A 561,355-nucleotide genomic window follows, 5' to 3' on the forward strand; every position below is an offset into this window, starting at 1 on the left:
AAAGTAGTGCCAAGCGTGCGCCTGTGTCATAAGTAAAGGGCCGGCTGGCTTGACCGTTAAGGGTGCTGTAACCCCCGAAAGTACACTCCAGTCCAAACCAAAAAAAAAATTATTTTCTGTGTTTGTGAATTGTGTGCGCAGTAGCCGCACGTGCATCAACAAAGTAGTGCCAAGCGTGCGCCTGTGTCATAAGTAAAGGGCCGGCTGGCTTGACCGTTAAAGGGTGCTGTAACCCCCGAAAGTACACTCCAGTCCAAACCAAAAAAAAATTATTTTCTGTGTTTGTGAATTGTGTGCGCAGTAGCCGCACGTGCATCAACAAAGTAGTGCCAAGCGTGCGCCTGTGTCATAAGTAAAGGGCCGGCTGGCTTGACCGTTAAAGGGTGCTGTAACCCACAAAGTACACTCCAGTCCAAACCAAAAAAAAAATTATTTTCTGTGTTTAGCCGCACGTATATATCAAATCGATATAACATAAATGGAGGACCAAACTTTCTCCGATAAAAATAAAACAGAGAAAGATCAAGAACCACTTCCTCCTAGTGCTGAAGCTGCTGCCACTAGTCATGACATAGACGATAACATGCCATCAACGTCGTCTGCCAAGGCCGATGCCCAATGTCATAGTAGAGGGCACATACAATCCCAAATGGCAAAGTTCAGGAAAATGACCTTGAAAAAGACATTTAAATCAGCTGAAGAGAAACGTAAACTTGCCAATATGCCATTTACGACACGGAGTGGCAAGGAACGGCTAAGGTCGATCCCTAGTATGTTCATGACTAGTGGTTCAGCTTCACATGACGATGGAAGCCCTCCTCCCACTAAAAAAATCAAAAGAGTTAAGCTGGCAAAAGCACAGCGAAGAACTGTGCTTTCTAAGAAGATATCACAAATCCCCAAGGAGAGTCCAAGTGTGGTGGTGGTTGCGATGCCTGACCTTCCCAGCACTGGACGGGAAGAGGTGGCTCTTTCCACCATTTGCACGCCCCCTGCAAGTGCTGAAAGGAGCACCCACAGTCCACTTGCTGATATACAAATTGAAGATGTCACTGTTGAAGTACAACAGGATGAGGATACTGGTGTAGCTGGCGCTGAGGAGGAAGTTGGCGAGGAGGATTCTGATGGTGATGTGGTTTGTTTAAATCAGGCTCCGGGGGAGACAGTTGTTGTCCGTGGGATGAAAAAGCCCATCACGGTCATGCCTGGGCAGAAGACCAAACATTCCACCTCTTTGGTCTGGCAATATTTCTATCCAAATCCGGACAACAACTGTCTTGCCATATGTACCATATGTAAAGGTGAAATAAGTAGGGGTAGGGACGTCAACCACCTAGGAACATCCTCCCTTATACGGCACCTGCAGCGCGTTCATAAAAAGTTACTGTCAAGTTCAGAAACTTTGGCTAAGACCGTAAGCAGTCCAGGGACACCTAAATCCCGTTGTCCTGTTGTATCCAAGCGCCTGCAAACCACACCGTCAACTCCCTCCTCGTCAATTTCCTCCTTAGTCAGGATCGGAAGTAGTCCTGCAGGCCATGTCACTGGCATGACTGACTCTCCTATCCGGGATTCCTCTGGAGGATCCTGCATTGCTACGCCTACTGCTGCCGCTGCTGCTGTTGCTGCTGCTGGGAGTCGTTCATCATCCCAGAGAGGAAGTAGTAACACCACTACTTTTACTAAACAATTGACCCTCCAACAGTCCTTAGCGAGGAGGATGAAGTACGACAGCAGTCATCCTGAAGCAAAACGTATAACTGAGGCCTTGACTGCTATGTTGGTGTTAGACGTGCGTCCGGTATCCGCCATTAGTGCAGTGGGATTTAGACAATTGATGGAGGTAGTGTGTCCCCGGTTCCAAATCCCGTCTAGATTCCACTTCACTAGGCAGGCGATACCGAGACTGTACAGAAACGTCAGAAAAAGTGTCCTCAGTGTCCTGAAAAATGCCGTTGTACACAATGTCCACTTAACCACGGACATGTGGACAAGTGGAACAGGGCAGACTAAGGACTATATGACTGTGACAGCCCACTGGGTAGATGTATCACCTTACGCAGCAACAGCAGCAGCGTCACCAGTAGCAGCATCTCAGAAATGCCAGCTCGTTACAAGGCAGGCTACGCTGTGTATCACCGGTTTCAGTAAGAGGCACACCGCCGACAACCTCTTAGAGAAACTGAGGGAAATCATCGCCCAGTGGCTTACCCCACTTAGACTCTCCTGGGGATTTGTGATATCTGACAATGCCACCAATATTGTGCGGGCATTACATCTGGGCAAATTCCAGCACGTCCCATGTTTTGCTCACACAATAAACTTGGTGGTGCAGAATTTTCTGAAAAGCGACAGGGGCGTGCAGGAGACGCTTTGGGTGGCCCGAAAAATTTCTGGCCACTTTCGCCATTCAGCGACTGCGTGCCGAAGACTGGAGCGCCAGCAAACACTCTTGAACCTGCCCCGCCATCACCTGAAGCAAGAGGTTGTGACGCAGTGGAACTCAACCCTCTATATGCTTCAGAGGATGGAGGAGCAGCAAAAGGCCATACAAGCCTATACATCCACCTATGACATAGGCAAAGGAGGGGGTATGCACCTGACTCAAGCGCAGTGGAGAATGATTTCCGTGTTGTGCAAGGTTCTCCAGCCCTTCGAACTTGCCACACGTGAAGTCAGTTCAGACACTGCCAGCTTGAGTCAGGTCATTCCCCTCATCAGGCTTTTGCAGAAGCAGCTGGAGAAAGTGAAGGAGGAGCTAAGACGGAGCGATTCCGCTCGGCATGTGGGACTTGTGGATGAAGCCCTTCATTCGCTTTGCCAGGATTCCAGGGTGGTCAATCTGTTGAAATCAGACCACTACGTTTTGGCCACCGTGCTCGATCCTAGGTTTAAAGCCTATGTGGTGTCTCTCTTTCCGGCCGACACAAGCCTGCAGAGGTGCAAAGACCTGCTGGTGAACACACTGTCAGCTGAAGCGGAACGTGACACGTCAACGGCTCCTTCTTCATTTTCTCCTGCAACTGGGGCTGCCAGGAAAAAACTTAGGTATCCTAAGCAACCCGCTGGCGGTGATGCAGGGCAGGCAGGACCAAGTTTGGACATCTGGTCCGGACTGAAGGACCTGGCAACAATTTCTGACATGTCTACTGTCACTGCATATGATACTGTCACCATTGACAGAATGGTGGAGGATTACATCGGTGACAGCATCCAAGTAGGCATGGCAGACAGTCCATACCTGTACTGGCAGGAAAAAGAGGCAATTTGGAGGCCCCTGTACAAACTGGCTCTATTTTACCTGAGTTGCCCCCCCTCCAGTGTGTACTCCGAAAGAGTGTTTAGTGCAGCCGGGAACCTTGTCAGCGAAAGGCGTAGGAGGTTGCTTCCACAGAATGTGGAGAAGATGATGTTCATCAAAATGAATTATCAGCTCTTCCAGGGAGACCAGCCTCCAGAAGGTACAGAGGGACCTGTGGTGGTGGATTCAAGTGGGGACGAGTTAATACTTTGTGAGGATGAGGATGTACACACTGAAGAGGGTGAGGAATCGGTGGATGAGGAGGATGAGGATGACATCTTGCCTCCATAGAGCCAGTTTGTGCAGGGACACATTAATTGCCAGCTTGTTTTGTGGGGGCCCAAACGAACCAATCATTTCAGCCACAGTTGTGTGGCAGACCCTGGCGCTGAAATGATTGGTTTGTTAAAGTGTGCATGTCCTGTTTATACAACATAAGGGTGGGTGGGAGGGCCCAAGGACAATTCCATCTTGCACCTCTTTTTTTTCTTTGCATTATGTACAGTTTGGGGCCTAGTTTTTCAAACTGCCATCCTGTCTGCCACTGCAGTTTCACGCCTAGATGGGTCACGTGTTTGTGCCGCCCACTCGTGTCGCTTAGCATAGTCATCCAGCTACCTCGGTGCAACGTCTTGGACATAAAAACACTATTGTGAGGTGTGAGGTGTTCAGAATAGACTGGAAATGAGTGGAAATTAAGGTTATTGAGGTTAATAATAGCATAGGAGCAGAAAAACCTACAAATTCTGTGATTTTAGCTGTTTTTATGCTTTTTTTAAAAAAAATACAGATCCAAAACACAAAACCCAGAACCCAAAACACGGAAGGGTGGTTTTGGCAAAACCAATCCAGATCCAAAACACGAAGAAAGATCCAGATCCAAAACCAAAACACAAAACACGAAAAGTGGCCGGTGCACACCCCTACATGTAACCCATTGAGACCTATATCACATCAATAAAAACATGATATGCTCTTCAATGTAACAGAGTTTATCGGTAAAGTGATAATTTTAACACGCATATGTATCAAAGCTTGATGTGAGATAAAATTGTGAGATATATACCACCAACCAATCAGCTCCTAACTATCATTTTTTTTAAAACAGCCTGCAAAATGTAAGTTAGAAGCTGATTGGTTGGTGATTATATCTCACAAATTTATAATAATAATAATTTTATTTATATAGCGCTTTTCTCCTAAAGGACTCAAAGTGCTTTACATTTGCCTTTACAGTACAAAATACAAAATAAGCTTAAACAAGGGACATTAGTGAAATACTTGGGTGAATAGGCGAGTCTTGAGTCTATATTTGAAGGATTCTAGAGTGGAGGTCTCTCGAACTGTGCGGGGAAGTGAGTTCCATAAGGTTGGAGCCCCAAAATTGAAAGCTCGACCCCCAGACGAATTCCAGGAGATTCTAGGTACTGTTAATAGTCCTTCGTCAACGGATCGCAGTAATCGAGTGGGACGGTAAGGAATCAGAAGCTGCTTTAGGTACCTTGGGCCATGGTCATGTAGGGCTTTGTAAGTCAGTAATCCAATCTTGAAAACAATTTGCCATCTGACAGGCAGCCAGTGAAGGGAGTAGAGAATGGGTGTTACGTGGCTGGAACGGGGCTGGTTGGTTAATAGCCTGGCAGCTGCGTTTTGTACCATCTGCAAGCAGTGCAATTCTTTTGCTGGGAGTCCAAGGTAGAGGGCGTTGCAGTAGTCTAGGCGTGATGATATAAATGCTTGTATGACTTTAGGCAGATCTTCTGAGGGAATTAAGTGCTTGATTCTGGCAATGTTCCTCGGATGAAAGAATGATGATTTGATTGTGGCTGATACCTGATGTTTAAGTGTCAAGCCACTATCCAGGACAACACCAAGATTCCACACATGTTCAGTGTTTTGTAATTCTGAACCCCCAAGCGTAAGTCCTGTCAGTTGGCTATGCTGTGACCTATCATAAGGACCTCTGTTTTATCATGGTTCAGTCGCAGCCAACTAGCACTCATCTGCTCCTGAAGCTCAGCTAGGCAGCCATTTAAGGTTGTTATGGGGTCCTTTGTACCTGGAGTAAAGAACAGGTACAGTTGTGTATCATCTGCATAGCAGTGGTAGACCAGGCCATGACGTCTGATTATTTCACCCAATGGTAGCATGTATACTGCAAAAAGCATGGGAGATAGTATAGAACCCTGTGGGACACCGCATGGAAGTGGCACTGGTGATGAAGAGATTACTCCAGAAGAAACTCTCTGTGACCTGCCGGTCAGAAATGAATTGTACCAGCTAAGGACTGTGCCATCCAGTCCACAGAAATTTTTCAGGCGCTCAATTAGAATCCCGTGGTCCACAGTATCAAATGCTGCTGAGAGATCCAGGAGGATTAAGATTGAACAATCACCTCTGTCTCTTGCCATCAGACGATCGTTAAGCACACATCAAGATTTGATACATATGCCTCTAAGGGGTCTATTTACTAAGCTGTGTTAGGAGATAAAGTGAACGGTGATAAGGTACCAGCCAATCAGTTCCTAACTGTAATTTTTCAAACACAGCCTGTGGCATGGCAGTTAGGAGCTGATTGGCTGGTACATTATCATTCACTTTATCTGTTAACACAGCTTAGTAAATAGACCCCTAAATCACCACACATCCAAATATAGGACAAACGTATGGTATTTTAATAACTCATAAGTACCACAATAGTCAGGTGATATATAGGTTTCATGTTGTACATATATTTCATTTAGTGTCTTCAGAGTTTTTATTTCACTTACATAGCATTCAAAATATTCATTTGATTTACATCTATCAGATTGTTTAATTGTGCTGTTTTCACATTTATAACTCCCATACCACACTGACACAGCTCCTCTTATTGTCCTTTCACTATGGGGCTGTTAGTATAGAAGGTAAAGATAAGCAGCTGACTGCTAATAGACTTTATCCCACGAGCTGTCAGCGTGAGCAGTAAGAACAAACAATTGCTCATTATTTATTCATCTCCAAACAGTCCCTCTTGCCAGCTTATCACCCCGACTGTTAGCATGAGCAGCAAGGTAATAACTGCTCCTACTCTATCTAATGGTGCGTACACACAGTACGACTTTTATGAGCGATGTGAAGGATATCGTTCATATAGTTATCGTTCATTGTTTTGCAGTCACCAACCTGACAACGACCAACGATGCACGTTCCCGCATGAACGATAACTTGGCCAACTTGGACAATTTTGTAAAGATTTGCCTGTAAAAAGTTAGCTTGGAGGTCCTTCGGTGTAGTCGCATCCACAGTGAGCTCCGGATGATAAGGGGTCTCATACCTGCCCTATCCCTGCACTGGACATTCATTTGAACCCTCGGGGACCCTAATAGCCCCTAGACCCTCCCGTCGGGGCTCCGACATCTGGCGATGCCCACCAGCTAGCTACTCCATCCAGAGGCCTACTTGCAACTACCGATCACCTGCCTTGAGTTAGTGCCTGAGTTCCGGCCCGGCTAACAGCGGACTCCGGCTGCCGCAACATACCTGAGGCAGGCCCCCGTGCTTGCTCCTCCATGTGACTCCCCAGACTCCTGGCTATACTAGAGTCCTGGAACGCCTGTTATTGAGCTCTGGCTCCCGCGGCATGCCTGGGGGAGCTCCTGGGGTTTGCCGCGATCAATAGAGGCCTGCCACCCCACGTGGTCCTCCTGCAGCTCCTGACTCCCGGACTTAGGTGAGCTTCTGGACCCCAGCTTTTTTCCCTTAATAAGCCCCAACAGCACTTCTGCGGGGCTCCGGAGCCCACTATCAATTAGCTGCATCCTGCTCATCTGGAAGTCCTACTAGTGGCACCTGGCCCCCGGACTCTAATTATCAATTATACTCAGGTTCCCTATCAGAGTGCCCCAGCTCTAGTGGCCGTCACGCTTCTCAATCTGCGCAGCGGCTTGCAACCATCCCCGCTGTCAAAGTCAAATAATTGGATATGATCGCTGTACAATTATTATCTGATGATATAGTCGTCTATGGTCGGATGACGTGCTACTAGGATGCTACTTTGCGTCGGTGAAATAGAATGCGCAGAAATGCGAATCCACAATACACATACACTGAAGCACTTAACGCACATATATATATACACATAGACGTTCGTATGTATATTCACATACGTACACAAAGACGCTCATATGCGTATTCACATACATACAGACACTTATTTGCTATTTCAATACTCAGACGCACATATGCGAACGCATACATATAAAATGGTTCGTACACATTAAAGTTAATAATTATTACAGGTATTGTTATCTAATAATTATGTGAGATGTACTTAAAGGAGAACTAAGGTTCAGAATACAGTGGACATGTCATGTTTGGTATCATACTAAATCCCTGTCTGTTTGCAGACATCCGTTTCTATTGGCAAAGAAGTTGCATCATGCGTCCGCTAGTTATGGACAATGGGGAGTTATTGAATAGAATGTTATAACTTGTATGCAGTGTTGTAGCCAGTTTAAACTAGGGATGTGCGCCGGACCATTTTTGCCGGATTTGGATTTGGATTTGGTTCTAATTCGTCGTCCGGCTTTGGATTTGGATTTGGATTTGCCAAACTGCGGTGACTGGCTTTGGATTTGGATTTGGATTTGGATTTGGATTTTTTTACAAAAATTGACAAAAAAAGCTAAAATCACATAAATTGGTCTTTTTTTTCTTCCTAGAGTATTATTAACCTCAATAACATTAATTTCCAGTCAATTTAGACCATATCACAGCTTATAATATTGTTTTCAACATTATTGGCCAAAGGTTGCAGTGAGCTGACTGGTTACTAAGCGACAAAGCAGCGGCACAACGACACAGACACCACAGTATAAAGCACATCTATGACACATTGCCACACAGCAGTGGCAGAAATGAAAAGTAGTGCACCCACCCAGTGGGGTACGGCCAGCAGAGTCACAGTACTTGTTTACAAAGTGGGCTACGGCCCTAGGAGTCACAGTGCACAATCTTATTAGCATTACACCGCACATAGGGCCTGATTCACATTACACCATAAAGTAGTGTCTCTTATTTATGTTACGACACACAGTAGTGCCCCTTTTACACAATGCCCACAGTAGTGACCCTTTTACACAATGCCCACAGTAGCGGTGTCCCTTACACAATGTCCCCCAGCAGTGGTGCCCCCTATGCAGTCCCCTTAGTAGTACCGTCCACTATGCAGTACCCCCAGTTGAATGCTCCCCAGTAGTATGCCCCCCATTAGCAGGCCCCCCCAGTAGTATGTCCCCCATTAGCAGGCCCCCCCAGTAGTATGCCCCCCATTAGCATGCCACCCAGTAGTATGCCCCCCCAGTAGTATGGCTCCCCCAGTAGTAGGCTGCCCCAGTAGCAGGCCCCCCCAGTAGTAGGCTGCTCCAGTAGTAGCCCCCCCTGTAGTATGGGCCCCCCCCTGTAGTATGGCCCCCCTGTAGTAGGCCCCCCCAGTAGTATGGCCCCCCCAGTAGCAGGCCCCTCAGTAGTATGGCCCCCCCAGTAGCAGACCCCCCCCAGTAGTATAGCCCCCCCCAGTAGCAGGCCCCTCTGTAGTATGGCCCCCCCAGTAGTATAGCCCTGCCCAGTAGCAGACCCCCCCCAGTAGTGCAGACCCCCCCAGTAGTATAGCCCCCCCCAGTAGCAGGCCCCTCTGTAGTATGGCCCCCCAATAGTGCAGATCCCCCCCAGTAGTATGGCCCCCCCAGTAGCAGACCCCCCCCAGTAGTATAGCCCCCCCCAGTAGCAGGCCCCTCTGTAGTATGGCCCCCCCAGTAGTATTGCCTCCCCCAGTAGCAGACCCCCCCCAGTAGTGCAGACCCCCCCCCAGTAGTATAGCCCCCCCAGTAGCAGGCCCCTCTGTAGTATGGCCCCCCCAGTAGTATAGCCCCCCCCAGTAGCAGACCCCCCCAGTAGTGCAGACCCCCCCCCCCCAGTAGCGCCCCCGGACCTTTGACAAGTAAAATAATAAAAAAAATAAAACTTACCTGTATCCACCGCTCCAGCGCCGTCCGCTCTGTCACACGCTGAGGAGGGAGCCGGAAGACGGAGCTCATGTGTGAGCTCCAGCCGGCTCCCTCCGTGCAGCAGCCAATGAGAGTCTGTGTGACTCTCATTGGCTGCTGTAACAAACACACAGCTGCCGCTGGCGGCTGTGTGTCTGTGTCTGTGTAGGGCAGAGCGCTATCACTGCGCTCTGCCCTACACGCGAGGAGACCTGATGTCGGATTCTCTAGTGAGAATCCGACATCAGGCGGCCGCCGTTCGGCCCCGAACGGGGATCCGAGTCAGGCGGTGAACACCCGAACAGGGTTCGGGTGGACTCGGATCCCCAATGTTCGGAGCGGTTCGGATTCCACAGAATCCGAACCGCTCATCTCTAGTTTAAACCAGTTGTTCGGCGGGAAGCTACACAATGTGACCGTTGGAAGACTGAGCCATATCCCTGATGACACTGTATGAACTGACCAATGTTCAGATTGACCAGAAGCAAGAACCAATGAGAACCTGTCAATTTGCCTCTTTGTTAACTCAAAAACGTGTAAGGTATATATGCTGTGTCCTGACCTCAGTGTACACACATAGTCTAGCGACCGCAGACTTCTGGATTGATGACTGTATACTGGGACCAGTGCACATGCGTATGTATCGGCTGTACCATTTTCATTGCTTTTTACTGTAATTGTTAAATCTTACATCGTATTATCCCTTTTACATAAATAACTTTTTGTGCTTTGGAACCACACGATTGAACTGGAAAGCAATTCTTACTTAAGTGACTTGCAGCGCTAAATAGCGACTTATAGGAATCAATAGATGGGGGCTCGCGACTGATCTCACGCTACCGGAAATTACGTAAAGCGTACGAATTTCGTTTCCTCAACAAAGGGTGGATGCGTCATATACGGGTAAGAACCAATCTGTTTAAAGCCTGTTTTTTACTTTATGTTGTGAAACCGAATATCCGTTTTTGTGTAATCTAAGGAGCGCTGATTAGAATCCAGGGACATGAGAGAAGTCAGTTTCTTTTATTGTCACTTTTGCGCTGCAATAGGTGATTCGCAAATAGCGTATGCATCTTCCCTGTAGTACTGCCACATGTTTAAGCAATCATTGTGATAGATAGTCTTGTATCGCTGAATAGGTATTGTCACGGGGGAAAGCATTTTTCTGGCCAGAAAACAAAGGTATATGAATGTGAACATATGCTTGTGATGTGAAAAGGAAAAAGAAAATCGGAGAGAAAGTTTTTGCTTTTTGAACTGTTGAAAATAAAAAGGGCTGGCAAGGTGTCCAAGAGGCGGGTAGGACAGCCATAGCAGTATACATGGCAGGTATAACTGGGTGAGAAACCAGAGGTTGTTTCTCGGTCGACTCCCAATTGTAATTGCAAAGTCCATTGATAAGTTAGTGTCTCTGGGCAATGTGATTGGACCGCATGGTTGTGTGAACCGTGATTGTGAATTGGGTGTGGTGGAGGAAATCGCTGGCAAGGTTAAGTGGAATACTTAAATTCTACCAGTTGGAGAGTAACTCAAAGTAGGAAGCGGTCAGACAAAGCTTGGTTAATTTGTCCGGAAAGCAGAATAATTGCATAGGCTATTTTCTGTCTCCTCGTTGTGAACGCTAACAAAAAAATGCTTAGCGGTCGGCTGTGCACAGCGGGTGGAAGTGAGTGGACGCAGCTTGTTTAATTCGGCCACCGGTTGAAACCTCTAGCGAAAGTAGCCAAAGTGTTGTCCCAGATGGGTGCTAAGCAGTCGCTAGGGATGGGCGATGAGGTGCTGCTTATGGATGGGCCGACTGGTTCGGCAAGGTATATAATGAATGTGAAGTATGGCTTGTACGTTACAGCGTACTGCGACATATGGGTCAAGATGACCAAAGGATGTATGAAACCCTTTCCCAAATTTGCCAAAGTTGGCAGTTTCAATTTGGAGGTACTAAGTAATGTTAGAGATAACATATGTTTAGTCAAATCTTTGAAGAAAAGAGTGAAGTATAATGATTGTTTAAACTTGTGGCAGCACGAGGGGAACACGTGGCAAGGTGGTGTATGCACACCGCAAAGCAGCGTACTCACACCGCTAGGCAGCGTGCACACGCTGCAAAGTAGCGTGTTCATGCCACAAAATAGCGTACTCATGCCGCAAAGCAGCACGCCGCCCGGTAGCGTACCCACGCTGCAAGGTAGCGTTATTGCGCATAAAGAAGAGAGCGCATGTGCACCTCTGCCGCCATATGCGGCCACAGGTGAAAGTACAGCCGATACCAAAAACAAAAAAATCGTACCAATTAACTGTTTTAAGTCACCTCAAGGAAAATGTTGTTGTAGAAGATGATGAACCCACTGTAATTTCAGCCATTGCACATGCTGTTAATATACTAGATGTTCCACAGAGAGGAGAGGCAGCGATCCAACCACGAAGGGCAGCAGCTGAAATTAGTGAGACTAGTGGAAACCGTGGTAGAAGAGGTAACATCCATAGTACCAAAACAATAAGTCCAATTATTAATCCTGAACATAGTGATGTGGTAGGTATACATCCTGTCTGTACAATTACAGTTCCCAATGGGAAACCGGACAAAGATGGTATAGTTCCTATCAGGCATGTAGGAATGCATTGTCAATGGACGAGAGCAGAATTGCATTCAATTATGTCAGACTTCCCAGACCCTAGGAAAGAGTTAGCCAAATGCCAGAAATTTGTTAAAGATTTAGGTAATGCTCATGAGCCAACTAATAAAGATTGGCGAGTGGTGTTAAGGGCCTGTCTCCCTTCCAATACTGATGTACAAAAGTTTATTAAGGATTGTGTATTGGAGGAGGATGAATCCTTAACGGATGAGGATAACCAGGTAAATATAAAACGTATAATCACACAATTGGCCATATATTTTCCAGTGGTAGTGAACTGGAGTAAAATTTTCACTATTAAACAAAAAGATAGTGAATCTGCAGCAGATTATTTCACCAGAGCGCTGCTAACGATAACCCAGTACACATGGATAGCACATATTAAAGATGATGTACACCACAGGGAAGTAGCTGTTACGGTACTAATGGATGGTCTCATAGATAATCTAAAGACGAGGGTGCAAACCTCTCTACCTAACTGGAGAGGAATTACTGTAGATGCACTTAGAGAATCTGCCATAGAACATGATAAGAACATTTCCAGGAAGAAAGAGGCACAGAGTGAGAAGTTAATGGCAGTGAGCATTCAGGCTTTAGAGGGATTACCTACACAGTCACATAACTACAACACATACCAGCAACGAAGTTATACAGTAAGGTGTTATAATTGCAATAAAGAAGAACACCTAAAGAGGGACTGTAAATTGAGAAATTGGGGGCCACCTAAGAAGGGAACACCTAGGTGCACTCAGAGAGGGCACTCACAAGATTCAAGAAATTTCCAGCGGTTACCCGCTCACATAGTGACAGCAAATGCACTGCTGGAGGATGATAGTCAGTGCTAGGGGTCAGGTCATACCTGTAGTCTACAGCCATTCAGGTTGACTGAGAATACTAGGGAAGAACCTACAGTGACAGTTGATATATCTGGTACTAAACACACTTTTCTTATAGATACAAGGGCAACCAGATCCGTGATAACTTCTCCATTTAATTTACAGCTTGACAACAAGACCATACCAGCAATGGGAGTAACAGGGAGGGTACAGCATTACCCTTTAACCAGATCTCAGAGGTTACTATCGGGCCACTGCAAACCAAGCATTCCTTTCTCCTGGCAGTGGTGGCTCCTACTAACCTACTGGGAAGGGATTTGCTGTGTAAAATGGGATGTGTCATATACTGTACCCCTGATGGTATATTCCTAGATATACCAGAGAAGGTTGTTCATGAGGTACAGGATATATTGGACACACCACAAAGATTAATGTTGCACTCTGCCGTTCTAGAACCAAGTCCATCCCAGATAAAAGAGATGTTATTGCAAATACCGGGTTCCCTCTGGACCAAAGATGGACAGGACACTGGATTGACGGCAAATGTAGCCCTTGTAATGGTTAACTTGAAGACTGGTAGGCAGGCTCCAAAATCCCTCAGTACCCATTAAAGCCTGAGGTGGAGCTAGGGGTGTATCCCATAATTGCTAGGTTATTGCAACAAGGGATTTTAATTCGTACAGCTAGTCCAGCCAACAGCCCCATTTTTCCAGTGAAGAAGACTGGGGGGAGGGGCTATAGATTAGTACAGGATCTTAGGGGGGTTAACAAAGTTGTTGAAAGCCAATTCCCCGTAGTGCCCAATCCAGCTGTCATCCTCATGCAGATTCCACCATCTGCTACTCATTTCACTGTCATTGATTTATGTTCTGCTTTCTTATCTGTTCCTCTTCACCCTGTCAATATCAATTTGCATTCTCCTACAGAGTGGATACAATATACATGGACACGATTTCCCCAGTGTTTCATAGATAGCCCCAGTATTTTCTCTCAGGCCTTGTACGACTGTTTGCAATCTTTTCAACCAAGCAATGGGTCTGTCCTCATTCAATATGTAGATGATTTGTTGTTGTGCTCTGATTTGTTTATGTCATGTTTAAATGATACTAAACTGTTGTTGCGTCATCTTTCACAAACAGGGCACACGGTTGCAAAGGACAAATTACAGCCATGCCAGACTAAGGTCAAATACTTGGGACACTGTCTAACCTAGGGGCTAAGACACTTGACAACGGACAGAATTCAGGCCATACAGACCATGACACTGCCGCAAAACCAGCAGCAAATCCGTACCTTCTTGGGCATGTGTGGATACTGCAGGACGTGGATCCCAGGTTTTTCTATTTTGGCATTACCATTGCAGGACTTAGTTTCATCCTCAAAACCCGACCATGTCATACACACTGAGGAGACAGAGCAGGCTTTCCTTACCCTTAAGGATAGTCTGACAATGGCTGCACAGGAGGTATCCTCACATAGAAACATGGTGATGCTAGCAGACTTGTAGCATACTACAGTGCACAATAGGACACTGTGACAAGATCACTCCCTACATGTTTTAGAAGTGTAGCTGCATCTGCTCTTCTGGTAAATAAGAGCGAGGACGTAGTATTAGGGCATGATACAACTGTATATACACCACATGCAGTATCTGCTTTGTTGAATTTAGCTCAAACCAGACATGTCTCTTCAGCAAGGTTCATGAAATGGGAACTAGCTCTGATGGTACCTGCAAATATTACCATTAAACAGTGCAATACGTTAAATCCAGCAACGTACTTACCATATGTGCCTCGAGATGCACAAAGGGTGGAGGAAGGTGAGTTTCTGGTTGAAGGTGAGTTTTGCAGGTTTACTGACACACATGATTGTATGGAATATTTGAATCAGACCTTTACTGCAAGACCAGACATACGTGACACATCATTAGAAGAGGTAGATTTGACATTTTACATGGATGGGAGTTGTCATAGACAGACAGACACAGGAGAATTATGCACAGGTTATGCTCTTGTAAATGACGAGGATGTTGTAGAAGCTGAACCACTTGGTCCACCTCACTCAGCCCAGGTGGCTGAATTGGTGGCATTAAGGAAAGCGTGTGAGTTGGCAGAAGGTAAATCAGCTAACATATACACTGATTCTAGGTAAGCCTTCAGGGTAGTACACAATTTTGGGGCTCTTTGGCGTCTTAGGAACTTTATGACAGCAGCAGGCACACCAGTAGCACATTCACAACACATAAATGGACTTCTGACAGCAATTCAGTTACCAAAGGCAGTAGCTGTCATCAAATGCAAAGCCCACACATGTGAAGAAGACCCGGTGTCAATGGGCAATAACAGAGCAGATGAAACTGCCAAATGGGCAGCAGGGTTACACATAAATATACCAACTAACAAAGTGATGGTCTTCCAGACAATAGACACACAGAAATTAATAGAAATGCAAGATTTGTGTTCCCTACAGGAAAAGGTGGTCTGGATATCGAAGGGATATGGTCAGGAGTCCTCTGGACTCTGGAGAGATGGACAAGGTAGGCCTGTTGCTCCCAGGGCATACTACCCAAGCATGGCTGAGGCAGCGCATGGTTTGACTCACCTGGGAAAAGAAGGTATGTGCAAGTTGGTCAGAGCATATTGGTGTGCACCAGGCTTTTCTTCTCAAGCTGGAAAGAAAGCAATGTCCTCTCTGACTTGTTTGAGGAAAAATGTCGGGAAGACAATACCAACCGAGCCATCCCATATCCCTGCGACAGATGGACCTTTTCAGGTAATACAAATTGACTTCATCCAATTACCACCTTGCAGGAATCTCAAGTATGTATTAGTTTGTACTGATGTATTTTCTAATTGGGTAGAGGCATATCCAGCTGCCACTAATACTGCTGTTTGTACTGCTAAGAAGATTGTTCAGGAGTTTGTATGCAGATACGGTATCCCTAGAATCATAGAAAGTGACCGGGGTACTCATTTCACTGGTGATGTTTTCCAGAACATGTGTAAGCTTATGGGAATCAATAGTAGACTTCACACCCCCTACCGACCGCAAGCCAGTGCCAAGGTGGAGAGGGTAAACAGTACTATTAAGAATAAACTGAGTAAGATCATGGCTGAAGCTGGATTAGGATGGCCAGAAGCCTTACCACTCATCCTCCATAGCATCAGAACCACTCCCAGATCTCCTCTCAATCTGTCCCCCTTTGAGATACTGTTTCAAAGGCTACCTCATTTGATTATAGGTCCACAGGATAGGTCCGCAGGATGATTTGAAGAGCAATAATGAGCTTACTGTGCAATATCTTATAAAAGTGAGTAGATAGCTGAAACAACAGCAACAGAAACTGAAAATGTTGTTACCTGATATGCCAGAAACAAACTGTCATGATGTTGAACCTGGAGAACATGTTATGATCCGAAATTACTTATGCTCAGGTTGTTTGACAGACCGGTGGGAAGGTCCTTACCAGGTGTTGATGACAAGTACCACATCTTTGAAGGTAGAAAAAAGAGATACCTGGGTCCATTCCACTCACTGCAGAAAGGTCAACCACCCTAAGGAGGTAAAAGTCGAAGTCGAGATAGACAACATGGACCAGTCGATTGCGAGCCTGTGCCGGGAGAACTAAAGACTGCAGTAAAAACACTTGAGCCAGAGACGTGTACAGATTACTATTCCAGCAATGGAGTGGCGATCTGTTTCTTTTTCTTGTTCCAGGGTTCTTCTCATTCTTATTTGTTTCAGGACTTCCTATTTCTGTGACGGAGGACAGATGATGGAGAGGGAGGCCGATAGTGATGTCAATAGAGTGGAGCCAGAGGAGAGAGCAATAGAACAATCAGAGCAACCTATGGTCAAACTCAGTTCAGGGATTGTTAAGAGATCTGTTAGCCATGGAACTCGGAGACAGTGTGAGGGGCTATTGCCTGAGGAATATAGTATTTGTAAGTACTGTGGATCCCTAGTTGATTAGAAATACATCCAACGATGCCAGTCCAAGAGTAATCTGTATTTGGGTGGGCATCCTTTAGAGGATTACCATTCCTTAGTGGGTAAGGTCTTAAACCAGACTCAATGTTGGTGTGCACTCACGTGCCTCAGGGACAACATAATGTAGGATTAGTACCATTCCCATTAAATTTCTCTGAGGTCCTTGAATTATGGGGAGGGAGGTCCATAGATGGATAACTATAACATCACGAGGTCCCCTAGTTTAAAGATGCACAAATACTCCATAGATCGGTCTTTGCTGTGTCTGAACATTTCATACATAGAAAGACTGGTGAATTGGGAAGCAGACTTATTGGATAAGACAATGGCTCTCCACACCATTAGTAACGAACACTAGAGACGAGGACATAGGAACAAACCGAATGTGGTATCTATTGGAAAAGTTCCTATGGGTTATTGTAAAAATGTTATTCAGGCTGAAACATGTCTTGAACAGATGAGGACAATAGGCATAGGTAGTTTTGTTAAAACTTTATGTGATATAGTGCAGGATCGTAATATACCATATGTCCTCCCAGTTAATGTATATTATGTTTGTGGAAGAAGGGCATATTCTTGTTTATCTCCGAGTTCCAAGGGTTTATTGTTTTATAGGTAAATTGGTCCCAGAGGTAATAACCCTTACACATGATGAAATGATTGGTATCCATAAAACCGCACCACCCCCATACATACACACGCAGTATGAACATCGTGACAAAATAAATATAATCCCTGGTGAAGAATAGTGAAACAACTGGCTTCCAAATTTTGGTAGCATTAGATCCCACCAGGATCACTCGGGGAACTTTAAATTTTAGATACATCCAAGACCTGGCAAAATTAATAGACAACATCACCGAGATGTATGATGACACTTTCAGGTATACGGGTAAGGAGCTACAGGCTTATAAAAAGGAATTGGTACAACATAGGCTAGTGTTAAACTACCTGACAGCTATTACTGGTGGATATTGTGTGATTTTGGCCACCCAATTTGGTGTAGCACATACATCACCCATAATACTAATGACCCCAAAGAGGTGATTTACCAGAGAATGGATGAAATCCTACAACTGAAATGGGAATTTCGGAAGGGCCATAATACTTCCTTGTATGAGACTGACGTAAAGGTAGAGAAATGGTTCTCATGGTTAAACCCTGTAAAATGGTTCTCTGGTCTGGGAGAGTGGGCACAGGAGATGATTGCTAGTGTAGGTAAGCTCCTTATTCTTATACTTGTTGTCATTTTAGTAATTGGTTTATGTGTCAGATGTGTTCTTACTGTGTTAAAGTGTGGAAAATGTACCACCAAGGTAAATCGTGAAAATGAAATCCTAATGGTGGTGAGTGGTGGTGGTATAGGTACTAAGGTTGATAAAGAACTGCATTACAATCCTGAAATTGAATGTACCATCAGATAATAACATGTGAATAGGTTTGGTCATGTATAATAAAATATATTGTAAATGTTTCGTTAAACATCATAGATAATGTAGTCTCAATTTCCCCCCAAACTTCCTTTATAGGTTCAATGAGGTCCCACATCCTACCAATGGTCCCCTATAGATCTGCTGAGTGCGTATAACGGTTGTTTTACCCTTTCCTGAGGCGCACTATTGATGGTTCAATGACCAAATTGTGTCATACCGTATAGAACATTAGATAATAATTTATTATGCATGACTAAAAAGGTTAAGAATAGAATGTGATAGTTTTATGTTTGCTATCAAAAGGTGGACTGTCAAAGTCAAATAATTTGATATGATCGCTGTACAATTATTATCTGACAATATAGTCGTCTGTGGTCAGATGACGTGTTACTAGGATGTTACTTTGCATCGGTGCAATCCACTGCGCACAAATGCGAATCCACAATATACATACACTGACGCACATATATATATATATATATATATATATATACACACATAGACGTTCGTATGTATATTCACATACATACACATAGACGCTCATATGCATACATGCAGACACATATTTGCTATTTCAATACACAGATGCACATATGCGAACGCATACATATAAAATGGTTCCCACACATTATAGTTAATAACCAGAGTTATTAAAGGTATTGTTATCTAATAATTATTGTGTGAGATGTACTTAAAGGAGATCTAAGGTTCAGAATACAGTGGACATGTCATGTTTGGTATCATACTAAATCCCTGTTTATTTGCAGACATCTGTTTCTATCGGCAAAGAAGTTGCATCATGCGTCCGCTAGTTATGGATGATAGGGAGTTATTGAATAGAATGTTATAACTTGAATGCAGTGCTGTAGCCAATTTTAACCAGTTGTTTGGTGGGAAGGTACACAATGTGACCGTTGGAAGACTGAGCCATACCCCTGATGACACCGTATGAACTGACCAATGACCAGATTGACCAGAAGCAAGAACCAATGAGAACCTGTCAATTTGTCCCTCTGTTAACTCAGAAACCTGTAAGGTATATAAGCTGTGTCCTGACCTCAGTGTACACACATCTTCTAGCGATCGCAGACTTCTGGATTGATGACTGTATACTGGGACAAGTGCGCACGTGTATGTATCGTCTGTAACATTTTTATTGCTTTTTACTCTAATTGCTAAATCTTACATCATGTTAACCCTTTACATAAATAACTTTTTATGCTTTGGAAACCACACGATTGGATTGGAAAGCAATTCTTTCTTAAGTGACTTGCAGTGCTAAATAGTGACTTATAGGAATCAATACCGAGTACCAGGGGGAACTGTGATACCTGTGTTAAGTAGAGATGTGCACTGACCCACGTGTTTTGGCTTTGGTTTTGGATCTGGATCTCCCCTGGTTTTGCATCTGGATTGGTTTTGCCAAAACCTCACCTCCGTGTTCAGTTTTCGGGTTTTGGTTTTGGATCTGGATTTTTTTTTTTAAACTAAAAAAAAACAGTCTATTATGAACACCTCACAATATTGTTTTTAGGCCAAAAGGTTTCACCGAGGTAGCTGGATGACTATGCTAAGCAACACAAGTGGGCGGCACAAACATGTGGCCCATCTAGGAGTGGCACTGCAGTGGCAGACAGGAAGCCAATCAGCATTATGGTGCCCATTTGCATGTAGCACAGACCCAGGAGATCCATGCTACATGCATCTGTGTGATTGACACAGACCTCGGATGGGTCAGTGAGACCCGGCTTTTTCTAGCGGGGGGCTGATGCCACAGCCAGGGGAGCCCTTTCACCGGGCCCCACAGCAGCATCAGCCCTGACCACTAATCAGCCCAGGCTGGGGATCCCTGGAGAGCTGGGGACCCCCCCAAAGAAAGGGGTCCCCCTCTTCATGGCACCCCAGGACCAGGCTGATAGCCCGGGGCTATCCCTGCCACTCCTGGTGGTGGTGGGTGGCGGGTTGATTGTGATGCTGTGGCTGGGGGGTCCGGTGAAAGGGCTCCCCTGGCTGTGGCATCAGCCCCCTGCTAGAAAAAGTTTGGTGCTGGTTCTGGAAGATACAGGGGAACCCTACTCATTTTTTCCCCCTGAATTTCCAGAACCAGGACCAGATAAGAGCCTAGTGCTGGTTGCGCAGAATACGGGGGACCCCTACAATTGTTTGTCTCCTGTATTTTGGCAACCAGGGCTGGTTCTGATTAGCCTGGTGCTGGTTGTGCTTAAGTACAGGGGTCCCCTATGTCGGTTGTCCCCTGTATTTAAGCACACCCAGCACTGGGTCACTGTGCCCAGGGCTGGTTGTTTTTTTTTTTTGGGGTGGGGGCACACCATTTTTTTTTTTAATTTACCACAGCAGCACAGATGGGTCTCAAGGGCCCATCAGTGCTCTGTGTCAATGACACAGATGCATGTAGCATGGATCTCCTGGTTCGTGCGTGCATCTGTGTTATTGAAATACACAGCAGCACAGACGGGTCTTACTGACCCATCCGAGGTCTGTGTCAATCACACAGATGCATGTAGCATGGATTTCCCGGGTCCGTGCTACATGCAAATGAGCACCATAATGCTGATTGGCCGTGAGCCGTGACAGACTATTGAAGGCAAAGGCATTTTAAAAAATGGCCGCTCGAGGCAAAACCTCGAGATCTGACACAAAGGATTGAGAGGTTTTGCCTCGATTAGGGATCCGGGGCAGGAGGAAAGATCCAAGGGGCGCCTAGGATCACCCCAGATCCCCGAAGTTCGGGTGGGTTCGATTCTCAGGGAACCAAACCCGCTCATCCCTAGTGTTAAGTAGCTGCTTCAGACTACAACCATTTGATTACACACTCTACTAGTCTGCTATTGCATTCCTCCCTGGCAGCCTATTTGGAATTTCTTCAACCCGGTGCAGAGTGACTATTCACTTCCCAGTTACTTTCATTAGTTCCTACTGAGGTGTTTTTGTTACTGATGGGGCATTGACTCCCTCTGTCCCTGGTCTGAAAGTCATATATTGGACTTCCTGCTTTAATTATAATAAATGTGATGTGACACCCCACCTGCCGCTATTCCTATCCCGGAGCTACTAGCATGACCAATTGTTTTTTCTTTTTTTGGCATTTTCCCCTACACTGGTAACTTTTTTTATAAGATATTATGAGCAGAGTGAATACCAGAGCCAACAAAGGTGGCACGCAAGATATTACGCAGCACTTCTCCCGACGAGACAAACAACCCTCTGTCACTTCGCCCATTTCTTGTACATCACCTCTAGTGATGGATCCAGGATCAGCTCCTTCCACCAAAGATATTCAGTCTCTTCAAGCTATGATTTTAGACCTTAAATCTTCTTTTACATCTGCCCTTCAATCGCCCATTGGAGAACTCAAATCTGATATAGCAGCCTTGGACACTCGTACCTCATCTTTGGAATCTCGTGTGGATAAGCATCAGGAATTTCAAGAGATGGTTGGTCAAGATAAGGACTATTTGCCTAATGAAGTGCACTTCCTTCATGATAAAACAGAGAATCTTGAGAATCGGGAGAGGCGGAATAATCTGCGCAATCGCAATGTCCCCGAATCTATTAATACATCTGACCTGGATTCATATTTTAAGAGATTATTTGTCTCACTGGTACCATCACTAACAGTGGATTCCATCCAGCTAGAACGGGCCCATCGTGCGTTGTGTCCTAAACCTAAGGATTCTGACCCTCCCCGTGATGTGGTTCTTAAATTTCTATCTTTTAAGATCAAAAAAACGAATTATGATGGTGACCAGAACGAGTACATCGACCCTGTTTGAAGGCTCTCAGTTACAGATTTAACAGGACCTGGCACCTTCCACCATTGCAAAAGACGAGACCTTTGTGTGGTTACTACCGTACTCAGAGACAATGGTTATAAATACAGATGGGGATTCCCCTTCCACCTATCAGTGGATATTGAAGGCCGCTTTCACACTATGCGTTCTGTGGAAGAAGGGATGCAGTTACTCCGTAAACTTTGCCTCGCTCCCTCCTCTGGTGCTTGTCCTGACAGATCTGATACCTCCTCTCACACCTGATGCGTTCCTGACCCAGGTTTGAAAAGTAATCCATGCTTTATATGTTCCTGTTATAATGGTATTACTGTTGTTCCTTTTATACCTCAGGTAAATTCTCTACTGATTTATTATTGTTTTACTATGGCTGATTTTTGTGGCCATTTCCAGTATTTTATTATTTAATTATTTACATATTATCTAATATTATGCACCATAATGGTTTTTTATTTTGATTTATTTTATTGTTTTATGCTATTTTCTTATATATGTATTTTCTTTTAATTATTTATTTTTATTTTCCCTATTGGTCTTAACATTGTTCATTATTCTGTAATGTTTGATTTCATTTTGGATTCAGCTCTGGGTGAGTTTTGGTGGATTTTTCTCCGGCCACCTCACCCCCCCAATTTTAGGGATTATTGTAATTTAATCTCTGTAGAGGTCTCATAGTGAGCCCATAGTCCGTTATTAGTTTCGACCCGCCAGTGAGCTTCTCCTCTTGTGGAGCTCAACTTTAGTGGCAGATCTCCCGATACATTGGGTGATCCTCATCACTTATTAGTACTCTAATTTTGTTAAGTTCTTTTTTTCCCTCTCTTTTAAGGCAGCAGAGCCTGTAGTGTTGATTCACTGCGTGGGAGCCCCATATTACAAGTCATAATGCCCATCACTTGCCTTTCTATCAATGCCAAAGGCCTGAACACCACAGAAATGTTCACATCTTCATTTGGCCCTCAAGAAATTAAGTGGAGATGTCATATTTTTGCAAGAAACTCACCTAAAAAAAGATTCCCATCCCTCACTCTCCTCATAATTGTTTCCTAATGTTTGGTACTCTAATCATGTTTCCAAACGTAACGGGGTGGCAATTCTCATTCAAAGTTCCCTCTTGTTCCAATTGTTGGACACAAGATCAGATACTGATGGTAGATATATTATGATACGTTTATTAAGATTGGACATGAGGAGGTCACACTGGCTAACCTGTACACCCCTAATACTGGCCAATCCCGTTTGTTTCGTACATTTTTCCGCGAACTTTCTCTTTACAGATGGGGAAAAATGCTAGTAGGTGCTGAATTTAGCTCAGCCATTGCCCCACATTTGCATAGATCAGGCCTTCCCTCACATAGTGGTGCGGCATTGAACTCCTCTGCACTCCACAGATGTATGGCAGAGGCTGGTCTGTTTGATGTTTGGCGCTCCCTTAATCCCACCACCCAAGGCTATACTTTTTATTCATACCCTCACAATGTTTATTCTCATATAGACCTCTTCTTGTGTTGTGCCCCTCTATCACAAACAGCTCACCGCTCTTCTATTATCCTGAACACATGGTCAGACCACTCTATCTTAATAGCGTTCTTTGACCTTTTGGAAGCGAGAGGGGGTAGCCCTTCCTGGAGACTGAATGAAACATTGTTGAAAATTCATCAGTTCCAGGAAATTATTAAAAACAGTATTCAGGATTATTTTGCTCTGAACCCCCCTGGTGATTGTAACATGTCCACTGTCTGGGAGGCTCATAAGGCCGTTGTGCGAGGAGCTATAATTCAGTATGCTTCCCGTAGAAAAAGAGAGTAGGAGCACCGTATTAATTTTTTTACATCTACCATAGCGAATTTGGGTAGGGAACACAAACGCATCCTTTCAAAAAAAGTTCTCTCTCGACCATCTCAGGTTCGTGCTGAGCTACAATCTATTCAGGCTGAGAAAGTAGAACGTTCTTTACGTTGGACCAACCAGAAGTTCTTTGACAAAGGTAATAAAGCCCACACCTTATTGGCTAACAAACTCCGTGAAAAACGGGCCTCTCAAGCTATTTTCTTCATTAGAGATCGTTCTGGTAAAACGAATTACGACCCCAAACATATTAATGATGCTTTTTTTCAAATACTATGAAGCTCTATACAATTTACCCCCCCCCCCTTTCCGACCCACTTGTTCATATAAAGGAATGTCAGGACTATTTAGACTCTTGTATCCTGCCGAAAACTGATTTAGCGTCTTGTCAAATGCTTTATGAAGATATCTCGCTAGACGAGTTAGAAACCGCTATTAAATCTCAAAAACCTTCTAAAGCCCCAGGCCCGGATGGGTTCCCAATGGCATACTACAAATCATTTGCCCCTCAACTTAAGCCCTACATGATTCAATTATTTAACAAAAATTATGCACGGAGCCCCATTTCACTTTGAAAAGACAGCTTCCCAGATTATAGTCATCCCAAAACCAGAAAAGGATCCTTCCCTCTGCACTAATTACAGGCCTATTTCCTTACTAAACACCGACCTTAAACTATTCACCAAAATCTTGGCTAACAGATTGAATGGCATTTTGGCCTCTCTCATGGATCCTGACCAGGTGGACTTTGTTCCATGTCGACAGGCCTCGGACAACACGAGAAAGACAATTGACATAATTCACCATATCTACTCTACAAAACTTTCTTCGGTTGTCCTGGCCCCAGACGTGGAAAAGGCATTTGATCGCATCTCCTGCCCATTTTTATTTTCAACACCATCTTCATTCAGTTTTCAGGGTCATTTTGTGTCTGCAATCAAGGCTCTGTATTCTAACCCCTCATCAGCAGTTATGACCAATGGCTTCTGCTCCCCAAGGTTTACTCTGTCTAACGGCACACCCACTCTCGCCATTAATATTTGCTTTATGTATTGAACCATTGGTGGCACGCATTGGACAAATATGAACATTGGACGGATCACAATAGGGTGAAATCAATACAAACTGTCATTATTCGTGGATGATGTTCTTTTAACACTGTCTAATCCATTAGTATCTCTCCCCAACCTCCAAACAGATGGGTTACAAAGTAAATCATTCAAAATCGGAAGCCCTCGCTTGAAATGTTCCCCTCCGAATTCAGGCAACTCTGACAAATTTCAATTCCTTTGGAGACCTTTACCCATAAGATATTTAGGAGTGTCTATTACTAAACTTACTCTTCCCTCTATAAAGCAAATTATGTTTCCATGATTAAAGGTGCCCACAGACATAGCGATGTGCTTACGATCAGCTGATGTGTACAATTTCCCTTGAAACTGTCCCCGGCAGCTCTGCACACAATTTGGTGTATAATCTTTATACGATCTCTCCTGGATCCAGACTTTTTACAGTGCATCGTGTCCTAGATTGTCAGATCTGCCCTACTGCACGACAGATGTGACGATGCGATGTGCGACCAGCGGGTACGCGCATCACATTGTGATCGTGAGTGGGGACTCACGATTTACTCATGATTTGGTCATGTTTTACACGATCTGTCGTTCCAATATGTCGGAATTAGCCAGATCGGGTATAATATCGCTATGTGTGTGGGCAACTTAAGACACTTAAGCAAGACCTAGACAGGTGGACTAATATGTATATTTTGTGGATAGGCAGGATTAATACAATTAAAATGAATTTCCTTCCACGTTTATTATATTTATTCCAAACCCATTCGGTAGCTGTTACGTGCTCGGCACTTGCTTCCCTGCAGAAGCTATGTAACAAGTTCATATGGGCTGGACATAAGCCCCGCATTCGTAGGTCTATCCTAGCTAAGAGTACAGTCTCGGGTGGTCTGGGTCTCACAAACCTATTATTCAGCATGTCAACTCAATCATAAGTTGTAACAGGGTCTAAGAAATGGGTAGATATCGAAAACTCCTTAATTCAGGGAGGATCTGTTAGCTCTCTGGTATGGCTCCCTGGATCGTGCAGACCAGCCTCTGCCTTTTCAGTTCCAACAGTATATTTTACTATCTGTTTATGGGATAGGCTTCGCAGCTCTTGTGAATTAGCTTCCTATCCATCGCCCCTGACCTCGATTTGGAATCATCCTTTATTTACCCCGGGCTGCGACAATAAATTTGCTGCTTTGTGGAATAATTGTGGTATTGAACGCTTCACCAACATTAAAGGGGCATTTGCTCCTTCCACTCTCTCAGACTTCCAGTATCGCTATGGCCTGCCCTCCTCATGTCACTTTCAGTATCTTCAAATTCTTAGCTTTGTCCGTTCTCAAACCAAGTCCTCTGCTTTACGCTCGCCTACTCCTTTTGAAAGGTTATGTTTATTCTCAAGTGACCGGAGGGATAACATTTCACTAATTTATCATAAAATTTTGACCCCTGACCCCCCGGCTCGTGAACCCCATGAATTGGCTTGGGAGTCTGACTTGTCTTTAGCGTTGGAGGATGATCAATGGGAAGAGATTAGATTGCGCACAGCTAAGGCCTCCATTGGTGTATCAATTAGAGCAGAGGTTCTCAAACTCGGTCCTCAGGATCCCACACAGGTAACGTTTTCCAGGTCACCCAGCAGGTGCACAGGTGTAGTCATCACTCACTGACACATTTTAAAAGTTCCACTGGTGGAGCTAATTATTTAACTTGTGATTCTGTGAGGACACCTGGAAAACATGCACTGTTTGGGGTCCTGAGGACCGAGTTTGAGAACCTGTGAATTAGAGAAACTTGCTACAAAGTTTATTCCCAATGGTATCTAGTACCTACCAAACTCCACGCCATTTTTCCGGCTACATCCAATTTATGCTGGAGACTATGTGGAAAGGAAGGCACCTTCCTTCACACCTGGTGGTCCTGTCCCTCTATACTTCCTTTTTGGGACCAGGTTCATTCACTGATTTGCCGTGTTCTTGGGATTGGGGTAACTTTAGATCCTGTAGCGGCCTTATTGAATGCTCCTATGCCTGGGATCTCCAAATCCCAGGACAAATTGCTTGAACACATATGCAATGCAGCCAAATCCCTAATTATCAAACACTGGAAAGACCAAAGCCCACCTCTGTTGCCTGCCCTTGTAGCAAAGATTAACTTTATTGCCTCTATGGAGTATATTACCAGCTTACAAATTAATGGGGTGGCTAAATTTCAAGCGATGTGGTTTCCTTGGTTCCAGTCTCAGTCTCTCAATATTCCAGATCTCTGCTGACCTTTCTATCTCTTCTCCCCCCTTTTTTATATATTTTATTTTTGGAATGTATTTCTATAATTACTATTTTTCTTTTTTTTCCCTTGTTTATTTATTTTTTCCCTTCCCATTATATTTCTAATATTGTTGAATATATGTTACTATTTTTGTGTGTTTTAGTATTTGATTTTATTGTAATTCTCTTTATATCACTGTTTGGAAGTTTGAATTTATTTTCTATGTATATGTATTCCAATTTGAATATGTATTTTGGATGTTTTTAATTTATTTTGTGATCTACACTGTATTTGATTTATGTATGATATACAATTTATTTTAATAAAATAAAAAATGTTTTCAAAAAGATAGCTTCACTGAAATATCTATCATAGATATCTATCAGGGTGTACAACCAAAATCGTTTGCCCTGCACTACAGAAAGTTGGAAGGAAATCTATCAACGATATCTATGGTTGTTCAAGTTGTTCCGTGTGTATGCAGCATAATGCTGCACACACACGGGCATGTCACTTTGTATTTCATTGATTTAGATTTGGACACACATATGCGATAACACTATATTACGTGTATAAATGACACTGGACTGAGCATGACTGTAGATTTTAGATTATTTTAATGAGTATTTTCTTTGTAAACTTTTTATTTTACTTCTTTATTTTGCTGTGTTTTAAGTAACCACTGTAGTGGATAACAATAATAAAGGTTATGTTTTAAATGTAATATATTGCGAGGCAATGTGCACTCGTATGGGATTCTTTGTTTTCCTTTTTTGATGTGAAAATTATTAATTGTGACTGATGGTTCACACTTTTTCCTTTCAGCCATTCATCAGCTGCACCCATGCCCCTTATAGACAGGAGATTAAACAAGAACAGCATCTGCATCTGAAAAATGACATTATTTCATAATCATCCAAAGTGCTCCAAATGTTAGTTCAGCAAATGGGGATAAATAAGATCAGTATTTTCAGAAAATAATGGTAACATTAGGTAACTGGTCTCACTGCTAGTCAGTTAGGGTCCATTACAAAACAGTGACGCAGTGTAAATAGCTCACTTGCAATCATGACGTTGCAAAAGTGTAATTGCAGACCATGGAACGAATGGTGAGTTGCAGGCAAATTGGCCACAATTACACTCACACTGTGTGCGCGGAATTAAATGCAGATATTCACCCATATGCAGAGTTGTACAAATCTATGCCGCCGCACCGTTCCAATCCATTGGCTTGTGGCAGTAGCCGCCATTATTATCAACACGAACTTGCATAGCTGGTGCAAGAGATCCATCTGAAAACAGGCGCTTCAATGCATGCACACATCTCAGCATAGCCTGGCCGCCATTCTGCCTACACACTCATGACATGCCCTCGCTCAGCTTAGTCTATCTGGTATGAAGCAAGTGAGATCAATAAATGTTTCACAAATGCACTGGAAACAGAGAGGGAAGAATTACTAACTACAGAACCCAAAACAGTCATTAAAGATGATTACCAATGAGAATTTATTTCCAAATCCAGTGCACAAAATAAAGACGTTGAACGAATTATTAAGAGGCATTGGTCAATTCTACAGAGATACCCTATACTGGGAGGTCTGATTCCCCCAAAACCTAAATACATCTATAGGAAGGCTGACAACCTCAAATCAAAGCTTGTGAAAAGTGCATATTTGGGCCCAATGGTCAATAGGGATCAAACTACTTCAATTGGCTTTTATAGATGTGGATTGTGTCTCGGTTGTAGAAATATCAAAAAGGATTCAAGTGTCAAAAAGATTGAAGAAGTAGCGATTAATGGTAAAAAACATAAAATAAAAGAATTCATCACTTGCAACACTATGAATGTTATATATGCCATTACATGTAGTTGTGACAAATTTTATATTGGGAGAACAAAAAGGAACCTAAAATTAAGAATTGAGGAGCATTTGTGGAACATACGCAAAGGTCTTGAGACACACTCACTGTCCGCCCATTTAAAATAAGTCCATAACAAGTCTACAGAAGATATCAGAGGTTTTTTTGGAATTAAACTAGTGAAAAATCCTGAAAGATGTAAAACTCATACAGGTTGAGTCTCCCATATCCAAAATGTTTGGGACCAGGGGTATTTTGGATAATGGAATATTCCGTATTTTGGAATATTTGCATATCATAATGAAATATCTTGTGAATGGGACCCCAATATACACACAGAATGCATTTATGTGTTATATACACCTTATACACACAGCCTGCAGGTAACTGTATACAATATTTTCAATAATTTTGTGGCTCAAGCAAACTTTATGTACAGAAATGAAATTCGTTTATGTTTCATATACACCTTATACACACAGCCTGAAGGTAATTTTATACAATATTTTTAATAATTTGTGCCTTAGATAAAGTATGTGTACATTGAACCATCAAAAATCAAAGGTTTCATTATCTCAGTCATGCCAAAATTATTCCGTATTTCGGAATAGTCCATATTTCGGAATATTTGGATATGGAGACTCAACCTGTAATACTAGGTTAGCTAAAGAAGAAATTAAATTTATATATAAATTTAACATTTTAGCACCTTCTGGGTTAAACCAGGACTTCGAAGTGAAATGGTTTTTATAAGATCTTATAATCTGGGTTTTCTTTTAGTTGCACTTTTACCCATACCATGAATTATTCACTTATCTAGTTTTATCTTTTTATTGATCCCTATATTAGTACACTCATTGTTAGCCCCCTTTTTTTCATCTCTTGATTTTTCATATTAACATTTTTATAAAGTTTTATTTACATTATTTTATTCATATGGTAATTGCACTTTTCTGTTTAGGTATCTATATCATTGCTAAGGATGTGGACTTTTAAGACAGAGTTGTATTTATGAGACTGAGTCCCCGGTTACTATGGTAACCGGGAGGACTTCAAACCATTCTAATGGCGACTTTACAGCAGCAGGAAAAATTTGTTGAATATCAGGAGTTCCGACATTCTGAACACTAGAGCTGTGACAGATAGTTCTCTACTGAATGGGACTCTGGCATTTGGAACACTAGAGTTGTGACGGCGCGTCCTCTAGTGAGTGGAACTCCGGCATCTGGAATACTAGAGCCACGGCAAAGGGTCCTCTAGTGAATGGACACCAGAGCTGCTGGAACCCGCAACTTCCGGACATATGATCGGAAATATACTGTCAGATAAGTTTAATGGAACGGACGTAACCTGGATTTAATATGACAGGTGATTGACTACTATAGTATGAAGTTTGTAATAGACATAAGGAAGGGCTTACCTTTTAGGTGTAAAAACTTGGATCCTCAATTTGGATTAATTAATCACTTAAGGAGGGTATAAAAGAAGTTCCCACAAGACCATCCCCCATACCTTGACAAAGATCTGGTATTGCAGCTTGAAACGCATTGGTGAGGGGTGGACTTCTGGATTTGGTGCTCTGGACAATGTTAGACTACTTACCTTTTTTTGGACTGTAAGGAACCAGACTTTGCAATCTATTAAATTTTACCATCTGTCTTTAACATATATCCAGAAACCCAAATCCTTTAGTTTATTAAGGATTATTTTTGAAAGATTTGGATGTTTTTTATTTATGGTAATAAATGATTTTATACATTACCGTCTATTAATTTCTACCCATTTTGGAGCAGGAGACTCCAAAAACAAAAGAAACATTTGGAGAAGGAGGGCAGTAAGGACTAAAATTGGCCTACTCTCCTACCTAAAGATACCATTGATGTGCGGGGCACCCCTTCAGCTTATCGTAAGTAGGGTACGCCCTGTTCTTTTCCTATATCAAATAGAGATATAGATGAAGAATTTCCTTTGGTGAAAAAAAGATACCTTGATACGATTATCACACCCACTTCTTTAGTGAGTGGTGCACGCTGAGTCTCAGAAATGAATATAAAATTGATGTGAAAACAAAATTTTATAACAAAATTGTTGATTTTTATGTTTGTTCTCTTTAATATATAATATACATCACCCTGAGAGTCCCACACAACATTGGAGTATTCAAGCGGGACATACCATATGAAAATGTAAGTATTTTCTACATTTTACTATTCATCAGCGCCTTTGCACCTGCAGTAAATTGTTGTGTATCTGAACACCCCATTGGCACCCTGGTACACCTCTTCAACTTAAAGTGGAGATACAGCTGAGTTGCGTACAACTCTGCAATGCCTGTGTATGCTCCTCTACAGAGCATGCACAGTGCAAAAATCACCATATCCATCCTCAAAATTAACTTAGGTAGGTTAACACTACAGCTAATATATGTATGTCCCAGGTAAAAGGGCTACGTGTGTTCAGGATGATGGATAGACATGAGTGGAATAAGTCAGAGACAGAATAAGGGTGGGTGCCCCTGATACACACACCATGACTTGCCAGCCATGACTGATGATTTGACTGCAGCAGGGCGAAGCGCTCAGTCAGCCTCCCGCACACAGTGATCATCTTACTGCATTCCATCTAAGACTAGGGGTCTATTTACTAAGCAGTGTTAGGAGACAGAGTGAAAAGTGATAAGGTGCCAGCCAATCAGCTCCCAACTGTCATTTCTCAAACACATCCTGTGAGATGGCAGTTGGGAGCTGATTGGCTGGCACCTTATCACTTTTCACTCTGTCTCCTAACACTGCTTAGTAAATAGACCCCAGAATCTGATCCTGGGTGAAGTGCTGCCTTCATGACATTGATCTGAATAAGGCAGTGTTGGCTAACCTTGACACTCCAGCTGTTATGGAACTACATAACCCAGCATGCACTGCTACAGTTTTGCTATTAGGGCATGCTAAAACTGTGGCAGGGCATGCTGGGATATATAGTTCCACAACAGCTGGAGTGTCAAGGTTAGCCAACACTGGAATAAGGTATACCTAAAGGGATCGGTATGAAATACTGCCAGGCGCATAGTGACAAATCTTAGGCCACTGTATGGGAGCTTATATACAGTATAAACAGTTTTAAATGCACAAAACGCCTTGTCATATTGGACCTATTGTAACTTTAGTTTACCTTTAGTAAATCTCTCATTTTAATTAATAGATTGTTGCTTGCAAATTGTGGGGGTGATTTCAGTTTAGGATGGAATTGCAAAGTTGCACGCAAGCAGCTTTGCAATTCCGTCCTTGCTAATATGCAAATGTAGCAGGAGGTGTCTGACACGGAATTGGTATGAAATACCGTCAGCCGCATGGCCGGCGGTTCGATTCCCGTCAGCGGCAGCCCGACAGAAGCAGAGTGCGACGCAGCGGAAGCCCGACAGCGCTGGAAATCCCTATTGTGGATAGGTAAGTATCCACTAACCTAACCCCCCTAACCCTAACCCTCCTTAGGGGTGCCTAACCCTAACTTCCCCCCCAAGTGCCTAACCCTAATCCCCCCTCTAAGTGCCTAACCCTAACCACCCCCTTCCCCGCTGCCTAAACCTAAGTCCCCCGGGGGGGTGCCTAACCCTAAGTCCCCCCCGGGGGTGCCTAACCCTAACCTTCCCTCCCCCTAGCCTAACCCTAACCCTCCCGGGGGGGTGCCTAACCCTAAGTCCCCCCCCGGGAGCCCTAAACCTAACCCTTCCCCCCCCGCGGCTGTCCGCTCGCGGCGCCCGGCATCAGTACGATCGTGATGCCGGGCGCCGGTCTCCCAGCGTCGGGGAAATGCGGGCGTCTATATCTAGACGCCCGGCATTTCACCCATGCCGGGATAAGACAGTCGGGAAGCCGGCTGCCGGTATTTAGGCAGTCGGCTTCCCGATTGCCTCCCGTCTGACACAACCTGTTGCATCTGCATTTGCGATCCCAGCACTCCGACTAAGGTTACAGGCTGGGATCACTATTGCGACCATCCGTGGACGCAGCCCCTGGCCTTGCCACTCCAGGAAAACAGGGCCGACACGCTCCGTTTATGGGAACACCAGCCACCCCCGCACAGCTCCTTAAATGCCTCTGCCAGTCAATCAGGTAGAGTCATAGCAGGGCTGCGTGCAATGGGAATCTGCATTCAGCATTGAACATACGTGCAATGCTGAAGTAGCCCCTGTGTACTTAGTTTGATATTGATATTAGTTTTTGATTGATGAATTCAAGGTAATGCTAGACGCGCACCCTGACTGGTTGTAGACACAAAATCAGAGCTAGAAATGTTTTTCTAATATAATGTGCTGTGCACGCCTATGGAAGCCACATATCGTTTAATAGACCCAGAAGCCAAATGAACAGAATAAGGAGCTCATTCAGACCCGAACGGTAAGCAGCGGCCGCTCGCTGTAGCCGATAATCGCACTTCTGCGCATGCGTATGGTTCGCAATGCGCGTGCGCAAGCCAGTCTTAGCGATCGGGAATCGAGCGCTCGTTGCACACAGACTGGCCACTACTTTGAGTGACAGATAGCGCCGTTTGTAGGTGGTAACACGGGAAGGTGCTTGTGAACAGGGGTGTGGATGTGCGAACGCAGGCGTGCCTGGGCGTCAGAACGGAGTTTAATGGGTGCATAATTAGCAAAGTAGCGTCATTGAACACGTCACTTGGTTGTTTTTTAGCCTGACCTGCTCGCAGTGCTTGCGGGAGGGTAGGGTCTACCACAAGCACTGTGAGCAGATCTGATGGCCCTCGATGTTACCGAGTAAATACACACTTCCTGGAGATGACGTGTGCAGCGAGTGACAGGTGGGAGGTTTTATAGTCCTGCATACGCTCACTGCCATCGCTCTCTAGGACATAGAGGGCGTCCTTACACCGCAAAGTGCGATCGCTTGATTTGCATACCCGGCCCCTTTTGAAAGCGAGCGGTCACTGCTTAGCGATCGGGTCTGAATGAGCTCCTAAATGCTGCAAGTGATATGCACAACATTCTGTGTTTTTGGAGTCCTTCAAGAAGCTGCTGAACCTGTTTAGCATGGTACAGATGAATCTAATGACCACTTCTAAAAGAACAAAACAAGGAACTCTGCGAAAACATGTTTTGGTTTCAGAAGCTGGTATGCCAGAGGTTAACAAACACTTTTTAAGTAACTTTGGGCCCTTTTTATTAATGTACTAGCTGTTGCCCGCGGCTTCACCCACGATGGAATCGCTACTGACAACTTTTTTTTTTATTTGAGGTGTTATAGTTGTACTGCTTCGCATAGGGGCCCTGTTGCATGAGTGGCCCACATGACCAGCAGCGCTAGACAGACTGTTGGCAGCAGAGCCTTCACCCGCCGCTCACACCAATGTCACTGTGTGCCCTGTGCACAGGATGTAGTCGACAGTCAGGATGCCGATGATCACAATACAGACAGCAGTATCCTGACTGTCAGAATCCAGACAGATCATGGATGTAAGTATTAGGGCCAGGAGGAGACTTAGGGTTAGGGGAAGAGGTAGGGCCAGGCAGTAGGGGGAGGGTTAGGCTGCTGGTGGGGAGGGGTAGGGGTAGGTTATGGGAGGGTTAGGTTAGGGGGAGGGTTAGGGTAAGAGTTACTATACTTACAGAAATCTGACGGGATTCTGATTGTTGGGATGCCGCTGTCAGCATTCTGATCGTCAAGATCCCATAACCAACCCCTGTGCACAGACTGCTATGTAGCCTATCCTATTCAAGTGAATTCGGGCCCAAAGCACCTCTTCCCCCGCCCCTTACCAGCCACGCACATGGTGCCACACCTAACTATTGCATTGATGATGTCAATACATTTTGCTTTTGTTATCACTCAGCTTTACCCTGACAGATGGAGATTAAACAAAGTTCAGGTTATTTCTAGGATTTTTCACTACAAAATGATGCAGTTTTCATGAAAATTGGTTCAGTAGTTCTTGCACCAACTTGGAACACACAGACAGACACAACGTTCTTATTATATTAGTATAGATTTATTGCGGTCAATGGCTGTTTTCGGAGGATTGCATCATTATTTAGTATCAGGGCCATTTAACTTTAGGGTATTTTTGATCACATAAACAGTCCCCATAAGAAAATGGTTTATTTACGAGCTCTTATTGGAGCCACGGTCCTGGTAAGAGAATTTTGATAAATTGTCAATAAAAAAAAATTCTAATCACCACAATAAGCAATGATAGTTTATGGGGGTCCAAGCCAACATCAATAAATAGGCCTCATTATGACAGTGATGCCAGGTACTTTAATGGCAGACACCTTCAATGTTAATTTTCCTGTATTATTTAACCTATGAATACAAAATGATAAAAGAAAGATTTTCAACTTGTTCTTGTTTTTCTCTACTCTCTACTGGTAAATTTGTAAATATATAGTTGTTATGCCAGAAAATTAGGACATGTACCAAGCACATTTGGAAAGGTACTGGACTGGGATTCCCCCCGCCTCCCTACCCTATTCATTACAAAACAGCATTGTAGCCACAACAATTACTTGGCTTTTCACATATTTAACAAAGATTTACTAAGCTGTGTTACGAGATAAAGTGATAAGGTACCAGCCAATCAGCTCCTACCTGCCATTTTTCTGGCAGTGGTACCTTATCACCGTTCACTTTATGTCCTAACACAGCTTAGTAAATAGACCTCTAAATTGCTGGACAATCAGTTCAATGATGATTTCCAGCACATGGAGCAATTTAAACAATCCCATTCTTAATCAAATGAAATCAATTTCAGTTTTTCTTCACAGGCAATTCTCCATGAGACTAGTTTGAGGTGAGTCAAGTGACTGAATGACTGTAAAACAGAAAAACTGCTCATATGGATTATATCCTTAGAGTACTCTCGTCATCTATATAAACATAACTATTTTTACAGCAGAAAAATCTAATTATATTGGTACTGAGGGCCTCATTTGGATTAGTGCGTAAACTCGATGGTTCACGTACAAACCAATGTTTGGAGGTCTGCGCATGTGCAGAACGGGTCCTGCGTGATCGCTCACAGTACCCCCTAAGCCACAGCATGATTGATATGCTGCGGCATCTGGGGGCAGAGACCAGGGCTGTTCTATAAAATAGGGGCGTATCTCCCCGATTTTGTAGGCAAGCTAAGCCCAGGGTCTGTGTCATCAGCAGTGGCGGACTTTACCTGGGGGCCGTGGGACTGCAGCCCCCCCCCCCCCCCCCCAACAGGCACTGCCTAGGCTAGCAGCAGTGGTAGTGATTTCTCATTGGAAGCCCTCCCTGCTGATCCCAGCCAGACAGGCAGTCTCAGGGGGAGGTGTTTTTTCCACCTGGGACTTCCAGTCTGGACTGCAATAGCAGAGAGAGGGCTTCTGAAGGGAAGCCACTCCCCTGCTATAACGGCAGCCCTATCTGACTCATAGGGACTGCAGCTAATGCAGCCCCTAAAGCCAACCTGCCTGCTAGCCTAGCAGCAAGCCCGGTCTTAAGCCACACCCCTGATTTAGGCCACACACCCACAACCTCCTGACTTAAGCCCCACCTCCTGGTGACATCAGCTGTCAATCACAAGGGAGGAGAGGGAGGATGTGAAATGCAGACCCCCCCAGCCAGACAGGTGAGGAGCCGCCTGCTCAGATGCAGATTTCTCAGACCCGGCTTACCAGTTCCGACGGCCAGTATGAGTAAGCTTTGGCTTACGCAGACTGGCCAAGGGCTATGACCTTCGGTGATCCGATAATGAGTCTTTGGACACAGCACTCGGATCACATATCTATTTCCTACAGACACCTCCTGCTGCATTTGTATTTGAGTTGTACGGTATTGCACAATCCCTTCCCTGCGACTGTACAATACTGTCCACAGCAGAATCAGGCCGCTAGTTCCTACTAGGTTGTGGAGGATCTTTAACATGTTTTCTTACAATGTTGAAGCGGCAGCATATGGTGGACCTGCACTAAAATATCATAATGTTGGGATGGCTGGCCTTCTCAACAATACCTGCAAAGCAGATATTTACTAAAGAGAGGCCTGTGTGGCGGTTTGAAACCAAAATATACTGCCAGCGGTTTTGATCTCCAAACCGCTGGATTTACTGTTTCAATCTCAAAGTGCCGTCAATGTCGGATATTTAAAAACGGCGGAACCAAAGGGTGTTTCACCCAACCCGCCACAAAGCCAACGGAAAGCTGCCTGGCCAATCAGACGAAGCACAATACATTTATTATGTGGTTAATTATTCTGGAATGAATAAGCTAGAAAAAAAATTAATAATTATCATGTGGGTAATATTGAACCAGATTGTCATATTTTTCTATTTTGTTTATTACCTGTTTGTTGACTGACATGTTCTATAAATTCTTCTCTCTACTGGCAATTACAAAGATTATTTTTAGCAAGCAATACCAGTGAATTTAAAAAGCTATGTGTATAGTAAGGAAAAAATAGGAAGAAAAAACTTAGGAGTCGATTAAATTAGCTGCAGGTTCTGTGCCCTTTTCTTGCAGGTTAACATTAAGTGCATTTTGCGAGATATTTTCAAGGAGTGCTCCTGATTCCCTTGCAAATCAATTAGAAATGGCAGGTTAATTCCAGTGGTATAGCCTAGGGAGTGCAGAAGGATCGACCGCTGCCCCTGCTGGAAATATGTAACAAATGGTATCTCCGCAGCTGGTCACCCCTCTCGTCAAGAAGTGTCAGAAGCCAATCCCCCCCATGCTCACTAGGGTTGCCACTTTTGCTCTGGCAAAATACAGGACAGGATGTGGCCAAATCAGGGAGGTCTCGCCATGTCCTCTACCAAAAAGTAGAAAATAAATACTATATGCGGGGGGAACAATGCACGCTTCAAAAGGGGACATTTGTCCTACTCAGCAGCACTGGAAAGGGGACAATTTCTCCCTCAGCAACTGACCCGGGCCCTCGCCGCTCCCTGCAACCCTGGAGCGTGTTTTTTATTATGTACTTGTAACCCCCCTTTTTACCACTAAAGGGTCACCACGTTACTAACTCCTTTGTTACCCCTAATGTACCCTTCTTTCTGCTTTTCCTGAATCAGCCTATACAGCTACCTTATAGGAGCCTGTATGAGATGCTCTCCATGGACATGTAATACCTCACAGGGAAATCTTGTGCCCTTATGCTTACTTAAGTGCTGGGCTATATATATATATATATATATATATATATATGGGGTGAGCGGGTTAGGATTTCTGAAAGCCGAGCCCCCCCGATCCGAGTCAGGCTCGACTTTTCCCGCCTGACTCGGATCTGAAATCGAGGCAAAACGTCATCATCCCGCCTTCCGGGTCTCGCGGGTTTTGGATTCTATATAAGGTACCCGCGTCAGCGCCATTTTCTCACTCGGCTGTGGACAGTGAAGAGGGAGGGTGGGAGTTAGGGCTGGCTGGGCGGTGTAGTGTAGTGCAGTGTAGTGCTGCTGTTGTCCATAGGGGCTGTGTCCACTCCTCTAAAGTCCATAGGGCTGGCTGGGCTGTGTAGTGTAGTGCTGTGCTGTGCTGCTGTTGTCCATAGGGGCTGTGTCCACTCCTCCAAAGTCCATAGGGGCTGGCTGTACTGTGTTGTGCAGTCAGTTGTCCATAGGGGCTGTGTCCACTCCAAAGTCCTGTGCAGTGTCCCAGTCCTAAAGGGGTGCTGTAGTGTTGTCCAGGGGGTGCTCTGTCCATCAGGGGTGCTCCCCCCAAGTGCAAAAAAATAAATATTTTTTCTGTGTTTGTGAATTGTGTGTGCAGTAGCCGCACGTGCATCAACAAAGTAGCACCAAGCGTGCGTCTGTGTCATAGGTAAAGGGCCGGCTGGCTTGTCCGTTAAAGGGTGCTGTAACCCCCAAAGGGCACTCCAAACAAAATTAAAAAAAAATTTCTGTGTTTGTGAATTGTGTGCACTGTGGCTGCACATGCATCAACAAAGGAGCAGTGCCAAGCATGCGCCTGTGTCCCATAAGTAAAGGGCCGGCTGGCTCATTTCTTAAAGGGTGGTGTAACCCACAAAGTGCACTAGTCTCCAACAAAAATAAAAAATTATTTTCTGTGTTTGTGTGCGCCTTAGCCGCACGTATATATCAATATAACATAAATGGAGGACCATACTTTCTCTGATAAAAATAAAATAGGGAAAGATCAAGAACCACTTCCTCCTAGTGCTGTTGCTGCTGCTGGGAGTTGTTCATCATCCCAGAGAGGAAGTAGGAACACCACTACTTTTACTAAACAATTGACCCTCCAACAGTCCTTAGCGAGGAGGATGAAGTACGACAGCAGTCATCCTGAAGCAAAACGTATAACTGAGGCCTTGACTGCTATGTTGGTGTTAGACGTGCGTCCGGTATCCGCCATTAGTGCAGTGGGATTTAGACAATTGATGGAGGTAGTGTGTCCCCGGTTCCAAATCCTGCGTGCGTCTGTCTGTTAAAGGATTACATCGGTGACAGCATCCAAGTAGGCATGTCAGACAGTCCGTACATGTACTGGCAGGAAAAAGAGGCAATTTGGATGCCCCTGTACAAACTGGCTCTATTTTACCTGAGTTGCCCCCCCTCCAGTGTGTACTCCGAGTGTTTAGTGCAGCCGGGAACCTTGTCAGCGAAAGGCGTAGGAGGTTGCTTCCACAAAATGTGGAGAAGATGATGTTCATAAAAATGAATTATCAACTCTTCCAGGGAGACCAGCCTCCATAACGTAAAGAGGGACCTGTGGTGGTGGATTCCAGCGGGGACAAATTAATACTCTGTGAGGATGAGGATGTACACAACACTGAAGAGGGTGAGGAATCGGTGAATGAGGAGGATGAGGACGACATCTTGCCTCCGTAGAGCCAGTTTGTGCAGGGACAGATTAATTGCCAGCTTGTTTTGTGGGGGCCCAAATGAACCAATAATTTCAGCCACAGTCGTGTGGCAGACCCTGGCGCTGAAATGATTGGTTTGTTAAAGTGTGCATGTCCTGTTTATACAACATAAGGGTGGGTGGGAGGGCCCAAGGACAATTCCATTTTGCACCTCTTTTTTTTCTTTGCATTATGTACTGTTTGCGGCCTAGTTTTTCAAACTGCCATCCTGTCTGCCACTGCAGTGTCACTCCTAGATGGGCCACGTGTTTGTGCCGCCCACTCGTGTCGCTTAGCATAGTCATCCAGCTACCTCGGTGCAACCTTTTGGACATAAAAACACTATTGTGAGGTGTTCAGAATAGACTGGAAATGAGTGGAAATTAAGGTTATTGAGGTTAATAATGGCATAGGAGCAGAAAAACCCACAAATTCTGTGATTTTAGCTGGTTTTATGCTTTTTAAAAAAAAAAAAATACAGATCCAAAACACAAAACCCAGAACCCAAAACACGGAATGGTGGTTTTGGCAAAACCAATCCAGATCCAAAACACGAAGAAAGATCCAGATCCAAAACACGAAAAGTGGCCGGTGCACACCCCTAATATATATGTTCCTCCAAGTTGCTATTTGGATATTTGTCCCTGAGCATGCAGATCACTGTAAAGTCTGTGCTGAAGAAACTTATACTGTATATTTTTACTTCCTTAGTAATTAGACTGTAGTGTCTGAATGAGAGCTCGATATAAGCTATTTTCTGTCCCTTTACTGCAATTACTGCAGAGGCTAAAATCTGCACTGTTCCTGTAATCTACCTGACACTGCTATATCTCAGTTCTGCCTTTAGTGGCAGCAATAGGGAACTTGTGTGAGTGTGCTGGGCTGTCTTTTACGCACTCAAGGCTCAGCGCTACTGCTGCAGCCTTCCCAGCATCAGGAACTCCTCCCACTGTCCACCTGCTACAGCTGACGGAGGTTCTCCCTCCTATCAGCAGACTATCAGCGCCTGTCACTCCGGCGCTATTTCCGCTGGGCGTATAAAGGGGGCCGGCTTCCTCCTCCTCAGTAGCCGGAAGATAGTGGAGGATATACTTCCTCTCCGGCGCTGTCACGGACCGGCTTCCCCGCACCTCTCTCTCTATGCCCAGGCTTGTGCCACCTCCAGGTAGCCGCCCCACACTGGCGCCATCAGCAAGACAGGGTGAGCACCATTGTCTCACCTTCTTCCCCAACTCCGGCTGGGCTCCCTCTCCGGCTCTGCCCCCCTGCGCCCGGCAGCTAATCGCTGCTCACTGGCTGCCCGGGTCACAGGAGGGCAGGCACTGCAGGGAGGGATCAGCAGACTGCCTGTCAGTTGCTGCTAAAAGCTGTTATATATACTCCCTCTCACTTTATCCTCTTTTCCTGACAGGAACTAATTCACTCCCACCTATATTACTCCGCTCCTTTTCCCTCCAGTGCATCCTACACACTGTAGCACATCCTCACAACAGAGATAAAAAAGTACCACATAAATTGATATGTTAATACATATATCATGAATTGTGACTATACATGTATATATATTTTACCTCAAATTGTACATTTATAAAAACTACATAGATTTATAAGTACAGTTCTTATTTTAACCATTAACCAGGGTTACATACTAAATAAAAATACACCTTACATTACCTATATGGTGGTTTCTCTGCAATGGGGAACTTCTGAAGAAATTGATCCTCCCTGGGCAGACAGCTTCTTCAGTCGGTATTCACTCTTCATGTAGGAGATCACATTGTCTGGAAGATGCCGGTTTGTGTAGGACTATAATCAATGTCATTATCATACAACAGCTTCCTGTCTCATCTCCTGCACGCTGATGCCCACCAGCCTAGTGTGTCTCTCCACCCTCCTGTCCCTGTCTTTTAAGCCCCCTGCTCCATGTCACTCCAGCCTCCTGCCCCCCAGCAGACTGCTGGTTATCTCTAGCCTTCTGCTCCCTGTCACTCCATCATCCTGTCTTTCCAGCCTTCTGCCCCTTGTCCATTCAGCTTGTGTGTAATCAAAATCCCACCTTTATGGTATCCAGGGGTCCGTGCCATGGTGGTAGGGAAAGGTTGTGCTGCATAGGAGCTCTGGGCCTGATTCAGAGCCGGACGCTCTGACAGAGCGCTCGCTCTGAATCAGGGCCGGCCTTCTGTTTTTTTTAGAGCGGCCTCCTGGCCGCTCGCATAGCTGTGGGTGACCACCACAGCTATAGCGAGCGGCCAGGAAGATGGTTGCGATGGTCAAGAGCATCGCAACCATCGGGCTTGCGATGAGACCCTTATGTTAGGATCTCGTTGCCGCAAGCCCCGGAGAGCTTGCGGCTCTCACAGAGCCGAAAGCACTCCCCACTGACATCACTTGTGATGTCAGTGGGGCCGGCCCCAGACGGTAGGCGTTCTCATGGGAACGACTCCGTCTGGGCAGCCACGCCCCCAGTCTGCCCACCAAAGGGGGCGTGCTGTCACTCAACATAGACGGCACGCCCCTTTTGGTACGAGACCCGGAGCGACGGTTTGCCTGTCGCTATCCGGGTCTCGCGCATGCGCACGACGGAGCCGGCTCCGTCGTGCGCATGCACACTGGGCCACCATCGACCCGCTTGCAAGCGCATAGCGGTGCACTATATTACCTCCCTATTTAAAAAATGGGTGAGCGCCAATGCTCTCTTCGGCACAGGGCACCAAAAAGTTTAGTTACGAAAATTGACCATAGTGTGTATGCTTGTGCGCATGTGGTAGGGAATATAGATTGTAAGCTCCACTGGGGCAGGGACAGATGTGAATGGTAAGATATACTCTGTAAAGCGCTGCGGAATATGTGTGCGCTAATAAATAAATATACAAAGTAGCTCTTTTATGTAAGGCAGTTTATACAGTAGTCTGGGTTTAGTAGACCTTTAAACAGGTAAAGCAGTGTTAGGGAAGGTGTGTTTCTGTAGAGTTATGTGGATATTGATTTTATTCTCAAACCTCACAGCTGAATGACTTGCACAAAGAAAAGTTACCGACCTTCACCTTTATAACCATAATCTATATCGCATACAAAATATAATAACAAACACACGCATAAAAAGAGTGTGCAGAGACTATGTTGGCGTTTAGCATGCCCCCAGTAGTCATGCCCCCTGTAGTAATGACCTCTGTATAAATGCCCCCAGTAGTAATACCCCTGTAGTTGTGCCCCAAATAGTAATGCCCCCAGTAGTAATGCCCTCTGTATAAATTCCCCCAGTAGTAATACCCCTGTAGTTGTGCCCCCAATAGTAATGCCCACTGTAGTAACGCCCTCTCCCAAGTAGTAATGCCCCTGTATTAGTGCACACAATAGTAATGCTCCTCCCTCTGTAGTAGTGCCCACCTTCAAGTAGTAGAGCCCCCAATAGTAATGCCCCCAGTAGTAATGCCCTCTGAGCAATGCCCCCCCGAGTAATGCCCCCAGTAGTAATGCCTCCCCCTGAGTAATACCCCCAGTAGTAATGCCACCCCCGAGTAATGCCCCCAGTAGTAATGCAGAGTAATGCCCCCTGTAAGCCGCTTGCACTTAAAAAAAAATAACTTACCTTAAGCTAAGCCCCACGTCCGCTGCCGTCCACGTTCAGTCCGCTCGGCTGCTCCTCTGCACTATGGAAGAGACGTCATGACGTCTCTCCCTTAGTGCACTGTGTGAGCCGTGAACCGAACGGAGCTCTAGGCTCCAGCTCCCGCTGCGGGGATGGAGACGGGTGCCCGCTGGTTACAGTCCACTTTAACCCTGATGGATGTGGGGGCCCTTCACATGTGGGGGCCCAGGGACGACCACCCCTGTCGCCCCCCCGTTAATCCAGCCCTGATTGGTAATGTCGACATTTCCAGGAAACTTAGGGTCAGCATTAGGGTTTGGGTAGCCATTAGGGATAAGGATAAGGTTAGTGATAGAGTTTGGGTTGTTGATAGTGTTAGGGATAAGGATAAGTTTAGGGATAGGGTTTGGGTTGCTGTTATGGTTAGGGATAGGCATAAGGTTAGGGATAGGGTTTGGGTTGCTTGTAGGGTTAGGGATAGGGGTAAGGTTAGGGATAGGATTTGGGTTGTGGTCAGGGATAAGGTTAGGGATAGGGTTTGGGTTGCTGTTATGGTTAGGGATAGGCATAAGGTTAGGGATAGGGTTTGGGTTGCTAGTAGGGTTAGGGATATGGATAAAGTTAGGGATAGGGTTTGGGTTGCTAGTAGGGTTAGGGATAAGGTTAGGGATAGGGTTTGGGTTGCTGATAGGGATAAGGTTAGAGATAGGGTTTGGGTTGCTGTTAGGGATAGGGATAAGGTTAGTGATAGGGTTTGGGTTGCCGTTAGGGGATGGGGATAGGGATAAGGTTAGGGATAGGGCTTGGGTTGTGGTTAGGGATAATGTTAGTGATAGGGTTTGGGTTGCCGTTAGGGGATAGGGATAAGGTTCGGGATAGGGTTTGGGTTGTTGTTAGGGTTAGGGATAAGGTTAGGGATAGGGTTTGGGTTGCTGATAGTGTTAGGAATAGGGATAAGGTTAGGTATAGGGTTTTGTTGTGGGTAGGGATAAGGTTAGGGATAGGGTTTGGGATGCATAGGGTTAGGGATAAGGTTAGAGATAGGGTTTTGGTTGTTGTTAGGGTTAGGGATAGAGATAAGGTTAGGGATAGGATTTGGGTTTTGGTCAGGGATAAGGTTAGGGATAGGGTTTGGGTTGCTGATAGTGTTAGGAATAGGGATAAGGTTAGGGATAGGGTTTGGGTTGTGGGTAGGGATAAGGTTAGGGATAGGGTTTGGGATGCATAGGGTTAGGGATAAGGTTAGAGATAGGGTTTGGTTGTTGTTAGGGTTAGGGATAGGGATAAGGTTAGGGATAGGATTTGGGTTACTGTAAGGGTTAGAGTTTCCACTAGGGATAGGGTTAGGGAAAGAGTAAGAAGGAAACCAGTATGTTGACAGTCTAATAATGTTGACATAACATCCATGTAAACATTGTAGACATGTCGACATTACGCCCATGTGGACATTCTAATGTCAACATGAAGAGATGGCTTTGCAATCTGGAATTTGGTATAAATTATACGGCATAGCAGCCCCATACAATACTACAGGGGCTGCTTTGCAAAGGGAATGGAGGGACCGCAGTAGATATCAGATATATCTGCTGCAGTCCTTAAGCTGGGCATCCACTACACAATTTTCTGTTAGATATCTGTCCAATTTGGCTGGTTGGAATGAAAACCTGGTAATGTATGGGAGCAAATGACAATCGTCCATTTGCTCACAAACACTGGAAAATAGCCAAAAATGGTCATTCAGACAAATTGGTTAAAACACACAAATGTAACCAATTTGAACAATTTTTTTGCCCTTCTTTCAGTGTTTAAAACCATATGATCGACTGTCATTTGCTCTCATACATTACCAGGTTTTCATTCCAACCAGCCAGATTGGACAGATATCTGACAGAAAATTGTAAAGTGGATGGCCAGCTTTACTTCTTAAATCCTGGGGATTGTTAATACAGTATTTGTGAGTACCCCTCTAAAACGTGTGTTTTCTGGGGATATCCTGCAGATATAATAAATATGCCCCTAAGGGAGGAGGAAACAAAATATGGACCTGATTCAGGGTTGCAGGCCATGCCGATGTTTTCACAGTTGAGCAATAATTGGCCGTCTGCACGTGTCTGAGTCACACTGCGCATGTGTCAAAGGACATTACCGTAGCTATTCACAGCGAGTATTTATTCACAGTGTGATTGGCAGTCAGGGAGCGTTTGGGGGTGGTAACGGGGAGTGTCGGCTAAAAGTACAGGAGTGTAGTGACCATTTCAGAAGCATGTTACAGCTTGCATCTGCTATCCCTTACATGGTAACCATGGCTCTGGTGTCTCATTTCCCACAGCCACAGAGTTACTCAGGATTGCTAACATGGAATGATCTGCATTCAGGTGTTTGGATTTGCAAAGAAGCCACTGGGCGTCTCAATACATATCCAGGTGGCTGCGACATTTGAATATTTTTGCACAGCAGCTGTGGTGGTGATAGCAAACAACTCTGACTCAGGCTCAATATGATAATTGTGTCACAGTACAGTGTATGCAGATGTACATTTCAATGACTCTTTAAGTAAAAGAGTTGACATAAATTCTATAGAAGTTAAACAAGTGGTTCCCAAACTGGGGTGCCTCAGGGCCCTGGCAGGGGTGCCTCAGGGCACTAGCAGGGGTGCCTCGTGTTGGTGGACCAGGACCAAATAAAATGATTTTTAGTCAGTGTGATGGGCAAAACTAGTGCTAATGTCTGCCAATCAAAAAATATGTGAAAAAAGAAGCGCAGGCCTGTCACCACCACATAACTGTCGAAGCCAGATGGTTGGCTGAGACCTAAATTGTAAAATTAATATCTGAAGACGCCATGTTTGCGTTGTCTGCACGACGCCATCGCATAGTCGGTATAATATCATTGAGCACGGTGCTATTTTAGCATTGTGTACATCTTCCGTGTTACTGCACACTGTTAAAATCTTTACATAATCATGAATACACATATTTAAAGACTTTATATATTCAGTGCTGACAAAAGTCTTATGGACATGTCTGGGACTAGTAATTGGAATATACAAAGATACTGTGAGTGTTTGCTCCGCATACAGATACAGTGTGTCTGTGACAATTGAAGTATAACACAGACATTGATATGCTCAGAAGGAGTGTTCTGAATGTGGATTTGGAAACAATGGTCAGACGTTTAGCTATCGTTAATAATTGTAGGCCTTGTGTCCAGTGCTGATGTGGTTAAGTAGAACTAACAGTTGTATTCTGGATAAACATAGGAAAGCCTTTTGTTAAAATTATCAGACTGTTTGCCAAAGCTTGCTCCATCTATGAACAGGACAAACTCCATTGTCTGTCATTTTTTAGCTCAGACAGAAGTAATATTGATAGTAGCCAGTGACTGTTTGAAGCTGTATGTATATATATATATATGTGTGTATATTTATTAATATATGTATATATACACTTAAACGATCGCATGTATGCATGCACACATATATACAGTTGCTATTGTAAATAGAAACACACACAGCACACATTTTTATGCTGCATGTAGACACACAACGCAAACTTACGTATAACCATAAATATACACGCACTCATAAAAGGTTCCTGCACGTTATGGTTTATATTAAAGTTATTAATTATGATGTAAAATGTATGTATTTGATATTAATGGTATACAACATGATAGACATGGCATGTTTGGTACTAAACTGACACACTGTTTATTTCCAGATATCTGAATCTATCAGCAAGGGAGTCGCATCTTGCGTTCGATGGTTATGGAATATAGGAAATTATTGGTTAGAATGTATACACTGTAATGTAGTGTCTCTATCTAGTTTAAATCAATTGAATACAATGTAATCTGGAGAATTGGGACATACCCCTAGTGAACTGTCCTATTAACTACAGCATACTACAAAGACCAAGAGCAAGAACCAATGGAATTATGTTTGTATGTCTACATTGTTGTTATCATGATCTGTTAGGGTATATAGCCTGTGTCCTGGTCCCAGTTAGTAGCCATTCTCATGGATGACCACAGACCTCAGGATTGATGACTGTAACTGGGACCGGTGCGCTTGCGTATGTATCGACTGTACCTTATGTACTTAATAATCCTTTGCACTCATTGTTTAGATCAAAGCACATAATACTCTTTTATTATAATAATAACTTTTTTTGTGCTTTCAAACCACACAAAGGACTTCATTCAGAGGCGGCCGTACGGTCTACGACCGCACGGCCGCCTCAATGTTTGTCAAGTGCGCATGCGCACGAGGAGCCGGCTCCTTTGTGCGCATGCGTGAGACCCGCTATGACCGACAGCGCCGGTCATAGCGGGTCTCTTTCCAAAGGGGGCGAGCTGTCGATGTTGATTGACAGCTCGCCCCGTTTGGAAGGCGGGCCGGGGGGGGTGGCAGCCCAAACGGAGGCATTCCCATGGGAACGCCTGCCGTTTGGGGGAGGCCCCACTGACATCACTACTGATGTCAGTGGAGAGCTTCCGGCTCTGACAGAGCCAGAAGCTCTCTGGGGCTTACGACAAGTGAGACCCTACCCTAGGGTCTCGTCGTAAGCCCCGATGGTCGCGATGTCTCTGACCATCGCGACCATCACCCTAGTGGTCGTTAGAGCTGTGGGTGTAACGACCGAAACAGAGGCAGGTGGTCAGGATGCAAGCGGCCGCCCAGTTTCTGAGCGACCGCTTGCATCCTCCGACCGCCTCTGAATGAGGCCCAAAGTCTGGAAAGCAATTATTTCTTGTGCAACTTGCAACGCTAATTAGCGATATTTGGGTATAAAGGTTATTAGGTATTCATATAACTGACCCTAAGGGGTAAATTTACTAAGAATCTAGTCTGGGAGAGTTTGCTTTTTTTTTTTTCAGCTCAATTAACTACGCCGAAACTCGAGTGATTTGAGTTTAGCTGAGAGTGAGATGTCCGGTGGTGAAGCAGAATGAGATTTCTCTCCCGAGTAGCAGGTTTTGCAGATTACTCACCCGCGATTGCAGGGTCTTCTCCCGAGCAAGCAGCCTGCACATATCAGTGAAATATGTGTAAGCTGCTTGTGTTCTAGCCTGTAAATAAACAGGTTAAAAGTTGGTTTTTTTTAATGACATAGGGTCCCCCCCTAAAACCTAACCAGCCCTGGACTTGCCAGCCAGTCCTGGTTCTTAAAATTATGGTTAACAAAATGAGTAGGGTTCCACAGTAATTTAAGAGCCAGCACCAGGCAGCAGAGCCAGACCTGGTTTTAATTATAGGGAGAAAAAATTTGCGTGAGGTTCCCCTTATATTTAAAACCAACTCCGGATCCTTTATAGTGGGGGAGTGATGCCACAGCCAGGGGAGCCCTTTCCCTTGGCCCCTCAGCCACAGCATCAGCCCTGACCACTAGTCAGCCCAGGCCAGGGATCCCTGGGGAGTTGGGGACCCCCCCAATAAAGGGGTCCTCCTCTCCAGGGCACCCCTGGCCTAGGCTGATAGCCCGGGGCAATCCCCGGCACCCCTGGGCGGTAGGTGGCGGGTTGATAGTGTAGGTGTAGTGTTAAAAATATAATTAACAACATTGGGCCTAATTCAGACCTGCTCACGAGCGCTCGCAAGTGGGTCGATGTTGGCCCAGTGCGCATGCGCACGAGGGAGCCGGCTCCGTCGTGCGCATGCGCAAGACCCGGATAGCGACGGCCAAGCCGTCGTTATGGGTCTCGCTACAAAGGGGGCATACTGTTGATGGTGAGTGACAGCACACTCCCTTTGGTGGGCGTGCCGTGGGCGTGGCTGCCCAGATGGAGGCGTTCCCATGGGAACGCCTTCCGTCTGGGGCCGGCCCCACTGACATCACAAATAATGTCAGTGGGAGTGTTCTCGGCTCTGATAGAGCTGAAAGCACTCCAGGGCTTGCGGCAACGAGACTGCACAAGGGTCTCGTCTCATGCCTGATGGCCGCGATGGTCTTGACCATCGCGACCATCTTTTTGGCCGCTCGCTATAGCTGTGGGTGGTCACCCACAGCTATACGAGCGGCCAGGAGGCCGCTCTAAAAACTAAGAGGGACGGCCCTGATTCAGAGCGAGCGCTCTGTCAGAGCGTCCGGCTCTGAATCAGGGCCATTGTCTTTACTGTGGAACTGCAGGTCCCAGCAAGCATCCCCCACATGTTGGTACTTGGAGAACCACAAGTACCAGCATGAGGGGCCGCTGGTATGTGTAGTTCACCTGTAAAGAATTGTGTAAAAAACACAAGACACACACACCATGAAAATAAAGATTTATTACATCCATCCATACACACTCATACATACTCACCTGCTGCCAGATGTTCATGTTCCCTTCTCAACGTAAAGTATCCTATGGAAGTACCTGAAAAAAAGATCCAATAATCACCTTTTGTCCCACGATGTTCTCCGCAGAAATCCAATAGGGCCACGGACACGCTTCAGCATGTTGTTACAGTATGCTAATGACAGTTCATGGGATTGAGCTGTCATTAGTACCGGGTCGCGAGCCAATCAGCGGCTGCTTAACATTAGCGGCCGCTCATTGGCTGTGACCCACGTGGACTTAGCCAATGAGCGGCTCCTCCACGTGGTTGATAACACCTATGCAATCATCATAGTGTATGCAATTCTGACCGCACCACCAGCTATCCTGCCACAAGGGAGAGTGGACACATATTGGCTGAAATACAGCTGTTTGGTGATAAGGGTTGAGTGACTGGATCATGTTTGAAATGACTCAGTGCAGTTTACTGATGACCACACACAGGCTGATAATGGTTACCTTCAGGTTTTTGAGAAACACAGTAATATAATGTCACCTGCACACAATGGGGTTAACCATTTTGATTGAGGACTTGATACAGAGATGCTGTATATACAGTAGCACAGACGCTTTGTACGCAGCAGCTGTGTAAAGGCATGCTAATGCTAGTGTAAAAAGACACCTACTGCCGGATCCACACCATCGAATCTACATTGCAACCATCAGTTGCAGCATCAGCCATCTGAGTTAGCCTAACTTCTCAGAATGGCTGTCTCATCTCCGCTGTTAAGACCAATAAATCTGTGCCAGACCATGTAAAATGGCTACCTCCTTTGCAATTAGGCAACAGTTTATACTTCAGCACATTTCTTAACATATTAAGAATTGGGGCACTACTATGACCATAAATTAATGCCCCTTAATTACACCCAGATCCATGGAGGCCACAACCAAATCCACTCAAGCCACACCTAGCTCAGCAAAATCCAAACCCACATAATTATGGTCACACTTTCTTGAGTTTTGATATCAGGATAGGCATGCCACAATTATGTGTTAGGGCTATTTAACAACACCTTAATGCAGGATATCTCAAAAGTATCTGCTGCATTAGGCTAAATACGTGTTAAAGGGAAAATATATGTTGACACTAGACCTAGTTTTACATTAGACCAGATATCGCTCTAAAAAATAGCCCTTCCTAATAGTCCTTGCTGCTTAATCCCCTAAAGTATCCTCCAGGTAAGATGCACTCCGCATCTTACCAATAAGTCCAGGATCTTCTGAGTGCATGAAGGATGCTTTACCTGTCCCTGTGTTAGCTACACTACTCAAAAGCCATTTTACATCTGACATAATACAGTATATATCAATTTCGATTCATTTAAATTTTCACTTATCTTATTTTTCTCAAGTATAAATGCTACCACTTTTGTTATTTGTGTGTATCTAATAAATGTGATGAAAAAAATTGATTTTGCATTGAATGTAGCATCCCTAAATTATAGTAGATAAAAACACATACAGTATTCACATGCCAGATGCAGTGAATTTTCTAAATTTTGTTGAGTAGTGCTATTATCCTTAGTAAATAAACAATCAATGTCTGATTTCTGTCATTATAGTATAACAAGATTAACATATTATGAATGGTTAGATGCAAAATAAAGATATTGTATAATAGTTTTAAAATAAGCTTTAACGCAAGAAAGGATTATAGCCGAAGTGACTTCATCTTGTATAAATTTCATTTACATGTCTTTATTAGATGAATGTGGCATTTTCCCCATATTCTAGCCATCTGTGTAAAACAGGAATGTGCTTTGTTTTGCTCTGGCTAATTGGAAGATAGCTAGTGCTTTAATATAACATATATGTTGCTATATACACATTTCTCATATACATTCTCATGGTATCTAGTCTAAGGGGTAAAATTATGAATTAGAAACTTACCAATAATTCTGTTTCTTTGAATGCTGATGGCAGCCATAACAGTAGGTTAGTCCTCCCCAATGACAGACAGGAAGTTTTTTCTACAGGGACCTCCCACGGTGCATATAAGCTAGCTCCTCCGGTTCCCCTGTGTCTTTTGAGTGTCTCTTCATCACCTTCTCTGTAGAAAAAACACAATCACGGGAGGGCAAGCTAAATGCTGCCATGGATCCTTCGAAGAAACAGAATTATTAGTAAGTTTACAATTCGGAATTTTCTTCTTCAGTCTCCATGGTAGCCATAACAGTGGGATGTACCCAAGCTTATATATAGGGTGGGCCAGATACATATACAGTATATATATATAAAAAATATAGTCAAGACTCCAATCTGATGCAACTCTATTTAATGCCCCTTGAAGTGCCTGACCTCCAAAGTGGGGGTCCGCAATTTGTAAAGCATAATGTTTTAAAAATGTATGTATAGAGGACCAAGTTGCTGCTTTGCAAATGTCCGCTGCTGATGCCTGAGTCTTTCCTGCCCATGATACTGACATCACCCTAGTAAAGTGTGCCTTTATGATTTCTGGAACTTTGCGACCTTCCTTTTTGTATATGAAGATAATCACCTCCCTGATCCATCTGGAAATGGTTTGCTTGGTTGGCACACAACTTTCCTAACTCCAGTGGGAATAACTAGAAAAACTATTTTCCATGTCACATATTTCAAAGCCACCTTTTCTAATGGTTCAAACGGAGCCGCCATCATTGCGTTTAGTATAAGATTTAAATCCCAAGGTGCTACGAAAGATCTTATTTGTGGTCGAATCTTATTTATTGCTTGACAAAACCTCTTAAAGTTTCCTATGACAACTTTCTTTCCATTAATACACTTAAAGCAGAAATCTGCACTTTAATAGTTGCCACTGCCAGACCCTTCACATAGGAATTGTAAGACCTGTGGAATCTTTACGTTCAAAGAGTGAGTTACTGGTCCTCTCCAAACCAAAAATGTCTTCCATATTTTATATATACTTCTGAAGAAATATTTTTCCTTGCTTGTAAAGAATTTTAATAACCTGGTCCGAAAGTCCCTTCTTCCACTCAATCTCCATGCTGTTAAACTGAGTTCTGTTATTCCTGGATGATAACAGGTCACTGACTTAGAAGATCCTTTCTGACTGAAATTATCCATGGCTTCTCTACTGACATCCTCAGAGCTGTTGGAAACCACGTTCTTCTTGGCCAGTATGGTAACACTGCCTCTGTCTCCACTTGTTACTCTCTTATTTTCTTCAGAACTCGAGGTATCAAGGGAAAAAGGAGGAAAAATTTATCCTAGGGGAAAATTCCACTTTATCAAGCAGTGTGTCCACTGCTTGAGTCCCCTTCATCTTATATCTGGAGAAAAACAAAGGAAGCTTTGCATTCAGATTTGTTGCCATTAGATCTATTTCGGGTACCCCAAATCACTTCATTATTTCTTGAAAGGTTTCTATATTCAACTCCCATTCTCCTGATATAATCAGCCTTTCGACTGTCACATTTTCTTTCCCTGGGACATGGTTCACTGAAAGGGAATGCTGATATTTCTGTGCCCAACACATGATGTTCTTCACCTCCTCCATAAGACTTTTGCTTCTGATGCCCCCTTGCCGATTCAGGTAGGCTACTATTGTCTTATTGTCTAACAAAACCTTCAGATGAAAACTTCTTATCTGATCTTTGAAAAACATCATTGCGTTCCAGACTGCTCTCATTTCTCTTAGATTTGATGACAGTAGCCTCTCCTGTGGAGACCACTTCCCCTGCACAATTAAATGTAGTAGACGTGCTCCCCAGCCTGTTGAGCTTGCATCTGTAGTTAGTTTTAGGCACTGTGGCTGTGCTAACGAAGTTGACCTCTCTATTCTCTCCCATGTCCTCCACCACACTAGGGAATTCTTTTTCTGCTGTTCCAGCATTACGTAATGATTTAGAGGTAATCCTCGGCGGGTAAACTTTAGTATATTCCATCGAAGAGCTCTCATTCGCCATCTTGCCCATTGTATGCTTCCTATGGTTGACGACATCATTCCTAGAAGAGAGACAGCCATATGTAATTGTATTCTTCTGCATTTTAGGACAAATGTGATCAGTCTTTGCATGTTTTCGTATCTGTCTTCTGACAATGTAATCTTGTATCGGACAGTATTTATCTGTGCCCCAGGAACTATAGTTGTTGAACTGGTACCAATTTGCTTTTCTTCCATATTATTACCCAACCAGTTAATTGCATGGTTTTCAAGATTTGTCCCTTCTGTCCTCTATTTCTGGTATTGTTCTTCCTGAAATGAGAGTGTTTTTCGAGATATGGCTAAATTGACAGGCCCTGTCTTTGCAGATAGGCTATTAGTACTGATAAGACCTTCGTGAAAGTTCTAGGAGATGATGCTAGACATGTGAATTGGAAATGACTGTCCAGGATACAAAATCTGAAGTAGCTCTGATGTTAAAGGCATATGGGAATATGGAAGTAAGCGTCTTTCAGGTCTAAAGACATTAGAAAATCTCCTTTTCTTACTCCCATCAGAATTGTATTTAAAGTTTCCATCCAAAATTTTCTTGTTTGAAGAAACTTGTTTAGATCCCTTAAATCTAAATCTTGAACTGTCCTGATGGTTTATTTACTAGAAACATCTAAGAATAAAAGCCCTTCCTTCTTTCCATCTAAAGGTACTGGTTTTATTGCCTGTAAACTGATTAGCTCCTTTATACTTTCCTTTAGGAACTTTAGTTTGGACGTTGGAATTCTTGAAATCAGAAATCTGTCCCATCTGGGCAATTCTTGGAATTCTATTTGATAACCTTTGGAGACTATCTGTAAAACCCATCTGTCCTGAGTAACTGTTCTCCATATTTCTGAAAATTTCAACAGTCTGCCCCCTACTGGCAATCTGGGTAGAGACTGTATATAGTCATTGTCTTTGTCCATATGGCCTACCCTGGTTCTGACGAAATGACTGTCTTGTCACTCCTATGGAGTATCTTCTATTATACTGTCTCCCTGACCTGTAACCTCATGCTTCCTTGAACTGTTGCTTAGAGGTCTGTGTCTGGTATCTTGTCCACCTGTCCTGAGGTAACTTAGTAGATTTTTCACCTGTTATCCTCTGTATCAATGCTTCCAGCTTATTCCCAAAATTTGTTAATCTGTTTTTTGAATGAGCATCGACAGACCAAGAGGGAAGCAACTACCGCAGTAGCCATTGATCTTGCGGCAAACATTATCACATCTAAAGAGGCCTCACATAGATATTCAACTGCTCTTTGCATTATCTCCATATTCTTTAACAAATACTGTTTTGAAATCTTTTCTTCCAGATCAGTGTGCATATTAGCACTCCATAATCTTAAAGCGCTTGACACAGAAGCAATAGCTATAAATCACAAAAATATTAAGGGCAATCAATATTTTTGCGCAAAACTGGATATAAGCAGCCTCCTAAAACACCTTATTGAAGGAAACACCAACTTCACAGACTAGTAAAGAAAATAAAATTATGTATGTGAAAAGGAATGGCGCTAATGCCTCAGGTGGATGAAGAATATATACAGTATGTATCCCAATCAAGGATAAAGCAGAGAACAAAATTTATTTAAAACATGTATAAATATATTCCATAAAATCAAGATGACATAAATAATGGGGTAACCGGAAAACAGCTTCTCACCATTAGACAAGGCTGCGGTGGGCTTGATGCAAACAAAGCAAAATCCATGAGGTCCCGGGCAATGAAGCTCGGCACCACCGCAGAGAATGTAAATTGTCCTAGCTTGCTGGTAGTCAGAGGTTCCCTTGTAGCATGTAGTCCATAACGCATTTCGAAATGTGATCAATTCTTCTTCAGACGTGGATAACATGCTGTTCAGATTGTGGTGATACTTCTACCCCCAGAAGTGATCTAATTGGGTACTCACAATTAATATTCAAATATATTAAAAATTATTCAAAATCAATTTTCGCAGTCACCTAAACTGGAAGTGACACTTGTGGCCCACGTGTATAATTCCGGCCACCTGAAGTGACACAGGCGCTATGCCCAAACGTCACCTCCGATTACAAAGACAACCGGGACCAGTGTATAAAGCACCAAATCTCCCTAAGATCATCAGCGGAAGTGACATGGGCACTACACTGCCTCCAGTCACAGTCTATTTTGGAAGTGGCGTCAAACATATTAAAGATGCTCACTTCCTTTTACTGCAGTATTATTACTGGAAGTGATGCATGTGTGTCACCGCATGTCCACTTCTGGAAATTATGTCTGTGGTTCACATTTAGTCACTTCCAGTCTAAATATAGAAATTGTGCACAATAAAATAAAATACAGGTACATCATATTATATATTCAATCTTTCATATAATATACAATAAAAATACATCATTTAAAATTCATAAAATACATCATTTAAAATTATATAAAGAGATATAAAATACATATAAATACATGAAATAAAATGGTTCCCATGTATGTTTCAGGAGCATAATTCTACTGAATCCAGTGGGTTTCTTCCTATCAACAAAGCTATACTGTACTTTGTATTCCGGTAAAGTCCATCCCTCAAATTTGATAGGAGTACTCCCCAATCGGTAAGTTCCAATCTTCATTGTTGAAATGTGATCCATAAAGTGCAAAAAGAGAAAAAGAAAAAGTTATATATTTATCCAAAGTTAATATATAATATGTATTACATACACAATACACTGATATTTATAGACTAATCCACAGGTTCTCAAACTCGGTCCTCAGGACCCCAAACAGTGCATGTTTTCCATGTCTCCATACTGAATCAAGTGAAATAATTAGCTCCACCTGTGGACCTTTTAAAATGTGTCAGTGAGTAATGACTACACCTGTGCACCTGCTGGATGACCTGCAAAACGTGACCTGTGTGGGGTCCTGAGGACCGAGTTTGAGAACCACTGGACTAATCTAAGAACCATTTCAGTTCAAAGTCTAAGTTTAGACCAGTTGGTGCTAATGTATCAAGTGTGTATATCCACTTCATCTCGCACTGCGCCAACTTTTTTTCTAAGTCTCTCGTTCTCCAATTATCTTTAACACATTGGATACCAAGAAATCGTTTAATCTTTTTTTCACACTGATAATGCTGTTTAGCAAAATGGTCTGATACAGAATGTGTTGAAAGGCGTTTTCTTATATTATATATGTGTTCAGACATTCTTGTCTTTAGATTTCTAGAGGTCTTTCCTACATAGACCAAGCCACACATACATTCTAATAGGTAAACAACATTTCTAGAGTAGTAATGAAATCATTAATTTTATATTCCATTAATATTAAATGCAGTGGTTTTTCTCATATTGTCTTTTGAAGCGGAGGTTCTGCACATGGCAGGTCCCCACATCTATGGAAGCCTCGCGTTCTGTTACTTGTAATCGTTTTCTCAATTAATGCACTTTTGACCAACTTATTTTTCAAAGAAGGTGCTTTCTTATAAATAAAAGTGGGCTTCATGGGTATTACTCTACTCAGAATGGGGTCATCCTTTAATAATTTCCAATTATCCTTACCTTTTCTAATTTTTTATGATGGGCTCCATATTGGGTGATATATGCCCATTCAAATTTATTCTCATTTTTAATTAATTCGGATTTTTCTCTTTCAGAAGCAATAGCTACACAAGATCTGAAGGAGACCGCTGAGGAAACATGTCCCTTCTTAAGAGAGATTTCTATACTTTTATCCATTGTATCTTTAAAAGACGCACCATCCTCTAAAGGAATAGTTGTCTTAGACACCATTTCTGCTACCGGAGCATCCACCTTTGGAACAATACACCATATAAGGAGTTCTTCATCCCTAATAGGATACATACGATCAATTCTGGTTAGATTTCCCTGTCTTTTATCCAGGCTATGCCATTCCTTTAACACCATTTCCTTCATGACCTTATGTACAGGAAAAACTCTATTTTTCTTTGCTCTGTCCTCAAACAATAAATCCTGTTGTTTATTGCCCTCAGGCACATCCTTATAATTCAGCGACTTGTAAATATTTTTTACATAATTTCTAAAACATCCTTGTTAAATGATCTTGTTTGCTCTCGAATCTCACCAGATTCATCACTGGATACCTGCTCCAATCACTCCATAACACCTTGTTCAAAGGACTCTGCCTCCTCATATTCAAGACTTGTCTGAGACCTTGACCTCTTAGACCCCTGGAGGGTTGAAAAATCCTCTTTTGAGACAAAATATTTTTTTCATCCATTCCATAAGATCCTGAATCTGAGTGACTCTGAACAGATGGAGATTTATGCTTGCAATCCTCATAAAAAGCCATATCCTGATTCCCAGAAATTTATCTATCACATGCTGCACATTTAACGTTCATATGTTTCTTCTTTGAAAGGTTCTTTTTGTGCTCCACTGAACTAGGCACACTATAGAATAAAATAACAAACAAAAAATAAAATCCTACTATTAGCCCTAACTAAAGGTAAACAACTGCACCCATCTAAAAAGGACTTACCCCATCTGGGCGCTATTCGGCTGTTGGGGGGGGAAGGCTCCTGTTCCATGTCTGCACTTACAGAACTGCTTGGCAGTAAAACACACAGGATGCCTTCTCCGGTGTGCGGTGCGCCGCCATTTTAATAGCCCTCTGACCTTGATGTCGATCGGGCACCTGCTCAGCGTGCACAGCAACGTCTCCTGGGAAATGCACCAAAATCCCCGCTGGCTGCGCCCGGCATCCCTGGTGGTGTCGGACGCCTGAGGGGCTAATGAACGGAGCGGTCCGCGTCTCCTCCCGTGCCTGCTGTCTGCGGCACAGCCACATATTGGGAACCCGGCCAGCAGCCATCTGTCCCATATCCCCGGGGTGCTACCCTGCCATAGCCTGCGGTTCAGAACAGCATTTTGCTGTGCAAAACAACAAGGGTAAGTCCTCTTGAAAATAACAAAATTCCCTACTCTGTCTAGACACAGGAAAAAAGACACCGGGTAATAGGAGGAGCTAGCTTATATGCACCAAGTGGGAGGTCCCTGTAGAAAAAAAACTTCCTGTCTGTAATTGGGGAGCTGGAGGACTAACCCACTGTTATGGCTGCCATGGGGACTGAAGAAGAAATTTACAAAGATTCGTGTTGGTCTGAGATTGCAATCTCAGGTGAAAATATCACTTTTTTGCTTAACGGAAATTTACTAATATTAAACTCTGGTGATTCTTTCATCTTTTGGGGATGAAATTGGGCGTGTTAATACCGCAAATTCGGCCGTTTTTTAACTAGAAATGAATACACCCTCGACTGAAATTGGAAGTACTTTTCATTCGTTTTGCTATTTTCTGCCATTTTTGCAGCCAAATCGGGGAGCCAATAGAAGCTGCGAGTTTTCATCAAACATACACAAATCAGTGATTCCTAAAATTATGTAGGGTTCCACCATACTTTAGGAACCAGCACCTGGCTGCAGGGCCAGTCCTGGTTTTAAGTAATGGGGGGCAAAAATGCGTAGAGGTCCCCCTATAATTAAAACCAGCACCTGGCCCAAACCGACCAGGGTGTAATGCCACAGTCAGGAGACCCTATCGCCAGGTCTCCATGGCCAAAGCATTATCATCCCAAGCCGGTCAGCCCAAGCCAGGGATCTCAGGGGAGGTGGGGACCCCACAAGAAGGAGTCCCCCCTCTCCCAAAACCCCAGGCTTGGGCTAAAGCCCGGGGCTCTTCCCCGCACACCTGGTCTGTGGGTACGAGGGTAATAATGTGGTATATAGTTCCAAACTATTGTATTTTACAGTGGAAGTACAGGTGCCAGCATGCCTGCCCTTTGGCACTTGTGGAACTCCAAGTGCCAGCAGGAAGTCAGCACCCGTACCCCCACTATAAAATTAAATTGTTAAAAAAAGACAGTACACACGCACACCCAATACAGTACAACTTTATTACATTCACCTACCTCACTCACTCACACATACTTACCTGCTGCCAGCTGGTTGTGTCCACTTCTCCCATAGAATCTAATGGTTGTACCTGGAATAAAGATCCCATACTCACCTCCATCCTCACGCTGGTCTCCGTAGCATCCCCGGACTTTGCATAATAACAAACCACTGCCCCAAACCCATACGGACAAGTATTGGTATTTGTTGTCACACATACCAATACTTCATGAATGCCAGCTGATGGGTCACTTCGGACACTCCCACGGTCCACCAGCCAATCAAGGGCCACTTTACATATAGCAGATGCTCATGGGCTGGGACCCACGTGTAACCAGCCAATGAGTGGCCGCTATATGTAAAGTGGCCTCTGATTAGCTTCAGCGCAAGCCTGGGGTTTCAAGAGAGGGGGTCACCACCTCCCCTGAGATCCCCGGCTTCAGCTCACCGGCTTGGGGTGTTATTGCTTTGGCCCTGGAGACCCGTTAATAGGGTCTCCTGGCTGTGGCATTACACCCCAGTCGGTTTGGGTCTGGTGCTGGTTTTAAATATAGGGGGACCCCTACGCATTGTTTTTTCCGCTATATTTAAAACCAGGACTGGCCCTGCAGCCAGATGCTAGTTCCTAAATTACGGGGGAACCCTACACGTTTTTTCCCCGTAAATTTAGGCACCAGGACTGGCTGACCAGTCCGGGGCTGGTTATGCTTTACCCCACGTAATTTTTTTTACAAAACTCAACCTTAACAAGACATAAAAAATAAAATAAAAAAAGCAGCCTGCACATATTTCACTGATGTGTGCAGGCTGCTTGTTCGGGACGGAAAGTCGGGCAGGGAACTCGAGGCTTCAAAACGGACAGGATCGATCAAATACACCATCAAACAACTCGATCCTTTCAAAACCGGGTGCTTGGTAAATTCCCGAAATTTTTTGTGAAAACACGGCTGTTTTGGAGCGATCCTATCAGTGTTTAAAAACGTGACAAATCGGGACCAAAACGAATCTTAGTGAAAACACAGATACCAATTTCAGGTGTCTGTTCTTGGCATTTCAGCTTCTACAGAAAAATACTGTCTTTGTTAAGTTGTGGTCAGCTAGAACGAAAGTGGTATCAAGCCAAAGCAAATACCAATGGGATGGAAATTCTAGGGATATTTCAAGACCAATGTAAGAAAAAACATTTTGGATAATTAAAATAAAAGGTTATATTATTCATATTCACTTTTTTTATTTGACAAGGGAAAAGACCGCACATTGGCTTATTAAAACTACAGAAACCTAAATTGAATGGTGGTATTAATTTCCCCAATGTACAGTGGTACTCTAAAGCGGCTTTTTTACGTTACCTTAAAGGTTGGTTGCACGACAAGGAAGTTTACACAAATACTTCTCTGGAGAGGGAATTTTTGGAAGGGGTAGATCTGTTGTCGTTTCTACATTTTCATGATCAAGAGGTCCCAACTCATATGAGACAGGAAATTGTGTCACAGTCTGCAATATAAGCATAATTTAAATGCATATAAATCTCTCTATCTTCCTTTTATGTCTAATCCTAATTTCCAAGATGGCACAGCTAGACACCCTTTCAATATTTGGAGGATGGTGGGATAGTTAACATTGGGTGCTTGGCAGATATATCGGCTAGGCTACCCCTCACATTCCGGGAGGAAACCGAGAAATTCCTTGTATTGGAAGGACTTCAGTCATGGATCTTACAACTTCCTGGTATGCAATTGGCAGATTTATTAAAAGTTCATCATAGGTCATGTTACAGAGATGTTTCTCAATATACTACACAGATCTTATTTGACCCCACATAGAAGGTTTATCATTAGGCTCTCAACTTCTCACTCTTGTTTGAAGTGTGGTCAGTCTTGGGCAGATCTATTCCATTGTCTGTGGTTGCAAGTATTGAATTACTCCAAATTTATTTAATTACATGTCTCTGAGCCCCGAATGGGCCTTGTTTGGCATCCTTCCAAGAGAGATTCGAATTACAAAAGGTGGCAAGTAACTACTATAGGCGCTGCTGCTCAGGGGCGTCTTAAGAGAGGAGGGGGCCCATGTGCACTGCCTGTGCGGGGCCCCCTCCTCTCTGCCTGGTGGCCGAAAGCCAACTGATGTGGCTAGCCAGCCACCGGAGCCTTAGTAGACGGCGTGGTGGCCATTTTTCCGGCGTTCTGTGCATGCGCAGTAGACTCCGGGCACACTCTAGTGCACCGGAGTTTACTGTGCTTGCGAAGTACACTGGAAAAATGGCCACGGCAGCCATTTTCTGGTGTTCTGAGCAGCGCAGACACCCGACGTGGGACCACAGTATCCTGTGTGCGGTGCTGGGCCCCCCTGGACCCAGGGGGCCTGTGTGCCACGCACACACTGCAACCATTATAGATACGCCACTGTTGCTGCTCGTAAATCTATTTTGCAGGTGTGGATATATCCAGAACCTCCCACCTTATCAAACTTCAAAACAAAGTTATTTTATCTGTTTCGTATGGCCTGGGTGGAGGTGGTAAAGGAAAAGGAGGCTAAAACTAAAAAACAAATTTGAGATTCCCTATGCAATACTTCCTGGTATCTTCTGCGAATGACTGAGGGTATCCCACCGATTCCTAACCCAGTGTGATTGTGGAGGAAAGAGAGAGGTGCGGGCAAGTTTTATTTTACTTTATGTGATTTTAATATTTGTTAAATTTTATTTTATTCTATTCTGATGTAAATTTAATATATGTGTGCCTTAACATTTCAATAGACCTATTTGCTGTAAGATTAATTTTCTTTTTTTTTCCATCAATAAATTTTTATTGAAAATATACAGAAAAAAGAGAAGGGAGCATGGGGGGGCAAAAGGAAAAACAATAACAATAAAAATTATAAGGCAGTAACAGGATATCTGTAAATATCTAACAATTATTACAATACTAAGGTATGGCAAATAGACAGACTATACATCTGAATCTCCTGAGGGAGGTTTGTTTAAATTGCAAGGGGCGGACGGGCTTAGAGGACTAAATCTCGTAGAAGTTGTATCTCATCAGTGACATAGATATGCCATGGGTACCACTTTACAATAGGAGAGGACGGAGCTGTAGAATTATTAGTATCCTTAGTTTCCATTTCGAAATGCAATTGGGTTTTTGTATTGACTTTGGCAAATGGGTGGGGGAGACTTCCAATGTTGGGCTATAGTGGCCCTAGCGGATATTAAGATGTGGCCAAGGACATAACGAGCAGATTTGGGTATAGTGAGAGGATACCAGTGTAAAAGGGCTAGAGAGGGATCTAGAGGTTATGTGAGGCCGAGAACTTCCCTTATGAAGGAAAATACTTCTGTCCAAAAAGGGCGTAGAGAGGGGCATTCCCAGAAAATATGAAAAATCATACCTTCAGAGTGGCAAAGACGCCAGCAAAATGTAGAGGCTGTAGGCCATATCCCATGTAGTCTAGAAGGGGTCAAATATAATCTATTTAGGAGTTTAATATGCATTTCAGTGTGATTAGTTCATTTAGATAGGGAAAAAGAGGATAAATCAATAATTTCCTATTGTTTAAGGGTAAAAGAGCATTGTAGATCAATTTCCCAACGAAGCTGAACAGAAGATTTGGTCATCAGGTCAGTGGGAGACAACAGTAAATACCAAAAGGATATGGCCCCACGGGAGTAGGATCTAGATAACCTATTTAGTATTTGGTCTGGTGGTGTCTGAAACGAGGCGGGGCCAGTATTTAATTGAGCTATCCAATGTTGAAGTTGGAGATAGTAAAACCAGGCCGATGGGCCCAATTTAAATTTGACACATAAATCAGAACGGTGAGAGAGAGGATGGGGAAAAAAGATCTCTAGGGACTTAATACCCAATCGCGTCCGACAAGACATATGAAAATTGGGAAACAAATTATAAAATGCTTGGAGGGATATGGTCCTAGTAGGGAGAGTGAAGTTAAAATGAGTCAGGAGGCTAATATCCCATATCTTTAGGGTATCAAGGGCAGAATTGGGGAGTAATGGGAATTGTGGGCATAGTTGTTTAGGAAGGTCCGATAAAGGAGATCCTTGAAAAAGGGCATATTGTAGGTCCACCCAACGTTTTGTGGGGGGGGGGGGGGGTAGAGAAACCAATCACAAAACTGGGAGAGGAGGGCTGCTTCGTGGTATCTAAGCAGGTCAAGGAGAGTAAGGCCTCCCTGTTGTCTAGAGCAAATCATGCAGCTATAAGCCATTCTGGGAGGTCTGCGTTTCCATACATAAGACAGCATCAGTCTCCGCATTTGATGTAGCATCTTACGGGGTATTGTATATGGGATAGCATGGAACAGGTACATTAATTTAGGCAGTAACATCATCTTGAATGCCGCTTGGCGGCCTAACTAGGATTCATCCAGGCATTGGCTAAAGTTGTCAGCTGTATCAGCAATGGGGCATAATTAACAATGTGAACATTATGGATAGAAGAGGGAATAGAAATAACTAGATAGGATAGGAAAGAGTCCTTCCATGAAAAATGAAAGCGCCCTTTCAGGGATTGAAGAATTTAAGGGGGAATGTTGATAGGTAAGGCTTCCATTTTAGTTGTATTCAATTTGTAATAGGAAGCAGCACTATAGCTGTTTAAAATATTGTGGAGGGGAATCAACGAGGTCTCTGGGTCAGTCACAATAATAAAACATCGTCTTCAAAGAGACAGAGTTTATGAGAAGTGTTACCTATCGAGAGAGCAGGGAAATCAGTGGATGAACGGATCATTTGAGCAAAGGGTCCTATAGTCAATACAAAAATTAGTGGGGAGAGAAGGCATCCCTGCCTAGTACCGTTAGATATCTGGAAAGATTATGAGAGGAAGCCGTTACTAAAAATCTGGGTTGAAGAGCCAGTGTAAAGAGCATTGATGGAGCTGAGGATATCACCTTGAAGTCCAAACCTGCATAACACCTGGCGCATATAGTCCCAATGGAATCTATCAAATGCTTTTTCAGCATCTAGTATTAGGAGGAGAAATGGTAGTTTGTTATATGAGACCCATTCCACCAAATCCAGAACCCTACGGGTATTGTCGGGAGCCTGATGTCCAGAAACTAAGCCCACCTGGTCAGGGTGAATTAACTGAGGAAGCAGTGGGTTCAGACGGTTAGCTATTAATTTAGCATAGATTTTAATGTCCGTGTTAAGAAGTGCTATAGGTCTATAATTTTTGCAGTCGGAGGGGTCCTTGCCCGGCTTCAGGATAGTCACAGAGGACTGGAAATTGGAGGCGAGGTCTGTCCGAAACGCCTGATCTGGAGCATCTGATGGAGCGTACGAACTGTAAGCAGTGTAGGGGGGTCCAGGCTGGTCGTAAGACTAGATGGAGAATTAGCCATGGAGGTGGATGCTACCGAGGTCTTCCTGGCAGACACAGCGTCGGGGTTTTTTTGTGAAACAAATTTAATAGGAGGTGCAAGGGTAGAAAGTTTGCCTCATTTGGCGTTTCTTGACAGTCTTCAGAGGTCGGAGGCATGGATGTCAGAAAAGGAAAAATTACACACTAAGTGGTTTTAGAGATGCTGGATTCTTGTATCACATACGCAAGATATGCATATTTCTCTGCAAATAGGTATGGAGTGTTATACTGTAGACCACATTAGGAAGATATTAGTAGCTCAGACTCCATCAGGAGAGCAGTAGCTGCGGAGGTCTCATGGAAAAGTATCACTGGAACAGCATGGAGATGCAGGGGGTCACAGCCTTTCCGGAAGGCAAATGGGAAATAGACAGTCAATCACCAACCTGGGTGTAGAAGTAGAAAGGAGACATGAGAGCCATAAACACCTAGCAGGAGCTGGCAGGGTCCCAGGAGACAGTTTCCAGGTACACTGAGGAGAGCAGGCTGTCAGTCAAAATGGCGGCCCCCATCGATCCCCAGGGATAACTGTACCATCCAGGGGGCAGACACTCCTTAAGAGGGGTGGTCTGGGTCCCATTACCCAGGAGCAGAGAAGGAAAAATTAACCAAGCGCTAATATGTCAAAAAGGTCAAATAAAAGTGCAGCAGTGAAGATAAAAGGTGATTGTCAACCTCATCAGAGAACAAGAAATTATAAATTTCACTGCGCTCTAATATTTATGCTGGGACACAGGCAGTAGTATGTATTATATAAATAAGTGTTTTATTTCACCTTGAGCATACATATAAAAATTAGTCATATATTGTAGCAAAAATAGAAATAAATCATAAATAAATTGTAAATAGATTAAGGAGTTGATCAGGCTCCTGATCTAAAAGAGCTGAATATTTAGATACAAATTGCAATGACACTATTAAAACTGGAAACACTTCAATACAAAAAAGGAATAATGGACAATATTGCATAGAAGAATAAGCACAATTTGCCTACATGTAAGAAGAAAGCAAAAAAATCAGAAATTATAGTATAAGGACATCATTCAATTTGTGAATGAGAATGGGGGTCCAGTACTGTCCCTGCATGTAATTCCAGTCCTGTAGATGGAAAATAAATGGGCAAAGTACCTTTACATGGATTCAGGGGAACCGGAGAATGTTGAACTCACAATGAGATGTTTGCAAATAAACGGGACTCCTGTCTCCGTTCTGGCCGTTGAATGTATAGCATTCAGCGTTCTCTTGGATCAATTTCTGGACATTATTTTACCATCTTCATAATTGCCTACATATGCACCGGCTGACCGCTATTATTCTTGGCGTGAGATTCCACTTGAAGAGGCTGCTGTGGTGACAGAGACGTGTTCTGCTGTAGAGCCGGCACACGGGGATTTCCTCACTCCACTGGCTAACCGCCCTGACTGCGTCCCGAACCAAGTCTCAACAAGCCGGAGACCCCGATCCAAGTCTCAACAAGCCTGAGACGGGAGGCACTCGTCGGTGAGTTTTCCAGCTACTTCGTCTGACACACCAATACAAAGTTCAGCCCACACGTGGAGCCGCCTCATTTGCGGTCTGAAAAGCTTGACCGCTGCTATACATTCAACGGCCAGAACGGAGACAGGAGTCCCGTTTATTTGCAAACATCTCATTGTGAGTTCAACATTCTCCGGTTCCCCTGAATCCATGTAAAGGTACTTTGCCCATTTATTTTCCATCTACAGGACTGGAATTACATGCAGGGACAGTACTGGACCCCCATTCTCATTCACAAATTGAATGATGTCCTTATACTATAATTTCAGATTTTTTTGCTTTCTCCTTACATGTAGGCAAATTGTGCTTATTCTTCTATGCAATATTGTCCATTATTCCTTGTTTGTATTGAAGTGTTTCCAGTTTGAATAGTGTCATTGAAATTTGTATCTAAATATTCAGCTCTTTTAGATCAGGAGCCTGATCAACTCCTTAATCTATTTATGATTTATTTCTATTTTTGCTACAATATATGACTAATTTTTATATGTATGTTCAAGGTGAAATAAAACACTTATTTATATAATACATACTACTGCCTGTGTTCCAGCATAAATATTAGAGCGCAGTGAAACCCAAGAGCAGAGGTATTGGTGTGTTGGGACAGCAGCGGCGGCCGTGACGATGACGTCACGCGGCCCGCCGGCAGGTCTCCAAAATTTAGCCCGCGACTTCTGGAGACTCACCAGGCCGCAAATTATCGGGTCCCGCGGAGCAGCAGCAAAGCAGGGAAATCGGAGCAGGAGGAGAGCGGGCACAGCAGGGAGGTGAGGGGAGACGTTTGGGAGGCAAGGGGCCATGTTATATTGCCTTTGGAGGCGCAGGGATCAGGAGCTCCGGATAAATGCTGCTACCCAGGAAGCCAGTCAGGCCACACCCCGTAAGATTCATTTTCTAATTGACGGCATAATGTATACAAGGATTTGGCCTTGTATAATGTTTTATGTTGGGTCTGCCTGTCTATGAACCCATACATGTAACTTTGCATTATATTATGTATTTAAGACTTTTGTGCATTGCTTCAATAAAAAGAAAAAAATACAAGGCTATATATGTGGTATTTGTCAATATATCAAGTATTTAGAAATATGATTTTAATTAGAAAAACAGGTATAGATGACTTATGTTTAACATTTAGTTAATGTAATTGTTCTGGAATATTAACAAGCAGACGCCGCATTGTGCAACAGATTAAAATGTTATCTTTTCTGAATGCAACAATTGAATTGTTATCTCACTCAGATGTCTGTCAAAGACTTTCTCTTTATAAGCCCCTACATAAGGTACAATCTTTTAAATGATATGGCTGTTTTCAAATGATTGGAATGACATATCGTTTAAAAAGTGGTGTATGTGGGCATGATAACAATGCCGATACGCGCTCCTGCTATCGTTGAATGTGGTCGCTGATCTCTTGAACATGCAGAAATATCTTGACCTGTCTTTCACAATTTGGCACACATCGCTCTGTGTGTATGCACGATGAACGATGTCACAGCCGATGAACTATTTGTCTTCACTTTTTCTGGCCACACATCTTCACCATTTTGTGCCAGCTGACGAGGAGTCAAAAGTTGCATCGTAAAGTTGTTTGCTTCACAAATGGAGGCGTTCCCTAGTGATGTCAGTGAGAGAGCTTCCGGCTCTGTTAGAGCCGAAAGCTCTCTGGGGCTTGCAGCCACAAGACACTACCACAAGGGTCTCATCGCAAGCCCGATGGTCGCGATGGTCTTGACCATCGTGACCATCATCATGGCCGCAGCGCCCGCCCTGATTCAGAGCGAGCACTTGCTTTTTGCGAGCGCCTCTGAATCAGGCCCTCTGACTGTAAAGCTGGGTTCACATGAGGAAAACCTCCAATATTCAAGCATACACGATATACAATTATTTCTTCCAATTCTCCAATATATCTCTTCTATTGATGGAAAGGAAAGATCTTGTCCCAGTACACACGTCACAAATGATCTATATAGCGGCTGAACAGTGACAGCATACAGGAAATGGAAATACAGTCATCATCATTTTGCAGTATTGTTTTGTGTATGGTTGAACTTAGTTCACCTTGCTGCTCTACGTACACTTTTCATACTGTCTTACAAAAATGTATCTCTTCAACAATATTCTTTTTGCATACTGTAAATAAATGTAAATAGAGAAAAAAGTTAACTTTCGATAAAAATATTCAGAAACATATGTAATAAAAAAACATTAAAACTTTATTTCCCCCTCAAAAATATAAATAAGCACACCTAACATCAAACATAATCATAAACTTGCTAAAACTACTGCATAAATGTTAACATTTAAGATTTTTCAACTAGTATTGAACCTTGCAACTTTCCAGTGAGGCAGGACTAGGACTAAACTTCTGATCTCAGAAGAGGCAGGTGTGGATGTTCTTGGGTAAAGCAGAGGGTTAACAGATGACCTCTTATATTGGTGGTGTATCCCTTGTTGAAATGGCATATGGGGGAGTGTCAGGCTACATAGGCCCATATGGATATTGTTATAGCGTAGGAGGCATCTCCCTTAGGACACTATAAGGGGTGAGTAGACCGCTGGTCCCCTTATATAGCACATCCACAATTATCCTATATGCCTCAACTCTGTTACGGTTATTCATTTGTCACAGCTTCTGTGCTATATTGGTTACTACAACGTCACACTTGTCTGGATTCTTTTCCACGAGTCAGTTGGTGGTCTCCAGAATCCGAAGAGTCATGACCTCTGTGCTCTGTCCTGACTCACGTGGTCTTTTCCTTTCCCTTATAAAAAAGCAGGAATTCCCCTGTGTGTGGATGTACCAGAATGTCAGCACAACTTCAGGAAAGCTGAACCAGTCAGGTTTATTGTCACACACAGTGACCCAGTATTACCAGGCTGCTGACACTGGTTAACTAAAGCACAGTGCATCAAGAATACCAGTAGTAACACTGTCCATGAATGCACTATTGAATGCAGGTAAATAGGAGGCTTATTAAACCACTATGTCACTATGCCAATAATGACAATGCCAAGGAGTGCACTGGTGAATGCAATAGGAAATGCAAATAAAAATATTGTCCAGGAATGCACTGGTATACAGTATGCAGATAAATAGGAAATAAAAATAATGATATAGAACCTAAATGTTGTAGTAGAGTTAGATGCACTTGCTATTGCTAATGCTGAAGCATGTACCGGGAAAAGCAGAATGCTGAGGCAGGGTCAGAGTACCTGGAATTCAGGAAAATACTAGGAGCAGAATGATGAAAGGCTAAGCCGAGCAGGTGTTCAGGAAAGCACTGGTGAGCCATACACAGGCAACACAGAGAAACCAGCAGTCCTAGTAACAGATTCAGCAAGGTAGGAAGAGGTACAGGAGTCTGACACCAAGATAGATACATTGTGGTTCTGACTTGATCTGACTCATTTGGGAGTCAGCAGCAAGACTGTAGCTCATAATTACTGGTTCAGCTAATCAAGCAAGGTGACATGCTCGCAGAAACAGAATAGACAGTCTAGAACATGATCAGTTGTACCATTGCGGAGAGAAGCACCACTGGTTTCTACCAGTGGTGCTTCTCTCCCCAATGGTACAGCAGAACGTGATAGTACCCCTTCGAGATTCTAGATGCTCTCAGAACTCATCTTTTCCAATTTTTTTCTCCCTTTGCCCTTCTTCTGAGAGCCATTAGCTATCGCTGTAGGTAGTGGAGTTCCTTCCTGGGAAAAAAACATAGATAGCTAATATGGTACCCCCAATAAAATTACTTACATTATCCACAAATTTGCTTTTTCAGTCAGAGTCTAGACCCAAAATTAGCATGGGTTACTATTCCTTTCCTTGAAGACAGCATCAGTACCCGGCTGAACATCCTTAGGACCAGGACTTCTCAAAGGACGAGAGTAGGAACTCATGTAGGCAGTGGCGTAACCATCCCCGGTGCCTGAAGGCAAGATAAATGTTGGTGCACCCCCAAACTAAAATGTACCACCCCCCCAGCACCTATGCCAGCCCCAGCTGCCGCCGCCCCCTTATGTAGTTCCTTTTATATAATGCCGCCAGTAGTGGTCCCCCTATGCAGTGCCCGCCTATGTAGTGCCCCCCAGTAATGGTCCCCCTATGCAGTAACTCCAGTAGTGAGCCCCCGGTAGTTTCCCCCTGTAGTGAGCCCCCTGTAGTTGCCCCCAGTAGTGAGCCCCCAGTAGTGAGGCCCCTGTAGTTGCCCCCTGTAGTGAGCCCCCTGTAGTTGCCCCCAGTAGTGAGGACCCCCACACACACTAAAAAAAAAAAAAAAACTACTTACCTTCATCCCCGCTCCAGTGCTGCTGCCATCCATCCCCGGCGTCCGCTCCTCGGCACTATGGGAGGGACGTCATTACGTCACTCCCATAGTGCACTGTGGGACCCGGAAGACGGAGCTCACTCCTGAGCTCCGTCCCCGGCGTCCGCTCCTCGGCACTATGGAAGTGACGTTATGACGTCACTTCCATAGTACACTGCGGGACCCGGAAGACGGAGGGAGCTCCATTCTCCGGATGCTGCCGGGGGTTTGAATAGGAGCCGGGCGCCCGCTGGTAACACACTCAGCGGGCGCCCGGGAAATGGAGGGTACAACCGCACCCCCTGCACCCTCCGTAGTTACGCCAATGGAGGTGGAGCGCCGATCAGTGGCGCTCCTTCTCCATGCAGCTCCCGGGGACAATGGAGCCAGGTGCCCCCTTCAGGGCTGGCGCCCGGCGGCATATGACTCGACTGTCTCCGGGAGTTCTGCCACTGCATGTAGGTGAAACCTACTGTCAAGTCAATGGATCGTGGGCATCTTACTGACTCTGGGATGTTTCCCATCTTAGCTTCTCCTTTGTGGGTGCAAAACTTAGGAACAAATTTTTGCATCAGTGCATCACAGAAGGCTGAGCGATTGTGAAGCACCAGGTCTCTAGTTTCTCTAAGTGGATTTTCCCACACCAACGCCTCCCCTCTGAAGGCTAAGAGAAGATATTTCACCACATGAGCTGGAGAGGGAGGGACCAGAGATGCAGTCTGAAGGTGCAAAAAGTATTGGCGCACCAAAGCGTGGACTTGGTCAGGGTCCCTTTCAAATTAGATCGGGAGGACACTCTGAAAGTTGGGACTGGCCTGGAATCTCAGACAGCACCAGCTAGGCAGATAAACAGCAAAGGCGCTTAAAACAGCATGAACACTATATCGAATCATAAATTGATAAAATATACATTTATTAAAATAATACACATAAACAAAACTGAATGCTCCCGGGAGTAAATAGATATTAACACATAACAATCAGCAAGATTAATAATAAAAGAACAGGTGTCTGCTTCTTGAAAAAGCCATGTACAGTACCATGGAGAAAAGCGTCGAAGCTACAGGTGCAATCTATCCTGGAACACCCACTTCCTATTCTCTCCACAGCTAGAGCGTCTGACTATTCAGTTTGCTGGAGCAAGCGCATACAGCCTGACAGAGATCCCGCTTACGGTGGCCCAGCACGGCCTAGGACTCACACGGCAGACCGGCAGTCAGCTTAGAACTACCACTCTGAGTTTGCTCTCCTGGTCCTCCATCCATGGCCCGGCAATCTACACTGCGCCCAGCAGCCACTGGAACCATCACGCTAAACACTCAGACTGGAGTCTGACCAAGAGGACTGTACTATAGTGAGTACCAAGGGATTTCTCCTATGTGCTGTTGTAATACATTTTATCTATACAAAGGATCATCATTCCAGCTCACCTGCAATTTATTAACTTGTTACTTATGGAAGCCTAATTTAATACCTTTGGCTACAAAAACTGGATACTTAGTTTCCATCTGAGACAGTTACATATTACTCATTTTTTGCAAACAATACTGAGGTTCCAATTTAGGTATATTTGCTACCAGTTATTACCAGTCACTATGTTCTTTTATTATTAATCTTACTGATTGTTATGTGTTAATATCTATTTACTCCCGGGAGCATTCAGTTTTGTTTATGTGTATTATTTTAATAAATGTATTTTTTATCAATTTATGATTCGATATAGTGTTCATGATGCTTTAAGCATCTTTGCAGTATATCCTTGTTTAGCTCTCTTTTTGTATTGGAGACAGGCAATCTCCAATTCTGCAAGTTGGCAGCTACATCCTCTGAGCCACACTCACCACAGGTCTCCATTAGGCGCCAAGGTTAATTTGTGATTACCAGCTTGGCAGATACCTCAAATGGCACCAACTGGGCGGGAACTCCGGATGGCCACCGCTGGGCAGGAATCTTGGATAGCTCTGGCTGTTCAAGAACCCTGCGTTGCCTCGATTGGGCAGGAATCTTGCATGGCCCCAACTGGACAGGAACCTCAGATGGCCCCAGCTAGGCAGGTACCTCGAATGGCACCGAGTTGGTGGGAACCCCGGATGACCCCGGCTAGGAAGGAATCATGGATGGCTCTGGCTGTTCGAGAACCCTGGGTGGCCTCGATTGGGCAGAAAACTTGGATGGCCCCAACTGGACAGGAACCTCAGATGGCCTCAGCTGGGCATGAACCTTGGATAGCCCCAACTGGGCAGGCGGAACCTCATGTCCGAAGGCATGGGCAGACAACACCTTGCATCTGAAGGATGGGAAGACAGACTCATGCCCAGAGGCATGGTCAAACAGAACCACACACCCAAAGGTATGGGCAGATAGACCCTCACACCTAAAGGTTTAGGCTGGCAGAATATTCAACCCAAAGGTGTAGGCAGACTAGTCCTCGCACCCGAAGGTGTAGACAGACAGAACCTCACAATGAAAGGTGTGGGCAGACTGGACCTTGCACCCAAAGGTGTGGGCAGACACTTCTGGGACTGCCAATCCAGACTACCGTTAGCAAATAGAATGCTTCCAACGGGAAGCCTCTTATGCTTTTATTATAGCAACCCTATTTGGCTTCTAGGGGCTGTAATTGATGCAGCCCCTAACAGCCAATGCTGTTTTTACTGCGCATGTACAAGGCTTGATTGTGGCTTTTTTCTCCATTCCTTTTTTGCGCATGCTTAATGGATAGGAGTTGGACCACGGCCAAGATGCTGCAGCCCAAGCAGCCACTCCACAGGAGGAAGGTAGGATATTGCTGCTGATTACCGCTGTATACTGCTCTTACCAATAAACCTGCTTAAGGACAACTGTGTGGCCTAACATCCACTTTCATATTCTGCTTGACACCTATTGTGACTATCCAGGTCCCACCCAATAGGTTATATCAATACCTGGAAACTATTGTCCTACCTACACCCAAACATAACATGTGTATAGATAAATAAACACAACACAACATAGAAGATAAAACTCTCCATATGATAAATACACTTCATTGCAAAAACCTTGGTATGTTGAAAGTTTCGCAACTAGTAACAAATCCACTAGTACTATAATGTTATCACAACATGTAATAGTGAGTGCACGTTCTGCGGCACACTGATTGATCCATCACACTTATCCACACCTAATAGTAGAGCCAGAAACTTCTGGGTGACCACAGAGGAGAGACAATGTCTGAAGGGGAATGACGTATATTAGATATCAAGGGAACGGAGGAGAAAAGTGTGTTTCATCAGAAGGATTAGTAATAGATACTGTAGGTGTTTGGAGGGGCATGGAGTTGAAGTTAGAGAAGTGCAGTTCAAAAGAGCGACAGTCATGACAAACAAGGAGATGGAAGTGATGGTGAGGATACTGGACAGTTATGACTATGACTGTTTGAAAAAAAACATAGAAGAACAAATTATAGAAAGGAAAGATAATAATGATGCTATAAAATGTTTTAAAAGACAGATTTGGAGAAAAAGAACAAAATGCCAAATACAGAGAAGGTGGTCAGACCTCAAGCATAAAAAAGTAAAAAAAAACTGAGAAAAAAATTGCTGAACAATTAAAGTGGTAACATTAAGTGAGTATCATTACTTTTCATTTGCTTTTGACAGTTCTACTAGTGTCTAAAGATTATTTAACTTTGCCTTTTTATTATTATTTATTACCAGTTATTTATATAGCACACACATATTCTGCAGCACTTTACAAAGAATATTTGGCTATTCCCATCAGTCCCTGCCCCAGTGGAGCTTATAGTCTATGGACCTGATTCAGAGCCGCTCGCTGTTTGCGAGCGCTCGCTCTGAATCAGGGCGTGGATTTTTTTTTTCCGGCCCCCGGGCCGCTCGTTTAGCTATGGGTGACCACCCACAACTTTTGTGAGCGGCCTGGCGATGGTCGCGATTATCGCGACCTTCGGCCTTGCGAGGAGACCCTGTGGTAGGGTCTCAGCTCTCGCAAGCCCGAGTGGACTTCCTGCTCTAATAGAGCAGGATGTCCACTCCGGACATCACGAGTGCGTTCAGTAGGGCCGCCCACAAATGCCAGGTGTTCCTAATGGAAAGCCTGCATTTGGGCAGCCATCCCCGCCTACAAAACGAGGCGAGCTGTCGATCAACATCGTCAGCTGCCCTGTCTTGTACCGAGACCCGTTGCGACTGAGCTGCCGTCGCAGTACGGGTCTCACGCATGCGCACTCCGGAGGCGGCGCATACGCAATCGGGGACCATCGACCTTCTTGCGAGCGCTGTGCGCTCGCGAGCGGGTCTGAATCAGGCCCTATGTTCCCTACCACATGTACAGGGGCTGGCTGGCAAATTTTAGCCTGGGGGGCAAGCACAGAGCACTGGCCCATCAGTATCGGCCCATCCTTAAATTGAGGTTTTTTTATGATAAAAAGAAAAGCCAAAAAAGTGCACTTATTTTTTTTTTAGCAACATCTGCATTGTTTCCGTCGCCATGCAATGGTAAGGTGAAGTCAGATACCATAAAGAAAAGTGTTTTTTTTTTTGCTACCTTACCTGCTTTTATACATACAGGTGTTTAATGTAAAGGTCAATAGCACTGGCTACAGATAACCCATATTGTTATTGCATTTCTACTGAATGCTGCATGAACAACCTCACAGTAAGCGTTACCAGTCATTTTACTCAATGCGGACAACATGATTGGCCACCGTAACAATAAAATAAAAAATGCATACAAATACATGCAACATTTTAAACACACATAATCTTTCAACACTGAAACTCCTGTCCAGATCACACTGTTACCAATATCTCACAATTATGTAGCTGGAGAAATCTATTTTACCAGTCTCCTCATAAAAGCAATGCAACTGCAGGGATAATACATACATGTACAGTAAGGAGAATACATTCCACTAATAGCTCTAGCACACACTATTATGGGACATCAGTGATTGAAAGCAATTTCCAGAGTACTGTCATACAAGTGATCAATATATTTATATACACATTTGCTGAAACGCATCCCGAAAATATAGCAGTACCGGTTTGTCGCTATCTGGACCTGCCACTCACAATGCCAACACAGCCAAGCCACCCCAGTGACCCCTGGCATGGGCAGGGTAGGAGAATGAAATAATGTAACATGGGCACCAGTAGGATAATAATCACCTGCCAGCAATGCCTCCTGCAGGGTGAGCCTTGGCATTGGGGTGTGTATGTAGGGTGCTGGCTCTCATTAGTATCGGGGTGTAATAGTATAACATGGGAACCAGCAGGGTTATAATCACAGCTGTCAGCAATGCCTCCTGCAGGGTGTCATGACCCTTGGCATTGGGGTGGGTATGTAGGGTGCTGGCTCTCATTAGATTTGGGGTGTAATGGGGTACAAGAGTATAACATGGGAACCAGCAAGGTTTTAATCACAGCTGCCAGCAATGCCTCCTGCAGGGTGAGGTGGGGCAGGAGGGAGCTGGCAGCTAATCTCATTCGTATTGGAGTGTAATGTAACAGCTGGATAATATAGGGATCCCCTCCTCCTCCCAGGACCCAGAAGGAAACTGTGCAATCCAAATTGATATAAGGGCATGATATTGTTGCAATACTACTGGTACCCCCTCCTCCTCCCCAGGATGGGTAACAGTAGTTTAGCAGCAATAACAATAATAGGCCCCCCCAGGTTAGCTTGCTGCCCGCAGCTCCCAGCGGAATCAGTATGAAATACCGCCGGCCCTGTGGCCGACAGTTCGAATCCCAGCAGCGCCTGGCCGACAAAAGCAGAGTTCCGGGCAGCGGAAGCCCGACATCGCTGGAAATCCCGAACGTCCCTAAGGTAAATATCTACTAACCTAACCCCCTAACCCTCCTTAGGGGTGCCTAACCCTAACCTTCCCCCTAAGTGCCTAACCCTAACCCCCCCTTCCCCGCTGCCTAAACCTAAGCCCCCCGGGGGGGTGCCTAACCCTAAGTCCCCCCGGGGGTGCCTAACCCTCCCTCCCCCTAGCCTAACCCTCCCGGGGGGGTGCCTAACCCTAAGTCCCCCCCCCGGGAGCCCTAAACCTAACCCTCCCCCCCGCGGCTGTCCGCTGGCGGCGCCCGGCATCCCCCCGATCAAAGGGATGCCGGGCGCCGGTCTCCCGGCGTTGAGTAAATGACAGGCGCCTATATATAGACGCCGGTCATTTATCCCACGCCGGGATAAAGCAATCGGGAAGCTGGCTGTCGGGATTAAGACAGTCGGTTTTCCGATTGCAACCTGCTCCCAACACAGGGCACACTGCACTCAGGGCCGGTGAAAGATATCTTGACACCCTAGGCCTAGCTTCAGCCTAGCACCCCCCCCCCCCCTTCCTTCTGACAAAAAAATCAGAAGGATGAGGATGATTGTCTGGAGCATGTAATAGTAATTACTGATGGGTGTAGGTGAAGAGCACCTCAAAAACATTTAAAAAGACATGGAGGGGGCACAGACCAGCATTGAGGAGGCACAGAGAGATGGAGGGTGCACAGATAGCCTTTGAGCGGGCACATAGAGACATGGAGGAGGCACAGACAGGCATGGGGGAGCACAAATAGGCATGGAGGAGGCACTGACAGGTATGGGGGAGCACAAATAGGCATGGAGGAGGCACAGAGACATGGAGGGAGCACACAGACAAGGAGGTGGCACAGACAGACATGGAGGGGGCGCAGACAGACATGGAGGGGGAGCAGACAGACATGGAGGGGGAGCAGACAGACATGGAGGGGGAGCAGACAGACATGGAGGGAGAACAGACATATTATCCCCCTCCTCCTGATTTTTTTTGTATAGTAGCCCCCTTCTCATCTGTTCAATGTCATGCTATTCAGCCCCATCAGTAATTACCAGACACCCCCTCCCTGTTAGTAACAACCATATTTTGCTATAGTCCACTCCTCCCTCACCTCCCAACAGCATGTTTTTTTAATGTGGACCGACTGCCCTCACAGTTCTGCAGTCACTTTTCTCTGCTCCTCAGACACAGGCATCAGCTGTCAGGTAAAGGAAGAAGGGCCTCGCAGGGGCAGCAGCAGCACTGACCAAAGAAGGCTGCACTCATCGCTGTAGAGCCAGGAAGGGTCCGCAGCTTTGCTAAGTCTCCTCTCACCTAGGCATACACAGGGGCGGGACCACGTGCCTGTGCGTTTTACAGTTGGAACATATTGCTGGTTGTGTGTGCAAACAAACGCAGCGCATGCTGTAACGCTGTCTCCACAGGTTAGCCCAATACAGAAAAAATGGCACCAGGCCGGGGGGGGGGGATTGAAGGATATGGGGGTAGCAGGCAATCTGGCTCCCTGCCCAGGCCCAGTCCACCCCTGCTGTGGAGCAAGCCTGTCTGGCTGCTGTTCACTAACTGTAGAAGCGGTGAGAGGCTGGGTGCAAATTTGTGCACAGAAGTGCTGGACGCTGCTGCCTAAAGGTAGCGCTGGCCCTGACTGTACTACTTACACTTTTGAGTGCTTGAGGGGAGAAGCCTCTGGTGCTGACGCTGCTGCTGTGACTGTGGGAGGCCACGCACAACCCCGCGGTGCATGTCTGGATGGCTGGCCTATACATGATGTAAGGCGGCCAAGCCACGCCCCCCTACACATCCGGACTCGTGCATCCGGCAGTTTAGAATCTGGGGGATATAATCAAGTTTCCGGGGCAACGGGAGACGCGGCTGCGGTCGCATCAACCACTGGACCACCAGGGGTTTTTTTACTGCTGAGGTGGCGGCCCAGGACATCAAGTGACAGTGCGGCCCGGGGGGCACTTGGCACCCTGCCCCCCGGCCCAGCCCGCCACTGCACATGTACACACAGACACAAACACAATAGGGTTAATTTTGCTGGGAGCCAATTAACCTGCAAGTATATTTTGAAGTGTGTGAGGAACGGAGTACCGGGAGGAAACCCATGGAAGCACAGGGAGAATATACAAACTCCACACAGTTAGGGCCATGATGTGAATCAAACCCACGATCTCAGTACTGGGAGGTAGTAATGCTGGCCATTACACGTCTGTGCTGATCATAGAAAACAGACTGTGCATTATATGAAGTCAACATCCAGTAAACAATAGTACCTCATAAAAGGACATGGCTAGCATGGAAAAATAAATAATAAAAGGTATATTTTAAAATTTGCCATGTTTCATGTGTATTGCTCATGTGTCAGGTCACCACCGCATTGCAAACCATGCAATATCCATGTTTCATATATATTGACAATGTTTCAGGTCCCCCCATCCTCATTGGAAGCCATGTAGTGTTTCCATATTTCATGTGTATTGACAAAGGGCCTGCAGGTCTCCCTGTGTGAGATCTCTCGCAGTTCCCCCAAGCTGCAGACTGTAGTGTAAAACTCTGTATCAGACCTAATGTTTCAGATCCCCCCTCATTGCAAGCCAAGTACTGTCCCCATGTTTCGTGTATTAACAATGTTTCAGGTTCCCCCTCATTGTAAGCCATATAGTGTCCCCATGTTTCATGTGTATTAACAATGTATCAGGTCCCCCTCATTGTAAGCCATGCAGTGTCCCCATGTTTCATGTTTATTAACAATGTATCAGGTCCCCCCTCATTGTAAGCCATGCAGTGTCCCCATGTTTCATGTGTATTAACAATGTCTCAGGTCCCCCCTCATTGCAAGCCATGCAATTTTGAGGGGTGGTGTACTGCTGTGGAGCAGGTGTAGTCAGACACTTGCCTCATGCCAATCGCTCTCACCATCAGACCGCTGATGATTCTCCGGTCAAAGGTCCTGGAATGCAGGTCAGAAGTGGACGTGGACCCCCTCCTGGATCCTGCAAGGGAAGTAAAGTGCGCTGAATTTGTGTGACCTTCACTGGAATCAGTGGATGGTCATCATTGGCACTTTTGTCCTTAGACTTGTTACACCTTAGTGCCAAGTACCAGGCTGCATCCGAACTAAAACACCTAAAGAGAAGGGGGTTGGGGACAACACACAAAACACAGATTACGCTCTCCAGAGATTCTTGTCACTTTGATGGACGAATGGTCCTGATCTTAGTACTCGCAAACAAACACAAAGACAACAGTCCACCCACACGGCTGCAATACATTTTTTTCTAGTGTGTGCCACCCACCACCACCTGGGTACTCATTCATACATCAGGGCCCTAACTCACGCTGACCCTTTGAGCAACAACGGTCTCAGGCTGGGTGTAGTGCAGTCCCTAACATATTCTTCTAATAATTTACCACAATGCATGTGCATAACCAATGTCATAATAGTTACAGAACAATGCAATAATCACAAGATAATAACACAAGCAGGTACCTTACAAACAGCCTACCTTTAATGGGGGCCTGACTGCAGGGGATGCAAGTAATTACCAACAGCCTACCTTTAATGGGGGCCTGACTGCACGGGATGCAAGGACTTACCAACAGCCAACCTTTAATGGGTCTTGATTGCCTCTTATACAATCTGTCCTACTGCCCTCTACACCCTAGGTCTAATGCTTACCTAACCAATCGAGCCTTTGCCCACAATACTACTGGGGCCTAATGCCATCTGTGCCTTGACTTAGAATCTCCTAATGTTGGGCCAATACATCAACCCTTGTATGGCCTAATGCCCAAGGCTTAGTACCATCTAATGTGGGGGCCAATAAAATACCTATAGAGCCTAATGCCCTCTCATGTGCCACAGCCAGGCTTCCAGTAATCTTCACCTTAGGTAGTATAATCCAGACCACCTCAGGGTTTCCTGCATCCTACGTCAGAGGAGCAGTGGCCACCCTTAGCTCTATTGCAAGGCACACTGCTGCCCCAGGGCTTCCGGTGTTATCAAATACCACATTTCACGCAGAGACCTGTTTAAGCTCTTTTGCAATGGCCGCTGCCCGGACTTCTGGCATCTTCTTTATTCTTTAATCTTCAGGAGCTCTTCACCGCTCCTTCCTGGCCGACAAACTCCCTGACACTCCTTTGCACTGGTGAACTTGAGCCAGTGCCAGGGGGTGGGGCGATGATGCAATGAGCCGGGAATGGATAGCTGCAGCCATCTCTTATTGGCCCAGACCATAAGCCAATATTGGCGCAAATTCAAATGCCTCATGGTAATTGGTGAGGCCTGAATTCTTGCAGTTTCAGGCCCACGACCATTGCACATGTGGGGTGGAGGTAGGAATCCAATGCTTTCTCCATGGCTGCTGCTGACCTCTGCTGTTGTGGTGGGTGGAGACTGGATCCTCCAAGATCCAGGTCCGCTGCCCAGCCTGATGTTGCCACCAGATCCCGCCGTATCGGCATGCTGAGCCAGGATCCCTCGTATCCCAGTCTGCCGCTATGCCCCAGGCTCCTCCAAATCCCGACAGGCTGACACCCCCACATCAGCAGGGCCAGTGTCTGCACAAGTACACTGTCCTCTGCTACACAATGTCCCCATGTTTCATATGCATTGACTGTTTTAGGTCAGTGCCCCATTGCAAGCCACGCATTGTCCCCATGTTTCATGTGTATTAACAATATTTCAGGTCACCTTCTCATTGCAAGCCATGCAGTGTCCCCATGTTTCATGTGTGTTGACAATGTTTCAGGTCACCTTCTCATTGCAAGCCATGCAGTGTCCCCATGTTTCATGTGTGTTGACTATTTCTTTTAGATGCTATTTCCACAACACTGCCAGAAGTGACAACAATATTCAAACAGGAAGGGCAACATCACAAGCATCAAGTAGTTCAGGTAGTTTGTTCTGGCTGGGATTACAGTGTAACATACTTTTCTACAGTACTTTACTTTCGCCTGGAGAGGAGATACAGCTGACCACTTTCAGGGGCATAGATAACCCACAGAAAGAATCACAGCAGATATCAAATATTGTTTTGAAAATAAACTAAATTTGGTTATGGATGAATATTGTTATGAATTAAGTGTTGTTAAAAAAATGCACATTGATCACAGGTGAAACGTTAATATTAAAGCTAAAATTAATGTTTATTACTGGTAACAGTTTTTTTTTATCATTTCACAAATTATAAAACAGCTTGTAAACTTGTATTTATATAAAACTATTTCTCTATATATTAGAACAGAATTTGCTATAAGGCTGGCCTCAATCAAATTTAGCTTTGATACTGTTTTGTTATCTTAATTATTTATTACCAGTTATTTATATAGTGCACACATATTCCGCAGCGCTTTACAGAGAATATTACAGTCATTCATGTCAGTCCCTACCCCAGTGGCACTATATTCTATATTTCCTACCACATGCACACACGCGCACACTGGGGTTCATTTTTGTCAGGAGCCAATTAACCTACCAGTATATTTTTGGAGTGTGGGAGGAAACCGGCGTACCCGAAGGAAACCCACGCAAGTACGGAAAGAATACACAAATCTCAAACAGTTATGGTGCATACACACAGTCAGATATGTCAGATGAACGATTTTACCAATGATATGAACCAATTTACCAACGATTTGAACGATTTCAGTCAGTATTAAAATTAATGGAATCGAACCCACAACCCAGTGAGGCAGTTTATGCTAGCCATTACACATATTTGTTATGCTATTACAATGTGGTACCATCACCTATAATAGGTATTAAGTCAGGATGCCGACAGTCGAAATGCAGACCGCCGGCTTCCCGATTGTCTAATCCCGACAGGGGACTAATGACAGGCGTCGAAATACAGATGCCTATCATAATCTCTACGCCGGGAGCCCGATGCCGAACGAAGGTAAGCCGGGCGACGGGCGCGGACAGCCGCTTTAGGTTTAGGGCTCCGGGGGGAACTTAAGGTTAGGCACCCCCCTGGGAGGGTTAGAATTAGGGTAGGGGAAGGGGGGTTAGCGTTAGGCACCCCCAGGGGGGAGGTTAGGGTTAGGGACCCCCCTGGGAGTCTTTGGTTTAGGGTGCGGGAAAGGGGGAGTTAGGTTTAGGCACTAGGCGGGGAGGTTAGGAATAGGCACCCCTAAAAGAGGGTTAGGGTTAGGAAGGTGAAAGGGTTAATAATAGTTAACATACTAACGATCAGAATTTTGGAGGCTGCCAGTGTTCTGCTGTCGGTATTTGAACGGTCGAACATAGGTACGGCGGTCTTTCATACCGATCCCCTATAATACCATTGTGTTAAAGACCCAAAGTACCTGAGGTAGTCTGTTTGTAGTTATTGGGGCACAATGTCACCTATAGTCATTTAAGTTTAAAGAATCATTTTTGATGATGTTGAATTTTTGGAACAAACTTATTAAAAAATTACTGCATTTGGGAGTGAGTTTGAAAAAACATAAATATCATGAATGCATATGGCGTGTTTGTGCTATATTTACTATACAGTACATCATCTCCATGTACCTTGGGCCCCTATGGAGTTTCTTTACATTGGGGAATGCACAGTAATATGAAGCTTGAGGACATGATTTTGCGCTATATTTCCCAGATAAAGTGACATAATCAGCAAAGGAATACATGTATGCCAATCAAGCAGAATGTTGATCATATCATCTATGTGTTTGTTGGGGCACTGTGAAGTTTTCCTTACATTTGGGAATGCACGGTTATAATAATGTACTTCCATGAGCAGCTTACATAAAACTACCAGCACTTGTTGATATACTGTTTGGTGAATATCTGTGGAACAATTAGGCACATTTCACACAAGTAAAAACTTTCTTGAGATACTTTGCTTTTCCTATAACATAGATTGTCCACAATTACCAAATACACATTGATAAAAGCAACAATTACATGACACAGTTTATGTAAATACTGTGGAACTCTGTTTATCACATCAAATACATGCAAACATTCACAATGGGGTGCAAACAGACCAAAAAGCGCACCTTTAAACAGCAGCCTAGAGTTGAGATACACTGGGGTCACCCTATAGACCCTCAAATTGGCATGTCTAGACATAAAAATTGTATCACTACACCTGGCGCTGATGTCACCACAAAAATAGTATAGATAAATAACAAGCCAGGATTAGAATAAATAAAAATACTTTCCTTAAAGGCCCCCATACACAGGCGATAAAGCAGGCGATCCAATTGATTGGTGCGATTTGCCTGCTATATCATACCGTGTATGGCCCCGATGTTGGGCTGAGCGCACTCCTGTGGGGTCGTACATCGCACCCCCTGATCTTTCTGCAGGACCAATTGATCAGGTGATGCGATGTGCGATCCCATGGATTGCTATGCGGGTGAGGGAGGGGGAGCCGGCATATCGGGCGGTCAGCCACCCGATCGCACCGTGTATGGGGGCCTTAATACTGTATTTTTCTCAGTAGTCGGTCAAAATTTCATCCTAAAAAGAAAAATATAAAAATAGTATAATTCCGTAAAATATGATTTATTCCAAACAGGATCAAAATATAAAAAACAACAATACATAAACACTAAAATTCACAATATATTCTAAGGGTGGATTCTGGTGTAAGTGCAAAAATATCTAAAATAGTAAAGTGCAGGTAGGCTTTAGACTGTGCAAATAAGCAACATACAACACAGACACGCCATCCAGATAGGCTTGGGGTGCACATAAGGTGACTCCGAATATCACCTTATGTGTCCTTAGTAGTCCTTGGTCATCAGATGTGAAGTAGCATGAAAGTTGTACCAATGCATTTCGAGCATCAGCTCTTCCTCAGGGTGCTAGATTACATTTGTACACTTTGCTGGAAGGCTACATACAGTAGACTTACCTATGCACGCCCAGAACTACTGTATCTGAAGATCTGTCAGCAGATTGGTCATCAGCGAGTACACACTGTAAAATGTTTATGATACTGTGACCTGATATATCACATCTCATAAGCATCCTAGAAGATGCGATGAAGTGAGCAGACCGATTTATCTGAGATAAATGGAGACTGTATGTGTGGTTAAGTCTGACATACTGTACTTAAGCTTGTTAGGAGCCACCGCAGTGGTTCAAATGTCTGACATGTCCCTGTCGTTGCTAAGCGACTGGGACGCTGTACCACGCCACCAATGGCTGGTTGTTCTGACTGTTGCTAGCAACCCGGGACTCTCTGCGGTCGCATTGCCTGTCTCTGTTCTGGGGTTCAGATTGGCTCCCTGAATAGTTAAAGCACAGTCAGTACCTTGGTGCAGTTCTGGTTATAGTTTATGTCCTGCCAGAAGTCACCTTCACTGTTGCCTTATTCTAGTAGTTTTCTGGTAGTTTTTGCCATCCATTTCTTGTATTTCTACTTGTCCCAGCTTGTAGGAACCCTTGCCTGCTCTCTGTCTTTGCCAGTCCTGCATCTGCCTGGTAGTCTTCCAATTTCTCTGGACCTGGATTCTCTTTTGCTGTAATTCTGTTCCCACCTCAGCCCATTCCTTGTGCTGCCTAGTTTCCATATTGACTCTTTGTACCTGTGTTAAGTACTGGTGGCATACTAGTACCGGAAAGCTTGTTTCACCCAGGAAAGGCGGCTGTTATAGGTGAAAACTATTATTAGTCTCCAGGAGTCGTGTGTTATTCTAGGCATGCATAACATTATAACTGGACCATATTTGGCTAACTGTGGATGTTTTTCTAACCTATACTCCAGCTCAAGCATTGGCGAATCAGCTGCAGACACTGTCGTTCAAGACCTGCCACATCATTTAGCTGCTCAAGGGGAGGCTTTAAAATCTGCTCTAGTATACCATGGTTCCAATGAACCTAAAATTCAACTTCCGGATAATTTTTCTGGTTACCAGAGATTCATTTTGAATTTTAAAGAGAGTTGTAAATTACATTTCACATTGAAGCCCCTGTCCTCTGAGTCGGAGCAACAGAGGATTGGAATTATTATCTCCTTACTCCTGGGGGACTACCGAACAATCATTCTGCCATTCAGTCCGTAGAGGCACTTCTTCAAGCCTCAGGCTTACTTTATGACAATCCTGTCCTGGTTGCGCCTGCCAAGTCTCACCTACATTCTCTCAAACAGGGCCATAGAAATGAAGAGGAATATTGTTCTGAATTCAGGTGTTGGTACGCCGATTGTGAGTGGAACAATCCTGCACTAAGAAGTCTGTTTCATAATGGCTTATCGGATCAGATTAAGGACTCCTTATTGCAATACTCAGTTCCGGATTCCCTGGAGAGGTCTATGCAATTAGCAATTAAAATTGATAGATGTTTAAAGGAGAGAAAATTGGAGAAAGTAGTACAGATGCGTCATCTTGCATCTTTGATCGTGCCACACATGCAGTGAGTCGTGCACCCACAAACAGGTATGTGCACTGCGTTCGCACCTGCGACTCCATAGGATTGCATGGTCCAAATGCGGCACGCGTAGTATGGCACACGTGGCCGCAGCTAATCGCATGGTGCGATGCGTGCGCAAGTATGCAGCGTGATCAACAAAGATGCAAGAGGACACATCTTTATCAACATCTACTTTGTCTAGTTATTCTGCTCTATCTTTGGTAGACTCTTCTAAATCTATGCAACTCGGAGCATATAGGTTGTCAGTGGAAGAGAAATCAAGGAGATACTATTTTGGCCTATGTCTATATTGTGGAGGCAAGGGTCATATGGCTCATTCCTGCCCTAACAGTCTGTAAAAGACGAAGCCTGATGGATAAGGTAGGGGTCCATTTAGGCTTCTCTTCCAATAACTCCCTCCTAGTACCCACTATGGCCCTAACTGTGTGGAGTTTGTATATTCTCCCTGTGCATGCGTGGGTTTCCTCCGGGTACTCCGGTTTCCTCCCACACTCCAAAAATATACTGGTAGGTTAATTGGCTCCCCACAAAATTAACCATAGTGTGTATGTTTGTGAGCATGTGGTAGGGAATATAGATTGTAAGCTCCACTGGGGCAGGGACATGTGAATGGCCAAATATTCTCTGTAAAGCGCTGCGGAATGTGTGCGCGCTATATAAATAACTGGTAATAATAATAATAAAAATAGTACCAGCTCAGATCCATTAAAACTAGTGTTCCACCAACATTTCAGACTTTATTGACAGTGTCACTAATGGAAATTTTTTAGACATTTGGTTTTCTAAGACCTTGAATATTTCCTCGATCCAGCTAAATCCAGTAATTGTGGATTGGATGATAGTCCTTTGGTTGCTGGCAAGATCATGCATAGGGTCACTATATTCCGAGGATATTTCCTTTCTTATATGCATCAAGAAGGGGGACGAGTGGAAGACGGCGTTTAACTAAGGTCATTGTGAATACTTGGTCATGCCTTTTGGCCTTTGCAACGCCCTGGCAATTTTTAAGGACCTTGTTAATGACATCCTTCAAAGTTTCCTTGGGAGATTAGTTGTCATGTATCTTGATGACATCTTGATATATTTACACACCACAAATCTCTATCACTTTCATATCAGATAAATTCTTCAAAAACTCATTGAGCATCATCTTTTTGCCAAACTGGAGAAATGCGAATTTGAAGTTCGTCAGGGAGCCTTTTTAGGTTATATCATCACTCCTGAGGGCTTTGCCATGGATCCAAGTAAACTCTAAGCCATTTATGACTGGGTCCATACCACTAATTTAAAAGCTGCTCATCGTTTTTTTGTTAAATTATTATATGCAGTTTATTTGTTAATTCTCTATTCTGGTAGCTCCCATCACTGCTCTGACTAAGAAGAGAGCAAATCCTTCCAACTGGTTTCCCCAAGCTTTGGATGGTTTAGAAACTTTGAATCGAGCCTTTGTCTCTGCCCTGGCACTTCATCTGAACCCTGACTTGTCATTCATTATCGAAGTGGACACCTCTGAAGTTGGAGTGGAAACCATCCTATCTCAGAGAGATGCTCGCGATGATAAATTGCACCCATGTGCATTCTTGTGTCGGACGTTTTCTTCTGCTGAATTCAACTATGATGTGGGTAACTGTGAGTTTCATGCCATTAAGTGGGCCATTGAAGAATGGAGTCATTGGCTAGAGGGAGCTAAGCATACCATCACAGTCATCACTGATCATAAGAATCTTCAGTACACGAGTGAGCCCTGAGACTCAATCCGACAGGCTTGTTGGGCACTATTCTTCACTTGTTCCAATTTCATTATCACCTACAGACCTGGCTCTAAGAATCTTAAGGCTGATGCCTTGTCCTGCTGTTTTCTGCCTAAACTTGACTCCACTACTATTAATCTGCCCATTTTACCAGCTTCTCTCATCCAAGCTGGCCTGGCACAACTCTCACAATTCCAGAATTAAGCTCCTCCATGAGACCCCATTTGGGTTATTATTTGCTCCAGAATGATTCAAGAGTGCTGTCCTTTCTGAAATTAAATTAAGTAAAGCTTCTTGGCACCCCGGAATTTCTAAGACCCTGTAACTTCTGTCATGTTCTGTGTGGTGGCCTTCGATTGTTCCTCATGTGAAGGAATATGTTTAGGCATGTGAAGTTTGTGCAAGAAACAAATTGTCCTTCTGGACAATTATTGCTGCTGTCCATTCCTAGAAAAACTTGGACCCACATTTCTATGTACTTCATTGTCAATTTACCATTGTACTCTGAAAATAACACCATTTGGGTCTTGGTTGATCATTTCAGCAAGCTCAACCATTTTATTCCACTCAACAAATTACCCAAATTACCCAGTGCCAAGGTTCTGGCCTCTTCGTTCATCCAACATATCTTCAGACTGCAAGGATTGCCTCTTGACATTGTCTCTAATAAAGATCCCAGTTTGTTGATTCTGGAAGTCAATTTATGCACTATTGGTTATCAACCTCAATCTTTCTTCTGCGTATTATCCCCAGTCTAATGGACAGGCTGAAAGGGTGAACCAATCTCTTGAGCAACATCACCATTGCTACATCTCCATAACAATTGGGTGGAATATATGCCCTTGGCCGAATTTGCCTACAACAATGCCTGTCATTCCTCCACCAATGTGTCTCCCTTTCTGTGTATTTATGGACATCACCCAAAAGCCAATTCATTTTCTTCTCTGAAATCCAGTAATCTGCCTGATGTTCGTAGCACTCCCTTGATGCTCAAGAAGGTTTGGAGGATTGTCCATTCTGCTTTCAACAAGGCCTCTTTTCATTGAAAATCTTTTGCGGATCGTCATTAAAAGTCTTGGAATTTCAAGGTGGGGGATAAAGTGTGGCTGTCCACTCAGAACTTAAGACTTCATCAGCCCTCGAGAAAGTTTGATCAAGAGTAAATTGGTCCATTCAAGATAATAAAACAAGAGAACCTTCAATTTGAAAGTACCTCGATCCTTAAAAATTCCCAACACTCATTGCTCTCTCTTCATACCAATTATTGTTTCCAGGAAATTCAAGTTCTTCCACCCTAAGAAGCCACCTCTAGTTATGATTGATAGCCACCAAGAGTATACTGTTTGGAAAATCTTTAATTCCAAGAATGTACAAGGTCAAGTCCATTTTTTAGTACATTGGAAGGGCTATGGGCCTGAAGAGAGGTTGTGGGTTCCCAGAAGGCATTTACATGTGGATAATCTCAAAAAGGCATTCGGCAAAGTATACCCAGGTAAATCCGGATTTAGGGGTTCCTTAATCCCTCCTCAAGGGAAGGGGGTACTGTTAGGAGCCGCCAAAGTGGCTCACAGGTCGTTGCTAAGTGACCAGGACACCGCATCACGCCAGCCACAATGGGCGATGGTCCTGATGGTTGCTAGGCAACCAAGACTCTCTGCAGCCACTCTGCCTGTTGGTGCTGGCTGTTGCTAACAGCCAAGATGCTTTCTATGTACCTTCAGCTACTTAACTGCAGTGTAATTAATTGTAAGAGGCCTGTGTCTGTATGTGCAGCTACTCAGCTGCAGTGTAATGAATTGCAAGAGGCCTGTCTCTGTTCTGGGGTTCTGATTGGCTCCCTGAATAGTTAAAGCACAGTCAGGGCCTTGGTGCATTGCCGGTTATAGCTTCTATCCTGACAGAAGTCACCTGCCCTGCTGCAATATTGTAGTAGTTTTCTGCTACTTCTTACTTGCATTTCTACTGTCCCTGGTTGTAGGAATCCCTGCATGAACTCTGTCTTTGCCAGTCCTGTATCTGCCTGGTAATCTCCCTTTTTCTGGAACTGGATTCTCCCCTTCTCCCACCTCAGTCCATTCCTTGTGCTGCCTAATGTCCACATTGATTCTCTGTACCTGAGTTAATTCCTAGCAGCATCCTATTACCGGGTGAACTTACTTCACCCGGGAAAGGCAGCTGTTATAGGTGAAAACAGTTATTAGTCTTCAGGAGTTGTGTGGTGATCTAGGCATGCATAACAAAGCTCAGCAAAAATGTAACATACAACTTGATTGTAATTAACAATTACACCTACAAATATGCTGCCTGATGTAGAAATGCTGCACTGTTATATAGGTGGGCACATTATGATACAAAGTCCATGGACAGTTAGTTCTTCCATGAGTCGACACTTCACATGATCTTGTTACTGAAGTATCAGTCCAATATAAACTAAGTCCCAGGCAGATCTATAGTCTAACACCCAGCCCTGCTTCACTCCAAATTGAGACAAACTCCAATCACTTGGTTCTGTCACAACAGTTAAAGTTAGTGGGAACTGTAATTCCCTCCTAGTCCTTGTTCCAATGAAGACCAATTGAAGCCTAACTCTTTTGCCTTTTACCCTTGAGAAGCAATCTACCTGGTGGTCAGGACGGTCTAAGTACCTCATTGCATCACACACCTGTGGAATAGGAGCTACAGGAATATTATTAGTGTAGTTTATAACAGTAATTACACATAAAACAGTAACATTTCTATAAAGATCGAACCTACATAGCTGAAAATGCCGACAAGTAACATTTATCATTTAAATTTCTATCTACATTTATTTAGGATGTAAAACCTCGTGATGTCAAATACTTTTAGAAATGTACTTTACGTATTAGTTGCTTGTCTCAACAAATCCGTATATTTCTGCACAATGGTCTCCAGCTGTTCGGCATGTGAGTTACACCCTTTTTGCTCCAAAAGATTTCCTGGAGGAACGAAACGGAAGAGGCCACTAGAAAGTCTTTGATGGGATTATTATTATTTACCATTCCAGCCATTATGTAGCATTTCCCATCGTAGTAACGGCGTAGTAAAGTGAAAAATACTGTATCAAAATAACTATAAACTCATCTGCATAGCAAAAATCATTTTCAATATATATCACTGCATATTGCAAATTGCATAGATTTGTTGCAAATTAAGCTAATTAAATAAGATTTTATCTAGGCTAAAATTGTCATATGTACTTGCATACATTTCAGGAACTGGTGGAATGGGTTCGCAATCTTATATGGAGTCTACAAAGTGTACTGTAAGTACATTGACAAAAACCATGTCAGCTGCTTATGTTGGGAGCCATTCAGTATGAAGTGGCAAATAGTAACAACTATGAGCTGTAACACATGCAGCCCACACAAATGTGTTTTGCAGCACTGTACATGGTCAGTAAATGTGGACACATTTACAGTTGTGTGGGACTTGGATTTGTGACCACTTATTTCGGGAGAGGTGGATCGGTTGGGTGTGCATGAAATGTCTGTACAGTAAAGGTGGAACGGGTAATTATAGTATGCCCCATGGATATGGGACCTTCTCTTAAGCATATCTATTGTGTGTCCATGGTATAAAGATATGTACTGTTAATGATTATTTATTTCCACTGGTTAGCAAAAAAATTGAAAAAATACTACATTAAAAAAAACTGACATGAAAACCCCCTACCCTAAAATATTGAACCAATGCCAGTGCTATAGTCTGGGATAGTGACAACTAAGGCCAGAGGACAACAAGTATAGGGTGTTCCTGCAAAAGCAGCAAACAGCACTAGGCTGTACTAGGCTGGGTTGGATGACTGTAATAGGTATCCCCCTGTTATATAATGTGAGCCACAGCCTGGTCATCAAGGGGCAGAAATGCAATTTCCCCCCTGTAGCATTTCCTTCACAATGTATTTTTTATGCCCCCCACCCCTGTGGCCTTAGGTCCCCATAATAGCATTTCCCCCACCCCCAGTGTCCATATGTCCCTATTGTAGAATTACCCCCACACCCAAATGGCAAAAGCAGCAAACAGCACTAGGCTGTACTAGGCTGGGTTGGATGACTGTAATAGGTATCCCCCTGTTATAATGTGAGCCACAGCCTGGTTATCAAGGGGCAGAAATGCCTAGGAAATATGCAGAATTCAGTGATCACCACCAAACCTGGGCTGAATAGCATTCGGTCTCATCCTTCACCAGGGCCGGATTATAGGCAGGGCGGACGGGGCGGTCGTCCAGGGGCCCCCACACCTTGGGGGCCCCCACACTCTCGCAAATATTTGCATGAACCTGGTCACTCTGGATTCTTCCTGTCTGGCTAAGCTCCCGGCAGCATTTCTCACATAACACGCTGCAGCAGCCACCCTCTCATCACTAATGTATTGATTTAGACCTCACCTGACGGACTATGGAAGCCCAGCGATTCGTGGGTATATGGATAGGGGACGGGGCCTAAAGTCGGGAAGTGCCCGCCCCCATCAGAAAGCCGATGAAGCTTCTGCAAGTTGCAACAGGTACAACTGTGTCTGTGTGCGCGCTGTCTGTCCATTCCTACCTCTCTCTCCCCCTGCCCCTTCTTCACCTTCTCTCGCTCTCCCCGTTCCCTCCTCCCTCTTCTGACTTCCTTCCTCCTCCTCTCTCCCTCCCCCTTCCTCCCTCTTTCCCTCTATCTCATTCCATGTCTCTCTCTGTCCCCTCCTCCCTCCTTCTCTTGCCCCCCTCCCTCCTTCCCTCTCTCTCTCTCTCTCTCTGTCTGTCTCTCTCCATGTCCCATCCTCCCTCTCTCACCTCTCTCTATAGCTCTATCTATGGCAATATTTACTAACTTTTACAGTAAAGATATTTAGCACTACTGCTTGCCACAAATTTTTTTTTTAATCCAGAATCCTTCATTCACTCGCTTGCCGGTGAGCGCTAGTGTTAAAAAACCCAGCAGCACTGTTTCTCTCTTTAAACAGCGCTGCCGAATAAAGTTGATATTATCAGGTGTGAACTGTGTGCATGAGCAGTCCAGCAGACCAAACGCAGAGGAGATCTGGAAGCGGAGCCATATTGTTTGCGCGGACTGATGCTGATTCCCTTATGGCTGCCTCCCCTCTAGGGAAACTGAGCTGTACTGGCAGCCACATCAGCATCAGTCCACAAAAACAAGCCTGGCTGTGGCAGCAACTTCTCTTGGGTGGGGACGCTGGATGGTGTGTACTGAGAGAGGGAGGGGTTGAGTGGCGGTCAGTCACTGCTGGGGAGGGTGTCCGCTGAGTTCTGTGGGGGTGTGTGCTGCTTCGTACTGGGGGAAGGGGGTACGCTGGGTGATGCGCACTGTGGAGGGGATGGGGGGTGGGAATGGAAGGAGAGGTGCTGTGTACTGGGGGAAGGTGATCAGCTGACGCGCTACTTTCTGGGTAGACCCAGATGCCAGGTCAGACAGCTGAGAGCATAATGCTCGTCAGCACAAGAAATCATGTCCGCTATGCTGTCGGGAGACTTTCCAGCAGTGTCGCGTATATGATGTAGTATGCTGCCACCTTGCCATAGTCCAGAGGCAAGGTAAGGGGAATAGTAGTCGCTGCATGAGGCCATGGCAATTTTATTGGTGTGGCTCCCACAGCTTAGTTGCCCCAGGGCCCCCACAAGTCTTAATCCGGCCCTGTCCTTCACCCCAGGGGAGGAGTGTGCCAGGATAACTGTTTTAACCACTGATAAATACTTTTTTTTTTACAAAAATGTGCTTAGAAATTGTTGATTTTTTTATTATCTAAGTAAGTCAATTACACGTTTTTAAAAACTTCTGTAGAATCATCTTCCCCCACCACTGCAGGATTTCCCCATCACCTTTGTAGCCATAGCTCTTCCTCTAGCAATTTACCCACTGCAGCATTTCCTTCACACTGTATTTTTATGCCCCCCCACCCATGTGTCCATAGGTCCCCATAATAGCATTTCCGCCACCCCCAGTGTCCATATGTCCCCATTGTAGAATTACCCCCACACCCAAATGGCAAAAGATCCCCCTGTTGCAGTACTCCTCACCCACCCAGGGGATATAGATCTCCAAGTGGCACTAGATTATGTTGATTATGTATAAGTATTTGGTAGAGAATGAGTTAGTTGGGTAGCCCTTTAATTTGATAACAAGATAATGAACAAACAGTATATATTTATAGAATATACAAACGCCACAGTTAGGGCCTTTGTGGGAATCAAACCCAAGACAGTGTTTTGAGGCAGTAATGCTAACCATTACACCAACCATGCTGCTCGGTATGTATTAGATATTGTGATTGGTGAAAAGGTTTTAAACAAAACAAAAAAAGATAAAAAAAGAGAGAAATATTACCATGTTTACATTATTATAAAGGAATGTTAGGATTTGCTAACTTGTATCTAATACTAAACTGCTATCCTACAGACTTTCTGGCACTGATATTCCTATCGGTTCATTTGCGCCATCTTGTTTATTAATAGTGGGAAATGTTTCTTTGGATGTGGCCCATTCTTTTACAGGATTCAGCAAACACAAACAAGTTATCACTACAAACTCTGCAACACAAATGTAAGGCAACAAACATAAGCAAGAGGAAGTAAAAAGTACTTTTTAGTACACTATCATCCTATTTAGGTCTCCTCTGGCATTTTTATCATTACATACAACACTATCTTCCTGTACTAGTAGGAAATTAATTCCATCTCCTAGTACGGTAACAGATAGATATAATAATGCCTTGAGGCTAGAGATATAGGGACCGATTCTGAGTCACATGCAAAGTGGCTGTGAGAGCCTGATTAACTAACTTATGCTAAATACAAGAGGGCTAATTCCAGGATCCATGCAACTTCAAGCTCCCAGTGCAAACAGTTAAAAATGCGCCCCCACTCTCCATAGACAGTTTACATTATTTCTCATTTTTCCTCCTTATAGTAATGCCCCTTACACATTATTCCACACTGTAATGCCCATTACACAATAAGCCACACACCATAATGCCCATTACACATTATGCCACATACATTTTTGCCCCTGACACCATTTTATGCCCCACAGTAAGGCTTCTAATAACCTTTAAATTACCTGCTCATTGCCAGGAGTTTCATGCTCGTAAACAGGTTTCTCATGCTCGTTATCAGGGGTTTCATGTTCGTTGTCAGGGCTCTCATGCTCGTTGTCAGGGGTTTCATGGTAGAAGATGCAACTTACTGCATCCTCTCCTGTTGGCACCAGCTAGGGATGGCCATCGACCATCAAGGAATTATAATCATCGAGGCTTTGTGGCCGATGTTGAATGCTTTTACTATCGATGGGGAAAAACCAGATGGTTTCCCTCCATCGATGGTAAAGCATAAACAAATGTGTTTTTTTTTTTTTTTTTTAAAGGTGCTGGGACACGGAGCATAGCTTCTCCCCGTCACCCATGAAGCCCCGCCCTTCTATGACCATTGGTTGGTGAAACCATCGATGGTCATCCACTCCATTGTTGGTCACCATCGACGGCCACTTGCTAAATAGCCATCGATGGTAACCATCGATGGTAGGACCACTGTTGGCTATCCCTAGTGCCAGGGTTTCCAGCACTTCTGGGTAATGCTATGTGCTGCCCTGACAGACGCTAGTGGGCCAGTAGGACCTCTAGCAACTATCTCATCCTAGGCGGCGGTCATTTTTGGAGGGGCATTTTCAGCAAGCTCCATGCGGACGGCTAGTCCACATGGAATCTGCAGCCCCCAAGCCACTGCACCCCTAAGCCACCACGGGGTCTGTGGAGGCTATTGTTACGCCCCTGCATACAGCCCTAGCCAGTCAGCATTGAGATGAAATCCCTAGGTTAAATGGGCCAGCCAGAAACAAAAGACTCCTCCCAGTAAGGAACATGCCCTGAAATGCCTTAAGAAATTCAAGTGCAGTCCTTTATCAGACACCAATGAGTTTATTGCAAGATCTAAAACAGTGATTCCCAACCTCAGTCCTCAAGGCACACTAACAGTCCTGGTTTTAGTGATATCCATGATTGTGCACAGATCGTTAAATTAAAATAACTGAGGCACTAATTAAGTCACTTGTGTTCAAGTATGGCTATCCCTAAAACCTGGACTGTTAGTGTGCCTTGAGGACCGTGATTGGGAACCCCTGATCTAAAACATGGCACACAATTTGGGATTTGTAGCATTGCACGCTAGAGACAACAAGGTTTTACTCAATAGTAAACATGGCTGACGTGCTGAACTTTTAGCTCAACTGGGGAAATGGGCAGAATATTTTTTTTTTTTAGAATAAAATTTTTATTGATGTAACAGCATCATACAGAAATATTGAAATCCACATGATAAGCATCACAATACAAAATAAATGGAGAAAAATACAGTGCTGTACCGCTTTGATTATAAGTATGTTGAATACAAAGAACACACAATATTGGTACTATATAAATGAGCATAACTAAAATCAAGGGAGGGTCCTGGCACTGTTAAGAAGAATATGGGTCTCATAAGAGGCAGCATAGTTTATGACTAAGTGGCGGTTTTGGAGTCATTTAGAAACCGCCAGAAGCCACCGTCAAATGAAATGCATTTGCTAAAGGTCGATTTTGAAGTCTAAACTGAAACCCCTGTCGATCCCCGAAGGTTTTTAAATGACAATCCGCCATGGTGAGTTCGATTGAAACCACTGTGTTTTAGAAGACGTTCAGTTTAGACTCATTTCCTGGGGCTTTTCATTTGGTGTGTGAAAGCCACTGTCAATTGTTATTAGCACAAAAGGTATAAAAGGGCTATGCACTTCTCCTATCACTTAGAGGTTTTTTAGGAGATTTAGAGAAAGAACAGATACTTATTGTTATAGAGAGCAGAGATTTGATAGAACAGTCGGCCTGATTCAGAGCCGAACGCTCATTGAGAGCACTCGCTCTGAATCAAGGCGTCCCTGGTTTTTTTCTTTTTTTAAAGACGGCCTACTGGCCGCTCGCTAAGCTGTGGGTGACCACCCACAGCTTTAGCGAGCGGCCAGGTGATGGTTGCGATGTTCACAACCATCCCGACCATTGGGGCTTGCGACGAGACCCTTGTGGTAGGGTTTCGTTCCCGCAAGCCCCAGTGAGCTTTCGGCTCTAACAGAGCCGGGAGCTCACCACTGACATCACTCGTGATGTCAGTAGGGCCGCCCCCAAACGGCAGGTGTTCCTTCGGGAACACCTCCGTTTGGTCAGCCACCCCCTCTGCCCGCCTCCAAAATGGGGCAAGCTGTCAATCACAATAGACAGTTGACCCGCTTTGGTGCGAGACCCGTAGCGATGGAGCGCCCATCGCTGGCCGGGTCTCGCGCATGCGCACGCCGAAGCGCATTTAAACTTGATTTTGCATTTTTTATAAAAAAAATTATATTGAATCAGGTTTAAATAGCTATCATTTACCTAATTTGATAATAAATAAACAAAAATGTTGGGGACATTTTTGCAATAAATATTACCTAGTATAGTGGTTAAATAGAACAAAGCCTGCACCGATCATATTGATCTGTGCAGTGCTTCTCCCAAACTCATCTGCCACAGGCAGGTCTATTGTTTGGGTGGTTTGGCGGTGGTTTTCAAAACCCCTGCTTGATAAGTTCGGGGTTTCTATTATATTCCATTCCATTCTTTCTATCCTTTGATATTCAATTCTGTTCTATTCTATTCTTAGTGTGGGGGTGACGGCGGTTTTGCCCTAAGTAAATCTGCGGATAGTCAAATAGCCGGGGTTTAGAACCCACTGCTTAGTAAATTTAGCCCTATGCCTGGATTATTAAGCATATGCAGTCCATTCAGTGCAAAATGATCAACTTCACTTCCCAGTGGGTGTTGGGATAGTTTAAAGATAGATTTCAGCATTATTTGCTGGTGCACTAGTGGTCCCTGCCCAAAACTGCCTGGATATGCTAATGCTTGTACTGTAAAACCACAAGTGTATTCAGGCTGCCATGCATGCTGTCACTTGTAGTGAGGCCTGTAGTGCACTGAAAAAAAACCACACACACACTCTTATGAAGTATCTACAACACCAATGACAATACTCAAACACCCAAGCTTTGCTCTGGACGACCACAGCATGTGAAAGACATTCTGATTGGTTATTAGTGACTGAACACCACTAATAGTCCATTCAGCAAGAAATGTTGTCAACAAGAGATGAGTTATGCTGAGTACACACCTAAAGGATGTGCTGTAATGATATACTGTTCACTGTACATACTGCACGAGCCGCCATATGGCAACGCAATATATTGTTACATACGTAATGTAACAACACTGTGTCATCCGTGGCATCTTCCCATGTGATGTACAGCACATCAGATGGGAAGATGCTATCGCCCAATTCATCAAACGATGAATTGGGTGTATTTTGGTGTATACACTATACAATGGTCATTGTGATATTGACTAAGCTACTTATTGCAGCACGCACACCCATTGGTTTGTAATCCCAATTGTAAAACTAAAATTTTATATGCTGGCGCTTTATAAGTAAATGTTACTAAATAAATTAAAATACTTTATATCCAAGTTACTCTTACAACTTCTTTAGTTACAGTACATCAGTGCGGTGCTGATGGTTTGAATAGTAAAGAAAACACAGAAGCTAGACTCTGTCACTACAGCTCAATGCAACAAAGTAATAATAACAACAACTTTGTAACCACCTGGTCTGTTATACAAAACATATAAAGATTTACATGAAATTTAAACTTTAAAAATCTTTCTATGCCTGGGTTCCCTGAGACATGAACATTATTTAATGGTTCCTCCAAGGTAACAATAAGGTTGGGGGAGGCTGTATAAAAGCCATTATAATACTGCACACTTTATATTGGTTTGGAGAGGTATGTGTAATATATTACCCATTTAAACTACACCTGTAAACCTTGATGTTTTAAACCAATGCAGGACAGCCAGCCTGAAGAGTAATATCAGCATTTACAACCTGTCACTATAGCAATATACTCCAACTTAATATTAACCTTGTAACAATTTTGGTTTACAGTTAATGTATCAATATTTGCTAGCAATACAATCAAAGCTTTTAGGGAGCAGCCTTGTTTAACCATGAGTTGGAAGGGGACAGCTTGTGATATATTATTTATTGACACTATCAAATACCAATGCGGCACTAGGGGGTCTATGCACTAATAATCGCAGAACTGTACACCATCTGTAGATGGTGTAAACCAGTGTTTCCCAAACTCATTAATCAGGGAGCACTAACAGTGCATGGGTTCCATTTTTGACATTTTAATAGATTCACAGGTAAAGCTAATTATTTCACTTTTGATTCTGTGAGGAGACCTGGAAAACATGCACTGTTAGTGCTCCCTGAGGAATGAGTTTTGGAATCACTGGTGTAAACTACTGGGGCCAAACTCCGAAAAGCTTAGCTTTTTGAAGGTTGATACATAGGGTTCAGATCGTAGACCCCATTTATAATAATGGGGACTGCGATCAGTAGTGAAATCTCCTGCATTGTGCCATTAGTACATAGCTACAATACATACAATTATGAAGAAACTGCAGTTTACATAATTTTATGGAAAAAAGCTTCATACATAGGCTCCTAGGAAACTGAATTATACTGTAAAGCTAGCCCATCAGCTAGAATTTTTCCCTACAGAGACACACCCTAACATATACCACAACATAATAGAGCTTGTAGACGTTCAGTTCATGAAAACTAAGGGACATATTCAATTGGGGGCGAGAATAGCAGAAATAGAAAATTTTAGCTATTCAATTAGGTGCGTGTTTTTTTTCTATTTTGAGCGCCGGGAGGTTTTTTTTCTCGCACCTCCAGAGCAAGTGTGATTTTTCCTAAAATCGTAAATTTTAGGAAAAATTAGTGGGACTTGCACTGGGACCCCGACGACACCCTCCCTGAGGACTAATTAAGCAATTGGAAGTTTCCAATTAGCTTACTTAGTCCTTAATTACTTACCTTCTGCAGCGCTGTCTTCTGCATCCAGAGTCGGGTCTGCAGCAGTGTGTGTCAGTGTGTATGAGTGAGTGCATGCGTGTATGAGTGTGTGACTGTGTGTGTGTGACCCCCGGTGTCCTCCCCCACCCCAAGTGTATGTATGCCCTCCCATAATGGGCGCTGGGAAAACTATATCTCCCAGCAGCTCTTGTGCCTCCCAGCAGCCCCCGGGACTCCCAGCAGCCCCATCCTCAGTGAGAAGATGGAGGGGAGGCCACCGGGAGCCATGGAGACCACCAGAATCCCCGGGGCAGGTAAATGTAATTTTTTCTTATATTTTTGTTTTTTACGTGGCGCAGAGTTTTCAGAGCTTTTTTTTTTAATTGGATACCCACGGTATTCCAAAATTGGACACAAGGTTTTTTCTTCACTAAACCTCGCGCTCAATTGAATATGCTCCTTAATGTCCTGCTAAAAAATGCTCAGTTGGAAATCACATACATGTGTAGTAGTTTACTCACAAACCATGTATGAAATCATACAGGTAACCCAGCTTTAAAGATTTTTTATTGTTAAGACATGAGTAGTGGCAGAGGTAGTTGTAAATCAGTCATAAAGTGTAACAACGCAACTCTTATCAACCATACCTCTCTTTATCTGTGATAACTTTAAATATTACTGTAATGTATATTATAACAATGAAGAACTTAGCCCCGCCCCTGCCCGTGGGAGTAAGAATCTTCGTACGTCATGGCACTTCCTCCATAACAAGTGGTACCAAGTCATAAAGAACCACTGGTACTTTTTTAAATACTGACATTTCTTGTTTCTTATCACAACTAATCTATTCTATTTCCTTTATTAACCCTTATATGTCACCATAGTAAAAAGATTTGATAGTCTTACGGCCACTTTTGCATCCAGATAATTTAAGCTCTGTCCAGGCAAATTAAAGATCAGGAGCTCACTTTTTATATTTAATTTTGTGAGGATTTCATCTGTTTTCCTGATGCTCATTCATTGTGTTCTGGTGACAGTCCGTACTGGTTGTCATGTGCTGTAACTGTGCCTCGTCCAGGATCTCTCCCCCCTTCCAAGACCAATCTCCACTTTGATGTCAGCGTTGTGCCGCCATCTTGTAGACATTTTGTCTGCTCTCAGGGATTCTCACAGCGAGGGTGTAAGCAGAAACAATAGGCTCCAGCTGTTCAACTACCTGGTGTAGAAATTTCACAGCGTTTATCCCGTTCTTACACAAATACAACATTCTGGAAACAATTAAACAGGAAAAGTTATTTAAAAATATTTGTCTATATTCCTAATTTACATTTTTTTTTGCATTCTGTCGTTCTTGAAAATGTCATATATTTATCAACAGTCCCTGCTAATTTACACCGACAGTCCCAAGTGTTAGAGATTTGACTCTGGGTTTTTTATTTGTCCCTGGGTATGTCATTGTCAAATGCAATTTTTTACTTTGCATTTCTTATTATCAAGCTCTTATCCGTTGATATTTATTACAGAGGAATATTTAAAATTAAAAAGTGCATTATAATCAAGGTCAGTAAACATAAGACATGGTGCTTATAGGTTTCAAGGTCCACAAAGAGAGTGTTGTAATTCTCAGAGGCATCAACAGCAAAGTGTATTTGATACATATGATTTCTCATGTTTACTAAATATATCTGTAGCCAATATCAAATATGTCCATTCTACTCACATAAAACAGATGGTGGCATTGTCACCATTCTCACTTCATTATACAGTGAGAATGACTGAACCCTACAGTATGTAATGCTTTGTTACATCCATCATGTTTGAATGGCCCTACTATATATATATATATATATATATATATATATATTTATATATATATATAATGCAGCCATCATCACTTGTTTCTTTCAGATATTTCAGATATTTCAGTGTATTTTAAAATCAGCCATTACAGTTAAAAGTGTTTATCATTCACATTATCATATGTGTGTAGTTTCTGATTTGAAAGATTAGACATTGTTTATTTTATTTTTTATATCATCTAAAATTATGGTATTATGTATAAAAATTGTGTATCGCACATTATAAAAGATGGATTGAATCAGATATTTAAGGAGCATATGTGGTTTTGTACATTTTTGGATTTGTTGTGTTTGGCACATAATTAGTTTTCACTTACTGACAATACCATTATATTCATTACTACTTTCCTATAAAAGACTAATGGAATATTTTTTACATTATTATTATCCTTTATTTATATGGCGCCACAAGTGTTCTGCAGTGCCTTACATAGTACGTAGAACTAATGAGTGAACAAGAAACAAGTAACTTACAGTACATTACAGTGCAGGACAAGGACACGATTTATATACATTGCTGCAATAGCGATGAAAGAACTCACAATAAGCAGCCGGGAGTTATCAGTCACGTGTTAGGTGCCCTTATGGGGAGTAAGGAGTCGAAGAAAATGTAAAGAGAAGCACATGAGGGAAGAGGTCCCTGCTCGTGAGATACCTCTTGGAGAGAGATAAAGTACCAACCAATGAACTTCTGTCACTTTACAGACTGTGCTAGATAAATGACATAACTGATTGGTTTCTATGAGCAACTTATCCACATTATCTCTCCAAAATTTGATAAATCTCCCCCCAAGACATGTTAGCATGTACTCAATGGTCACATACTGTAGTAGGTAAAAAATATCTGACCATAACCACAGGAGTGGATATAGATTTTGATTATCTGTGCTTTGTCCTCCGCTCTTTTCTACTGTGCAAACCTACCTTTTCGTGTGTGTGTGTCTGTAGTAATAAATATAGATTGTAAGCTCCACTGGGGCAGGGACTGATGTGAATGACTAAAAAGAAAATATTCTCTGTAAAGTGCTGTGGAATATGTGTGTGCTATATAAACACCTGGGACCGACTTGATCAAATATTTAAAACAGACACTCCACATCATCACATTCCCAACACACAGCATGCCATATTTTCCCCAAACCAACACATTACACTCAACTAAACCCACCAGACTCTCACTACTGCCTCCAGGATTCCACAACTTGATCCACTTTGCCTGGGTTTCCTCCTCTTCATAAAGCGAGAGACAGAGAGCTACAGTCACTGACTAACTATTTCCATGCAGGAGTTGGAGGAAATCCTGCTTGCTCCACATGTTCATCAAGTAATGACTTATGGTTTAACTTGCGCTTGCATCAGGGACATAGCCAGAACTTTGTGGGCCCCTTTCCCAATGTTTCAAGAGAGACACCTCTCCGCTGCAGTTGTTAATTTTATTCCCCATAATAGTACCCTAGTAAATTTTCTATCACATAGTAGTGCCCTAGTTAATGTTATGCTCCATTGTAGTGCCTTCGTTACATGATGTCACATTGTAAGGATGCCACACAGAACCCCCAATTCAAATTATAACATAGTGTCCCCAGTTCATATTATGCCACATTACAGTGCCTTCAATTTATATTGTGCCACATTACAGTGACCCCCAGTTCAAATTATGCAACATTACAGTACCCCCCAGTTCATATTATGTAACATATAGTACCCTCCAATTCATATTATACTACATTACAATGAGCACGTCAGATTATGCCACATTACAGTGCCCTCCATTTCAGATTATACCACATTACAGTGCCCCCTTACCATTTTAACATCCACTGCACACCTCTCACTGAAAATTGAATGTCACCCCAATCAGCCTAGACAACAGGTTGAACCCAATTGCTTAGCAGGCAAATCTGGGAAATTGGTATGCAACTATATAACCTAGGTCCAGGACCCCCCAGGCCTCTGGGCTCCATAGCAATGGCACCCCCAGCATCCACTATAGCTACGCCCATGGTTTGTATAGACATCAGAACAAGTAGGTATGTTACTGGCAGGGCTGTTGAGACGTCCACGGGGCTCAGGTCCGGGAAGGGGATAGCCACACCTAATTCTCCAAAATATGAATGTAAAATATGTGTAGCACTGCACACTACAAAGGTGGATATTAGTCCCCGTCAGCAGCTGGCCTTGACCCCTCCAACAGGCCCTGGCCTAAGTAATTAACAACACCCACCCCAAACCCTCTCACGGCTCCTCTGCTGATTGGAGTTCATTGACCAATAAATCACTAAGTTGGTCTACATTTTAAATGTTCCTCTTGACAAGATAGAGTAATGCACCCCCGCAACCCCTCTGTAAGGCCTAGGAGCTTGTGTTGGCGAATGTCTTCCTAACTAAACGCCTTATGTATCTATAGCAGAGTTTCCGGCTTCTTACATAACAGCAATGTGCTCTGTTGCTAATTGCACAAAGCAATGTGGAGATGGTGTGTTCACCACAAATGCCCCAGGATTCCCTACTGACTGAGCCTAGTGACAGTTTATGACAAGTGTAGTTATAGACCACAGCATATAGACTGAAGTGCCAAAAGTCATGGGATAGCAGTATGTACAGGTAATGGTAGGTGCTATCACCGTACTGTGATGGCTTGAAAATGCTCAGCTCTGTATCAGTTGTAATCTGACATCTCATGAGTTAGTCTGAACACCAGTTAGGCTGCTCATAGCATGGCGACGTGAATTATTGGAGTTCGAATGGGCATGATCAGGGACATAATTATAATGGGTGCAGGGTGTGCGGTGCACACAGGCCCCTGGGTCCAGGGGGGGGGGGGGAACACCACACACCCTGCTCCCATATGCTTTAATACTTACCCCTCCCACGTTGGACTGCAGCACTGGACAAAACACCAAAAAAATGGCAGCCGCGGCCATTTTCCTAACATTTTGCGCAAGCACACTAGGGAAATTGTTAGGAAAATGGCGCCCTCTCCATTTTCCCGGTGACCTGTGCATGCACAGTAGACTCTGGGCACAGGGCGGTGGGGAGAGAGGAGGTGGCCCCGGGCGGGGAATGCACACAGACTCCCTCCTCTCTTAAGACGGCTCTGGGCATGATAGTGGATGCCCAACGGATGGGACATTGCATTTCCGAAGTTCATTCAACATTCCTCATTCTGTGGTGCCATGCAGGAGCATATTTAGGTATTTGAAGGCCCCATAGTAATAGTTTGTAAGGGCCCCTATGTACCACTCAATGGTGGAAAATTTATATAACACATGTAACTTTAAAAAGGAAGATGCCCCCCCCCCCAGCTCTGGCCCCATAACAGCTGCACCCTTTGCACCTATGGTAGTTATGCCCATGGTGCCACATGTATACTGGGAATACCTCCTGGAAGGCATTACACCCACCATGGACAGCGGAGTGGCCAACCATGGGTGCTTAATGAACGTGACCAGCGGCATCTGGCCAGAATTGTCTGTCGTAATGACACTGGCTCAAATCACATCCACATTCAATGCAGGAGGTATCAGACGTATAACCAGCAGGTCAGTGTAGCATTCTTTAGCTTCCATGGGATATGGGAGCAGAAAACACACCAGAATGCCCCTGTTAACACTACAACTCCAAACACAGTGTCTCACTTGAGCTTGGGACGCTAATTGGACCCTGGATGACAACATATGGTGTTGTCCGATGAGCCACAGTTCCAGTTGTTTCAGGCTGATGGCAGGGTTCATGTGTGGCACAGACCCCATGAGGCAATGGGCCCCAGTTGTCAACAAAGCACCGTGCAGGCTGGTGGTGGTTCCACAAAGATGTGGAGTGTGTTCACGTGGCATTGGTTGGATCCACAGGTCTACCTGAACAGGTCATCGAATGGTAACCACTACGTTGCTTGATGATTATTTGCAGTCCTTCATGGATTTCATGTACCCAGCACAACTATTAAATTTTCCAGCATTATAATGCACCATGCCATCGGTCCCAAGTTGTCCAGAATTGGTTCGAGGAGTATTCTGGAGAATTCTGAGAGTTCCGACCCAATCAAGCATATATGGGACATGGTGGAGAGGTCCATTCGCACCCAAGATCCTGCACCTACAAATATCAGGGAGCTGTGGGAAGCTATCCAGACAGCATGGGTCAACATCTCTCCAGAGGTCTTCAGTTCACTTGTAGAATCAATGCTACGTTTAGTTGCTGCACTTTGCTGGGCTAGAGGGGTCCTACATGATACTAGGCATCTACTGTATCCCGTGATTTTTGGCACTTCAGTGTATTATTCCTGTGCATGCTCATCAAAGCAGAAGTGATCAAAGGTCCTTTTCGCATATATTTTACCTACAGAATTGCTAGTTGAATTACCCATTGTAGAATGTTTTTTCCCTTTACTTATTCAAAATTAGATTGACTTGGATTTGGTTCATTAGGATGAAAAATAATTTAGTCGATGACCCTTAGAACATATATATGGTCATCAGCTGTCCCAAATATTGATGGTGAAGCCTTTGTGGCCAATTCAGTTGGAACCCTGCAACATGACTCACAGTGGTGCTGATGCGGCGTTGCACACAAGTCCAGTTTGTGGACGCACCTCGCTATTTTTCATATTATGGGGGATTCCGAGGTGTACACATCTCAGTCGCAACTCTAGTTGTGATGATCACATGTAGACAAAGGTGAGTGAGGATATGTTGTGAGACAGAATTGTAGGCCACACTGATTAGTACATATGCAGATATCAGTCTGATCTGCAATGGATCTCTTGCACCAGATATAGGTTTAATACAAGTGCGCTCTGATACTGATGGGGTTATTTCTAGAAGTGGATGGATCAGGGTGTTGCAGTCGCATAGATGTGTAAAAATCTGTACTGGCCAAATATGTGGTTAGTTCCGTGCACACAGTGCGAGAGCAATTGCGGCCAACTCTGAATCATGTGGTCAATTACAACTGTGTATATATATCTGCAGGACAATACTGAGACACCATTTTATGGTGTTTCATATGTTAATTAAACTTATAACAACATTCCTTGTATACGTCAGTCATTTGTGACCTGCATTGTTTCCATTTATATCTCAGAGCCAGCAGGGGGGCAGTGAGAGAAGTAATTGTTGCTGTTGCTTGATCCACCCGAAAAATAAACAGCCCAGTGCATCCTGTGTTCATGAAATAATAGCCAGCTTACACCCCAGTGAGTTTAAAAAGGGATAAATAAACCTAAATGAAACATTATCATATCATTTTAATACACAGTTTACCAAAAAAGTGAATTCTACACATTGATTTAAATTACTGGCGATTTTACAAAAAAGCCCAGGACCAGGTTAAGGGCCACATGGGCCTGGGGCTGAAAATGATCAATGGCCTGTGCGAAGCGGAGGAGGTGTGACCAGTGCTGTGTGGAGGGTGGTTATGACCATGTGGGGGTGTACACCTCCTACACTACCAGCCCCAATGTCTCCCTACTTATGTAAAAGTAGAATAATTGCAACATTTTGTGAGGAAAATAAATTACGATTTAGATACTTATCTTGTATAGCCAATCGTGTGGCCAGCTGGTGGCTGGTCATCATCATACGGTCATGAGGATGGGCCTATTTTTATATGGAGGCCTGGAGCTGTAGCTCCTTCCGCCATATTGTTAATATGACCCTGCTAAAGTGAATTATGTATAAATGTAGATTAAAGAAACTTGAATAGAGAGGAGAGGGCTGGAAGAGAGACAGCCTGTGAGCAAAAGGAGGAACAACTGTTTGAAAGAGAACAATAGTGTAATTAGTCAGAGACAGGAAACAGCTGACAGGACAACTTTGGGCTGCAGCCGTTTGGGGACGACGGGCCCTGTTTTCTGAGTCAGTGTCTGTCTCTTCTGATGCAAATGGGCAGGAGGTGGCCAAAGACCCAACTGCTGTGCAAAAGCGTACAACTCTGAATGAGGCCTAATATCCACCCAGGATTGATGAACTACAGATACATGGTATCACGTAATACATATATAATCACACTTGCTGTAATGTGCAAAAAACTCATAAGTCAGTAGAAACACATAAAAGCATTTTTAAATGAAATTACAATCAGATTAGGACAGGTACTAATGAAAAAGAAAATACGAGTAAGTGTACCTAAATCCAGGAGTGATCCAAAAGTAGCATGCTGTCCTTTATACCACAGATAGCTCACATTTGTATTAGTAAGGAATCCCTAATAGACAATGAAAAACATATGGGAGACATAGGGGATGGGTGAGGAGCTAAGTCCCTGCACCCTCGAGTGAGTGACGGAATACAGCAGTTTAGCCAGGATGGAAGATACTCCCACCTCGTAGTGAAGGTGGCAGCAAATGCCATGTCGAAGAAGGAGAAAGAAGTTGTTTTGAAGACTGCCAGTGAAGCTTACAATCTATGGGCCTGATTCAGAGATGTTCAAGCGATTAACGATAATCTGCGCATACATCTAAGTTGCACTGCACATTCATTGTCACCAGCAGTAACAGAATGGAGAACTTTCAAGAAAAACTATAGACAATGGAATCGCAGTGTTCGTGAGTCAGTTGGTCTTTGGCAAAACACACAAAGCTGGTGTATGAGGAGGCCCAATCATCATTAGAAAGAAAAGAGTGATCTAATCACAGAGCATATAGGGTGGGTCTATTCATCAACACTAAATGACCAGGTAACCATGCGGAAATGCCAGTTTCCACATATTTTAGTTACTGGGTCATTCATCATCAGGTCCGATAGGAAGCCTGATATTCAGCAAACTCCTAAAAATGTTCAGTTTTTGAGTTTTCTTGCGAGAACAAGCCCCATCTTCATACTGCGCTTGTTCTTGGTTCCCCGTTCCTTCAGTTCTGGGATGCGAATAGGCAACCGAGCGGATCCCTCCGCCACCTCCTCACTACCTTCCCTGGCGGCTGTGCACGTGCGTGACCTCGGGTCATGCATGCGTAGCTTGGATGATGGGGAGGAGGTAAGTAACACAGCTACTTCTGTAGCTGCGATACTAACCGAGGGAACAGCTGCTTTTGGAAGCAGCTGTCCCCGCACCGGAGCAATGATGAATTGCTTCGGTGTCACGTTTCCCCTGCTGCGAGTTGGATACTTAAATATCCCTCGCAGCGAGATGATAATCATCGGGGGCCATACAAAACTTAAGCAACTCTACAATGTATGATGGGGTGACCAATATCTGCTGCAGTCCCTCCATTTTCAAATATAAAAGCAGCCTCCACAGCTTTCTAATGGAGCTTCTAAAGTATAAATTGTACCAAGCTTGGCCCAATCGCTAACAATCTTCTGCACATATGACACCACTACAAAGATAGCACCATTAGCAGCTTGGGAGGTGCTAATAAAGAGAGTGATGCTGCACACAGAATCTGAGTTGCACACACTGCCGATGTCCGATGCAGTGGAGCGATGTTTTTCTACTGCGCATGCGTGTAAGTTGTGCCAAGCATGCATCCCGATTATCTGCACAGAGAGTCACAGTACTGCTTCAGAGACACTTGTTGTGACTGATTCTGTTTCTACAGAGCCGCCCATAGGCAGCGGTGTTCATACATCTTTAGACACAACATGGAAGCTTGCACCAGCCCTATGACAGGTACAATTTCTCAGTCTGCACACGGCATCATGTGTTGGTGCTACTGCGTCTCTGGATGCATGCGCAGCACATCCAACATCAGCCAACTGCGAGCATTATCGGCATTGTGCGCAGTTAGCGTGCATCTCTGAATCAGGCCCACAGTGCTTCAAATGTATTAAGGTACAGTATTGGGCGTGCCTGGGCGCTGGCTATTCAGATGCATGGAGATGCTGCGTCTTATGGGAGTGTTGTTGATGTGTCACTGACCGTGTTTATAAGATGCTTGACGATCACTCACATTGGAACCCGTACTCAGGGCCTGAATCAGAGAGGTACGCTATTCCGATGATCATGCAGTTAATCAATTATCGTCTGTCTAAGCATGCGTCTGAGTTGCACTGCGCATGCGTCAAGGTATGTACATTACTGTTGTTGCTCACAGCGACTTTTCATTCATGAAGTAATTGACAGTTAAGGGCCGTTTGATGGAGGGGAAGCGGTTTTAATTTTTGGGGTCCCCACTTTCCAAGGAATTCCAGTCCTGGGTTGACCAGTTTGGGGCTGGTTAATGTGATGGTAGGGGGCCCTCATCATGTGTGTCCTCCTGTTATGGCATTACCCATCCCTTCCCCACAGCTTGGTGCTGGTTATTGGAAAATAGGTGAAACTCCATGCCGTTCCCCCTCCCGTTTTCCAGTACCAGCCCAGGCAGAGAGGTCTCGGGCTAGTTATTGATTTGGGAGGGACCCCACACATTTTTTGTTTTAAATGTAACCATTTAGTTTACCCTAACAAAGCCTGCACAGATCATAATGATCTGTGCAGCGCTTCTCCCACAGGTAGGTATATTGTTTGGCCGGGTTTTGGTTGATTTTAATACCGACCATTAGTAAATCTCTGGTTTGTATAGTCATTCATGTAAAAGTATTGATTGTTGGTCCAGTGTTCTAAAGTCGGGGTTTTAGTCAGTTTGCAAAAGCAACGGAATATCAACCAAAAACACAAAACTGACCTGTAGTAAATTTCCCCCTTAGTGCCTTCCCACCCATATACGGAAAATGTTTATTTTATGTAACGGAAGGTAATATTGTCTGATGATTATCCAACAATTACCACTACGTCAGTATATCGTTTGAAAGAGGACACTCCACTTTCGACTCACAGTACCCCATGTGTTTGTGCCCATTATGATGGCAATATGGCACATTTGGTGCAATAACCCGTCTATGGAAAACACATTTTCCCTACTGCCAGTTGATAGTACTTATTGTGCGGTTAGCACCAGACATTTTGCCGGTCATCACATGCTTGATGATCACTGCAAAGGACCGCTCTGTCGGTAAGAGCGGCCCTTTGCGGTTAAAGGACTCCGGGGGTTGGTGCATATGAAAAATGCAATCAAACCCGCATTTTTGGAGTTTGACCGCATTTTTACCCTTGATGCATCTCGCCCCCATTAAGAGGCCCATGATTTGAAAGAGAACTCACCTATTTCTAATGTTGGTGCACCTTAAATATTTGAAGCCAAGTTGGGGCAGATTTTTCTGTAGTTCAGGAGTTTTTGCCTGGTGATCACACTAATATGCACAGCAAAGAATAATATTTTCCCAATCTCAATGAGAGCTATTTGTTCCCTGCCTTAACAGGGCTTGTGAGAGCAGAGCATAGTTGACACAGAGGGTGATTCCGTTCAGGATGGAATTGCAAAGCTGCACGCAGGCAGCTTTGCAATTCCGTCCTTGCTAATATGCTAATGCAGCAGAAGGCATCATACTGCAGATGAGAGAAAGAGGCCAGGAGATCCTTGCCTCTTGCCTCCCCCCCCCCCCCCCCCAACAGCGGCAGCCCGCCTCAGTTTTGGGAAACCGAGGTGGTCACCGCCCCCTCCCCACCCACAAATGGCAGCAGACTGTCAATCAATGACAGTCTGCTACAGCGACGTGTGGTGAGGTCAAAGGCTGGGGAGGCACACATGGACATGGGTCTGAGTGCTGGGAGCTGGTCTCACCCCCTAACCAGTGCAACTCTCCCCTCACTACACTAAACTTCAGTGTCCATGGATTCTCCTACCTGTATCACTGTCTCTTCTTTCTGCTGCTGACTGAGTTCCGATCTCTAAAAACTGCAGTGCACTTCCTGGTCACATGACACATCCATGGTGTCCATCAGTACTCAAGGCATGCCCCCATACTCAGAGGTATGCCTTTATTAGCTCTCTTTCTGTGCAGCTTACTGCCCGTGGTGTGGCCCCTCCCCCAACTCTGCAAGCAGTGTCTCAGTGTCTGACTATACCTAAGCGAGGCTGAGCTGTTGCTGCCTCATCTCTCATCTTCCTGCATTCCCAGGGAGCTCCACAAAGCTGGTGAGTGTTAACTATACAAATGATTGCAGTAAACAAAGATGTTGTTTATAAGTTATAAATATCTTCTTTACATTATTCTAATCTTTTTTATCAAAACTCAGGAGTATGATAGGGGAGGCTCTGCCTAACCTTACTGCACGTTCTTGGTCTGCTGCCAGTTTGCATGCAGGATCGCAGAATGGGTCAGGTGTCTGCGCAGATTCCTGATCATTGGGCATCCGCCTTTAGTAGTGCCCTAGCGTGCACTGATGAATCAGGCTCATATATCATTGATGCCAAACAGGTAGAGTATTTAAAAAGGAGAGTGTAGGCTGTCTGCACTGATGTTTAATCTTGGCTGTTTGGTCTTATTTCTGTATTTCAGTGTGTGCCGACACTGAAATACAGGAGTTCAAAATGTCGCCGGCACGGTCTCTCCATGGCTGTCAGCTGTAACCAGCTCATTTCCTTGCATTAAATCCACATCGCCGCTTTTCGTGCTCCCTTCCCTGTAAGGGGGCAGTCCTGTGTCTTGGAGTACTATGGGTGCACCCCTGTGTATGGGAGCAGTACTGTGTTTGGGGGCAGCCCTATGTTTGGGGAAGCCTATATTTTTTTTAAACTGGTTTACACACCAATTGATTCCCCATCCGTCCACTTCTGGGGGGGAGCCTACTTTGTCAGTCCTGGGCCCCACAATTTTTTATGGAATCCCGCCGCCAAATAGCAGTAAAAAGAGCAGATTGACAAAAAGGGAACAAGTACAGAATAGAAACATATTATGATAAAAATCTGACAGTTCACAAGCTACATGGGAGAACGGGAGGGGGAATTTTTGAAGTAGTACCACAGATCCCAAACCTGCAGGAATTTTAGAGATCTATTGTTAAGACAAGCAGTGATTTTTTCCATGCCTGCCAGATGCCAAATTTTATCAATCACTAAACGAAGAGAACAGGTTTCAGGACACAGTCCCCGTCCACCAACAGATATGTACACGGACCATCGGGTTTGCTCATCTCTCTGAATCAGGCACAGAAAGAACTAATTATACATTTCACTGTGCACCATTACATTTCTGCCATGTGCTCTTTGGTGACTGGTGACCTAATGTGGAGTAATATGTTAAAATAATGGGGACAGAGGGCCTGATTCAGAGCCAGACGCTATTTGCAGACGGTCGTTCAAAAAAAGGGGCCGGCTTTTTAAATTGAGCGCTCGCTCTTTGTGGTTTGTTGACACCTCTATGTCTGAGCGAGCGAGCGAACGAAAAATGCGCTCGCTATTTTGTAAAGACGCACCTTTGCCGTTCGCAACACACGTCATCTCCGGTATTTATTAGATTAATCGGGTACATTGAAAGGCATCTGAACTGCTCACAGTGCTTGTGGTAGGTTTTCCTTACCGCTATCACTGCGAGCAGTTCAGGCTAAAAGACAACCAAGTGACGTGGTCGATGACGCTCCTTTACTAATTATACACACCCATTAAACGCCCTTTTGACCGTTTGGCACGCCTGCGTTCGGATCTCCACCCCCCCATTATCAAGCACCTTCCCCTGTTACCACCCACAAACGGTACATTCTGTCAATCAAATTAGCAGCCCCTCGCTGTTTTGCGAGCGCATGATTTCTGACTGCAATGACTGGTTTGCGCATGCGCATTACGACCCATACGCAGTTGTGCGAACATCGCTCAGAGCGAACGAGCGGCTCTGAATCAGGCCCAGAGTTTCTTTGAGACCTATTGCTCCAATTGAAATATAAAATGTATAGCAATCTACTTATACTAATGAAAGCTACATATTTCCTATGATGTATACCAGAATTCATATGCATCATACAACTTGACTTTTGTAACTCACCACATTTATCATAAACATCCCGAAATTGTGTTTATTTTATTCAGTTTCACAACTGAAAATATTTTTATCCAATGTCTATTTATTTGTATGAAAATAAATAATCAAGACACACAATCTTTTAAACACAGTAATCCCTTTTATTTCATAACGGTACCCCAAAAAACCCACAATAAAAAAAGAATAGTTTAAACTGTGTATTATTTGTAATGTTTTACTGATAAAAGGTTCATCAGTTAGCAACAGAATGTTAAAAGCACCCAGCGAAAGTACAATCACAGCCACTGAAAGAAAACAACTGCAACCAAACTGTAAATAACAGCGTGCCACACTCCTTTCCTCCTGACCAACAGCTGCTACAGAAACAGTGTCCAAGTGGAGTGCAAACAATTTTCTGGCTAGTCCGCGGTGGTTTGGTTTTTGAAATTCAATATTTTTTTAAACTTTTTTTTTTTTTTTTTTTTAGAAAGGAGACTAACGGGATTTCACTGGCAGTTACCAACACATTTCTTCGGGTACTTAAAGGATAACAATGCTGCAATGAACAGCTCAAGAAGAAAATATATTGAAAAGAAAGACAAAACGAGGTAGGTAAAAAATAAATAAAAGAAGCGCAACACAGTTTTCTGGATGTAACACCCTATTACCACAGTCAGCCATGCTTGTAGCTATTAAAAATAAAATTCTGGTACACGTATTTTATCATTAAATTATTAGAGCATTTTGTGTTGAAAGACTCATTATCACCTGAACTACGTACACACTTTTTTTTAAAACTTTTTTTGTTTTTTTAATATTATTTTTTTTTTGCACAGATGTGGTCCATTACTGTACGTTGGGTAATTCATAGAAACAAAATCTGTCTTTACAATGTTGGCGTGTAAAGCTTGATGCCTGTAAACCGTGGGAGCGAGTGTTTTATTACTGACATCCTTTGGTTATAAAAAGATGTTTTGTTGATCCCGACTGTTAGGCCGCAGCCGCACAGACGCTCTCGACGTCATAATACTAGAAAGTGTCACTGTGACAATATTGGCCAAAGTACTATTATTGCCAAATAGCCATCCATTTTTACAGCTGTATATATGAGCGAATGAGATTTAAATAGGTGACAATCACCTGAAGCTCTTCATTCATGCTCCCCTTTGTGTTTGCCCTAACCTGTTGCATAATATACAAAAGGAAAGACACAGGTTATCCCCTCTGTGTATTTCCCGCATGACCCTGCTGTCCATACAACACACATAAGTATGCATGTATCAATAGACTATATGAACAGACAGATTAAATAATGGCATAAGATTATTTAGAATACGGCTAGTTTAGCCATTTAAACTACGTTTCCCGAAAGAAGAGGAAACATTTGCTTTTCATTAAAAATGATTTAGGCTGTTGCTGTTAAAAAGCAACATTCAGGTTGATGAAGGCAAAAAGGTTGTTTTTTTTAATTACCCAGCCATACAGCGTTAGCAAAACAGAAAAAGGTACATTATTGTGCTGTCTCATTTTACTTGGTAATTGTACAACATATGGAAATTTATATATCGCTAGAGCAGGCAGACACAAATCAACAGACTGGCTCAAATCTCAATACTTTTTTTTGTTTTTGTTTTGCCATTCTTACAAAATAAGACACAATGAAAAGGTAAAATGAACAAGCCACTGTAACACAGCATTGTCTGTGGCCCTCTGAGCCACAGTGTTCCCAGTGTTGAAGTGCAAAGTGTCTGTTCTCGCTGTAGGGCAAGGTCTCTGTATTCTTGCACACTGCATCCAAGTACTCTGTACTCTGCAGAATTGAAGAACGAGATGCCTCAACCAGTTTGAATGGCAGCAGACAGTTCCGCGAGGTAATGCACATCTACAAAACCAAACTTAGTTTAGAAATAATGCCATGGATAGAATTGCTTGGAGAACTCTGTTACCAGTTCATCATGGAGTTTCTGTTCAATGTCATAAAAAAGACTTGGCTACTGCCTCCTGACCGCACCGATGCAAAGAAAACCTGTGTAAGACAATCGGAATAAATTATGAAATAAACAAAATCTACATGTATGGTCATTTTCACACTCTGAAATGAATGGTTATAATAAATTAATACTGATAAAATAATATAATCATTAAATAATAATTATAACAACAACATCTGATATAGTCTCCTTCCTTTCACAATTATTTAGCATTAAAACCGACGCATTTATGTTTGCCAGTCTTCTCCTGTCATTTGCTGAAAGCCTCCTGCTAGTGGCATGAGACAGAGGCCAGAGGAAGGAGACAGATTCCAGTAACGTAATAGGACAGACTGTCCATGACCCTGCAGATATGTGCAGAATAGTTAGTTGCATATATTGGTAGATTTTGTTTTCTTAATATACAATACATTAACAAAATGGACATGTGCAAGTTTCACATTTCCTGATAAATAGAAGAAAGGCAATGGAATAAACGCTGCATCTGCAACGGTGATGCATCACAAGAGACACATTAAATCCAAATGGCAAACTAAAAAGAAATAATGACCATACTGTTTAGGGCCGTCATCTTCTTATTCTTTAAGCTTTAATAAAATATGCTTTCTTTGTGGGTTAAAGAGAAAACAAAACAAACAGCTGAGATGGAATAGCCAAAAAAAAACAAAGTGTTGTACTAAAGTGAGCCTCCCAATGACAATGTGCATTCCATATTCTAATCCAAGATTAGAGATTGTAGTGACAACTGGCTGCCATTGTATTGGAGACGTACATATGTGGACATTTAGATTTTACAGTGTTACAGGATTAGTGTTATTATTTGAGATGTTACCCTCTATGCATGTTATGCTACTCATAGAATAATCACCCTGCCATACCTTATCATTTCTTTCACACAGAAATTTTAAACGCTGGGCTCTCTTGTGCATGAATACTCCATCCAGGTGCCCAGTTTCCACGGAGCGTATCTCAATTGCTTTCTCTCCCCAGCCCATAATCTGATTGGAATGGATATATGCTGGGAACAGGACAGAGAACTTAGAATGCATTTTAAATCAAGACAATCATCTCAGGGGCAGTGAGGGAGTCAGGAAGGGCCTGTTCTGTTCAACAGGACTTAGGTTTTCCTGTCCTTCATCTACCACAGTTTTCTGTGTTACCACTCACCCCAATACATCCACCACCATAACTGTTCATGATCCCAATCCACAGTAACATTTCGCTTGTATCGGCACATAAATGAAAGTGATGCATCCCTAACTGACCACATAGTTATTTTTATCACATGTAATACAGTACCATACTAATATGGGAAAAAGTATTTGTAGGTAGCAGAGTGGTCACCACTGCTGTTACCAGTATGTGGATATGATGAGTTGACAACAGCATGTGATTTACCCTGCTGGTGATCAACATACACTAAATGCATATAACAGACTCTAAGTGCCCCCAATGTAGCAAGTAAGGGAGGGTTCCACCTTTGTGCCCCTGGGTACAATATATAACTTGATGCCCTCTTCAGTAGCAATGAACAGACATTCCATTTTTTAGTGCTATTAACCTCTTGCTTGGCAACTTCAGCTTCAGCTGGCAAGGTCATATCAAATGCGGGCGCGCTGCCCCGTTCTGTGCCCTGGCTGAGACTCCCCAGATCCCCCGGAAGTGATGCAGCGGTCTGTAACCGACAACATCGCTTCCGGAATCAAGCCACGGAATGCCTTGAGAATAGCACTGCAGGGCGCATGCGCTGGGGATGACAGTGCAAGAAGGGGAACTTAGATCCCATCCAAGCACTATGTGGCTGATCTCTGCAAGTGCAGCCATGGGCTGCAGCAGGGGGGACTGAACTTCAGATCCCCCTGACACATGCTCCACTGTGCTCTGCATGTGGAGGAAGAAGGGGTACATGTCCATAAAGTTTGGCGGTATCTAGTATAATTGGGGTTGGGGGAGGGATAAAATAAAGTATTATGATGCTGGAGAAGGGACAGGGCGAAATAATCATAAAAAAATAAATAAATTGGTCACAGGGTAGGAGAAGGAGGAGGGGGGCTGCCAAAAAACTGGATTTTTACAGGTGGGTGGTTTATAAAACAGGGATTTTTTTTTTCTTTACTATTAAGGGGGTCTGTGTGGGGTGTAATGTTACTAGGATTTATGACCACTGTGGGGTGTACTGCCAATGGGGGGCTATTGGAACAGGGTGGTGTGAGCCACCCCCTAGGTATATATTTTTTTCAATAAAATATTTAAATATACTTTTAAAAATAAAATCCCGATTTTGCCAGGAAAAAAGTGTCAGTTAAGTGGTTAAAGATGACCGGGCAAACACGATTTAGAGAATTAGAAACTCACCTACTGAAGTGGGCATTTCACCCCACTGAAGCACCACATCTTTAGTTATTCGGCCATAGGTGTTTACATACACCCCTTCATCCTCATAGCACACAAGCATTTCCATGCCATCCGTTTTTGGTAAAATGACAATGGCATGTGGAGTGATGTTACCTTGAATCTGCAAACAAGAAAATAAAACAATGAGTGGTTGTATAGTAAGATGTATAGCAATACAGAAAAGATCCTTAGCCATGACCTTTCTTTTTTATATCATGTTTAGAAACTCTACCAGTAAAAACCCCATTTGCCCCGTGGAGGGACAGGTAATTAGGCAGCCTTCCTGATAAAGTGCTCATCTTAATTTGCGGGAAAACAACAACATGTACAGAAACATAAATAGCTATTTAATATCATATTTTAATTTCATTTAGCGTACAATAAACCTATAATCTATTATCTATATAATACATTACTGTAAATAATACACTGTTTACATACATTACAATACTAATAAAGCATAATTGTTACAAATGATATTTTTGCAATAAAACTCCCAAAATATTACTTTATAAAATTAAATATCTCCTGTATAGAAACAAGGGTAAGGTGTTAAAGACTAAGGGACCCCTATTTATGATCACTTCTGGGCCCATTACACATGTGGAAACGCTAAACTGAAAAGTTTGCCTGTGGGAACCTAGGCTCACTTCAGAAAGAGCTGGTTCCGGAGCACCAAACCTTCCTATGGTTTATCTCTTCCCCCAATGTCCCAGTGTCCCCTGTGGAAATACACAAGGTGAATTCAGGTCACCCATGTGCGTGAACATTACTGAGCTGGTCTCAGCAGTGTAAGTTTGCACCGCTACTAATTAGCGGTGGAATCTGTAGTGGTAAGAATTGATCATTGTGGGGATGACTGATTCTCAGAGCAGCCATCCCCACACTGGAGCAATATTGCATTTGCTCCAGTATTTAAGTATCCATAACCGCAACTCGGTGAGTTGGATACTAAAGCACTGTGAACCATTCGGCCCCCAATAATGAATAGGTCCATAAGTGTAGTAAATGTAATTCAGCACTAGGGCATAATGACCCAGAATTAACAACTAAAAAATTTTAATATTTCTATTAGACTATGTGTACCCAAGCCAATCTAACGTGCACAAAGGGGGTGCCGGCATCTGCAAGTGCATACACACTTGCCAATGCCGGCAGCGACGGCGGGGAAAGGGGGGGAGAGGATTAGCGGGGGGCCATGGCATCGCTAGCGACATCCTCAGATCTTTCTGAATGTACAAAAGATCTGAAAATGCGAAGGACAACCGGCGGGAGCGTGCGTCGTGATAGTGGGTGCACACTACACGATTTGTCGTTGATGCTTCGGAATCGGCCAAATCGCTCAAGATATCGTGTAGTGTGTGCCCACCTTAAGTAACATTAGTATCACAGTTGTAGAATGTGTCCACAGCTCAGCACAGTATGATGTGCAATGTGTGTTGTTGAATTTGCAATTCACAGAATTTATGTATATAATAATTGCAGCATGGATGGCAATTGCAACCACGTACGCAGATCGGCCGATGGTGCGTACTGCACATGCTTATGCACCGCAGTGCGCAGGCTAGCATTGCATTTGCACTGCGATCACGCACGCAGATAGAAAACCATTGCAGAGTGAGTGACGGGACGTCAGCGTTTGGGGTGGTGACGGGAGAGTAGTCTGAAAAACACAGGCGTGCCTGTCTGTTTGAACGCCGTTACATGGAAAAGCATAAATTATCCACTGCAACAGCATACTCACTGCGTGCGACGAGACTTGCAATTTCTGAGACAGGTCAGACCTGCTGTAATTCAGCGTGAGGATCCGATGTTACCGATGTATACACAGGACTGTGAGGTATTATGGATGTGAGAAAGCGGTAGTGGGCGTCTCTATGCTGGCTGAACAGTTGCAAACATTAGCATATTTTTGCAGTAGAGCTGCGTGTGTAATCGCAGCTGCGATTGCAATAGCAATCCGTAATGAATCAGCCCCTAAGTGCCACATTACTGGATACTGGATTTTGTCTAAACTAGTCCTGAATTGATCACTGGTAAGTGGTAAACAATTTTGCTTACTGTATGTAAGTGTGACCTCTTATGGGAACTCAGTTTTTGACTTTCACGGGCAGAGGTATACATACAGTACAGTGCAATTAAATTACTTACATGAGATGGTATGTAGATATCATATGTATTCCCAGAATCGACATCAATGACATGGAAACCGGTGCTTGAGCCAAATATGACTTTTAACCTTTGACCTTCTTCTACAGTCAGATCACAGAGCAATGGTCTATGCTGGAGGTCTGTAAAGGACTAAACAAGTACTTTTACATTTTATCTTTATGTAACAAGATACATGTAGTCTAACAAACAACAACATCAAAAGAATAAATAAATAATGTTTGTCAAACCAAAAAGAGGGGGAACAGATTTCAGAAAAACCACCTTCTAGTGCTTGGGCCGAGGCCCTGGGCCAGGCCAAGGTGGAGAATGTAAACCGAGCACAGCGGCCTCCCTTACGTACAGTATAGGACTGTACTCTGGAAGTCTGGCTGATAGCAGCTCCTGTATCTCCTCACACTGTATGAAAGGAAACTGAACTTGAGCTTTCAAAGATGAGCCAATATCAGTCAGGTTAACAGGTCTTCCACTTAAAACAAATGTGCTCATGGAGTACACAGAAGAAAAATTGAGCCATTATCGGCCAATAAAACAGCTGCTGGTAGCAGCATTAACATATGTGAGAACATGAAGTAGTAAGTACATTATACTCTTGTCCACCTTGGAAACTGCATACTTTTGTACAAAGGCCACCAAAGGCTGGGCTCTCAATGTCAAGATGGCAACTAAGTAGGGTGCTACATTTTGCATACACAGTTTTGGCTGTAAATTGTTACCTTAACCAACAAGGACTGGGCTGTATATTGGTCACTTGGCCACTAAACTGTTGGATATCAAGAAATCATTCCCGTATTGCTCGACAATTGGCTCTATGATGGTATACTGTACAAGACAGGACACCATGATGCTAGTATGGAATCGGTATGAATTACCACTGGACCCCTTGCCGGCAGTTCAAATCCCGACAGCGCCTGGCCGACAGAGGAAGAAATCCCAATCGTCCCTAGGTAAGTATTGACCAACCTAATCAACCCACTAACCCTCCTTTAGGGTGCCTAACCCTAACCTTCCCCCCCAGTGCCTAACCGTAATCCCCCCTACCCCGCCGCCTAAACCTAAGTCCCCGGGGGGCGCCTAACCCTAACCTCCCCCCCCGGGGGTGCCTAACCCCAACCCTCCCTCCCCCTAGTCTAACCCTAACCTCCCGGAAGGGTGCCTAACCCTAAGTCCCCCCAGGGAGTCCTAAACCTAACCCTCCCCCTCCGGCGCCCAGCATCCGCTCGATCGGGATGCCGGGCGCCAGTCTCCCGACGTCGGTCAAATGACTAGCGTCTATCATTCGTCCCTAGTCGGGATAACAATGTCTGGAAGCCGGCGGTTGGCATTCCGTCCGCCGGCTTCCTGAACGTATACCTGCTGGTATATTGTGTGGGTACTTATAATCTGCATATTTTAGTGTGCTGGGAAAAAGTTGGGTATAATGTGTAAATATAAATGGCAATAGTAAAACAAATCTAGATCATCTAAAAATAGTAAAAATTGTTTTGTCAACTTTGCCTTGGGCGACACAGCAGCTTGTCTTGCCACTGGCTAGGCCCCCATGTGCCATCTTTAGCATAAATTCCGGAGAACAAATAACACCCACTGTCATGGTTTCTTAATAATGAGAATCAAAAAGTAAAATTAGATTAGATCATTCATACAAGTGGCATTGCACCTTAAAACACAGCTTTACTACAAGCGAAGGTATTAGATTATTAAATTAGCTATTACTGTTTCTAGCTGTGCGAGAACTGTTTAGTCTAATATACAAGCTGATACTACATGGATATGCTTTTTTTAACATACTTAATACATGATGTAACATCTATAGAAGTCTGTTAAACATTATTGTAATTAATTTATTTTTAAATAAACTGAAACAGACTAATTATAGTTTTGTGCTCCAAATGTTGCAATATACAGTATATATATCCTAGGTCTTAATTTTTTTTCTACCATAGAAGCATAGAATTTGATGGCAGAAAATAATCAGTTACTCCATCTGCTCTACCTATTTCAGTTCCAATTTGTCTTACTTATCATTTAAAATATATAATACAATACAAACAGCAAATCACACATACATACTAACAAAAACAAAAGTCACAACATGTTCGAAGACAAAAATAAGAAGACCCTGTAATAATCTGAAATGGTCCTATAACATGGTGTAATAACTTATATCAGCTATGAAACTCTAAGGGCTGTATTCAATTAGGTGTGATAAGTAGCGGTCGGTGATCAGCGTTCACATGGTGAAGTTATCGACGTATTTGTCAGTTTTGATGCTATCTTTCACGTACTCTCTCAATGCGCGCTCCTGCTTTTCGTCCTATCCAATTTCAAAACAGGCGAAAACGCATACGTGCGAAAACTGTGAATGGTGAAACGAGCGAATTGTATAGCACAATTTGGGGAAATCAGTCTGTACCCCATAAAAAGCATAACTGACAAAGCAAATCAATATAGAAGTGTATTAATAGCCCTAATAAATGTATTTTGGGTTCTTAAATTATGCAAATATGCATATAACAGCCATCTGACACAAGTGTGGAAAAATCATATAAAGCAATTTCTTTTGTAAAAAATAATTGTTGTAGTTAAATTGGGGGTACAATAAAATGGGTGCTAATATATATATATATATATATATATATATATATTATATATATATTTTTTTTAATACTTTTTTTTATTGAAGCACATGCATCAGTTACAGATAGTACAAATAGTAGACACTACATACAGCAGGTAACAAATTGACACAGATATATTAATTACAATATTACAATGTTGTTATGGGTCATACAAAATGATAGATGAGAAAAAAAAGTGTTAGACACAATAAAAACAAAACCACTAAGGAAACGTACATGTATGACAGCACATAATGCTCAGCTTCACCACTACTATTTCTAAATTTTCCAACCCAAAAAAAAAAGGGAACTAACTGCTGGACAGCACTCTCCATCCCTGAAAACCTTACACTAAACATTGTGAAATATTTATATGGAAAAACAACTAATAGGAGACAATTTTAGACTCTTCATTCAACTAGTCAATGTAGATGGATAATGCTATAAGCAAGTATTTGGAATGCAGTCCATTACAATATAACAAAACAGTAAAATATATAAATGTAAACACTGCATAAAAGTGGTATCGGGAAAGTACTAGTCTAATATTGTAAATAGTAATCGCTAGTATGTTCTATGTTTAAAGAATAACAATGACAGAATGATTCCGTAATATACAAAAAAATAAAAAAAAAAGTGTATATATGAAATAAGAAATGTATATTTAAGCGCCAGACAGGATCAGACGGGTGCTAGTATATTTATGTGTCTATAAAGTGCAGAAATACACCTGCTGCAGCCACCTGCAATCCTAAATACATGTCCCATCCATACAGCTCCCCAAAATACCTGAGCCAGTACTTTAATCCCATTTTCAAACACTTTTTAAATTTTCACCCCAAAATGACATACAGTCAGGTGCATAAATATTGGGACATTGACAGAATTTTCATATTTTGGCCTCTATTCACCACCACAATGGCTTTGAAATGAAACAAACAAGATGTGATTTAACTGCAGACTTTCAGATTTAATTTGAGGGTAATTACATCCAAATCAGGTGAACGGTGTAGGAATTACAATGGTTTCTATATGTGCCTCCCACTTTTTAAGGGGCCAAAAGTAGTGGGACAAACTAAACAATCCTAAATCAAACTTTCACTTTTTAATACTTTGTTGCAAGTCCTTTGCATGCAATTACAGCCTGAAGTCTGGAACGCATAGACATCACCAGACGCTGGGTTTCATCCCTGGTGATGCTCTGCCAGGCCTCTACTGCAAATGTCTTCAGTTCCTGCTTGTTCTTGGTGCATTTTCCCTTCAGTTGTGTCTTCATCAAGTGAAATGCATGCTCAATCGGATTCAGGTCAGGGGATTGACTTGGCCATTGCATAACATTCCACTTTTTAGCCTTAAAAAACTCTTTGGTTGCTTTTGCAGTATGCTTCGGGTCATTGTCCATCTGCACTGTGAAGCGCCGTCCAATGAGTTCTGAAGCATTTGACTGAATATGAGCATATAATATTGCCTGAAACACTTCAGAATTCATTCTGCTGCTTTTGTCAGCAGTCACATCATCAATAAATACACGGGAACCAGTTCCATTGGCAGCCATACATGCCCACGCCATGACACTACCACCAGCATGTTTCACTGATGAGGTGGTATGTTTTGGATCATGAGCAGTTCCTTTCCTTCACCATACTCTTCTCTTCCCATCACTCTGGTACAACTTGATCGTTGTCTCATCTGTCCATAGAATGTTGTTCCAGAACTGTAATGGCTTTTTTAGATGTTGTTTGGCAAACTCTAATCTGGTCTTTCTGTTTATGTGGCTCACCAATGGTTTACATCTTGTGGTGAACCCTCTATATTCACTCTTGTGAAGTCTTCTCTTGATTGTTGACTTTGACACATATGCACCTACCTCCTGGAGAGTGTTCTTGATTTGGCCAACTGTTGTGAAGGGGTTTTTCTTCGCCAGGGAAATAATTCTTCTGTCATCCACCACAGTTGTTTTCCGTGGTCTTCCGGGTCTTTTGGTGTTGCTGAGCTCTCCGATGCATTCTTTCTTTTTAAGAATGTTCCAAACAGTTGATTTGGCCACACCTAATGTTTTTGCTATCTCTCTGATGGGTTTGTTTTGATTTTTCAGCCTAATGATGGCTTGCTTCACTGATAGTGACAGCTCTTTGGATCTCATATTGAGAGTCGACAGCAACTGATTCCAAATGCAAATGTCACACCTAGAATCAACTCCAGACCTTTTACCTGCTTAATTGATAATGAAATAACAAGGGAATAGCCTACACCTGTCCATGAAATAGCTTTTGAGTTGATAGTCCCTTTACTTTTGACCCCTTAAAAAGTGGGAGGCACATATAGAAACCGTTGTAATTCCTACACCGTTCACTTGATTTGGATGTAATTACCCTCAAATTAAATCTGAAAGTCTGCAGTTAAAGCACATCTTGTTTGTTTCATTTCAAAGCCATTGTGGTGGTGAATTGATGCCAAAATATGAAAATTCTGTCAATGTCCCAATATTTATGCACCTGACTGTATATGGGGGAATGAAGCTAATTCTATTTTTTTTTTGCCTAACTAGTCATTGGGGAGGGGTGTCCAAAGGGTGCTGAACCAAGTCCCCACATCTTTAGGCAAAAATAGAGATTTTGCACATGTTATCACCTGCCTCACATGGTGAAAACGTTTTGCCGGTCTCTGCCTATAAAGTTTGCGCACATGCAAACACTTCGGCAACTGAATAGTGCGATACGCTGGTATGCGCAAAAAGATCCCATCAGCTAATGTTTTTCGGCAAACATGACTTTTCGCACCTAACTGAATACAGCCCTATGTTTCTTAACAACACATTAAGTGACTAATTCAGAGTACGAAGTAAACTGAAATAAGGGAGCAAAAATAAAAAGTAATTTGCGTCAAAACCGTGTTGCACTGCAGTTGGGGCAGATTTAGAATGTGCAGAAACAGTTGGGAAGTCTAAATCAGTGTAAAAATAAAGCTGTAGTACATTATTTGTTTGCTACATGCAAAACCATTCAGTATTTTCCCTGCATGCAAAAAAATAAGAGAGATGCATTTGCACTCCTTGTATTGCAACTTGTTTTTTTCCAGGAGCAAATTGCTCCTATTTTATTTGCTACAACTCTGAATGAGGCCCTTAATGTTTGTTATGCAGGGATGTAATTGCTTTAACTCTTGTCATGCTTGTCAAAAAGCTGTTTAAACTACATTCTTTGTAGGCATAAGTAAATGAAGACCCTAAATTTATGTGTATTCTTAAAATAGGACTTCCACATACCTTAAAAGCCATAAACTTATGATATGGCTTTGGAGCCCAGGCATAAATCTCTACTGAATTCTTTAGTGCAATAACCAAGAACTTGATTCTTTCATATTTCACTGCAAGATAAAACAGGTTATAAAGTACAGTTTCTAAAATACTGGAGGCTTTATGTAAGAACAATAGGTTCACTGCAGTTATTGCGTAGATTGACACAGGATGCATCTCCCTGCAATCTAACTCTATAATGATATTCTTACATTGCTGCAGAACCAGAAATGAATGACAGGCATGATATTAGCCTCGGAAAAGCATACAGTCTCTCAAAAACTACATATGATAAAGGAAAACAAAATGTATATTTTAGACAATCTATAAATAGTATTATAGTATATAGTAAATGTAAGCAGAGAATAAAAGTATATGCTAAGGTAATTTGCATAGGATCACTTGATATGGAGTGACCCAAAACGCTTAACCTACAGATGTGTGCTTGCTCATCTAGGATCAATACGCCAGCAGCGTTATATGCCTGGCGTGAATGAGCTGCCAGGTCCTGTGCAACTCTGCTAGCATCGGGCATATCTTTTTTGCTGAAAATGTCTAAGTCGCAATGCGATGTGACTAGTAATCATCAGCAGACTGTGTAGATTAATATGATATGTGACACTTGTATATCTGTGTGCGACTAAGTCTGTATAAAGGTGCCTACACACTAGACGACCTGCCAACAATGCAATGTCGTCAGTGATTTCCCTTAAACTCTCCCCGGCACTCCAGGACACGATATGGTGCATAAACTGTAGAATCTGACTACGATTTGCAAATCTTTAGATCGCGCGCGATATATGACCTGGACTATATGACAAACGTACATGCACAGATCAGTGATATGTGCATGCATAAAAAAAATGATTAAAACAAGTGTAAAAATAAAACAAAAAGGACGTGGCCTGCCCCCCTAAAGCACAACCACCCCCAAGGCTTTTCATTGCTGTCCTGGTTGTGAAAATACAGGGGACAAAAGATATAGGGGTCCCCCTGTATTTAGCACAACCAGCATTGGGCTAAGCGAGACGGTCCTGGTGTTGGAAATACAGGGGACAAAAAGCGTAGGGATCCCCTCTATTTTCATAACCAGCACCAAACTCTTTCTAGCGGGGGACTAATGCACAGCTAGGGGAACCCTTTCACCGGGTCCCCCGGCCAAAGCATTACATACACAGTCACATGCACACTGACAATGACACATACTCACCTAGTATCCCTGTGGCCGTGGCTAATTACCTCTCCTGGGGCTATCCGATTAGCCCCGATGCCGGCACTGATCGGGCATTTTGTTTGGCCTGCCTCAGGCAGGCGAAACCAAATCCGTGATGAGCCATTTTTCTCCTGATCGCGGCAGTGAAAATACAGACGTGTCCAGCTACATCGTTGCTGCATATGCAGATCGCGCCACGCATGGCGTGAGGTATGCACCCGCGAACAGATACGCGCACTGTGATCGCACCCGCGAACCCATAGGATTGCATGGTGCGATCGCAGTGCGCACCATAGCGTATGCTGCTGCAGGTAATCGCATGGCGTGATACATGCGCACGTTTGTAGCGCGATCGCCAAAGATATAGCTGGATACAACTGTAGGTCAGCAACTTTTCGCGGATCCTATGTGTTTTCGTGAGAAAAAGTTTTAGGACATAAAAAACGGGTTTAAGTGGATACCATGGAAAAAAATGGGCAAAAATCAATGAAAAAAAACAGTTTTTTCCGTTTGAAAATTTTTCGCTGCTAATTGGATACCAGCCATAGTCACACACAGATGTAATACGAAATTAATCAGCACAGTCTGTTGGTGCATCCTAGTAGCAGCACATTGCGACGTAGACGGATTCTTTGCAAAAAAGATGCCTGGCGCTAGAAGTGTCTCTCAGGACCTGGCACGCAGAGAGGGGCTTTTTTACACGACTGCAGAAAAGATATGTAAGGAAACATCTGTACCAGTAAGTTTGTGGAGTGGGGAGAAAAAAACTGAAGTGCATCAGAGTAAATGAGATACGTGTACTGTAATCCAGAGCAACCAATAAGATATTTTACAGACTTGTGAAAGAATGTCTAATTTGTTGCTGTGAGTCACTGGACATGTGTGACATCTACAGGATGTTAATTAGCAGGGATAGGAGGCTGTTAATTAGTATGGATAGAGCATTTCTGAGTAAAACAATAAGTAGTAGATAGGATATAAAACGGCAGTAGCAGCACTAAGTTAAAAGGATGGACATCTCCATCGGAACAGCGGGGGCCCGACATGGATGAAGATCCCGATCGTCCTTTAAGGTAATTACCGCTAATCTGTTTTCCCCCCTAACCCTCCCTTAGGGGTGCCTAACTCTAACCTCTCCCCCAGTGCCTAACCCTAACCCCCCCTTCCCCGCTGCCTAAACCTAAGTCTCCCGGGGGAGGGTGCCTAACCCTAACCCCCCTCCCCTAGCCTAACCCTCCCAGGGGGCTGCCTAACCCTAAGTCCCCCCCCTGGGAGCCCCTAACCTAACCCCCCCTCCCCCGTGGCTGTCCGCACCCGACTTACTTTCGATCGGGAAGCAGGGCGCCGGGCTTCCGGCGTAGGTAAAATGACAGGCGTCAATATTTCGACGCCTGTCATTTAACCTTTGCCGGGATTAGACAGCCCGGAAGCCGGCGGTCGGGATTCCCTCCGTCGGCTTCCTGACTGTTTCCCATCTCCATCATCTGTGTTATGTTAAGTGTGCATCACAAATGTATAAATCACAGAGAACCCATCACATCTTCAATGATCACACATATAAAATCTGGCCATGTAACCAGGGGCACCGAGAGGAGGAGCTGGGTTCCAGGTATAGGGTCCAGGCCTGTCAAGGAGGTGCAGGGGGAGAAGCTCCAAAAAGTGATACATTAAAAAGTGATATACTACCAGCCACTCAGCTCCTACCAGTCATGTACCAGGCTGTGTTTGGAAGAGAACAGTTAGCAGCTGATTGGTTGGTACTTTATCACTTTCCAGAGCTTCGTACAACTGCCCCTATTGTGTGGCCACACCCTCTTCAGCAACGCTACACTAGATGGTGCCCTGACAGTCCTAACATGGTGTGACCATACACACACATAGTGGCCACGCCCCCCTCTTTGTACCAGGTCCTGATATTTCTAATGGGAGACCTGAAGTAACTGGCATTAATATACAGTATTTCATACACTAACATAACATTAACTATAGTAGTGTGTGTATATGTGTATATATATATATATATATATATATATATATATATATGTATATATATATATATATATATATATATATATATATATATCTAAGATCCAGTCAAGAAAAGTCCTTCTCTCCAGTCATCAGGTCTGTAGTTTGTGAATGCATCCTTTGCTCAACATTTATTAGTGAAAAAATCTCCTGTTATAGCTTTGGTAAATGATAATGGTAGAAACTGTAAAATCAGCACTATAACATGTTGTATAAATTTTATAAAATAGTATCTGGCTACTATAAATTTCAAGGATACTTAGATGTTCTCCCAACATACTCTCCCAAGCTTGGGTCGGCTAACAGTCAATTCTCCTGTTAACACGGTGAGCAGGTCAGATGTCTTAAGAATAACGGACAGCACAGCAGCCCATAAAGAACAAAACATTTAAGTGTTGTTATTTCAGGTTATATTTCATTTATTACTGCTGGTGTGACCAGATCAAATCAGTTGGAACACAAGGTTTTAGACCATTTAAAACACTTCTCAGACAAAACTTACCAACTTTATAATGTACACAGCCTTCTAAATCTCCTACAGTTATCCAACCCTGCTTCTTCTCCACCTCTGGATCATTGTGCAGTATTCGATTCCGCAACCAGGAAAGGTAGTACACTCTTAGCTTGTTCTTTTTCCCTAAAGGGATACACATGAACAGTGTGACTGTAAACTAAATGTATAGGACTTTCAAGATGAATATTCTTTTTTTCTTTGGGGGGGGGGGACGGGACTGCATAAATGAATATATGCGATTGGACATGCAGTAAGGAGTTTGACAATTAAACTACGGGGACACCCCAACATTTTAATAATGGGATTTAAAGCATTTCAACAGTGTCAGCTTTACAACTTCAAATATGATGCCACCGTCAAATTTGAAGTTGTAAAGCTGACATTGTTAAAATGCTTTAACTCGCATTAACATGTCGGCATGCCAATTTGACCTCACAATTATACAAAAGTACAAGCATACAGTTATGAAAAAGGACAAGCACAAGGGAAAACTGCAATATTTGGTGTGCAGATCAAATCAGTGTTTTTTATATTGATTTAGTAAGAGCATGTATACTTACACACCTACACTTTCTATGGTTTAGGAATTCTTAAAAAAACAGTAACAAAAATAAAAATAAAGGGCAGATGTAGTCGTTTGGTCTTATCACCAAATAATCAGAATTGCATCTGGTCTGGCATTGACATTGTGGTCAACAGAATGCCAGATTTACCAGCATGTACAATACATTCCTTACGGATTCTGAGAATAGTTGGTTGTTTTGGTCTCACAAGCTAGGGTGATGGCTGGGCAATTTGAATTTATTGCCCGACATGATCATGTTTTGTGACCAGCGCCAGCTCTCTTACAGGATAATCTATACACTGAAGGAATCTCCCTCTTGTTGTGCCCCATTGTGAGGAATTGGCAATGTTTTGCAAAATGTTGGCTTCAAGATGTCACACCTGATATGGTCACGAGAACGTTCAGCCCTTCCAGAACTTCCATCTGCAGAAATCTTCTCCTGTTGATAAGGTTGTAGACCTTTCCTTGTCCGCTGCGATCCAACAACATTAGTCCATTCTCTGTGCCCACTAGTAAGTTTACACCTGTGTGTGCAGGGAAGAATAAACGTTCATCGTCAAATGGTTGTCCTGACATTCTAGTAATTGTTTTGTAACTCATCACAGGAAGGACACTAATAGTATGTGGGTATAGTCATTATGTGGGTGGAGAAAACTTTGTGTCTTTGGCCTACAGTAGCTAATAGGCTTGTGTCTAGCATGTTGGTAATTATTGCGCTAATTTGAATCGAGCGCAAAAGGCCCCCAAACACAAAAATACAATTTGATTTATTTACCTACAGCAGGAAATGTCACTGCTTGATGCCTGCACCGGCATGTACAGCTGATGGATAACGTGTGGCCCATTATGTGTATCCGTTTACTTGGACCACCCATATGAGTGACTGGATCTATTCAACTGGGGTGTGTTTGGTCAAACTGGCGAGAAATCGATTTATCTAGGCTGTCATGTTAAACATCAGATCATCACATGCAGGGACATACAGTATTTAGCTATTTAAGCACATGTTCTGGTGTGGACATTTGATGTGTAATGTATGTAGTCACTAAGAAAGATGTACCAACATTACAAACCTACTCATGAGACAATGGAGAAGGTAATACAAAACCAAGCAGTACTGTACATGTGATTCTGCTTTTCATGCTCATAGATCTTTTTAATGAACAGATGAAACAACAAAAAAACACACAAGAGAAGACTTACCCCATAATGCTGCACACAGTATCTCAGAATTAAAGCGTTTCTTGTATTTCCGGATCTCTGGAGTATCGCTGTGAGGACGAATATTGGTAGGGTTCACGTTTACCACTGATATTTTTCTGGCCTCATTCAGCTTGGCTTGTTCTTGTCTAAGCAGTTCGCTAGTAAACAGGGCTAAAAAAAACACTCTCTTCATTCAGCAAAAAAATAATAAGAAAATGGAGCATGCGTGTTCTGTCACAAATCTCACAATCTGACATTTTGTACTGGGTATGGACAACCACTGGCACCCCAGACATTACCGACTTTCATTTCCCTGAATCATCCACGGGAGGGATTTGAAGTTTATCAACTTATGGTGTGCACAGTGTTGTACACCCATATTTTTACATATGTTATATTTTTATTCTTAGGGGAAAGGAGATAAAGAAATAAAACGTCAAGCACAGCAACAAAACAAAAAGAACAAATTAAAATTCCTATTTTCATTCAGCCAGGAAGAATGACAATTGAGGCTGCTTTTTTTTTCATATTGTGTAACCCGGTGGTTCCCAAACTGGGTGCCGTGGCACCCTGGGGTGCCTCAGGGCACTTGCAGGGGTGCCTTAGGGTGCTCCAGTACCAAATAAAGCTATTTTTAGTCAGTGTGATAGGTAAAACCAGTGATAATGACTTCCAATCAAAAAATGTGGACAAAAGGTGCAGCCCTGTCAACCACCGCATAACTGAACCTAAGGGTGACATATAAGCACAATTTACTGTACATTTATTTTTTGTTTAATTTCTCAATAATAAACTTTTGGCCCAGGGATGCCGTGGAAAAAATGCTCATACTCTAGGGCACCGTGATTAGAAAAAGTTTGGGAACCACTGGTGTAACCCTTTCATGAAGTAAGTCATCTCCTCAACCGGTTTAGTCATGTAATTTTTTTTTAGGTGAATCGTATTATGATAGCAACAATTAAAAATTTAAAAGGAAAAATCGGTATTTAGACTTACAGCAATAACATGATATTTGTCAGGCAGAGACAAAATGGATGCTAAATACTCTTATGTTCACTCAAGTAAAATATAGATTTTTTTCTGAAACTGAATTAAATCTAGTAGTTTTATCTCAATAGGTATTAATTTATAGAAGTCCCCATTCTAAGTGGTATCACCCAGACAATTAACGCATAAGAGGTCTATTCATAAAAGTAAAATGATTCTGTTGTGTTTTGTATACACAGTTACATAATCATTTCCTCTGGTTCTCTCCTTAGCACTATCTATAGCACCTGTGCTCTTGGTGTTTGGTCTCCTTGTCTCATTTAGATACACTGTATGCTTTCCCTTACCATATGTACAGGCTCATCCAATGCCAAACTTCCCTTTCCTCCCTGAAACTCACCACCGCTTGCCCTCCCCTCGCTTCATGTCTTACCTTGTCTGTCCTTTTATTGCTATATGTTCTTCCTAGATAAACAATTCATACTGCATTGCACTTCTTGTACGTCAAGCTACACTGTTACTAATTACTATGTATATTCCCTATATCCCTATTTATTACAGCCAAAAGGAAGACCTAGGGAATTCATATACTGTACATTTTAATGTTTCAAATCACAATAATTCACAACAATCTGCTAACAACATAATTGTATGAGTGTACGAAAGACCTTCAAATCTTGTCCCCAGCCCTTTTATCATTTCAAGTCTCATCTGCAATTGTATATTTTATTAGCAGATCGACATATACATGTCCTTATTTTCAGCCTCTGTGATGTAATGTACAGAATGAGGATGTATAGGTCAATGTGAATACACTCTTCCCCTAACTTCTAAAATTGCCTGTTTGGCTGAAATGATATAACAATCACTCTGCAAACTGATCTATACTTGGGTGCCTGTACATGGCAAATACCATAAAACACCAATCTATAAACATTTTTTTAGTCTGTTTTAAATAGTGGGAAGCGTGTAAATAAATTGAGGCATCCCGAGAAAGCTGCAGCGATGGTCAAAGAAAGAATAAATGTTACCGTAAATGACTGGAAGAGGACGTAGTTGCATTGAGCAATTCAGTGGGAAAACAGTTTCAAATATGGAGAAAATGTGACATAATGACATCTATTTGTTGTATGCCATAATAAATGATTTCCTAGAAATCTACAAATGGTACATACTGCAATTAGTGATAACATACTAGGGAATATAATGTAAAGTGCACATTAGGACTGATCAGTAGAGCTCTTTAATGTGAAACTGTGGTAGATCTTGTATTTCCTGACTAACCAGGAAGACTTCACAATTCAGAACCAATATACCTGACATTCTAGAGCATAAGAGTATACTCAATACATGATAGGTGATAAACTTATCTGGAACATAGGAAAGAGAATAAAAATGCTAAAATATCAATATTCTTCTTCGGAAAGAAAGTGTTATTATCTGGAACACATCACCCCTGCTACACAACGGAAGCAGCCATTCTGTCCATTCTTCCTGACATTAAATGGGCTGAGCTATCACAAAGAAAACACTGAAAGTTATATTATAACCCTAAATAAATCACCTATCCACCTACCTGCAAGCTGCAAGACCAGAATCTAACTAGTAAAGTACAAACCATATTGCTCCTAATACCTGTTGCAGAAGACTCTTCATCATCATCATCGTCGTCGTCATCTTCATCATCATCATTATCTGTGGGTGAGGTCTGGTAAATTCTTGGATCAACAAATGGAGTAAAGGATGCTTTGTTGGTACTCCCCATACCGTACTACATTGATTAAAACAGGAAAATGTCAAATATCAAGATTAGTAAAAGCCTTTCACCAGTATATTGCTAATCATAGTATATTTCGGTCTCTTTAAATTATAAAACTGTGCTAAAATATACAATAGTTCAGAATGAATGTAAAGTTATGCTGTATAGTACTACTGTTAGTCTGCTTCAAATAGGCTGCACCTTTATGGAACCCTCTTCCTTGTGTACTTCCCCAACAAGTTTACAGGTCAGGGGAACAGCATGAACCTCTGGATTTAATTTGTAAAATATTAAAGATTTTTTAATACCTTTAAAATGGCCACTAAGCCTAAACTACAGGTTGATGTATGTAACAGAATTAGTAGCATGCACAAATATAGGTAGAAAAGTTTCCACATTTTAACAGAACCTCAGATGTCTGACATTCTACATACATTTCTTAAAGTGTTCATTCCAGCACTCTGCACCTGTCAAAACATGTGCAGTTCCTCTTTCCTACCTGGGGTGTCGCTCTCTTCTCTGGTGCTTCTAGCACACTCAACTAATGCAACATACTGCTGAGATATAGACCAGGTTGTGCTAGAAGTACTACAGCAGAGGACGACATCCCAGGCAGGAAAGAGGAACTGTACGAGTTGTAACAGGTGAAGGGATCTAGAATGAACACTATTTTATGCTGCAGATGTGTCAGTTTGTCCAATCAATTCTATGTCCTTTAATAGAGTTGCTGACAGGAAGTCTAATGTGCATAAAAAAAAAATATCCCCACATTCATCATTTTAGTTCAGGCTCTGTATAATCTGTGGAAGTTTATCCATGATCTGCTATGATAACAGCTGACACCTCACATCTGTATTAATAAGTAGTGTGAGTTCTTTTGCAGTTACACTTGTGAATGTCATCGTGTAAGATGACATGATGACGCAGACCCCATTTTTTCCAGATCACTGCCATATTACGCATTTCATTGCTGTCTGTGACACAACAGAGCAATTGAGCCCTAGCTGGAGGTATTGTGTGAGTTTATAGCATACTGTGCTCATGTGCATTTAAAAATCCCGAAACACATGATATTAATTTCAGTTCTGTATGTTCTTGTGCTATGACTATCTCATATTCATGCAGTAATTATGTAAAAAGATGTAGTATCCTTATAAAAAATAGGCAAGGAAAATGCAGAATATTGGGATTTCTTTTTCTGGAGCCTTTAGAGTCATAAGGCTGGTAATCATTTCAAAGCCTAAGGGCCTGATTCAGAAATGGACGCAATGGAGCGATTATTTGCCACTGCACATGCATTACAGCCGCACTGTGCACGCGGGCTTATTGATTAGAGATGGCGTACAAAGTGAGGATTTATTTACAAAGTGAGTGACAGGTAGTGAGCGTTTGGGGGAGGTAACTAAGAGGACAACTAAAAAACAAACAAACAGGCGTGCCGCCACCGAATCCATTCGCAGTTGTACTGACCCCGGCCTCTTAGTTGAGACCGACATTCTGAGACACCATAGGCTTGCTCGGAAGTTTGACGGTGCGAGCGATGTTGCGTCTTTTGTATGCAATTGACGAATCTGAGACGCCGATGCTAAGAATCTCTTTATAAAAGACAGCACCTGAATCATTGGTATATGTTCGCAAATCCCCTGCATCTGAAATTGCAGTTGGGAGTGCTACTGGGTCCACCACTGAATCAAGGGTCTTAGTGGTAATCTGCATTTATGGGATTATTTGCTCCAGTTATTGGCATTGCCACTTCTAGACAGGGTGGACAAGAAAAGATAATGAAGGTAGAATACACCAGAGTTAATACTTGCAACCAGTTAGCCAGCAAGCGGTAATGTTAGTTTGGTAGTGCCACCACCTACTTCAGTCCCAGCTTCCATCTCCTGTGCATGCGTTGAACCTCTCCCTACCGCCTCAGTTGGAGTACCCACCGGGGAGTGGCTCTGCTGGACTAAGTCAGGAAGGTTTATGTGTCCGGCAAAACCATTGCTTTCTGCATGGCCAGAGCGTATTTTATCTCCAGAAGTCTGTGGAGAAACAAGGAGAGTACATGGACAAGAGCTAAACCTTAACATTGAGATGGCGGAATCATGCAACGCAAGACTGAATTTCACCTAAAGAATTACATAGTAAATATATTTCAGTAGAAGAAAAGTTCAACATAAAAATAAGGTGACTCAATTGTTACTAAGATATAAAACAGCTAAAGTGTATCTGTCACCTAGAGGTGAAGGCAGAGACTTCTATTCATGAGAGCTATAGCAACCCCCAAAGTATGCCACCAGTTCCCTTCCAGTCCTTTTCCCGTCTTCCCTGAGAGAATATTAAGCATCCCAATGATGGATTCTTCTCACAAGCTCCCCCTCTCGACATTATCTCAGAGGAGACATAATTACAAAATATTACCTAAATGAATGGATCGCATGTGACTACTGTTGCATTCAAATTATGTAATACTGATATTTAAATGAAAAGTTAAAACCTTAATACTATAGTCTACTTGTCATCAGATTAAGTAATCAATGTATGCGCAAATAAAGGCAGCCATAAAGTTTTTGCATCCTTTAACCACGTGACAAATGTACAAAACACATTGAAACAACACACTACCAAAGCCATGACTGCACAATCAGCAGTTAAGCAACTATTGAGCAATGGGAAAATATACCTCAAACAGAATATAATGCCGGCAACAAAGATATTATATGACCTATGATGCTGGTTGGTAGTAGATTGTATTTAAATAAGCACTAACACTATGAAAAAGATTTTGCTAACGTCCCCCTCCTCCTGGCCTGCTGCATCTCCCAGGGCTGTGACGGTTCCGTAATACAGAGCAGGAAAACCAGATTAGTTCTCCAGTTTAAGATGATTTGTGATTAGTTCTCCACACCCAAGTTTTCTGACAGGGCTCTAACAGGACCGTGGAAATTGGCAGGATGAGCAGAGCCTGGCACTCCTGCTAGTCAGACTGGCATGTTAGTAAAATATTTTCCATAGGTGGTAATGCGGCTGTAAAGATGTAATCATTTGCATTACTTTCGTCAACACAGGCAATTTCTTAGAACTCTATACATGCTAGTGTTAGCCAAGGAGTGCTAAAACCTTTAATAAAACTTAACTTGAATTAAGGGTATACAAAGTAATTTTTCCCCTTCTCTCAAGCATTCATAATTTAAAGCATCAAAATGCAAAGCTTTCCAGGGTGAAATGATGGATCCAGCAAGTAGCAGATGATCTTTGATGTCAGCTCTGCATGATTCTCTTCCTGCATGTACTAGCAGGACTGACATTTATTTAATGAAAACCTGATCCTCTCAGCTGCTGTATATGAATAACTAATACAGCGAGGCATAGACTGGATGAAATAAAATATTTATTATATAGTTTATGCACTCATTATTATGTCAGGTTGCTGACAGACTCTGGAGACTCTCTTTACATTTATGAAAAATGAAGTGATTTATTAGGGATGATTCAGAACAGTGAGAGGAAACCAATGTGGGAGACTGCTGTGCCTTTTCACTCTAGCATCTTTGCTGGTTTCCAATGATTTAGAATGTGCTTCATGGATATGAGCCGTAAGGGAAGAATCACAGGGCCCACCTGCAAAGTGCATTTCACTATTAACTCAGTAAGGATTATATAAAACTATTATACATATGATAAAGTTTAACAGTAAAAAAATATTTTATGAAATTAATCAACAACAGAACAAACTGGTGCTTATGTGCAAACTCCATTTCCCCTAATTAACTGGGAATAAATATCTGTTTTCAGCCATTTAATCACCATTAATACTCTATCCCATAGTTTCTAAACCGGGTGCTGTCGGGCACTTGCAAGGTGCCACGGGTTGGTGGTCGAGGGCCAAATGAAATTATTTATGGCCAATGCGATGGGTAAAACCAGTGCTGGTGGCTGCAAATCATAAAATGTGGACAAAACGAAGAGCATCCCGGCCCACCACCTCATAACTGAACCTAAAGGTGACAGGCAAACACAATTTAATTAATTTAATAATTTTTGCCAACTCGCTCAATAAAAACCTTTTGGCCTAGTGGTGCCATAAAAAAATGCTGATACTGCATACTGCAGGGCACTGATTCAAGAAAGCTGGGGGGGGGGGGTTACAGTCAAAAGGACCAAAGGGGGTCACAATTTGCATTGAATGGGTCATTGGCCTTCTGGCCCACCCACTTCAGTTGGGAAGCGGGTGGCCACGGGCAGCCTCCGAGATATATGGCTACTCTTCCAGGCATGGGGGTGAGCCTCCAGACATTCGGTAGCCTCAGGCGATCATGTAGAGTAGCCAAGTATGCTCTACCCCAGCATATCAGCTCTGCACAATCTTTTTGTATTAAGTTATGAAGTTATTTATAGAACACATTTTACACATCTTTTTTTACATTTAAATAGTAAAAATGTCCACTCCCATGCATTCTTTACAAGTTCAGACTATATAGAAAGTAGGAACATTCAAATAAGCAGGACCAACATCTAGAGAGCACCAGCCCAATACTTACCACCAGTGGGCACTGCCCTGGTATTTAATTTTATTAAGTGATTTTCAACCTTTTTCAACTCGCAGCACACAAGCAAGATTTTAAAATTGCTAAGGCACACCATCAGTCCCCCAAGGGAAAAAAACACAGACACTGGCCCCCACAGAAAAACAAACACACATTGGCCCCGACAGAAAAACAATCATATTGGTTGGCCCCCACAGGAAAAATAACACATTGCTCCCCATAGGAAATAATATTACATTGGCCCCCACATAAAAAATAAAATAGCCAGCTGAGAAGGCTTACTGTCGTCCCTGTCCTGTCCCTCATCGGCTAGGTCAGTGACTGAGCACACAGTACAGAGCTTGGAGTAGTGTGCAGGCGGGCGTGCAACACGGCATGTGTGACCTATGTCATGCGCTGCGTCTCCATAGGTCATGGCACGGGTGCGCCTGAGCCTCTTAGAAGAGCCCAAATGCTGCACAGGCCAGCAGTACAAGTAAATTCAAGTCTGACTTTGCGGCACACTTGACAACCGCTTGCCGCTCACTAGTGTGCCATGGCACACTGGTTGAAAAACGCTGGCTTATGGGTTCAGTGTATACTATTTGTGGGTTCAGTTGTTATTTTCCTATTTCAGAGGTGTACCCATGTGCATGCTGGCACTTGTAGTGCCACAAGTACTTGCACTATAATTTGACGGTGCCTGTCATCTTTGGGTGGGCACTCTAAGCTGGGCCTTTACAGAATTATTTATTTCATTTAACCATCCTGACCGCTGACATTCCACTTCAAGCAGCAGCAGTTTGAATCTTGCAATGCCACAACCACATCTTTAATGGACCATTTATTGGAGATTTGTTCTGCAGTTTGGCAGCCTGCTGCTTAATAGTGTAAATGGGGAGCTTTGTAGCTCGGCAAGGTCTCCAAACCACAAACATGCATTGAGTCCTTGCTGTTTTGAGTTATGGGATTTGATTTGTGGTTCTGCCTATAATAAGTCATATGAGTCACAAACTGCATGAAAACCTGCGGTAACAAAGTGTGCATTGCACGTTTCTACAGTCAATTTTGTAGATCACGGGTAGGCAACTTTTGGCACTCCAGCTGTTGTGAAACTACACATCCCAGCATGCCCTGCCATATATAGCAACCCCCAAAAGCAGAACAGTGGCAGAGCATGCTGGGAAGTGTTGTTTCACAGCAGCTGGAGCGCCATAGGATACCTACCCTTGCCATAGATTCTGGGTGCTAGATGCCAATTCATTCTGTTCAACTGGATTCCATACAAAAAAGCCAATTCCAACAATGCTAGTAGGGAAAAGGAGAGGCTGTAGGCAGAATGGTCCTCAGTAAGGAGTGGATAATAGTACGTCACATGTAGAGGTAAAAGCATAAATGTCAGAAGGATTTATTGTTATTCTTACTACTGAATTTTTTCCCCCATGTATTATAGATTTTAGCCAGCTATGAATGAAAGCTACGTCTCCTTGCAATGGAATTAGCATTGGATTTGTTTCCCAGTATAGAAATTCTATATAAGAACTGGAATATATTTTACAGTGATAAACAAATTATGTCCTCTCAATATTAGTTTTCAGATGTCTAATTCCACTTCACAGTAGGACTATATCTAGTTTCAGTGATGCCATTTCCATAAGGTGTAATCTCTAGAATAAGTATGTTGTGCTGATGCAAAACCTAACATCTTACCTCCCGTACCATTAATGTTCCTTCTCTTGAGATGCTTCTGAACGTCTCTGATTGTGAGGTTTCAAGTCCCTGTGTCCCTGTGTTATATGGCTCATTGTTTCCAGGCATTCCAGTAGGTCTGCAAATAAGCAGCGTGTGAGGCGCCACAAGAGCATATATCTCAGCATTTTATCACATATACCTTATAGCGAGCCCACCATTGTTTGCACAGAATAAATCACAGAGAAAAGTACATTGTATGGATTAAAAATCAATGGACTTCTTAATTGCAGTTAAGAGTTTTATTTTATTACAATGGTTTTAATATATATATATATATATATATATATATATATATATATATATATATATATATATATATATATATATATATATATATATATTAGGGATGTGCAGGCTCGGATAGGTTCGAGTTTGCACGTTGAGTTCGGATTTTTCCCTCCAAAAAAACGGAACTCAGAAAGAGGCTAAACGTCATCTTACATGGACGAACATCATCATTCCTGGACTTTTGTCCAGGAATGATGATGATGTTCAGGAATGATGATGATGTTCGTCCATGTAAGATGACGTTTAGCCTCTATATAACAATTTTATATACTGAAACATTGCTTACATGAGTCTTGGTATATCACTAACTGGCACAGTTCCATCCTGGTTCTCACTCTCCCCATCTTCCTCTTCACTACTCTCAGATTCCTCGCTGGAGGAAGAGTAATCTGTCACCTTCTTCATTGGTCTGTTTGTCTCTTCAGTGCGCAACTCTCTTAGCTCTTTTGCCAATGCGGTCAGATCCTGCAAAAGGATTAATATTGTGACTGACCCAAACCGAAGGAGAGCAGTCTCCATTAAGTGAATAGTCAACTGTACCATAGCCAATGGGAATATAGCCAAACAATAAAGTTACAAACATTTCCATCAGACATAACAGACAAATGTTTAAGGCAAGTGATAACATCATGAGGCAAAACATCTTATTTGCAACCTTCATGTGCCCAGAGCATATAAATACAGATGGACAAACTTACAACCAGTGAAAAATCATCATTTCTGTCATAGTAAGCTGGAAAGTAGGCTACCTAATGCATATATGTACTCTGCTGATAGAATTATTATTAAAGTTTTGTTTTAAACTTTATAATTATTTGGGATAAAAGACTAAATTTATATTTCCAGTTTACTATGAATTTGACATGATATTTTATTATTTCTGATAATATTCGTACTGTGACATCATAGGCAGCAGGTATAATATAGAAATAATGTGTATCTAGATCATGCTTGTAAAGCAATGTAGGTGAAGTAGTGGTAAAGCATAAGGACTCTGCAGATGATGAATTTCTTGTTCTGTGGAAGAAAACATGCAAATGACGAACAAAGCATTGGTCTTACCATTTCCCCCTACATTAGTAACCAATGTAGCCATCAATGCATTTGCCCAGGGTTTAAGGAAAAAAAGGGATTGAAAATCACCACATTCATTTATATCCAGACAGCCCTAAAGTTCCCGCTAGAGACTAGACCATTTAGAGACCCCCTTTACAAAGAAATGGTTAAATGGTTCCTTCCTAGTACATATCATACGTCAACCACTTGTAATCCTCCTTTCTAATGTATTTTACACTGTAAGGGTGGTTTTACTATATATATATCATTACACATTAGTATAAGTAGGTGCTCATATTACCACTAGCTGCACAATTTCTCTAAAATAGTCCTGCACACTTTTAATCCCAATGTGGGCTGTGAATTGGCACCAGGTTCATGCGTTTAGAACCACTGCTCCCCTTTCATGGAAATCCTAGAATCCCACAGGTGGTAGTTCTGGTAAAATATAAAGCAAAGGGGGCGCTCCTTCACCTCCGGGGACAAGCCGCGCATCACCCGCTCCTTCAGGTGCGCTGCAGCCTCTGAAGGAGCGGGTGGTGTGCAGCTTGTCCTCGGAGGTGAAGGAGTGGTGGTCGTTGATTTGCCTGGGTCTCCATACTTTGAACCAAGTGGTATTAAGCCCACTCTGTGAGATAATTGGTACGAGAGTACTCGGTAGCATTTGTTGTTTTTAACTGCATGTTTTACAAATAAAATTTTTATGCACTATGCAGCGCCCCCTTTGCTTTATATTTTAACACACACATACACATATATATATATATGTATATATTTGTATAAATAAAACAACCAAGATCAGGCACTCCCTTGAACAAATCCCAAATCCATATAGCAAATGACAGACACTGGCAATATTCTCAATGTTACAGTGTAACGCCACAAGTCTTCAGGATCCTGAAGACTGTCATTACACTGAAACGTTGACAATATTGCTAGAGTCTGTCATATGCTATAGACCGGAGTGCCGTACCTCTTGATGTATATGTTATTGTCTGTGGGGGCACCCTGTCAAGTTACCTCTGAATATGAGTGCCAAACCATTGGGATTGCTATATACAATGTGTATATATATATATATATATATATATATACACACATACACACAGTCAGGTCCATAAATATTGGGACATTGACAGAATTTTCATATTTTGTCCTCTATTCACCACCACAATGGCTTTGAAATGAAACAAACAAGATGTGATTTAACTGCAGACTTTCAGATTTAATTTGAGGGTAATTACATCCAAATCAGGTGAACGGTGTAGGAATTACAACGGTTTCTATATGTGCCTCCCACTTTTTAAGTGGCCAAAAGTAATGGACAAACTAAACAATCCTAAATCTAACTTTCACTTTTTAATACTTTGTTGCAAATCCTTTGCAGGCAATTACAGCCTGAAGTCTGGAATGCATAGACATCACCAGACGCTGGGTTTCATCCCTGGTGATGCTCTGCCAGGCCTCTACTGCAAATGTCTTCAGTTCCTGCTTGTTCTTGGGGCATTTTCCCTTCAGTTTTGTCTTCACCAAGTGAAATGCATGCTCAATCGGATTCAGGTCAGGGGATTGACTTGGCCATTGCATAACATTCCACTTTTTAGCCTTAAAAAACTCTTTGGTTGCTTTTGCAGTATGCTTCGGGTCATTGTCCATCTGCACTGTGAAGCGCTGTCCAAGGAGTTCTGAAGCATTTGACTGAATAGGAGCATATAATATTGCCCGAAACACTTCAGAATTCATTCTGCTGCTTTTGTCAGCAGTCACATCATCAATAAATACACGGGAACCAGTTCCATTGGCAGCCATACATGCCCACACCATGACACAACCACCACCATGCTTCACTGATGAGGTGCTATGTTTTGGATCATGAGCAGTTCCTTTCCTTCTCTTCCCATCACTCTGGTACAAGTTGATCTTTGTCTCATCTGTCAATAGGATGTTATTCCAGAACTGTAATGGCTTTTTTAGATGTTGTTTGGCAAACTTTAATCTGGTCTTCCTGTTTTTGTGGCTCACCAATGGTTTGCATCTTGTGGTGAACCCTCTATATTCACTCTTGTGAAGTCTTCTCTTGATTGTTGACTTTGACACATATACACCTACCTCCTGGAGAGTGTTCTTGATTTGGCCAACTGTTGTGAAGGGGTTTTTCGTCACCAGGGAAATAATTCTTTTGTCATCCACCATAGTTGTTTTCCGTGGTCTTCCGGGTCTTTTGGTGTTGCTGAGCTCTCCGATGCGTTCTTTCTTTTTAAGAATGTTCCAAACAGTTGATTTGGCCACACCTAATGTTTCTGCTATCTCTCTGATGGGTTTGTTTTCACTTTTCAGCCTAATGATGGCTTGCTTCACTGCTAGTGACAGCTCTTTGGACCTCATATTGAGAGTTGACAGCAACTGATTCCAAATGCAAATGTCACACCTAGAATCAACTCCAGACCTTTTACCTGCTTAATTGATAATGAAATAATGAGGGAATAGCCCACACCTGTCCATGAAATAGCTTTTGAGTTGATAGTCCCATTACTTTTGGCCCCTTAAAAAGTGGGAGGCACATATTGAAACTGTTGTAATTCCTACACCGTTCACCCGATTTGGATGTAATTACCCTCAAATTAAATCTGAAAGTCTGCAGTTAAAGCACATCTTGTTTGTTTCATTTCAAAACCATTGTGGTGGTGAATAGAGGCCAAAATCTGAAAATTCTGTCAATGTCCCAATATTTATGGACCTGACTGTGTATATGTATATATATATATATGTATATATATATGTATGTATATATATATATATATATATATATATATATATATAGATAGATAGATATACATACACACACACACAAATGTTATACGTTCAAAGATTCCCTAAAAAATTTCATCACATGTGCCTAGTAAAGTATAATGTCTAATGGTGAAGGCTGAATAAGTCTTATTAACACACACACACACACACACACACACACACACACACACACACCAGGATAAACGGTGGCCGTCATCATTCACTTTTTTTTTTTATAAAGCAAAATGTAAAGATCTAAATAGATTAAATGTAACCTCAGCAACATAAATGTTCTTCATATTCCACTACTGCCCCCTAGAAAGAAATTGTTTTGGCATGTGGGTCTCTGTGCTAATTAGATGATTCTAAAGTATACAGGGGTGGCCAACCCGCGGCTCTCGTGCCGCATGCAGCACTTTAGGTTTTGAGCTGCGTCTCCCCCACTGTAACTGTGAACGCTGGCCTCTGAAGCGGTCAGCTTAAAGAAGCCTTTGATCGCTTCAGAGGCCAGCGTTCCCAGTGATGCAGGGCGTGAGGAGCCTGCAATGCGCGCCTGCTGGATCTAGTTAGATCCAGTCAGAGGCAGCGGGAGCCAGAGCGATCAGGAAAGTTCTGGGGTGGGAGCACTGCATATGGGGCAAGATTACAGGGGGCACTGCATAAGGGGCGCAAATACAGGGGGAAAATCATAATGGGCATAACTACCAGAGAGCCAGTGTGGGAGGGGGATGGGGGGTTACACGACGACAGCCTGAGAGCTGGGAGGATGCTGTCTGCTTTCATGCTTATGGGGACAGAGTGGAGCTGTTGAAATAACTCCGGGTGGTGGGGTGGCTGGAGTGACACGAGGGAACGCTGCAGTGGCATGGGGGGGCTGGAGTGACACATGGAGGAGTTGTAGTGTGTATTATGTGAATCCTGATTTTTCAATGTATTTTATGTGGTTCTTTTTCTTTCTCTTCATCAGTGAAAATATGATATTGGGAAGATTATGTAAATTGTGTATTTTCAATGTGCTGGGCTCGCCTCCAGTGTGACTAAAAATGGGGGTGACACAAGGTCATGCCCCGGCAAATGTCATACCAAAGGCGTGCACAGAAAAATGGGACGTAGCCTTATAATAGCTAGGCCACGCCACAGTTCTGCACGCGCCGAGGGCAGTTTGCCTTTGACTGGATGGCTACCCCTAATCTAAAACGATACACATTTTGTAAATCATCAAACCCCCTCAGGCAAGTGTATATGTCCGATGAATTACTAGGATATCATTGGCAATCTGCCAGTATTTTTAAGATTATATTGGCTAAAACAGTACTTTTATAGCATGAGTTTCTACTAAACTATACAATAAATATTGTTTTACTGCTTATGTAACTAACAGCAAATGATACCTAGTAGTGTATTAAACTTTATTGCATATGGAATGTGTGTCAAACATTTTGTTTTTTAAATTTGCACACCCTCAATGTTCTGACAGTTAAAGGTATATAGAGCCACCTGGTACAAACAGGGATACGTTATATGATAACAGGGATAAGTTTATGATCTTGTAAAGATTATATGCTTAAGCAGCTGCTGAATTCTCCAAAGTGGATGTCCCTATACAGGCAAATGTAAGTAATATATTCATGCACATTGCATTATTCTAACCTCGGACAGTCAATAAAAAAGCTGCAGAAAACCAGTGATTTACAAAGAATACAGTAAGAGCTCGTTTACAAATACACCTCAATAAACTTTACTGCCTCAGCGAAAGACCCCTTGCTCTTTCAGGGCCAGGTAATACAGTTATTGGACAATATTCTGACTTAGCCATACCTACTGAAAACTGAAAATATTGAATGTATCTTAAATAACTCTTACCATATTATTTCTTAATGACATCATTGTGGTTTTAGAAAATAAGTCGAATTTTTCTTTAGGGAAGTTGCCGGTACCTGATACTTTGGGCCCAAGTGGTATATGTAATAGGTAAACCTGTTTATTAGCTCAAAGAATATGAGGAACAGCACCAGCCACTTTGAAAGATCTCATATTTATAGCTGCTATGGGTCTATTTATCTTGGCCTGGAAAGCCCCAACTTTACCTGAATTAGGACTTTTTAAAATGTCCTCCAATCAATAAGAACATGTAAGGAGATCTCCGTAGAGCACTCCTATTGCTGCTGCTGTCCTGTGATTACTATTACAATCTCAAGATAACGGCAGTGGTGAATGGTAAGAGAGATTAAAATAAAGCATTTTTTTTTCTTTATTAAAGAAATTCAAAATAGCATTTTTTCTTTCTATTATTTTTTCCAATTATTTACCTTAGACTCTTCTGGGTCTTGCTACCACTGCTTTTTTGTTTATTTGTTTTTATTTAAACAGCACTGGAAGACAGGACATGGAAACTGAAACCTTTTATGGCGGATAAGTGGATACTGAACACATCCAGATGAAGGGAGATGCAGTTCCGTCATGCTTACATCAGATGGCTAATTGCGGACGTCTTAAAACTAGAAAGTATTTCTATTCTGTATCTTTTATTCTCGCTCTATAGTAAAATGGCAGGGACCTTATTTGTAGTTATAATAACCTATGAATAGAATTGTATTCATAGGTTATAATAACCTATGAATAGAATTCTATTCATACATTTTTGTCGCTTTAAGATCCCAGATTATAATACTAGAGAAATGCTTAGTAGCACTTTAAGGGGTCTATTCATCATTGGGGTCAGACGGGGGATACTTACCTATCGGACCCCTAATAACCCCTAATAATGAATGGCCCATTGCAGAAAATATGCAGAAACTAGCATTTCCGCATGTGTAATTGGCCATTTATGTGATGATGAATAGGCCCTTTAATCTGCAGGTCATATAACTATAAGGTCGGCTCTAACGATCAGTACAATTAAGAGCCAGGCAGCCAATAAGATGTCGTCTTCAGATCAGAGCGTAATCGAGTCAAACAAACCGCTCATCTCTACTTATAACCTTATAGCTTGAGAATGAGCACATATGCTTATTAAAAGGCATTTACAATATATACCACTGAATTTTTTTAGATGAATGTTTGATGTCCCATTTCAATCAAAAGTGCCCCCATGCATTGCTGGAGTAGTTGTTTTAGTTGTATTTTTTATTTTAAAAATGATACAAAATCACTAGAACACAATATTTAATGGAGCAAGTTGTCAGAAGACAACTGATGGACAAATGCAATAATCTTCTTCCCTACATATGGGCACCCAAAATAGCTAAAATTGTGATTTTATAGTTTTGCCGTGATAAAATGGTAAGAATTATAGATGATAGGCAAACATCTGATATGCATATGTTGTGACGAACAGCTTTTATTGTGCGAGAGCCCCAAGTTTATAACTTTTGTATAGTTATGAAAAATGAGGGAAATTTACAATTTTGTTTTTATTTTAAAAATATTGTAGCTCTTCTGTAAAACAGGGGTATTCCAACCAGAGGAATCCAAGGCTCATCTGTTGCATATATTCCTGCACATAGCATGAACACTATATTTCTGTCACACCTCCAGGACTATGCTCTCTGCACACTGCAGCAGCGATCACAGGAACCTCTCTGCAGCAATATGACCCAAACCGGCAGTAATACGGTCTGCAATGTTCAGGCAATTGGAGTTCCTGGGGCTGGTGTAGTGGCAGTGTGCCACCATCCATAACAATCAAAGGCTTTAGCCGGTGATTAAAAAAAACAAAATCACTAGTGTGCCACATTGTAGTAGTAATTTCCTAAAACCTTTCCCCAGAGCTATTGTTTTCCCCATAAGTGTCCTGTTAGTGGATTATTCTTGTACTAGACAATGTCTGCAGCTTCAAAATTAAATGCAATGCAAATAAATTATCTACGCAGTTTTCAGTGCTAATTATTACAGTAAAATAACTTCCAAAGAAAGGCAAGAAAGTTTTTCTTACCGTTTTGTTTTTAGATTTCATTCTCCGCGGCATGATCTTTCCATCATCCGCGGGCATTGCCTGTGAGATTACAGCCTGTAGAAAAGTATCAAGTAATGATATCAGGAGACTGTGAAACTTGGGATTCGTTAATTGTTAGGTCCCCAGTTTCTTCTTCATCCCATTACTCCATGTATAGGTGTTTTTTTAATCTCTTGCAGTGTACAAATAAACATCCACCTATCAGCATGAAAGGCACCCTGGTCGTGGGCGCAATGAGTCAGTAAACATCCTCTGTATGTGGTGGACACCTAGACACAGCCATTCCCAGCTATCGCCTCAATCAGGCATGCAATGATCCAGTCACAAGTAATGGGCATGCACGCTGATTATGTGAGTGCAAAATGCCTTTACCTTACCATAGTGCAGCAGGTTACAACCAACTTTATTTTACAATTTAATACTTCTATATACGCTATACTGCATGTCTGGATTGTTACAGATGTCCCAATGTGATTCTCAAACAATGCTAGAATAATAATATTAGAGAAACAGTGCTGTCATTTAATTCTCAAAAACAAAATTTTAACTGGTGCTTGAACTGATTTTGCCAGTACAGAAGGGCTGGCATGGGATGGCTGGTGTCCTAGTGGCCCACCTTTTTATAGGTAAGGGGTGGCAATACCCGCCAAGGGACAGAGGCGCTTCCTTGAGCAGTGAAATTACTGCACTGATCATGCGCAGTCACTCCATTAGCAAGCAGTTGTCCTTCAGTTAATTGCGAGTCAGTGAACCTTTCCAGCAGAGTTTGATTTGTTACCTCCACATCCTTTTCCATAATCACCTGCTAACATAAGAATGTGGAGTTGAGCTATTTTTATCATGGACTGCTTTCTTGTGCTTACACCAATGGTCAGAAGTGGTCAACCCTCCCCTGAAGACACGATCAGCACTCATGTTTATAATGTATTGAACGTAACGGTTATACTGGATCTAGGTTTGCCAACCAACCTTGCACTCAAAAAATTAAGCAGGCCAGATTTTCAGTTATGCATCTTTCTTTTTACATATATACAAATGTACAGTTCATATGCATCTTTATTCAGATTGGTACAGTATACGTATAAGTTATAGCGCCAAGTAAATATTTGAGGGAAGGGTGAAACCGTCCCGTTGTCACACGCCTGACCAAAAGTTGTACTGTAGCACCACGTGCGGTTTTCAATTGAACAAATCAGGCATAATAATTCATCATAATAGCAGCTGCACTCTGCACTCCTTGCTTGTGTCTGGAGTTTAAAGTCACAGTGACAGCACGCGACAAAACCTTACAGATGGGAGGCAATGCCAGATGGGTCACTGAACAGCAACCAATGCCATGTGAAATCACTGAACAACAAATAAAGCGGCAGAGGAAGGGATGTTGGCAGTTGATGATAATAAACCAGCTCCTTCATCTTAGAATAAAATAAATCTCTTAATTACATGAAGATGAGGATTTGGCCGATTTATAATGCAAGACTAATTGCAAAGATGCTATTCTCCTAACCACAGAAGTGGTGTCCATTCTTGTGTGTTTCCCGACTCATTATCAGTCACATTATTAGGCATCCCTGAGAATGTTGTTGTTTGATACTGAATAAACTGGGAGTGGGACAACAGCACATGGTTCTATTCAAGTGAATGAAGTCAGTGAGATTGCAATGAACACACAGAACCTGCTGATATCACATTCAGCCCCTGTATGATGGCACATTGCAGACTAAAAAATTTCATCACTAACCTCATCTATGGCTTTCTTATAGCTCTGAGCAAGGGAGGGATAATCAGCATCGGAGAAAGCAGAGCAGGTCAAGGGAAAGCCACAGGGAAGGAAGCAGGTTAAAAATACAAGTGTTAGTTTGGTGCTTATCAAGCTCTCTAAACAGGCAAATACACAGCCAAGAGCTTTAAATAGACAGCAGAGAGTACACGGGACACAGAGCACATTTAGCCGAGCCACCATTAGATAGACAGAATGTGCATGCCACATCACTGGCTAATTCAGATCTCACACATCAATTGCTTTTACAACAAGCACAGATTTAGGTCTTTTCAGATGACTTCCAGTTAAATGTAAACACTTTAAAGATACATTATTACATCTCACATTCTTGTAGTTTATTAACACAACAATAAGCCAAGAGTACGCTAAATACAGGGGATAATAATGCTGCAGCTATATATCATACAATACTCCAATTAAGTGTAGGCAATAGAAAGTATAAATAATAATTCTTCTGGCATTGTAAACAATATATAACATTACACTTCTCAGTTCATATTGGGGCAGCTCATCACTGTATAGTAGCATAAGCATGTATACATTTTACACATGTACACTGCTAAATACAACGGTTCCACAGTAGTATAGATTAGCATATCATAATACTACATGATCATGTACCAATCTATCACAAAGCATGTTTTTATTACTGCCTGCTGACATGCTATACTGTTGTAGTCAGTATTACAGGTATATTATTATTTAGTGATGCATCATATCCCATATAAGGTCTCACACAGTATAAGTATAGGGATATGTACCACATCTGCTCTAGCAGTCAATACGTGACAAAAGGTAAATGATGTGTGTAGTGGTTTCAGATTATCCAGTTCTCATGGCAGCAACAGCGACCTTCAAAATGGTAGAGATGAGGTGAGTGTTTCACATTTCTACTACACAATGTTAAAAGGACATGTATTATAGTGCCATAGTACTACCTACTGTCTCTATAAGTAACATATCTGCTTGGTCTGAATCAGGGCTACATCTACCATATCAATATGTGGAGGCACAGGCCAGGTGCAGGATAATTCGGCAGGCATGAGTGACATTGCTTTAAGGTAGCCTTTTTTTTTTTTAAACAATATTTTCTTTCTTTGGCTGTCTGGGTTGTGTCTGCAGGTTGTGAATATTGGAAGAGGACACCTGCCCATGCAGGTCTCCTCTTCCAATATTAAGAATATCAAGAGATGCATTTATTACTGACAGACCCCTTTTCTCTATACCGGAGAGGTCACTAAAGTGGTCAGCCAACACTTGCCCATCTGACCACACAAATCAGACAAGATCTTTTTGTTCAATCCCTTAGGCCAAGTGTCAAGATTACTTATATCACTGGGGCGTGTTCATGGTAATGGGATACACAAAAGGTGACTGAAAGTTCTCTTACACCTGCATTTACCAACAATGTCCAATACCATCATCACATTATCAGGCATAGTGAATGTTTTCAGGCCCCTCGTTATGCAATATCAGGCTTATTGCCTCACAACGATATAGCACTGTGTGATGCCAGCATAAGTAACACATAGCTGAGGTATGTTACACAATACATAGGCATATCACAGGTACAAATTATTGCATGGCTTCATACAGCATATAGGGTCATAAAAAGTTAACACAAAATAGTATTTCTATGTTATATGAAAAAAAAATTTTTAGTGTCATCAACTGGTCATTTTTGTATAGTAACAAGGGTAAAAAATAGAAATGTCTACCAAACTAGTCAAAGTTATAAAGGCTTTTATGCTAAAGACGATCAGGCCTCTTGAAAATGATAGAAGTGAAAATTTATCAGAATTTCTAATACTAAAAATATATCCAATAATCAGCCAGTCAGTCAACTGTTCTTTGAACAATTACAATGTAAATAAATAAAAGAACTAGAAGTTTTATCATTCAGGTGCAATGAAAACACATATATATCATAAAATGTTATTGTTCCTGGTTTGCATTAGACTAATTTATAAGTGCTTAGCAGTTCCCTTTGTAATCTGTGCTTAAAATGGAGAAGTGTTAAGGCAGTGTATAGTAATGCAAAATACCAGGCAGGTTGTATGTTTTGTTACTTACAAACCTGTCATCATCTTAATGTCCTTCAAGGAAGACAAAGGGTGTCTAGAATACAACTCAACACAGAGATTAATAGAAATTGTTATGTGTGGTGTATGAAGCAGTAATATCTTATTAAGGGCTAAACTGTTGGTATCTTTTCTTAGACAGAGTAATATGAGACTATGAAGATTTTAAAAGAATAAGCAGTAAGTGGGGGTTTATTTTACTTAAATGAACTACTGCACTTATCAAGGCTAATAGTAGAGGAACTAGGAATAATCCACTTTTATTTCCTTTCCCTATCAGGTTCTGCAATATAGAATCAAACATTTAAAATCCCAAGGACTATACTATAATAAAGAATTTCTCCCAAAAACATTGATTTGGTTGAGTTCACCAATATACGACAAAAATTTTAGCTAACCCTAGGGTCCAGCAATATGACGTGGTGTTCTAAGGCTGGGTACACACTAAAACAATATCCGTACAATTTGTCAAATTTGAACAACAAATTGTTTATACCGTGTAGTGTGTATGTGCAATTTCGCGCTCCCGTGCGTCATATACGACATCCTCTGGTTGGCAGTGCTGCACGATCAATCAGAAAATATTGTCAACAATGTAGTGCACATCGTATAGTGTAAACGGCCAACCGGACAACCCAGCGATATGTTGTCCCTACTTGGCCTCTGAAGACGTCACCTCTTGCCACTCCCAGCCAGTGACCCTACAGATGGTTGTTCTAGTGAGTACAGGAGCAACGATAAATCATATACGATCAATTGACACGCTACATCGTTCTGTCGCTTGAAGGATTGCACAGTATCATTTGTTCTGGGCTAAAAGGAAATTGGGTCAACCATTGTGCTAATTGCCCGTCCTTCTGATGTGTACCCGGCCTAAGGCACCAACAGTCCCAATACTATAATTCTCTCTCCTAGTATCACAACCCTGATTCAAACAGACATTGGTGGCATAATTTCATGGAGAAAGGGCAAAACTGTTGTTGGCTTGAATAAGGTCAGCCTTAGTAGGAGAGAAGATTACAGAGCCCCCTCTGAGCAGATCAGTCAGGCTAGAGTAATGTCAGAACCAAGATAAGCAACACTTGGAATATTCTCACCATAGTGAATTTCGCAATGACTAGAAATATCCTTTTGGCGTTATCTTTTAAAACCTACATTTTTGTAGTAAGTCTTAATATAGGTCCCTGAATTTGTAAAACTTTGCACAATATAAATTCTAAATCACTGGACACTACAATTTTCAGTTTAGCTACATATAAAGCTGTAGGATTCTTAAACCATAAAATACCAAAGGCAAACATTTTAGTGCACTGTGATTGGAGAATTATTGGCAGGAAAAATGCTGTATTTGTATGTAAACTGGAAGAGGTTAAGAAGAAAGATTGTAAGCTTGCGAGCAGGGCCTTCCTACCTATATATATCTGTCTGTTATTACCCAGTTTTGTTCTATTAATGTTTACAATTGTAAAGCACAACAGAATATGCTGCACTATATAAGAAACTGTTAATAAATAAATAAGAAAGCAGCGTTTTATTAACGCAAACATCTGTCTATTACATTAAAATAATATGCAGATTGCAGACCAACAGGACATCTGGTGGCTGAAAAGGATAATGACACCATGCAATAATACTTTTCAATGGGTAATAGTCATAACAAACTTACAGCTGGTCGACTTGGACGTGTCATATTGTCTTCAGCTTTCACATTAGGTCCATCATGTGGCAACACTGGAGATCCTTCAGGTTTGTTATTACCGGCTATAACACATTAGTTTTAATTAATTAACCAACACGTAATGGCAAATAAAACATTTAACATAATCTGAGACATAGTGAGATGAGCAGACATGATTGCAGTTAAGGAATATATAAAAGTAATAAATAATTGTCCCTCCCCACTTACCCTTTCTGTATTGAGCCTCACTATATTAGCAAAGCTGAAATTAAATCCTCTCTTGTCCCTCCCAAAATAAAATCATTGTGACGCCCCTTTACATCTGTATTGATTCTGCAAAACAGTCTTTTGTATAATGGACAGGCCAACATGGTCTTCTGGGTTTCATGTACAACACACAGGGAGTATGAGTGTGGCATTTAATGCAATCTTGTTTCCCTAGTTTTTAGGAGGTCTATGTACTAAGCCTTGGAGAGACAAAGTGGACAGAGATAAAATACCAACCAATCAAGCTCCCGTCATTCTTCAAATACAGCCTGTAAAGTGACAAGTAAGAGCTGATTGGTTGGTGCGTTACCTCCATCCACTTTATCTCTCTCCAAGGCTTAGTACACAGACCCCTAAATCCCTTAAAAATATTTAACTGTAGTTTAAAGTGGAGGCCACTAATGTTAGGTTTAACCTATTCCTGCCACCATCTGAAATGACCGGCTTACTAAGATGTTGGGGGCATGGCTGCACCTCTTTGGCAGACCTGGGACCACAAGCAGGCTTGGGTCCCAGTGCTTTGTCCCTGCTCCCACAAGAATCGCCAGGGAAGCTCGAGCCCCAGTATTTTATACATACCAACTCCTCTCCTGCCTCTCTAAAACCCAGGCTCTACATATAGGTAACTGACCACCAATGTAGTTAACATATTTTGGTGGAATACATTAACAATTTTCCACTAATCATATTAATTACCACTCTTTTTGTGGATGGCTAGTATCAAGGCTGTTACTTACTGGGGGGGGGGGGGACACACAAAGTGGGCATTTATTTATATTTATAATGAATGCTGAGCGATATGAAAAGATTGGAAGATGGATATTTTATGTCCACCGCGGCTGACTTGTATGTGGCTATAACAAGTAACTGCTGTACATTAAAACTTGGTAGGTAATTTGGTCAGTAATAAGAAAAATGCAGTTGACTGTTCAAGAAGAGGGACTGTGCAAGTCTACAGTGTGACTTGGTTATGCTCTGATAATAACGCCTGAATGGGAAGACACCCATATGAGCTACTGTATGCTGAAAACATTACTTTCTAATCGTGTTTAAATAAAAGAATCAGCTTTCAATCTCTGCTTTTTTTTAGATTCTGCTATGTCCCCCACATACCCTTTCCAAATGTATCCTTTCTTTATGTACACCATCTTTGTTTTATTTGAAAGGTAATCAAAATGATCTAACAAAAAACATGTAATTATTTGAATATATAAAATAAACCATAAAACTATAATTTTAACACTATATATTGTATCCAATCCCTATACATTTGTTTTGCAGCTAAATCCCCAGGGTATATCCGATTCTTGCTAACACAATCCATGACCATTTTATTTTTGCCGCACTTGGATCTCTATTCGATGGGACATAGAACTTTTTCCTGGGTGTATGCAAATCCTGTGGAAGTGAGTGAGACAGCCCATGCAAGGCAGATATGTAGCATCAGACATGGAACACTGTGTACTTTGCGAGATCCCATTGTGAATCCGAGTTCTAAGACAAAAGCTCAGCTGGATATAGGACTTAAATGCCAAACACAATATAAACATAAATCTTTGCAAAGGGAAAATGTTATATCAACCTAATTCACCTAAGCCCAATGTGAAGCTCTACTTGCACACTGATGAAGCTGAAAGCAAAAAGTCAGAGCGATGCTCCCACGCACACAATCTTTTCTGAGAGCTGCATGTGGGTGTAAGAGTGCAAGGCACCATTATTATTCAATGCTGTGACAATGAAGCCCTAGTGCTAGCAGAGTCGGTGGGCGGATCACATAATTCTGATGGCCATGCAAGAGGATCTGCAATCAACCTTACCTCGAACTCTGTTTCGTTCACTGGAACCTGCTTGAGAACCCGGCTGTGATCCTCCTTGTGAGCTGGGTTGCGAACTGGGAGTGCTGGAGCTGGAAGAGCTGCCACTACTAGTTCTTTGAATGGGGTTTTCAATGACAGTCTCAGTTCTCCTCAGATCTGGGTTACTATGTAACACGACAGTCATATACACATACACACATTAATATTAATAAGAACAAGAATACAAATAATAATTGATAAGTACATCTAAGTGCTAGGCCTTGGCAATATCTGGTGATAACACTTATGAGACTCTAGCACTAGTTACCTACCTCTATCAATAACTGTAGCAGTTGAAGGGAAGTATTTCAATAGTTGAGGAAACTCTGCCTAATCCGAACCGTGGAGCATGTATAGTTTTCCTAATCACATGCTATGTTTTCTCTCATGTACATCTTACCTTATCAGACACAACTACATAAAATGTGCCTCTGATAATTCAATAGCAATTCTATTTGCACATTTCTATCACTGCAGGTATATCAAATGTGTATCTGATAGCCAAGTAGAACAATGCTTTATATTGAATGTCCATGTCCATACACAAAAACAAGTTAGTTCAAATTAATTGTATATATTTGGATGCTTACTCAAGGTTCTCATATAATGCGTGGGATTCATAAATAGAATGCTTCACAATTGAGACTCTTTACTACTGCACCAGTTTTTGGGTTGATGTTATAACAAGATTGTTAAGTTTACAGAACAGTGAGCATCACTTGAATAAACCATTGCAATGCAAAGTCACAGTAATTTGGATAAGACTACTGTTTACCTTGCTCTTATAGGCTGTGTGCTCAGTCTGTTTCCTAGATTGCTACCGTTTCCAGGGCAGTTCTTGCGTGCTAGTGCAGGAGATATGGAAGTGGTCCTTTGAGGCACCTGGGGTTATAACAATTCAGATGTGACCATGTTATTCTCTTGTATGGAAAGTGACCTACAGAAATTCTAGAAGGTAATCCTTTTTATTTTGTAAAAATAAAATAACCAATATATATATATATATATATATATATATATATATATATGGGAGAATATAAATATACACTGGGCAGAAATAGTACAGCAATAAAAAAAAATTAGCATATGATTCTGCATACGCAGAGATTAGAGCAATGTTACTAATTTACAGTAGGAAGTAATATTTCAAATTGTTTTTTAAGTAAGATGGAAGTATCTGAGGGTGGAAGGGTGTTAGGATTATCCAAGGAGAAAGGTTTATTGCATGCCTTGGCGTAGTAAGGAAAAGTGAAGAAAAAAGAGCAAGCTTCGAGAAGAACAAGAATTCTACAAAGGATACAGACAAATACAGCAGAACATTAGACAGTGCAGCTGAGCCAGGTGCTTTAAAGCTGAGTGAGAAATATAGTAGATCAAAGAAAGCCACAAAAGAGTTGGAAGCAGAGAAAAACTATGGTGGCTTTTTAGGAGAGAGAACATTCTACAGATAGGTGAAGATGGACTACAGAAGACGAATGGAAGCTACAATAAATCAAGTATAGCAAAATCTGGAATGAGAGTCTCAGTTAAGGCTGGAAAGAAAATGGCATCTATTTGGAAATAATCTTCAAAGGTGAAAAAAGCATGTGTGAAAAAAAAAATGGTTGAGATTGAGGTGGCTGAATGTTCTAATGACGTGAGTCAGTGATATTAGTTAAGGTGTCAGGGTTTGTTAACATAATGGGTTGGTGACAGAATTTGAGGTTGGCGACAAATGATGAAGGATGGAAGGATTGGTGACATTATAAAGGAGGAAGGAAATAAAGAAATTGGTAAGTGCATTTGTATGTATGTATATTATATAAGACTTGTGCATACCTATGTGAGCACATAGTGCACTCAACATATTTCACTCTGGTCATTATTTTGGGTGTGGCTCTTAAGCCTGCGCTTGTCTAGAGGTCAGTCTCTGTACCTGGGAGATGAGTGCATTTTAAATGCAAATTACAGGTCTTTAACAAATATAATAGAGTAGGAACTTGCAGAGAATAATTGCTAGATACACAAAGCTTTGTAGTGGAAATAACAAACTACAACAATTGTTTTTCTGTTCAAGCCTGGATTATGTTTACTAAAAGCAACAAGCACTACTCTTCAAAGTAAATGTAATTAGAAAGCATTAGTTACATAGGGCCTGATTCACTACCGATCGCAACTGCGATTACGCACGCAATCAGACGATTGTTGCAATTCTGCCCGTGCATCGCAGTGCGTGAACCGTCCACTGCGATCACAGTGACTACACAGACCCATCGCAGAGTGTTTGACAGGAAGTGCCGTTTGTGGGTGGTGACGGGTGGGCAGTGGTTGGCGAAACGCAGGCGTGCCAGTGTGTTTGAACGCCATTGCATGGGCGTGCATAAATTATCTCCTGCGATGCCATACGCATCCTGAGCACTCATAGCGTGCGATGAAGTTAGCAATTCCTGAATAAGTCATACAGGAAAAGGGGAAGAAGATTGATTGCACAGGAAAACAGTTAATTCTAACGATCTAATTATAGATTTATTGGATACACGTATCTAGGTATATTTCAAAAACTGGAGGTGCATCCCAGGAGTAAATATTATCAAGGTTTAGAAGAGGAGAGAAAAAAAGGAGTCTTTTCTTCTTTTTCTATCAGGGCACACTCCTGTGCTGTATTGATGGCTACAAAATTAGTATAGGAGAAATAGGACAAACTGATTACATCTAAGTGAGATCATAATCATATGTGAAATTTACATTAATGTCCCAATTAGCAGACAGACCACCATATATTTACCCATTTAATATATCTGAAATAGATGTATTGATGTTGATATTAAAACTAAAGTTTATTAAATTCTTAAAATGAAACATAGACACTCGAAATCAACTTATTATACAAAGACAGCATAGACAAATAAGAACATTAATAGTGTATGATACACTATATCTATTAACAGTGATCCACTATATCCAGGTCTATTTGACAGTACTGGAAGTATAGTTATAAATATTTGCTAATGATATACACAATTGAAATCGACAATTCATCGAAATGCCACCCTAAATAGTACACATGCGATACTTCACTATTCACAGAAACCATGCATATGGTGCTGGGGGTATAGTTATAAATATATGCACAATTGGAACAGATAATTCATCAAAGTACCACCCTACCTAGTACACATATTAAGATGCAATATTTCAATGATCACAGGAAACATACATATGGTATGTCTAGTAAAAGTAGTCCCTCAATAATCCACCGGAACCAGTGAAAAAATAATACATAGGATGAGCCCACCACAGCCTTCTAATGTGATATTAGTTAATAAAGGTGTAATGTACTGTTATCTAGGGTAGGATATTCTAAGGTTGAGTGGATCCACCTGTATATTTAGATATACAAATAACATATAAATATAAAAAACATGTATCACAATTGACATACAAATACAAAACTAAAGGCGAAATAATAAACAAATACATACAACATGCAAAAGGTATAATGATACCACAATATTAAAATGCTGAACACCACGGATACCACCTATATATATAATATGGAGGTTATTAGAGGCGTCCCTCTATTCCGATCTGGGAGAGTACATATGGTACTAAATATTTCCTTTGATAAAGCCCCTGCAAAACAACGTGTCAGACAGCCTGCTGGTGGGCTCCACAGTGCGCACTCTGGACCCCTGCACCACGGACGATCATACAGAAGGGAGACAATATTGGCAGGTAATTTCTTCTTTCTACTTTTTCCTGCTCTCTCATTATAGCCAGCTGCCTGGATTCCCTGCGCTGCTGTACGGCAACAGGGATACTGGTGAGACTGGGCTGTAACAGCAGAAGCAGCTTTCTAATTTCTGGTGCCAGTTCCTGGGACTCTCATTCCCTGTCCTCTAATATCTAAGACAGGCAACAGCAGATCCTGGGCATATAAGCACACCACTCTATACCTGTATCTATATCAGGAAAATATTTAGTACCATATGTACTCTCCCAGATCGGAATAGAGGGACGCCTCTAATAACCTCCATATTATATATATAGGTGGTATCCGTGGTGTTCAGCATTTTAATATTGTGGTATCATTATACCTTTTGCATGTTGTATGTATTTGTTTATTATTTCGCCTTTAGTTTTGTATTTGTATGTCAATTGTGATACATGTTTTTTATATTTATATGTTATTTGTATATCTAAATATACAGGTGGATCCACTCAACCTTAGAATATCCTACCCTAGATAACAGTACATTACACCTTTATTAACTAATATCACATTAGAAGGCTGTGGTGGGCTCATCTTATGTATTATTTTTTCACTGGTTCCGGTGGATTATTGAGGGACTACTTTTACTAGACATACCATATGTATGTTTCCTGTGATCATTGAAATATTGCATCTTAATATGTGTACTAGGTAGGGTGGTACTTTGATGAATTATCTATTCCAATTGTGCATATATTTATAACTATACCCCCAGCACCATATGCATGGTTTCTGTGAATAGTGAAGTATCGCATGTGTACTATTTAGGGTGGCATTTCGATGAATTGTCGATTTCAATTGTGTATATCATTAGCAAATATTTATAACTATACTTCCAGTACTGTCAAATAGACCTGGATATAGTGGATCACTGTTAATAGATATAGTGTATCATACACTATTAATGTTCTTATTTGTCTATGCTGTCTTTGTATAATAAGTTGATTTCGAGTGTCTATGTTTCATTTTAAGAATTTAATAAACTTTAGTTTTAATATCAACATCAATATATCTATTTCAGATATATTAAATGGGTAAATATATGGTGGTCTGTCTGCTAATTGAGACATTAATGTAAATGTCACATATGATTATGATCTCACTTAGATGTAATCAGTTTGTCCTATTTCTCCAATACTAATTTTGTAGCCATCAATACAGCACAGGAGTGTGCCCTGATAGGAGTCTTTTCTTTTTTTTTTTTTTTCTCTCCTCTTCTAATTCCTGAATAAGGTCAGAGCTTGTGCAAGTGTGCGTGAGACTGCGTTTGTCCTCTATATTAGAGATGGTTTTGCAGTCTTGCTAAACATTACGGATGTGTGTAAGGTAAAGTGGGCGTCCTTATGTAGTGCTGTGACTGGATAGCGTTCGCAATGGATTAGCATACTATCGCAGTGAGACCGTGCGTAATCGCTATTGCATTCGCAATCCTTGCTGAAGCAGGTCCATAGAACATAATTACTTTTCTATCTTGCCGTGAGAAAATTACCCCAATGTTTATGGATGTTAGAGCTATATGGCTGATTTTATTGGCTGGCTTCATGAAATAATTAACTTCCAGATGTGTTCTTGTACAGCTAGCATCTTTCTGCCATACGGTGCCTGACACGACTGAGATAATCCGAGAGGTGTAGCTTACCGTATTTTTTTTCTTACATATTGCACCTTATTCGCATCGCGGACGCAGCAAAACACCACTCAAAGTGTACTATATATGCTGGGCTGCAACTTTAACCGCATAGGAATTAGTTTAAACAGATAATGCAATATCATAATATGGCGTGAGAAAAAAACGTGGGCGCTCGCATCGGAGCCCTTCTTACATAAATTCAGACTTCAAGGGCAGATAAACAAATGTTGCACATCAAATTGCTCAGTGCAAGCTAACAATGAAGTTTTGTCACTCCCAGTTGTTTCATCTATATGAATAAAACTAGGGATGTGCAGGCTCGGATAGGTTCGAGTTCGCATGCCGAGTTCGGATTTTTCCCTCCAAAAAAATGGAACTCAGAAAGAGGCTAAACGTCATCTTGCATGGACAAACATCATCATTCCTGGAAGTCCAGGAATGATGATGTTTGTCCATGCAAGATGACGTTTAGCCTCTTTCTGAGTTCCGATCCTGCACATTTTGAGTAAGAAAGATGCTAGGCGTGACCTAGTCATCTGGAACCTGCCATGCCGGGGGGGGCTATTTGGCGCGTCTTGAGCAACGGTGTATGAGGACACATCTAGGTAATGCAGAAAATGTCTTAATTTTTACAACACAATCTTATATTAATAGATTAAACTGATGCATTGTAGGGGGTTATATAGGAAACACACATCAGTGACAGAACTAATGTTACCTTTGTCAGTGTAGAGCAGGCCTGGCCAACCTGTGGCTCTCCAGCTGTTTTAAAACTACAAGTCCTAGCATGCTTTACCAGCTGATTGTTTTTTTTAGGGTATGCTGGGACTTGTAGTTTCACAACAACTGGAGAGTCACAGGTTAGCCAGGCCTGGTGTAGAAGGGGCAAAGCTAGCATTTCAATTAATTATCAATTTTTACCAGTAAAATATATAATCTTCCTAAATATACTTTGTTGTTTCTATATGCAGGTGCCTAGCTGAATGCAAGCAGTTTACTTGACCTTTGGTGGAAGATCTTCCTCCTGTCGTAACCAAGAACTTCGATCAAACTTTTCAATACGTTGAGGGAGAGGAGGATTCTCGGAAGTCGGGTCAGAATTCTGCCTTGGCATCTCTGGTCGGTGAGAAATCCTTTCTTCCTGGAATGCAGACATGCCCTTGGCAGACTGTTCATGTAATGACTGTGATGCTGACAAGGATGGTCCTGGGGTTTTCACAGATACCAAAAGTGGAAGTTGCTAAAGAGATCATGAAAATCATATTACTGTCTTGCTTCAAGAAGCAACACTTAGCACTAAATGAAAATTAATGACAGAAAAATAACATAGGGGATAATGGTGCCTTCAAAGGTGTTGTCAATCCTCAAATGACTTATTGGATTGTTTGTGTTCTCCAAAAACATTTACTCAAAACAGTGCTTAATCTGTATGGCTTAGTACTGTGCATTTCAGCCATACATTAATATAAGACGATAAAGCAGTTTATATTAATTGCTGTCAGATAGAACACAGCCATGCTGTGATCTGCACTGAGTACATTGGTTCCAGAGAGCAGTTTAGTACCTGTCCCAAGGACACACAGAGACTCATTTACTGTAACATGCAAATCATTTGGTGCACTGCTTATTCTACTTTGCAGGCACATTAACAAAAGCCAAACATGAACATATTAGCTGTAGATAAATTATTTTCATATCTTCACTTAAAAAAAGAATGCATAAAGGTAATGTGCAGATTTTTAAGATTGGTAATATTTATACATGCAGTTGCTTAAGAAAGTGATAATTACATAGCCGAATAAGATGTATGTAGTGGATTGATGAGGGTTTTGGATAGAAGGGGTTACAAAAACAATTTTAATACATTGATCATTCTACAGTATAGTACAGAAGCATTATAGATAAAATTATAGATGCGAGATATAATATGATACATGCAAAGGGAGACACAAACCCTAAGACGATATGTGCGTTTAATTGGAGAACTGTTATAAAAAAAAAATCACAGAACCTTCCAGTTTTTTCCTTTTAAGCCATTAAAAAAGGTACTTTTTTGAAAGCACCAATTTAAAATAATGTTCAGTTAACCTGCAATAAGGAATAAGATCCTTAGCATGAAGGAGAAGATCAATGAGTGATCTAGTGCCCCAGCAATATTCCAGTCTGATCCACTTGCAACTATGAATTTCCACTGAAGCGACTATGTAAAACCATTAGAAGTCGTTATGAGAGAAGTGAGCAGGAATTCGGGGGCGGATTGGGCCACTGGGACACCGGCTGGGCCGGTCCCCAAAGTGGCCGACGGCGGTCCTGCACTCACCCACCCCCGCGATCGGAGCTCAAGTAAGTAGCGGCGGCTGCACGGGGGGGACAAGGTTGAGACAAACACGGGCTGGTGGGAATGAGACTGACACACATTGGGGCTGGGGTACACAGGGGCTGCTGGGAATGAGGCTGACACACATTGGGGCTGTGGTACACAGGGGCTGCTGAGACACACGGGCTGGTGAGAATGAGGCTGGCACACATTGGGGCTGGGGTACACAGGGGCTGCTGAGACACACGGGCTGGTGGGAATGAGGCTGTCACACATTGGGGCTGGGGTACACAGGGGCTGCTAAGACACACGGGCTGGTGGGAATGAGGCTGGCACACATTGGGGCTGGGGTACACAGGGGCTGCTGAGACACACGGGCTGGTGGGAATGAGGCTGACACACATTGGGGCTGGGGTACACAGGGGCTGCTGGGAATGAGGCTGACACACATTGGGGCTGTGGTACACAGGGGCTGCTGAGACACACTGGCTGGTGGGAATGAGGCTGGCACACATTGGGGCTGTGGTACACAGGGGCTGCTGAGACACACGGGCTGGTGAGAATGAGGCTGGCACACATTGGGGCTGTGGTACACAGGGGCTGCTGAGACACACGGGCTGGTGGGAATGAGGATGGCACACATTGGGGCTGGGGTACACAGGGGCTGCTGAGACACACGGGCTGGTGGGAATGAGGCTGTCACACATTGGGGCTGGGGTACACAGGGGCTGCTAAGACACACGGGCTGGTGGGAATGAGGCTGGCACACATTGGGGCTGGGGTACACAGGGGCTGCTGAGACACACGGGCTGGTGGGAATGAGGCTGACACACATTGGGGCTGGGGTACACAGGGGCTGCTGAGACACACGGGCTGGTGGGAATGAGGCTGGCACACATTGGGGCTGGGGTACACAGGGGCTGCTGAGACACACGGGCTGGTGGGAATGAGGCTGACACACATTGGGGCTGGGGTACACAGGGGCTGCTGAGACACACGGGCTGGTGGGAATGAGGCTGGCACACATTGGGGCTGGGGTACACAGGAGCTGCTGAGACACACTGGCTGGTGGGAATGAGGCTGGCACACATTGGGGCTGGGGTACACAGGGGCTGCTGAGACACACGGGCTGGTGGGAATGAGGCTGGCACACATTGGGGCTGGGGTACACAGGAGCTGCTGAGACACACTGGCTGGTGGGATTGGGGCTGGGGTACACAGGGGCTGCTGAGACACACGGGCTGCTGGGAATGAGGCTGGCACACATTGGGGCTGGGGTACACAGGAGCTGCTGAGACACACTGGCTGGTGGGAATGAGGCTGACATACATTGGAGCTGGGGTACACAGGGGCTGCTGAGACACATGGGCTGGTGGGAATGAGACTGACACACATTGGGGCTGGGGTACACAGGGGCTGCTGGGAATGAGGCTGACACACATTGGGGCTGGGGTACACAGGGGCTGGGGGAAAGAGGCTGACACACATTGGGGCTGTGGTACACAGGGGCTGCTGAGACACACGGGCTGGTGGGAATGAGGCTGACACACATTGGGGCTAGGACACACAGGGGCTGAGACACACAGGGGCTGGGGGAAAGAGGCTGAGACACACACAGGGGCTGGGGGGGATGAGGCTGACAGACACAGAAGCTGACACATACACTGGAGCTGGGACTGACACACTGGGGCTGGAGAAGGGGGTTGAGAAACACAGTGGCTGGGGGGAATGGGTCTGAGAGACAAACACTGGGTCTGAGGGAATGGGGTTGAGAGACACACTGGGTCTGGGGGAATGGGGCTGAGAGCTACAAGTGGGCCTGGGTATGGAGAAACGCCGGGGGTCCAGGAGAGGCATATGGGGTCCCGGAGAGAGACATGGAGGCCTGGAGATGGAGAGATACAGGCAATCTGGAGAACCACAAGGGGCTTGAAGAACCACAGGGGGCCTGAGGATGGAGAGACGTAAGGGGATCTGGAGTAACATGGGGGCCTGGAAAGACACAGAAATTGTTCAGGGAAATTCACATTTTGCCTTGCACAAAAACTTCTGTTACTATACATTATCTGGTTATGATGACGACATCTGTTATATTTCTACATAAACAGGCATCTTCCAGACAGTGTGATCTACATGAATAGTGAATACCGGCTGAAGATGCTGCCTAGTGAGGCTCAAATCCTTCTTCAGAGGTTCCCCGTTGCAGAGAAACTTCCAAAGTGACTGGCCTGTACCTAGTGCAGAGGGATGGGGGTCTCCAAAAAGAGTGTATCATTCACCAAGATTTCTGTTGCCGACCCTGCTCCCCTCAGTGATTTGCAAAAGCCCCTCCAGGCCCTAAGAGGAGGGAGTATCCTGTCCTGTTCCACAGACCCCCCCCCCCCCCTCAACAAACCCGCCCCCATAAGGGCTGCTTACAGAAATTTCCCGGGCTGGTTCTCCATCCCAATCCACCCCTGAGCAGGATGCTGCATGCCAAGTGTTTCTGAAAATCATCACTTTACCAGATAAATGCATATGAACTGTGTTAGTTAAAAAGTTGGTTGATATATAAGCAGGGATGAATTTATATGGATAATTATTCCCTACACAGAAGTGAAGAAAGCATAGTAGACTGGTCTGCTAATGCTTTGCCGAATATTGAGGAAACTTGTATAACAATCAGTATCAGAGAAAGCTTTTCAGCACATGATATTGCTTATCATATGTCATAGGATATGTAAGTGGCAATCCTGTCACTATATAAAATACCTTTCAATACTGACATGTTTTTACCCATGAGGCAGACCAAAACAATATTTATCTTTGTATTCTGAAAGACGTAATGACTTACTGTACATAGTCTGCTTGGTTATCTACATTATCTTCACCTGATTCATACTATGGGGGGAATTCAATTAGATGCGAAAAAGCAAATACTTAACGTCGGTGAAGTTTTTGCACACTTCGTGTGTTTTGGTGCAATATTTTTGTGTCTTGTCTATGAACGCTCCCGTTTTTCGCACTATCATATTACAAAAAAAACCGCATTAAACCTATGAAAAGTACAGCACATTTTAGGGAAATCTGCCTGCACCCCATAAAAAGCCTAACTGACATTGGACATAAATTTAGAAGTGTATTAGTTGCCCTAATAAAAGTATTTGGGGTTCTTAACTTGTGTCAAATGGCTGTTATAGGCATATTTGTAGAACAGTGGAAAAATTATAAAAACCTATTTCTGGAGGCCAAAATAAATGCTGCAGATAAATTAGGGGTACATTAAAAAGGGTGCAGGGGGCACTACTAATGGGGGCATTACCACTGGGGACACTACTACTGGGGGCATCACTCTTTCGGGCACTACTACTGGGTGCGTTACCACTGGGGGCACTACTACTGTGGGCTCTGCATAAGGGGCACCACTACTGTGTGCACTGCATAAGGGGCACTAGCACTGTGGGCATTGCATAAGGGGCACTACCACTACAGTGGGCATTGCATAAGGGGCACTACTGCTGTGGGCATTATGGTATTGTTACTATAGGTCAGCAAACCGGAGATACTGCTGATGGAAAGGCGCTATAGGTACATGTAGGCAAGCGTCCTGAATGTCCAGAGACACCATAAAGTCCCCAAGCTCCATAGCCAGGACAACAGAGCGTAGGGTTTCCACACAAAACCTGGGCACCCTGATAAACTTGAGACTTGAGGTTGAGGATAGGCTGATGAGATGCGTTGGGCTTCTGAAACAAGAAGAGGGTAGAATAATAGCCCTTCCCTCGCTGTGATGAGGGCACTGGAATTATTACCCCTGATAACAGTAAGGAATGAATGGCAGGGCTTTGCTTGGATCCGATGGAGGTCCTGTGCAAAAAAACTGCCGGGGGGAGCCGCCTCGGGAGTGAGAGGTCGTATCCGTGGGAGACCACTTCTTTTACCCAGGCATCTGGTCTGATGCCAGACCTGGGCGAACTGAAGAAGTCGGCATCCTACCCCTAGGAGCCCCGCCCCGTCAGGCTGAAGGCTTGTCCTCAGATTTGGTAGGTGGGCGTCTAGTAGCCCAGGTCTGTTTGGTCCTAGGCTTGGAGGCCTTAGTGGATGCCGACTGCAGTGGAAAGGACTGACCTTTAGCTTTTCCTTGGGGACAAAAGGACTGAAAAGATGACATCTGGGGCTTCGTAGTAGATGCAGAGGGCAAGAACGCCGTCTTGGAAGCTGCCAAGGTAGTCACAATCTTGTCCAATTCAGGGCCAAACAGGATCTCCCCACAATAAGGCAGAGACTCCAAATCCTTTTTAGAGTCCGAATCTGCCTTCCATGAGCGAAGCCAAACAATACGGCGGGCTTCCATGGAAGTAGAAGATGCCTTGGAAAGTAGGAGGCAAGTATCCAAAGCCGCCTCTCTAGGGCCTCTGCCCAACTCTCATGCCACCCTTGCCGTAGCCCTGGCAGGACGAGTAATAGCTCCTGTAAGAGAGTATATAGATTTCAGGCAAGTTTCAATCCTTCTATCTGTAGTCTCATGTAAGGAGGTTGCAGTGTGGGTAGGTAAGGTAGCGTTCTTAACTAGGCGTGTCACATGGGAATCCACTGAAGGGGGAACTTCCCATTTAGTGCAATCAGTAGCTGGAAGAGGGTAAAAGGAAATCAAGTGTTTAGGCAGCTGAAACCTTTTACTTGGCATATTCCATGCTTCACACATATGATCAGATAGCTGATCTGAGTGAGGAAACTCTGGCAAAACTACCTTCTGTCGCTTAAATAGTAGCTCTTTTGCCTTAGGAGTGGGTTCTCACTCTTCTGTTTGAAGAATAGATTTTACAGCTCTAACTAGTGCAGGTATATTCAATTTAGAGGGGGCTCCTCCTCTCCCACGGGGGGAGTCAAAGTGAGAGAGGTCTGAGTCTTCTGCCTCACCAGATGATAACTCAGAATCTGATAGCTGGGTGGACTGGCAAGTTAACACAGCATGCTTAGTAGTTTTACTATGTAAGAGTTTATCCTTTTTCAGCGTTTGTTGAAAGGCTGTAGAGGTAGCTGCCAGACTCTGCACTGAGGTAGAAAGTACGTTTACCTATAGGGAAGGCAAAGGATTTGCAGGGAGTACCTGCTGTGGCCATCCCATAGGGGGAGCTACAACAAGGACTGCTAGGTGGTCCACAATTTTTGCCAACACCTGTGAAAAAGAAGCCCAGGGGCGGTCCTGAGGAGAGTATGCAGGGGCTGATGGGCCAGGTGCCGTATAACAAGATGCACATAGACCATCTTGAATGAGATCCTCTGAAGCTAAGCCTGCTAAACAAGACTTGCAAGACACAAGAGAGGGAACAGCAGGCTGCTTGTTATTCTTGCCTTTGCTAGACATAGCTGCAAGGATAATGTAGCACACAATCTGGCACAGTGCATAGAGCAACCCAGATACAGTATATGTACAAAATGGCACAGTGTAGTGCGCAACACAGATATACAGTATGTGATAGCCCTCACAAATATAGGTAAATGTGAGGTAAGATCAACCCCCTATACCTCAGTATTCCAGGGTTATAATGAAAGAAAGGGAAAGGTATAAGCTGACAGTTGAGAAAAATAGACAGCAGCGCTAGCACAAGTCACATACAATGCAGAGCATACAATATAACTGCAGTGGGCACTAAATTCAAATACACAGACTGCAGTGGCTGGTAGGAAATAGCGCTGTATAAGCTGGCTCCTGGGAGAGGTATACAGGGAGACCTGATTCAGAAAATAGCTCCCGCGAGTCTCTGAGGGGGCGAAGGATGAGGGAGGAGCAGCAAAACTGGAGTGGAATGGCGCCCTGAGCTGGGGGAGGGGCTGCAGGGAGAGGGCCTTCTCCTCTATGCGGTCACCTGCGGACGAACCGGTGTCCACATCAGCACACATTACCTGTCCCCTTGAGTCCTGGCTGCAGTCTGGGGTCCGAGGAGCCCTGCTAGCAAGGTCCCGTCGGAGCGCCGCCGAGAGTACCTACCCGAAGCTGGAGTTGCAGCACCGCGTAGGGGTGATGGAGCAGCAGTGCAGACATCCAGTGGACTGTCTAGCGCTGCTTGCTCTGTATTAAAAATAATTCTAAAAATAAATCATCTAACGGTGATCCAGCTCCTGCCGGTTACCAACGAAATGGAGTTGCCTTCAGGATGTGGGCGAGTTATAGGGGGAGGGACCGGAGCATCCTGGGATAGAAAAAAAGCCTTTGCCGTTTGTGTCCGGTCCTCCAAGTACCACCTACACCCCATTGTTTCCCTGTGGAGCCCTATGGACCCTGAAAAAGAGATTATTTTACAGGTAGAACACTGCAATTTTAAGAAAAAAAGAATTACGCTACAGATGTGTCCTCATACATCTAGCCTCTATTAAACATCCCTTCTAGTCGCGCCATGCTGTGGCCTGACTCGGTGGTGCAGAGCGTCTTTTCATGCAACTTTTTACCTTCAAATGTGTCTTATTTGCACTGCAATGCAGCTTCTGCTGATTAAAATGATATCCAGCATGCATATGTTCTGTGTGTATCTGCATGCGAGATGCTACTTTACAGTGTCAGCGGCTGTAACACTAACCTAGCGTTTCGCATGCAGATACACCCACAGTCGCAGACAGAACATTGGCATGCTGCATATCATTTTAATCTGTTTGTGCTAACTATTCACATCACAGTGTAAACAAGACAACATTTGAAGATAAAAAGTTGCATGAAGCCCGTAATTGGAAAAACCCTCTTCCACCGACTCTCTCTGCCCTAAAATCACGAATACGACATATAGCGGAAATGGAAAATATTACCTATTATCTTCATGATAGAGGCCATATATCTTCTCACGTTTGGGCTCCATGACTCTCATATGACAACACTTCACTACATCTGCTCCCTGCACTCACTACCCATATGTGATTCATGCGCTGTGGTTTGATCTTCCTACTCCGACTTCTCTATGCAAACCTCCCTAACTGACTGAATATTATTTTCTTCTGTTTTCCAATTGGCATGTTTTTCTTTCTATCTTTATAACACTTTCTGTCCAGTATTTACTTATAAAAAAAAAATATTTGTTTCTTTTGATAGTCCTGTTCCCAATCCCCCCCACTACAGTCCCACCCCCTCTGCTCCCCCCTCCCCCCACATGTTTATTGCTATTTATTTTATTGGAAAAATGGCTCATGTATACTGTTAATTATATTTGTGTTTTTCTATGTCACTTTTTTATGAGCTTTCTAAATAAAGCATTATAGAAAAAAAATTTCACGAAAAGACAGTCAGCGCTACCAAGTCACATGGAGCTCCCGCGTTATGTGTAGCGCGAGGAGGATAGATGTATGTGGGCATATCTGTATATAATGGCAGCAGAATATTACTATTGCAATGGGACTACACAAAAAACTATGATGTACAAATCAAAGCCAGCAAGACTGAGACCATAAATGGCTAATACCCATGAGACTTGACACTTTTCATTTTGCATTAAATATTAACTTTTGATGTCTTGAGGCAAACGGAAAATCCATTTTCCTTTGCTACATGTGTTTATTTACTTTCTTCAGATCTAAAGATCAAAGATGCAATTGTTTCAACTGTACAGTGATGTGATTGTTTTAAGAATAAACGTACGTCTGGAGCTGGATTCACACTGATAAGATGATGCATGCATGATGTGCCTCTATTGTGGACATAGGCAATCTTTGTATTGTTGGCAGCCTTTTCATCTACCACTATGGGAAGTAGATAAGATTTTTTTTTTTTTTTAATTATTATTATTGGAAATCATAGTTGGGGGGAAAAAGTGCGAGCAATTATGGAGAAATAGGAAGTACGGTCAATATTTTTTTCCACCATTTCCCTATATGTTTATATAAATGAAATAGATCAACTTGCAAAATATACAGTATACTGTATAATGTAAATACAAATGTACTCCAATAAATAATAGCAGCTGTAAAATGTACGTATTGCAAGTCAACAATTTACCCTTGTGGGGCTTATATGCTACACAAGGATTTTCAACTGCTTCAATTTTAAACATGATCTTCATCAGTCCTGAGGAACATCTTTGCTCTCGTAGTCCAAAACACGATGATGATAAAGAACTATTTACTACCTCTGGCGTCAGTGATTATTAAACATACTGTATAATCAGGAGCTCAATTCTGTGGTCTCCTGGGTTCCAAGAACTACTATTTAAAGCTGCATTCCTCTGTAGGATGAAAAAAAATCCCTACCCAGAACTCCACAAAGCCCCAGGGGCTTCTCCATGCTGTCCATCATCTTATTATCTCACAGCCCTATCTAAAAGCTTACACTTTTCTTACTGGTACTCTCACCCATTTCAGCAGCCATTTTAGAATGGTGAACGATAATTTCCTTTTGGCTTACCAGGAGAGCACTTTTAAAAGGTGGTCTGATGAAACCCTTTCATTGGAACTCAACTTTTTTCCCATAAAACAAACACTTTCCTCAGATGGTAAATGTCTACCGAAAAACCCTTCATGTGGTCAACCTATTAAAAATTCGAGATGTGCAGGCTCGGATTAGTTCGGATTTTCCCGCCAAATACAGATCTCCCCTATCTGGTGGCAAATTCCAACTAGAGGCACCCATAAAGCTGTAGCTACAGCCATAGCAATGTCCAGGCTACATTATACACTCCCTGCAGAGGAACATCATCTCCACAAGAAAAAAAAAAAAGATGTACCCAAACCACCACCCCCACCTCCTACCAAAAGCAGCCATCATAGCTTTTATTAATAACTAGCTGGGATACACAGCATTGACCGGGTTGAAGACTGGACCCTGGAGTACACCTGCAGCCTTCATTATTTACATGGTCCTCAATAACCTGGATAACCGAGATAGCTGTAATATGGTAATGCAGCAGGAGTCGTCACACGTCGTGCATGCATTACTGATCCGACCCATAATCGGGAATCTGCGTGACCCCCCCCCCGTCACTGCGTCCGCAGATGAATCAGCCACTGTTGTTAATCTGCAAACATTGAAGACCATGTCTAACAGTGCTGCCATCAGGGGGGAATTCCAGGACTGGAGTCCCGTTCCATGGCAGAAGTGGGCCCGTCCACAGTGGCACTGCGTGACTGCGATATATACCCTGCTATTTGTAATCTCCATATGCTAAGCTTTGCCAGGATCAAAGATTGTGGATTAATTATGCGGTCTTCCACAGTCTGAATGTATCGAGTGGAATGTATCGACTGCTGTGCTGCTCATGAGCCTTTATAGGATTGTGTGACAGTATGTGGCCCTGACGAAGTTAAAACCTGGGTAAAAAACTTTTTCTGGCCAAACTATACTGCCATGCCATATTTAGTGGAGCTAGGTTCAAAACTCTGACCATGCATAAAGGACAAACAGACAGACACACTTTCTCGCTTATTATATAGATGTGTCCCAATTACTTTGTATTGAATATTATTGAAATGTATATTTTAAAAACAAAAAGGATAATATGTACAGGTTGAGTCTCCCATATCCAAATATTCCAAAATACGGAATATTCCGAATTACGGAATAATTTGGCATGACTGAGATAATAAAACCTTTGATTTTTGATGGTTCAATGTACACAAACTTTGTCTAAGGCACAAATTATTAAAAATATGGTATACAATTACCTTCAGGCTGTGTGTATAGGGTGTAAATGAAACAAATTTATTTCATGTATACACACAAACTTTGCTTGAGCCACAAAATTATTGAAAATATTGTATAAAATGAGCTGCAGGCTATGTGTATAAGGTGCATATAACACATATATGCATTCTGTGTGTATATTGGGGTCCCATTCCCAAGATACAATTATTCCAAAATACGGAATATTCAGTTATCCAAAATACCCCTGGTCCCAAGCAGTTTGGATATGGGAGACTCAACCTGTATATGTACACCTCACCAAAATCCTGTGTGTCTCTAACTACATAACCATAGCTTGATAATATACAATTTGCAATGGATTTGATGTGACGGATTGACAGCCATGCCTAGACAAGGGTAGATTTTATTTACTTTTGGTTTAATGTTCAGTTGTATGACATTTGTCGATACTCATTGCTGAGTAAGTGCTGTGTTTTCTATAATTTTTAGGTCATTATGACCACTTGGCAGCTCACAGTGGCTCAGTCACTACGAAGAACATGAATAATTGCTGCTCTTTTATAAGAATTGAACACACAAGTATGATACACAGGATATTGTTACTGGTGGCATTTCTGTATTTAATTAATACTACATAGCTCACTTCCATTCATGTCTCAATATTCAAAGAATGCATCTAAATTTGCATTGCTGTGTTGTTAAATAGATGAACAAGGTTTAGAAAATTAAATGGGAAATAAAAATAAAAAAGTGTGCACAGTCTTAGATGACTGCTAAGGTCAGATTTCAGTAATGATCACCAAGGCTTGTGTCTAGGGCAGCAATCAGAAGTGATTACGGGAGAGGGGACAGTAAGTACAGGGCAGAAAAGATGATTATTGCAGTGGTATAACATACATGATGAACAGGGAATAGTATCAGATTAGAGGTGATCAGCATAAAGAATGTTAATGGTGCACTATAGTGGGTGGGGCACTAATGGGCACTGGGTAATGAATACATTTGTAGGCTCCCCAAGATTTGTTACCTTGAAACTAAGAAACAGCCCCGCAAAAGAGCCTTTACTAACACAAGATGATAAAATATTATTCAGTGCATTTAAATTACCCATGAACATTTTATTTAAAATTTTATCAAATTGTACAAAGAATGTGACATGTGATGGGGACAATAAAATATTCGAATGCTTGAAATAAGCTTGAGAAGATATAATATATTATTTGGGACAGTACTAGTTAGAGCTGGTTTTTGTTGATAGTTTATAATTGGTAGAGGTCAGTTGCCAGTCATTGTCTGTTAGCCTATTAGCTGCCCTGTCGAGGCGGGGTTTAGCACTAGTATATTAGGGCTGGAGGAGGAGTCAACTGCCTCTTTCCAGTTTGTGATCCCGCCCACCCGGCATATTGAGAAATTGGTTTGTACCAACACGTTTTTCATTGGAATATATTGTGTTTCTTCTTCCAGCAGGTGAGGCGCAGCAGGCGGAAAGCAGTGCTAGTCGGCGGCTCAGTTTAGCGCAGCAGAGCTTGGCTAGCATGCCCCCTTTGAGAGAGGCGAGTCGGTTACTACTTTAGGGGAGAACCAGGTCTTCATCCTAGGGAGGGACCAGCACTATGCTAGTTAAGGGGAGGTGGTACTATCCAGGATGGCCTGCGCACGGGGTGGAAAAACTCCACCCCATTTTGGTAAAGCGAACAATTAATTACGAGCTGTAGACCGAGGTAGCACTGCTTTTACGCCACCAGGACTAATTAATTAAATTGTAATTTGATATAAATAAATTTGGCTGTGACCTCTTTTTCCAATTCTATACAGTTGTCCGTGTCTTATTTATTTAGTTAAAATAAGCTTAAGAGTGGTGTTTAAAATAATAAAACTATGGGTGACTTATTGATTTGAACCGTTTCTGCTCAGTAGGTGATATTTCATTGAATGTATCTACTTTCTGTGCAATGCAAATACATTTTGATCATTTAAATTAATCTGGAAGATGGTTTATATTGATTTGTAAATGCAGGTTGCATCAACGAGCAGGGCTGTAGTTTACGCGTTTATTGAAAATTTTAATGAATATGGATTATACAGAGACAGGAGTAAATAAACAGTGGAAAGGGTTACTAATGCAATTATGACAATATCTGCTAAGTTAGACAAAATGAGAGGGTACATTTTTACAAATAAGTATATACTGTAAATCAGATGGCAGAATTTATTTTAATAACTAAAAAAAAAAACAACTAGGAACAATTATCTTTTTTAAATGTTAATTAGCTTGACTGAAAACGACTGTAAAGCACAGTAGTATAAATTTTACCTGTGGGTCTATTGATCTGTGCATTGGCGGTGTCCGTGCTGACTGCACTCCACTGATGCTAAAGGACTCTGATCTCGGAGGCAAGTTTGGGTCAGATATCCTGTTAGCTACCTTATGCGGCATAGCAGGGGAGCTCTGACGGTTGAGACGGGATCGTTCTTCTACCTGTGCAACAGAAAAACCATCAAATAAACAAAAAAAAACACATGCTCATAGTTAAGGCCATATCATACTCTCCAAACCAGTTTATTTAAATGAAATATTATTGTAATGATATATTGTTCAAATATAGAAAGACCATGTATTATTTCATGTTTAAAATAAATAATAAAATAATAATAAAAAAGTATCATGGGCAATTTCTAATGCCTGGATATTGATACTGAATATTATTGTACTGGTTTGAAAAGTGGAGTAAACAGCCCAACATGTTACAGTGCGCTCATTGCACATACACATAGGAGCCAAACATCTGCCCCCATTGTGTTTGGGCGACAGCACGATAAGTATAAAATGTGGAGTACTGTGGAAAAAAAACCAGAGGTGGCGACATTCTCCATGAAAAAGTGCAGGTACTCGTTGGGAACTGAAATCAGTGTTAAATATATAGAGCGAGTGTTTAGGTGGAAAACTGTTCTGCCATCAATACATGGTTATATTACGTATTATCGAAAATATTGTACATCAAGTTTTCCCCTTATATATACTCAATAAATGACTCTAAGCTCATAGTAGAGATTGCTCAATTTGTGGCTCTTTCCAGAATCCTAACCCTCCCCCCCCCTCGCACGGCTATCTGCTTCCGATGCCCGGCTTACCTATGATCGGTATGCCGGGCGTCGGGATTTCGGTGTGTGGCTAATGATAGGTGTTGGTATTTAGACGCCTATCATTAGTCCCATGCCGGGATTTCACTGTCGGGAAGCTGGCGGTCGGCATTTCGACCGCCAGTTTCCTGACTACATACCCTCTTTCCTGTGTGCTCTTCTACATAAGTGACTGTAGCTTTGTAGTACACAGTCTCCAATCACGCAATGTTCCAATATAATCGCCTTACAGAAAATTCAGCTGATAAACTCCGATTCAGAGTATGACTTCAATCGGATGAGTAAATAATCATTCATTTTGGAGATTTTAGGTGAATCTGGGAAGAGAATGTTTATTGAAATAGAGAACACAGTCAGATTGATTTTTCTTTTAAGGCAATTTAATGAAATGAAGGGCTAAACAGCACAAGAGATTTTCAGCACACGATCATGGACAATTAATTGCTTACAATAATAAAAATATTGCTCATTTTCTATGGGGTGATCTACACAGTTAATGTTTAATCACTGTGTAGTGTCAGCATCTCATTTGATTACGTAGTGCGGCAATTGGTTACATGAACTACAAGCGATTAATCACAGCCACCGGCTATAAAGAGATAAACGAGTAATCGCTTATTCAGGCAATTAATTTTAAGGCAATTCAGGGCAGGAATTGCTACTTTGATTAGTGTAATAAAAATTCAGAGGGAATAATCTGAGGCAATTAAACACACAAATCAAAACAATGATTTCCGTGGGATTAATCAAATTGATTTAATCAGAAACTAAAAATCACCCACCCATATGGTTGTATTTTATGGGAACACTAAACTTAAAATACAAGCTGACCTATACAACAGTACTACTAATATTATTTATAAGTATATATGTAAAAGTGCCATAAGCTTATCAGAACTGAAACTATTAAGCAGTGATTTTGGGGGAATGTTTTCCAGTATACACTTCCTGCCAACATTTCAGTCAAATGTTTTTAGCCTCAATTTGCAGAAAATGCTTTTGAACCACTTGGAATTAACTGCATATCAAATGCACTTAAATGGCAAAAATATATCAAGTTCCATATAGATAAATGAAGTTATATATAAAAGTAGTATCTCTTAATATACAGCGGGTAAAATAAGTGTTGAACACATCAACATTTTTCTCAGTAAATATATTTCTAATGGGGCTATTGTAATGAAATTTTCTCCAAATGTCCGCAACAACCCCTGCAATCCCAACATGCAAAGAAATTAAACCATATATGTTCATAAATTAAGTTACAGTGTCTTGCAAAAGTATTCACCCCCCTTTGAATTTTTCATGTTTTGTTGCCTCGCAACCTGGAATTAAAATGGATGGTTTGAAGGTGTGCATCATTACATTCACAAAACATGGCTACAACTGTGAAGTTGTGGGGGTTTTTTAATATTATGAATCACACAACATTTAGGACAACATAACAGAAAACTTCATCGTGCATAACTATTCACCCCCCTAAACTCAGTACTTTGTAGAGCCACCTTTTGCGGCAATTACAGCTGCAAGTCGCTTTGGATAAGTCTCTATGAGCTTGCCACATCATGTCCCTGGGATTTTTGCCCATTCCTCAAGGCTCAACTGCTCCAGCTCCTTCATGTTGGATGGTTTCCGCTTGAGAACAGCAATCTTCAAGTCTGACTACAGATTCTCAATTGGATTGAGATCTGGGCTTTGACTAGGCCATTCCAACACATTTAAATGTTTCCCCTTAAACCACCTGAGTGTTGCTTTAGCAGTATGCTTCGAGTCATTGTCCTGCTGGAAGGTGAACCTCCGGTCCCAGTCTCAAACCACAGGCAGACTGAAATAAGTTTTGCTCAAGAATATCCCTGTATTTAGCTCCATCCAACTTTCCCTCGACTCGAATCAGTTTCCCAGTCCCTGCTGCTGAAGAACATCCCCACAGCATGATGCTGCCACCACCAAGTTTCACTGTGGGGATGGTGTTCTTGGGGTGATGGGATGTGTTGTGTTTGCGCCAGACATAGCGTTTTCCATGGTGGCCGAAAAATTTAATTTTAGTCTCATCTGACCAGAGCACCTTCCTCCAGAACCCAGAATCGTACTTCTCAACAACTTTGTCCCTGACTTGTTTGGAGAGCTCCTTGGTCTTCATGGTGTGATGCCTGTTGCTTAGTGGTGTTGCAGCCTCTGGGGCCTTTCAGAAAAGGTGTGTTTATACTGACAGATCATGTGACACTTAGATTTCACACAGGTGGACTTCATTTCACTAATTATGTGACTTCCGAAGGTAATTGGTTGCAGCAGAACTTTTGAGGGGCTTCATAGCAAAGGGGGTGCACATTCCAATTTTCAGAATTTTATTTATAAAGATTCTTTTTTATATATATTTTTCTCATTTCACTTCACCAAATTAGACTATTTTGTGCAGATCCATCACATAAAATTCAGATTAGAAAATAAAATAAATTACAGGTTGTAATGTAACAAAAAAGATAAAAAGCAAAGGGGGGTGAATACTTTTGCAAGGCACTGTGTAATAATGTGAAATGACACAAGGAAAAAGTATTGAACCATGAAGAAAGGGAGGTGCAAAAAGGCATGGAAAGCCAAGACACCAGCTGAAATCTATCAGTAATTAGAAAGCAATCTTGCTCCTCGCTAGCGCAAATTAATAGAAGCTGGTTCAGTCCCAACTGATGGCCTATAAAAAGGTGTCTCATTACCAAGGTGTCACACAAGAAACATCTCATGATGGGTAAAGGCAAAGAGCTATCTCAAGACCTTCGCAACCTTATTGTTGCAAAATATACTGATGGCATTGGTTACTGAAGGATTTTTAAACTTCTGAATGTTCCAGTGAGCACTGTTGGGGCCATAATCTGGAAGTGGAAAGAACATAATTTCACCATAAACCAGCCACAACCAAGATTTCTGACAGAGGAGTGAAAATAATCAGAAGAGTTGTCCAAGAGCCAAGGACCACTTGTAGAGAGCTTCAGGAAGACCTGGAATTAGCAGGTACAATTGTTTCAAGGAAAACAATAAGTAATGCACTGAATCATTATGGCCTTTATGCACGCTCACCACGCAAGACTCCATTACTGAAGAAACAGCATGTTGAAGCTTGTTTAAAGTTTGCTGCACAACATTTGGACAAGCCTGTGAAATACTTGGAGAATATAGTCTGATCAGATGAGACCAAAATGTAACTCTTTGGATGCCATAATACGCACCATGTTTGGAGGAGAAATGGCACTGCACATCACCCCAAAAACACCATACCAACAGTGAAGTTTGGAGGTAGGAACATCATGGTGTGGGGCTGTTTTTCAGCATACGGTACTGGCATACTTCATGTGATTGAAGAATGAATGGAAAAATGTACCGAGATAAAAATCTGCTGCCATCTACCAGGATGTTGAAGATGAAACGAGGGTGGACATTTCAGCAAGACAATGATCCCAAACACACAGCCAAGGACACTCTTAATTGGTTTCATAGAAAGAAAATAAAGCTGCTAGAATGGCCCAGCCAATCACCTGACTTGAATCCAATTGAAAAACTATGGAAAGAACTAAAGATCGGAGTTCATAGAAGATGCCCATGGAACATACAAGATTTGAAGACTGTTTGTGTGGAAGAATGGGCCAAAAATCACACCTGAGCAATGCATGCGACTAGTTTCTCCATACAGGAGGCGGCTTGAAGCGGTCATTACCAACGAAGGATTTTTTTTGCACGAAGTATTAAATAAATTTCAGTAAGCATGTGCAATACTTTTTCCCTGTGTCACATTATTACACATAATTTAATTTGTGAAATCTATGGTTTGATTTCTTTACATGTGTGGATTGCATGGGTTGTTGCTGACATTTCGTGAACATTTCATTACAATAGCCCCATTACAAATATATTTACTGAGAAAAATGTTGATGTGTTCAATACTTATTTTACCCAATGTAAGTAAAGTTATATTTATACAGCGGGTCTCCAGCAGTTGATAAACTACAATCCCCATCAGATGGAGGAGTGAAAAAAAAGTCGAAATTCTGGCACCGGAATCCCAACCCACGGTCAGAATGCCGGCATCGGAATCCCGACACTTGAGATGGCGACAGCCAGCATATTTAATGTAAATATTGTGGGGTGGGTTAGGTTTTGGCCGCGGGGACAGAGGGTTAGGTTTAGGCACTACCGGGGGCCTAAGGGTTAGGCTGCGGGGTGGAGGGTTAGACTGCAGACCGGGGGGTAGGGTTAGGTTTAGGCACTAACGGGGAGGGTTAGGGTTAAGCTGCAGGGGGGGGGGTTAGGGTTCAGGAAGGGAGGGTTAGGATACTTAACGAGCCCCTGTCGGTCTTCTGACCACCGGCGTCCCAAATGCCGGTCTCCTGTATGTATTCCCTCATGGAGATATGTATTTCCATGCTAAAGTGACAGCTGGGACTACTTGAGCTTATAATTTAAATGCAGTAATATTGATTACAACACCTGTGAGTACTTGCACAGTTTCATTCCTGGAAAACACAGTAGCGCAACTGTTTTGATGGCCATGCAAACTGATCCCACCTAACAGAGCTTTCATCGTAGTGCCTGCAACATGCTTCTACAATCAGACAAGAAATGGAGAAACGCACACTGGACTTCTTAAAGAAAGGCTTAAGAGTATTGCACACAACAAACATGATCTGAGAAAGAGTTATTGTTAATCAAGATTCCACCACCAAAAATTTACATTCAGAAATATTAGATTACTGTGAATAGACATACGCTAATAAGTATTATAATGGCAGTATAATACCGTCAAATACCAATTTTCAGTTTTTGCAGGTTTTTTTTTATTGCTCTGTAACTGGATTTCGAAAAATGCATTCTTAATCAGATTTTAATTAACATAATATAGGCTTACAAATGTCATGTACATTATATATTTGCATGAAATACCCTTACTATAAAAAATTATTTCATTACAAGAAACACCATCCTAGAATGTGCACGGTGAATGGTGGATGTGTAAAAATAAAGTGCTCATTTATTTACTCAAAAAGAAAGGTAAAATGCAAGTGCTTATAGCTACACTGGCTACATCACTACTGGACTTCAGTACATGGGCACTAGATTTACTTGGATCTCGCACACTAGTCATAGAAATAATCACTTCCTTGGCATCTGTTTGAGTACTAGTTATTATTGAAACAATTGAGGACCATCATTGGCTACAGTTAGGTGAACAGCTTATGTAAAGTCGGATGAAATTTGCATCTAAATCGCAATCGTAAAATGTGGCCCAAGCAAAGGCATGATACGGCTAGCTCTGCAAGCTAAGCAAATGCAAGATGAGTGCAGCATGTCAAAGGTAGCATATGCGCCTGGTTTACTCCAGGAAAGATCAGTCGTATATTCATAGGGTTTACTCCAGGAGATAACAGTAGTATATGCACCTGGGTTACACCAGGAGATAACAGTAGTATAAGAGTCTGGTTTACTCCAGGAGAGAACAGTAGTATAAGGGTCTGGTTTACTCCAGGAGAGAACAGTAGTATAAGGGTCTGGATTACTCCAGGAGAGAACAGTAGTATAAGGGTCTGGTTTACTCCAGGAGAGAACAGTAGTATAAGGGTCTGGATTACTCCAAGAGAGAACAGTAGTATAAGAGTCTGGTTTACTCCAAGAGAGAACAGTAGTATATGCGCCTGGGTTACACCAGGAGAGAACAGTAGTATAAGAGTCTGGTTTACTCCAGGAGAGAACAGTAGTATCTGTACCTGGTTTACTCCAGGAGACAATAGCTGTATATGTGCCTGCTTTTCTCCAGGAGAGAACCGTAGTATATGCTCCAGGTTTAAAACAGACGTGGTGTGAGAGTGGTACCGTGGTAATAAATGCTAAAGTTACATTACACAATTAATACTCAATATACTAAGTCTATGTCTGGACAGTGTCATTAGGAAATTATTAAATTGCATTTACCATGTAAAAGGTAATGCAAACCAGACAAATGCAACATGAAAGTAATAATTAAGTGCAAAGATATACAAACATCTGTAGCCTTTCCCTTTTAAAGATCAAATGGGAATCTGCATTCTTGCTGCAAACTGATTGCAATATCAATGTAATAATCTGAATAGTAGATCATAACAGCCACGTTTCTAATAGTAATAGTATCTGTGGAAGGGTTTCAGATGCACTCAGCCAATTAGAAGCAGCCACTAATCATCATCACTTCATATTTTGTCTTTTTAGTGGTCTGCATCTTCATGAACACGCCCAAACTGTACTTTGTCCGTCCTTACATGCCCCTCCACATCCTCTATTCTGCCTAAGTACAAGAAGATCCAACCGCTATACAGACAATTGCATAATTATTTTTGTCTGTAAACAGAAAAATTTAAAATAAAAACAGTTTGCAGGGAAAAAACGCATAAAATTAAATTTATGTCCAACTCTACATGAGTCCCAATATTTATAGCCCAGACAGCCTTCACTTGTTCATAGTCATCGGTAACACAAGTCCTACAGCAGAAACTGTATACAAATATATATAATGTAGGATTTAAAACCTTTCATACCGTAAACTGGATTTATGCAGACCAGTAGCTATTATACTGGCATGAAATTTCCTAATACATCTAGAAATGTGACTAACAACCTGGAATATTAGGTCATTCACTCATACTGCAATTCGGTATTGGATGTGTCAGGTTTCTACTATAAAAGAAATGGATTTTAATTTGGATGCTTATGGAGTGAGCACATTAAGGACAGTAAAAAAAAGCTCTTAAAGTGCACAAACCTGAAAATGTTAACTCAAATACTGCCAGAATCTATGAATGCCAGAAATAACACCACAACAGTTAGACAATAAGAAACAAGCTTGAAGCTGGTGATGCAGAGGGCTATGCTGGCAAACACATCAAGAAGAGGACTAACTGATAGAGACAGCTGTTAGTAACGGATAGCAGACAGACACAGTAAAGTAAGAAGCCCATCCAAGGGAGCTGTTAGGATTTGATGCTACAGATTACCGTAGGTATTTTGTTTAGATTGAAGCCACCACAGCCAGTTATTATCTGGGGTTAATACATGCTTTTAACAGCAGGTATGAGATTCTGATATGTCTTGTAGAAGGCAAAGACTCCCCAGACGTACACTATTCATGCATGACCTCTCCTCCAGTGAAGTAACACTTATACACAAGGATGACTATCTCCCCTGTGCCTATTTTGTCCTTCACAGTTGAATGTTAAATGGTTCATGCATGTAAATTTTGGTAAAGAAGCGAAACCTCTCATGACCTTGGAATATCCCGTGTCCCTGGCTGGACTACATCCTTGTGAGCGAGACCCTTTAAGGGATGTTACTGATTTTCTCCCTGGTTCATTCCCTTGTGAGTTCACTTGGAGTAAGAATCTCACTTCATCATCTAGAGATTGCACTTCACTCTGTGTTGCTTGTGACCAGGGCCCTGATTTGGAAATCTGAATTGAAGGCAATATCATGGGTGGAGCTAAGTTGTCCATTTTCACACGACCTGATGCTTGCAGGTTCTGAGAATTTGGCCTAGTTGAGGGCTGCCAACTAGAAGATGCATCTTTGGTTACCAGGGGGACCTGCTGCTCGATAGCAGAAGTGTGCTGCTGCTTAGCTGGAAGAACAGGCGAATTACTAAGAGATCGCTGTTGAACCTGGGAGTGGGATCACACAAAATTATACTATTACAACACAACATAAAAAAACTCACAATGACAAATTAGATTATTTAATGGAGCATACACGTGACATTCCTGTATGATGCTGACACAGAACATATTTGTGGGTTCATTTTCTTCAGGGGCGTCATTGTTAGTAATGCTTTCTTGTAACTCCTATTTGGCTATCTTTTTAACCAGAAAATATGGTCACAAATTAAATCTCCTTCCACAGAGTATTCTCAGTATGTACTGTATGGACCCCCACACATTATATGCTGTGTAACTGTTGGCTGAATTTAATCAGGTACATTCTAGAAACAGATCAATAATTTGGTTACTGCAAAACATTGGTACTGTGATGGAACATACCTCTTTATGATGCACAAGCAGTGTTTCTACTGTGACAATATAGTGTACATTAAATGTGGTATAAAAGGTGTAAATTATCCACAGGTGGAGATCATTATAGAATCTACCCAATGTACAGTAGACTAGTAAAAGGCCATATAATGCTACGCAGTGTTCTCCCCAGAAAAATTTGCCAGCCAAATGGCATTAAGAGGTAACAGAATGTGGGCAGTGTAATCTGGCTGGACACATTTTTACAAACTCTTGCAGATATTGCTCACTTGTGATCAGCAGCGCATGCAGAGACACAGTGCTGCATGCTGAGAAGCACGTCTGCACTCTGTAATGTTCCCGCTGCCCACACCGACCTCTTAAAGACAAGATTGGGAGATCTGTTATTTTGCTTGTCACAATAACTTAAGTGCAGTGCGGCTTGGAGCAGGATAGTGCCGGGTGGCCGTGAAATTGATGCTGGGGAGAACAGTAACCACATCTAAAGCACTAAAAAGTGCTCTGTTTGCAGGCTATCACTCTTCTTTTTCAACTTACTACATGGTTTCCTTATGTTTCCACTGACAGCCTGTAATTTAATGTATTTGTTATTTATGTTCTAGCACTTTACCTGGAAACTGGGGTGTATTGTGGTGGGGCAGAAATATTGCTGCTAGAATATACATCTGTGGATATTTGTATTACCATTGGGACCTATTTATTCCTACAGTATACTTAGGGGGGTATCCAATTAGCCCTGAACATTGTTTGGGCGCTAATGGATAGATGCGATCATCGAAAATCGTGGATTTTTCATTTATGTTTTTTTTCACCCTATCCTATTATTTCGGTCGAAATAATAAGATAGTTTTCCTGAAAACACATAGAACCTGCGATAAGCTCGCGGACCTATGTGTTTTCACCATTTAAGTGGTGAAAAATGGCACTTATCATGGATTATTTTTTGGGACACAATAGGTCCCGAAAAATATCCACGATAAGCGCCGGCATTGGAGGGGCACTTCGGGGCTAATAGGATAGCCCCACTGCGATCAATTAGCAGCACTACTTTAGTGCTGCTAATTGGATACCCCCCATAATTGTGGCGGTTGGATCTCTGTTGAAAGTTTCTATTTTTAGGTCTCCATTTAATTCTCTTAAATACCTAAATGAATATTTTACATGGTGTTTATGTACTGCAGTATATCACACGCTTGGTTATAAATCTGGAAAACCTTATTGGCAGAGATTGTTTAAAAGTGTCGTTTTTTTTAGGCTGTACATATACATTATGCAACATTAATATATTTGCAGTTTTACATAGTTCATGTATTTAATAAACTTAAGAAAAGTAAATAAAATGCCTGACTATGGATATATGTCAGTCAGTGACCAACAGCCTCAGCTGATTTCACAATGGAGAAATGGAAAGACTAATAGTATGGGTTCAATATGAATAAAACATTGGAACTTAAAAACTAAAGTACATAACGCTACTGTCAAGATAAAACAATAAATGGTTCATGACATAAAACACTAATCTGGAATTGAATTATTAATAAGCCTTGACACAATAAAAAGTATGCTAAATCAAAGGAAGCACACCGCATGCCTCGTTATCAATATCATGTTCTAAGTAAACAATTGAAAACAAACTTTACAAGTACATTAACCATGTTCTGCATGTTGTATTAGGTTACTTCGTGATCACAAACCTAACCACCATTTCTTGGCTTAGCACCCTCTGACCTAAATCTAACAGCATCCATCGTGGACCATACCTCTTTCGCCCAAGCAGGTTTCTCTGCAGGGTTCAGTCCCTCTTTGTAATGATACAGTGGCTTCTTATCTGGTGGTCTCTGCTCCTGTTGCCTCTGCTGCTGCTGTTGCTGCTGAAGAGAGACCAAGTAGTCTCGCTCCTGCTGCAGTTGTCTTTGTAGTCTTTCTGCTTGTCTTTGTTCTTCTAGCTGTTTGCGCTTATACTCCTTTTAGACAAAGGACACAGAAGTTAGTTATTGGTCTGTGATTACTGTTCTAAAATCGTGGTAGAAGCTATATTACACATAGTCATACATTCAAATTATTGAAAAAAGTCATAGTACGGCAAAGGTGTGTCTAAAGGTGAAAGCGCTATTATGAGGGGTAATGCCATCATGTCAGGTCACAGTGCCCACCCAATGTCGGCTACACATCCTCTCAAACCACCTGTCAGTTAATAAACATAGTTTATCCAATATATTCAAGGTTGTCATCTCTGGGGAGCTCAAAATGTTGCCTGAAGCACTTTTAGAAATTCATCAGGAATATATTTTACAGAGAATCTCATATTTAAAACAGGATTAACCAAATAATGGTCTCAGCACCTTTTTCTATGATTACAAATGATTCTAACAAACAATGGAGGGCTGGCAAAGATGGACAGACAGGCACACATAGGCATTCAGGTCCCAGATCAGGCTACTGCCGCTTCTCCTGTAAATTTTACTTCATAAGGAGATTATTGGAAACTAAGAAACTTGAATCCAACATTTTGGGTTGTGAAGAAAGGACTTTCCTGGTAAAACCAGAACACATGGAAGTCTTACATTACCAGACTATTATAGGAAGTGATGCAGCTGTAGCACAACCCATTTGCCATCCTGGAGCCTTAGGTGTAATCTGCTGTGTGACTAATTGCATAGGCCCACGAGACATGCTTTACAGAGGCATACAAGCGCAATATAATGTACTAAGACTTGACTGGAGACTTCATTATTTCCGGAGTGATGTCTCTCCTGCAAATCATCTCTCAAATTTATTTTGCCTTACACGAAGGAAAAAAGTTGTTCTGTGATATATTTATTTGGTCCCCTTGAAGTCTTCAACAGCACAGTTTTTGTTTTTAACTGTTGAAGCCATCGATAGATTACATTTTAATAAAAGTCACAATGGCAAACTCCGGTATCAATAATTATAATATAACTGTAAGGAAAACAGGAAATTACTGTTTTAAGTGCCACTAAGCCTTTTGTAGCCAGATTGTGTACTGTGACATCTGCATCAGACGTGTTTTCCACTTAACAAATACATCAGTGAAAAAGTGTTTTCTTTGCCAACATGCAAGGGTCATGCAAAGCATCATGAAAAAGATGGATAACTGACACTAGCTGTCGTGCACAGACACATGATGGAGTAGACAAGCTGATGTGAGCCACATATTCATTACCAGAAGCAGGGCTTGTTCCTGCAATAATTGCTGCTGCAGGATCTCTAACTGCCTCTGCTCTTCCTCTAGCTGTCGCCTGATGTACTCCTGGCAGGGACAGTATTAGAAAGAGAGAGAAGGGAGAAGTCTAGAGATTAGGTAAATAGTACACTAGATACCACAGAAACAGAGCAGTATTAGTATAACTTAGTACAGGACCTCATCAAAGACCTAAACTAAATTGTACAGCGCAACATAAGAGTTTGGTAAAACAAGTTGACACTACAATTGTCCTTGGTCAGTAGCCAGATTACCTTTGCTGTTGGAGGACCTTGCTCCTTACACTACATAATGTTCAGTATGTGGCTTCTTGCTTACCTCCATGTCATGATACTGCCCCTGTCACAAGCAGCCCTTTCCTTACATGATTTGGTTGGCTGCAGTTCTGTCATGTCAGGCCAGGTATCCAATGGCGTTGCATTAGAGGTTTTTGATGTTAGTGAAAAGACCACGTGTTTCAAATGCGATTACTGATGGCATTTTTAGCTCATTACGCAATACCACTAGTAACACTGGTCGGGAGTATGATGACACTGAAAATTTTTACAAAAGCATGCCATTAACGCCAATGGATTCAAGGCCTTTCCATCAGAAAGATGGGGTGGGGTAACAAAAGACTGTTATTCATGCCACACCAAAGGTAAAGTGAACAAAGAAATGTCCTGACTGTTATCTTTTCTAAATCCACATTTAGGTTTAAGAATGGTTTGAAACTGATCCATATAAAGGTTACGTGGTTAGCAAGATTGGGAAAACAAAAAAAAGAAAAATAAAGATCCTTCTTAACATTTCAATTGTGAAAACGCAATAAATTTTGAGCTTTTTGTAATTATACTCCTGCCCATTCATGCTCTATCGACCAAGTACAGGAATGTATGCACCTGTTTGTCCATGGAAAGTACTGTATAGGTAGGGGAATGTGAGAAATGTTATTCCATTCTGTTCGCACAATATGTTTTCTTGTGTGAAATTAATTCTTATCCTCTGAATCACACACTTTACATGGCGAAAAGATGCCGGAACAATTGGTATTCAAGTACATATGGCCTTGTATCTCACTAAAATCCATAAATGAAATAAATTAAGAAAATCTTGAAAGTCACTGTTAACAGTAAAATAACAAAGTATTACAAAGATATCTTTGGATGGCGTTAACAGAATGAAAGCCTAAAAAAAATAAATTGATAATTTTTTGGCTGCTTATTAAACGGTATAACATTTTTAGGTAAAAAATAAAATAAGTAACATTTTCAAAGGTTATTTGAATGAAACGCTTCCTAAACCATTGTTCATTACTTCACCACTAAAAAATTGTTTCTTTGTTCTTTATTCATTGTAATCAGTGGGAAAATCGTTAATTCTCTGTAATCAACTGGAAAATTCTTCAGTCTATCTAATCCTTTTTGGGGTGACCAAGCCCCATTGGCTGCTCAGCCAATCCCAAGAGTTGCCCAAGCTGGCCACTTGTGGTTGCCCACTAGCTAAGGGAAGTGTTATGGCTCGTAGCAAACTATTTACAAATGTGATTACAATATGAGAAGATTTTCCATTATATTATTATGAAGAGCTTAAAGAGAAGATTTTATTTTATTACAAGTGGTCAGGGTTTGATGTTCATGTTTTATTCAATTAAAAAAGCACCCACTAGAAACCAATGACTGGAATACTGGTGTTTGCGGTTCAACAGGCAACACCATGCCCTTCCCCATCAATGGTTGAGGGAACATGGCAGTAGCTGGCAGCTTCTTAATAGATTGTGTCCAAGTCAGTAAAACACCATACCGAAACGTGGTCAAGTTTCGACTAAGGGAAAATACATCCTTATAGCAGCTCCAGATTAAATGAGCCCCTAATTGCACTGATGCAGACATTGGCAAAACTAAACTTCCAGTTGCCAATTCAGTCTTACAGGGGTAAAAGTATTCCTTCTTGACTTCAAAAAGGACAACTAGATAAGCTTCCTAGATCAATCATCTCCATTATGCTACAAATACAATTTCCTGTAAAAAAAAATAAAGCCCCCAATACAGGTTAAAATTAAGTCAGCATCTCATGTGCTAAACTTAGTAGCATAACTTCCTTAAAATGTAACCCTTCCATTCCATTCCCTTTATTAATGTAGCTGCCCACCTGGGCAGCCATTTCAGTTCTCCTATGTATCTCTTCCTGTGAAGTGCACAAAATTGTATCTTATATCTCAGGTGTGTTCTGACTTGTAACGCTCACATTCGTAATGCTGCATTTATCCATGGGTACATGACTGAGCTTTTTGAACAAAGGGGCCCATTTATCATTGTATATTTGCAGCTTAATTCCAGAAAACACCAACTATCAGGGGTTAACTGCAAATATTAATTTTCCCCCAGATGTATGAAGGCGAGACTGCTGCAGATATTGGAAACACCTGCTGCAATCCCTCCATTCCTGCAGGCAGCCGCATTCCCCCATAGGTAACTATGGTTTATGCGATGCTGCCAAATTCACCAACTTCTGAAATACAATGCATTCTGGAGATTGGCCTCCCGCAGCCAACTCCATCTGAAGATGGAGTTAGCCACTGTAGCCTATGGGCTACACATCGTATAATTAGCAGGGAGAGGGTTTCAATCCTTCAACGAGTTCTCTACCCATGCAGGACTGGCTCCAGTAGGAGCCACGCCCTGTGACAACCAAGACGTAGGCACCCGTTTTCCACGACCGGAAAGGGGACATGGTCTAACATAGGCCACCCCCCTAAATGACGTTATTGGGGGACGTGCCCGCATTGAATGGATGCCGCGGAGATGCGCGCAGTATCCATTCAGCTTCTTCGGGGTGCCCAACCTCCAGCGGGACACTTCAGCCCACGGGTGGAACAGCGGGACAGTGCCCGAAAAGTGGGACTGTCCCACTGAAATCAGGATGTTCGGGGGAGTGCGTCCTCTATGGGGTGGCGCCCCTGTTCGACCGCACTGGTCAAATATGCCTCGAGCCGGCCCTATACCCATGTATGACTTTAAAGTATAGCATAATAAAATTATTTTCTACAATATATTTTGGAATTACACATGTCTCAGCATTCTTTAAAGTAAATTTACCCATGACAAGTCAGGATTACAGGACAATAAGTTCCTGGTTCTGATTTTGTTCCCTTTTAAAAGATTGGGACAACATCTCATCTTCTTTCTAGATCTGTTAGGAAGGAGTCCATAAATATAAAAAATAATAGTCCATCGATTGTAGAACTTCGTTAATTTAACACACATGTGAATGCCATCTGGGCAAGGAGCAGTTTTCTTGTTTAGATGTAATTATACAGAGTCCTGAATTCGACAAGTAACATTTAATGCTATGCTTCGGCTATTGCTAAAGATAATACTTCCTGCCAAAGATTTTCCTGTAATTTCTCTTTCTTTTGTGAATGGACAAAAAAAAAAAAGGCATTTAAAAGATCAACTTTTGGAGTGCCCGATTAGAGCTGCCTTATTGCATCCATCCATCCCTAGTAACAAATATGATATACAATATTCATACTTGCCTTACTTTGCTATCAAGAGATTCAAAGGCAGTTTAGGGAAAATACAAGGTGGGAGAGGCTTGATGATGTACAGTAGTTCTTAGAAAACATGGCTGAGACAATCACATTATGAAGCCCATCCATCTCAATTCACACCTACTGGCAGTGATCACTAGTAGTTTACTGAGGTGGGTGGAGCTTTGTTCAACTGTTCACACCATGGATCCATCTATCTTGCGCACTTGGAAGGCTTGGAGTAGGACTTTCTCCAATTAATTTAGGCCAATACTTACAGCCTCTAGGTTTAAACTCATTCCATCCTTCGTATAGAAGCTATATATCACATGAAGGAGAACAGACCTTCTCATGCTCAGCTCGTCTTCGTTCCTCCTCTCTCCGCATCTGTTCCTCATAACGCCGCCGCTGGTCTCTTTCCTGCTGCTTCCTCATTTCCTTTTCTCGTCTTTGCTGCTAAAAAAAAAATAAAAAAAATAAAAATAAAACAAATTACAAAAATATTAAAACATGCATCACAGCATTTTATTAATACAAAGTAATAATGCTCCCTCGTCATGTGACGTACCTAGGTGGTTCTATGGTGTAAGGCATATTCAGAAATACTATTACATAATACCCTGTAACTGTTTTTTTATTTTTTTATTACTTTTATTTACTAAATTTCAGTATTTTTTTCCTCCACAAAATACAAGAGCAAAATGAATATATGATTTAATATTAGGGTATAACACGTTTTTCACAGGACATATCAGTTCCAATTCATGGAATATGCAGGTTATCTTCTAAGAATTAGACAAAAATGACTGAAATTCCTAAAAGGGCTACAAGTCTAACTGATTTATTTTTTGTAATAACGAAAATAATAATAATAATAAAAAATGTAACTAATTGTTCTTAAATAGCATGTGGGTGGCACAGCAGATGCAGTGTTTACACTTGTGGCTTGTTCCTTTTCAGGGCGTTTAAAGCGCATTTCACTTAAAAAAAAAAAAAAAAAAGTAAAAAAAAAAATCTACTGATCCCTAGGAGATCACACAGTATACATACCCAACTAGGAGATCAATGAGGTGTTTAACCAGTTGTGCTATATTTTTTCCATTTTGGTCTATATTTTATTAACTTCTATGACCCATTTATTTCAATGGTGCACTGCATGAAAAAATCCCACTGAAATAAAAATGGCCCAGAGACATGGATATATAAATATTTTTACTTTCAGTGGATTAAAAGAACATGTTCTTTGTCTATTACAAATATGGATTTTTTTAACTTCGGATAACATGAAGAAATGTTTCCAAATGTATTACAATAAAATCAATTTATTTCAAATTATAATTTTTTTATTACTAAATTGTTGAAAGAGGAGTTCATTTGTTTTTACTTCAATACAATCGTGTGTGTTATTTACTTTTTCTTATATACCACCTTAATATTACAACTGGAATTCCCATGAGTGGTAAAGCTGGCCCTCTAGGGAGCCCAATATTATTCCTTACCCAGTACGCCAATGGTGTTCATGAAAAGAACCTGTGCTCCTCAGCATAGGGCTGGTAGTATTTGGGAGAGAGGATCTATGCAGTGGGGTTGGTGCACCATGCTGTCTGAACCTTTGATTACATATTTTTAATTTGCGGAAATTATCCTATTCTTCTCAATAGCCCATGAATTTAATTTCCCCACATGCTGGAAACCCCTTTCAAATAAATGGGTTATATATATATATATATATATATATATATATATATATTTATTTGATATATATATATATATATATATGTACACTTCAATCTAAATATCATACATGTATATGAAAATGTTATCTATAGATCTTTATATGGAGATTTCAGAGTTAAAGTAAACTAAATCCATGAGAGACAATTTAAGAAAAAAAAAAAAACCCTTAAAGTTCAAGAACTGTAACTGTTCTTAGTAGTATCAAAAACTGCTGCCATCTGGTGGATAAAAATTAAACAACATAATGGACTTGGTACACTACTTGACAGAAAAATATGATCTTTAAACTGCACCATGGCAGTGTTAGTACGAAATGGGCAAAAAATATGGACTTGGGTCACTTTAGTTAAGAACACTCCATAAATCCATATTTATTTATTCCAAAAGCCCAGCAATCCCTGCTAACAAGGTAGCTAGTCCACGGCTTCCAGGGGCACCCTGCAGTACATGAATACAGAAATATATATATATATATATATATATATATATATATAAATCAAGAAGTTCCTTATACAGTAAATGTTATATGGAACTTTCAAAATGTGTGTGACCCACACACAGCAAACAATTAGAAGCTCTTTATACAGTAGGTGGTGCACTTTGGTGAGTTGGCCACATGAGAGCAGTGGTGTGTAAGATATTAACAAATTACTGCATGTGGTGAGGTTTATATTTATTGTCAAAGGCAATAAAGACATATTCCAAATCACTCTGTAATTGCTATAACTGTGCTCATCATTATAGAGCAGAACATTAGACTATCAGCTATCCAAAGCAGTTGATTAGCACTTTTGTAGATGTGTGTGGTGGCAAAACACTTTGCAATTACAGTTGGGCTGAGATTAGATTTTCAGGTGTCACTGTAAAGGCACATGAATCAGAAATGAGCAGTATATATATTGCATAACCTCTCTCAGTATTACAGGAGTGTGTATTATCAACTCTTTCGGTAAACAAAGCTGTTCTTACAGCCAAGATCTATTCCAGGCCACGATCTAGTAGATCACAAACATATTCTGTACAGTAGGTCTACTCTAGTTCTATGACATGAGTGTAAACAGAAACTTGTTGATTCAACATATGCATTGCATAGCAGTCATTTGAACACAAATCAGTGGAGGACAAAGCAAGGTTGCTTTCAGTACATTTACTGACAGGAAGCAAAATAAAATAAATCAATAAAAACAGGACATGCTACAAACGGAGAATAAACTAAATATCACATTCACAAGACAACTGATTTAGGCCTGAAAAGGTATTTGAACCCTTATTTTAAACATCTCTCTTCTCAAAAATCATTCTGTAATACAAATGTGTTCACATACATCTATCCTCCGTGTGCTACAAGTTGCGTTACACAACGCATGAGAGCCATGTGACTCGGTAAAGTAGAGCAACTTTTTGACCTTTAAATGCGTATTATTCGCACAGCAATGTGAACAGGACGCACAAGCAGCTTCTGCTGATTAAAATGATATGCAGCATGCCAATATTCTGTGTGCGACTATGGGTACATCTGCATGCAAAATGCTATGTTGCAGTGTCAGTAACTAATGTAGCGTTTCGCATGCAGATACACACGCAGTCGCGCACAGAATATAGGCATGCTGCATATCATTTTAGTCAGCAGAATCTGCTTGTGCGTTCTTTTTGCATCACTGTGCGAATAAAAAGTATTTAAAAGGTAAAAAATGCCGCACAGAAAGACGGTTTGCGCTACAGAGTCAAGTCCAGGCATGGCGTGACTGGAAGACCTCTTTAATGCGCAAGGAAGCTAGATGTATGAGGATACATCTGTACTTCAATCTGAAAAAAAAGAGCGCTCTACAGAAAACTATGGCTGTCCATAAAGTTTGGTAAAGTTATTAAATATTGGAAAATCAAAAAAACTGTCGTGTGTTGAAAACTTGGAACCCAAATCTCTGCACATCAGAATACTGCAGTTGGTTCAGGAAGAGAACCAAGCTGAGGATTCACGGAATTGGACTAAGGCTGTATCCATAAAACTAGAGCATCTGGGTACAGAAAAAGAAAAACTGGCTATTTGGAAGAGGGGGGATTCTTACAGATCTGATTTAAGATTTTGCCTGCACCTCTTTTTTGTTACCTACTCATCTGCAGACAAACTCACTCTGTATAAACAAATATGACACTCCATTTCCAAGACATAAGCAGCAATGCCTATTTAAAGAAAACGTAAGATTACCACCAGTTCGGGGTTACTCATGACAGTCCGGTAGTAAGTCTGGATGTTAAATGCCTGGAATTGTAAAATGTTACATAGTTTTTGCAGCAGCTACTGGTTCAATCCCTCTCTGGTGTAAAATTCAGTGAGGATTAATAACTCCTCAAACCACATTACACAAGTCTCCAAAGTGGGATGAGCTCTGATGAGCTGAAAACAACTTTTCAAATAATAAACAAAATGGACAGCTATCCAGCCAAAAAAATATCAATAAAAGCATTGTACACAGTATACAATCTCTGTCCTTTAGTTTATTACTTGGGAATTGCTTTAATTGGATCAATAAAGGAACAGGATTTTATATGTGAGTGCTAAGAGGCCTTTTATGTAATTTAGCATGTATTTTAAATTTAGCAGCCCTTTATTATGTATGAGCCACATATACTGTATATTACTGCACCTTCCCGAGGTAAGGAAGCCATCAGTCTCATTCATGTAGTGACTACTACACACTGCACCCAAAATAGTATGCACAGTCGTTCCTGGCTATATAGAAGACTCCACACGGCAAAAGTACCCTGACCTGGTTTGTCTTAACTGAAGACTTAAGGTACACGGAATCAGTATGACAACAGCGGAAGCCCGGCAGTGAAGATCCCGACAGGTGAGTATTTTTTCTATTTACTAACCTAACCTCCCCCCCTAACCCTACCTTAGGTGTGCCTAACCCTAACCTCCCCTTCTCCGCAGCATAACCATAAGTTTCCCGGGGGGTGCCTAACCCTAACCTCCCCCCCCTCTTCCCCTAGCCTAACCCTAACCTCCTGGGGGGGTGCTTAACCCCAAGTCACCCCCGGGAGCCCCTAACCTAAGCCTCCCCCCCCCACCCCGTGGCTGTCTGCGCCCGGCTTACCTACGATCGGTAAGCCAGGTGTTGGGCTCCAAGCATAGGTTGAATGACAGGCGTAGGAATTTCGACGCTGGTCATTAGCCACTTGCCGGGATTAGACAGTCGGAATGTCGACGGTCAGCATTTAGACCGTCGGCATCCACACTGCATCCCAGGTACACACCTGACAGATATATCTGCAGATGATGGTCATTCATACACACTGAACAACCATCATCTGTTTGTGCCCTCGGTTCCCGGTGGAAGTGTCCTGCCCCGCTTCCCGCTGCCGATGTAAATGTACGGGTGGTCCGCAGACATATCTGTCCATCGGCTGTGCAGCACAGCCAATGCGATTTGTCGGTGAACACCGACGTTCACCGACATATCGCGGGTACACACTGGCCGATGGGCAGCAGATACATTGGCTGATCAATTGATCGGCCAATGTATCTGTCAGTGTGTAGCCAGCTTAACAAACCTAATGGTACTAGAAATCTTACTTGATGGTATATATTTCAGAGAGACCAGCCGACTAGACCTGGATATCCAGGGCCGGTGCAAGGTTTCTTGGCACCCTAGGCAAAATTTCCGCCCCCCCATTACCCACTTCCCAGCCACCTAGGTGAAAGTGTGGCTCCTCATAAGTTCCCCAGCCGCCTGCCTCCATTGAGTATAACAAAGACATCCTTAATTAAGTGATGGGCATACTTCATATTCACCTTGCACGCTGTGCCCCAAGCTGCAGCATGATTGACATGCTGCGGACGTTTGGGGGACATAGTTGGCCTGCTTTCTGAAATACGCGGGTGTTGCTCCAGTATTTTGGGAGTTTTGGGGCCAGGGTTAGTGTGCTCCGATGCAGACTTCCTGACCCTGAGAAGGTACGTTGCCAATTCTGAGTAAGCTGAAATTTCCTCAGAAGGGCCATTTATGTGATTACCAATGGTCGCGATGATGATCCGAGGCTGCATCTTCTGAAACATCACCCGGATTGCAGATGCTGACAGGAGGTGTTTATTTCCTACAGACACCTCCTGCTAGAATAGAATATTAGTTGGACTGTATTCCATGCGGCTGTACAATACCGTCCATCTCTGAATCAGACTCTGAGATTGGACTTTATCCATAAATTTTATTTATTTTTCAATAGTTAAAAAAAAAAAAAAACAACTTTGTGAAACTTAAATCCCACTACACATACTGTACATGAGCTGTCAGGCCAGCCCACATAAGAACTACAGAGACTGGTCCAGCAAAGCAGTGAGTTAGCTCTTACCACTTCAGGCCAGTACTGTCATACTTAGCTGCCTCGTCAATTATAAGCATAAATAATGTACAGTAATGGCACAGAAAGCCAATAAAAAAAAATCTTGATTATCACTACCAAGGGTACTTGACTAATGGAAATGTTTATTTTTATAACAATTAAGTCCAGGTTAATACAGCCAGTAATTAGTGGAATACCGTACCAAAGACAATTCTCCCTGACAAAATGGGTCATGTTGGCATATACTTGAGATATACATGAAAAAAATATTTCACTCAGGCAAAGTTTTTTGTGCTTTCTTCGATGAAATTCACGGATTGCGTAGGAGTCTGGTTCTTTTGTAGGAGGTGACTTTAACCACTTGCCTGTCATGGTCGCATCAGATTTTGACGTACAAGTGAGGGGCCATCTAGGTTCAACCGATATATCTAGGTTGAACAAATCTAATAAGCATTTTACGAATAGAAAGAATGATTTCTTCAACTGCCTTGGTTGCCTGACTTGCAACTACCTCATTACTGGGAATGAGATCAGGCACCCTTTATCAGGGAAGAAATTTTACATCAGATGGCCCCTCACTCGTACGTCAAAATTTGTCATCAGCTGCCCATGTGACCTCTATTACGTGGGCAAAACAGAACGTCATTCCAAAGAGAGAATGGCCCAGCATAGGAGTGCCATACGGGCAGCGTTGCAGACAGGTAAAAGTGAACAACCGATGGCCTGGCATTTTGCCATGCAAAAACACAGCATGGCCATCTTACATTATAGGATTGTGGACCATGTCCCATTAACATTGAGGTGAGGTAACAGAGCCATAACACTGATGGTTTTTACGGATGAGGATTAATATTTGTTTTCATATTGTGTGCATTTAGCAATTTTTACAGGTGGTTTTATATGGCTAGCCATGAGTTAGCACAGTATTTTACACATTGTCACATATAGTATGTTTTTTGTACATATATGTATCAGGTCATTTTTACATGTTTGAATTACAGGTTTATGGCACTTTATTGTTGTATGTTTTTAGTGATGTGTCTAAATTATTGGTTTTATGAATTATGTCACATCTGTACAATATTGGATGTTTGGATTATTGATACAGCACCATACGTGGCAAGTACACACTGTGTATCTATGTCAACACCACACTTGACTTTGTTATTGCGTCGCCATGACCACAATCTGCGTTCTGTAGTGATCACTTCCGGTGGTTTTGGAGTCTCCGATCCCGAAGGTGCACACACCGGAGGAAGTCAGACTGGCATGATTGTGGCTCTCACGGGGGATGGGGGGGGGGGGGGTGTCAGGGATTAGGAAGGTAAGTTTATTTAAAGTGTTTGTTTGATGTGGAATGTTTTATCCTGATGAAGGGGACTTGTTCCTCGAGACGTTGATAATCTGCACAATAAATTACTACGTTTTCACGTTATATGAAGCCTCTGAGTGCCGCCCTATCTCGGTTTGGATGTAAGTGGAGGTGCTTCCCTCCTAAGGAAGGCACCAGAGCACAAGTTGCCCTGTGGGGCCCTGGAGTGGCGAGTTCATCGGTTGAGATTCTATTATATATATATATATATATATATATACACACACATACATACAGCCAGGTGCATAAATATTGGGATATTGACAGAATTTTCATATTTTGGTTGCTATTCACCACCACAATGGCTTTGAAATGAAACAAACAAGATGTGCTTTAACTGCAGACTTTCAGATTTAATTTGAGGGTAATCACATCCAAATCAGATGAACGGTGTAGGAATTACAACAGTTTCTATATGTGCCTCCCACTTTTTAAATGGCCAAAAGTAATGGGACAAACTAAACAATCCTAAATCAAACTTTCACTTTTTAATACTTTGTTGCAAATCCTTTGCAGGCAATTACAGCCTGAAGTCTGGAACGCATAGATATCACCAGACGCTGGGTTTCATCCCTGGTGATGCTCTGCCAGGCCTCTACTGCAAATGTCTTTAGTTCCTGCAGTTTTGTCTTCATCAAGTGAAATGCATGCTCAATCGGATTCAGGTCAGGGGATTGACTTGGCCTTTGCATAACATTCCACTTTTTTAGCCTTAAAAAACTCTTTGGTTGCTTTTGCAGTATGCTTCGGGTCATTGTCCATCTGCACTGTGAAGCGCCGTCCAATGAGTTCTGAAGCATTTGACTGAATATGAGCATATAATATTGCCAGAAACGCTTCAGAATTCATTCTGCTGCTTTTGTCAGCAGTCACATCATCAATAAATACAAGGGAACCAGTTCCACTGGCAGCCATACATGCCCACGCCATGACACTACCACCACCATGCTTCACTGATGAGGTGGTATGTTTTGGATCACGAGCAGTTCCTTTCCTTCTCCATACTCTTCTCTTCCCATCACTCTGGTACAAGTTGATCTTTGTTTCATCTTTCCATAGGATGTTGTTCCAGAACTGTAATGGCTTTTTTAGATGTTTGGCAAACTCTTCCTATTTTTGTGGCTTCACTCTTGTGAAGTCTTTTCTTGATTGTTGACTTTGACACATATACATCTACCTCCTGGAGAGTGTTCTTGATTTGGCCAACTGTTGAGAAGGGGTTTTTCTTCACCAGGGAAATAATTCTTCTGTCATCCACCACAGTTGTTTTCCGTGGTCTTCCGGGTCTATTGGTGTTGCTGAGCTCTCCGGTGCGTTCTTTCTTTTAAAAATGTTCCAAACAGTTGATTTGGCCACACCTAATGTTTTTGCTATCTCTGATGGGTTTGTTTAGATTTTTCAGCCTAATGATGGTTTGCTTCACTGATAGTGACAGCTCTTTGGATGTCACATTGAGAGTCGACAGCAACTGATTACAAATGCAAATGTCACACCTAGAATCAACTCCAGACCTTTTACCTGCTTAATTGATAATGAATTAACGAGGGTATAGCCCACACTTGTCCATGAAATAGCTTTTGAGTTGCTAGTCCCATTACTTTTGGCCGCTTAAAAAGTGGGAGGCACATATAGAAACCGTTGTAATTCCTACACCGTTCACCTGATTTGGATGTAATTACCCTCAAATTAAATCTGAAAGGCTGCAGTTAAAGCACATCTTGTTTGTTTCATTTCAAAGCCATTGTGGTGGTGATTAGAGGCCAAAATATGAAAATTCTGTCAATGTCCCAATATTTATGCACCTGACTGTATGTAATATATATATATATATATATATATATATATATACACATATATATATATATATACACATACACACACACACACACACACACATTACATACATAGTTATGTCCATATATAGTTGGACACTGACAATTTTTGTTATTTTAGCTGTTTACCAAAGTCATAGTTATATGATGAATATGGTTTTATTTATTTGGTCTTTTGATTTATGCCACTGGTGTTTCTGACAGTATCAATGTCCCAGGCACTGTGCGTGTTCTTATGGTCCTTCTCTGGAGGACGAGTTTCAGCTGCATGTTGATTTGGCTGCTCTCCGCCTCAAACGCAGCCAGGTCTTTCCTTGCGATAGGGACCATGGGGGGCAATTTATGATGTGAACCTGTGATGCGGCTCATAACAACAATGTCCCGGGCGCTATGCGCGTTATTCATATGGTCGGGCACTGGAGGACTAGTTTCAGCTGCACGTTGATTCGTCTGCCGCCTTCAGGGATCTTGTGGAGGACACAGACACGGTTTCTTTTCCACCCATGTCTTGATGTGTTTGGCCTTGCTGCCATAGATTAGTGTGCTGCGAGAGTCTTCATATGCACTTTCCACAGGGCTGATATGTGCAATCATGACCGGTCTGGTGTTGCCACTCAGTACGCCCTTTAACAGCCTGGTAATCTTGCTGTTCCAATAGTTGATATGGCTGTCTGGTTTCCCACATAGCGCCATAATGCAATTTCTGAGGACAAGAGGGGTGCAGTTGATTTAACCACCTTCTTTAATTGTCTGGCCACTGTTCTTAGTCTGGCTTGCTAATAACGCCAGGTCTACCATGTACAGCCTGCCTGTGCACACTCCATCATTGCCCATCTGCTTTACAGTGACCTGTAACACTGCATGGGAGCAGGATGAATTCTTATTGGCGACCGTGGCTGCTTGAAAGTGCCGCTTAATCCCCGTCTTCTGCAAAGCCATGGCCTCTTCAGGACTGCTAGGGAAGAATTCAGCAATCCCTTCTATTTTGGTATTGCCATAGGGATAATCTCTGAGGGCCATATACACAGAGGAAGGTCTTAGCAGATCCCTGACATTTTCATTGTAGATCTCAACATAGGGCAATGACACAGCAAAGTTCTCTCTCCTTCCAATCTCCTCAATGGCCTTGAACAGGTCCTTCAGGGCGCAAAATATTACTCCGGGCTCGCGATCCTTACCCATCATAGTAAACGTCTTCCCTTTGCCTGTTGGGCCATAGGCAAATATGGCAGCAATGTAGCAGAAAATTATATCACCCACTAAGTTCTTCAATGTGGAAAGATACACATGCTCCTGGGTAGCTGCTTGAACACTTCATCAAACGTAAATGTTCTCTCTCTTGTCCTGTTTGAGCACAGGACGTCATAAGGATCCTCGCCAGCAACAGCACTGTCAACTGTCTAAGCTGATATGTTATGTATTGGGCACGGTTCTTAATCTCTGTATAATTAAATGGACAGAGATTAAATGGCAGACCGACAGTCATTTGATGGTCTATAACATGGTTACTTTTCTACTTCATGTCATCTCCAGATCCTTAATTCAGTGAAGAGGAGCAGAGTTTGAGAACCTGTGCACTAGTCTACATATCCCATAGTTTGCTGCTGAGCTAACTTACCACACAGAACAGACAATGTTTGTTAATACAAATAGATGACTTACTAGTGAAGTCTGAGTTCTAAGCCCAGCAGCCCAGCTTTTCATCTCTGAAAGGAAGAGGGTGAGCTAAGGAAACGAGAGAGCAGACCAGGGGACAAGCACCACAGGGGTAAATCACGACAGGGAGAGAGGAGACCAGGCACAGGCGTGACCAGTGCACCGCAGTTAGGTGGTGAGGTGACTGACAGTGGCAACTGCGACTGGTTAGACCCGTGCGGCGGCAGCCGCTAACCTAGCACAATGTAAGTTTTTAATACAGATTCAGTGGCTGGCGTCCTTAGGCAGTTGCCTAAAGTTGCCTAATGATGGCGCCGGCCCTGTGGATACCTTGACTAGGATCGGAATCGGTATGATTTCCTGGCAGATTTGCCTAACCCTCGCTTCCTGCACCCTAAACCTAACCCTCCCTGGGTGGTGCCTAACCCTAACCCACCCCGGGAGGTCCCTAAACCTATCCTCCCATCCTAAGAGCTATTCCTCATACTTACCTTCGGAATGCCGACGTCAATATCCTGATATATTCGGGATGGCGACATCAGCATTCTGATGGGCGTCAGGATTCCGACGTCAGTATATTGACGTCTGGGATCCTGTCCGCCGTCATCTTCATTTGATCCCCTAGGATCTGCCTGATCACTGTTACATGATGCACAACAGATGCTCTAAAAGTTATTATTTTTTTTTCTTTTTAATCAACTAGGAGATTATCTCCAAGAACGGTCTCTAACAAACAACGAGCTCAAAGGGGCTAAGTAAGATTTTCTATATTGCTGCTTTGAATTTCTTTCTTACATATGTGAACAATGCAAATTTAGGCAGAAGTTGTATCAATCATACTTGATCTGTTAGATTCATTGGCATTTATAAAGCTTAAAAAAACACATTTTATTTATTATAAATTATACTGGGCATCTGAGTAAGCATTGTGGGAAATGCAATTCAGCATGAACTGAACTGTCGGAGTCTGCCCATCCTTGATCTAGAGATATGTGTACATGTAGAGATATGTAAACAGTAAGAGAGAACACGTATCATTTCCTGATATCTAGTTTTGCTTGGGGATATAAACATGACACAATTAACCCATACACAGTAGCTGTTCACTTCAACAGCAGCTAGTGAGTTCATGTAAGTAGGCTCAAGCACAGGGGATGAGCCATTCTGATATATGTACCCTGTTATTCTTTTATACAAGCTACCAGAAACCAGTAAATGTATAAGTTGGGTGAAAAAAAAATTTTTTGTTCAAAAACATTGATCACCAAGATAAAATATCACTAATGAAAAAGTTATCATCAAGAGAAGTGGCAGATTTTTACATTCCAATTTTGCTGCCTGCCAATGTTTGCTCCCAGAAACAACTTCCTCAGTCACACATTTTACTAGGAATTGGGAGGGATGGAGGAGGGCGACCTGCTGCATCGGGAGATCAGGGGATTTTCCAAAATTCTGGGACAGCAGTTCAATATGGCCTCAAGTAGTTCAAGGTAGTCTTGTCACCATGTCGTCATGTTGTCTCAGGTCTTCCATATTGTTTTTGGTGATTTGAGACAACTCTGCTTGATCCAGTAGGACCTAGTATGGATAATGATCGTGTGGTGGACAATAAAGCATTGACATCTGGCAGACAGGGGAGATCCGTTTTGGTGACCCATTCCATTGTGGATATCTGGATGTAATCAGCATGCCGCTGGACTATATCCTGGTGCTGAAATCCAGACAGCAGTCAGGATCCCGGCTCCAGAATACCGACCGCTGGCATGCCAAAGGTAAGTATCGGGGGTTAGGTTTAGGGTTAGGCACTAAGGGGTTAGGGTTAGCCACTAGGGAGGGAGAGATTAGGGTCAGGCACTACGGAGGGAGGGTTAGGGTCAGACACCTTAGGGTTAGGCACTATGGAGGGTGGGTTAGGGTCAGACACCAGGGAGGGAGGGTGGGTTAGGGTCAGGCACCAGGGAGGGAGGGTGGGTTAGGGAGGGTGGGTTAGGGTCAGGCACCAGGGAGGGAGGCTGGGTTAGGGTCAGGCACCTTTAGGGTCAGGCACCAGGGAGGGAGGGTGGGTTAGGGTCAGGCACCAGGGAGGGAGGGTGGGTTAGGGTCAGGCACCAGGGAGGGAGGGTGGGTTAGGGACAGGCACCAGGGAGGGAGGGAGGGTGGGTTAGGGATAGGCAATAGGGAGGGAGGGATCAGGCATCAGGTAGGGAGGGTGGGTTAGGCACCAGGGAGGGTGGGTTAGGGTCAGGCACCAGGGAGGGTGGGTTAGGGTCAGGCACCAGGGAGGGATTTAGGGTCAGGTACCAGGGAGAAAGGGAGGGTGGGTGGGGTTAGGGTCAGGCACCAGGGAGGTAGGGTGGGTGGGTTAGGGTCAGGCACCAGGGAGGGTGGGTGGGTTAGGGACAGGCACCAGGGAGGGAGGGTGGGTTAGGGACAGGCACCAGGGAGGGAGGGAGGGAGGGTGGGTTAGGGATAGGCAATAGGGAGGGAGGGATCAGGCATCAGGTAGGGAGGGTGGGTTAGGCACCAGGGAGGGTGGGTTAGGGTCAGGCACCAGGGAGGGTGGGTTAGGGTCAGGCACCAGGGAGGGTGGGTTAGGGTCAGGCACCAGGGAGGGTGGGTTAGGGTCAGGCACCAGGGAGGGATTTAGGGTCAGGTACCAGGGAGAAAGGGAGGGTGGGTGGGGTTAGGGTCAGGCACCAGGGAGGTAGGGTGGGTGGATTAGGGTCAGGCACAAGGGAGGGAGGGTGGGTTAGGGTCAGGCACAAGGGAGGGAGGGTGGGTTAGGGTCAGGCACAAGGGAGGGAGGGAGGGTGGGTTAGGGTCAGGCACAAGGGAGGGAGGGTGGGTTAGGGTCAGGCACCAGGGAGGGTGGGTTAGAGTCAGGCGCCAGGGAGGGAGGGTGGGTTAGGGAGTCAGGCGCCATTTAGGGAGTCAGGCGCCAGGGAGGGAGGGTGGGTTAGGGAGTCAGGCGCCAGGGAGGGAGGGTGGGTTAGGGAGTCAGGCGCCTTTAGGGAGTCAGGCGCCAGGGAGGGAGGGTGGGTTAGGGAGTCAGGCGCCAGGGAGGGAGGGTGGGTTAGGGAGTCAGGCGCCAGGGAGGTATGGAGGGTGGGTTAGGGAGTCAGGCACCAGGGAGGGAGGGAGAGAAGGTTAGCATACCAAACAACAAGTGTCGGTATGCCAGCCCTGTCTGGATGCCGATGTGGTCTCCAAAAAAAGGGGTGTGGTCACACAATAGTGTCCCCAATTAAAATCACACCAGACAGTAGCACAATCTAATTCACATTACACCGCATATAGTGCCCCCGATTCACATTACATCACATAGTAGTGTCCCTTATTCATGTTATGACACACAGTAGTGCCCATTTTACACAATGCCCACATTTGTGCCCCTTATACAAATTGCCCCAAGTAGTAGTGCCCCTTATGCAACACCCCCTTTAGTGGCGCCCCTTATGGAGTGCCCAAGTAGTAGTGCCCCTAAGGCAGTGCCCCCAGTAGTGGTGCCCCTTATGCAGTGCCCCAAGAATAGGTTCCCCTTATGCAGTGTCCCCAGCAGTGGTGCCCCTTATGCAGTGCCCCCAGTAGTGGTGCCCCTTATGCAGTGCCCCCAGTAGTGGTGCCCCTTATGCAGTGCCCCCAGTAGAAGTACCCCCAGTAGTAATGTCCCCTGTAGTAGTGCCCCCTGTAGTAATCAAGCCAGTAATAGTGCCCACAGTACTAATGCCCCTTGCACAAAAAAAACCAATTAAAAATACAATACTTAACTTAAGCCCCGCTCCTGAGTCCGCTGCCGTTTGGTCCAACAGCTCCACGGCACTATGGGAGAGACGTCATGACTTCATGATGTCTCTCCCATAGTGCCACTGCGGAAGCCGGAGCACTGGAGTGAACTCCAGCCTCCGGCTACCGCTGTGTGGAAGCAGCCGGGCGCCCGCTGTTAACAAAATCTCAGCAGGTGCCCGGCAAATGGAGCCTCCCTGCGGCGCCAGGCTGCATGCTGACTGGCCGGGTAAGGTGGGCCGGAGGAGGCGGAACTGGTTCTGCCTCCAAATGGAACTGATGATATGCAGTTCCACCCCAATCCGGCCTACTTTAACCCCTGATTGTGAGCATATTTTAACAGGAGAAATGTGGTGCGCTCTGGGGCATTGCTATTAATTCATCTGAGTATAGTCCTCTCACTAATATGAATCTATATTGTTAAAGTAGTTGAATGACATCTGGGAAAAACTCCTCACTGTATATCAATAGTTCCAACTTTTAATCTGTAGGAAGGGTGTTCTTTAATGTACTCCAAAAAAGTCGATATAGAATCCCAAAGTATTTTATGCTAAGGATGCCTTTTAGTTATCTCCAAGAAATCTCAAAAGGAGGATGTCCATGGACAGTCCCAGGGTGTTAATCTGAAGGGCCATAGTATTGCCAAAGCCAGGAGGCGTGGTCATGCCTCATACCAAATAACGTAAGAAACTAGCATGCACGGGGGGCGGCTTCAGGGGATGGGGGCAAGGGGGCAATCAGTGCCATCATCCTCACTTGTAACACTTCTCTGCCCACTACTTATGCCGCATCAGGCAGTCAGAGGAGACTGCAGCAGCATAAAGTCGCACTGCGACAAGAGACATACACACGGCCACCACTGTGTCCAACTCAGAAGCAGGCTCATAATGTGGGATAAGATTGTGTGTTCAGATGAAACAAATTTAGCTTTTTGGCACAAAAATCAAAACGCTATATGTGGGGCAAGCCTAAAGCTGCCTATTGCTCAGCAAACACAATCCCAACAGTGAAGTATAGGTATGGCAACAGCATGATTTGGGGATGCATTTCCTCACTGAGGACTGGGGGCCTGATTCAGCAAGGAGCGCTATACTGCTAGAACGCATGCACCGCAGTTACTAATATTAGCGGTGAAACGAAAATGTTTGCAATCGCATTGCGATCACAGCTTACCATAATTACGCCCACTTCCCCTTACAAACATCCGTATACTTGGGCAACATAGCAAAATAATCGGAACATTGGACCCATACGCACAGTTAAGGCAGGTCAGACCTCACTCAGGAACTGCTAACTTCAGCACACGCTATGAGCCCTCATGCTGCGTATGGTATTGCAATGGATAATTTATGCACGCCCCTGCAACACCGTCCCAACGCACTGGCACGCCAGCGTTCACCCGACCACCCCGTCCCCCCGTCAACACCCACAAACGGCTCTTATTGTCAATCATTGTGCTCGGGGTTTGCGTAGCCTCTGCAAACGCATTTCCCATCGCTATTGCTAGTTCGCACACTGCAATACATACACATGCGCAATGCGAATTAATCGACCGATTGCGTGCATCTTTGCTACTGCGATCCTTGCTGAATCAGGCCCTGGGTGTCTTGTTAAAACTGTAGGACTGTTGGATGGTGCAATATGTATATACAGGGAGATACTGCAAGAAAACCATCTTCAGTCTGCAAGAAAAAACCATAAACGTGGGAGAAATGTCACATTTCCGTAGGACAATGATCCCAAGTACAAGGCCAAAGCAACACTGGCATGGTTGAACAACAAAAAAAGCTTCAATGTTCTACAATGACCAAGTCAAAGTCCAGATCTCAATCAAATTAATAATCTTTGACACTATTTCAAAATTGCAGTCCACAAGCGTTATCCAGCCAACCTGGAGCAAATCTGCATGAAGGGGCAAAAATCACCCCAAAACAAGAAAAGCTGTTATTTCAGCAAAAGGTGGTTCAACCAAGTACTAGTCTTCAAGGGCTGAATAATGCAAGCAGCACCATGCAGTTTTCATTTGCAAAAAAAAAAATACACACATATACCAGTATATGCACAGTGAAATCTGCAAAATGGTGAAATGTGCAGAATGTTGGAATGGGAACTAATATAATGCCTTTATGAAACCTCTCGTGACACATAGTAGATCAACAGGACAGAAATCCATGAACAGTGAACTATGCCCTCCTGTGCTTTTCTGAGGTGATCAACCTCTCATTTTCTACCAGTTGGTGCAACTTCCTGTTCGTGGCCAGCAGCGCTGCTTCTGCTGAATGCTGATCAGAAAGGACATCTTGTCAAGCATGTGCTGAGCAGCAGCTTACAGCCCCCGCTGCTTCCTGTGTTTAGCAAAGCCAATTGCCAGCAAAGGGACATAAAGTAGGCACATAATGCAGCGGATCTAAAAAAGCTGCAGTGATAGATAATGCCTGGGGATAAGAGAAGAGAGAATAAGCAGCACATAATAGAGGCTGTTCATCAGCCAGTCTGTACAAAGAGATGCAATCTGCAATGTTTTGTTTTCAATACCACATATTTAGCCGGTGTATACAGCAGTTCTTTATATCAGACACTTTATTTTTAGGTTGCTGTGTTTTTTTCCTATTGTGGGTTTGCAGTCTATATTTTATCTTACATTTAAAAAGCACAGCGGCAACAATTCATTCATGGCTGATCTACTTCTCATCAGCATCTGTGCCTGAAATCACTCTCTAATCAGAATAGCTGACACAGATACATTTTGTGCTCAGTTAGATATTTATATGTTTTGCCTAGACTTTAGCACATAGATATAGTACAGTGGTCACAGGCCTCCTACCCACTGAAAATAAGAATCACTAGACAAAAAAATAGCACTTGTGAAATGTGTTTCATTTGCGACCAGCATTTGGCGCTTAACAGCGATAAGCACAGAAAATAGACCTAACGGAACGCAATCCGAACACTACTTAAGGCAACAGTGGGTATGGGGAATATAAAGAAACAAAGCTGCACTAGTATTTACTAATAAATAAAACCCTAGAGAAATGCCAGTGGACATGACTCCTAAAAAAGGAGGCAGATAAAGGCATAGCAGATCTAAATCCACACTTCTGCTCAGTAGTACTTGGTAGGAGAAGGACAGGGATTTCAGCTAAGCAGCAGGTATAGCTGACATTAGAGTGGGGAGGATCCTGAGAGCTCAGTAAACGGAAAATAGACAAGCTACTAGAGGCAGACGAGACACATCCAGTACAATGAAGAGAGCTTACAGCTATACTGCCACCTAGTTATATGTGGTAGTTCAGGGAACTACATCCTATGCTTAACAGTTAACAATCAAGGTCAAGGAAGTGAGAAAGCTCAATGCTATGCATAAGATAGTAGTTCCAGCAGTTCCATCTTCCTTATTGCAGGGGACTATGGAGCTAAGTATAGATATGGCTGTTTGCAAAGGGCGTTTTTATTTTAAGTTTTTTTTTTCCTATCTAAACTTGTGTTTATTTACATTTTATCATGCCACTACAGGTGCCAGTGGGCACAGGTGTCAGGGTATGCTGGCACATGTGGTTCTTGAAGTGCTGGCATGCTCTGTCAGCCATTTTTTGGCTCCTAACCACGCTGGTACATGTAGTAAAACATGGAAAACATTTATTAAATCTATTTTGACCACTATTATCCTGCATCCACTGCTACAAGAGTGCAGGATGAGCACCGCGGCTGGGTGAACATAGGAGGATAATTTACTTTTTTTTGCAGGCCTAAGCCTCCTCCCTCTCCCTCGACCCACACACATTATTATTATTATTTTAAATAGAAAAAAAAACCTAGTTTTTGGCAGGTCTTTTGGCAGTATACTGCTTTATAATATCTGGGGTTTTTACACTCTTAACAGATTAAAACATTGACAGTGATTTGAATTCTCAAATGTTGCTACTCGACAGGATTGTAGCAGTTGTGGCATTAGATCATCTGAGGTTTGCAATCCCACCGTGAAAATGCAATCCCACCCAAAAGAAAACAAATCTGCAGCTTAGTAAATGTTCCCCTATATGTATGACTAGTTCAGATGATAATGTTGACAGAAAATTAAAAAAATAGGAAAGGCAGGTTATAGAGGAAACCACACCTAGAATTCTGTAGTCCATTCTGGAAGCCATATATAGAGAAAGGCATAAACAAATGAAAGATTGTGCAACTTTATATAAGTTTAGTATAATAAACAATTGAATGGTAAATATTGCCATTAGAATGAAAATGGGTTGGGCCAAGGCTACCCAAAATATAGTACCATCATTGTACAATTTGACCATTTAATTGTAGAGATGTCAACAATAAAACATGTTGGTAACAGTTGCAATGTAAATGGAAGATGTAAATAGTTTAAAATAGGAGTTAAAAAGGATATTACGAATTCAAGACAGAAAAGAGGAGAAATAAATCACTGCACCACATTTGTATGATAAATGAGAAGAAATCCCAACAGAGAGAAATCAACTTGCCAGCCTACAGGGAATCATCATTACTCTGCAGGTTTATGATCATTTGGACTTGCGACATTTTTTTTCTGCATCCCATGGGACTGCACTTTATTCAGAAAGTGAGTTGGCCACACAGCGGGAATTTGACTATTACAGAGACTTGGATGACATAGCATGATGTCACAAATATTAATTTCAAGAGCTTAATTGAAGTCCGTGACTGCATTTATATGCATGCTTAATTTCTATTAGCTCACACAGTGCTCTTGGGGAGCTGAATATTGTGCCCGTTTAGACTGGTAATATTTAAACCTTACTAATTGTGACCACTTCTTCCTGAGGACTGTTGCCTTACCCTTAGATTTCTGACATTTCTACTTCTTCATAACTAATTTACAGTACATACAAAAATTTCTTCAGACAAAATTATTGTGTTCACATTACAGCTCTTTAGGTGCATTTAATTGTAGGAACATTTAATATTTGATTTTTACTAGTTTTATTTAATATCTTTCTATTTTTTAATCCATAAAACTTTGATATGTGTTTTCTTTTTTCAACTTCTTCGCTTAATATATTATTTTATTTTCAAAGGCGCTGTAATTATTGGTGTTCTTTAAGAGGTCAATCTGATACAGACTTTCATATGTGCTGCCACCAATAATCTTGTTTTAAAAAAAAATATTTATTAATACATTTATTTTTATTAATTTTATAAAGAGCACCCTAGACTTTGGCTTTTTATGTTATTACTAACAGACTAATAAAATAAGTTATTTAACTTGCAAGCATATTCTCAAATAAAAAACATTGTTCGTGAAATAAAGGAGCAAAAATCCAACAAGATAAAGCAATTATACCATAATTTACGGGCCTAGGCATCAAGTCTATTTTTCATAAAATTATGCAGAAACAAAAGTTTATGCATACATTTATGTATTCCCACTATGTATGCCTATTGCAGGAGATTTCACAGAAATATTCTGCAAAATGCTAGTTAGCACTGCAGACCCCATTATTCCCATTGGAGACTATGGTCTGACCATTATGAACTAAACTCCAAAAAGCAAAGCTTTTCAAAGTTCGGCCATGTTTGATTTATGCCATTCTCAGATGGCATTAACCACTTTATGACTGTGGAAGCATTCAACAGGAGAGGGACCTTATGATCCCTCTCCTGCAGCTGCCGTCCAGCTCAGGAATATGACACTGTACGCATGTGCAGTGTCAGATTTCCAGTTGGGGGGGTTTGTTTGGGGCGGTACACCTGTCAAACCATAACACAGGTGCCCAAAGGCGAACTCAGGGAGGCCACAGGAGGTTTCTGTCCTCCCTGAGCTCGCCATAGGACACCTGCGTTACAGTTTGACAGGTGTACTGCTCTAGTCAAACTCCCCACCTGCCACTGTCCAAATGTGAAAGACTACTCCGTTATGCTGGGAATGTAACTCGCAGGGACAGCGGTTATTGCTACCACTGTCTCTGTGATTTACAGTTAGTACATAGTGGGGAATTTTTGTAAATATCCAAAGATTATTTTCAGGACCACTTCAAGTTCCCAATCCACGCCTGGCCTCAGGACTTACTGGACTCTAGGCAACAATTCATTTTATTTAAGTGTAAAGCTAGTCAAGAGGATTGTCTCTATTACAAATGGAAAAAACATCTTTACAGTATGCCGATTGTAAAATTGTTTTCCTCTCAGCTAAAAGCAAAAGTCACGTATCGTAGCACATTGGAACATTAGCTCTGTGTGTATATATATATATATATATATATATATATATATATATAAAGAAAGCGGCACAATGAGTGGCACTCAGACGGTCTTGTAAATCAAAGGGAAAGAGGAAAAAGTAACTATTTGAGGCACACTGTGTCAAATATATATTAAAAATTTACTTTTATTTAAATTAATTAAGACGAAATGAGGCAAAAATACACTGTATAATCATCATATTTAAATCAAACAGCATAGAATACTAACCAGTAATCACACCCTGTATGGAAATAGAAAGGTGTATTCAAAGTTAATTTTTAATATATATTTGACACATTGTGCCTCGATTAAAGGAGTTACTTTTTCCTCATTCCAATTGAACTTAGCTTTTTAACTGCCTGGGAGCACCTCTGTCAGATACGACAAATTCATCATGTGATCTCTCTTACATTATATTCCCTACAATTTGGAGAACTAATTGTCCTCATTTACTTGTGCTGCGTTCCCCTCTTCCCACCATCCCCTTCCCTTACTTATTGGCCTTGTAAATCAAACAGCAACACACAGTGGTCCAGAGGTCAATGTTTCGAATTTTGCCCCTTCGTCAGGACATTTTGCTTTTTGATTTACAAGCCCGTTTGAGTGCCACTCATTGTGCCGCTTTCTACTAGTATTGGAGTGTAGCACCGTGGCTGTCGACTTGCGGTTTGAGGAGTGCCAATATATACACACACACACATATTATATATATATATATATATATATATATATATATATATATATAGCAAATCCAGCTGCAGCACTCGGAGACTGGTTTCAAGTAGATATATTAAACAGTGTCACAGAGAAATTCCAACGTTTCAGAGCACTGAGCTCCTTTGTCAAGGTGTGACAAAGGAGCTCAGTGCTCCGAAATGTTGGAATTTCTTTGGGACACTGTTTAATATATCTACTTGAAACCAGTCTCCGAGTGCTGCAGCTGGATTTGCTCACTTTGAAGTCACTCTTGCTGAGGGCACCGGAGCCAGTCGACCATTGACTGAGGAGTGCCGGGCCGCAAGGATTTTGTGTGTGTGTGTGCATGTATGTATGTATGTATGTATGTATGTATGTATATATATATATATATATATATTTATTTACTTTTTTCAAGAAGTCAGAAATATTAAATACAAAAATAATGCCTTATATCCCAAATCTTATGCATTAACTGTCATAGTCTCACAGATTCCAATGTAATAGGTAACTATAGGTTAACCAGTAAATCACAGAAGGAGTTGTAAATCATGTTTGCTGGCCCAGGTTGGAACAAATAACCATGGTGTCATAAAATGTGGAATTTCTATTCACCAACATTCCCTGTGTTTGATGTACAAATAAGTATGTGATGCCTGAGGTCCTTGGCACCAATATATAAATTACTTCTTATCTGCTGTTATTATGGCCCCTCTTCTCACCCATACTGGACAATGGATGAACTGGTTTATGACCGCTCCAGGACTGCTGCACTGTGATTTTGATCTTAATTATACATATCGCCTACACACACCTGTGCATGAGAGTGCCCAGTACATTGTATTGTGACATAGATAAGAAAACATGTTTCTTACATACATTATTAACCATGGTCAAACAGTAAGACAAATGCATCTACATAAATTCTATCTAAACATTTAATATATATAATTTAAACCTATTTGATGTATTTCTTTCTTTGAGATGTATATGTATATGTACAGTGTGTCTGAGATAGCAATTAGTGGTGTGTTGTTTCTGGCGATGTCTTTCATTCTCATATTCCTAGAGATATGTTTAATTTTGCAAATTACCACCAGCTGGCTGAGGTGGTTGTGCCCCCCCTATGCGGCCATGAGAAATTGGTTTAATTGGCCACACATTAATCTTCTAACGTAGTTATATCCCAATGCATTTTGAGGCATTTCTTCAAACTAAACTTTCCTTTATTTTACTCTTTTGTAATTTCAGTATACGGGTTGAGTCTCCCATATCCAAAATGCTTGGGACAAGGGGTATTTTGGATATCGCAATATTCCGTATTTTGGAATATTTGCATAAAATAATTAAATATCTTGGGAATGGGACCCAAATCTAAACACAGTATGCATTTATGTATTATATACACCTTATACACATAGCCTGAAGGTCATTGTATACTATATTTTTCATAATTTTGTACATCAAAAAAAGTTTGTGTACATACATGAAATTCATTTATGTTTCATATATACCTTATACACACAGCCGGAAGGTTATTTTATACTATATTTTTAATAATTTGTGCTTTTAAACAAAGTTTGTGTACATTGAACCATCAGAAAGCAAAGGTTTCACTTTCTCTGTCATGCTAAAAATATTCCGTATTTCGGAATATTTGGATCTGGGAGACTCAACCTGTATGTATGTATGTATGTTTTATATATATATATATATATATATATATATATATATATATATATATAATTAGACATTTATATTACATGTCCAATGTATTATATAAATCCCAGCTTTTGTGGCTCATACAAAACATATAGGCCAGGGATGGAACCACATATTAACATCGTGTTTAGGATCATACTGTACAGAATTGTGTTAGCAGTAATCCGATGGTTGCTAAGAGATTGCTAATATCTGCTTGCTGTAATGTGCGAACATTTCGGATTTATGTTTAATAATAGCATATAACAATGGTAGATTTGAGCTAGTTTTTTTGGAGGGACCCCAGAGGAAAACTCCTGTAACAGCAACCTGAACCTAGGCATCACCCACTGTTTGAACCAGCCAATGACCCCCATTGAACTGGAGACGTCCCGCCCCTGGACCAATGGAAGGAGACACAACTTGCCATTATACACACCCAAAATGTAACTGTATAAGAATGGGCTCCCCGATCCAGAGACCAGTAGCTGTATTCTACCAGTCATCTGGTGACGACTGTACTCTGGATCCAGGGAGCACATGTGAACGCATGTATACTGGTTTGTAAACTCTGACCTCTTTCATGAATTGTATTGTACCACTGCATAGCTTGTAATGATAATGTTATATATTCTTTAAATACAATATTTACTTTTGTGCGTTGGACCACAGAAAGTGTGCGTGTGTTCACTAGCTTTCACATAAATAAGGGAAGGTATTGCGTATGCATAACACCTTGCTTGCACTGTGCATACACATTTTCATATTGCCTTACGCAAGGTGCGTCCACGTGGCGTCAACAGCCATAGTGAGATTTAAAATAAAATGTGAAATATATATATACATACACATATATATATATATATATACACACATATACATATACATATACCCACCTCCCTCGGCTCCGTTTCAATGTATTTTACTCCATCGTCATCAGGTATGGAGTAAAATACATCGAAACGTTGGAGCAATCCTGTGTGTTGCAGTGTTTCATTACCTGAGTGCCGCCGAGGTAGGTGTATATTGTGCAGTGGGTTCTGTCGGAACGCACCAGGGCATGTATTTATTTATACTGTCAGTGCCACCCGAAAGTTATATATATATATCTATATATATTTGCTCTTCTATTCTCTCAATACTTTTGACCTCCACAGTATTCATTTTCTGCTGGATAGAATAATACCTCTTCTAAACGTTTTCTTTGTTCTTTCTGCTCTTCAATGCGTTTTTGCCTTTCAGCCAGAAGCTGCCTTTTGTGCTCTTCATTCTCACGTTGCTGCTGTTCCAGTTGCTGACGTCTGAGGGCTTCTGAACGCTCCTTATTAGCCAACTGCAGCCTCAAGAAATCTCGTCTTAGCGTAGACTCCCCAGGTAGATTTAAAATAGAGCTGAATAGATCGAAAACAAAAAAAGTTTTTAGCAAAACTGTTCTGCAACACAATCTGAAGCAAATTAAACCTTATGCACTAATCGACGATTAGGCAACTTGTGGACCTCCAACTGAGGTTGAACTACATGTAGCGGCATTTCTAAGTGCCAGCACCATTTGGCAGTGAGTAAAACAAAAAATGCAGAAAGTGAAGAAAATATGGCGGTACTCAGGGTGTAGATTAAGCAGTGTTAGTATATTATGCATCCAGCATACCAACATTTCAGAACACACAGATATTTTTTATCAAGTTAAAAATAACTTCATGATGAGCATTTCTTGCCTTAAATAAGATAGCCCCACCTGTGGTATTGGTGTCTATTGGATCACCACACATGAAGTATGTCCCAGCATCCATGCCTGACAACGTGCATTGGCCGGTCGCATCCTGGTTACCATGTTTAACGTGCAATGAAGTAAGATGTATGTGGACACAAGCAGTTTCTGCTGATTAAAATGATATGCGGCATGCCAATGTTCTGTGTACGGCTGCGGGTGCATCTGCAAGCGAAATGCTACATTACAGTGTCGTTACATTGTCAGCGGCTGCGACACTAGTAATTCAGATGCAACTGCATACAGAATATAGACATGCTGCACATCATTTTAGTCAGCAGAAGATGTTTGTGTGTCCTATTCCTTTGCGAATAAGACGCATTTGAAGGTAAAACGTCGCACGAAAAGACACTCTGCTTAAGCGTTGTTTCACACGTCATGTAGCACACGGAAGCATGATGTATGTGGACATATATATATAAATATATACATAAAAAGAACGGTCTGACTCATTAACATTTATTTTTCCTATGGAAATTTAAATGTATATTACAAAAGGCTTGAAAATACCCTAATAATTAATTGTAAGGCTGTATACAGATGTGTCCTCATAGATGTTTCCTGCATCCGTGCCAGCAGTCTGTCTCTGCTAGCGCCGGGTGTCCTTTTTCACCCAAAAATGCGTCTTCAACGCAATGTGATGCGACAAAGACGCACCAGTAGTCTGCTGATTAATTTGATATGCGACACTCGTATATCTGTGAAAAAAAGACACTAAGATGCCTGGCGCTAGCAGAGTCTCACGGGACCTTATGGTTAACTTGCGCCAGGCATCTTGCGCCACATAGCGTATTGAGGCTAGATGTATAAGGACACATCTGTATGTTTTTGGTTTTATTAGTGCCTGGAACAGGAAGTACAAAGTATACACCCTTTATCCTAACTGTGGGCAGGATGGTTGGTGTAACAGTTAGCATTACTGCCTCACAGCACTGAGGTCACAGGTCTGATTCCCACCATGGACCTAAATGTGTGGAGTGAATCCATCGACATACTAATATAAATTAGAATTTTAGAACGTGGATCCTATTTTAGTTGTAATGCCTTACAAAGACTGCACAGGTAGCAACAATACATTAGCAAATACAGTAGGTGTCTACTGCCTATTAGTAGAACAATATTTTTACTGGATATACTAAGGTTTATAGCAGGTTCAGCAGAACTTCAGGCTAGCCTATGGGGGATCATTTGCAGTTGTGTGTACCAAACATCCACAAAGAAAAGCCATTGGAAATGTGTGGAATAAGATGCTAAGCTTTCAACTATGCCCTGCAGGTTTGTCACTTTGATCTTTCTTAGTGATTGAAAAGGATATACAGCTACAAAGTGCGACTTGTGTTAGTCACAAACTTAACAAATTCTTTTCTTTTAGATCACTCTAGATCTGTGCATATCCATTGTCCAAGTGAACACTTTTTTATGCAATTTTTTTGGCTATAGCATGACTATATAACATAATTCATTAGAAAAGGGACATTGCAACAGTTTATACCAATTTTCTGACGGGTTCTATGGAAGTTGTTCTAGGCCTACTTTCCAGACATCAGAAAATCAAACAAATGAAAGAAATGCAAATGTGGACAAACATAACATAATTGTAAACAGGGGCTCTGGTATCATTTGCATTTGGTCGTACCACCCAGACATACATCTCAGATTTCAAAAATGGGTCCATTTATCTGCAGGTATTTTTGGATGGAATCCAGCAGCTGGTGTGGGCAGGGAACATTCGCTCCTTTACTACATTATGTACTACTTGGGCACCTACGTTAATAAAGGAATGGCGTTATTTACAGGTACACCATTTTATATCCACCTGTCGCTTTGTTTCGCCTTTCTGCAGGAAGATTTTGAGCATCTTTGTGTTTCACCATGTACAACTGAGCATGCAATATCTCAACTATATCAGCTTCTCCTTGACAGCTCAGATGTTCTCTTATTAAGTTTCACCCACGCATCGGAACATGATCTGGGCCAAGAGCTTGGAGCCGTCAACTAGGACAAAATCTTTAAATTGGCACACGCTTGTTCTCAGAGTACCTGTGTTGTAGAGACACAATACAAGCTGAGTACCTGTGTTGTAGAGACACCGTACAAGCTGATCATGCGCTGGTACAGTTGCACGGATGTCCTAAGTAAAATGCACATAGGTGTCTCAAACGTTTGTTGGAGATGTTCATCGCATGTTGGCTCTCCGTTCCATATTTGGTGGGACTGTCCTGCACCCTGACCCTATAAGTTCCTGGCTGAAATTGATGGTGAGGCAGTACCTTCTGAAACCACCTTATAGCTTGACCACCTGCCCTCACTGCCCATGGTGAACTATAAAGGGTCCCTTTTTAAACATCTGAATAACGCTGTCAAAGCAGTTATACCGGTACGGTGGCGATCTTCCTCTCCTCCAACCATTTCAGACTAGCTTTCCAAGATTGATTTCTATATGGATATGGACGACCTGTTTCTTTCATTGTCTAATGCAGGGCCGGTTCTACCATTACGCATGGTACGCAGCTGAGTAGGGAGGGCGCCACATAGTGGAGGGAGCCTCAGCTGCGACCATGCAGGCCGACTGTCTCTGTGACACAGCCGCACCGCGCATGTAGCGCTGACCAAACGGAGTTCGTCAGCACTACACAGTGACAAACACACAGCCGCCGGCGCCGGCAGCTGTTTGTTTTGATTAGCAGCCAATGAGAGTCAGTCAGACTCTCATTGGCTACTGCACCCACTGCCGAAGCCGGGCCGGAGCTTTCTGGCTCCCGCAGTGGGTAATGGGAGAGACGTTCTCCCATAATGCAGAGCGGACCGGGAGGACGGACTGAGGAGCGGATGTTGGCGGCCGGAGCGGGAAAACAGGTAAGTGTTTTTATTTTTATTACATGTGCGTCTACTCGGGGGGGGGTTACTACTGGGGCACTGCATAGGGGGGGGACCTCCACTGGGGGCACAATAAGGGGGGGGACTACTACAAAGAGGGGACTGCTACTACAAGGGGGTGGCTACTGCTGGGGCACTGCATAGGGAGGGGGGGAAACCTCCACTGGGGGCACAACAAGGGGGGGGACACTACTACAAAGGGGGGTATACTATAAGGGGGTGGCTACTACTGGGGCACTGCATGGGGGGACCTCCACTGGGGTCACAATAAGGGGGGGGGCTACTACAAAGAGGGGACTACTACAATAGGGTGGCTTCTACTGGGGCTCTGCATAGGGGGCGGACCTCCACTGGGGGCTCAACAAGGGGGGGGGGACTACTACATGGGGGTGGATACTACTGGGGCACTGCATGGGGGAGGGGAACCTCCACTGGGGGCACAACAAGGGGGGACTACTACAAGGGGGGGCCACTACAAGGGTGGGGACTACCACTGGGGGCACTACAAGGGGGGGGACTGCCACTTGGGGCACTGCATCGAGGGACCACTACTGGGAGCACAATATAAAGGGCAATACTGGGGTACTGCATAGGGGGGGGACTACAACTGGGAGCACTGCATGGGGGGGGGGAAGACTACTACTGGGGGCACTATATAAGGGGCACTGCATAGGGGGTACCACTACTGGGGGCACTGCATAGGGGGACTACTATTGGGGGCACAAGGGGCACTGCACAGGGGGGACCACTACTGGGGGCACTGTGAAAGGGGCACTGCATAGGGGGGCAGCAAAAAATATACTCGCTTACCAAAAAGTTTGGGCTAGGGCCGGCCCTGGTCTAATGACTACTGTATGTACATTTTCGAGACACTAGGTTCAGGTGGCTTGATTTTAGGGCGTCTGCCTCTTACAGGATCCATTCTCCATCTCTTAACCTGTCATCCCCCCCCCCCTTTCTGTCTTCTTCATCCTTCGCTCGCCTCTCAAGGCCCTGTTTTCTGGCAATCACTCACTGGCATCACGACTGTGACTTCGCTAGTCCCCTGACATTCACTGTATCTTACGGTTTATGACGATACCACTTGCTTCACCTCGCAGGATTGGTTGGATCTATGCTCTGTCTCCTTCACCGGTCCCATCCACCTCCCTCTTATATACTTTTGAATCTTTTTACCTGTAATGTTCATATTTGCTTTTCTCACTAGTTGTTTACGTTTAGGCCTGTCTACAGCATGTTTATATCTTGCTGTACTTACTCCAGTTTGGGCCTCGTACCACTGTACATGACCTATGCAGACCAGGAATAAACATTTTATTGCCCTAGGCTGTTTTTGCTTCTCCTACATCCCATGCTATCCCCTATAGGGCTAGGGCTCCAACATGCAATAACTGTGTAAAAGAAATGAACTACTAGTACAGTAATCATGGAACGTTTAAGCTGGAAGGCATACATAATATACGCGGTAGCATGATGACAACAGAATTCTGCTATGCCACGTCCAGGCCTACATGCCCTTATTGAAAAAGCTAAACCGACTCAGCAAACCTCAGCCAAATTGATTTGAAATCCTGTACATCAAGCAAATGGATATATATACGGTTACCGGTCTATTCAGGTATAGATTTTCAGCTACAACCAGTCATTTTACCTTGGCTCCCCTGAATCGTTATCTTCCTCCTCCTCTTCGCTTCCACTATACTCATACTCTGTTTCATCTGTAAAGGAAAAGTTTCCCTGGTTTACACTTCCTTTAACATACAATAGTATTGTTTAATGACTTACAAACTATGATAAATGATCAACAAACATACAGTACATTAAAACTAGCATTCAAAAATAACATGTAAAATTCCGAAGCTGTGACCGTCTGTTTACATTTACTAGCATATGCTGCATCTTTACTGTGTAGTGGAATACAAACCATCCATATCTTTTATCAGACACTATTGGTGGGTACACACTGGGCGATATTACTGAGCGACTGCACGATTACGACATTGTAATTGTGCAATCACTCAGTAATCGTGCACAAATCGTGCACTTTTATGTCGGAAACGACCAGCGATGCGCACTCCCGCTGGTCGTTTCCAACATTGTCGATCGCCTGAACATGCAGCACAATCTGACGACCTCGTCAGGTTGCTGCATGTTGGGGAATGGGGGAGAGAGCCCGGCGCTGAACGATATCGTTAATGATATCGTTCAGCGGCTGTGCTCAATGTCATGAACGACTTTGAGCACAGCCTGCCGGGGACACACTACACGATATCGCTCAGGGAGCATATCGTGTAGTGTGTACGCACCAAGGGTTGAAGATGGCTAAACGAGACAGACTGCAATGTGATAACATAAAAAGTCTGAGGTGTAGGGAAGTATTTCCCCTTATGATCAGAGCTTTGGAGCCTGTTTATCAATACTGGCTAAGTGGTTGGAGTATTGCTCTCCACATCGCAGGGATACATAATGATGTACTACCACTATGTACCATGACAGCAAAACCCCTTCCTCCTTCAGCTGGCAGTCTAGCACATGCTTATAGCACTCTTGCTTGGAAAGGGATCCAGGAACATCTTTCCAGCTTTGACTAACCCTATGTTGAAGGTAAGGTAACCCCAAACTAAAAAGAAAATTTAATTCCCATAGAAGTCTAAAAGCAAGAAAAGCGGGATACGGCAGAAGAAATCTCTTATATGCCAAGGTTAACTCTTTAAAGTTCTGGCTAATGGCAACTTAATAAATAGACCCCTTTATCTGAAATATCTTCAAGTTCTGAAATGGTTATAAACCTATGTTGTTAGATGCTCTCTTACATAGACCACTTGTATTTTTAGATTTAATGGATCTTCAAATCCTCTCTCAAGATTTAGCATGTCTAATCAATGTACCAGAAATAATACAATATAGTTGGGTCACAGTGGCACGTTTGTATGGTGGATTTTTCCACCCATAAAAACATTACACTGAGTGGCGGAACCTCTTTTCCCCGTCACAAATTGGTCTTAAAGAGGTCTTGTAAAAATCCTATTGAGAATAGGGGATGAGGGAAAAGGAGAAGGGATTAGTTAAACTATAGAAGATGACCATTTAGAATATTGTGCGCTTGTATATATGCATTATTTATAAAGTCTTTTTTTTTTTTCTAACATTAATATTCCCTTCTAATTTATTTATTTTTTACATTAAGCATAATATATTTTTCTTAGAACCTATTAATAAGAAAGCTGTATGAAATGTAATAAAATAGGAATATTTAAAAAGCATCATAGAAATCATGTTTAAAGAACCACAACAACTGTACAAAGTGATCACAATACCGTAAAAAAAACCAGTTCTATGGGTAAAATATTTAAAAGGTTAATTATTCAGTAAGCTATGAAGTCACAAAAATAAACAACTGATACAGATCAGTTGTGACTGATACAACTGACATCTACGTTAAGCTAAATTCCTAATCTTATCAATTACAATGACATTCTGTCATTTTATTGATTGCACCATTTAAAACTCCATTCACAAGCCAAGAATATGACTAATCTTCTTACCTTTCTCCCCTCGTTTTTTCTTTGTTCGGTCAATGTGGTCCTTGAGCTGGATTCGAACCTGTCTCTCATTTGGTTGATCTCTTATGAACGGATGCTTCATCAACTGCTCGGTTGTGGGTCTTTGGCTGTGGTTCTTGACAAGACAGCTCTCAATGAACGACTGAAACTTTTTAGACCTAGATACAAAACAAATGGAGACAGTGAAGAAATTCAAACACAAAATACTGCAAGAGTTAGAATTCTGTTACAGTACTCGTTTCCAATTTTCTATATACAAACCGTGCACTTTCAACTACATACAGTGGAGGTAGACAATCAATATCCAAGAGAACAGTCTAGTAAATAGACTTCAAACCAATGCGACAGTGATAGTTTGCAATCTCAATAATATTCATTCAGCCTACAAAAGCAGCTTCCATTGTGTGCGACTATGTGAGATAAGGGACATATTCAGGGTCATATGTCAAGAGAAGCAATTTGTGGGAAAGGAACAGATTTTCAAATGAATATATAAGTTAACACATATTTTGGAAATATACAGTATACTTTTTAAACACTTAAAAGGCCCCTTCCTGAGGAATGGCTCACTATTTTCCCATCTCATTTAGTACAGAGTAAGCTTGGGGACGAGGAGAATCTTAAACAAAAGGTATGGGGCAGGTCACATATCCAATTCTCCCCAGATCATGAAACCGCTCTTCTCCTAACTGTTCCTCCCAAGGCTGGCCCTACTCTTTATACAGATGTGTCCTCATACACCATTACCACAGCTCTTTTCAGTGCACCAGGTACCGTGCGTCATGGCCTGCGACAAGCATCTTTTTCACTCGAATGTGAGTCATTCATATGCCTACTCTCCCCGGGATGGCCAGGAGGCTCCCGAAAACCAGGTGGCGCTCCCGGCTGCTCACAAAAGTAGGAAAATCTCCCAGCCGGCCGCCAGCCCCTTGCATCGCCCAGGACACCCCCGCATACCCATACAAACACCCCTGCAGGGGAGGGTGATGACTATATTCGCACTGCATCACGTCATCGTGGCCCGACCCCTGCTGCACAGTGCTGTTAACCTCGTCATTGTGGAGAAGAGGGGGCAATGACGTAATCACCCGCTCACGCCCCTGCTTCGTCCCTAATACTGCATCATCTCCCCACCATGCCCCCCAGGGCCGGATTATAGGAGGGGCGAGCTGGGCGGTCGTCCAGGGGCCCCCACACCTTGGGGGCCCCCACACTGACGAGAATAATGAGTGGAACCTGGCCACTCACCCTGGCCAGCTTCCGGTCCCGGCAGCATCACAGCAGTGACAGTCTCACTGCCTCTGAGATTCACCCGACAGTGGCTGTATGGAAGCCCCGCCCCCTTGTTGACAATGCCGCGATTCGCGGGTGAACGAGTAGGGGGCGGGGCTTAATGCAGTGGAGTGCCTGCCCCATCAGAAGGTTCATGGGTTACCTTGCTGCAGCTGCAAGAGGTTAGTGTGTGAGCTCCCTTCCTCCATCTCTCTCCCCTCTGTCCCCTCCTCCCTCTCTCTGTCTCTTCCTCTATTTCCCTCTCTGTCTCACTCCCAATCCCTCTCTGTCTCACTCCCTCCCCCTCTCCTTCTCTTCCTGTTCCTCCCTCTCTCTCTTTCTCTTCCTTATCTCTCCCCTTGTGCCTCCCCCCCCCCACTCTCTATCTATACTGTATCTATATCTTTATCTATAAATATATATCTCAATTTATCTATCTTATCTATTTTTAATAGATATATATATATATCTTCCAGCTCTAAATCCTGCATTTTACTCTGGCAGTGGCCATTTTTTGTTTATGGGGCCCCCACAATCCTTAATCCGGCCCTGATGCCCCCCTTATGCCATGTCACGCCCCCGGCAGTAGAAGTCTGGCTGTCCCGGAAGGAGGGAGCTGAATGTCGGCAAGTAATGCAACGCAATGCGACAAAACTGCTTCATGAGACTGCACTGATTAATTTGATATGCGACACCTGTAGATCTGTGTGCCACTGAGTCTGAATACCAAGTGCTACTATGCACTGGGCGCGCCTTTTTTCACTCCAAGTTATGTTGTACAATTCAATACACAGATATACAAGTGTTGCATATCAAATAAATAAGTGCAGTCTTGCAAAGCCATTTTGTCACATCGCTACAAATTGCTACCGAGACACACAATTGACAGTAAAAAAACATGAAGACACTACACAGCTCGGGGCAGATCATTCGCGCCAGTCATCTCACACCACATTGAGTATTGATGCTAGATGAATGATGACACATCTGTACTAACATCACCCCCAAACACATCGTCCCCCAGATTATTATTTCTAAATCCCTAACACACAAACTCAGTACTCCAGAGAGTTTTCTCTTTACTGTCCTGTGATGAGGACAAGGTGTCTCCCAGATGGCCACAAAGACTCAGGAGATGAGACTACGATAAAGTGATCACTTACAAGACTAAGCTACACGGTACAGTGACAGCCTGGCAGTGAATCAGAGTGTACCTAATTGTATTCTGATTCACCGCCAGATTGCTTCCATTTAATGGTCATGTGCCCTGCAGTCCCTATCCATGTAGGGAAACCTGGACAATGCAAGGAGGTGCAAGGCCGGATAGATACAGGGGGACCTGTATTACTAGTACAGAAATACTAGTAGCCACATAACCCAGTACAGAAATACTGTATGCCCTGGGTGGCGAAATACTAGAGAGTATCTGTTTTACAGCGTTCCCATTGTGGACACCCATGGGGCAATGTACATGGCAGCAAACAAACCAAACCGTAAAAATGGTGACTTGTTTGATGCATCACCCATTTTCACTTCATAGTATAAATGCTGACCACTCATTTTATGGGTTGTTGAATTGAAGCCTTCTCATATAAAATGAGATCAGAAAGTTAAGTGCGAATAATTGAACCTAAAAGAGCTAGTAACTGCAGCAATAGTTTAGGCTAATCATATATTAAATGGGGATTATAAATAATATAACAAAAAACAAACAAACACAAATTTAGACATCTTAAAATACTTCCATGGCTCAAGAATAGTGTTGTGTTATCAAATAAGCTTTTATCTCCAAAATCTACAAAATAGAATAGCTCTAGATATACGTTTGATTTATTCATGAATGATGTCTGTCCTCTCCATTTGTGATGAGCCATAAATCACATGGAGTTAGGCAGCAGTGTCCTAGGAGTGTTGTAGTCAGCCATTAATGGAACGCTTGGCATGGCTCTTGTCTGCTGACAGGAAGTGTTAGTGACACTTGTACTGAGATGTACCTCACAGTACAGGTGAAACATTTTAGCAGTAAAGCTCACAAGAAATATTGCAAATATTTTAAAGGTGTGGACAGTATTTCACAAAATACTGATAAACCAGAAATGTAAATGTATTCCTACTGTAGTTTCACATTAAGAACTTGAGAAAGTCACACAAAGGATTAGATATTTTGTGCAAGGGTATATACAGAGCTCTGGTAAAAGTGGATTCAATACAGTATATGAGGGTTAATCATACCAGTGGGGTGTGAATAATAACCATTGAATTAGAGTGTTAGTGCGTAGGCCTTTTTAGAGATTATAAATTCTCTGCAACAGCTGACACCCCATTTGAGCCAGTAAGTACTTCAGAAGCAGAAAGATAAATACAATGTTCAGTCTATGCATAAATTGACAGCATCATTTCTAAAAACTTCATGGTGGTGAAGAAACTTTTCCCTCTGTCAGAAAGGGAGCTATTTATTAATACATGAAATTTGCCCAGCAAATGTAATATTCCATATAGCTGCATATGGCAGTGATCTGGAATGTTTTTTGTCTGCCATTTATCAATAAGGGGCTCCTCTTGGAGCCACAGTGAAATCCTCACTCCCAGGTTTCCTTCATTCTAACGCTGCCCATCAAGGAGTTCAGGCAATATGTAAGACAGGACCAGGAAGAGATCCAGCTACAGTGAGAGAAAGTGACAGGCATTGCAGGTCCCCATTAAAAAGTATAGGTAAGACTATTTCAAAATGGGGATCCTAGCGCCATAAAGAAACGCATCTCTCACTTAATAAATAGATCAGACACTGCAGTCCCCATAGCAGTCTATGGGGACGTGGTAAACAACAACAAAAACAAAAAAAGGGATTGCTAGAGAAAATCAGTGATTTCTCCACGGTATCCCTCTTTTATAGGAGGAATCCATCAAAAAAGCCAGAGAAAGGGGCTAGCTATCACTGCTTCATAAATATATCCCAATATAAGTACGGCACACACAATGTAACCTCTCTTATGTTTTGTTCAAGTGCTTATACTGCAACTATAAAAACATTATTTTCAGTGATACCACTCTATGCCCTTGTTTAATCTACACAGAGCATTTATATTACCTAGGAGTCTGCAAGCTAAATCAGCCAGCATCGGCCTTGGCCTAGATAGATACAAGGCAGAGAAAGCTCTGCCATCCTTTAAGGCCTCCACACATGGAACGATATAGCGGCCGATCAGACGCATTGGAACGATATCGCAGCTATATCGTTCCATGTGTGGGCATGATATCATCCACTGACCATGGGGTCGTCCGTCGCTCTTCCAGATCTTTCTGCATGCACAAGAGATCTGGGAATCGACGAGCGATCCCATGCTGGTCTATGCGGGGGGGAGGGGGGCGCCGGCATATCGGGCGGTCAGGCACCAGATCACTCCATGTGTGGGGACCGCTCGATATGTCGATTGTTGGATCCTATCGCTGGGTACACATCATACCGTGTGTACCCAGCTTTAGATGCATGGTTTTTACCAGAAGATGTCACAGATGGCAGACATATATCAATGAGTGAAGATGTGGCCATAGCAACAATCAGCTTCTAGCTAGCATTTATGGAGTACATTCTTTAAATGTTAGATAGAAACTAATTGGTTGCTTTGGGCAACTTGTTCACTTTTTAGAATGTATGATACATTTCCCTCAATATGCTAGAAACATTTAAAGAGGTCCTCTCACCAGGTCCTCTGATCTCTTTGTATTGCTTTACCACACAGTGACTGTTGCACTATGCAGTTAACAAACAAATATAAAAAGGTCTTCCTTCTTACAGCTAATTTAATTTATCTTGCTCACTGGGAGTAGAAAAGGTGTGTGATATAGCTGTAAAAGGACACAGTGCGGTTCGATAGCTTGGCGGGCAAAAACCTACTCCGGGTGCCTTCTATATCTCACACATATTTGATAAAATTGTATGTGTCCCCACCAGGAGATACTTGGAAGGGTGGTCCAAGTGGGACATTCGACTGGGACTTAATAGCACGACACACTGTGACTTGGGTCATCTACTCTCCCAACATTCCTGGAAAGTCTGCTGCCATTCAGGAGTCCCCAGGCGAGGAGAAAGTATAGGATATACAGATAGCAGTGCATTTAGCACCATCTCCCAAGCAAGTTCACAGGGAAACCTTTTCCTATAAACTAAAGCAATAATAAAGAATAAGGGCACCTGGTAATGCATCATTTCTAAGGGTAAGCACATCTGCTAATCCATATATATTTACTTAGCTCAGCAAAACAGTTTTGTTTAGGAAACTGTTTCACTTTAAGTTCTGCCTTACCTGTATAGCACCAATTTTATTTCATTGGCAACAGAGTTCATCAAATTCATTATGCACTTCTGTATCAATAGCAGAAAAGGAAGGATGTTACGACTTTATATAATAGTACATTGGATTTTATGCAGTGCCTTGGCTGTACTTGTAACTTTATGATCCATTGTGCCAAAAGCTAATTGCATCAATACCTGAGATCACAAGTTATTTGTATCCTGTCTCTCTTTCCACATTTCATTCCATTTCCTTAATATAAATTTCCTGACCTTTTGTTGCTGCTTATGTCTGGAGAATGTGTGAAGTTTCAGAAGCAGTGCACAACAAGTCTCCAAGGCGGCTTGTCTGTTCACAGAAAGTGACACTGTCTGTTTATTAGACAGATAGAAGACTACTTTACTTACAGAATTAAAAAATGTTCAACTTCCTAAAAAAAAGCCAGGCCCTTATTAATACTGTTAAAAGCATGTAAATGGGAAAGGAAACCGTTGGTTAGAATGACGATATGTCAACTAGCATTTGCAGCCTGAGGCATTTGCTATCCTTTGTTAGTGTCCTCCATTGATACCCCTTCCCATGACCACAAGGGATCATTAACCACAATAGGTCACATTTGAAATGTGTTTAAAACTAAAATTATAGTAGGTACTCAGCCTATGGACCACAAACAGGTTATTGATTAATCTTCTTGTGGTCTCTTTTAGAAAGCAGGGGTGATTTATATCTTGGTACAAAGAGATAAAAATAAATCTAGCTCTCACGACCATAAACACATACAGTCAGGTCCATAAATATTGGGACATTGACAGAATTTTCAGATTTTGGCCTCTATTCACCACCACAATGGTTTTGAAATGAAACAAACAAGTTGTGCTTTAACTGCAGACTTTCAGATTTAATTTGAGGGTAATTACATCCAAATTGGGTGAACGGTGTAGGAATTACAACAGTTTCAATATGTGCCTCCCACTTTTTAAGGGGCCTAAAGTAATGGGACTATCAACTCAAAAGCTATTTCATGGACAGGTGTGGGCTATTCCCTCGTTATTTCATTATCAATTAAGCAGGTAAAAGGTCTGTAGTTGATTCTAGGTGTGACATTTGCATTTGGAATCAGTTGCTGTCAACTCTCAATATGAGATCCAAAGAGCTGTCACTATCAGTGAAGCAAGCCATCATTAGGCTGAAAAATCAAAACAAACCCATCAGAGAGATAGCAAAAACATTAGGTGTGGCCAAATCAACTGTTTGGAACATTCTTAAAAAGAAAGAACGAATCGGAGAGCTCAGCAACACCAAAAGACCTGGAAGACCACGGAAAACAACTGTGGTGGATGACAAAATAAATTATTTCCTTGGTGAAGGAAAACCCCTTCACAACAGTTGGCCAAATCAAGAACACTCTCCAGGAGGTAGATGTATATGTGTCAAAGTCAACAATCAAGAAAAGACTTCACAAGAGTGAATATAGAAGGTGCACCACAAGATGTAAACAATTGGTGAGCCACAAAAACAAGACGACCAGATTAGAGTTTGCCAAACAACATCTAAAAAAGCCATTACAGTTCTGGAACAACATCCTATGAACAGATGAGACAAAGATCAACTTGTACCAGAGTGATGGGAAGAGAAGAGGAGGAAAGGAGCTGCTCATGATCCAAAACATACCACCTCATCAGTGAAGCATGGTGGTGGTAGTGTCATGGCGTGGGCATGTATGGCTGCCAATGGAACTGGTTCCCTTGTATTTATTGATGATGTGACTGCTGACAAAAGCAGCAGAATGAATTCTGAAGTGTTTCGGGCAATATTATATGCTCATATTCAGTCAGATGCTTCAGAACTCATTAGACGGCGCTTCACAGTGCAGATGGACAATGACCCGAAGCATACTGCAAAAGCAACCAAATATTTTTTTAAATCTAGAAAGTGTAATGTTATGCAATGGCCAAGTCAATCCCGTGACCTGAATCCGATTGAGCATGCATTTCACTTGATGAAGACAAAACTGAAGGGAAAATGCCCCAAGAACAAGCAGGAACTGAAGACATTTGCAGTAGAGGCCTGGCATAGAGCATCACCAGGGATGAAACCCAGCGTCTGGTGATGTCTATGCGTTCCAGACTTCAGGCTGTAATTGCCTGCAAAGGATTTGCAACAAAGTATTAAAAAGTGAAAGTTAAATTTAGGATTGTTTAGTTTGTCCCATTACTTTTGGCCCCTTAAAAAGTGGGAGGCACATATAGAAACTGTTGTAATTCCTACACCGTTCACCTGATTTGGATGTAATTACCATCAAATTAAATCTAAAAGTCTGCAGTTAAATCACATCTTGTTTGTTTCATTTCAAAATCATTGTGGTGGTGAATAGAGGCCAAAATATGAAAATTCTGTCAATGTCCCAATATTTATGGACCTGACTGTACTTGCTAACTCTCCCTGATTGTCAGAGAGACTCCCTGAAATAGTAGCAATGTCCCTGACTCCCTGAAGAGTCTAGCAATCTCCCTGATTGCAACTTACCCCCGTTATGTAGCCGGTATATACATGGAGGAAAAAAAAGAAATCAGAGACATACATTCAAATAGGATCATCAGTGCCATTTACCTTCACTGGTTATAAGACACCATGACCCCTTTGGCTATATACAAGGTTTCTTGTGGCCACTTATATGGAACCCCTTGTGAAACATTACATATGAATCTTACTAACAGCATTGGGGCTTGTGTACATTGGATGTAAGTCAATGTTATGACACGCCTCCCAGATGTAGCAGTACACGTCCATTTTAACGCTGCGTGTTGCTTTCACAATCTCCCTGAAACGATTTTTAAAAAGTAGGCTAGTATGTAAAAACAGTACATTATACAAAGCTACAAGTAAAGCTATTAAATACTTTTTGAAATATCTTCTCATTACAGCATAACTCCCAGTCCTGATTTCATTCCCTCCATCCCATCTGTCGGCACCATCGTCCCAACAGTGTTCCCAATGGACATCGCCTAGCTTTGGCTGAATACGGGTGTTAAACTGGTTGCTTTCATAATTACTCAGAAAGCTGACAGCATCGCAGGCATAACAAAATAATTTTCACTGCAACCGATAATCAACCATCCTATTGGCAGGACATGCAAACAATGCATATAGAGCACACACACAGCTGAAAAAAAATTAATTGACATAAACCAGAAATAGACATTTATGTAAGCAATTCCGACACAAATGACAAATAAGATTTATGTATTTTCTCTTTGTATGTAATTCCGAATCCCATTCTGGTGATGTCAGCAAGGTCACGCCATGTGTTAGTTTTCTTCCTAAGCCACATGCACGCCAGGTGCTTTTCTCAGTGGAAATGGGAACTTTCTGTTCAGATGACTGAGCTGGCATCTCTCCTTCGTGATGAAATAGCAGAAAGTTGTATGCTCAAGTCAAGCAGAGAATGAGAAGACAAAAAAAAACCCAGCAAAAATGAGAAAAAAACAACAAACAAAAAATGAGCTGCATACGAGAAAGGACTAACGGAGGAGAAAAACAAAAACAGACTGACAGTACAGATAAGATAGAGAGACAATAGAAAATAAATGCACTGGGGATAAAAAACTAGAGAATACTTTCAGTACTCAGAATCTAAAGGCAAATGTTGTTGCAGGATTATATTACTTAAGACTACATTTTGGTCATATCACACAAGAATCTTTTCAAATCAATTTGTGAATGTAAAATGTTTTTGGTTTAAATATATTTATGAAGCCAAGAGTGTGCATTGACATGACTGTAAAGAAATAACAAAAGCATCTACAGTACAGATGTGCCCACATACATCTATCCTCAGTGTGCTACAAGTGGCGCCATACAATGCGGGAGCTTAGTACGACTGTGTAGCGCTGAGTGTCATTTCCTGTAACTTGTTACCTTCAAATGTGACTTATTTGCACAGCGATGCGAATAGATAGCACAAGCAGCTTCTGCTGATTAAAATGATATGCAGCATGCCTGAGTTCTCTGTGCTTCCATGGGTGCATCTGCATGCAAAACACTACGTTACAGTGTTACAGCCGCTGACAATGTAATGTAGAATTTTGCATGCAGATACACGCACTGACGCACAGAAAATAGACATGCTGCATATCATTTTAATCAGCAGAAGTTTCTATGTGCATCATTGTGCGAATAAGACGCATTTGAAGGTAAAAAGACGCATGAAAAGACGCTCTGTGCAACAGAGTCACGCCACGGCATGGCACGACTAGAAGGGCTGTTTAATGCGTCAGGAGGCTAGATGTATGTGGACCCATCTGTATGTATAATTACACCAGGCATCCTATGCCAGTGGCTGGTATAATAGATCCCAACTCACTCAATCGGTAAAGAAAAAAGAAACGTGAAACATTATATCAAGATCCGAAAGCCTTTTTGACAATAAATCTCTTAAATACCAGACCATTTTGCCTAACTCGAGGCACGAGACAAGGTTGCCCATTTTCGCCACTACTTTTTGATTTAACCCTAGATCCCCTCCTGCGTCATTTTGAAAAAAGCAAGAGACTGGCGAGGCATTTTCTTGGCAAAACACGAGATTCAATTTTCGGTATTTGCTGATGACCTCCTATTATATTTTGCCAACCCTAAGGAAGCTATTCCACTACTCCTACAAATTCTGCAGGTGTTCAAGGAGATAGCGGGTTTTAAAATTAACTATGCTAAAACAAGGGCCTTGGCCTTTTTTGGGGAGGCGAAGGCAGGATGGGAAAATTCTTTTCCCTTCAAATGGGCAGATAAATACATTACTTACTTAGGGGTCAATGTTCCTTCACACCCTTCTCAACTATATGAGGTTAACTACGCCCCACTATTGTTAAAAATATATAATGATTTCAATAAATGGGCCCATCTTCCACTATCCTACATAGGTAGATGTCACCTTTACAAAATTATCAGTTTCCCCAGATTCCTTTATATTCTCCAAATTTTGAGAATTATCCCGGACAAAAGAGACCTTAAATTTTGTAATCAGGCTCTACAAAAATTTATATGGGCAGGAAAACGAACGAGAATTTCATTGTTTAAATTGCAACAGCAGACACATTTAGGAGGGGTAAATCTGCCATGTCTCAGACAATATGCTATGGCTGCTAATTATCGAATAGCAATGGACTGGATTGGAGGTCATAACATTTACACCACATACTCTATGGAGCAGGCATTTATTCCCCACCACAACTTGATATCTCTATTACATACCCATCCTCGTAATATACCTTCAGAAGCTAGAGAAAACATATTAATAAATACGACATGCACAGCATGGCGAGTTATTAGATCACAATACCATTTATCCAAATTGTCCTCAATTTTTTTTACCATTATGGAAAAATCCGTCTTTTCAACCTGGTAACTCCGCCCAATTTAAATGGTGGCACGCCAGTGGTGTTGGGTACATTTACCAATTTTTACACGACCAAACACTTCAACCTCTCACTCGTTCACAAATGCAGGAGAAATTTCCTCTGGTCACTATCCCTTTATTTCCATATCTACAGGCGATGAGTTATATCCAAAATATGTTACGTGGATTTTCGGAAGTGTCTAGATAGCGCACTACGCTGTAAACCAAAAGGACCCTTTTCAACATCTTTTATATATTCCTGTGCCCGACCACTTATTGCTTTAGAAACAAATACTACAGGACTTGCAAAATGGAAGGAGGTCTTCCCACAAATCCCCATAGAGTCTATTGCTCTTTCAAGTTTTAAAATGAACAAACAACTGGGATCAGTCTCTTATGCTGAAATGCATCTAAAAATTTTACACAGAACATACTACACCCCTAAATTGAAATACATTATTGGTGATGCGCCTGACGCTGATATCGTGCATTGCCTGTGGGATTGTCCACAGGTACAAGTTTTCTGGGAGGAACTTAATAATTATATTAAAGAAATTCTAAAAATTGATTTTGTGATTCTTAGAGAATGGGCTTTTTGGAATATATCGGAAAACACACATTCTCAGAGACTGACTAAGGGAAATAAGCTACTTATGACCAAATTGACGACAGCAGCTAAAAAGACCATTCTCTCACAATGGATTGACCCTAACCCAACTACTCTTACATTATTACAACCTAGAATTATATTTTTGTTTACAATGGATTGGACAGAGATGTCCACTAATAAAGAAAAGTATACTGAAGTTTTTTTGGCACATGGTTACCCTATATTCGTACTCTTTCCCCATCACTTAAGGACTCCATACGGAAATGTTTCCAACGAACATCATGGTTTAATTTGGAAGTGCTTGATAATGGCCCCCCTTTTTGACCTGACTTGATCTATGAGTTTGATCTATACCATTAATGGTAACCGATTTACTGACAGTAATAATATATGTAACGATGTATGTAAATGTTTCTTATATGCACAACTACAATTTATATCTGGATTTCCGCACTGCAAATATTATAATTATTTCGTTGAATGATTGTTATTGCAAAGTGATTATTCTATTTTACTACGTTGAAGATGATTGTGAATATATTTGTATCACAATATTTTGTTGTTCTAACAATAAAACTTATTTTGAAAAAAAAAAAAAAAAAAAAAAAGAAACGTTTTGAATCAATTTTCTCCACTTATAGCATCTTTACATCTGCTGACAATATCACCTTAAAACTTAGTGAAAATACCATATAGTTAAGCAATTATATCTAGTAACAAAAAAACAGCAAAAACACTCAAACTAAAAATGTTCACAAGAAGAAGTGGTTAGAAAATGAGTAAATGGCAAAATCAACTTTTCCACAAAATTCTGTAATATTATAAGCAGTAAAGAATATTTGGAAATAACATATGAAAGGCTTAAAAAAGACTTTAAAGGTGCCTATGGTGTACAGACCCAGGTCTCTGTACCTTCACCGATCATACAGAGGGGTGGGCGTGTCTGGGATAGCGGCCCTGCCATGTGACCCTCAACACGCTCCACTCCTGCATGTGTTCACAACAAGGTTTGGTCATGCCCCTACTAGTACTGGAGCGGCGGATCAATCTCTTGGCTGCCCAGCATGTAATAAATATGTAAAGACATTGAGGCACAGAAGTATTACAGTAAGCGGGTGAAGTCTCGTCCTATACATTCATGTGAATTGTGAGACCCACTTAGAATAATATAAAAATGAAACATTTAAAAGCAAACAAAACATCTTCTTAAAAGCAGCCCAAATATTCCCACATTTTACTTATTAAATTAAATGGTTATCCTAAGGTGAAAATATGTTTCCATCATATGATTCTGCAAACCAGCAAAGCATATTGAATTTTCCAGAGTAAACTCCAAGGTCTGGAAGTGGGAATGTGCTCTGGAATGCACTAAGCACTCCTCTGGCAATACACAAGCAGTGCAGTAGCACTTTGTTTTTTACAATTTGTAATAATGCATTGCCAAGATCAACAAAGGTAATTATGCTGCAAACTAATAATAAAAATTATACTATGCAGTAAACAAAACTTAAAATGTAATATTTTCTGCATCAGAGCTTTGCACGGCTTTTAAAATATTGTGTATTTGGAGATCCTACAAAATACCTAGTCTGATCTCTATTGTATATAAGCATTGTGATTTCAAGTCTGCGGAATGCAAATATTCCACTCCGGCATTGTCTCCTCACATGCAGGGGCACAGAGTGGTGGGGGAGCGTGTACTAATTATCCAGGCCCGAGCTTGCTGGAGGGGCCCGGCGTCGCCCCCCTCCCTCTTCCATCACAGCAGTCCAGTACACACTGCTGTGTGCTAGGCTGCAATGGGAGACAGCTAAGCAGCAGCCGCAACTGTCTCCTATGCCTGTGGGGGGAGCGATCACACCGGCTATGTGCCGGGCTGAGGGGGGCCCCAGGACCCCCCTCCTACTTTTTTTCCAAAGGGAGCGTGGCCATGCCCCCCGCATTTAGGACCCGCGCAGCTCTTGGCGCGCCTGCTCACATGAAGTGGTTCTGGTGGACTGAGTATAGAGAAGAGCAGGGATGCTCCTCCTCACAGAGCAGGTTTACTGATCTTAGTCTCCTCCATTCCCGTGTCTCTGATGCTTAGTTTTACCGAGCCCCTAGTATAGGCCCAGATACATGCTCTGTTACTCTGTATTTTCATTCCACTTTTTTATTCCCCATTGTGTTCCTTCCTTTTCTTTTCTGTACACTTTGATATTAAAATTCAATAAAAATGTAGTGGAATATTATATATATATATATGTATCTGAATGGGGAAGAAAAAGCAAAAAGCCTACAATATATGTTCTGTTACATCCATCATCCCCTCATTCTCTTAAGAATTTGTTTAAGCGACATGAGAATCCCAGCTACAGCTCATATGCAATTCAGGCTGATGAATTCCTAATACTTCAAAATAAAACAAAAATATGCCTCTGTAGAATGGCAGTTGTTTTCCTGAGAAATTAGGCTATGCTACATGCACAGGAACTGCCAAGTCAAGTTTCAACCAGTAAAAAAAAGTGTGGATTGCGGACAAGACAAACAGGAAAAAAAAAATGGTTTTCGAAGTATGTTTACCATTGTACTAAGCACCCCTCTCTCTCTGTGTACATCATGTTTATAATCCACTTGTAGACACAGGCAGTACCAATACAGCGCTTTCATTTCACAATTACACTGGGAAATCAGTCTCCGCAATGACTCACCATTTCTTAGATTTCAATCTAGGAGCTGGATTCCGGGGGATTAGAAACAAGGCTCTCATGGGATGCATATCACAGAGTGCTAAAGGTTACAAAAAAAATATGTCAGAAACTGCAATCAATAGACAACATTTTGTACTATCTAGATGTGTGAAGTAAAAAATTATCCGATTGACTTAGTGGCAGAAAACTGCTCCCGCTATTAGCACCTTAATACTGTAGCTTTAGAAGTCTTTACACCGATCCACTGCAATTCAGGCCGTATTGCTTTATGCAATAGCAAATCATTATGAAGTTACTATTTATTGTTCTATTGGTGATTTAAAGTTTGGAGTACAACAAAGTAGTATAATATTTTTTCTTAAGTTTTTTACATGCTGTATAAAATCTAATATAATTAAACTTGTTGCATTATTTCCTGTGTGTTTATTTTTCCAACTGAGGGCAATCTCTAGGACAGAATAGGATTCCTCCTGTGAACTGAAGCTACATACACACGGTACGATCTGCACCACAACAACTTGAAACATATCTTTCAGTGAAGTCATCCTGCCACATCTCTGAAAAGGCAAAGGTGACGATACCGTGCAGTTGACCTGCATGTACGGACGACCATAGATATCATTACCGTTCATGCGGGAACGATATATCGTTGAACGATATCATTATCGTTCATAGATATCGTACCATGTGTACGCACCTTTACATTTGACTCATAACAGCAGCACAAGTAAAGAAGTAGTTTTTTGAAATTAATTAATCTGTCAGGGACATTGTTAAGTATCTTATAAATGGGATGCGGTTAAACTACAGACGGAGGGGATTCCGGTGGTCAGAATGCCACTGCCGGAATTCTAACACCGGTAACCCGAAGGTAAGTACCAGGGTTAGCGTTAGTGGTAGACATTAGGGGGAGAGTTAGAGTTAGGCACTAAGAGGAAAGGGTTAGGTTTAGGGTGTGGGGAGGTTAGGTTTAGGTACTAAGGGGGGGAGGTTTGGGTTAGGCACCGGGGAGGGAGGGTTAGGGTAGGGAGAAAGGGAGTGTTAGCATACCGACCGTAAAAATGTCGATATTCTAACCCTGTCAGGTATGCCCAGTGGCTTCTGACAGGATTCTAACAGAGCCCCACTCTAGCACAGTTGTGATCGATAACTATTCTCTTTAGCAGATGCATAAACATAATGCTTAGGGAGACTTTTCAAGATTTGCACTGGAGGCGGAAGGCCTTTCTGTCTCCTGATTTTTGAAGAATTGTGCCAGCTGTTGCCACCAGAAAATTTGGAGTGTTTAATTCTCCAGAATTCATTTACCAGTGGACCAGTCACTCATGTCGGGAGCGCTCCCAATACATTGTAGGAAGGCTGCCAAAGATCACATGATTAGGGTCACATGATTTTCAGCCGCCCATAGTATAGTGCCGTCATCAAATCAGTTCAGATTAATTAGTCCAGAATGCTGGTCTGGTACAAGAAAATAATCTACATTTAGAATGACAACATTCTCAATATTGACAATAGAGAACTGAAATCATAGTGATTAGTGTGACATGTACATAAAAAATGCAACGCTGTAGTTTTATTTGCTGTACATGAAAAAAATACAAACTCAAGAGCAGACAGATTCTAAAAAGTAATCTAACAGATAATGTTTTACTTACGTGGAGCTCCTTCTGCCATTTCTATGGCTGTTATTCCTAAGGACCACAAATCACTCTGGAAAAGAATAAAATAGGGGAAAAGTATTCAACAGAAAACATTTTAAAAACCATCCAGAATGTATGAGTGATTCGCAGCTGCTTATGTTACAGGACATTCTATCATCAATTACTGTTTTCTGGACAGAAGTGTTATTTGGAATGAAAAATAATGAACAACGAAGGACACGTCACTCCACATTGAAGGGAAATGCTTTTCCAATAGTGATGGGCTGCGGCTTTAAACCCTGATGAACAACGACAATGAACAAGATGAATTGTTCTCTGCCCGCTGCCTTGGCTGGTGCTTTCTTATTTTTATTTTTATTCCCAGTGAAATTAAATGAGGCTTGAAGTGGGACAGCTGTGTAGAATCGCAGCACTCTTCAGGATTTACACACAGCCTGAAAGATGCAGCTTTATTGGGAGAGGCGAATGGTCCATAATAATATAAGCAGAATATTGGATCCATATATCAAACAAAATTTAGTAAACCTTTCAACATAAATTTCCACTATCTGAAAAATGTGTGTATGTGTCATACAAGGAATTGTGCCAATAATGTGTGTGTATATAACTTTTTGGATCATCTTTCTCTAATTCAATGGCAACTCAACTCAGTAATATAGATAAGATGGACTAATAGACACCAAAAAGTTTGGAGAAGGGTGACTGGAGGAGTACATTGAGCAAAAGAAAATATTATAAGGGGTTCATGAGCATGGCCATAAGATTCCTACTAAAAATTACACAGCATGGGAGATTATATATAGTGAATCAGCCAGTGAATTAACATTTTCAGTTTTAATACAGTAATCTTAAATGTTAGTGCGTACAATATTAGATAGGATCTATTGATTATGTTTTCTTGATGTGTCATATTATTAATTTACTGTACTTGTTTGTTCATTTGCTAGTATTGTGTGTTCATTCACTGGTAATTTGTAAGCCTCTCCTGTTTTTGGTTATAAAATTATAACTATTCCTTCAATCTTTAAACCAAAAATGTATTTTAAAAGTATACATAGTAATAATGATGGCACATGTAATAACTATGACAAATAGTTTTTAAGTTTCTATGTTGCATCTTCTACATACACTATCCCCTTAAATATGAGAATTCCCTTAACCGTTCATTCACTAGACATACACATAGACACACAGTGACATGAAGGTGAGCTCAGGGAGGGCAGAAACCTCCTGTGCAGCAGAAGGGCAAAAGCTATAAATATATTTAGATACGTTTTAATTCTCTTATGACCTAGCAATGCATGACTAGAACATTTGCATAATGGTTTTATTAAAATTGGCAATAATTCAATTAACAAAATACAATTAAATCTGCAACTGAAGAGTAGTGGGTTACAGGTGAATATACATATACACATAAATGATTCCAAAAGGATAATAGAGCACTATGATTTACTTAACATCTTTTTGAGCCAACACTGTGAAACCTGAGCAAATAAGTGTAGGATAGTACTGGAAAGAATATTCATCTGACCAATTGTTTCTTCCATGTATGGACTGCCCAGTGCAGTACAGCATATTTGGGTAACATGAAGAGCGACAGCTAACTATTAGCAATCAGAAAAGGTGGGGCTATTATTAAGATCCATTACTAGGGCACTTGTAAATAATCGACTCCTATTCAGGACAATAGACTTATGTAATCCCATATTTCCAACCAACCTTAATTTCAATTATACACACCAGAATAATAATTAAACAAATATTTTGCTCATTAAAATAAACCTGCTATTATATTTATATATAGAACTATTGAATCATTATTTGCTGTAAGTGATTTTTTTCTCTTCCCATAAATGTTGAGTAGACTAATATAAAAAGACCATTTCAAGTATTGCAATAGGGATTTAAGCTCATAATAGGATTAAACTTCATAGTTGTAAAATTGAAGAACAACTCTTAAGTATTTCTTATCAGGCCCCATATAGTGAGCCCCCTCCTTGCTTTGCTCTTGCATTATTATTTGTTCAAGTTTTGAATAGAAAGTGATTGTCAATTGTGAGTTTTCCAACAGAGCTGAAAATGAATTGTCTGGGAGGCGAGGTTTGCAAACTCTACATAGGTAACTGGGAACAGCACAAAACCTGCCTACAACAGTTTTACTACAGGCATAAAATCATGTACAGTCAGGTGCATAAATATTGGGACATTGACAGAATTTTCATATTTTGGCCTCTATTCACCACCACAATGGCTTTGAAATCAAACAAACAAGATGTGCTTTAACTGCAGACTTTCAGATTTAATTCGAGGGTAATTACATCCAAATCAGGTGAACGGTGTAGAAATTACAACGGTTTCTATATGTGCCTCCCACTTTTTAAAGGGGCCAAAAGTAATGCGACTATCAACTCAAAAGCTATTTCATGGACAGGTGTGGGCTATTCCCTCGCCATTATCAATTAAGCAGGTAAAAGGTCTGGAGTTGATTCTAGGTGTGACATTTGCATTTGGAATCAGTTCCTGTCGACTCTCAATATGAGATCCAAAGAGCTGTCACTATCAGTGAAGCAAGCCATCATTAGGCTGAAAAATCAAAACAAACCCATCAGATAGCAAAAACATTAGGTGTGGCCAAATCAACTGTTTGGAACATTCTTAAAAAGAAAGAACGCACCGGAGAGCTCAGCAACACCAAAAGACCCGGAAGACCACGGAACACAACTGTGGTGGATAACAGAAGAATTATTTCCCTGGTGAAGAAAAACCCCTTCACAACAGTTGGCCAAATCAAGAACACTCTCCAGGAGGGAGATGTATATGTGTCAAAGTCAGCAATCAAGAGAAGACTTCACAAGAGTGAATATAGAGGGTTCACCACAAGATGTAAACAATTGGTGAGCCTCAAAAAGGAAGACCAGATTACAGTTTGCCAAACAACATCTAAAAAAGCCATTACAGTTCTGGAACAACATCCTATGGACAGATGAGACAAAGATCAACTTGTACCAGAGTGATGGCAAGAGAAGAGTATGGAGAAGGAAAGGAACTGCTCATGATCCAAAACATACCACCTCATCAGTGAAGCATGGTGGTGGTAGTGTCATGGCGTGGGCATGTATGGCTGCCAATGGAACTGGTTCCCTTGTATTTATTGATAATGTGACTGCTGACAAAAGCAGCAGAATGAATTCTGAAGTGTTTCAGGCAATATTATATGCTCATATTCAGTCAAATGCTTCAGAACTCATTGGACGGCGCTTCACAATGACCCGAAGCATACTGCAAGTGGAATGTTATTCAGGGGATTGACTCGGCAATGGCCAAGTCAATCCCCTGACCTGAATCCGATTGAGCATGCATTTCACTTGATGAAGACAAAACTGAAGGGAAAATGCCCCAAGAACAAGCAGGAACTGGAGACATTTGCAGTAGAGGTCTGGCAGAGCATCACCAGGGATGAAACCCAGCGTCTGGTGATGTCTATGCGTTCCAGACTTCAGGCTGTAATTGCCTGCAAAGGATTTGCAACAAAGTATTAAAAAGTAAAATTTGGATTTAGGATTGTTTAGTTTGTCCCATTACTTTTGGCCCCTTAAAAAGTGGGAGGCACATATAGAAACTGTTGTAATTCCTACACCGTTCACCTGATTTGAATGTAATTACCCTCAAACTAAATCTGACAGTCTGCAGTTAAAGCACATCTTGTTTGTTTAATTTCAAAGCCATTGTGGTGGTGAATAGAGGCCAAAATATGAAAATTCTGTCAATATCCCAATATTTATGCACCTGACTGTAGCTTTCCTGAAATATTGCATCATTTGACTTCAAGTTGCAAATGAATGAAAAAAAAAAGATTTGCTGTAACTCATTTTGCCTGAGGTATGAAGTAATTTGAATGATGTCTCTGTAAGAAGATCTACTACATAGAATAGTGTACCAATACTAGAACACCTAGAAACATTAGCCCCAAAAGTCAATAACGTACCTTAAAGTCATATGTTGCATCTGGGTTTTCATCACAGGCAATAACCTCAGGAGCCATCCAATACGGGGTGCCAATGAAGGTATTTCTCCTGCCTACTGTCCTGTCTAACTGTGCGCTGACTCCAAAATCCACTATAAAGCATAAAGAGCAAAAGTTCACTGCACTGAACAGACATACATAAAAACGCTTTTAAAATTCACTTTCACCTTATATTTGAATGCTTAAATGTGCAAAAGTAAAGCCGATTGGTGCTAGAGACAGACAGGCTAGGCCTTTTACATATGGTGAGCCAAGTTAAAGGGTTAAGCTTCCATTAGCCTTTCATCATTGATGCATACCACTCAACATTCACAATTTCCATAGTTGAACAGGGGGGCAGGGCTTTGAGGATAGAGCTATACAATTAAGGGCATAGTCAACAGTTTTCTAATTTACCCAGCAATACAATGCCACACACACAATGACCTTTGTTATTAGGATATAGGGTACGCTATTAGAAAATGTATATTACTTATGATCAACATTAAAGAGAGGACATGGAGTAATCTCTCTGGTGGCTAGTGGGTCCTTAACTGTTGCAAAGTGATAGCTATCCTGTCCACATTGATTTTAGGAGCATTCGATGTTGGTGGTGGCTCTTGGCAGCCTCCATTCATCTGGTTTTAGCTCTTTTGGTAGAATGAACATCAAGCTTTTTACGTCTAACCTAGCTTCGATGTCTACCCTTGAGGGTCCCCTCCCGCATCCAGCTGGCTACCTCCAATAATATATTGTGGGTGCACAATTCATTCCTCCCTGCTCCTCCTCTTAGCTATTTAAATATCATTTCCCTACTGCAGTGAGATTTTATATAAAAAAAGTGGCAGAATTCATAACTCCAAATACTCCTATAGTTTGTGATGTGATTTTAGTGTACTTGACCCTCTTTTGGATAGATTGCATTAAGCTCTCGGCTTATCAGTAAAGCGAGCAAAAAAGTGTTTGGAAATCTTGTAGTGGAGCTGGGCCTGGTTGATGCATGGAGATTAAAGGCACCCTCAGGTAAAACAATATGCTTGTTTTTCGAACACATATCAATACCTATCCAGGACTGACCTGGCCTTAGCCGTTCACATATTGACCCCCCTGATTTAACAGGCAGAATATAAGGTTACGGGTATTGCAGACCATTCTCCTTTTGTCCTGGATTTAAGTGTCCAACGTGGGCATTGCTTTTGGGGTTTGAATCCCTTTCAGCTGACACAGATGGGTGCAACCTGGAGGGGAATTTTTATTAAATTAACACTGGCACTAATTCCTCACCTACTGTTTGGGACACTTTTCAAGCTTACTATGGTACCATCATAAAACATATATTTCTGAATTGAAGATTTTGTCTAGGCAACAGGAGCTGGAGAAACCTCCTTTAGAGCTCTTGAGCAGGCATACTTATCTGATCGGCTTGATTCCTCCCTTGAAGCTTGGTTGTCGAGCCAAAAAAAGTGGATTGATTGTCTTAATGATAAAATCCCACTGCAGGTTTTTGTTTACGCGTGTGATGATAAGACTGGTAGCTATTTGGCCCATTTATTAAAGCACAGACATTTGTTACAATGGTACTCCAAGTTTTTGATCATAGCGAGGTCTTTTTACAACTTTTACTACCTCACATAGATCCAAGCAGCAATGTGGCTGGGAAGCCTTAGAAGCTTACCTTGATGAGATATTTTACTTCTCTCATGTCTGAAGCAGCTGACGTTTTAGATACCCCCTACCTTTGGATGAGATAGATATGGCCATACATTCCTTCCAGAGTAGCAAGGCTCCGGGATGGAGTCTCTATGGAGCTTTATAAAAAGCATAAAACATGTTTTATGCTCCTCGTCTACTTGACTCGTAGTTTTGCCTAAATCTGGGAAAGATCCCTTATTTAATGGGTCATATCGACCTATATCCTTATTTGTCCATAGATATTAAGATTTTGGTGAAGCACCTAAATAAGGTGATAACCACAATAACCCATTCAGACCAGACAGGTTTTATGCCTGGACAGGATACCTCCATTAATGTAAGCAATTTATTCACCCATCTACATGTCTCTCATGGGGAAGAGGACACTTCAGTAGTGGTTTCTTTTGATGCTGCTAAAGCGCTCAATTCAGTGTAGAGGGCCTTCCTGTTGGAGATTATGAAATGTTTCAGTATAGACCATGACTTAGATAGTAGAGTTAAACAATTCTATTCGGCTCACGCATGCCCGCATAGCTGTTAACATTTATCTTTCTGTTTCATTCCCTTTTATCCACAGGCACAAGGCAGGGGTGCCCACAGCAACCTTCGCTATTTGGGCCAGACGGTATGCCCCTGACATGTAAGTTACAGGACATGCTCATCGGGATATTCATTGTTTAATTTTTGAGTCGTAGGGTGGGCTATATTGCTGATGACACACACATACATTATATATATATATATATATATATATATATATATATATGTGTATGTATGTGTGTCATCATCTGACAATCAGCCAAAAATATTATATATATATATATATATATATATATATATATATATATATATATATATATATATAATATTTTTGGCTGATTGTCAGATGATGACACAATTTTGGTCTTTTCTCTTTGAATTAATTGGGACAAATTCCACATCATACGACTTAGGAGACGGTGCCAAGCTTCTGTCACTTCAGACTTGGCTCTCCAATGGGTGGAAATTTTAAGTACTGGTGCCTGTTACATGTTAGACTTACTTTACAACTGTAGATCTATTATTTTAAGGATAAGCTGCCTACTTTCCCTCTTATGCTGACAGTCAGAGTGAATCTAATTAAAATTACTATTCTGGTTTAGATTGATCAAAAGCCCTGGATAAAGCTGGATACTGTCACCAGGTCTAGGGACTCAAATTATTAGGCAATCTTAAACTGTGGATGAAAGACTTGGAGGATCTGACCTTACACTCCCTTAGTTGCGCAGCCTACCCTGGTCATACCCCTCTTCAAACCTTGCTGGGCAGTACAGTAGGGGGATCTTGACTTCCTATTCTGAGGAGAGAAGGTTATAACCACACCAGGCAAAATTGTCCATGGACTGCAGACCTATAGATGTGTCCACATACATCTAAGCTAAACCTCCTTGCACGTTAAACAGCCCTTCTTGTTGCACTTTATAGAACTGAGCATCTACTCATGCCACTTTTTCCCTTATTTGCAAAGCGATGCGTATAGGAAGCACAAGCAGCTTATACTAATTAAAACGATATGCGGCGTTCCTATATTCTGTGTGCGACTGCATCTGCCTGTGAAATGCTACATTACAGCGTCACACCTGCTGACACTGTAATGTAGCATTTTGCATGCAGATATAACCGCAGTCACACAGAATGTAGGTATGCCGCATATAGTTTTAATCAGCATAAGCTGCTTGTGTGCCTTATTCCCATTACTTTGCGAATAAGATACATTTTAAGGGAAAATGTCACACGGAAAAACGCTCGGCGCCACCGAGTCGAACGGCATGCACGCGTTATGTGTAACACGACTTGTAGCGCACGGAGAGTAGATCTGTAAGTATAATATTTTATATTAAATGTAAATGGTCATGAGGTGCTCCTGGAATAGCATATAAGCCACAGATAACTGTATTGGAAAAAATTCCAAACCACAAGACAATTCTTTATAGGACACTCTCGGACACAATTAGTGTCGGCTTCCTATTCTGACACAAGTTATCCAAATTTGGAATCTGGTCTCTTGGATTCTGGAGGTCCAGGGGCTGAACCCAGACTATCTTCTCTGGGTAAAAGATGGCTCTCAGAGCTAAAAGCCTTACAATCTAGAGCTAAATGGGACAGGTGGGGAGTAGTCTCTATTGGGCAATTACGCACAGATCATGTAATTAAATCCTTTAAATCAGTATAGGTCTGTATTTGGTGTCCCATAGGAATATTTTTTTTAGGAACTTGCAAATAAGACATACCCTGTCTGTTCAATTTCTGGCAGTCCTCCTGTGATCCAGGATTCTCCCCTTCAGAAATTCTAACTCATGTTAGCTTTCCAAAAGCTGGTATCCTTTATATGTTCTGAGTGCATTATAAGGAGAGTTGGGAGGTTGACACGGGATGACGGCAGGACTAGAAGTGGGGGGAGGCACTGGGTAGCATTCATGCAAATTCAACTTTTCAATATCCATACACTCACACCTAAGCGTCTACATAAACAGCAGCCATCCTTTTCTCCTTTTTTTGCCGGTCGCACGTCTGCGTCTTTGTGCAAATACCAATACAAGCCTGAATGTACAAGACCTGGACACCCTCTGAGTGCATTCAGACGCTTGGTGAGTTTTGAGATGTAACCATCGGTCACATCATCCAAACTTGCAGCAGCCCCATGCTAGGTGCAGATTTCATGTCAAAGTACTGCCTCCAATGCAAGCGATTATGTGTTTGAGTTTGCAACCACTATCAGTGATGTGCCTGCGACACTCCCATAACATGCTTATAAGATGTACAATCTCTGTGCGTTTACTTATCCATCTCCATATCACTGGTTAATGCTACATTTGGGCATGGAACGTATGCTTACTTGGACAGAAATGTTATGTTGAAATTCAACTATATTTGGTCTAAATGGATTGAATCTCCTTATATCTCAGTCAGCCGCTCTGAAACACTCATAATTCTCTAAACTGTATTTTTGGGCTTTGCTTTACACAGCAATGTATATATTTCGATGTGAGTGTTAACTATATGCTTATTATGTTATATTACCTTCTTTGGGCTAACTGCTTTCATTGTATTTTTCAAAATCTTTTCAGTGCTTTAGATACTCTTTTACCACTCCTTCAAGAGATGACTCATTGACGCCGATTATTGTATTATGGTTTTTATTTTGCATTATACTTCTAGGTTAGAATTATCAGACTAATGAATCTCTTAAACTAGACTTTAGTAAACCCATAGTATAGAACCTTTGCTGTGTAAGAGCCCTTACACATGACTGTTTTTTCTACACATATACAGTAGTTTGTTTATTAAATAATTTATTTATTTGCTCTGCTAATGCTGGGCATACACGGCCAGATAAAATGTCTGTCAGACCGACAGACATTTTATATGGCAGCCTGCAGGCCGCAGATGTCGCCGGCATACACTGAGATTTCTGTCACAGTGTATCAGCCCGACATCCACACTCCGCCCCCGGGAGAAGAGACATTTCCGTAGGAAGGAACACAGGAAATGTCTGTCTGTCGGCCGCGGCTGGACATACACTGCCCGATGCGGCCAACAGTTTACCGGTAAATATCGCATCGGACAGGCATGCTGGACAATCCGGCATGCCCGACCGAGCAATATTTAACCCTCGGTCGCCCCCCCCCCACACGCTACAATTATCGGGGCGATCCACAGATATCAGGCAGATCGCCCTGATAATTGTAGCGTGTATGGCCAGCTTAAGACATACATATGCAAATAACAGGGCAGACTAAGGTCTTGCTAGCTAGTTGCATGTTTGGTGTGATCTGTATGTTAAAACAACACAGAACGGGACTGTGTGTATGACCTGACCTAATTTCGCCACCCCCAGATGACACGTCCGAGTCTGTGGCGGTTCTCAGATGTAATTGATAGCACCAAAGTGGGCAGAGTCATGCCTCATGAACGGCTGCACTGTTACTGGGGCATGGCCAATCTGTTGAAGACCCTGACCCTTATCCAGTAGTTTGCTTATGGGATTACTATGCAGGTAAGAATCTCACAGCTGTCCCAATTTAGAAAGAATAGCCGCACTCTAAATAAGTCTGTCCTGCTGTCCCATCAAACTGTTGAGATATATGATCCCACAGCAAAACAGCTGAGGATGAGCGAGTGGAAAAGTTAAAGGTGGATAGGGGTGGCTTAATGCTTCAGCAGTGCCATGGCCATACCCTCTTTTAAGCATGCACTATATGTCCCAATTAGCAAGATTACCAAAGTAGGGAGGTATGGGACTTCTTGTATAAAAACCTCAAAAAAAAATAAATCACATATTGTTGCTGCCCAGTGATCCTATACATACACGCATTTACCAGGTGCCTACACCTACAATAACACATACTTGCCAAATGCCAAGAATTTGAGTTCTGCTGGTAAGGTGGGGTGGAGCTCGTGATCACTTCATTTGCTATGAATCACACCATTATAGACCTGCCACCCCCCACCCCCCCTCACCCCAATACAAGGCCTTCATATCCCTGTTCCTCCCACTTCCCAGATAGCACCCAGGGCAGCACAGACGGTGTAATGGTTAGCGTTACTGCCTCACAGCACTACGGTCATGGGTTCGATTCCCACTACGGCTCTAACTGTGTGGAGTTTGTATATTCTCCCTGTGCTTGCGTGGGTTTCCTCTGGGTACTCCGGTTTCCTCCCACACTCCGAAAATATACTGTTAGGTTAATTGGCTCCCCACAAAAATTGACCATAGTGTGTATGTTTGCGAGCATGTGATAGGGAATATAGATTGTAAGCTCCACTGGGGCAGGGATAGATGTGAATGGTAAGATATTCTCTGTAAAGCGCTGCGTAATATGTGTGCGTTATATAAATAACTAGTAATAAATAAATAAATAGCACATCAGGGAAGAAGTTAAATATGCAGTAAAATAGTCAAATATCATTCATATGCACAGTGTGTTTGTGCTTTCAACCTCTCATCACACAATATTGTCAATTATTTATTCTTTAATCTTAATTCAAGTGCATAGATTTGCTTACCTAGCTTGACTTCTGCATTCTCTGTAAGCAAGACATTTTGCCCCTTAATGTCTCGATGAATGACCTTATGCTGATGCAGATGACTCAGACCCTGGGGAGATTGATGAAGAATAGTAGACTATAACATGTATCTCAAGGCAATTGAGTGAGTTAACAAATCTGTGCATATTTGTCACCTGAAAATTTATCTTTATTTCAAACCTAGAACATAAAATTTGTTGCTATTTAAAACAGATTTCTGAGCAAATGTAAGTGCTTTGATCATCCAGCATAACCTGCATGATGATTTACAACTTATTTAAACTATGGGCACAAAATGCAGGAGGCATAATGAAAAGAAAAAATTTGCCCGTTTCAAAATTCAAATGACTATTTGCCATATAAATAGTCCTAGGAAAGACCAATAAATGGATGCACAGGTAGTGGCCAAAAAATTGTAACCACAATATTAGTTCACATAATAGGTCTTTGGACCACAACTTGCAGCCTTTGGTGGCCCAACAGTCTGTATGCGCTGCGGTATGGAGTCTACCAATGTATGGAATGGTGCAGAAGGCAGCACCCTTCTTCCACAAGAAAGCCACTGAAATGACATCAGGTTATTGGTGGTAGAAAACGCTGTGGGTGATCATACAAGCTCTATTAATGGTGGTTTTCTCATTGTGGAACTCCACTCCCATCTGGAAAGAAATTATGTAGCATAGGGCACAGATGATCACTCTGTACCATTAGCTGAGCGGAGCTCGCTGCAAGGAAGCCAAGTAGCTGCGGCGGTTGTTTGGTTCTGGCCGCGAGCTTTAGGCTCGCAGTCCAGCAGCCAATAGGAGGCAGAAATAACAAGCCAATCGTGGCTCGCCGCGTCATAGCCCCGCCCACTCGCGACATCTTTAATAGACGCCGCTGAGCGGGAACGTTCAGTCCATCGGCGGAGGGGAGGAGTGAAGACCTCCCGAAGACAAGGGAAGAGCGGCGCGGCAACAGTTCCGGCGGCCGCGCAAGAGGTCAGAAGACGGCGTGATCAAGAAGGAAGTGGCGGTGCCGCTGGCCAGGACGGGCCAGCGGCAGAAGACTGAAGCTGAGGACCGAAAAAGGACTGCGGGGGAGGAAAGCAAAACAGCTAACGAAGCTCCCCCCCGCAGCCTCTCCCACCATACCAGTAGGCGGCCTTGGGCCACCGGTATTTTACTCCTTCCTAGACCACCAGGGTTGTCGGGCACTAGGCCCGTGGGATAAATTCAGGCAATAGGCCTGTGGGTCTATAGGCGGGCAAAAGGCACAGGCAACATAGGGGGCATTAGGCCCAATTGAAGGTATATACCCCCCAAATAGCTGTGTGACTTGGGCATTAGGCCCAGGTCACTAGAGGGCCCACCTATTTGCCCTTTAGTGGCCTGGGCCTAATGCCCAAGTCACTCACACCTATTAGGGGGGCAGATATCTTCATTGGACTGCATAGGTGGTCTGACAGGCATACGGGGGGCACTGCACAGGGGGACGGACTGCACGTGCGGGGCACTGCACAGGGGGACGGACTGCACGTGCGGGGCACTGCACAGGGGGACGGACTGCTCCTGGGGGGCACTGCACAGGGGGACGGACTGCTCCTGGGGGGCACTGTACAGGGGGACGGACTGCTCCTGGGGGGCACTGCACAGGGGGACGGACTGCTCCTGGGGGGCACTGCACAGGGGGACGGACTGCTCCTGGGGGGCACTGCACAGGGGGACGGACTGCTCCTGGGGGGCACTGCACAGGGGGATGGACTGCTGCCGTGGGCAATGCACAGGAGGACTGCTGCTAGGGGCAATGCACAGGGGGACTGCTGCTAGGGGCAATGCACAGGGGGACTAAAGGGCATTAATGTGCGGCATGTGTAAAGGGCATTAATCTGCGGCATCATTTTGTAAGGGGTATTAATGTGCGAAATAATGTGTAAAGACTGGGCATTTATCCTTTGATAAATATGACTATTACCTAAAGTGGCTAACCATAATATCACTTTAAAACGGGACACGTGAATTAATTAAAGGTTCTGTGACTGGCTGACTTCATGCCTAGATTTCACCTGGTTTCAATGAGCCACAGAACCTGTGTAATCCATGAGTGTCCCAGTTTAAAGGGATGATATGGTAAGCCTACTTATTCACTATGGGTTTTGTGAACAGAAAAGTCATATTACCTGAAAAATCATGGAGGCATTAAAACATGAATTTAAGGGGCTTGTGGGGATATCTGATGCTGTTGGGGGTATCAGATCTGCATTTTAGGGGCATTTGGGGAGGTCTGAGGCATATGGGGAGCTCTAAAGCATAAATTATGATGGGACCCAGAAATGGTCAGGTAGGACCCCATTTTTTTTTAAAGTGGTGGGTCCCTGGGAGCCACTAATTTGTCGCTCACCGCGACCACTGAGCTCACTGTTGTCCTTTGCCAGTGTGTGTGTGTGTGTGTGTGTGTGGGGGGTTTGAGCAGGGCACATGCCCTGGGAGCCGTGGTAGGCCAAGCAGAGGGGGTGCTGCCAGCCAGGGCATTGTACCCGACTGACTGTGACAAGCGGGCAACTGTGTCTGGTGGTGCTGGCTGGGATAACTGTAGGGGGAGCTGCAGCGGAAGCACGCAGCCCCTACCAGGCAGTCTTCCCATTCTGCAAGCTGCTGCCGATGCCCCGGCGACAGTTAAAGTGATTTTATTTTCTTCTCCTTCGCTCTCTCCGCTCCGGAGCCGCACCGCAGTTGTGTATTAGTTACACGCGTGCTGCCAGCAGGGCAGGGGCGATGTAAGAGCTGCCACCAAGGGTGTGTGGGGACCAGGAGGATGACTTTTAATAATAAATGCCAGCATTGTATTTATTTGGCTGGCTGCATTTGTGTGAGAGAGGTGTGTGTGTCTGTCTGTGAAGGCTTTGTCAGTGTGTGCGGTATGTATCTGTGTCAGTGTGTATCTGTGTGCATGTCTGTGTTCATCAAAAACACATGGAAATTTGACAAGCCCAAATTTTTTTAAAAACATTTAAAAAGGGATGAGAGGTTAAAGAACTAAATTTACTAAACACTCGTATATACTTTTCTCTGTCCAGAGTGGTACCCTCTCCAGGTCAGCCCTGCCACTCCTAGATAATATATTATATATATATATATATATATATATATATATATATATACACACACATACACACACACACATATATGTATACAGTCAAGTGCATAAATATTGGGACATTGACAACATTTTCATATTTTGGCCTCTATTCACCACCACAATGGCTTTGTAATAAAACAAACAAAATGTGCTTTAACTGCAGACTTTCAGATTTAATTTGAGGGTAATTACATCCAAATCAGGTGAACAGTGTAGGAATTACAAGGGTTTCTATATCTGCCTCCCACTTTTTAAGGGGCCAAAAGTAATGGGACAAACTAAACAATCCTAAATCTAGCTTTCACTTTTTAATACTTTGTTGCAAATCCTTTGCAGGCAATTACAGCCTGAAGTCTGGAACGCATAGACATCACCAGACGCTGGGTTTCATCCCTGGTGATGCTCTGCCAGGCCTCTACTGCAAATGTCTTCAGTTCCTGCTTGTTCTTGGGGCATTTTCCCTTCAGTTTTGTCTTCATCAAGTGAAATGCATGCTCAATCGGATTCAGGTCAGGGGATTGACTTGGCCATTGCATAACATTCCACTTTTTAGCCTTAAAAAACTCTTTGGTTGCTTTTGCAGTATGCTTCGGGTCATTGTCCATCTGCACTGTGAAGCGCCGTCCAATGAGTTCTGAAGCAAACTCTAATCTGGTCTTCCTATTTTTGAGGGTCACCAATGGTTTACCATCTTGTAGTGAACCCTCTATATTCACTCTTGTGAAGTCTTCTCTTGATTGTTGACTTTGACACATATACACCTACCTCCTGGAGAGTGTTCTTGATTTGGCCAACTGTTGATAAGGGGTTTTTCTTCACCAGGGAAATAATTCTTCTGTCATCCACCACAGTTGTGTTCCGTGGTCTTCCAGATCTTTTGGTGTTGCTGAGCTCTCCGGTGCGTTCTTTCCTTCTAAGAATGTTCCAAACAGTTGATTTGGCCACACCTAATGTTTTTGCTCTCTCTCTCTGATGGGTTTGTCTGATTTTTCAGCCTAAGGATGGCTTGCTTCACTGATAGTGACAGCTCTTTGGATCTCATATTGAGAGTCGACAGCAACTGATTCCAAATGCAAATGTCACACCTAGAATCAACTCCAGACCTTTTACCTGCTTACATGATAATGAAATAACGAGGGAATAGCCCACACCTGTCCATGAAATAGCTTTTGAGTTGATAGTCCCATTACTTTTGGCCCCTTACAAAGTGGGAGGCATATATAGAAACCGTTGTAATTCCTACACCGTTCACCTGATTTGGATGTAATTACCCTCAAATTAAATCTGAAAGTCTGCAGTTAAAGCACATTTTGTTTGTTTCATTTCAAAGCCATTGTGGTTTCGAATAGAGGCCAAAATATTAAAATTCTGTATTTATGCACCTGACTGTATATATACACACACACACACATATATATATATATATATATATATATACACATACATATACACACACACACATATATATTATATATATGGTTCCAGTGAGACCAGCAGCACACACCTAATCAGTAAGTTCAAGAGTGCCAGACACATAAAATATTAGCATGAAGAAAAAAAGAGCCAGCACATCCATGATAATCAAAATAGAAAAAGATATTTATCCACATATAAATCATTAGTAAATATGCTGTGCATCCAATTTAAAGTGCATATTCAAAAGAAGGCATATAGCGACCAGGTACGTAACATGCATAAAGCCAGAGGGTACTCATCCATGGTAGCATGAACCTGGTTCCATCTATGACAGTGGCGCTCGACAGCGGTGGTATCCAAGCACCTTAATCATGAGCATACCGTATACTGCCCTCACACCAACTATATATCCATATACCAATCACAACACAAGACTCACCTGTTCACGCACCTGCCATGTATCACACATCACCGTGTAAGGGCGGAAGTGACATCAACAGGTAGAGCGGAAGTGACGCTCCGCACAGAGCATCATCCGACAGCTGTAACCAGAGCAACAATAGAAACGGAAATGACATTCCGTCCAAGAAAGCAAAAGACTACATTACCCAAGGTGCTTAGTATGCACAATGCGGAAATAACATCCCGCTCCGCTTAAGGGTGTCATGACAACCATAATATATACACAAAGAAGGTAAAACTTTTACCCCTCATCAAAAACGATATATTAACCCATAAATGCGGTAAAGCCAAAAGACTGGCATACAAGTATCACACAATAATGATGTTCTCCTAATATATACCAATGGTACAGCTGTGCTCAGGTGATCTGCGGGATGTTATTCCGCATTGTGCATACTAAGCACCTTGGGTAAATATAGTCTTTTGGTTTCTTGGACGGAATTTAAATCTAGAGAGTACTTTTGATCCACCACCTTGCAGTAATCATTCCATAGAAACTTTCATTAAATTAGTTAAGCGAGATACATTAGCCTTTATGGATAATCAAAAAGTTTCCTTCTCTAATTTGTCTAAAGATGAAAATATGGCTATCATGAAAGATAACAAGTCAATTGTTGTGCGTCCCTCTAATAAAGCGGGAGGCATAGTATTATTGGATAAAAATGATTATGTGTCTGAGATCATGAGACAACTCTCGGACACAGATTGTTACAAAACTTTGACATATGAGCCTACGTATAACTCCAAGAAATTGATGCAGTGATACAAATGGGTCTTTCCAATAATTGGATTGATGAACAAACTTCATATTTTTTTAACACAGACACACCCGAGAGTTCCTGTGATCTATGTACTGCCGAAGGTGCATAAAACACTGGTTAGGCCCCCTGGAAGGCCCATAATTTCCTCTTGTGGGTCAATATGTCAACCTCTTTCCCAATATATAGACTATTGGTTACAGCCAGTGGTACAACACACTAGCACCTATTTAAGAGATACCGGTGATTTCATTCAGAAGCTTAAATTGCTTGGACCGCTGCCTGAGAATGCCTTATTGGTTACGCTTGACATTACAAGCTTGTACACTATCAGCCACTGTGATGGCCTTGATGCAGTAAGGAGTTTGATCTTCTCCAGTCCCGATTACAATGGGCCTAATGTTGAATTTTTGCTTCTCCTACTGGAGATTGTTTTGCGCAAAAATTATTTTCTTTTTGAGAATTAATTTTATTTACAATTAAGGGGCACTGTGATGGGGTCAAACGTGGCCCCATCGTATGCCAATATATTCATGCACATGTATGAAAAACAGCATATTATGGCTCATTCTTTGTTTTCTAGTTACATACCTTTTTGTGATCTGGACTGGGGGGGGGGGAGACCTCTGACTGAGTTTATTGACTATTTGAACACACTTGAGACCACGATTAGGTTCACTGCATCTTTTAGTGAGACCACCGTTAATTATTTGGACGTTTGTGTGTATAGATCTGGTGATGCTCTATCTACCAGACTATACAGAAAGATGACTGATAAGAACTCTTTGCTATCGGCTGATAGCTTTCATCCTGCTCCACTTAAATGTGGTTTACCGTTGTCACAACTTTTGAGGGTTGTACGGAATACTACTGATGGTACAGAATTACCTGATGTGCTAAGAGACATGGGCAATAAATTTATTGACAGAGGTTATCCCACAGCAGAAATTCAAGATGCTATTACAGATTGTTTGTCGATGACGCAGGAACAAGCCTTAATTAATAAGAACAGTGAGACTTCCATGAATCACATGGTTTTTGTATCCACATATTCTATTGCATCCAAGTATATTCAAGACAGCATTTTGAAACATTGGCACATCATCCAGTCTGATGACACCATTGGTCAGATATGTGCAGACATGCCACTGTTCTGCTACAAGAGAAGCAGTAATGTTAAGGACATATTAGCAAAATCTGACATTGGAGACTCCAAGTCCAACACATGGTTGCGTTGTAGAAATTGAGCATACAAGTGTCACGGCTGTGTCAATTGCCAATTTTTGCTTGTGGGGACACATTTTATCAACCCAGTCAATAATGTCAAGTTCGAGATTAAACATCATTTAAATTGTGACAGTCATTTTGTCATTTACTTGATCAAGTGTCCATGCCAGTTGTTATATGTGGGCAAAACCATCAGGTTACTTAAAGAAAGGATTGCTTTACATCAATCCTCCATCAAGAAGGCTATGCATATGATTGACTGTAATATGCCGCCGGTGGCAATACATTTCTCCTTATGTAAACATACCTTAAGAGAATTCTGCTTTTTCCCCATCGACCATATACCTCCTCTTAGGAGAGGTGGGGATCGGAATAGGCTTTTACTGCAAAGGGAATGTTTCTGGATCAGTCGTTTAAATACAGTAGCGCCAAACGGGCTTAATGAAGCACTTTCGCTTAGTTGCTTTCCATAATAATTGACGGTGGTCTCATAGTTTTGTATCGGGATTTACATGTTTATGTATGTCTGTCTTCATTTCTTTGTTCTGTTTCTTTTTTTGTATAAACTTTTTGTTTACACATGTATGTACCCATATGTCTGTTACACCGCAGATCACCTGAGCACAGCTGTACCATTGGTATATATTAGGATAACATCATTATTGTGTGATATTTGTATGCCAGTCTTCTGGCTTTACTGCATTTATGGGTTAATATACCGTTTTTGTGTATATATTATGGTTGTCATGACACCCTTAAGCGGAGCGGGATGTTATTTCCGCATTGTGCATACTAAGCACCTTGGGTAATGTAGTCTTTTGCTTTCTTGGACGGAATGTCATTTCCGTTTCTATTGTCGCTCTGGTTACAGCTGTCGGATGATGCTCTGTGCGGAGCGTCACTTCCGCCCTACCTGTTGATGTCACTTCCGCCCTTACACGGCGAAGTGTGATACATGGCAGGTGCGTGAACAGGTGAGTCTTGTGTTGTGATTGGTATATGGATATATAGTTGGTGTGAGGGCAGTATACGGTATGCTCATGATTAATGTGCTTGGATACCATCAAAACGGCTGCTGTCGAGCGTCACTATCATAGTTTGTCACGACACCGTGCCCAGCTTGCACTCAGATACGCCAACCTGACGTTCCCCAGACACTTAAATCTCACTTAAACTCACAGTGATTACGCAATTATAACATGGGCCTCTACAGGCACGTGAATTCATTAGAACACAGAGATAACGCTGATAAAGTTTTAGTATTTATTGAGAAATATCTCCAGGGTTAAATTACAAGAAAAATAGGTAAATAAACAAGATATATATATAGTAATAATAATAAATGAACAGATTGATTACAGATAAGTAAAGGTTAGAAAGTCAGAATCCTAAGGTATCTAACGCTGAAGTCTTAGAGAATCTGTGTGGAGGGAGATCACCATAGACCGACATGGGGAGCACTTCTTCGCTCTCAGCTATCCCTAGAAGTGAACACCAAGCAGTGTTGAATACTGAGTATTATAGTTCCACATGCCCCCTCTCCCTCAGCAGCCCCCACCCTTCCCAGGCTCAAAAATACAGTCCTTTGTTCTCCCAGGTTCTTGTGTAAATGCAAATTAGCACAACTACAAGACCTGACTCTAATATACTTCCCTGGAGCCTTTAGGGTATCTTATGATAGGAAGACTACTAGCATGAGGTGTTACAAATGACCCTTCTCACAGCCAGCGTGACTGCACTGCTCCTTGAGCAGGGCCACCTAGTGTGTGAGCAGACGTTACATTCCTGAAGATTTTCTTCAAAGACTAGGTCTCACGTGGCCATTTGCTCTGATTAGCTAAGGCAATGCAATTTTGACATACTGTATCCATTCATGGCAAGCAGCCATTCCTGAAATATATACTTTAGGGAATTATGATAATACACACACTTTATAGAGAGCACACAAAATACGTACAGTCATGACATGGGCTTTTCATGAATTGCCATAACCCATGGCGATGGTCACACCTCCCTCCTAAAAATGGCGCAGGGAGATGGCGATCATCCATCACATACCTCCCTTTGCACGGCGTCTATCTCATCGCCTTACCAGGAGAGTCCATCTGCATTCCAGTGCTCTGCCCCTTTTTTGAGTTGGATGGTAAATGTGTATTGCTGCAGAGTGAGACTCCATCGCAGCAATTTGCCGTTACTCCCGGAAATCTTGTTCAACCAGCTGAGCGGGTTATGGTCTGTGATTACCGTAAAGTCTCTCCCATAGAGGTATGGCTGCAGCTTTTGCAATACCCACACAATAACTAAGCATCCTTTTTCAATTGTGGCATATGCAACCTCATGGGGGAGCAGTTTCCTACTCAGGTAGATGACTGGGTGTTCATTTCCCTGCCCATCTACTTGACTGAGGAGAGCTCCCAGACCATAGTTAGAGACATCAGTCTGTACAATAAACCTGCGTTTAAAATCCGGGGCCTGCAGCACCGGAGACTGAGCCAGGGCAGACTTCAGGTCTCGGAAGGCCTGCTCACAGTCTGCCGTCCATGCGACCAGATTTGGACGTTTCTTCTGGGTCAGGTCGGTTAGGGGCTTGGCAAGGGCACCGTAAATAAATAAAATAAATAATAAAATAAAATAGATGGAACCAGGTTCATGCTACCATGGATGAGTACCCTCTGGCTTTATGCATGTTACATACCTGGTTTCTATATGCCTTCTTTTGAATATGCACTTTAAATTGGATGCACTGCATACATACTAATGCATTTATATCTGGATAAATATCTTTTTCTATTTTGGATTATCCTGGATGTGCTGGCTCGGTGGGGGAGATGATGGTGTGACAGAGATGGCGCAGGGGGAGATGATGTGGCTGAGAGACGCAGGTGGCAGGAAGTTACGCAGGGGGCACAAGGGGTTGAACCGCTGTTGTAAGATTATGACCTTGTTAATATTCCTACACAAACAGGCATCTTCCAGACCATGATATCCTACATGAATAGGGAATACCGACTGAAGACACAGTCTGCCCAGGGAGGATAAATTTCTTCAGAGGTTCCACGTTGTGAGAAACCACCATATAGGTAAGGTACAAATCTAGTTTAGAGAGTGTGTGTGAGAGTGTGTGTGAGAGTGTGTGTGAGAGTGTGTGTGAGTGTGTGTGTGTGTGTGTGTGTGTGTGTGTGTGTGTGTGTGTGTGTGTGTGTGTGTGTGTGTGTGTGTGTGTGTGTGTGTGTGTGTGTGTGTGTGTGTGTGTGTGTGTGTGTGTGTGTAGGGGGCGCCATTCTTCATCTTACTCCGGAGTCCCTAGTTACGCCTCTGTCCTTTGCTGAAGAGATTTTTCTACATCATCATTTTTATACATGACTCTAATAGACTGCTAATATACTTGGCTTACATCATTTACCTTTGTTTGTCAATTACTGCAGATTAGTATAACAGGGCTCTCCCTTTTGTAGTCTCCAGTTGGGCTTACTAACATAGATACAGCCAGAGAGGTAGTCATTGGTTACTGATGCTGCAGACTGCTTGTGCATGCCTACTTTTTAAATTAAATTCCATATGTTTGACTGGCAGAATGTAGGCACAAACTTCTTAATGCTAATTATGGCCATCAATAAGCAGCTTGATATCTGTCGATAAATTTGTTCAGAGTATTATCTCAAATTAAATTTAATATAACAGATTACTACCATACCAGTAAACTACCAAGATATATATAACAAATAAATCAGTAAGTGTATTTGCTAAGACATCAAAAATTAATCATTTGATCTAGTGTTCAACAGAAGTATTTGGAGTAAGCACTGCTTATCAAGGGCAGAACTCAATTAGCCTCGAAGGACTAATTACCCGCGATGCAGTGCCCAGGGCTATTTACTTACAGCCAGTGGCAGCCACTTAATGCAGATTTCTGTTCACCTTCTCCTGAACTCGAAAAGTAATCTGCGTTAAATAGGGATTTCTGCCCTTATTGAGGCAGCTGTGAACACGTTAAACCATAGCTCCGGGCACTTATTCCAGAATCTATGGTTTAACGCATGTTAGTGGCAGCTTTAACGCACAAGGAAAGGGGCTCTCAAATGAATAGCCTTGGAAGAAAATGTCAGAGGCTATCACCCTTTTCCCCGCGAAGTAAATTTACGAGGATAATTGAAACTGGCCCTAAGATACCAACCCTGCAACATACACACTGCATTGACTAATATAATATGTCATTTGAAAAAATTAATCATCGTTTCTAGATATTACAATGCTTGGATATTTCTTAATTAATAAACATGTTCACTGTGGTTTTAGGATGTAAACGATCAAACACTCGTGTGCAGAGAGCACTGCTAGCAATTAGCTCTTCTCAGTTTGTGGTTCACCCTGCATAGAGATGGTAATATATCTGACTGTGCAAGATATAGTAACTCATTTTATCATCAGCAGCAGGAAACCTGCAAGCTTCACATTTTTTAAATGGCTATGTTTGGTAAGAAAGTCCTAGAAGGCACATTGTTATTTTTAGCACAGTGACCCACTTTATGTATAAGCAATGTCACGGTCTGGTACAATATCCAATAATAGTCAAATCAAAAGGAAAGTAGTGGAAGTGGAAGTGCCAGCCAGCAAATGATCATTTCCACATTTAAGTATTTTCACTATTCAGCAATGGGTTAATGAATATAATACAATTATCTTCTCTGTAATTTCCATATCGTATAGTATTGCACTGTAGAGAGCAAGCCATTATTTTGCTACTCAGCAAAGCAAAAAGCTTCAAACTCCTCCAAAAGTGTTCACTTTATATAATGACGACATCTCAGAATGGCGTTATATGAAGAAAATCCTATTCTTTCATGAGAACTGCACAGACTGATGGAAATTTTCCCATCAGTCTCTGCAGGATTCTGCAGCTCCGCCCCACTAGCCTTCTAACTTCCTTTGTGCCCCGCGACAAGTAAATGTTAAAGCAGCTGTCGAAGTCAAATAATTGGATATGATCGCTGTACAATTATTATCTGACGATATAGTCGTCTATAGTCTGATGACGTGTTACTAGGACGCTACTCTGCGTCGGTGCAATCCAATGCGCACAAATATGAATTTACAACACATACACTGACGCACATAATGCACACACACACACATATATATATATATACGCACACACACAGACGCTCATAGGCGTATTCACATACATACACAGACGCACATTTGCTATTTCAATACACAGACGCACATATGCGAACGCATACATATAAAATGGTTCCCACACATAATAACCAGAGTTATTAAAGGTATTGTTAGCTAATAATTATGGTGTAAGATGTACTTAAGAGATTTAAGGTTCAGAATACAGTGGACATGTCATGTTTGGTATCATACTAAATCCCTGTTTATTTGCAGACATCCGTTTCTATCGGCAAAGTCGTCGCATCATGCGCCCGCTAGTTATGGATGATAGGGAGTTATTGAATAGAATGTCATTACTTGTATTCAGTGTTGTAGTCAGTATTAACCAGTTCTTTGGCGGGAAGCTACACAATGTGACCGTTGGAGGACTGAGTCATACCCCTGATGACACCGTATGAACTGACCAATGACCAGATTGACCAGAAGCAAGAACCAATGAAAACCTGTCAATTTGTCCCTTTGTTAACTCTGAAACCTGTAAGGTATATAGCAAGGGTTCCCAATCACGGTCCTCAAGGCACACTAACAGTCCAGGTTTTAGGGATAGCCATACTTGAGCACAAGTGACTTAATTAGTACCTCAGTTATTTTGATTAGACCATCTGTGCACAATCATGGATATCACTAAAACCAGGACCGTTAGTGTGCCTTGAGGACCGAGGCTGGGAATCACTGGTATATAGGCTGTGTCCTGACCCCAGTGTACAGACATCATCTTTGCGACCGCAGACTTCTGGACTGAATGACTGTATAGTGGGACCACTGCGCAAGCGTATGTATCGGCTGTACCATTTTATTTCTTTTTACTCTAATTGTTAACTCTTACATCATGTTACCCCTTTTATACATAAATAACTTTTTGTGCTTTGGAACCACACGATTGGACTGGAAAGCAATTCTTTCTTAAGCGACTTGCAGCGCTAAATAGCGATTAAACGGTATTAATACAGCAAACAGTGTCTGAACAAATGTCTACATGGGTTTTATATAACTCAATCTGCATTTACCAATATGTGGTTGTGTGTGATATATATAAATATATATATATCTTTACATATATATAAATTATATAATATATACACACACACAAATACACACAATACTGTGCAAAAATTTTAGGCAGGTGTGGAAGAAATGTTCCATAGTGAGAATGCTTTAAAAAAGAAAAAAAAAAAAAAAAAAGGGTGTTAATAGTTTATTTTTATCAATTAACAATAATGTAATGTGAATGAACAGAAGAGAAATCTAAATCAATATTTGGTGTGACCACCTTTTGCCTTCAAAACAGCATCAATTCTACTAGGCACTTGCAAAGAGTCAGGGAGTTTGTAGGATTATAGTCAGGTGTATCATTAACCAATCATACCGAACAGGTGATAATGATCATCATTTTCATATGTAGGTTGAAAACAGTCATTAACTGGAACAGAAACAGCTGTGTAGGAGGCTTAAAACTGGGTGAGGACCAGCCAAACTCTGCTACAAAAGTGAGGTTGAAGAAGACAGTTTCATGCCACAGGTCATACACCATGGCAAGACTGAGACTGAGCACAGCAACAAGACACAAGGGGTAGTTATACTGCATCAGAAAGGTCTCGTCTAGAAAAAGATTTCAAAGCAGACTGGGGTTTAAAGATTGTGCTTCTTCAAAAGAGCTTGAACAGCAAAGAAACGGGCAACGTTGAGCACTGTAGACGCAGTGGTCGGCCAAGGAAACAGTGCATCAGATGAAAGACATCATGCTTACTTATTTAGAAATCACATGTCCAGCAGTGCCATCAGCTCAGAACTGCACGTGACTGACGAGAGAGATAGAGAGAGAGAGATAGAGAGAGAGAGATAGGAGTTTGATCATTTTTATTTTACTTTGTGGGACTTCAATTCAGCGCGTTAACTTTGCACAGGTGAAAAATGAAGGTAGCCTCAGGGTTTATCGCCTGAGGCTATTCAGACAGACTCCCTTTTCAGGGCCGTAACAAGGGTAGTGCGACCAGTGCCATGGCACAGGGCACCACAGGGCAGGGGGCACTGTTTAAGCCTGTCAATTTTCCGGTTTATTATCACTCTCACTTGTAGCTTCCTCTTCTGTTATCCCCAGCATCTCCTGGCTTCCCCATCTCTTCCCTGGCCCTTCTCCATGAGGCCATGGCCCTTTTTTCACCGGAGCCCCGTTTTAACGAGTGTTAAAAAAGGGGCGTTAAGTGCAGTTAATGCATATGATGCAGATGAATGTTGTCATCTGTTGACTGCATACTCATCAGGGATTTCTGTTCGGGTCTTACGAGACCCAAAAGCAAATCCCTGTTATATCGAGCTAATTGAATAGCCCCCGGCGATCAATTAGCACCCATTAACTTAGTCATGCTTTCTGTGACCGCTTAACTTGACTAGGAGTGGAACTTATAAACCTTCCCAGACCAGTTAAGTGACTGATAAGGAATTATTTGGCAAACTACTCTTTAAAGCAGTTATTTATAAAGTTTATGAGTCTAGAATGGTATAAAAGATTTGAAAAACAGTTATACTTTCAAACTTTCAAATGAAACACATAAGCTTAATGTTAGGCTCAACACATTGAAGATCATATGGTGCCAGGACAGCCCAACTTTTCAACTGAACTTCTAAAAACAATGCCAAGTGTTTACGCTTTATAGCGACGCATTCTCAGTGCATATAGGTACATAATGTATTGTATCAAACATTAATTATCTCTATATCGCTCCAGATGCAGCATGTGCATAAGCTTATATAGACAACTGCTGTAAGAGAAAAAAAATCATATGTACATCTTGGCAAGATTTCATCCAAAACACCAAGTTCCTATTTGCCACACCTTAATGCCCCCTCACCAGCAATGGCATGTGTCTACCATCATAAAGAACCTTGGAACTTCCTGGTAACTTGCTGGTTAGTCACAGTAATCATGTGCCTCTTTATAAAAGGTAATGTTAACATTTTAACCATCAATTTTTTATTTTTTTTACTCCATTTAAAAAAAAAAAAAAAAAAAACATTTTTACTAATGCTTCTCTGTAGGATAGGAATCAAGTCTCAATATTAAATGATAATTTGCCTTTAAGGATCTATTGGAAAATGCAAAGTATAATATGCTGAAGATATGACTGCGAACTTTGGTGCTTATGATAATGTACTCTTTGTTTCAATTGTTTCTAGACCACGTCAAAAAATTACTAGAAGCTCTGAGCCTTACACAATTAACAGCATGTCATCAAAAGGCCTTTAGTGAAAGGCAACATCAAACTATGCACATCTATTTACATAATGAACCAACACAAGCTGACTCACTGCTAGCCAGTTTTTGAAACAATATCCTCATTTATCAGCTGTAATGCCCACATATCATTCACTCAGTTATCCAGTGGTTTGTGCATGTCACATATTCTACTATGAATATGAAAATTATTGTACATACAACAGTTTACTTGACCTCAATGAAAAAGTAGTCAATATACTCTGTTCCTAGCATTATTTCTTGTAAACAAATGCAATCATTAGGAGATTTATTGGTTTCTAAAAAGATTTCTTATAAAAAAAATTTTATTATGTCCATATTTTTCTAATCTTCCCAATCATTCCTTCTTCTTGTAACATCTTGAAACTAGAATAGACTTGGTTTACCATAATGTAAAATAAGAAATAGAATGTAGAATTTAAAATTATATGTTCATGTTAGACTTTAAAATCCTGCGATCTGTTTTTGATTTTTCTTTAGTAGAATCATGACTGTATTGCATACGGACATAAAAACGTTATATTGCTGCCCCTTCTTCATATTCTCCAGACCTCATACTTTTATACTGTATCACTGCTGCTAGATGTAAATAAGAGCATTACAGAGAAACGTGAAATCGGAGTATTCATCAACACCACAGAAAACCCCACAAAAAAACGCTTTAGCGTATGGTTCTTTCAGGTATTCTACCAAAAAGTTTCCTAGCTCAGTAGCCAAAAGCTCCAGTGGGGAAAGGGACAAAATCAGGAGAAAGGGTTTGACATCTGTACTAAAAAAAAAAAATATGTGCTGCTGCTGTAATAATAATTTGTAGAGCATTGTTCCACTCATACGGTGTCTGTTGGAATAACTGGAGACACAGGGAACTTAAGATTTTCCAGCAATCTGCTTTTGATCAGAGAAACAAGCAATTGTGCTCATCTCCATGGTGTACCTTTAAACTTTAGGGTCTTCTATATTGCACTCTTGGCCATGGGAGAGTATCAGAAGTAATTTAAGAGTAGTGGGAACCAACCAGGAGGCAGGGACACTCCATCAAGATCTTTAGGTATGGAGCTGGGCCAGCAATGGCCCAGAGCAACATTCTAAGAGCCGAAGAGAAAAAAATAAAAATATATAGCGCAGTATTCTGCTGGAATAAGAATGGAGAAAAAGAGATGTGTATCCAGCAGAAAAAACTGAAAGTGCTCCCAGGTAATTTGCAGGTATTCTCCATATATCTCACTCCTGGTCCACCTACCAGAGGATGAAAGAGACCCATCCATAATCAGAGGGCACTCCAAGTTCTACCAAGATCTTAAGCAAAAGACAGAGGAGCAACTTATTTTATTTATCCCAGGATAAAAAGTTTTTAAAATCACCGGAGTGTAAAAAAAAAAAAACTTCTAAAGAAGGATTCCTTTATCCCTTCACTTCGGAGTCAGAATGTTTCCATAGCCTTAAGGCTCAAGGAGACAATTGGTAATTTCTGCTCGTCTTCACAACTGCAGTATTTCTGCTAAACAATGTGATCAGTGCAAAACAAATAATTGTGAAAAATGCACAAAAGATGTCCAGGTTTTCCATCTCTTTCACAAAAAGAAAAACACCTTTAATTCCAGACCCCTGAAACCATAAAGCCCCTGAGGGTGCAGACAACTTCAGGTCTGGTACAAAGCTAGCAAGGCCTCTTTATTCCGTGGTACTACCTCTTCACCTCCTGCCTCAGAGAGCGCTTCCAGAGTAATCAGGGTATCTATTTACACAAGGGTTTGTATACTTTTAGGTGTCACAACCCGGGGAGGCTTATTACCCCTGCCGTTAGGTCACTTACCGCTCCTGTGGCCAGCGAGCTCGCTCCCGGAGCTCAGTTCGTGCATCCACTATTATTCCGTGAGACGCAGGATTCATGGTTTCCGACCTGCTAGGCCGCAGCACACATCAAGCCAGCCCCGGAGTACTGCTGTCCCGATCACCTGATCGCGATCCAGCAAATCACTAGTTAGCTGGTATCATCGACACTGCTCATCCAATCCTGGCTAACCTTCGGGGTATATATCCCAGTCTCTGGCTCTCAGTCATTGCTAGTACAATGTCTAGTTCAGTCCCTACTGAGTGAAGCTTACTGAGCTCCTGCTGCTTTCGTTTGTATCCTGCTGGTGCAGTTCTGATTGTGTTTACTGCACTAACTCCTATGTCAGTGGTCTCCAACCCATAGCTCGTGAGCTACCGGTAGCTTGCGGAAATAATTTGGGTAGCTCTCCTAGCTGTACTACTGCTGAGTCAACTAGTAGGAAGTGACCTCTGACAAAGCTGTGGGGGAGCGACGGGGAAGCGCATCAGATGATTGCCATAGGGCGACACAATACATGACAGACACCATCTGGACATCACAGGAGTCAACTGCATTTGGGGCGAGTTTCTCCTGCCCAGTTATGCCGAAAAATCACACAGCAGCCCTGCCAATATATTTTGCTCCTCTACTGTACTTACCTCCTTGGAGCCAGTAATTAAAAGTGAAATGTGCAACAATATCACTGTATTAATTAAATGCATTGTTTTTTAGGAAACATTTTTTCATTTTCATTAACTGAGGTTGATTTTTTTTAGTATTTACCCCGATTTTTTCTTTTTTTCAAAAATGTTAGTAGCTCTTCAGGAGGTTTAATTTTTCTCGAGTAGCTCACACTCCAATTAAGGTTGGGAACCACTATCCTAGGTCATTCTAAACCTGTGCAATCCGCATCTCTAGTTGCATAGGTAATATCCAACCTGTTCCTGTTTTGCCGATTCTGGTCTGCACCTGTGCAAGTATACACCTGCTTAGCTCAGTCCCTACTAAGTGAAGCTTAACTGTGCTCCGTTTACAGTCATTGTTATCCTGCTGGTGCAGTTCTGTTTGTTAATGCTGCACTAACTTTCAATGCCATTCTATTCCTGTGTAATCAGCATCTCAAGTTGTACAGGTAATTCCAGCTTGTTCCAGTGTGCTGAATCTGTGATACACCTGTGCAAAGCATTCACCTGTCTTGCTCAGCTATATCAGCCGTTCCTGCTTCCCTGGTTCTGTGCCAGATTATTCTACAGCTACCATCCATTCCGGTGTTCAGTGTGTATCCGGTCCGGTCGGGATCCGGTCTAAAGATCTACAGTAAAAAGGTAGACAATGTCTAGATAGACAACAGATGTAAGACAGTCAATATGTCGACAGGGACAAAAGGTCGACACACTAAAGGTCAACATGTAAAAGGTTGAGTTACAAATGGTCGACATGAAAAAGGTAGACATAAAAATGGTCAACAGGTTTTTTTTTTTTTTTTAGGTTTAGGGTTAGGCACTTACCAGGGGGTTGGGATTAGGCACTTACCCTGACTGTTAGGGTTAGGCACCAGGAGGGAGGGTTAGGTTTAGGTACTTACCGGAGGGTTAGGCACTAGAAGGGACGGTTAGGGTCAGGCACCTACCCCGACAGTTAGGGTTAGGCACTAGAAGGAAGGGTTAGGGTGAGGCACCAAAGGGAGGGTTAGGGTGAAGATTAGGGTTAGAAAGCAAAACAAAAAAACCTGTCGACCATTTTTTTTCTCTACCTTTTTCATGTCGACCTTTTGACAATGTCGAACGTCTTACATGTCGACCTTTTGTCCCTGTCGACATATTGACTGTCTAACATTTGGTGTCTATCTAGACATTGTCTACCTTTTTACTGTAGATCTTTCAATCCACACCCGGTCCAGTCATCGCCGAGTGCTCCCAGACTACAGAGAAAACCTAGGCCAAGCCTGGTAAATACTCCTGCCACTCAACTGTCCTAGACTACAGAACCAAGTAAGAAGAGTGCTTTTATTAATATCAAGTAACAACCCAGTTCAGCCTGGTTAATCTACTGCTACATACATCATACCATCAACACCACCAACATCCCTGGTGGTCTAGTGTGTATGATCCGGCCTCTCTCTGTCGAGACCCAAGTTCGATTCCCGGTCAGGGATGCATCTATTTCACATGTCAAGAGGTCTCCTCATGCCTGCCAGCTTTGCATATACACCTCACACTACTCAAACAGATATCTACCTGACCTTGGTTCCACAAACAAATACAAGCATGACCTTAGGTTAATAAGGTGGCTGGGACTTGCAGTACTCAGAGTGATCAGATAAGATTAATGATACTGTAACAAATCTTCTGCTTTAGGCATCATACACACTTGTAGCATCTACATCAGGGGTGGGGAACCTTTTTTCTGCTGAGGACCATTTTGACATATATATTATTATTTGCGGGTGCGGTGCTGGCCACACCCCATCCGTGTCTGCAGACCTTACAGGTAATGTATTCCACAGGAGGAGGGAAATTGTGATTGCCCCATAAGGGGATGTACTTGGTACATTTGAAACATTTTATTAACACCGGGTCTATGTTCTATTTTCATCTTTAAAAAGTATATTCTGCTATATGTTTGAAGGAATCAGATATGTAAGAGTAAAAGTGCAGCTATCACAATCGGTACTGCGTGTCACCAGAGTACTGTCCTCCTGTTATTATTAACTTCTGTGCAGTAAAAGCAAGAGAAAGTACTTCTGACTGTGACAGGAGCTGTGGTACTTGCCATTTTTAATGCAAAACAAACATCTGGGGTACGAGTCACGTCATTTGGTAGTGTTTTTGACTGCACAACAAACACAAAGTAAAACAATTCAGGGTGAACCAAAGTTTACTGACTACTTTCATAAGTGTTCAGAATAATTATACAATTCCTGGGTAATGATATTGATTTTTCCACTTCAGGGGCCAGAAGCTAATAAACCGTCCTGCATCAATGTTTTCCTCATGGAATAGACTTGTTACATTTCATTTTACAAACTACGGAAAAGCCATGAATATTGATTGCAAACTTTAATAAAATAATTTCTAAGTGGAATTATTTTTAATAGTAGAAAAACACATTTATTACTCTCCGTACAACTGAAGATTTATTACAGACATACCCGTAGGATCTCTCTGCAAATATACGCAATCCACTCCTCCTTCAATGTGTTGCCTTTGGTGTTCTTGATTAAGTCTGTAACGGATCCAGCACCGCAAAATTCCATCACCAGCTGGGGAATAAATGGCAGATTTTAGGAATCCTATTTTTATTAGTAAGAAACACCTGTTTCTGAGCATCTTTTGGTAATGACTGAATAGAAATCAGGTCAATTGACTGCATTCATGTTACACCTTTTTTGCTGGCTACACACATAGCGATATTTTACCCGAACTGGCCGATTCAGACACATTGGAACGACAGATCGTGTAAAATATGGCCAAATCCTGAGTAAATCGTGAGTCCCCAATCTAGGAGGCGATGCACTGTGAAAGTCTGACTGCAGGAGAGATCGTATGAAGATTGGACCCCAAATCGTGTGCAGATCGTGTGCAGAGCTGCCAGGGAGAGTCTCAAGTGAAATCGTAGACATCGGCTGATAGTGTGCACATCGCCATGTGTGTGGCCAGCTTTAGTCATAGCTAAGACATACTTGCCAACACTCCCCGATTGTCAGGGAGACTCCCTGAAATAGTAGCAATCTCCCAGACTCCCTGAAGAGTCTAGTAATCTCCCTGATTGCACCTTACCCCCAGTATGAAGCTGTTATATAAAAAAAACCCAGAGATTTATACATTCAAATATGAGCATTAGTGTAATTTCCCTGCATTGGTTATAAGGCACAATGATCCCTATGGATACATGCATTTTCTGAAAAGTATCAGTGTGTTTTCATCAACATGTAGATCTTACTATCTGCTTTGGGACTTGTGTACATTTGGATATAAGGTAATTTTATGACACGCCTTACAGATGTAGCAGTACACAATCACTTTAATGTCACGCTCATAGGTGCTGCTTTCACAATCTCCCTGAAATGCTTTTTCAAAAGTAGGCAACTATGAGATAAGAGCCTGGTACTGTAGTTACATCTTCTTCCAGTCATTTTTATTTGAAGACAATATATGCTTTCAGTGGGCTACATGACAACCGCCTAAGGCTCAAAAAATGGCATATGCCTTTAACAAAACCTTTGCTCAGTCCCTACCAGCTACACTATTCTTTTATTCATTCCACAATTACAGAAACGGCGCATCCATAACACATATTTAACCCTTAAACATCATTCCCTAGACTTGGTTCTGCAAAGTTAGAAGTTTGCAGAGATCGACATCCCCTTTAGAACACTTACAGAGAACAATTAAAGCAAAATCCAGTACTCAAGGGCACAAAATCAAATGTGATTTAACACATGACAATAGTTTAAATTTGAATATACTATAGGTACAAACTTAGTTGCTCGAAAAAAAATCAAGGCACTGGTCAAGAGATACAGTATGATTAATATAAAATATAGCAACTAAATGATGCATCATTACATTGGAACCAGCCAAAGCCCTGGTATGTAACTATGTGATTGTGAATTCTAGGCAAAACCAAACATTAAACCAAATGTAGCTCTTACCCATAACTGGTCGTCCATTCCAGGCGGGTTCTTTTTTATAAATGCTCCATAATAAGTGGCAATATTTCTATGATGAGAATATTTCTTAAGCATGTTAATCTCCTGCTTGATCTCCTCTTCTTCATCCTTAGAGTCAGTAACAAAATGTCATGGTTAGTTATTTCCATCATGATGATAGTAGTAACTGAGCAAAATGAATCTCATTCATATTCCAGCCTTAAATAATAACACATCCAAAGTATCAGTAGTCTTGAGTAATTCCTTATTCATTTAAGGATCACTAAAAATATTTAAATACATTCTTAATAATATAATATGGGCCAGAGACTAAATTAAGTGGCATTCTTTGCACGAGGAGGCACAATTCCATGCCACCCACCAGCACCCCTAAAAATAGCATGTAACAAGTTAATACCATCGACTTGTAAAGTTGTAAGAGAATATCCATCTACATTAAATTATTGTGATGTATGTTTATTGAGAATTCAATGAATTTGGAATATTACAGCACTTGTTTTAAAACTTCATAGGGATATACGCACACATACATAGCTCCTAACTGTTCCATTTTAGGTGGCGGCAGTTCCAATTTGAGGGGACTTTCCACTCACCAGTCATCACCTATATCCTGATTCCTGAATAGTTGGTAGATGCACTATATGGACAAAAGTATTTGTCCATATAGTGCATCTACTATACTACAGTATTTGTGTTAATTATTGAATTAAGGTATTTCAATCAGACCCGTTACCACAGGTGTATAAAATTAAACACCTAGTCATGCAGTCTCCATTTGCAAGCATTTGTGATACAAAATGGGTCATTCTGAAGAGCTCGGTGACTTCAAGCGTGGTACTATGATAGGGTGCCACCTTTGACGGTTCGTGAAATATCATTCCTGCTGTATATTCCACAGTCAATTATAAATTATTAGAAGGTGGAAGTGTTTAGGAACAGCAGCAACTCCGCCTCAAAGCGGAAGACCACATAAAATCACAGAGCGGCGGGAGCTTAATGAAATGGCTTTCCATAGTCAAGGAGCTGCATGCAAGCCTTATACCACCAAGTCAGATGGAGTGATGTAAAGCACATCGACACTGGACTGTGGAGCAGTGGAAACGTGTTCTGTGGAGTGACGAATCACGCTTCTCTGTTTGGCAGTCAAATGGGCGAGTCTGGGTTTAACGGATGCCAGGAGAACGTTACATGACTGACTGCATTGTGCCAACTGTGAAGTTTGGTGTAGTAGGGATAATGGTATGGGGCGGTTTTTCAGGGTTTGGACTATTCCCCTTATCTCCATTGAAGGGCAATCGTAATGCTTCAGCATACCAAGACATTTTGGATAATGCTATGCTTCCAACTTTGTGGCAACAGTTTGGGGAAGGCCCTTTTCTATTCCAACATGACTGTGTCCCAGTGCACAAAGCAAGCATTATAATGACAAGGTTTGATGAGTTTCGGCGTGAAAGAACTTGACTGGCCCGCACAGAGCCCTGAACTCAACTCCATCAAGCACCTTTGGGATGAACTGGAATGGAGATTGCGAGCCAGGCCTTCTTGTCCAACATCAGTGCCTGACCTCATAAATGCTCTACAGAATGAATGGGCACAAATTCCCACAGAAACACTCCAAAATCTTGTGGAAAGCCTTCCAAAAAGAGTGGAAGCTGTTATAGCTGCAATAAGGGGGACCAACTCAATATTAAAGAATATGTATTTGAATACAATGTCATTACAGTCCCTGTTGGTGTAATGGCGTCTAAATACTTTTGTCCATATAGTGTATGTGGCACCCCAGGTGTACACAGAAATGTAATTTTATTTTTAAAGAATGGGGAAACACACACTAAAGTTCTGTCCCCCAAACTGGACCGGGACCAATTGTTGGGAGGCATGATACAAGTAAAATATATAAACTTTTCACTTTTTTTTATGGAAACCCTTTGCTGTATTTCTAAGGTAGAATGATTGCAAAAAGGCAAGTCAAAAAATAAAATAAAAACAAAATCTGCAGCAGCATAGTGTTACTACACAGCTGTCTGCTCTTTGTTGAACAGAAAAACTCCAGCTCTCAGCTGCTAGGAGCAACTTCTTAATAATTTTAGGGTTATCCACAGCTTTTCCGTACGAAAACACCAAGCAAACTAGTCGCCTTCTTTCACAACACTTCAAAATATTTTTTTGTGTGATTATTTCCATTTAAGAAATGTGTAGCCTTTCTTTTGAAGCATAGTGTCACTCAATGCTGCATTGTGTGATGAAAGGAAAATATGAATAAATTATTATAAATTAAATATGCTTTGGGGACACAAAGGATATTTTCTTATAGGTGGACATTCCCTTTAATAGTCATAACCAACGACGTGCACCCCAATCACTTTTTTGGTGCACCTGCTGCCAATACAGGAGAACAGTACCCCCGCTAACGATATCGCCCGTCGAACGGAGGATATCATTGACGCACTGGAGCGCACATAGTCAGCGACATAGTGGGTACACACTGGCCAATGTGGACGATATGTTCGCCCGATCCGACAGATCCAGCGACATATCGTCTAGTGTGTATCCGGCAGATGAGTTACATTTTATGTGTAGATCATATTTCCCCTCCAACACAATACAGGCCAGTGTTGCAGCATATTTTCCTCCATACTTCACACAATTACATCTCACAGCTGAGTGTTCCTCATACAGTAACAATGCTTCTGTTGAATGTTCCATGTTAACATGTTTATTTTGGAACATCGGAATGACCTTAACAAGGGGTTTTCCAGATAACACAAGGAAAGGATAAGAAAAACATGTTCATGTCAAAGTGAAATATCATTCCACTGTCAACAAGACTGTGGATATCCTCTATTCAAACAATATTATTTAGGACTTACCTGTGTGCAGGAAGAAAATTTTTATTGCAGAATTAGAGACCTTTAGGTCATTCACAAAGCACTGGCTATATTAAACTATAAAAACATATTATTCAAGATACCAGATATGTCCCATATTGACAAAACCATCTATATGCTTAGATTATAAAAAATAAACATGAATAAGTATTTACCCCTTTGGTAGTATTTTTTAAGTATTTTTATGTATTTGAGAATCATTTCTACCAATCACAACTAAGGAAATGAAAGTAAATAAAGCAAACTAAATATACTATACAAACACAATTATTTTCCATATAAACAAAATAAAATCAATAAAAAAAGAATAATAATTGATTATGTAAGTATTCATCCCTGTTGTTTTAACATTCGCACTAGAAGCACCTTTAGCTGTAGGGTGTGTGGTGGATAAGGGCCCGTGGGCCAAGGGATATTCATGCCACAGAATTTGCACGCAGAATAGACCCTACTATGTGCCAAGCCTACCATACCCGTTGCAGAAAGTTATCTTTCAGATAAGGATAATACACCATTGATTATGGCTCTGAGCATATTTATATAAGACTTTGCCAGTTTTGCATATATTGGCACTGTCATTTTTATTCATTCTTCTATGGAGCCTAGAAAAAATACAGTGTAACAGACAGCGATGCAAATAGATTAATCACACATTTAGTTTGAATACTTCAGAAAATATTTAATAAATAAAAAATGAAAAAAAGACTAATAAAAAATGGCCATGAAATATCTAAAAGAGACAATATATTGGGGTATGTTCCTAAAATCTGAGTATAATCAGATATATACATGTATATAGTAATTGGCTTGATACCATTAATAGTATATTTGTTCTTGTAGTCACTAATAATATGATAACATCGATTGTTTATCTAATAGCTCCACAATTCATAAAACACAAAAATAATAATAACAAATCAGCAAGCATACACGTTTAAATTACCAACATTGCTAATAAAGTGCTTTCTTTCAGAGGCTGCTAGGTATTTTTAGGATTTTGTGATATTTATACTCCTCCTTCCACGTGATCCACTCATTTGGTGGGGAGCCACATATAGGGCTCTATTTATTAACATTATTTTTACTAAAATAAAGTGAAAAAGGGTGTTTTCACAACCTTTTCGCATTATTTTAGTATCACCTATAGTTATTACAGGGCAATTGGAGTAGAATTTGTAAAATTCTACTCCAACCCCTAAGTTTCACTTACTTTTAGTAATCAGATCGCATTTCCCATAATTGTAATGGGAAATGTGATACGACCAAAGTTTCTAAAAATAAATTGTAAAAAAATACCGGGGAAAGCCCTGTGATAATAACGCCACCTGGAGGTGGCGTTATCCAGGGTCTTCCCCGGTTACCGGGCTCCTACTCTGCTCTAAAAGGCAGGCCAGAGCCCGGAGCCGGTCCCAGTGATCAGCTGTGTGGTCTAAACAGATCAGAAGCTGATACACTGCAAGAAAAAAAAAATAGTAAAAAAAAAAAAAAATTCACCCATGCTGCACTGCGGCTCGGTGATCAGGTGTTCGGGTCCCAGTGCAGTATGGGATATCAGCTGACCGGAGGGGATTCATCACCGGAGCCCCGACCACCAGTCCCTGGAGTCAGGTAAGTGGATTTTTTTTTTTACTATTATTTTCACCGGAGCACCGATGACTGCAGGTAAGTGCTATTAAGGGAGGGGGGTTCCACGATTACAGGGGCAGGACTTAGTGTTGGGGGCGGGGCTTAGCGCTGGGGGCTAGCAGCAGCGTAAGGTCGGCGCATGCGCGGAGCACTAGTCACGGTATTTATTTTGCGAAAATATCGTGATTTCAGTGCGGAGGGGATTCGCAGGGACAGAGCTTTCTCGCAAGCTCTGTCCCTGCAAGGTATTTGTAGTAAATCCCTGTGATATTGTCTTAATTCACAATGCGAATTCAGTCGGTAATATCACACTACAATCTGCATTACAAATGCGGATTGTAGTAAATAGAGCCCATAATGTTATTTCCTCAGTGTTTTCACTGGCAAATGTGATGCAATATAGATCATTCCCTGTAGAGGGGCGATTGACAGTCCACTCTTTCCCGTTTTGAATGGTGAGTGCACCAATGGTACACTTCAGACAGTCAAAATAGTCTGATTCTCAGAGAGGCGGGGAAACGCGTTACTCATTACCCACAAGTGTCTGTGCTTCACGCTGCATTCAGCAAGGAATTTTTTAGCTAAAAGTGCACACTAAGGCTGGAAAGAAGGATTGCTAAAAATCTCCTCCACAAGACTCCCCAGTAAGTATGACCACATGGATTGCCTGACCTAAAAGTCAATAGAGGTCTGGAGTTATTTCATCATAGCTTGCTGACTATTTTGACTGTCGGAAGTACACCATTGGTGCACTAACCATTCGAAATGGGAAAGAGTGGACTGTCAATCGCCCCTACACGGGGAATGATCTATATTGCATCACATTTGTCAGTGAAATCACTGAGGAAATATTATAATATGTGGCTCCCCACCGAATGAGTGGATCCCGTGGGAGGAGTATAAATATCACAAAATCCTAAAAATACCTAGCAGCCTCTGAAAGAAAGCACTAGATTAGCAATGTTGGTAATTTAAACGCGTATGCTTGCTGATTTGTGATTATTTTTGTGTTTTATGAATTGTGGAGCTATTAGATAAACAATCGATGTTATCATATTAGTGACTACAAGAACAAATGTACTATTAATGGTATCAAGCCAATTATATATATATATATATATATATATATATATATATATATACACACGCACACACACATAAATATATATATATATATTGTATTACTAAATATTTATTTTAAAAACCTTAGCTTGTTTTTGCCAATTAAGGGCGGTATCCAATTAGCCCCGAACATTGTTTGGGCACTAATTGATCCCTGCGATTGCAAAAAACGGGGATTTTTCACCGATTATCCCCGTTTTTTGCCAATGTTTTTTTTCACCCTATCCTATTATTTCAAACGAAATAATAGGATATATCTCACAAAACACAGAGGGTCCGTGATAAGCTCGCAGACCTACAGTATGTGTTTTCGACCTTTTTTAAGGTGAAAAAGCGGCACTTATCGTGGATTATTTTTCGGGATACATCAGGTCCCGAAAAAAAAGCCCCGATAAGTGCCAGCGTCATGCTAACTTCGGGGCTAATTGGATAGCCCCGGGGAATCCATGTTCGGGGCTAATTGGACAACGATCTAATTCTATAACATGCAAATTCATTTGATTTCAGTTGTTATTGAAGACCCCTTCATCCATTATCCATAGTCTTACTGTATGTGTATTGTATATTTGATAGAAGCACACTACCCATGCGCTGATCTGTGCTACACTCTGTGTAAGGCTGCTTGGACAGAGGCCCTCATTCAGAGGCGGTCACAAGAAGCGAGCGCTCGCTCTGAATGAGGGCGGCCGCTTGACTTTTCAAGTGCGGCCTCATGGTCGCTAGCCAAGCTGTGGGTTACCACCCACAGCTTTAGCGACCGACCAGGGTGATGGTCGCGATGGTCAAGACCATCGTGACCATCAGGGCTTGCTACGAGACCCTAAGGTTGGGTCTCGGTAACAGCAAGCCCCAGGGAGCTTCCTGCTCTGATCGAGCAGGAAGCTCCCCACTGACATCACTGCTGATGTCAGTGCGGCCGCCCACATAACGGCAGGCGTTTGTGATACCACCCCCCGCCACGCCTACAAAACGGGCGAGTTGTCGATTAATACACCCCTCACCCATAAATCTTCCTCAGACGGTTCCATCTCTCCTTTCACAGCCTCCAGGGTCTGCGGCACAGACACTACTATGCCGGAAAAAGGGGCCCTAATTGTCCCTTCCCGAATCCACCACTGCTCCTTCTAACCCTGCTCCTTCTCCTAGTTGCCAGCAATAGTGCCACAACTCCCCAATTCCAGCATCCCCATTCTTGTGCACTTTTTGGAATGTTAGATCTGTCTTTAAGAAGCTGGCCTCCATTCATAATCTTTAATTTCCCAAAGTTATCTTGTCACACCCCTCCAGTTGATGACCAAACCTAGTTAAAGGCTAGTCATGCCCCTTCAGCGGGCTCATTCCGTTGCATTTCCCTGGTGGGCCCTTCATGCCCCAGTCCGACACTGCCTTCATGGATGTAAAGGCCCCCCCACATGGTACAATTTTTTAAACGATTTGGCCATTTTCGACAAATTCTTTAAAAAGTGCCGTGTGGGGGCATGACAACGATGCGATGCGTGCTCCCACTGGTCATTGATCATGGTTGCTGAACTCTTCAACATGCAGAAAGATCAGCGACCGTCTTTCATGATTTGGCACATATTGTTCCGTGTGTATGCACAGAGGCCATGATTCAGAGCCGGACGCTCTGACAGAGCGCTCGCTCTGAATCAGGGCCGCCCTTCATTTGTAGAGCGGCCTCCTGGTCGCTCGTATAGCTGTGGGTGACCACCCACAGCTATAGCGAGCGGCCAGGAAGATGGGCGCGATGGTCAAGACCATCGCGACCATCGGGCTTGCAACGAGACCCTTGTGGTAGGGTCTTGTTGCCGCAAACCCTGGAGTGCTTTTGGCTCTATCAGAGCCGAAAGCACTCCCACTGACAAGTGATGTCCCACTCACAAGTGATGTCAGTGGGGCCGGCCCCATGGCGTTCCCATGGGCCTCCGTCTGGCCAGCCACGCCCCGGCACGCCCACCAAAGGAGGCGTGCTGTCACTCAACATCGACAGCACGCCCCCATTTGTAGCAAGACCCGGAGCGACGTCTTGCCCGTCGCTATCCAAGTCTCGCGCATGCGCACGACGGAGCCGGGTCCGTCGTGCACATGCGCACTGGGCCAACATCGACCCGCTTGAGAGCGCTCAGCGCCCGCGAGCGGGTCTGGATTAGGCCCAGAGATCGCTGTAAAGGCCGATACAGATGCACCCACGGATCAGAGAGATACGCCTGTGCTTCAGTGTTAAAAAAAAAAAAACAATTAAAACCTGTGTAAAAAAAAATTAAAAAGTGTGCCCTTACACCACCTCCCCCAAAAGCACAAGTAGCACCGGGCTTTGGAGACCCAGTACTGGTGGTGCTAAATACAGGGGACAAACGACGTAGGAGTCCCCTGCATTAAGCGCAACCACCACCAGGCTATTCAGAATAAGCCCTGGTTGCCAAAATACAGGGGACAAATGACGTAGGGGTCCCCTCTGTATTTAGCGCAACCAGCACTGGGCTCTGATCCGGTCCTTATTATGGAAATACAGGGGATAAAAAGCGTAGGGGCCCCCTGTATTTGCCACAACCAGCACCAAACTTTTTCTGGGGGGGGGGGAAATAATGCCACAGCCAGGGGAACCCTTTCACCGGGTCCCTCGGGCAAAGCATTACCCCTGACCGCTAGTCAGCCCAGGCCGGGGATCCCTGGGGAGTTGGGGACCCCTCCCATTAAAGGTGTCCCCCTCTCTAAGCCTCCCCAGGCCTAGGCTGCTAACCTGGGGCTACCCCCGGCACCCCTGGAGCGGTGGATGCCGGGTTGATAGTGTAAACGAAAGTTAAAAATATTGTTTTTTGCAGTAGAACTACAGGTCCCAGCAAGCCTCCCCCGCATGCTGGTACTTGGAGAATCACAAGTACCAGCATGCGGGGCATAACGGGCCTGCAGGTTCCTGAAGTTCCACTGCAAAAAAAATATTAAAACACACACCGTGAAAGTAAAAGTTTAATAAAACATACATGCACACTCACACTCACCTAAGTATCCCTGAAGCCCATCATGTTCCCTTCTCCAAGTAGATAATCCATAGGTGGCTGTAAAAAAAAAAAAAAAAATCTATACTCACCTCCTCCTATGCATGGATCACATCCTCCTCGTTCCATGTAGGCATGCATAGGGCTTGGCAAAACAACAAACCGAAAATCCACGGACCAGCAGACATTAGTCACATCAACTTAAAAAAGTCATAGGAGTGACCGAAACGTGTAGTTGCTCTGACACGCCGAGATATACAGCTGCAGCGGTGAGCTCCCGAATACACCCGCCTGTCAGCAAGCACCGCCGGCTTGCAGTAAGACAACCTGTACCTGTAGCTGACCTGAGACACTAATGGTCAGCGGGTGCTACACAGGTGAACTTATCAGTCATCAGTAGGAGCCACACATATCCCCGCTGAGCAGAGTAACTGGCTCATATAAGAGGACACACAGTAACTGCAGCTGATCTCATATAAGGATTATTGGTGAGCTCTTGCCAAACAAGATTACTAAGATTTAAAGACTCAAATTCAGGAAAACCCATATTATATTGGGTCCTTATGAATACTGTATAATATACTGGAGCGATTTCCATCGACTAATAATTATTTCAAGCTATCAAAGTATTTTTTTTTTCAGTTCAAGTAATGTCTTTTCAAATGCACAGACAAATTAATGATACAGCAAATTGGGATCTGTGTAACAAGGACTAAATCTGAGCTATTGCTGTTATCCATAAATATGGACATTTTCCGTTTCGTTTATCTTTCTGCTTTTATTGTTATATTTGCTTGTATTACATTGTTATGCATATACAAACACACCAGCGCAGAATTCTATTTATTTGGTCAGTACTACCCAAATAACCGCTTCGCCACAGGATTTCACTATAGAAATCCCAGTGCTGAGCGTTCATTGGCTGAGAGAGGCCAGCCTTCCGCCTCTCAGCCAATGAGCAGTTCCCACCATTGACTTCAATCTTGAAAATCACGAAGCTAACTCTTAAGGTTACTTTCGCGGTTCTCCCCATTGACTTCAATGGTGGGAACCGCTCATGGGCTGAGAGGCTGAGAGGCGGAAGGCTCGCCTCTATCAGCCAATGAGCGCCCAGCACTAGGATTTCTATAGTGAAATCCGGCGGTGGAGCAGTCATTTGGGTAGTACCGTCCTTAGAAGACAGTACTAATGTCCGCTGGTCCACGAATATTCGGTTTGTTTTTTTTGCCAACCCCTATGGATGCCGACATGTAACGAAGAGGACGTGATCCACACATATGAGGATATGAGTATAGATTCTCTTTACAGCCACCTATGGATGATCTACTTGGAGAAGGGGCCATAATGGGCTTCAGGAATACTTAGGTGAGTATGTGAGATAGTGAGTGTGCATGGATGTTTTATTAAACTTTAACTTTCAATGGTGTGTGTGTTCTGTGTGTTTTTTTTTTTTTTAAGATTTCTTTTGCTGTGAATATGCAAATCATTAGATCGTGCACAATAGATCTGGTGTACATCGTGCAGCTTTTGCTGCACATCGTTCACTGGAGCTGCCGGGGAGAGTTCAAGAGAGATCGCTAACTAGATTAGATCGTTAGCCAAATCCCATAGTGTGTACCCACCTTTTTAATGTGTAATACCATACTTGAATGTGTTGTTTAAGTTTTTTAATTAATAGCCTCAACAGAAACGTTAAAGTAAAGGCCCCCATACATCAGCAATTGATTGCAGCAATTGTGCAATTTGCAATCGATTGTGTATAAAAAGCTTTCCCTTTTTCAATCGATTTTGGCAATTCTGCAATCGATTGAAAAAGGGAAAGCTTTTTATACACAATCGATTGCAAATTGCACGATTGCTGCAATCAATTGCTGATGTATGAGGGCCTTAAGTACCTGCAAGAAAATAGCGCCACAGACACCACACAATGTTTGGTTGCTTTGGGTTCAAATCTGGGCCAAATTAAGCATCAGACATTGAAGGTCTGTGTCCAAGGGTGACGGAATCCAAAAGGAGGCTCATTCAAAAAGATAAGTGAATATGTTGCCCATAGCAGCCAGATTCTAGCTTTTATTTATTGAGTACATTTAAGAAAATGATAGATAGAATCTGCTTGGTTGCTATGGGCAACACACATCCTCTTTGGATTTTTCTTTGATTAAAGAAATTAAAGCAACATTTATTGAGGGACATTATATGAACTGGTGTAAAAGGACTCGGCCTATTGTTTGTTTGCTATGGGCAATGTCAGTTCTTAATTTGCAAAAAAAAAAAAAATGAATGCACATAGAATGAATTTACAGTATGGAAATAAATAAAGAAATGAAGTTAGAAAAGGACATAAAAGGTAGTTACCAAACGAAATCCTAAACAAAACAGTACTCAACAGGCACTCGTACATATTGAGCCTATATTCACACAATTTCAATAGGCGTTCCTGGGTGGCATTGGTGGGCATGCCGTGGTCAGGGACAGTGTCGGAATACACAGTTCCACTGACCCCAGCGGCCAAATTTCGCTGGACTCTTTTGAGCAACCATAGGGGTGCTCAGGAGTACAATGGTTCAGATGAAATCTGACAGATAGAGTGACTTTGTGAGCACCACAGTGGATTAGAGCAGCCGCTGATGGGCGTCTCAGGAGACAGCCCAACGGCTGCAGCATTACCCTGAATTTTCAGTAGCGGCTGCAATAAAAGTTGTAGCCACTACTGCTATAGCAGCACCTCTGAATCGCCCCCATAGTCATGATAAAATAATAACACAATTCTGCATGGAAATTGTGGTACTTCTATATATAGTTTTGTTTACGTAGAAACTAGTCTTTTTTTGTAGAAATTCTTAAAATGTTCATTCTTTCCAATCATTGTATATTTGGCTCTACTCTGCTACATCCATAGACCCAGAGAGGAATCTGATGTTAGGCCCTTTATACATTTAGACTGTTCTGCTCCTCCGCAATCTTCTATTTTAGCAATAATAGTCATTCTTCTTTCAATCAAAATAAATAATTGCTACTTGTATGGCTCCTGTAATTCTACAGTGAATATAGCATTTAATGGTCATTACACGGACACTTAGAAGCTTTTCGCAATCTTTTAAACACAGATAGAAAGTAATTTCCAGAAATGGCAATGCATTATTCAGAAACCAACCTAATCATTTCAAATCAGAAAGTAAATGAAAGCTACATTACCCCGGTGACATCCATGACCTTAATGGCTGCCAGCTGCCCTGTTTTAACATGACGACCCTGTAAAGAAAAAAAAAAAGAAAATGCACATAAATATATATTTGCTACGCACAATGAAGGAGCAGTACTTTGTGCTTGAGCAATTTATCTGAATGATGCCTTTGCTACTGTACATTGTGTAAAATAAACAGATATTTGACATTTTCACACAATAAAGGAATTGAGTGCAAGGCCATGTACTGATGCGTCAGTCAGCCAGCGACTGTGTTCTACGTAAAGTGCAACAATTTGTTGTAGAAGCTATACTTCAATAAACTGAACTACAAAAAGCTTCAACTGCATACAAAATACCATTTCTTCCAAACTTTATTTTTTAACCAACTGTAAAAAAGGTTCTCCTTGGTATAAAGCAAGGTAACAAATATATAAATCAGCTTGTTCACCCCAAAGAAATGTTGCAAAATGAAACCCACAGGGAGTATTGGTCACATTTCATATTCTCTGGTGTGAATACAAAAAATGCTATTAACCCATTATATTTCTAGGATCTGAGAACAACCTGTACGTATGCCTCACGGCACTAATCCAGCACCATGTCAGAAGGAGGTAGAGCTCATTGGGCTGCATGTAAAATTAAATGCACAATGGGACCAACAGCTCAAGGGGATTAAAGGCACACACAACAATGACCGAAAGATTGCGCTTTATGAGTTTGGACAAGTTACCAGGTCACCACTTGGTACTAATAATTAGATGAGATGCTAAACTAATCAGGGAAACTATACATGGGGAATTCCGCAAACAGCAGCACAAGTATGACTCAATCACACATTATATTACAACACAATTCAAGTTTCAGGGGTCTATTTACTAAGCAGTGATAAGTGACAGAGTGAAAAGTGATACATCTGTGATAAGTGCCAGCCAATCAGCTCCCAACTGTCATTTTTCAAACACAGCCTATGAGATGACAGTTGGAAGCTGATTGGCTGGCACTTATCACTTTTCACTGCTTAGTACATAGACCCCACAGTCTTTGGCTATTTATACTGTTTGGAGCAATTCATGTTTTGCCATGTGTTTTTATTCTACTATGATTTTATTGTTGCAGCTGTCCAAATAACTTTCAGAGAATATTTTTTTAAATGGGCCCTGGCTCATACATAGATTTCTAACATGTACCATATGAAGCTTTTCCTATAATTTGCAAGTAAGCCATGATTTGGAAGCTAAAACCACTATTTCAGACTTACAACACCAATGAGTTAATCATTGTGTACTGAAATGCATCCTTATTGGTCAAATACCAGCATGTGAGCATACCGTCCCCTGGTACTGGCACAACAGGATGCCAACTCAGTTTCATTATCAGCATATTTTAACAACCTGTTTTTAGAGGTAATTCTACAGTATATTACAATTAGTTTGTGTATAGAACTAAAACTATTATGAGTGCACAAATATAACAATATTGTAAACTCATTTCACATTCAGTTAGAAGTCAAAAAACAAGGTATTAATGTGCCTATTCAATTTGTTTGTGTGTAGGACAGAAACAATTACACCCAAAGTACACAGTACACACAAAGAAACAGAGTAGTACGCCGGTTGCCTATGACCAGAGCAGTAACTAGATTTTTTGGTGCCCTGTGCCGGAAAGAGCTTTGGCGCCCCCCCCTAATTTTTCAAAGGGACATAATGCACCCAAAAAAGGGCCATGGCTTCATAGGGAAGGGCCAGGGAAGAGATAGTGGAGGCCAGAAGATGCTGGGGATGAAATAAGAGAAAGCTACAAGCAAGAATGATAATAAACAGAAATTTGACAGGCCCAAACAGCGCCCCCTGACCTGTGGTGCCCTGTGTGATGGCACCGGCCGCACTACCCTAGCTACGGCCCTGCCTATGACTATTGTCAATGGAGCCATTTTTGGTAAACAGATTACAGAAATGGCATGTTCGCGCAGTGCAGCACACAGCAGTTACATGCCAGGAAAGCCATAATATTTGCAGGTGGTCAGGGCAGGTGCAAATAGCGTCAGCACTAGTGAACCATTTGCAATTTGCAAACACTCAACTGACACAGGCTAATGTCTTCATCATTTAGACATAGATTAGGATTTTGTAAGCATGTCTTTATGGGTAAGACGGGTTCTATCTGCTGTATTGGAGGGTTGTTTTTTTTTTATTGTAGTTTAAGGATGTGATGCATAGTATAAACACTGTTTAGGCACACAAAGTAATTTACACCCATTATGTGACCAACTCTATATCATCTCCAAAGTGTTCCTTCAGGGCTGAACTACTAGCAGCGAGTTTACCATTCACTTCAGTGTGCCAGCAGAGTGATATGAGTGCTATGAACACTATTATAACTCCATTAACCAAATAAGCCCATAATGTACATTATTATGTATTCATATATTATATTCAATCCTACCGGACGCCCTGCATACATCAGTCTGACAGTGGTAGACCGAATGCTATTGCAATTTTTACAACTGATTTAACTGCATTTCCAGCACATAAATAAAATACAGGTTGAGTCTCCCATATCCAAAATGCTCGGGACCAGGGGTATTTTGGATATCGGATTATTCCGTATTTTGGAATATTTGCATACTATAATGAAATATCTTGGGTATAGGACCCACAACTAAACACAGAATGCATTTATGTTCTATATACACCTTATACACACAGCCTGCAGCTCATTTTATACAATATTTTTTATAATTTTGAGCATCAAAAAAAGTTTGTGTACATACATGAAATTCATTTATGTTTCATATACACCTTATACACACAGCCTGAAGGTTATTGTATACTGTATTTTAATGAATTTGTGCTTTAAAACAAGTTTGTGTACATTGAACCATCAGAAAGCAAAGGTTTCACATTCTCAGTCATACTAAAAATATTCCGTAATTCGGAATATTCCGTATTTTGGAATATTTGGATATGGGAGACTCAACCTGTAGTAATTTGTCAGGGGTAATGTTAGGCGCTATGTTCAGTTTATCATGAGCCCTGACACACACGGGTCACTTCTGTGTTTTCCGGTGGTTGAGACGCTGCATGCATGTGTCTCTTTTGAGACTGATTGATTTTCTATAGCAGGTGAGTATTGTTCCTAATTATTGTCACACATTGGGTGGGCGTTTTGCCCTTTATATACTCTTACTTTGATTGTACACCTTAGTTGGTGTTGTGCCCCGTGATGATGGTGCTGCTAAACACCGAAACGGCTGTCAGGCTGCCCTTGCTTTAATACTATGGCTCCATATGGTCCCTATGAAGGCTGTTAAGTATAAGCTTTTTTGCACTATGTACTTTAAAATGTGACCGAAGGTACCTTTTTGGAAGCTGATATGCTTTACTTAAACATGCACAATACAGAAAACGTTGCATTTATAAGAAGGTGTGCTGGTCGTTCCTTTTTATGGAGATGCAGATATATATATATATATATATATATATATATTTATAGATCATATATATTTATATATATTACACACAACAAATATTTACACACATTTAGATCGATATACCTATTATATATATATATATATCTATATATAATATCATATACATATGATGTACCGAACACTTGGTGGATGCATTAAATTTGTAAATTATATAGAATTTATAGATTTACATAGTTGCAGCACCACAGTGCCAAAGACAAGTGCAGCCACGGTCACCTGCTTTTCTGTTATACCCTCCAGTCCCCGCCCGCCGTCACTGCCCGGTGGGGCCTGGAACTGGTGTCCCCGCTGGTGATGAGAGCCTCGCGTCATCTCTCGAGAGCATCAGCTCCGCAACGATACGGCTGCAGCCTGAAAGTAAGTTACACCACTTTCTGTGTGATAGATTGACACATAGACAGTGCGCAGTGACAGTGACCCCTTTTGCCCCACTTCCTGAACTGCCGCCCGCAACGATTTATTGAAGGGAAATTAATAAAAAAAAAAAAAAAAAAAAAAATGTGGTGTGCTGTAGGTAGCCCTGGCACCCTGCTAGGCCCGGGTAAAATGTACCCAATTCCCCCCCCTCTCGGCACCCCTGCTCTTACATCATGTTTCATTCATTTCGGCCCCTCTCCCTTCCAACACTGCTTCAGTTCATTATGTTTGAGGGCATTTGTTTATCACAGCTCTTAGGGGTAAATTTACTAAGAATTGTGTCTGGTCCAACACTGCCTGAGTAAACACGCACAGCATCGCAGGAACACGGGTGACTTGTGTCAACTGAAACACTAAAAATTTACCAAGAACCGTGTTTTGCTGAATCGTGTTTTTGAAGGGTGTATGTGTTCGTGTTTCCTACCCGCGTTCCCTTTGGCCCAATACTCCCGAACATGCAGCCCACATATCGGTGAGATACATGCAGGCTGCTTGTGTGTATCTTTGTTAAAAAAAAATATGTAAAATATGCTCAAACTAATTGGAGTGTAATGCCTCAGCCAGGGTACCCTTTTACAGGGTCCCGCGGCCAAAGCATTAACACCACAAACTAATCAGCCCAGGCCAAAAGATCCCAGGGGAGATGGGGACCCACCCAATAAAGAGGTCTCCCCTCTCCCAAGCCAGGCCTGTAGCCCAGGGCTATTGCCTGGACCCCTAACCGGTGGGTGTGGGGCTAATGGACATAAAAATAAATGGTACTATGGTTTTGTTTTTTTACAGTGGGACTACAGGTCCCTGTGTGCCTGCCCTTTGGCACTTATCGAACTACAAGTGCCAGCAGGTGGCTGGCACCGGTGACCCCACAGTAATAACAAACAAATAGTAAGCGAACCACAGTACACAACACCATACATAGTAAAAGTTTATTACATACAAACACACACACACTATACTCACCTTGTCCCCGGTGTTCGGTCTCCTTATCTAGCAGAGATCCCGTTTTTTTTCCATTAAAAAATAAATAAATAATAATAACTCACCTACCTCTCGGCGCAGGTCGGTCCTCTTCTCCAGAGAGAGAGATCCCGGTCATAAAAACAAAACTCCACAAACATCTCTTCCCAAGCAAGTGGCAAAACCCACAAGATTTCCTGCACTTTCCAGGCCGCCAGCCAATCAGAGGCTGCTACTAGAGTAAGTGGCTGCTGATTGGCTGTGAGCGGCCTGGCTATTAATCGACAGCCACACCGCTCGCAGCCAATCAGCAAGGGGGGGGGGTGCCCAAGCTGTTATTTTTCTTGCATTAACACTTTCTTTGATTAATTAGAGGCAGAAACATACATGGATCACACTGATCTGTGTATGTTTCTGCAAGAGACGCTGCTGAGGAGGCAGCCTATTTAAAAAATTATATTTTGAACAGAATTTGCTTAGATTACACCTGTGATTATAATCACAATTCTTGGTAAATTCCCCTGTTGTAGCCCTGTCTATGGAAAGTACTTGAGATTTTTGTCAGTGCTGTATTTATTTCTATTTTGGTTTCCACCCATGTTTTGCAGAGTTTCAAGATTTCTCACCCGAATTTGCGAGTTGTAAAAAATGGGCAAACAGACCAATAATTGACATCTTGACCAGACACAAATTTTAGTAAATCTACCCCTTAAGGCATACTTGCCTACTTTGCTGGGCAGCTTTCCGGGAGCAGCAGGAGGGGACCTGCTGCTCTCCTCTTCGGGGGGCGGGGCCAGACGATAGATGGCATTAGGCCCCACCCCCTTTACAGAAAACCCCCGTGATTCGCAGGTCCGTGAGGAGGGGGCGGGGCTAAATGACGCGATTTGCTTAATTTAGCCCCACCCCTTCCCGACGGACCCGATAATTTCAGGTAAAATCTCCCCATCCTGCCCACTTCACTAGGAAGTGGGCGGGATGCAGGAGATATGCCTACTCTTCCGGGATCGCGGGGGGTTACTCGAAAAATCGGGAGCCTCCCGCGATTCCCGGGAGAGTAGGCATGTATGCCTTAAGGTCATAGCCAACCCATCTCTATAAAGGTGCGTACACACTAGACAATATTTTGCACGATTTGGGCGATTCCGACGCATTGGAACGAGAAATCGTGCAGTGTCCACTAAAGATAACGATTCCAATGCGCGGTTCCGTGGGTCGTTTGTCATATCCTCAGATCTTACCTACATGCAGTAAAATCTGGTACCTCTTAACGAGATTAAGGTCATTGGTCAGGTCGTTTGTCAGATTGCACAGTCTATGCAAGATATCGTTTGTCCAGAGAGTGCCAGGGAGTTCAAGGGAAATAGCTGACAACATTGCATCTTTTGCGAGTCGTCTAGTGTATAAACACTATAAGGTTGAGGTCTTGACTTTGGCTGGGTACATAATATACAATGCAACAAATGAGACGCAAGGGCATAACTAAGCCTAGGGGAGCCCCATAGCAACATTTTCATGAGCCCCCCTAGGTCCCTGGCCCCCCTCACCTCCACGTCTTACCTCTGGTTGTCACGTCCTCCTTTAGCATGTGCTGCGCAGGGCAGGTACACCTCCTCTCCCGGTCGGCTCCATCTCTCCCCACTGACTGATGCTGGGAGGAGGCCGCCACACCTCCTCCCAGTATTAGTCAATGAGGAGAGCTGGAGGGAGAGCCGACCGGGAGGGCAGACGTGCTTGCCTTGCGCACTGCTGGAGGACGTGACCATGGCAGACATAGCACCTTAGGTGCAGGAGGAGGGCCGGGCCCCGTAGCGTCCGGGTCCCTTGCACCTGCGGTAGTTAAGTCAGTGATGAGAGGTCATTCCATGTTTACTAAATCCCAGAACAGAGGATGTAGAGCATACATACTATGAAATCTTGTGAGCGACAGTACAATATATGATGTCGGGTGGATTGTATCCAATAAATTGTTTCTCCTGTACACTATGGGCCTGTTTCAGAGACGGACATAATGACAATATTTGTCCAGAACGAGTGATGAATTACTATTGCACATACAACGCACTGCACATGCGCAGTTATTGCATGGCGATGACTCTCGTATATAGGAATCACTCACAAAGTGAGTGACAGGTAATCAGCATTTGGGGGTAATAATGCTGTTTCATGGGCATGCATAAATTAGCCATTGGGATCACCTTTGCAGCATGAGAGCTCTCTGCGTGTCAGGAGAGTTGCAGTGTTTTCAGCTGGGCAGACTTGACTTACATGCTGCATGACTGCCCAATGTGAGTTGATGTTACAGATGTCTACGCTGTTGGACGGATATGAGAAGGCAGCAGTGGGCGTCCCTATGCTCGCCTAAGCTTGGGAAGACATTAGCATATTTTAGCAACTGCGGTCGGTAAGAGATGGCAGTTGCGAATGCATTAGTGAACATTTCTGAATCAGGCCCTATGTGCGGATGTGTGTACACACTACACGATGTGCTTCATTCATTGCATCGTGCACCACATCAGATGGGACTGAGGAAAGAGCCAGCAGGGCTCCGAAACGTTGGTATCTTAATATATAATTGTGTACTTAAGTCCCAGAGTGCCGCCTGTTTTGTCTTAGAACAAGCTGAGTCTGTTTTGTATACATATATGGCATTAAAACTGTCATCGCAGCTGGTGCTTTTCTGTTTTGTTACAAAATGTAATCTAGTGCTTTTAAGTCTACTTTCGATCAAGGCTATAAAAGGCCTAGTTGGGTGTGGCTCACAAGCCAGCCCTCAGTACCTAAAGGCCCCCCATGCATCAGCAATCGATTGCAGAATTACCACAATTTGCAGATGATTGTGTATAAAAATCTGCAATGTATGGGCTTCACAGATCGCATATTGCAACCAAAAAGTGATTGGAATTGGTAAATCAGATTTTCCAACATGTTGGATTTCACAGATGGATTGGGGCTTGATCAGCAGACCGTTACTAGTAAAAGGATGGGCCTTTCAAGATTGTCAGATCTGTATTTGCTGAAAACGATCTGCAAATCAATGAAAACGATCTGTAAAGTATGGTGACAGATTGCTAGATTGGAAAATCCTAACATCGGGGAATAAATCTTTAAATTGTTGAATAGTGGTTTTCAGATTGCTGATGTATGGGGGCCTTTAGATGTAAGTGCATTAAACTGCAATTTAATGGTGTGTAGGACATTTGTGCTAGTGTAATGATTTGCAGAAAATTGGAGTCCATTGACAGCGGACTGCGAGTTTAAATGTTTTTATCAAATTACTAACAAAATCCCAATGCTTTTATTTGCTAGATGCAAACAGATTTGCAGTATATTATTGTTAGTGTCTATAGCAAACTGTTGGATGGATAGATAGATACTTTTTTAAATGGCCTTGTAATACTGTACAGGCTGATGAGCAGTGACAACAAATCATTGGGCTCGATTCAATTGACTGCGAAGTAAATAGCACCGGGAAGGAGCTCCCAGCGCTATTCAATTTTGCTCGCTGTTAGGTCGGGGAATGCCCGTTCTCCCGCCCCTCACGCCTTAAACAGGGTGTTTAGTCGCGAGATCGGGCATTCTCCGACTAAACTTGAATGGGCCTATGTATTAATAATCTGCTGCTATTATTAACAATCCAACTCGCCGTGAATATTTTCTTTTTTAATGAAAATATCTCGGCTGTGTACTACCAGGAACTCGCAGGGACAGCGATTGCAGTAACCGCTGTCTCTGCAAGATATATCTCCGGCATTTCGGAGTAGTCTTTCAAGCTGACACTGCGCATGCGCACAACGTCAGCTTCTGGGACTGACCGGGGGCTGGCCGTAGTCCTCATTGATAATAATGGGGACTGCGATCTGAAGCGATAATTAGCACTTTGCAGATTTCTGTGAAATCTCCTGCAATGTACCATTAGTACATAGGATCGATACATATTATGCAGAAACTGCAGTTTCTGCATAATTGTATGTAAAAAATGGCTTGTAAAATGTGCTGTTATTTCAAATGCAACAGATGAAAATCAGCTACAGTCTGCCATAGGTGTTCTCTGCAGGTGACTCTTCTGTAAAGCTCCTCTCACCCTGGCAACTGCTACAAGAGCATGGGAGCATGAATCCTTCTGGATTTCATTGCAATTGGCTGGCACTGTGCTCATTCAAAAGATTACTGCTGGATTTGCCAACCACAATCAAGTAATGAAGGGGGCATGCTGCCCACCCTCTGTGGTACTAGTTGCTGCCAGGATAAAGCCAGGAGGTGCTTGCTAAGTATGTGCCCATACAACAGCTGCTGTATTGTACTGAACAGTCATTGGACAAAATCGCCTGACTCAGTACGGGTCCTGGCATATCTAAAGTGTAACAAAACCGGCACTTCACTTTTCACTGAAATACCTACTCTGGTGCCCTCCTGGATGTGCGACCATCAATATATAAAGCTTGATGAAGTCCAAAACAGGACTAGAACATTGATCACAGACAAAGTTTGTCTCACTCAGATACTTGTGGATGACACCAGGAGTGGCACCTTTCATCGATAGATATTTATTCATAATTAATGCTTAGAAGCAGAAAAAATGTACACACTTAGGGCTCAATTCAATTCACAGCGCTGTGTCAAAGTCAAATAATTGGATACGATCGCCTTACATTTATTATCTGACTATATAGTCGTCTATGGTCTGATGACGTATTACTAGGACGCTAGTTTGCGTCGGTGCAATCCAATGTGCACAAATGCGAATTCACAACACACACTGACGCATACAACGCACACACACACACATATATATATATATATATATATATATATATACACACACACACACACAGACGCTCGTATGCGTATTTACATACATACACATGGACGCTCATCTGTATATATTCACGTACATACACAGACGCACATTTGCTATTTCAATACACGGACGCACATATGCGAACGCATAAATATAAAATGGTTCCCACACATTATAGATAATAAGAGTTATTAAAGGTATTGTTAGCTAATAATTATGGTGTAAGATGTACTTAAAGTAGATCTAAGGTTCAGAATACAGTGGACAAGTAATGTTTGGTATCATGCTAAATCCCTGTTTATTCGCAGCAATAAGTTTCTATCGGCAAAGAAGTCGCATCATGCGTCCGCTAGTTATGGATGATAGGGAGTTATTTAATAGAATGTCATTACTTGTATTCAGTGTTGTAGCCAGAATTAACCAGTTCTTCGGCGGGAAGCTACACAATGTGACCGTTGGAGGACTGAGCCATACTCCTGATGACACCATATGAACTGACCAATGACCAGATTGACCAGAAGCAAGAACCAATGAGAACCTGTCAATTTGTCCCTTTGTTAACTCTGAAACCTGTAAGGTATATAGGTTGTGTCCTGACCTCAGTGTACACACATCTTCTTGCAACCGCAGACTTCTGGATTGATGACTGTATACTGGGACCAGTGCGCATGCGTATGTATCGGCCTGTACTATTTTCATTGCTTTTTACTGTAATTGTTAAATCTTACATCGTGTTATCCCTTTTACATAAATAACTTTTTGTGCTTTGGAACCAAACGATTGGACTGGAAAGCAATTCCTTCTTAAGCGACTTGCAGTGCTAAATAGCGAATAATAGGTATTCACAGCTGTTTGGTCTGACAGTTGCCAGTTAAGTCAGAGAATGTCTATTCTCGCGACTTAACCTGGGTGTTTAGTCACGAGAACCGGCATTCTCCGAATGCGGGCCGCACTAAAAAGGAAAACAGCGGCACGGCCGGCACTTTGGTCGGATTTCTCCTTGCACCCCTACGGGGGTGCAAGAAGAAATCCTTTAGTCGGACCAAACAGCGCGTGAATTGAATAGCTGTGGGAGCTCCCTCCGGGGCAATTCAGTATTGCGCTGAAATGAAGCATTAGTAGTTACATTTTATTGATTAATGTTACAACAGAAAGGACCTAGGAACTTGGCAGATATTTATACCTGCTCTCCTAATTATTTTTACAATATGATTGCTATTCTATAGACTTATAAGACCCTAAACTTATGATTAACACACAAACAAAAAACTGAAAATTAACCAAACTATACTTAAAATCAATTTTGACATGTGCCTCATGGTCCATATGAATGTGACTCATGTTACATTTCTGTCCCTAGTCACAGGGCTCTGGTACAAATTACTCAAACCTGTAGAATCCATGTGAATTAATCAATGTAGGCCTGTTTATATTCCTGATTAACTGAGACGATGTATAAAATATTTCATCTGGTGACTATGGCCGTTTCCAGTTGCTGCCAGCTTGCCCCATTGTGATCACTTAAAGTGATCATCCACTTAAAGATCTGAAAACAACTGCACGATTACGACATTGTAATGGTGCAGTCTTTTGTCAGTCTGTGATGAGCCTGCACTGAACGAGCAGTCGTTTAGTGCAGCACAATCAATCATCTGGAAACATGCTGAACCTGATGATATCGTCAGGTTGTCCAGCATGTTTGCAAGATGATAGATGTCTAAACGACCAGCGGCCACGCGCATCGCTGGTCGTTTTAGACACTTTTGCAAACGATTTGCAAATGATTGAACGATCGTTATCGTTCAACTTAGTAGTCTAGTGGATGGGTACCTTAAGTATTCACCATCTCTGATGTCCTTGATCTCACCTGGGTAACACTTCCCATCATATTCAACATAGAACCAGTCATCAACGTTCACTACATCATCTGAAGTCACTGTGACCATTACTTTAATATGCTATGATCTTTTAGCAGCATAAATATACTAAAATGTTAGTGTCTATGTGAAATTTAATTTTCATGTATTGTGTCCTATATATCATGGAATGACCCTTATGACTCACAAAACAATGTGAATGTACTACTCTGTTCATGCTGAGTCGCTGACCCTTTCGTATATAAAACTGGTAATCACCCAATTAGAAATGACAGAAGAAAGAAGCATGCATCAATTTCTCCTTTGCCACTACATGCACAAGATGTGCACCTTGTACACACTTGTGAGCAAACTGTTGCTCTACAGTTAAAACAAGGTGTATGGTATGTATAGCCATGAGGGTCTATAAGTGTTTACCATAGTCATTGCTTGCTGGAGCAGTAGATATCAGTATGGCTAGCTGTGCTGTTCTAATACAAAAATATTGATCCGATCAGGTTGTTGTGTGATAGGACACTAGAGGTATAATATAAGACTACATCTACCTAGAAGGTAGAATGAGAAATGCTGCAGAAATCAGCCTTAGTCTCAGTCATTTTAAATGCCCACAATAAGTACCATTATACTGTACCTGTTATGGCCTTCAACAATACACATTATGTGTAAGTAAACTGCACTTATTTTAATGAGTAATATTACAGCAGTATTATATGCACCAAACTTACAGTAAAACAATATGGGCCTCCAATTGTGGAACAAAGTCCCAGAATGCCATGCTGGGTATAGTTCTGTTGTAGATCTGTTGGAGGGGGGAATCACAGGTTATCCACCACTGGGAGGGCTTGTTTTTTTTAAATATAATTTCATGTTATTTTTTGCTGCTTATGTGCCACAGAAATACCCATATTCAGGGCCAAGGCCACTGTTATCAAAATTATATTAATTCATCAAATCCCTTTGCAAAATAGTTTCCAATTGTAGTTCGTAAAAGTAAAAAAAAATAATAAAAAAATCAAATGTTTGCAAGTCATTAGGAAAAATATAACATTAAAAAAAACATCTATCAGAACCGTGAGGAGTTCCACGAGGTTACAATAGTACCCAAAATGTTTACAATCAACAAATCTATTGCAAACTGCATCTAAAAATAGCTAATTCAGCAGTTAGAGAATTTTGCATAGATTACACTGAAAATCCCATGAATATATACTATTTCCGAGAATTTTATTACAATTGAGGAAATACATACTACTTTAGTATTCATACAGTACACTTATTTTGAATGCGGCTTGTCAGAGACTATTCTGTATAGCACTGACGTTCTGACTTCATAGACAACAGAGAACAGAGCTTGTGTGGTCTCAGCAGTGAACAACTGTCATTGTGTGTGCTCCATTTAAAAAGCCTTTACAGTTACATTTAGTAATTATGATAGAACATTAGTGACAAATCCATGAAGCCAGGTAGCTAATGCACTTAAAACACTACTGTCTGCTAACTGTTGAATTGTTCATATTGAAAATGTGTACATCGACCTTTATTTTAGAAATTGTATGTCTGCCTCTGCTGTGAGCTGTAAAAGTGACACTTTTCCAGCTGTGATAAAAACACTATGAAAATAAGACATTCTAAAGCCGGAAAAGCGAGAAAGAAAATGCCTTTAAACCTAACCTGAAGTAGCAATCACTTGTGTGTGCTTTTTCTACCACTGTAATAGTGTTATTTTCTATTACTGTAATATAGATACTTTAAGTAAAAGTATTTTAATTCTGTGACAGCTCCATGATCCTAATTCTAAGAAAAACAGTTATTTGCTGCATCTCTGACATAGAAAGTTAAACAGATTTAATACTGTAGGTTGTGCTATTATAGAAAATGTCTCAATAAACCAACTTCCACTTAAAATCACTAATATTGTAGAATCCCTTCCTTGACTAGTTCCAGCATAGAAAAAAATCTCTCCTGTTCATGGTTGATAGGCCATTAACATGACACACTGCACACTAATATGGCTTAGTGAGAGGTACGTGCCAATAATGTGCCATTCACCATAATCCAACAATGACACCATCTTAAAAAGGTGAAGTTCCAGCATGGTCACTCAGGACGCTAATAAAACCGTTCTATATTATCTCTATGTTCTGCCTTGACTACTGCAACCTCATCCTATCTGGTCTTCGCCTCACCCATCTCTCCCCTATAATCTGTCCTAAATCCTGCAGTAATGCCGGCCATACATGGGGCGATTTGAAAACGTACGACACCTCGGTAGGTTTTCAAATTCAGCCCGATGCATCACATGCTGCTCTGAATGGTAAACGATGCATCTTACAAGATGCTTTGTTTGCCTATTTAACAGCATGACGGATCGCAGATCTTATGATTTTTCTATTCGGTCTACGATGCCGATGTAGGATGGCGGGGACGCGCATCGCCGTCGTACAGCATGCCAAAACACACACGATATGCACAATTGATCGTTGTGATCGATCAAAATCGTGCATATCGTGTGTAAAAAGTCTTACCGTGTATGGGGGCCTTCAGACTGCAGTGCACATCCACTGAACCACTCTGAAAATCCTCTTCTTCATACATCTTTGACCTCATATAACGCACTCCTTCTGAAAAGGCCTAACATTACAAAAATGCCTTTAATAGTTTCAGCACTATAGTAAAATTGGAAGCGTTCATTTGAGTGGAATAATTGTATTTCTCTTTTTTAACAGCCATTTTAGACACTGTTTCTTCCAATTTGCTTATACTTGTGAATGTTACTAATAGCTCATTGACAGAATAGAGTGCAGTTTAGGCTGTGCCATGCTTTAAGTAGTATTCAGAAAGAGCCAACCACATTCCATCCAATCCCAAGTCCCACCACAATCCACCCAGATACCGCTTGTTACTGAAACTCCATTCCTTTCACAGCCCATAAATCGCGACTGGCCTGAGAAAATTGGGGACGTTGGGAGGAATGAATAAAACTATTTACCAGGTGCTCCGGTTCCTCCCACACTCCAAAAATATACTGGCAGGTTAAATGGTTCCCAACACAAATTACCCCTAGTGTGTATGTGTGTGAGCATGTAACAGGGAATATAGATTGTAAGCTCCACTGGGGCAGGGACTCATGTGAATGGCCAAATATTCTCTGTAAAGCGTTGCGGAATATGTGTGCGCTATATAAATAACTGGTAATAAATAAATAATAATTATACACTAATTCTTATTTTTGCAGATGCTGTACAATAAATAAGGGGAGTGTTGTGAACACCCTTTATAAAAGAAATAGCAAAATTTAGTTGTGAAGTAGATTTAGTGGCTCCATATACTTTTCTTGTGCCTGATCACAATTGTTTAAAGTCCACTCTAGATAACATCGCGGTGAACGAAAACATTTGTTGGTCCCAGGGACCCCTCACTTTGACAGGTTGGGGTCCTACTCCACTGTTTCTGGGTCCCATTACATATTATGGGGGGTGAGGGCAGGCAGCAGTTAGGACTGTGTTGGGGGAAGTAGCAGCTGGGGTAGAGGGGGTTAAGGGCAAGCAGTAGTTGGGGTAGAGCTGGGGGTAAAAGGCAGGGAGAAGATGGGGTACAGATGGTTGTAGAGAGGAGTAAGAGCAGGTAGTGCGGGGGGCAGAGAGGGGGAAAGTGCAGACAGCAGTTGCGACAGTGTTGGAGGGCATGGGGCAGACCGTGCTGGGGGTAGGGAGGGGTCAAGGGTAGACAGCAGCTGGTGCAGTACTGGGGGCAAGAAAGGTGTTAGGAGCTTTAACTGGCATTGGACAGAATGTTCCCAACACACACTGGCAGCACCCTGGTACTGCAAACAATGGCATTGCGCAGTAGGGTCCAAGCAAACACTTGCAGTACCCTGGCACCACACAGAAAGGCCCCACCACAAAGAAGTGTCTGAAAACACAATGGAACCACCCTGGCACTGCACATACAGTCAGGCGCATAAATATTGGGACATTGACAGAATTTTCATATTTTGGCCTCTATTCACTACCACAATAGCTTTGAAATGAAACAAACAAGATGTGCTTTAACTGCAGACTTTCAGATTTAATTTGAGGATAATTACATCCAAGTCAGGTGAACGGTGTAGGAATTACAACGGTTTCGATATGTGCCTCCCACTTTTTAAGTAATGGGACTATCAACTCAAAAGCTATTTCATGGACAGGTGTAGGCTATTCCCTCGTTATTTCATTATCAATTAAGCAGGTAAAAGGTCTGGAGTTGATTCTAGGTGTGACATTTGCATTTGGAATCAGTTGCTGTCACTATCAGTGAAGCAAGCCATCATTAGGCTGAAACCCATCAGAGAGATAGCAAAAATATTAGGTGTGGCCAAATCAACTGTTTGGAACATTCTTAAAAAGAAAGAACGCACCGGAGAGCTCAGCAACACCAAAAGACCCGGAAGACCACGGAAAACAACTGTGATGGATGACAGAAGAATTATTTCCCTGGTGAAGAAAAACCCCTTCACAACAGTTGCCCAAATCAAGAACACTCTCCAAGAGGTAGGTGTATATGTGTCAAAGTCAACAATCAAGAGAAGACTTCACAAGAGTGAATATAGAGGGTTCACCACAAGATGTAAACAATTGGTGAGCCTCAAAAACAGGAAGACCAGATTAGAGTTTGCCAAAAAACATTTAAAAAAGCCATTACAGTTCTGGAACAACATCCTATGGACAGATGAGACAAAGAACAACTTGTACCAGAGTGATGGGAAGAGAAGAGTATGGAGAAGGAAAGGAACTGCTCATGATCCAAAACATACCACCTCATCAGTGAAGCATGGTGGTGGTAGTGTCATGGCGTGGGCATGTATGGCTGCCAATGGAACTGGTTCCCTTGTATTTATTGATGGATGTGACTGCTGACAAAAGCAGCAGAATGAATTCTGAAGTGTTTCAGGCAATATTATATGCTCATATTCAGTCAAATGCTTCAGAACTCATTGGACAGTGCTTCACAGTGCAGATGGACAATGACCCGAAGCATACTGCAAAAGCAACCAAAGAGTTGTTTAAGGCTAAAAAGTGGAATGTTATTCAATGGCCAAGTCAATCCCCTGACCTGAATCCAATTGAGCATGCATTTCACTTGATGAAGACAAAACTGAAGGGAAAATACCCCAAGAACAAGCAGGAACTGAAGACATTTGCAGTAGAGGCCTGGCAGAGAATCACCAGGGATGAAACCCAGCGTCTGGTGGTCTATGCGTTTCAGACTTCAGGCTGTAATTGCCTGCAAAGGATTTGCAACAAAGTATTAAAAAGTGAAAGTTAAGGTGCCCACACACATACCGACTTTTCATCCAATTTGGCCGATTTCGACGAATCGTGACGACAGATCATGTAAAAATGGCCAAATCGTGAGTTTCTACACTTGATCACGATGCCGATGCGCGTCCCCGCTCGTCGTACATCGCATCTTCAGATCTGCCGTGCTGTAGGGCAGATTAGCCAATCTGGGATACAATGCACTGGCTGCACGATAGATCTTAAGTCAGATTGGACATTTTTAACTCCAAATCGTGACCATGACTGCCTGGGGAGAGTTCAGGGGAAATCGTGTACATTGGCTGATTGGGAGCAAGTCGGTATGTGTGTGGGCACCTTTAGATTTAGGATTGTTTAGTTTGTCGCATTACTTTTGGCCCCTTAAAAAGTGGGAGGCACGTATAGAAACTGTTGTAATTCCTACACCGTTCACCTGATTTGGATGTAATTACCCTCAAATGAAATCTGAAAGTCTGCAGTTAAAGCACATCTTGTTTGTTTCATTTCAAAGCCATTGAGGTGGTGAATAGAGGCCAAAATATGAAACTTCTGTCAATGTCCCAAAATTTATGCACCTGACAGTGTCACACCACACACTGGTACTATACAGAGGATACCCAGTGAACACTGGCAGCACCTTGTCACCAAACAAATGGGTCCCAACAAACACAGTGACACCGCAAAGGAGGCTCCTACTACACACTGGGTGCACTCTGGCAGCACACAGATAGCTCCGGCCACACACTGGCAGCTGAGGGAAGACTCACATCCCATAAGCACCGCGCAGCAGCTACACACATTCCAAGTGCTTCCTGCAGAAGAGGATCGGGCCCAGGAGGAAAAGGGGGCACCCGGCGTCACCTAGCCACACACCTCAGAATGGAGGCCCGGGGCACAGAGGCTTAAGTCAGCCAGTGCTGCCCGCCATACGTGTGCAGGGTGGCACAGGGAATGGGAGCTGAATGAAGATTACTGAGTGATGCTCAGTGGTAAGCCATACCATTCCCAACTCTGGACCTGTCAATAATGCAAATCTGATAATTCAGAAATTATATCTATCCAAATTGGTTTCAGACTAGAGAACTGGCAATGAATGCTGCCAAAAGAACAACATTAGTTTAATTGGAAATGCACATCACAGCATTGGAAAAGGTTTGGGATAAGCTCCTATGCATCCATGGTCTTTCCTAAAGGATTAGTGCACATACATAACTAGAGCAGCTGTATCATACATTCAGGCAATTTATTCTATCCAGTAAGATTAACTCCACCCATTTCAGAAATCCCTTGCCCACTGCCTGAGGAAATAATTAAGTGGGGCTGCAGACCATTTGGCAATGCTGGAATGAAGCATATGCTGCTGTTGAATCAGCTTCCTCAGGAGTATACACCCCTGTGGAAGCTGGGGGATCATACCCCAGCAAAACGCGTTGAGGGGCTTATTCCTAACACTCCAAAGACTCATCGGATGCACTCTGGACCTTTTGCCAACTCTTTGGGACAGGATTTCTGGATTGCAGCGTTAAAGACCACACGTGGATCAAATCCCCTTAACCTTCAGCACATCACAGTGGATGCTAGAGGCTATCTTGAGAGCTCATGACCACTGACTGGTAAACCTTTTTGCTGCTAATAATATCCTTTGGACACTTAGGAGGGGGTCCTTATTTCCAGTTGGAGCGATCTGGGAGTTTCACTGCACGTTTCCAATTTGTGCATATTGTGGAAGCTTGTATATGTATTCATGCATGCATGCCGATAATTCTTATATGAATACTAAATTTTTATTTTAATGTGCACTTTTTAAATATTTGAATAAATTTGTTTATGAATTAGTTGTTGAATGTCCATTCAGCCATCAAAGCAAATGCTTTAGCTATGTGTGTCGTTGGTAGATCAACTTAAAAAATTGACACTATTTTGCCATTTTCTATAGATTGATAAATACAAGCCCCTTTTCCCACTCACATTCCTGGAGGGGTAGTAGAACCTGCTGTGTAGTCATTCTCTCTCATCTCCAACTAGCACATTCATTTTAAGAGAACTCTTTTTTTTTTTTTTAATAGTAAATCAGAGATAAAATACCATTCTATATCAAATTCATTTGCATAAAATATATTGTCCTGCAGTTGCTTTGATATTTCACAATTGCTGCTGAATTGCCTTTGTATCATAGAGTTTGAGAAACATTTGAAGTTAATTAGAAGCATGAACGGCTGTTTAAATTGCAGTACACTCAAAAACGATGACAGCTCAGAGATTCATAGTTGAATATGTTTAAAGCTCAGCTTTAGGTGACTAAATTAACCTTGAGAAAAAAAAATTATGAAGGAGAACATCAGATGTATTTCTCACATTTACTTAAAATGCAAATTGATTTCATAACATTTTTGCAAAGCATCCAAGATGGTAAATGTGTAACAAATTCATATTCCTAAATCTGCATGGTTTTGCAACACAGCTGAACGCTGCACAAACACATACATGTCGTAAGCTACTCTCACACAAAGTACAGAAGCATTTGATAAACTACAGCTGTGTCCACATACACTTATCCACATAACCTCTGTGCAGAGCCGGCCCTAGGCATAGACAAACTAAGCAAACGTGGAGGTTTGGTGCAGGCACGGCTGGGGCACCTGCTGCCGGCTGGGCAGAGACTCTGGCAGCTGCTACTGCAGCTGCGTAGCGTCCACGATTGGAGCTCAGCTGACAGATCCTATTGGGCCTGGCAGCAGCGGAACAGCCAGCAGCAGTTTGCGGGGGGTGGAGCACCTGGACAGCGGCTAGTGGTTAGAGCCGGGCCAGCTCTGAGGTGTCATACAACCAGAATGAGCTTCTGCGCATGGGCAGAGGCTGATTCAGGACTGTAAGTAAATGGTCGCAGGAGGGCTGCTGCACCATGGGCCTATGCGATGGTAGGAGTAGTGAGTCACATCTCATGCCTCCGGGCTCCGCCAAAGATGGGAAAAGCGGGTCCGCGGGCTGTACCTTGCGTCGGACAGCTCTGCAGGCAGCGCTCAAGTAAAGAAAGCTTGTAACTGGGTGAGGGGCTGGGGAGCCGTGGTGCTCATTGGCTGGGAGAGGGGTGCTCTGCTGGGATAGTGATGGTGGGTGAGGGTGGGTGCTGATACCATGCTGTGTTGGCCACACCCCTTTCAGGATCCCATGGGGAGGGGGCACCACCCAAAATCTTGCCTAGGGTACTAATTTGGCTAGGGCCGGCTCTGCCTCTGTGCGCGATAAGTCATGTTACTTTTAACATGTGAGCGCCGTGCGACTTTTCATGCAAATTTTCCCCTTAAAATGCACCTTATAAGCAAAATGATGCAAATAGGATGCTCAAGTAGCTTATGCTGATTAAAATGATATGCAGCATGCCTATACTCTGTTTGCGACTGCGGTTATATATCTGCATGTGAAATGCTACGCTACAGTGTCAGCTGCTGTGACACTGTCATGTAGCATTTGGAATTCAGATGCAGCTGTACACAGAATATAGGCATGCTGCATATCATTTTAATCTTGCTTGTGCATCCTACTCACATCACTTTGCAAATAAGACGGATTTTAAAGAAAAAATTCACATGAAGAGACTATTGGTGCTACGGAGTCGCTCCACAGCATGGCACGACTAGAAGGGCTGTTTATCGCTGATTTTTCCCAAAAGTTAATGGAATTGAATAAGGTGTTAATTGCAGAATGGCGACAAGGACGTCATCGGCGAAAAAAAACCCGGCGAAAATGGCTTTTCACCGCTAATTGAATATTGCCCTGAATGGTAGAAGCACTTTCAGGTTGCTAATCAATAAGAATGGAATGATTAGCGTATTTAGGTTACTATTAGCAATGTGCATGTGTGTGTGTGTGAGGGGGGTAAATGTGGGAGTCGGAGGGGCACATGAGGGCATTTTCAGATAAGTAGGCCTGATAAGGTCATTTTGTGCTGTTTTTTTACATTAATGCTATTGAAGGGTAGGCTGCCCCCCACTGCTTTAGAATTATACAGTAGTAAAGTGATATTGACTGCTATTGATCATGTGCCCCTTGCTGTGACTTTCAGTGCCAACAATGCATTAAGGGAGAGTTTCCCAAACTCCGCCATTACAGTCCAGGTCTTTAGGAAATCCATACTTGAGCACAGGTGACTTAATTAGGGTAAATGCACTACTGCACTCTTCATGAAGTTCATCTGATAAGAGCCATGATTTCATAAAATATAAGCTTTATGGGAGAGGAGGAGCCTTTTCAACACATTCATATTCAATAAAGCAAATCAGGAGCCATTAACTGGGGACAGTGAAATCCAGACAGCTTTCTGAGTGCCTGCATACACCGGCAGTGACCTATCCTCAAGCTCACATTTATGGTGTCACCCCACATTTCCTCAAACTCCCCACTAATCTGGGCAGCAAGTTAAAGTGTCAAAAGCCTGCAAACCATTAGAACATTTCTGTCACAGCAATGGGGAACTGGAGTCACTGATATTCTTGCTTTGACTTGGTTCCTCTCACAGTTGGTATGTTCCATACAGACTAGCAAACCCCAAACACGACAGGCAACAGCACTTCTATAGGTAACCTAAAATTACTACTACTTTTTTTTACATCAATATATTATTATTAAAGTTTTGTTCCAATAAACAAGGAAGGGGAGAGATACAAATAAAAAAGAAACACGGTGGAACAGGAGAGGAAGCAATCAGATTTCACAATATACATATTCAACAAAAAGAAAAAGATACTTGCCATATTCAGAATAGTGAATAAAAAAAAACAATAAAATATGGGACCTTCAATAAATACAATTTAGAAAACCAAAAAAAGTCATGGTGATTCACGGAGCATTGTTGCACCCAGGGGCGCCGAGATGGGCGGGAGCAGGTATTAATTATCCAGGCCCGGGCTGCTGGAGGGGCCCGGCCCCATAATCCCCTCCCTCTTATATCACAGCAGCCCCCAGTGGGAGACTGTCTATGGGGGGGCGATCATGCTTTGTTCCGGGCTGAGAGGCTCACTGCACCCCCCAGCTCAGCAAAAAAAAAAATTTTTTAAATCCTAAAGTGGCGTGGCCACGCCTTCCACAATTAGGTCACGCCCCCTTCACCCAGGTCCGGCCTCTCTACACCCCTGGTTGCACCCTCCCCGTTCATAACAAATTTGTGCCATGAAAACCACTGTACTAAAGGGGAGGAAGCAGCAGAAGAGTACAGGACGCCCAGAGTTTCCATTTGAAAAGCATACTGGATTTTACCTAAGATTTAATGTAAAGATGGGGAGAAGGACTTTTCCAATTTTGCTCAACGGCAGCCCTGGTGGTAATCAAGATATGAACTAAAAGGTATCGATCAAAATTAGATAAGTCCGGAGGGTATATATGAAAAAGGGCTATTGAGGGCGACTCATGAAAGTGAATGTTAAGAACTTTAAAGACCAAGGCGAAGACCTCTCACCAGAGCTTTTGAATTATGGGGTAGCTCCAGAAGAATGTGTCACCAGGCTCCGAACAGTTCCGCCAATAATATTTAGACTGAGATGGACAAATTCTGTGGAGTTTATTTAGTGTAAAGTACAGCCTATTACTAAAATTACAACTTCTAATATAAAGGGGTCTATTTAATCAAGAGTGAAAAGTGTGGAGACGTGATCCAGTGGAGAAGTTGCTAGTAGTAACCAATCAGCTTTTAAGTAGCATTTATCAAGTACAGTCTATAAAATAGGTAAGAGCTGATTGGTTGCTATGGGCAACTTCTCCACACTTTTCACTGCTTGATAAATAGACCCCATAATGTTGTATAGTAGAAGAAAATAAAAACTCATTATAAAACACTTAAGCTACGTACATCGGTGCTATTTAGGCCAAGATAAGATATCGTTAACGATTTCCTTTGAACTCCTGAACACTCCCGAACAAACAATATTGTGCAGAAATATGGAGCATTTGTACAAACGATTAAACAGTATAGATGGCAGCAAACAACCTCACGATGCATCTTCTGTCTCCCCGTCGGCTGGCACAAAATGGTGCAGGGGAGAGGCCAGGAACAGTGACAACAAATTGTTAGTCGTCCATGAAATCGTTCATCGTGCGTATACACGGAACAATGTGCCAAATTGTGAAAGATTGGTGGTGAATTTCTGCATGTTCAAGAGATCTCAGAAAACAACCAACAACCAGGAGGAATGCACAACAGCATTGTTAGACACACCACAATTTAAACAATTTGAAACATTTTACCATTTCAGTTTCATGCTATGAAAAAAATCAAAGCGTATATTTCACTTGAGAAACTTGGAACATGCTAACGTTTTATTGAGCCATCATTATTATAAGTTTAAAATAAACCAGCACATATTTGTCACTTTGATTTTATTTTTTTTCAATGTTCAAATTATCTCTCAATGAGTGTCATTTAAAAAAACGTATTATCTTCAGAAAAATAAATTAAAAACAAAAGATTATAGACAGTAGAGCCATAGTTTATTCAGTGTGTTCTTATCATTTCAACATGGTTTTATTGCGCAACAGCTTTGAACAAGTGACAGCATGATTTCAGCCAGAGTACAGGGTACGTAGAACTATATTTGGCGGCACAAATTGTAGAGCACATTAATCTGCAGGGAACAGCCGGTGGGCACACCATCAGTAATTGATGCAGAACAGTTTTACTGATTTCTGTGGCCAAGTATAGCCATACACACTGGGCCACTTAACTGTTGTTGAATCAAACTTTATGTCAAACTTGGTCAACTCTCTGAACCCCAACGGTAGTTACCGTATAAGTTAAGGGAAATGTAGTTCTACAACAGCATGATGCCTATTCCCCCCAGACCCCAAGTGTAAATGTCTATCACAGAAAAAGAGGAAATATACTGTGCTCAGCTTACATCTGACAACAACTAAAAAATATATATATTGTGTTGGTGGAATAATGAAACTCAAATTGTACCCACCTATATAGGGTAACATGCAACAAGTATGCAATGTAGTAAAATATAACAATGTCAATACTGCAATGTAAAAAGTCAATTTATTCTAAATAGGCTGAACCATAAAAAGCAGAAAAACTGCACACGCACACAAATAGATCGCCTACCAAAGTATCACTTGTGGAATTAATGATATCTCAGAATTGCATGGGATATGTATAAGTAAGCAAAGTCTTGTGCATATAGAAGAACAAAAAAATTGTTTAAAAAGGGTTAATTGAAGTTTTGCACTAATAGTGCACAGTCCCAAATAAGTCTGAGTGCTGTGCAATAGTCTTTATCATTCTTAAAGCGGTGTCCCGCACATCATTCACCTGCTGTGTCTATCGTGGCTGACACACCAGCACGCACTTTTGCTTAGCAAGAGTATCCGGACTGATTCATCGTCACAGTCACGTGACAGACACCGGTCATGTGACTGCATCGTGTGTAGGACTACAAGCAACATAGCCGTTTGGAAGAACAGAGCCGACAGGGGAAGGAGCGGTGCCTCCCAGGTTGAGACAGGTAAGTCCCCGGTACAAGGGGAGACACCCGGCGCGCTACTCTAGCGAGCGGTGGTGCCGGGCTGTCTCCCGTTTACACACAGGGTCATCCCCGGTGGCAGAGGTCGGAGGCGGCCTGGTCATTCAGGTAGCCTCTGACACTCACACTGCGAGCGGATCATGCTGCACCAGGAGGCCACATCTCCCCGACAATCCACCGTACTCCTATCCCCGTGAAGACCACCCCGGGCACCTCAATTTATGCCAACAATAGTCTGTCTCTATCTCATATAGCGGGACGCCGCTTTAAGAATCATAAAGACTATTGCACAGCACTCAGACTTATTTGGGACTTTTTAAACAATTTTTTTGTTTGTTCTTCTATATGCACAAGACTTTGCTTACTTATACATATCCCATGCAATTCTGAGATATCATTAATTCCACATGTGATACTTTGGTAGGCGATCTATTTGTGTGCGTGTGCAGTTTTTCTGCTTTTTATGGTTCAGCCTATTTAGAATAAATTGACTTTTTACATAGCAGTATTGACATTGTTATATTTTACTACATTGCATAATTGTTGTATGTTACCCTATATAGGTGGGTACAATTTGAGTTTCATTATTCCACCAACACAATATATATATTTTTTAGTTGTTGTCAGATGTAAGCTGAGCGCAGTATATTTCCTCTTTTTCTGTTGTGATAGGGATCCAGTCAGTTGTCCCATACGGCTGCTCGCTTACATCCCGTAACCCGTGATTTAATTCTTGGTGCGCTAGTATTCTTCTGCTTTCCTCATAAATGTCTATCACCCCCACTTCTGTCTCCCCCTTGTCCATAATTTAGTAGGTGTACAAATTTCCCCTTATGAGTGCATCTGTCTCGCCAGTGTTTCTTCTCCCTTTTTGTTGTGTATTTAAGTGTACCTCTTATCTCCATATCTGTCACTTTGATAATAGGCCTATAATAATAACTATCCTTAACTAATTTTCTCTTTCCACACTCCAACTCTGCCATCTGGCTCCATGTAATACTTAAGGTGCACACACACAACGATTTTTTTAACGATTTGTCGATAATGACGTAGTTATCGTTAAATCATTCAAAAAAATAGTTCAGTTTATGAGTTAGAACGATGAACGATAATCACAAATGCACACTCCTGTTTGTAGTTATCGTTCATCGTCCATTTCAGACTGTCCAACATGACGATTTTCATTAAGTGAAGGAACATTATTCGTTCAAAAAAATCGTTCACTTTTTCAAGGGAAAATCTGAAAGCAAATAGTTGGTTACAAAATCGTTACGTGTGTATGCACCATTACTTGAGATCATATACAAACTCCTCTCACTTATCTACAAAGCACTCAACCTTCTCCTGCCTACATCTCCAGTCTCATTCCCAGACATACTCCCTCCTGCTTTGCTGAGCCAATGACTGTCGACTCTCCTCCTCCCACACTAAGGGTCTCATTCAGACCCGCTCGCAAGCGGGTCGATGTTGAGGCCCTGCGCACGCGCAGCGGCCGAACTGCGAGTGCACGTGCCCCAGAGCGAGAGAGAGAAATTCTCTCACTCCGGGCTCACTACAAAAGGGGCGGCTGTCGATGGTTATCGACAGCTCGCACCATTTTGTAGGCGGGGTGGAGGGTGGCTTGCCAAACGGAGGCATTCCCAAAGGAACACCTGCCGTTTGGGGGTGGCCCCACTGACATCACTCATGATGTCAGTGGTGAGCTTCCGGCTCTATTAGAGCCGAAAGCTAACTGGGGCTTGCGGCAGACTAGACCCTACCACAAGGGTCTCGTCGCAAGCCCAATGGTCGCGATGGTCTTTACCATCGCGACCATCAACCTGGCCGCTCGCTAAAGCTGTGGGTGGTCACCCACAGCTTAGCGAGCGGCCATGAGGCTGGCTCATTACAGAGAAGTGGCTGCCCTCATTCAGAGCGAGCGCTCACATTTTGCGAGCAGCTTTGAATGAGGTCCTAAGCTCCAAGATTTCTCCTGTGCTGCTTCTATGGTCTTAAATGCACTCCCATGCTCCATCAGACTTTCTCCCAGACTTCAAAGCTTATCTCTCCACCCACGCCTACCACCGTACCTCATAATACTCCTCACTCTGCAATCCAAAACTCTGCTCCCCTCTCCCTGTGTCTACCACAGCCCCTCTAGAATGTAAGTGAGCAGGGCCCTCACTCCCTCTGTGGTAATGTAATGTAATTCTGAAATATATGGGGTATTATGTTATGTGTATTTGTTAATCTGTAAAGTTGAGAATCTCATAAATTGAAGACAATTAATAAGCTGGCTTTTGCAAGCAAAGACTTCCCCATGCAAATTGCACAGGTACCTCCACCTCTGCAATATCTCTTCTACGAACATATTTATTAAAAAAAAAAAAAAAAAATGTTTTATGTATAAAGGATTTAAATATTGTTTATTTTTTCTTTTAAATAAATTTCGACTTCATTTTTTTTTTTTTTTCTATTTTTGTGGGATTGACAGCTAAAGACTGGCCTGGCAGAGTGGTAAGTTAACCCCTTGCTGCTTCAGGCCAGCATCGCTGGGGCAGGTAAGCATCATTGAGCTGCCCTGGCTAGATCCAAGTATAGAGTATAAAAAAAAAGTTACATCTCACTAGGGAATGGGGTGTTTATGATTAAATGGGTGCCTATAGCTTTCAACTGGATCTCTTCCTTTTAATGGAAATGTAATTCATCAAGCAACCCTGCTATCTTGATAATGCTAGTTTAGACAAGGCTTATAACATTTATATTGCTATAGAGACACAAATAACTATTAAAAGTGTAGTTCTTTTGACTTTTTTTCAACAGTAAAAGCTGCATATACACACAACGATTTTGTAAAGAACGATTTTAGTAAACGATTTTCGTTCATTTTTTCAAGGGAAAAATTAACGAAACTCGTTTACTAAAAGCGTTCATTTACTAAATGTAATGAACGATTTTTTTGAACTACAAAAGATTTTTGTATATTCCCTTAATGAAAATCGTTGAGTTTGTCAGTCTGACTGAACTAGAAACGTGAACGCACATGAACGATAATTGTTGTTCATTTTAACTCAGAAAGTGAACGATTTTTTCAACGAATGAACAATAAACAATATCGTTAACGTTAATCGTTTAAAGAATCGGTGTGTGTGTATGCACCTTTAGAGATCTTAGTATATAAAACGTGCGACTACATAGCATATTTATGTTGCATAGCACTGCAAGCGTCCCACATGGATGGACTCTACTCATATGCCCTGCCCTGAAGAAGCAACAAAGGCAAAGCAGACAAGCCAGAATACATGCAAGGTGGATAGATTTTAAAATAAATTACTCTTTAGGTTTATTAGTGCCTATGAGTTTTCAGTGATGTAGAACTACAAAGCACTGCATGTCCTGCGATAGGGCAAGCTGGCAGTTAAACTTCCAAAATAGCTAGAGAGCCATAGGTTACACTGATTTACAGCCCAGACCATGTACTGCAGATACTTAAATGCTGCCTCCATGGGCTGGCCATGCCACCTCCAGCAGAAGGCCATGCCCTTTCAGCAGCACATTTTCTGGGCTACAACCATTATTTTTCAGCAGTGGCTCATTCATGCCCCACTCCGATACTGACCCTGCTGTTTGTTTATTTACTTCAACTTACCCCCAACCTGTGCTGGTACGTGCAGGAAAACAGAGTCGAAGGGGGGGAATTCAATTAGATGCAATAAAATGAAAACATTACGTCGGTGAAGTTTTCGCACACTTCGAGTATTTTGGTGCAATATTTTTGGGTCTTTTTTCTATGCACGCTCCCGTTTTTTGAACTATCCTATTACAAAATATGCAAAAACGCATTCGCACGAAAACGGTTCGTGGAGTAACCCCCCCAAAATACCTGGCCCGCTTCTTTAAACCCATCTTCCAACACTTATTTTTTCTCCAAAATTAAGCCAACTAAAAAATATATTTTTGTCTAAATTGTCATTGGGGGTGTCCAAGGGGTTCTGAACCAAGTCCCTATATTTTTAGCCACAAATAGGGATTTTGCACAACTTTTCACCTGCTCTGAGATGGTGAAAACTTTTCACCAGCTATGGTTTATGGAAAATTTCCACGTGTAAAAATTCTAAGACTAATTAAAGTAAGAGTGATTGCCATAGTCTACTTGCATCACCACCATATTAGGAAAATCACCATCTGATAAAAATACATTTTTACGCAAACTGTGCATGCATCGCGACCTGCATATGCAATTTATGGCAATTAGCTATTCCGAGTCAGCTGCATCTTGGTCGCTACTCCAAAACGGCTGATTGGGCACCGGTGACTTCGCATAGAGAAGAAGCTTGCCGTGGAAGTGTTGAGGATGTGTAGACCGTTATTCAGAGGTAAGCGTGTGCAGAGATTTGTCTGATTTCAGTTGGATCTCTTGCAGCATTGATGAGGCTGCTGCAAAGGCAGATAATATACGGGAGCTCTTGTAACCAGAGGTCTGGGGGTGGTGCAGTCACACAGATATGACAGACTCAGAATAGCCAGGATTTGCTGGAATAGGAAGGAACTGCGACTGCATTAGAGGAACTCAGAATCAGGCCCCGTGTATTTTACTAAGCCTGTGTAACAAATAGAATTTAAAATTAATACTAATCACATTTTCAATTAACTGTATGCAGATATATTTAAAACAAGTATCAAACAAATAGTCTGCAATGGACTGAGAAGTTTGATGTAGAAGTGCACATAAAATAAGTTTATGAAAGATTAATCCAATATGAAGGCTTTGGCTATGATTAAATTTACTGAAGTGTGAGATTGAATTGCACTATACCTGACACTAGAAAATCATTCCATCATGCTAAAGTACTAATGTACTATTAATCTTATCACTGTACAGAAGGATCACATGAGACAATGTCATATGAGGCCACTGTTTCTACCAATATGTACTACATGCAGCTTTTAGCTTGATTGATTCCAGAAATCCTCTTGCTAGAGAAGTATTTTCAGATCTCATTTATGTTTGATTTAGAAATCATTTAAATTTTAGAATGGAGTAATTGGGACTGCCTATTTGGACAGGGTGCTCTTTAATCCTACCAATATGTAATGCTGATTTAAAACCTACAATACTAAAATTCAACAAACGTGATCATGCCGTTCATGGAGTAAAGATGGTAACTAATGTAGGTATTGGAGTACGCTGGCCCATCCAGATAAAAAAAATACACACATATGTACATACACACACACACAAGCTATATACTAACGATACTGGATCAGAACCTCGATGACGCTAATTTGCGTATGCAGTCATACCATAAATAAAGACTTAGACGTGGAATCTGTGGTTCCAAAGCACAAGTGATATTCAGGTAAAATTTCAGACAGTTACACGCAATTGATCAAGACACACTTTAGGCACAAAAGGAAATTATAAAGACCGCAAGTACAGTATACATACGCAGGCGCACCCGGACCCAGAGATAGGCATCAGCAAGAGACCCCTCGTCATTCAGCACGAACACTCAGAACCAGCGTTCGTGCACTCATATTTATACCCCCCCAGAATAAACAGGACAATAGGGAAGTCTGTTGCTGATATCATTGGTTTCCCAGGGGTGAAGCATCTGTTACAGCACATTTAACAGGCTGGTTCAAACAGACTCTCCCTGCCTTTAACAGCTGGGGGTCTTCCTCTTCACGCCTCCTGCAGCATCCTAACAGTTGTTTCTAAAATATACATTTTGTTGCTTGTAGGCTCTGCGATCCATAACTCGGGAATGCATGATGCGATCTCCCCACCGATAACACCGGAATACTGTAAAAAGGATACATATCAGTACAATTCCAAACATGACTTGTTTAGCATGTATAATACCTTAGTTAACAAATATCTTTATTTCAGCATTTAAACTAACTGAACCAACTTAAGTCATACACTTTAAAGCTTATTAAACCTTATGTGTGGATATGGAATGTGTAGGTATTGAGGGTTTGATATAAGGACGCTAGTTAACTCGGGGCAGATGCATGCGCATAAAGCTAATAAAACAGCGGTTTCATACAAAGTCCTATGCATTCGCTAATATGCGACTAGTTAACAGTGCTATTGTATGTATTAATGTTCATATGGGAAATGATAAAAAATGCAATCGCATGGTGCTATTAGTATTATCGCCACATGTACTAAAATGTGAGTTTATCTAAAATGGCACTTAGGCGGCCATTCGCAAAATAGCATCTTGCGATCTCATTTTCAAGATGGAGTCTTGTGGCCATTCGCAAGATGGCGTCGCTGCGATTAAATTTTAAACTGAACTTACCTTAGCCAATTATTCAGCTTCGACAGTCCACCCTTTGATAGCAAACATGCTATCATAATCTATTAGAATTTAATTTAGGCTTACATTTACATATTATTTGGTGTTATTATGGGATGGCACAAGGTGGTTCTTTATCCATCAATAATGTGTCTCTAGGTGGGGACATAAAACAACTATTATACGCAAACCGCAGATCTTGGAAGATCATGTTAAAGGTGTGGGAATGCACCAGTCTTATAATAGCAGTCTTGAAGGGGAACACCTCATCTGAGGTGTTCTATGAACAACATTTCAATAATACATTCTATGCATGTCTAAATATAATACATCAAATGATTGTATTGCCTAGTTCACGGTTGTAATGCAGTTCTATATTCACCTCAGTATACATATTGTCATTACTGACCACCATTATAGTTTCATTCTTTCGTTTCACTGTTTCTACATTTTCCACACTTCAACACAATAGGAACACACCGGACGCATATGCCAATTATTATGATGACAATTAGTATAAGGATTAAGAATTTGCCTATGCTGTCGATCACTTCCTGGACCCATTCCCCTAGACCTGAGAACCATTTCACTGGGTTCAGCCATGACACCCATCCTTCTATCTTTTCCCCTACTTCAGCCACTGAAGTGTTATGGTTTTTGCGAAATTCCCACTTTAGCTGCAGAATTTCATCCATCTTCCGGTCTATCACCTCCTTAGGGTCGCTGGTATCATTGGTGACATAGGTTTAACATTTTACTCCAAATTGGGTGGCCAATGTTACACAATACCCTCCAGTGACAGCAGTTGAATAATTCAACAGTAGCCTGTGTTGCACCAGTTCTTTCTTGTACGCTTGCAATTCTCTCCCTGTATACCTGAATGTGTCATCGTACATCTCGGTGATATTATCTATTAATTTAGCAAGTTCCTGGATATATCTAAAATTTAATGTATCCCGAGCGATCCTGGTGGGGTCCAATGCGACCAGAACTTGAAAGCCAGTTGTCTCACTGATTAACTGCGTGGCTTTATGTATATCACCAGGTGCCATATTTCTTTTGCCTCTGTGTTCATATTGTGTGTGAAGATATGGTGACTGTGTGTTTTTATGTATACCCAGAATTTCAACATGTGTGAGGGACATAACTTCTGGGACTACTCTTCCCAGGTAAAACACACCTTCGGAACTCGGGGAGAGCCATTTATGCGCTTTTCTTCCACAGATGAAATATACATGATCAGGGAGAACATAAGGAATGGTATGCATCATTATCATTAAGCACATTTCCCTTGCAAACAATCCTATTTCTGGTTCTTCCATCTGATACATGCAAGTTTCTGGCTGTATTATTTTAGCACAATAACCATTTGGCACCTTACCAATAATTTCTTTGGTGGAACTCAATGTATACAGATACCTAAAATGTTTCCCACCAGACTTAATGGAGCGCAATAGATAATGGTGTATGGACTCATTATCAGCTCTTTGTGAGAAGGTCATCGTCTGAAAATTCCCTGTCACTTTCCAACTCCCGTGTTTATTGGGGTTGGTTATGTTTAAACACAAAAGTGATATATCTACTTGGAATTGATAGAGTTTGAAATGAGTCGGTTTGGATGAGAGAAATTTTCCATCCAATGTTTTCCATTGTTGTAATTCTAAAGTTTCCGTGATATTCAGCGGAAATGGCACCAACCCTACGTTATGCTGTCCCTGGGGCACATGTGAACACACCCAGCAATCAGTTTGATTTAACACTTTGCCTACCATGCTATGATAATCCTCTAGAGGATACCCACACCAGTACGGATTATATTTAGGTTGGCACCGTTGGATACAGTTCTAATCAACTAGGGACCCACAAAGCTCACAAATACAGGAATCTTCAGACGATAACCCTCCACACCTTCCCCGAGTATCCGGAATGACAGCTCTTTTAACAATAACAGTACTAAGATTGGAAAGACACTCCCCTGATTGGCATTGCACTCCTCCTGATTCCACTCCATCAGCACTGCCATCAGCTCCCGTTTCCTCAATCGGTCCCCCATCACAGACACTGGATATCCCCGGACTGACCAGGATGGTGAACACTCTAAAAGAGAATATGAAAATGAACACAGCAGGCCCGTCCATTGTCACAATAAGACCTGCAAATTTCTCTCAGTTCAGGTATCTTACTACGACCTTTTCAATCCTCCTGGAACAAGCTCGCGAGCAACAGATCCACGCTATCAGCTTTGTCTCCGACTTGTTTCTCCACCGATTGATTGACCTTTTTGCAGTGAGTGGAATGGACCCAGGTATCTCTCTCGGCCACCTTCAAAGATGTAGTACTCGTCAGCAGCAGCTGGTACGGACCTTCCCACCGATCAAACAACCTGAACGCAAGAAATTTCTGATCATTACATATTCTCCTGGTTCAACATCATGACAGTTCGTTTCAGGCATATCATTAGACAACAATTTCAGTTTCTGCTGCTGTTGCTTTAACTGCTTACTCATTGATATAAGATACTTCACAGTTACCTCGTTGTTACCCTTTAGATCTTCCTGTGGACTTATAATCAAATGAGGTTGTCTACCGAACAATATTTCAAATGGGGACAGATTCAGAGGAGGTCTAGGAGTGGTCCTTATGCTATGTAGGACCAAAGGTAAAGCTTCTGGCCATCCTAGTCCAGTCTCTGCCATGATTTCACTTAGCTTATTTTTAATAGTCCTGTTCATCCTCTCTACCTTGGCACTTGCTTGCGGTCGGTAGGGGGTGTGAAGTCAGCTATTAATACCCATCAGCTTACGCATATTTTGAAAAACATCACCTGTGAAATGGGTTCCCCTGTCACTTTCGATGATTTTAGGGATACCGTACCTGCATACAAATTCCTGAACTATTTTCTTAGCAGTAAACGCAGCAGTATTAGAGGCCGCTGGGTAAGCCTCAACACAGTTAGAAAATACGTCTGTGCACACTAATACATACTTAAGGTTCCTGCAGGGTGGAAATTGGAAGAAACAATTTCTATCACCTGGAAAGGTCCATCAGTCGGTGGAATGTGGGACGGTTCGGTAGGGATCGCTTTCCCTATGTTCTCTCTCAAGCAGGTCAGACAGGACATTGCTATCTTCTCTGCTTGTGAAGAAAAACCTGGTGCGCACCAGTATGCCCTCACCAACTTGCACATACCCTGTTTACCCAGATGAGTCAGACCGTGTGCTGCCTCAGCCAGGCTGGGGTAATATGCCTTGGGGGCTACTGGCTTACCAAGTCCGTCCCTCCAGAGCCCCGAGGACTCTTGCCCACACCCCTTGGACTTCCAAATGGATTTTTCCTGAATTGAACACAAATTTTGCATCTCAATTAATTTCAGAATATCAATAGTTTGAAATTACATAATTGTTTCAGTTGGAGGAAACATTTTTAACCCTGCTGCCCATTTTGCAGCTTCATCAGCTCTGTTGTTGCCCAGTGACACCGGGTCATCCTCACATGTGTGGGCTTTGCATTTAATTTCTGCCACTGCTTTGGGCAGTTGGATTGCTTCTAAAAGATGTTTTATGTGCCGGGAATGTGCAACTGGTGTGCCTGCTGTCATAAAATTTCTCAGACGCCATAGAGCCCCAAAATCGTGCACCACCCCGAACGCGTACCTCGAGTCAGTGTAAATGTTAGCAGATTTGCCTGCTGCCAGTTCACATGCTCTAGTCAGTGCTACTAACTCTGCCACCTGGGCTGAGTGAGGAGGACCGAGAGGTTTAGCTTCTATGATGTCTGTGTCATTTACAACAGCATAACATGTACATAATTCACCTGTGTCTGTTTGTCTATGACAACACCCATCAGTATAAAAAGTTACATCCACATTCTCTAAAGGTGTGTCATGTATGTCAGGTCTAGCAGTAAAGGTCTGATTCAGATATGTCATACAATCATGTGTATCATTATGTCTGCCGAACTCACCTCCCGCCAGCAACTCCTCTCCTTCCACCCTTTGTACATCATGTTGTACATATGGTAGGTATGTTGCTGGATTCAGCGTACTGCAACGTTTAACTAATATTTGCAGGAGCGATTAGAACTAGTTCCCATTTGGTGAACCTAGCCGAGGAGACGTGTCTGGTTTGAGCTGAGTTCAACAGAGCAGATACAGCATGGTGAGTGTAGACAATCATAATCATGGTCCAATACTATGTCGTCACTTTTACTCACCAATAAAGCGGTAGCTGCTACACTTCTCAAACAGGTGGGGAGTGATCTTGCTACCGTGTCCAATTGGGCACTGTAGTATGCTACGGGCCTACTGGCATCACCATGTTTTTGTTTAAGGACACCTGCATCACAACCATCGGCTTCCGTACAATACAAATCAAAAGGTTTTTCATAATCAGGTATTCCCAATGCAGGAGCTCTTGTCAGACTATCCTTACGATTGAGGAAAGCCTGTTCTGATTCCTCTGTGTGTATGACACGATCAGGCTTTGAGTAAGAGACTAATTCCTGTAAAGGTAAGGCCAAAATAGAAAAACCTTGTATCCACATATTCCCAAGAAGGTACGAATTTGCTGTTGATTCTGCGGCAGTGTCATGTTTTGTATGGCCTGGATTCTATCTGTTGTAAGGTGTCGTAACCCCTGGGTTAGGCAGTATCCCAAATATTTTACTCTGGATTGGCACGGCTGTAGTTTGTCCTTAGCCACCTTGTGTCCTGTTCGTGAGAGATAAAGTAACAAAAGTTTAGTATCATTTAAACATGACAAACGATTCAGAACATAGCAATAAATCGTCCACATATTGAATTAGAACAGATCCATTGGCAGGTTGAAAAGATTGCAAACAGTCGTGCAATGCCTGGGAGAAGATACTGGGGCTGTCTATGAAACCTTGGGGTAATCGTGTCCATGTGTATTGTAAACCTCTGTATGTAAATGCGAATAGATACTGACAGTCAGGATGGAGAGGCACAGAGAAGAATGCAGAACAGAGGTCAATGACAGTGAAATGGGTTACATTTGGTGGGATCTGCATCAAAATGACAGCTGGATTTGGCACTACAGGGAATTGGCTCTCTACCACCTTAGTAACACCTCTAAGGTCTTGTACCAGCCTATAACCCCTCCCACCACTCTTCTTCACTGGAAAGATGGTACTGTTGGCTACACTAGATGTACGAACTAAAATTCCCTATTGCAATAATCGCTCAATTATTGGAAAAACCCCTAGTTCTACCTCCTGCTTTAGTGGGTACTGGGGAATTTTTGGAGTTTCCCTTCCGCTATTTAAATTTACCATTACTGGGCTTACGTTTGCCATTAATCCAGTGTCATGTCCATCTTTAGTCCAAAGGGAATCTGGAATTAGGGACAACATTTCATCTACTTGTGATGGAGTTTCATTTAAAACTGTAGAGTGATACATTATCCTTTGAGGAGTGTCTAACATATCCCACACCTCGTATACCATTCTCTCTGGGATATCTAAAAATACACCATCAGGGGTGCAATATATAACACATCCCATCTTACATAACAAGTCTCTGCCCAGTAGGTTAGTAGGAGCCGCAGCAGCCAGGAGAAAATAATTCCTGGTATGCAACGGCCCAATAGTAACCTCTGTGGACTTTGATAATGGATAATGTTCCACTTTACCTGTTACACCCATTGTTGGTACTGTCTCGTTGGTCACCTGTAAATTAACGGGAGATTTTATCACCGACCTGGTCGCCCCTGTGTCTACAAGAAAAGGATATTCAGTACCAGCTACATCAACCATCATGACCGATTCTTCCCTAGTACTTCCCGTTAACCTGACCATCTGTAGACTACAGGTATGACCTGACCCCTAGCGTTGGCTACCATTCTCCAATAAAGCATTTACGGCTACAATTGGAGCTGGTGCCTGCTGAACATTTGCTGGCCTCTGTGCATATCCCTTATGGGGATATCTAGGTCTTCCTTGATGTGGGATCCCTACTCCTTTTACTGTACAGTTTCTACTTAAGTGTCCTGTTTGTTTACAGTTAAAACATGTTCGTGTTTCGGGTGAAGACGTGGTGTTGTGAGGTATGCGCAGAGGGTAAAGGTGGTGGATATGGGTAAGGATAGGGAGAGTAAGGGTATTGTGGGGGATAAGAAGTTGGTGGATATCCTGGGACCTGTGGTTGCATCGGGTTAGTGGGATAGAGTTGTGTTTGTTGTTGAGTGGGGTTAGTGAGAGCACATACTTGTTCAGAAGTGCGTGTGTGTGTGCAAGTGCAAGTGTGTCTGTTGGCTGTGATGTTACCGTCATTCCTTCCAGAGCTTGTATACTGACAGCCATTAGTTTTTCGCTCTGGGCTTCTCTCTTTTTGGAGATGTTTTTATCATGTTCAATGGCGATTTCTATGAGGGTATCTATTGTAAGTCCCTGCCGGCCAGGCTGTGAGGTCTGAACCCGAGTTTTTAAACTCTTTCAGACTGTCCACAAGTACCGTAACCATCATCCCTCTGTGGTGAGAGCTATCTTTAATATCCTCTATCCCAGTGTACTGGGTGATAGCCTGCAGAGCCCGATCGCAATAATCTTCTGCAGTTTCACTCTCTTTCTGCTTCATGGTGAAAATTTTGTTCCAGTTAACTACTGCTGGAAAATATATACCCAACTGAGTTACAATGCGGGAAATGTTACCTTGGTTAACTTAGTCTGTTAAGGGAACGTCACCATCCAATACACAATCTGATAAATTTTGTCACATCGGTATTGCGTGGCAGACAGGCCCTTAACACCACCCAACAATCTTTATTAGTGGGTTCATGTGAACTACCCAAATTTCTCAAAAGTCTTTGACATTTGGCTAATTCCTTTTTGGGATCGGGGAAATCATTTATAATGGAATTTAGTTCTGCTCTTGTCCAAGGACAATGCATTACTACTTCCTTCGTGGGCACTATACCGTTCGCGTCTGCATTTCCATTTGGAACAGTTATTGTCCGAATGGGATGCAGACTGGTAGCGCTGCTAACTTTGACCTGGTTACCTGGCTGGGGGTTAAGTCTGCTGCTGCTGCGTATGGTATGAACAACTTCCTCTACCGGTTTAGAGGACACTAACACTTCCCTTGCTGTTACCGATGGAGATGGCGGCACCACTCGTGATTGTGGTGATACAACATCTATCATCTGCACAGCATGGGAAATGGCAGACATTACAATAGTCTCATCATCCGCATCATGAACATTTTCTTTATAGTTGCTTAAGAGAGGGTACAAGTTGCTTGTTAAATTTTACGGGTATTTTTGGTAACTGTACTTGCACCTCCATCCACATAAGGTGGGGAGGTGAGCGTGAACTGCTGGCAATACCCTCCACAACGCTACCTTGCCGCACGTGCGAACCAATTTGCGGCTCGCCCGTATTGCAATTCAGCGTTGCGGATGCCTTTTCTGGTAATACACTCGCGACGCTAGTTTGCGTCGCTTCCACATTTTTAAGCCACGCATCCCCCTCATGCTGCCACAGTTTTAAACATTCAAAATATTTTACCTTTTTCTCTCGGGAGCGCATCAAACTGATGTGATCCCGGACATTGTCTAACACATTTTTATTGAAACTACCAATTCTGGGAAACGGTCTAACACTCTTTCTCGTCATATTAAACCATAAATCACAATACCTTATTGCATAAGTACCGTACTTGGTATGCATGATACGAAGGGCCGATCCAATCGGAGCCTCCATTAGCAGCACATCATTGCCTAACATCTCTACTGTTTGCGTGGCTCCCATTCTGAGACAACTCCTACGCTTTTCAATAAAGATTTAAACTGGTGAAAGACAATCAAGACACTTTCACTTACCTGTGGACGATTTAAGTCGGTGGCACCCACACACCTGGATAAGATTTAGTAAGGCAACTTCCACACCTGGATAAGATTTGAAAAAGGCAACTTCCACACCCGGATAAGATTTAGTAAGGCGACTTCCACACCTATGAGAGTTTATATGTCGGCTACTCTCACGCACCTCTCTACAACAAAGACAACATGTACACCTGCTACTGTGTATAGAACGGTAAAGCTGCTTACCGAGCGGCTAGACTACTAGACTAACCCTTACACCTAGCCTTTAAGGATCATACGATACCCTTAACTTTGTTCAACAAATATTCACTGTTACACATTGTTTTCCTGCGCAGAAAAATACACGTTAACCCAGATATTGGTAATAGAAAACTAATTAAAACCTCAATGGCTTTGTTCAAACACGTGGCAGCACAATCGGAAGTACGTATACACTATTGTGCGACCAGTCAAATACACAATAATGCGACTACCCCACAACCGTATAATGGCTTTTTTACTGCGTACGCAAAAGTGCGTCTTTGCTATGCGCAAACTTGCAACTTAGCCGCGTACCCAGTACTGCGACACCCCTTTAAACGTAAGGTTCTATAACCAAAGGAAAACAAACGTTTTCCTCTCTTGTCCCTGGATTCTAGACAGGTTCCTTGATTCACACGGAGACGGATAGTGATCTTTCAGCACAAAGCGGTTACAGGCAAACCCTGCATGTGGCCACTCCACCCTTTGCTGAAATATCGATGGCCGTATGTACCGTGTGAGCAGGTAAGTGACTTCACTACGAGCCCCCAACTAACGATACTGAATCAGAACCTCTATACACACCTTCCTATACCTTCTTATGTCCTGCCTATACGTTCTAATGTCCTGCCTATACCTTCTAAGGATGACGCTAATTTGCGTACGCAGTCATACCATAAATAAAGACTTAGACGTGGAATCTGTGGTTCCAAAGCACAAGTGATATTCAGGTAAAAGTTCAGACAGTTACACGCAATTGATCAAGACACAATTTAGGCACAAAAGGAAATTATACAGACCGCAAGTACAGTATACATACGCAGGCGCTTCCTGACCCAGAGATAGGCATCAGCAAGAGACCCCTCTTCATTCAGCATTCAGCACGAAAACTCAGAACCAGCGTTCGTGCACTCATATCTATACCCCCCCAGAATAAACAGGACAATAGAGAAGTCTGTTGCTGATATCATTGGCTCCAAGGGGTGAAGCATCTGTTACAGCACATTTAACTGGCTGGTTCAAACAGACTCTCCCTGCCTCTAACAGCTGGGGGTCTTCCTCTTCACGCCTCCTGCAGCATCCTAACAGTTGTTTCTAAAATATACATTTTGTTGCTTGTAGGCTCTGCGATCCATAACTTGGGAATGCATGATGCGATCTCCCCACCGATAGCACCGGAATACTGTAAAAAGGATACGCATCAGTACAACTCCAAACATGACTTGTTTAGCATGTATAATACCTTAGTTATCAAATATCTTTATTTCAGCATTTAAACTAACTGAACCAACTTAAGTAATACACTTTAAAGCTTATTAAACCTTATGTGTGGATATGGAATGTGTGGGTATTGAGGGTTTGATATAAGGACGCTAGTTAACTCGGGGCAGATGCGTGCGCATAAAGCTAATAAAACAGCGGTTTCATACAAAGTCCTATGCATTCGCTAATATGCGACTAGTTAACAGCGCTATTGTATGTATTAATGTGCGTATGGGAAATTAGAAAAAAATGCAATCGCATGGTGCTATTAGTATTATCGCCACATGTACTAAAATGTGAGTTTATCTAAAATGGCGCTTAGGCGGCCATTCGCAAAATGGCGTCTTGCGATCTCATTTTCAAGATGGAGTCTTGTGGCCATTCGCAAGATGGCGTCGCTGCGATTAAATTTTAAACTGAACTTGTCTTAGCCAATTATTCAGCTTCGACAATACATATTAGGGATGTGCAGGCTCGGATAGGTTCGAGTTTGCACGCAGAGTTCGGATTGTGTTTGATTATGTTTGTCCATTCAAGATGATGTTTTGCCTCTTTCTGAGTTTCGTTTTTTTGGAGGGAAAAATCGGAACTCGGCATGCAAACTCGAACCAATCCGAGCCTGCACATCCCTTACACATATATATATACATACATATACACACACTCACACAAGCAAACTATAAACACGCACATATACATACACACATACATACACACACACACTTTATTAGGGGTGTGCACCGGCCAAATTTCGTGTTTTGGATCTGGATCTTTCTTCGTGTTTTGGATCTGGATCGGTTTTGCCAAAACCACCCTTCCGTGTTTTGGGTTCTGGGTTTTGTGTTTTGGATCTATATTTTTTTGAAAAAAAAAGCATAAAAACAGCTAAAATAACAGAATTTGTGGGTTTTTCTGCTCCTATGCTATTATTAACCTCAATAACCTTAATTTCCACTCATTTCCAGTCTATTCTGAACACTTCACAATAGTGTTTTTATGTCCAAAAGGTTGCACCGAGGTAGCTGGATGACTACGCTAAGCGACACGAGTGGGCGGCACAAACACGTGGCCCATCTAGGAGTGACACTGCAGTGGCAGACAGGATGGCAGTTTGAAAAACTAGGCCCCAAACAGTACATAATGCAAAGAAAAAAAAGAGGTGCAAGATGGAATTGTCCTTGGGCCCTCCCACCCAACCTTATGTTGTATAAACAGGACATGCACACTTTAACAAACCAATCATTTCAGCGCCAGGGTCTGCCACACGACTGTGGCTGAAATGATTGGTTCGTTTGGGCTCCCACAAATTATAATTAATCTGTCTCTGCACAAACTGGCTCCACGGAGGCAAAATGTCGTCCTCATCCTCCTCATCCACCGATTCCTCACCCTCTTCAGTGTTGTGTACATCCTCATCCTCACAGAGTATTAATTTGTTCCCGCTGGAATCCACCACCACAGGTCCCTCTGTACGTTCTGGAGGCTGGTCTCCCTGGAACAGTTGATAATTCATTTTTATAAACATCATCTTTTCCACATTTTGTGGAAGCAACCTCCTACGCCTTTCGCTGACAAGGTTCCCGGCTGCACTAAACACTCTTTCGGAGTACACACTGGAGGGGGGGCAACTCAGGTAAAATAGAGCCAGTTTGTACAGGAGCCTCCAAATTGCCTCTTTTTCCTGCCAGTACAAGTACGGACTGTCAGACATGCCTACTTGGATGCTGTCACCGATGTAATCGTCCACCATTCTGTCAATGGTGACAGTATCATATGCAGTGACAGTAGACATGTCAGAAATTGTTGCCAGGTCCTTCAGTCCGGACCAGATGTCCAAACTTGGTCCTGCCTGCCCTGCAGGTTCCTTAGGAGTTTTTTCCTGGCAGCCCCAGTTGCGGGAGAAAATGAAGGAGCTGTTGACCTGTCACGTTCCGCTTCAGCTGACAGTGTTTTCACCAGCAAGTCTTTGCACCTCTGCAGGCTTGTCTCGGCCAGAAAGAGAGACACCACATTAGGCTTTAAACCTAGGATCAAGCACGGTGGCCAAAATGTAGTGGTCTGATTTCAACAGATTGACCACCCTGAAATCCTGGCAAAGCGAATGAAGGGCTTCATCCACAAGTCCCACATGCCGAGTGGAATCGCTCCGTCTTAGCTCCTCCTTCACTTTCTCCAAATGCTTCTGCAAAAGCCTGAGGGGAATGACCTGACTCAAGCTGGCAGTGTCTGAACTGACTTCACGTGTGGCAAGTTCGAAGGGCTGGAGAACCTTGCACAACACGGAAATCATTCTCCACTGCGCTTGAGTCAGGTGCATACCCCCTCCTTTGCCTATGTCATAGGTGGATGTATAGGCTTGAATGGCCTTTTGCTGCTCCTCCATCCCCTGAAGCATATAGAGGGTTGAGTTTCACCGCGTCACAACCTCTTGCTTCAGGTGATGGCGGGGCAGGTTCAAGAGTGTTTGCTGGCGCTCCAGTCTTCGGCACGCAGTCGCTGAATGCCGAAAGTGGGCAGAAATTTTTTGGGCCACCCAAAGCGTCTCCTGCACGCTCCTGTCGCTTTTCAGAAAATTCTGCACCACCAAATTTATTGTGTGAGCAAAACATGGGACGTGCTAGAATTTGCCCAGATGTAATGCCCGCACAATATTGGTGGCGTTGTCAGATATCACAAATCCCCAGGAGAGTCTAAGTGGGGTAAGCCACTGAGCGATGATTTCCCTGTTTCTCTAAGAGGTTGTCGGCGGTGTGCCTCTTACTGAAACCGGTGATACACAGTGTAGCCTGCCTTGGAAAAAGCTATTGTTTCTGAGATGCTGCTACTGGTGACGCTGCTGTTGTTGCTGCGTAAGGTGATACATCTACCCAGTGGGCTGTCATAGACATATAGTCCTTAGTCTGCCCTGTTCCACTTGTCCACATGTCCGTGGTCAAGTGGACATTGGATACAACCGCTTTTTTCAGGACACTGAGGACACTTTTTCTGACATTTCTGTACACTCTCGGTATCGCCTGCCTAGTAAAGTGGAATCTAGATGGGATTTGGAACTGGGGACACACTACCTCCATCAATTGTCTAAATCCCACTGCACTAATGGCGGATACCGGACGCACGTCTAACACCAACATAGCAGTCAAGGCCTCAGTTATACGTTTTGCTTCAGGATGACTGCTGTCGTACTTCATCCTCCTCGCTAAGGACTGTTGGAGGGTCAATTGTTTAGTAAAAGTAGTGGTGTTCCTCTCTGGGATGATGATCGACTCCCAGCAGCAACAGCAGCAGCGGCAGCACTAGGCGTAGCAATGCAGGATCCTCCGGAGGAATCCCGGATAGGAGAGTCAGTCATGCCAGTGACATGGCCTGCAGGACTACTTCCGATCCTGACTAAGGAGGAAATTGACGAGGAGGGAGTTGACGGTGTGGTTTGCAGGCGCTTGGGTACAACAGGACAAAGGGATTTAGGCGTCCCTGGACTGCTTACGGTCTTAGCCAAAGTTTCTGAACTTGACAGTAACTTTTTATGAACGCGCTGCAGGTGACGAACAAGGGAGGATGTTCCTAGGTGGTTAACGTCCCTACCCCTACTTATTTCACCTTTACATATGGTACATATGGCAAGATAGTTGTTGTCCGGATTTGGATAGAAATATTGCCAGACCAAAGAGGTGGAATGTTTGGTCTTCTGCCCAGGAATGACCGTGATGGGCTTTTTCACCCCACGGACAACAACTGTCTCCCCCGGAGCCGGATTTAAACAAACCACATCACCATCAGAATCCTCCTCGCCAACTTCCTCCTCAGCGCCAGCTACACCAGTATCCTCATCCTGTTGTACTTCAACAGTGACATCTTCAATTTGCATATCAGCAAGTGGACTGGGGTGTGCCTTTCAGCACTTGCAGAGGGAGTGCAAATGGTGGAAAGAGCCACCTCTTCCCGTTCAGTGCTGGGAAGGTCAGGCATCGCAACCACCACCACACTTGGACTCTCCTTGGGGATTTGTGATATCTTCTTAGAACGCACAGCTCTTCGCTGTGCTTTTGCCAGCTTAACTTGTTCGATTTTTTTAGCGGCAGGAGGGCTTCCATCGTCATGTGAAGCTGAACCACTAGTCATGAACATAGGGAAAGACCTTAGCCGTTCCTTGCCACTCCGTGTCGTAAATAGCATATTGGCAAGTTTACGTTTCTCTTCAGATAATTTAAATGTTTTTTTTAAAGTCATTTTCCCGAACTTTGCCATTTGGGATTGTATGTGCCCTCTACTATAACATTGGGCATCGGCCTTGGCAGACGACGTTGATGGCATGTTATCGTCTATGTCATGACTAATGGCAGCAGCTTCAGCACTAGGAGGAAGCGGTTCTTGATCTTTCCCTATTTTATTTTTATCGGAGAAAGTTTGGTCCTCCATTTATGTTATATTGATATATACGTGCGGCTAAGGCACACACAAACAGAAAATATTTTTTTATTTTTGTTGGAGAGTAGTGCACTTTGTGGGTTACACCACCCTTTAAGAAATGAGCCAGCCGGCTCTTTACTTATGGGACACAGGCGCACGCTTGGCGCTGCTCCTTTGCTGATGCACGTGCAGCTACAGTGCACACAATTCACAAAGACAGAAAAAAAAGAAGAATTTTTTATTTTTTGTGGAGCGCACTTTGGGGGTTACACCACCCTTTGACAGATGCACGCTTGGCGCTGCTGCTTTGAGGATGCACGTACAGTGCACACAATTCACAAACACAGAAGAAAATGTTTTTTTTTTTGTTGGAGTGCACTTTGGGGGCTTACACCACCCTTTAAGAGATGAGTCAGCCGGCCCTTTACTTATGGGACACAGGCGCACGCTTGGCGCTGCTCCTTTGTTGATGCACGTGCGGCCACACTGCACACAATTCACAAACACAGAAAATAATTTTTTATTTTGTTTGGAGCGCACTTTGGGGGTTACACCACCCTTTAACAGACGAGCCAGCCGGCCCTTTACTTATGACACAGGCGCACGCTTGGCGCTACTTTGTTGATGCACGTGTGGCTACTGCGCACACAATTCATAGAAAAAAAATTGTTTTTTGGAGTGCACTTTGGGGGAGCACCCCTGATGCACAGATCACCTGCTTGACAACACTACAGCACCCCTCTAGGACTACAGCCTTTATGGGACACTGCACAAAACAGGCCAGCCAGCCCCTATATACTTTGGAGTGGACACAGCCCCTATGGACAACTGACTGCACAACACAGCCCAGCCAGCCCCTATGGACAACAACAGCACAACACAGCCCAGTCAGCCCCTATGGACTGAGTGGACACAGCCCCTAGGGACAACAGTAGCACATCACAGCCCAGCCAGCCTTAGCTCCCACCCTCCCTCTTCACTGTCCGCAGCCGGAGTGAGAAACGGCGCCGACGCGGGGACCTTTTATAGAATCCAAAACCCGCGAGATCCGGAAGGCGGGACAACGACGTTTTGCCTCGATTTCAGATCCGAGTCAGGCGGGAAAAGTCGAGCCTGACTCGGATCGGCCTCGGATCGGGGGGGTTTGGATTTCAGAAATCCGAATCCACTCATCCCTACACCATATTATATATATATATATATATACACATACATACACACACACACATATATATATATATATATATATATATATATATATAAAAAAAGAGAGAGAGAGAGAGAGAGAGAGAGAGAGAGAGAGAGAGAGAGAGAGAGAGAGAGAGAGAGAGAGAGAGAGAGAGAGAGAGAGAGAGAGAGAGAGAGAGAGAGAGAGAGAGAGAGAAGACAAGGCGCATCAACGCGATTAAAAATATAACAACAACTTTACTAATAACAGCAGCTCACATACTTCGAAGTTAAAAACTGCCGGCTCACGCCCAACACTCTGGCGCTTTGGGATTGCACCCAGGTGAAGGGTACCCACGCCCCGCAAGTCAACAGTCCTGTCCGGCTCTCTGATCTATAACTCGGGACCCGGCTTGTGATGTTACTACGTCAAACGTCAGCACTAAGCCACACCCAACACGTTTTGACAGCTAGGACTTAGTCAGGGGGTGTGGCCAAACCCAGTCTCGTCCCATTTTTATACACAGCTCATATGAGAACAGTATCACATGTCATAGCAAACAATCGGACATAATACATCAATTACAAAGGAGGAAATACATTGATTCATATAAACATTGTCAGCAAACATAAATAAATAAGACCAGAAATGGATGGTTATAGTACCATATGATATTAAAAACAATCTCTACACCTAAAAACGATGCATGAAAAAGCGTATACCAGAGTGTATATTAACTCATATCAACTGCATCAAAGATCATATGTATAAATAAAATTAAAACCCCATAAATTACCATATTAAAAAGGACAAATACAAACTCTATATCAAAATTAGTACATATCCTTAACTACAGAAAAAAAGGAATTTTCCCTCCAGCACACTGTAGCAATAACAACAAAAATACTTGAATCCTACATAATAATAGAAATTCAGAAGTATTGGTTACATACATTTGCAAATATATGAATAAGCCCCGGGCCAACGTCAAGGCTCCTCTATACCAGCGTCCATAACATTATGGGGTTCACGTCCGAGGCGTAGGTAACCCCAAAAGAATCTAGACAAGGACTCACATGAAAAAGGGAAAAAAGGTGATAGTGAAGTGTAAAGTATAGATGGGGGGGACTTAGGGTTAGGCACCCCCCCGGGAGGTTAGGGTTACGCTAGGGGGAGGGAGGGTCATTTAACCCTTGCCGGGATTAAGCAGTCAGGAAACAGGCTGTCGGGATTAGGTCCACTGGCTTCCCGACTGCATACCGTTTAGAGCACAGGTTCTCAAACTCGGTCCTCAGGACCCCAAACAGTGCATGTTTTCCAGGTCTAACAGAATCACAAGTGAAATAATTAGCTTCACCTGTGGAGCTTTTAAAATAGGTCAGTGAGTAATGACTACACCTGTGCGCCTGCTGGGTGTCCTGGAAAACGTGACCTGTGTGGGGTCCTGAGGACAGAGTTTGAGAACCACTGGTATAGTGGATAGTAGTGTCAGGTAGGGTACAGGCTTCCAACGCATTTCGTCACCAGCGGACTTCAAGGGCATAGTGTTTGCAAGTGGGATATAGCTGTATTTATACCCTAAAAATTAGGTCACTTTCCTGCACATTAATGTAATCGTGACATCACTTCCTGTTTATCTGGAGAGTATTTACTAAGTTCATATTTAGCAGCATTTCTATGAGGGAACATCTGTGTATTATGATGTTTCAATAGGTTAATACGGGAGTAGATCAAGTGAAATTAGATATATGTATCCTATTGTATGAAACAGGTGTCCCGAATCTTTGTTATAGGGTCAAAAGGGATTATAACAACGATCCGGGACGCCTATTTCATATTTTGTTAAAATAAAGTAAATACAATGGAACAAGGCTCAGCAGCGACATTTCAGAGGAACCAACTCATTTATATATTTATCTCTAAATAAAAGTTAGCACTCTGAAATATTGGACACAACTTTGTTGCAATTGCGACTTTGAGTGACGCTAAACGGAGATTGGAGAGAGAATATATATATATATATATATATATATATATATATATAAACTTTTTCTGCAATAGCCATGCCAAAGTATAAAACTGCTACTGTACCTGACATCATGCTGTATCAGTCTGTGTCAGAATATATTTCCTATCAACAGATTTCCAGCTTAGTTCTGTTCCATTTTTTTAATTACTTCTATAATCTTGTGCAATCTGCTACCATATAATATCTGTTTTTCACAAATATGTTAATTCCTATACAAAATACTTATGCTGATCAAATTCCTGCATCATAAACCCATTTCTAGATTAACGATAGAATACAAAATACAGGGGCGTAACTAGGTACGTAAAGAGCCATAGCAAAAGTTTGTAAGGGCCCCTATGTACCACCCAATGGTGGAAAAAGTATATAATACATGTAAGTTTGACAAAGAAGATGACCCCCCTCAGCTCTGGGCCCCATAGCAGCTGCACCCTTTGCACCTATGGTAGTTACCCCCATGACAAAATATGTTCGGACCATGCTGCTGGATTGTTTGGTTTGTCATACTTCTACTGTCCTCATTGGAAAGGACCAAAACCATTGTTCCACTAGTCATCACCAAGTTAGCATACATTTTATTTTCTTATTATTGCTGTATTATGCACAATTTTAGCTAGGAATAAATTAGGGATGTGCAGGCTCGGTTTTACTCGGATTTACTCGGTTCTTCTCACCACTTTACCACAAATTCGGATTTATTATATTGGCTATCCAAAACACATGATAGGCGATAGCCAATAAAATGCCGTTTAAAGATCCGAGTAAATCAGAGTAAAACCGAACCCGCTCACCCCTAAAATAAATACATTAAATAAAGATTTTTAACAGTCCGGTTCCTTATTTTATTTAGTGTTTATTCCTGTAACATTGTTATTCATGTTGCTTCAGTTAATATTAAAATTTAGTTCTATTATTAGCATTTTATTGCATAGTCTATGTCTTGCTCTTTTGTCGGTCTGATGTTCCAGAGGGAGTTGGAGGGGGTGGGTGGTCAGTGTGTATAGTGGTGGGTGTGTTGTGGTTAGGTGTAAAGACCACACAGTAGGCTGGGTGAGTGAGTAAAGGTACTAGAATTTATAGAATTTATTTGTGTTAATTGTGTTAATAGTTCCTTCTTTTGATTGGAGGCACAGTGCTCCTCGGGGAATCGTTGCGTCTCTGGATTTTTCGTGGGGGTGTGCTGCCCAACGGGGGTGAACAAGTGCAGTCCACAGTTTGGGAGATGGGTAAACCCTTTGAGGGGGCTCCTTGACATGCAGTCCTTACTACTGCATGTTCACCTGCTGGACCTTTGGTCTACAGACTTTGGAACTGGGATGCCCTGGTTGTGGTGGTCGGGGGTTGTCCCCAGTTGCGTCGTCCTGCACTGGTGAGGAGGGGGAATGCTTACCTACCGTTAGGTGCCTGAAGTCTGTGGCAGGGAGCGGCTCTCAAGTTCCAGTTGGGGTCAAATTGTCTGTTCGGCTGACGTGGATCGTCCACGTGCCTGTGGGTGCAGGGCAGAGCTTGTCCTGCTGGCTGTGTGCGGTCGCCCTTGCGCAGGTGCGAAGCAGTCCGCGTGAGACGGAAGTCGCTGCGGCGTGTGTGGTGCGCTGGCTGGCCGTGCTTTACTCGACCCAGCAAGCCTGATGGGGAGTATGCACGCGGCGATGTGGTCTGGGCCGCGTATGCTGCATGGGTGGCAGGGGTAACGGCCGTTGGTGAGAGATGCGGGTGTCCAGTGTGTGCCGCGCCGCCGCTTGCGGGAGCCCGACCGTTGATCTAGGTGTCGCTGGTGGTTGTGGCCGGGTGAGTGGTTTGGCAGTGAGAGTTTAGTGTTAGGTGCAGGAGTCTCCAACGCGTCGGCCCGTTGGCCTTTCTCAAGGAGTTACTGAACTGTAGTGAGTGCTGGCATTTTATGAGCGGAGTGTTGGACTGCTGGTTAATCATGTGACATCGATGGGCCAAAGAGGGAGCAGGAGGGAGTGGTGTAATGGGATACAGTGATTGGTGTGGGCAGGGGTGGCGGATGTCCAATGGGATGGTAAAGGTATGTTGGCTGCTGGAAACTATTGTTACCAGCTTGTGTATGTGTGTACAGAGGTACGGCTGGCTGATTGGCTGGGTGGTGTGACGTGTTGTGTTGTGGGGTTTGGGGGGTGCCGATGTGTGCGGTTGCGTGAGTATCGGCGAATCTGTGGGGGATGGGTTGGTTGCGTGACCGGGGTGGCGGTGAGTGGGAGTTGGTGGGGGGGGGTGATCATGTTGGGGGCGGATGACTTGGTGGGTTGTAGGGTCTGTGTTGGGATGTGTGATATGGTTGTTGGGACTGTGTATGTGTTCGGCTTATGGGGCATATGTATGGCCGTGTTTATTAGATGGGTGGGTTGCGGCTGTGTCGGTTGTGGCACCTGTATGTTGAGACATGGTAATGGGTATGTCTGTATTGACGGGTTTCTGGTGTTGTGTGGTGTACATGTCCCTGTGTGTCTTGATTGTGCTAATGGGTGGTACTGGGTGTCTGTGATGGGGTGTGGGCGTGTCTGATTAGTCTGTTAAGTGGGTTGTGTTTGTGTATCTGTAGCAGTTGTGCAGATTGGTCGTTAGAGGTCAAGGATGATTTAGGGGTTGTGTGTGGTTGCACATTAATGGGGGGGGGTGTTAAGGGGTCTGTGGGGTTAGTGTTTTGGAGTCTTGGGGGTTTGTTGATGTGTTTGGGATTGGTGGAATGTGCCTGATTGTGGTGAGGTGTGCGTCGTGGTGTTGTTGGGGGTGCAGGGTGGATGTTGCCTGGGGGGTGTTTTGGTGGTGGTGGTGTGTCACGGGATGTGGTGAGTGGGTGGGTCATGCGGTTGGTGGTGGTGGTGTGCCACGGGATTTGGTGATTGTGGGTGGGTGGTGGTGTTGGTGAAGGTGGGGGACAGGTGGTGTGGTCTTCTAGGTCAGCGGTATTGTGTGGAGCCTATGGTGTTTTATTTGGAGATGACAGATTGGATTTCATTGTCGATGTTGAGGCCATGCGGTGTGAATGTGCGCAATGTGAAAATCCACTTAAGTTCTTCTTTATTGAGTCGTTTGATTATGTTGCCTCCTCTGCAGTTCTTATTGATGGTTTTGATGCCTGTGAATTTCATGTCTTTGGGGTTGCTTTGGTGTTTTTCCAGGAAGTGTAATGAGACGTTGTGGTTATCGGATTTTTTGTAATGTTCCTGAGGTGTTCGGCTACTCTGGCTTTCAGTGGCCTAATGGTTCTGCCTACGTACTGTCGGTTGCATGTACACTGTAGTAGGTAGATCACGTGGCTGGTGTTGCAGGAAATGTGTTCTCGGATCATGTACTCTTTGCCTGCGTTGGTCGAGGTGATAATGGTGGTTGGTTTTGTGCTTCTGTAGCCTAAAGTCCGGCAATTGCTACATGTGCCGCAATGACAGAAACCCTGTCTCACAAGTTGGTTACTTAGTATCATTTGTTTGAGGGTGGGTGGTGGAATGTGGTTGGAGACTAATTTGTTTTTGATGCCTGGTGCCTTTCTATAGATTATTTTGGGTCATGGTGGGAGTGTTCCTGCGAGAGATTCGTCTTTTAGGAGTAGATTCCAGTGTTTGTGTATGATCCGTTTAATCTGTGTTGCATTGGTATTGTATGATAAATGGAATTGTGTCTTTCATGTGGTTTTCTTTGTATGTGCGTGGTCTTCTGTCTTCATTGCCTATCCATTGTAGTGTATTTTGTAGTGAGTGGGTGTCGTATTTTTTCTCTGTGAATTGTTGTCTCAGTTTTTCTCCCTGTTCGTAGTTGTCAAGTGAGTTTTGTGCAGTTCCGTCTTAAGCATTTAAATTGACCTAGTGGGATGTTTTGGAGCCAGTTGGGGTGGTGACCACTGTCTGACAGGATGAAGCTGTTGAAGTCGACTTATTTGTGATAGGTTTTTGTCTGGATCTGTTGTTCGATGGAGATATGTAGGTCGAAGAAGTTGACGTCTGATTGGCTGTATTGAGATGTGAAGCGGAGGTTTCTGTTGTTGTTGTTGATGTATGTTAGGAAGTCTTTGAGGGGTCTAAGGATCCTTGCCAGATGAGTATATATCGTCTATTTACCTTGTCCAGAGAACCAGATTTGCCCCCCAGTTATGCCCCGACCAGATGTGGTATTCCTCCCATCTGCTCATGAAGAGGTTGGCATAACTGGGGGCAAATCTTGTCCCCATCGTGGTCCTTGTCTTCTGTCTGTAGTAGTAGACATTGGACCAGAAGTAGTGTGTTAGTATGTAGTCGATGCTAGTCAGGATGAACTGAGTCTGTCGGGGGTCTAGTGTGTGGTCTTTGTCTAAGAAGTGTTGTATGCTGTTGAGTTCTTTTGTGTGGTCGATGATGGTGTATAATGATGTGACGTCGCTAGTTACTAGCCAGTGGTCATCACCCCACACGTGATGACCAGAAGTCCAGTATTTTGAGCATATGTGTAGTGTCCTGTAGATATGATTGCTGTTGTTTGACGTATGGTTGTAAGAGGTGGTCTATGTATTGTGATAAGTTAGCAGTCATGGAGTTGATGCCACATATGATGGGTCTGCCTGGGGGGTTGGTGGTGTCCTTGTGTATTTTGGGGAGGTAGCAGAAGACGGGGATGATGGGGTGTGGGTTGTGTATGAAGTCGTGTTCTTGTTTTGTCAGAATGCAGTCTTTGAAACCTATTATTAACACAATTAACACAAATAAATCCTATCACCTTACTCACTCACCCAGTCTACTGTGTGTTCTTTACACCTTACCACAACACACCCACCACAATACACACTGACCACCCACCCCCTCCAACTCCCCCCTCCTCCCTGTCCACACACACATTCCCCAGGAGTGCACGTAACCCATCTCTTATCACGTTAACCTACAAGTAGGATCAAGATTCCCCTACTACACATTGCAGAACCATCCCCACTTCCCCCCCTCCCCAATCCCAACTACATATTCCCAAACTCTACCACACCCCGAAGCGCATCCTAACCAACAATTACCCTACAATGATTACTAAGGTAGTCTGTTGCCAACCGTTCATTGTGAAATATTAACATTAATATGTAAATAGTATACTGCTTAAAATGTGAGTGTCAAAGAACACGAGAAGTAAACTTTACTCAGTGGATGCATTCCCTGCTCTGTCTATTCCCAGAACACAAAATAATCTGCTTAATTTCAAATGCACAATGATTTAACTGTGTGTAAAGGGAATATTATTTGAAGATCACTATCCCAAATGTATTACAAATCTGTGCAACAGGTGTGGTGGCTGTGCAAGTTTGATGATTGCCCAAGAATGTCTCCATTTTTAAAATTGTGAAAGTTGGCAGATTAGGTGGGTATTCTGAAAGGTGTGGCCATCCTTCATGAATATGGGTGTGTAGACATTGTACAAGACTTGTTATTGCCTGTGTTTTTTGGCCACCCTGCTCCCAAAGGAGCAATTTACCCATTAGATCTGCTCGCCCTCGCCTCAGACGGCAAGCAGAAATGTTTGAAAAGCCCAGCTATTCACATATTTTCCCTGTCGCACCCAGTAGTTTAGACAGGTTTAGCCACTTTATATGCCTAAATACAGTCTATTAAAGCACGACCAGCGCGATAAATGAATGGGCGCCCAGAGCCAGAGCAAGAACTGAATATCGCATCGTGTAAAGTGATGGGCATTCGGAAGGAACTGGCCGCGCAAAAGTAATTGAATGGAGTACAGTTAAAGGTAAATGCTGGATTCACATGTACAACATGCACCCCAAATTTTTGGTATCTGGTACACTTTAAGAATTAAGCATGTATGAACCATATACCACACATCCTAACCCTTGATGTTCTTGCTGATTTAACGGTTATGGAGGACTATGAAAGGTCGATGAAATGGAATGCCTAAAATATTCACCTGGCTTTATTATTAGACAGGTGACAAAGATTCTCTTCTGGAATATATTCATTTTAGCATTACAGCTGAAATACTATGCAGTTCCACATGGTTTTGTGTTAAATAAGAAGTCTTTGCAACATATCTGCTTCCTCAGGACAAGGTACAACCACCCCTGGCATGGAAACAGCATTCGGTTCGCTGTCCTTTAAATTAGTCATTAGATATTTGGCATCAGCTTGCACAAATGATTGGCAATATTGGATCAATGTTAGTCAGATGAAACTAAACACCATGTACTTGTGGTCAGTGGAGAGTGGGAAACAAGAGTAACCAATACGCTAAATAGTGCTTGCTAAAAACAAAGATTAATATTCAAATTTTTATTTTCCAACAAACTCACATGTATTTTATAGAAGTTCTTACACCCTGATTGTGATTTTTTTTTTTTTTTTTTTTTAACAGAAGCCTTAAAAAGAGGGTGTAATTTAATTTCCAACATTACTCAAATTTTGTTCCAATATGAAGATATAAAAAATATTTTTTGTCATGCTTAAATTACGACATCTATAGAGAGTCACATTCTTTTTTGAATCTCTATTTACAAACTATCTTAATGAGATCTTTGTTATATTAAAACTGGTAATGTCAAAATTATTCCGCAACAATAAATAATTCATAATATAAACCTTATTGGTTGTCCTTTTCAAAACTAAAAATTTAATTTTAACATCAAATGCATCTAAGACCTTCAAGGCATAAACCTGCAGAACTCAGTGTGCAACCTGGGTTTGGAGATTTATCACTTAATCATCATGTGTCAGCTATCGTCAAATGTTTTTTTATGATGATGAGTGAGGTGCTTCATTTGAAGATTGTTGTGTCGATAGATGTATGTCTTGGTTTAGAAGTGTCTTTAAGCAAACAATATACAGTAGCCGTTTGTTACAGTATAATTTTTTTTCCCCCAGTAACAGTGGGCTGACAATGTTTTATGTCAGAAATGTATTTTCTAAGGAAAAAAAAAAACTGTTGTACAAACTCAAAAGTAACATACTTTCTATATTATACTATACAGACTTAAAGCTGGCATGGATCAAAACAATATATCGTACACAATGTGTGTACGGTCGATACGTCATTCATCACATCGTCCCATCTGCTGTTCTGCTCGGCAGATGGAACAATGCAATGAACGATGCGGTGCTGTTACATGCAGAATATAACTATATACTAAGGCATCGTACACCAGATAGTGTAGCGTGTACGGTGTACGCCATGAATCGTTGCATCGCTGAGTTGCGCAGTCGTATGGTGTGTACGCAGATTTAGAGGCTCATTTATTAACCTAATTTACCCCAAAAAGCATGGTGAAATGGTAGTTTCCGTATGATTTAAGTAACTAGCCTATTTATTTCAATGGGGTCTGCTGTCTGGCACAGTTTTTTAAGTTTCAAAAAAAGTGGATTTATCGTCTTACCTTGTTAAAGCCTTTTCCTCGACTGTTTTCAGAGCTTGGCCCCGATACACAATCCTCAAATGGTGTTAGCCATTGTAGCCTATGGGCTACACTACCTCTGGATAGGCATCGCCTCTCAATGGAACCACTTCAGACTTTGGTTCAGGAGATTTAAAACTCCAATGAGGCTTGTGGGTCTATTTACTAAGCAGTGTTAGGAGACAGAGTGAAAAGTGATTAGAAAGTGATAAGGTACCAGCCAATCAGCTCCTAACTGCCATCTCACAGGCTGTGTTTGAAAAATGACAGTTGGAGCTGATTGGCTGGCACCTTATCACTTTTCACTCTGTCTCCCAACACTGCTTAGTAAATAGACCCCTTGGTGTATATCGGATCAATGCAATGAGTTATGAAAGACAAACCATTATCACCATATGATTCCCCCACATTAGTTATGGTTAGAAATAAAGCTAATGGGGAACATACAATCTAACCATTCAAAAAGATTCTCTATTATACTTTTGTGTCTGAGGCAGATCTGCACACACTGCACAAAGAATAGACCCCACTGTGTGCTGAGCAGCGTCACCCTCCCTCCCCCGCCCCAATCTTGCTGTTGGCGGCAAACTTTCAGATTATATAATCATAAAGATGGCACCAATGCAAAAGATCGAAAACATCTGCCACTGTGCCAGATCCTATACAATCTTCTATGCATAAACCAACTTTTGAAAAGATCACAAAAATGAAGGCCATGGGCCATCCAGTATCTGCACAGAATTAGTGGTAATGTATAGTATTACTGCTATTTCTGTAACTTTATCTTTATATGTATGTAACTTGTATTTTTTTTCCTTAAACTACAGATGTGTCCTCATACACTATTGCTGCAGTTGCACCAAACAGCCTTTCTTCGAGTGCCAGATCCTGTCAGACTCGCCTTGATATGAGCGTCTTTTTCGCCTGAAAATGCGCCTTTGTCACAAACTGATGTGACAAAACTGCAATGAATAATCTGATATGTGACACTTGTATATCTGTGTGTGACTGAGTCGGATATTCAGATTTCAGACTGTGGGGTAAATTTACTACTGTGAGAGTTATTAGAACTCCCATAGTTGCCCATAGCAACCAATCAGATTCCACTTAACATTTAACTAGCACCTTCTAGAAGATAATAGCTAGAAACGGATTGGTTGCTATGGGCAACACCTCCACTTCTAAAAACTGTCACTTTAGTAAATTTACTACTGTGAATCAATATATGAAGTGCTACTATGCAGCTTTTTTTCACTCCAGGCTCAGTTGTGCATTGTACACAGACTCAGTCTAACACAGATATACAAGTGTTGCATATCAAATGAATCAGTGCAGTCTCGTGAAGTGTTCGTTTGTATATCCTTTTGCGGCTAAGACATATTTTCGGGTGAAAAATATGTGAAAGGCTCTGCGCAAGCATAGCTGCACGATACCTGGCAGCTCACTCGCATAGCATATTGAGGCTAGGTGAATGAAGACATCTGTATAAGCACTTTATATTTTGTTATCGTTAGAAATGAGATCAGGTCATAGTAGATAGACCAGGTGTGGCCAACCAGTCAGAGGCAAAGAGCCCAAAAATATATGTAGTCCAGTTAGAGAGCCAATATCATGTGCTGTCACAAGGCCATGCCCCATTTTTGTGCACATGCCTTCGGTATGACATTTGCAGAAGCGTGACCTTGTGTCACATCTCTGTAGTAGTGCCCCTTATGCAATGCCCCCTGTAGTAGTGCACCTTATGCAATGCCCCCGGTAGTAGTGCCCATTATGCAGTGTCCCTTATGCAGTACACCCTGTAGTTGTCCCCCATATGCAGTGCTTCCTGTAGTTGTGCCCCATATGCAGTGCCCCCTGTAGTTATGCCCCTTATATGCAGAGCGCCCTGAAGTAGTGCCCCTTATACAGTACCCCCAGTACCTGACTTCACGCTGGGCACTGCTCCCTCTGACTGCTGGATCTAACTGGATCCAAGCAGGTGTACAAGCTCCTCACATCGCGGGTGACGTCAAGAAGTCACCCATGCACTGCATCATCCAATCGCTACAGAGGCCAGCGTTCACATTTGCACTGGCATAGCAACGGCCCCCGCACCACAAGCCACAGCGGGGGCCATTGTTATGACAAAGAGCGAGCCACATGCGGATAGACACTAATAAATAAGCACTAAAAAAAAACATGTTTATTTTAGATATTATTGACTCAATAAAATTAACTCGTCACCCCCCTCATGAGAGGTGTGAATTGCCATTGCAATGTCGTGAAAATACTGGCAACAGCATCGGAACTCGCCCACCTGGTGGAACTCTCACACCCCAGACTCGTGGAGCCACATCCAAGTATACATAAAACTTCATCCCAGACAGCACTGGATGATTTAGTAGAATGAGAGTTCATACGCAGTCTCTACTTCATTCAAACCATATACAGAGGTGTCCACCTACATCTAGCCTTCTTGCGTGTTAAAGAGCCCTTCCAGTCGCACCATGCCATGGTTCAACTTTGTAATGCCAAGCGTCTTTTCATGAGACATTTTCCCTTAAAATGCGACTAATTTGCAAAGCGATGCAACTAGGATGCACAAGCAGATTCTGCTGACTAGAATGATACAGTATGTGACATGCCTATGTTCTGTGTGTGACTGTGGCTGTATCCGCATGCAAATTTTACGTTAGTGTCACAGCCACCGACACTGTAAAATAGCATTTCGCATGCAGATATAACCGCAGTCACACATATGAAGCATACCATTTTAATCAGCAGAAGCTGCTTGTCCGTCCTAGTCGCATCGCTTTGTGAATAAGAGGCATTTTAAGAGAAAAAGTCACACGAAAATGCTCGGTGCTACAGAGTTGCATGGCACTCACAAGTTATGTGTAACGCGACTTGTAGCACACAGAGGATGGATATAAGTGGACACATCTGTACATGATAAAAGTGACATTTATCCTTTCAGATTATATATTTATTGTACAAATTACAGCTATATCAGAGAAAGCAAACAACACTTCCTTACATAATTATCACTTTCTCATGGTGAATGAGCTTTGCACATAATCATAGCTCAAACTGCCTCAATTAACTGGACAGACCCAAGGTGACTGGGCTGTCCAGCAAATCAGGACATTTGCCCCAACTCTAGGATAGCTGGGAGATGTGATTCATGCACAGCAATGTATGTACTTCGAATTGCAATTAAAATCGCAAAAGGACAGTACTTTCAAAATGAGCAGTCCTTTGCGTAGAGGGGACTTCCGGGTTTATGACCCAGAAGTCCGTCTGCGTAGTTCTGACAAGCACACTGTGGGGGATGCTGGGAGGGATCAGACTGGGTTCCTCCTGGGGCACAACCTGATAAGAAGCCCATAAACTTCTATTGGGCAACGCCATCTATAGATTCATTGCCCACCGGGTCCAAGCTCTGGAAAGTATTGCATCCTGAAGATCGATGCAAACATGGAATGCGGCCAGAACTCCGAAAACGGCAGTTGACGGAATTTTGACCGTAGTACATCCTAAGACCTTACAAACACTGAATATTTTGTGTAATTAGTGAAAATGACCACAAATTTACACCACTGTATTTTAAGTATGTTTTAGAAGTATTCTACATTATTTGTTACCCAATGTTCCATTCATGACTCCTTTTTAATGTGACTGAAGCTTGCTTCTGATTTACCATTTACAGTACCAATTTCAATAACCTGTGCTGAATTTGTTAATTGACGTTAACTCCTTTAGAATGTAAGCTCCTATGAGCAGGGCCCTCTACCCTCTTGTGCTTCTCCTAACTCTACCTTCATCTACTTCTTACTCTCTACCAGGGCACCTAACACTTGGTTGCTTTGCATTGTTGCTTATCTGGGTGATATGGTCGCGAATGTAGCAATGTATATTATCCATGTCTTGTATTGTATTGTACTGTAAGTGAATGTTAATCAACCTGTTTACAGTCAGGTCCATAAATATTGGGACATTGACAGAATTTTCATATTTTGTCCTCTATTCACCACCACAATGGCTTTGAAATGAAACAAACAAGATGTGATTTAACTGCAGACTTTCAGATTTAATTTGACGGTAATTACATCCAAATCAGGTGAACGGTGTAGGAATTACAACAGTTTCTATATGTGCCTCCCACTTTTTAAGGGGCCAAAAGTAATGGGACAAACTAAACAATCCTAAAGCTAGCTTTCACTTTTTAATCCTTTGTTGCAAATCCTTTGCAGGTAATTACAGCCTGAAGTCTGGAACGCATAGACATCACCAGACACTGGGTTTCATCCCTGGTGATGCTCTGCCAGGCCTCTACTGCAAATGTCTTCAGTTCCTGCTTGTTCTTGGGGCATTTTCCCTTCAGTTTTGTCTTCATCAAGTGAAATGCATGCTAAATCGGATTCAGGTCAGGGGATTGACTTGGCCATTGCATAACATTCCACTTTTTAGCCTTAAAAAACTCTTTGGTTGCTTTTGCAGTACGTTTCGGGTCATTGTCCATCTGCACTGTGAAGCGCTGTCCAATGAGTTCTGAAGCATTTGACTGAATATGAGCATATAATATTGCCTGAAACACTTCAGAGTTCATTCTGCTGTTTTTGTCAGCAGTCACATCATCAATAAATACAAGGGAACCAGTTCCATTGTCAGCCATACATGCCCACGCCATGACACTACCACCACCATGCTTCACTGATGAGGTGGTATGTTTTGGATCATGAGCAGTTCCTTTCCTTCTCTTCTCTTCCCATCACTCTGGTACAAGTTGATCTTTGTCTCATCTGTCAATAGGATGTTGTTCCAGAACTGTAATGGCTTTTTTAGATGTTGTTTGGCAAACTCTAATCTGGTCTTCCTGTTTTTGTGGCTCACCAATGGTTTGCATCTTGTGGTGAACCCTCTATATTCACTCTTGTGAAGTCTTCTCTTGATTGTTTACTTTGACACATATACACCTACCTCCTGGAGAGTGTTCTTGATTTGGCCAACTGTTGTGAAGGGGTTTTTCTTAACCAGGGAAATAATTATTTTGTCATCCACCACAGTTGTTTTCTGTGGTCTTCCGGGTCTTTTGGTGTTGCTGAGCTCTCCGGTGCGTTCTTTCTTTTTAAGAATGTTCCAAAGAGTTGATTTGGCCACACCTAATGTTTTTGCTATCTCTCTGATGGGTTTGTTTTAATTTTTTAATTTTTCAGCCTAATGATGGCTTGCTTCACTGATAGTGACAGCTCTTTGGATCTCATATTGAGAGTTGACAGCAACTGATTCCAAATGCAAATGTTACACCTAGAATCAACTCCAGACCTTTTACCTGCTTAATTGATAATGAAATAATGAGGGAATAGCCCACACCTGTCCATGAAATAGCTTTTGAGTTGATAGTCCCATTACTTTTGGCCCCTTAAAAAGTGGGAGGCACATATTGAAACTGTTGTAATTCCTACACCGTTCACCCGATTTGGATGTAATTACCCTCAAATTAAATCTGAAAGTCTGCAGTTAAAGCACATATTGTTTGTTTCATTTCAAAACCATTGTGGTGGTGAATAGAGGCCAAAATCTGAAAATTCTGTCAATGTCCCAATATTTATGGACCTGACTGTATGTACTTTGTAAGGCACTGTAGAACACTTGACAGACAGGAAATGCAAAACCAATAATGAAAGCGAGTCAAGGAAAACTGTATGATGTTTTGTGCTACATACGTTTGCTTGTAACTGCTACTCTTATTCTTTTTAAACCTCAATTACTGAAAGTGGATATTTTTTCCCAGTCTTCGTAAATGCTTAAGCACAATCCTGTGAGGGAGAGAGCACTCGAACAGCTGTGGTGGGAACCTTTAGTGTCCTATCATTATTGCTGCTTTTCCCTTTAATTGGAATTGCCCTAGTTACAGATGTCACTGCCTCTGGGTGTCTGGCCTTCCATCTGACACCCTGCTTCCTTGATAAAACTAGTGCTCGCATTATGACGTACTCCTCTTGCAGTGTCCCATTGTTCATCCTGACCGTGGAAGGAGGGATACTGCCAGTATTACAGCAGGCGAGCCAGCTGGATTTGGAACATTAAACAAATGCACAAACACTGCACTCTGTTTTCTTCCTGAACCCACAAAAGCAAGTAAAAGAAGAAATTGTAAGCTTTCTAAGAAAGAACATAAATAGGATTTCTTGTTGAGAAGAAACAGTGTGACACCTCATTATTTTTAGTAAAGACCTATGGTTTGCAACATTAATTTTTGCTGGAAGCAAATGGAAATTTGTGTGCTGTGATTTATTCTAAATAATTTAGCTCAGGAAGATATGCTAGCAATATGCCACTCTCCAGAGCCAAGAGGACATAAAAAATAGGAAGCTTTTGCTTTGCTTGCCAACTGAAATACTTTCCACATTTCTTCTAAAATGTACATTATGCACATTTTAAAATCTACATAAGACAGATTGCATTTTCTCTTTTTAAAAAAAAAATTTTTTGCAGATGCCCAAAATTATTTAAGCAATGAGGATCTTGCCATCAAAAGACACGAGTTAGCTCTTAATGGTATGTTTTCCTGCAGTACCAGCGCAGAAGTAGGCACAAATAACAACATATGATGCAAACAGCATACTGTAAATTATAGCAACAAACAAGGTATTACACTTGATCAGTCTGGTGCTAAAGAAAGCAGACTGTCTGATTGGTTACTATGGCATACCACTTCTACTATTTATACCATATCATTACTGTACAATTCTACCCACCAAGAACCCTCGTCATGAACCAACCAGGCACCACTGGGTATAGGAGGTCAAATGATTGGATAAAGGTTCAGGAGGGAGCCCCCCTCCCTTCTCTTTTTTATGACATGTTCAGCAAAGCGATATTTTTTCTATACATGTTTCATATATGTTCTGAGTAAATGGACTGTATCCCTCTAAAACATATTTTTCATTTTTCTAACTTATGGGCCAGATGTGGCCATTTAAATCTTTTGTTTGTGTCCCCTACCATCCCTAGAAGCTTCTAAAGATTATAGTCTGAAAATTGTTTTCAGTAACATTTGTCTTGCAAGTGCACAATCTGTTTTACATGCTTGCGTGGGTTGACAGCTACCATAAGGATGGATGTGAGCAGACTCAGACTGCACTAGAGATATACTGTGGGGCTGATACAGAGTTAAATCTAAATTGGCTGTAATTACACCCATATTGTGTGCATGGAAAAGAATGCAGATATTCATCCATATTCTGAGCTGTATGCATCTGTGACCAAGCCAACCCATCCATAAGTTTGGTTTCTTAGAGGTCATCATTATAAGTGCATACTTGCACGAGCCCTATACTTACTGCATGAGATACTTCCGATAACAGGCATATCTTCATGTAAGCACAACTCGGCATAGATATGCCCTCACTGGGATCGGCATGAAATACCGCCGGCCCCCTGGCAGGCAGTTCACATCCCGGCAGCGGCAGGCTGACAGAAGCAGAGTTCCCGGCAGCGGAAGCCCGACAGCACTGGAAATCCCGATCATGTGTAGGTAAGTAAAAACTAACCTAACCCCCTAACCCTCCTTAGGGGTGCCTAACCCTAAGTCCCCCCCGAGTGGCCTAAACCTAACCCTCCCCCCCCGCGCCTGTCTGCTCGCAGCGCCAGGCGTCGGGAAAATGACAGGCGTCATTTAACCCTCCCCGGGATACTGCAGTCGGGAAGCCGGCTGTCGGGATTAAGACAGCCGGTTTCCCGATTGCATCCCCCCTCACCAACCGTAGCCCTGTTACTACTCAGTTATGCCCATTCAGCCACAAGTAGAGCTGTGACGGAATTGCATACAAATTTAGCATCGCTCATGTGTGTGTACGCTCTGCTCCAATACATGCGAAAACACACAAGATCTGTCCACAAAATTAACTTTTGTCCAATGCTTCATTAGCGCGCACGCGCGTGCGTGCGTGTGTGCGCGCGCGTGCGTAAGATGCTGCTCACAGTGCTAACCTCAGTTGCCGCCTTAGCTTGGTATTTGGATTGCACCCCTCCTGGTCTATCAAGTTAGGTGGGCAAGACATGTTGGGTTAATGAACGGACTTCAAAGTACAGAAGGATATTTGCTATTTGTAAGCAAATATGTTTGCCATTTCTGTACTACTTTTAGTCAAGCTAGTTTGATTAATTATTACTGCCTACATTCCTTACCTAGTCTGTGTCTAATGGTTGACTGTTGACTGCCCACCAGCACCAACCTGAAACTTTTCTGACCACCACTGTCTACACGGGATGCCGATGCTTACATTACCGGCGCCAGCATCCCCACCGCCGGGAGGCCAAAAAGTAAGTATCGGGGTTGGGGGGAGGGTTACAATTAGGTTTAGGAACTAGGGGAGGGTTACGCACTAAGGAGGGAGGGTTAGGTTTAGGGTGCGGGGAGGGGTAGGTTAGGTTTAGGCACTTAGGGGGAGAGGTTAGGGTTAAGCACCAAAGAGGGAGAGTTAGGGTAGGGAAACGGTTAGCATACAGACTAACAAGTGTTGGTATATTAACCCTGTCGGGATGCCAGCGTAGGGATTCTGATCGCCGGGATCCTGACTGACAGCATCCCATACTCAACTGCTCTGCATAACACACTGTAGTTGAAGTTGTGCTGACGGTCCTGATTCTTAACATGTCTCAGACGGTTTAAAACTGGGTACACATCAAAACGATGCCAAAACGACGCAATGGTCATTCCAATTTCCCTTCATTACAGAACAAGCGATATTGAGCGTAAACACTGTACAAGCCTTAAGCAATGAAACGATTTAACATGTCGTTTGATCGTATGAGATTTATCGTTGCTCCTGTACACACTAGAACAACCAACTTGGCAAGAAATAATGTCTTCGGAGTCCAAATTGAAAGGTCATATCAGTTGGTTGTCCATACACACTACACAATGTTCACCACATTGTTCATGATATCTTCTGATTGGCCTTGCAGCATTGGTCAACCAGAACATGTCGTATACAACCACAGGAACACGCAGTTGAACCTTCACACTGTGCAATCCACAGGATGTTGTTCCAATTTAGATCAAAACATTGCAATAACGCTCTAGTGTGTTACTGGGCCTAAGACTTTGTCTGGCAGCGACGCAAGACTATACAGCCAATTCATGCAGGTCCTGAGAACTTGCAAGAACTCAAAGACATCATGTGCAACAAAGTCTACAGTTAAGAGTCTAACGGGATGATTCAATTCAGAGTGATGTTGAATAGCGCCGGGAATGAGTTCCCGGAGCTATTAAATTGGGTGCCCTGTTAACCTCAACTAGAGGATTTCTGCTCGCACCCTGCAGAAATCTGACTAAACTAGTGCCACGATGTTGGTTTCGAGCTTAGCGCCTGCACTAACAGCATCATGGCCAGCACTTAAGTCAGAGAATGCAGGTTACCGCAACTAAACACCTGGAATTAGGCGCCGTAACCTGCGACTCCCGACTTAAGTGCAGGGCGCGACGGGGACAATTGAATAGCTCCAGGAACTTATTCTTGGTGCTATTCAACATCACACTGAATTGAATTGCCCCCTTAGTTTGCTTTAGAACAGCTGGAGAAGGGAATAGCATTTTGTGCTATTCTGGTTGTCACAGGATACAAGCAGGCATTTTCTTGAAAGCAGTAGGGGGTGTATTTGCGCCAAAAAATTGGCTTTACAAAGACAGTTAATTCCATAGCTAAAGGTGCTAGTAACGTCACAGCATACACACACCATGATGTCCAAGATGGTATACAATCTAATATAGGGCTGCATCAGTCCTTTTTACACAGTAAAATTATATCTCTAGGAAACTCCATTATGTAAGAATACAAAAAGACAAAGGCACCACTGGCCCTAGACCAAATGGTAAATTAAAGGCTTAATAAACATGTTAACAGCTGTGCCTGAGTGACACATTGAAAATCCTCAATTTGCCAATCCCAGGCAAATGATTGGGATTGGAAAGTTGGGGATTTTTAACATGGTGTTTTCCAATGATCTGCCGATGGAATGCCGATCAATGGCCGCCGATCAGCAAATTAGATAGCAGATTGGCAGAATGGGCAATTGGGGCTGAATATGTATGGCACACATTGCCAGGATTACATCATCTTCGTGCTGCAGCACTGGACAAACTATTAAATTACAGTAGTACCAGATATTAAATATAATATATTAATTATGTGAATGGCCAGATATTTGCTTTGAAAGCGCTGCGGAATATGTGTGCCCTATATAAATAACTGATAATAATAATATTAAAATACATTAAAACATTTCCAAACATTTTGAATTTTTAAAACAATGTTACTCTATTCTAGGGGCCAAGCACTAAGAATTAACTTCCTTGGTGGCGCAGCCACCAAACACTGCTCCAGCGACACAGCCAGCTGCATCAAGTATTAAAAATATGTACATACTACATCATTATAGTCCACATAGCGCCAATATTTCCTTTTGATGGTGCGGGACCATGTAAGTTTATTCATTGGTGGCCATCTTAGCACTGTGACTTGTGTCCCTGACTATAGGGCTCCACAAGCCTATCTGGGTTTCCTTAACCAATACTGCAGTAAGTTTGAGGTACAGTCTATAAAGTTTGAATTTCAATGTCCAAAGGTGGCTTATGTAAATTCCCTCCTTACAGGCGAGGTTCACACCTGGGCCTTGTCCTATGCAAAAAAGAACAATTCTATTTTATATAATGGTATTGCCTTTTGATAAGCCTTTTCAGATTTGCACTTTTGCTTCAGAACATGAGTGAAACAAAGAGTATATTTTGGCAGACAGATGTTCCAGCAAACTTGTATAAGCTTGTCACTTTTTACAATAAGATCAGTCCTTATTTCAAGCTGCTAACTCAGCAAGGAGACTAAGCCTAAAAATTAAACAACTGCCAAAAACCATTGTTTCCAGCTACAGAAAACCCCATAGAAGAGATTCCTATTTCTGAAGATAAACATACCCACAGATTGGTCTCTGTATGCCCAGTGGCATTAAAGGCCACAGTAAACTAATGTACTATGGAGAACGCCAAAGCCTAGGTGGGTCTGAAGAGGTCATAATTTGTGATATACATATCTTTCGAATCAACCTTGTTTAATTATTGTATTTGCTAGTACTACATAAAAAAATGCTAACATAAAAAGACCCTTCTGGTTGTTCACAAGATGATGTCAATTTTATTAAAATGTCAATCAAGTCCCGATTCAAAAGTAGCAGATATCAGTTGTCCCTCTCTACATTACAAGTATATTCACTTATAGGCTATTCCCCTTAATTTTTAAATTGGGGCCCTTCATAAAAAACAAAACTCCTTAACTATTTTTTTTTATAATATAGAACACTATATAATATGTATTTTTCCACACTAGTTTTATTCAGTTCCCATATTATGTGTGTTCAATACCTTTGAGAAAATGGATTTATGCCAAAATAGAAAAATGTGTGTTTCAACAATAACAGGTTCAGCTCCTAGTATACATCTGCCCTTCAAATGAACTCCAGGACTGTAACTGCAGTGTTAAACTAAACATTTAATGAATTATCAGCAATTCATCAACAACATATTTCTCCATCATTGCTCCTATTGCAGTTCATAAAATAAAATAAAAAACAGAAGTCATGCATGCCACCTACTTCTTAAGGGGAGTCTTTTCTACTATTCCTCTGGTGAAACATCTAGGTCCTCAAAGCCCATATTAATCTATCCATAACAGAAATTTGAAGTGGACAAATTTTGGCCACAATTTTTCATGGAAGATTTGATTTGGCCAACTGGAAAGCCTATGGCCCGGAAGACAGATCCTGGTTTAGGGCTTTTAATGTTCATGCGCCTTTTTTGTAAAATAAACTTTATGAATCATGTCAGTTAGGTAACGGATACTCAATTACCAAAATATTATGTAAACCTTACAAAATGAGAATAAAAAAATGGGATTTTGGTACCTACCGGTAAATCCTTTTCTCTGATTCCACAGGGGACACTGGAGATTGCTTACGCTGGGGTATAGAGGCGTGGATAACTGGAGCTGGCACTTTAAATAATTTAGAATTGTGAAGCTCCTCCCCCTCTATGCCCCATCAGCCCTCCAGATTAGAAAATGAAGACCGAGAGGAGATGGAGAACAAGCGGAGTAAAAAGGAGTGAAGAACACACAATAACCAAATCATACGGAACAATGCGAACAGGCAGGCTAAGAGCGCAGAGGTGGTCGTCCAGTGTCCCCTGTGGAATCAGAGAAAAAGATTTACCGGTAGGTACCAAAATCCCATTTTCTCTTTCATCCACTAGGGGACACTGGAGGTTGCTTACGCTGGGGACGTCCCAAAGTTTTCCTCCACGGGCGGGAGCGCTCTGCGGAACCTGCAGAACAAGGCGGCCAAAACGTGATGCCTAAGCAGCAACGTAACAAATTTGTAAAATTTTACAAACGTGTTAACCGAAAGCCGAGAGGCCGCACGGCACAAATATGACGTAGAGGCGCCCTTACCGGCCGCCCATGAAGCACCCACAGAACACGTGGAATGAGCTGAAAAGGACGAAAGAGGCCTATGGTCAGAACCAACATAAGTGTGATGAATAGGCAACTTGATCGAATGTGCCAGTGTCTGCTTAGACGCTGGCCAACCCCTCCGAAAAGGCATCATAGAGGACAAAAAACGACTCCGACTTGCGGAGGGACGCTGTCCTGGCAACATAGATGCGGAGAGCCCTAACCACCTCCTAGGTGGAAGAATCACCAGAGTCCTCCACCAATGACAGTGCCGCAATAGGCTGATTGATATGGAAAACAGACACGACCTTGGGAAGGAAGACGGCTACCGCCCTGAGTTCCGCTCAAACAGCATGAAACACAAAGTAAGGTGGCTTTTATGACAAAGCACATAGTACAGAAACTCTATGAGCCGAGGCTAGAGCCAGGAGGATGACCGTCTTCCAAGACAAGTACGTAATATCAACCTCTTCCAAAGGTTCAAACAGGGGCGACTGAAGAAACAGAAGCAATAAGTTTTTAAGTCCCAGGGAACAATCGGAGTTACAAAAAAAAAAAAAAAAGGAGGCTGTAGCGGGGAATGCGCAGCAATACTCACTGCGCTCCCCGGAGGCTCTCACAGCATGCAGCACACTCTTCTTCTTGTTAGAGTTGTGCTGTGGCGATAAGGAGCTGTCAGTGCTTTTAGTATAAGCACTGTGCACTCCTTCCTGTTTTTCTAATAAACAGGGCGCCGGGTACCCGGACCCCACCTTTAGAGAGGTGGCGAAGGGTATCTAGTATAGTGTAAAAGATGTAGAAAAAAATAAACCTAAATAAAAATAAAATCCAATGTATTGCTGGAGCGCAGCAAACTGTGACCAGCTCCATGAGGCACATTTTCTAAACTGGAGGGCTGATGGGGCATAGAGGGGGAGGAGCTTCACAATTCTAAATTATTTAAAGTGCCAGCTTCAGTTATCCACGCCTCTATACCCCAGCGTAAGCAACCTCCAGTGTCCCCTAGTGGATGAAAGAGAAAACTCCTATCAGAAAATCAGAATATCCAGTAAATGTAATTTGTGGGTATTTGAAGTCAACAGCTCTAATTTCCATCTCCATATGACCCAGGTTGTCAAAACCACCAGATTGATTTTATTTGGACACACAAAATGTACATCTAGTATAATTTTCATTAACAGACATTCAGAATATAAATATCTAAACATACATATATACATACACACAAATACAGAGAGATAATCTGATTTTTTACGTTTTTATAATAAGTGTAAAATACTTGCTTAAATCAAAAATAATAATAAAGAGATTTTTATAAAATTACCTAAATCAATGAACTTTACTGTTGTAAATATTTGTTTAAATATTGCTTATATCTCAAACTTTCATAAATACAATATCTTTGGTCCTTAAAAATATTTGGGTTTTAATATATTGGCAGAACTACATTTAAGGTAGCAGTCAATAAATGTATTATATTAATTGTGTGGTTATAGAACAACTCATTGTGTAGGCCAGGCATAAATTAAGAAGTCAACAAGGTATTTAAACAATAGTTTCAAGCAGGGGTACAATTTAAAGAAAATATAACTTCTATTGCAAAAGTTGGGAATAAGAAAGTTAATTGAAAAATGTTGGTATTATCTTGTCTATTCAAACCTCTTTCTGTCCTTTAATAAGTTACAAAGAACCTTTTGGTTTATTAATTTCTATTCCAAGTATCTACATGTTCAATTATTGAGAGGGAAGTGAATATAGTCCACTACACCTATACTACAGGCCATTGGGGTATCCCTTAGCTGACACCTGGGTGGACACCTTCTCATAAAAAGGAAGTCAAAGGCTTGAGTGGAGGCACTGCCAACAAGAGATTTATAAAAGCAAGTAGTCCAGTATTGTGTGACGCAGCAGGTGTTACAGATCTATATATAAAAAAAATGTAACACTACACTTCATCAAGTGCAGTCTCTTCAAACATTAAATTTCTATAGGTTCCTAAATTAGTCGCACTATGTAACATCTCCCTCAACATACACTGTTGTGTATGGAAACAGCTTCACCGACTGACTTCCAAATTAGGGAAGAGGGCAGCTCCTTTTGACAGGCTCTGCTCTGCATACTATAGGTCACCAGTTGAGTATTTTCCTTCTTGGTGGGAGTGCTTAAACTTTTAGAGGGTAAAAAAAAAAGAGGCTCAAGTACTCTAGACCAGAGATGACTGACAGGGTTTGCTGCAAAAAAAATAAATAAAAATCTGCCAAGGGCAAATGCGTTAAACAGCTCAGGAGGATTCACAGTCAAAATATCAAGTCTGATTTACAGCAGGGCTCTACAAATGTTTGTCAAATCAAAGAGCTAGCTTAAAAGTTTAGGAGCTGGACCATCATCCCCGACCAGTATATATGAAAACTTGTAAAGACCACCACACATGCCCATTCAATGGTCATCATATTCTGCCACATGCCTATACCTGGCCCCCCATTCAAAACATCTCATGCAATAGTGCATCTAATTGATAGTGTGCCACATAGTAGTGCCCCTAATTCATAATATGCCACACAGTGGGGCCAAATTCATATTATGCCACACCCTACAGCTTCAATTCCTTTCACCCCTCAGCATGTAATATCCCCATCAGATCCTGAAAGGGAGCAGCATCCTGAGGTCTTGAAAAGGGTGATACTAAGTGATAAAGATATTAAGTAGGTGATACAACTTTAAAAAAAAAAAAAGTTTCCATGCAATGACAATTGAACAAACAGGTTTTACAAAGCAGTTTTCCTTTCACAAAAACAGAAACTCTTTGTAATTATATATTCTAAAACTTTAACATAGATTATATGCAGCGAACTATAAATAAGTCTGAAAATCACACAACACTGAAGAGACGCACAACAGTGTTTTTGCTCTAGAGGAGGAAATGTGTGCCCCACACTGCTTGCCTATAGTGACTATACTTGTGAATGGGTACTGAGGAAGTTATAAGAAGTATAATAAACTACCCTGAATGTGAAGGAGACTCCCTGAAATAGTGGTGATATCCCAGACTCCCTGAAACATCTACCAAGCAGCACCACTCTCCACCTACCATGGAGGAAACACTGTATTGGTGGCCATTTTCTTGTAGCACACATCCAAGAAAATGGCCACCTCTCTCCACCACACTGATGGCTACATGAATGGCTTTGCAAAAGAAAAACACTTCCCAGCGCTTTAATGTTAATTACATCAAATATTATGATCAATCGATAGAATACCACAGCTTAACACAGTTTGCAGCAGACTGTGACAAACTACTGTATGTATGAGTTTGCAAGAAAGAGACAAACCAAAAGCAAATCAGTTAGCGCTGAACATGTGCGGCCGTGGTAATTAAATTTTAAAAAACACAAATATACCACAGTGAACACTATTGTCCTGAAACAGTGACATGTTTGAGCAGATAGGGAATCGCAACTGAAAAATGAGGGGCTGTAGATAGTATGCAAACAGTCTGCTTTTTCAATTGGCAATCCCAACGATTCAGCTGAAGTAGTGAAATGGTCTTTAGGACACTACTGAGCACACATCTTAAAATGGTTAATGTGATCCTAAGTAGTATTCAAAAGAACTGCAAAGTAAGTGGCGCTATGATTGCTGCATGCTCCATTGATGAGGTGTGTTCCATTACAGAGTATGTGTGCTTCATTACACAAGTTATCTCCTACATTACAGGGGATATGTGATGAATTGCATGAACCTGGAGGAAGGGAGAGAGTGAAGGCTCATACACACTAGATGAACTTCCCGGTGTCCTGGATGAACGATATTGGGCGTACACATCGAACGATTAACAACAAATGATATATTATTCATCATTTGTGTAAAGATATTAAAATTGGATGGTTGAGGAGTATCCGGATCTGCATGATGCTGCATCCACGGAACAGGGAGATCCGTGATACATGCATCATGACACAGATGCACGCACGGATCAGTGCGATCCATGCGGCAAGCACCTGTAACAAGAGATACAGATGTAGGGACAGATCAGTGAGAACCATCCACGCATCTATGAAAAAAAATTAATGAAAGTGTTAACATTTTTAAAAACAACATCCCCCCCCCCCCCTCCAAAAAAAAAAAAAAAATAGAACCACCAGCACCAGGCTTTGGAGACCCAGTCCTGGTTGTGCTATAAACAGGGGACAAATGACGTAGGTGGTCCCCTGTATTTAGCGCAACCAGCACTGGGCTCTGAGCCGGTCCTAGTTCTGGAAATACAGGGGAAAAAAATGCATAGGGGGCCCTGTATTCACCAGAAGCAGCATCAATCTTTTTCTAGAGGGGATAATGCAACAGCCAGGGGAGCACTTTCACCAGGTCTCCCGGTCAAAGCATCACCCCTGACCGCTAGTCAGCCCAGCCTGGGGATCCCTGGGGATCTGGTGTCCCAACCTCTCCAGGGCACCCCAGACCTAGGTTGATCACCAGGGGCTATCCCCGACACCCTTGAAACGGTGACTGCCGAGATGATAGTTTAAAAGTGTGGTGCAAGTAAAGAGTTAATAATATTGTCTTTGCTGTGGTACTACAGGTCCTAGCAAGTCTCCCCCGCATGATGATAATTGGCGAACCACAAGTACCAGCATGCAGGGCATTATGGGCCCGCTGGTACCTGTAGTACCACAGCAAAATAAATATTAAAATAAACACAAGACACTCCCCGTTGAAAGTAAAAAAGTTAAGTAAAACATACATGCACACACACACTCACCTATGTATCCCTGAAGCCATCACATCCTCTTCTCCATGTAGAATCCAATGGTTGCCTGTAAAAAAATAAAAAATCTAACTCACCTCCTCCTATGTGTGGATCATGTCCTCTTCTGTCCATGTAGGCAATCCCCAGTCTTGGCAAAACAAAAAAGTGGAAATACCCGGACCCGCAAACTAAGTACCATCCTCCAAGGACAGTACTAGCCGAATGACAGCTCAGCAGTGGGATTTCACTATGGAAAACCCGGTGCTCAGCATTCATTGGCTGAGAGAGGCAAGCCTTCCACCTCTCAGCCAATGAGCGGTTCTCACCATTGACTTCAATGGTGAGAATCGCGAGGTTACTTAAGGTTACCTTTGAGGTTCTCACATTGACTAACATTTTTAATTCATAATACCGATGGTAAAACATTTTGCATCAGTCGGATCAAGAGCAAATTTATTGGCGATCTGTGCAATGCTCTTTCTGTGACTATGCAAAAAATTTTATTAATTTCTAAATAAATACTGGATTCAAACCACAGGCTCCCATGGCATTTGCACATTACCCCCATTATCTAGCTGCTATATAACTTGGGGGTGGAAAATTGTGTGTGTAGTTTTATGTTCCAAACTATACAGTGGCTTTGCGGTTCATATACAGTCGGACAGGAGTAAATTTTATAAAACGCCTCCTAATGGGTGAAGTAGATGCCCGCTTCAGCTTCCTGAAATGTTTTTTCAAAAGTAGGCAAGTATGAATCACACCCCTCCCACCACTAGGGGTACATAGAGCTTGGTCATTAATGAATATGCAGTGGATAACATCTCCCTCATTTCACAATCTACATTCTTGGATTACAGATTTTTGACAATGAGCTGATAGAAAAGTACATAAAGTTTTACCTAAACATTCTAGAGAGGTCACAGATCGGTCACTTGTCAAGTTAGAGATTGATTTTAATTTAGGCACATTTTTTTTTCACCTTTTCCATATCTGATCTTTTGAATTGGGGACCCTTTAGTGAAAGAGCATAAATTTGGGGAGAAAGGTTTTATTCTTGGATATCAAATGTGTAAACTAAAAGAACATAGCAGATAAGAGTTCTGAATGCACAATGTGGGGGCGCATTATCTACAGTTGAAGCTGGATATTTATTTTTGCACCACACCAGGAGGTTCACAAATGCAGCCCGCCATTCACTGCACCACTCTGCACATCCCTACACTGGCAGCGCATACCCTGCAGAAAATCACTAACAAAGCACCATTCCCTGAATACATCTAAACCCTCATCTTGAAATATTCTCCCTCATACCATCTTAGCTTATAAGATTTAAATGAGAAAGCGACAAAGTGTGGAGGTACCTTTTCACTAACTACTATGGAAAGAACACTTAAAGTAATTTTAAAGTGAATAAACAAAGCAGGAACAACTGTTTTTTTTGTGATAAATTAACAAAATCTACATTAAAACTTCAACGTTATAATTTCCCATAAAATGGTCTCTTTCTTATATATGTATCTGAGCCTACAGATGTGCAGAGCTTTTACACTCCCACAGACATTTGATGCCAGATGTCACCTGTACTGAGACCTATGCTGGAGAATCGGAGGTGCACTATGGCCGCCATTCAATTCAAAGCGATGCTGAATAACCTCGGAAGGGAGCTACCAGAGCTATTCAATTTAGTGCGCTGTTAAGTCGGAGAATGCTGGTTCTCGTGACTTAACCTGGATGATTAGTCGCTAGAACCGGCATTCTCCGACTAAAGTGCCAGCCGGAGGCTGTTAGCGTCGCAAAAAAACGGCAAACAGCTGTGCGGGATTTCTCCTTGCACCCTCCTGACTAAAGAAGAAATCCTTTAGTAGGATGAAACAGCATGCTGAATTGAATTGCTCTGGGGGCTCCCTCCCGGAGCTATTCATCATCCCTTTGAATTGAATCATGACCTATGAGAGATACAGGATAGAAGTAATTTGTCACCCAGACTTAATTTATAACTAGCTACTGACTTGAAACCCATTCATTCAAATTCCCTAAGGGTTTTCTATAAGTGAAGACCATCATTACATGGTTTGTGGGAGTGCAACATGGCACACAGTGATCGTGCTGAGTGACAAAATATGTGGGTCCCAGGGACCCTCCATTTAAAATAAAATGGGGTCCAATCTGACCATTTCTGGGTCCCATCATAATTTATGCTTTAGAGGTCCCCATATGTCCCTCAGACCTCCCCACATGCCACCACACACTCTTAGAATGCCCATCTGATACCGCCAACATCAGACCTCTCCCCACATGCCCCTTAAATGCATGTTTAATGCCTCCATGATCCTACACACATGACTTGTATGCAGGGCCATCTCTTCCATTTGGCTTGATGGGCAGTTGCCCAAGGACCTGAAGCTTGTAGAGGCACGCCAACCCACCCCCCTGCAGCCGTGGCCAGTTATAAGCCAGCCGCTGGTACACTGTATCTGATCTAACCTCCTCCACCGTAATGCTCCCGCCCCATGAGGAATACACACCTCTGCATGTGTGGGAGGTCTGAGGGGCATGCAGGAGGGTTTAATTTTATTGACCATTTGCATTTTTTTCCCGTGAATGTGTGGGTAGGGGCCCCAGTGCATTGCTTTGCCCAGGGTCCACACTGCTGTTAAGACAACCCTGCTTGTATGTACACAAAACCCATAGTGAATAAGGCATTAGATAAATTAATGTGTGTGTTAAATCCAAGAAAACTGTTTTTGGGAGGTGCTATGAAAATATTAAGAACTACCAGGATGTATGTACAGGGGACCACAGCATATATTCATTATATCTGCTGCAAACCCCTAGTCTTCACATTAGGGCAGGCAAGGGGCCTTTCAGAGGGACACTTCAGAGCGCACCAAATAAGGGGCATGGTCACTCAGAAAAGAGGTCGTATCCTTGAGTGCCCCCTTTTCATCACTGTAGGGGGCGTGCCCAGCACTCAGGAAGATGCTGGGCTGCCCCCAAGCTATCGCTGCAGTGTAAATAGATGCCATGCCAGACACTGCGGCCCACGGGTGGGGATGGCAGTTTTAGTTTTTCACAGTATAGTGTCCCGTATTCACGTTACACCACAGTATTGCCCCTTATAAACACATTATGCCACGCAGAAATGCCCAGCCATTACACATTATGCTATGCAGTAATGCCCTTTACACATTATGCCATGCAGTAATACCCAGCCTTTACACATTATGCCATGCAGCAATGCCCTTTACACATTATGGCACGCAGCAATGCTCTTTACACATTATGGCACGCAGTAAAAATAGATTCCAGCAGATAAAAAAAAACTTTCCATATTATAGCAAGCGTGACTCCAGGATCAAAGGGCACAATTGATTGCATGCAAAAAGTCCTAAACAGAATAATCTTGCATGCATGAAATCCCCAGCAGCCAGTAATAGTATAAGCAATATCGGTTAGGTGTCAAGCAGCTAGCTGATTTGGATAGGCAGCAGTGACGGAACTAGAGTGTGGTGGGCCCAGGTGCAAGAATATGCATTGGGCTCCCCTATGCAGTGCCCCCAGTAGTCCCCCTATGCATTGCCCCCAGTAGTAATCCCGCCCCCCTAGGCAGTGCCCCCAGTAGTTGACCCCCTATGCATTGCCCCCAGTAGTGGCCCACCTATTTGCCCTTTAGTGATGTGGGCCTAATGCCCATGTCACTCACACCTATTTGGGGGGCAGATACCTTCAATTGGGCCTAATGTCCCCTATGTAGCCCGGGCCTTGTGCCCGCCTATTTACTCACAGGGCTATTGCCTGAATATATCCCACAGGCCGAGTGACTGACAACACTGGTGGTCTAGGGAGGGTTTAAATACCGGAGGCCCAAGGCCTCGTTAGCTCTTTTTCTTTCCACCCCCGCATTCCTCTCCGGTCCTCAGTTTCATTCTGATGCTGTTGGTCCGTCCAGCGGCGCCTCTTCCTTTTTTCCTCCTTGATCACGCAGTCTTCTGGCCTCTTGCGCGGCCGCCGGAACTGTTGCCGCAACGCTCTTCTCTTCAGGAGGTCCACTCCTCCCCCTCTGCTGCACTGAACTTTCCCACTCAGCGGCATCTAATACAAGACGCCGCGAGTGGGCGGGGCTATGATGCGGCGAGCCGCGATTTGCTCGTCGCATCTGCCTCCTATTCGCTGCTGGACCTCGAGCCGTGTTTGGCTCGCAGCCAGTGCCAAACAACCGCCACCGCTTCTTGGCTTGCGCCTGGTGCCAAGCTTCTCCCGCCGCCACTTTACTGCCGATGCTGGAGGAAGGGACCAGGCGGTCCCTTCACCAGGTACCCACCACGGCTGCTTACCCGGCGCTGGGAACAAACACACTGTGCCAGCGCCGGCAACGGATGTGTCCCGCAGGGGACACATCATCTCTTCCTGTCCCTGTAGCTGTGCCGATGCTGGGATCAGACACTTGATCCCGGCACGGCTTTCCACAGCAGTAGCCAATGAGAGTCTGTCTGACTCATTGGCTGCTATAACAAACAGCATTGGGTCTTTCTCTGCAGGGCGGCCAGGACCTGAGGGACACGCTGTGCTGCAGCCAGCTGTCAGAGATTGGCCACAGCACAGCGCATCCCCAGGGACCCGGCTACTTTTTAAAAGTGAGTCCCCAGTGCTCAATCCTGGGTAAAATAAGCACTATAGCGCGTATTTGCGAACACTGGCACAAAATATAGGGCATCTAAGTGGAAGGGTACCTTCCGATATAAGATCAAAACCTACTATAAGATAATAATCCAAACATTACCTTTATGAAACCTATGCCAATGTATTAACGTATAAGTTTTTATTGATTCTTCATTCTTTTTATTACCAAAATCATTTAGAAATCTATTTAGAAAGGAAAAACATGTAATGCAAATCTGAATGTTACACATATCATACTACAAAGAAATTATATACAACAACATAACTGGTACATTTATAAGCCATTTTTGAAGTATATAAAATAAATAAAATAGATTCCAAGATGTCATTATTATGGCCTTATCAGGATAGTTAGGAACATGAACACATACTAGTAATGTGTTCATGATCTCTGTGGTTCTCCTCGACATTTCAGTAGTCTCCCGTAAGTTGTGGCAGAATAGGGAAGTATGCTGTGAGTATTTAGCAGGGACGGATTGTGATGGGAAACCAGCCCAGAAAGTTTCTGGTAGCAGTCCTAATGAAGAGTGTTGGCCTGATTCAAAGTTGGGAATGGAGTAAGAACTAGCAAGTACCTATGTACCTGGCCAAACCATGTTGCAATGCAAGGGGAGCAAATACATAACATTTTGCATGTGGGGTAAATACTGGCTGCTCTTGCATGTAGCCCACATATGTTGGACAGCTTTATTTTTACACTGCAATTTAGATTTCAGTTAGTACACACGCCCCTCCCAAATCTAATTCTCCCTGCACATTTACATCCGCCCCACCTGCAGTGCAGCACGCTTTTACCAAGGTGCACAGTTATTTATTACCAGTTATTTATATAGCGCACACATATTCCACAGGGCTTTACAGAGAATATTTGGCACAGTTACTTGCTCCTTCTTACTCTATTCCCAACTCTGAATCAAGCCCTGAGTCTGTTGAGCGGGACGGGATCCCCCCTCATAGGGCCTTATTCTGAGTTGGACACAGTTGCGGCCTTCTCTGCGTCTTTTGCTGCAGTGCAAGGACTGAGACAACCACTTTCACTGTCTACAGACGCTGTATTCATGCTTTGTGTGTCTTTTAGATGCCACCATTGGTCACACCATTGAAACGTGCACCAGCCCTATGCTAGGCGCAGATCATCCATCTGTGTATGGCCTCTAATGTGAACTCAGCTTCTCTGTACACAACTACTATCAGCAACACACCCGTGCCACTCCAATAACACGCCCATACTACGTTACATCTGCGTGTGATTAGTCAACACCCTGTAACACATTTCTAATACATATTTAATTATTTGTGCATTCGGCTGAATCTGTACGAACACCATCGGGATAAAAGCGCAGTGTAACCCAGACACAAGCGCAGATGAAAAACATTGCACAGGAAAAATAATATAACACCCTGGACCCCATAGGAAAAAGTAAAACACAATCCGAGAACTAGGACTTGGGAGAAGATTTATATGTCTGCAGGACAGTGACCTAAGGCATAAAGATGTGCCACATTGGATGGCTTCAATTACCAAATATCCTGGTAAAAGTCCTTACATCATATACATTGAGAATCTATGAAATAATTTGAAAATTGATTGATTGCACTCAAACACTATGCAAAGGTGGTAGAGAATATAGTGTTAGATGTAACTACAAGCAAAAAAGGTGCTACAACAAAGTATTAAAAAAAAAGTTGAAGAAAAGTTATTTTGTGTTAATCGCTGATTAGAATCCGAGACCAAATAAATTTAGATTCCATGATGTAAAAAATTTAAAATGTGCAAAAATGCCAAAGGAGGTGAATACTTTATAGAGACACTGCAGTAAAGCCAAAGGTAATATCCATTTCACTAGCTTATTTACCAGACAAAATACACTTTCATTTAAAGTCAGCAACTCCCACATGTGTACCCAGAGTGCAGGTGCAGAACATTTCCTTTTAATGTAGCTTAAGCAGCGATTTAATTGCAGCCCTTCAGATGAGCAGAGCTGGAAAATATAATAATTAGAACTGTCGCTATGTACTTTCTTTCTCATATAGTGCTGAAATAGGTCTATTTATAACTCCTCTGACTATCAGCATCTACTATTGTGTTTCCTGCAATACACTATCTACATTCAGCAGGAACTGAAAGGAATATATACTGGGTTTAGATTAAATGTTTAAAATCTGCAAGGAACGTATGAAATCATTTCTAAATAACTTGCATAAAAACAAATTAGAACCAATTAAGTAGTGCGCTGTTTAGTCTAAACTGTATCTGCTGCTTGGCACGGTACATTATGTTACTATACAAAGAAATGTCAAAGTAAAAAAACTATTTGTTAAGCTCCGTACACACGGAGCAATCAGACAACGATCAGAAATCGTTGTCTGTGAGTCCTGCATGTTAGATATCGAACATCCAGCACATGCACAAACCCCCAAACGACTAATCAACCCGCGATCGACAATCGCGGGTCCCTATAGTAACGAGGCTAACCTGGTCGATATCGACCAGGTTGGCCTGCATGCACGGGTGATGGCCGATATCGACCATCCGTGCCCGCGCATCGACCATCTTTTGGGAGTTGGAAGGGCCCAAAAACAGGATGATATGAACGATAATGATATGATCGATATCATTAATATCGTCCTGTTATATCTGACCTTGTGTACGCACCTTTAGATTTTTGGACCTGGACATATCATTTTTACCAAGAATTTACTTTTTTTTTTATATTGCTATATGCACAATTGTGAATTAAAATTTCAGCCTCTCCCCAAACACCGGCATTATACATTTTCATAAAGTGTGATTATTTTCATTTCAGTAAACTCGTGCAGGAAGTGGGACTTCACTGCAGGTGAATCAACAGGAGCTCTATCACCAATAATAACATGTGGTGCAGAGTTCCTGAACAGGCAGGCTGAGTTAGGCAATTGATAGGGTCTGGACAAGTGTCTGCTTTTTATACTAGCCGCAGTAACATGCGGTGAGGTCAATGGCTGGGGAAGCACACAGGTATATATAAAAAAGGTTTTTATATCAAAACTATGGAGCATGACGGAGTATGATATGGGAGGGAGTATGACCGGGGAAGCTCTGCCTACCCTGACTGCACATCCCTGCTATGATTAACGGATTTATTTAAGTAAGGTGTCACCACAAGAAATGGTGAATGTGTGCTGGGGAAGGGGGCTGACCAACTGACTTGCAGTTAGTAGGTCATAACTTACCTGGCTTTTTAATGTTAACTCAAGTAGAAAATAACATCAATTTAGGAGGTGCAGGGAGCAAGGCGCTGCAAATTGCATCATCGTGCCCCTCCCTCCCCTTTCCCTGTCCAATCACATGATTTGCGTTTGGATCTGGAAGACTGGTCTACGCTCACAGGAGTCTGGGGTGTATTTTACGAAAGTGAGTTTTTAGAAGTGGAGATGTTGCCCATAGCAACCAGATTCTAGCTATTATTTTCTAGAAGGTGCTAGTTAAATGTTAAGTAGAATCTGAATGGTCGCCATGGGCAACATTCTCCACTTATAAAAACTCTCACTTTAGTAAATATACCCCTGGGAGTGCTGCCCTGAATTTGAGAGGATCAGAAGTTTCAGTAAAATAGGCAAGTATGCAGCAGGAGGTAAAACCAATGTCAACTCATTATCTTCTAAAGAATAAATTGTACATCTATTATAACAGGCAACCAGGACCGGTGCTAGGGTGTTCCGCGCCCCCCTGCAAACTATATATTCTATAAAGGGAGAGCACACCCCGAAGAGATGTGGTCTCTCAACACACAGTAGTGCCCCTTATACACATAATGCCACAGTAGTAGAACCCTTATACACATGTCACAGTAGTACTGATAGGAAACCAGACCCCTAGCTGCATCCAAATAATGGTAGAGGGCTCAGATGTCAATGGGGTGTCATCCTAAGGCATAATTTAAGCAAATCATGTGACATGCGCTCTCTGTCTTGTGATCTAATTCTATTACCGCATTGCAGCCTTTACTACTATTTACATGTTTGTTGCCCATGGTGTCTAGATTACCAAATAAAAATACTTAGAATAAATGTGTCAAAGCAATACAGGAGGACAATTAGGTAGCATTGGTAATAAAAATGTGGGAGCAGGGTGTTTGGTGGTCAGTCTAATAGAGTTTTACTGGGGCTCACAGACCTCCACTTACACCCCTAGGAAGCTTCTTCCATTATCAGTAACAAAGGTTACTAATCGGTAATAGGGGAAAGTCTCCATTTGGATCTTCTATAAGAACATGACATCCACTGACTCTGCGCCTGGTGGGATGGCTGCTACCTACAGTAACACAAACACCAGGAACATTTGTATCAGTAACACATACATAATATAACATAATGATAGCTGCATTATTATTCCATCTATCAACATGGCAGAAACCATTTAGCCATTTGCAGCAAATAAAGTAGCATTTTTAATGAAGTGGCTGTCAGGTAATACAGGGAACATCCCAGTGACCGCCAGATAATGCATACTGTAGAGCGTAGCAGTGACCTCCAGATAATGCATAGGGCGTAACAGTGACCACCCGATAATGCATAGAGTGTAACAGTGACCACCCGATAATGCATAGAGTGTAACAGTGACCAACAAATAATTCAGAGTGTAACAGTGACCTCCAGATAATGCATAGAGTGTAACAGTGACCTCCAGATAATGCATAGAGCGTAACAGTGACCTCCAGATAATGCATAGAGCGTAACAGTGACCTCCAGATAATGCATAGAGTGTAACAGTGACCAACAAATAATTCAGAGCGTAACAGTGACCTCCAGATAATGCATAGAGCATAACAGTGACCTCCAGATAATGCATAGAGCGTAACAGTGACCTCCAGATAATGCATAGAGTGTAACAGTGACCAACAAATAATTCAGAGCATAACAGTGACCTCCAGATAATGCATACTGTAGAGCGTAGCAGTGACCTCCAGATAATGCATAGGGCGTAACAGTGACCACCCGATAATGCATAGAGTGTAACAGTGACCACCCGATAATGCATAGAGCGTAACAGTGACCTCCAGATAATGCATAGAGCGTAACAGTGACCTCCAGATAATGCATAGAGCGTAACAGTGACCTCCAGATAATGCATAGAGCGTAACAGTGACCTCCAGATAATGCATAGAGTGTAATAGTGACCTCAATGATAATGCATAGAGCGTAACAGTTACCTCCATATAATGCATAGAGTGTAATAGTGACCTCCAGATAATGCATAGAGAGTAACAGTGACCTCCAGATAATGCATAGAGCGTAACAGTGACCTCCAGATAATGCATAGAGCGTAACAGTGACCTCCAGATAATGCATAGAGCGTAACAGTGACCTCCAGATAATGCATAGAGCGTAACAGTGACCGCCAGATAATGAATAGAGCCCCAGTAGTGGTCCCCATTAATCAGTGCCCCCAGTAGTAGTCCCCCCTATGCAGTGCCTCCAGTAGTGCCCCTTCTATAATGCCCCCCAGTAGTAGTCCCACCTATGCAGTGCCCCTTATATAGTGCTCTCAGTAATAGTCCCCCCTATGCAGTGCCCCTTATATAGTCTCTTCTATGCAGTACCCCCAGTAGTAGTCCCCCAAATGCAGTGCCCCTTACATATATAGGACAAAGACACAAAAAAAACAACACTTACCTGAATCCCCGCTCCTGCGCCCGCCCCGTTCCTTCCGCTCCTCCGTCCTTCCAGCCCTCTCTGCACTATGGGAGAGATGTCATGACGTCTCTCTCATCACCCACTGCAGGAGCCGGAAGGTGGAGCTCATGAGTGAGCTTCAGCCCAGCTCCCTCCGTGGGTGAAGCAGCCAGTGAGAGTATGACTCTCTTTGGCTGCTAAAACAAGCACACCGCCGCCAGGTAGTACGAGTGTACTACCTGGCAGCGGCGGCAATGTTTTTTTTTTCTGTGTAGTGCGGACCGCACTCACTGCGGTCCGCACTACACTAACCACAGCCACAGGGAACATACCGACAGCAGCAAGAACAGGGAGAGCGCCTCTTATCCTTATCAAAGACAATTGAAGTCTGTAGCCCATGATGTTTTCCCCCTTAGAATACCACCACACAAAACAGTACTGAGTGCTATTTGCAGCGGTGAATAATTGTGATTAAAAATAAAAACACACACACATACAAACAAACCCTTTTACATCTAGATTTTATTTTAAGATAAAAAAAGGTAGTAAATACTGGCTAATCCTGTGACAATAGCAGCAGTTCCCACAATTACAGTTACGGAATGGAACCTTGCCTTATGTAGCTCTAGGACACAACTACTTTAATTATCATCAAAACATTTAATTTCCCTATGATTTTAAATTCCACTATTTTACAATGGATTTAACCAAAATGAATTAATTATTTTCCCCATTAAATTATAAATCCTCTAATGGCACAAGCAGTCTCCTAAATGCTCTCTCTAATCTATGAAGCCTTGGATAGTTTCACAATATGACCTACTTTTCACTGGCTGGATTCACTTGAATGACCAAAGCTTCAAGGAGCTGCTTCTGCAGGGTATGTTCATTAAAATTCCCTCCATTCTTTATGGCTTTCAGCTTAGGGGGATGAAAACACATTTTATGTATATTGGTTTTCACTTAAAGGTTTGGGTAATAAATCTAACACCACACTACAAAAGAAAAAAAACAACACAGTAAAGAAAGATAATAGTGCAAATAGCAAGTTCTTAAGAAGTGTGCCTTTATTATTTATCTTGAAAGCCAAATATCAGTTATTAAGAAGTGATTAAACAATTTATTCACAGTTGTCTCAACATTACAGGTGACTATATTCCAGCCTACATAACAGTCTAGTTTATATTGAGATTGAATTTAATGGCTTTTGGTGCCACATAATGACTTTAAAAAGCCATGCTAGTTTATGACCTCTCAGATGATTATTATTAAACAATATACCATACTCTTAAAGATTTGCTACGTGAATTTTCGATTGTTTTCTGTATAGTCTTTATTTTCCAGCAAAACTACATTCCAAGCAGGCTCCAATTCTTTTTTATTTTTTTGTCAATGCCAATAACGTGAAGAGCATTCTTCTCCTAAATCATATCTATTGAGAACACCAACATACAAATCTTCACGGAACCAGTATGTAATGCCGGCTGTCAGGATGCCTACTGTCAAAATACCGACAACTGTATCCCCCCCCCCCCTTCTTGTAGCCTAATGGGGGGCATCCACTACAAGATCTGAAAACGGCTGCACGATTACAAGACAGTAATCATGCAGTCGTTTGTCAGTCGTGTGATGTGCCTGCACTGAACGAGCAGACGTTCAGTGCAGGGTCATCCATCATCTGGAAACATGCTGAGCCTGACTATATCGTCAGGTTGACCAGCATGTTTGCACGATGATAGATGCCTAAAAGACCAAATTTTCAAACGATGTTCAAACGATTATCAAACGATTTTATCATTATCGTTCAACTTTATCGTCTAGTGGATACCCCCCTTAACCCTAACCCTCCCCGTCAGTGCCTAAACTCAAGACTCCCCCTTTCATGCTTAAACCTCACCCCCCCTCCCCAGTGGTGCCTAAACCTAATTCTCCCCCTAGGGGTGCCTAACCCTAACCCCCCCCCCCCAAAAAAAAAACCAACGCTAACCCCACCTAATCCTCCTTCAATCCCCAACCCCCCCCTTCGCTAACACATAGGGTCCTCTGGACTTACCTGGCATCCTTCTGTGCTCCGGCATCGGGATTAAGATAGGCGTCGAAATACCGATGCCCATCATAAATCAGTGTCGGACTTTCAGCATCAGGATTGAGACCGGCGGCATCGCGGCTGCCGGACTCATAACTACACCCCATCTTCACTTACTGTATGTCAACAATCTTCTAACTCCACCCCTCCGCTCTGCACAAGAACTACATCTCTCATGCACGCTCATTACCTGCTGCCATTCATGTCTACAATACTTTTTTCGGGCTACCCACTCTGTGGAATGCCCTCCCTCACACAAGACCTTCTTCTAGTCTCCAAACCTTCAAGCGCTCCCTGAAAACTTACCTCAAACTCAAATTTAGAACCACCGACATACTCCATAAGCTATCCTACCAAATAACCTCTTCTCTTCACACAAAACTTACAAATGTTTTCTCTCTAGTCTACACTCATACAACTCTCTAACAGACCACCGTGGCCCCTTATCTGTGTGGGGTAATATTCTCCACGTTTGCGTGGGTTTCTTCTGGTAGGTTAATTGGCTCCCAACAAAAATTAACTGTAGTTTGTGTTCATGTAGTAGGCAAAATAGGGGGGAATTCAATTAGGTGCGAGTTTGCAAAAGGCGATAAACTCGTACACTTCACCTTCATACACACACCAGAAATATGCACAATTCATTTAGCAATGCCAATTCGCACTACTAGTAAGGGCGCACATCCACTTGCCGATTTCAATAAGCGATTGAACAATATTGTTAAATCGCTCATGAATCTGGCTCATTAATGTAGGAAACTACCAGCGATGTGCACTCCCGATGGTCATTTCCGACATCAATCATCAGCAGAACATGCTGGTCAACCTGACGATTATGTCAGGTTGAGCATGTTAGGGGATGATTGATGTGCCTACACTGAACATTGAGTGTATGCACAGCACACACTGTGAAACGACTGCACGATTACAATGTCGTAATCGTGCAGTCGTTTTTCGGTCTGCTAGTGGATGTGCCCCATAATAGTGTGCAAAGCTTGTCCAAAAGTGAACAGGGAAAATAGCATGAAAGAGTGGGGAGAACTTCCTGGACCACAAAAAATGTAAAACTTTGTTAGCAGAATCAGACAGACAACTGTTAGTGGCCATAAAGAATTACTGTATGCTTTTAAAAGGTGTCAAATGGCTGATTTGTGCATTTTTTTAAAAACAGTAAATAATCTAAAAAGTAGAAAAAAGGATGCTTAAGGGGTAATTTGAGAAGACTTTGAAAACATGTAAAAAAATATAAAAAACTATTTTTGTTGAAGTAAATACTTTCATTAAATTTGGGGTGCATTATTTCGCTATCAGGATTTTGGTTACTTACCGATAAATCCCTTTCAACCGATTCCACAGGGGACACTGGAGTACCAGTCCAGTGGGGTATAGAAGTGTGTTCGCCAGCTCCCGGTGAACACACTTCTATACCCCACTGTACTGGTACTCCAGTGTCCCCTGTGGAATCGGTTGAAAGGGATTTATCGGTAAGTAACCAAAATCCTGATAGCGAAATAAATCTGTATGGTAGCTAGCTCCACCCCCTCTATACCACTCTCCCCCAGGTCAGTCTAAAAAAAACTGTGCCCGAGGAGAGCTGGAAAATAAGGAGGAGAAGGAAAAGAGAAACTACAACATACATAAACAAACCAGAAAGGTTTTATGAAAGAAAACACAACTTTTCAAGCAGACGATGGATACAAAACAACTGTCTGAACCTGTAAAACAACAAACTTATAGAGGTGTAACAGCGCCAGGCGGGCGTCCAGTGTCCCCTGTGGAATCGGAGAAAGGGATTGGGGGGCAACTACTGGGGGCACTGCATAGAAGAAACTATATAAGGGGCACTGCATAGGGGGGACTATTACTGAGAGCACTATATAAGGGGCACTGCATAGGGGAGTCTACTACTGGGGGCTCTGCATAGGTGGGACTACTACTGGGGGGCATTATAGAAGGGGATTTATTGGTAAGCAACCACAATCCTGATTTCTCCTTCATCCACTAGGGGACACTGGAGTCTCAGTACAGTGGGGACTTGCCAGAGCTCCCATCCTGGGAGCGAGAGCACTAAGAACCCTGCAAAACAGCACGGCCATACTGTGAAGCAGAGGCCGCAAAGGTGTCAAAACGGTAAAACTTAACAAAAGTTTGCCTGCCTGACCAGTTGGTCGCTTGACAAAGATTAGTCAAAGAAACCCCACGGGCAGCCGCACACGAAGGTCCCACTGAGCGCGTTGAATGTGCCGTAATAGAAACTGGCAGCTGTTTAGAAGCGGCCAGATAAGCCTGTCTGATTGCCAGACGGATCCAACGAGAAATAGTCTGTTTCGAAGCCGGCCAACCTGGCCTTGCCATATCAAAACAGACAAAAAGCACATCCGACTTCCGGATAGATGCTGTCCTCTCCACATAAATCCGAAGAGCTCTAAGAATCTTCCTTTAACACTGGAACAACAATTGGCTGGTTTATGTGAAACGCAGACACCACCTTAGGAAGAAGAGACATCTGTGTACGAAGTTCAGCCCTATCCTCGTGGAACATGAGGTAAGGCGAGCGACAGGATAGAGCCCCAAGCTCCAACACACGTCTAGCTGAGGCGAGCGCCAAAAGAAGAACCACCTTCCAAGTTAAAAAAAAAAAAAAAACTACCTCCACCGTCTGTCGCGGTTCAAACAAAGCAGACTGGAGGAACGAAAGGACCAAGTCTAAGGGCCTGATTCAGAAGCGCTCGCAAGCGGGTCGATGGTCGGGCAGTGCGTGCGCGAGCCCCGGAGCGAGTGAGAACTTCACTCGCTCGGGGCTTGCAGCAAAATGGGGCGGCTTTCGACGTTGATCGACAGCTCGCCCCGTTTTATAGGCGGCTTGGGGGGTGGCTGCACAAACAGAGGCGTTCCCAAAGGAACGCCTGCCATTTGTGGGCGGCCCTACTGACATCACACGTGATGTCAGTAGTGGACTTCCTGTTATATTAGAGCAGAAAGTTCACTGGGGCTTGCGGTGGACGAGACCATCGCCAGGCCGCCTGCACAATCTGTGGATGGCCACCCACAGCTATGTGTGTGCCGTCTGGAGGTGGATTTTTTTTTTTGTACTGTAAATCCGCCCTGATTCAGAGCGAGCGCCTTTGAATCAGGACCTAAGTCCCATGGGGCCGTAGGAAGAACAAATGGAGGTTGTATTCTGATTACTCCCTGTAGGAAGGTCTGGACATCCGGCAATAAGGCTAGTTTCCTCTGAAAGAAAATGGACAGTGCAGACACCTGAACCTTCAAAAATCCTAGACGAAGGCCTGCTGATAAACCGGCTTGCAGAAAAAGAACACGGTATACCTTGAAATCAGACGGGGGTGAACTGCTGCGTTCACACCAAGATACGTATGCCTTCCAGATAAGATAATAATGTTTTGATGTTACTTCCTTCCGAGCCCTAATCATGGTAGGAATCACACTGGAAGGAATACCCTTCTTTCTCAGGATGGCCCTTTCAACAGCCACGCCATCAAACGAAGCCGCTTTAAGTCCTGATAGATAAATGGACCCTGTAGGAGTAGATTGTCTTGCAGAGGTAGAGGCCATGGATCGTCTATCAACAGATGCCGTAGACCTGAGTACCATGCTCGCCTGGGCCAATCTGGAGCCACCAGCAACACATTGGCCCTTTCTCTTTTTATTCTTTGAAGCAGATGAGGAAAAAGTGGAATTGGAGGGAACAGGTACATGTAGTGAAACTGCCAAGTCGCTGTCAGTGCGTCCACAACCACCGCTTGAGGATCCCTTGTTCGAGAGCCGTACAGCGGTAATCGATGGTTCAACCTCGACGGCATGAGGTCCATTTGAGGTTGATCCCAATGCTGAATCAGTTGTTGAAAGACCTGATGATTGAGCGCCCATTCCCCCAGATTAATGTCCTGTCGGCTGAGGTAGTCGGCCTCCCAATTTTCTACCCCTGAGATGAAGACTGCGGATATCGCCGCTGCAAATTCCTCTGCCCAAAGCAGAATGTGGGCTTACTTCCCTCATGTCGGCCCGACTCTTGGTGCCACCCTTTCTGTTTATATATATGCCACAGCTGTGGCATTGTCCGACTGCACTCTGATTGCTCGACCCTGCAACAGAGGCTGTGTAAGCTGAAGGGCACAGAACACTGCCCTTAATTCTAGGATGTTTATAGGTAGTACTGCCTCCCGCTGAGTCCAGCGGCCCTGAAAGTGTCCTCCCAGAGTCACTGCCCCCCACCCTCTCAGACTTGCGGCCGTGGTGAGGACAGTCCAATCCCACACGCAAAACTCTTTCCTGCTAACAGGTGAGAGGAATTCAGCCATCAAAGGAGAGATGTTCGAGTCCTGGGGGACAATAACACTCGCTTGTGAAGAAATAGACCCAACCACTGGGACAGTAGATACAATTGAAATAGCCGAGCATGAAATCTCCTGTACTGGATGGACTCAAAAGTCGCCACCATTTTCCATAGTAATCTAATACACAGATGTACTGATACTCTTCGTTGATGCAGTATCAACCGCACCATGTGCTGAATGGAGGATACCTTGTCCAGAGGAAGGAACACCTTGAGGATCCAACTGTGTTGTAAGAGCAGACTGAGTTAGCTGTATGTCTTGTAACAATTGTGTTACCGACGGAGCTTTAATAAGGAGATCGTCCAAATATGGAACGATAGCAACAGCCTGCCTCCGAAGCAGGGCCATCATCACTGCCATTACTTTCGTGAAAACTCTGGGTACTGAGGAAAGACCGAAAGGTAAGGCCTGAGATTGAAAATGAGAGTCTTTCAATGCAAGCCGAAGGAATGCCTTATGCGGAGGCCAGATGGGAATGTGAAGGTAGGCATCCTTTATGTCCAAGGACACGAGAAACTCTTCCTTCTCGAGGCCGCCAATGACAGACTGCAGGGACTTCATTTTGAACCTGAAAGCTCGCAGATAAGGATTGAGGAACTCATTCAGAGTCGGTCGAAGCGGCCGCACGGTCGTACGGGAAAAGGGTCCGGATATGCAAATGGTTCCCTCGCAAGTTGCTTCCCTAAGTTCGGATCGGTAGTTGGCCGACCAAGGGGAGGAAGCGGTCGGAAGACAAAAAAATACGCCCCCTTCTCGTACGCATTGCACGTCATCTCCGGGCATATAAGGATTAATCGGGAAGCATCGGAACTGGTCGTAGAGCTTAAGGTTCACCACACCCTCTCTTAAGCTCTACGATCATGTCAGTGTAAAAACCTCCCATGTCACATGTGCCATGACGCTACTTTGTTAATTATGCACTCCCATAATCCGTATGCACTCCCATAAAACGCCGTTCGCATAATGAGGCACGCCTGCGTTCGGATCTCCACTCCCCCGTTTTCAAGCACCTTCCCCTGTTACCACCCACAAACGCCTCCATCTGTCACTCAAACTACCGAGCTGGCTGTGTTCAAGGAGAGAGAAATTTCTGATCGTAGCGGCTAGTTTGCACACGCGCATTGCGAACTTTACGCATGCGCAGTATAGCGAACATCGGTGGCGTACGACCGTGTGGCCGCAACGACCGACTCTGAATGAGGTCCTGAGATCCTTCAAGTTCAGAATGGGTCTCACCGACCCGTCTGGTTTTGGAACCACAAACAAGCTGGAGTAAAAGCCCTGACCCCACTGATGGTTTTCAACATTCACTACCACTCAAGACAACAGAAGCCTGTCTATTTTTCCCTGAATCACAATCCATTTTTCCACTGACAGTGACAACCCGTCCAACTTCAACCCCTGGGTAATGATGTACCGAACCCAGGCATCCTGGCAAGATTGGATCCATTCTTCTTTGCAGTTCTGCAGTCGACCTCCCACCTTGGGATCCCCCAAATGAGAAGGTAGAGCGTCATGCAGAAGGTTTAACCGTAGATTTGTCCTGTTGGGAAGAGGATGCAGTGACTCTTCCTCGGCCTCTGGAACCCCGGGCGATAGCAGGAGCTCCTCTGGAACAGCCTCTAAATCTCCCTGAAACATGAAGGACCGAAAGGACGGTCCTGTAACTGGTTTTCTGGGAGGCGGAGCCGCTGAAGGCTGATAAGTGGATTTCACAGGCCAAAGGTGGGAAGTAAACTTATCTAATTCGGAACCAAACAGGACATCTCCTGTGTAAGGAAGAGCCTCAACTGCTCTCTTAGACTCGGCATCAGCCTGCCACTGTCGTAGCCAAAGAGCTCTTCTGGCAGAGATGGCTAAGGCCGAGGATCTAGCGGAAAGGTTACATATGCCCTTTGCAGCTTCCCCTAGGAAAGTGGCTGATTCTGAAATCTGATCTGCCAAGTAAATTAGCTTGTCTACTTGTACCCCTGTCTTAAGGCCCTCTGAAAGCTGTGTAGCCCATGCTTCTACAGCCTTGTTGACCCAGCAGCTGACTAGTGCGGGACGAAGGGACACACCTGCCACTGTATAAACAGATTTTAAGGCGTTTTCTAACTTCCTGTCGGAAGATTCTTTTAGGGAGACTGCTCATGGTACAGGAAGTACCATCTTTTTAGACAGACGGGATACTGAAGGGTCCACCGCAGGAGGAGTTTCACATAATTTTCTAAATTCTAATTCTCTAAAATGGCCACCAGCCTCTTTCTGGGAGCACTGGGGCTGCTGGGAGGCAGGAGCAGAATTGAATATTAGGCTCCCCCCCCGCTATGGCACCCGTTCTCTGCGCTGAGCAGGCCGCCTTCCCTCATGCCCGCCATTGTCCTGGCTCTCCTGCTACTCAGGCAACACTAACCTTGTCCTGCCTAATGCTGTTGGCGGCGGGCGTTGCTGGTGGGAGACCGCGACGTGCACCGCACGTCTTGGTTTCCCCAGAGACTGTGGTCTCTGCAGCAGAAGACCCCAGCACAAGCCGCAAGCAGCTGCGGTGGGGTCTTCCTGGCAGCTCCATTGCAGCAGACAAGCAGAGGCAGTGAGCTGCCAGTCTAATCCTCAGCACATATTCTATGCTGTAGGATCATCTTTTAATTTCTTTAGAGAGCCCTGAAGGAATGATCCAGCTCCCAGGACACAAAAATGGGATTTTGGTACCTACCGGTAAATCCTTTTCTCTGATTTCACAAGGGACACTGGAGGTGCTTACGCTGTGGGTATAGAGGCGTGGATAACTGGAGCTGGCACTTTAAAATAATCTAGAAGTGTGAAGCTCCTCCCCCTCTATGCCCCATCAGCCCTCCGAGATGAAGACCGAGAAGAGATGGAGAACAAGCGGATTAAAAGGGAGAGAAGAACACACAATCAAAACATACAACATACGGAACAAACCGAACAGGCAGGCGAAGAGCGCTGAGGTGGGCGTCCAGTGTCCCCTGTGGAATCAGAGAAAAGGATTTACCGGTAGGTACCAAAATCCCATTTTCTCTTTCATCCACTAGGAGACACTGGAGGTGCTTACGCTGGGGACGTCCCAAAGTTTTCCCCCACGGGCGGGAGCACTCTGCGGCACCTGCAGAACTAGGCAGCCAACACGGTATGCCGAAACAGCGAACGTATCAAATCTGTAAAACTTGACAAACGTGTGAACTGAAGACCAAGTGGCCACGCGGCACAATTGTGATGTGAAGGCTCCCCTACCGGACGCCCATGACGCACCCACAGAACGTGTGGGATGAGCCGAAATGGACGATGGAGACCGGCGGTCGGCATTAACATAAGCCTGATGAATGATCAGCCGGATCCAACGTGCCAAAGTCTGCTTAGACGCTGGCCAGCCCCTCCGAACCACATCATAGAGGACAAAAAATGACTCAGACTTACGGAGGGAAACCGTCCTGTCAACATAGATGCGGAGAGCTTCAACCACATCCAAGGTAGAAGAACCACCAGAGTCCTCCACCAAAGATGATACCACAATAGGCTGATTAATATGAAAAGCAGACACTACCTTGGGAAGGAAGGCGGCTACCGTCTGGAGTTCCGCCCTATCAGCATGAAACACAAGGTAAGGTGGCTTATAGGACAGAGCACTCAATTCTGAAACTCTACGAGCCGATGCTAGAGCCAGGAAGAGGACAGTCTTCCAAAACAAGTACTTAATATCACCCTCTTCCAAAGGTTCAAACATGGACGACTGAAGAAACAGAAGCACCAAGTTCAAGTCCCAGGGAACTAATTGGAGGTACAAAAAGAGGCTGCAAACGCAAGACTCCCTGAAGAAACGTCTGTACCTCAGGAATGAGGGCCAATTTCCATTGAAAGAAAATGGAAAGGGCAGAAACCTGCACCTTTAAAGTTCCAAGACGAAGGCCAGAATCCAGACCAGTCTGAAGAAAAAGCCGATACCGGGACACCGAAAAATCCTAGAGGGAAGATCCCGACTGGAACACCACGAGATGGAAGAACGCAAGAGGCTATGATAATGCGCAGCCGAAACTGGTTTCCTGGCGCGTAGCATGGTGGGAATAACAGAGTCTGGGATTCCTCTGCATCTTAGGACATCGGTTTCAAGAGCCACCCCGTTAAACGCAGTTGCGCTAGGTTGGAGTGTATGAAAGGACCCTGCTGCAGCAGATCCGGGTGCAGAGGAAGGGGCCACGGATCGTCTGCCAATAGGGACCAAAGGTACGAGAACCAACTACTCCAAGGTCAGTTCGGAGCCACAAGAATGACAGAGGCTGACTCGTGTTTTATCCTTTTTAGCAGTCGAGGAAGTGGAATCGGAGGAAAAAAGGTAAACGAAGTCGTAGATCCACGGAACTGTCAGAGCGTCTACTGCCACTGCCTACGGATCTCGAGTTCTTGACATGTATACCAGGAGCTGACGATTCAATCGTGACGCCATGAGGTCCACCTGAGGACATCCCCATCGACGTATCAGCGCGTTGAACACGTCTGGAAGAAGCTTCCATTCCCCGGGATGGATATCCTGGCGGCTTAGGTAATCTGCTTCCCGGTTGTCCACACCCGGGATGAATACCACCGACAGGATTACTGACTGGCTCTCGGCCCACCTGAGAACCTGAGTTACTTCTCGCATGGCCCTGCGACTCAAGAGTCCCTCCTTGGCGGTTGATGTACGCGACGGCCGTCGCCTTGTCGGACTGAACTCTTACCGGACGAGTTCTTAGAAACTCTGCTGCTTCTATCAGAGCATTGTAAATCGCTCTGAGTTCGAACACACTTGTGGGCCACTTTTGTTCTAGAGGGGACCATCGACCTTGAAAGTGATAATCGAGGACTACTGCTCCCTATCCTCGAAGGCTGGCATCTGTTGTTACGATGATCCAGTTCCACACTCTGAATCTCCATCCTACTAATAGTTTGTTGGATTGTGTCCACCAGAAAAGGGTCACTCTGGCATCAGACGGATCTGTCGATGTAGAAGCAGATGAGACCCTGACCCCTGTATTAGTAGGTCCAGCTGAAACACCCTGGAGTGGAATCGCCCGAACTGTAGTGCCTCGAAGGCAGTTACCATCTTCCCCAGGAGACGCAGACAAAGAAGGAGGGACACCTTCTTTGGTCTGAGGAGCAGCTGAACCAACCACCGGATATCCCGGGCTCTGTCTATTGGAAGGAAGCTACTCTGTGATGCTGTATCTAAGAACATGCCCAGAAACAGGAGCTTCTGGGACGGATTGAGATTTGATTTCTTGAAGTTTATTATCCAACCGCGTTGGAATGTGGTTCCCAGATGGGAACGTGGAGATTGATATCCTTGTGTATCAATGCCTGTTTCCCTATAGATTGTAAGCTTGCAAGCAGGGCCCTCTTACCTCTATGTCTGTCTGTTATTACCCTGTTTTGTTCTATCAATGTTTCCAATTGTAAAGCGCAACGGAATATGCTGCGCTATATAAGAAACTGTTAATAAATAAATAAAAATAAATAAATAAAATAAATAGGTATCCGTGATATCCAGGGATAATAGGAATTCTCCTGGTTGCAAGCTCGCAATAACTGACTGCAGAGACTCCATTTGGAACCGATACATCTTCAGATACAGGTTCAATGACTTTGGCCTGACCGATCCATACGGTTTGGGTACTACAAACAGGTTCGAGTAAATCCCCATACCTCGTTGATGTTCTGGAACCTAAACTAGCACAGATGATACCACTAGAGACTGGATAACCTCCTGTAGAAACCTGGCCTTGTCTGCAGGTATTGGCAGACTTGTAGTGAAGAACCGAGGTGGAGGGGGCACCTCTAAGTCTATTCGGTACCCCAGGGAAATTAGTCTGCGGATCCACGTTACTGGAGACGTCTGGTGCCAAACTTGTTGAAATCTTTGCAGGCGGGCTCCCACTGTAGGTGGTCCCAGGTGGGACGGAAGACAGTCATGCCACCTGTTTCTCAGCTGGCTTAGGCTCCTGTCTACGTGCAACCGTGTGTGGGCGGCCTCTACCTCTGTCGCCTCTTGCTTGGGAGTGAGCCCCTCTGGCTCTACCACGAAAGGAATGTGGCGCACGAAAGGAATGAAATGAAGGTCCAGCATAATCTCTTCTGGGAGCCGGTGCAGTTGACGGGAGGAAGGAAGACTTACCCCCCCGTGGCCTCATTTGTGTAATTCCGGGCCAAACAGCATGTCGCCATTGAATGGTAAACCCTCCACTGCACGCCTGGATTCTGCACATCCGCATGCCAGGCGCGCAACCAGAGGGCTCTGCAGCCCGAAATAGCAGAAGCAGATATGCGAGCACTAATATGACTGATATCTTTTGACGCTTCTCCCAGGTAAACTGCAGACTCTCGGATGTGTTCTGCTAGTAGGCGTAACTCTGCTCTGGAAGTAGCAGAGTCCAAACCTGTAATCAACTGGTCAGCCCAGCAAACCTCCACCTTGTTAACACAAGCAGTAACAAGGGTGGGCCTAAGCTGAGCACCCACTGCGGTATAAATAGATCTTAGCGTTGTCTCCAATTTACGATGCGAAGGATCTTTTAGTACTGTGGCTCCCGGTACTGGAAGTGCTGTTTTCTTAGAGAGACGGGAGGCGGACGCATCTACTGGAGGTGGCGTTTCCCACTTCTCCATCATGGATGACGAAAAAGGGTAGCTAGAAGGAAACCGGCGCGGAATTTGGAACAGTTTATCCGGTTGTTTCCAGGCCACTGAGAGCTGTTGTTGAAGATGCAGTGAGAACGGAGAAACCGCCGAACTCTTTGGTTGTTCATGAAATAATTCACGCTCCTGGGATGCAGGAATAACATCCTCAGGTAATTTAAGGATTTTTCTGACCGCCAAAATTAGAGATTCCACCCCAGGAGAGGTGGACTAACTCTAGAGGGGTATCGTCCTGTAATGCTTCCTCCAATTCCCCTTCCTCTTCGTAGCGAGGAATTCCTCGTCAGACTCTTCTGACTGGAGAACAGTCGATAAAGGACGCTTTTGTGTCGGTTCGTGTAAGGAAGTGGAGGGTGCGTACACAGCTGTACCCGTAACCTGTACCAGGGTGTCAAGAGATTTGGTTAGCCCAGCAACCCAAGGAGGCTGAGACTTGCGTGCCTCAGCTAACAGATGTTAAATCAGTCATTACTCCTACCATGTCAGCGGCCCATGGAGGCGCAGGTGAGGCAATAATAGCCATAGGTGGATCAATTGCTATACAAGCATCACATAACGTGGACCCAGCAGCATGCGGCTTGGATAGTTTGTTGTTACACCTAGAACAAACAAACATCTTTTGAGACGCCTTTGTTCTGTTTAACATGGATACACACAGTCACCACACACAGAGGGACAGAGTATATACAGAAGTAAAGAAAAACAGAAGGCTGGCTTGGGACACAGAGGAGGAGCACACCCCACTCCCTTCCCACAGATTAGATTCCCTGCGCCCCCAGTGTATTATGCACAGCCTCTGTGCTTATGTAGCTTTGTAGCCAGGAATGGGGAGCAAAAGAATCCAGCCTTCAGTTCTGCTGCACTCTTCCTGTATAAGGGAGAGATACAGGCATGAAACAGTTAAACGGCAGCCACGCTGTTATCTACAGCCGCTTGCCGCGTATAGTGGAGAGAGAGCCCGCGCTGATTAGGCTCTGCCCCCTCTTCATGCCCTAAGGGCTCCATTATGGCTGCTATGTGGCCCATCCCCCCTTCCCTCCGCGCTACCCGCGTGTATCAGCGGGGAGAGGGAAGAAGCAGGGAGCCGCGTGTAGCGCTGTGTACACACAGCAGACAGCGCAGGGCAGCGGCGACAGCGGGCTTCCCTTACACAGAGCACAGGTGCAGCGCTGTTTAACTGTGCTATGCACACATTAACAGCGCAGGGCAGCGCCGACAGCGGGAAATTTGTAGCGCTGTCTAACAGCGCTATGCACACACTAACACAGCGCAGCATGCTGTGTCAGCGCCGGGCAGGAGCTGGGGGATACGCAGCTTGTTACTCACTGCATGTCCACTGTAGTCTCTCTCTGGCAGGTCAGCAGTCTTCTCTGCTTGCGTGAAGACTTAGCTGTGGCGATAAGGAGCTGTCAGGAGCTCTTTTAGAATGAGCACTACGCACTCCTTCCCGGTGTTTGCTTAAACACCAGGGCGCCAGGTACCCGGAGCCCACCTTTTAGATAGGTGGCGAAGGGTACCTATAGGAGTGTAAAAGAAAAAAAATTTAATTAAATAAATGTATTTGCTGGAGCACAGCATGTAGTGACCAGCTCCTAGAGGCACATTTTCTAAACTGAGGGCTGATGGGGCATAGAGGGGGAGGAGCTTCACACTTCTAGATTATTTTAAAGTGCCAGCTCCAGTTATCCACGCCTCTATACCCCCAGCGTAAGCACCTCCAGTGTCCCCTAGTGGATGAAAGAGAAATTTAGATTGACCTGGGGGGGGAGCTAGCTACCGTACAGATTAACCCACTTCTATACCCCACTGTTCTAAGACTCCAGTGTCCCCTAGTGGATGAAGGACAAAAAAAGCCAATTGAAAACTTGAAAATGCCTAATTAGTCTTTGAAGGGTGTCCGAGGGGTTCTGAAGAAAGTCCCAACATTTTAAACTTAAAATAAAGATTTTCCCTACCTTTTCAACCACTCAAGGGGTGCAAACAAAAGCAGGCACATTTTTTCTGTTTGAAAGTCAATTGCAACTGTAATTCGCAATGCTAATTTTCCATGAATTCGCCTCGCGAGACCAAATTCACACACAATTGAACTGAAATGTGAATGACTGAAAAATTCTCTTTAAAGAGCTGCAGAATGTGTGCGCTATATAAATAACTGGTAATAATTCATTAACTGGCCAAAATTGTGTGACCACCAAGAACCTTTTCTATCAGGCTGAACCAGTCTGCAATATGTAGCACTTATACTTCTGATCAAATTCCCATTTACCTATAGTGTGTACGTTTATGAACAGGGCCCTCTTACATCTTATGCCCAGTCCCAGTTTATTACGGTTTTGTACCCAATTGTAAAGCTCAACAGAATATACTGGCAGTGACGTCACAAGGGGGGTGCGGGCCGCACTCAGGTGTCACCTGCTGAGGGGTGACTCCACAGTGACAGGAGCTGGGTGCTGCCATGTAGCATTACTTGCAGCACTCCGCTCCTGACACAGCGAGGCAGCCGGCACTGCACACAGACTGGTCCCCGGGGGCAGTCCGGAATTGGGCCGGGGGTTTGGGCCACCAGGCCAATACCCCCATCTGCGAGGCCACGCTTCTACCGTCGAGGTCACACCCGCTTTTGCTGGCACTACAGCCCTCCCTGCACCAGGGGTGTCTGCGAGGAGGGACGCCATTGTATCCTGGTGCTATACAGGCAAAATAAATATTTATCTGATAATTCACAATTGCCTAATATTATCTTTGAAGAGGTGGAGGCAACATTTCACTACCCAGTAATTGGTAAATTGCAACTCCTGGCATAGATCTGCCCACTTGCTAGTGGTTGTATTTCAACAGAGCTGTAAAAGGACAACGGTGGCCCTATAGTGTCTAATGAAATACATTTTTGCATGTATCACCTGGCTAGCTTTGAACTGATATCGAAAATGCACTCCTGTACTTATCAAATTTTTCATAGTTTTCAGTGCAGATCACTTGCAGAGACCCATGAAGTGACAAACAAGATTTCAAATGGTTGCCCACAAGTTACTTAGTGAAACATTTTCCCAGAGGACAAATTTATTCCAGGACTGAAGGAAATGGAACTGCAACAAAGCAAACATAGCACATACTACTTGATTAGGGCTTGAACAAGCAAACAGAACAATTTAACACTGAGTGACAGGAATTTAGCCCTGATTATATTTAATCACTGACCAAGTGCCATTAATAAAAAGCAGAAAATGGCCAAGGGCAGTGGACAAAATCAACCTCAAGACAGTGTGACAAAAGGGGATCTGTCAAAGTGATTGCAAAACAGATTATATCTAACTGCTACTCTTCTGATGGGAGGCAGAATTATGCAAATGTTACACCATCCAGGAATACACTGACTAATGCCTTCAGGTTTTAAGATGTCACAAGCACTAAAGTAAAAGAGGTTAAAGTGAAAGAGAGGGGAAAAAAGAAAATAAACACAATACACCTATATATTAGTGGTTCCTCATGCTAGTAATTGGTAGATTAGTTTTACGTCATGGGCGTAACTACCGTAGGTGCAAGGGGTGCAGCTGCTATGGAGCCCAGAGCCAATCTTCCTTGTCAAAGTTACATGTGTTCTATACATTTTTCATCATTGGGTGGTACATAGAGGCCCTTACAAACGTTTGTTATGGGGCCTTCATATACCTACTTACACCCCTGTTTTACATATTAGTATTGTAAAACATTTTAAATATAGAAATTATACGTGAAGCCCCAGGGGCAAACTAGAGGGGGATGTTTCTAATTGCTTCATTTTACAACAAAGCATAAAAGTAAATATTGTTGTGTTAACAGGTCTTTTTTGTGTGTTGATTTAATTACAGGTCTCGGTATTATCCACTTAAAATTGCTGTGAAATACTTGTACACACACCTGCACAATACAGAAGATGTGTCGCCCGCTGCAAATCCTTAGTGTCCGTGACCCTGTCACTGGTATAATGGAGCGTACACACGGTCAGATTTGTCAGACTTGTCAGATTTGTCAGATGAACGATTGAACGATTAAACGATCTGAACGATTTGAACGATTTTACCAAAGTTTTGAACGATTTGAACGATTGAACGATTTTTGACTGCATTAAAATGAATGGAATCGTCCAAGTCTGACTGCAAACCCATCAGATGTCAGATATCGTTATCTGACAAACGGGAACGCGCATCGTTGATCGTCCATCGTTCAGGCATGTCAGATATGAACGATTTTCCTTCAGATATGAACGACTGAACGATTTTTAAATCGTTATCGTTCAAATCTGAAGGAAAAATCTGATCGTGTGTATGCACCATAACACTCATCATGTGGGTGGTGGGAGGTGTAGAAAAATCTCCCGACGAGTTTCAGTGTAAGGCGAGTTCCCTTAAGGGAACACTAGCTGGGTGTGGAAAGCAAGACACACAGATGTTACCCTGACACTTCGGGCAAGCAGTTTCCAAACTATTTGGACTTGGATCCAGAAACCTATAGAAGTTTTTCTACATCCATGCCATTGTGTTCGTACTAAAGGCTTGTTGTATTAATCCATTACCTGTGCAAATGTTATTTGGTTCAACTGAGTTAGCAAATTATGTGCAGTCTTTTTACATTTCAGTATTGTACGTTACAATTGTATTTATGTTGCATTAGGCTTTTATTATCTAAATAACAGGAAAAGTTTTAGAATATTTATGTATCTGGATTTTTTGTATGTTCTACATCATCTTCTTGTTATACCCCCACATATTTGCCACTTTGCTTACACTTCATTCCTATACCTTTAGTGGTTAGTTCTGGTGTTTCACACTATGTACCATTATGTACTTAGTTAGGCCCCCAATCTATTTTCCTTGTGATTTGCCTTCCCCGGATTTATATGGATGCTTATATCTGCATGTATATCCAGTGTTCATGGAAAGTTCTATATATTGTATTTTTTTTGTTTTTTTTTCTTTTCCAATTTTTCTTAGTCTCATGTTCATTTGTGCCTGTTTATCATTTACTGTTTATTTTGCTGCATGTGTCTCTGTTAGTCTATATGTATCTTTTTCTGTGCGAATGTTTTCACTTTTTTGACCAGCAGATTAGGGGTGTTTTGCATTACAGTCATTATGGCTAGCCTGAGTGCGGCAGTTAGACAGTTTGCCGGTTAGTGGTGTCTTTGTATACCCACGTGGCTGCCTGTTGCTCCCTTATGTTTATTATTGTTACCCCTGTTGCCAGGTACTGGACGGACCTGCCGGTAATGTAATCGGCTTGCGCCACTCCACGCCGTAGGTCACGTGACGCGCATCATCTGGCGCCGAGGAGGGGATGGTGTCACTCGGGTGTTTGGTGTAGGGTATTAAAAAGTATGTGTTTGTTGTATGTTTTATTGATTGATGACTGTTGTGTAAATTAAACCGAAACGTTGCAGACCCCTACTCTCGTGGTTTTCTTCTGCACCAGTCCCGGAGTGCCTCCTATTTGATTCTTATGGATTTTTTAAGCCATATTTAATTATTATTAGCGCCATGGAAAATGGTTTTCAGTCAGTCACACTATATAGCCTCTGGTGGCATGACACCCATACAAAAACTCTCTGGCAGCAAGCTGAGCATAGCATTAGGAGTTCCACTTGGTGGTGCTCGGCGGTACTAGATACAGTAATGGGTGGAGCTGAATACTCCCCCTTATGTGCTGTAGAACAGCAGCATGCCTAGGTGTTGCATTCACGATCTTCCCAAAATGATTTTTCAAAAGTACTTAAATAGAATTATAATAAATAAACATGGTCTTAAGCATACTTGGCAACTTTTCTCAGAGGTAGCACAGGCTCTGGCGCTGATTTAGCTGGTAAAGCAGGAAAAGAAGCTCAGAGCAGAGGGGAGTCAGTATGTCCTTACTAGTTTGCTCACATTGGGGGAAATATATCAAACCTTCAAAAGAGTGGAGATGTGGACAAGTGGAGAAGTTGCCTATAGCAACCAATCAGCTTTGAAGTAGTATTTATCAAGGTCTATATAATGATAGATAGATGCTGATTGGTTGCTATGAGCAACTTCTCCACTCTTTAGAAAATGTAATACATTTCCGCTACTGTGAGAAATAGACAACTGTGCAAATAAATAGGAAGTATGCCTATACTAGCACAAGTGTGGATCACTTTATTCAAGCACAGGGTAGGAGTGCTCTGAACTATCCACCCCTAAGTGCACGGCTGGGTGCCATGTAACCTGTTTATTGGCATGATATGATACAGCAGTTGCACATTAACTGAAGTGACATTTAAAATTCTCTTTTCAATGATGGCACAACCTGAATACATGGGAGGAATACACATTTGTAAGCCAACTGAAATAAATGCATGTACTAAGTATAAAAAGAACGACAAACTATTGCGGTTGTTTTGGGCCCAATACACTGCAGTATTGCATTATCTGCTTGATAATCTTGTAATGTGTTCTTCCATAACTCTTAAGCTGCATATCCACTACACAACTACATGAACGATTGAACGATAACGACATATTGTGCAGTGGACATTGAGGCCACACTGAATGATATATCGTTCAGTGCCGGCACCCTCCCTCATCCCCGAACCTGCACAACCTAACGATATCATCAGGTTAGACAGCGACGGCGTCAACGACCAGCGGGAGCGCACATCCACTGCTTGATATTGCGGACGATTGTATGATAATGTCGTTGTCTTTCATTTTATCGTGTAGTGGATACGCAGATTTAGGGGTATATAGAAGTGGAGATGTTGCCCATAGCAACCAATCAGATTCTACTTGTCATATCTAGCACCTTCTAGAAGATAATTAGCTAGAATCTGATTGGTTGCTATGGGCAACAACTCACTTCTAAAAACCTGCACTTTAGTAAATATACCCCTTAAGGTTGACCACAAAACTCTGCAATCTGTTCATGTGGTCTCATTGATGGCAACCAAATTGGTAATCAATTTTCCCACACATGGCAGGCAAGATTGGTAAATAACTGAGCACTCAGACCTGTCCAATCAAAAGCAGATTTGTTTATAGCAATCGTTGTCTATTAATTAGTACAATGAAAACAAATGCATGATTAGTTGCCATCAGTCATGTGTTTTCATTAAGCAAGACTACGTTTTCATTAAGTATATAAAAAGATGCTATTGCTCCCTCCTTTTTATTTGACATTGCTACTATAATAAAGCAGGAAAAAAAAGTTGTAAAAAACGTTATTGTAACTTGATGGGTGCCAATGTCTTAGAATACATTTCTGATTTGTATTTAGGCAGAGATGAGCCCATATACTGTAAATAGGTAGTGGCTAGTAAGGGTTAAAGAGTTAGAAGTTAAAGATGTATTGTCCTAAATGTGCACACAGTCTACAAGGACCTAAAGGCTAGGGGAGAGACTGTTGGAGCATAATAATGCATTTCAGACAAATGCCACATGTGCTAAGTCGCACGGGCATAACACTTGGATTATGAGAGATATAGGTCACTAAAAAGCATGAAAAAGTTGCCAGACTCCTGACATTTTTTAATGGTTAAGATTTAAGAAAAATATGAAAGACAATAACATGATTCACACTAAAAAGACACTAAGAATAATTATATTAATAAAAAACTACAAATTAACAATAGTTATAATAATAATAATTTGTGGATACCAATATTTTAAACTCTAAATAAAAACTCTGTTTTTGGCAGCAAACTGCACAACAATTATGCAAGATCTTGAAGATGGTTAGTTTTACCATAAATACTATTCGCCCATCATGACAAGTAATGAGACTGGAAGAGGACAGCTATCAGTCTTTGTATGCAGTAACGTTCAACATATAGTAACTGCCCCAGGAGGAAATATATCAAGTCACAGGTTTTCAAACTCTGTCCTCAGGACCCCAAACAGTGCATGTTTTCCGGGTCTCCTCACAGAATCGCAAGTGTAATAATTAGCTCCACCTGTGGATCTTTTAAATGTGTCAGTGAGTAATGAGTACACCTGTGCACCTGCTCTGGTGACCTGGAAAATGTGAACTGTGTGGGGACAGAGTTTGAGAACCACTGTATTAAGTCATGTAAAGAGCAGAGAGGGAGATGCATTATAGCTTAACGTGCCGCTATAACACTTCCTGCTTCGCTTCTTCACTGAGGCGAAGCACTAACTATGAGATGTATAAACATTTCATCGGCCGGAGCGGGGGAATGATACTCCCTCCTCCGGCGATCCCTGCTAGAGTACACAGCGCTTCCAGCCTATTGCTGATGCACTGTGTCTCCACAGAGCATGCGCACGATCTCACAGGCATCGAGAGATCCCGCATGCAGTCCTAGAGCCGGCAGTCACCGCAGCAGGGACAGCGCTGTCCCTGCTGTGGAGATAGGGCATCGCCAAGCTGCAGCTGTTGATATCGATAGCTGCAGCTGGCGGAATGTTCAGGCGAACTGACAATTCATACATTGCCCTACCCATCGGTGCTCCTATCTTGTAGATGGCAGCGCCAATAATTACAGGGGGCCGCCCAGTCCCCCATTCATACATGGGGGAATCGGTATCAACGCACATAACATGCGCTGATGCTGCTTCGGCGGTTAATACATCTGCCCCACAAAAGTGGACAATAGGTGAAGTATAGAAACCAACCAGCTTGTACCTGTCATTTTATAGAATGTACTTGCTGGAGTCGGCATGACATACCGCTGGACCTAAGCCCGGCGGATGAAATACAGACAACGGAAGTAGGGCAGACGAAGATCCTGACGACGCTTGGTAAGTATCTTAACACTAACCCTCCCACCCCCAGCCCTAACCCTCCCTTAAGGGTGCCTAACCATAACCATCTCCCCTAGCGAATAACCCTAACCTCCCCTCAGGGGTGCCTAAACCTAACCCCCGCTCCCTAACCTAACTCTCCCGGGGGGTGCCTAACCCTCACCTCCCGTTCCCCTAGCCTAATCCTAACCCTCCCGGGGGGATGCCTAATGCCAAGTCCCTCCGGGAGTCACTAAACCTACCCTCCCCACGGTTAACAGTCGCGACGCCCGGCTTACCTACGTTTGGTATGCCGGGCGTCAGGCTTCCGGCATGGGGCTGATGATAGGCATCGATATTTAGACGTCTATCATTAGTCCCATGCCGGGATTTCACTGTCGGGAAGCCGCTGGTCGGCATTTCGACCGCCGACTTCCTGACTACATATTGTACTTGATAAATGCTAAATAGAAGCTGATTATTTGCTATGACCAACTTGTCCTCTTATCCACTCATTAGAAGGCTTGGTATATCTCTCTCCCCCTCTGATGTCCAGATTAAGGCGCCCATACATCAGAAAACAACAATTGAACAATTTGAAGATTTGTTGCCTGATTTTAGGATTTCCCAATCTAGCAATCTGCGCCTATAAATTACAGATCTTTTTCAGTGATTCGAAGATCATTTTCAGCAAATACAGATCTGCCAATCTCGAAAGGCCCATCCTTTTACTAGTGACGGTCTGCAAATCTGCTGATTGTTGCCATACACTAGCAATGTACAGCCCCAGTTAATCTGTGAAATCCAAAATGTTGGACAACCTGATTTACCAATTCCAATCACTTTTTTCTTAAAATCTGCGATCTGTGAACCCCATACATTACAGATATTTTTACACAAACATCTGCAAAATGCAGGATTGTCACAGTCGATTGCTGATGTATGGGGTCCTTTACCTGTCTAATACCCCTTTTCCACCTAAATTCCGGGTCTGACCCGGAGTTGGAACAAAGTTCCTATCCGGATCAGACCCGGAATTTTTCCGGCGCCGACTCGGGATATTCCCGAGTCAGCGCCGCTCACACCGCAGTCGGGTCTGCATAGACCTGGCTTTTGCGGAGTGAAAGTGGTCGCTTGGGGATGACGTCATCTCCAAGCGCCACTGAAGCCGGACCAATCGTCCGGCTAGCAGCGCACTTCAGGTCATCGTGACCCGGAGTGCGCTGTTCTCACAGCAGGGTTTCACGGGCTACGCCCGTGTTAAACCCTGCTAGTTACCTGGGTTGGATTGCCGGGTCACTCGACCCGGCGAACCAACTCCCTCCCCTTTTACACCAGGGAGCTGCCCGGGTTAACCCTTCAAAAACCCGGGTTTTAGCTCCGGTGTAAAAGGGGTATTACAGACAGAATTTCTCCAAATTTGCCCACCCACATGTTTAACCAAATTGGACAATGATCCTATTATTTATGCTGGGAATACACGTAAAACTAAAATGCCTGTCATACCGACAGGCATTTTATCTGACAGCGCAATATATACACTGGCCATACACTGTGAGAGAACTCACATTGCATGGGCCACAATGTCTGCTCTTCTCTCCAGGGGTGTAGAAGTTTCCCCATTCCTTCACTGCGAAAGAACAGAGAAAATGTCAGCCGTGGTAGTGCATACAGTGCCCGATGCGGCCAACTTTTACTTAGAAAACATTGCATCAAACGGACATGCTGAATGATCAGACATGCCTGACAAAATCGATATTTTCAGAATGGTCTCCAGAATACACTGTTCAATCATCTAGCCAATCCACCGATATCAGGCGGATCAGCCAGATAATTGTATAGTGTATGCCAAGCATATAGTTAAGCAAAAGGATGTGATAGAGTTTATACATTATAAGATAAGTTGTGACAGACTATCAATCAGAATCGGTTACATTTTGTGGACAGAATCGTCAAAAGGGAGTTGGACTTGTTGTGTGAAACCCATGTTAAGAAACTATTGCAGAAGAAAGGAGAACTGGATCTAGAACCATGCTAAAAGATGACAAGCATTTTGAAGTTGGGCAAGAGAGGTTATAGGAAGGTCTGTCTTCCTGATTCAGCCATAAACCTGTCTCGCTGTATAGGGCATAAAAGAAATAGGTCTGTGGATAGTGTTCACTCTAGCTCCGGCGGCAGGCATGGCGCCAGAGCGGGCACCCGAAAAGGGGGCGTGTCTTTAAGACGTGTCCCCTTTTCATTACTCTTGGGGGCAGCCCCCAAGCGCTGCAGACAGGGAGAATAGATGCCGGGGGCGTCTATTCTCCGGCGGTGACCGGGTCACCACATATTTCTCCACCCGCAGGACACTGCGACCCGTGGGTGAAGACGGCACCCGCAGGCTGTGAGGGCAGGGCGCTTTTTGCCCTCCTTATGGAGGGCAGGGTGCTTTTTGCCCTCCACGATGGCAGGGCGCCGCGCCCCGCTAAAACAGCCTAGCGGGAACGCTATGTACAAATTATAGGACAGCTGGCCAGTCCCTTGATAAAACAGTCATTAAGAGCCCTGTGTTAGGTTTGGGAACAGTGATCAAAAAATAGTTGTTTACACAGGGAGACACTCTGGGTCTCATTCAGACCCGGTCACAAGCGCCGATGCGCTCGCAACCGGGTCGATGGTCCCCACAGGGCATGCGCACGACGGAGCCGGCTCAGTCTTACGCATGCGCGAGACCCGGCTAGTGACGGGCGCTCCGTTGCATGGGGTCTCGTAGCAGACGGGGCGAGCTGTTGATGTTGAGTGACAGCTCGCCCCGTTTGCTGGGCGGGCCGGGGGCATGCCCGGCTAAATGGAGGCATTCCAGTCGGAACGTTTGCCGTTTGGGGGTGGCCCCACTGACATCATTGATGATGTCAGTGGGGAACTTCCTGCTCAAACAGAGCAGGAAGTTCCCTGGGGCTTACAAGTGCCTTAGGGTCTGGTCGTAAGCCCCGATGGTCGCGATGGTGATGACCATCGCGACCATCACCCTGATCGCAAGCTAAGCTGTGGGTGGTAACCCACAGCTTAGCTTGCAACCTGGAGGCAGCACTTCAAAACAAGAAGTGCCTGCCTCTTTCAGAGTGAGCGATCGCTTCTTGCAATCGACTCTGAATGAGGGCCTCAGTCTCAGCAGGTGTGAATTTCTTCATCTAGTAGCCGGCCACAGGCTGGTGAGCGAGTTTAGCTAGCTCCAACTGGAGCCTACAATCAGCCTCCTTTTCATCTGGGCCCAGAGCTGCTTTATGCTCCGCAGCCTCATATCCTCTAAATCCTCCATGTAATAGTTATTAGTTTCTTTAGTCACATTTACCTTTTTTCACAAACTTAACATCTGAATCTAACAATATGCTAATGCTAAACAGGCAATGAGGTATAAAATAGAACCATCATGATTAAAGGCGCACATCCACTAGTAAATATTAATGAGCGATTGCACAATTACGTAATCATAATCGTGCAATTGCTCATTAATCGTGCCCTATAATGTTGGAAACGACCAGCGATGCGCGCTCCCGCTGGACATTTCTGACATCAATCATCGGCTGAACATGCCAGTCGATCTGCCGATAACGATAGATTGGCCATGTTCAGGGAGGGATTTTTATGGAACACATGCATCCGTCGGTTCTAATCCCGACGGCGGAAGACCGGCAGTGAAGATCCCGACTGGTAAAACTATTTACTAACCTAACCCCCATCCCCTAACCCTCCCCTAGGGGTGCCTAACCCTAACTTCAACCTAACACACACACCCCCGCACGGCAATCCGCGCCCGGCACACCTTCGTTCGGAATGCCGGGTTCCCAGCGTAGGTAAAATGACAGGTCTCATTAGACCCCTGCTGGGATTAGACAGTCGGGAAGCTGGCGGTTGGCATTTCGACCGTCGGCTTAGTGACTGCATCCCTTCAGGGATGATGGAGGGTGCCTACACTGAACGACTGATCGTTCAGTGTAGGCACTGCAGGGGATAGAGAATGACTGTACAATTACAATGTTTGTGACAAAATGTAACAGTCAGTGCTCACAGAATAAGGAAACTGATTACCACTAGGTGCTCACACGGGAAGTGTCCCTTCCTTCCCTAACAGGAATAAATGCAGATAAAAAAAGAGGAAAGCACTAAGTGGATATGTGAGTGTAGCCGTTATGTGTATATGGTTGTGTAAGAGTTCTATGGGTGTGGTGGTCTGATCATATACAAAAGTCTCCAGGTGATCTATTATGTGTTCTACTATAAAGGTGAAAGGGGTGACTCCAGGTAGGCAAATACTTGAGGCTGAGAGTTGAATGTTGGTATCATAGATGGGGTCTATTTTGTGTAAGCAGACACAAGGTTGAAATGGCCAAAAAGTGGATGAATTGAGTCTTGTGTAAATTAGAGTCAGTACTGCACGTGCAGTGCTGAATTAGCCCAACTGACCGCTGGGGCTTGTGGTACATGTGACTAAGGGCCGTATTCAATTAGAAGCGAAAAGCCGTTTTCCGCAAAAAAGTATCACCGATCGCGGCTTTTCGCGTGGTCGGAACTTACCTTCAAATTCAATTCCAGACGGTTTTCGCCTACGCGGACAGTCAATGCAATGTAATGTTGAAAAAGACTCACCTAAGAATAGCAGGTGAAAAGTGCAAAATTTTTCTTTTGGGGTGCAAACCACTCAGAACCCTTGGGACAATCCCACAAAGGACAAATGTGGAAAAAACACCCCAGAATAGTACTTTCATTTTGGGGGCGAAAAAGTACAAACAAACATAAAAACTAGAAAAATAGCCTTCTTAGGGGTCTGCAAGTATGAGGGTGGTTTTTCGCGTTTTTTTAAACTTCACTTTAGAGACTTTAAAACATGCTAGCACCCATTTTCTAGTACCCCAAATATGACAAGACTACATTTTTTCTCCACAAAATACTGCTTAATGCCATTCTTCACCACTTTTACAAGGACGCTAATAACAAGGATTTTAAACAACTTCAGTACCCCACCCTGTTTTATTATGGCTATTGGAACACTTCAACATTGATCCCCAATGATAGTGCATCTTTTTGGGGGTTCAGACTGATTTCCCCTATTCGGATAGTACTTTCCGCCTGTTCTGCATTCACCGCTTGCTGTTTTCAGCTGGTTAGTAATTGAATGGGGCGAAAAGCGGGGATGCGCACGATAAGCTTTTGCTTCCAAAACATGCGATGTAGGCGAAAAGTTGGGCAGGCGGAACTTTTTAGCTGAGGCAAAACTAATTGAATACAGCCCTGTTGCAAATCTGTGTGAAAAAGGTTCCAATATGAGCAGCCACAGCCAATCCTCCCACCTGTTTCCGTTATGCTGAATCTGGGACTTTGTACATAGCTTGTACCAATTCCTTTGCAATAAATGTTGCAACATAGCGTCTCTGGTCCAATGTGATAGGCTTTGTATGCGGGTACAAGAGGGGACTAAGATGCAATATTTAGTGAAAAAGTACACTACAATACCCGTGTCAGAGAGCCAGTCACACCAAGAGTCTTGCACCATATTGCACAAAGATGCTAGATGTATGAAGACAACATGTACAAATTCCATACAGATGTGTCCTTCTACACCTATCATTTTTGCGCCATATGGCATTACTTAGACCACCACGGGTAGCAATTCCCAGACATTCACACTTCTTTCCAAATTTAACATATTTCAGCATCGTAGAAGCATCCAAAGTCACTAAAAGTGTACTAAGCACTTATTATTAAAGATGAGCGGTTCGGTTTTGACTCTAGGCCTGATTCAGAGCCGGACGCTCTGAATCAGTGCCCTCCTACCTTAAAATGGAGCGGCCTCCTGGCCGCTCGCATAGCTGTGGGTGACCACCCACAGCATATGCGAGCGGCCAAAAAGATGGTCGCCCATCGGGTTTGCGACGAGACCCTTGTGGTAGGGTCTCGCTGCCGCAAGCCCTGGAGTGATTTTGGCTCTATCAGAGCCAAAATCACTCCCACTGACATCACTAGTGATGTCAGTGGGGCCGGACTCAGACGGTAGGCGTTCCCATGGGAACGCCTCAGTCTGGCAACCACGCCCCCGGCACGCCCACTAAATGGGGCGTGCTGTCAGTCACCATCGACGGCACGCCCCCTTTAGTACGAGAACCATAACGACGGCTTGGCCATAGTTATTCGGGTCTCGCGCATGCGCACGACGGAGCTCCCTCCGTCGTGCGCATGCGCATTGGGGGAACATCGACCCGCTTGCGAGCATCCTGCGCTCACGAGCAGGTCTGAATGACCCCTTCTGTTCTTTTTGCCAAATTAGCACAAGTTCGGATTTATCTCATTGACTATCCAAAACATGCGAGAGCCGGATAGCCAATAAGATGCCAGTTTTGAGATTCGGACCGCTCATCTCTACTTATTAGTAATTTTTTTGCAAAGGAATTGGAATAAAGTCACGGATTAAGCCCAGCAATGCATGGCTCACTCATAATAGTCCTCAGTCTTTCGCCTTTTTACTCAGGTTAGTGTCCAAGTCACACAAAGCAGCTGCGTGCTACACCAGCGCCCAGGGTATTGCACTTTTATTGCATAAGTCATGATAAGTGAGACGCATATTCGATATATGTTGTGGGACACATGGTGCAGTTTAGTAGCAAAGTCTTTGGTGCACCAAACGGGTCTATTTAACCGAATTTAAGGATAGGTGTATGTGGTCAAATCTGTACAATGACCTGAAACAAAATGGCTTTGACCACCTTTATCATGCAAGTAGCATTTTAACCATGTTGGTATCGCAGCGCTGGCTTTCTTTGTTGGCAGTGACTCTGTAGACACAAGTGCTTTTAGTCACTCATTCCCAGCCTGCATTAGGACAGCTGGTAGCCTTAGGTTGTGTATATAGGCAGAGGCCGCTACACTAACACACCAGGAGCAGCACCATGGCACCAGGCGGGTCCATCCATCTGTCTGAGCCAGTGATTGGTGGAGCTCAATACGCTACACTGACGTGAACCCCCGGGTGCTCTGCCTGCCTCAAAGGTTCATTCGCAGTTACCTGGTTTCTGGCGGAAATGCAAGTACACTGATTCAGAGACTGACGCAACGGAAATATTTAAGCAGATTGAGTGATGATTGTTAGTCATTGCGCATGTGCGAAAGCCGCACAGCGCACACACAGCAATTGATTTTCTAATACGCTTGCACAAAAGATTCATTTGTAAAGTGAGTGACAGGTAGATAGCACTTGGGGTAGTGGAGAAGTGGTTATAATAACGCAGCGGTGTCGGACCGTTCAAACGCCGTTTCAGGCGTGCATAAGTTATCCATTGAGGTCACCTTCACAGCATGAGAGCTCTCAGCATGTCAGGAGAGACACAGTGTTTGAGACAGGCCAGACTTCACTCAGAAGTTGCGTTGCTGCCTGATCTGCATCGATGTTCCTGATGTTTATGCTGTGGCACGTATTGGAGAAGGCAGCAGTGAATGTCAGCTTTGGAGTCATTAGCATATTTTAGCAATTGCGGTCCATGAGAGATCGCAGCTGCAATAGCATTAGCGGAAATCTCTGATTCATGCCCACTGCCTGAAAGTCGCTCCTTCACGCAGCAGGCTTAGCTGCATGTTAGTGAGGATGGAGAGCATCTGAGGCAAGTTTGAATTCTGTTCTCAATCAGACATAAAGCTACACTGTAGTTTCTGTGTGAGCGTATCAACACAATGTTTGGTGGTGGGATTTGCCAAATATATGCACCTATGTGCAAGTTGTGTGCATCTCCTCTTGTGGCTGATTGGGTATCCACAAGCAGGAGAAGTGTTCTGAGGGACTTACGGGATACTCAGAGGTGAGCATATGTAGAGATCCATCTGATTTTAGACAGAGGGTGCAAACGCGTACATATAGTGATGATGGCCATTTTCACAAGAGGATAGATGGAGGCAGATAGATGGACACAGATGTGGCGAACTCTAAAATAAATGCACATTTTTATCTGTATTCAGAGCATGCAAATCGGCTGACTCGCATGCAAATCTGAATCAGGCACCAAACGTGCATACCAATCCTACACCACCATAAGCCCTTCTGTTAGAATAACAGAACAAATGCTAAATTCAGCTGTGCAATAACCATTTTATTGACAGGAACTCTATTGAAGTTTCATTTGTTCCCAATAAATATAAAGACCACAGTAAATTTTAAATTAGTCTTAGACAGTGTAGAAAATATATGTTAAAGTATAACCGACATTGGCTTAGTAATTACACAGACATAAAAATTACAGCTTGACGAGCCGGAATTGGCCACAATTTATCCTATGCAAGTGTTTGCAACCATTAACAGTCTACAATGTGGCTATTCACTTGTAATGCGTGATTAAAATATTAGCAAATATTCCCTGCAGCAGAGAATAGAAGAAGTCTCTCATGAGGTCCTTACAAGCAGTCCATACATTTCATTAGGAAACATAATTAGCATGAAATGTTTACACTGCCCAAAAAGATAATCTAGTCAAAATGGTGAGAAGGCATCATTCACGGTCTAAGCAAGTGTGGTATATAATGTCAACATAAGAATGTCGACATGTTTAAAATGGCAACAAAATACACCTGCTGGTCTAGTGGTGACTTGCGTTGTTCGGCGGCTCCAGAGCAGTCTTCCGGGTCTGGCTGTCAGCAGACGTCGACTTCTGGGTGTTGCTACAGGCTTCCAGCAGTGAGTATCACTAACTGCTAACCCAACGCCTAGTACCTAACCCAAACACTCACTTTCCAACCACATAGCCTAACCCTACCCTAACGATACGGCCCCTGCAGAATGTTATCATTTCACATGTTAACATTCTGTTGATGCCGATGTGCTCAATGTTGATATTTCAACAATGTTGACATCATATCTGTTGCCTTTGTTTTTTCATCATCGATATTAGAACTACATCCCAGTCTCAGCTGCTACTCAGCACTGTGCAGGTCACACAGTCTAACTTTGTGATTTAAACCACTAGAAAGACGACAAAAGAAGAGAAACTAGACTGTTAAGAAGAGTAGCATTTGACCTGTGGTGAACACCACCGCAAAACTGCTGATCTTTTCTCACTGCAGAGCTAGATCTAAATATAATAATGGTACTGATGTAAAACAATTATAAGGGGAACTCTATACAGACCCATACCATTAAATCATGACTCTTGGGAGTGGATAATTAATGGTTGATGGAAGCTAAATGCTAGAGGGGGGGACAAAATTGTGTTGTGTCCATGACCTAGTAATTTATTACTCGCTCTTTTGCTGAAAGGCACTAAGACCAAGTGTGTAACTTCAACATTGTCTGTCATTGTTTATTGTTAAAATGTGCAGTAAAAGACCACCACTATCCACAATTGTCACAATAATAGGGCCAGTGATCTAGCTTATTTTCCCTGGAAACATCATGCATTATATAATTTAATGTGTGTCCTGGCATTGCTGCAGCCAAATACAACAGAAAGTGAATGAATGTTCATTAATGAATGAATCACAGGTCCTGCATTTGTCATTCACTTGTTTAGAAACAATTGTTTTCAAAGGGAAATAAATGTTGGGTGGTCGGCTACAGCAGCTCTTACACTGCCAGATGCGGCCGACCAATGATGGAATCAGACGAGCATTTTGGAAGATTTCACATGCCGACTGGCCGATCATTGCTGATTGGTTGCAGCCATACAATACGCAATTATTTGCCAGATCTGCCGATAATCATCTTATTGGGCCGATAATTGCATAATGAATGCTTGGATTTAGGCTGAACATTTCAACCATTCCACCATAAAGATAGCAGTAACAGTGTTCACAACCTGAAACATGGGAAATACACTATTCCATTATTGCAAGTGGAGGTACTTTCAGCTCTATAATAGTTCAGCAAGTTGTCAAATCTTTCTTCAGATTTATATTGAGGTTATAAAAAGGAAGGCAATTAATCATACTTGGCTTAATCTAGGTCCATGACATAAAATATGATTGTCATATTAAATCGTTCATTTGTATGTATGTATACGATAAACTGGAGAACTACTGAACCGATTTTCATTGGGTTTTCACTGAACTGTTCCTTGATAACACACACACACACACACACACCAATCCTTTCTCCTCATCAGGAAGCCATTACAGAGATAACTTACTGGGCTTCTTCCAGCAGCAGCTCCTTGTGAAATCTGGGGGGGGGGGGGCGGAGCTTGTGACTGACAGGCTCCAGAGGACCCCAGTGCAGGAGAGGACTGAAGGAGAGGAGAGGGGCATGACCACCACACTGCCTGTACGGCTCTAAGCAGGTAGACTGACTGTTCTCACTGATAACCAGGTGAGAGAGTCCCCATAATACTTTAAGCATTGATCCTGTATCATTAAATAAAATTAATAATCATTCAACATAATTGAATAAAAGGAATAAATCACTCGACAATGATGGGTAGGCACTGCTATTTGTAAATAAAAAATCTAATTGAATTCATCCAATAGCTAAACCGATACTAGGCTGAATCTAAAAAAACTTTGTAAAAGACTTTTCCTATACTATAACTATTCCTATACATTAAGTCATGCTTGCCGACATTCTTGCTGCTCTCTAAGGGTGGGGGCAGCCAGGTCGCCATAGCCGGGGGCGTGGAGCGGCATAAGGGGGAGCGACCGAGGATATTACTCGGCATTAGGGGCAGAGCGGGGAGCGTGACCACACAATTTGTGGTTTTTACTAACTGTAAATGCACTATTATTCCAGTGTATGCAAAGCATAGCAACACAGCACAGATCGAAGTGAACAACCCATGAGTTACTGTACAACATGGAACAAAGATGAGACTTTGTATTTGCTTATTAGTAATTAGTTAAGCGTTTATTTTTATTATTATTTTTTAAATATTTCTCCCATACTGGCCATTTGCTCAAGGTCAAATGTACAGTAGTCATGCTAACAGTTCATCAGCATGAACTACCCATCAACAGGACAATATATTATATTTTAAGGAACCAGGAGCATAAGCAATTCAAGGAATGAAGGAACTCTGTTGCCATGGATTTCTTTGTCTGAAGATAAATTGCTATGGTTTTTTTTTTCATTTTTTTTTTATTAAAAAAAGGCATGAACTTGTCTAAAACAACTACAAAGATTACTTTGAATTGTTGTACATGGAGCAGATATGGCAAAGCAGTGGTTATTAGCTGCTGCCAAAAGGAGAATTAGGACAGCAGTGACCTATTCTTCCGTTTTTAGTGCATGGAATGCCTGCAGTGTACAACACAAGAGGGCTCAGCAGGCGCTACACCACTCCAGCTTAAAGGAAAGCCTGGGAACTGAAGATATTGCTCAGAAGAGAAATAAAGACAAGACACACAACCAGTGAAAACATATGCAGTATTCATTGACAAGGTTTTCATTTTTACTAAAGTTAGTGTGAAATATTTTGCGGAAATTGCATTTTCTAAACACGTTACTGTAATACAACTGTGGTTGCTCATATGGATTAGGGTGCCATGAGATTGAGAGGAAAACAACGTAATTCCCAAACACAACAAAATGTCCCATGGGTTAGCAATGCCAATCAGCTGTACCAAGAACCGCCATATACTGTAAGGAAAATCCTAAGCATTTATATGTTGGTCTAGGATCAGGCTACCGTAGTATCATCATCAGTGGGCAGGGATGGAAAGTGTATTTCAGCAACAGTATTTCAGGAGCTGTATACTCTATGTGCATTATCTAAATGCATGGGACAAGAGGCAGAGCAACATCTTGATGAGGGGAATGGAATGGAGGAAATGTATAGCCTCTCAGACTGAAAATCTGCTAGAGAAAGAACAACATTCCTCCAAACAGCATTGAGTACTTATGTGATGCTCCAATCAAGACTACAGGAAAACTGCAGTGTGAAATGCACCTCAATATGACTCAATTTTCATACATCCAACCTGTTTTAAACACATAAGTGGCCATGCATAATCACAGAGTATGTTCAGAGAAAATGCTTGTGGCTAGGACATTCCCTGTACCTTGTATACATTTAGCACAGCTTTCAGACTGAGAAGAACAGTCTCTCCCCTGCTATTCCACATACCTCCAACAGTGTACTGTGCGCATTGTAAAAATCCAGTCAGGGGGTGTCAAGTCACTAATAATGGGCTTTACCAAATTCCTCCTCCCCCAAATAACACCCCTACAGTTGTGCACTCAGAAGCTGCTGACTGCAGGATGCACATGAATGGACACACCTCATCAATGTCACAGCAGTCTGGACAGTCCACTCAAAACACAATTATCCTGCCTAATGCAGAACGGGTAAGTAATATGCTGGTACAGACTGAGCCACTAAATGGAAATAAGTGTGCAAAAAGAACAACAAATAGAACAACTATTTAGAGAGTATTTTTTTTAACCTAATGAATACAGAGGGCTTATTTTGTTAATATACTGAAAAACAGGGATTTCTAACATTTACACCCATACTAATACTTTTTTTTTCTTTTTCCGCTGAATAAACACAGACAGGCTACAGTACAGATAATATACCAAGAATACCAACATCAACCAACCCAGGGCTTTTACTAAATACTTGATGGTGTCTGTAAAAATAGTCAGGACCAAGTAAAGCATGGAGCATGCTCATAGCCTATATTCACTGTACAATGCATGACGAGCTTTTACCATGCTGGGCAGGGCTTCTCCAATATTTAATTATCACAATTTTTTATATCCTAGCAAAAATCATTTACATTTTAAAGAGGTGATTTGAAACTAGAAATTACAGATGAAAAATTTAATATGCCAAGACACAGGTAAGTCACCACACACTTCAGCTATTTTCTTGAGAGTTTATTTTCATCTTGACCACATGCAGTATAGGCCTTTATCACACTCGGAGTAGTCTTTATTACTTCTACATTTATGATCTTGCGATGATTACTCAGCTAAAGTACATAGGAAAAATAATTACAACAGGGGTGGCCAAAGCCTCGCTCGTGATCAACATGTCGACCACAGACACTCGACCAAGAGATCGTGGTGTACGTCCAGCAGCAGCCAATAAGAATCAGACTGATTCTCATTGGCTAGCTGAGCCGAAGCTAACTAAAGCAACGGCTGTCTCTGTTGACTTTCACATGTGACAGCAATACCCAAGAGGAATCAGGCTGAACCTTATTGGTTAATAATTAGACTTAAGCAACCCAATAGGTTCAATAGATACCTGCCACAACATATTTCAATCACGGAAGATAAAAGGGAGCCTGGCCAGCTACCCATTTCTCCATTGGACACAATTTGTCCACTGAAGGTGGATTATACAACTTACTCGAGACCTGGCGAGAATGTTACATTACTAGTAATGATGTACATCTGAGTGGCTTATATATGCAAGCAACATCAACTGTCTCTGAACAGATATTGGTCTTGCTACATACTTTCAAGAGGAACAATGCTTTCCCAATAATTTGTTATAGAAATCTAATTGAAAGATTTTGCAACATTCTATACATGAGCAGGACTCCCTCGATGGTGATCCTAAGCATTTTATGGCACAGTGTTTAATGCAATATACAACTATAGAGATTTGTATTCTTATTGTGTTTATACTATGTGTTTTAACTATTATATTTGGATCTTTTATTAAAAGCAACATTACTTTTCTTATAAGCGAGTTAGAATCAACTGTCCTGATTTTGGTGGGAAAGTCCCCACACCCATTACCATGAGACCGCGCCACCTTTTTGGACATTTTGGGCCTTTAAAGTAGATCACCAAATCCAAAAGTCTGGCCATCCCTGTATTAAATAATTGTCAAACCAACTAACTACTGTTTTTTTTCTTCTAGCTCTATTCCTAGGAATTTAGTACTGTAAGCAGCTTAAAAAGTAATACTACTAGTTTACAGTTTCCTTCTATCAAAATAGTTTTGTTTTATAAATTATGAACTTTGTATCTGCCTACATTAAAAGTAATGTGAGCTGATGCTATACAATGGATGCTCATCATTAACTGAAGGAGATCACATGGATATTTGTGCGATTACAAATGCAGTTCTGCTGCAAAAATATGCTAATGTTTGGAACAGCATGGAGACGCCCACTACCACTTTCTCACATCCGTAAGACCTCGCAATTCTTGGTATACATCGGTAACATCAGACCCTCATGCAGAATTACAGCAGGTCAGACTGTCTCAGAAATTGCAACTCTCGTCGCACGCAGTGAGTACTCAAGTTGCGAATGACGTCGCAGTGGCTAATTTATGCACATCCAGGAAATGACGTTCAAACGGACAGGAACGCCTGCATTTCTACAACCACTCCCCTGCCCCCACCCCCAAATGCTGACGTCCCGTCACTCACTCTGAGATGGCTTTGTATCAACGTATGTGATCACAGTGCAATCGCAACACTGGCCTGTGCACACGCACTACGGTGCATACGCATGTGCCGTACGCACCATCGGCCGATCTGCGTACGCGGTTGCAATTGCGATACGTAACGAATAAGGTCTAGTTTATGGATTCTTCTACTCATCACATACTTCCACTCATCACAAGGTTAGTTTATATTTATCCTTCCCCAAAAAAAGAGAACAGGTCAGTACAAGTATCAGCAGAACGCTAATAAACAAACAATGGTTTCTGTATACTACCAACTGATGAACAGAAGAGGCACTACCGCAAATGTATTGATTGTTGGTAGATCCAACTTTCCAAGAACAGTACATCTTATTGAGGGCATGGGACATGTGGCATTTCTAAGAAATTTGAAGTACATACACAAGTTCTATTTGTTAATGCCTATGATGACTTATATTTGCTATTGAGAACATCGCTCAGAGAAAGGCTACTGAACAAAATTAAATAAGAGGAACAATGTTCACTTTACTTTCAGAGCAAGAAACAGACCTCAACTTAATTACGTACATAAAATTAAGGAAATGGATAAATATGGAAAATAAAAAAGATTGTTGTATCTCAACCAACACACTTACTAAAGGTAGAGTATCACAGTTGATACAAGTAAAATACGTTTCATGGTGGATTATCTTGATATGAGGATAAAGTGTACAGAAAGTAACGCAAACCAGTTCTACAGTGGAATGCAAATTGTTTTAATGCCAAGAAACTATGTTGACGTTTCAACTTGCCTTAGAAAAAGGTATTCTAAGAAAAGGCATCCAGAAAGTAAACATTGACTTCTCTTTATCTTCACAGAAGTAAATGTTTAGTTTATTTTGTCACAATAAAAACATAACAATGTAACTGGAGGAATATCCTGACTTTACTTTGCTTCACTTATAAGAGTCCGCCAATACTCAGTGTTGATCTATGGACGTTCATTTAGAATGCAAGTGACTAGGGGGTTTAAAGTGAGAGTTTTTAGAAGTGGAGATGTTGCCCATAGCAACCTATTTGATTCTAGCCATTATCTCCTAGAAGGTGCTAGTTAAATGTTAAGTAGGATCGGATTGGTTGTTATGGGCAACATCTCCCCTTCTAAAAACTCTCACTTTAGAAAATATACCCCTGCGTATTTATACAGTATTGACACCAGCATCTGTTCCTATTGCTCCCGTAGAGAATCTAAGATGAAAGATTATCATAGTAGACGATAAGAAAAGTGCCTGGGCTTTCCATGCCACTTGCTCCATTTAGTAGCAATGCAGAGACTTTAGCTCACATTGGGTCAAAGAAAATAAATGTATATATAAGAAGATATTGCTGATTGCTTATGTTACTTCTCCTGGCCTTCAATAGCCTTACAGTAGCTCTTTCTAATGCAAAATAGGAGAAAAGCAGGTTAGCTGGGTAGATATTGCTTTCTATAGCAACATGATCTCTAACATACTAGGAACATGTCAGATGTATTACGTAGTACATTTTCCCCATGGGACCTCATAAACTATTACTTATTGTGGGTAAAATCTCAGTAATTGATTACTGTGCATTTAAATATACACCACCACCTAGAGGGAGAACAGAACATTGTCGCTCCAGCCTTCTCCATGAAATTGGAGGGCTGCTTCGTACAACAGCCGCTCTCCAAGTTCTATGAGTAAGATGACCAATGATTAGCCCCATTCACAATCACATCCGCGTTTTGCTGCTATTGTAAAGTAGTAAACCACAATGTTAATGATATATGAGGATACAGTATTTAAAGCTACCAGAATGTGTTAGTTAAAAACTGGGTTCTACATGGGATCTCAAGATTCACTGTTCCACAGGCCCCTTCACCATACTTCCCTTCAGAGTCCAAATAAAGATAATACACGATGCTATTCTTGGACATTCTGTTAGCTTGGTTACTATGGAAGTATAACACAATGCTTATTTTCCATTTATTCAAAGATTATGTAGTGGTGAATGAAAGGACCGTTCTGCATAAACCTAGACAATATTATGGTGGTATTGGTAGGGGGCTAGAGAAGAGGAACTTCCATTTCATCTCAGTATAAAAGCATACGATTGCCCTATTGTACCTTCATAAAGACATTACCTCACTTGCTACTATATATCTTGGCGACAATCATAATGTTAACAAGCACTATGTGGACCCCAGAAGGCAGGCATCGGGAGGTCGGCTTTAAGTAGCAATCCATGCTAGTCGCCCTCCTGATGGCTGCATTCAACCTAGTGCTGGTCGACATTGTGATTGTTGGCGAGCCAACTGCATACCGCTGCTACTGCATCACATTATTCTTCATCTGAGTGAGGTGGTTAGTCACTGACCACTTCAATTCAATACATTTTCCAAGGTCTTTTTCTTCCAGTTGTAATGGAAAGGATAATATAGCACATGCATTATAGGTCATTGCATTATTACCAGCATTAAGTCAGGATTTAGAAGATCACTTGTTAAATGACGTAATAGAATGTGATTCAGAAAAACTTCTGTTTACATCGATACAATGGATAATGTTATATGTATTATTCTCTGCATGATTTTAGTGGATAGACATTATTGCCTGCATTAAAAAATATAGGTGTAGCTCATTAACAAGTTAGCACATAGTAAGAAAAGTACACATGGCATTTTATTTGCCTGGAGGGGTCGGAATACACACTTTCCAGCAGTTTGGCAATTAAACAGTGTTTCTTGGTTGCTGCACAGTTTTGCAAATGGGTTTTAGTTAGGGGTGTTGTTGTGAGTGAGGTTTGTTTGTTATCCATCTATACTAAGGTCCTAGGGGTACATTTACTAAAGGTCAATTTTAAATAGACAAAATTAAAATTGAACAGCATCAACGCTGTGTTTCAGGGGCTAAATCGCACATTTACTAACAAAAAATTAAAACTGACCTTTAGTAAATTTACCCCTTGGAATCTTTTTTCTTGTGGAAATTCCCTCCCACCCGGTATTAGTTGTTGGCTTTACGTTGTGGGAAAGAACGGTAGCAGTGGCAGTCTGGAGGTAGTTCTTGAGGCGCTCGTCCCACCGATACATGGATTAGGCTGATTTTATCCTTTATCCTACCGTGGACAACAGCAACACCTGACCACATAGGCCTTTGTGTGTCATCGGGAGGGAAGCTTGGATACCCTGTTACATATCTTTTACCACAAGGTTTTCCCTGCAAAACTGTACACAGGCAATACTACTTTTCTATTACTGCAGTATGCGCATGCTCCTGATACCTGTTGTATCCAATATGAAAAGAAAAACAGTTGCACATTTTTTTTCGGGCAATACCTGTGGGAAATGAAAAGAAATGGGTTACAGCCTGTACCCTTGGGGAACAATAATAATGGTTATTACTGTCCCAAAGAAAAAAAGAAAAATATATTATTTTCTAAAAATGCATTAAATGGCTGATTTGGGCATTTTTTTTAAGTTAAAAAAAATTATATATATAATAAAAAAAAAATATTAAGAAAAAAGTTGATAAATCAAATATTTTTTGCTTCAATAAATTCTTTAATTAGATTTGGGGTGCAAAAATTTACAAAAATTATTATTTTGGGGTAATTTGAAGCCATTATTGGTTTTAACAACCAATAATATGTAATTATTGGACCATTTAGGTTAATTAAAAACTTCCAAATTGATTAATTAGTCATTGGGGGGGGGGGAGGGAGGGTGTCAAAGGAGTGCTGAAGGGGTCCCAGACATATTTAGATTAAAATAAGGATTTTTTATTTTTTTAGACCTGCACTGGGGCTACAAGAAAATAGCAGCAGTGATTCCTATAGACATTTCTGCAACTGATTTTCTACCCATCAATTGAATAGGAAAAGCCTTGCGGACGGAGGGTTTTTAAAATTGCGCTTGCAATTGGATATGCCCCCTTGAGTTGTTGGTGATGGGCTTATTGTTGGCCCCCATCTAAACCTGTTTGGTTTGTGGGTGCAGGCAGCCATATAGAGTTCTAGGTGATATTTCATACCTCTCTAATTTTATTATTTCAAGATAAATCTGACCTTTCTCCATGTCATGTTTTCTGTATTGTTATTGTAGATAAGTGGGGTTGTTGACTTGACAAATGCAACAGTAAGAACATGCTACATGGTCCCTACATAGTCCCTTCATCTCACCTGACCTCTTCCGACAAAATAAATGCACAAGTTATTTATAGTGGATACAGAAAACCTACACACCCGGAAATTGACGTTTGTAAAAGCGGACATCAAGATACAACATGTCAGACTTTCATCCTTAGGGCTTTCTACATATGATGCTTTTGTTCATGGAGTTGAAAGATTTTGTTACTGTGCGTGCACAAAAATCTTTAAAAATTCCTATGGCACACGCATTACACAGTGTACGCACAAAGGCGCTGTTGCGATTGAGATGCACGGCATCAGAAATGTCTTGGAAAAGTGCTGGCTGTTCCTGAGTGGTGATTAGGTGGTGGCTAAACAGATGCATGGAGGTGGTCCTTCTTATGGGAGAGTCGCGGGCGTGTTGCTGAAGAGTTTGCGTACACAGGCGTACAAACGTTCACTTTGGGGGCCATACATAGGGCTGGTGCAAGTTTCAATGAAGCAACTGATGGTGGCATGCAAAGACGCACCAGTCAGTACAAATGTTTACTGTTCCCGCTTGGCTGTTTTAGTGGGGCACCGCGCCCTGCCCCATTTTAAAAGGGCAAAAAGTGCCCTGCCCTTTTAGCGGTGCCCCGCTAAAAACAGCCTGCTTTAAGCCTTTCCCAGCCATGGGCCACAGTGTCCCGCGGGTGGGAAAAGTTGTGGTTAACAATCGCCGCTGGGTGAATAGACGGCATGCGTCACGCATAGCAGGAACACAATGTTTACAGTCTCAGTCCTTGCACATTCGGATGAACAGATGTGTCCACATCTGTATCAAGCCCTTAATGTGACCTTGAAACCAACAAAATGCAAGTGAAAAACAGAGAGACTTTATAGTAACGGTGTGTAAAGGCTTTTGATATCCACTGAACTTTAGAAGAGTGCATGAAGGTAACAAGAATCCAGTATACTTGATCATCCCGACAGGGTTAGGATATAGACACTCTTTGGTTGGTATCCTAACCCTTCCCCTCCGTCCCCGATGCCTGTACCTAACCTCCCCCATAGTGTTTAAACCTAACATCCCTCCGTGCCTAAACCTAACCCCCCACCGCATCCTGAACGGTATGCAGTTGGAAAGCCGGCGGACCTAATCCCGACAGCCAGGTTCCCGACTGCTTAATCCCGGCGAGGGTTAAATGACAGGCGTCTAAATCTAGACGCCTGTCATTTTACCGACGTCGGGAGACCGGCGCCCAGCATCCCGATCGAACGCGACGACCACGGACAGCCGCGGGGGGAAGATTAGGTTAAGGGTTCCCCGGTGGGGGGGGGGGATTTGGGGTCAGGCACCCCCAAGGGAGGTCAGGTTTAGGCTAGGGAAAGGGGAGGTTAGGGTTAGGCACTTACTTTTCGGCTGCGGGGAAGGTGTGATAAGGGTTAGGCACTGAGGGGGGAGGTTAGGGTTAGGCACCCCTAAGGGAGGGTTAGGGGGTAGAATAGGTTAGTGAATACTTACCTGGGGACGATCGGGATTTTCATCCTTGTCGGGCTGCCGTGTCAGAAATGTTTATTTTTGTCAGTGAGGCAGTGATGTGCTACTTTTCTCTCAGCAGTAGCTCTGTGAATGATGCTATTGTTTACACTTGTGGAGTGATACGGCTGTGGCATTGTGATGAGATTTTGGAGGCAGATGGAAGTAGTTCATGCATGCGCTGACGCTGTGAGGTGTGTGCAGTCATCGGGAAATAATGCACACACACACACACAGATCTTCCCAGCTGCATAGTTGTCCATAGCGCAGCACAGTGAATTGTGCCATGCGTGGCCCAAGAAGACTCCCGCAATCGGAGATGCGCATTCGCGTCGCCATAGGATATAATGGGAGAGGCACTCCCGCAATTGGGGACACGCTTCTACGTCTCCATAGGATTGAATGAAGACGCACTCCCGTGATCAGGGAAGTGCTATAGCATAGCGTAGCGCATAGTGCAATTTGCGGGCACATTTGTGCCGCAATCAGCCACAATGAACATGGGTGCATCTGTACATATACATGCACACCGCACATAATGTAATACACAATTATTAATTGCAGTAGCTACGTCACGGAATCAGCTCTATTGTGATCTTTTCTCATGCTAAAAATAATTTTTACAATAGTTCAAAACATTGATGGTGCAATTCATAAACTAGTATGTTTATTGCATATATATATATATATATATATATATATATATATACACACACACACACATATACATACACACACACACATATATATATACATATACACACACGCACCACAGAAAGGGGTACTGTGGCGGCACTCACAGGTCCTTTAAGAGAATAATCACTCTGACAAGCTGTGTCAATCCTTGTTCTAAACTCTGAACAAGAGTGATTCTTCTTTTAAAGGACCCGTAAGTGCTGCCATTGTACCCCTTTCAGTTGTCTGCATAAGGTTATTCATTAACCTGTAGGAGGGCACCTGGGCATTTTGCTGTCCTGTTACAGTGGTAATTTGATTTGTTATTTATATATATATATATATATATTCTAAAGTATATTCCCCATTGTAGAACACTTTATTTGAACATGGTATAGAGTTATTGTACTTTCTTAACAGCAATTTCAGGTGTTGGCTTTGCCTCCAAGTCGTCCATAGCAAGCATTTTTACACCAAAGATGACAGTCTTTCTTCTAATATTTTTAGTTCATTATACAATTAAATATATAATTTTTGGATTAGCAACTTCATATATAGCCACTTAAATTTCAGGTATGGAGTTTAGGGCTGCATTCAGACATTTGGGGGGGGGGGGGGGGGGGGGGAGGGGAAATAAAGCAAATTTCACATTAGTAGACGCGCATTTTTTTAAACAGAATGTATCCAGGTTTCAAGAGTGTTGGAATTAAAATATTGCTAGGATTATTATTTTCCCTTAATTTGGTCAAGAAAATCCTATCCAAGCAACAATTCACACGTGAGACCATATGTTTTGGAACAAGTGTTCTAATCTACAAGGACATCTGGGAGCATATATCAAATTGTCCTTTAGTTCCCCCTTCCATCAAGTGTCCTTACTAGGAGGGGTCCAATAGTAAACTGTCCCTGATCGTGTTGACCGTAAACAAAAACAAGGAAGCAATTAATTTACATAATTACATACGTCACCGAGCATTCAACATCTGTACACCTGAAACTATTCACCTTATATGTGGACACAACTCTTGTGAGACTAAATTGAAGAGTACATGTGCACTGTACTCTAAAAATAATATTAATCCAACACATTTTAACTAGGCAAATTTAAATTAAACGAAATGTACAGTTCATAATGTAATTTACTGATTTGCAGGCACCATTCTCTTTGTTTTATTACAAAATGGAATGACATTTTTTGGCCAGCTTAATAGGCAGCCTGGTTCAGTAATTTTAGTAACAGCAAGAGATCAGACAGCGGTTCATCAATAATTACAGACATCAATGTAAAAAACAAACAAAAGGACTTCCCAGGCCAATCATTAGTTATGTAAGCTGAAATGAACTGTTCTATTCATTTGCTGTAGAATCATAGCGCCTCTTACATGTAAACTTCCCATTTTTATAGAATAAAAAGATAATTACTCATTTTAACAGAATGCCAGGGAAGATGCTAGGATCTGCTCTGATTAGGAGTTTACATTTTGCTATGTTGGCTCTTGTCACATCTGAGGGAGAAAAAGTCTGAAGTGAAATATCTTGCTCTACATTATATGCGCCTAACCTTGGAGAATCTACGGATTTGACAAGGTCATGCACAAACGACCTTGTGCATACACACCAATTAGCCGCCCGATATGTATGGCCAGGAAAAACAGCTGTGATGTCATTATCGCAGGTTCCTGTGGCCAGCATATTGGTTGGTCTGTTGTACATACAAGCAGATGTGAAATATCTATCTTTCAGATATATTGCATCTGCTGTGCAGCACGCCCGATGCAATATATCTGTGAAAGACCTTTTTCACAGATATACTGTGTGTATACACAACCAGATGGACGAACGATACATCGCCTAGTGTGTACCTAGCCTTAGTCTCTGTCTCATATGACAGCATACATGTTATAACCCTGAGCCAGAAAGACCCTTAACACACCAGTGGCAAGCTAATTATGTGGAGCTAGATAGCAATGCCATGCATTTGTCTTTCTTGTATGTACTCCTTTCAGGGAAGTACATGTATTTGCACTTCAGTATATGCCACAGTCCTGTTCTGCAAATATTTGACTGCTCTGATGGAAGGAGCTTTGCAGACTGATGCATTCCTTGTGTGATAAGATGATTTAACACAAAATTTAATGGCGGTTAAGACAAATTTATTGGGTCATCCATATTAAGTGAGGGAATGCAGACCATTTTCTTAGATGGTTAAATCTAGAGATACAGTAAAATAAAGATCTTGAATTATGAGGTGTAATTTCCTTTTTAGATTTTTTTTTTTTTTGAAAGATAATATAGGTGTGCCAAATGAACGCAAACCCTGCAATATTTTTGGTTTCCAAGAAAAAGTATACACCAGTAAGTAAAGTGGAAACAAAAGGGAAGTAGAGGCGGTAAAGATCATGACCATAGCAATAAATGGTGATGTGAAATGTGATTTGTCAGCTGTGAGAGTAGAGAAAAGGGTTTTTACAGAGGTGATGGGAGAAAGGAGAGTGTACAGGTTGAGTCTCCCATATCCAAATATTGCGAAATACAGAATTTTTTGAGCGTGACGGGGATAGCAACACCTTTGCTTTCTGATGGTTCAATTTGAACAAATTATGTTTAATGCAAAAAATTATTACAAATACTGTATAACATCATCTTCAGGCTGCGTGTATAAGGTGTATATGAAACAAATTAATTTTGTGTAAGTACAGAAACTTTGCTTGATACACACAATTACAAATTTGGTATAAATTTACCTTTAGGCTATAAACGAGTATGACACATAGATGCAACTTTGTTTAGATTTGAGCCCCATTTCCAAAATCTCATTATGGTATGCAAATATTCCAAAATATGCAAAAATTCGATATCCAAAATACTCCTGGTCCCAGGCATTTTGGATATGGTAGACTCTAACTGTACAAGGAGAAAGGTAGGACTCACTGCCGCCATGTGTGACCAAATAGGGAGGGGAGTAAATCATATACCTCGAAATTTTAATAAGTACTTTAAAGAATTTAGCCAATGTCGGAGTCAAAATGATTATAACAGTGAATCTTAATATGCATATCTACTGTATGTCTCATTCAGGATTCTGTGGATTTGACAGTCTCCTAAAATATGGATTCTGTGTACTGTAGTCACTCACTTGGGATATTTCCACATCAGAAATAGTACACACATTTACAATTTCATGGAACCTTTGATAATCACTTAAGAAGCCAAGTTTTGTATGTATATATCTTACCTTGTAGACTTGCCCATACGTGCCATTTCCAACAAGTTCCACTAGTTCAAATATTCCAGCAGGATCCTTAAAAAAGATTAAAAAATAAGCGTTTAATGACACATTTAAAAACAAAAAATACGAAAAGAAAACTCCATACAAATTGAAAGTCCCACACATTTAATGGACAACATACAATAATTTGTTGTTATTTCCCAGGCCAGGATGTGTAAATGCACAGTTCAGCAGCCATACCCAGTTATCATCCAGGGCTATGAGACCAATTGCAGAGCTTTGGACACAGACACAGAGCAGTTCTTAGGTTCCTAGGTCTACTGATTTTTCACATTAACAGAGAGCAGTTTAAAATTATACATTCTAATTTTAAGCTGCAAAATAATTCAGACTGTTTATTGTCCGTGCAAAGTAACCAAGGAAGCACACATGGCCCGAGTTATATATGGCGAAAATTGTAAGTGTATAGGGCAAAAAAAGCTGGCAAACCCTTCCATTTTTGGCAGTAATAACGCTTTTGCAGTTTCATAAACACATTCCTCAGTGTCAAACTCTTGAGCAATGAGAAAGATAACTAAATAACTACAGTTCTGTTCTCTCTGTGATGTACAGTAAGAAGCCATGCTGAATCATGCTATCAGGGACTTCTTTACTTCGGGCAAAGAAGGGTTAGGGGTAATGCTGGCCATACACATAGCAATATTTTACACGATTTGGCCAATTTCTACGAATCGTGATGACAAATCATGTAAAGTATGCCAAAATCGTGAGTCTTCAGATCTACCGTCCTGTAGGGCAGATCTGACAATCTGGGACACAATGCACTGGAAAAAAAATTAAAAAGTTAAGATGCACGATAGATCTTAAGTCAGATTGGATGCTTTTTACTCCAAATCGTGTGTAGGATTGCCGGGGAGCTGCCAGGGGAGAGTTCAAGGGAAATCATACACGATGTCAGATCGTGAGCACATCGCTATGTCTGTGGCCACCTTTAGAGGTAGGCACTAGGGGGAGGGGTTAGGATGCAGGGGGGTGGAGTTAGGTTTGAGCTGCGGGGAGGGAGGGTTAAGCTGCATACACACGGTACGAACTGTACTACCAACGACTTGAAAGATATATTTCAAAGAGATCTTTCAAAGATCTTTCAGTGAAGTCTTCCTGCCACATCTCTGAACAGGCAAAGTTGACAATACCGTGCAAGTTGGCCTGCATGTACAGACGATCATAGATATCGTTATTGTTCATGCATCGTATCGTTGGTCGTTCACTACATAAAAATGAACGATATGAACAACATAGTGTTGAACTATATCGTTAATAGATATTGTACGATGTGTATGCACCTTTACATCCATGCCGTCTACAAAATATTCAACTATACAGTACCACCGTAAACATCTGCAAGTCAGAGCCTGAAAGAATCTTTATAATTTAATATAATATTATGAACCTCATCTAAATTATCCAGGACTTAAGTATCAGTAATCTTAAAATGGGATTTTCTGTAGCATGAGGCCTGTTGGGAGCAATTCATTAAACAAGATGTTCCAGCAAGGGTTCTTCTCCTGTGCCTACTGACACGATCATTGATCTTTATTTGGCAACATTATAGCTTGTGACTAGCTGTCCATGTCATTACCCATTATTTTGAGAGTTCTACATGGATTTTTACCAGTCGTTCACAGCACAGTCATGTTTGTAATTAAATATTACTGTACTAGAGAAAACAACATTGAACAGAATTGCAATCTCATTTCTTGGCTATCTTTATCTGTGCCCAATGTACCCACAGTAACTTCCCAAATTAGCTTTGTACTCACAAGGCTAATGACCATATACACATGCAATGATTGCGGGCACTACATTACTTCATCTTATATTAAAAAAGATTACAGTCTGTCATGTATGGTAGTCAGCAGGGGTCCAACACATGTTGCTATTCTGCAGGAACCCCACGAACTGGCATGTAAAAAGCAAGTACCATGAATTATGCAAGGTTTTTTTTTTTTACCATCCCATGTTCTATATAACATTGTGAACAAATTGTGAAAAATATTATTAATTGTGAACCGTAATGTATCAGGCACAGTAGAAGACAACTCCTATTCGTATGTGTATTAGTAAAAAGTCTGCAAATAGCATTTATTTCAATAAATCAATGTATAAAATTGAAATTTTGCCTGTGGATAGCAAGATATCACAATAAAAACATGTAACTTGAAACCGTATTTAATATATAAATATATGCATATAGATATAAAAAAAACCTTCACATTAAACTTCAAATTTCATTATTTACACTTCTTACAAATACATATATTCATAAAAACGCTTCTGGTCGTAAAAAGTATTTCCTTTAATTAGTGCTCCCAAAATAAGTCTTTAGCATAAACATAGGAGCAAATCCCTTTTGCTTATCTTTATGTGTAACAATTTAAATAATGTTTTAAAGGTGCTGCAGGGGGTATAAAAATTATTCTTTCACTCTTTTTACCCTCTGTAGCACCTTTAAGACATTATTTGAATTCTTACACATCAAGATAAGCAAAAGGGATTTAAGCCTATGTTTATGCTAAAGTCTTTAATTCGCTCTTCAAAAATAAGACTTTTTGCGACTAGAAGCATTTTTATGCATTTATGTATTGGAAGTGTAAATATTTAAATATATATGTTGTTTAAGCCAAGATTTTTTGTATCCATATATATGAAACACTGTTACAAGTTGTTTTTATTGTGATATATTGTTGTCCACAGGCAACATTTGAATTTTATACATTGATATATTTAAATGCATTTGCACTACACAGATTCTATACTAATACACATACGAATAGGAGTTGTCATTTATCAGGCGCAATAGAAAACAATTAATTCTTTTAAACTTTGACAACTGGAAAGAGCCGTCAACATCTAGGCAGCATAAAACACCTTCTAAGTAGACACAACTAACCAAATAGAAAGGGAGCGGGTAGCAATAAAAATACTACGTATTAAAAAAAAAAATTGTAGTTACTGTAACTTATAAGTTCAGTCAAATACTTCACAGTAACCATTATAGACTGAAATACTGGTCCAATCAAAACACAGCACATAGGTTATTTTTCTATATTAATTAGATTTTACAAAACAAGATGCATGTTGTAGCACTAACTTGAATGGGCCGGGCCTGATAATTTGGCTATAGCCATTTACATAAAGCGACAGCTCTTCAAGCACTTAAGGAATCATTTAGAAATCATGGAGGAATCACAGAGCCAAAATTGTGCATACACTCCTATTCCTGAGTTACCTAAGCAACACTAACATCTAACAGAATGGGAAATGACAGTTTTGGTAATCACTGCTTTAGATTTCCAAGAAATGCACAGATGCATTAGCAAGCTTCTGCACGGTTTAAAAAGCAACCATCAATATTTATGACCTTTTTATGTACATATGGAATTATATGAATAAATGATTGGAGGTAATGGTAGTTCCTGCAAAATGAAACGTGTTTCAAGTCTGAGCCGCCATTCAGATCCCATAGCCGGAGATTTACAGAATTCATTACATGGTGTATTTAAAACCATGGTAAAGATTGCTTATAGGTTATTTAGTTATGATAAGCAATACGAAATATTAGCTTACATAAACCTAGCAGGATAAATATAAGCAAATGCCTCTCAGTGATAGTAAGGATATATGTGCTTGTCTGTGCAATTCCAATACAGGAACTTTAATATGGGCTAAATACCCACCCTTCCAGGACAAACTACATGCAAACCACCCTCAGGGTTACAGTGTCTAGATGTACAGTTTAAATGTAAGCACCAAAGTAAGCGGTGTGTGTGGAAGGGGAAGTGGGGGGTGTGTGTGGAAGGGGAAGAGGGGGCTGGCTGGATGGTGATCTTGTTGCTACCCACACACACTGCACGGCATGTGTATCACCAGCTTAGCTGTCCACATTCATCCATCTATCTATATCATTTGTCCACACAGCATTATGTGGTCTTAGAAGAATCAGAAACCACTGCTTGTCATGTCCATATTACAAACGTAATTTTGTTGGTGACAAATATATGGGGTTTAGCACAGTATACTGCATTAGTATCCTTATGACAGTTTTTTTAAACAAATTTCAAGTATTTTACCACTGCTAGGGACCTTTATAGCCCCCTCTCCCAGCTAACACCTGCCCTATCAAATACACCTCTGTATGAGATAACGCTTTAGTATTCAGAAAATTAAAAGTATTTATAATAATAATTTGAGAGTATTGAGGGAGTTCGGGGCCAAAGAATAAAAAAGCATACAGAAGACTGATGCACATTGCAAGGATGGTATCTGATGTTAATTGCAGATAGGTTTTAAAAATCTTTTGATCATGGTTTAATACATTTTATTTGATTGGTAAAAAGTTAAAAACATGTGTGAAGTATGGGAAGGGTCAGACTGTTAAGGAACTAGTTAGTAGGAAAGTTATAGATTATATAATGCTGCAAAATGTGTCTCTGATAGGCGCAGTTAGAGGCAGACAGTACCACGTGCCCTTTGAGCGCCCCTCTCTCTCACAACACAGCAGCACCCTCCTACTTTCCCCAGTGCCAGCTACCGATGCCACCACCACCACCCTGGGGCTGATATTTTTGGCGATCAATTGCCAGTGGAAAGATCAGAAGGCCGAACATCTGCTTTAGTACTGTGAAAAAACCTTCCTCATACACTACTGTACAGTGCTTGGCATAATTCCTCATAGACAAACTGAGGCAGCGACATCAAACAAAAGTGACATTACTGTGAGAAACACAGTAAAAGCATTAAAGACAGCAAAGACCACTGTTTGAAGGATTACAATTACAGCTGAGCGCATTCATCTGGTGCCACTATAAAGCACATGTACGTCCAACCGCAGTGAGAGAAAACGAGGGAGTTAGATAATGAGGGCTGAAAAGAGAAAACAAAATGGTGGATAGCATCAGCTAAAAGGAGAGAGAGAGAGAGAGAGAGAGAGAGAGGGAGAGGAGAGAGAGGGGGAGAGAGAGAGGGGAGAGAGAGAGGGGGGAGAGAGAGGGGGGAGAGAGAGGGGGGAGAGAGAGGGGGGGAGAGAGAGGGGGGAGAGAGAGGGGGGAGAGAGAGGGGGGAGAGAGAGGGGGGAGAGAGAGGGGGGAGAGTATATATATATATATATATATATATATATACATATATACACACACACACACACACACACACACACACACATTACATGTTTAGATAAAAAAAAAAATTTAAAATCACCAATTTACTCTCAGTGTCTAGTAAGTGATGGCTGCCACAGGGGAATAACGTAGTATTTATTTTCTCAACCAGAACGTTTTTGTATGTATGTGTTATCTGACCAGGTGGTTGGTAAAATTCAATAGCTACTGTACATATAATGCACTTGTAAACTAAAATGATGGCAATGACTAAAAGCCAGTTGTGCTCAAAGTATTTTGTTATATGGAAAAGAAGGACTCTTATGTGTTAACTCAGCAATCTGTGTCAGTATGAACAGGGTTGGCCTGGATTTCGCTGACTGACGTTTACAGGAAGCACTGAGCAGTGAGTGAGCACTACACTCTTCTTAGCTCAGAAAGGGAATGAATAACTTATAAAGATTTTTTCAGTCATAAATTATTCTGCTGAGCACTAGTATTGTCAGAGGCAAAAATAGAGCAGCTCCTGCTAGGAATGTATCTTTTCCACTTGCTTGCATGCTTCAAGTAATATTTCAGAGGTTATTTTGGGTAATGAGGTGACAGGTTGCTTTCTAAAATTCAAGATCTGACAATTTATTTTTGATAGACATGGTCATGATCGAGAGACAAATATAGAAAAGTATAAGGCAATTACTTTAACAGTTATCCAGCAGGTCCCACCAAAGGCTTTACTGGTCTAATGTTCCTCCTGCCTCTACTTAAATGGATCTTTACAAACAATAAGCAGTTGCATGAATGGGAACCTTAGAGTAGGGACATCAACAACATCTGCTTAAAGTGGGACTATTCAAAGTAGTACTCTACCATTGGAGCAGACAGCTGGATCACAGCTCTTTGGGGGGGAACTCTTCCAATACAAGGTAAAAATATGCTAGCCACACATTTATGCTCGCTCTCTATCTGTGTCCTAGTATCAACCAAGCCTCACCCTAAAATTATTGCATTGAGAAAGAGTGGTCATATAAATACGTATTTGCAGGAGATTATGGAATATGCTTGCATTTGTTTCCTAGTTGTTCTTGAACAGATTAGGTACAATGGGCCTGAAGTGCAGAAACTGGTGTTAAATTCTCTAACTCTAGACTAAAAATGTGACCAAGGCAAAACATGTTCAACAAGTTTCAAGGTTAAATGTTTACATTGTATAGTTTTAATGGTTTTCTATACAAACTTGGAACTCAAAACACAATGAAGTTCGCTGTTCGAACCTAAATGAAAGAAAAATACATACATTCTGAATACTTAAAAGCGAGTCATTTATGGTAAAAAGATGCTACTTTGGTTCAGTCCTCACTGAGGTGAGCCGGGCTTGATGATGACAATGAGATTAGGGGCATTTGCAGGCAGATAAGGCCCTTGTGAGAAAGATAGATAGATAGATAGATTTCATACACAAAATTATAGGTACAATGTTTTCTAAATCAATCAGTGACCATTTTTTAGCTGTTTATTTAAGTCTGAACAACGGAGCAGCGCTACCCTGGCACGATGAGAAGAGCAGCATTCTTATGGCAGCTATGGATAAGAAGAGTGTTATCAGCAACTTGCAATTTCCTGACAAATCAAGTAGACAGGAACTGCATTGTACCAGCAACATTACTCTAATGACCTCTTTATGTACCAATTATAGTAAACAATAGTAGTAATGATATTAACAGGACACTCAACCAAATAAATATTTCTACAGTCAATTTATATAAATATCGCCTAGCTACAAAAGTAGTGCGCAGTATGTCAAAATCCCTGGCCAATGATTAAAAAAAAAAAAAACAGGATTTGTTTTGTTTACTTGTAAGTAAATGTTATACAGCAATGGGCCTGATTCAGAGTTGTATGCAAACCGATGATTTACGTACAACTCCGATGTCTACCGTTCAGCGCATGCGCAGGATCTGTACTGTGCATGTGCCGATCTGTGTCCCTAAGCCATAGCATGATTGACAGAGTATGCTTGCTCAGACACAGATTTCTCTGCAGCGTGATTACACCAGACATCCTGAGTAACAGCTGGACCTGTGCACAAAAAATCTGAATCAGGCCCAATGATTGGCCCTCGGCGCAGGTGTAGGTAAGCCTTTCTGACCACTTCACCATCTCTAATGGAACAAGGCAGGGCTGCCCCCTCTCCCCCCTCATTTCCATCTTATCTAAGGAGGCCCTCACAAGGGCAATCAGTGCCAACCCTGACATTTCAAGCTGTTTAATTGAAGGGTCGAAACACAAATTGACTTTGTCGACGACATCTTAGCTATTATTTCTAACCCTATGATCTCTTCCCAGCTTGTCCAGCGAATTTATTCGATTTAGTATTCTCTCCAACTTTAAAATCAATTACTCCAAATCGACTGCACTTAAGCATTCCACTCCTCCTCACATAGTGGACACCCTTCAAAAATCCTTCCCCCCAACACCCGGCATCCCTCTCATAATAAATAGTTGGGCGTTTCTATCCTGAATCACAATGCTGACCTGTTTAACAAACTTTCTCCCATGCTTCGGGTGGTCAGGCGAGATATTCATAAAAGTGGAGGGCTTTAAGAGTGTCTTGTTTAAGAAGGATCATCATTATCAAATGAATACCCTGCCAAAGGTGCTATATCTGCTTCAGAGTCTCCTGATTTTTATCCCCTTGGGTTTCATTAAGGAACTGAATGGGGTCATTAGGGAGTTAATTTGTGAACCAAGACTAAATGTCCTTTCTAGGTGCAAATCTCAAGGTGGCCTTCAGCTGCCTGAATTCCTAAAATATTATTATGCAGTGCACCTAGCTCGCATTGTTCCCTGGTCGACCACACCCTCTGATAAACAAACTGAAGGGGCCTCACTCAATCTCCCTCCGGCTGTCTTACCTACGACCTCAGTTCTATCACTATCTTGCCACACTACAGTAGGTTTCACCTTGGCTTGCTGGAAGAAGCTTAGGAACCTACTCTCTATTGCTACCTCAATTTCTCCATCTTACTTCCGTAATGCGCATCTCAATTTCCATCCATCCATGTCCAAGGGAGCCTTCACTATGTGGAATAGAGGGTGCTGCAAGTGGGTCAGCTAATGGTCCAGGGATTAATTCTTTTGGCTATCTTTGTGAGTGTTTCAACCTGCCTGCCTCTGCAATTTGGACACATCTTCAGAATCGACATTATATTTCAATGTTATCCCAGCATGCCCCCTTGCGTCTCCAACTCACTTCTGTGGAATCAGTGTACCTCAAATTCTTATTTGTCACTTGATTTCTCGGATTTACCAACTTCTAGACTTTGCACCCCAACCTTCCAGATTGTACAGCATTGTGGCACAGGGACAGTAAATTTTCCCTGGAAAATTCCCAATGGTAAAAAAAAAATATTTCAATTTACTCATGTTCTTTCCCACAGAACGTCTGTTATAGAAACTTGCTGCAAGCTGCCCTACCGTTTTACTCACAAAGTTCCCTCTATTCCGGACAGTTGTTTTATGCTGTGGTTCTCACTAGGGTTCATCTTTTTACATTTGGTGGCCGGGTCATTGAAACACCTCCAGGAAACTTTGTGGTTCAGACGTGCCGACTGACTACAGGTTCTGGCTATTTAATTGCATTGACAATTCCATCTCAAAATACAAAAAACTTCTACTAAAACACAAACAATGCTGCTAGGACTGTGATCCAGACGCACTGGAAATCTCCCGTCACCACACGTATTCAGGAAACATCAATCGACTTGTATATGAATATGGAGGATATCATCACACTCTCGGCCCTTGATAGATACTCTGAATTTATCCCCACTTGGTTTAATTGGGTGTACTATAAAGTTTCACAAGTATACCGAATAGCAAAAGGTCGAAATCTCCCACATAGGCATGCTTCTCTTCCCCCCCCCCCCCTTTACCCTTCCTCGCCAACTTTCCTTTCCTCCCCACCTGCTAACTTTTTGTTGCTTCTTATTTTTGTTTCTTTGTTGTTTGCCTCACTCTGTTCATATTGGTTACTTTAGATTGTGTTTTTTCTCCCTTCCTTTTTCTGTTAATGATATAATGGTAGTTTTCTTCAATGCTCTTGGTACTGAATAAAAATCGGATAAAAAAAAAAATAAAAAAAAATAACAGTAAGTGGTATCTAGGGATTGACAGAGTTTCAAACTTGACCCTAAAATTATTTCTTTTTTTTTTTTCATTTGTAGGAAATAATATTTTTGTCATAATGCTTGGTCAGGGCCATATTGAGGGTCACATGGGCATGACAATGATAAAGGGCCTACTGCGATGAGGTGGAGGTGTGACCAGTACTGTCGGTGTGGTTAGAATTTTGGCCAATTTAATGGTCAACTGGTTGACTGGTCATCATATTGTGGTCATGATGATGGTTCTATTTTTATGTTGGAGCCTCGCCTGTAATCCCATCAGTCCCATCTAGGGTTACTATAATATCCCTTTAATCAGTGAGACATATGAATTACACAACTTCTGTGGTTAGCCGACTTCAAGTGTGCATTTCACCTGGTTTTAATCAGCCACAGAACTAGAAGAATTAATTTGTATCCCTGATTAAGGGGATATTATAGCAACCCTAGCCCCATTGATTATCTGCACTTGGTGACAAACTATCACTAGATTAAGGGCCTGATTCAGAGATGTACTTTAATCCAATGGTCAACGTACATCTCCAATGTTAAGGGGTCTGAGCAGGAGACGTTCTGCGCATATGCAGAATGGGTCCTGCTATCTCGCTCGCATTTGGGGGCTGAGCAGGGACGTGCTTGGTCATTGCGACCGGAAAAGAGGCCGTGTTGACCCCGTTTTCTGGGAGGGACGAGCCTAGGGTCTGCATCGGTGGACACAGATTCCTGGCCTCTTAACTGACCAGCACCCAGTCAGGCCGCAGAAATCTTTAGCTCCCGCAGCCTGAAGAAACATTGGTTGCAGTGCTGGGATTGCAAATGCAGCAAGGTGGTGTCTGTACCCACATTCTGCATTTGCACCTGAGAAGGATGGAATTGCAAAGCCGCTTGTGTGCGGCAACTACTGGGTGTGGACTACTGAAGTAACTTGTAACCACAGTTTCTACTTTAAAGAAAACAAATACTTAAGCTGCATACATACACAGCGATTTTGTTACCAACGATTTTATGAACGATTATCTGTCAGATTATCGGTCAGATTTTTTAAAGTGTAATGAACGATTTTTTGAACTACTAACGATTTTTGTAACTTCCCTTAATGAAAATCGTTCAGTTGGTCATTCAGAATGAACTACAAACGGGAACGCGCATGAACGATAATCGTTCATCTTCATAACTCAGAAACTGAACGATTTTTTCAATGATGGAACGATAATGTCGTTATAGTTAAATCGTTCAAAAAAATCGTTACGTGTTTATGTACCTATAGAAAGCATCAGAAAGCTTTCGAAATGTAATCTTAAAATAGCTCCCAGCAATGAGATAAAACCCCTCACCGATCCACCCACTTTCACGTAAACATTATACCTTTTGACATGCACAAATCAAGGACCATCTTGAAATTACACCTGAAGAACACAAAAAAAATAAAAAAATCAAATTGCTCTTAAGTATAATAGTTTAGATTAATTGAAGTTACCGGCTTGAACAGACACTTCCTGAAAAGTGACAATTCTAGTGACCAACACACTAGTTCCCAACAAATACAAATGTTACAGAAGTGGGAGAATTGACAACAAAATATAAAGATGGAAATAATCTAAAATCTCAAAACAATAAACCATAACAGTTAGGAAAATGAGTAATTGGAAGAAGCAGCACAATATTTATAACGACATTTCTCCACTTCCTGCTTCAGAGTCTTGAATTTCCCAATGCTTTCCAGCAATTCCTGCTCAAAAAACACATCCACTTGAGCTTAAAAAGCAAGCTGTGACATGAGGATGGCTCTGCAATTACCAGAGACACAATTAAAGTATATCTGGGTAGCATGTTTTTGTTCGTTATGTAACCATCTGTGCTATCAATTTTGTATTAAAGGAGCAGTTCAACATAAAAACACACAACAAATCTACAGGTAAAGTAGCTTAAAGCTGGGTCTGCATCTGATGGATTCTAAATACAGGTTCAATACTATTCATGAGAAGCTATGAAATATAAGGAGAGCTTCATTGGCATTTTCCTGCTGGCTATAGAGGTTGATGGACTTAATATGGTCAAACGTTATCAAATCCTGTGTCATGCTGGCATTTTAGTGAAGCCTGAAGATAACCTCATGCTCAGTATAGCAGACTGTATTTAAAAATATGATTAACAATGTTAAGCTGGGGAAAGGGCAATAGGTGCCAAATTATTCACAAAGGGAGAATAGAAACTGCCTCATAATAGATACATTTCTTGGATCAGTCTGATTAAGACTGTCCCGTTGGCCCATGATCGGGAGTTTGGAGAGTTTCATCCTGATTTGAGAGGATTGGAAGATCGCCCGTACATACACACACACAGTGGCAGTCACGTGGAGGGGGCAGCCCAGACCATACTCAGTGTGTATGAACGACCAACATTTAAAGATATATCTGCAGATCACTCGATCTGCAGATATATCTTTCAGGTGTGTACCCACCTCAAGATCACACTATATTGTCCTGTACTATATATGTCATAAGAGCACAGGAAAATTTGTAAATGGGAGCTGTGTGTGCCCTAAATTCCTGGTTTTTGTCTGGTGGGTAGAAGCTAATTGGCAACATTGATTGTTAGAGCACCTGTGAGAGGCTGATAAGGTGTGTCAGTTGCTAATCTCACTCTCCCACTACCTGGGGAGCAGGCAGCAGACACTGATTACTGGCTGTAAGCATGGTCATAACTACTGTAGGTGCAAGGTGTGCAGCTGCTATGGGGACCAGAGCTGAGGGGTGCCCATCTTCCTTGTCAAAGTTAAATGTGTATATACATGTTTCACCATTGGGTGGTACATAGGGGCCCATACAAACTTTTGCTATGGGGCCTTCAAATAACTAATTACACCACTGGCTGAAAGTACTGTTGCTAATACTGTTTTGAGAGATGGACGCAATGAGCGAAGAATCATTTGTTTAGATAGAGCCGGACAGGATAGGCTTTTCTTTTAGGTTTTATTTATCTTTATGCTGCAAAACTAGCTGTGGATATCTGTACCAAGACCCTGGACTGGTGAGTGAAAGTGCAGGAGACGGCATCCTTACCCTGATCTTGCCACAATAGCTACAGACACCAAGTCATAAGACCAACATAATCCATATTCAGATTCTGCTTCCGTAGCCATTTGGTTATAGAGAAATGCATAGGATAACCACCCTTCCTGTAAGTTACCCCTTTGCTACATTTCTTCTATTTTCAGTACATACCTAATTTGAAGTACTTTCTAGTTTAAGGACCATATCCAATTAGCCGCAATAAGTGTTCAAAGGTGCTAACTTTTCCCACAAAAATGCATATCGTGCAATCCTATTGCCGAAGTTTTCGCATGTGTGGAAGCTTCATAGGCAAAAACCGGCAGTTTTCCCCATCTCAGAGCAGGTGAAAAAAAAAAAGTTTGTAAAATCCCTATTTTTTTTTAATTAAAAATGTGGGGATTTGTTTCAGAACCCTTGAAACTCGTTCAAGGTGAATTACAAAAACAAAGTCCTTTTTGTGCTACACAACGGGTGCATTTTGCATAATGACCTTTGTGGTTTAGGAGATTCTCTCTTCAATGGGAGCTATAAAGCAATTTGATGAACAAATGCATAGGTTTTAGGATATAACAGAACCTGAACGAATTCATCTACATCATACCAACCACTGCAATCAGCAGACTATGGGAAGAAAGCCAGGAACAAAATGATGTTATTATGTGTTGTTGCAAAGCAGTGAAGACAAGGGATATACAGCATTTGCTGTCCTCATCTCTACAAATAATTCTGATTAGCAAAACTATTTCTTCACTATTCTTGATCTCATTTCATCCTGATAAACAAGACTTGCCTATTGGTGATTGATGAGTGAATGGAACGGATGGACTGGAGCGATGCTTTAGAAATTTTTATATGAAATTCATTTGAGTTGCTTTTCGCACTATGTAGTAGAATATGTTGAACAAACTTTGCTCACCTCTTATATCTTCCATGGGACCCTTCTGCTTTCTCTTTTCTTTCCAGTTTCCTTTGTCTGTCTCCTCATGTGCCCATATCTTTATCCCAGATAACCTTCTTACTCCCCACATGCTCTCCTTTGTGTCTGATCACCCGTGTCTCTCTCACTCTCCTTTATTTACCCTTTATTACGACCGGCAATCGTGCCGATATTCAGGGCGATTTGCCTTCACCCTGGACATCGCATGATTGCCGATACACACTTAAAAGATTTAATGAAAGATGGTCGCTCTTTCGTCCTTCATTAATATGTACAACGTGCAGCACGGCCAATCACACGATATCGCATGCAACCGCAGGAGCTCGCAAATCGGGCATACACACTGCAAGATATGCCAGATTTGTCGTTCCAATTTGTCCAAATCAGGCAAATCGTGCAGATATCGTCCTGGTGTGTATGCACCCTGACTCCGTACTAGCCATTCAGCCCCTGCTTCCATCTCAACCCTGCACATCTCACTGCCTGCTCCCCTCTCTCACCCCTGCACCTCTCACTGCCTGCTGCCCTCTCTCACCCCTGCACCTCTCACTGCCTGCTGCCCTCTCTCACCCCTGCACCTCTCACTGCCTGCTGCCCTCTCTCACCCCTGCACCTCTCACTGCCTGCTGCCCTCTCTCACCCCTGCATCTCTCACTGCCTGCTGCCCTCTTACCCCTGCACCTCTCACTGCCTGCTGCCCTCTTACCCCTGCACCTCTCACTGCCTGCTGCCCTCTCTCACTGCCTGCTGCCCTCTCTCACTGCCTGCTGTCCTCTCACCCCTGTACCTCTCACTGCCTGCTGCCCTCTCTCGCCCCTGCACCTCTCACTGCCTGCTGCCCTCTCTCGCCCCTGCACCTCTCACTGCCTGCTGCACTCTCTCACCCCTGCACTATTCACTCCATGCAGCAACAGTGGCAACACTGTGAAGATTTGCCCTGCAGGGCCCTGGGACACGTCTCTGATCAGTGCTGGGACGGAGCATCGGGTCCCAGCATCAGGGCAAATGCAGCAGCAATTTAAACTTGGCTTGCACTGGCCGCGAGCCAATCACAGTTCGTGGACCGGCAGCCAATCAGAAGCAGCGGCGACTGAAGAGCCAAGTATATATGTATGTATACACATTATCATATATTCATACATATATACCTTAGTAAAAGTGTGTGTGGTGTAAAGTTCATATGGCAGGAAATGTTACTGCAGGAACTACGATCACCACAGATGGGTTACTGCTTAGATATCCGGTGTGCTGTACATGTAACCTCCTGCTTTTAGTCTGTAGAGCACATTTGATGAAGAGTAAAAAAAGAAAAGTAAAAAAAAAAAATTTAGCATCTGAATTGGGGATGCAGTCAGGAAACAGACGGTCGCAATGCCGATCGCCAGCTTCCCGACTGTCAAATCCCGGTAAGGCACTAATGACAGGCATCGAAAAAATTACGCCTGTCATTAGACCTACGCCGGAAGCCCGACGCCCGGCATACAGATCGAAGGTAAGCCGGGCAGCCGTGGGAGGGCTAGGTTAGTGACCCCCTGGGAGGGTTAGGCTAGGGGAAGTTAGGGTTAGGCACCCCCGTGGGGAGGTTAGGGTTAGGCACCCCCGTGGGAGACTTAGGTCTAGGCTGCAGGGAAGGGGGGGGGTTAGGTTTAGGCACTTGGGGGGGGATTACATACTGATCCCCTGAATTGTTAGTACTACTTTCATTTTACATTTGAGCTAACAGATTAAAAAGCTACATGCCCCTTCAAGGTCTGGTTAAGAATACTTGTATGGAATATTTCAGGAACATTTATGTCAAGCAGGTGTATTTATACTAAAAGCTAGCTGGACATGTTATACAATGCAGGGTTGTCAATCTAGCACCCATTTACAATAATAATGAACAGACCAGTCAAAAAATATATATTGAAAGGATCATTTGCACTGTGGAGTTGGATTGTTTCAGAGATAATTTTGATCACTGCAAATCTTCAATTGAATCTGAATTACAAGTATGTACTTAATGTATACATTTAATAAAATAAAAAGTATTCACACCTTGGTAATTTTTCAAATTTTATTGACTTCCATCCAGGAATTCTTGCCACTGATTCACACAAAATACTCAAGATAATAGGCTCGTTAATGAGCATTCTCCGACATAACAGCGTGCTGAGTTGAATAGCACTGGGAGCTCCTTCCCTGCGCTATTCAATTCGCGTTGAATTGAATCTTGCCCAAAATATACTTAAGTATTCAAATCCTTGTCTTAATACTTTGTAAAGCAACCTTTAGCTGCAATTACAGTGGTAAGTCTATTTGGGTAAGTCTACCAGCTGTGAATATCTGCAAAGTACAATGTTCTCTCATTTTTATTGCAATATCACTAGAGCTCCATCAGGTCAGAAAAGGACCATTGATGGACAGTAGTTTTAGCAAATGACAGATATTTTCAAATACATTGATGTCTAGGCAGGGCAGTCTTAACAGCAATGAGGGCCCAGGGCAAAGCAATGCTCTGGGGCCCCTACCCACCCGTTCACGGGAACAAAATGTAAATGGTCACATAACATATACACACACAGTATACACATAACATATACACACACAGTATACACATAACATATACACACACAGTATACACATAACATATACACACACAGTATACACATAACATATACACACACAGTATACACAACATATACACACACAGTATACACAACATATACACACACAGTATACACAACATATACACACACAGTATACACATAACATATACACACACAGTATACACAACATATACACACACAGTATACACAACATATACACACACAGTATACACATAACATATACACACACAGTATAAACATAACATATACACAAACAGTATACACATAACATACACACACAGTATACACACACAGTATACACATAACACCCCCCCCCCCCCCGACCCCCGGAACAAGAACTCAGTCGATCCAACTAAATAATTTCCCCGCATAACAAAGTTCCTTCTGCATAAATCACTCACTGAGGAGATTCGGCGTCCTGTTGATTGCGCGCAGCTCCGGCTCCTCCACTCTTCTTCTTGGGCACTCAGTCATACACAGCGTGACATCGTCATGTCACCTGCACCGCGCAGGCTGCGCGTCATCTGCAGATAGCCATTTGATTTGAGGAAGCGGGCAGGGGAGGTGGAGCGCGGGTTGGAAGGGTGCAGCTGTCACGGCCAAGTAAGTGCTCCCGGAAGGTTGGGGGGGAGGGAGCTTTGTGGGTCTGGCAGATCGAACCGCAATGATTTAATAAAAAAACATTTAACAACTGGCCGCGGCTGCATAGGGGCTGGCGGGCCCCTTGAAGCTTCGGGCCCTTGGGCAGCTGCCCAAAAAGCCCAATGGAAGAGACGGCCCTGTGTCTAGGCTTCGATTGGACACGTGGCATGGCATTTACAGTTTTGCTTTGGGTTAATAATATCCTGCTGTAATATTCCCTTCTCCCTCATCCCATGTCCCTTTTCTTCCAAGACACTTCTATATCTGGCACCATCAATGTTGTCAAGTTTTCCTGTCCCGAAGGCAGAGAAGCATTCCCGCAGAATTATCCTCCCACCGCCATGACTCATGGTGGAATGTTCTTGGGATAATATGTGCTAGGCTTTCACCAAACATTGCCCTGAAGCTAAACAGTTAAATCTAGGTCTCATCACAACATATATTTTTCCACATGGTATGTGGGTTAACTTACGCATGATTTCATGAGTTAACTTTTTTCCGACCTCCCCCTGGTTAGGGCTATTATCCTATAGACATTCTCTCATCTCTTCCATTGAAATCTAGTGATTAGAGCTGCCAGACTAAAAAGTGCCCTTCTCGCACAGATGCTTGGTCTTGAAGGATGGCCATATTTTCTCTTATTCTATAAGGGGGTTTGACAGTGCTCAAGGGAATGAAGTCTTTGAAACTTTATATACTCTTAGGGATTGTTCCTTTAAAATAACCTTTTCTAAAATATGCTTTAAATTGTATTTGATCTCCAAGATGGAGCTATTTGAAAATGAATGAAACATTGGGGCACTCAGACAGATGTATTTTTAAATAAATTTAAACACTGTACATAAAAGTGGACTCCAATCAATCCTGACATAATACAGGTTAAGTCTCCCATATCCAAAATGCTTGGGACCAAGGGTATTTTGGATATCGGAATATTCCGTATTTTGGAATAATTGCATATCATAATGAGATATCTTGGGAATGGGACCCCAATATACACACAGAATGCATTTGTGTTATATATACACATTATACACACAGCCTGCAGGTAATTTTATACAATATTTTCAATAATTTGCGGCTCAAACAAAGGCCCTCATTCAGAGCCGTACGCTCTGAGCAGAGCGCACGCTCTGAATGAGGGCCGGGCTCCATTTTCATGGAGCGTCCTCCTGGACGCTCGTATAGCTGTGGGTCACCACCCACAGGCTATACGAGCGTGCATTGTGATGGTCGCGATGGTCGAGACCATCGCGACCATCGAATTTGCGAGCCGGAGCCTGCGGTTGAGGTTTTCAACCGCAAGCTCCGGAGTGATTTTGGCTCTATCAGAGCCAAAATCACTCCCACTGACATCACTAGTGATGTCAGTGGGCCGGCTTCTGACGGGAGGCATTCCCGTGGGAACGCCCCCGTCAGGGAGGCACACCCCCAGCACGCCCACCAAAGGGGGCGTGCTGTCAATCAACATTGACAGCACGCCCCCTTTGATCGGACACAACGAGCGAAGGACTTTCCTTCGCTCGTCGCGTCTGGCGCATGCGCACGACGGAGCTCCCTCCGTCGTGCGCATGCTCAGTCCATAACATCGACCCACTTGCGAGCGGACAGCCGCTCGCGAGTGGGTCTGAATCAGGCCCAAAGTTTGTGTACATACATGAAATTCATTTATGTTTCATATACACAAAGCCTGAAGGTAATTTTATGCCATATTTTTAAGAATTTGTGCCTTACACAGTTTGTGTACATTGAACCATCAAAAATCAAAGGTTTCATTATCTGAGTCATACCAAAAAAAATCCATATTTCGGAATATTCCGTATTTCTGAATATTTGTATATATGGGAGACTCAACCTGTAAAGACATTTCCTTTGTATGATCTAAGAAAAAATCCCCAAAAACCACCACATTGATTTTACAGATTATTTTGATTAAATTATTTGTTTTCAAAAACAACCTGTACATCCAATGGTATGAATACCCTTTCTAAGAAGCAGGCCCTTTCCAGACCACAGTGGCTAGTTGGAACGAAAATCGTTTAATGTATGGCCAGCTTAACTTCACATTATAGAGGACACTTTTTATCGAACTGAATTGCAATAAATGACTTGCAGTCGGGAACAGAAAAAAAACAAGAAAAAAAAACAGTCATTTCTTGAACATTGGCTAGTAAACATTGGGCAGTGATTGACTTAAACAGATCAACTGATCTGCAGATATATCAGCAGATGATGGTTGTTCACACTGAAAAACCATCATTGCCTCTGGCCGTGGGTCCCAGCCAGTGGGTCCCGCTGGCTGGGGGTCGCTCCCCGCCCCCCCTCCCCACCGGCCTCTGCAGCAAATGTATGGGTGGTCGGCTAACTGCCCGTACACACAGCACGATGAGCAGATATATCTGCAGATATATTTGCCATGACGCAATATGTCTGTTCACAGACATATTGTCTGTACACACTGGCCGACGTGCACACAATATATCCACCATGCAATTGAACAGCCAATATTTCAGCCAGTCTGTATTCAGCATACCTCACACATGAAAGTGGGAGGAATGAGGAGTTTGTTAAACACATATTGTAAAAGCCCTTTAAAAAGAATCCTGTGAGGAGTCACATATTTCAATGTGACAGAGTTCTACATAAAAATGTATTTTGAGAGTATTTTGTTCCTAACATTAATGTCAGGAACATGTATTGCGCACTGCATGTCAGGAAACATAATTTAAGCCATACAAAGAGCTCATGAGCACAAATGCCTGCATGTCTCCCAGTCAAATATTGCATTCTGTTGGTAAAGAACATGCCAACTGCTGGTACAGTATGTGGTGCATATATACTCAAATGAGAGACTGCTTATATAACTAGTATATTTTTTGTGCACATAAAAGGGTTGACAATTGTATAGCTATTACTTGGTGCTTAATTCGGATTTTTCCAAAAGGTCCATCAGTATACTCTCTGTTTTCACCATTTTAAGAAATTAAAATTGTTTTACAGATCTCCACTGGCCACAGTCTTATTTAATAATGTATTATCTTTATATGGTCTTTTTACGGTCAGATACCCCCTACACTAACATGAGCCAGGAGTGTTAGGACTATAATTTCCAATATTTAGGTTTGGAGAAGAAAGCAAGAGAGGAGTATCAGGGGGGTGGGGGTTGCTAAGAAAATGTTGAACATGTGCTGGTCTATACAAATGTTTTAGGGGCATTTTGTAATCCTTTAAAATGCATCTAAATATCTCCCCAATTACTTAAAATTTGTTTATTCTTAAATACCATTTGTCTCCATTATTTTTCAAGGGAAGGGATGTCTGTTTTATAGATCTATGGTTAGACCACGTCACAAAAATAATAATAATATACACAAAAGAGGCTACTCTGTAAGGTTCGATAAATAGAGATCTAAACAGCTTATTACTCTGGAAAAGTTATTTTGTAGCAATACAAAATGATGTATGCATACCTCCCAACTTTTCAGCTTCTCTATTACATCTGAAGCGTACGCTGCCCCTTATTTTCCCTCGCCCCCAAACATCCATTAATTGCCGTGTGCAGCAGTGGGTCCTAATTTTGACCATAAGACAATAGATGTACAAAATCTGACTGATAAACGAATCTGTGAAATCAGGAACGACCAGCCTGAACCAGGACAGTTGAGAGGCATGTATGCGTATGGATACAGATGTGCACAGATTTAAAAAGACAGAAATTATACAGTGTCTTTAAAGTATTTATAAAAAGAGGAAGCCCACAACCTTACTTACAACATATGATTACTCAGATGGCAGGTGCAGCAACTGTTTAAGATTTGCATCTATACATAACTATGACCCACACTTAGTGGCCACTTTATTACAACAACCTCATTGGATTATGGCATGGTTTCAAAAAGGTGCCGGAGACATTCCTAAATGTTCTAGTCCATGTTGACATATCATCATACACTTGTCAGCTTCACATTCATACTGTAAATCCCCCATTCCACCACATCCCAAAATTTGTATTTCTATTGGATTGTGCAGGCCACTAGGTTACACCTGTCTCAATGTCATGTTTGCGGTACCAGCTTGACAGAGGCAAACAAGATTTGCAAGGGGGGTTTTTATATTGCATTGCCCGGGTTTAAATCTTAAAGTTATTAAGTTTTATTATGTGATGTCATCCAAATCCATCCAGTGGAAGGCCCAGTACAGGCTACCGGGTCAAAGTGCTGCCCAGCATAGACCAACAGGACCTCAACCCCCTAGTATGTCTTCTGTGATCCAATGTTACTACTCTGTGAAATTTTTGTCCAAATCCATCCAGTGGAAGGCACAGAACAGGCTCCACAGGTCAAGGTTCTGCCCAGCATACCCCAAAGGGAGTCCAAACGAGACCCTAACCCCTTTAAAACCTGGCCAGGATCCAACTGGATCACCTCGTGTTGGTTTCATCACAACCAGTGCAGGGGTGTCCGATTGCATATAAATATATCTCTCAAGTAAAAAGGTAGTACACTTTGACGCAATATGTCCCAAAATATATCCAGATACCATTTCCAAAGAGGTATTGCCACTGAAACTCCAAACTCCTTTTGCCACAAGGATCACAGTCTCTAGGGATATAAGTAATGAGGAGAGCGCAATCATGAGAATGGTATCAAAACAACTTTACTTATACTAGTGCTCACGTACATCAAAGTTTAAAATTCCATATACCACCCAGTTCTTAGCCCTCACACAATCGCTATTAGGATCTCCGGGAAATATATAACCTGTTGAAAAACAAGTGCAGAACTAGGGTTTTTGGGTGCAAACTTGTGGGAACCACCCAGCACCCTTGGGACCATCCCCCAAAAGGTAAACTGTCAAAAAAAACCTTAACACCCCAAAAAATTACTTTGAAAAAGAGAGAGAAAAAGTACAAAGTTGGGGGGCAAACTTAAAAACTAGCGTAAGAGACTCCAGGGGGGTCTCCAAGTATGCCCCAGGTGTTTTTAAGATTGCAGGTGTTTGCGGCAGGTGGAATTTTACAGATTTTTAAAACTTCGCTTTAGCAACTTCAAAATATGCTAGCATCCATTTTCATGTACCCCAAATTGTTGGGACTACTTATTTTATACAAAAAAAATGCTAAATGCTATTCTTCACCACTTCAGACGCTAATTAGCAGCTATTGAGAACATTTAAGTAGCCCAAATACTTTCAGCAGGCCTATTCGGGGTTATCTATAGTGATCCCCAAAGTCCGTGCATCTTTTGGGGGGTGTCAGGCTGATCTCCCCAAATCTGACAGGACTTTGCCAGGTCCGAACTCTCCGGGTTCCGTTTTCGAATTGAATACGGGGATAAGCGAGGACGAGCACGATACTGTTCCGCATGCAAAATCAGCAATGACGGCGGAAACTCCGGCATGCGAAAAATCCAGGACTTTTCGCACCTAACTGAATAAGCCCCTAATTTGTTTATATATTCAGTTACAGATAGCAAATAATGGGCTGATTCCTATTTGCACACAAAGTGGCTGTAGGTGCGGGCGACAACTAAAGCCTGATTTACTACCCAATTCTAAAGCAAGAATCCGTAGGGCTAATGTGGGGGTTCGTACGTCTGCAAGGGGAAACCCGTGCTGCCCACTGAATTTACATCAGCCGCTGCGACTCTCATCATTAGCACTTGCTCCAGCTCCCTGCTAGTGCAAGAGATCAGTCAGAAACAGGCTTCCCTTCCCCGTATACACAAACTGCACAGAGCTTGGATACACGCGCACAAGTCAGGGCGGTTCTGTGTGCTCGCATTGTTGCCACTCTGAAACATCCACTTTCATGGTAAGAGAACATACAAAGTTCCATCTGACTCCAAATAGGACAGAGACTGAAAATGTGTAAATATATTAAATAAAATATAAAACTACAGATCTAACTGTATGTCACCTCTGGCTCATTGAGGATATTTTGACACCATAAATCTTATGATACAGTAACTACTGTAGGTGTTGGTCACACACAGAGCAGGAGTACTTCTCAATCTTCAGCATAGGATGTGGGATCAAGGATTGGTTTCATAATATTATAACATTATCTGAATATTATCTCGTTAGTAATAATAGAGGACGGTCTAATATGGACTTGTCAACTTGAACATTACAGTATGGGTTATGTCCCTCATAAGTTTGTATGTTACTAAATGTCTTTTCAAAGGTGTAGATTTAGAGACTCTGGACCTGAGTCAGCCTCGGACACTGTCGAGATTTGGTCGCAGCTGTCCGATGGATTCTTTACTGCGCTGAAACCCATGTGCTAGGATGCTCCTGTCGCAGAGTGGCGGAAGTCGCAACCTAATCATTGCCTGCGTTTTAGGGACGTGCTGAAACCAGCAACTCCATCTTCCAACGCAGATGCACTGGTCACGGCAGCTTACTTGTGGTGGACAATTCTGCGCAACCTATGGATTCTGGGGAACCAGGGATTTCACTACAAAGCTCTAATTCCTCTAAAATGAACAGGGCTTGCCTGTCTTCTTGGGATTTTAGGCCAAACTATTGTATTTCTTTGCTAGATTGATCAGATTATTACCGTTTGTTCCCAATTGTATGGTGCTTTGAAATATGCAGCCGCTTTATAAATATAATGTGGAAGGAATAAGTCTCCTAGCGGAACAGCGCAATGATATGGATTAGACTGTGGTATCAAATACACCTTCATAACTTATCTAATGGGATGCTGTCCAAATAGTTAAATCAGCTCTGCTTTCAAACAGTAGCGTTATAGTGCATCCTGTTTTCTTCTGAATTGGATAGATAAGCCTGTCAAAATTTGGCATCAGCCTGAGGTGAAGAGTGAAATGTTGGTTTGCCCAATCAGTTACATCTATCATACTGCATTCCACAGGTCAGCTTGTGCCATCTCCCAGCAAAGACTCTCTCTACCCAGATCCATGAAACACTTTGGGAGGAAATGTTCAAATTTGATTCTAAAGGGCAACTGCATTATATTATATATATGTACTGACAGCAAACTTACTTTCTGCCAGGAATATAGCTCCGCTCAGAAAACGAGTGGGAGCAGATAGCAAATGACGTTTCATAGCAGGTGTTAAATGAAAACAAATGGACTTTCCCTCCTACAGAGCACTTACAAAACATACATTCAAAATGATCACAATTTTCAATGCTTGCTGGAAAATGCTGTATTAAAATCACGCTGTGCATTCACTATAGTTGAAATCATCATTTTTCTTTATATAACTCTTTAAAGGCTAGATATGGAAATATCAAAATGATCTTCCAGAAAGAAAATGCCAGTATTATGTAATACTAGGCAGTAGATATTACACATAAAATATACACTTACCGGAAGGTTAGGCACTTTACCCCGATGGTTAGGGTTAGGTACCAGGAGGGAGGGATAGGCACTTACCAGAGGGTTAGGCACTAGAAGGGACGGTTAGGGTCAGGCACCTACCCCGATGGTTAGGCACCAGGAAGGAGGATTAGGGTGAAAATTAAGGTGATATATATATTTATTTTCGACCTTTTTGACACGGTCGACCATTTGTACCTGTCGACCTTCATGATGTCGACCTTTTGTCCCTGTCAACCTGTCTAACATCTGGTGTCTATCTAGACATTGTCTATCTTTTACACAACACCCAGCGGGGAGGAGGGGGCGTAATAAGCTCTATATTAATGCCCATGATTTTGCAATGAGATGTTCAACAAGAAAAAATAAATGTGATGTTCAGGTGTCCACATACTTTGCCCGTGTTACTTACCAATAGATAGACTAATAGTGTAGGGTAACTGCCACTGTCTTATTGCTTCGATTCCCCCTATGGATATCCCAGGATCGCAGTATTGATACTTGAATTGCAATGTTAATTTTTGTAGAATTTAGTATCTAGATGCCCAATTATGCGGTTTACCACTTATAGGTTTTAGGAGGGTCCGACAGTGGAAGCCCGGCAGGGGTGAAGATCCCAATCGCTAATAAGGTAAGTATATCTAACCCTATTTTTCCCCCCTAAGGGGTGCCTAACCCTAACCTCTCACTCTAGTGCCTAACTCTCCTCCAAGTGCCTAAACCTAACCCCCCACCTACTGTTTCACTTGAGGATTTATCCATGTGGTGACTTGGAGCCATTACCAATATGTCGTCTTTATTCATACCTGTCTCAAGTTAATGCACTTTTCAGCTGTAACACCTGAAAACCAAGTTCAAAAAAAGGAGTAGTTTCTTCTATGCTCCTTCTCAAAACTGCAATCTAAAGTATTAAAACGTGACACAATTAATTTATTTAAAGCGCTTGGAAAAGAACACCAAAATGCACTTTTAGCCATCATTTGAACAAATATAAAATGTGTTTTTTCTTGCCATTGTTTTCGACCCAGTTTCTCAACAGCACACGACAATTTACAATATCATTAATATAATAAAGTACTTTTATCACAATAAGGTCCTTTGCTTCAAAATACATGCTGCTAGGCTAGTGTCTATTTTACATCAGCCACTGGAAGTACTCAGTTCTGTCACATATAATTTTGCCTATTACAATTAATAAATAATACTATTTTTTTTTTAAATTGTAACTACAATAGGGGTCACTGCCCAGCACAGGAATTGCTAGATTAAATATATATGGGCTCCAGACAATTAACACCAGAGGTCCTTATTGTATAAAAGTAAGAGCATAGTGTCATCATTCATGTCTTACGCAAAAGTCAAGAGCTGATCCATCCTCTCCTTCTCCTTCCTAACTTTGATACTGCAATAAGGGAAAAAAAACGTCTCATGGTAAGTGGCAGGCACAGGGGAGGGTCCAGGGTACATGCCCATCTATCCTTAATCTAGCTCTGAGCACAGGTAGACTGGTCAATATAGTTAAATAGGTTACTGTAGACCTCAATAAAAGAACAGAAAAAAAAACTATTAACTCAACACAAAACTTCTGTCTCATTTACTGCCTAATATTAGCTTCATCATTTTAACAAGACACATGAAAGGCATAAAAAGATTTCGAAACATCGCTCAGTGATGGCTTCAAAAAGTGCAATTCTACCATTCACCAATTTATGCAATGATTTGATCGGCTAACTCAAATATCACGGTGACTGATCTACAGTGCCATTTGATTGGGTGTTGGCTATGTCTTAATTTGCTGCATATCAATATTACAATTGTATGGGTAAATGTATTTTATATCAAATACTACCTACACAAAATCAGTTATAGCAGCACAGTGGAAATAGAGTTTCCCTCCCACCGGCTCTTTATTTAACAAAAAGAAAAGAAAAATGTATTTGGCATGTCACATTGTGAGGGGAGGGGGGGGCGACACATGTTACTTCTATCAACATGTGAAGGCAAATCTTAAAGCTTAGATATGGACTCCATAAAGGATGAGAGAAGGGCATAATTAAAATCCATGTGCACAGAGTAGGAAACCCCTTCTCTTTAAACTTAGGATAATTGAAATACTCACCTCACCTAGATCTCATAGTTCTCTAGTTAGCATTCATATTAGTGTTCCTGGTAGGCTGTTGTAAGGGGCACCACTTCCTGCCCTTTTGGAGTCGACCCACTGATCAGAGCCGGGCGCCAGCGGGCCCACAGCACCCCACCTTCTGCTGTGCTGCTGCGCCTATCCCTGTCGTTTGGAAGTGTCCTGTGGAGTGGGAAATGTGGGGGGGGAGCGAGCAGTGAGCGAATCGATGCCGTGCGCATGTGCACAGCATCATTATCAACTCACAGTGCGGGGAGAACCTGGGGGCAGCCCAGCATCTCTAAGTGCTGAGCCAGCCCCCTAAAATGATGGAAAGGAGGCATGTCACAAGGCCACACCTCTCCGCAGGGAAGCCACGTCCCTTTTGGGACACGCAGATGTGCCCTCCTTCTTGAATGGCGCACTGCCCGATCAAAAAGCTATAAAGACCACTACATATTAGATATGCTTCCTGTATTCCCTCCGTCCTGTGCTTATCATTATTTTCCTTAGATAAGGATGGTTAGTATATCTTAATATTTATTATATGTGGAACGCCTAAGACTGTCATTTCTATCCTATAATGTTGATCAAAAGAATGTGCCATCTAAACTTTGTATTATTTAGACATGTGTCCAATTAAAAAAAAAAAAAAACTACAATTTATATTGTTTACCATGTATCCAAAAAATAAATTTTCCAACACCTAGCAGTAGCGCAGCAGTTGACTGAAGTAGAAAGTAAAGTGATCGCAGATGCAATCACATTACTTCTACTGATCGCCCAGCAGAGTAATGATACATTCGGTATTTAAGGATTCCTTATTGCTGCGAATTCCGGCACTTTCGGGGGCAGACTACATAAATTCATAATTATGTCTGTAATTCTATAAAATAATAGGTTAATAAAATGTACCCAACTCAATTTGACCCTCAATGTCATTTTACTGTAGTTTGACAAACAAGTCACAGATGTCTTCAACACTGATGTTTTATTCCTAGTTTAGTTTGTAACATCTGATAGGACTAAATATGCACAAGTCATTAGTTGCTAGCTGAGCTGACAAAAATAGAGTATTTCTACTGCTAGGTAAGCATCTAATAGATTTGCCGACAACTAGTCAAATTCTGATGACCGAAATGATCCCTATAAACCAGGGACCGGATGCACCAATGTTAGAAATGCGATCAAACCACGAAAATGCCATATGCCCGCATTTCTCATATGCCCCAAGACCCGGAATGCGAACACATCCTTCTACGCAGGTGCAGAAGGACACCAGAGGGCTTTCTGGGTCATAAACACAGAAGTCCCTCTATCGCAAAGGACAGCTCTTACCGAGAGAGCTGTCCTTTGCATTTCTCTTCATGCATACCGGCGTATTTACCGTTGGCATGCATGCGATGAGTGGCGGGAGGCATCGAATGAAAATTGCGATAAGTTATGCATCCCGCCACAGATGTGAAGTGCACACATTACACAGGTCCTGCTTTGTTTCAAACAATCAATCAGATCATTGCGGTGACAGTTTTTATATGTAGAATTGAGCCAATCTCCATATAAAAATAACTTTAATCTCCAAACTATGCCTTTCCAACAGGTCCAACATAGTGCGTGCAACACATGCTATGTCGGTGACGGATCCAACAGGTTTCGGACTGACTGTCGTGCCCCTATCAGTAACTTAACTCCCAGAAGCAATGGAAGCACTGTCAGGGAGGCATGATGGGACTGCTTGTGGGCGGCGTCTGGAATCCATGCCTCCAGGCGCCCTGTCGGAAGTTCTGCCACTGGCCCTGGTGCAGTATACACACTGAACAACTCTCGGGCCAAGGACCCAATATCCGACAGGTCAGCCCGATGATAGTATAGTGTCTACCCAGCTTAAGGCACTCCATGGAATTGCATATCATTTCCTAATCACATGATAGAAAAAGTCTAACACATGAAAAAGCCATTTTGCTAATTCTGTATTTGCTCTAAAGATATGTCCTAAATGCTTATGTCCACAAACTTGTCAAAATATGCATTGGTCTTACCAAATTACCCCTTTAATTAATAATGGAGTTGGGGCTTTATAAAAAGGTGTATGTCCTATTTTATGAACAGCCCAGTTAAAGTATACAAATATAATAGTGCGCTGTGGATCAACCTCCGACTCCTTAGTACGGTCTGCAGCTCACAAAGTGGTGTCTGCAAGAACCACTAAACTATAAACAGGAGAAAAGAATGCATAGAGCTATTCTACATTGTCGCTTTGTTCCTAGCAACAGGGACCTTTTCCATCATTGCACGGCTACTAATACCTACCACGGTGATCCTGACTATTAACGCCACACTCCAAAATCTGGAACAACACAGCATACAGCTGACCTAGAGACCACGTGGATAGGTCTCGCTGTCCGTGTCAGATTGTAAGGATTAGCCCGGCACACTGGTCTCCCGTGCAGCGCAGGGATCAAAAGACCTAATGAGAAGTATTCGGGTCTCTGACCAACCTCAGTGAGCACAGTCTCCTGTCAGTATCAGGACTACCCCAGTATGCCATGTCATATACAGCTTGGAGATTAAAAGTCTACAGGAGGATATTGCCGAATCCCTGCATGCACTTGTGAGTACCATCTTTGGTCCATAGACTTTAAACTCCGTGACCTATACATTGCACAATATGGAACTTGAACTCATGTACAGTACCTTTAGAAAGTAACCAGTCTGGAGACTAAACTTATGATTTTAGTGAATGATCCTTCCATATTGTAGCTTGAATTGTCACATTAGTGCACACTGAATACATTGTATATTTATGCGATTTGCTGGTCCATGATTCTATGATTTATTGAATGATTGATACTTCATTCATTTGTTTCTTTACAAATGCAATTTTATTGTAATTACATTTTTTATTAACTCATCCAATAGTACTTGTCTTTAGCGCTCACATTCTTTTCTCCGAGTTAAATAAAGTATCACTAAACAAAATGGTTTTGTTATCTTGGAAGAGGTGACAGTTCAGGTCTTGTACACACGTTTATTTTCTAGTAGTGTCTAATGGCCTCCTAACCCCAGGTAAGGAAACACGGACCCCCTCCCCCCCCCCCCCCAAGGTGTTTGGAGTCTACTAAGATCATCTATCTCTCATCACTCTCAGGGGCCCATTTATAATTTAATATTTGTGGTGTTTTCCCCCAAAACAAGATACCCGCAAATATTAAGTATCCCCCATATGTATTATGGTGGGAGTGGCAGCATATATCTGATATCTGCTGCTGTCCCTCCATTTTTGCCTGCCCCGCAACCCCCATAGGTTTCTGATGTGGTCAGATTTACCAAGTGTATGGGCGACCTGCCGACTGCCCGTACACTGGCTGCAGGGACCGCCAATGCTGGCATCTTAACTAGGTGGTTGTGATGTCAGTCCAGATATATGGAGCGGCAGATTGGTAAGTGTGTATAGCTTACAAATCTGACCGGTGCTTCGTCTCAGTGTGCACCCAGCATTACACAGCAAAGACAATCTGCCCAAAATTATTGTTTTTCTTTTTTTGGTTATTGAAATCGCAAGAAAGTGAATTAAAGGCAAATGTGTTTTTTTTTACTAACCGGCAGCTACAAATAATGGGCCGGATTCTGAGCCGCACACAATACCGATGTTTACGTAGTTGAGCAATTCTTTTGCTACTGCACATGCACAAAAAACCCTGACAAAACTCATATGGAGCATGCGTTACACAAATTGTATACACAAAGGCGCTGTCGTATTCAAGACACATTGTATCAGAAAGGTCTTGGCAAAGTAATGGGCGTTCCTGAGCGGTGAAATGGAGGTGGCTTAGAGCAGGCAGGGAGATGGTCAGTCTTATGGGTGTGTCAGTTAAAGTGGCTGCGTACACAGACACTCAAAGCTCACACAGGAGGCCATACACAAATGCGGAGAGGAACCTGCATAGGGCTGGTGCAAGATTCAAGACCAATCGGTATTTCAACACCTACAGACGTCTCAGTCCTTGCACAGTCAGGCGCGTGGAGGTGCACCAGGGAAGCATCGCTAACGGGCTAGCTCCAATATACACATACACGGGTGCAGCTGCATCACCCTCAGAATCAGGCCCAATATGTCGTTTTGGCAGCAGCTTGCATTTCTAAAACAGCAAAAGCAGGATTCTATACATAGGTTCTAAATAATAAAATCTGCAGTTGAAAATTGTAATGCATTTTATTTTACTAATCTGAATGAACATTGTAGCCCAAGAAGGCATAGCACTTTAAAGTGTAGACGACCAACTGCATCAACTAAGGACAACCCTCACTTTTATAAAGTCAAAATGGGGGAGATCTGGGACTGTGAGGGCCCTCAACTCTAGGAATTTTAGGATTCCCTTCCCCCATATGCACTTCAGCCGTGAAGTGCAACTCATACTTCGCACTTTTCATGCATGTGTTGTAGACGAGTCCAACTCGTCCTCAGCTGAAGAGGTAAAAACTATGTGAAAGTAAATTCATTTTAAGACTACCCCACAATCTATAGACTCAGGGCCTGATTCAGAACCGCTCGCGAGCGGGTCGATGGTGCCCTAGTGCGCATGCCGGAGGAAGCTCCGTCGTGCGCATGCGCGAGACCCGAATAGCGATGGCCAAGCCGTCGCTATGGGTCTCGCACCAAAGGGGGCGTGCTGTCGATGGTGATTGACAGCACGCCCCCTTTGGTGGGCGTGCCGGGGGCGTTGCTGCCCAGACGGAGGCATTCCCATGGGAACGCCTACCGTCTGGGGCCGGCCCCACTGACCTCACTAGTGATGTCAGTGGGAGTGCTTTTGGCTCTGATAGAGCCAAAAGCACTCCTGGGCTTGCGGCAGCGAGACCTTACCACAGGGTCTCGTCGCAAGCCCGATGGTCTTGACCATCGCGACCATCTTTTTGGCCGCTTGCATAAGCTGTGGGTGGTCACCCACAGCTATGCGAGCGGCCAGGAGGCCGCTCCAATTTTAGGTAGGAGGGCCCTGATTCAGAGCGAGCGCTTTTGTCAGAGCGTCCGGCTCTGAATCAGGCCCTCAGATCATTACCAACATTCTCTTTTGATCTAAATTGATTTAAATGAGTCTCAAGCTTCCAATAGTCTCTTCACGGATAACTCAAATTGAAGGTTCCTTTTCTTTGATTAAATTTTGTTACAGGACAATAAATACTTTGTATTCTTAGAAACATTTTTGCATCCACCAAATTATCAATGATTTAATTATAGTTATAATAATTTTGAAACATGTCTTTTCTGATTACCATAAATAAAATAAAAAAATTTAAGTTGTATATCTTGTTGCTTATACAAAGTTGTGCAACATAAAATTCTTTGTCTAAACTGATTTGTCACCACATGTTTAAGAGTTATTTGTTACTGCTTAGGCAATTAAATAGCTCACAAGATGACAATAGTGGATTGCATAGTATGGTGCAAAGATTCCTAGTCTTTCTTTCAGGGAAAATGTAATTTGTCAATTCTTGAAACATTATAGGATGCTCCTATAATATACGGATTATTTTATGTTGCTCATGCAGTTGTTTTAGATAATTAAATCTTCATAAATCTTGTTAAAACTCAAACACATTGCATTTTAGCTTCTTTACTAAATACACACATGTGCAAAATATATCTATGGATATGCTCTATACAACACAGGGGCGTATCTATAATGGGTGCAGGGAACACGGGTCCCTGGGTCCAGGGGGGCCCCCGCACCCATAGAATTACTTACCTCTCCTGAGTCCCACGTCGGCGCGGGGGTCCGGCGCTGTAAAAACGGCTACAAAATGGTCAATCTGATCTCCGTCCTTGTGTGTAAGCATGGTGTGGTTCATGCGCAGTTGGCGATCACAAATTGTAGATATCCAGGAGATCAGTTTTTCAGTAGCGCCCAACTCAGAATCAGGCCCATGGGATTTGTATATAGAACAGAACTGTTGTGATGTGGAAAATTGTGCTTGGTATAATTGTGTATTCCACACAGTATAAAGTCCCACTAATGAGGGGTTACATAGGATACTTTTGGGAATTTGAATTAGAGGGTGTACAATTCAAGGGGACAGTAATAGGAGATGACTGCATGGCCAACTGTCTCACACACTACCAAGTGATCAGAGTGCGCTGATTAGCAGTTTCAGCTGCCCCACTCCCAGCATCCAGGTGATACCATGGTGTCTGTAGAAAATGTCAAGCTGAACCTTATCCTACCAGAACCCCCAAGCCACCCAAAGGCTAAAAGGTACCCATCCATCTGCGATGGATTTCTGCAATCCTGCGATTGGAAATGCCGATCTGCCAGGTGGAAACGCTGACCAGCCACCATCGATGTTTGGCAATCTGTCGCAGGATCGCTGAAATTGTACATGTTAAATGTCCCCGATTAGACAATCACGATCATTTTTTGATCGTGATATCGGGAAAATCCGACATGTTGGATTTCTGCAATCCTGCGATGCCGGGTTGCAGCATCGCAGGATCGCTACAATCTATCGCAGATGGATGGGTACCTTTGCCCTCCCTACAGTTTCAGTCTAAGCTTTGCAGGTGGTCAGTCACAACTGGCTGGGCCACACTTAAGACATCAGATTATCCATACGTACACCAACTATTATAGGTACACCAACATCGGTTATGCATTCTTGGTCTAGAGCAGTGATTTCCAACCTTTCAACTCAAGGCACACTACACATGATTTTAAAATTGCCAAGGCACACCATCCGGCGATACAGCATGCGCGACCAGTGAGCAAACATACACCATGGCCCCCACATTAAAAATACATGCACATTGGCCTCCACAGGAATAAAACACACTAGTACAAGTGCACTGAGCGACACACTTGACAACCGCTTGCGGCACACTAGTGTGCCAGGGCACAGTGGTTGAAAAACACTGGTCTAGAGCACAGGTTCTCAAACTCGGCCCTCATGACCCCAACAGTGCATGTTTTCCAGGTTTCCTCACAGAATCACAGGTGAAATAATTACTCCAACTGTGGATCTTTTAAAATGTGTCAGTGAGTAATGAATATACCTGTGCACCTGCTGGGTGACCTGCAATACGTGAACTGTGATGGGTCCTGAGGACAGTGTTTGAGAACCACTGGTCTAGAGCATACAGAAAAAAAAATTAAAATCTAATCCCCCATCCTCTGTTCCAGGTTTTCCTATCATGCACTTATATTCCTGCATTCTAGCCATGTTCCAAAGTTTCTGCTCTCTTTTTACTGATATCGAGAGTCTCTAGACCTGTTCTGCAAAAGTGTTCAGTCCTATACTGAAACTGCCTGTCCTGTTTCAATCCATCATTGTCACCATGTACTTCTACATTGTCTACATTTACCTTCACCTTCAAGAGCTATTCTGCTGTCTGGACTTCTGCTATTGCCATGCGCAAACCCCATACAATGTACTTATGTATGTATGGCAAAAAAAAGATTGTTGTATTAATAGTATATGAGAAGAAAGACACTTTATACTAAAGTATTCATATTATCTAGGTTCTAGTATCACCTAGCCTTATACCGGAGAGGATTTTTTTTTGCAACATTGGCATTATATGCTGACCTCAAATAAACCATAAATAAGAAAAAAAAAGTGGTGTGGTAAGTAAGGGCAGGTCAGTAACTCAAAGACACTGATTGACTGTTAGCGGGGCATTTCTGTCTTAAAAATAAATTTAATGTACCACTACCACCAGGAGTCCTACTTCTGTAACAGACTACCTGTCCAGCATCTTGCATCAATGCTTCTAGTGTAGGGCTTATATGTAGAAAAGGTTAAGAATTTGCTTGGGGATGATGGATGTCACCAAAACATATCTGGAAAATATGTGAAAAAGACATGTATAGTTATACGATTCTTCACGAACACGTTACTGTAGCTGTAGTGTCCTCCAACAATGAAAATTCTGCAGCTTTTAAGACATGTTTATCATGTGGTAAACAACAGGCAGGAAAGGTATTTATTAAAAAAAAAAATTAATTAAGCTCATTGGCAGTTGAAATAATGGTTCCTCTCCCCTACACCTTTAATTCTAGTACTAACTTTCCGCCTTCAACTTTTCCTATGACCCATCAAAGGTTAGCTGCATATATCTGAATTCTGCACTTGACAATACGTGTTGTTACTTTCACTGGTACTCTTCCTCTTCTATGCTACCTCTCCCTTTTTATACAATTGGTTGGACTGGTTATTTGTATATTTACTTACCTCTTTATATATGTTCCTTGCATTGCACAGACTATGTATTGTATAACTGCTGTGTCTGATCTTTACAATAAATACATTTAAAAAAACAAAAAAACCTTTCGCTTTAGAAAGTGATTCCCAAACTTTCTTAAATCACCGGATATCCTATTTTTAGGCCAAAAGTTTAAATTTGATTATTAAATGAAGTAAATCGCATTTACTTGTCCAGCCTAGGTTCAGTTATGTGGTGATGGACAGGGTTGTACTTCTGTTGGTTCACAAATCTTATGAATGGCAGTCACCACCACTAGATTTGCCTATCACATTTGCATTATGGGAAATAAACCTCTGTGGATACTTATATGCATAGGCAGTCATAATTCTAGAGTTAGCTGTGGTTGGTTCTTTGTTTATTAAAGAAAAAAAAACAGCAGGTGTGCAAACCAGTCACTAGCATAATTGATTGGTTTAGAAGGGTTATTTACGGTAATAAGCATTATAGTACCATTTTGTCGTAAAGGGACAATAACTCTACTAGAATATCATTTGTGCCAGATGTAAACATAGTCATATATACCAGCATTCTGATCAAAGAGCTTGGACAAATCACTAATGTGTTCACTGGTGGAATCAAGGAACCTTCACAGTTAGGGTCCTCTCTTAAAAAAATTTCTATGGTGTAACAGATCAATGACATCTGTCAAAGTAATGTCTAACCTAACAGATCCCTGAATGCATTACACTAGCAATGAATTAGGGATGTAATATATTTTGTCAACTTTCATAATGTCAACATGCTTGGCATGCCGACATTAACAATTTTAGAATGTGGGCAAAACATCTCTGGTGGTCTAGTGGTAACTTACCTGGTATGGCCGGTATGATGGCTCAAGCGATGTCTTCCCAGGTCCAACAGTGACATTCTGATGATTTCCAGCTCATTGTGCACCGCTTCCTGGCAGTAAGTATGGCTAACTGACACCCCAAATTCTCCCCCTAGTGCCTATTCCTAACTTCTCCTCTTGTAACCTATCCCTCCTGTCAGGGCCGGATTAAGGGCCTCATGGACCGGAAGCTGAAAATGTTCAAGGGCCTATACTGAGAAAGGGAGGAGCTGTGACCAGTGCTGTGTGGGTGTGTACACCCTATACACTATCAGCCCCACTGTCTCCCTAAATACATAAAAATTACAAAATGTTGTGAGAAAACTAGAAATACAAATGTAATTGTTATGCATTATGGCTGCAACGACATGCGCTCCCATTGATAATCTGGTCCTGCCTCCTGCGGCCTAACCCAAACCCTCCTCTCTCTCTTTGCCGAATGTCGGCATTTCACGTATCAACATTTTGAACATGTCGACATGTTCAATGTTGCTGACATCATTACAGTCAACATTATGATTACATCCCTTGAATTAGAGTTGACAGGCTACAAATTGGCATGTTATTAAAATACAAAAGCCAGGTAACAGACAAAAATGTGAACAAACCTACTGTACCTGACTTGCAAATATATGGTTATACAATTACAAATTCACAGTTTAAAAATAACGATCTAGGGTCAAAATCAGCCGTAAAATCCACTACGCTGCTAATAACACAAGACAGAGAGCATTGTAGTGTTTTACATTTTTTGCTGGATTCCAAGTTAAAACTACAGAAAGTACAACTTAAATATTATTGTAAAATCTTCTGATTCTATTCACTTTAATCCATTATATGGATATTTGTAATCAAACTATAATAAATATATTCACTACAATAATTTATAACAAATCATTAAATGTGTTTACAAACAATGGATGTGGTTCTTCTATAAGTAATAAAATATACTGAAAGATAAACTCTAGCACGGCAGTTACAGTAATAGCTATTTGAAATTAGCTGACAATCTCTTAAGGGGTCTATCCATTACACGACTTTGTCAACAATCCGACCAAAACCAGGAGGTTTTGGTCGCAGTGTTCACAAAGTCGGGTAATGGATAGCCGGCAAGGACCAGCGATGTGTGTGCACGCTGGGTCCTTGCTGACCCCGACTATCTACTGAACATGCTCGTCAGGTTTGGCATGTTCAGAGATAGGAGGTCGCGCTCCTGCACTGAGTGACGTACAGTGAACGCCTTTCAGTGCGGGCACCACGCCTCGGCGACCTGAAGGCCTGAACGCTAGACGTTCAGTCTTTCAGGTCGCCTAGTGGATAGGCCCCTTTACATAGAAACAAAAATGTTATTCACGATCATGCAGTGGTAATCCAGACAACTCAGATACAGTAAATTACTAACCACTAGGACACATACTAATAAGCATATCCTTGTTTTTAACCACCGTCTACAGTGTCACAATCTGTGGTCTGACAAGAAGTTACTTCTCACTTTAGTCTATATTGTGACAAATGAACACTGCACAGGATGGTGGCAGAAGAGTGCGGCGATAGGATAAAGGGGGCAAGTGACCCTCCATGCCTCATATTTGTACTGGTGAGGGTTGGTGCTAAGGTTTGGCTTCCTGCTATGATGAAGTGAGAACACTCAGCAGTGTATAATCACTTTATAAAATCACCTTTTCTGAGGGGTTATTTACTGTATCTCACTGACCTACACTAGCCATCATTCTCACTGACCTACACTAGCCATCATACAAACTGCAAGAGTAAAGTTTGTAAAGAAGAGGAAGATAGCTTCTGGCTCATGATTTCCAAACACCGCATTCCTTCTATAAAGGGTCACTAATTTATGCTTCCATTATACTACCAGCCACCCAAGGCCAAACAATGGCAGCCTTCCCCTCTATGATATATGGCAGAAAATGTTGCTCATTTGTGGAGGCCACATGTGAGTCTACTGAAATAGATCATGGTGTCTACCACTTATTGGATCATCTTTACATTACATACTTGCAACGAATATAGGCTACTAATACATTTTATCCTACTAGTTTTGTCTAACATTCTTTTAATAAAAAAAATAAAAAAAAAGTAGCAATGTAAATAAAGGAAACCGGACAACACAAGTTAACATGGTAATTCTAAGTCATTTAGGGCCATATCCAATTAGCCGCGGTAAATTACCGTGGCTAATTAGCTCGCCCGGGGCTATCCAATTAGCCCCGAAGTCGGCTTGACAACGGCACTTCTCAGGGGGTTTTTTTCTTGACCTGATGTGTCCCGAAAAATAATACACGGTAAGTGCCGTTTTTTCGCCCTAAAAAAGGTCGAGAACACATAGGAGTCGCGATAAGCTCGCAGACCTATGTGTTAACGGGTGAACTATCCTATTATTTTGCCCAAATTAATAGGATAGGGAGAAAGAGAAAAAAAAAAAGAATGGCAAAATTCGGGATAATCGGCGAAAATCCCCGTTTTTCGCCGGTCTCGGGGAACAATTAGCGTGCGAATAGTGTTCGGGGCTAATTGGATATGGCCCTTAGAGGTAGTATGGTTAAACAGACATTCTGGCACCCCCACATGACTACAGATAAGATACCTGACAGGCCTGGTTCAAAATTCAAATAGACTATGATAACATGTATTCTAGAAATTCTGCATGGACAGGTCACATGCACAAGGTAATTTCTGCTTTATACATTTGACCCTCGGATAAACCTCAAGGCAAAACAGTGAGGTGGGGGAGAACCTAATGAATGGCAATATAGGAAAACTCTAAGCACTTCTTTATTTTCAGCTCAGGCAGCAAATATACTATTGATCCCGATTCAGACAGTGTGAAATAACTGGAAGCCATCAATGCATCACTATAGTTTCTGACCTTCTACAGTCCTCATAAATTCTTCCAAGTCCTACAGAGCAAACAGGAGTGTAGGCTGAAACCATCCATCACCAACAGGATACCAGGTAATGTCCTTTACTTTAGGCTGCACAGATTAGTAAATAGGTCTATTACATTCTCAATCCGCACTGCCCTGACAAATAAAAACTGCACTAATCTAAATGCCATGTATTTTTCTATGTGCTCAGAGATGCAGTAAACAATTGGTCATTTGTAACAACATTTCTGGATCCATGGAGTAAATGGTAAGGGATCTTAATATTTTACACTGTATTAATGCTAAAAGGGGCTGAGATAGCCAGAGAGTCTGTACAATAGAGCAGATGCCAGTCTTTCATTCAAGAAATATGACTAGCCTTGTCCATGTTTAATCTCACTGACTGTGAAACAGTCTGACACATCAAGACATACAAAGAGACTATTTTCTTAAAAATCATGTAAGCATGACATGTAAGACACTGCTGTAATTTTATTAGCATAGGTCATTTCAAGAAGGCGTGGGGTTAAGATGCTTGGTAATTCACTGACCACTGTCAGTAGCATCTACACAATACATAGCACTATTCCTGCATGCTTTTCCAGTGCATATGCACATTAGATAAGAATGAACATGGCAGCCACTTATAATAATGGATGGCATGCTGTGGGAAATGCTGGATGGGAAGAGGAAACGCTTGGTTAGCATCAATGTGTTGATAGTATAGAAAGGACAAGAACCACCAAAATGGCATGGTAATAGCCTGTTCTAACGGCAAACCTCTGACCCCAGGGCATAACACAAATGCCTGGTTACTATGCCATCCACCTTATTGTTTCAGGCTCCAAGGCAGGCAAGCACTGCTCAGGCAATGCATATAGTAGAAGAATGTCACATCAATATCTGAAATCCAACAAATGATAAGAAAACAGCTATTAAAATGCAATCTGGTTCCTATAATATTAAGAGTAAAGGTGAAATTTCCAGAGTTCTCGATGACTGCTGCCATACAAAGGGGAGAGAGACCAACCAGACTGCAGACACATCTTTACCTATAGGACCATGGGAATAAAGGAAGGGCCATGGCATCGAAGCCTGTAACATACATTCACACATCAGCCAGACACCCGTCAAAAAAGCAAGCTATATATATCTCACTATTTACATCTTACAATCAATTACACACGTACATATATACAGGGACATTATGACATCCCTTCTGTACATAAATAGACGGTCATTGCATTGCCACTCTAACATAGAAATGGAATAAAGCTGTATATTTGCAGGAATGAGGCGATTATTCCCCTAATGTTGCAGGTCACCAGCTGTGGAATAACGTGCATCACACGTACATAGCTCCTATAGAAGCCTACACGTATGTACATGCAGACTGTACAAGCATTCCAGAGGCAGTGACAGGACAAGTAGCGAATTGTCGGAGAATGATGGAGAGATAACGCGGCTACATGGCTACAGACAGCTCCCATTCATCCACAGCAGCCCAGCACTGGCTCCTTCCTTACCCTCAGCGCAGACAGGTCTATCTCATCCAGGCTGCGAGCCGGGGAGTCGCTCGCCATGTTTCCTCCTCTGTGCTCTTATTATGCCGGCTCCACCTGTCCTATTATTCCAGCGTGCGGCTGTGGCGCTTCCCGGAGCCCGGGAGCCAGAGGTGTGCGCCTGTCACTGCGCCCGGAGTCCGAGAAAAAGGGGTGTGCGCCTGTCACTGCGCCCTGGAGGAGAAGGTGTGCGCCTGTCACTGCGCCCGCGAGGAGACGGTGTGCGCCTGTCAGTGCAGCGGGTCTCTCAGCGAGGCCGGGGGGGATGTATGTGGGACATGCTGTATGGATGGACAGTGTAGTAATGAGGCACATACACAGTGAGGGAGCCTAGGATGGAGGAGAGCTGCCGCTGTCACGGTTTCCTGGGTGGAGCCAAACACCAGGAGGTGGGTCTCCCGGCAGCGATGTTGCACAGTTGCAGAGCCTGCGGTTTCCTCTCACCACTACACTACACCATCATGTACTATGATTAGAGGAGTGCCGCAGACAAAAGCCCCGTGTGAGCAGGCAGGACTTCGCCGCCGCCTTCCTGCTAAGTAAAGCACCTGACACGGCAGCTACTCAGCATCTTCTTTTTTTTTCTTTTTTTATCAACACTCCCATTTCGGGCACATTGAGCAGCCTCCAGGGGCGGATTGGGAACAAGTGGCCCTGGAAAATTTTTTGAAATTGGCCTCATATATAGGTGACCAGAGCCGCCACCACTACTCCCTCTTCTGCCTCTACCATGGCCCCCTTCTGCCTGGGTCACATTTCCACTGTCCTCCCTCCACTGCCACTGAGCCCCCACCCCATCTTTAGCCCTGCCCCTGTGGCTGCTTCCCTAGACCTCCTGCCCCTAGTGTAAAAGGACACTTACCTGCACAGGGGGCTGAGCAGTGACCTCCACTGACTGGCGAATTAGCTGATGCTGCAGTCAGTTGAGATGCAGGAGTGCATCTCAGTTGCCGGCATTTTCCTGCATCTCAGCTGATCCGCCGCTCAGAGGAGGTCACTGATCGCCGGTTCCAAGGCAGGTGATTTTGTTTTTTTTAAACTATGATTTTGTTTTACACTGATCAGCTTGTGCTCTATTTAGACTACAAAGCTGATGACAGGGGCCCGCTCCCTGCACTGCTCTGCCTACACAGAGCAGGAGTCAGAGAAATGGGGAGGAACCCTGCTTAACGCTATTTCTCCAGGTGGCATTGTTATCGCAAGGCTCTCCTCCGGTATTTTGTAACAATTCCCCTTGATACATTTCAAGCAAATCGCATTTACCATTACAAGTATGGAAAATGCGATCTACTTACTACAGAAATGGGAATTAAAGGAGTTGGAGTCGTTTTTCATGAAAACTGCTCCAAAACCCTTTAAATACATTTATGTGATACTAAAATAATGTAAAAAGGTGTGAAAACACCCTTTTTCAAGTTTTTTTAGTAAAAATAATATTGATAAATAGGGCCCTCAGAGTGTAACTGGCAACTGCACAGCAGCTGTGGTATGGCAGTACTGATTAGGAAGAATTTTGGGGGAAAAACACAGAACTCACATGAAGGAATGGTTGGGATCACTGAGACCAGCCTCTTAGCAGCGAATGAAGCCTGTTGTGAGAACCAGTGCTGGAAAGAGATAGGTGACTCCTATGGGGCTCCTCCAAGTGTCAGTGAGTACCTGGTGTATGAACACTTCTCCACGATCAGGAAGCAAAGGCCCTCATTCAGAGCCACTCGCTATTTGCGGTCGTTCGTTCTAAAACAAGGGGTGGCTATTCAAATGAACCGTTCGCTGTTTGCGGTCTGTTCACGCCTCTAGGTCTGAACGAGCGAACTAAACTTGCGTTTGTTTTTTGGAAAAATACGCCCCCTGGCCGCTCGCATCCTACGTCATGTCCGTTATTTATTAGATTAATCGAGTACATCGACCAGGGTATGAACTGCTCGCTATTCTTGTGGTTGGTTTTTGCTACCACAATTTTGCGAGCAGTTCTGGCTATAAAAGAACCCAGTGACGTGGTCAATGACGCTGCTGTTTTAAATATGCACACCCATAAAACGCCCGTTTTGACCTTTAAGCACGCCTGCGATCGGATCTCCACTCCCCGTTTTCAAGCACCTTCCCCTGTTACCACCCACATACGCCTCTTTCTGTCACTCAAATTATCAGGCATTCGCTATTTTGCGAGAACATGAATTTCGGCCGCACTGAGTGGTTCGCGCATGCGTATTACGATCCGTACGCATGCGCAGTTGGGCAAACATCGCTCGGAGCGAACGAGCAGCCACTTGCGTCCGGCTCTGAATCAGGGCCAAAGTCCTGCATGCAGAGACAGAGGGCCTGATTCAGAGCTGCTCGTAAGCGGCTGCTCGTTCGCTCCGAGCGATGTTCGCACATCTGCGCATGCATATGGGTCGTAATGCGCATGCGCCAACCAGTCATTGCGGTTGGAAATCGAGCGCTCGCAAAATAGCGAGTGCCTGCTAATTTGAGTGACAGGATGAGGCGTTTGTGGGTGGTAACAGGGGAAGGTGCTTGAAAACGGGGAGTGGTGATCCGAACGCAGTGCCAAACGGTCAAAACGGGCGTTTTAAGGGTGTGCATAATTAACAAAGCAGCGTCATCGACCACGTCACTTGGTTGTCTCTTAGCCTGAACTGTTCGCATGATTGCGGTAGGATAAACCTACCACAAGCACTGTGAGCAGTTCAGACGCCTTTTGATGTACTCGATTAATAAATAGCGGAGATGACGTAGGATGCGAGCGGCCAGGGGGCGTCTTTACAAAATAGCAGGCGCATGTTTCGTTCGCTCGCTCAGACATAGAGGCGTCAACAGACCGCAAAGAGCGAGCACTCAATTTAAATAGCCGGCCCCTTTTTCTGAACGAGCTTGCGCAAATAGCGTCCGGCTCTGAATCAGGCCCAGTGTGTGAAAACAGCAGTCTAGCTCCTCACCAGTGATGTCTGATTGTTATGCAAAAGTAGACAGCGTCAGGCACCACAGGACGTGGAGAGAAAGACAGCGTGTGAAGCCATGCATGCGCAGAAGTGCCTAGTTGAGGTCATGCCACCGTGCAGAGCTGTGCCGGGTCTTAGTGCCCATAGACTTATGCCTTTTCTAGCAGACGGGCCACATGTAAAAAAAAAAAAAAAAAAATTCAGATCGACAGGTGGCCCAGCAGGTACGTAAGCCCACAGGGAATATTCTCAGTGAGGCCTATGGCGAATCTGCCCCTGGTTAGATGAGCCGAGACAGCAGCAGCAAGAAGGAGGTATTTTTTAGGTAAGTAAACTACTGGGGGACAGGGCCGGCGCTAGGTTTCTCTACGCCTAGTGCCCCTGTGCTGCACTCTGTCGCCCCCTCCCCCTGAACGTATAACAATACCGCCAGTGGGTGGGTTTTTCTAGAGCCAGGCGGTGGTGAGATGTTCAGGCCGGGTGCTGGACTTTTCCCTTCAGGCTATGGCACTCCGGGCAACGGCCCTACTAGCCAGTGCCTTGAGCCGCCACTGCTGGGGGATCACGATCTAGAATGTAGAATGGGGATAGAGGAGCACAATGAGGAACATACCATAGTGCAGGGGTTCCCAACCACGGTCCTCAAGTCACACTAACAGTCCAGATTTTAAGGATAGGCATACTTAAGCAAAGGTGCCTTAATTAGTACCTCGGTTATTTTGGTTAAACCATCTGTGCTCAAGCAAGGATATCACTAAAACCTGGACTGTTAGTGTGCCTTGAGGACCGAGGTTGGGAAACACTGCCATAGTGGATGAGGTTTGGGAGTTGATAGATCCCAATCCCAACATCCAGGAACTCTTTATTGAGTTCAACGATGCTTTCTTTGGAGAGAAGTTGGCAGATGTACCCGTTGCGTGGAGCTCTATGCTAAAGCTAGATCAGCCCCTCCATTTACTAGAGAGCCGCATTCAAATTTTATTTCTAAATATTTTATCACTGTATCACTATTAGGCAGCGCCTGATTGTTGGTTCTTTCAACCCCTCCTCTTTTTTAAAGCTAGATCAGTTTATTCTAAAATATTCCTGCTAAAAAATACGTTATTTATAACATTTATTACTATAGTCTGCAGCACCTGGCACTATGTTGACATTTATATTATAACAGGCTTGCCCTTACAGTGCAGATAACTATACATTTAGATCATTAGAAAGTTTAATTGAATCCAAATATTGACAACACTGAATAGTTAATGTTTTATGTTGTTCATATCACAATGGGCACAAAATTGTAATAGCGCTTACTGTTTGCATCAGAAATTATACTATTACTAGCATTTTTACACGCTAATAAAACAATGTAAATGGGTGTAGAGATCCGAGCTGGATCATCCATTAGTAAACCTAGGCTCCTGTCTTGGGCCCATTGTGCACAGAGGGGACTGGATTACTCTAACCTGTATTTATGTATATTTTACTATCATACAGAGAAAAGATGGAGGGGGCCCAAACCAGTGTCTTGTCTGGGGCTCCATTGGGACTAATCAAACTCTGATAGGGATGGAACCTATTGATCCCAGTGGCCATACACACGTGCTTTCAGTCAGGAGCAGCGGCCGGGTCTGCTATATTTACTCATTATCATGTACAGTGAGCACACGCCAGTCAGTGGCGTGTCCTATGTGGGGTGTTTTACATGCAGAGTCTCTGCCATATTATTAATACCTCAGGGCATACTTACTGACATTCTGGTAGCCCACTCCGAGGTGCAGCAGGGAGGGTGGGAGTGGTTTAAGTAGGCGGAGCGGTGGTGATATTACCGGCATTATAAAGCAGTGGGCAGGGCTGAGCAGGGGGCGGGGCTATAATGATGCAATTCTATGTAAACCGTGTCATTGCACCCCCGGACAGCCCACTTTCGCGGCAGGAGCAAGGAGGGTTGCAGGGGACCTGCTCTTGCGGGGTGCCGGAAGTGGCATCCGATGTTTGGGAGGCTCCTGGCAGTCCCAGGAGAGTAGGCAAGTATGCCACAGGGTAACAATGATAACATTAGAGCAGAAATTATCTATCTATGGTACATGTACATAGTCATGGGGTAGCTAATACATAGTCATAGGGTACTGTAAAGCCGCATATCCACTACACGATATAAATGAACGATAATTGTTATACATTAATCGTGCTGGTCGTTGACTCCCTGGACCGCTGGTCGTTGACGCCGTCGCTCATCGCCCAAACCTGCTGTCCAACCTGATGATATAGTCAGGTTGTTGAGGTTCAGGGATCAGGGAGGGTTCCCATACTGAACAATATATCGTTCAGTGTGGGCTGAGGGCCTTATTTCGACCCGCTCGCAAGAACTATGCTCTCGCAAGCAGGTCAGTGGTAGGACCCCGGGACTCGCTACAAACGGGGTGGCTGTCGATGTTGATCGACAGCTCGCCCCGTTTTGTAGGCGGGTAGGGGGTGGCTGGCCAAACGGAGGCGTTCCCGAAGGAACGCTTGCTGTTTGAGGGCGGCCCTACTGATATCACTCGTGATGTCAGTAGTGAGCTTCCTGCTCTATTAGGCAGGAAGCTCACTGGGGCTTGCGGGAACGAGACCCTACCACAAGGGTCTCGTCGCAAGCCCGATGGTCGCGACCATCACCTGGCTGCTCGCAAAAGCTGTGGGTGGTTACCCACAGCTTAGCGAGCGGCCAAGAGGCCAGTTTTAAAAAAAAAAGCGGCCGCCCTGATTCAGAGCGAGCGCTCGCTTTTTGCGACCGGCTCTGAATCAGGCCCTCAATGTCCACTGCACAACATAATGAATGATTGAACGATAACGATGTCGTTATCGTTCAATAGTTCTTTAGTCATGTAGTGGATATGCAGCTTAACTATTACAATTAAAATAATATATTATTAAAGACTAAACCTTATAGAAAACTGAAAGAAGTATTATGTGAGATAATTCTTGGGCACAAGTTTCATCTTGCGTTGAATATTCCCTTTGCATCCCATTACCCAGCACTGATTGCAAAATACGCTCTATAACATGTTTTTACGTGCTACAGGCAGAAAGAGACTCAAATTTGAAAAATGACCGGGTCCTGCAGGGGATGCAATCGGGAAACCGGCTGACGTGATCCCGACAGCCGGCTTCCCGATTGCTTTATCCCGGCGTGGGTTAAATGACAGGCGTCTATAGGGTTAGGGGGTTAGGTTAGGTTAGTATATACTTACCTGAGGACGATCGGGATTTTCAGCGCTGCCGGGATCTGTCCATCTGTCAGGCTGCCGCTGCCAGGAATCGAACCGCCGGCGGTATTTCATACCGATTCCGTCCTGCAGGATGCGCTGGCAGCGTCTCCTTAATCAGCCACTGCAGCAGCAGCATCCCCTCATGCAATCGCTGCCTGAGGCCTAGTTCCTTCCTTCCTCTCGTGTGTCACATGGTAGCAGGGGTATGGCTCCCAGCCCTCTCTGCTTCCATCAACCTCACTCTCAATTCTTCCTGAGACCTCCATCCTTCCGTCTTCACGGGTGTCACGTGGTAGTGGGGGACCCGGCTCTCTGCTCCCATCGGCCGAACTCTGGACTGGGCATGGGGCTAGCAGAGATGGGTTTTATCAGGTAACTGCACCCTGCAGGGGAGCCTCACATCCTCCAAATTTAGGTCACAGACTGTCCCCTTCTCCCAGAGCCACCACGTCAGATCCCCACACACACACACACGACTCACCCTACAGCCAACCCCACAGAGACCCCTCTACTCCCACTATAGCCCATACACATCCTGTAACTTCCAGACCTCACACAGCATAACCTAGGCGGCAGCAGCCCCCATGCGAACTGTTATGGTACAGATAACACAGGCACATGCTATACAGATAAAACTCATTAGTCACACACTACATGCATTTGCATTCACCCTGATGATCAATCTCTATTCCCACAGCAATTCACTTACCCTTTTATTAAATTTTTATTGTGGTCTTGCACTGGAAACACCCTTACATACAACAATTTGCACTGTTACATTTAGGTTTTCACACTAAAAAAAGGGGTGGATCCCGTCTTCAGGGACATGTAGTACCTGCCTTCCTCCCCCATTTCTCCCATTACTCCACTTTCATTCTCACCCCACTGCTAATCTCTCCTCCCAGCATCCTCTCAATGTCACTACCCCCCACCTCCATCCACATCGCATTAATCTCTCTCTCTGCCCAACTCCTACAGGTTCCCCTCCTAGCACTGGAACCCATTCGATCACTTCACTCTATTCATCTTGGTCCCCCAAATTAATCTCATCTCCAGCAACCCTGATAATCTCTTGCACATCTCTCCCGCAAACTCTGTCCCTCTATCCTGTGCCCTCCAGAATGCCAGGTCAGTCTGTAATAAACTGGTCCCCACCCATGACCTTTTCATCTCCAACTCCCTGAATCTCCTAGCCATTACTGAAACCTGGATTTCACCCCCTGACACCACTGCTCCTGCAGATCTTCTTTGGGGGCCTCACCTTCTCCCACACCCCCTGGCCTGGGGGTCACCATGGTAGTGGTGTTGGGGTCCTTCTATCCCCCGGTTACTCATACCAACTCATAACCTCAAAATCATCCCTTACATTCTCTGCATTTGAACTTCATGCTATACGCCTCTTCCAACCAGTATACCTCCGAGTATATGTTATTTACCATCCCCCTGGCCCTCTATCCAAGTTCCTTGACCACTTTGCTTCCAATCTCCCTCACTTTCTCTCCTCAAACCTTCCCTCCATTATCCTAAGTGACTTCAATATTCCAATTGATATCCCCACAGAATCTTCTACCTCCAAACTCCTTGCCCTCACATCTTCATTTGGCCTCTCCAAATGGACTTCCTCCCATGTGAGTGGGCATTCGCTTGATCAGGTCTCCACTCACCGTTGTGATATTTGTGATTACTCCAATTCCCCATTCCCCTCTCTGACCATCAGCTTCTCTCTTTTAACCTATCGTTCTCTCCTTCCCCTCCTCTACCTCCTAAGGCCACATCACTAAGTGTAACATTGAGGCTATCAACACTGTTTCCTTTTCTTCCCTGCTTGACTCACTTCTCTCCCCTATCCTCTTTCTACTGCCCTGAACAAGCTGCTTCCCTATACAATGCCTCCCTTCTGCTCTTGACTCTGTATCTGGCGATCACTACTCACCCTTGCAGATCCACACCTCAACCGTGGCATTCCAAATGCACCAGATGCCTGCAAAAGTGTTCATGAACCGCCGAGCGACAGTGGAAAAGATCACGCTCTAAGGCAGATTTTTTCCATTTCAAATTTATGCTCTCATCCTACAGTGCTTCCCTATCCTTCTCTAAACAGTCATATTTCAACAACCTCATCTCCTCCCAGTCCTGAAATCCACAGCATCTCTACACCACCTTCAACTCCCTCCTCTGCCCACTCCCTCCTCGTCTCCCCTCCTCGGACTCTGCTCTTGACTTTGCTACTTACTTTACATCTAAAATTAATTCCATATGTCAGGACATCATATCCCACCAAACCCGCAGCACTCCACCTCCTCTTTTCCCGGATCACCCCTCCCCATCCACTTTACCGACTCTGACTTCCTTCTCCCTGGTATCTGGAGAGGAAGTCATGGCCCTCATCCAGTCCTCCCCCCCTTCCACCTCCCCCCTTGACACTATACCCTCCCGCCTCCTCAGCTACCTCTCTCTTTCTGCCTGCTCCCATCTTGCCCACCTCCTTCATCTCTCCCTCTCATCAGGCTCTGTCTCTGCATTCAAGCATGCCCTTGTCTCCCTTATTCTTAAAAAACCTATCTTTGATCCTAACATTCTCTCTAATTACTGACCCATCTCTCTCCTCCCTTTTGCCTCCAAACTCCATGAGCGTCTTGTTTACAACTGCCTTACCGCTTTTCTTTCCTCCCAAGCCTTCCTTGACCCTTTTCAATCTGGCTTCCATTCTCTCAACTCCACTGAAACTGCCCTCACGAAAGTCAGCAACAACCTCCTTGTTGCCTCATTCTCTTTGACCTCTCTGCTGCTTTCGACTCTGTGGACCACCCTCTCCTGCTGCAAATCCTTCACTCCCTTGATCTATGTGACACTGCCCTCTCCTGGCTGTCCTCCTACCTCTCTGACCGATCTTTCTCTATGTCCTCTCATGACTCCTCTTCCCCCCCCCACAGCCTCTTACAGTAGGTATTCCCCAAGGTTCTGTTCTTGGATCTCTCCTATTCTCCCTCTATACATCCTCTCTAGGTGAACTAATCAGCTGTTTTGACCTCCATTATCATCTCTATGCTGATGATACTCAGATCTACCTTTCCTCCCTTGGTCTCTCCCCCTCTACTGACTCGTATCTCCAACTGTCTGCTATCTCTTCCTGGATGTCCAAGCGATTTCTTAAACTTAATATGTCCAGGGGCATGGCTACAGTGGCAAGGGAGTGAGACGTGAGTCCGGATAGCTCCCTGGCACAAGATCCGTTCCTGGCAATCCTGACCCAGTAGACTGGCTGTATCTAGGTCACACTAGACCTCTAAGTGTTCGGGGTACCTGAGAGAGTGTTCCGGTCCCTGGTCACCACTGCCGCTACTGCTGTGAGCCGCTGCTCTGCTGAGATCCTGCTCCTCTGCGCTGAGTTCCTGTGCCTGTGTGCTGTCCTGGGCGTGGCTGGAGCCTTCTCATCCGCGCGCTGGGATCTGGTTGGTGGTGGAGAGGACGGTGAGACTCCGGTCTGTTCACCCAGAGGTGCCCTGCAGTTCTTTTGTTGGGCCTTTCTTCCCTCTGCTGCCCGTTTGCTATTCTCCAGACACAGATGGGCGTGGCTTCGCGGGTCCGGCGGCCATCTTCCCTTCCTCCTACAGTTTACCGTGCATGTCAGTGCCACAGCTTCTGCCTTTCACTGAGTGGGACAGAGTGCTCCTGAGTGGGGGTTTGAGTGTTGCTGCCATATTATGCAAAGAATTTTTCTCTCTTTATCCCATGAGGGGAACACCAAGATATCCATAGATCCTACGGAAAAAAACCTTTTTTCTATTGTTGAATCCCATGGCAGGGACTCTTTTACCTTACAATTTGCTGTGGAAAGGGCGCACCGTGTTCCTGCTCGCCGTCCTCCACCCGGTGCTCCACCTCACACCTTTATTGCGAAATTTCGAAATTATAAAGACCGGGATGCAGTGTTACGGCTGGGATGCATTAAAGGTCCTTTGTCTAGAAATGGTGTGAAGATTTCTACTTTCCTGAATTTTGCAATGGAGGTCCAAAAGGATAGGGCTCAATTCCTTCCTATTAAGCGTAGACTCAGAGACCTTAATTTTTCATATGCTATGCTATTCCCATCCAAACTCCGGATTGTGGTGGATGGGGAATCTAAATTTTTTTCAACTCCACGGGAGGCGGCTGCTTGGCTGGATCGTTATGCTCCGGGAAATCGTCAATTGGCTCCATCCTGTACTTCTACATGTTTATTGCAATTATATAATTATTCAGTTTTTTTCTTGAAGATACAGGTTCTATACAAGTCATTTACCAACATTCTATATTTTGTTTTTCTAATTTTGATGTGTGAGGTATAGATTTAATGATATGTGTCTATTGTGCTGTTTTTTTATTATTTTTTATTGCCGGGGGGCTCCCTTTCCATGGTAGCTGCTACACTCTATTGCTCCTTTGTGGGTTTGAAATCAGTTTAATTTTATCATTTGTGTGTGTTTGGGATATAGGTATGCTGATGTTGGGGGTGGTATACAGGGTGGGGGTTATGGGAGTATTAGGGGTTTTGGGAGTTTTTGCTTGTTTCTCTTTTTTTATTATTTTTACATTTGGTGCTATATTAGGTGTTATTTTTTTTAGTGTTTCTGTATGCTGGGTTCGAGGGGGAAATGTGAAATTTACAGTTATGCGTTCTCCATTCTGTTATGGCTAAGGTAAATTTTCTTACATGGAATGTCCGTGGAATTAATAATAAAGTTAAACGCTGTCTGATACAGAAGATGCTTAAACAATATAACGCTGATATTATTTGTTTAACAGACACCCATTTAGTTTGTAGTAGACTCCTCTCTCTTAGACGGCTGTGGGTGAGCTGGGCATACCATGCCGCCCACATGTCATCGTCCAGGAGGGTCTCGATTTTAATTAAAAAATCTGTCCTTGTGTTAAATTCAGTTAAGTCGGATCCCTATGGAAGATATGTGTTTCTTGATTGTAAGATACATTCCATGCTTTTATATATATATTAGCTGTTTATATACCCCTTCCTTTTTCTTACGAGGTGCTTAAGTGTGCAGCTAAGTTTGTGGCTCTATCTCTAAATACTCCGATAATATGTTTAGGGGACTTTAACAATCTCCTAGACCCCTGTATGGACAAATGGCGCGTTACCTCTCATGTACAGTTGGTTAGAGGGAAATCGGGTTTTGCTAGCTGTATAGAGAGTCTGGGGTGGGTTAAACATCTGGGTTTACAGCAGTTCTCATGTTTCTCCGTGACTTATCATTCTTTTTCTAGAATTGATTTGGCTTTGGTTTCCCCCAGTCTGATCCCAAAATATGTCACGTTACTTATAAAGCCATAGGGGTGTCTGATCATTCTCCCCTCATGATGTCCTTGGAGGTAGATAGTCCTAGAGGTCAAGTATTTTGGAAGTTACATCCCTTCTGGCTTATTCAAATGTCCAGGACACATTTTGTCTGCAAGGATCTCTTTATGAGAGAATAAGAATTCAGAATTCTTTGTTCCTGATTCTGCCTAGCAATTATCAGGTATTTCTCATAGGATAAATGATTCCTAATTCTTGTTTGTGACCATAATAGCAGGGTGTGCTTAAGTAATGACTTAACTTAATCAAGTTACTACAGAAAGAGTACCCCTTGGAAAAACTTGGAAGTGTTGTCATTTTGGGTTAATCTAACCATTGAAAGTACCACCTGGACATCAGATAAGCTTTTAATTGTTTAATTTTTGGTACACACATTACCTATTTTGAGTACAAGTTTATTTTATCTTAAAATACTACACTATTAGGTGCATGTCTCATTATTTTTCAGCACTTTGTTTTCCGATTGCCACACGGATAATTGAGAAACTGCAGCAACCTGTTATTTCCAGGAAGTGTTCTTCACGACGTATCATCAGCATTATATTTTATGACTCTATCTACACAAGGAATTTGAAATTTGTGCACTAGCATTCACTTTTTGTTTTCAATTTCACAGCTTTATTATTACTCTACAATTTAGATGTCAGTTTGGAAACACAAATCCCAAATCTAAATCTCTCTGCACATATTAAATCTGCCCCACCTGCAGTGCAGCATAGTTTCACCCACATGATCAGTTGAGAGAGATATCTCTCTCTATTCCCAAGTCTGAATCAGGCCCTAAACTTCCTCTTACAATTATGGGCAGAGTGAACCTGATAAAAATGGTTATGCAACCCAAATTTCTCTATATATTGCAACAGTCCCCAGTATATATTCCTGCATCTATATTTCGGAAATTAAACAGTATGCTTTTTTCTCTTATATGGGCAGGTAAGAGGCCTCGATTGAAAATTGATGTTCTCACTAGATCCAGGGTGAATGGTGGTATGGACCTTCCACATTTTCGATTCTACTACTATGCTGCACAGTTGTCTCATGTTCGGTCTTGGTTGCAGGACTGCAATGGTGACTCCTTACTTACTCTAGCTGTGTTGCGGGCAATGCCAGGACATACCCCACTGCAGGCCTTGCTAAGTGGTAAGATTTCCAGGAGTAGTCCTCCCCTACTTGTTCAAGCAATTAAAATATGGCGAGAGGTACATACGCTAATCCAGTTTGATGGGATTCCCCGGACACCCCCTTGTGGTGTTCGTGTTGTTTCTCTGAATTGGACACTCTTTCTTCTAGACAGGTTTGGGATACAAGAGGCATAGGTAAAGTGGGACAGTTATGTTTAAATGGGGTTTTGAAATCTTTTAATCAGCTAAAGGAAGAATTGAATCTTCCGGCTACATATTTCTATAGGTTTCTGCAACTCAGACATGCCCAAACTGCCCAATTTCAGGATGTTCCTCCTTCTATTTCCAATTCTCCAGTAAAATAATTTGTGTTATCTTTAGGTCCTCGGAAGTCAGTGTCAATTGTATATTCTTATATGATGTCATCGCATCATGGGATGGTTTAGCCAAATTGCGCAGAGGTTGGGAATCTGTAGCCGGTGTTCTCTCCCCTGTGAGATTGGTACGTTTTGGAGGTAGACAGTCTAATCTCTGTCCTAAATGTGGTATTATTCAGGGCACATTTTGGCATTTATTGTGGGAATGTTCGGTGGTTCAGGTTTTTTGGACTAAGGTAACGGCTTCTATGTCTCACACCAGTATTCCTATTACAGTACTTATGCCAAAATTCTGTAGTTTGGGGGCTAGAGAAGTTGATGAGCTGGTCCGTTATAGCACTCAATTTGCGATTAATTTATGTGCTCTGGCAAAAGTCTGTTTGGCTCGATCATGGTTGGCTCCTAGTGGGCCTGAATTTCAGGAGTGGGTTTCTTTGGTTAATGCTACTGTGGAACATGAGAGATATTTATACCTTGTCCGTAAAGCAGAGTCTAAATTTGACCGTATTTGGACAAGATGGATAGAGTCGAGATATGCATTCCCTCGGACTTAGCTATAGCTATAATTTATATGATTGAGTTCATTTTGGTTTATAACATGATTTCCTTATTTTATTATATATTACTTGTTGCTCAGGAATACTGATTATGGAATGTTTTTTTTGTTTATTATGTGTATGTTTTATTTTGTATATGTTTAAAATTGGAAAAATTTTAATAATGAATACTTTATAAAAAATAAACTTAATATGTCTAAGACTGAGCTGATCATCTTCCCACCCTCCCACATAACCTTACTTCCCACTATTTCTTATCAATTAATGTCACAACTATCTCATCTAGCCCCAATGTGTGCTGTCTTGGTGTTATACTGGACTCATCCCTCTCCTTCAAACCAAATATCCAGAACCTCTCGCAGTCCTGTCGTTTCCATCTCAAAAATATTTCCAAGATCAGACCCTATCTCACCAGGATGCTACTAAAACCCTCATACACTCACTAGTCATCTCCAGATTGGATTACTGTAACCTCCTCCTATCTGGCCTCCCAAAATCCCATCTCTCCTCTCCAGTCTGTCCTCAATGCTGCTGCTTGACTCATCTTCCTCTACATCTGCCTCCCCTCTCCTACACGCCCTCCACTGGTTCTCACACTCACAAAGCCCTCACTCATTTCTCTCCCATTTATATCTCTGATCTCATCTCCCTTTACTCTCCTGTCCGCCCTCTTCGTTCAACAAATGCATGCCGCCTTTCATGCCAATTGATTACTTCCCACTCCCGCCTACAAAATTTTGCCTGTGCTGCTCCCCACCTCTGAAACTCTCTCCCACTGCCCCATTAGTCTCTCCACCTCTCTACAATCATTCAAACGGGCTCTCAAGACCCACTACTTCATTAATGCCTTCCAGCTCTCATCCTAAGTTGCTGCTACATGTTCCTTTCTCCCCGTCTACCCCATCTGTGTGACACCTGTTTGTCTGCTCCTCCCTTTTAGAATGTAAGCTCTTACGAGCAGGGCCCTCTACCTTCTTGTGCTTCTCCTTACATTACTTTTGTCTACTTCTTACTCCCCACTAGGGCACCTAACACTTAGTTGCTTATGCTCTGCTGCTTATGTGGGTGTTATGGACGCTAATGTAGCAATGTATATTATCAATGTCCTTATCCTGCATTGTATTGTATTTGACTGTAAGTCACTGGTCAACTTTTGTTTATGTATTTTGTAAGGCGCTTGCTAACACTTGTGGTGCCATATACAGTCAGGTCCATAAATATTGGGACATTGACAGAATTTTCAGATTTTGGCCTCTAGTCTAGTCATGTGCTTTAACTGCAGACTTTCAGATTTAATTTAAGGGTAATTACATCCAAATCGGGTGAACGGTGTAGGAATTACAACAGTTTCAATATGTGCCTCCCACCTTTTAAGGGGCCAAAAGTAATGGGACTATCAACTCAAAAGCTATTTCATGGACAGGTGTGGGCTATCCCTTCGTTATTTCATTATAAATTAAGCAGGTAAAAGGTCTGGAGTTGATTCTAGGTGTGACATTTGCATTTGGAATCAGTTGCTGTTGACTCTCAATATGAGATCCAAAGAGCTGTCACTATCAGTGAAGCAAGTCATCATTAGCCTGAAAAATCAAAACAAACCCATCAGAGAGATAGCAAAAACATTAGGTGTGGCCAAATCAACTGTTTGGAACATTCTTAAAAAGAAAGAACGCACCGGAGAGCTCAGCAACACCAAAAGACCCGGAAGACCACGGAAAACAACTGTGGTGGATGACAGAAGAATTTTTTCCCTGGTGAAGAAAAACCCCTTCACAACAGTTGGCCAAATAACAAGAAAACTCTCCAGGAGGTAGATGTATATGTGTCAAAGTCAACAATCAAGAGAAAACTTCACAAGAGTGAATATAAAGGGTTCACCACAAGATGCAAACCATTGGTGAGCCACAAAAACAGGAAAACCAGATTAGAGTTTGCCAAACAACTTCTAAAAAAGCCATTACAGTTCTGGAACAACATCCTATGGACAGAGGAGACAAAGATCAACTTGTACCAGAGTGATGGGAAGAGAAGAGTATGGAGAAGGAAAGGAACTGCTCATGATCCAAAACATACCACCTCATCATTGAAGCATGGTGGTGGTAGTGTCATGGCGTGGGCATGTATGGCTGCCAATGGAACTGGTTCCCTTGTATTTATTGATTGATGTGAATTCTGAAGTGTTTCGGGCAATATTACTGTGTTTCGGGCAATATTCAGTCAAATGCTTCAGAACTCATTGGACGGCGCTTCACAGTGCAGATGGACAATGACCCAAAGCATACTGCAAAAGCAACCAAAGAGTTTTTAAAGGCTAAAAAGTGGAATGTTATGCAATGGCCAAGTCAATCCCCTGACCTGAATCCGATTGAGCATGCATTTCACTTGGTGAAGACAAAACTGAAGGGAAAATGCCCCAAGAACAAGCAGGAACTGAAGACATTTGCAGTAGAGGCCTGGCAGAGCATCACCAGGGATGAAACCCAGCGTCTGATGATGTCTATGCGTTCCAGACTTCAGGCTGTAATTGCCTGCAAAGGATTTGCAACAAAGTATTAAAAAGTGAAAGTTAGATTTAGGATTGTTTAGTTTGTCCCATTACTTTTGGCCCCTTAAAAGTGGGAGGCACATATAGAAACCGTTGTAATTCCTACACCGCTCACCTGATTTGGATGTAATTACCCTCAAATTAAACCTGAAAGTCTGCAGGTAAAGCACATCTTGTTGGTTTCATTTCAAAGCCATTGTGGTGGTGAATAGAGGCCAAAATATGAAAATTCTGTCAATGTCCCAATATTTATGCACCTGACTGTAAATAAATGATAATAATAAATGGACAAATGTCCTGACATTTTCCTTTAGAACAGTTTACAGCTTGTGCTAAATCTTCCCCTTGCACCTAATTACCTATCCTGGTGATAAGTAGCTGTGTTGGGAGTTGTAGTCTTATTTGTTTATTGTATTGTACTGTCATACCATGTACTATCTTGTTTTTTTCCCTGTAAATGGTGCTGTGGACCTCATGTGATGCCCATACATTTGTAAGCAGGGCCAGCCTAAACATTACACCTGGTACGCGGCCGAGTAGGGCGCCGTCCTGTGGAGGGTGCCAGAAATTTGCAGAGTGACAGTGATGGCCCGGGGAAAGGGGCAGGCTGCGGGACAGGGTGCCACTGCCATTGGCACCTGGGCTGATACAACTTAGCCTTGGGGGGCCATCAGCTGCCTGCAGCAACATGCAGGACTATAGCATTGTGGAACTGGTCGGCATCAGTCTGCCGCCGGGGACTGGACACTGGATAGGAGAGAGCACTGAGGTGGGGGCGGGGCTGTCTTTTGACTCCTAGGATCTCTCAGCCAGTGATCCGAGTAGTCTGAACTACTCTAAATTGAACTTTCTGCTTCAGTCATCAGGCAGCCCCCAACAGCATAGTTTGCCAAGATCGCTTATAATAAGTGGAATTGGGCTTGTTTTTTTTTTCCAAGTTGATAGTTTTTTTAATGGTTGCTTGTTTTTGGGCTTGTTTTTTTAGGTAGCTTGTTTTTGGGCTTGAGAGCCAGGTACCACTAATAAGGTAAGCACATGTTACACAACTGCTTCACTAATCGATTTATCTCTCTCTCTCTCTCTCTCTCTCTCTCTCTCTCGTCCTGCGATATCGCACACAGGCTCCCATTTGCCTCTGCCTGATTGACAGACAGAGGCATTTGCGGAACGGTGTGGGGATAGCCTGCGTTCCCGGAAATGGGGGCATGTTGCTCCATTTTCTAGGAGTTGCTCCATTTTCTGGGAGTCTGTGTCCATGGATGCAGACTTCCTGGACTTGCAGGCTGAAAAGACCTGGCCAGGCTGCGGTAAGCTCCAGCTACCGTAGCCTGACCAAAAGGTGCAACTATCATGACCGATGGTGAGCCCAGACTGTGACCTCGGTCACAGCGCTGAGATCGCAGATGCAGCAAGGATGTGTCAGACTCTTCTTCTTGCATTTGCATTTTAGCAAGGTCTGAATTGCAAAGCTGCTTGTGTACGGCTTTGCAATTCCGTCTTCTGCTGAATCAGGCCCAAAGTGCCCTGCACTTTACTTCGCACTATGAGGTCTATTCATAGAGCAGAGAGAAACCCTGTTTTTCAAATAAATCTTTATATGTATTTTAATAAAATAAACAATAAAGTTTGTAGTTTTCATTAAATTACCCCCACCCGCGTACCATCATATTAGGTTGGGCTTATGTTTTGGGCTTTATTGGTTTGGGTTGGGCTTGTTTTTCACTCAGCCAGCAGCATCGTCAGACATGACGGGACAGGACAAAAAAGCAGACTCAGAGGAGCAGGAAGACAGCCCTGGCCTGGGTGTCTTTTGCTTTCCTGCCGCAGTGTTACAGGTAAGTGTAGCCTGTCTGGGAGGAGCCTGGGGTGGGCAAAGGAAAGCACTTTGATGGGGGAAGCACTATGTGGAATGGGGGCCAGGGAAATGCACTATGTGGGATGGAGAGAAATCACTGTGGGATGAGGGGAAAGCCCTATGTGGGATGGGGGAAAGCAGGATGTGGGGGAGGGGAAAACATTGTGGGAGTGGGGACAGGTAAAGCACTTTGTGGGATGGGGAAGCACTATGTGGGATGGGGGGCACGGAAAACACTTTGTGGAATGGGGGCATAGGAAAGCACTATGTGGGATGGGGAAATAGCACAATGTAGGCTAGGGGGAGGAAAAAGCACTATGTAGGATAGGGGGGAAGCACTTTATTGGATGGGGAGCACAGTGTGGGTTGGATAAAGGAAGAGGAGCATAGTGTAGGATGGGGAGCACAGTGTGGGTTGGATAAAGGAAGAGGAGCACAGTGTGGGTGGGATGAGGGAAGAGGAGCATAGTGTAGGATGGGGAGCACAATGTAGGTGGGATGAAGGAAGGGGAGCACAGTGTGGGTTGGACAATGTGTTTGTTTCTTTTATGCAAAGCTTATATGTTTTACTTTTTTCCTTGGTCGCCTTTGTGTTTTATTTTTCTCCTATCGGTGTCAATGTATTTTTTCTTCCTAGCTGGTCCTATGTGTTTGTTTTTCATATGAAGCCTAAATGTTTTTTTTAAGTCCTGTGAAGGTAATTGTGTTTGTTCTCCTATTGGCGCCAGTGTGTTTTATTACTAAGGATTCTGTATGGTCTGATGCATATTGTAACACTTTTGAAAAAGGAATCACAAATTTATATTACTATTCCACCTAGAACTAGACAACACAACTACAACTATTTATGTCGGTTATGCATGCCCAAATTTGAATGAAATGTGTTAAGAACATATAAATATTAATGATGTGCGGTTCGATTTTCCTTAAACACGAACACACCATAATTTAGGGATTCTGAGTCAAATCAAGTCCCAGTTCGAAAACATTTTGGGGTTCCGAGTGGAACCAAGTCTAGACTTGGGTCTGCTGTCAGTTTGAAATTTGGATTTAAAAACAGAATATGGGATTTGGAGTGCATGTAAATGATTATGATTATAAAGCTGTTTTTATCATGTTTTTTTTTTTTCAATTGATTTTCATTGATTTTTAAGGAATCCAAAACTGAACCAAAGCCGAAACAAAACACTTGAGGGTGGTTTTGACAAAACCAGAAACACGATGATGAAATAGAACCAAAACATGGGGGTCTACACAAATCTCTAATATATAGAAGTGTTTATTCCACTAAGGGGCTTAAAAAATTTTTTCCGCTTATCAAAAAAAGTGGGCTGGCCCTGTTTGTAAGTGGTGACTTGTATATATTTCGTTATTTACACACATAGGGCAGTGATGGAAATCTATGGAAAACTCACAGTGTCCCATGTGCGGCCCTATAACCTACATAAGGGGCTTAGCATTACCCTTCGTCTCAGTAATAAATATAAGTGACATGTAAAGAAAGAGACACCACTTTGTAATTACCTATCAGTGGAGGTTCATTTAAAATTTCAAACGCTATAAAACACAGGGTCTATGTGACTTCTGGGTAAGCAGATTTTCCTCCAGGCTGTGACAGTGAGGATGAGGCATAAAGAGACATAGAGTAATTTTGCAGGAAGGTTTTCAGCTGTCAGTGTGCTGCACTTGTTATTAATGGGTCTTGGGGCCCCATGGCAACACTTTTCATATGGTGAAAACAAATTTTGTATTTAGAATTTTCAGGACAACTAAAACAAGTGCTTCTGCATTTCCCACCTTTGGGCTGCAGTCAGTGACATCCATTGGTGGATTTTACCGCATCCCCCCAGTATAAACCACCACCTCAGTGAGCAAGTTACAGTCTGTGACTGCTCTGGCTACACTGTGACTGGCAGTGGCTTCCCATTGTAAGAGCTACCTGCCAGTCACACACAGGACAGGCAGTCCCAGGGTGAGGTATTTTCTCCCCCCGGGCTGCGATTAGCAGAGAACGTGCTTCCAGTGGGTAGCCGCTTCTCTGCCTTTTGGGCAATGCTACCAAGTTTCTAGGGGCTGCAGCCCATGCAGTCCCTAGAAGCCATCATTTTGTGCATGTGCCGCTCATGGCTCCTGCCAGATCCATTGCACAGGTGCAGGATTCCGGCTTACTGGCTGGGGCTATTGATTTCTTCTCTCCTCCTACAGTTCAGGCAGAGAGAGTATGGGCAGCGGTAGCTGAAAACCATGGATGTTACTAAGGATACTGAATTTAAACCTCTATACGCTCCTGCCTATACCTTCTAAAAACCTGCCTATACCTTCTAAACTTGAGGCTATTTGCGTACGCGGTCATACAGTAAATAAATGCCTTCAGACTTTGAGAAAATGTGTTCCAACGCACAAAGGTTATTATTCAAGCAAAGTACAGATAGTTACATGCTGTGATCTAAATACAATTTAGCGCAAAGAAATTATACAGACCCAAGATACAGTTATACATACGCACGCGCTCTGGGACCAGATTCCGGCATCAACAAGAAACCTCCATCAACAGCATCAGCATGAAAACTCCAGATTGGGGTCAGAACACACATATATATACCCTTACAGAAATAGACTATACAATGGAAAAGTTAGACCTGAGAACCACTTCACTGGGTTCAACCTTGAAACCCATTCCTCTACCTTTTCCTCTACTTCAGCCACTGAAGCATTATGGTTCTACCGAAATTCCCATTTTAGCTGCAGAATTTCATCCATCTTCCGGTCTATCACCTCCTTGGGGTCGCTGGTATCATTGGTGACATAGGTGCAACACTTCACTCCAAATTGGGTGGCCAAAGTTACGCAGTACCCTCCAGTAACAGCAGTTAAATAACTTAACACTAGCCTGTGTTGCACCAGTTCATTCTTGTATGCTTGCAATTCCCTACCTGTATACCTGAAGGTGTCATCATACATCTCGGTGATATTATCTATCAATTTGGCAAGGTCCTGAATATATCTAAAATGTAATGCTCCCCGAGCGATCCTGGTGGGATCCAGTGCTACTAAAACTTGAAAGCCAGTTGTCTCACTAATTAACTGAGTGGCTTTATGCACATCACCAGGTATCATATTTCTTTTGCCTCTGTGTTCATACTGCATGTGAAGATATGGTGATGGTGTGTTTTTATGAATACCAAGCATTTCAACATGCGTAACGGTCATAATTTCTGGAAGTATTCTTCCCAGATAACATAACAATTACGGTACTAAGATTGGTCAGACACTCCCCTGATTTGGCATAGTACTCCTCCTCTCGACTCCACTTCATTGATATCACTTTCAGCTCTCCTCTCCATCCTCTGTCCTCCATCACAGAAACTGGATATCCCCAAACAGATCATCAGGACAGAAACTCTGGAAGAAAGAACTAGGATGACCACAGCAGACCACTCCATTGCTGGAAGCACTGATCTACACATTTCTTTAGCTCAAGTATCTCACCGCACCTTTTAACCCTCCCGGAACAGGCTCACAATCGATAGGTTCAAGTTATCTGCCCCGACTCTGCCTCATATCTCCACTGGTTGGTTGACCTTTTTATAGTGAGTGGAATGGACCCAGGTATCTCTCTCGGCCACCTTCAGCAACACCTGATACGGACCTTCCCACTGATCTACCGGACAACCTGAGCGTAAGAAATTTTGGATCATAACAAATTCTCCAGGTTTGACATCCTGACAATTTGCTTCTGGCATATCAGGTGACAACAATTTCAGTTTCTGCTGCTGCTGTTTTAACTGCTTACTCATTGATATAAGATACTTTACAGTTACCTTGCTGTTACCTTTCGAATCTTCCTGCGGACTTATAATCAAATGAGGTTGTCTACCAAACACTATTTCAAAGGGGGACAGATTTAGAGGGGGCCTGGGGGTGATCCTGGTGCTACTATTACTCATCAACTTACACATGCTTCTGGATGACCACACCTGTGAAATGAGTATCCCTATACTCTAGGGATACCATATCATACAACCTTCTGTACAATTAAACCCTGTTATTAATAGCCACTGCTCTAGGTAGTGTCTCAGCCCCTGGGTTTGGACAGTTTCCCAAGTACTTGACCTTAGCCTGCCTTGGCTGCAATTTGTCCTTATCAACCTTGTGTCCTGTGGGTGAGAGATGAAGCACAACACTTTAGTATCATTTAAACATGGTATAAATGAAACAGGGCATAACAATAAATTGTCCACATATTGTATCAGAGCACAGATCCATTGGCAGGTTGGAAAGATTGTAAACAGTCGTATAAGGCCTGGGAGAAAATACTGGGGTTGTCTATGAACCCATGGGACACCCGTGTTCATGTGTAGTGTACACCTCCCCCTATGTGAAAGCAAAAAGATACTGACAGTCAGGGTGTTAGGACACAGGGAAGAAAGCAGAACAGAGATTGGGTATCAGTTACATCAATTACCATTACCGTTTTTTCCCTAGTGCTTCCCGTCAACCTGTCTATCTGTAGACCAAAGGTATGACCCGACTCCTAGCGTTGGCTCCCTCTCTCCAATAAAGCATTAACAGCCACAATTGGAGCTGGTGCCTGTTGGAGGTTTCCTGTATTCTGTGTATATTCCTTATGAGGGTATACAGTTACTGTCTGGTTTGGGAGTCCTACATTCTTCACTTTGCAGTACTTAGGTGGCCCACTTGGCTGTAGTTAAAACATTTTTGTGAGCGGGGTGGATGAAAGGATTGTTGTGGCGGTTGAGCAGGAGGGAAAGGTGGTGGGTATGGGTAAGGATATTGAGGGAGAGGATAGTATGGGAATTGTGGTTGTGTGTGATAAGTGGGGTAGGGCTGTGTTTGTGGTGGTGTAGGATTAGTGAGGACGTGTAACTGTTCAGGTGCAGGTGCAGCTGTGGATGCAGGTGTGTCTGCTAGTTGTGATGTTACCGTCATTCCTTCTAGAGCTTGAATACTGACAGCCATTAGTTTCTCGCTCTGGGTCTCTCTCTTTTTAGAGATGTTCTTATATGGTTACTTAAGAGAGGGTACAAATTACTTGTTACATTTTTATGGGTTTTTTCAGTAACTGTACCTGCACCCCATCTACATAAGGTGGCGGTGATGTGCGTGAACCACTGGCAATACCTTCCACAACGCTACCTTGCTGCACGTGCGCGCTATTTCGTGGCTTATATGTTTGAGAGTGTATCACTTTAGACGCATAAGTGTTACAAATATTATATATTTACCCACCATATATGTGCTATCTAGTTTGATGATACAAGCCATGAGGACAGCGTGGTTCCTGAGATAATATTCTGGATAAGAGCATTCAAGCTCTATTTGATATATAGACACGGCTGTATTAATACACATTTATTCTTAGATTTAAGGACGCATGTGGGTATATGGTAGATATATTGTTGTACCCAACTCATATTACCTATATATTCATGTGATACCTGGATGCAATGATAGTATCACACATACATTACAGCACACTATTTTGTGATTGATTGTAGACATACAGACTGAGCACTTATCAGTATTTTATACTTTTTATTCTCTAATTTGTTATGTATATTTTGTTGTGTTTTTATTCTTACCACTATGTTGGTTATTAGAAGCAATTAATAAAAGTTATTTTTTATTCTCATGTTCATTCTTGCGAGAATTTGTGCACTTATATGGGGATTCTTTTTTTCTTTTTTCTGCTTGAGTACTATAGGTTGTGTTTGTGCACTAACCCTTCGCTAGAAGATTGTATGACAGATGATTGCTTGTGCACCTGACTGCAATTATTGTATCAATATTTGTAACAGTGGGAATCAGGATTATCCTTGCACCCTACATCATACTTACCTACTCTCCTGGAAGAGTGGCCAGATCTCCTGCATTCCACCCACTTCCTAGTGATGGGGAGATAATTGTCGGGAATTGCAGGTCCGTAGTGAGGGGTTGGAACTAAAGTTCAGTGAATTACATCATTTTAGCTCTGCTTCCTCCCCAGGATCTGCGATTTGTGTATTTTATCATGATGTGGACATGGCCTAAAGACGTGTGCTGGGCCACCACCCCCTAAAGTGCTTAGCTGTGTTCCACTCCAGGCTTCTCCAGGAGAGGAGAAACCAAAAGTAGGTAGTTATGTCCTGCATGCATTGTGGGAGGTGAGGCAATGTCTTCAGAGGTAATAAATATTTAGCGGGCCCATCATTTCAGATAAATTAGGGTGTGAAGACCAACCCCTTTACTCCTTGGAAATGTATGTTTATTTTCTTTTTAATCAACTGGATAATCTTCTGGCCTCCTTATATGCCCCACATACTTGCCTACTCTCCCGAGATCTGTGGAAGGCTCTCAATTTTTCAGGTAACCCCCCCCCCCTGGAAGAGTAGGCACTTTTCCTCCATCCTGCCCACTTTTCAAATAAGCTGAAATCGCTGCATTTTTACAGCGAGGGGTGGGGCTTAATAATGCAAACCATCTGGTCCTGCCCCCATCACCGCCCAACTGCTTCTCCAACTTTGAGCTTCTATGCTATGATGCCCCCCATGTGCCACTCACACCTTCGCTCATTTCTGCCCCCCTTACCATGTACAGCGGGTCACAGTAATTAACAACATTAAGTATTTGAATGAGATAATGGGATGAAGTTACAATTTTCAGAATATAAAAAATTTAATTTAACAATAAAAAAGTTTTCACTAATTACTTAATAGTACATACAGTAGTATAGTGTTTGTCTTATTTGATCTGGTGTAGCTCACATCTGGAAACATAAGCCTCAAACATGTTTAACAAACTAATTGTGTGTAATGTAACGATACTGGATCAGAACCTTCCTATACCTTCTAATGTCCTGCCTATACCTTCTAAGGATGACGCTAATTTGCGTATGCAGTCATACCATAAATAAAGACTTAGACATGGAATCTGTGGTTCCAAAGCACAAGTGTTATTCAGGTAAAAGTTTAGACAGTTACACGCAATTGATCTAGACACAATTTAGGCGCAAAAGGAAAATTATACAGACCTAAGTACAGTATACATACGCAGGCGCTTCCGGACCCGGAGATAGGCATCAGCAAGAGACCCCTAGTCATACAGCGTTCAGCACGAAGACTGAGAACCAGCATTCGTGCACACATATTTATACCCCCCCAGAATAAACAGGACAATAGGGAAGTTAGTTGCTGATGTCATTGGATCCCATGGGAGAAGCATCTGTTACAGCACATTTAACAGGCTGGTTCAAATAGACTCTCCCTGCCTCTAACAGCTGGGGGTGTTCCTCTTCACTCCCCCTGCAACATTCTAACAGTCGTTCATGAAATATACATTTTGTTGCTTGTAGGCTCTGCGATCCATAACTTGAGTTTGCATGATGCGACCTCCCCACTGATAACACCGGAATACTGTAAAAAGAGTACGCATCAATACAAGACCAAACACGACTTGTTTAGCATGTATAATACCTTAGTTATCAAATCTCTTTATTTCTCAGCATTTAAGCTAACTGAACCAACTTAAATCATACACTTTAAAGCTTATTGAAACTTATGTGTGAATATGTAATGTGTGGGTATTGAGGGTTTGATATAAGGATGCTAGTTAACTTGGGGCAGATGCGTGCGCATAAAGCTAATGAAACAGCGGATTCATACAAAGTCCTATGCATTCGCTAATATGCGACTAGTTAACAGCGCAATTGTACGTATTAATGTGTGTATGAGAAATGGTGAAAAATGCAATCGCATGGTGCTAATAGTATCATCGCCACATGTACTAAAATGTGAGTTTACCTAAACTGGCGCTTAGGCGGCCATTCGCAAAATGGCGTCTCATTTTCAAGATGGCATCTTGCGGCAAGTCGCAAGATGGCCTCGCTGCAATTAAATTTTAAACTGAACTTGTCTCAGCCAATTATTCAGCTTCGACAGTCCACCCTTTGATAGCAAACAACATGCTATCACAATCTGCTATTAGAATTTAATTTAGGCTTACATTTACATATTATTTGGTGTTATTATGGGATGGCACAAGGTGGTTCTTAGTCCATCAATAATGTGTCTCTGGGTGGGGACATAAAACTACTATTATAAGCACACCGCAGATCTTGGAAGATCATGTGAAAGGTGTGGGAATGCACCAGTCTTATAAAAGCAGTCTTGAAGGGGAATTGAGACTTTACATTATCTGAGGTGTTCTATGAATAACATTTCAATAATACATTCTATGCATGTCTAAATATAATACATTAAATAATGGTGTTTCCTAGCTCAGGGTTGTAATGCAGTTCTGTATTTACCTCGGTATTCATACTGGCCACCATCATAATTTCATTCTTTTGTTTTACTCTATTTTTACATTTTCCACACTTCAACACAATAGGAACACACCGGACACATATGCCAATTATTATGATGACAATTAGTATAAGGATTATGAATTTGCCTATGCTGGCGATCACTTCCTGGACCCATTCCCCTAGACCTGAGAACCATTTCACTGGGTTCAGCCATGAAACCCATCCTTCTATCTTAACCCCTATTTCAGCCACTGAGGCATTATGGTTTTTGCGAAATTCCCACTTTAGCTGCAGAATTTCATCCATCTTCCGGTCTATCACCTCCTTAGGGTCGCTGGTATCATTGGTGACATAGGTGCAACATTTCACTCCAAATTGGGTGGCCAATGTTACGCAATACCCTCCAGTAACAGCAGTTAAATAATTCAACACTAGCCTTTGTTGCACCAGTTCTTTCTTGTATGCTTGCAATTCTCTCCCTGAATACCTGAATGTGTCATCGTACATCTCGGTGATATTATCTATTAATTTGGCAAGTTCCTGGATATATCTAAAATTTAATGTACCCCGAGCCATCCTGGTGGGGTCCAATGTGACCAGAACTTGAAAGCCAGTTGTCTCACTGATTAACTGAGTGGCTTTATGTATATCACCAGGTACCATATTTCTTTTGCCTCTGTGTTCATATTGTGTGTGAAGATATGGTGACGGTGTGTTTTTATGTATACCCAGCATTTCAACATGTGTGAGGGTCATAACTTCTGGGACTACTCTTCCCAGGTAACACAAACCTTCGGGGAGAGACATTTATACGCTTTTCTTCCACAGATGAAATATACATTATCAGGGAGAACATAAGGAATGGTATGCATCACTATCATTAAGCACATTTCCCTTGCAAACAATCCTATTTCTGGTTCTTCCATCAGGTATATGCAAGTTTCTGGCTGTATTATTTTAGCACAATAACCATTTGGCACCTTACCAATAATTTCTTTGGTGGAACTCAATGTATACCGATACCTAAAATGTTTCCCACCAGACTTAATGGAGCGCAGCAGATCATGGTTTATGGACTCATTATCAGCTCTTTGTGAGAAGGTCATCGCCTGATTATTCCCCGTCACTTCCCAACTCCCGGGTTTATTGGGGTTGGTTATGTTTAGACACAAAAGTGATCTATCTACTTGGAATTGATGGAGTTTGAAATGAGGTGGTTTGGATGAGAAGAATTTTCCATCCAATGTTTTCCTTTTTTGCAATTCTAAAATTTCCGTGATATTCAGCAGAAATGGCACCAACCCTACGTTATGCTGTCCCTGTGGCACATGTGAACACACCCATCAATCAGTTTGATTTAACACTTTGCCTACCATGCTATGATAATCCTCTAGAGGATACCCACCCCAGTACGGATTATATTTAGGTTGGCACAGTTCTCATCAACTAAGGACCCACAAAGCTCACAAATACAGGAATCTTCAGACGATAACCCTCCACACCTTCCCCGAGTATCCGGAATGACAGATCTTTTAACAATAACAGTAATAAGATTGGAAAGACACTCCCCTGATTGGCATTGCACTCCTCCTGATTCCACTCCATCAGCACTGCCATCAGCTCCCGTTTCCTCAATCAGTCCCCCATCACAGACACTGGTTATCCTCGGACTGACCAGGACGGTGAACACTCTAAAAGAGAATATGAAAATGAACCCAGCAGGCCCGTCCATTGTCACAACAAGACCTGCAAATTTCTCTCAGTTCAGGTATCTCACTACAACCTGTTCAATCCTCCCGGAACAAGCTCGCGATCGACAGGTCCACGCTATCAGCTTTGTCTCCGACTTGTTTCTCCACCGGTTGATTGACCTTTTTGCAGTGAGTGGAATGGACCCAGGTATCTCTCTCGGCCACCTTCAAAGATGTAGTACTCGTCAGCAGCACCTGGTACGGACCTTCCCACTGATCAGTCAAACAACCTGAACGCAAGAAATTTCTGATCATTACATATTCTCCTGGTTCAACATCGTGACTGTTCGTTTCAGGCATATCATTAGACAACAATTTCAGTTTCTGCTGCTGTTGCTTTAACTACTTACTCATTGATATAAGATACTTCACAGTTCTTCCTGTGGACTTATAATCAAATGAGGTTGTCTACCGAACAATGGCCCTGATTCAGAGCCGTTCGTTAACAGCAGTACGCTCGTTGCGTTCCGATGTTGAGTAACCGCGCATGCGTCGGTGTTACACTGTGCGTACGGCAGATTGCGAGTTTTTTTTGTCTCGTTCGTCAAATAGCGTACAGGAAGTGACATGTCAAATGTGATTGACAGAACAGGGCGTTTTGGGGTGTTGCCGGGGGAGGAGATTGAGAAAACGCAGGCGTGGCGAGGCGTTTTTGGGGCGTACATACATTACCAAATGCGAACGTCAAATGTGTTCGTACCAACTCATACGTCACTGGATGATCCTCTTTCCCTTCAAAATGCTCGCACAGCTTAGGGGCTGGATAACTCGACCACAGTGGCGATGGCCTTCTCCTCCGTCCCGGCACTCCATGATGTAGCATCGATTAATCATGGCTTGTCAGAAACTCAATTAGTGTTGGATTGAAAACCGGCTTGGTATGTGTTTGGAAAGCAGTTTTTTTGGATAGCACAAAACCGAACGCAGGTGGAAATCATAGCTGCTAATGTCTGGATTACACAATCAATTAGCGTACATTTGTGGGGGTGTATTTTGGCCGCAATGTGTTCTTTTTGGACTATTGTAACAATAATGTCATCATGTTTAGGTTTGGTGCCTCATTTTGTGTTTGCAAGGTGATTTTTCCTCCTTAGGTAATGTTTTAAACGTTCCTAAACGAGCTCTTTTTTTTCAATGTGTAATTTTTTAGTTTGAACGTTGTTGGCTTGTGGGCCCGGATTAAATGTAACCCATTTTTACAATAATGTCAGAATACAAAGTCGTACATTTGTGGTAAATTTATTGGTATCCCACAAAAAATAAATACACATATTTAACTCAAACATTTTTGGCAGTGTTCATTCCACAATATTTATTAATTGTGCAAACAATAATTTTTGGGTAAATGAAAATGCAAAAATTAAAAACAATTCACAAGAAAGGAGAGGGAAGTTTTGGCCAGAAAGGAATATGAGGCAAGCACAGAAGGAGTGTGGGAAAAGTAGCCAATGGTGTCACCGTTTTTTCGGCCGTTTGGCTGGGGGAGGGAGGGCGCCAGACCGGGTCCGGGATGTCATCGGGCTGGCCTGTCCAGAGGCAGATGTTGTGGCCTCTGGACTAGGCACAGGGCTAGGCACATTTGGAGGATTGGCTGATGTTGTGCCAGAGGTGGAGGATCCTGATGTTCCGGCAGGAAGGGAGATCGGCTCCACCATGTGCTGGCGAACGAGCTGCTCCAGGGCAGTGGCGATGCGGATGTTGGCCCTGGTATTTTCCACCAGGGCCTGACCAATGGTCATGTTGGCCACAGCATTTTGCTCCAGGGCCTCAGCCACCCGTACCAGACTGGCGTCCATCCTCTGCAGAATCTCCGTATGGAAATCCGATTTAAAATTGAGTTCTGTGAGGAGGGACACTGCCTGCGAGGGGGATTGCCCTGGACTGGCTTCTGCAGGGTCCTCAGCCGGATGTACTGGTTCCTCCCCTGCAGAGCCAGCAGAAATTCGGCGGCCAAGGCTCCCCTCTGGAGCAGACTCATCCGCCTGTGTCTCTGTTGGAAAAATGAGAAAAGACTCACATTAGAATCTACATATTGGCACAATAACATTTCAGAGTTGGTGACATCGCAACATTTACCTGGGACAACATGAGGAGCCGCAAAGTCTGGCATGTCCGTATCCATGTTGGACATGCCAAACACCTCCACAGGCTGCACACACCCCTGTGCCAGCTCTTCTAAATCAGTCAACTCCAATGACACAGGGGTGGGACCCCCACCTGTCCCCCTTGCATGCCTAGCCCTGTCCGCCAGTTTTTGCTTCAGGCGATATTTGAAGTCGGCCCATCTGTGGGTTAAATTGGAACCATTACTTTTTATTTGATTTTGTTTTTTGTTTTAGGGTGGTCAAGTGTTTACTTACCGCCGTTTGACATCCCGGGCTAGACGGACATAATCACCCACCCTATTGACATCCACGGCTACCTCTTCCCACATTCTCCACTTCTGGCTAGCACTCATATTCCTGTCTGCCTGTGGCAGGATGTCCACACACTTCTGAATCAAAACCTCCATCTCCTTTCTTGTGAATTGTGGCTGCCTTTTCTTTTTGACAGCTTTGCCCTGAATACTGGGCCCAGCAGCCTCTTCCATGTCATCCTCCTCACCTATTTGTGTAAATTTCAGAATTCTCAACTTCACAACTTGCACAATATTATGTTTCTAATTAATCATTGAGTCAAAGTGCATGAAATACTTACCGCCTGACTGTTGTCCATTGTTTCCCTGGTCTGTAGCCATGTGTGAGCTTCAAACAAGAAATACACCAGAATTGTGTTTTTGTCTCGTGACGTATTTATACATGCGTCCTTATTTTGCGCCCGCATCATTGATTGTGCGTTCCTATGAGCCCTCCTTAATTTGTGCGGGAAGCGAAACACTATTTATGGCTTGGGGCGTCTCGATTCGAGGTGGCGTTTTTTGAATGTTGGAGGTTACGTTGGTTGGAGTTGATTGTTGGCTGGTGTAGGAGTTAGCGTTTTTTGAAGTATTTTTTTTGGATTTATTCTTTTTTTGATTTCCGTTCGTTTTTTTTCCCTTTTAATTTTTTGGGTCGTTTCCAGTTTTGGTAAGTTTGGGGAAGTCTAACTTTGGGTCAATTTGTCTCTCGTTCTGGTGACGATTTTTCTAATAAGTTTTTCCCGTCATTTCATCTCTCTTAGGTTTTATTTTGGCTCTGCCCCAAAGACCTTTTGTTCCGGATTCTTATATATTATCTCTTGGTAAGTTCATTTGTTAAACTGTTTTGGAAATGTTCTTATTTGTCTTTACGCAACTTTGGTTGGCCTTACACATGTAACGTTTGTTTGTGCAAATTCGAAATCTGTGTTTTGTTTTTTTTTAATTACGCGGCGTTGTTGTAACTTGTATTTGCGAACTAATTAGCGCATTTTTACTACTTACTATTGTGACTTGTATTTGCGAACTAATTAGCGCATTTTTACTACTTACTATTGTGACTTGTATTTGCGAACTAATTAGCGCATTTTTACTACTTACTATTGTGACTTGTATTTGCGAACTAATTAGCGCTTTGTGAAATGTTTATTCATCCCTTAAAATTGTTTGTGTTTTTTCGGGAGCATTTGTTGCTTACATTTGGCCTCAATTTAATAGTGTGCGCAACATCGTTTTGCTCTTTGCCCAAATGTGTGTGTGTCCCCTTTTCTGTTTTTTCTTGCTTAAATTTTTGAAAATGACATGGCCAGCATAAAATGATGTATATTTATGTTGTGATTATTTCCAGTTTCAACATATCATGACAATACCCCGGCATGTAAGCATCAATGGATGGTATTTTCAAGCTAAGTAAAAATGTTTATTTTTGGGTGGGGTAAAAAGCCTGACATTCCAATGTTGCCATTTCAGGATGATATGGGTCGGATTGTTCTGGCCCTGCTCCCGGAAGCCGACCAACCTCAATCTCGTCCCAGGCGTAGGCATCGTAGGCGTGCAAGGCCCCAGATATTTCGAACACGTGTCACCCTTTTTGGAATGCCCGATGATGAGGTTTTAAGATGCTACCGTCTTCCTCCCAAAATCATCATAGACACTCTCTCATTAATAGAGAGTGATCTTGAGCGGCAAATTGACAGTCCTACAGCAATACCACCACTTACGCAATTTATGGCGGTGTTACATTTCTGTGCCTCAGGATCGTTCCAAACAACGGTGTGAATAGTGGCGGGCATCTCACAATCCTCCTTTTCCCGGATCCTGAGGGCAGTGATGGAGGCACTTTTCAAGCACCTCCATCATTTTATTCAAATGCCTTTGGATATGGGTGCCCTTAGTGTGGCCAAGGCCAATTTTTACCAAATAGCTGGCTTCCCACACATCATAGGGGTTGTGGATGGTACTCACATACCACTTCAGCCTCCAGCACGGCTGGAGGCAATATTTAGAAACCGGAAACACTATCACTCCCTCAATGTAATGGTGGTATGTGATGCCTCCCTCCAGATCCTGTCCCTGAATGCAAAATTACCAGGAAGTGCACATGACTCATTCGTCATCCGGCAATCAGGGATATGGCACAAATTAACCAACCTACAAGCTGGTGATGCGTGGCTTCTGGGTAAGTGGAGACCTTTAGTACATAACAATGTTAAGCTTCATACAGAGGGAGCCTGATGTTGACTATTCTTTTTCACAGGAGACAGTGGCTACCCTTGCACGCCCTGGCTGCTCACTCCTTATTTGGCTCCCACACCAGGGCCACAAAGTGAGTATAATTCCGCACTTACAGCCACCAGGCAAGTAGTGGAGCGCTGTATCGGCCTTTTAAAAGGCCGATTCAAATGCCTCCACCGCTCTGGTGGCGAGCTCATGTAATTTCTCGGATATGGTTTCGAAAATTGTGGTCCTGTGTGCGATATTTCACAACATCGCCATAAGGAGTGGGGTCCCAATGCAGCCAGAGGATGCCTTACCTGAGGATGGCCCCCCCGAGGTTGGTCGGAGGTCAGTATGTGGGGGGGCCATACGCGATGATGTGGTGGCCAGATTTTTTAGGTAATTATTGAAAAAACAACAGTGTTGATACCTAATGTGGTTGGGTTTGTTTGAGAACATCTAATTTTTTTTAAATTTTTTTCTCCATCTTCTGTTTTTTAACATAATCTTTGGCACTCCAACGATGACTACTTCCTGCTACCCTTACAAAACCTGTATGTGGACATTTTGGGGATATATTCTGGAACCCATATTGCAACGCCATATTTGTGGAATCATGTTGGCATGGTCCTTCGTCAACCAGTTCTTGATTTTTTGTTTTTTGATGTGATTTTTTTGGTATGTGTTGTATTTGAGATTATCACTGTGTGTTTTGTTTGTGAGTGACCACTTTGATTTTTCAGTTATGTTGAGAATAAATGTTTTGAGAGTGAAATGTTGTACCTTTTTTGGAACGTTACCAGCAAGTGTAACCAGGTTCACACATGTTACATTTGACTAAGGGGTAATCCAGTACTGACGCCAGTTGAGCTAAAATTTAATTTTTTTTCAGGGTCCAAACCAACACCAAAAGGAAGCCTGTACAATCATTTTGCTTCGTAAGATTGGCCTAAGCAGCTTGTACACCAACTAGGAACCTGTAAAATGTAGAAATATCTAATTGTGACTACACCAAAAAAGGGAAATGAGATTGTTACTGTTAGGTGTTTCTTGTGGCTGTTTTACATAAAAATACAACACACACTCTTAGTGTCAAAAAATGGAAATCCTTGCAGGAACAGTCTACTTATGTCAGGGTAAACAATCTGTGTTTTTGAAAAAACGAATGAGCCAGAACGTTACTTCAAAAAAAACAATTTATTTACAGAATGGGACAAAAAAAAAAAAAATCCCTAAGGAGGACCGACATACGGTCAAGGACCACCAGCACCCCGATTATATTGTGGCACATCCGGGCCACACAGGCAGATAATTCAGCCCAACGCCTCTGTTCCTCTGTGGGTGAGAAAAGTGTGGGGATTAATACAACAATAGTGAAACCACATTAAAAAAAAGCCACAACCAAACTCCACCAAAAAAAAAAAAAAAAAGCATTAAAACACATCAAACTAAAATGGTGTAGGCCAAAATTCCAAGGCCTATGTACAAATTCCGACAGGTGTGATATGTATATGTGGAAAACAGCAGTAACAGGTAAAGGCAATCGCCCAAATCCCCAAAAGTGTAGCCAAAAACCCCCAAAAAAGAAACCACACATGATTACATACAAACAGTTTGTGTCGATAAAAAACCGCAAAGAAAAACATACCGGAAGATCCAACGCCAGCTACGGAAGGTCCTCCATCGTCCTCCTCGGAGGTGGCTCCATTCCCCAAAGATCGGGGCAGGGTAATGACCGACTCCGGGGAGGGGGTCATTCTAAGAGGGGTGGTTGGAGGAGAGGGGGAATTGGGACGGAGGGGAAGGAGGCCCGAAATTTCAGGCTGAGGGTCTAGGAAGGCTGGGGAGGAGTGGGGAATAGGGGAATTACTGGAGTTGGAGTGTTGGCTGGGGGTTGGGGAGAGTGGCCGTGAGAGCCGTCTGGCCGGACGCTGACGGCGTAGTCTTCGCTGGGCCCCTAAAAGATGTGAAACAAATTGTGGTTAGTTTCAACACAAATCCGTGCCACAAAACAATTTCAAATCCCCCCCCAAAAAAACCAAAAATGCAGATATGAGTACAATGAATAAATATGAAATACAGGGAAAACATGGCCATGCAGATATGAGTACAATGAATAAATATGAAATACAGGGAAAACATGGCCATGCAGATATGAGGAGAATGAATAAATATGAAATACAGGGAAAACATGGCCATGCAGATATGAGGAGAATGAATAAATATGAAATACAGGGAAAACATGGCCATGCAGATATGAGGAGAATGAATAAATATGAAATACAGGGAAAACATGGCCATGCTGATATGAGGAGAATGAATAAATATGAAATACAGGGAAAACATGGCCATGCAGATATGAGGAGAATGAATATATATGAAATACAGGGAAAACATGGCCATGCAGATATGAGGAGAATGAATAAATATGAAATACAGGGAAAACATGGCCAAGCAGATATGAGGAGAATGAATAAATATGAAATACAGGGAAAACATGGCCATGCAGATATGAGGAGAATGAATAAATATGAAATACAGGGAAAACATGCACACGCAGTTAGGGCCACAAAGACAAACATGAAAACCACAATCCATAAAACTTACTTTCTGCGATCTGCATGCGAAAGCATGCCAGCAAGCGGGGCGTCCGCCGTTGCAGGTCCGCCCACCTGCGCTCCAGCTGCCCGATCTGGCGGTGTGAGCCGAAGGAGCGCAGGCGGGCCCGTACCTCCGCATATGCGGAACGCTTCTCGCGGTTGGTGATGGGTGGAGGCTGGCTGGTGATCCGCCTATCCATCACCTCCGTAAGCACCAGCAGCTCGCGCCTGGTGAATGCGGAGGCTCTCATGATGGCAATGGTGTTTTTCATAAAAATCATTTTTGATAAAGTGCACCAAAATTTTATGATTGGCTAATGTATTTGGGTAATTAACAGGAGCAATTCTATTGATTAGTGTATGAGTCATGTGTTCGACAGGGCCAGAAATCTGTTGAGACTTATGATAGGCTTGATGCAGTGACATGCGTAAGCAAATTTACATAAAGAAATGAACTCCGGGAAATATGCGGGCTGAAAAACAAATAGAACAATTATTTAATTGAGGCTAACATGTATTTTGACAATTAAAAGCGAATGTTTAAGCCGTACCTATTCTGCGGGTAAACACAAACACGGAAATGAATAAAGTTTATTGCATTGTGTTAAAAAAAAACAAAAAAAAAACAATTAAGCTAATTGATATATTGATTGGCATGATACGATTGAGGGAGGTAGGCAGAATAAACGAGCAGTTAATCGAAATCTGACAGTCCAACTTCCGAGTAGTACTAGTGCGTGCGTTCCCTTCAAGCCACTTCGGGGATGTACGCTTGCTATTTGGCACGCTCGTTAGTTAGAGGAGGGGTCGCTTGAGTTTGGGGAGGATGTTTGTCTGCGTGCGAAAATACGAGCGTGTGCTTGAATTTAAATATTTTTTTACGTACACCGAACGTACGAACGGTCACTTGCGTCCGGGTCTGAATGAGGGCCAATATTTCAAATGGGGACAGATTCAGAGGAGGTCTAGGAGTGTAGGAGTGGTCATTATGCTATGTAGGACCAAAGGTAACGCTTCTGGCCATCCTAGTCCAGTCTCAGTCATGATTTTACTTAGCTTATTTTTAATAGTCCCGTTCATCCTCTCTACCTTTGCACTGGCTTGCGGTCGGTAGGGGGTGTGAAGTCAACTATTAATACCCATCAGCTTACACATATTTTGAAAAACATCACCTGTGAAATGAGTACCCCTATCACTCTCGATGATTTTAGGGATACCGTACCTGCATACAAATTCCTGAACTATTTTCTTGGCAGTAAACGCAGCAGTATTAGTGGCCGCTGGGTAGGCCTCAACCCAGTTAGAAAATACGTCTGTGCACACTAATACATACTGCAGGGTGGTAATTGGATGAAATCAATTTGTATCACCTGGAAAGGTCCATCAGTCGGTGGAATGTGGGACGGTTCGGTAGGGATCGCTTTCCCTATGTTCTTTCTCAAGCAGGTCAGACAGGACATTGCTATCTTCTCTGCTTGTGAAGAAAAACCTGGTGCGCATCAGTATGCCCTCACCAACTTGCACATACCCTGTTTACCCAGATGAATCAGACCATGTGCTGCCTCAGCCAGGCTGGGGTAATATGCCTTGGGGGCTACTGGCTTACCATGTCCGTCCCTCCAGAGCCCAGAGGACTCTTGCCCACATCCCTTGGACTTCCAAATAGATTTTTCCTGAATTGAACACAAATTTTGCATCTCAATTAATTTCAGCATATCAATAGTTTGAAATGACATAATTGTCTCAGTTGGCGTAAACATTTTTAACCCTGCTGCCACCTTGTGTCCTGTTTGTGAGAGATGAAGTAACAAAAGTTTAGTATATTTCAAACATGACATAAATGAGTCAGAACATAGCAATAAATCGTCCACATTGAATTAGAACAGATCCATTGGCGGGTTGAAAAGATTGTAAATAGTCGTGCAATGCCTGGGAGAAGATACTGGGGCTCTCTATGAAACCTTGGGGTAATCGTGTCCATGTGTATTATAAACCTCTGTATGTAAAGGCGAATAGATACTGACAGTCAGGATGGAGAGGCACAGAGAAGAAAGCTGAACAGAGGTCAATGACAGTGAAATGGGTTGCATTTGGTGGGATTTGCATCAAAATGACAGCTGGATTCGGCACTACGTGGAATTGGCTCTCTACTACCTTATTAACACCTCTAAGGTCTTGTACCAGCCTATAACTCCTCCCACCTCTCTTCTTCACTGGAAAGATGGGACTGTTGGCTACACTAGCTGTACGAACTAAAATTCCCTGTTGCAATAATCACTCAATTATTGGAAAAAACCCTAATTCTACCTCCTGTTTTAGTGGGTACTGGGGAATTTTTGGAGCTTGCCTTCCGCTTTTTAAATTTACCATTACTGGGTTTACGTTTGCCATTAATCCAGTGTCCTGTCCATCTTTAGTCCAAAGGGAATCTGGAATTCGGGACAACATTTCATCTACCTGTGATGGAGTTTCATTTAAAACGGTAGAGTGATACATTATCCTTTGAGGAGTGTCTAACATATCCCGCACCTCGTATACCATTCTCTCTGGGATATCTAAAAATACACCATCAGGGGTGCAATATATAACACATCCCATCTTACATAACAAGTCTCTGCCCAGTAGGTTAGTAGGAGTCGCAGCAGCCAGGAGAAAAGAATGCCTGGTATGCAACGGTCCAATAGTAACCTCTGTGGACTTTGTTAAAGGATAATGTTCCACTTTACCTGTTACACCCATTGTTGGTACTGTCTCGTTGGTCACCTGCAAATTAACGGGAGATTTTATCACCGACCTGGTCGCCCCTGTGTGTACAAGAAAAGGATATTCAGTACCAGCTACATCAACCATCATGACCGGTTCTTCCCTAGTACTTCCAGTTAACCTGACCATCTGTAGACTACAGGTATGACCTGACCCCTAGCGTTGGCTACCATTCTCCAATAAAGCATTTACGGCTACAATTGGAGCTGGTGCCTGCTGAACATTTGCTGGCCTCTGTGCATATCCCTTATGGGGATATCTAGGTCTTCCTTGATGTGGGATCCCTACTCCTTTTACTGTACAGTTTCTACTTAAGTGTCCTGTTTGTTTACAGTTAAAACAGGTTCGTGTTTCGGGTGAAGATATGTGGTGATGTGAGGTTTGCGCAGAGGGTAAAGGTGGTGGATATGGGTAAGGATAGGGAGGGTAAGGGTATTGTGGGGGATAGGAAGTTGGTGGATAGCCTGGGACCTGTGGTTGCATCGGGTTAGTGGGATAGAGTTGTGTTTGTTGTTGAGTGGGGTTAGTGAGAGCACATACTTGTTCAGAAGTGAGTGTGTGTACAAGTGCAAGTGTGTCTGTTGGCTGTGATGTTACCATCATTCCCTCCAGAGCTTGTACACTGACAGCCATTAGTTTTTCGCTCTGGGCTTCTCTCTTGTTGGAGATGTTTTTATCATGTTCAATAGCGGTTTCTATGAGGGTATCTATCGTAAGTCCCCCCCAGCCAGGCTGTGAGGTCTGAACCCGAGTTTTTAAACTCTCTTTCAGACCGTTCACAAGTACCGTAACTATCATTCCCCTGTGGTGAGTGCTATCTTTAATATCTTCTATTCCAGTGTACTGGGTGATAGCCTGCAGAGCCCGATCGCAATAATCTTCTGCAGTCTCACTCTTTCTGCTTAATGATGAAAATTTTGTTCCAGTTAACTACTACTGGAAAATATATACCCAATTGAGTTACAATGCGGGAAATGTTACCTTGGTTTACTTGGTCTGTTAAGGGAACGTCATCATCCAATATACAATCCATGATAAATTTTGTCACGTCGGTATTGCGTGGCAGACAGGCCCTTAACACTACACGCCAATCTTTATTAGTGGGTTCATGTGAACTACCCAAATTTCTCAAAAATCTTTGATATTTGGCTAATTCCTTTTTGGGATCGGGGAAATCATTTATGATGGAATTTAGTTCTGCTCTTGTCCAAGGACAATGCATTACTACTTCCTTCGTGGGCACTATACCGTTCGCGTCTGCATTTCCATTTGGAACAGTTATTGTCCGAATGGGATGCAGACCGGTAGCGCTGCTACCTTTGACCTGATTACCTGGCTGGGGGTTTAGTCTGCTGCTGCTACATATGGTATGAACAACTTCCTGTACCGGTGCAGAGGGCATTAACACTTCCCTTGCTGTTACCGATGGAGATGGCGGCACCACTCGTGATTGTGGTGATGCAGCAACTATCATCTGCCCAGCATGGGAAATGGCAGACATTACAATAGGCTCATCATCCGCATCATGAACATTTTCTTTATAATTGCTTGAGAGAGGGTACAAGTTGCTTGTTACATTTTTATGGGTATTTTTGGTAACTGTACTTGCACCTCCATCCACAGTGAGTGTGAACTGCTGGCAATACTCTCCACAATGCTACCTTGCCACACATGCGCGCCATTTTGCGGCTCGCTCGTATTGCAATTCAGCGTCGTGGATGTATTTTCTGGCAATGTGCTCAAGACGCTAGTTTGCGTCGTTTGCACATTGTTAAGCTATGCATCCCCTTCATGCTGCCACAGTTTTAAACATTCAAAATATTTAACCTTTTTTTTCTCAGGAGCGCATCAAACTGATGTGATCCCGGACATTGTCTAACACATTTTTATCAAAATTACCAATTCTGGGAAACGGTCTAACACTCTTCCTCGTCATATTAAACCATAAATCACAATACCTTATTGCATAAGTACCGTACTTGGTATGCATGATACGATGGGCCGATCCGATCGGCGCCTCCATTAGCAGCACATCATTGCCTAACATCTCTACTGTTTGCGTGGCTCCCATTCTGAGACAACTCCTACACTTTTCAATAAAGATTTAGACCGGTGAAAGACAATCAAGACACTTTCACTTACCTATGGACGATTTAAGTCGGCGGCGCCCACACACCTGGATAAAATTTAGTAAGGCAACTTCCACACCTGGATAAGATTTGAAAAAGGCAACTTCCACACCCGGATAAGATTTAGTAAGGCAACTTCCACACCTATGAGAGTTTATATGTCGGCTACTCTCACGCACCTCTCTACAACAAAGACAACATGTACACCTGCTACTGTGCATAGAACGGTAAAGCTGCTTACCGAGCGGCTAGACTAACCCTTGCACCTAGCCTTTAAGGATCATACGATACCCTTAACTTTGTTCAACAAATATTCACTGTTACACACTTTTTTCCTGTGCAGAAAAATACACGTTAACCCAGATATTGGTAATAGAAACAAATGTAAACCTCAATGGCTTTGTTCAAACTCTTGGCAGCACAACCGGAAGTACGTATAAGCTATTGTGCGACCAGTCACATACACAATAATGCGACTACCACACAACCGTATAATGGCTTTTTAACTGCGTACGCAAAAGTGCGTCTTTGCTATGCGCAAACCTGCGACTTAGACGCGTACTCAGTACTGCGACACCCCTTTAAACGTAAGGTTCTATCAACAGAGGAAAACAAACTTTTTCCTCTCTTGTCCCTGGATTCTAGTCAGCTTCCTTGATTCACACGGAGACGGATAGCGATCTTTCAGCACAAAGCGGTTGCAGGCAAAATGGCGTCTCATTTTCAAGATGGCATCTTGCGGCCAGTCGCAAGATGGCGTCACTGCGATTAAATTTTAAACTGAATTTGTCTCAGCCAATTATTCAGCTTCGACAAATGTCTGTGTCATTCTTACTATAACATGGCTCATTATGTTATGTATTGCAGAGCCTGTTGCATGAAATGATACATGCATACTTGTACGTGTTCAAAATAAAGGACACTTCTTCTCATGGGGAGGAATCTGTGAGAGAAATGGAGCGCATAAACAGCCTGACTGGTGGTAATATAACTGTAAGTATATAGTCAGTCATTACGGGTCCATTTATATGGGAGGAGAGGGGAGGCTGACATACCAGCCAGCAATATATGGTAAGACAAAGGCATTCCCTTAGGCCTGGCATACACGTTACCATAAGGTTACTTACCAGCCAGTAATATGTGGTAAGAATAAAGGCATTCCCTTAGGCCTGGCACATATGTTACCATAAGCTTACATACCAGCCAGTAATATGTGATGAGACATTGGTAGTATTCCTGGTGACTAGTGGGCTTATATAGTCACATACAAAGCATTCCCATAGGCCTGACACACACGTTACCTGAAGGTTAGATACCAGCCAGCATTATGTGATGAAACATTGGCAGGATTCCTGGTGACTTTTGGGCTTATATAGTCACATACATAACGTTCCTTTAGGCCTGGCACACACATTACCATAAGGTTACATACCAGCCAGTAAAATGTGGTAAGACAAAAGCATTCCCTTATGCCTGGCACACACGTTACCATAAGGTTACATACCAGCCTGCAGCATGTGGTAAGACTTTGGCAGGATTCCTGGTTACTAGTGGGCTTATATAGTCACATAAAGAAAAGGATAGATGGTGCGCTGTAAATCAAATGTTGTCCAGCATGGGAACCAGCTGCTGACACCAGAGGGGTCTTGCACAAACCTTCACAAAAAAACAGCAAACTGTAAAAGAGGTGTTTGCGCTAGTTCCAATACAAAGAACCCCTGAGAGTGGGGATAAACTAGTCAAGGCTTTAGAGTGGACTGCTGTCATACTTTTTGCATACCTGTATACCTCCTAATAACGGGACATTACTTCTGTGGCTATTAGTGGCAACCCAGAATTTGGAGAACTGCCTATCACCATCTGGGGCAGAGCCATCTTTTTATCAGTGGAGAAGCGACACACCACATGGAGTCGCAGCATACAGGTATCCATTGTCGAAGCCGGATAATTGGCTGAGACAGGATCGGATAAAAATTAAAACTGCGCGACACCATTTTGCGAATGACAATGAGACGCCATTTTGCGACTGGCCGCCCAGCACCATTTTTGTGAATCTTGCCCATTATAAGTACATACGGCGATGCTATTATTTAGCGTTGTGCGATTCCCACGCAATAGAAAGAAGTTAAAAGTCCTCTACAAATAATTACAGGCAGTCACTAAATGTATACAATAATTAACCCTGCAAAACACGTACCATGTTGTACTCCACAAACACGTAGTCGCACAGCGCTAACTAGCGTCTTTTCCCAAAACCCCAATACTTACACACTGCACACTTACATAAAAGGTTCCATAGCATTAAAGTGTAATATTCAAGGTTTATTCAGTAATTATTAATGTTGTGTAATAAAGGTTATATGATATCTAAGGTTTAGTACATGGTAAGCAGACCGTGTTTGGTATTGTACTGATCCACTGTGTCTCAACAGATTTCCGGTATCATCGGTGAGAAGATCGGAACATGCGTCTGCAAACTATGGACTATAGAGTGTTAAAATATTAAAATGTACTCTGTAATGTTATCAGCTTAGATTAGCATGCAGCGGGAAAAAGGACACAAAGGCTGTTGGAGGCTGTTTTGTGTCCATTCGAACTGACCTATGAACTATCCTGTAACAAAAGCACATTTAAGAAGAACCAATGGAATCATTGCAAACTGTTCTATTGTATTGCCTATCCCTGTAAGAGTATATATGTGTGCTCTCTGAACCCAGTCTTGAGTCTTCTTGCTGTGCTGTTGACGGAGGTTTCTATGCTGATGCCGGTTTCTGGGTCCAGAGCGCGAGCGCATGTATCAACTATACCTTGGGTCTGTATGATTTATTTGTGCTAATTATCTTTAGGTCACAGCGTGTAACCATCTGTTTTTATATTGAATAATAACTTTTTGTGCTTTGGAACCACACTCAAAGTCTGAAAGCATTTATTTACTCTGCGACTCATTACACTAAATAGCGACAATTTTAGAAGGTATAGACAGGATTTTAGAAGGTATAGACAGGATTGCATAGAGGTTTTAAATAGGTATCCATACCATTTTCTCCACTGATAATCAATCATACTGGTTTCAGCCACTACACATGGTAGACTGGACATTGCTATATTCACCTTTATTACCTGGCTGCGAGTCGCTGGAGCGATGCTAATCCAAGGACACTGTTACATTTATTTCCCTGGCCTGGTTGGGTGCCGCTGGAGCGTTGCCACCATAAGGAGACACCAAAAACATGGATCTATTGTGAGCAACTTAACATAAGCTGGAGCTCTGTGACCCGGAACGTGATGCAGGATTGTGCAATAATCAGGTTGATTCATGATTTTCTTATGATACGGAGTTAACGCATTGTGGTCATACAATATATGCATGAGCTTTTGCATTGGACAGGTGGCCCATTCCACAAATAATCTCGTATGGTGACTATACATCAATATATCGTTTCACATCTAAAAGCCTCTCTTTTCCTTATGTATATGTGATCAATTCCATATTAGGTATGTAGAGGGGATTGAATTTTACACTGGTCTCAAATATTCTATTGAAGCGTCTCATAGACACATTGTGTAGTTCATTAATAGTAACATTGTGTTAGTTATTTCTGCAACAGGTCATATTGTTTGGAGGCACATTTATACTGTGTATTAATACTTAATGTATGTATATTTTTTAGTTTGAACTGCAGTTCTCTTATACATGTTTAACCAATACATGTTTAATAAATTTTTATAATTATACAGTCTTAGGTTATTCTGTATTGGAAATAGCGCAGACACCTCTTTTACATTATATAGTCACATACATAACATTCCCTTAGGCCTGGCATACACGTTACAATGTAATATACCACACAGCATTTATCCTACTACTGAAGCCAGTTACACTGCTGTTCTGAGTAACATTAGAGCCATAGAAATGTGTCCACATACATCTATTCTTCGTGCGCTACACATGATGCGTGGGCGCCGTGCGACTCGGTAGCATCGAGCATCTTCTCATGTGACGTTTTCCCTTAAAATGCATCTTAATTGCAAAGCGGTGTGAATTGGACTCACAAGCAGTTTCTGCTGATTAAAATGATTTGCGACATGCCTATATTCTGTGTGCAACTGAAGTTGTATCTGCATGCGAAATGCTACCTTACAGGGCCGTTACTAGAGTGGTGTGCCCTGTGAGTGAAACCGGCCGCCTCCACCCGCGATCACGGCCACTACCTGTCTTCTACCTGTGTATGCGCCAGGCTGGCTCAATCAGTGAAGGCTGTCCCTCACTCCGGCAGGTGTGAGGGTCCCAGCGGCAGTCTTCTCTGCGGGTCCTTCCAGCACCATACAAGCAGCGCAGTCTTCTTCTTCCAGGATGGCTATTTCCAACAGGACCCTTCTCTGGCTCTCCTCTTCTGGGGCTTTCCTCTGCCTCGTCAGCAGCTGGCTATCAGTCTTTTTCATTCCCTTGTGGGATCTTCCCTTACAATAGGAGGCTCTCCAGGTGGCAGTGGCTCAAAACTTCTCATGGCAGTGACCCCCTATCCCTGGTCCTGGCGGCAAGCTTCCCCACAGGGGTCCTCCGAGTCATGGGCAATCCTCCAAGCAGCTGACAACAGGAGAGGTCTTCCAGGGTCCTGCTGCTTTCCCAGCGGTGGTCTCTTCAGTGGAGAATATGGGCTCACTCAGCAGTCCAGCAGGTGAGAGTAATGCAGGTTGTCTCCCCTCCAGCGGCTGTGTACTCAACGGGAGACCGGTCCTGTCCAGTGGCAGACAGGCAGGCAGATTTCGCCTCAATGTCGGGTCCTCTTCAAATCAGCGGCAGCCTCCTCTTCGGTGGGCAGTCCCCGTGGTGTCCGCAGTGCTGCAGTCCCCAGCTCCACATTTCCAGTTCAGCTGCAGATCAGTCAGACACTCCCCAGAGCTCCGGGAAGCTGTTATTTAACCCTAAGTGCCTACTCAAGCCCATCTCCCCGGCTTGGTCCGGCAATGATCATTGGACTGGGTGCCCCAGTAACAGCCTGCCCAGCAGGCTCTCTGCCCTTCAACCGAGGGGCAATCAATGTGGGCCTTTTTCCTGGGCTCCCTAGGTTGCTACCTAGCTGGCAGGTCTTCTCCCTGGGCAGTGCAGCCTCAGGGGAAACAGAGGTGCTGGGGTCGGCCAGAGTTCATCAGCCATGGCCATTCTAGTGAATAGGGCAGTAGTATATATATATATATATATATATATATACACACCTTAAAAAAATTAGAGTGGGGGACCCCTTTAGTATGTATATGGCGGTACCAGACCTGTGATGGGCATTACTACTGTGTGGCGTAATCTGTAAGGGGCATTACTACTGTGTGGTTATACTGTGTAATGGGCATTACTACTGTGTGGCATAATCTGTAATTGGCATCTGTAAGGGGCCCTACTATTGTGTGGTCATAATGTGTAAGGCTCATTACTACTGTGTAGCGTAACATGTATAAGGGACACTACTATGTGGTGTAATGTGAATAAGGGGCACTCTGTGCCACACCCCCTGATAATTAAGTATTCTACTCACAAAGAGGTGGATACTTAAGTAACAAAGCTATTCAGTATTGCTCCACTGCAGTTCAATATTGTTCTGGTGCAGAGACAGCTACTCCGAACAGCAGCTGTCCCCGGTATCTCTAACACTGCTCCCAAAGTAGCAGTGTTACTTACCTCTCCAGGGCCGACCTTCTGCACATGCGTGAGTCTCCGGGAAAATGGCAGCGGCGCCTTGTTCCTGGGGACATCTCTACTGCGCATGCAAGTCACCAGTAAAGTGTCAGTGGCCATTTTCCCTTTGATTTTTGCACCGACCCAGCACTGCAGAGCAGCACTCTGGAGACTGCGTAGAGGTAAGTATAACTATATATGGGTGCAGGGTGTGTGATGTGGGCCCCCCGGCCCAGGGGCCCCTCTGATGGCCAGTCCTCTGTAAGTGCCCTCCGGTGGCCAACTAGCTCCCACAGTGCAGCCCCGGCCCCCAACACTTACCATGCCCATGCCGAGGCTCCTCTGTTTGATGGCACTGCTAGTGCAGTGTTGGCTGACTTCATGACGTCACACGCAGCGCCGCAATAAACTAAAAAAACATTATTGCACCGGCCGTGGCTGCTAGTTGGCCACCGGAGGGCACTTACAGGGGGCTGGCCATCGGAGGGGCACTGATAGGGGGCTGGCCACCAGAGGGGCATTTACAGGGGGATGGCCATCGGAGGGGCACTGATAGGGGGCTGGCCATCAGAGGGGCACTGACAGGGGGCTGGCCACCGGAGGGGCACTGACAGGGGGGCTGGCTGCAGAGAAACGGGGATAAGGGGCCCCCAAAATATGTGTGTACCGGGCCCCATGATATATGTTGCCAGCCCTGGTATGACCCCATGGGTGCGCGCACTATCCGATATTATGCCCATACACGGTACGATATAGCAGCAATATCGTACCGTGTATGGGCACCTTAACAAAGATTTAAAACATATAATAAAACATAAAAATGCACAATACAGCATATAAATTGGTAGTATAGAGTCAGTAAGCACAATGATCGTGAATTGTAACTAATTAGTGCCACACAACTGCACAACTTTTCCGTGTAAGGGCTGCATTCAATAACAGGTGAAATCGGGCGATTTCGCCGTCTTTGGTGAAATCGTCCGTCAGGCCGACATCGGCTGATCTGACAGCCAATTTTGCCAACAATGGCGAAAAAACGTCCGATTTTTGCCTAAAAACTGGAGGATACTTTTCTCCAGCCCAGGGCAGGAGAAAAAAATTACAAAATCCATATTATTGGATAAAAATGTGGGGATTTATTTCAGAACCCTTTGGACAGCCCCCCTAATGATATTTTACGCCCCAAAAAATCATAAGTTGCGAACTATTATTTAATATTATTATTATTTGCTAGAACCTTATTAATTGCTTCATATATTTCTTAAATATCATCTCCCACCTGGACTATCAGTGACATAACTAAGGGGGGTCAGGTGGGGTACACGCCCTGGGCGCCGGTGGAACGGCGGTGCGGGGAGGGGGATGGTGCCGTTGGCCTGCATCCAGGTCAGTGTTTAGTGTGTAGTGCGGACCAAACTGATGCAATCTGCACTACACAGTAACAAACACACTGCCGCCAGCACCAGTGTGGTACACTCATACTACCCGGCGGCGGTGTGTTTGTTTTAGCAGCCAATGAGAGTGAGACAGACTCTCATTGGCTGCTGCACGCAGGGCCAGAGCATTGGGTGAAGGTAGAGACGTCATGACGTCTCTCCCATAGTGGCGAGAGGGACCGGAGGAGCGGATGGCGGCAGGCGCAGGAGCGGGGATTCAGGTAAGTATAATTTTGTCTGTCTGTGTGTGTCTATGTATTTTATGTGTAAAAGGCACTACTACTGGGGGCACTGCATAGGGGGCACTATATATTGGCCACTACTGGGGGCACTGCACAAGTGGCACTACTGGGCGCTCTGTATAAGGGGCACTACTGGGGGCACTGCATAAAAGGCACTACTGGGGCACTGCATAATGTGCACAACAGTAGGCATTGCATAACGGCCACTTCTACTGGGGACATAGCAAATATGGGCACTACTACAGTGGGCATTGCATGAGGGGCACTACTATGAGGGGCATTAAGGCACATATGGAATGGAAAGGAATGCTCCCAGAGTGACAAGAAATGGTAGTGTGTAATGTTGACACGCCCCATTTTTCAGTGACCACGCCCCTTATGGTATGTGGCCAGGCCCACTTTTCCAGCACGCACACATGGGTGGGGGGGAAGGGCTCCATTTTTCATCTTGCCCTGTGTTCCAAATACCCTAGTTATGCCACTGTGGACTATTGTAACATTTTAATATCTAGGGGTATATTTACTAAAGTGTGGGTTTTTAGAAGTGGGGATGTTGCCCATAACAACCAATCAGATTCTAGCTATTATCTTCTAGAAGGTGCCAGATAAATAAGTAGAATCTGATTGGTTTCTATGGACAACATCTCCACTTTGAAAAACCTGCACATTAGTAAAAATACCCCTAGGATTAAATTTACTAAGAAACAAGTTTGTGTGAGTTTTGGTGAGATTGCATTCTCATGTGAGTTTAGCCATTTTTTTCATCTCGCAAATTTACTAAAGACAAACTCGAGTGTGTTTGAAAGTGAGTTCTCTTATTTCACTGTTAAAACTCATCTGAGTTTGCAAACTCAACAAAAAGAAACTCACAAATTTACTAAGAATCGAGTTTCCAATCTCGTGTGAGATTGTAGCAAACTCACTGCGAAATAGAAGCTGTGAGTTTGGGAGAAACATACACAGATCAGTGTGATTTGTGTATGTTTCTACCTGTATACCTAATATAAAGTGTTTTTATTAAAAAAAAATTACATAGGGTCCCCCCCCAAAAGCATAACCAGCCCGTCCTGGTTCCTAAAATTATGGGGAACAAAATGAATAGGGTTCCCCCGTAATTTAAGAACCAGCACGAGGCAGCAGGGCCAGACTTGGTTTAAAATATACAGAGAAAAAAAATGGCGTGAGGTCCCTAGTATATTTAAAACCAGATCCAGAAATCTCCATTGAAGTTTATGCTGGGGCCCGCTACATTGTATCATTGATGTAACCACAAGGTTAAACACAATTAACCTTGCGGTTACATCAATGATACAATGTAGCGGGTTCCAGTATAGACTTCAATGGAGATTTCTCACCATTGAAGTCTATGGGGAGACACGATGACTGCATACAGCCACTCAGCGAGCTGCTCTGACGGAGATGCCCGCTGATTGGCTGGCGGCTCCTTCAATGATGGGGCACTCGTGTGCCCCGGTCATTTGTGCGGAGTAAAGGTATGTGTACACACACATACCTTTACTCAGTCGGGCTTGGATTAGGGTACAATCGTGTTTTTTCAACCCTTTGGATGCCTACTTGGAGAAGAGGAAGTGAACTTCGCATAGGAGAGGTGAGTATGGATTTTTTTTTATAGGTACCCCTATGTATTGCTTATACTAGGTGAGTATGTGTGATAGTGAGTATAATAGTGAGTGTGAGTGTGCATGTATGTTATAATAAAATTTTACTTGCACGGTGTATGTTGTGTTTATTTACGTATTGCTTTGGTTGTGGAACTACAAGTGCCAGCAGGCCCGTAATGCCCCGCATGCTGGTATTTGTGGTTCTCCAAATACCAGCATGCGGGGGAGACTTGCTGGTATGTGTAGTTCCACAACTAAAGACAATATTTAACCATTGATTTTACACTACACACTAACACTATCAACCCGGCACGATGCCGGGGATAGCGCCGGGCTATCAGCCTAGGCCAGGGGTGCCCTGGAGAGGGGGACCCCTTTATTGGAGGCTAGCGGTCAAGGCTGATGCTGCAGCTGGGGGCCCGGTGAAAGGGCTCCCCTGGCTGTGGCATCAGCCCCCCACTAGAAAGGGTCCAGTGCTGGTTTTAATTATAGGGGTACCCCTATGCAAATTATTACCCCTGTAATTAAAACCAGGACTGGCCCTGCAGCCTGGTGCTGGTACCTTATTTACGGAGGAACACTACTCATTTTGTTCCCCATAATTGTAGGTACCAGGACAGGCTGGCAAGTCCGGGGCTGGTTAAGCTTTAGGTGAGGGGGACCCTATGTCATTTTTTTTTCTTAATATACTTTTATTCAAGCATCATATCAAATGACAAAAAATATACAATATACAATACAAAATAGAATATAACAGTGGATACATGTGTGTGACCACCGTGTGGCGCTAAACTAAGCCAATCAATACGAAAAATGAAAAATGAATAGGCTACTTTCCTATCCTGTTCTCTCTTGGGACGATGTACCAGGGAGTTCCCAATATGTAAAAAGAGAGATAAGCACAACAGTGTAATATTGAAAAGATTAGGTGAATTTATTAAAACACACAAACATATAAATCAATCTTAAAAAGGCTAAATAAAGCCAAACAAATGCCTACTGGGCATGGTATAATAATGTCTTTAAAAAGAGGGGCCCATGAGCCCTGCGTACCAGATCCAAGATGTATAACTGCGTTGTGGGTGCAGTGCTGACCGTCCGGACCAAGTCAAGCAGTGACTAACCAACGTAACTGGTACTGGGGGTCCAGGGTGCTTCTCCTCAGTAAATTGACTCTGCCGTCCTTAACGCGTTTCAAGCCCTCCGGGCTCTTCTTCAGAAGGATGCAGAGTCTCTGTCCATACCTCTCTTATATACCCTTAACCCAGGAAGTAAATTAGTTCCTCCTGGATCCAAAAATGACGAAACCGGAAGTGACGCATCCCGTGACTTCCGGTTCACGGTTCCCATCCAAAGTGCACAAAAAAAAAAAAACATTTTTTTTTTCTTTCCCCCCCTTCATTCTTTCTTCTTCTTTTCTTCTTTCTATATATCTCATTCCTTTTCACTTCCCCTTGTTCTCCTCCTAGGTCCCCCTCTGTGGGATTCCTCCGATCTTTCTCTCCTTTACATAGTCTCCTCCATATTACTCATGGGGCTGTCTTTGTGTAAGAGTGCAGCTGCATCCACTGTCACCCCATGGCCACTCCCATGAGACTGAGGGGCCTAGTCATCATTACTAAAAAATATATGGAGGTAATTAAGTTTAGAACTCGCATGGAGTTCTACCTAATTACCGGAGGAATTCATCATTCCTCCTCTCCATAACTATCTATTACAAAAAGCTGTCATTTTTGTGATGACAGCTTTTCGTAAAATAGATACTTTTCCCTACCTGAATCCTCTGCCGTCTTGTCTTCCCTGCTCCTTCAGCTCTGCACTGCATGTGCCTGGGATCCCCGGCGGCGTGTCCAGCTCTCCCCCAGTGCCCGCTCCATGCACGGTATGTCCCCGTACCCCCTTCCCTCCTTCCCCTTCCCAGTCAGGTCTGCCCGGCTGTTATATACAATACTGCAGCCACTGCCAGGCTGGCAGGTAGCAGCCACGGACCACTGAACCCCCCCTGCCCGGCTGTTACTTATGTGGGGTAAGTCAGTGATATGGATGCGGCCGGCGGGGAGATGCTGGGTCTGCACCATCAGTGGCTCCATGCTTTAAACTGCACCTGTTACACAGCACGGAGCCGCAGCCGGTGCAGACACAGCGTCTCCCCGTCAGCCGCGGCTCCGTGCTCTGTAACAGGGTGCAGTTTAAAGCTGTGCCCCGGGGGATGGATACTGCCGGCAGGAGCTGGGCAGAGGGGGCAAAATGCTTTCTATGTTCTGCACGACGCTGCATGTTGCTTCAGTTGGAAAGTGTCTCCTCTCTGTGTGTTCCCCGGTGACACTTGTAAAGTGCTTCTTTATTTAACTGTTTATAGTAAATAAACAGTTAATTGAAAGAGCACTTACAAGTGTCACTGAGGAAAACACAGAGGGGAGACGCTGCCCGTCGTAAGCAGCAGCAGCCGCAGGGAGAATACACTGTGGAGCCAGAGGACAGAGCGACGGAGCGAGCTGGATGAAGACCTGTCCAGCTGAATCCAGGTAAGTATATGCCGCTTCTACAGCCTTACGCCATGTAAATGTGGCGGATAGTAACTCCACCAGATTCCGAAAATACATCATTTTCGGAATTTGATGAATAACATAATTTCCATATCCCCATACTAATGTATGGGGCACTACAAGGGGGAGAGCACTACTGGGGTCACTACAAGGGGGGCTACTACTGGGGGCACTACAAGGAGGTACTACAAGGGGGAAAGCACTATTGGGGGCTCTACAAGGGGGATTACTACTGGGCGCACAACAAGGGGGGCTACTACTGGGGGCATTACAAGGGGGGGATTACTACTGGGGGCATTACAAAGGGGGGACTACTACTGGGGGCACTACAAGGGGGGGATCTACTACTGGGGGCACTGCATAGGGGGTACCATACTGAGAGCACTATATAAGGGGCTTACTACTGGGGGCACAAGGGGCACTGCACAGGGGGGACCACTACTGGGGCCACTGTATAAGGGGCACTGCATAGGAGGATCACTACTGGTGGCCTGTATAAGGGGGTCTTCTCCTGGGGCACAGGGGGCACTGCATATGGGCACCACTACAGGGGGCTGCCCCATATCTTTATTTTCACTTTACATTAATTCCATATGGACCCACCTCCTCCCTGGAACACTTGAGGAGGGGCGCCTAAGCACGCACGTGCTCCGGGCACCCTAGCTACATGCTACTCCTCTGCCAGGGCCACCTGCATGCATTTGCCCCCCAAGCTAAAAGTTGCCAGTCAGCCCCTGGCCAGCACCTACATACACATACTGGGCCTGATTCAGATGTGGGCACAATGCTGATATTTACGCAGATTGAGCATTTGTAGCCATTGCACATGAGTGTAAGTCGCACTGCGCATGTGCAGCATTTGAATTGCGATTACTCTCACACAAAGGATTCACTCTCAGGGGTATATTTACCATGCTATGGGCAACATCTCCATTTCTAAAAACTCTCTCTTTAGTAAATATACCCCTCAAAGTGAGTGACAGGTAGTTAGCATTAGGGGGAAGTAATGGAGATGGCTAGAGAAACGCAAATATGTCGGACTGTTTAAACACTGTTTTCCGGGCATCCATAAATTAGCCACTACATCCTTGCTTGCAGCAGGAGAGCCCTCTATGTGCCTGGAGACTGGCTATGTTTGCAACAGCTTAGACTAAAGCTGGCCACACACTAGACCAACTTTCATCCAACCATCCAACTAGTTGATTGGTTGGAATGAAAATCTGGTAACGTATGGGAGTAACTGATGATCAGTTTTTGTTCCTAAATGCCAGAAAACAGATGAAAATTGTCGGTCAGACAAGTTTGTTAAATGTTTGATCTAAACAATTTGTTCTAACAACAGTTTTTGTCCATTTTCCGGCGTTTGAAACCAAATTGCTGATTGTCATTTGCTTTCATCCCTTACCAGATTTTCATTCCAACCAATCAACTAGTTGGCTGGTTGGATGTAAGTTGGTCTAGTGTGTGGCCAGCTTTACTGTTATAATTCGCTGTGGCGTCTTGTTGAACACCTGTGCTCCGAGCAGTCCTCGTCCATCTGTTGCTAGGAGACAAGGACGCTGGGGCGCTTCTCTGTGAGATCTCCCACCTGACTGCTCCATCACATCCACCTCGCTCCTATTGGATTCTTCTCCTATTTACTCCTGCTGGTTCTCTGATGCGGTGGCGGCTATAGCGTTCAGTATGTAGCTTCCGGTTTTCTGTGAGTGAGCTCACGCTCCTGTGTGTTCCAGCTCTTCATGTCCAGCGAGTATCTCAACTATCTCTGCTGCACTTCAGCATCTGTGTGGATAACCTGCTTGTAACACCATAGCGGTCTTTGCCGCATTTCACCGTTTGTGTGGACAACCTGCTTGTAACACCATAGCGGTTTTTGCCGCATTTCAACCAGCCAAGTTCATATCAGCCCACAAGGCTGCAACTAGCCTAACCTCAGACAAGGACTTCCTTTTCAGTTGACCCCATCACTTCATGTAATCCTCAGCACTATTGCTTTAGTCAGAGGTGAATCTTATTCCGGATTCGTAACTATATGACAACACCATTTGCGCTAATCCTGGTCTCCTGGGACTACTGTGTGATTTATCAGGAGATAATAACACTTACTAAGAAAGCTGATGGCCTCCTGATCTGCATTCAATGTTTCCGGTTTTGTGTGTGAGCGGCAGATGTCAGATGCTTTCAGTGGGCATTTCTAAGGATTGGACAGCGAGTGGCTCATTAGCATATTTTGCAATTGAAAATCTGTAAGAGATCGCAGCTGCCAGGGCCGCCATCAGGGGGGACCGCCGGGCCTCGAGCGGCGACTCCTGATTGGCTGCCGGCCCTCGAGATGTGATTGGCTCACGGCCGGCGCCATATTTGAAATACAGCACTACTGTCAGAGCCACCCAGGCACCCTTATCTCTCTGCTCTCTATATATTTGAAACTCCGTCTGCGCTGATTCAGGATGGCTGACTGCGCCAGCTCAGCCAGCTAAAGTAATCAGGTACAAACCACATCTAACCCTGATCTAGCCCTGTGCTTCTCTACCCCCTAGTCCAGCCAGCCATCCCTGCCATGTTCCCTCCTGTTCCAGCCATTCTTCCCTACCCTGTGCCTCTCTCCTACTCCAGCCAGCCTTCCCTGCCCCCCTTCTAGTCCAGCCAGCCTTCCCTGTACCACTTCTAGTCCAGCCATCCCTCCCTGGTTTTGTATGTGGGTCTGGCTTTTTTAATGTATTTTATGTGGATCCAGCTATTTCAATGCATTTATTTTATCTGGATCCGTATTTTTCAGTATATGTTATAATGTGTGTATATATATATATATATATATATATTTATATACTGTAATATGGGCCATATATATGACATAGTATATTTATATACTGCACTCAGGGACAGCAAGTAGATAAACCAGTTGTGTATAATAGATTAAATGTTTTCAGGGCAGCAGCCCCGTCCTCAGGACCATACACATAACAAGTATTTGTCATGTGTATGGTCCTGAGGACGGGGCTGCTGCCCTGAAAACGTTTGATCTATTATACACAACTGGTTTATCTACTTGCTGTCCCTGAGTGCCGTTATTTTGCAGTTTGTATGATTTCATACTATGTGCATATATATATTATACTAGAATCATTGTTGCCTTTCCAATATATTTAGTATTGATTCTGGTTTTGTGTGTGAATTTACAGCAGTTTTCTCTCGTATAGTTTCATATTTTATATGATAGATTGACATGTTATAATAACAACCACAGCCTCAAACCTTGTAAAATTTTAAACTGGTTTACGCACAGATTGGTGTCCCACCCCCTGGTGTAGCTCTACCCACCGCTGTGGCCCCTGGGGAGGGGGCCTGCCTTGTTTGTCAGTACCAGACCCCGCAATTTCTGATGGCAGCCCTGGCAGCTGCGATGACATTTGCGTCCCCATCTGAATCAGACCATCGTCCATTGCATCGACCAATCTGCTGTGCAGGACAGCAGATGAAACAATGCAATGAACAGCCGTCATTAACGACGAATCGGATTTACACACTACAACGTGTACTAAATATCCGTGTCAAAACAATATATTGTTTGCTAAATCATATAGGGGGTCATTCAGACCCGGTCGTTAGCGCCGATGCGCTCGGACCGGGTCGATGGTCCCCACAGAGCATGCGCACGACGGCACCGGGTCTCGATCCAAAGGGGGCGAGCTGTCCATGTTGATTGACAGCTCGCCCCGTTTGGAAGGCGGGCCGGGGGGGTGGCAGCCCAAACGGGGGTGTTCCCATGGGAACGCCTACCGTTTGGGGGCGGCCCCACTGACATCACTAGTGATGTCAGTGGAGAGCTTCTGGCTCAGACAGAGCCGAAAGCTCTCCGGGGCTTACGACAAGGGAGACCCTACCCTAGGGTCTCGTCATAAGCCCTGATGGTCGCGATGGTCTTGACCATCGCGACCATCACCTTAGGTGGTCGTAAGGCTGTGGGTGTTAACCCACAGCCTTACCACCGCAAAGGAGGACATCTTAAAAATTCAAGAGGTCCTCCCCTCATTCAGAACGACCGCACGCTCTGTGCGACCGGCTCTGAATGAGGTCCATAGTATGTACCCAGCTTAAGCGATGGAAAGACATTGATCATTAAAATTCATGCAAGTTAACATTGAAACAATGTTTCAGTGGACAAAGTAACTGCAGCAAAGTCTTTGGCCATGGCATTTTGTGCAAATGTACATCTTCGAAATTACAAAGTTCACATTCTAGGCCTGAATCAGCAGGGGATGCTAAGACGATCGCAGCTGCGATTTTGCACAGAACACTGCTGTGACAATATGCTAATAGTTGAAAAGCTTACCTGAGAATAAGGATACCCACTGCTGGCTTCTCGTCGGCGTTCGACGTTGCGTACCTGTGTAAACATTGGTAACATTGAGGCAGATTGGACACCCATGCGGCTACTGCGGCCGGACTGACCTGTGTCAAATTCTGCAGCTCTCCTCTGTGGCGAAAGCAATCGCGGTGGCTAATTTATGCACGCTCACGAAACAGCGTTTAAACAGTGAGACACGCCTGCGTTCACCTATACCCCCGTTACTTCTCCCAAAATCTGACCACATGACATTCTCTTTGCGAATGATTCCTGTGTGCGTACGTAATCACAAAGTGATCGCGATGCCTGCGCAGTGCGACTTACAAGCATGCGCAATAGCAAATAATCGCCTGATCTGCGTAATTCGCAGAATTGCTTCCGCTGCTGAATCAGGCCCTCTGGTCTTTAGAGTTTCCTTTGTTAACATCAGTCTGTGTGTATTGTGCAGAGAGCCTAGATTGAAATTATGAAAACAGTAAATCACTCATAGAGTCCAGTCTGCTACTATTTAGGGCCGTCATCTTCCAGATTTACTCATTTTATCTTCTTCATGAAGGTACGAGGGCATCAGCACATCATTCATTGCATGTCATTATTGTATATTGGAATATATTGTTTTACATTGCTAGAAATCTGCTTAGAAATCTGCTTTCCTGCATAAAGTGAGAGTCGGAAATACATTGTTATTGGTCATCCATTGTCATTTAAAGGCCTGTTCATTATTACTAATGGACCCATTTCACATGCACTAATGCTATTATCCGCATGTTTTAATTCACAGTCCCATTCATTGCTTGGGGCCTTCTAGTATTCAGCAAACTCCAAAAAACTGAAAGTATTCTGAGTTTGCCTGCAGGAACCAACACCATCTTCAGATGGCGTTCAAACCCATAACCCTGCTCCTTCCTATGGGGGCCCAGATATGCGAAAACCCCCCTCTTGCAGATCCTCATGTGATGACAGTTGTGAAAAGTCCATCAATGTCTGTATTGTGCATGGATGGCAGCGACTCCTCCGTGAATACGTGCTCATGCTCACGGACCATCGGTTTTCCTCCGATGGTTAAAAGATATCGCCAATCGATGGTTACCCCGTTAATGGATTACGCTACAGAATAGACGATCTATAAACACATTGTGATGAATATATTCCTTTTTTTTACGTACGTAAATTGATTGGAAGGTTTGATATATGGTAGTGGTGGTCACTATCGCTCTATGAGGAATCAGCCACAATTGGGAATCTGCATACATAATGTAATGCTTCTGTCCATGGCTACCTGGAAGTGGTAGCGCAGAAGTAAGAGTTGTATCTGTGGCAACAAGAAGGTTAAATAGAGATTTATAACACTGACTGATTCCTTCCTTGTGAGAAAATACTTAAACGTTAATAAGCACAGTTACAAAATATGTAATGAAGTATTTTGACGCAGTCATTCCGAGAGACAAGTATTAAAATGTTTTTCAGGAATTCATCTATCTTAATTCCTAACTAATCAGTGACCTTGAGTTGTCCTATGTATTTTCTTCACAAAGACTTAATCTACATGCAAAAATATTATTTTTCTTTCCCAGAGAGGTTTCAAGGTTCCCTACAGCTCATACAAACCCAAAGAATTACACAGCTTTTATCTTGCCTCATTCAAAACATCAGTGAAAGATGGCCTCTCGCCCACCTTCCCGCACAGACATCTCTCTTTACCACAGTCATCAAGGACACCTACCTCCTACATGCTCTGTCTTTGGGGATCTGGTTCTTCTTACCTCACTTTCTCCAGGGACATCACCTGGCACGCTGCAGCAATACAAGTAAAGACAATTGTCAGTGATCCACATATCCAGACAAATTCTTCTCATTTATAAAAGCACAAGGGGCCTTCTGTCTTACAAACACATTTGCTTGTATTTATAGTTTTATATAGAGGAAAAGTGGAAACATTGGAGGTCATTTACAAATTGCAACCGATGTGCACTGCACAGCACCTTAGTTTTATGCTAATATGCTTGAACAGTCTTCCCCGTACATATCATGATGTATGCCTACAGAGCCGTAACTAGACTTTTTGGTGTCCTGTGCCAGGAAGAGCATTGGCGCCCCCCTAATTTTCAAAGGGACATAATGCACCCAAAAAAGGGGAATAGCCTCATGGGGAAGGGCCAGGGAAGAGATAGGGGAGGCCAGGAGATGCTGGGGATGAAATAAGATGAAGCTACAAGTGAGAATGATAATAAACAGAAATTTGACAGACCCTAACAGCGCCCCTTGCCCTGTGGTTCCCTGTGCGATGGCACCGGTCACACTACCCTAGTTATGGCCCTGTATGCCTGCACTCCTCAGCTGTCTCTGAAAAGAAAAATGTACGGAGAAGTGCAAAATCTTTAGGGAGTGCGCTATGTATGTCACTATGTATAAGTGTAAACATCACATCAAGTCATAATCCAAACCCCTTCAGTATGAACCCTTCCAAATCAATTAAGTACATTGTTCTGTTTATTTTCTAACACACTGCTAGGGGTAAATTTACTAAGGGTCGAGTTTGTGTGAGTTTTCAAACTCACGTGAGTTTAGGCATTTTTTTCATCTTGCAAATTTACTAAAGACAAACTCGAGTGAGTTTGAACTTGAAGTGAGTTCTCTTTTTTCACTGTTAAAACTCATGTGCAATTGCAAACTCGAAAAAACTGACCATCGGCCAAATTAGGAAGTACTTTAGATGAAAAAGATGCAACTCCCAAATTTACTAAGATTCGAGTTTCCAATCTCTATCATTAGTACCGGGAGGCCAGCCAATCAGTGGCGGCTTAACATTAGCGCCCGCTCATTGGCTGGAACCCACGTGGAGGAGCCCCTCATTGGCTAAGCCCACGTGGGTCCCAGTCAATGAGCGCCCGCTAATGGAAGCCGCCGCTGATTGGCTGGCCGCCCGGCACTACTGATAGCTCAAGCCCAGAGCTGTCATTAGCGTTACTGAAACAATACACTGGAGCGTCTTGTTACAGTGCGTCCGGGGCCCTATTTGGATTACTGCGGAGAACATCGTGGGACAAAAGGTGAGCATTGGATCTTTTTTTACAGGTACTTCCATTGGATACTTTACGTTGAGAAGGGGACGTGAACATCTGGAAGAAGATGAGTATGTGAATGTGTATGTATGTATGTAATAAAACTTTATTTTCACGGTGTGTGTCATGTTTTTTTTACACATTTCGTTACAGGTGAACTACAGGTACCAGTGGCCCCTTACTGCCCCGCATGCTGGTACTTGTGGTTCTCCAAGTACCAGAATGAGGCTTGCTGGGCCCTGCAGTTCTACTGTAAAGACAATGTTGTTAATTCAATTTTTAACACTACACCTACACTACCAACCCGCCACCCACCGCCCAGGGGTGGTGAGGATAGCCCCGGGCTCTCAGCCTAGGCCAGGGGTGTCCTGGAGAGGAGGACCCCTTTATTGGACGGGTCCCCAACTCCCCAGGGATTTCTGGTCTGGGTTGACTAGCGGTCAGGGCTGATGCTTCGGTTGGGGGGCCCGGTGAAAGGGCTCCCCTGGCTGTGGCATCAGCCCCCTGCTAGAAAGGGTCCAGTGCTGGTTTTATTTATAGGGGTACCCCTACACAATTTTTTTTACCCCTATAATTAAAACCAGGACTGGCCCTGCAGCCTGGTGCTGGTACCTAATTTATGGTGGAACCCTACTCATTTTGTTCCCCGTAATTTTAGGTACCAGGACAGGCTGGGAAGTCCGGGCTGGTTAAGCATTAGGGGGGGGACCCTAATTAATTTTTTTTTTTTATTATTATTATTTAACCCATTTTTTAAAGGTCTTAAGACAAAAGCAGCTTACACATATCTCACTAATATGTGTAGGCTGCTTGCTCGGGTGAGTTTGGAAGAGAGAAAACAATGCAATCTCGGGTGAGTAATCTCATCTAAACTCTCCTTAAACTCTCCTTAAACTCACCTCTAAACTCTCAATTTGGAAGTAAAAACTCGATCTGCTTCACCATCGAAAAACACTTTCACCTAAACTCACTTCTTGGTAAATTTGCAAGTTGTTAAAGGGAAAACTCACCCAAGTTTTGGTGAAGCAAAGTGAGTTTAAAAACTAAAAAACTCGACCAAACTCAAATCTTAAACTGGCCATACATCTAAAGATTATCTGTCCAACCAGCCAACTAGTTGATTGGTTGGAATGAAAATCTGGTAAGGAATAGAATCAGCAATTTGCTTCCAAACGCTGGAAAATGGACCAAAACTGTTGTTTGAACAAATAGTTTAGATCAAACATTTAACAAACTTGTCTGAACGACCATTTTCATCTGTTTTCTGGCATTTAGGAGCAAATTGCTGATCATTATTTACTCCCATACGTTACCAGATTTTCATTCCAACCAATCAACAAGTTGGCTGGTTGGATGTAAGTTGGTCTAGTGTGTGGCCAGCTTTAGTCTTTGCAACTGTTGGTCATAGTACACAGGTGGGTGGTTTTCTTATGGGGCTTTTTCTTACAATTTTGACTAAAATGTGGTATTCTAAGATAATTGAAAGTTTATTTTCAAATTGTGCTTTTTTTTGTTTAAAACTCTTTTAGTATAATGGGACCCTAATCATTATATACCTCCCAATGTCCAGTTCTTCACAGGACAGTCCTAATTTGAAGGACCCTTAGTTTTATAAGCAGGATGTAACGGTGTTGCATGCTGTGAAGGCAGGTTTCTCTACAGAGTGCAGTATTAAAAATCCTGGTATTAGTTTTCACTAAAGAAGGGAACATTAGGCTCATCATCTCCTTGTAATAGTCAGCTGAGAAAATCTTTGGTATCCTGAGCTGCCTCCCACGCCGGGGCATGTATGCAGCAGGGTCGTAACTAGGGGTGTGCTACATGTGCCGTCATACAGGGAGGAGGGCCCTGCTGGCAGCACCATTGACGTGCAGCTGTTGCAATAGCCAGTACAATGCATGCAGTCTAGGGTGTAACTAATGGTCTACATAATCATCTTTTCCATCACACAAACTGGCAGAGATGGAGTCATTAATGGGAAAATGGGATGGAACCCAATCCCCTCTCACCATTATAATAATCAACAGGTCCCCAAGGGAAGCCTGGGTACTTTGTACCTGTCCTCCTCCAACTTGGTGCCTCTGGAGCCAGTTGAAGATTTGAGGATGGGGACACACTTCCCATTTTTAGATTTTTTTTTTATTTTACACAGTCAAAATGATTAGACTCCATCCTCAAAATGAAATGTCATTGCTGCACTGCTCTGTAAAATAAGGTGCTCCGGTATGCAAACTTGTTAAGATCGTCTTTACCCTGCTCTCCTTCCAACTCATCCCCACTGCCTGAGGAAAGCTCCATTACTCTGGATGATTGCCATCATGCTCCACAAACTGTTTTAGGTGGATCCAAAGCTGTGTTAGTTCTACAGAGCTGCTGTTTTATGACTTATCAATTACCACTATCATGTGCAGAAAATACACTATATGGATTACTATTCTCCTCACACACAGTGACATGAAATGTTTGTCAGTGTAGTAAAGATAGTAAAAAGCAGTCACTGTATAGCTACTCAGAAGGAGAACAAAAAATGTTAATCTAAGCTTTATTGCGTGGAAAAAATCACTTTTTAAATTACTCCACAACATTATGAAACTGATTTCCCCCTTGTTTGGTCTCTAAAGTCTCATCCTGTATTAGCGATTTGCATGTGTGTTAGAAATATGAGACAATGATGAATCATACCTTATTTGTATTGTAGGTAAATACAATGCAGTAAGTAGCTATAAAATTGTATTACTGTCTCTCAGATCATTGTATGGTACAAGGTCTTATTTTACATTGGAGACACAGGGGCCTGTGCATCATACCTAAAAATTCTCTGGAGGTAATTAGGTTTAGAACTCGCATGGAGTTCTACCTAATTACCAGAGGAATTCATCATTTCTCCTCTCCATACCTATTTCAAAAAGCTGTCATTTTTGTGATGACAGCTTTTCGAGAAATAGTTTTCCCTATCTGCACTAACTTACCGCAGCTGTAATCAGTGCTTTGCATGCGCTGTTACATTTGTAAAACCAGCGCATGCTCAGCACTGCCTACAGCTGTGGTAATTTTGTAGGCCCCACATTCATTGAAGCTGATGCAGATATGAATGCAAATTGGCTGTAACTGTTCTTGCATTACTTGTGCTAGAGGATAGATGTCACAACCAGGGTTTCCCGGCATAGGGGATGAATTGTATTACCTGTGAGGGTGCTGTGGCGTGGTCCTTCCGGTAGAGGGGCTGGTGTTTGGTGGCGGGCATTGGCTGTGTGAGGTGTTCCGCGGGCACTGTGTCATTCTGGCTGGGGTAGGCCTGGTTGTGTTTCCATTCCTCTTTGGTATGGGTGCTGCCATCTTGCCTCAGGTCAGGTGACTTAGCTGCTCCAGTCCTGGTGTGTGTCACAAACTCTCTCTGACCTATCACGATTCTGCACTGGGTACTTTACGGAGTCCAGAGCTTCCCATAGTTGCCAGTGCAACGTGTTTCACAGCATATGCTGTGAGAGAGTTCCTGTGCTCCAGTAAACCTGTCTGTTTTCCTGTGCTACAGTAAACCTGCTTGTTTACCTGTGCTCCTGCTGGATCCCAGCTTCCAAGCAGCCTGCATTGCTCTGCCTGCTCCCAGTCTCCTGCTGGAACCACCCTGCATCTTCCATTAACCCTCTCCCTGCCTAAAGACCTGTGTGCAGTTAACCCTGTCCCTACACTGTCTCCAGTTACCTAGCTCTCTGCAGCTATCCAGTTTCTACACTAAGCCATCTCAGTGCTACTCATCAGTTAACCTACTACTCCATAACCTCTCTGGATTTCATCTCACCAGTATCAATTTGTAACCTGATATCTTGTCTGCAGCCTCGCAGTAACCATTTGGATTACAAATACTTCTTATTATTTCTGCCACTACCTAAACATTACCCACTCTTGCTTCACTTCAGTTTCAAGTCATCTATATTCTGGACTTTGTATTATCAGTGTACATGTCTTCAAGTTCACCCATTAAAAATCCACTTTTCAGTTTAAATCTGTTCCGTGTCTGCACCTGTTACCACCCCGGGTCCACAACAAACACAGATCCTAACAATAGAGGTCCATAACAATCTTATTAATTATTATAATCTCATTATTATAATCTCATTAATTAACATCTCACAAAGGTAGTTTCCAGTTGCCCATAGCTGCTTGGACCGCTGCAAGGCCATATATGTTTATATCATAAAAAAGATTGCACGCAAGCTTACCTTCTTTTAAGATATCATGTATTACCATTAACAATCAATCTTCAAAAATGGGCCTGATTCTGAGTCGGATGCGCTGCCAATGTTGAATGCAGTTGAGCCATTTTTTAATTCTGCACATGAGTCTAAGGGGTCTATTTACTAAGCAGTGTTAGGAGACAGAGTGAAAAGTGATTAGGTGCCAGCCAATCAGCTCCCAACTGCTATGTCACAGGCTGTGTTTGAAAACTGACAGTTGGGAGCTGATTGGCTGGCACCTAATCACTTTTCACTCTGTCTCCCAACACTGCTTAGTAAATAGACCCCTAAGTTGTATGGCACAAGCCAAGTCGCACTGCAAATGCGTCCAGAGTACCAGTTGCAGTCATAGGACGCTAAACCCTGGCTATTACTTACCAGGTTCAATGTCAATGGGCTTTGAAATCCATGGTAGGGCAACGAGAGGGAGGTGCCGGCACCTGCTGTAGTGAATCCCACTGACCATCTGCTGCTGCGGGCTCACCAGCGCTTCCTTCCTCCTCCCAGTTGTAGCATGCTGCTTCCTGGTTACTGCACAGGTGGCTCCCATAGGGCCGTGCGCGTCACTCTATGCAGCATTTAAAGGGCCAGGTGCGCCAAAATCGAAATCAATTAGGCATCCTATGGAAACTCCTATAAAAGGAAGTCTCTGGGAGCACTTCGCTGCCCGCCAAAATATAGGCTCCCAAACCATACTTCGGTGTTCTAGTGATCTCTGCTACTCGTTCCTGACCTTGGCTTGTTTGTGACCTGATTTTGTCTTGACTCATGGGAGTTTATTTACTAAACATCGGGTTGTAAAACCTGGCACTGCTGATCATGTTTAAAGGGGCAATGTTTTTACTAGCAGGACACATCTAGTAAATAACCCCCATGGAATCTATTGCTTGATAAGATACATATACAGTCTAAGGGCCTGATTCAGACCCACTCGGGAGCGGCTGTCCGCTCGCAAGTGGGTCGATGGTCTGCACTGCACATGCGCACGACGGAGGGAGCTCCGCCGTGCGCATGCGCGAGACGCGACGAGCGAAGGACTTTCCTTCGCTCGTTGTGTCTGATCAAAGGGGGCGTGCTGTCGATGTTGATTGACAGCACGCCCCCTTTGGTGGGCGTGCCGGGGGCGTGCCTCCCAGACGGGGGCGTTCCCAAGGGAACGCCTACCGTCAGAAGCCGGCCCCACTGACATCACTAGTGATGTCAGTGGGAGTGATTTTGGCTCTGATAGAGCCAAAATCACTCCGGGCCTTGCGGTTGAGAAACTCAACCGCAAGCTTCGGCTCGCAGTGGCGATGGTCGCGATGGTCAAGACCATCGCGACCATCATCCTGCATGCTGGTATATGCTGTGGGTGGTGACCCACAGCTATACGAGCGTCCAGGAGGACGCTCCATAATTATGGAGGTGGGCCCTGATTCAGAGCGAGCGCTCTGGTCAGAGCGTCCGGCTCTGAATCAGGGCCTAAGTGCCATGCTGTGCAGTATGTATAAATGCATGTTATAAAAAAATGAGTTCTTCACGTTGTGTCTCATAAAATGCCATAGCCAAGTACAAAGTGCACCAATTGGCCTATAGGTGCCTATAGAAAACAATCAGAACCTGTTAAAATCCTTAATTTTTGTCATTACAACATAGAAAATAAAATGAGTGAAACTTTTTTGAGTTTTGTTTACACATTATAAGTCTGATTCAGAGGCGCACACAGGGCCTGATTCAGCAAGGAACGCACAGGAGAGAACGCACAGACTCAGCCAATGTTTTAGCTCTGCGCATGCGTATACATCACAGTGCGAGTGCGCGAACTAGCTATTGCGATGGGTACTACGTGTGCAGAAGCAATGCAGACCCACAGAAAAGTGATTGACAGGAAGTGCCGTTTTGTGTTGGTGAACGGGCAAATGCAGGTGTGTCTGTGCGTTTGGACGGCGTTTTAGGGGCGTGCATAATTAAGCCCTTGCAGCGATGGCCGTAACCTGAGGTCTAGTTGCAAGCAGAAGTGGCACACATCCTGCGTGGAGTCAGGTAAACCACTATTATGCTAATGTGTTTGATGGTTCTCAATGTTACCGATGTTTCCGCTGTTTTGCGTGGTATAACAGAATGCATGTTAAGGGAAGTGGGAGGTATTGTGTTTTGCTAGGCGTCTGTTTATTCTGCGTGCGTATGCATTTATTAACATATGGTTGGGTGTGTGCGTCTGCATCTGTGCATTCCTTGCTGCATCAGGCGCACAGTACGCACACAATGCCGATGTTCACTTAGTCGAGTGATTATTTACAACTGCTCATGTGCGGAAAATTCCTACGGTGCGTGCGTTACTCAGATTGTACTCAGTATCAGAATGGTGGCGGAAAAGTGATGGGCGTTCCTGGGCAGTGACTGCGTGCATGCATATATGGTCTGATCAGTGGGCGTATTATGGGAGTGTCGCAAGCATAGGAGGCTATGGTCAGATGGAGACACTGCACATGCCATAAAGCTGGGTCAATTTTTGATGGTGCGACCGATGGTGACGTATAAGGATGCACCAATCAGTATCATGGAGCATCTTAGTCCTTGCACATTCGGCCGCACAAATGTACACAAGGAAAGGAGTTTGTAAGCTATTTGCATAAACTGGCAGATGGGCGGCCACAGCTTTTGCATGCGACTCGGAATCGGCTGGCCATACACCTGGAACGGAGATCTGGTAATGTATGGGAGCAATCCGCCATCTGGACCAAAACACTGGAAAACAGACGAAATAGGACGTTCAGACAAATAGGTTATATTCATTTGATTTAACCAATTTGTCTGGTGTTTGAGAGCATTTGGACAACCTTGTTTGCTCCCATACATTACCACATTACCAGATTTTCGTTACAACCAGCCAACTGGTTGGAGTGTTGGACAGATAATCTAAAGGCGTATGGCCAGCTGTAGTCTTATCCAAACCAGGTATTTTAGTAATTAAATTATATTCATTGTTTAGGTTTTGTGTAAATGTTATTTCCACTTCCATGTTAAGGGTAATAATTAGGGGTGAGCGGGTTCGGATTTCTGAAATCCGAACCCCCCCGATCCAAGGCCGATCCGAGTCAGGCTCGACTTTTCCCACCTGACTTCGATCTGAAATCGAGGCAAAACATCATCTTCCCGCCTTCCGGGTCTCGCGGGTTTTGGATCCTATATAAGGTACCCGCGTCGGCGCCATGTTCTCACTCGGCTGTGGACAGTGAAGAGGGAGGGTGGGAGTTAGGGCTGGCTGGGCTGGGCTGTGTAGTGTAGTGTAGTGCAGAGTAGTGTTGTGCTGTGCTGTGCTGCGCTGTGCTGCTGTTGTCCATAGGGGCTGTGTCCACTACTTCAAAGTCCATAGGAGCTGGCTGTGTTGTGCTGTGCTGCTGTTGTCCATAGGGGCTGTGTCCACTACTTCAAAGTCCATAGGGGTTGGCTGGACTGTGTTGTGCAGTCAGTTGTCCATAGGGGCTGTGTCCACTCCAAAGTCCTGTGCAGTGTCCCAGTCCTAAAGGGGTGCTGTAGTGTTGTGAAGGGGGTGCTCTGTCCGTCAGGGGTGCTCCCCCCAAGTGCTAAAAAAAAAATATTTTTTCTGTGTTTGTGAATTGTGTGCACTGTGGCTGCACGTGCATCAACAAAGGAGCAGCGCCAAGCGTGTGCCTGTGTCCCATTAGTAAAGGGCCGGCTGGCTTGTCCGTTAAAGGGTGCTGTAACCCCCAAAGTACACTCCAAACTAAAAAAATATATATTTTCTGTGTTTGTGAATTGTGTGCACAGTAGCCGCACGTGCATCAACAAAGTAGTGCCAAGCGTGCGCCTGTGTCATAAGTAAAGGGCCGGCTGGCTTGACCGTTAAAGGGTGCTGTAACCCCCAAAGTACACTCCAAACCAAATAAAAAAATATTTTCTGTGTTTGTGAATTGTGTGCGCAGTAGCCGCACGTGCATCAACAAAGTAGTGCCAAGCGTGCGCCTGTGTCATAAGTAAAGGGCCGGCTGGCTTGACCGTTAAAGGGTGCTGTAACCCCCAAAGTACACTCCAAACCAAATAAAAAAATATTTTCTGTGTTTGTGAATTGTGTGCGCAGTAGCCGCACGTGCATCAACAAAGTAGTGCCAAGCGTGCGCCTGTGTCATAAGTAAAGGGCCGGCTGGCTTGACCGTTAAAGGGTGCTGTAACTCCCAAAGTACACTCCAAACAAAATAAAAAATTTTTTTCTGTGTTTGTGAATTGTGTGCACTGTAGCTGCACGTGCATCAACGAAGGAGCAGCGCCAAGCGTGCGCCTGTGTCCCATAAGTAAAGGGCCGGCTGGCTCATTTCTTAAAGGGTGGTGTAACCCACAAAGTGCACTAGTCTCCAACAAAAATAAAAAATTATTTTCTGTGTTTGTGTGCGCCTTAGCCGCACGTATATATCAATATAACATAAATGGAGGACCAAACTTTCTCCGATAAAAATAAAATAGGGAAAGATCAAGAACCACTTCCTCCTAGTGCTGAAGCTGCTGCCACCAGTCATGACATAGACGATAACATGCCATCAACGTCGTCTGCCAAGGCCGATGCCCAATGTCATAGTAGAGGGCACATACAATCCCAAATGACAAAGTTCAGGAAAATGACCTTAAAAAAAACATTTAAATCATCTGAAGAGAAACGTAAACTTGCCAATATGCCATTTATGACACGGAGTGGCAAGGAACGGCTAAGGTCTTTCCCTATGTTCATGACTAGTGGTTCAGCTTCACATGACGATGGAAGCCGTCCTCCCGCTAAAAAAAATCAAACAAGTTAAGCTGGCAAAAGCACAGCGAAGAACTGTGCGTTCTAAGAAGATATCACAAATCCCCAAGGAGAGTCCAAGTGTGGCGGTTGCGATGCCTGACCTTCCCAGCACTGGACGGGAAGAGGTGGCTCTTTCCACCATTTGCACGCCCCCTGCAAGTGCTGAAAGGAGCACCCACAGTCCACTTGCTGATATGCAAATTGAAGATGTCACTGTTGAAGTACAACAGGATGAGGATACTGGTGTAGCTGGCGTTGAGGAAGTTGGCGAGGAGGATTCTGATGGTGATGTGGTTTGTTTAAATCAGGCTCCGGGGGAGACAGTTGTTGTCCGTGGGATGAAAAAGCCCATCACGGTCATGCCTGGGCAGAAGACCAAACATTCCACCTCTTTGGTCTGGCAATATTTCTATCCAAATCCGGACAACAACTGTCTTGCCATATGTACCATATGTAAAGGTGAAATAAGTAGGGGTAGGGACGTTAACCACCTAGGAACATCCTCCCTTATACGGCACCTGCAGCGCGTTCATAAAAAGTTACTGTCAAGTTCAGAAACTTTGGCTAAGACCGTAAGCAGTCCAGGGACACCTAAATCCCTTTTTCCTGTTTTATCCAAGGAATCGGTGGATGAGGAGGATGAGGACGACATCTTGCCTCCGTAGAGCCAGTTTGTGCAGGGACACATTAATTGCCAGGTTGTTTTGTGGGGGCCCAAACGAACCAATCATTTCAGCCACAGTCATGTGGCAGACCCTGGCGCTGAAATGATTGGTTTGTTAAAGTGTGCATATCCTATTTATACAACCATAAGGGTGGGTGGGAGGGCCCAAGGACAATTCCATCTTGCACCTCTTTTTTTTCTTTGCAGTATGTACTGTTTGGGGCCTAGTTTTTCAAACTGCCATCCTGTCTGCCACTGCAGTGTCACTCCTAGATGGGCCACGTGTTTGTGTCGCCCACTCGTGTCGCTTAGCATAGTCATCCAGCTACCTCGGTGCAACCTTTTGGCCATAAAAACAATATTGTGAGGTGTTAGGTGTTCAGAATAAACTGGAAATGAGTGGAAATGTAGGTTATTGAGGTTAATAATTGAATAGGAGCATAAAACCCCACAAATTCTGTGATTTTAGCTGTTTTTATGCTTTTTTTCAAAAAAATACAGATCCAAAACACAAAACCCAGAACCCAAAACACGGAAGGGTGGTTTTGGCAAAACCAATCCAGATCCAAAACACGAAGAAAGATCCAGATCCAAAACCAAAGCACAAAACACGAAAAGTGGCCGGTGCACACCCCTAGTAATAATGTGTAAATAAAGCTGTAATTTTGTTTTTTTTATTTCATTCAATTCCAGGGTGTAATGTGACAAAAGTTAAGGATTTTGACATGGTATTATGATATTCTATAGGCACCATATAGACTGTACACTCAGTGTTGTCAGTATAAACACCTACACATATCAATGATACAGTAAAGGCAAGTTGACATAACTTTGGAACATTACAGTGCAATAAACCCATCAAACTAGTTAGGATGTGGATAAAGGCATGGGTTAAGTAACTTACTGTATCTTGATGGGCAAATAGAGGCGAGTCATAGAGAGGGACAGGCAGTTCAGCACAGTGAGACTGAGCCCAGTGAAGGGCGAGCACACAGAGGGCCTAATATAGAATTGTACGTTCATCTCAGGATGAACGCACATCTCCGATGGTTCCGATGGGGTCTGCGCATGTACAGAATCATTCTTTGGTGGGCGGAGAGTGATGACATCATCACTGTGCTGCTCACAAACACTCCGGTCATTCAGGGAGAGTTGGCAAGTATGCTCCACCCTGCCACTTATGCAGTTCCTACATATATAACCTAATACCAGCACATTTACCAAAACATTATGGAGTTTATGCAGAATTAGGAGCAAATCAAAAACAGGATGCAGAGACAATGGTTTGGCATGTAGTGAAACAATATTGGACAGGTTTGTGTTTTGTTTACACTGAAATGTTCAATTAAGTTAGGACACACCCCTTCCAAACTCTGGGGGGGGGGTATATTTACTAAAGTGTGGGCTCTTAATAAGTGGAGATGTTGCCCATAGAAACCAATCAGATTCGAGCTATTATCTTCTAGAAGCTGCTAGATAAATGTTAAGTAGAATCTGATTGGTTGCTGTGGGCAACTCTATTTCGAAAAATCCCGCACTCTAGTAAGTAAATATACCCCTAAATCTCTCTGCACAATATAAATCTGCCCATTTGCAGTGCATAATGTTTTTTTTTTTAACCAAGTTACAAATTGCTTATTGTTTTTTTTTTTTGCTCCTATCTCTGCATATACCCCTATAAACTCACAGAATATTAATCACATAGTATCACAATAAACTCCTATTAATACTACTACAGTTCGTACTATCCACATTGCAGCCATATTAATCCCTACACTACATTAACCCTGGTAACATTTATCCAATATTTTAATTGAACTAAAATTGATCTTACAACTGTCGCATGGCATGAGTTCTAACACAATCATACTACAAATCAGGGGCATATTTATAATGGGTGCAGGGTGTGCGGTGCACACAGGCTGCTGGGTCCAGGGGGCCCAACCCCGCACACTTATATTTACCACTCCGGAGTCCCACGTCGGTGCTGGTGTCAGCGCTGTAAAAAATACATGGAAAATGGCTGCCGCTGCCATATTACCAGCATTTTGCGCATACACAGAATGGAAAACAGGGAAAATGGCTGCAGCGCCATTTTCCCGGTGACCTGCGCATGCACTGTAGACTCTGGGCACAGACTAGTGCCCAGAGTCTAACGCTGAGCTCAGTGCGCTGCCGGCCAGCGGAGAGAGGAGGGGGCCCCGGACTGAAACTGCACACGGGCACCTCCTCTCTTGAAATGCCCATGCTACAAACGATCTATACCTTCCATCAATCTCTACAGCTAACTTCATGTTACAAACTTTGGGCATGATTTATACCCCTTTTCCACTGACCAAAATACCTGGGTTATTGCCATGTAAACCTGGGTAGCGGCTCAGTGGAAAAGGCTCCTAGGAAAAAATCCCGGTTCTCAAGCAGAGTTTGATACGGGTAAAACCCTGGTCAGGCTCAGTGGAAACGGGTAATACATGTCCTCCGACCCGGGACCCATTTACCGCATGGTGATTGGCTGGTATTGGGAAGCTGTCTGTGACAGCTGACACCGGGGAGGGAGAGATTACAGCCTCCCCGTATGGTCTGGACCGTTATGGTTTTTTCACCCCTTCCCTGGTCACCGGTATGCTCCAGACTGGCATTCAGGGGAGATCTGGAGTTTCTGGCATCATGACATCATCTCCAAGCACCAGCACTGCACCTGTGTGCAGTATGAACAGCGCCAAACCGGGATGTTCCCGGGTCGGAGCCACATTGGAAATGGGGTAAATCCCGAGTCTGACCAGCTTGGAACCGTGGGCCTGATTCAGAGCCGGACGCTCTGAAAGAGCGCTCGCTCTGAATCAGGGCGTTTGTTTTTTTTTTGGTGCGGCCTCTGAGCCGCTCACATAGCCCCTGTGAGCTTCTGGCTCTTAATAGAGCCGGAAGCTCACCACTGACATCACTCGTGATGTCAGTGGAGCCACCCGCAAATGGCAGGCGTTCCGTCGGGAACGCCTCCGTTTGGCCAGCCACCCCCCCTATCCGCCTCCAAAACGGTGCGAGCTGTCGATCAAAATCGACAGCCGCCCACTTTTGGTGTGAGACCCGGAGCGATGGAGCACCCGTCGCTAGCCGTCGCACGTCGGAGCTGTCTCTGGTGTGCGCGAGCGCACTGGCCAAACATCGACCCGCTCGCAAGAGGGTTTGAATCAGGCCCCGTGTTCCATAGAGATGGACGCAGTGCCGATATTTATACAGTTGAGCGATATTTTGCTACCGCATTTGCATGGAAGGTCTCATAAACCCTTACTGAGCATGTGTGAACCAATTTGATCAATGTCATTTGCAATTGCATATGGCATTTTTGCGATCCCTGGGTGTATCAGGGTGGTGACTGACAGGTGGCCTAAAGTGATCGCAAAAAGGTTCCCAATTGCAAATACACTGCTTCAGAGGACATGTTTAGCAAATGTTAATGGCGCGACCGATGTTGCGTCGATGTTAGTGTATTGACAATCTCCATTGCAAATCTGGAGACCACACAGGCTGAAAGTGGGCGTCTCACCATTCGTACACTCCTGCTCAAAAGGAAAACTGAGATTAGCATTTTCATATCCAACCATCTCTGAATCAGACCCTCTTTGTGTAACAATATTGAACCCCAATACATCAAGGTTTTTACAGCATAATACCTTGTAAACACACTGTGTCCTATGCTAAGTTGCTGAGTTGCTGAGTTGGATGCAACCCTAAAATGCTTTAAAAAAAACCTGTCCTTTTCTCCCTATGCGGAGCTACCCCTAAATAGGGGCTGCGACCAGATCTGCATGTTTTTTCTTCTGAACGCATTTTACAATTGTGATCAGTGGTGGACAGATCCCTTAGATCTGTGCAATTCTGCATATTATAGATATGTCCTTATTCTTTGTATATAAAAGGGGCTTGGCTTAATAACAGAGGTGCAGGACGCCATTTTGCTTGCCTGGTTATTTCTTCTTATACCAGTTATATTTGCTGCCTTATAAAGGGAATCCAGAATCCCTTCAGTATGGATAGCAGAAACATAGGTCATAGTGCAGGGGTGCTGCTAGAATTACTGTAGTCTTTCTGGATATAAATATTCTACACTACAATAGTTCAATTCTAATTTATTTCTCTGATTTTGGACTAGATGGTTTTCATAAAAGCGGTTAGAGTTTCCAATAATACAAATAAATGACGCCGTATAGGAAACTTCTAAATGTTATTTCAGGAGGGTGAGTAGATGACCTGGTAATAGAAATTCACATACATTCTGGACCTGGTTCAGACCTGTTCGCTAGGATGCGATCACTCATAGCTGGCCGATATTTGCATTCTGCGCATGCATCGCAATGCGCGTGCGCGAACTACTGCGACAGATCGGGAAGTGCTTGCTCAGCACAGACAGCCCAGTTGAATGAGTGACAGAAGAGGCCGTTTGTGGGTGGTAACAGGGGCAGGCCACTAGAAACAGGGGAGTGGAGGTATGAACACAGGCGTGCCTGTGTGTTTCAGCGCCGTTTCATAGGCGTCCATAATTAATAGGGGTGAGCGGGTTCGGATTTCTGAAATCCGAATCCCCTCGAGCCCCCCCGATCCGAGTCCGATCCGAGTCAGGCTCGACTTTTCCCGCCTGACTCGGATCTGAAATCGAGGCAAAACGTCATCATCCCGCCTTCCGAGTCTCGCGGGTTTTGGATCCTATATAAGGTACCCGCGTCGGCGCCATTTTCTCACTCGGCTGTGGACAGTGAAGAGGGAGGGTGGGAGTTAGGGCTGGCTGGGCTGTGTAGTGTAGTGTAGTGTAGTGCTGCTGTTGTCCACTACTTCAAAGTCCATAGGGGCTGGCTGTGTTGTGCTGTGCTGCTGTTGTTAATAGGGGCTGTGTCCACTACTTCAAAGTCCATAGGGGCTGGCTGGACTGTATTGTGCAGTCAGTTCTCCATAGGGGCTGTGTCCACTCCAAAGTCCTGTGCAGTGTCCCAGTCCTAAAGGGGTGCTGTAGTGTTGTCCAGGGGGTGCTCTGTCCATCAGGGGTGCTCCCCCCAAGTGCTAAAAAAATAATATATTTTCTGTGTTTGTGAATTGTGTGCGCAGTAGCCGCACGTGCATCAACAAGGTAGTGCCAAGCGTGCGCCTGTGTCAAAAGTAAAGGGCCGGCTGGCTTGACCGTTAAAGGGTGCTGTAACCCCCAAAGTACACTCCAGTCCAAACCAAAAAAATATATATTTTCTGTGTTTGTGAATTGTGTGCGCAGTAGCCGCACGTGCATCAACAAAGTAGTGCCAAGCGTGCGCCTGTGTCATAAGTAAAGGGCCGGCTGGCTTGACCGTTAAAGGGTGCTGTAACCCCCAAAGTACACTCCAGTCCAAACCAAAAAAATATATATTTTCTGTGTTTGTGAATTGTGTGCGCAGTAGCCGCACGTGCATCAACAAAGTAGTGCCAAGCGTGCGCCTGTGTCATAAGTAAAGGGCCGGCTGGCTTGACCATTAAAGGGTGCTGTAACCCCCAAAGTACACTCCAGTCCAAACCAAAAAAAAAATTATTTTCTGTGTTAGTGAATTGTGTGCGCAATAGCCGCACGTGCATCAACAAAGTAGTGCCAAGCGTGCGCCTATGTCATAAGTAAAGGGCCGGCTGGCTTGACCGTTAAAGGGTGCTGTAACCCCCAAAGTACACTCTAGTCCAAACCAAAAAAAAAATTATTTTCTGTGTTTGTGAATTGTGTGCGCAGTAGCCGCACGTGCATCAACAAAGTAGTGCCAAGCGTGCGCCTGTGTCATAAGTAAAGGGCCGGCTGGCTTGACCGTTAAAGGGTGTTGTAACCCCAAAAGTACACTCCAGTCCAAACCAAAAAAATATATATTTTCTGTGTTTGTGAATTGTGTGCGCAGTAGCCGCACGTGCATCAACAAAGTAGTGCCAAGCATGCGCCTGTGTCATAAGTAAAGGGCCGGCTGGCTTGACCGTTAAAGGGTGCTGTAACGCCCAAAGTACACTCTAGTCCAAACCAAAAAAATATATATTTTCTGTGTTTGTGAATTGTGTGCGCAGTAGCCGCACGTGCATCAACAAAGTACTGCCAAGCGTGCGCCTGTGTCATAAGTAAAGGGCCGGCTGGCTTGACCATTAAAGGGTGCTGTAACCCCCAAAGTACACTCCAGTCCAAACCAAAAAAAAAATTATTTTCTGTGTTTGTGAATTGTGTGCACAGTAGCCGCACGTGCATCAACAAAGTAGTGCCAAGCGTGCGCCTGTGTCATAAGTAAAGGGCCGGCTGGCTTGACCGTTAAAGGGTGCTGTAACCCCCAAAGTACACTCCAGTCCAAACCAAAAAAAAAATAATTTTCTGTGTTTGTGAATTGTGTGCGCAGTAGCCGCACGTGCATCAACAAAGTAGTGCCAAGCGTGCGCCTGTGTCATAAGTAAAGGGCCAGCTGGCTTGACCGTTAAAGGGTGCTGTAACCCCCAAAGTACACTCCAAACCAAAAAAAAAAATATTTTCTGTGTTTGTGACTTGTGTGCACTGTGGCTGCACGTGCATCAACAAAGGAGCAGCGCCAAGCGTGCGCCTGTGTCCCATAAGTAAAGAGCCGGCTGGCTCATTTCTTAAAGGGTGGTGTAACCCACAAAGTGCACTACTCTCCAGCAAAAATAAAAAAATATTTTCTGTGTTTGTGTGCGCTTTAGCCGCACGTATATATCAATATAACATAAATGGAGGACCAAACTTTCTCAGATAAAAATAAAATAGGGAAAGATCAAGAACCACTTCCTCCTAGTGCTATTGCTGCGAGTAGTTCATCATCCCAGAGAGGAAGTAGGAACATCACTACTTTTACTAAACAATTGACCCTCCAACAGTCCCTAGCGATGAGGATGAAGTACGACAGCAGTCATCCTGAAGCAAAACGTATAACTGAGGCCTTGACTGCTATGTTGGTGTTAGACGTGCGTCCGGTATCCGCCATTAGTGCAGTGGGATTTAGACAATTGATGGAGGTAGTGTGTCCCCGGTTCCAAATCCGTCTAGATTCCACCTGCATCCTCAAAGCAGCAGCGACAAGCGTGCGTCTGTCTGTTAAAGGGTGGTGACACCCTCAAAGTGTGATACACAAACAATAAAAATATTGTTCTTTTTTTTTCGGTCTTTGTGAAATGTGTGGGCTGTAGCCGCACTTGCATCCTCAAAGCAGCAGCGACAAGCGTGCGTCTGTCTGTTAAAGGGTGGTGACACCCTCAAAGTGTGCTACACAAACAATAAAAATATTGTTCTTTTGTTTTCTGTCTTTGTGAATTGTGTGGGCTGTAGCCGCACTTGCATCCTCAAAGCAGCAGCGACAAGCGTGCGTCTGTCTGTTAAAGGGTGGTGTAACCCTCAAAGTGCTCCAAAAAATAAAAAACTATTTTTTTAATGTGTTTGTGACTTGTGTGCGATGTAGCCGCACGTGCATCAACATAGTAGCAGCGCCAAGCGTGCGCCTGTGTCATAAGTCAAGGGCTGGTTTGGACATCTGGTCCGGACTGAAGGACGTGCCAACAATTTCTGACAAGTCTACTATCACTGCATATGATACTGTCCTCAAAGCAGCAGCGACAAGCGTGCGTCTGTCTGTTAAAGGGTGGTGACACCCTCAAAGTGTGCTACACAAACAATAAAAATATTGTTCTTTTTTTTCGGTCTTTGTGAAATGTGTGGGCTGTAGCCGCACCTGCATCCTTAAAGCAGCAGCGACAAGCGTGCGTCTGTCTGTTAAAGGGTGGTGACACCCTCAAAGTGTGCTACACAAACAATAAAAATAGTTATTTTTTTTCTGTCTTTGTGAATTGTGTGGGCTGTAGCCGCACTTGCATCCTCAAAGCAGCAGCGACAAGCATGCGTCTGTCTGTTAAAGGGTGGTGACACCCTCAAAGTGTGCTACACAAACAATAAAAATATTCTTCTTCTTTTTTCTGTCTTTGTGAATTGTGTGGGCTGTAGCCGTACCTGCATCCTCAAAGCAGCAGCGACAAGCGTGCATCTGTCTGTTAAAGGGTGGTGACACCCTCAAAGTGTGCTACACAAACAATTAAAATATTGTTCTTTTTTTTCGGTCTTTGTGAAATGTGTGGGCTGTAGCCGCACCTGCATCCTTAAAGCAGCAGCGACAAGCGTGCGTCTGTCTGTTAAAGGGTGGTGACACCCTCAAAGTGTGCTACACAAACAATAAAAATATTCTTCTTCTTTTTTCTGTCTTTGTGAATTGTGTGGGCTGTAGCCGCACTTGCATCCTCAAAGCAGCAGCGACCAGCGACAAGCGTGCGTCTGTCTGTTAAAGGGTGGTGTAACCCTCAAAGTGCGCTCCACAAACAATAAAAATATTCTTTTTTTTTTTTGTGTCTTTGTGAATTGTGTGGGCTGTAGCCGCACTTGCATCCTCAAAGCAGCAGCGACAAGCGTGCGTCTGTCTGTTAAAGGATTGCATCGGTGACAGCATCCAAGTAGGCATGTCAGACAGTCCGTACCTGTACTGGCAGGAAAAAGAAGCAATTTGGAGGTCCCTGTACAAACTGGCTCTATTTTACCTGAGTTGCCCCCCCTCCAGTGTGTACTCCGAAAGAGTGTTTAGTGCAGCCGGGAACCTTGTCAGCGAAAGGCGTAGGAGGTTGCTTCCACAAAATGTGGAGAAGATGATGTTCATAAAATGAATTATCAACTCTTCCAGGGAGACCAGCCTCCAGAACGTACAGAGGGACCTGTGGTTCCAGCGGGGATGAATTAATACTCTGTGAGGATGAGGATGTACACACTGAAGAGGGTGAGGAATCGGTGGATGAGGAGGATGAGGATGACATCTTGCCTCCGTAGAGCCAGTTTGTGCAGGGACAGATTAATTGCCAGCTTGTTTTGTGGGGGCCCAAACGAACCAATCATTTCAGCCACAGTTGTGTGGCAGACCCTGGCGCTGAAATGATTGGTTTGTTAAAGTGTGCATGTCCTGTTTATACAACATAAGGGTGGGTGGGAGGGCCCAAGGACAATTCCATCTTGCACCTCTTTTTTTTCTTTGCATTATGTACAGTTTGGGGCCTAGTTTTTCAAACTGCCATCCTGTCTGCCACTGCAGTTTCACGCCTAGATGGGTCACGTGTTTGTGCCGCCCACTCGTGTCGCTTAGCATAGTCATCCAGCTACCTCGGTGCAACCTTTTGGACATAAAAACACTATTGTGAGGTGTGAGGTGTTCAGAATAGACTGGAAATGAGTGGAAATTAAGGTTATTGAGGTTAATAATAGCATAGGAGCAGAAAAACCTACAAATTCTGTGATTTTAGCTGTTTTTATGCTTTTTTTCAAAAAAATACAGATCCAAAACACAAAACCCAGAACCCAAAACACGGAAGGGTGGTTTTGGCAAAACCAATCCAGATCCAAAACACGAAGAAAGATCCAGATCCAAAACCAAAACACAAAACACGAAAAGTGGCCGGTGCACACCCCTAATAATTAACAGGCAGCGTCATGGTAAACGTCACTTGGTTGTATTTCACACTGAAGGGATCGCAGTGCTTGCGGCCAGGTATAGTCAACCTCAAGCGCTGCAAGTACATCCGATGGTGCTCGATGTACCAATGTTTTCATGCTCTTCCAGGAGATGACGTGTGCAAGTGGGCATCTTATGAATGGCTGGTGGGCGTCTGTATACACAAAGTGATCGCCCGCCAAGACATAGCAGGCGTGCTAATGCCTTGCCGTGCGATCGCCTGCCTTACTGGGTGTGCGCTGGATTTGGTTACACTTGGAGCGAGCGATCGCATCTAGCGAGCAGGTCTGAATCAGGTCCTCTGTGTGGTGGTGCTGTGTGGTGCTGAAAGGTCCGTCTGTGACTGCTCTATTAATGAGACTGACTTCCTGACTTCTGGACCTACAGTACATGCCAGGCATTATTATCTACAGTTTGTTTCTCTGATGCTCTGTCCTTTATCTAAAGCTGGGTACATACTTTTTCGATTGCAGGCTGATCGGGTAAAACTGTCCCGATCAGCCGTGCAGTCTGTCCCCAGTGTGACCTCCTGTCAGCCGCGTACACAATGTGCAGACATAGGGGGTCATTCAGACCCACTCGCAAGCGGCAGGACGCTTGCAAGCAGGTCGATGGTACCCAAATGCGCATGCGCACGATGGAGGGAGCTCCGTCGTGCGCATGCGCGAGACCCGGACTGCGACAGCCAAGCTATCGCTCCGGGTCTCGCACCAAAGGGGGCGTGCTGTCGATGTTGATTGACAGCACGCCCCCTTTGGTGGGCGTGCCTGCCAGATGGAGGCATTCCCATGGGAACGCCTACCGTCTGAAGCCGGCCCCACTGATATCACTAGTGATGTCAGTGGGAGTGATTTTGGCTCTGATAGAGCCAAAATCACTCCAGGGCTTGTGGCAGGGAGACCCTACCGCAGGGTCTGCGTCGCAAGTCCGATGGTCGCGATGGTCAAGACCATCGCGACCATCTTTTTGGACGCTCGTATATGCTGTGGGTGGTGACCCACAGCTATACGAGCGTCCAGGAGGACGCTCCATTTTAATGGAGGAGGGCCCTGATTCAGAGCGAGTGCTCTGGTCAGAGCGTCCAGCTCTGAATCAGGCCCATAGTACAGTGTGTACGGGCTTCTATGGGATCGGGAGGTCGAACCGTTAAATATTAAACAGTACATAAGATGCGACCTCCCGATCCCGACCGTTGCAGGAATGTTAAAAGCCGTTTATTGGCTAACGTCCTGCATCGGGACAGCGTACACACCTATACAATCCAATGGCTGTTCTCTCAATATTGGATGAATGACCCGATGATTGTATAGATGTGTACCCAGCATTAGCCAGCAGCCATTGCTCTGCCATGTGGGCTTTGTGCAGCCCCCCTTCTGTAGCTACTTCTCTTTTCTCACCTGGGACCTGTAGACTTTCTGGTGCCCGTGGCATGCTTTTAAACACTACCCTTTGGCTCATGCCCCTTGGAGCTCCTTCCACTATCAGGATTACCTTTTGATTTCTTCAGCCCTGCTGAACCTGTTGGAGCGGCAATATAACCCTTGTTGCGTTTGTTGCCATCCTTCTATTTGACTGTAACATATCTGTAGGTGTACATCACTTTATAATCTTCCCTGCCTCCTACTCCCACTCTCACCATAATACCTGCCCCCTGCATTTCACTGGGAGCATCTATATGCAGTTACTATAACAATACCTGCTCCTACTAACCCAGTGTGATGCCTGTATTTTACCTTTTTTTCTCTAACAACCTTGCAGAGAAGTCCAAGAACCTCCTAAGTACAAGAAGGGCTCGCGTTCTGGGGTCCAACGCTATTTAACTCATCAAGAGGTGCCATGGCTATACTCTGCCCTCCACCCTTCCCTGCTTTATTTACGGACACTACTTTAGGATTGGTCACTAAACCTGACATTCATTGTATGCTGCTTCAACTGCAGTATACACTGCTGACATCCAGAAATCCTTTAGGGACATCCATAAAGATATATCTGAGCTGTCTCAGCGTACTGCGGCCACAGAATCCAAAACAGATACTAATTTTAAAGTCATCAATGTGATGCTCTCAAAAGTTTTAAATGCCTCCGTCATGAGGGCAGTTTTCTTAAAGAGAAGGCAGAGGACCTTGAGAACAGGTATAGGTGCAACAACTGTACACTAGGTTACATTCCACTTTCGGTTGACTCGGGGCCGGCTCCAAGGGTTGTAGCACCCTGTACCGAGCCGGTACGCTGCACCCTGCAATCGTGCTGTGCGCGACCAAAATTGGAGGCGTGGCCTCATTACCATAAGCCACGCCCCCTAAATGACGTTAATCAGGCTGGGGGTAAAGCCCAGCCCTCCATCACTGGCTGGGCTTCCCCCAGCCCTCTCCCGTCAGCTGCGGCGGTGGGGGTCCCCAACATCCCGATTTGACCACCCGCGGGCCACTTCGGCCCACGGGTGGAACAGCGGGACAGTGCTGTCCCGCTGAAATCGGGATGTTGGGGAGGGGTGCGCCCTCTATGGGTGGCGCCCCTGTTCGACCGCACTGGTCGAACACCCCTAGAGCCGGCCCTGATTTTGTGAGTCTAGACAGCTACATTCTTTATTTTTTTTTCTCAATCTCTGATCCCATCACTATCAGAATACTCCATCCATATTGAGCAGGCCCACCCGGCTCTCCTCCCTATAAACTGTAGACCTGCTGTTATATGGCTAAACTGCACACCTATTGGGGGCAATTAGGCCACTGTGGTACATATTTTCCTGTCTGTTGGGAGTATCCAAGCTTTAAAACATTTTAGAGAGATGTCTTATCTCTTAAAACATGAGTTACCTCAATTCACCTTCCACTCAACCCTCCCCCTGCCCGCCGGGACACGCCCCCTGGACGCTGGGACCTGCGGGCAGACACAGATGATGGTTGTTCAGTGTGTACGAACAACCATCATCTGCAGATATATTTGCAGATCACTCAATTGGTGAAGGATTGAAAGAAACCTTCATCTCAGGCTCTATCAGCGGTCGTTAACAAAATATGGGCCCTGATTCAGACCCACTCGCAAGTGGGCGTACGTACGTTCGGCGTACGTAAAAAAATATTTAAATTCAAGCACTCGCTCGTATTTTCGTACGCAGCTAAAAATCCGCCCCAAACTCAGGCGACCCCTCCTCTAACTAACGAGCGTGCCAAATAGCGAGCGTACATCCCCGAAATGGCTTGAAGGGAACACACGCACAAGTACAAACCGGAAGTGGGCCTGTCAGATTCCGATTACCTGCTCGTTTTTTCTGCCTACCTCCCTCAATCGTATCATGCCAATCAATGTATCAATTAGCTTAATTGTTTTTTTTTTTTCAACACAATGCAATAAACTTTAATCTTGTCCGTGTTTGTGTTTACTCGCAGAATACGTACAGCTGAAACCTTCGCTTTTATTGTTCAAAAGACATGTTAGCCCCAATTAAACAATTGTTCTATTTGTTTGTATCCCCACAAATTTTCTGTGGTTAATTTCTTTATTTAAATTTGCTTACGCATGTCACTGCATCAAGCCTATCATAACTCTCAAGAGATTTGTGGCCCTGTCGAACACATGACTCATACACTAACCAATAGAATTTGTCCTGTTAATTTCCCAAATACATTAGCCAATCAAATTTTTTTTTCGGTGCTTTATTAAAAATAATTTTCTAAAAAAGCACCATTGCCATCATGAGATCCGCCGCATTCACCAGGCGCGAACTGCTGGTGCTGACGGAGGTGATGGACAGGCGGATCACCAGTCAGCCTCCACCCATCTCAAATAGCCGAAAGCGTTCCGCATATGCGGAGGTACGTCGCCGCCTGCGCTCCTTCGGCTCACGCCGACATATTGGCCAGCTGGAGCGCAGGTGGTCGGACCTGCACCGGCGTACGCCCCGCTTGCTGGCATGCTTTCGCATGCAGATCGAGGAAAGTAAGTTTTATGGACTGTGGTTTTCAAGTTTATCTTGTGGGCCCTAACTGCGTGTGCATGTTTTCATGTCTGTCCTATTTAGTCATTGTAGTCATATCTGCATGTGCATGTTTTCATGTCTGTCCTATTTAGTCATTGTAGTCATATCTGCATGTGCATGTTTTCATGTCTGTCCTATTTAGTCATTGTAGTCATATCTGCATGTGCATGTTTTCATGTCTGTCCTATTTAGTCATTGTAGTCATATCTGCATGTGCATGTTTTCATGTCTGTCCTATTTAGTCATTGTACATTTTTTTTTTTTTTTTTTTTAAATTTTGGATTCCTGTTGAAACTAACCACAATATTTTTTTCATCTTTTAGGGGCACAGCAAAGACTACGGCGTCATCGCCAGACAAGACGCCGGTCCCGGCCCCTCTCTCCAACCCCCAATTCCTCAATTACCCCCTCCTCCCCAGACCCTGTGGCCGAGATTTCTGGTCTACTTCCCCTCCAGCCCAATTCCCCCTCTCCTCCATCCGCCCCTCCTCCAAATACCCCCTCCCAGGATTCTTCAAACACCCTGCCCCTAGGTTTGGGGAATGTAGCCACCTCCGAGGTGGTCCAGGGAGTGGCTTCTCGCTCTGGCGTTTTGCCGAACGGTATGTTTTTTTATTTTATTTTGGGCACCACAAACTGTTTGTATGTAATCATGTGTCGTCCCCATTTTTGTTGGCTTTCTGTCGCCTTAGGGTATTTTTGGGGGTTGTCTTTACCTGTTCCTGCTGATTTCACCATACACATATCACACCTGTGTGCATTTTTTTAGGGCCCTTGTATTTTTGGCCTAGGACATTTTGGGGTGCTGGGTTTTATCCGTGTAATGTTTTTTTTGGCCACAAGCTTTTAAGTTTTGGTTTGCTTGTTTTGTGTTTTTTTAGAATGTTGCTTCATTATTGATTTATTAATCCCCAAACTTTTGTCACCCACAGAGGAAAAGAGGCGTCGGGCAGAAATCTGTCAGTGTGTGGCACGTATGCGGGAGCAAGTCACCGGGCTTCTGCAGGGCCTTGACCATCTGGCGGTCCTCCTTAGGAATTCGTTTTTTTTTTTTTTTTCTAATTGTTTACAAATAAATCAGTTTTAATTCACGCTCTGTCTCATACGTTTTTAGTAAATCCAAGATTCTTTACACTGACATAAGTAGACTCTTCAAGCAAGGATTGCCACAGAATCTCACTACAGATTGTGTGTTGTATTTTGAAGGCAAACAGGCACAAGAAACCCCTCCCAGTACCAATGTCATTTTCCTTTTTTGGGGTGGACAACATGATAGTTTACAACATTTTTCAGGTTCCTATTTGGTGGCCAATCTGCTTAGGACAATCTTATGAAGGCAACTGATTGTACAGGATTCCTTGGTGTGTTGGTTAGTACCCTGAAAACATATTACATTTTAGCTCCACTTGCTTCATTACTGGGTTACCCCTTAGGTAAAATTAACGTTTGGGAGTTTGTTTACACTTGCTTCTAAAGTGCCCAAAAAGGAAACAAATTACACTCTCCAAATATTTATTCACAACAGAAATCAAAATACAAAGTGGTCACTCACAAACAAAACACACAGTGATAATCAGAAATACACCACATACCAAAAACAGGAAACAAACACACAACAAATCAAGAACTGGTTGACGAAGGTCCATGCCCACATGATTTCAAAAATATGGCGTTGCAATATGGGTGTCATAATATATTCCAGAAGTTTCCACATAAAGGTTTTTGAAGGGTAGCAGGAAGTAGTCATCGTGAGAGTGGCGAAGATTATGCAAACAAACAGAAGATGGTGCAAGAATTAATATCAAAAAAGATGAACGGCAAAAAACCGTAACACATTGGGTATACACACTGTTGTTTGGTCAATAATTACCTAAAATATCGGGCCACCACATCATCGCGTATGGCCCCCCCACATACTGACCTCCGACCAACCTCGGGGGGGCCATCCTCAGGTAAGGCATCCTCTGGCTGCATTGGAACACCACTCCTTATGGCGATGTTGTGAAAGATCCCACACAGGACCACAATTTTCGAAACCATATCCGGCAAATACATGAGCTCGCCACCAGAGCGGTGGAGGCATCTGAATCAGACTTTTAAAAGGCCGATACAGCACTCCACCACTTGCCTGGTGGCTGTAAGTGCGGTATTAAACTCACTTTGTGGGCCTGGTGTGGGAGCCAAATAAGGAGTGAGCAGCCAGGGCATGCAAGGGTATCCACTGTCTCCTGTGAAAAAGAATAGACATCAGGATCACTGTGTATCAAGTTTAACATTGTTATGTACTAAAGGTCTCCACTTACCCAGAAGCCAAGCATCACCAGCTTGTAGGTTGTTTAATTTGTGCCATATCCCTGATTACCGGATGACGAAGGAGTCATGTGCGCTTCCTGGTAATTTTGCATTCAGGGACAGGATCTGGAGGGAGGCATCACATACCACCATTACATTCAGGGAGTGATAGTGTTTACGGTTGCAAAATATTGCCTCCAGCCGTGCTGGAGGCTGAAGTGGTATGTGAGTACCATCCACAACCCCTATGATGTGTGGGAAGCCAGCTATTTGGTAAAAATTGGCCTTGGCCACACTAAGGGCACCCATATCCAAAGGCATTTTAATAAAATGATGGAGGTGCTTGAAAAGTGCCTCCATCACTGCCCTCAGGATCCTTGAAAAGGAGGATTGTGAGATGCCCGCCACTATTCCCACCGTTGTTTGAAACGATCCTGAGGCACAGAAATGTAACACCGCCATAAATTGCGTAAGTGGTGGTATTGCTGTTGGACTGTCAATTTGCCGCTCAAGATCACTCTCTATTAATGAGAGAGTGTCTATGATGATTTTGGGAGGAAGAAGGTAGAGTCTTAAAACCTCATCATCGGGCATTCCAAAAAGGGTGACACGTGTTCGAAATATCTGGGGCCTTGCACGCCTACGATGCCTACGCCTGGGACGAGATTGAGGTTGGTCGGCTTCCAGGAACATGGCCAGAACAATCCGCCCAAGATCAACCTGAAATGCCAAGATTTGAATGTAAGGCTTTGGACCCACCCCAAAAGAAAATTAAGAACAACTTAGCTTGATGATACCATCCATTGCTGCTTACATGCCGGGGTATTGTCATGATACGTCCAAACTGAAAATAATCCCAATATTAATTTGTAAAAGTTTAGTCTGTGCATTTATGTTTTTAAATTTTGTGCTAGACAAAACATAAAATAGGCGAAACACACATTTGGGCAAAGAGCAAAACGACATTGCACACAGTACATCAAAATGGGTTGAAATGTAAGCCAAAAATGCTAAAGGGCAACCACAAACAATTTTACAGGATTAATAAGCATTTAAAAATGCGCTAATTAGTTCGCAAATACAAGTCACTATACAAACAGAGAAAAATGCGCTAATTAGTTCGCAAATACAAGTTAATAAACAAACAGAGAAAAATGCGCTAATTAGTTCGCAAATACAAGTTAATAAACAAACAGAGAAAAATGCGCTAATTAGTTTGCAAATACAAGTTAATAAACAAACAGAGAAAAATGCGCTAATTAGTTCGCAAATACAAGTTAATAAACAAACAGAGAAAAATGCGCTAATTAGTTTGCAAATACAAGTTAATAAACAAACAGAGAAAAATGCGCTAATTAGTTCGCAAATACAAGTTAATAAACAAACAGAGAAAAATGCGCTAATTAGTTCGCAAATACAAGTCACTATACAAACAGAGAAAAATGCGCTAATTAGTTCGCAAATACAAGTTAATAAACAGAGAAAAATGCGCAAATTAGTTCGCAAATACAAGTTAATAAACAAACAGAGAAAAATGCGCAAATTAGTTCGCAAATACAAGTAAAAAAATGGACTTACCAAGAGCAAATATATAAGATTCCCAATCAAAAGGTCTTTGGGTCCGAAATAAAAAAAAACCTAAAAGAGATGAAATTATGGATCAAAAAATTAAAAACAAGATGAAACACAATGAGACACCAATTGAACCAAAGTTATACTTCACAAAACTTACCAAATCAAGAAACGAGGCAAAAAAAAAATTACCAAAAAAAGCGAACGGAAAATAAAAACGCAAATCTAGCAAACAAAATAAACTCCAAACGCCAACTCCTTAATCCGCAAACAAGAAACTCCAACCAAGGTAACCTCCAACAATCCAAAAACGCCACCTCAACTCGAGACACACCAAGCCATAAATAGTGTTTCGTTTCCCGCACAAATTAAGGAGGGATCATAGGAACGCACAATCAATGATGCGGCCGCAAAATAAGGACGCATGTATAAATACGTCACGAAAACACAATTAAATTCTGGTGTATTTCTTGTTTGGACCTCAGACATGGCTACAGACCAGGGAAACAATGGACAAGAGTCAGGCGGTAAGTCTTTCATGCATTTTGTCTCAATGATTATTTTGAAACATAAGATTGGGCAAGTTGTGAATTTGAGAAATCTGCATATTTACACAAATAGGTGAGGAGGATGACATGGAAGAGGCTGCTGGGCCCAGTATTCCGGCCAAAGCTGCAAAAAAAAAAAGGCAGCCACATTTCACAAGAAAGGAGATGGAGATTTTGATTCAGAAGTGTGTGGATATCCTGCCACAGGCAGACAGGAATATGAGTACAAGCCAGAAGTGGAGAATGTGGGAAGAGGTAGCTGTTGCTGTCAATAGGGTGGGTGATTATGTCCGTCTAGCCCGGGATGTCAAACGGCGGTAAGTAAACACTTGCCCCCCCTAAAAACAAACCCCATTTTAAACAAAAGGATAATGGTTTCCATTTTATCCCACAGATGGGGCGACTTCAAATATCGCCTAAAGCAACAACTCGCGGACAGGGCTAGGCATGCAAGGTGGACAGGTGGGGGTCCCACCCCTGTGTCATTGGAGTTGACGGATTTAGAAGAGCTGGCACAGGGGTGTGTGCAGCCTGTGGAGGTGTTTGGCGTGTCCAACATGGATACGGACATGCCAGACTTTGCGGCTCCTCATGTTGTCCCAGGTAAATCTTGTGATGTCACCAACTCTGAAATGTTAGTGGGCCAATATGTAGATTCTAATGTGAGTCTTTTCTCATTTTTCCTAACAGAGACACAGGCGGATGAGTCTGCTCCAGAGGGGAGCCTTGGCCGCCGAATTTCTGCTGGCTCTGCAGGGGAGGAACCAGTACATCCGGCTGAGGACCCTGCAGAAGCCAGTCCAGGGCAATCCCCCTCGCAGGCAGTGGCCCTCCTCACAGAACTCAATTTCAAATCGGATTTCCATACGGAGATTCTGCAGAGGATGGACGCCAGTCTGCTACGGGTGGCTGAGGCCCTGGAGCAAAATGCTGCAGCCAATGTGACCATTGGTCAGGCCCTGGCGGAAAATACCAGGGCCAACATCCGCATCGCCAATGCCCTGGAGCAGGTCGTTCGCCAGCACATGGTGGAGCCGACCTCCCTTCCTGCCGGAACATCAGGATCCTCCACCTCTGGCACAACATCAGCCAATCCTCCAAATGTGCCTAGCCCTGTGCCTAGTCCAGAGGCCACAACATCTGCCTCTGGACAGGGAAGCCCGATGACATCCCGGACCCGGTCTGGCGCCCTCCCTCCCCCAGCCAAATGGGTGAAAAAACGGTGAAAGCAATGGCAACTTTTCCCACACTCCTTCTGTGCTTGGCTCATATTCCTTTCTGGTCAAAACTTCCCTCTCCTTTCTTGTGAATTGTTTTTAATTTTGTGTTTTACATTTCATAAATCTTTTATGTTGGCCCAATTATTGTAACTTTGGGAATGAACCCTGCAAAAAAACTTTGCCACAAATTGTTTTTTTTTTTGATTTTTTGTTTGAGCAATAAAAAAAAAAAAAAACTGACATTGTATTCTCACATTATTGTCAAAATGGATTACATTTAATCCTGGGCCAAAAGGCACAAACTGGCAAAAACCACATTTTACATGCCCAAAAAAAAAAGGGCTCTTTAAGGAACGTTTCAAATTTAACATAACGATGCAAATTCAACAGGCCAAAAGAAAAAGGTAAAAACCAAAAAAACATGATGACATTATTGTTACAATAGGCCCTAACCAACAAATTTAGCCCAAAAGAAACTACCACAAATGTACGTAAATTGATTGTGTAATCATCACATTAGCAGCTATGATTTCCACCTGCGTACGCTTTTGTGCTAATACAAAAAACTACTTTCAAAACACATACCAAGCCGGTTTTCAATCCACCACTAATTGCTGTTCAGACCACCCGCGATTAATCGCAGCAACATCGAGGAGTGCCGGGATGGAGGAGAAGGCCATCGCCAATGTGGTCGAGTAATCCAGACCCTAAGCTGTGCGAGCATTTTGAAGGGAAAGAGGATCATCCAGTGACGTATGAGTCGGTCCGTACACATTTTACGCTCGCATCTGCTAATGTATGTACGCCCCAAAAACGCCTCGCCACGCCTGCGTTTTTCCATCTCCACCCCCGTCAACACCCAAAAACGCCCTGTTCTGTCAATCACATTTGACATGTCACTTCCTGTACGCTATTTGACGAACGAGACCAAAAAAACTCGCAATCTGCCGTACGCACATGCGCAGTGTTACACCGACGCAGGCGCGGTTAGTCAACATCGGAACGCAACGAGCGTACTGCTGTTTGCGTACGGCTCTGAATGAGGGCCATGGTTTGTTGCCTCAAAGGAACACGACAATCTCTCCACAAAGTTTGGAACCACTGGTATCTCCAACACAATCACTCCCTTACCTGATTTTTTTTTTAATTTTTAAAAACTTTGTTGCTTTCTACCTGCCTCCTGCCTTACTATGGTTCGATTTTGATTTCTGTTCGATTTTGCATTCAATTTTGGTTCGATTTTTTTATGAAGGGATTTACTAAAGGCTAAATCAAATGTCAAATCGAACAAAAAAAGGAATTTGAAATGAAATCGAATTTCTGAAAAACATCTATGTTCTCACATAGAGGACAATAGGATCCCTTCATTTACTAACATTCGATTTGTAAATTGAATGAAAAACGAACTCAAACTGGAACTGCAAATCCCAAAATGAATAGAAGAACTTCATGCATTCATTTTCAGCATGAAAATTTCACACAGATACATGCATACATCAGTGCGATGCATGCATGTATCTTACTGTAAAAAGCTTGTGAAGAGTTAATGTTTTCAAAAAAATTACGTGCCCCCCCCCCCCCCCTAAATACACAAACAGCCCTGGACATTTCACAGCCAGTCCTGGTTGTGTAAGTACATGGAAAAAGATTGCGTAGGGTTCCCTTGTACTTAGCACAACCAGCACCAGTCTCAGATCCGGTCCTGGTTCTGGAATTACAGGGGAAAAAATGCGCAGGGTTCCCCTGTAATTTCCACAACCAGCACCGGACCCTTTCTAGTGGGGGGGTAATGTCACGTCCAGGGAAACCCTATCACCGGGTTCCCCAGCCGAAAGCTTACTCCTGACCGCTAGTTAGCCCAGGCCGGGGATCCCTGGGGAGTTGGGGACCCCCCTAATAAAGGGGTCTCCCTCTCCAGGGCACCCCAGGCCTAGGCTGATAACCGGGGTTATCCCCGCCACCCATGGGCAGTGGGTGGCGGGTTGATAGTGTAAGTGTAGTGTAAAAAAAGATACGTTTAAACATTGTCTTTATGAGTAGAACTGCAGGTCCCAGCAAGCCTCCCCCGCATGCTGGTACTTGGAGAACCACCAGTACCAGCATGTGGGGCATTAAGGGCCCGCTGGTACCTGTAGTTCACCTGTAAATAAATGTTTAAATAAACACAATACACACACTGTGACAGTATAGTTTTAATACATACATACACACTCACACATACTCGCCTACATTACCTGGACTGGTCCTCTTCTCCATGTAGGCATCCATGGTCTTTGTAAAAACAAAAAAAACACGAAAAACACGAACCACGCAACAGGTAACAACCACGAATGAAGAGCTCAGACATGGCTTTTCCCTTTGTAAGGCTGTATCTGAGCGTTCATTGGCTGAGAGAGGTCAGCCCCGCTTCTCTCAGCCAATGAATGGCTCCCTCCATTGAAGTCAAAGGAGAGTCGCAGGGTTACTAAAGGTGATTCTGCGGTTCCCACCATTGACTTCAATGGTGGGATCCTTTGAGTATATTCTCTGGCGCTGGTTACAACAAGGCCTAATAGTATGAGCACCAATATGGCAGAAGGAGGGGGGAAACCAGATAAATATTCCCAACTTAAAATGATGAAAGATAGCTTAAATGTTCAAACCCACAGGTAGTGTGAGGGAATACTGCCGAAGGGGCTAAGGGAGAGGATGGCACAACACTTATATCCTTGAAATGGGGGTATGGTGTACTAGGGCCTGATTCAGCACGGATTGCACGGCTGCATTCGCACGAACCCACTAGCTGCGAATATATGCTAATGAATGCAATCGCACGTCAACCGCAACACTATACCAAGAGGCCCATCTCTGTATAAAGCCGCTCACTTCCCATGACATGTATCCGCACATCAGCAAAAACATCGTTAACATTGGAACCATTCGCACAGTTGTGGTTGACCTGACCCTACCTCACAAACTGCTAAACTTCTTGTTGCCATCTAAGCCTGTGCCAGCGTATACAATCGCAGGGGCTTAATTATGCACGCCCCTATAACGGCATTCAAACACACAGGCACGCCTGCATTCTGCCGACCATCCCCCCTCTCCACTCCCAAACGGTCACTTCCTGTCAATCACTGTGTGAAGACTCTGGGGGTCATTCAGATAGCTCGCACCTGGGTCGATGTTCCCCCACTGGGCATTTCGTGAGACCCGGATAGCGACGAGCGCTCCGTCGCTAGGGGTCTCGCACCAAAGGGGGCGAGCTGTCGATGGTGAGTGACAGCTCCTCCCGTTTGGGAGGCGGGCAGGGGGCATGGCCGGCCCAAACGGAGGCGTTCCCGAAGGAACGCCTGCCGTTTGGGGGCGGCCCCACTGACATCAGCAGTGATGTCAGTGGGGAGCTTCCTGCTCGATCAGAGCAGGAAACTCCCTGGGGCTTGCGAGTGCCGAGACCCAACCTTAGGGTCTCGTCGCAAGCCCCGATGGTCGCGATGGTCTTGACCATTGCGACCATCACCCAGGTCGGTCGCTAGAGCTGTGGGTGGTAACCCACAGCTTAGCGATCGACCAAGAGGCGGCACTACAAGATGCAAGCCGCCGCCATAATTCAGAGCGACCGCTTGCATCTAATGACCGCCTCTGAATGAGGTCCTCTGTGTGCTCACTGCGATCAGTTCCCGATCACAGCAGCCAGTTCGCGCACACGCACTGCGATGCATACGCATGTGCAGAATGCAAACATAGGCCGGGTGCGTGCGAATGCAGGTTTGCGATCCGTGCTGAATCAGACCCTAGGTCGGTAGTCTTAGTGAGGGGGTGCAGGATTGGGGAAGAGGAGTCTGAAGGGAGAATACACCATGGTGAATAGACTCAATTTTTGAGGTGATGGGGGTAAAAAAAAGTTAAGTACAGTGAGGGAGGAGGGGAAGGGAGATGGGGGAGGAGGCAACTGAAGATGGCAAAGAGGTAGCAGGGATTGCAGGACTGAGAGCAAATGAGAATGAAGTAGCATTGTTTAGCAAGTGAAAGCGGAGGGAATTAATTTTAAATTGAGGAGCAGCAGAACATAAATTGCACCAGGGGTGCTCAGCAGCACATGAGCATTTGGGAGAAAGATGATCAGAGTGAAGGTTCCAGAATGGAGATCATTGTACCGTAGATTGATAGTGACAGTTGGGCAGCAGTCAATGGCAGAAGTAACAGCATGGTTGTAGAGGGTAACACTATATAAGAATGTCTGTCTATAGAATGAGCCATCCCGGAATCAGGAGAGCTAACCTCCCCCCCCCCCCCCTCCCCTCCTCACACACACACTCTGCTGTCAGTGTAGTTATGAGACACAAGGATGACTACTGCACACTAATTACACTTAATTTCTGTATATAATGATTAGTTATTGTCTATATTGTCTCAGTCTGTCTATAAATCGAGTCATCCATCTGTTAGAATCAGGAGAGCGGTTCCTATGTGCAATCAGTATTGTTGTGAGACACAATGAAGAAAAAAAGAACATGCTGCTTTGTGTGTGCCCCTGTACCAGGACTCACTGGGGGAGATTCAGTTGTTCTGCCGGCGGCTTTATTTTTTAGACGGCCGACAGAGCAATTCTATTGTTGCTCTGTCGAGGCGCGATAGCCGCCGGTGCTGGCATTTCTGCACGCACTCAGGAGTGCGCAAGTAGAAATGTGACTGAAACACCCTGGTTAAGGCGCACTAATGCAGATAGTGCACCCTAACCAGAAATTAAGAAATTTAGAGAGCTAAACCTCATCTTTTAGTTGGCGAAGAGGGTGATAATTAATCAGTGCCCAGAACATTTGAATAGCAAACTGGGCGCTCATTAATTAGCACGCCCAAAAAAACAATTGAATTGCCCCCAGAGACTTTGTTTCACCTTGAACAACACTAAACTTTTCGTCCTACTTTCTTCTCAGATTGTGTTTGTTATTGGTGGACTCTCATAATGAGTCTAATGGTAGTAATATGCTGATGATAGTAATCTGGTATTAAAACTGCAATGTTGCACATACCACTGCAGGTTTTTGTTTTGACTGAGGTTGTGGTGCTAAGCTCATCATTATATTACACTGTTATGTTGCTTGTTACACAATCCCTTAAAATTTCTTTTAAATCAGCTGTGACCATTTCCTCATTATATCACCTTCTGTAACTTCCCCATAAGAGTTTGCACTATTTTCATCATGTGTCTGCACTTGCTTTTCACTTCTGCCACTGAACATTAATTATAGTTCTCTCTCAGTCTATGGGAAAATCCCATATTTTGCCTTTTCCTTGTCATATTCTTTAAACTGCGCACAACAAAAATTATCAGATTGACCAAAAAAAATTATCATGATTAACCAAAAAAACAGACAGCTACACACACCTGTGTACACCCAATTCAGACCACCAAGGGGTGATCAGACAAAAATGGAACAAGGCGGTGTTGCGCTAATAATCTAAATATTGGAGTTGTTAAAGGACTAAATATGGCAGAAAATCAACAAACGGATTCAAGACACCAAAAATAATATAAGAATTATCATTTGATAAAGCTTCATGGAATAGAAGCAAAACGCGTTAGTGGAATACATTCCCAAAACTTGTTCTTCATACTGCCAGACATTGGCACTTTTCTTCTGGGAATCAGGAGCAATTGAATTTTCATTTACCCATACATCTGCCGGGACTTGGTCTGCCACGGAGGAAGGTAAGGAGAGAGGCGCGTTCAAACACCAGCCTCAGAATTTCTCCTTCTCCTTATAACACCTGCACACCCGTCCCTGCCCTGTTTTTGGGGTTCACTCCACCACGGCACCTGCTATCTAAAATACGGAGCGGAGAAGCTGCAGTTTTAAAAGACCTGGGGGTCATCAGTGCAGCGGGCTACCTGGATAGACGGGGACTTTAAGCCGTGTTACACGGAGCTAAGTAAGTGCTTATATAAGACTTGGATTTCACTAAATCAGCAGCACTTACCTTATTATATTGAGACCTAATCAAGGCTTCAGTCTTCCAACTGTTAATTGTGGATACAAGAGAATCCATTTATACTTATATCTTTGTGGATTACAATCCAATGAGATCTTTATGTCATTCAACAAGACAGCTTTATGTAGGCTCTTAATTCAGCTATTTATGTGTACACATCATTTAATGTATGTTAAGAGGTTTTATATATGTATATTATATTACTTTGTGTAGACCTGCAGAAGAATTGTAACTTTTTAGTATATGTTGTATTGTAACTTGGTCTATTTTCTAGTACAATTTATATAAAGAATGATAATTCTTATATTATTTTTGGTGTCTTGAATCTGTTTGTTGATTTTCTGCCATATTTAGTCCTTTAACAACTCCAATATTTAGATTATTAGCGCAACACTGCCTTGTTCCATATTCTTTAAACTATGTCATAGGCAAATAGAGGTTACTGTATGTAGCGTTCCACTAAAAGTATCTAATCATATAATGGATCCTGGGAATTGTATGTACTGTAGCAATAGAAATTGTGGAAAACAAAGGAATAGATCATTAATGAAAGTCACCGTACCTACAAACATACAGTATCTTGTACCATCTAAGTTAAATTGTTATATGTAGTGCTTATATGATTATGATATTGCAGTAGCTTTATGGTTTAAGAAAAATGTATGTGCGTATATATATAATTATATATATATATATATATATATATATATATGTCTGCATTGTGATTGTGGGCTTTATACAGCCTTATTACAGTAACTATTAATGAATTCTGTGAGGGTTGTATGTTATTTCAGTAATGAAGGACTGGTGCAGTGCAGTTACTAGACAATATGGCTCTCAGGGCGAAGAGTTATAATGCGCCCCTCTCATCCCGGATATTTGTCAGTATGTTGATGTTTTGTGAAATACAGTGTAAATAGATTAGAAGTGTTTTCAATGTAAATGAAACTACTTTAAATGCAAAAAACATAAAACAGTGGACAGTGGGCCTGATTCAGAAGTGCACGTTAGCTACCGATGATCGGGAATCTGCGCAGGCACCATCGTTGGATGCTCGTTGCATCATTGGTACACATATCGTTTAATGTGTACCAAGCTTAAAGATCACCCTATTTAGCAGGGAACAATACAATGTAAAAAAATTTACTAATACAGAGAAAAGTCCTTTATGTTGTTCATTAGAATTGCGCTCAACATGCCAAGATAATAAACACAGCCCTTACTGGCACTGGCTACACTGAGAGATTGAAAACTACGGGTGTGACAAATATGTATCTTCCATTTTATATATAGAGACATATATGTAATATATTGTATTTGATCAAATTAACACCTTTTTCTAATATTGCTAATCTGTCATACCACAAAGTGTTAAATGTATATCTCACTTTCTAAGGTCCCTAAATATTCCTTTTTCCTTCTTACCCCACTTCTAGAAAAAGCATAATCAATTCCCATAGCAACAGTGAGCACAAAAGCATCGTCTTCAATGTAACATTCCTGTCCTGCAAGTATTCTGTGAGCGTTCATTACACAGGGAAGTGGCTGTGGGATCCTGGGGGAAATCATATGCTATTCTTAAAGAGAAGTGATCTTTATTCCCCATGGATGTTGTGTTATAAAAGGAAAAGGACATTTGGTCACAGGTTACTTGTCACATTTAAAACACATTGAATGAAATGTATTGTAAGTTGCTATTACTTCATGAATTCAGAAAGTCAGATTTTGTTGGATATGTATCCCTGGTACCCCCGGGGCATAGAGACATTGCATCCCAATCCCAGCCTCCGATATTATTCGCACTCCAGGGGAATGTTAACGTCCTGGGCAGCACTATGACAGGGGCAGATGCATTGACAATAGCGAGGCACGGAAGAATTGGCAGTTATACCTTTTTGCCAGAATTTAGTTATTGTAAACATCAGTAATATAACTCATTCAGAGAGTGGCAGTCTCTCTATATCTGACACACACAAAGGAAAATTAAGCCAATGTCTAAAAGTGCAGCAGTCTGGTACCCGCCTTGTATTACATTTGAGAGGTGCTCCTACTGCCAGGTCAAAGAATGGCTGCATTGCATGCCCAGAACTGAAAACAGATGTATCTATGCACATGTTATTGCCCGCAATTCTATCACCATGCCTTTTTCTGAATTAGTTGTGCAAAGGCCCCACTAGCACAAACGTACACCCCTTCAGCTGCAAGTGTAGAGGAGAGTTGTATATGACTCAGCATTGCCCATAGGGCCAAATTCCATTAGAGGCGAAAAGACGAGATTGGCAAAATGTTTTCGCCGATTTGAGCTTTTCGCCTGTTTTCAAAGTATCTCCGTATTCTATTCCCAGGAGTTTTCGTCTAGGCAAAAAACTCCATAGGCAAAAAACTCCATAGGCAAAAACTCCACAGGCAAAACCGGGCGAAATCTCCAGCAAAAGGCAGGATAAAAAAGTGCACAATCCATATTTGGGGTAATTGGCTCAGAACCCTTTGGACACCCCCCCCCCCCGCTAATGACTGATTAGGCAAAAAAATAAAAAAATAATCTTAATTCACCCACACAATAGATGTCATTTTTGGGGCAAAATTTGTTGGAAAATGGGTAAAAAGTAAGAGTCTAGGTATTTTTAGGGGCTATAAGGTTGAGACAGGTGTATTTTGGAGATTTTTTATAAATCTTCACTTTAGAGACACCAATATATACTAGTACCCAATTATATGTACCCCAAATTAACTACGGTACTTATTTTTCTCAAAAAACATTGCTTTATATAATTTTTCCACACTTATGCAAATGTAACAGCCTTTTGACTCATTTTAAGATCAATAAATACTTTCATTAAGGCTATTAATACTCTTCTATATTGATTTCCAGGGTCAATGCGGCTTTTTATTAGGTACAGACTAATTTCCCCATAATATGCTGTCCTTCTCGCTAGTTTTGTTACTAAATACATTCGCCTATCCGCGTTTTCGCCTGTTTTGGAATTGAATATGGAGATAAGCGGGGGACACGCATGGCGAAAACTTCACGTCCAAACAGGCGAATGAGGTGAAATCATTGCGCTTTTCGCCAGACTCGCCTTTTCGCAGCTAATTGAATTTGCCCCATAGTCGTGTACTGTCAGCTCTGGAACATGCACAGTGCGGAAACACGGAAGATACATCCACAATACAAACTTGCTTTTAGCTCTGCATCAGCTCCTTTCTGTTAGGAAGACATTTTTTTAAGTTGGAAGGAGGTCCAGGCATCCACCCCTGGCAAGACATCTTGGGATCTAAACTTCTTAGATAAAAAAAACCAACAACTATATGTAGCACCCCATTTGGAGAGAGTTTGTGGCTGTGCCCATTGCTGACATGGGAGAGTGATAGTCAGCAGTTTGGTGCGGTCAGGCTGCTGCAGTTGGGAATAGTTATGATCAGTGTGAGTGACAGTTAGGAGGGAGAAGTCCTCTCAGATCTGGGAGTTATCTCCTGCCCTCCCCAACTAAGAAGATGGGCTGGGTCGTGGCAGCGGCCATGATGCCAATCCAATGCTGAGGCCAGGAGCAGCTATTGTTGAAAAGAGGCAAAAGTCTGGAGTGCCTCAACTAAAGGATAAAGTCGTTACCCAGCAGCAGGTAAGAGCAACCTATTAAAGCAAGAGAGTCCCCATGTGTGAGAATCCCTAACTAAAAGGAGGAAAAATGCTCAGTTCAGAGTCAAGGTTGCTGTAACCATATCTGGGACCCTAAGGGGCATAATCAATTTGGGAGCGAAAACTCCATGCTGTACTTGTCGCTCCACATTGCTGATTTTCTGGGGGATAGAGTATCGGGCGCGTGCCCGCTTTATCCCCGTATTCAATTAGGAAGCAGCGAAAATGGGAGCCGGTGGAAAGGTATTGCTAAAAATTCGGGAATTTTCGGGTTTTGTTCCTAGGACCCCCCTAATGATGTCCAGACATGGGGATCACTGTGGGTACCCCCGTTTAGCCCTGCAGAATGTGTTCTGCATTTTTAAATAGCCGCGGCAGGTGTTTTTTCCTGACATTAGAACAAGTGATGCAGAAGAGCACTTAGGTTTATTTTTTCATTTTTTTAAGTGGTCCCATCAAATTTGGGGTACATGAAAATGGGTACTGGCATATTTTTAAGTCCCTAAATTTATTTTTTTTAAATTCTGCAAAAATGCACCTGCCGCTAATAGCCTATTGTAGAATAGCCCTGAACCTATTTGGCTATTATTAAACACTGGGCCTGATTCAGAGCCGCTCGTAAGCGACCACTCGTTCGCTATGAGCGATGTTCGCACAACTGCGCATGCGTATGGGTCGTAATGCGCATGCGCAAACCAGTCATTGCGGTCGGAAATCGTGCGCTCACAAAACAGCGAAGGGCTGCTAATTTGATTGACAGAATGTACCGTTTGTGGGTGGTAACAGGGGAAGGTGCTTGAAAACGTGGGAGTGGAGATCCGAACGCAGGCGTGCCTAACGGTCAAAAGGGCGTTTAATGGGAGTGCATAATTAGTAAAGGAGCGTCATCGACCACATAACTTGGTTGTCTTTTAGCCTGAACTGCTCGCAGTGATAGCGGTAAGAAAAACCTACCACAAGCACTGCGAGCAGTTCAGATGCCTTTCGATGTACCCGATTAATCTAATAAATACCGGAGATGACGTGTGTTGCGAACGGCAAAGGGGCGTCTTTACAAAATAGCAAGCGCAATTTTCGTTCGCTCGCTCAGACATAGAGGCGTCAACAAACCGCAAAGAGCGAGCGCTCAATTTAAATAGCCGGCCCCTTTTTTGGAACGACCGTCCGCAAATAGCGTCCGGGTCTGAATCAGGCCCACTGTTCCCCATATTTTTTTTTTATTACCCCACAATTTAAAGTTCATTTTTTGGGGTGTCCAGTTTTTTTTTTTTTAACAGTTTATTTTTTAATGACATTCCCAGGGGTGCAGGGTATTTTTTTTAAGCCTGCACCCCTAAACACCAATTCAGCTCTTTTTTTCGCCATGTAAAACATGGTGAAAACTTAGCCGCACCGGCGAAAAATCTTTGAAAATGAATATGGGGATAATTGAAACATGCGAAAATTACATCATCGGTGATAACATATCGCCGATTTCGACTTTTCGGAGCCTAATTGAATACGGCCCATAAAGTGTTATTTTTATAAGAGAAGGTCTGCCACCCAAATCATTCTAACAAGGAACCATTGCTGCATGTATGTACCCCTGTATTCCTAACTGACAGTAAAAGTCTGCATGGGCGGGGACCTCTTTCTCAGGTATTGCCCACAATGCGTACTGAGAAGGGGTTTTACATTTACATATATATACTGCAACTGCAATCACATATACAAATTTATTTTTATAATATTATTATTTTTTGTCATTTTACTGCTTAGGACAAAGGAGTTTCAGTTTCTCCAGCATGAGGCATGGTAATGTTCATGTGCACTAGGATAAAATAAGATTGGGACACTGTGTTAATAAAATCAAACCTTCTAAACATTGTATGTTTACAAATTAAGGTACCAAGTGGTCATGTCCTGATTCTCCTATATATGCCCATAATTTTCTCATGCATGCCCAGCTAAACTCAACACCCAATACCCAAATGGAGCCCCAGGTTTTGGTTGTAGTGCTTCAGGACTGTCCTGTGAACATCAGGGCTATAGCTACTACAGTTGTGATAAAATCATATACGGGTCAGTGATCTCCTATCTGGGAATCCATTATCCAGAGAGTTCTGAGAACAAAAAACAAATAAATTATTGCTGATTTATGGCAATGTTGTCATACATGGATTTGCACACCATGGGACCGATGCTTACTTGAAATTTGCCAACTTGAGTAGCATGAAATATGCAAATTTATTATGTAAACACTCATGACAGGCTGCACTCATTAGCATGTATGCAGATTTGCATGAATCTGACACGCCCACCAGGACAGGTTGGAAAGTGGCGGTCTAAAGTACAGTAAGTAACTGCAAACAGATGCAGACTGGCACAGAGACACACATGCAACTATATCATTTGCAGGAGTCTAGGTGCAGGTGCAAAGACACTAATCCTGCTCACGGTCCCAGGCACTACCTATCGGGTTTTCATTGGCTTAATGTGAATTCAACTCTGAAATTGGATGGCGTTTTTTTCATTGCTTGTGTATATTTTGTATTTCCATACTGGTATTTAACCACTGTATTGGAATTCCTCCATCTCTGTCCAGGTGGTAATATTCATTTCCCCAATGCCCCATTAAAAATGGTACTAGACAATGGTGTCCTTATTTTGCTTGATATTGGCTGCCAGGATGATGCCAGATACATATATCTTACAATAAACCCCGGAGATCAGAAACTAAACCTGTATACAGAGTCAATTATTCTGTTAGTTATATTATTAAGGGGCCTATTCATTAAACCTAAAAATTCTCTGGAGATAATTAGCTTTAGAACTCTCATGGAGTTCTAGCTAATTATAGGTGGAATTCATCATTCCACCTCTCCATAAGTATCTATTCCGAACAGCTGTCATTTTTGCGATGACAGCTTTTCGGGAAATAGATACTTTTCCCTGCCTACACTACCTTATCGCATCTGGAAACAGTGCTGCGCATGCGCTGTTACATCTGTAAAACCAGCACCTGCGCAGCACTGCCTACAGATGCGTTAAGTTTGTGTACCCCCCCGACCCCCCCCCCCCCCGACTTACCTGTCCACGCAGCAGCCTCCTGCTCCGTCCTGCTGGTCTGTCATGTGGTTTCCCAGCAGACCACATGACAGATTAGAAAAAAAAAAAAACTTTTTTTTTTTTTTGTCTGAACTTTCTTGTGCTCTGCTGGGGAGCACACATGTCCGACCAGCCTCCGGAGCCTGAGGACGGAGCAGAGCGCCGGAGGGACTCGTCGGGGGACCTGCACACGCGGATACAGGTAAGTTTCACCTGCTATTCGCCACCTCACAGTGGCGAATAGTAACTGCATCAAATTCCGAAAATTGATAATTTTCGGAATTTGATGAATATCACAATTTCCACATCCCCATACTAATGTATGGGGAGTGTGGAAATTAACGCAGGGGAACTTAGCAAGGAGATATCTGTGATATCTCCTGTGCTAAGTGGCTACATGAATACCAAAATAACGTTAAGGAAAATGTCCTTAAAAACGTTATTTTAGTGTTGAATAGGCCCCTAAATCCTTGATTTTCCTCTCCAATGTGCTTAATAAGAGCCAATGGTTCTCAATGCTGTAACTTTAAAATAAATTTGACTAAGATGGATTTTTGTTTATTATTTATTCTCTAAAACTATTAGAACTCAACATAGGGGTCAATGGACAATTCAACACCTTCTTGATGAAACTATTTAGAATTATACTTCCTGGAATTACTTTATATTCAATTAAAAATTCAACCTCCAGGTACAGTGCACAGCAATGGGAACTGTGGCCCTGATTCAGAGCCGGATGCTCTGACAGAGTGCTCGCTCTGAATCAGGGCCGTTCTTCTTGATTTTTAGAGCAGCCTCCTGGCCGTTCGTATAGCTGTGGGTGACCACCTACAGCTATAGCGAGCGGCCAGGAAGATGGTCACGATGGTCAAGACCATCGCGACCATCGGGCTTGCGACGAGACCCTTGTGGTAGGGTCTCGTTGCCGCAAGCTCTGGAGTGCTTTCGGCTCAAATAGAGCCGAAAGCACTCCCACTGACATCACTTGTGATGTCAGTGGGGCCGGCCCCAGACGGTAGGCGTTCCCATGGGAACGCCTCCGTCTGGGCAGCCACGCCCCCGGCACGCCCACCAAAGGGTGTGTGCTGTCACTCAACATCGACAGCATGCCCCCTTTGGTAAGAGACCCGGAGCGACCATCGCTCAGCGCTCGCGAGCGGGTCTGAATCAGGGCCCCACATGCATATACCTGGGTTGGAGGTGGTGTATGACACATACAGGCGCATCAGCATCCACGCTGGACCAAGGGGTCATGGCCTAATTGTGGGAGGTGTGGCCATGCCTCCTTAGAAAAAAATCACTTTTGCAGCGAACCGGCGCTGAGCACTGGGGAGGGGGTGCTTTGAGCCCCTCAGCCCGGTGCATAGCCAGTGGGGGCACGAACAATGTGATCTATCACCCCACAGACATAGGAGACTGCTGCTTAGCAGCCGCGAGCAGTCTCCCTGTGCAGCCCAGCAAACAGTCGCGTGTGCTGGGCTGCTGTGATGTAAGAGGGAGGGGGGGACGGCGCTGGACCCGGGACTCCATGAGGCCCCTCCAGCAAGCCCGGGCAATTAGTACCCGCCCCGCCCCCATCTGCACCCCCGGACACATATACCATGATACAACATGTGTCAATTTGACTAAAATACAGAGATTATGGGGCTGATTCTGAGTTGGGAGTTAAGCAAAAAGTAAAAGTAAACTTTGTATCTGGAAAAACACATGTAGCACTGTAAGGGAGGGAAATACAGTTATTATTTTGCATTGAGGGGAAATACTGGCTGCTGTTGAATGTAGCCCACAAATGCTGCACAGCTTTATTTTACACTGCAATTTAGATGTCAGTTAGGACACGCCCCTTCCAAATCATTATTATTATCATTTATATGGCGCCACAAGTGTTCCGCAGCGCCTTACAATGTACATAAACAAGTAAGTGACCATTGACTTACAGTACAATACAAAGCAGGACAAGGACATGTATAACAAACATTGCTATATTATCGACCTTTACGCCCACATAAGCAGCCGAGTGTTAGTTGCCCTAGTGGGGAGTAAGAGATAAATTAAATTACAGTATTGAGAAGCACAAGAGGGTAGAGGGCCCTGCTCAAAAGAGCATAGAAAGATTGTAGAGAGGTGCAGAGTCTGATAGGGAGAGGGAGGAAGGTCCAAAGGTGAGGAGCAGCACAGGCAAAATCTTGGAGGTGGGAGTGGGAGGAAGTAATCAATTGGCATGAAAGGCGGCGTGTATTAAGTGAACGAAGAGGGCGGACAGAAGAGTGAAGGGAGATGAGATCAGAGATGTAAATGGGAGAGGAATGGGTGAGGGCTTTGTGAGTGTGAGAACCTTGACTTGGGTTCTGAAGGGGAAGGGGAGCCAGTGGAGGGCTTGTAAGAGAGGGGAGGCAGATGTAGAGTGTTTGGAGAGGAAGATGAACCGAGCAGCAGCATTGAGCACAGACTGGAGAGGAGAGAGATGGGTCTGATCTTGGAAATATTCTTGAGAAACAACAGGACTGCAAGAGGTTCTAAAAATGTAGTTTGAAGGAGAGGGAATAGTCCAGGATGACTCCAAGACACTTTGGGACTAGATAAGATAGTTATACCATCTATTGATAAAGAAATAGTGGGACATTATGTGGGAGGGTGGGAAGACGATCAGCTCAGTCTTAGACATATTAAGTTTGAGAAATCGCTGGGACATCCAGCAAGAGATAGCAAAGAGACAGTTAAAGATACAAGTCAGTAGAGAGGGGGAAAGATCAGTTGAGGAAAAGTAGATCTGAGTATCATCAGCATAGAGATTATAATGGAGGTCAAAAGAGCGGATGAGTTTACCTAGAGAGGACGTATAGAGAAAGAATAGGAGAGGTCCAAGAACAGAACCTTGGGGAACACCTACTGTAAGAGGCTGTGGTGGGGTGGAGTCGTCGTGAGAGGAAACATAGAAGGAACGGTCAGAGAGGTAGGACGATAGCCAGGAGAGAGCAGTGTCACGTAGACCAAGGGAGTGAAGGATATGCAGTAGTAGAGGGTGGTCCACAGTGTCAAAAGCAGCAGAGAGGTCAAGTAGAATGAGCAGGGAGCAGTGGCCCTTAGATTTGGCAGCAAGGAGGTCGTTGCTGACTTTCGTGAGGGCAGTTTCAGTGGAGTTGAGAGAATGGAAGCCAGACTGAAAAGGGTCAAGGAGGGAGTGGGAGGAAAGAAATGCGGTGACGCGGTTGTAAACAATACGCTCAAGGAGTTTGGAGGCAAAAGGGAGGAGAGAGATTGGTCGGTAGTTAGAGAGAATTTAAGGATCAAGGTTAGGTTTTTTAAGAATGGGGGAGACAAGGGCATGTTTGAATGCAGAAGGAACAGTGCCAGAAGAGAGGGTGAGATTAAGGAAGTGGGCAAGATGGGAGCAGGCAGAATAAGAGAAATAGTGGAATATAAATCTCTCTGCACATGTTACATTTGCCCCACCTGCAGTGCAGCATGGTTTTACTAAGGTGCACTGTTACCTACTTTTTTTCTTTGCTCTCACCTCAGAATTGCCCCTACTGTATATCTTAATAATTTGGGATGGGAGTAGGAATGAGTTCCAGGAGTTTATAAACAAAGTCACCAAAAAGAATGTAAACTTTAAACTCACCTTTAGAATTGAGCAGAAATCTGTCAACTTCCTTGAACTCACCAATGAAGACAGTATCTTATCCATGGATAAAGTAATAGCCACAAATTGTATTCTTTATTCAGACAGTTCACACTTCCTCCCACATAAAAGAGCTTACCTAAAGGCAGCATCCTATTAGCCAGGAGAAACTGCCCAGATGAAAGAGCATACCATAAAAGAACATTACAATTCCACAAAAGATTGTCTGCAAGAGGTTATAGTAGACTAGCCAGCAGCAAAGCCTGTAAATTCTCAGTAAAAATACGGAATCACTGATATTCCATCTCATCAAATAACTACTAGAGAAAGCAAGTTAATATTTATAGGTACATTTTGTACAAAATGGCAGGAGTTCAAATATATTCCTCCAAAGACAGTGGCATATTCTCCGCATTTACTGAAGCTCTAACTGGTGCTATAGGACAAAAGACATCAGTCAGCTGGAGAAGATCAAGAAACCTGAGAGACAAATTGGAATAAAACAATCTCACATCTGGAAATGACAATACCATAAATGAAAGCTTGTATATTGTTTTCCTCAGTGAGGTCAATGGCTGGGTAGGCACACATAGAGATGGGTCTGAGTTCTGGGAGCCTGTCTCACCCCCTACTCACTGTAACTCTCCCCTCACTACACTAAGATTAGGTGTCCATTGATTCTCCTACCTGCATCACTGTGTCTTCTCTTGCTGCTGAGCTCCAAACTCTAAACACTGCAGTGCACTTCCTGGTCACATGACACATCCAAGGTGTCCATCAGTGCTCAAGGCACGCCCCACCATACTCAGAGGCATACTTCTATAAGCTCTCTTTCTGTGGAGCTTACAGCCATGGACAAAAGTTTTGAGAATGAAACAAGTGTTAGTTTTCACAAAGTTTGCTGCTTCAGTATTATTAGACCTTTTTGTCAAATGTTACTATGGTATACTGAAGTAAAATTACAAGCATTTCATAAGTGTCAAAGGCTTTTATTGACAATTACATTAAGTTTATGCAAAGAGTCAATATTTGCAGTGATGACCCTTCTTTTTCAAGACCTTTGCAATTCGCCCTAGCATGCTGTCAATCAAATTTTGGGCCACATACTGATTGATGGCCGCCCATTCTTGCCTAATCAATGCTTGGAGTTTGTCAGAATTTGTGGGTTTTTGTTTGTCCACCCGCCTCTTGAGGATTGACCACAAGTTCTCAATGGGATTAAGGTCTGGGGAGTTTCCTGGCCATGGACCCAAAATTTCGATGTTTTATTCCCCGAGCCATTTAGTTATCACTTTTGCCTTATGACAAGGTGCTCCATCATGCTGGAAAAGGCATTGTTCATCACCAAACTGTTCTAGGATGGTTGGGAGAAGTTGCTCTTGGAGGATGTTTGGTACCATTCTTTATTCATGGCTGTGTACTTAAGCAAAATTGTGAGTGAGCCCACTCCCTTGGCTGAGAAGCAACCCCACACATGAATGGTCTCAGGATCCTTTACTGTTGGCATGTGCACTTGAATGTTAACTATAAAAATTATTACAATAATCAAATAAGATGTTTATAAGTTATAAATATCTTCTTTGTATTATTCTAATCATTTTTATATCAAATCTTAGGAGTTTGACAGGGAAGGCTCTGCCTCCCCTGCCTACTCTGACTGCATGTCACTGGTATTCCTATAATCACAGTGACAAACCTAATTAACTTTATGTAATTCAAAATGAATCGTGGGGGAATCACATAACACTCACAGTTATGGTAAGCTAAAAACAACACAATAAAAGGAGACATGAATACATCACAAAGGCAAACCATGGAATAGTATTATCATATTGGGTAAGAAAGGAACATGAGCTTACCTCTTCTAAGGAGTAGAAACATGGTACATGGTGGGTACAAATGGTACGATGTAGGTAACGATACAATCTCGTTAACGATTTCCCTTGAACTCCTGAACACTCCCTGACAAACAATATTGTGCATACATATGGAATGATTGTACAAACGATCAAACGATATAGATGGGTCGTTACCAACTGCAAATCATTAACGATGCATCTTCTGTCGCTCCGTTGACTGGCACGAAATGGTGAAGGGGAATGGCTAGGAAAAGTGACGACAAATCGTTCGTCTTCCATGACATTGTTCATCATGCATACGCACGGAACAATGCGTGCCAAATTGTGAAAGACAAGTCGAGATCTTTCTGCATGTTGAAGAGATCACCGACCACGGCCAGCGGGAACGCGCATCGCATCGTTATCAAGCCTACACATGGACAGTTTTTAAACGATTTGTCGTTCCAATCAGTCGAAAATGGTAACATCGTTTAAATAATCGTAGTGTGTGGGGGCCTTTAGACTGACTGCATGATTCACAATTGTTGCCAAGTCTGAACTCTATGTACTACCTGGCATATCATATGCATGAGATGAGTGCCTGGCTTATTGGAGGTTAGAATATTCATTGGAGTAAACACCTGAGCTTCAGCAAATATTTTCTCTCATTGAAAGTGAAGAAAAGTGACCACATTACTCTATTGGTTGCCGCTGGCTAAATTGAAGACCGCAGAGTAATATTTGGGTGTGATACTGTGGACTGGACATTTCTTACGGCTAGCGGCGGTTTTACATTGGTTGCCACCAGTGGCGGATTGGAGCATGAAGGGCCCACAGGGGAAAGCAATAATAGTGGCCCGCAAAGGGGTGTGGCCACTATAATGGGAGAAAATATTAGTATAATTTATGACCCTTTTATATACTAAAAATAGAATACGCTCTCTCGTAATTTACTCCGTTGCATGGGAGTCAGTTATGTGGGCAAGGGAGGTTATGGTGGGCATGGAGGGGTCATAGAGGCAGTGCAGTGTTTGGTATTAAGGGGCAAGGGGGATAGTACAAACAGCAGAGAGATAGTGTTTGGTAAGGAGGGGTCAGGGGAATAGTGCAGATAAGTAGTGGTGAGTATGGTGGGGTCAGGGAATAGTGCAGATAGGTAGTGGTGAGTATGGTGGGGTCGGGGAGGTAGTGCAGATAGGTAGTGGTGAGTATGGAGGGGTCAGGGGAATAGTGCAGATAGGTAGTGGTGAGTATGGTGGGGTCGGGGAGGTAGTGCAGAGAGATAGTGTTTGGTAAGGAAGGATCTGGGAGTACTGGTAAGCACAGAAGTAGTGGTAAGCACAAAGGAGTCAGAGAGGTAGTGGTGAGCCACCCAGTAACCCTTGCAATGCTGGTCAGTTGTGGGTAAACAAGACCACTACACATGTACTAACATTATGCCAAACCAGGGCTGGCTCCAGGGGTCTGAGAAACCTGTGCCGGCCCGACAAGCTGCGCTCTGTAATCGGTGCGTGGCCGCATTACCATAGGCCACGCCCCCTAAGTGACGTTATTTGGAGGCGTGCCATGGGTAAAACCCAGCCCTCCATCACTGGCTAGGCTTCCCCCAGCCCTCTCATATCAGTGAATGGATCACTCCGGGGGTCCGGCACTGCCGCGGAGGTGGGGGTCCCCAACCTCCCGATTTGACCACCCGCGGGTCACTTCGGCCCACGGGTGGAACAGCGGGATGTTGGGAATGGGTGTGCCCTTCATGGGTGGTGCCCCTGTTTGACCGCACTGGTCGAACACCCCTAGAGCCGGCCCTGTGCCAGCTGTAGTATATAAGAATGTACATTGGCGTATCTTTAATGGTCATGGGGTGAGGTTGCGATCACAGGGGGGAGTGGTAAGTGCTTACGATGCCCTGGACCACCCAGTGTTTGCCTCCCATGAAAACACCATTTGAATGTAACACACTTGGTGACTGATGGTATGCTATGTAGAGAGGAAGAATTTGGGACATACCGCCCCAACTGCTGGCTGGTGACAATGCCACAATCGGGATTGAGGAACAGAGCCCCCATATTGGGACTGTCCCACCTACTGTACAGATGGACAGTTGGAAAGTATGGAAAATGGGGCACTGAAAAACCTGGTACTGGTCCTAACTGGTACTAGAATACAAATCAATAGTTTAATCAACAGGATGATTATTAAGTGTTAGAAGACTTCACTCATTCATGCACTGTAGATATAGGGTATCTCTAACATGCCTTTTTCATGAAACACTGTATATAGTTGCTCTATTTTCTTTGAAAATGAAAACTACACTGGAAAGTAATATTGATAAAGTAAATGGTTCATGTTCTCTGGCAATGTATTGTCTTCCCCCAGCTACTGATGGTCGCAAGTACAATGATTGCTGTGTTTCAATCTGCAGCCTAAAATTACTGTGACATTTTATCTTTTCTGTGAAAGAGGGAAAAAATAAAAAAAAATTCTAATTTGTCTGCATCAAATTTGCAATTAAATAAAAAAAAGTCACTACCCTTAAAGGAATATCTACTCTATGTACTGTATATGACAAATGTAACCTTGATGGCAACTTGCAGGAGGCGTCGCCAGTGAATGGCCGCAATATAAGAGAGCTCATGGCCAGCCCAAGCTTTATGCTGCCCCAGCCAGAGGTGAGCCAATAGCCATACAAATTGATTTGCAGCCCGGATGCAAGTTACGGTATCTCCTACAGAATCCATTTGTTGTTGGAAATCAGAACACAGCGGTATGGTAATATATATGAGTAGGCAACACACAGAACTAAAACTTTGCCCTATTCCCTCCATTTACAAACTAACCAAGATTGCGCCAAAGCCTAATGATACTATAATGAGTGCAGTGGTATCCTCCAGGAATCTCATATCTGAACCTTCCATGATTCACAGCAACAGTCTCGCTGAAGATGTTGCAATTTTGTCTGTAAACAAATTTCTGCTGTATAACTTACAGCCTGTGCAGAGACACTTTACACTGTATGGCTGGTGACAATGCCACAATCGGGATTAGGCCGTCTGCCTTCACCAAAGGGTACCTGTAACAATCATTGGCAAATAGAGAGCTATACATATAAGTAGAGCTAGGCAGTGATGGAGCGATCAAGAATACAACTAAGCTCTCTGCAAATTCTTATCCCATTTTTGCTAACTGCAGAGCGAAAAACAGCTATACTGTTATCCTGTAATACTTCCACTGCCATGGTACATCAATACATTGTGGCTATCACACAGTCAGCCACTAGATGGCAACATATGAAATCTCTTTCTAAAAATTCTAGTTAATAGAAAATGACCCGATACCTAAATCTGCACATAAAAAATCTGCAATTTCAGGTATCACTGATGACACTATGTGCTATTAGTCCAGCAACCCTGAAAACTCTGGTTGTTTATACTCTGCCAACATATGTAAACCCAAAAGAGGACCCAAATCTCACAAGATGAAATCTCGGCATATCTATGACCACTCCCAAATGAAAGGCGCTAGTCGCCATCAGAGTCAACTGATAAGACACATATCCAGATGGAATGTAGTTTAAATCCTGGCTGTCGGGATGCCGGAATCCCAACACCAGTCAGAATCCTGGCGCCAGCATCCTAGCCGCTGGCATCCCGATGGCAAGTAATGGGGTTAGGAAGGTTAGGAGTAGGGGAAGAGTTAGGCACTAGGGGGGAGGGTAAGTATAGGCAGCGGGGAGGGAGGGTTAGGAGTTAGGGGTAGGACACTTACTGACACGTCTCGGTATACTAACCCTGTCAGGATGACGGCGTTGGGATTATGCATGCCAGGATCCTGAGCGCTGGCATCCTGTACCCAACTCGTCCAGATGAGTCATGAAGCTCAAAAAATAACTAACGCTAAAGAGATGATCTTCATCATCGAAGTCAGCTCAGCAATTGATCACATATCAAACTAAATGAATAAACGCATTAGCTGACAAAGATAACAACCTTGAAAGCAGTGCTGGATTTCCCACTGTGCACGTGCCTAGGGGCGCACAGCAGGATCCCCTGCATGAGAGCCCTGCTGGGCCAGAAGATTCTTTTTTGTTTGCTTTTTTATTGTCATGAATGGGAGGAGGGTGGTGGTGGGCGGAGGGTGTTGGCTGCAAATTGTGGCATGGGAGATGGTGGTGAGTTTGGGACTGCTTTGGCGGCCTGGAAGCATCAGT

The 561,355-nt window shown here is 43.0% G+C and overlaps 1 protein-coding gene, 1 long non-coding RNA gene and 2 pseudogenes across 11 annotated transcripts; 1 reads left to right on the top strand and 3 right to left on the bottom strand.

Annotated features, from left to right (window-relative positions):
* The first annotated feature begins 30,334 nt into the window (after positions 1-30,334).
* LOC148538738 (uncharacterized) lies at positions 30,335-47,277 on the top strand. The gene is made up of 3 exons (XR_015871647.1): positions 30,335-31,254; positions 35,844-35,869; positions 47,212-47,277. It is a non-coding gene; the product is annotated as an uncharacterized LOC148538738 (long non-coding RNA).
* Positions 47,278-54,635: 7,358 nt separating this feature from the next.
* On the bottom strand, positions 54,636-72,160 carry LOC148538739 (uncharacterized; annotated as a pseudogene).
* Positions 72,161-113,518: 41,358 nt separating this feature from the next.
* On the bottom strand, positions 113,519-451,568 carry TNIK (TRAF2 and NCK interacting kinase). Of its 10 annotated transcripts, none has more exons than XM_088452395.1 (35): positions 451,060-451,568; positions 411,545-411,610; positions 283,304-283,360; positions 271,459-271,584; positions 269,956-270,066; positions 249,560-249,650; positions 242,804-242,934; positions 238,810-238,864; positions 237,155-237,233; positions 222,881-223,056; positions 220,987-221,053; positions 215,877-216,081; positions 191,690-191,797; positions 187,795-187,881; positions 186,371-186,574; positions 183,855-184,244; positions 175,748-175,912; positions 162,519-162,755; positions 156,910-157,016; positions 156,096-156,259; positions 154,000-154,094; positions 150,211-150,234; positions 148,449-148,523; positions 140,955-141,133; positions 140,339-140,456; positions 135,980-136,144; positions 133,991-134,126; positions 131,369-131,539; positions 130,546-130,689; positions 129,589-129,723; positions 125,816-125,916; positions 119,915-120,064; positions 117,725-117,884; positions 116,248-116,387; positions 113,519-115,404 (listed from the first exon to the last, which is right to left on the bottom strand). In XM_088452395.1, exons 1-35 carry the CDS (start codon positions 451,114-451,116, stop codon positions 115,321-115,323), a joined length of 4,560 nt encoding a protein of 1,519 aa, XP_088308521.1. In that variant the 5' UTR covers positions 451,117-451,568; the 3' UTR covers positions 113,519-115,320. The 10 variants fall into 10 exon arrangements, with proteins under 10 accessions (XP_088308521.1, XP_088308523.1, XP_088308522.1 ...); XM_088452397.1 differs by having other exon boundaries at positions 136,049-136,144; positions 191,690-191,800; XM_088452396.1 differs by having other exon boundaries at positions 140,348-140,456; positions 191,690-191,800; positions 451,060-451,567.
* Positions 201,089-203,799, bottom strand: LOC148538741 (kinesin-like protein KIF19; annotated as a pseudogene).
* Positions 451,569-561,355: the final 109,787 nt, after the last annotated feature.

Source organism: Taudactylus pleione, unplaced genomic scaffold (genome assembly GCF_031769625.1).
Source record: "Taudactylus pleione unplaced genomic scaffold, aTauple2 ptg000037l, whole genome shotgun sequence".
Lineage (NCBI taxonomy): Eukaryota > Metazoa > Chordata > Amphibia > Anura > Myobatrachidae > Taudactylus > Taudactylus pleione.

Bases quoted from the DNA above. Each gene is read 5' to 3' on its own strand.
- TNIK (XM_088452394.1), bottom strand. From the start codon at position 451,116: ATGGCGAGCGACTCCCCGGCTCGCAGCCTGGATGAGATAGACCTGTCT. The intron at 186,575-187,794 runs GTAATGAATATG...TTTGTCTAAAAG, and splicing joins AGGAACAAGCCCTGCTTCTG to GAGTATAAGCGCAAACAGCT. The intron at 115,405-116,247 runs GTATGGCAGGGT...TGTCTTACACAG, and splicing joins TGTGTGAAAGAAATGATAAG to GTTTTCTTTGCATCGGTGCG.